Here is a 525,657-nt window from a genome sequence, read left to right as displayed (position 1 = left end):
TGTTCTTTCGCTGTAGTCGCTCATTTTGCAACATTCAAAACCAAAGTCCAAATCCTAAACATAGTGTAATTTGTAGGAAGAAATGACCACGATGCTGTTTTTAAATGATTGTATTAAAATGTCTTGGAAAATGTACAAAGTGCTGCTGGTTTGATTTATGGCAACAAAAAAACTCCCTATTCTCCTGAGCAAGATTACAAATGACACCTTTTGTCAGAATAATTATAATTTATAACACTTTTACAGCCATTCAAATATCTGAAGCCAAATCCTGGGTGTATAATGCCCTGTTCACACTGCAGGCCTATAACGCTCAAATCAGTTTTGGAATACTGACTGTCCAAATAGCAAGTTATAAGTGACCAAATAGGATTTATATGTGTTCAGACGGCAGTAATTTGCTGACATGACTATGCTAGTTCTCATAGTAAAGACAGGTGTGTCCACAGTGGTGTAGGCTGATTGGTGCACGTGCTTCCTATCACTCAGAAGTTATGTAGCAAGCTAAGGTGACACAATGCCTGCCATGGATGTTTCCCAGGTGCATTGAATGTTCAAAATCATAGTGTGAGAACACTTTTAAGGCCTCAAAAGGATAAGATGATACAACTTTCAAAATGAGTCCTTTTTGTCTAGCCACAGCAGTCAACTAGCTAGCAGTTTAGCTTTCTAGCACATTCACTAATTTGTTTGTAAACATTTAACAAGCTAGTTAGCTACCACATTTTCTTGTCAAACTGTCAACAGAGTAGCTAGCAAGCAACAAGATATGCCAATTAACAGTCTAAAAACCACTTGAGGGCAAATAAATCAGATTTGACCACCTACGAAGGTGGCTTGAAATGTGGCTTCAAATATCAGATTCCATGTGCATTTTAGATGTTCTGACTGCAGGGGAAAAAACTGATTCGAATCGGGTATGCAAAAAAATAGGATTTGAGTCACTTCAAACTGCCAATGAGAACAAGGCTTTTACAGTGCCTTCGGAAAATATTCAGACCCCTTGACCTTTTCCACATTTTGTTCGGTTAGACAGCCTTATTCCAAAATTGATGCAATTGTTTTTTCCCCATAATCAATCTACACACAATACCCCATAATGACAAAGCAAAAACAGGTTTAGAATTTTTGCTAATTTATAAAAAATAAAAAAACTGAAACATCACATAAGTATTCAAACACTTTACTCAGTACTTTGTTGAAGCACCTTTGGCAGCGATTACAGCCTCGAGTCTTCTTGGGTATGACGCTACAGGCTTGGCACACCTGTATTTGGGGAGTTTCTCCCATTCTTCTCTGCAGATCCTCTCAAGCTCTGTCAGGTTGGATGGGGAGCATTGCTGCACAGCTATTTTCAGATCTCTCCAGAGATGTTTGATCAGGTTCAAGTCCGGGCTCTCTGGCTGAGCCACTCAAGGACATTCAGAGACGTATCCCAAAGCCAGTCCTGCGTTGTCTTGGCTGTGTGCTTACGGTCGTCGTCGTCCTGTTGGAAGGTGAACCTTCACCCCAGTCTGAGGTCCTGAGCACTCTGGAGCAGGTTTTCATTAAGGATCTCTGTACTTTGCTCTGTTCATCTTTCCCTCGATCCTGACTAGTCTCCCAGTCCCTGCCACTGAAAAACATCCCCTCAGCGTGATGCTGCCACCATTATGCTTCACCATAGAGATGGTGCCAGGTTTCCACCAGACGTGACGCTTGGCATTCATGCCAAAGAGTTCAATCCTGGTTTCATCAGACCAGTGAATCGTGTTTCTCATGGTCTGAGAGTCTTTAGGTGCCTTTTGGCGAACTCCAAGTCAGCTGTTATGTACCTTTTACTGAGGAGTGGCTTCCGTCTGGCCGCTCTACCATAAAACACGAATAAATAGCAAAGGGTCTGAATACTTATGTAAATAAGGTATTTTAGATTTTTATGTTTTCTACATACGCAAACATTTCTAAAAACCCGTTTTCGCTTTGTCATTATTGGGGTACGCTGTGTAGATTGCTGAGGATTTTTTTTTGTATTTAATCCATTTTAGAATAAGGCTGTAACATAAGAAAATGTGGAAAAAGTCAAGGGGTCTGAATACTTTCCGAAGGCACTGTAAGTGTTTCCTACACAGACATATCAACAAACATTTATACCTCTGTAAATATTACATTTTTCAGTAGCTAAATAATTTACTTGAGTAAATACAAATAGTAAACAATAATGGAAACATTTCTCAAAATGGTGGTGAAGGAAGTGTCAGCAGACTAGGTCCATTGTGACATACATTTCACACATTCCTCCTCAGGAACAGGACATAATGTTGTTAGTGTTTTGTCTTCAAAGAAGACAGAGCCGTTTCCTTCTTGGGCTCTTTGAATGGGGCTGCTAAACTTAAGCCATTCATACCATGGACAACGCTAACAACGGATAGCACCATGTTGTTGCTCCAACTGATAAGCACTTCTGACGAGAGACAAAGTAAATCTTTGTTGCATCAGAATGATACAGAGGAGTATGTGCCACATGAAGACAGTTTCATTGTGTAACATTTATCTTAAGGTAAATGTACACTTTTCTATGTAGGGAGTACAGTATAGTACATTGTGCTTTTTCCAGCACTGAATAAAGACCTTTGGTTAACTCCTCTCCCTCTTCTGACCTTGTCCTGTTTCAGACAGGGAAGCAGGCTGTCAGAACTTAGGCATGTATTGGACATCTCCTAATGGGGATATGTTAGGAGGAGAGTTGCTGTTGTAAGCTTGAGCAGTTCAGTCATTTCAGCAACAGGTAAAAGAAAGTCATCAGTTTCTTTATTTTGGGGGGGGGGTCTTAGGCACCCAAACACACAAGAACCAATCAAATAAAGTTGAGGCAACTGTTCTCATACCAGGGGTTGGGCCTAAGGGCATTGAGCCAGGGGGGACCTCTTTTCGGGGTTCACAGAGTTCCTTTGCATGTTGGCACCCCCTGCTGCGGCGGTATCTCCTTCCAGCCCCAGCGAGCGCCGGTAGGTGGCGGACAGTCTGTAGAGCACGTCTGGCGAGGGGCGGGGCTGAGAGTCGCCTTTCTGGGTCAGGAGCATATTAAACAAAGTGTTGACCTCGGAGATCAACACCCCGCCCAGTGAGCCATCCTCCGGCTTCTTACCGAAGGTGGAGAAGGAGGCAGAGTCAAGGGTGTCTGGGGAGCAATGGGTTTCAGGGGATGGTGGCCCATTGGGAACAAAAACATTCTCGTGGTAGTCGGCAGTTAGGGGGAGGGAGAGGCGGGACAGCCACGCAGGGTCCTCTATGTCAGCAAAGACGTCATCTGATGAGAGATGAGAACATGTCAATAAAGTATGGAGTATTGGCAATAGCGTTTTTTTAACAACATAGGACAAAGCAACAACACTACAGTGATACAGTGCTGGATGTGACACAGGGAACATGTGGGTGTTCTTTGTTATAGTGTTTGTTGTTGGTCAGTATTGTTGTTTATCCCTGTGAAAATGAATTTCTTCAGGTGAAAAAGTTAAATGAAATCTGAAGCTGGGAGAATGATTATCTGGTATGTCGAAGACGACAAATAGAAACTAAGTTAATAAAAATAAGCTTATGGAGGTATAAGTCTAATCTTGCTTTTTCCTTCAATTTCCTTGAGAAAAACACTGTGGGACGAAAACAGGATAGAGGAAATCACAGGAGTATATTTATCTGGCTGTTGTGAACCGGCATTTCCTGTCATCTCCTGGCTGTATCCGGAGTTATAGTCAAGTAAAAGCTGATTTATGCTTGATCTGGGAATGCGGTGCAGAGGCGCAGTAAAGACGGTGTGACGCAAAAGGCCATAACAAGCTCCGTACCGCATGCACCTCCCCAATTTTTAACAATGCGGAGGGCTCTGTATAACTCCGCATTGACATGATTGGATGACGGTAGGTGGGGGCGGTACATCCTGTATGAACACAAATTCACTTCCTTGACAAGCGCAAGAAGTATCAATTCCCTTACTTATGCAGAGGCAGCATCGCAGTAAATGCTGTATGGCCAATGCAGATTGTGGAATGACCATACATCGGCATTAAAGTGGTCAAGTGGTTCTGCACACAAACCCTGTTAAGACAATCAAAAGACACATTGTGATCTGATCATCCTGCCCACTTCTGGTAGTCAGACACATATTGTGTCTTGATATCTTACAAGTGTAGACAGATATGGACAGAGAAAACATTTAAATCATTGGCAGGTGGCACCATTGACTGTTTATATCAATATGTGTCTTACAATAAATAAATATTATTTTTGAAAGAATATCTATGAAATGATTTGCATAAAGGGGCCAGGAAATCTGGTCACAATGCCACCACAGTGGACGGATAACAGACACATTTATATTCCATGTGTAGACATATTTCTGAAAATGTGGGCACCATCAGAATGTAGACAAGATCAGCACAAAGGACTCATGTTAGCACCAGGTATAAACGAGGCTAGAATGAGCACGTACACACTCAAAACAGGTGAAAAATCTATTTAAAGCCATTGTCTACAGTTAAGCATTACAGGCATACTTGTATAATTTTTTTGTATGGGGATGTGCAAACCTGATTATCATGACCAACATCATATTGCTTTTGTTTGTTTGTTTTGATAAAAATACAACTTTAGTTGTGGTTTAACTGTATGGCAGGGGTAGACAACTAGATTCAGCCGCGGGCCAATTTTTGTCGGAGTGGATGGACATGGGGCCGGAACATAATTATAATTATTTGTACAATGCAAATTGACCACAACTAAGCCCGAAAAGAGATTGTACTTGAAAATTACAATTTCATACCTTGATTACATTGCGGCACGATCACATCTCTTTTTGTATTCGTGGGAATACTTGGGAAGAGATTTCCTAAATTAAACACATTGTTTGCTGAATTCCTGGTGATTTTAGTATTTTTTAACCAACAAATGAAATTCACAAAAATTAAAAAACTTTGAGGGCGGTTTTGGCCCGGCAGTTTTGGCCGGCAGTTACATTTGTGACAATGAAATTTGGCTAAAAGAATAATGAAATGAATGACATGAAATTGTTTCAACTTATTCCTATCATAGGTAAATAATCCAAGCAATACATCTTACCATAATAGTGTAAAATGAAACATCTACTGTTGTCTTGCCACAGATTCCTCACATGAATACAATGCCAAAAAAGACAACACCGTTTCTGGGTGGTCATCACCAAAAGTACAATTTGAATCTGTTTTTTGTTTTTTTACTTCTTCATATACTGGTCGGCAGGATAATATTTATAAATATTTTTGAAAGTAACATACTTAATTTTGTTAATAAGTACGTATGTGTGTGGCAACATCCAAACTTCTTCCCCAACTACTGTATATTATCAATAAAACCATTCCATTAAGGAATGACATAAGGTATAGATACAGTGGGGAGAACAAGTATTTGATACACTGCCGATTTTGCAGGTTTTCCTACTTACAAAGCATGTTGAGGTCTGTCATTTTTATCATATGTACACTTCAACTGTGAGAGACGGAATCTAAAACAAAAATCCAGAAAATCACATTGTATGATTTATAAGTAATTCATTTGCATTTTATTGCATGACATAAGTATTTGATACATCAGAAAAGCAGAACTTAATATTTGGTACAGAAACCTTTGTTTGCAATTACAGAGATCATACGTTTCCTGTAGTTCTTGACCAGGTTTGCACACACTGCAGCAGGGATTTTGGCCCACTCCTCCATACAGACCTTCTCCAGATCCTTCAGGTTTCTGGGCTGTCACTGGGCAATACGGACTTTCAGCTCCCTCCAAAGATTTTCTATTGGATTCAGGTCTGGAGACTGGCTAGGCCACTCCAGGACCTTCAGATGCTTCTTACGGAGCCACTCCTTAGTTGCCCTGGCTGTGTGTTTCGGGTCGTTGTCATGCTGGAAGACCCATCTTCAATGCTCTTACTGAGGGAAGGAGGTTGTTGGCCAAGATCTCACGATACATGGCCCCATCCATCCTCCCCTCAATACGGTGCAGTCGTCCTGTCCCCTTTGCAGAAAAGCATCCCCAAAGAATGATGTTTCCACCTCCATGCTTCACGGTTGGGATGGTGTTCTTGGGGTTGTACTCATCCTTCTTCTTCCGCCAAACACGGCGTGTGGAGTTTAGACCAAAAAGCTCTATTTTTGTCTCAGCAGACCACATGACCTTCTCCCATTCCTCCTTTGGATCATCCAGATGGTCATTGGCAAACTTCAGATGGGCCTGGACATGCGCTGGCTTGAGCAGGGGGACCTTGCGTGTGCTGCAGGATTTGAATCCATGACGGCGTAGTGTGTTACTAGTGGTTTTCTTTGAGACTGTGGTCCCGGCTCTCTTCAGGTCATTGACCAGGTCCTGCCGTGTAGTTCTGGGCTGATCCCTCACCTTCCTCATGATCATTGATGCCCCACGAGGTGAGAACTTGCATGGAGCCCCAGACCGAGGGTGATTGACGTCATCTTGAACTTCTTCCATTTTCTAATAATTGCGCCAACAGTTGTTGCCTTCTCACCAAGCTGCTTGCCCATTGTCCTGTAGCCCATCCCAGCCTTGTGCAGGTCTACAATTTTATCCCTGATGTCCTTACACAGCTCTCTGGTCTTGGCCATTGTGGAGAGGTTGGAGTCTTTGATTGAGTGTGTGGACAGGTGTCTTTTATACAGGTAACGAGTTCAAACAGGTGCAGTTAATACAGGTAATGAGTGGAGAACAGGAGGGCTCCTAAAATAAAAACTAACTGGTCTGTGAGAGCCGGAATTCTTACTGGTTGGTAGGTGATCAAATACTTATGTCATGCAATAAAATGCAAAGTAATTACTTAAAAATCATACAATGTGATTTTCTGGGGGGTTTTTTTAGATTCCGTCTCTCACAGTTAAAGTGTACCTATGATAAAAATGACAGACCTCTACATGCTTTGTAAGTAGGAAAACCTGCAAAATCGGCAGTGTATCAAATACTTGTTCTCCCCACTGTATAACATTCTGTTGAAACAAGGTTCGTATAGCTTTAATGTTGTTGAATGGACCAAAAGAAAAACAAATCTTTCTTACTGATGAGTCAACAGGGTTAATCGTAGGTATGTTCTGAGGGTCAGGTCTTGACACGTTTCTGAATAATAAAGCAACACCTGAGGGAACGGCATCTAAAGCAATTTGCAAACTCTTTAGGTGTTACAGGGATCTTATGAAGTGATAAGAATTCCTTATAAATAAGGAAAAGTCCCTCTGCATTTACAAGTTGGCTGACCAATAGGATATTATTTCGGGAACCAATATTTTACAAACAAAAACACTGCATTCTGAAAATATTCAGATGTTAGATTTTTTCTAAAATTGATTAAATAAAAATCATCATCAATCTACTTGGATTGAGCTCAGGTGCATCCTGTTTCCATTGACCATCCTTGAGATGTTTCTACAACTTGGAGTCCACCTGTGGTAAATTCAATTGATTGGACATGATTTGGAAAGGCACACACCTGTCTATATATCATCCCACAGTTGACAGTGCATGTCAGAGCAAAAACTAAGCCAAGAGGTCGATGGAATTGTGCGTAGTTCTCCGAGACAGGATTGTGTCGAGGCACAGATATGGAGAAGGTTACCAAAACATTTCTGCAGCATTGAAGGTACTCAAGAATACAGTGGCCTCCATCATTCTTAAATGGAAGAAGTTTGGAACCACCAAGACTTCTCTTAGAGCTGGCCGCCCGGCCAAACTAAGCATTCGGGGGAGAAGGGCCTTGGTCAGAGAGGTGACCAAGAACCCGATTGTCACTCTGACAGAGCTCAGGACTGAGTGAAAGATGAACAGAGCAAAGTACAGAGAGAACCTTGATGAAAACCTGCTCCAGAGCGCTCAGGACCTCAGACTGAGGCGAATGTTCCCTTTCCAACAGGACAACGACCCTAAGCACACAGCCAAGACAATGCAGGAGTGGCTTCGGGACAAGTCTCTGAATGTCCTTGAGTGACCCAGCCAGAGCTAGGACTTGAACCTGATCGAACATCTATGGGGAGACCTGAAAATAGCTGTGCAGCGACGCTCCCCATCCAACCTGACAGAGCTTGAGAGGATCTGCAGAGAAGAATGGGAGTAACTCCCCAAATACAGGTGTGCCGAGCTTGTATTGTCATACCCAGGAAGACTTGAGGCTGTAATCGCTGCCAAAGGTACTTCAACAAAGTACTGAGTAAAGGGTCTGAATACTTATGTAAATGTAATATTTCAGTTTTTTATAAATTTGCCAAATTGTCTAAACCTGGTTTTGCTTTGTCATTATGGGGTATTGTGTGTAGATTGATGAGGGAAAAAAAACTATTTAATACATTTTAGAATAAGGCTGTAATGTAACAAAATGTACAAAAAGTCAAGGTTTCCGAATGCACTAAGTATTTTTTATACAATATGTCCCGACTATTCCATATATAATATCTGTATGGAGAACAATTATGGTTATAAATTAAGGACCATGACAATACATTTTTTTACTGGGACTTTGTCTATATTATAAATGCATACCAACATGAAAGTATGGCCACCAAAAGTAGAGAAGACATGAGTAATACAGTTCCACATAGAAGTGGGTCTTCTTAGGAATTGTTTTCTCAAATTGATCTTAAAACTATAAGGTAGTAAAGTCCAGAAAATTCAGCCCACGATACTCATAAGTGTTCATTACAACAGTTTCCCTAATGTAATGGGTACAGTTTCTCCACAGAAAGTTTAAAAGCATCTGGTCTCTCTCTTTGCTTATTTTACAGTCAAGATATAAAGATAGAGCAGCATATGTTAGTCTAGAGATACCTTCAGCCTTGGTTATTAGAACTCTTCCTTTGATAGAGAAGTCCCTCTGTAGCCATTGATTTAGCTTCTTCGGGGTTTTTTTAACAAGAGGGTTCAAATTTAGTAAGCCTCTAGACTGCTGATCCTTACTAATGGTTATGCCTAAAAATGTAAGTTCTTCTTTCACTGGAATACCATAATATGAAGGTGTCACACAATCTTTGACAGCCATGAGTGCACATTTATTAAATGTTAATATATAGACCAGATGCTTTGGAAAAGGATTATATCACATTGATCGATATGGGAATCTGACTAGTGTCTTTCAGAAAAAGTGGAGTATCGTCAGCCAGCTGGCTCATCATTTATTTACCAGCCATGGAAATGCCTTGTACAGGACTATTATTTAAAGACTTTGTAATAAGTTGGACGACTAATAATAACTGATACGGTGAGTTAGAGAGGATTTAGGCAAGGTTGTCCTAACTCAAATCTAGGTCAGGTGCCATGTTTCAGTTTGATAGAGCTGTTAACATTAGTATAGTGTCTTAATAGCCTCACAGAAAAAAATCCCTAAAGCCAAATTTCTCAAGAGAGTGGAAGAGGAACCGATCCTCTGCTGTGTCAAATGGTCCTCGGTCCTAAACCCTTAGCCCTTGAATGAAGTTTTACATCTTCACAGCCGAGAATACCTTAAATGTCCCTTGCCCAAGCGAGGGAGAGTGATCAGAGAGGCAACGTCGTCAATGGAAAAACAACCAACCTAAAGCTATTATATGTACCTAGTAAGCTAGCACTCCCGTCAGGTATCCCCCGCCTACGAACTTCAAAACACACTGTCTGCCCTTCAGACCAAGATAACTTTCCCTCTTGGTCTAAGACGTTGGTTGCTTCTATGGGAGACCCGGGTTCATATCCTGCGTGTTAAACTTGCCCTGTGGTCCTTTTCATCTAATCACAACCAGACCCGGGCACACACACACTAACACAGTGGTTCCCAACTAGGGGTACTGGGACCCCTGGGGGTACTTGGCCTATCCACAGGGGGTACTTCAAAAGACTAACGAGTCCATAGGATTACTGGTAAAATGCACGAGGGGATACTTTAGGGGTACTCCAGGCAAAGCGAAATTCAGTTGGGGGTATGGTAACCAAAAAAAAGTTGGGATCCACTGTTCTAACACAAACTTACAGAGCAGTCACTGAACAACCCCAGAACCTACCCCCACCACACACAAACCCTGATTCCCTCTCTCATGCACACACACTTATACTCCCCCCTCACCACACGCACTGCGTGACACTGACAGCCCTCAACTTAAATCTCAATCCATAAACCAAACAAGTCCTTATACTTCTGATTTCACACGACACATCAGTGAAAAGTAACCAACACAAATCCCACATGATGTTCAAATGCATCATGTTCCGCCCCAAGTCCTTCTAAGATAGTTATCCCCCGCTGTATTTGTTTGGAATGTTCAAAGGCTCTGCTGTAAGATATTTGTTTTTGAATGGAAGACTGAGCTCCATATATGTGGGGGTTTGAACTACACGCAAAGGTCATCAAATGAAGTTGCGCTGACTCAGTCGACCACCATCTTTCATGTCTGTCGTCTCCAGGAGACCTCAGAAGAGAGCGTTGCTAACAGGGCTAGCGTACATATAAAACACTGTCAGAAACTAATGGGGGCAGGCTGGCCCTTTTTTACAGTCTGTTGCGTCTGCTTGACTTTGACACGGAGGCTGGGGAGGCAGTGATCAATCTAACTCACAGCAAGCCACATCAGAGAGAGAGGTTAACTCACAAGCTAACTGCCTGGGTTCAATCACGTCAGGTTTTCTAAAATGCTGCTTCCTTTTCTGGCCCCTTTCTCTGCAATCGCCTCAGTCCCATCCCGTCCCCCCTTCTGCATCTCATTTTATAAAACGGGATGGAATCCTGTTGTTTGGATCCTGGAGGCTGATTGATAGCAGTGAGTTATAGCGCCACTATTCTGCATTCCATGTGTAATGCCTATTAACGGTTCCTTTAGATGTATCGATGCACATCCACTGTCCCACAGCCCAGCCAGTCAATTTATAATCTTAATCTCCCCTGGGAAAAAAAGCATCTTCAGAATATTTCCCCATGCTACTAGCCTAGCATTTGGTTTGGTACAGAGGGGATTAATATAAGCCTTGCTGTGTGTGCCTGTCCAACCTGTGCAACATTGACGTTTTTTTTTTTTTTCCGATCTCCATATTACGTGACGAGACTGACAGTTTATCTGATCCAGACAAATTAATTGATCAGGATCATTATAATGGATATAGAAACAAAGGTAAAACAAACAAAAATGCAGTTTGCTGTAATTTCAGCTGCTTGATGTGATTGTGTATTTGGCTAGCAAAGGAGAAGTAAACTTAGCCTAGCTATCCTCCCTAACTTTCTTATTGACTCGACCATTAGCTGGTCGTTGCCTGTTTATAAATGATTTATTACATTTAAATTCGCCTCTCTCTTGTAATAATTGAACCTCTGCTACCTAGCTAGCTACATGCCAATGATTTTTTTAGCATAGCAACGACTTGGTCAAAACATGAGAATATAATTAACAACCAGCCTGATGGTTACCAACGTCAGAACCGGCTTTTGCCCGGACTATATCGTCTGGTGGAAGGATGAAATAACTTTCACTTTACACCTCATCCCCATTTCTCTTCACCCCTCACTTTACACCTCATCCCCCTTTCTCTTCATCCCCCACTCTACACCTCATCCCCCTTATCTTCGTCCCCCTTTCTCTACACCTCATCCCCCTTTCTCTACACCCCCACTCTACACCACATCCCCATTTCACTTTACGCCTCATCCCCATCTCTTTTCCCCCCACTTTACACCTCATCCCCCTTTCCCTTCACCCCTCCACTCCACACTTCTTCCCCCTTACTCTACACCCCCCACTCTACACCTCATCCCCATTTCACTTTACAGCTCATCCCCATTTCTCTCCACCCCCACTTCACACCTCATCCCCCTTTCTCTTCATCCCCTACTCTACACCTCAACCCCCTTACTCCACACCCCCACTCTACATCACATCCCCATTTCTCTTCACCCCCACTTTACACCTCATCCCCCCTTTTCTTCGTCCCCCTTTCTCTACACCTCATCCCCCTCTCTCTTCATCCCCCACTCTACACCTCATCCCCCTCTCTTCATCCCCCACTCTACACCTCATCCCCCCTCTCTTCACCCCCCTTTCTCTACACCTCATCCCCCTTTCTCTTCATCCCCCTTTCTCTTCATCCCCCACTCTACACCTCATCCCCCTTTCTCTTCACCTCATCCCCCTTTCTCTTCACCCCCACTTTACCCCTCATCCCCCTTTCTCTACACCCCCCACTCTACACCTCATCCCAGTTTCTCTTCACCTCCACTTTACACCTCATCCCCTTTCTCTTCATCCCCTACTCTACACCTCATCCCCCTTACTCCACACCCCCACTCTACATCTCATCCCCATTTCACTTCACCCCCACTTTACTCCTCATCCCCTTTCTCTTCATCCCCCACTCTACACCTCATCCCCCTTCTCTTCGTCCCCCTTTCTCTACACCTCATCCCCCTTTCTCCTCATCCCCATTTTTCTTCACCTCATATCCCTTCTCTTCACCTCATCCCCCTTCTCTTCACCTCATCCCCCTTTCTCTACATCCCCCACTCTACACCTCATCCCAGTTTCTCTTCACCCCCACTTTACACCTCATCCCCCTTTCCCTTCACCCGTCACCCCCCACTCTACACCTCATCCCCCTTTCTCTTCACCTCATCCCCCTTTCTCTTCACCCCCACTCTACACCTCATCCCCTTTCTCTTCACCCCCCACTCTACACCTTATCCCAGTTTCTCTTCACCCCCACTTTACACCTCATCCCCCTTTCTCTTCGTCCCCCTTTCTCTACACCTCAACCCCCTTACTCCACACCCCCACTCTACATCACATCCCCATTTCTCTTCACCCCCACTTTACTCCTCATCCCCTTTCTCTTCATCCCCCACTCTACACCTCATCCCCCCTTTTCTTCGTCCCCCTTTATCTACACCTCATCCCCCTCTCTCTTCATCCCCCACTCTACACCTCATCCCCCCTCTTCATCCCCCACTCTACACCTCATCCCCCCTCTCTTCATCCCCCTTCTCTTCACCTCATATCCCTTCTCTTCACCTCATCCCCCTTCTCTTCACCTCATCCCCTTTCTCTACATCCCCCACTCTACACCTCATCCCAGTTTCTCTTAACCCCCACTTTACACCTCATCCCCCTTTCCCTTCACCCGTCACCCCCCACTCTACACCTCATCCCCCTTTCTCTTCACCCCCACTCTACACCTCATCCCCCTTTCTCTTCACCCCCTACTCTACACCTTATCCCAGTTTCTCTTCACCCCCACTTTACACCTCATCCCCCTTTCTCTTCATCCCCCTTTCTCTACACCTCATCCCCCTTTCTCCACCTCATATCCCTTCTCTTCACCTCATCCCCCTTTCTCTACATCCCCCACTCTACACCTCATCCCCCTTTCTCTTCACCCCCTACTCTACACCTTATCCCAGTTTCTCTTCACCCCCACTTTACACCTCATCCCCCTTTCCCTTCACCCCCACTCTACACCTCATCCCCCTTTCTCTTCACCTCATCCCCCTTTCTCTTCACCCCCACTCTACACCTCATCCCCCTTTCTCTTCACCCCCACTCTACACCTTATCCCAGTTTCTCTTCATCCCCACTTTACACCTCATCCCCCTTTCTCTTCACCTCATCCCCTTTCTCTTCACCCCCACTCTCCACCTCATCCCCATTTCTCTTCACCTCATCACCCTTTCTCTACATCTCATCCCAGTTTCTCTTCACCCCCACTTTACACCTCATCCCCCTTTCCCTTCACTCGTCACACCTCATCCCCCTTTCTCTTCACCTCATCCCCCTTTCTCTTCACCCCCACTCTACACCTTATCCCAGGTTCTCTTCACCCCCACTTTACACCTCATCCCCCTTTCTCTTCACCTCATCCCCCTTCTCTTCACCCCCCACTCTACACCTCATCCCCCTTTCTCTTCACCCCCACTTTACACCTCATCCCCCTTTCTCTTCACCTCATCCCCCTTCTCTTCACCTCATCCCCCTTCTCTTCACCTCATCCCCCTTCCCTTCACCTCATCCCCCTTTCTCTTCACCCCCACTCTACACCTCATCCCAGTTTCTCTTCACCCCCACTTTACACCTCATCCCAGTTTCTCTTCACCCCCACTCTACACCTCATCCCCCTTTCTCTTCACCTCATCCCCCTTTCTCTTCACCTCATCCCCCTTTCTCTTCACCTCATCCCCCTTTCTCTTCACCACATCCCCCACTCTACACCTTATCCCAGTTTCTCTTCACCCCCACTTTACACCTCATCCCCCTTTCTCTTCACCTCATCCCCCTTCTCTTCACCTCATCCCCCTTCTCTTCACCTCATCCCCTTCTCTACATCCCCCACTCTACACCTCATCCCAGTTTCTCTTCACCCCCACTTTACACCTCATCCCCCTTTCCCTTCACCCCCACTCTTCACCTCATCCCCTTTCTCTTCACCTCATCCCCCTTTCTCTTCACCTCATCCCCCTTTCTCTTCACCTCATCCCCCTTTCTCTTCACCTCATCCCCCACTCTACACCTCATCCCAGTTTCTCTTCACCCCCACTTTACACCTCATCCCCCTTTCCCTTCACCCCCACTCTACACCTCATCCCCCTTTCTCTTCACCTCATCCCCCTTTCTCTACATCCCCCACTCTACACCTCATCCCAGTTTCTCTTCACCCCCCACTCTACACCTCATCCCCCTTTCTCTTCACCTCATCCCCCTCTCTTCACCTCATCCCCCTTTCTCTTCACCTCATCCCCCTTTCCCTTCACCCCCCACTCTCTTCACCTCATCCCCCACTCTCTTCACCTCATCCCCCACTCTCTTCACCTCATCCCCCACTCTCTTCACCTCATCCCAGTTTCTCTTCAGCCCCGCTTTACACCTCATCCCCCTTTCTCTTCACCTCATCCCCCTTTCTCTACATCCCCCACTCTACACCTCATCCCAGTTTCTCTTCACCCCCACTTTACACCTCATCCCCCTTTCCCTTCACCCCCCACTCTTCACCTCATCCCCCTTTCTCTTCACCTCATCCCCCTTTCTCTTCACCTCATCCCCCTTTCTCTACACCTCATCCCAGTTTCACTTTACACCTCATCCCCCTTTCTCTTCACCTCATCCCCCTTTCTCTTCACCTCATCCCCCTTTCTCTTCACCTCATCCCCCTTTCTCTACATCCCCCACTCTACACCTCATCCCAGTTTCTCTTCACCCCCCCCTTTCTCTTCACCTCATCCCCCTTTCTCTTCACCTCATCCCCCTTTCTCTACATCCCCCACTCTACACCTTATCCCAGTTTCACTTTACACCTCATCCCAGTTTCTCTTCACCTCATCCCCCTTTCTCTACATCCCCCACTCTACACCTCATCCCAGTTTCCCTTCACCCCCACTCTACACCTCATCCCCCTTTCCCTTCACCTCCCACTCTTCACCTCATCCCCCTTTCTCTTCACCTCATCCCCCTTTCTCTACATCACATCCCAGTTTCTCTTCACCCCCACTTTACCCTTCATCCCCCTTTCTCTACACCCCCACTCTACACCCCCTTCACTTTATCTCTCGTGATCCATGGCTCCCCCCATTCCAAACTTAATTAGACTGGACCAACAAGCAGGGAAACCCTAAATCCTCAGAAAACAATTACCCTCTTACTGGAACCAAAAGAACCCCCTTAGACACACCACACACACACGTTTGATGTGAAGAACACCCCTGCTGTGGTTGATTGACTACAACCACAATAAAACACCCGAAGATATTGAAGCAGTTTAAAGCATACCGCCAAGTGTTAGATCCACAGACCTGACTAAAGTCAGAGCTCAACTTTGATAAGTCATAATGGCAAATATTGAAAAAATCAGTTGACTGAAAACTGACAATTCAATTGGTGATATGAGATTCATCTTCCATCAGCTCTAAGACTGATTTTCGAGTGAACTGTCCCTTTAATGGGTGATATGGCTACCAAACAAAGGAATGCAGACTCAAAAGAAAATAGCAGAGCTCAAGGAGAGATAGACTGAGGCCGCATTCTGAAGAAGGGGTACTGAAAACACACTGATCTACCCACACACACCTTTGCATTGTGTCGATCAGGACGAAAGACAGATGTGGAACATGATATCAGAGGTCAGATTCAAGGCTATCTGTTCAGATCTCGCTGAAACACTGCCTCAGGGCAGAGTGGGTGGTGGTGACTGTGTGTGTGGGTGTGTGTGTGTTGGGGTTGTTCTATGCAGCTGAAAAGATGGGGCTCTCCAGGTGAAAAGAAAAAATGTGTTGCCCAGGGAATCAGAAACACAGGCTGTTTGAATGTTAGAACAACGTCATAGATCCTCAAAGAGCATGAGCTTCTCACCGTTCGTAAGTCTCACAAATCTAGTGTGAGTTACAATGCTAATGGAGGACCCCTTTGGGCGTGGGTGACTCAAGCATGACACACAAACACACACGCAGGTCTTTGTAACACCCGTGTGAGATTACTGTACTGGCATATACTTTAAATGGCTCTAACTCAAGATCAACTGAAAGATAGAAATCCTCGTATTCAGCCTTGAAGTCTTGAGAGAGACTATGTGCCGTGTTTTAAAAAGAACAAAGACAGAACCGACGTGACGAGGACCTAAACAATTGGAAAGAACTCAATACGTATGTTTACTGTGTACATACACTGAGTATAGCAAACATTAGGAAGCCTTCCTAATATTGAGTTGCACCCCCTTTTGCCCTCAGAAAAGCCTCAATTTGTCGGGGCATGGACTCTGCAAGGTGTCGATATCATTCCACAGGGATGCTAACCCATGTTGACTCCAATGCTTCCCACAGTTTGCTGGATGTCCTTTGGGTGGTGGACCATTCTTGATACACACGGTAAACTGTTGAGTGTGAAAAACTCTGCAGGGTTGCAGTTTTTGACACACTCAAACCGGTGCGCCTGGCACCTACTAACATACACCGTTTAAAGGAACTTAAATATGATGTCTTGCCCATTCACTCAAGGCTGAAAAATCCTTCTTTAACTTGTCTCCTCCCCTTAATCGACACTGATTAAATTGGATTTATATCAATAAGGGATCATAGCTTTTACATGGATTCCCCTGGTCAGTCTCATGGAAAGAACAGGTGTTCCTAATGTTTCGTACATTCAATGAAGGTTGGACTATATAGAATTTGAACATATGTATTAGTCTGGTCAATCATACTAAGCGTCATACTAAGCGCTGCACTCATTGTTTCACATCAAACAATGTCACATACAGTACAGCAATATGTATCTTTACGGCTGAGTGAAAACAGCCACGCTCAGCTTATGATATTGTTAGTCACTTAAGTTTGCTATGAATTCTAAGAACATAATTAAGTGGTAGAAGCCCAACAGAGAGCTAAGAATTCAAATAAGTGCTTTTTCTTCGTTAATATTGACCATTAAAATGTTTTCCCTTCAAGCCATTGTTTGTTGACTATAAAATAGGATCATTTCTCTTGTCAAATCGGTCAACCTGGTTAAATAAAGTTTCAATTTGAAATAGTTCTTACCAGGGTTGTTGAGCAGGTTATTAAGCCCCTCCTCCAGTAGCGGGTCAACAGGGGAGTCTCGGCCCATGTCCCAGTCCACGTCTCCGGCCTCACTCTCACCATGACCGCTGTCCTTGGTGCTCTGCCAATCAGTGTCCTGAGCGTAAGACCTTGAGGGAAGCAAAGGAAACAGACAGGGGAGCGTCAGGGACAGTGAGAGAGTGCATTTTAGAACCGACGTTTAGGAGTAATATTATCGATAGTCAGCCATCTTGTGGAACCTTCACTATGACCGTCATGTCATATTCAATTGTTCCCAAGAATCAAGCTGTTCTGGAATGTGTTGACCTGAGCCCAGTTTAACACTTGAATAGCTTCCAACCCCGGCTCAATGCTGAGGTGCATTGAGCCAGACAAAGGGTGTGCTAAGTGGCATTTAACTGTGCTGAGATGCTCTAAGCCATGCTAAGAGGTCTTGTGCAACACTCATCTTTGCCTCCTACTTCATGTACTTATGGGGGTTTTAAAGTTTGGTGATAAAACACCAGAGACATGAGGTATAGACTGAAGACAGAACATGCTCCCTGTCAGAGACTATCAGAGCCAGTTAGAGACCAGACAGACCTGAGGCCTCTTTATCAAAAGGTGCGTATGCACAAAAAAAACTAAACCTTGCGTGCCCCAGTTTTCCCGCAAAGATTGGTATTTATCCATTTTGAACCCGACTGGAACGTGCATCTCCACGCACAGCTCAGACCATGCGTACACACAACTTCTAGTTGTTAAAGAATTGTATTGCAAGCATATTGTTCTTTTAAGGAAATCGAGGCGTTTGAAGGCACGGGAAATAATTCATAATAAATGGTGATAAAAACATGAAAACTTAATGATAAAACAGATGCATTTACCACTGGTAAGGAGATTGCATAACAGCATGTAAGTTAATATGTTTCTTTAATTATTATTATCTCCTTTTCTGACATGATTGGTTAGTTCCCGCTACTATACGATAAATATGACCATTCATCCATTCAAATGCCAAGAATGCTCTAAAGTAAACAGACCAGTAGCCTACTTAAAATATGACAGTAGGCCATGTGTAGGGTCAGATAATACACAGTATTTCTGTGCAAATAGGATCGCGACATTGTAGCCTATTTAATCTCAGCGCCTATACCAAGGCAGGTGATAGAAACACAATCATCTATTGATAAGCAAAATATTTAACAACCGTTCGTCTTTTGCATAGAAGTGTGGGCTCTAGCATCTAGTTTTAAATTGTTTGAGTAAACAATCAATCATCTGGCAGAATGCATTCAGTGTTTGGCACTCACTGTAGGTATCTAGCGCCGAGAAAACTAGAGGACGTAGTTCTTCCTGATGTCGTATTACCTCTCGCTATCAACACAGTCAGCCCAGCCAGTAATACACTCGTGTACCCCATGGACCGGATTTTGTATAAAACACTTTCAATTCAGGCTGCAACGTCATCAGTTTCCTCCTTTACTCGATTTAATGGCACGTCGATTGGGGGGGGGGGGGGGGGGCTTACTGTCTTAAAACAATTTTCCACCACCATACTAGGGTGGCTAATGTTACTTTTTGATGTTGCGGTGCGCATTCAGCCAGGGGTAAACAGACTCGCATGGTGTACAACATCCAGAAGTTGTCCGAAACTCTTAAAATGGTTGTGGAAAATTGTGTTTTATTAAGACAATATGCTTATTTCGCCCACCATATGCTTTAATGCTTATTTTTTCCACCAATGAGCCATTCATTCGAGTTAAGGAGGAAACTTTGTAGCCGGAATGGAGGATGTTTTATGTACAAGCCGTCCATGTGGGTCACCAGTGTATTGCCTGCTGAATACATTAAAGTAGGATGTAAGATGACAAACTATGTAAAAGGGATAATAGCGCTAACTTGCGGCCGGTTCGGCTATGTTTAGTTTGAAAAATTCAGTTCACAATGTTAAAACATTCTGCCCACACCTTTACAGAAATTTTATCAAATTTGCCATAGCTCTTTCATTTAGAAACGGTCATCATGTCCGAGTTCCAATATTTCCAAATCATACAGCAAATGAGGGAGTTTTTGTCAAAATAAAAGCTGAAAGGGGGCCGTTTTCCAGGTGGGATTTTAACGCTAGTTCTCGTGAACAGAATACAACGGGTGGGTCTAATCCTGGATGCTGATTGGTTAAAACTGCATTCCAGACAGTGTCTATTCCACAAATTACCACCGGCTAAAACTGTGAGGTTGAAATGCCTATTTACTCCATCTCACTGCGCAATCCACTGTCTCATCAGCCCAGCCAGGCAATTTATAAACTTGATCTCCACTGAGATGGAACAGAGTAAATAGGCATTTCAACATCATAGCTTGTGGTAATTTGTGGAATAGACACCAGCTGGAATGTGGTTTTAACCAATCAGCATCCTGGATTAGACCCACCCGTTGTATAATTGGGAGATTAACCAGGTTGGCCGACAACATCCCAGATAGTCGGCCATGACACAAAACATACACCCCACGTAGACAGATTCTTAATTATCCATGAAAGCGAAGAGGCTGAACCAGATATGAACCCCTCACATCATACTGTGTATAGAATATAACATTGTGATCAGTGGATGTGCTGGCTCCTGCCTTTGGGAATGAGTCAGGGCAGTGTGGTAGGCACTGAGTCCTGCTCTGACGTGCTCCCTGCCACAGTGACTGACTGGATGACTGGCAGAGCACTTATGGTATGAGACACTCTTCCTGTTATTGGGCAGACACATACCTGAGCAGCATTGTCTAGCTATATTACCACCCACTGTGCACAAACTGGTTGGATGTCCGGGGCTATCGTCGGATGGGGCCACGGTGTCTCCCGACCCCTCCTGTCTCAGCCTCCAGCCCTAGGACCATGCCTCAGGACTACCTGGCTTGATGACTCCTTGCTGTCCCCAGTCCACCTGGCCGTGCTGCTGCTCCAGTTTCACCTGTTCTGCCTGCGGCTATGGAACCCTGACCTGTTCACCGGACGTGTTACCTCTATTCCAGACCTGCTGTTTTCAACTCTCTAGAGACAGCAGGAGCAGTAGAGATACTCTGAATGCTCGGCTATGAAAAGCCGAACTGACATTTACTCCTGAGGTGCAGACCTGTTGCACCCTCGACAACTACTGTGATTATTATTTTACCCTGCTGGTCATCTATGAACATTTCAACATCGTGGCCATGTTCTGTTATAATCTCCACCCGGCACAGCCAGCAGAGGACTGGCCACCCTTCATAGCCTGGTTCAGCTCTAGGTTTCTTCCTCAGTTCCGGCCTTTCTAGGGAGCTTTTCCTAGCCACCTGCCTCTACACCTGCATTGCTTGCTGTTTGGGGTTTTAGGCTGGGTTTCTATACAGCACTTTGTGACATCAGCTGATGTAAGAAGGGCTCTATAAATACATTTGATTTGATTTGAATCAATGTTGTTTCCTCATAATTTCAACAAATTCGATGTTGAATCAACGTGGAAAACTGATTGGATTTTGTAAAAATCATCAACCTAAGGGAATTGTGTATTTTTTTCCACCCAAATTTTTACCAAAATCACTTATTTTATTCTTTTTTTTTTTCTCACATTGACCTTATGTTAGTTGACAACTCAACCAAATGTAAATCAAAACTAGATGTTGAACCGACGTCTGCCCCCAGTGGGTAGGACGATTTGAAACAATATTCATAGGGTGTTTCGGGCAGGTCTCCTTTGAAAAATTTATATAAAATCTCAGTGGGATCACTTGTACAAAAAAAGGATAAATAACAAAACATGTATGTAAATCTACATTTTTGACAAGTTCAATTTCATGAAAAGATAATAATGAAAGTCAGATTGTCATGTAGCCTGTTGAATCATAAGGCATCAATACAATCTAAAACTAATGATGCATGTAGTGGTCGTAGTGGTCAACAGCCAACTGGCTCTGAAACAAAGGAGGGATAATGATGCATGTAGTGGTCGTAGTGGTCAACAGCCAACTGGCTCTGAAACAAAGGAGGGATAATGTTGCATGTAGTGGTCAACAGCCAACTGGCTCTGAAACAAAGGAGGGATAATGATGCATGTAGTGGTCAACAGCCAACTGGCTCTGAAACAAAGGAGGGATAATGATGCATGTAGTGGTCAACAGCCAACTGGCTCTTAAACAAAGGAGGGATAATGAAAGGAAAAAGGGAAAAAAAGACAAGAAAGAGGAAATGTGCTCACCTGCCAGCCCGCTGGGAGAACTTGTTGCCTCGGAAGTTTGGTCTTGGCTGCAGCTGGCCCTGGTGGAGCAGGGAGAGGAGCTGAGAAACCTGCTGTAAGGAGGCAGGAGATGATGAAAGGGATAAGGAAACAGTGATATTATAACAAACTAGGGTTTTGAGAATGTGCTGTATTGAAGCTGTTGAGTGTATTGGGTGGAGGTGACAATCGTCAAATGAATAAATATTATTTGTTCTGTGAGACTCTATTCAACCCATCTCTCACTATGGAAACCCTAACATTGGGGAGTTCATTTTGAGCAGTTTGTGCTGATATCTTTCTTGTGGATGTGCTGCTAACTCTGGCCTCCACATTCAGAGAGGAAACAGCCTTTGTGAGGTGTAGAGAGGGTGGTTTGTGTGTGTGTGTAGGACTCAGAGGGTGGACAGGAAAGCGCTTTACGTAAAGGGCTATTATTCTCTGACCCGTTTCCTTCCAGGATGAACCTCTGAAATATGGTCGTGGGGGGGGGGTCTGAAAACCTCCAGCTGGGGCAAGCAGGCGAAGATGAAGGAGAGGTGGGTCAACACTCAGTCATCTTCCTGCGCTTATAATGGAATATACATGAGGCCTTAAAACTTTGCCAGACTCTTTGTTCTAAGACTATTGGGCGTTGGCATCGCCGTCTGCGTCTATTCCCCCTCAATGACGATGTGTCGTTTGACTAGCACAGCACTTCTTGAGTAGACATTTACAGATGCTGCTTTTCTTTGCTTAAAGTGAGATCAGCAATTTGGACCATTTGTCACCGACGACTCGCGGTGCTTAAATGTCAAAGCAGTATTCCCTTAATCTACAGATATATCAGAACTTACTTTGGCTGGGCTTCCCCCTTAGAGAGTGGTCTACTGATTCTTCCTGGCGTTTTTTCCTTCTCTATATGAGTGCGTTATGCGATATTGAGTAAAAGGATTGGTGCGATTGCTTGAGGGGCATGGGAGTAGACAGGATTACAGTGGCTGACACATGAGCACCTGAATAAACGCAATGCTTTGGCTCCAGCATCATCTGTTAGTTGTCCCCTCAGGCTTCCTATGTAAGCCATACACGAGGGGGGGGGGGGGATATCTGCTCTCAGGACCTTCAATTTAAATCCATCTCAATTCCTGTAGGTTACACTTAATTATTTAAGTTAGAGCATGTGAAAAAATTAAGGCTTATTTGTACAAAAGTCTGAGAAAAAAAAAGTTTTTCTTTCCGTTATTCGTTAAATGGATATAGGGTATCTAACATGAGAATGATTAAAACCAATGTAATGCATTGCATAAGATATACCAAATGTGCATTCAAGTTTGAAGTAATTTTAACTAAAAGGTTTATTACCTGCACTTCGGGAGAGGCAGCAGACAACTCAATGGAGTTCTCTCCGAAGGCAGCCATGGAGAGACGGACCAGGTTCCTTAGCATCCGTCTGTGGTTTTCAGCGTCAAGTCCACTTCTGGCATCTGTGTTCTTGTGCCTTCTAAGTGTTGCCACCTGGGACGATGTTTCTGGCTCTTCAACGTCAGGGCTATCCTGGATCTCAGAGTTCCCATGTCGCCTCAGGGTACTGGTCTGATACAGTGAGGAGGACGATGAAGGGTTTCTTGCCTTACGCAGGGTTCGGTAAGGAGTGGCCGGGGTTCGAGGAAGAGTGCCGTCCAGCTCGATGCTCCCAGGTTTCCTGAGTGTTCTGGAATGGGAGACTGGTAGCGTTGATCCCCCCTCTGGGTAGGCCTGGGAGTGGACTGTTGGGTTCATGGAGTTGGCAACGCTGTACTGCCTTTCGGTGTTTTGCTCTTCAACCACCAGGAGCATCGGGGAGAGGGGCTGGGCTTCGTCATCTTCTGGAGGTTCCTCCCTTCGTCCCCTCAGGACTGGCACCAGCTGGATGTCTGTCTTCCTGATGTTTTTCTGCGGGCGGCGAGGGTGGCTCGTGTAGGTGGACTCGGCCGTCCTGCAGTTGTAGGAATGGTTGTCTCGTTTCGTAGGGCGACAGAAGGTGGTCACCAAGGCAACAGCCAGGAGAAGCAGGATGCAACTGGCCCCAAGGCAGATGGCCACCATCATGGTGAAACTCAGCTGACCATGGTTACCAGGGGCTGAGTTCTTCAGATGGTCCCGCAAGTTGATGAAAGCCACCTCCAAGGTGGCCTTTGTCAATAGCCTTGGAGAACCCTTGTCCGATACAGCAATATCCACTTTGAAAGTTTTCCCAATGAGCTCTGTAGCATTGGTCGTGTTAACATACAGTTGTCCGGTGGTGTCATCGAGTCTGAATAGCCCTGTGGGGTTTCCATCTGTGATCATGTAGCTGAGTCTTCCATTCAGGCCAGAGTCTGGATCATTTGCCTTGATGGTAGTGGCCAGGAATCCCATAAATCCATTTTGGACAGAGCGACCAGTATGAGGATCGGTGAAGCATTCTTCAGCACCATCCCCTAATTCTGTCACTATCTCCCCCTTCTCTTCATTGACCGGGACACTCACAAAGGCTATGCCTTTCTTTGGCATCGGCTCCTTGATGACGGGGTAGTTGTCATTGACATCCTGGATCTCGATGAGTACGGTGGCGGTGCTGGTGAGGGGTGGATGCCCATGGTCTATGGCCTCCACAATAAAGGAGTATGTGGGCGACTCCTCATAGTCCAATGACTGCTGGGCGCTGACTACACCACTGGTGGAGTGGATGGCGAAAGACGCCGTGGGAGGTCCCAGTTCATTGGACTCTCGGATGGAGAAGGACACCCTGCCACTGAGCTCAATGTCCACATCATTGGCCTCTACCTTAAGGACCTGGAGCCCCACGGTATTGTTCTCCTTGAAGGAAGCCCTGTAGTGGGACTTGGAGAACACAGGGGCATTGTCATTCTCATCCAACACATGGACAACTAGGTGTCTAACACATGACAGTGGAGGGTCACCGTAATCCTGGGCAAGTAACGTGAGATTATACTCCATGACCTTTTCCCGATCCAGGGTGCCATTGGTTACGATCATGTAATTGTCGCCATGGATTTTCTTGAGGCGGAAGTGGCCCGATCCATGCTGGATGTGGGCGTGCACATTCCCGTTGTCCCCGGAGTCTGCATCAGAGACCATCACCAGTGCAAGGAACGTGTCCTCTGGTGCACCTTCTAAAACAGTTGCCACTGGGGAATCAGGGGGTGTCCAAGTGACGTGGATCCTTGGTGCATTATCATTGACATCCCTCAGCTTGACGTGTAGTTTACAATGAGAGGGGATGGCGTTGGGCCCAAGATCGCGAGCCTGGATGTCCACCTCATAAAAGTGTTTGGCTTCATAATCCAGTGGGCCTTTTAAAGTCACTGCCCCACTCTGGGGGTGGATACCAAAAAGCTTCTGCACCTCAGGTGGAGCATGCTTGCTTAGAGAGTACTCAACCTCCCCGTTGGCCCCTTGGTCAGGGTCCGTGGCCTTGAGGTTGATGACGATAGTCCCACGGGCTGTATCCTCGGCAAGTTCCACAGTGGGGGTGCTATCCTCAAACATGGGGCTGTTGTCGTTAGAGTCCAAGACGTTGACCCGGACCAGAGTACTGCCCGACCTGGGAGGATTCCCCTTGTCCCAGGCCACCAGAGTCAGCTCAAAGGAGGAATGCACTTCCCTGTCCAGCTCCTTGATCACCACCAGCTCTGCCTGCTTTGGCCCATCCGCAGCGCTCCTTACATCCAGGGCAAAATGCTGGTTGACGGACAGCGAGTAGGTCTGCAGACCATTGGGTCCGGCGTCCGGGTCCACCGCTCGGTCCAGGGGGATCCGCATCCTCAATGTGGCCATCTCAGAGATTTCAATCTCCTGCTGGCTGCTGGGGAAAGTTGGGCTGTGGTCATTCAGGTCCATCACCTCCACCCGCACCTTCAGGAAGTGGATAACACCACCTTTCCTGTAGAGTACACTGAAGGCCAACTCACACAGGTCCAAGCCTCGACACAGCTCCTCCCGGTCCAACTGGCCTAGGGTGGCGACAGTTCCATCTCTTACTCCAATGGAGAAAGGCAGGGCTTGACCATGCTCCACGACCTGGAAATCCTCCAGTACCCCGGTCTCGCCTCTCTGACGCAGGTCATCGACCAGACGGCCGACCCTGGTGCCCACAGGCTGCTCCTCCCAGACTTGGTACATGACAGTTAATGGGGCCGGGTCTGAAGACTGGGCCCCAGAACTAAGCCACAGAACCAGCAGTAGAGCCAGCAGCATGACTGTGTGAGATATTACTGTCCTGTCCAGCATTTAAAAGGGCATGGCTAAGACCCACAAAAAACTACTTATTTCCCCTTCTTCAATTTAAATAATGATGACTGATGAAAAACGAAACTATTGATAGAAAAGATATCCTTTTAAAATAGCCCGATACAGTAAAAAAGTCTAATATTTTTGTTATAAATCGAGAAAACATGTATCAATATAAGCCATGAATCAAACAGCTCATCTACCCATATTCTTGCACTTTTACCAAGCTCTGAGTATCAGCACAAAATATAGCAACAATTACAGCTAAATCAATGAAACAAACAATCTAATATTTTTCCTAACAAAACAGATTTGAATTAAAGACTAAATTAATGAAAGACAACCCTACATCCCTTTATAACAACAACCTTAGAACCCTTAAGTTTAGTCAGATAACTAAATTACAGAACCCTATAACTAGAGCCATTGCCTCCCTCTCTTACACATACACACGCTCACAGCTTACTGCATGAATCACTCACACAGCTGCTGGCTCCCAGCGTCCCGGTTCATCAGCCTGTAGCTACAAAGTAAAGCAAGGAGAGCACTGAGGAAGTTTGGATCTGTGATGATACATGCAGGATAGGACCCAACCAATCAGAACAGGGGGGTGGAGCATATGCAAATCTAAACTCCACACCCCAAAAGAGAAGTGGGCCCTCGGGAAATCAAGCAGGAGTTGAAACAACATTGGAGTGCTTTTAAAGAAATGTGATCCTCCCTCCGACTCTGCCCCCAGTCCTTCACTCCTTTTGCCTTGTTGCTTTTTTCCTGCAATCTTCAAAAAACCATCAGAAACTTGCATTGTGGATTTTTAACTCAGTAGAAATCAGAGTGGGCTTGAAGCGTGGCCCCTATGGGACTTTGAGCTGTAACCAGGCCTGCTCTCGACTCAGAGCTCCATGACGTAAGGTCTGGGCTCGCGACAGAAATCCTAAACGCTAGATAGCTCTTGCTGATAAATGTGTGGCAAACTTAAACTTGTCAGCCGTAAACGTCTTTTAGCAGGTTAAATGACCCTTTCTGGACTACTTTCCATTTTTTTATCTTTTGTTGTAATATACGGTTTTTGTTGGGTTTCTCAGCAGTAAGCTGCAAATGTTGTTTTCACACATAGCACAGTGAAGAAAAGAAAATTTGTGCTGCTGTAAAAAGTAGAATCTATCCATACTGAAGGGCTCACAACAATGACACAAAACTGCAGTTCCGGATAATATAAACAGGGCAAACAATCCTGATAAACAACATCAGACCATTATACACCTTGACAACTATATGTACAGGATCTCCACGATAGGAACATTTTTATAAAAAGAGTGCGAAATGGCATAATCTTAGCTCTGCATGTATAAATATAAAAGTTTAAATGTGTGACGGGAAATTATCCAATAGCCTGAGCCTAGAAAGACAAAGTTTGTTATACTCTGTACGGTTCAAACAACATACAAAACCGTACCAATCAACCTGATCAATCAATGTTTACATGTACATAATTCTTCTGTTTGCATTAATATAATTCTTATTTTTCATCTACTATTTGAGGACCTAAAATTAAGGAGCCGTAGGCCTATAAGCTACACCAGAAAGAATAGCACGCGAAGTTTCAAGCATATCACTTCCCCCTTCAGCTCGGACATCAACAAACCCATTACTGCACGGGCCAATAAAAGCTTTTCACAGAGTGCCAACAGCTGGGACTCTGGGAAAGATGATACTAAAGATATCAGTCCCCTTAGTCCACTGTAAGTTCTCAGAGACACAGTTAAGGGCTTCGGTCACCATACCTCGTAAAAAGCCAAAATGGGCGGCTGTCTCCCCATCTCTGTGTGGCCAGAGAGCGCAAAGGTTCGGCCAATACGATTAGGCTCTATCTCCTAAACAAACAGAGGATCCGTTTCACACATAAAGCTGCTCTCCGCCGACCAATTATCCCCATTTGGAGAGCTGGGGGGGGGGATTCCTTAACAGTTCTCTCTATCAGAGTATACACACACACACGCAACCACACCACCACTCCCCGTCTTAAATAACATAACACACACCTTCACAGATGTTAACTCCCAACCTTCACATCTGTGGGAGGGCGTGTGGTAATGATTAGCAAATCTTCAGTCCTATTTTTGTTTGTTGTTCTACAAAGCAAACAGTAAGAAACGGTCAAAACATAAAGACTTTAGAAGTTTTACAGGCTTCATGTGAAGTCAAGCAGTCAAGAGCACCTGGAAGTGAACTTCAAGCTGGACTCTTAGGAGCAATTGAGTATTCAGAGAGTGGAGAACATCAAGGAGAGAGAAAAGTAGCAAGGTAGTGGTGTGCGTGTGTGTGTGTCAACCCTACCTACTTAGTGTTTGTGTGCATTCCACTTGTCATCCTCATCACTGCAGTGGAACAGGAGAAGCAAAAGAAAGCCTCTTACACAAAGACACACAACCAAGAAGTGACCATCGATGACCATTTTGGAAACACTGCCATTAGGTTATGTAGTCTGATCCAAAGCTTTACTATGCATTACAAACACACATCACATTCCAGAGAAGCTACTGGTACATTTCTTTAGAATAACGCTCAATCGCCTTTTTGGCACTCCGACAATTCATCTGTCTCTAGTCCAGGGTTCTCGAACAGGTCGATCGCAAGCTAACCGGACCTCGCAGCAGCTCGCCAAACAATTCTGAAAGGGCATGTATTTTTCACGCGTTCCACCTCAAACAAATCGCAGAAGTATCAGACACCTACTATCCAATCGCATCCACATTGACATTATCACACCGGTTAGCCACAATTGGCTTAAAAAGCCAAATGTAACACAATATCTGCCAATTAATTTCCAGCAATATTGCCCCTGTACAGTATGTGTGGTGCATGCACTTTAAAAAAAAAAACTTTATTTAACTAGGCAAGTCAGTTAAGAACAAAATAAAATCTTATTTACAATGACGTCCTACCCCGGCCAGACCCGGACAATGCTGGGCCGATTGTGCGCCGCCCTATGGGACTCCCAATCACGGCCGGATGTGATTCAGCCTGGATGCAAACCAGGGACTGTAGCGACGCCTCTTGTACTGAGATGCAGTGCCTTAGACCGCTGCACCACTCGGGAGCCCGAGAACATGTCATCTCCCTGAGGAGGATGAGCTGGCCAATCAGCGGTCTAGTTGCATGAATTTTTTTTTATGACACGTCAACATCGTTCTGTGGTTGGAGTACGCCGGCACCATTCCATCACAGGTAAGCTGCTTTTTTTACTAAACTTAATTACAATTTTTGTGAAGAAAAACTTTCACTCATATTGTAAATAATTATAGGTCAAATTTAATAGAAATCTGGAAGCACTGGGCTGTTACTTTAAGCATTGACATGGACTCAGAACATCCAATTTCACTGTTTCTGTATGAATACTTATAATTTTATTATTAAAGACAGGATTAAGTTAGGGAAAAAATGAAAATGAATGGGATTCAGGAAAATACCAAGACAGTACCTATTTGAAAGCTAGGAACAAATTAAGGAGTAGCTCGTGACATGTTCCATAATATATAAAAGTAGCTCTCATGCAAGAAATGTCGGCGACTCCTGCGATAGTCACTACATACAAATACATAGGAGCTGAGGAAAAGAAAGAAAACATTTACAGACAGAAACACAGCCTCAGGGAGTGTAACATAGTAAGACCATAGGGAGATTTGGCTCTGGCTTTTGTTGTGCTCTCCTGTTCCACATAGCTGATAAGCAGAGCATGCAATAGAGACGACAGATCAGAGAGGATCTGATGGGCCATTGCTCACTTAAATCTCCCTGTCCTCCCCACTCCTTCCCCCCCTCCTTGCCCTCTTAAGTTGTTCTGTGTTTGTAGGCTGGCATCTGACAATACTTGTGGGGGAGACTTCCTTTGTGCTGGTAGTAGTCTGGTTGCCACATTTCTTGTGTGTGTGACTGTGGAGCATTTCTTCCACCCTTTCCTCACTCAAACATATACTTCCCTCTCTGTCCCCCACCTCTCACTTTGGAGACCCCCGACAGAGAACAACACACACAAACAGACACAGGTGCCGACCGGGGTTTAGGTATCTAAACATCCATGTGAAGCGAAAACAATAGGCGGTGATACTTGGAAAAACAGGAAAGTGAGTCGACGAAGCCGCAGAGAGACATTGTGGTTCCAGGGAGAAACCAGCTATTTGACTTGTTGTTGGAAGCTAGTAAACAAGAGAGCAAGGCCAAGTGCAATTTCACTGCCTCTGTCTAGTCTAGGAGCTGCTGGAGTCTATACCAGACCATAGTGATTACACACGCCCACACATGTGTGCACATGCATAGGGCGATTCCACGCCAGAAAAGCGAACGGTAAAGAGCTTCAAAAGATAGCAGATTGAAGGGAAATGAAAGCCAGCAAATTAGGTAAATTGGGATATCATATTTCCTGCAGCTGTGTGTGAACACACACCCACACTAACCCTGTTGATTGGGAGAACACTTGCCAGACCATGTGTTACGCCTCTCTGACCTCCAAAGGTGGAGTGGTTCCTGCCTTTCACTGGGTGCGTCACACAGGGTGACGACCGCGTACACACACACACACACAAACTGGACTGCAAACATACTGTACACGCACGTGCATACACTTGCATGCCAACATCCGGTCTTGAGAAAGACTAAGTTCACATTTCCAATTCAACACGTTTTGTACACAGACAACATTTACCACCAGTGTTATGGATTTGTAGATGAAGTCACAGTACCACTGAAAAATTAGAAGCTACTCTGATACAGCAATGAGGTCACAAAATCACCACATCCCACAGAAAGCTGGGGAACTAGTGGGTGGTCACGAGGGGTGTGAAAGTAGACAGAGCAGAATCTCTGGCTTCCAGTCATTGGTTGAATCTAGCCTGCATTCCAAACCAGCAGTGGTGTTCAGTAGGAACGAAGTGGGAGAAAACATTTTGATACACACACTATAAATAAAGAGAAATTCCTCTGGTTACTGCTTTGTCAATCATGTTGACATTATGTACAACATTGTTGGTTAAGGGCTTGTAAGTAAGCATTTCACTGTAAGGTCTACTGTTGTATTCGGCGCATGTGACAAATAAAATTGGATGACTATGTTGTATGAATTCACAAATAAAAAAAATGATCCCTCAAAAGTTTGTATTAACTGTCAAACAACTCCTCAATATATAAATGTGTTGTGTCCAGTTAAGGGGTCACCTCTGGACTACATTCAAGTGAATGAAGAAGTTAAAGTCTTGGTTAGAGAAGCACTTCATTTGACCCTCCACTTCCATTCAGAGTGCAGTCAGCAACCAAGCCTTTCCTACCGTCCTGTTGAGGCCCCGTGACGACAGGACCAGGACCTCTTCTAAACATCCATGTAGTTTAGTTATGCGCATGTGGAAAAAGATGCGCATGTGGTAAAGATCGTGCCACTCATTTGCTATTCAGTGCCATCAGAAAGTACTGACAACCTTCGCCTTTTTCCACATTGTGTTGAGTTACAGCCTGAATGGATTAAATAGAGATTTTTTTTTACTGGCCTACAAACAATACCCCATAATGTTAAAAAGAGATTTTTGGATGAATTAATCAAAAATGAAGCTGGAATGTCATGAGTCAATAAGTATTCAACCCCTTAGTTATGGCAAGCCTACATAAGTTCAGGAGTAAACATTTGCTTCACAAGTCACTCAATAAGTTGCATGGATTCACTGTGTGCAATAGTGTTTAACATGGTTTTTTGAATGACTACAGAACCTCATCTCTGTACCCCACACATAGAATTATCTGTAAGATCCTTCAAGCAGTGCATTTCAAACACAGACTCAACCACAAAGACCAGGGAGGTTTTCCAATGCCTCGCGAAGAAGATAACCTATTGGTTGATGGGTATAAAATAAAAAAATAAAACAACAACAAAAAACACTGAGTATCCCTTTGAGCATGGGGAAGTTATTAATTACACTTTGAAAGGTGTATCAATACAGGCACTAAAGACACGGGCGTCCTTCCGAACTCAGTTGCCGACGTGGAAGGAAAAAGCTCAGGGATTTCCCCATGCCAATGGTGACTTTAAAAAATGTACAGAGTTTAATAGCTGTGATAGGAGAAAACTGAGGATGGATCAACAACATTGTAGTTACTTCACAATACTAATCTAAATGACAGTGTGACAAAAAAGTAAGCCTGTACAGATTAAAACATGCATCCTGTTTGCAACAAGGCACTAAAGTAATAATACCAAAACTTTGCAAAGAAATTAACTTTGTGTCCTGAATACAAAGTGTTATGTTTGGGGCAAATACAATAAATTACTGAGAACCACTCTCTGTTATGGGTATGCTTGTAATTGTTAAGGACAAGGGAGTTTTTCAGGATAAAAAAATTAACTGAATGGAGCTAAGCACAGGCAAAATCCTAAAATAAAACCTGGTTCAATATGCTTTCCATCAAACACTGGGTGATGAATTCACCTTTCAGCAGAACAATAACCTAAAACAAGGCCAAATCTTACCAAGAACATAGTGCATATTTGAGTGGCCAAGTTTTCACATTTATGGCAAGACCTGAAAATGGTTGTCAAGCAATGATCAACAACCAATTTGACAGAGCTTGAAAAATGTAGAAAAGAATAATGGACATATGTTGCACAAACCAGGAGTGCAAAGCTCTTAGAGACATACCCAGAAAGACTCGTAGCTTTAATCGCTGTCAAAGGTGACTCTAACATGTATCGACTCAGGGGGTTGAATCCATATCTAAATGAGGATATTAGTATTTTTTGTCATTATTATTTTGAACAAATGTTGGAATTTTTCTTCCACTTTGACATTAGAGTATTTAGTGTAGATCGTTGACAAAACATTTATGATGGCTTATATCTGAGTCTGTACGTTTGCCAACAAATGCACACCACACTCAACGTGGCACACATTCAGCTTATCCTGCATTCATATAAGGTAGTGGCAGTAGACTTTTTCCACTTTACAATTGTTTTATTTAACCAGGCAAGTCAGTTAAGAATAGATTCTTATTTACAATGACAACCCACTGATCCATGGTAGGCTAAGTGCCTTGTTTAGGGGCAGAACGGCAGATTTTTACGTTGTCAGCTCAGGGATTCGATCCAGCAACCTTTCGGGTTTACTGGTCCAACGATCTAACCACTAGGATACCTGCTGCCCCCACATGACACAACAGCCTGTTTAACCACTATCCCTAAAACATCCAGCCTTGAAAAAAAAAAAACATCAATACCTCGCCCACTCCACCCTCGCTTGACCAATCCCCAAGCTCCGCTACCTAAACATCCTTCTTAGGGATTCTTCCACCCTGAGCTTTAAGTTATTGGAGTGCTAGCCTATACATAACAACAGGCGATGACACGGGCCCGTTTACACCCAAACACTCAGCGGTCTGAACCCACTAACCCGCTGACTATTGTCCCACTGACATTGTTAGAACTTGGCGCTGTTTGTTGACATAGCTCTACCCCCTTGAGCCCCACTCTACCCCTCCGTCCTCCCCCGTTCAACCCCCTCTCTCCTCCCTGCCTCCTAGCATACTTGAACCAGCTTCCTGCCAGAGGAAGCAGCTAAATCCCATCTGGTGGTCAGTGCCAGAAACATGACTTCCTGCAGCCAGGATGGTGGTGTTGGAACACCAATGTCAAGTGTAGATGGGGGGAGAGAGAGAAAGATGTGGTGAGGGGAGAGAATGTTGTGCCAGTGCACTAATAAGATGGCAGGGCCGTCCAAAGGTTTGCTGTAGATGGGCGACTAACCAGTCATTTTATACAACAAGAGTGAGTGTGTGGTTGTTCGTGCGTGCTGATCATTTGAAAATTAGATAAGAGTAGCTATTAGAAATAAAAATCAGACCATTACTAATGTTCTAGCTCGCTTTATTACTTAGGTAATGTTGAGTGTAGCACAGAGAATTTCCAATCTTATATTGACAAGATAGTCGAGTGACCACTAACAATGGAAATACATATCCTCAAAGATGGAAGGTAGGCGGGAGGAGGCGAGATCAGGTGGGAACATTCTAGTCAATGAGAGGGCAGATACGCGTGTGAATAACTGACAACTCCGATATAAAATAGTTTCTCAACATTGACGAAATTCTACGTGCGTCCACTTAGATCAGTACATTCGTAACAACCTAAACGTTTACAAAACTTCTATTCGATCAAATAAGCCTCACTTAGCAATCAAATGTTTTGTTGACCAAATCTGACACGCTCTCATAGACAGCCATAGAAAAACTCCCCACTTGGTCTGCTTATCGCTGTATTCTAGCATGAACAGATTGACAGGAGTGGACCCTCTTGCTTCGCCGTTTCCTCTCTGTCCAAACCCATGGGGTTCACGACACTACAGAACTTAGAGAATAAAGGCCACTCAATTTCTGTATGTACTGTATGTATCATGGTCACTCTTTGGAGCCAACACCAACTCTTGTCCATTAACCTGCCCTAGGCCCAGCATGCTAAATCCTAACAAAATGCTAAAAACTGACACAGCTGTTACCCCCTTAGCTTTTAGCACTAGTAACTGTACTACCCAGGCCTTCCAGCAGCATGAAACAGAGTGGTGACAACACACTGAACAAGGCTGTGCCAAACTAAACAGTTCCCCACACCGTCAGTGATATTGTAACACCAGCCTGAACAATCACCCATTGCAGCCCTTGGGAACATCAACAAAACCTGTGTAGCTTCATTCACCTTTGTAATGGTTTATTGTTTTCCTTGCTGACTGTGGCGTTTGACTTAAACGACAGTGTTCTTATTTATGTGGTGACAGAAGACGGAATCTGAAAACAGGACATGTCATAACACAACTGAAGGGGTTATAGGAAGAGGAAGGAAAAGGTTGTGCTTGACTTATCTTTTACCCTAGTTTCCCCTGGTAACTTGATTGTGAACACATTCCCACTCATAACGACATGAATCATCAAAAATCAGTGGAAAACCTTCACAATATGGTCTTGTCGGCCTAATCTAATAGAAGATATCAAAAAGTACAGAAACATAAGCTTATGATAAAGACTCATGCTAACAAGCAAAAGCTACACCACACACTGCCACATAAGGGTCCCATTGTTGTCTGCGTTCCTTTCTGATAATAAGGAGGAGCTGATTAGGATAGGATCTAAACATAGATTATCCCCCTCCATCGTCTGCTACTGTGGAACTCTGTCATAGGGCCTAACTCTATATGGAGACACGCAGGCTTAAGTGTGGTGAAAATCATGTCGGCCTATTGCTTTCAATGAGTCATACATTGATGTCAATGGGGGACTTGGGCGACAGTCAGTTGTGCACGCAAAGTCTCAATTTAAGACTTGGGCTATTGAGAGTAAACACTTTACCTACTGTCTTTTCACCTGGGGGGTCAACACTTCCCCTCTGGCTTCCAAGTGGTGATTTAGACAGCAACCAGGCCATAGAAACAGTTAACACTAGACTGATCCGGTTGGCTTCTAGCCCCGATGCAACGACAGGAAAGTTTACCCTTACAGAGAACGGCTGACTTCCCCTGAGCTGGATACACCATCCGCCTATCATGCAGTATGGAGATGGAGACTGAACAACCCAAACATAGACTAATTTTGGTCTGACTAACATACAAGTGAGAAAGTTCGGGAAACCTTCAGAATTTCTCTACCAATGTGTTTTGAAAAGGAAGCAATGAATCAAGGGAAGGGCGCGAGCACGGGAAGACAATTAGGAGCACGTCACACCTCTGTGTCCTAATGTATCTGTGCAGCACACAAGGTCATTTCTGCAAGAAGTATCGTTGTTGCAATTCGTTCATAGGATGTGACTGCATGTGTTGAGTGACAGGAGAGAAAGTTGTTATAGTGGTTTTACCTTGTTGGGAGTGTCTGGTGAGGGGAGATAAGGTCACTAGGCTACATGAGGATTCACAATGACAGGAAGCTACAATTATCCCCCCGATCACTGCTACTTCCACACACACACAAACGACAGACACACATAACCTAAACTTCCTTGCTTATCCAAGTTACAATCTGTTCAATTGAGCTGTTTCGCTCTTAATTTATGAAGCACTGACACTTCAGGAAAGCGCGTGGCACTGGCACATGGCATGTCCCATTATCTCAAAATGGCTTCCTCTCACATGTCCTCTCCCTTGGTCCCTCTTCCTTGTTGAAAGTGAATCCTTGATTTCAACTCAAGTTTGAGCATTCCACAGACATCCTATTTCTTTAGCATCGAGTTGATTCGATAATATTAGCTAAATATAAGACAGTTCAAACAGATGCATTCTTCACATGCCTGCAAATTCTCTCTCAATGGAGTACTTACATTCCACTTAGGATGAGAATGGGTTCTGTTATCTTCCAACTGAAAGCAAACATTTATAACTGACAAAATAAGCATGAAGCTGCAGTGTAAATGATGGTGTCAGTATTTAATGAAAAACTTATCATTAAAATATATACTGCTCAAAAAAATAAAGGGAACACTTAAACAACACAATGTAACTACAAGTCAATCACACTTCTATGAAATCAAACTGTCCACTTAGGAAGCAACACTGATTGACAATAAATTTCACATTGTGTTGTGCAAATGGAATAGACAACAGGTGGAAATTATAGGCAATAAGCAAGACACCCCCAATAAAGGAATGGTTCAGCAGGTGGGGACCACAGACCACTTCTCAGTTCCTATGCTTCCTGGCTGATGTTTTGGTCACTTTTGAATGCTGGCGGTGCTTTCACTCTAGTGGTAGCATGAGACGGAGTCTACAACCCACACAAGTGGCTCAGGTAGTGCAGCTCATCTAGGATGGCACATCAATGCGAGCTGTGGCAAGAAGGTTTGCTGTGTCTGTCAGCGTAGTGTCCAGAGCATGGAGGCGCTACCAGGAGACAGTCCAGTACATCAGGAGACGTGGAGGAGGCCGTAGGAGGGCAACAACCCAGCAGCAGGACCGCTACCTCCGCCTTTGTGCAAGGAGGAGCAGGAGGAGCACTGCCAGAGCCCTGCAAAATGACCTCCAGCAGACCACAAATGTGCATGTGTCTGCTCAAATGGTCAGAAACAGACTCCATGAGGGTGGTATGAGGGCCCGACGTCCACAGGTGGGGGTGTGCTTACAGCCCAACACCGTGCAGGACGTTTGGCATTTGCCAGAGAACACCAAGATTGGCAAATTCGCCACTGGCGCCTTGTGCTCTTGACAGATGAAAGCAGGTTCACACTGAGCACGTGACAGACGTGACAGAGTCTGGAGACGCCGTGGAGAATGTTCTGCTGCCTGCAACATCCTCCAGCATGACCGGTTTGGCGGTGGGTCAGTCATGGTGTGGGGTGGCATTTCTTTGGGGGGCCGCACAGCCCTCCATGTGCTCGCCAGAGGTAGCCTGACTGCCATTAGGTACCGAGATGAGATCCTCAGACCCCTTGTGAGACCATATGCTGGTGCGGTTGGCCCTGGGTTCCTCCTAATGCAAGACAATGCTAGACCTCATGTGGCTGGAGTGTGTCAGCAGTTCCTGCAAGAGGAAGGCATTGATGCTATGGACTGGCCCGCCCGTTCCCCAGACCTGAATCCAATTGAGCACATCTGGGACATCATGTCTCGCTCCATCCACCAACGCCACGTTGCACCACAGACTGTCCAGGAGTTGGCGGATGCTTTAGTCCAGGTCTGGGAGGAGATCCCTCAGGAGACCATCCGCCACCTCATCAGGAGCATGCCCAGGCGTTGTAGAGAGGTCATACAGGCACGTGGAGGCCACACACACACTACTGAGCCTCATTTTGACTTGTTTTAAGGACATTACATCAAACTTGGATCAGCCTGTAGTGTGGTTTTCCACTTTAATTTTGAGTATGACTCCAAATCCAGACCTCCATGGGTTGATAAATTGGATTTCCATTGACTATTTTTGTGTGATTTTGTTGTCAGCACATTCAACTATGAAAAGAAAAAAGTATTTAATAAGATTATTTCATTCATTCAGATCTAGGATGTGTTGTTTAAGCGTTCCCTTTATTTTTTTGAGCAGTGTATATATATAAAACAATGACTAAAGATAAATGTCCAAGTCTCTACCAGAACTGATTATTTCTTCGTCAGTCAACCTCGTGTTTTATCTGGATTTTATAAGCAATTCCTTCACTAAGAGCAGTTGAGGGAATATCAGGAACCAATAGCTCATCCACAGTTTACTGCGAACAGCTCACAGGACTTCAGAGGATCGTGCCACAGATTATCTCCATGCTGGCACAGGATACAAACGTTTCCTCTCTTTTTCTTCTCTCCGATTTAATATCTTTCTGCAGATGCATCCCAGTTGTTTGAGGGGGGGGGGGGATTACTGGTCTTTTGGGGATGCAATGTAGGTCTTCCCCCGGTCCAAGAATCTGGGCCCGGACACGAACGGACCTGATGACAATGAGTGCCGAAGCAGAATCTTTTTTTCTTTTTTTTCTTCAAGGGGGACACAGACGGACCCGAGTGACCAAAGACTGTTTGTCAGCGAAGTTGCTCTTCTGGTTAACTAATATGTCTTTATATGTTGGCTAGGCCTTCTACAATTCAATAAATTCACCTTATTAGTGTAAAGTAAATACGCTATAAGGCTATGCAGAGCCGTGGTCGGGTCCACCTGGGTCTATAAGCTGTAGTTACATAGACTCGATTGAACCTTGAAAGCTGCCCATTGGAATTTTGCAAAACTATCAACAGGGTATCAATAGGTTAAGTGTGATACACATACAGTATCAATGAGAAATTAATTCTGCTGCTTAACATCAATACAATACTTGTAAATTAGATCATGATGTTTAGAATGTGCGTGTGTGTCAGCTGTGGAACACTGTGTGGAAAAGCTTCATTTCAGACAGGAAGTTCATTGGCACAGACGTCTTTTTACCCACAGTTCTAAGGGAAAATAAGAGCTAATGTGACATCAGTTATGGTGTGTAACCACCACAGCATCTGTACACCATACTGTTCCTGGACAAACCAGTACACAACAAGACTAAAGGTGCTTCCAAACCGATCGAAATGACACATCCAAAACTCAGTCAAACCAATGGTGTTCAATGACAGCCATGCATTGGGGCAAATCAAAATGGAAAGATATGAGATGCACTACATTTTCGTTGCACCGTCCAACTAAAAAGTTAGCGGGATCTCAATTTTTTACATAGCACATCCTGGCTAAGGATCTGTGTCAGAAAACTGAAAGCGAAAAACATGGTGTCTCCAGCCTCATTTCCCATCACTCCACCACACACCCGAAAGCACTCAGCAGACAACTATGCATCAGCAGTGGTATAAAGCTGCCCTAACGCCAACACACTTGCTGTAGCACAGGCTAGAATAGCCAGTCAAATACTTATCATTCAAAAAAAAAACACCAAGACCAATGAAACAGATGACAGTCAACCTCCGTTTATTCGTCCAGCAGGAACCATTTCATCCACTTCACACAGTCCCACTGTTATCATGCCGTTTTAGGACTTTCTTTTAGTAGACCCAATCTGGAAGCTTGCCCTTTTCAACTGAGGTGTTTGTGGTACTGCTAGGCTGTCCTGGCTTCCCCCCTCCCCAGGATCAGAGCCCTGTAGCTGGGCTGTGGTCTCTGCCAGCATGTCCATCAGCAGTTCCACCCGGATCTTCAGGGCATTATTCTCCTCCTGTAACTCCCGGTTCTTATTCTTCAGGCGGTGGATGCGGGTTCGGTCCCCTGCCTTTGGACTCCGGCCCTTGGCCCCTTGGGGCCTCTGCTGCAACAGCCACTGGCCCTCCTGGAAGATGAGGCTGTGGCCCCCCAGGGTGAGGGCCAGGGGGGCGTAATCGGGCCCCAGCTCGGTTTCATGGGAGTTGAAGTCAAGGTAGTAAAGGGAAGAAAGGGAGGCGTCGAGCCTGGCGGGAGGGAGTTTGGGGTTCCAGTTGCCTGGGGAGAGGGCCGTCGACGGGGTCCCCAGTTTATCCCACATCTCTCTGAATATGGACATCTTGGGGCGGCGCTCTGGCTCACCTCGGGTTCCTGCGCCGGGTTTGCTCCTGCCCTGGTGAATCATTTAATACATTTTTCTGGGAATGTTTTACACTAATGCAGGCATGATGCATTGCACAACATTCATTTAGTGCAGAAGAGAACTGAAAACAGTGTTTCCATAGTCCCTAAACATCTAAGACAGGGATAGCCAACATTCCTTTCGAGGGTGTGCAGGCTTTTGTTTCAACCCTGCTTTAAAAACACCTGACCATACATTATGTACAGTATGTTGCATAAATTCACAAATTAAAAAAAAAAATCATTCCACCAAAAAGTTTGTATAAACAGTCAAACAACCCCTCAATATATAAACCTGTGGTGTCCAGTTAAGGGTTCCCCCTCTGGGATACATTCAACTGAATGTAGAAGCACCTCATTTGACCCTCCACTTCCATTCAGAGCACAATCAACAACCAAGCCTTTCCTACCGTCCTGTTAAGGCTCCATGATGACAGGACCAGGACCTCTTCTAAACATCCACATAGATTAGTTACATTTATTTGCAACAAAGAAAACCTGCACATATAGTATCTCTCGAAGAGAGTTGGTCAGCCCTGATCTGATTAATAGGTTTAAAACACCTCCAGAAGAATACGCTGCATCGCAGTGCTAGAGGCGTCACTACAGACCAGGGTTCGATCCCGGGCTGCATCACAACCGGCCCTGATCGGGAGTACCATAGGGGTGGTGCACAATTGGCCCAGCGTCGTCAGGGTTGGGGGATGCTTTGGCCGGGGGGGGGCTTCACTTGGCTCATGGCGCTCTAGCGACTCCTTGTGGCAAGCAGGGCGCCTGCAGGCTGACCTCGTTCGTCAGTTGAACAGTGTTTCCTCCGACACATCGGTGCGGCTGGCTTTCGGTTTAAGCGGGCGGGTGTTAAGAAGCGCGGTTTGGCGAGTCATAATTCGGAGGACGCTTGACTCGACCTTCGCCTCCCGAGCACGTTGGGGAGTTGCAGCAATGAGACAAGATCAAAATTGGGGAACAGAATTGTTTTTATTTTATAAAAAAATATATATATATTACAGATGGAGATGAAGACTTAATCATTAACTTACCCACTCCTCCTGCCACTCCTCTCTGATACTTTTCATGCTTCTCAAGGTGTGTAGCGCCTTGGGTTTGAGAAAATAACTTTATAAATATTACTCATTATTCTGTTATGGTATGGAATCTTTGCACATTACCATAGCAACAGCATGGAAATGTTGGAGGACAATGACATTTAGAATCATTCCAGTGTACAGTAAGACTCCGGGATAGTAATAATCATAAATTACATATGTATAATTATTTTCATAGCAATCTCAAAGCGCTTCAAAGGCAAAAAAAACAAGAAATACATCATGAGTAGCCTAGCTATAGTTAGGTCAACCAATAGAGGCCAAATCTTTGCGCTTGCATCTTCCAAAGATGGAGGGATAGTTCATGGCTTGATCAGAGGAAGGATGATGGTTCAGCTACTGGACTTCTTCTCCTTCACAATGTATGGCACCATACATCAGCTCTGTGCGCCTGAAAGCTCACCCACAGTTCAGAGTAGTAGCCAGCCGTCCTTACTACGAGCCCTCTGCCTCAGCACTGCATCTTCCAATCCTCTCAAGCTTCAGGGGACTCTTCAACTGATGTTTTCAAAAAGATCAGGAACCAGCAGACAGGTATAACAAAAAAGCTGGTCCAGTGTCGATGCATCATTTGAAAACCCAGAAACAATTAGCCAGCTTGCCAAACCAAAAACAGGTGACCTGCCAGTCCAACTGCAAATATGTGGGACAGAACCACCAGAAATAAGCAATATTTTTTTTTATCTTTAAAGCTACCATATGCTGTTCTCTCTGTGTATGTCTTTTCCTAAAATGATCAGATTTTCTCCAAACGACAAACTGGTAAAGCTGAAGGATTTGGGGAGCCCAAACAGTGTCCCCATATGTGCATAGGTCTCAAATTATTTCAAATTTCTACCGAACTTCAATACAAATAGAATAACTAATGTTTAACATTCACAAAGTTAGTTGCTTTACTTATGAAGATACAATTTCAGTACAAATGAACATTTCACCAAAGATTACATTCAAATAAAAATGTACAAATGAGCAGATATCAAATAACAGTAATCCAAATGTTTTTTATTTCTTGATGTTTAACACTAAGATCCAGCACAGATCACTGGGCCATACAACAGAAACTAAATCACCAATGGAAAACAGGGGATTCCAAAAACCATTTCACACAATATACTTGTGTTGACATTAGGCCCAGTGCAATGAAAAATCAGTTTTTCCCTGTGTTTTATATCATATTGTACAACAGCTGATTAAACTTGTGAAAAAATGAGTCAGTTATTTCCTGATATTTCCTGTATTTTCAACAAGCAACTATCCACACAGGACCTTCTAATCAGCATGTTTGAATGGGTTTTAGTTTGGGCTTGACATCACCAGGCTAATAGTTGGTTAACAGACCAATAACAGCGTTCCAAACCTCGCTGCTAATAACAGCTACTTTAAATTCTCCTCCCCACTAAGACCACTCCAAGTTAGACAGAGAAATAATTCTTGCTAGAAAAATTTTATTTTTGCTAAAAAGCTATTTTGGTCAATTTTAATGGAAAACTATTACTGTAAGGTTTAAATTGTTATGCAGATATTTTTGATATTGATATAAAAACAGCTACATTGGGCCTTTTGTCCATTGGCCAAAAAGAGGTCATGTTTTACTTACCCCAAATAAAATTGTCAGTTAACATGCACAAAATTTGGGCCATTTAATCATTAAAATGTAAAGTACCTTTCTTTAGGTGAGATGGCATTTTTGGTCCAGATAATGACATCAGAATCTGATTATTCTGACCAATCATTTTTTATTTGCATATGTATCCTCCTACTTTGAAGGGGTACACGGGGTAGGCTCTAGAGTCTAGACCAGGGATGGGCAACGTTGATGGGGGTGAGGGCCACAAAAAATCTGAACTCATCATGGGAGGCCGTATTGGCTCGTGGGTCTGCATACCCACACATGCAGTTAGAGCAGACCCTAGGCTTTTGGAGGCCCTAAGCAACATTTGCAGTTTTAAGGCAAGTTTGCTAAAAATCTACACATTTTGTAATGGAGCAGAGAGAAGATTTAGCAATTTTATAAATCATTTCATGCAATTCTACTCATTTTGCCATGGGGCAGAGAGAAAAATGTGCAGTTTTACAGCTAACTTACTGCAATGCTACACATTTTGCAATAGAGTGGAGAGAAATGTTTGGTAATTCGACCATGATTACTGCAAGTTTAGATCGCAACAATATTTTCTTTGGTCTTTGGAAATTGGTCCGCGGGCCTACAAAGGGAGGGCTGGGCCGCCAGTTGCCCATCCCTGGTCTAGACGATTCTATCCACCAATCAGGGCTGAATATGTAAATATATTTACATTTGTATCAACACACCCACAAGATCAGACTGAGCATTCCAATGGCAAAAGGACGCTCGGTGAAATAATATATTTTGAATTTGAGTTATTTTCAATAAACAAACAGATTTAGACATAAAATAATTTCTAAATAAAATAAACATGGGGCTTTAACATCGTTTGGATGCATCAGCACACTTATAACAGTCTAACCCCTTTTTTTCTCTCGGGTTTTACCAAATTGCTTGCTAATTTTGTAAGGAAGTTCCCTTGCTTGAACAGAGTTGGAATTCACAAATGTGGATTATTTATATACTTTTAACCTTCTACAGTAGCCGAATAGTAGACAAGTGAAGTAAGATAACATTTAATTTTTTGGCAATAATGATAGCAAGGGAGTTGCTTTTTCCACAAGCCTTTTTCTTATGGCAATTAATGACACTAAACACACAGGCTAGCTAGCACACTAGTCAGTCAGCACACTGGACAACTAAATAAAATGTTTAGGCCTATATTCTCTGTCTAAACTGAAAAACACTTAGGCCTACTGGAGTTGCAAGGTGATTTGCTAAATGAAGGACTGGGGGCAATTTGAGCTGCGACTCACGCTACCCAAACAGGTGCTTCTTTCTAATCAATATCACTGTTCGCTCCCGTTTTAATATGAGTTGAGACACACAGTTAACAGCATTAAAGCTTAAATGATTCCCTTCTTAACTATTAGGTACTCACATTTGGCAGGTGTTTCTTTTGGCTGTGTTTGATATGAGCTTACACTTGGTATGCAGGTTTTTGGAAAAGATTAAGCTAACTTTACTAATTAATGAATAGGCCTACCCTGTTTGCTTTCATCAAAACAATGTTTTTGTTCCATATTTCAGTCTGAAACATGCCTTGGTTTAAGGGGACTGTAACCTCAATCTAAATGGCACACAAGCAGTTCGTAAAATAGCCTACAATAGGCCTAGACCGGACATAACTATCATTTCAAAACTGCAGCTCAAGGTTGGAACACATCTTTCCCTACTTCAATCAACAATTCCATTTAGTAGTCTTGATTTGGCAATGAAGGTAGCTTGTCTGCAGTTGTTAGTGTATCCCATCATCTCTCCTTTAATCTCTTCTCCTCCTGCTCATCCCTTACAGTCCCCCCCCTCCTCCTCAATCAGGTCCAGGATAGAACTGGCGAGCTGCTTCAGGTCCAGATCCAGGTAGAACCGACACATAGAACCCAGAATCCCCAGGGCGGAAAACCCGATCAGAACCCACAGAACCTTGGCACAGAAATACAGAGGGGCTAGTCTGGGAAGGAGAGAAAGAGGGGTGAGAGCAAGAGAGAGAATTTAATTCTCAGCAATGCATTATTCAGAAACAATGACTTAATATTGTTGGTTTGGAGTACATTGACTTAACACGACAAAATTACATTTGGACAGAATATGAGATTCAACTTTTCTAAAAAAACTTCCTATGGGAAAGATACAGGGAAAGTGACAGTTGAGGAATTGTTCAAGCCTCCAGATAATAGAAAACAGACCACCCCATTTTGACAACTCTGCAAAAAGAAGGCTCTGGTATCCACATGTAGAAGGCACCTGCTGCTATTTATTACGAGGGAACACTGATTCTGATTCTATACTTCAAAATGAAATCACTCCTTACTCTCTTTCTTGAGAATCAATGATCTAATACGCCAGACATGTAATTCCAAGGAACAGAACGATGATCTGCAATGCCAAGGAATGCGGCATAATTATAGGAACAGGCCCCGAGGGACAGACCGATAGGTCATTACCGTCCGTGTGCCATTTTAGCATAGCCCCTGAAGTACTGGTAGCGCCCGTACAGGTATAGGAGTCCACATAGTGCTGACAGACCTAGGTGACGAAGAGAAAAATGTTGTCATAATTTAGCAGTTAAAAGGGAAATCTGGGATTTAAACAACAAAGCGGTCACTCCGCCACTTCTTTCAGTAAACAGCTGAGTGATGGGGCAGGAGAAACCACTCAAATTCATATATGGAGCTATTGATGCAAGGACTGACCAACCATGATATCAAAACAAAAGTTTTAATCATATTTTGAAGCTATACAGTGTTTGTTTACATACTTCAAACAATGGAGTAAAATAAGCTTATATTATTGGGTTGTGATGGAGTAAGACAGTTAAACTAAACTCATGAGACATTTATAAGTTATACTCTTCAAGAATCAATGGCTATAGATTGGTATCAGAAGTCTAATTGCACTATGGTGTGATAAGGGTGTCTGCTAAATGACAAATGTAAATGTTAAAATGAACACCTGCAAAGCATGTTTGGTATTATTCTCATGAGCTCCTCCCCCAAAACAAGGCCAATAATAATACCCAGTGTGCTTTGCAATTGTTCATTTTTACATTTACAGTTTGTTCATTTAGCAGACACTCTTATCCAGAGCGACTTAGTCAGTGCATTCAACTAAGGTAGATAAACAACCAAATATCACAGTGATAGCAAGTCAGTTTTTTCCCCCATTACTGAGAATGTTGTTGCAGTGAAGGCATGTTAGAAAATGTTAAAATATACAAAATACCTGTATTTTAATCTAGATCCAATACAAAATTATTTAGCTCTTTATTTTTGATACATTGGTATCATTAGAGTATCTTGGAAAAATATATATTTTGCCCATCTCTGCCTGTCATAAAACATAAAATCTTCTTTTCATTTCCTCAATGGGAGTCAATTTCACTCAAAGAGGAAGTCACAACACAAACATTCAGTGAAATTGTAAGAAAATGCATGGGGCTCTGTGGGTGCACTGAGGCAGCAGAGAATTTATTTTGGGTGCCTACCTTGGCTGAAGAAGAGTCCAGACACCCATAGGATGATGATGAAGATCGGGAAATATTCAGAGCAGTTGGCTCTAAAGAAACAAAACAAAAATCCATCCAAGAGCCAAGAATCATTGAAAAATACATAGCAAGCACATTTGGGCAATTCTACAAATGCGGTGGCTTTTAGGCAAAAATTAAATCCACTTTTCTTGACCTAGGGGCAATTCGGTGGCTTTTGGGCATGCCATTTCTGACTATAACATTTTTCTTGAGCAAATTATCTTGCAATGTATTTGGGTAAATATTCCAGGGTTCATACAGACCGTGGCAAGTCAAATTCAAGGCCGTTCAAGTACTAATATTTATTTTCAAGGACCATCAAGTTGTAATAGCTCCTCCCATGCAATAGTTTCTAGTCGCCACCAGATGGCATCATGGCCACAACCTCCTGATTTTTTATTTTTACTATTCATCACCACCTTACAAGTTCTACTCAACAATACGTGTTTCACTACATACATGATGGTAAGTCAGTACTGATGATGTTGACTGATTTCCTTATATGAACTGTAACTTAGTAAAATCTTTGAAATTGTTGCATGTTGCGATTATATTTTTTTCAGTGTACATATTAAATTGTCTTTATATTTCACTACATTTTAGGTCCCACAGGCTGTCCCAACACATGACATGGAAATGAATTCCGACAGCATAAAAGGCCCTTAATTGACTCTAAAATGATGTATTCTATACCCATTTGAAGAGAAACAAGTTCATGTGTTTGATAAGATCAAATATTCTCTCAGGGAATCATATTTAAATTTTAGAGGACCCCACATGGGACCCTTTCTGTTAAAGGTCCCCAAAGCACACACTTCCCTGTGTCGCTCGTCTTCAGCACGCTGCAGCTAGCGACTGGAACAAACACTCAATCTGGACAGTTTGATCTCAATCTCTTCATTCAGACTCAACCACGGGCACTGACAATTGTGGCAGCTTCGCGTTATGTATTTTCTCTACCTTCTTACCCTTTGCTGTTGTCTGTGCCAAATAATGTATCATGTTTTGCTGTTGCCATGCTGTGTTGTCTTAGGTCTCCATGTAGTGTTCTCTTTTCGTGATGTGTGTTTTGTCCTGTATTTTTAATCTTAGCCCCTGTCCCCACAGGAGGCTTTTTGCCTTTTGGTAGGCCGTCATTGTAAATAAAAATGTGTTAACTGACTTGCCAAATTAAATAAAACCACAGTACTACTAACCTCTCTCCCTGCTTGCTTCAATGCTTCCTATGTGCATCTCATTTGCCTCCATTGCCGCCTGACTCACCACTGTCTCACTACTCGCTATAAAGAATATGTATTTTGTTATGAGAATTTATAGCCCATCTTTTGATTATAGTTAGCTAGTTTAATTTCAGTCAACTGCTCCTGCTGTGGTCAGGCGGCGTTCAACGTTAGCTTCCAACCGCATCCTTCTAACTAACTAGTCATAGCTCGCTAGCTAACGTTACCTGGCTAACAGCCATAGTCCTTGAGCTACCTAACTAGCTAGACTGACTGAAATATCAGTGACTATTTACAAGTTGTACACTCATTTTCCGAGAGTCAGTTATTTTGTTTGGGGGGGGATGTATGTTGACACGCAAGAGTCGAGGGATGTTAAAAACATTCCCACTCTCAGCGGCGTCTCACTCCTACTTTCCCACACTGGTCTGGACTAAGGTAGTTATTTTTAACCTCGGTTTATATCGTGGCGAAGTTTCCCATTGGGCAGAGTAGTGAATGAATGCGACGCTATCAAGGCAAATCCGGGGGAGCAGGCTTACTTTTTTTAATTTAACCTTTATTTAGGCAAATCAGTCTTGCCGCACGGATCCCGTAACCGGGATCAACAGCGCCATATTCAAAACCAAATCTAATAATTTCTGTTTCTCAAACATAGGACTATTTTACACCATTTTGTAGATACACTTCTCCTGAATCGAACCACATTGTCCGATTTCAAAAAGGCTTTACAGCGAAAGCAAAACATTAGATTATGTTAGGAGAGTACATCGACACAAATAACCACACAGCCATTTTCCAAGCAACTAGCATGCATCACAAATACCCAAAACACAGCACTAACCTTTGACGATCTTCATCAGATGACACTCCTAGGACATCATGTTACACAATACATGCATGTTTTGTTCGACAAAGTTCATATTTATATATAAAAACAGCATTTTACATCAGCGCGTGACGTTCAGAAAATATTTCCCTCAAATACTGCCGGTGAATCAGCGCTACAATTTACAAAAATACTTGTCATAAACGTTGATAAAAAATTAAACTGTCATTCAAACAATTATAGATGAACATTGCCTTTATGCAAACGCTATGGAAGATTTTAAAAAAGCTTCACGAGGAAAGCACTCTTTGGAATAATCTGAGTACTGAGCTCAGAAAAATACACTAGGCTATACAGATAGCCGCCATCTTGGAGTCATCTAAAATCATACATTGCATTAGAAATATTCCCTTACCTTTGATGATCATCAGAAGGCACTTCCAGGAATCCCAGGTCCACAACAAATGTTGTTTTGTTCGATAAAGTCCATAATTTATGTCCAAATAACTCCTTGTTGTTCACGCGTTCAGTAAGCTACTCCAAGTGTAGAAAGCGCGCGGAAGATGTCGCGACGAAAAGTTTAAAAAAAGTTGTATTTACGTTCGTTCAAACGTCAAACGTTGTAAAACATTCAGCTTTAGGGCCTTCAGAAAGTGAAGATTCAATAATATTTCAACCGGACGGTTCCTGTGTCTTGAAAAAGGTTTTGGAACGGGAGGGATCCATCCTCATGAACGCGCTCCAAGAAGTGATGTCACCCCCTGCCTCAACAACTTCACCTCCTTGCCATTCGGGCTCTGTTCATCGTAGAAGCTTAAAACAACTTTGTAAAGACTGTCGACATCTAGTGGAAGCCGTAGGAAGTGCACAATTATTACTACGTCACTGTGTATTCAATAGGAAACGACTTGAAGAGAGCCCATGCATCCAGATTTCCACTTCCTGGTAGGATTTCTCTCAGGTTTTTGCTTGCCATATGAGTTCTGTTATACTCACAGACACCATTTAAACGGTTTTAGAAACTTCAGAGTGTTTTCTAACCAAATATGCATATCCTAGCTTCTGAGTTTGAATAGGAGGCAGTTTAATATGGGCACATTGTTTTTCCGAAATTGTCAATAATGCCCCCTATCCTTAAGGAGCTGTACTCGTATTAACAATGACGGCCTACATAACGAGCATACATGATTCCACTCGTTTGCAGAGCTAGCTATACAGTGTTTGTCAGATCAAGAAGGCTTCTGAGCGTTGATCAAAGCTGGGAACGCAATAAGTGGGTAAATGATCATTAACAAAATAAAAAAGGTGCGTAAACGACGTTTACCCTCTACTAGATCACTGGCTGAGTCTGGCAAAAACCATGGTCATTGGTGCGCCTCAGCCACGCTCAAGGTCCTAAACGATATAACCACCATCGATAAGAGACAATACTGTGCAGCTGTATTCATTGACCTGGCCAAGGCTTTCGACTGTCAATCACCACATTCTTATCGGCAAACTCAACAGCCTTGGTTTCTCAAATGACTGCCTCGCCTGGTTCACCAACTACTTCTCAGACAGAGTTCAGCGTGTCAAATCGGAGGGTCTGTTGTCTGGACCTCTGGCAGTCTATGGGGTGCCACAGGGTTCAATTCTCGGGCCGACTTTTCTCTGTATACATCAATGATGTTGCTCTTGCTGCTGGTGATTCTCTGATCCACCTCTATGCAGACGACAGCATTCTGTATACTTCTGGCCCCTCTTTGGACACTGTGTTAACAAACCTCCAGATGAGCTTCAATGCCATACAACTCTCCTTCCGTGGCCTCCAACTGCTTTTAAATGCAAGTAAAACTAAATGCATGCTTTTCAACCAATCGCTGCCCGCACCTGCCCGCCCGTCCAGCATCACTACTCTGAACGGTTCTGACTGAACACGTGGACAACTACAAATACCTAGGTGTCTGGCTAGACTGTAAACTCTCCTTCCAGACTCACATGAAGCATCTCCAATCCAAAATGAAATCTAGAATCAGCTTCCTATTTCGCAACAAAGCATCCTTCACTCATGCTGCCAAACACACCCTCGTAAAACTGACTATCCTGCCGATCCTTGACTTCGGCGATATCATTTACAAAATAGCCTCCAACACTCTACTCAGCAAATTGGATGCAGTCTATCACAGTGCCATCCGTTTTGTCACCAAAGCCCCATATACTACCCACCACTGCGACCTGTATGCTCTCATTGGCTGGCCCTCGCTACATATTCGTCGCCAAACCCACTGGCTCCAGGTCATCTAAGTCTTTGCTAGGTAAAGCCCCGCATTCTCAGCTCAGAGGTCACCATAGCAGCATCCACCTGTAGCACACGCTCCAGCAGGTATATTTCACTGGTCACCCCCAAAGCCAATTCCTCTTTGGCCACCTTTCCTTCCAGTTCTCTGCTGAACGAACTGCAAAAATCACTGAAGCTGGAGACTCGTATCTCCCTCACTAACTTTAAGCACCAGCTGTCAGAGCAGCTCACAGATCACTGCACCTGTACATTGCCCATCAGTAAATAGCCCATCCAACTACCTCATCCCCAAACATTTTTTTTTCTCCTTTGCATCCCAGAATCTCTACTTGCACATTCATCTTCTGCACATCTATCACTCCAGTGTTTAATTGCTAAATTGTAATTATTTCACCACTATGGCCTATTTATTGCCTTACCTCCCTCATCTTACCTAATTTGCCCACACTGTATATAGCCTTTTTTTCCTATTGCGTTATTGACTGTATGTTTGTTTATTCCATGTGTAACTCTGTTGTTGTTTGTGTTGCACTGCTTTGCTTTATCTTGGCCAGGTCGCAGTTGTAGATGAGAACTTGTTCTCAACTAGCCTACCTGGTTAAATAAAGGTGAAGTAAAATAAAATTTAAAATTAATAAAACATCAATATTCTGCCAGGCAGACTTAAATCTATATTTTACAAAAATATAAATGCAACATGGAACAATTAACGGTTTTACTGAGTTATGGTTCATAAGGAAATCAGTCAATTGAAATAAATGTTTTAGGCCCGAATCTATGGATTTCACATGACTTGGCAGTGGCGTAGCCATGGGTGGACCTGGGAGGGCATAGGCCCACCCATTTGGGAGCCCAGCCAATCAGAATTTGTTTTTCCCCACAAAATGGCTTTATTACAGGCAGAAATACTCCTGTTTCATCAGCTGTCTGGGTGGCTGCTCTTAGACGACCCCGCAGGTGAAGAAGCCGGATGTGGAGGTCGTGGGCTGGCGTGGTTACACGTGGTCTGCGGTTGTGATGCCGTTTGGATGTACTGCCAAATGTTCTAAAATGACGTTGGAGGCAGCTTATGGTAGAGAAATGATGATTAAATTCTCTGGCAACAGCTCTGGTGGACATTCCTGCAGTCAGCATGACAATTGCACACTCCCTCAAAACTTGAGATATCTGTGGCATTGTGTTGTGTGACAAAAAGCACATTTTAGAGTGGCCTTTTATTATCCCCAGCACGAGCTGCACCTGTGCAATGATCTTGCTGTTTAATCAGCATCTTGATATGCCACACCTATCAGGTAGATTGATTATCTATGCAAAGGAGAAATGCTCACTAACAGGGATGTAAAGAAATTTGTTCACAAAATTTGAAATAAGCTTTTTGTATGTATGGAACATTTCAGGGATCTTTTATTTCACCTCGTGAAACATGGGACCAACACGTTACCTGTTGCGTTTTGTTCAGTATACATTTGCCCGGCATTTTAGCTGTCGATGTGGTGTTTGGCGGTGCCTAAAATCAATCAGTTCTGATTAGGCGCTGGCTGAGTGGCAGTGTGATTGGAATGAGCGAGCTCTTCTGGCAACCAGACCGCAAAACACTTGAGGAAATAAAACTCTGTAGTCTGCCTGGAAACTCATTTGCAAGACAAATACGTTTCTAATATTTTTCATATTACCATATTTGATAATTTTGTCCTCTCATTTTCATTTAAGTACTTTTCATGTACCAACTTCATAAAAATGTCAGATTTAAGGTATTCCAGTACTTGAATTTCAGAGTGCCAAATTCAAGTACTTTAAGAACCTCAAACACCTTTGACAATAAACTAAATAGGCCTACACTCTACATCTATTGTCTGTGAAACAGAGTTGGTTGTTTCCACTTGTTTTTAATATTCAAGCACTCATATTCGTTGGTTCAATTCCAATGACAATAAGGGGCATTGTTATTGGCCCCGCTTGCAGACAGGGGGAAATCGCGAACGTCAGGTCTCACCAGTATGATAATGTAACAACTTAATACTAAAATTATATTTGGGTAAATTAAGTATAGAAATCAGTATTAATTGCTAATAGACATTTGTCATTTCAGATCTAGCAGACTTACTGAGCTCTGAAGACCCTCTCAAACTCTGGGGGTCCTGAGGTGCTGGGTGGGGAGACAGAGTACTTGCGTCTGGCGTATATCACCTGCAGAGAGAAGTAAGCTACAACAAAAACACACATCACAATAGCCACGCTATAAAAACCTGAAAAATAATTTCCCCACACACTTCTTGACAAGGAAATTGTACCAGCACTCAAAGAATCAGATATGATAAGATGTGCATTTTCTGCCACAGGTTAACATTTACAATGTTAAATTGAATATAAACAAGTTCACTTAATTACTTGTACTATGATAATGACCACAGGTTTATCATAAAAGCACTGCACTTTTTATAGAAAGAAAATATTATCAACTTACCTTGCTCTAACACACCCATCACCGTTACTCCTGCAATGAGCACTACCTGATCCAGCATATTTTAGAGCTAAAAGTGACTCTCCTTTCAACGTGGTGTTCAGATGCAAACTGTTTCTCTGACTGAGTAGAACAATAGGTGTCAACGCGGAGGAAGAGGCGGCAACTTCCTGATTTGATTAGCCTGTACATTAGGGTCATTTATTATCCATTTATGGCAATGGAATTTACAGTGGGGCAAAAAAGTATTTAGTCAGCTACCAATTGTGCAAGTTCTCCCACTTAAAAAGATGAGGCCTGTAATTTTCATCATAGCTACACTTCAACGATGACAGACAAAATGATAAGAAAAAAAATCTGGAAAATCACTACAATGTGATTATCTGGATTTTTTTTTTCTCATTTTGTCTGTCATAGTTGAAGTGTACCTATGATGAAAATTACAGGCCTCTCATCTTTTTAAAAGTGGGAGAACTTGCACAATTGGTGGCTGACTAAATACTTTTGCCCCACTGTATTTTTTTATCTTTCAAAACTTTTATTCTGGATCAGAATGATCTGGATTCTGTAATCCTCTTTTAAGCTTTCCAGGATCAGATCGATGTGGCTGTTAAGACTTTTTCAGAAGATAAAATCGTCTCATTCTGATCCAGATACCACAATATCAACATCACATAATACAGCTTTTCAGAGCTTTGAACAGGACTACACCTTGCCCTCGACCGGACAGGTTATGGTACGACTTCTACACTGTCATAGGGAAAGATAGAGTAAACTACATGAATAAAGGTAATTAGATTATTATTATTTTTTTTTAAGTGCCTGTTTATCACTTAAAAGTACACACATTTGAAACTTGTCAAATGTAGCCTAGCAACTGACCACATACTTCTACTGCGGTCAATTTAACATAATGAACATTTTGTTTCCAGATCTAAGAAAGTATTTATATTTTTAACTTCACTTTAGTTAGATATTTCTTGGTTGTAGTGCCTTTCACCTTTCTAAGTCCACCCTGAATCTACCCTTCAAGTGGGATCAAGATAATCCTGAATTTCAGCTTCAAAACCTATCCTAATCACTACCTTGAGTTTTGAAAAATGCAAAAACGTCCTTTAATCCTGATTGAAAGTTCAGATTAGACAACCAAATATGAATTCCTATCCAGAGGATCAGCATCTCATTTTTAAATTTTGAAAAACCCAATTAACAATTAATCCTAACCGATTGCCAAAATCCAAATCAGTTAACTTTTGAAAGATTGGACGCACATGGTAGCCATATATGATTGGATTGCATGTTGTGCAAGTGCAATGGTCCAGGAGCAGGCTGTTTCATGTGTCTACATACAGTGCATTCAGAAAGTATTCAGACCCTATGACTTGTTCCACTTTTTGTTACAGCCTTATTCTAAAATTGATAAAATAAAAATCCTCAATCTACACACACACACAATACCACATAATAAACAAAGCGAAAACAAGTTTTTGCAAATGTTTTAAAGTAAAAAAACAGAAATACCTTGTTTACATAAGTATTCAGACCCTTTGCTATGAGACTCGAAATTGAGCTCAGATGCATCCTGTTTACATTGATCATCCTTGATGTTTCTACAACTTCCACATGTCGTAAACTCAATTGATTGGACATGATTTGGAAAGGCACACACCTGTCCATATAAGGCCCCACAGGTGACAGTGCACGTCAGAGCAAAAACCAAGTCATGAGGTCAAAGGAATTGTCCGTAGAGCGCCGAGACAGGATTGTGTTGAGGCACATATCTGGGGAAGGATACCGAAAAAATGTCTGCAGCATTGAAGGTCCCCAAGATCACAGTGCCTTCCATCATTCTTAAATGGAAGAAGTGTGGAACCACCAAGACTCTTCCTAGAGCTGGCTGTCCGGCCAAACTGAGCAATCATAGGAGAAGGGCCTTGGTCAGGGAGGTGACCAAGAACCCTATGGTCACTTTGACAGAGCTCCAGAGATAGACTGTGGAGAACCTTCCAGAAGGACAACCATCTCTGCAGCACTCCACCAATCAGGCCTTTATGGTAGAGTGGCCAGACGGAAGCCACTCAGTAAAAAAAAAAAAAGGCACCTGACAGCCCACTTGGAGTTTGCCAAAAGGCACCTAAAAATTTAACTCTTTGGCCTGAATGCCAAGCATCACGTCAGGAGGAAACCTGACACCATCCCTACAGTGAAGCATGGTGGTGGCAGCATGCTGTGGGGATGTTTTTCATCTGCAGGGACTAGGAGACTAGTCAGGATCAAGGGAAAGGTGAACGGAGCAAAGTACAGAGAGATCCTTGATGAAAACCTGCTCTAGAGCTGATCTCAGACTGGGGTGAAGGTTCACCTTCCAACAGGACAACAACTAAGCACACAGCCAAGACAACGCAGGAGGGGCTTTGGGACAAATAGTTACGCAAATGTGATATCAGTTAATACATCCGCAAACATTTCAAAAACCTGTTTTTGCTTTGTCTTTATGGGGGTATTGAGAGTAGTTTGATGAGGGGGGGAAAAAACGATTTAATCAATTTTAGAATAAGGCTGCAACGTAGCAAAATGTGGAAAAAGTCAAGGGGTCCAAATACTTTCCAAATCCACTGCATGTCTAGCTATGATATCACCATAGATCCTATGCCATATCAGGGATGAGTAGCCCTCAGGGGCCTGATTAGTGTCAGTCACACGTTTGCCGAGCCCTAGCCATTACATCTGTTTAAATGTACTACTTTCTAAACTGGACACATTGATCTTTTGATATTTGGAATCAGGTGTGTCCCAACTTGGGCGGAAGTGCGTCGACTCGTCCGTCAAGCCCCCGAAGAGTGGAGCTCCCCTTTCCTGTGCTACTTGATGCAAAAATAATTACAAGGACAAGAAAACAGATGGAAGAAAGTAATCAACCATCATCATGATTAACTGTAATGTGATAACAATGTGAATCCAATGTTGGACAGGATTTTACTCACACCTTACGTTGGCACCTAATACTAACTGTACTGCTAGCTAGTTATAATTCACACACGCACAAAAATACAAAGACAAAACGCAGAGTACGTTTCTAAAGAACTATATTCACATAATACTCTTGTTTTACAGAGAACCATATTAAAAGTATAAAATACTTACAAAAATCAGCTGCAATATACATATAAAAATAAGCTATATCTTCGGCAAAAATAGGAAAATGCATACAAAAACAATATAGAAATTTACAAGTAGCCCCTGACACAAACGAGGATGATTTTTTGTTAATCAAATATCCCAACTCAAGAGACTGTATTGTCATTCAAGGGTATGGCAAAAATAATGGCTGCAATGTGTCTTAAGGCAATGATTTCCACCTATATAAAATAAAAGCTGCATGACCAAAGACAAATTCATACATTATCTTCTCTTTTAGCTTGGTTATTGAAATTACAGTGGACTGGATGTTTAATAAAGACAGTGATTTTAGTGTGTAACCTGGTCAAACATGGTAAGGAACCTAAAGGGAGACCATTTTAGAAACATGATACAAGAATCACTCAAAAGTGTATGTGAGAGATGTGGGGACTAGGTCCCCATTTGTCACTTTACCTTTGTAACCTACCTACATTGGGGGTAATTGCACAACTCTAAACAGAGAAACAGTCTCGTCTCCAAATCAAAGACTACAGACAGTTCAACATATGGGTCCCCACTTAGCAACAAACGGACACTGGCTAACCGAACGAATATGGCCACCACAGTTGAGTTTCTTTAGCTCACCTAGTCATTGGTTTGAGAGTAGAGGAGAAATGGCACAGGTCTGTTTATGAACAGACTGTGAACAAAAACTCTTGTGTATTACCACAACCCTTTTACATAGGGTGGAATGTATTACTAGGCCACCTCTGCTACACCGAGCATATATTTGCATTCAAGGCCGCAACTTCAAACAAAGCAGAAGAGGCTGTGTGTGTGTGTGTGTGTGTGGAGCGTCCGGTTCACCCTTGATTCAGTGGTTTAGTACTGAGCCACAGGTTCAGTAGTAGTAGAGTTCTCTATACGTCTTCGAGTCCTGGGGGGAAAAAAATATATACTCCAATAGAAATCATACAGGTTTTGGCCCTGCACACCATCATTACCATCCATTCATTCTCTTAACATTATATACGCCTCGGATATACACAGTACACACAATACTGAGAATTGCAGTGTCAGAACAGTAACAGAATTCCATTACTAACCCTCGCTGTTCCTGCATTTCATTGCACTTCATTGGCAATTGGCTTGGAACTAATACACCAACTTTCACCCTCTCAACTCGTCGTCTGAAGTCCCAATTGTCTGAAGTGGCTCTCTGTCCTCTCAGTCTTAATCTACTGACCGGAAAAGGTGAACGATCTCATCCAGATCGTCCATCCACTCCTGTGTGCTCTGTCCTTTCAGCAGAGAATCCACCAGGTCACCCTCCCCAGGGAAGCTGGGCAGACTGCTAGCCCCTGATCCAGTGTTGTAGCCAAATGGCAACTGCTGCTGCTGTTGGTTGGCCGTTCTGTTGATCTGGTAGCCCTGCTGGCTGCACTGGAGCCCCTGGCTGACCGAACGCCCCCCCTGCAGCTGACTGAAGGCCCCCAGGTCCGGTAACACCCCTTGGCCTTGGGAACCCTGCTGTTGCTGAGTCTGTTGCTGATTGGGTAAGACTTGCCCTAAGGGCTGCTCAAGGGAAACTTGGGGGTTGGCTGCAGTCCTTTGCTGGGCCTGCTGCATCATCTGTTGTTGGGCAGGGTTCATGGCGCCCATGGGCCTGCTGTTGGCATTGGCGCCGAAGGGGGTGTTGCCAACAGGCATCTTGTTGGGCATGCGGGTCTGCTGCTGCATGTGGAAGGCGTTGGAGTTGACAAAGGAATTGGGCGGCAGACCTCCATTGCTGGAAGGCGTTTGCTGGGCACCCATGGCTTGCTGCATGACCTGGTGCTGCTGCCAGGCTTGGCTCTGGGCACTCTGCATGGTGTTGGGCATAACATTGGGCATGTTGCCACTGGGCATGGAGCCAGGTAGTCTGGCTAACTGCTGCTGCTGTTTCAGCAGGGCGGCGTTGGGTTGGTTTTTGAGGTGCTGCTGCTGGGCTAGCATATTCTGTCTGTAGGGGGCGCCCATGTTGCCTACGGGCTGCCTCTGCATTGAACTTTGCTGGGAGGGGTGCATGTTCATGTTACTGTAGAGTACCTGCTGCTGTAAGGCAGAGTCCATAACGCCCCCGCAAGAGGAGAGGCTCATGTCGGCCTGGCTGGCAGCAGGGAGGGCGCCAGGTGTGGGGCCACCACCTCCCTGTTGGCCCATGGTCATGCCCATCATGGCTTGTTGCGTCTGGGGGAACATTCGCTGAGCTACGGGGGCAGGGCCCCCCAGCGAGCCAACGTTGACCATTGGCTGAGAAGAGCCTGCAGGGAGAAGCGAAAGTAGCTTTGAGTCACAATAAAACAAACAGAAAAATGTACCTTAGAATTATAAAAATGTGTAATCCTTATGGAATATGCAATCTTAATCAATATGCTCATTATAGAAGACCAAATCTGTCTCTCAATATTCTTAAATGGTTCCATGTCTGCGTCACCATTCTTTCATCAATGCAGATAGCAAATCGACAATGTCTACCACATTATTTTCATGCCATTATAGAATCAAAGGAGGCAAGGAAAACAACCATTGAGACAGAAGTTCTGTCAAAAGACACGGAACAAACGGGCAAATGTATTTAGAGACGAGCGAACACATTAGACCCTATTACTAATTTGCCATTCAAATGATTCACGGTAAGCAACATTTGCACTTGTGAGGTTTATTTGTTTACTGCCAAACAAAGTTGTTCTGTGTGAGTCACATCATTTGAGTAAACCTCCCACACGACCAAACATTTCCAAAGGGTTCCTATTCAATTGAAATGGAAGTGTAAGCACTGGTAGAGTTTGGCTGTGGCGTATACCTGTTCCAAAAATCACCCTCTTATCCCTAAACCAGCATTTCCCAAACTTGGTCTTCAAGACCCCAAGGGGTGCACATTTTGGTTTTTGCCCTAACACTACAAAGCTGATTCAAATCATTAAAGCTTGATGATTAGATTATTTGAATCAGCTGTGTAGTGTTAAGGCAAAAACCAAAATGTGTACCCCTTGCGGTCCCGGATCTTACATCGGTCATGGTCGATTTGTTTTGGGCTATGGCAAGTTACTGGGTTGTGCCCGTTTATTGTGCTGGGTCACAGGAACATTCCAAAACCTCAATGGTTTGAAAGCTATAAAGGGTAGGGAATGAGTTCACACTTCTGGCAGAATTTGGGTAGATGATTGGATCTGAACACTACATGCCATTTTCAGACTGTAGTGGAGTGTTTGGGGCAGGGCTCTCCAATCCTGTCCCTGGAGAGCTACAGTGCAGTAGGTTTTCACCTGACTGTAATAGGGCACCCGACTGTAATAATTAGCTGGTTGATTAACTGAATCAGGTTCGTTACAACTGGGGTTTGATTGAAAACCTACTGGAGGGTAGCTCTCCAGCAACAGAGTTGGAGTGCCCAGGTCTGATGGGGCTGGAGGGCCCAGGTCTGATGGGGCTGGAGGGCCCAGGTCTGATGGGGCTGGAGGGCCCATGCTACATTAGGGGTAACGGCTGGTGACGTGGGGTCTCATTTACCTGTAAACTGGGCGACCTGCTGCTGCTGGAAGGGGTTGTTCTGTGTTCCAGGTTGCTGGTTCTGTTGGTCCTGGTACTGGGGAGGGGGCCGGGTCAGGTGCCTCTGGAGCTGCTGCTCCTGCTGCAGACGCTGCTTCTCCTGAAACACAGAAACCATACATAGAGAATGCACATGTCATGCATGCATATACACATGACTGATATTCCTCCCCATACATTCTCTTTTAGACAAATCAGAGATAAAAGCACCTACCTCGAAACTGTCATAAGCCACTTCTACAAAACAAATCTTATTGGTCACATACACATTATTGCAGGTGTAGCAAAATGCTTGTGTTCCTAGCTCCAACAGTGCAGTTGTATCTAACAATTCATGCAGACAAATGGTTCCCCCTTGTGTTTATGTTAGAAATTGATACCATGTAGAATACTGCTTACTTGAGGCTATGCAGCACTAGCAAGTCCAGACAGGTAGAATAGACAGATCCTGTATTGACTCAGCATGCTGGTAGTCATAGGAAAAGTTGAAACCAGTTATGTGAATAAGCCACGAAGCCTGTGTTTTACATTTTATTTACCCAAATTATTCATACTAAGTACCCAAGAACCTGCAGTACATGACCCTTGACCCCAGGCATTTACCTGTTGGGCCATGATCTGCTGCTGCCTCTGGCCCAGTATGAACTGTTTCTGCTGCTCTATCAGCTGCTGCTGTTGCTGCTGCTTCAGCGCCGCCGCCACTGCTGCCTGCCCCGACAGGTAGGCAGCGTTGCCATGGTTACTTGCCATGCCATTGCCGGGCCCCCCCGGCTGGGGCGCCATGGCGTTGCCGGGTCCAGGGCCGTGCGTTGTGGTCGGGTATGTGTTCTGCTCCTGCTGAAGGAAAAATGGGGGAAATGTTGTGGTTATTCCCCTAATGTCCACCAGAAGGACAGGGAGTGATTGAGTTGAGTCTGAGGTTAGGCTTTGGGTAGAGTCAAACAAGTGGGGGGAATATGTTCAGAAATAACATGGGGAAAATTGGTCCTTTGCATTGGGGATAAACACAATTGGATGTAAAGCAGAGGAAAAAGCATTAAAACCAAAACTCAAGCTTTACCTAAAACACTTGCTAATCAAAATTGTTTTTGAAGAATGTGGTTGTGTAACTTCAGTTTGAAAATTCATGGCCTCAAATAAGTTTCACTTGACCAGCTGTTAGTACCACAATTCCATATTTTCAGTGGGTTGTTCCAACTCAAAAAGCACAAGAGGATTGACACCCACCGTCTGACTGTTCTGAAACAGTTTGTTAGAAACATAAGATTAGCATTCCTGAAACATTATTTTGTTGAGATATAATTTGATCTGAGAAATTAATCTAATTGATTGCATCCATATAGATGGGTTGGTTGTTTGGCAACCCTCTATGGCGCCTCAATCCATGGGAGTGATCCATATAGCTCACATAACCGTGGTTACATACGTAACCTTCCTTATATTTCACTATATTGGATCACTCCAACATATTGGTATACCCCTAACACATTTAGTTGGTGCTAGAGGGACCTGGCCAGCCAGCGGCAAAGTCCCAGCGCGGCACCGAGTCGCAGGGGCCGTCAATGTGGAAGGGGGGTCCTGGCACAGTCCCCAGAAGGGGAGGCAATGCCCAGGACCGCTGAACCAACAGCAGAGGGAGGTGGCACATTTAACTAGCAAAGGTGCAAGAGGAAGCCCAGCTGGCCGCAGCACAGATATCAGCGAGGGGCACTCCTCTCAGTAGAGCGCAGGACGCAGCCACACCTTGTGTTGAATGAGCCAGCACTGGCCTGCCAGCCAGCGGTATGCTATCGTAATCATGTCCACAATCCAGTGATAGAGCCTCGGCTTTGATAACCAAGCCCCCAGGACTCTCTCACCATAGCAGACACAGAGCTGGTCTGTTGTTCTCACTGACTGTGACCACTCCACATAGGCTGCTCTCTCTTATTCTCTCTCGCTCAGAGGACCTGAGCCCTAGGACCATGCCTCAGGACTACCTGGCTTGATGACTCCTTGCTGTCCCCAGTCCACCTGGCCGTGCTGCTGCTCCAGTTTCAACTGTTCTGCCTGCGGCTATGGAACCCTGACCTGTTCACCAGACGTGATACCTGTCCCAGACCTGCTGTTTTCAACTCTCTAGTGACAGCAGGAGCGGTAGAGATACTCTCAATGATCGGCTATGAAAAGCCAACTGACATTTACTCCTGAGGTGCTGAGTTGTTGCACCCTCGACAACTACTGTGACTATTATTATTTGACCATGCATGTCATTTGAACATCTTGGCCATGTTCTGTTATAATCTCCACCCGGCACAGCCAGAAGAGGCCACCCTTCATAGCCTGGTTCCTCTCTAGGTTTCTTCCTATGTTTTGGCCTTTCTAGGAAGTTTTTCCTAGCCACCGTGCTTCTACACCTGCATTGCTTGCTGTTTGGGGTTTTAGGCTGGGTTTCTGTACAGCACTTTGAGATATCAGCTGATGTAAGAAGGGCTATATAAATACATTTGATTTGAGAGGGAGAGGAACGCAGTCCCCTCTCGCGAGAGAGGAAAAAATACAAGTGGGTTAGCAGCAGCTATATTTAAATAGAGAGAGAGTACTGAGAGGAAGGTGGGGGCTGCTCCTAAAATACACTAGTGAGCACATGAGTGAGGAAGGAGGGAGGGATGTATGAAAGGCTGCTTTGTCATGGCTGTCCCCTCCCCGGTCCCCCCCACCACAACCCAAGCCCCCGTGGGAGCCTGCACGCCAGCGCCTTAGCAACCAGCTGCTTGACCCAGACACACACACAGTTCTTTCGAACCATGGGGCCCGTGCCAGACTTGTAAGAACAAAAACTAAGGACAGTGTGTGGAGTTGTGTTTGTTGACTAACATAAAAACCCTTCTAGGCCCTAGAATCACCATCAACTAGGCCTACATGCAGTACGCTTAATCCACGAGGTTGTCAAAAACAATTAGCCGAGGAGGCCTACAACTTCAGTAAGTCATTTAAAATGCAATGAATGCAAGAAATGTACAGTACAATCAGATTATGTGTATGTGTTGATCATAAGTTACCAAATGTAATGCTATCCATTGGTCTGCGGTTCTTTACGTAAGCGAAAACGTTGAAATCACGAGGTCTTTCTTTGGAGCCGTTCTTTTAAACTGTAAGGGCAAGCCAGACAACTCCATTGCTCATTTTTAACAAGCCCTTATTGTTTACCATTGTTTTGCTTCGACATGAGACTCCGTCATACACCAGCATTGCAGCACTGGGGGAGTGTGTGAACACAACACGGCCTTGGAAGGTTCTTTATGTCTCAGTTGTAATGCTATTTGCTGATGTCAGTATAAAACATGCGTTAAGCCTTTCCCTTGTTGGGAATGTGGATGGCTCCTACTCTCCCAGTCACACAGTGTGAAATTAATGTTAGGCTTGGGCGATGACCATAACCAAGTCAAGTAAGTCCAAGTCCTTCGTATACACTTGTTGACATCTAGCTTAACGGTTATTCAGAATGCCAATATAGCCTAACCCTCTACTGCACATCGTTGCCCTCAAGTAGAGTTGAATATTATCCCCCTGTTCCAACCAGAGAATAAATCACTTCTCCCGGGTAACCCGGTATTTCCAGCCAAATCCGGAAGTGTCATTCAAAAGAACATACATGTCTAGATTTGATTAGAGCTGTATACAAATTTAAATCTGATGCTACCGGAGCCTGATGAACCACATATTAAATATATTTGATGAGCCCTACATTAACGACATTTAATGAGCCCAAGCCCAAATGATTGTGCCATTATCCAATACATATGATATATGGTACTGCACATTACACACAACAGAAAAACATAAATAAATTGAACTAGCTCCAGTAGGCTAAATCTTTTTTTGTGTGAACTGTATTACTGTACTGTATTATACGGACTGGAATTATGCACATTGTTCAAACCATGATAAATCAGAAGAGGACATATGGTTCTGGTGAAGCACATGCAGCCTACAAAGTTACAAGTATAGGCTAGCAAATGTGATTTTAATTCTGAAAATGGGGCCTATTTGTATAATTAGTAGGCGGGCGCATATATACCTTTCATAATATTTTCCATTATTAGCTTATCTTGATCTCCCTCTGTTGTTCCATCCCTTCATCGCCTTCAATTAAATTAAGTTGTTGTCCTCATCATTCTAATGACAGTTGAATAATATAGGACTAGAATTAGACGCAGAAAGCTTTCACTTCTCTTCACTAAGATTGAATGGTTATTGGTCTGAATAAATAACTGCCTACCTCCATCATGCGTTCACTCTTCTTTCAAACTACCCGTGAGTTCTATTGGCTGCTATATTTACCATTCAGCAAAAAAGTCTATTGGTATAAGAAATGCAACAACAAAAAATGTCCAAAAAGCTCTTGAAATCTAGCTTTTCCTGCATGGGACTCCAAGCGTTGTGTCACACAACAACTCCACAGATGTCTCAAGTTGAGGGAGCGTGCAATTGGCATGCTCACTGCAAGAATGTCCACCAGAGCTGTTGCCAAAGACTTGAATGTTAATGTTTTATTTTCTACACATGACAATATGTGATGACATGTCTGTAAACAATCCAATGAGGTGCAGAAGTTATGATGTATCAATTGGGGAGTGACCTTCTTTAAGGAAGCAAAGCAATCTGAGGGCATGGTGTACAATACATTTAATTATTTTGCATGTTTAAATATTTTTAAAAAAAAATCAAGTTATCTGTACTTGTGTAGGAACCTCTAAAGAAGTATACTGATCCTTTTCAGGATAATATCATGCTCAATGAAAGATGTGCGGTAAAATAATGGCCTTTTTGTCAACATTTACAGGCAAAGGAGCCTAATCGAGCTGTTAGAATCATACCCTCTGATAAAGAAAATATTGGATTGGTATTTTTGTACCCCCATGGCAAAGCCTGAACATTATGAGAAAGCCTAAAACTTCCCAAAAATAGGATTGAAGATTCTTTTTTAATGAAAAACCATTATTTGGATCCTTGACTCTTATCACTAAGCTTTTGACTCTGCTATAGAAAACATTTTAAGCCAACACCATGGTATCAAAGCTAGTCAAACAGAAATGTTTAAAAAATGAGAACTCTTGTGATAATGGCCATGGTGCGTTGTAGAGGACGAGCTGCAGCCTTACCTGGCCGTGGGGTAGGTGTGGTCTGAAGGGCAGGCCTTGCTTCTGTTTCATCTGCTGCTGCTGCTGCCTGATAAGCGATAGCATCACCGCCTTGTTCTGGCCCTGGACCCTAGCCGGGCCCCGTGGTGGCCCCTGGGTCGCCACGTCATAGTGGGACAGGGGCATGGTGTTGCTGTAGTTGAGCATGGCAGAGCCCGGGCCCCCAGGGCCTGCTGCTGCAGGGTGGCTGAGCAGGGCCCCTGGTCCTGCGGCAGGGTGGCCCAGCATGTTGGGGTGGGGGCCCCCGGGCTGCAGGTACCCGCCGGCTGCAGCTTTGGGTGAGCCCTTGTTGGGCTGTACGGGTATCATCAGCTGGGGCTTGTTGGGGAAGTCCTGGGGGTACAGGGAGGGGCTAGTGGGCTTCTCCAGGCCGTAGGAGCCCCCTAGGGGGCTGTGAGACGGGGCCGACTTGGGGGGCCAAGAAGGAGGGTGGGATCCAGTTGGGTGGAATTTGGGTGCTTGCTGCGGTTGTTGCTGTTGTTTTTGGTTTTGCTGCGGTTTCTGAGCGTGTTGCTGCTGTTGAAGCTGGGATTGCATCTGCTGGGCTCTCTGTTGATGTGCGGCTAACTGTTGGAGCTGCTGGGCAGGGGACAGGTCTTTGGGGACGGGCCCCGGGGGGAGGTGGTGGTTCTGGGGAGGGAGTTGCCTGGATGGGGGAGGCTGCTGGCTGAGGGGTTGGGACAGGGCCGGGGAGGAGGCAGTGGTGGTAGCCGCTGCCGGTGAGCGCTGCATGGGTGGCCCCGATGACGTGGGCCTAACATGCGGCGAGCCGGTGCCAGAGTCTTGCTCGAAAGCAACGGAGGCCGGGGAGAACTCAGTCTTAATGATGGTCAGGTCTGGAGGCAGGAGGCCTCCCTGTGAGGTTCCCCCTCCCTGCGTTGCTCCCCCAGACTGTGCACCTGTCCCTGGGGTGGGTCCAGCCAGCTCAGGGGAGTCCTTGCGATCCTCGAAGCCATCGTTGAGGATGTCCTGGATGTCCTCATAGGCCACAGAGCGGTTGAGCTCCTCCATGAGCTCCATCCACTCCTGCTCGTTGAGGTTGAGGTCAGGGAAGAGGCTGTTGCTGGCTCCGCCACCTGACGGCAGCATGCAGGGCAAGATGTCATCCATGGGCTCCTGCTTCATCTCTTTGAGCAAGAACTCCTGCTCCCCTGCGGAGTCCCCACCGGGCTCACCACCAAGCCGGTGGATCCCGTTGGATATGAGAGAGTCAGCGCCGATGCCGTGCTTGGAGTCCAGAGGCGAGCTCGTGGGGATGCCGCCGTTGGATGGGTTATTGTCCAGGCAGGACTTCTTGGACGGGGGGTAGCCATCGCTGAAGCCGTTGACTTGAACAGGGGAGCTAGCGCTCTCCAGCTTCCTCTTCACCGACTCCTGCAACTAGAGCAAACAACGACAACATTAGTATCATACAATCAACATACATGCTGAATACTACCACACTGCTTGACTGAGATCGTCGCCAGAGGCCAAGTTTAATCAATAAAGTGGAGATAAAGCTAAGATATAAATACCTGGGTGAACACATGAAGATATGCTTAATGGTCCTGGAACATCACTAGTGTTGCACGGTATACCAAAACTACGGTACTTTTGATAGTGGAACACAAAAATCTAGAATTTTTTGGGTACTGTAAAGTGTGTGTCACGGGGCGGCAGGTAACCTAGTGGTTAGAGCGTTGGACTAGTAACCGAAAGGTTGCAAGATCGAATCCCCTAGCTGACAACGTAAAAATCTGTCGTTTTGCCCCTGAACAAGGCAGTTAACCTGTTGGGGCTAGGGGGCAGTGTTTGCACGGCCGGATAAAAAACATACCCGATTTAATCTGGTTACTACTCCTGCCCAGTAACTAGAAGATGCATATAATTGTTTGATTTGGATAGAAAACACCCTAAAGTTTCTAAAACTGTTTGAATGGTGTCTGAGTATAACAGAACTCATTTGGCAGGCCAAAACCTGAGAAGATTCCAAACAGGAAGCGCTCTCTCTGACCATTTCATGGCCTTCTTGATCATCTCTAACCAAAACAGGGGATCTCTGGCATGACGTGATATTTTCTAACGCTCCCATAGGCTCTCAGAAGGCGCCAGAAAGATGAATGGTGGCTTTGCAGGCCATGGCTGAAAAACATTAGCGCATTTTGTAAGTGGTCGATCTGAGAACAATGAGACTGGGGCGCGCGTGCCCGAGCTGACACCATGTTTACTTTCTCTCTCTTTGAACGAAAACCACCACTCCCGGTCGGAATATTATCGCTTTTTTTACGAGAAAAATGGCATAAAAATTTATTTTAAACAGCGGTTGACATGCTTCGAAGTACGGTAATGGAATATTTAGAATTTCTTTGTCACGAAACGCGTCGGGCGCGTCACCCTTATTTACCCTTCGGATAATGTCTTGAACGCACGAACAAAACGCCGCTATTTGGATATAACTATGGATTATTTGGGACCAAACCAACATTTGTTATTGAAGTAGAAGTCCTGGGAGTGCATTCTGACGAAGAACACCAAAGGTAATCAAACTTTTCTAATAGTAAATCGGAGTTTGGTGAGTGCCACACTTTGTGGGTGTCTAAATAGCTAGCCTGTGATGGCTGGGCTATCTACTCAGAATATTGCAAAATGTGCTTTCACCGAAAAGCTATTTTAAAAATCGGACATAGCGAGTGCATAAAGGAGTTCTGTATCTATAATTCTTAAAAGAATTGTTATGTTTTTTGTGAACGTTTATCGTGAGTAATTTAGTAAATTCACAGGAAGTGTTCGGTGGGAATGCTAGTCACATGCTAATGTAAAAAGCTGTTTTTTGATATATGAACTTGATTGAACAAAACATGCATGTATTGTAAAACATAATGTCCTAGGATTGTCATCTGATGAAGATCATCAAAGGTTAGTGCTGCATTTAGCTGTGGTTTGGGTTTATGTGACATTATATGCTAGCTTGAAAAATGTGTGTCTGATTATTTCTGGCTGGGTACTCTGCTGACATAATCTAATGTTTTGCTTTCGTTGTAAAGCCTTTTTGAAATCGGACAGTGTGGTTAGATTACCGAGAGTCTTGTCTTTAAAATGGTGTAAAATAGTCATATGTTTGAGAAATTGAAGTAATAGCATTTCTAAGGTATTTGAATATCGCGCCACGGGATTACACTGGCTGTTGAGTAGGTGGGACGCAAGCGTCCCACCTAGCCCATAGAGGTTAACCCACTGTTCCTAGGCCATCATTGAAAATAAGAATTTGTTAACTAACTTGCCTAGTTAAATAGAAGGTTAAAAAATATATATTAATAATAATCTACTGATCGAGAGGATCAAGTCCGTCAGCGCAGCCAATGTCCCCTTAGCTATAGCACACCGTGCCTGCTCCACTTACTCATTGGTAGCTCTAGCCTATCCCGAGGAACCACTGCACTCACTCGGAGTCTGGGCTGCGTCACCAATTATGCTGTACAGACGTTAACCCACTTGAATAATGCAACACAGCATAAATGTTGAAACTTAATTGTCGTTTGCAACACAGGCTAGAACACTTTACAATGCAGGGGAAAACAACAAGGTGAGAATTCCACTACACTCGCAATAACATCTGCTAAATATGTGCATGCGACCAATAAAATGTGATTTGATTTGAATGCAAGAAGATACCGGTAGCTTCCACCTCTGCAGGCTAACTTTCCTTGCTAGCTTACAGCTGAAGCTAACATCAATTCACTACTCTAGTACCTTGTTGGTGATAACGCAAACTATTTCTGATTTCAAAGCTGATTGAATGAATAAAGTTTTTGGTGACACCTAGTCGCCCCAACTTACATATCTCCCAGTTAAGATAATATTTGCTCAAGTCTCGAACTGACTATGTTAATGATAAAGGGTTTTCAAGAGACAGCAGTTTTATAAAAGAGACGTTAAGGTTCCTTCTTTGCAAATGTTGATCAGCAAAATAAAGTAAGTCATGAAGGGAAAGAGAGACCCCCTTAATCCAAACAGAGTTGCCCTGGAGCATAGATTGGGCTGCATCACAGCCTGGTACGGCAACACCACAAGGCGCTTCAGAGAGTGATATGTGCAGCTAATAGTTTGTTATTTAACCTTTATTTAACTAGGCAAGTCAGTTAAGAACAAATTCTTATTTCAAATGACGGCCAACTGGGAAAGTGGGTTAACTGCTTTGTTCAGGGGCAGAACGATAGATTTTTACCTTGTCAGCCCGGGGATTCGATCCAGCAACCTTTCGGTTACTGGCCCAATGCTCAAACTACTAGGCTACCTGCTGCCCCACATCAGTGTTGTAATGATTCTCTTATTTGGTTACATATGTTCCTACTGTCAATTCTGTCCAGTCATTCTTTATGTTGTTAACACTTTTAATAAAATGTATTTTCTGCACAAAAGTATTGTTTTTCTTACATTCAGATTCCAGGCAGAATTGTATTGTAAAGTTACAGCATCATCCTGGCACCAGAGTTGCCAGCTTAATACTTTAATTTTGCTTTACTGTACCATTTTCCTTACTGTAAAACATCACAGCATCCCTGTACATTTACAGCAAGGTGCTAATATGTCTTTACAGTAAGAAAATAGTACTGTAAAACATTACAGCATCTCTGCTGTAAAGCAAAATTACAGTATTAAGTTGGCGACTGTGGTTCCCCAGTATAATGCTGTAAATTTACAGGGAAAATGTAATGCATTTTTTTTGGGGGGGGGGAAACACAGTCGGTGTCTCAACTTAATGCTGAGAGTTGGAATACACAAGGAGCAATTTCAAAATCTGGTTGTGGATCAGTTTCTCTTGTCAGTCAAATCAGCCCATGGCAGCCAACATTTTTTAGATGACTAGACTAATTTGCCAATCTATCTAAACTTGTAGTAATCATGATCAAATTAACGACTGGGGAGATCCCAATGATTTCGCTCCATCCTATGGCAAATGAGTAGAATTGAAGGAAATTTGCCGTAAACCACAAATTTCTCTCTGCCCCATGGCTAAAGGTGTAGAACTGCAGCGCCGTTAAACAAAATTTCACTTAGGGCCGGCTCTGACTGCATGTGGTATACAGACACAAGCCACTGAGGCCCAACCCTATCAAAGTCACCCATCTCTTTTTTAGCGCAACACTGCCACTGAAATCATAGGCCACACGCTGATCTGGCATCGTCTAACACCCTCACACACCCGGAGGAGAGAAAGGGAGAGAGCAGCTAGTCTAGTGACTCATTCCAGTACTTTATGAACCTGAAAAACTGGTCCGTCTTCCCCCTGCTCCCCTCCGACCCCCCTCACCCCACCTTCTTCTGAGCAACCACCACCACCAACCTGAATCCACATGAAACTAATTAGCATGTGTATAGGCGGAGTAGGACATACAACAAAAGAGCTAGCGCCAGGGCCATGGAGGGGAGCATGCTGAATTACAAACACCGGGGCCAGCACTGACAGCATGCCCATTTTGCCTTTGAAGTCACCGGCATGGCCACAATGGGCCTCCCTGGATTGTGCAGGTGCGGAACAGAGCGGCGAGCCGGTCTAACTAAGGGCTGGGGGGGACATTTATAGTACAAGCGTTTAACCTCATACTGACTGGCCAGGCTGGAGCGGAGCCCTGTTAATAGGTTACTGACAGACTGATAGGCTAGTTGGCTTGCTAGCATCGTGCTACGAGCGGGCTAGTTAGCACTGGGAATTTAGACATGTTTTAGTAACTGACATGATGCCTAGGTTATGATGTGCATCAGCAAAAGAGTCAAGTTCTGCCCAGTGGCTTGATACACACCCCAGTGGAAGCGCTCAAATATGGCATTATGTGGCATCCGTAATGGGCACTGAGAGCAATGATGAGCCAGAGGCTCAGAGCAGTGGGCGGAGTTGGATTTAATACCCCCGAGTCATCATTCAGAGGCTTGTCATTGTCCTATTGCAGCTGTGGCCCAAATGGTGGGTAGCGGCCAATTCCTACTGGGCCGTGACTGAGGCCTGGGTTGTGGCTTAAAAACAGTACTTGTTTCTCAGAGACTGAAGAGGTCACAGAGGCAAAATGCTTTAGGTGGGGTCATTACACCCACTTACATGTACAGTGCTGTGAAAATATTTGGCTCCTACCTAATTCTCTACTTTTGCATATTGTTTTATACTGAATGTTATCAGATCTTAAACCAAAACCTAGTATTAGATAAAGGGAACCTGAGTGAACAATTAAATACTTTTCATTTTTTCATAAACAAATGTGTTGCAACACCCACTACCCCTGTGTGAAAAACAGTGGCACTTTAAGCTGCAATGACTCCAACCAAACGCTTCCTTTAGTTGTTGATCAGTCTCTTACATCGCTGTAGAGGAATTTTGGCCCACTATTCCATGCAGAACTACTAACTCAGCGACAATTTGTGGGTTTTCAAGCATGAACTGATCATTTCAAGTCCCGCCACAACATCTCAATTGAGATTAGGTCTGGACTTTGACTAGGCCTTTCAATACTTAATGTGTTGCTTTTTAGCCATTTTCATGTAGATTTGATTGTGTTTTGGATCACCGTCTCGCTGCATGACCCAGCGGCGCTTCAGCTGACAGACCAATGGCCTGACATTCTCCTGTAGAATTCTCTGATAATAGAAGGAACCATTAATTCTGCTCTTTAAGGCAAGTCGTCCAGGTACTGAGGCAGCAAAGCATCGCCAAAGCATCACACAACCACTACCATGCTTGACCGTTGGTACGAGCTTACTGTGGAATGTAGGGTTTGGTTTTCACCAGGCATAATGTAACCCATGTCATCCAAAAAGTTCCACTTTTTAATCATCTGTCCATAGGACATTCTTCCAAGAGTCTTGATCATCCAGGTGCTATTTTTGGTAAACTTTTTGGATGACATAGGTCCCATTATGTCAGGCAAAAGCCAAACACAAAATTCTCAATTTCCACAACACAAGGCTGGAAGTGAGTGGTAAATTAACAAAAAGGCAGCTGGTAAGATGCCTAATGTAATTCAAATTGTTAATTTTCACTTTTATCATTGGCTAGCGTTTCCCTCGAGTAAAACATATGCCAGTGATAATTCCAAAAGGGTCAATGGAGGCAACTTGAGCAAACAGATATTTACCCACAAAATCTGCATTGCAGAAAACTCAGAAGCAATCACGGAATTAAAGCGTAATTCAAGTATTTTTTTTTTTTTTAAGTATTGACATTAAGTAGGAAATCAATAAAATGTGTTGAACTTTAGAACATTTATTACATTTGCCCAAGTTAATCATAAAGACATGAACAAAATCCATCAGTACTTCGTAATTTCCAGCAACTTTCTGAAACGACACGGTCTGTGTATGTACAGTACCAGTCAAAAGTTTGGATACACCTACTCATTCAAGGGTTTTTCTTCATTTTCACTATTTTCTACATTGTAGGATAATAGTGAAGATATCAAAACTTAATAACACTTATGAAATCATGTGGTAACCGAAAGTGTTATTTTGATTTTTTTTTTTCTACTTCAGATTCTTCAAAGTAGCCACCCTTTGCTTTGATGACAGCTTTGCAACTGTCTTGGCATTCGCTCAACCAGCTTCACGAGGTAGTCACCTGGAATGCATTACAAGGTGTGCTTCGTTAAAAAGTTAACTTGTGGAATTTCTTTCCTTAAACACGTTTTTGGTTACTACATGATTCCATGTGTGTTATTTCATAGTTCATGTCTTCACTATAATTCTACAATGTAGAAAATATCAAAAATAAAAGGAAAACCCTGGAATGAGCAGGTGTATCCAAACTTGACTGGTACTATATATATATATATATATTTTTGTTAAATAAGACATTTGGAATTTGCGGGTAAAAATTAACTGATTTTAAAGGGCGTCAGCATGCTTCAGTTTGTCTGGCGCCAAGCCTAATGAGTGTGCTCCCTTAAAAGACCTTCGCTTGAAAAGCGTGAAAAATGAGGACATAGTACTGTTTGTCCATTTTGAGCCACTGTAGCCAGTATACACATCAAAATAGTCTGAATTAATCTAACTCAAGAAGGCTGTGATAAATGTATGTTTTTGCTGAGGAGATCTTAGTCGTGCAATTTCACATCAAACTAATATGTTTGGTGCCGTATTAGTCAATGAAAAAAGTAGTCTCGTTGAATCACAAAAAATGACTATTGAAGAATCTCTACTGTTGACCAATCACCAACGAAGGGGGGGCTAGACTTCGGCTTAGTGATGCACCGATATGACATTTTTGGCCGCTACCGATATCCGATATTTTCCTTGCCAATATTTAAATTTTTTGTGGCCTTTTCAGCATTCTAGTACAGTTAAATAGTTAACACACACACAGCAGCCTAAGGCACTGCATCTCAGTGCAAGAGGCATCACTACAGTCCCTTGTTCGAATCCAGGCTGTATCACATCTGGCCGTGATTGGGAGTCCCATAGGGCGGCGCACAATTGGCCCAGCGTCGTCCGGGTTTGGCCGGGGTAGGCAGTCACTGTAAATAAGAATTTGTTCTTAACTGACTTGCCTAGTTAAATAAAGGTTACACACACCACACTGACCAACAAGTTATTTTGTTGGCATTTACATATGTCCCCATTACCAGTAAATCATAATTAAAACCTATTTCTTTCACTTATTTGCTGTGTTGTTTCGTTGTTCATTTGTTCAGTCGTTTCATTTTCAACCAGGATTTCTACGGGACGCCGTTTGGGTCTTGGAGTGTCAAAACAAATAATAAAATAACACTATTTCAAGTGTCAAATAAGATTGTTGACCAATCAGGACCTGAATATGACTGCACGTCACATAATTTAACACGTTCATACATTTTTGTACATAGTTAATACACATCGATTACACTATCATTGGTATTTCATATGTCACGACGATTCATTGATACGTATGCTATGATGCTGGTAAAGTTGTCTCGCACACATACAGTGCTTGTCATGGATGTAAACAATGTTCTTCCCCAAAAACATAGCAAAACGACAATCTGTTTCAATAGCTATATATTGTTAGTAAGCTAACTATATAGCTAGGTGTCATCGTCTAAAATAACCCTAACTTATAAAATATTTCTTATTTGATTAATGGTCGGACCATCTATGTGAAGCTAGCCACAATAAGGATTAGCCACAAAAGTGGAATTTGCAGTTAGCCTTCAAAATAAAAGTATTGCATAATTCTACTATTTATATTCCTATGCATCACTGTCAATGATATACTTTTATTTTAAAGGCAAACCGCAAATTCCACTATTGTACCTAATCCTTATCGCGGCTAGCTTCACAACACATAACCCGGTGCGGTCGAGCCTCACTAGACAGATGAAGCTAGCAGGCTGCTTATAACATTAGCTTTGGGCAACAGGGTTAAGTAGCTGGCTAGCTATTTTTTTTCTTCAATAGGCTAACAACAAGTGGCAACCTAAGTAATACTTACAAGGATTCCTAAATCAATGACTGCAGTTTCTACTGGTCATCTTTTTCAGGATGGTTGTATTGGTGCTAGCTAGGTACCAAGCTAAAGCTAGCTAGCCCAGAAGTTGCGGTCGAACAAATTATGTTTTATTACCAACGCGGTATTGTAAACACATCGGTCATGACTGGTGTTTGCAGACTTTTTTTTTCAGCTTTGACAGTGCCACTGTATCTTTGACACGCAAAGACCCAAACGGCGTTCCATAGTATGTATGTCGTGAAGCTCACAGCAGTAGCGCTATTACTGTGTAACTCCGGTAGAGCTACATCTGAAAAACAGAACACTTGGTAGTGTGTACCGATGCTCGACCAGTCGGCGAAAGCCAACGTAACCCACGACAAACAACGGTTGATTGACAAGGAAGTCCATTATCTTGGATTTAATGGATTTCGCCTTTGAATTGTCTCGCTGAAATTGTGTTACTCTTTGAAATGACTGCTCGATCCACACAGCAAACATTGTGGGTTCTTTTAGGAATGCTGTGTTGCACGTTTCGTGCAAAATTCTACGTGACGTCATTACATCATATCGGTATGCACGTCAGCTTTGACATGGGTTTTTCACATCGCCGTTAAACTAGATGTCGGGCCGATACCGATGTTGACATTAGCTAATATCGGTCGATTCTGATATGTTTACCGATATATCGTGCATCCCTACTTCGGCTCGAACTTTTGCTTACCTCCAGTAAAAAATAAAAAAATTAAAAAAATAAAACCCCAACAGCTGAAAAAAACCTTGCCAAAGTAAAAAATGAACAAAAACGTCACAAAATCTTCTCATAATATATCCACAAACTCTTTAGAAATGTTTTGGCTGGGAAGCATGCCTGTTAGGGCTAGGGGGCAGTATTGACACGGCTGGATAAAAAATGTACCCGATTTAATCTGGTTACTACTCCTGCCCAGTAACTAGAATATGCATATAATTATTGGCTTTGGATAGAAAACACCCTAAAGTTTCTAAAACTGTTTGAATGGTGTCTGTGAGTATAACAGAACTCATATGGCAGGCAAAAACCTGAGAAGATTTCATGCAGGAAGTGGCCTGTCTGACAAGGTGTCGTTCTTCTTGTCTCTGTTTATTGAAGAGTGAGGATCTTAGCTGTCCCGTGACACTTCCTACGTCTGCCATAGGCTCTCAGAAGGCGGCAAAATGCTGAATCGTGGCTTTGCAAGCTCTGGCTGAAACAAAGTAGCGCATTTGGGTAGTGGCTGGTTACAGTACTGTGAGACTCAGGCTCGTGCCCGCGTCGACCGAAAGCTTTGTTTTCTTTCCTCTGTTTAGCTAAATGGACATTCCCGGTCGGAATATTATCGCTTTTTTTACGAGAAAAATGGCATAAAAATGGATTTTAAACAGCGGTTGACATGCTTCGAAGTACGGTAATGGAATATTTAGATTTTTTTTTGTCACGAATTGCGCCATGCGCACGACCCTGATTTACCATTTCGGATAGTTTCTGGAACGCACGAACAAAACGCCGCTATTCGGATATAACGATGGATTATTTTGGACCAAACCAACATTTGTTATTGAAGTAGCAGTCCTGGGAGTGCATTCTGACGAAGACAACAAAAGGTAATCAAACTTTTGTAATAGTAAATCTGATATTGGTGAGTGCTAAACTTGCCGGGTGTCTAAATAGCTAGCCCGTGATGGCTGGGCTATGTACTTAGAATATTGCAAAATGTGCTTCATCCGAAAAGCTATTTTAAAATCGGACATATCGAGTGCATAGAGGAGTTCTGTATCTATAATTCTTAAAATAATTGTTATGCTTTTCGTGAACGTTTATCGTGAGTAATTTAGTAAATTGTTAGTGAATTCGCCGGAAGTTTGCGGGGGGTATGCTAGTTCTGAACGTCACATGCTAATGTAAAAAGCTGGTTTTTGATATAAATATGAACTTGATTGAACAAAACATGCATGTATTGTATAACATAATGTCCTAGGGTTGTCATCTGATGAAGATCATCAAAGGTTAGTGCTGCATTTAGCTGTCTTCTGGGTTTTTGTGACATTATATGCTAGCTTAAAATGGGTGTCTGATTATTTCTGGCTTGGTACTCTGCTGACATAATCTAATGTTTTGCTTTCATTGTAAAGCCTTTTTGAAATCGGACAGTGTGGTTAGATTAACGAGAGTCTTGTCTTTAAATAGCTGTAAAATAGTCATATGTTTGAGAAATTGAAGTAACAGGATTTTTAAGGTATTTGAAAATCGCGCCACTGGATTAGACTGGCTGTTGCGTAGGTGGGACGAATTCGTCCCGCCTAGCCCAGAGAGGTTAATCAGCACTGAAAACAATGGAGCCCCCCCCCCCCCCACACAGTTGATTAGAAGTTAATTGAGCCACTCAAGTCATAGACTATTCTCTCTGCTACCGCATGGCAAGCGTTACCCAAGCTCCAAGTCTAGGTCCAAGAGGCTTCTAAACAAGCCATCAGACTCCTGAACATCTAATCAAATGTCTACCCCAGACTATTTGCATTGTCCCCCCACCCCTTTTACACTGCTGCTACTCTGTTTAGCATCTATATATAGTCACTTTAATTACTCTACCTACATGTACATATTACCTCGACCGCGCACATTGACTCTGTACCGGTACCCCCTGTATAGAGCCTCGCTATTGTTATTTTACTGCTGCTCTTTAATTATTTCTTACTTTTATTTCTTACCTTGTTTTGGTATTTTTTCTTAAAACTGCATTGTTGGTTAAGGTCTTGTAATAAGTATTTCACTGTAAGGTCTACACCTGTTCTTGTCGGTGCTTGGTTAGGAAAGAAACAGGCCTAGATACACTGCACAAAATAGCAATGTAAAACATGTAAAGTGTTGGTCCAATGTTTTTTGAGCTGAAATAAAAGATCCCAGAAATATTCCAGAACCACAAAAAGCTTATTTCTCTAAAATTTTGTGCACAAAATTGTTAGTGAGCATTTCTCCTTTGTCAAGATAGTCCATCCATCTGACAGGTGTGGCATATCAAGATGCTGATTAAACAGCAAGATCATTACACATGTGCACCTTGTGCTGTGGACATGAACGCCACTAAAATGTGCCGTTTCATAACAATGTCACAGATGTCTCAAGTGGGAGCGTGCAACTGGCATGGTGACTGCAGGAATGTCCACCAGAGCTGTTGCCAGAGAATTGAATCTTAATTTCTCTACCATAAGCCGCCTCCGTCGTTTTAGAGAATTTGGTAATGCGTCTAACCGGCATCACAACCGCAGACCACGTGTAACCTCGCACAGCCCAGGGCCTCCAACTCCACTGGCTTTTTCACCTGCGGGGTCGTCTGAGACCAGCCACCCAGATAGCTGATGAAACTGAGTTTGCACAACCGGTTTGCTGATGTCAACGTTGTGAACAGAATGCCCAATGGTGGCGGTAGTGTTATGGTATGGGCAGGTATAAGCTACGGACAACAAACACAATTGCATTTTATCGATGGCAAATTGAATACACAGAGATACCATGAGGAGATCCTGAGGCCCATTATCGTGCCAGTCATCCGCCGCCATCACCTCGTGTTTCAACATGATAATGTACGGCCCCATGACGCACGGATCTGTACACAATTTCTGGAAGCTGAAAATGTCCCAGTTCTTTCATGGCCTACATACTCAGATATGTCACCCATTTTCCCTGGATATGGCCTCACTATTGTTATTTTACTGATGCTATTTAATTATTGTAACTTTATTTTTAGGTATTTTTCTTAAAACTGCATTGTTGGTTAACTTTTTGGGACAGGGGGCGGTATTTTGACGTCCGGCTGAAAAGTGTACCCAAAGTAAACTGCCTGCTACTCAGGCCCAGAAGCAGGATATGCATATAATTGGTAGATTTGGATAGAAAACACTAAAGTTTCTAAAACTGTTAAAATAATGTCTGTGAGTATAACAGATCTGAAATGGCAGGCAAAACCCCAAGTACAAACCATCCCCAAAAACTTTTTTCATCCTACCACTGATTTCAATGGCTGGCACTTTTATAATAGGGCGAAATCATGCCCGATTGCAGTTCCTAAGGCTTCCACTAGATGTCAACAGACTTTAGAAAGAGCTTCAGGCTGGGTTTTGGAAAAATGAGCCAGAAATTGTAGTTTTTCTAGGTGGTTCCCATTTTGGCTGTAGTGTTTCCAAGCGCGTGGATGAGAGCTTGTTCTTTGGTATTTTTCTCCGGTAAAGACAATAATGATTCTCCATCTTAAATGTTGTTTATTTGCGTATTAGGGTACCTATTGTTTGATTATAAACGTTGATTGACTTGTTTGGATACGTTTATTGGTAACGTTCGGGATTAATTTTGTATGCATTTTGAAAGAGGGAAACCCGAGTGGATTACTGACTGAAGCGTGCCAGCTAAACTGAGTTTTTATGGATATAAAAAAGGCCTTTATTGAACAGAAGGACCATTTGTAATGTAACTGGGACCTTTTGGAGTGCCAACAGAAGAAGATCTTCGAAGGTAAGGCATATATTATATCGCCATTTCTGACTTTCGTGTCGCAACTCCCTGGTTGAAAATTATTTGTTATGCATGTGTGTGCTGGGCGCTGTCCTCAAATAATCGTATGGTTTGCTTTCACCGTAAAGCCTTTTTGAAATCTGACACGGCGGCTGGATTAACAACAAGTTAAGCTTTATTTTGATATAAAATCACAAGTGCAATATCAAACTTTAATATTTATAGTAATTTAATTTGAATTTGGCGCTCTGCAATTTCACCTGAAGTTTTTGAAGTGGTACGCTTGCGTCCCACGAATCCGCAAGAAGTTAACTGTAAGGTATAGGGGGCAGTGTTTTCATTTTTGGATGAAAAGCGTGCCCCGAGTAAACTGCCTAATACTCGGGCCCAGAGTCAAATATTTGCATACTATTAGTAGATTTGGATAGAAAACACTTAAGTTCCTAAAACTGTTTGAATGATGTCTGTGAGTATAACAGAACTCATATGGCAGGCAAAAACCTGAGAAAAATCCAACCAGGAAGTGTGGAAATCTGAGGTTTGTAGTCATTTCAAGTCATTGCCTATCTAACACAGTGACTTAGGGTTCATTTTGCACTTCCTAAGGCTTCCACTAGATGTCAACAGTCTTTAGAACCTTGTTTCAGGCTTTTGCAGTGAACAGAGAGTGAACAAGAAGGCCGGGAAGTTGGTGACTGAGAAAATGACATTCATTGGCGCGCTTTCACGTGATGAGGTAGCTGTGTTCCATAACGTTTTTCAATACATTGGAATCGTCCGGTTGGAATATTATTGAAGTTTTATGTTAACCTGTTATGGCTAGGGGGCAGTATTTTCACGTCTGGATAAAAAACGTACCCGATTTAATCTGATTATTACTCCTGCCCAGAAACTAAAATATGCATATAATTATTAGCTTTGGATAGAAAACACTCCAAAGTTTCTAAAACTGTTTGAATGGTGTCTGTGAGTATAACAGAACTCATTTGGCAGGCCAAAACCTGAGAAGATTCTGTACAGGAAGTACCCTGTCTGACCATTTCTTGGCCTTCTTTCCCATCTCTATCCATTACAAAGGATCTCTGCTCTTACGTGACACTTCCCACGGCTCCAATGGGCTCTCAGACCCCGGGAAAAAGCTGAATGACGTAATTCAAAGCCCTGGCTGAAACACATTAGCGCTTTTGTCAAGTGGCCGATCAGGGGACAGTGGGCTTAGGCGCGTGCACTGGCCGCCCCCGTCTTTCTGTTTTTTCCTCTGTTTACCGAAAAGGAGATTCCCGGTTGGAATATTATTGCTTTTTTACGAGAAAAATGGCATAAAAATTGATTTTAAACAGCGGTTGACATGCTTCGAAGTACGGTAATGAAATATTTAGAAATTTGTGTCACGAAATGCGCGTCACCCTTATTTACCATTCGGATAGTGTCTGGAACGCACGAACAAAACGCAGCTATTTGGATATAACGATGGATTATTTTGGACCAAACCAACATTTGTTATTGAAGTAGCAGTCCTGGGAGTGCATTCTGACGAAGAACAGGAAAGGTAATCAAACTTTTCTAATAGTAAATCTGATTTTGGTGAGTGCTAAACTTGGTCGGTGTCTAAATAGCTAGCCCTGTGATGCCGGGCTATCTACTGAGAATATTGTAAAATGTGCTTTCACCGAAAAGCTATTTTAAAATCAGACATATCGAGTGCATAGAGGAGTTCTGTATCTATAATTCTTAAAATAATTATGTTTTTTGTGAACGTTTATCGTGAGTAATTTAGTAAATTCACCGGAGGTTTGCGGGGGGTATGCTAGTTCTGAACGTCACATGCTAATGTAAAAAAGCTGGTTTTTGATATAAATATGAACTTGATTGAACAAAACATGCATGCATTGTATAACATAATGTCCTAGGGTTGTCATCTGATGAAGATCAAAGGTTAGTGCTGCATTTAGCTGTGGTTTTGTTTTTTGTGACATTATATGCTAGCTTGAAAAATGGGTAGTCTGATTATTTCTGGCTGGGTACTCTGCTGACATAATCTAATGTTTTGCTTCGTTGTAAAGCCTTTTTGAAATCCGACAGTGTGGTTAGATTAACGAGAGTCTTGTCTTTAAAATGCTGTAAAATAGTCATATGTTTGAAAAATGGAAGTTTGTGTATTTTTGAGGAATTTGTATTTCGCGCCACGCCCATCATTGGATATTGGCGCAGGTGTTCCGCTAGCGGAACGTCTAGATGTAAGAGGTTAAAAAGGCCCTAAAGATTGATGCTATACAACGTTTGACATGTTTCTACGAACGTAAATAAAACTTTTTTGGACTTTTCGGCGTGAAATTGTCGGCGCACTTCCTACATTTGGAGTAGCTCACTGAACGCGCAAACAACAAGGAGGTATTTGGACATAAATGATGGACTTTATCGAACAAAACAACATTTATTATGGACCTGGGATTGGACCTGGGAAGTGCCTTCTGATGAAGCTCAAAGGTAAGTGAATATTTATAATGCTATTTATGATTTTAGATGACTCCAAAATGGTGGGTATCTGAATTGCTGGTTTGGTTTTCTGAGCACTGTACTCAGATTATTGCAAAGTGTGCTTTCCCCGTAAAGCTTTTTTGAAATCTGTCACAGCGGTTGCATTAAAAAGATGTTTATCTATAATTCTTTGAATAACAGTTTAATATTTTATCAACGTTTATGATGAGTATTTTGTAAATTGTTGTGCTGATTCACCTGCAGTTTTGGAGGCAAAATATTTTCTGAACATTACGGGCCAACGTAAAAATGGGGTTTTTGGATATAAATATGAACTTTATCGAACAAAACATACATGTATTGTTTAACATTGAGTCCTAGGAGTGTCATCTGATGAAGATCGTCAAAGGTTAGTGAATATTTTTGCTGCATCTTTGGTTTTTGTGATACATGTCCTTGCTTGGAAAATGGCTGTGTGGTTTATCTTGTGAAGTTTATGTCCTAACATAATCTAATTTTATGCTTTCGCCGTAAAGCCTTTCTTATTTGAACTGTAACACAGTAAAATCTTTGACATTTGAGTTCATATTTTTGTTCATTGTGTAATAGAAAAAGACAAGAATGTTCTGGAAGTGTAAGAACTCATTGAATACTTGAGTGCTACTTTTGAGTCACAAGAAAAAGTTGCAGAATCTTTTAATATGTGACCGTCTCATGAGAAGTGTGTATCCCACTTTGGCTGTGCCATCAGCCTTCTGATCATTTAGAAATCCATGACGAGGGTCGTTATGACTGTATATACTGCCACACCACAGTCACGAATCATGACCGCAGTTAAATTCGATGTGACTCAACGGTTATGGCAACTTCTCAAAAAGTGCTCTCTGATAGTCATTAGTAGCCTACCAAACTTGCTAGAGGCCAGTCGCTAATGGTGGGTAACTCAGCACTCTGTCCCTCTAATCACTCTGATGTCAATGCAAAAGCAATTGAAAATCATATCAAACACTTAATGAGAGTCCTTACATTAAGACTTGGAGGAGAAAAGGATCACCTGTTGCGCAGAGAGAGAGCTCCTCATAGCTGGTTGATGCATGGAATGAAATAAGGGTTACTATGCACAACATTTCCAATCGCATATGCAATTGAATACGAAAACAGTTGATGGCCTTTATTGAAAAGAGGAGGATCCCGTCAGCTTTCTATAGGCTAGGCCTACTATATTTATTTCTAAACTTTCCTAATATTATAGCACATTGTTTTGCTTTACGACCAGAGTAGCCTACCTGGCTGGCATAAAAAAGAACCGTGGGAAAAGAGTCCACAATTCACTATGAGCCCAGACATTGCGCAATCGTGTGTGAAAACAGTTTGCCGCGTGCCATCGCTAATCCATATATTTATATGTACATATTCTATTCATCCCTTTACATTTGTGTGTATAAGGTAGTTGTTGTGAATTTGTTAGATTACTCGTTAGATATTACTGCTTAGTCGGAACTAGAAGCACAAGCATTCGCTACACTCGCATTAACATCTGCCTACCATGTGTATGTGACCAATAAAATTTGATTTGAAGTGTGTGCAGCCTACGCAAGAAACAGAGCAGAGCGATTGACTTTCACACAACTTTTTTCAAATCATCATTAGTCACATCTTGTAGCCTTAGACTGTATTTGGAATCAAAACAGAGTGTTACAGGCTGACTACACCGCTCAGTCGCGTGCATTGCAAAATAAATTTAGAAATCTATATTATTCAATTATTGCACCCACACTGCTTGCGTCCGCCAACGAGCGTCTGCGTTGCCAAGGGCTAAAATAAAAGTCAGTTCTATTTGTGACGCAGATCGCGCTGCAAGTCCTGCCTCTCCCATCTCCTCATTGGTTTATAGAAGCAGGTACCATCTCATTGGTTATACCCACGTGGGTATAACCAATGAGACGAACGAGGTCAGGTGACAGGTAAAGACGAACGAGGTCAGTGACAGGTAATGCACCTAATTTATGAAAGTTGCCAATCGCAATATAAAGTCAAGAGAAGAAAAAGCCTGGAAGGAGGAGAGATGACTAGAAACGATTCAGTTGACCGTTATGTTTGGATTAATTGGCGGAGTAGAGGACCTTGTGCATTTCAGGTAAAATAACAACTCACCGTTTATATCCCATGACAAATTAGCTAGCAACAGTAAGTTGGCTTAATAGGACAAATTAGCTAGCAAGTGCAAGCTAGCTAGCTAAATTGCCATAAATGTTTAATGCTTTTCGACCCGTCAACCAAATTAATGTAATTGGTTCAGAATTTGTTTTGATAATTTAACCTGCGTGTCGTGATTGCGTTTGGTGTGGGGGGACAAAATACATTTATGCACGAAGGCGCACACGCGCAGCCAGTTTGGGTTCCGTGTAACCTTTATATCACAACTACAGTTGCATAAACAACTCTAAATGACTGATATAGGAGGACCCATTTCTTTGTTAACTGCCCAACACAGAATAGCCACATGTGCGCACTGCCTCGGAAATCGTTTGGGAAAAATATACTTTCTATTTTACTCAGCTATGTTAAATTGTATTGTTCTTACTATAAAATATGAAATCATGTCACGTGAATAAGCAAATCTTGCCTGCTAAATGTTAATAAACTAGTGTAGACCACAGCCATATGGCATATCCAGTGAAGGGACTAACATAAGGGAAAGGGTGATACCTAGTCAGTTGTCCAACGAAATGTGTCTAACTACATTTTCTTCATTTTTTTTTTTACCTTTACTTAACTAGGCAAGTCAGTTAAGAACAAATTCTTATTTTCAATGACGGCCTATGAACCTTGTTCAGGGGGAGAACGACAGATTTATACCTTGTCAGCTCGGGGATTTGATATAGCAACCTTTCAGTTACAAGTCCAACGCTCTAACCACTAGGCTACCTGCCGCCCCAATTTCATAATGTTTCTTTAGATCTGCCTAAATGGATTTACTGTGATGGTGTAGGCTATATTAAATGGATTGAGACTTTAAATTGTAGATGTTCAAAAAAGGTCCACATCAGTGTCTTGTAGGCTATGCATGGAAGCCAGAGATGCTAAACATGTTAATTAAAAAGGTCAATTGCAGTGAGACCAGGCAGTTATTTGCATGACAATCACCGGCTGGCAATTTCATGACTGCCACATCACTATCCATGACAAAAATGGATGTGATTAAACATGAGTGCCAACAATACATGAACCACTTATACTAGCAGACACCTCACTGTGTGACACAGAACAACTTCACTGACAGAGCTTGCCTGGGGACTAGAGTGAATTTGAATTTCTAAATCTACATCTGGGATTTTCAGTGTTTAATTCTGGAAATTGTATTCTACAAGCCAGAATATTGAACAAAATTACATTTGAACTTACTCTACCAGTTGTCTGTGTGGTTGGTTATTTTGTGGGTAGGAATTTAAGACAATATATCCAGAGGAAAGTATAATTAAACCAACTTCCTCAAAACACTTGTAGCGCATTCGGATTTTTATCAACCGAATCATGCGCACAGGATGTACATGCAAGTAATGCATGCATACTTGACGAGCTCATGCACGTGTTTACATGGTCTTGCACATGCCTCAGGTGAGAGAAATCAGAACGCACTACCAGCGCTTTTGACGAAGTTGGTTTAATTATACTATCCTGTGGATATATTGTCTCAAATTCCTACTCACAAGAGGATCAACCACAGAGACAACATGTAGAGTACGTTCATATGTAATTTTATTCAACAGTCCAGCTTGTAGAGGACCTGAAAGCACCATTTCCAGAAACCAACACTGAAAAATCCTAGACTGTGTCTGATCCCCAAAGCAAACAGACAGTATATGCCTTGTTGTAAAACCTAAATTCTTTCCATATCCACTTGCATGACATGTATGTTTGGCCACAGAAAAACATTTGTGGAATTCGCTGAATGGATGGAGCAAGCCAAAGACCGCCTAGTAAACACAGCATGACAACATTGGTCGAGTTCAATCTGCATTGCCCGGTGCCCCTGCTGAGCGGAGCAAATACATTTTAGACCACTCCAATGGTCCTTAATATAAATATCCAGCCAACTGGGGCACCGGGCCATGCCAAACGAACTTGCCCACTGAGATCAGGTGACAGCAACCAGCCAGCACGCACGTTCCTGGCTACAACTCTTCCGTTCTAATCACAGCACACTGTGCAGAGCACAAAGCACATGATTGCAATGCGCTTTCCTTATAGACAAATTTACTTGGTATCACCACACACAACAAAAATACTGCAGGAATGCGATAATCCAATGACTGCCAATGAGCTGTTATCAGCGTTGTCGTGCATTTGCATCCACCCCCTGTATTACAGAAATAAGTCACTTACCGCAATCAAAGTGCTGTTTCTGCTCTGCTCTGGCGTTCCACTCTCCACTAGGTCTGCGTTGTTGCCCCCGGTCCCTGACCCTCTCTGCGCCGACTGGTCTGAGGTTGGTGGTGGCTGGCGGTGCTTACTCGACCGTTTGGCCTTGGTTTGCAGGCACCGTTGGTGCAATGCAAAGGTCTGCTGCCGTTCCATCTCCAGCCGCTCCATAGCTGTGTTGTCGTAGCGGTTCTCGCAGCTGGTGTGATGCCTCCTGAAGAGCTCGATTCGACGGCGAAGACGCTCCATCACCGCACTGTGTCGCGGCACTACAAAATCCGCCATCATCAATAAATAGTGTGTTTTTAAACTCTGGACTCGGGTTTCGACAGTCCGGATAAAATGCTTAGTGTTCCTTTTTAGTGTGGGCGTTTATACCCACTACCTTTGAGAATCAACTAACGTTAGTGCTTCCATAGAGTCTACCTTTGGCTTGCTAATGTTGGCATTTACTCTCACTAGCCAGAAGAAAACAGGCGTAAAATACGATTGAGATATAGTATTAAACTGCCTAGCTAACTAGCAAAGTATATAGTGCACCTTACGTCGCATCGTGAAAAAAAACTATCGCAATAACTGGCTAGCAAAAGGCCCCAGCATTGGCTAGCTAGACAAATTCGAAAAGAATTCATTCAAGCCTCTTCCTTCATGAAAGAAAGTTGAAACTACAAATAAAGTAATGTATATTAAATAGGCGAGCTCAATTAATTTGATGGAAAATACGCATTATGAGTTTGACGAATAACGTGCCTATTTAGATGTAGCTAACTAACGTTACAGTAGGTAGTTGCTTACTAAAATGCTATAGTATTCAATCAATGGGTCTCCATAACATTCCTCTGGTCAAACATATCCAAAGTTCGAGTAAGAAAAACCTTCAACTTGTACGTTAGCTTCTAACTAGCTAAACTGGACTGTATTAGTGAGAACAAACATAACATTGCACTAGTTTACATTAGTAAACTATAAATGTATTAAAACCTCGCTGACTAACGTTACTTACCCAACTTCACGGAGCTGGTTAGCTTGCTGGCTAAAGCTAACTCTGTCTACAACAAACACTCCTGTCTCATGGTGAAAGTTAGCTAACTTAGCTAAAGCAAGTGACGCTCAGTTCGTTTCTACTAAACTAGTCAGCTAAATTTATCTAGAATATAACTTCTGCTAACTAGGCAGGATAAAACGTCAAGTTACCGATTACCGTCAACATATAAAACACTAAGAACGTTAGCTCGCTAATAACAAAAGTAGTTACGTTGCAACTAGTTAGCTAAAGTAATGTTGCCTATGTTCTCCCTGGCTAACAGCTGATCCTCGGCGTAGATCGCAGTAATGTGACTTGATAGCTAGCAGACACCGCAACAAGATACGGATGTAGCTAGCTTGATAGCCTGCTAACTATAACAAAAGCATGATACCCAGACTACTTTCAAAAATAATTCTCACAAGTAGTCCATATAGAACACACACAACCCGTCTCCGAATCAGTTAGGTCGACTGCAAAACAAAAAAACTAATTGCGACAACAAACAATCAAACTGCCTCTCTTTGCTATTTCTATTGTTTTCCAATGGACAGACAGATCTTCGTCGCCATTTTGGAACAAGTTTTTTTTCTCTCCTTTTTTCCCTAACCTTTGCTTTGCTTCACCGACACCAAGAGGCGTCACCACCAGACAGCCGTGTCTCTTTCCCCACCATAGAAATAGAATGGTCCCCACCTCATTTTAATGATTGACAGTGAAAACAAGCAACAGAGAGACCATTTGCATGAATTTACAGTAACATTTGTAACATCGTGTGTCCTCTGACAAGTTATCAGAATTCAAGTAAGCTCAACTAATGATACACACTCCTTGTTGGAATAATGTGATGAGACAGATTAAAAAAAAAATTAATTAGGCAAGTCAGCTAAGAACTAAATCTTATTTACAGCCTACCTCAGTCAAATCTGTAAGATGCTGGGTAAATTGTGCACCACCCTATGGGACTCCCAATCACAGCCAGATGTGATATAGCTTGGATTTGAACCAGAGACTATAGTGACGCCTCTTGCACTGAGATGCAGTGCCTAAGACCCCTACGCCACTTGGGAGCCCTAGTTAGACTTATAAGTATCAACAACTTTCAATGAAATCCATTTTATAAAGCCATTTTTAGATCAGTAGTTGTCATAAAGTGCTATCTAGTTTCTAAAAGGTAACTAAAAGGTACTGTTACTAGTTTTGTCACTGCATAACTGTTTATGTTGTCCGGCAAGAAATGTTATCACATGATGCATATAGCTTCAAATCATCATGTCATTTCTTGAGCACTATAGTCGTTTCAGAGGTGATACATTGTTGATAGGCATTGACAAGAATGATTACCACTTCCCCAAGAGAGCAGGCTCTCTTGGAGCAGTGGTAACAGGTCTGCCTCCAGTCCTCAGGATGCAGTTTGTGGCTCACCTCAGAACCTCACACCTCTCCCCCCAAATCACTATATTGGTGTCAGAAGTTGGATGACACATGTGAGGCCATCGGAGAGGCATGTACATGTGAGGGACTGTGAGGAATTGTGTGAGGAATTTCATGTGAGAACCATGTGAGGAATTGTGAGGAACATGTGAGGAATTGCTCTCTGGAAAGGATTAAATAATGTAGCTAGTTGGGGTTAGCATGAAGTTTGCCTACGGACTTGGAGACCAGGGCTCAAAACCCCCAAGCGGTGTCACAGTTCGCTACATTGGGATGGAATGAGGACATTGGAAGCACGGGCGGTCGTGCCTGGACCCTGAAAGATGGTCACGGTACCTGTAGAGATGACCAGGGATGTTCTCTTGAGTGTGTAAATTGGACCATTTTCCTGTCCTGCTAAGCATTCAAAATGTAACAAGTACTTTTGAGTGTCAGGGAAAATGTATGGAGTAAAAAGTACATTATTTTCTTTGGAATGTAGTATAGTATAAATTGTATAAAATAGTAAAGTACAGATACAAAAAAAATGACTTAAGTAAAATACTTCAAAGTACTACTTTACACCACTGCTGATACCATCCTGCACTGAATGCATTATCAGTGTAGGAATTCCAATAAAGGTGTTACCCATGTTTCTACAACTTTCTATGAGCCACACACACACACACACACACACACACACACACACACGAGTAAGCTAGATACAGTGCACTCCGAAAGTATTCAGACCCATGGACTTTTTCCACATTTTGTTAGTTACAGCCTTATTCTAAAATGTATTTAATTACATTTTTTCCTCATCAATCTACACAAAATACCCAATAATGACAAAGTGAAAACAGGTTTTTAGAGATTGAGCTCAGGTGTATCCTGTTTCCATTGATCATCCTTGAGATGTTTCTACAACTTGATTGGAGTCCACCTGTGGTAAATACAATTGATTGGACATAATTTGGAAAGGCACACGCCTGTCTATATTAAGGTTCCACAGCTGACAGTTTATGGTCAGAGCAAAATCCAAGCCATGAGGTCGAAGGAATTGTCATTTCTGCAGCGTTGAAGGTCCCCAAGAACACAGTGGCCTCCATCATTCTTAAATGGAATAAGTTTAGAACCACCAAGAGTCTTGATAGAGCTGGCCCCCTGGCCAAACTGAGCAATCGGGGGAGAAGGGCCTTGGTCAGGGAGGTGACCAAGAACCCGATGGTCAATCTGACAGATCAACCTAGTGTCTCTGTGGAGATGGGAGAACCTTCCAGAAGGACAACCATGTCTGCAGCACTCCACCAATCAGGCCTTTATGGTAGAGTGGCCAGACGGAAGCCACTGCTCAGTAGAAGGCACAGGACAGCCCGCTTGGAGTTTGCCAAAAGGCACCTAAAGGACTCTGACCATGAGAAACAAGATTCTCTGGTCTGATGAAAACAAGATTCAATTCTCTGACCTGAATGCCAAGCGTGACATCTGGAGGAAACCTGGTACCATCCCTATGGTGGTGGCAGGATCATGCTGTGGGGATGGAATTCAGCGGCAGGGACTGGGAGACTAGTCAGGATCTAGGCAAAGATGAATGGAGCAAAGTACAGACAGATCCTTGATGAAAACCTGCTCCAGCGTGCTCAGGACCTCCGACTGGGGTGAAGGTTCACCTTCCAACAGGACGACAACCCTAAGCACACAGCCAAGACAATGCAGGACTGGCTTTGGGACAAGTCTCTGAATGTCCTTGAGTGGCTCAGCCAAAGGCTGGACTTGAAACCGCTCGACCATCTCTGGAGACCTGAATATAGCTGTGCAGCGACGCTCCCCATCTAACCTGACAGAGCTTGAGGATCTGCAGAGAAGAATGGCAGACACTCCCCAAATGCAGGTGTGCCAAGCTTGTAGCGTCATACCCATGAAGACGAGGCTGTAATCGCTGGCAAAGGTGCTTCAAAGCACCGAGTACTTTCGTAAATGTGATACATTTATTTTTTATAAATAAGCCAAAATATTCTAAAAACCTGTTTTTGCTTTGTCTTTACTGAGTATTGTGTGTGTAGCTGATACAGCCTTATTGTAAAATGTGGAAAAAGTGAAGGGGTCTGATTACGTTCCGAATGCACTGTACATACAGCCATTAGCGCCAACCAATGGTCTGTTATATATGCGCGCAGGCTAAATGGATCATGATGCAGGCAGCATAAAGAATTCTTTTTTTTTAGATTCAACCAATCACTGATAATTGATTGCATAGTGCACCGTGCAAGAATGAACAATTCTTTTTGTTGTAGTTTGTTTCTGAATTTGTCGCTTGTTCCCTCCATTCATTACATGAATCACACGCATGCAAATTTAAAATACACCAAATTGGAAATGTGGTGAGCCGTGAGCAAAAATATTCTTCTCAAATCAGCAGCAGACATTGATCTGCCCGGGCCTTGGGCATAATATCCGCTCTGTGGAACGTCAATTGATAGATACAAGCAGCAATGAGACTCGGGCCCCCAGTCAGTTTCTATTAGGCCTTTTTATTCATCAAAACAAATGGCATCCCTATTCATAGATGACTGCATTTACAATACACATAGGTCAAAGGAGCAGTCCCTATTCACACAATGGCTATTCGTGATCAGTATTTTTAAAAAGCCTCCACTAATCAACATTCATCATTACTCATGGGAGATTAAATCTGAACCAAAATGTATAGGTTCTTCCATCTCTAGTGTACAGGATTAAGTTAGGTTAAACCTTGTCGTTTCGGTGACCCATCAGACTGAGTTCACACACAGGAAAGCTGTCAGAGGTACGTAAGGTACACAGTACAGTGCACTTTTCGTCTAGGAGTCTTATCTAAGCAGAACCATAGGGGAAAAGCACAATTAAAACCTTGTTGACTAAAAATGTAATATTTTTTGAAGCCAGAAAGAGTGAAGGAGAAATGCATGTCCTTAACATTTTCAAAAGGATCATTTTCTTACCATTTAATTTTCTTCAAACAAAAGTACAAAATAAGAGAAAGAAATGGCTAGTTAGGTTACAGTGCAGTGGGAACTAACTACCTCACATACCCTATGACATAGGTCATCTTCCACAATAAGAAAAAAGAAAATGAGAAATTCTAGATTAAGACCTCCATTTCCTCTTGAGGCAGAAGCTGTACATGCCATCTCAATTTCAGGGGATGACAATCTCCCCCCCGCCACACAAAACCATGAGACCAATACAGGAAAAACATTGCCCAGCTCCAATCTCTTAGTCAAATATCTTTTTATTTCTGTTTTGTAATTAACATCATAGTTCTACATCTCCCCCCCCCCCCCATGTAGTAGATATAGATGAATCAACCTACTACACTCATCACCAAATCACACGCAGCTTGGTTTGTCGGGAGAACCAATCCCCATTCACCTTGGTCGCTCAAAGACACCATGGCACACAAAATAATTGTGGCATTCCAAACACGACTGAGTGACACCACCAAGGAATCAGAGCACAAAACTGTAAATGGGATCCATGCAAACAGACAGCAACAGCTAATTACCTGGTATGTGTGTGTCTGTTACCTTGAACAGTGACAACTATTTTTACATGGGGCAAACCTCTAATGGTTTTTGACTTTCACTGCATTTTAGGAAGTTCTAAAAACAGTGGGCAGGTTCAACAAAACGTAAGTAAAAAATAAGGAACTTAAAGACTGTAGTTCAGATAGGTACCGGCTAATGAGCAGTCTCAATGTTTTCTCCTTAGCGCCTTTTTCATGGGGTAAGTTTAAGATATCAATGAATCATGTAGTGAGGCCGGAAGCTTATTTGACACCCTGAGATTACTCTTAGCGACTCTTGTAAAAGAGTCAGACTGTCATGAGACACAAAAAAAGTAAAATTCTGAAAGATGTGTTAAATTCTGTTGCTGCTGCTTTTGACTCAGGAAATGCAGTCATAGGATGTGCTTATTCATCTACCAATAGCTAGGCGGGAGACTGATTCATCCCACCAATGAGGGAGGAGGCTGCACGAGCTGGCCACCAGTCTGACATCTCCCCTAGAAGCCTGCCGGCAACCAACCGTCATCTCTCCGAGTACCAGCTTTTCTTTTCTCCCGCACACGTTACTGTACATGTACAGTACATCCTTACATTATCTATCAAGACCAAAGAAAAAAAACTAAACCATTAATGAAATCAAAAATCAAATAAAAAGTCATGTACATAGTATTAAAAAAGGTCACAGTACATTCACAGAAAAAACTATTTCAGAAAAACTTGCTCTCTAGGACTGTCTAAGGCAGCGTATTCTAACCTACTGAAGCCCACTTACTAGGCTCTCTCCCTCCCTCTGCTTCGAACTTCGCCTGCCCCACAGTTCTGCGGGGAACTGAGCATGTGCAATGGATCCCCCCCACCACTCCCAGCTACATCGTAGTAAGAACAACTTGAGAGGGGTCTTCCTACAACCAAAACACCTTTAAAAAACATGGTGAAAGCCACATGGAATGAAACGTTGAGACCCGTGCACAATTGGAAAATGAGTCTCTTGAAACCCCCCAAAAACACAACTGCAGTGTTATAACCAGACAATAAGACATCCAAATGCCATGTTTTTTTTTCTGTCGAACCTCAACAGAAACGTTTATGCTACGTCCATCTACCCCTATGACACATACAAAACGCATGGGACTGTTAAACTGGACCAAGCAAGAAGACATCAAGAGGCAGAATGGCTAAAACCTACAAGCTGTAGTGTTGCCCAGAAAAGTCGGTTGATAAATACTGTCTAGATCTGCGGGATGGATGGATGGGGGTCTGACTAGCGGGAGCAAAGGGTGGTGGAGGTTTGAGTGAGAAGACAGAAGGGGTTCCTAGGTTAGTGTTACAGAATGGTATTGGAAAATAATTTTTTCATAATTTTTTTCTTCACTGTTAAATAAAAACCTTTTCTACACTAACAACGCATCAGTCTTCATCACCACCATAGAGGAATCATCGTAGTCCATATTGTGAGGCAGTCATGATTGTTTTCTGTTGATCCTGACAAGAGAGATGGTGGTCTAGTTGGGTTCGCTTCATCGCCCCGGGAGGGAGAGGAAAGGGAGGGCCCAGGGGAGAAAGATAGGGGCGACTGGAAGGGTGGGTGGGGTTAGGGAGTGACCCTGGGTCAGGGCTGTTGGTTTTAATCAGAGATCCAGGGTTGTGAAAGCCACATCAGTCCTTTCTCAATTTCCTGTTTCTGGGGGACCTTCTGAAGTCATCTTCTTGTTTCTGGAGAGAGCAGAAAGGAGAGGGGGCTTTGGGTTACACACAAGCCATAATTCTCTCTATTCTGAACAATAAAGTACATCATCAACACAGCCCCTTTTACATCAGCAGTTGTCAAAGTGCTGTTACAGTGCAAGCTTTGATTTCTAGTCACAACGATCCACATCATGCTCACCAAGTCATGCCTTACTGTTCCCGTACCTCTTCAGTGACCTCGTCTTCCTCCTCCTCCTCGTCCTCTTCCTCCTCATTTACTTCCTCTTTCTCTGCAGGACTGTCTTCTGCATCACTATTCTTCTCTGCTGCTGCTATGGAAACCAAAGTTAACATTTACTGAGACGGGCTAACTTGTTGCTCTTGCATTGAGTGATGCAAAACAGCACGCATTGTAAAATAAATGTCAATTACACACACTGTCAACAGATTTGTGATCCTACATCAGGAGAGGGGGGGGGGGGAGAAACGGTGACAGTTCTTACCTGGCTGGCTCTTCTCCTCCTTGACTTGGTCTGCCTCAGCCTTCTCCACCACTTCCTCCTCCTTCACGTCTGGCTGGGGCTCGTCTGTCTTCTTGTAGTCAGCTGCAGCAGTCTTCTGTTGGGACAGAGAAAAGATGCACATTAACACAGATCAAAACATTATCTATGATGACATCCATAGGCAAAAATGTGTGTGTGTGTGTGGGTGGGCACTGTTGAGATGCAACCTTTGATGGTCTGTGGTCACAGTGTGGTCACTGTGTGGTCCCTCACCTTTCCAGTGCAGCAGAAGACGATGATCAGGACGAGGGGCACGGCCACGGTCAGCACGTAGACCACCCACAACCAGGGACGCTCGTCTGCTGCAGTCATCATCTGGTTCACGAGACCGGGCTAGAGGAGAGAACACGGTCACGCAACTGTCAAGATCTGGGAACCATCGACCACAACCAACCACCATCAACTGCATCACAAAAGCAGGTTGCGGATTGCACTATTGGGTGCCGTTGAAAATCTTTACTTGTAACAAGTTTGTAAAAACATCGCTGGTCAGAACACATATGCCCAAAAAATAAAACATCACTCCTGTATCTTTCACATGGACTCCAAAAAGGTGTATTGTGTTATGAAAAACCAGTGCCTGAGGGTTTCTCCCCACATTTCTCTCACTTCCTGAAAGTCCTTATAAGGGCTGGGGGAATTCCTGTTTCACAGTGCATCTCCGGAAGTCCCCACAAACTACTCTGTACCAGTACCACAACACACTTGTGCACCAGCAAACCTTATTAAACAAAGAAACTAGCACAAAAGAACCCCCTTAGTTAAACCATTAAGTTAAATAGTTAAGTACTAACTAAAGTCTTGTCTACTCAGACTGTTTGTAGCAGTGACAATGCACAGGAGTTTGTGTCCCCCAATTCCATGCATACTGCAATGGCAGATCTGAGACAAGCATTTCCATATTAACAGTGGCAGCCAACTGCCCCGGCAGTGCTACCGGTGTAAAACCAAATTATCCGTAGAGCAAACAATGAGGCTGTGAAACCAGTGGAATTCTCAGCGAGCTCCGTGGTTCACTGAGTGGTATGTAGTGCCTTCAGAAAATATTCATACCCCTTAACTTACTTGACGTGTTACAGCCTGAATTCAACATGGATTCAATGTTGTTTTTTTTACCCATCTACACACAATGCCCCATAATGACAATGTGATTGATAATGAAATATCAAATTTACATAAGCAGTCACACCCCAAGTCAATACCTTGTAGAAGCAGCTTTGGCATCGATTACAGCTGTGAGTGCTTCTGGGTAAGTCTCTAAGAGCTTTCCACAACTGGATTGTGCAACGTTTGCCCATTACTATTTTCAAAATCCTTCAAGCTCTGTCAAATTGGATGTTGATCACTGCTAGACAACCATTTTCAGGTCTTGCCATAGATTTAAGTCAAAACTAACTCTGCCACTCAGGAACCTTCACTGTCTCCTTGGTAGGCAACTCCAGTGTAGATTTGGCCTTGTGTTTTAGGTAATTGTCCTGCTGAAAGGTGAATTAGTCTCCCAGTGTCTGGTGGAAAGCAGACAACCAGGTTTTCCACCAGGATTTTGCCTGTGCTTAGCTCCATTTTATTTATTTATTATCCTGGAAAAACTCCCCAATCATTAACTGTTACAAGCATATCCATAACATGATGGAGCCACCACTAGGCTCGAAAATATGGAGAGCGGTAGTCAGTAATGTATTTATTGGAGTTGCCCAAAACATAACACTTTGTATTCAGGACATAAAGTTAATTGCTTTGCCACATTGTTTGCAGTATTACTTTAGTGCCTTGTTCCAAACACGATGAATGTTTAAATATTTGTATTTTGTACAGGATTCCTTCTTGTCACTGTCAATTAGGTTAATATTAGGTTAGGTTAATATTGTGGGTTAATTAGGTTAATATTGTGGAGTAACTACAATTTTCTCCTATCACAACTATTAAACTATAACTGTTTTCAAGTCCCCATTGGGCTCATTGTGAAATCCCTGAGTGGTTTCCTTCCTCTCCGGCAACCGAGTGAGGAAGGAGGCCTGTATCTTTGTAGTGATTGGGTGTATTGATACACCATCCAAAGTGTAATTAATAACTACACCATGCTCAAAGGGATATTCAATGTCTGCATTCTTTTTTGTATTACCAATAGGTGCCCTTCTTTGTGAAGCATTGGAAAACATCCCTGGTCTTTGAGTTACAATCTGTTTGAAATTCACTGCTCAACTAAGGGACCTTACATATTTTATTTATTTATTCATTTAACTAGGCAAGTCAGTTAAGAACAAATTCTTATTTACAATGACGGCCTACACCGGGACGACGCTGGGCCAATTGTGCGCCGCCCTATGGGACTCCCAATCACAGCCGGTTGTGATACAGCCTGGATTCGAACCAGGGCGTCTGTAGTGACGCCTCTAGCACTGAGATTCATATAACTATGTGTGGGATACAGATATGAAGTAGTCATTCACAAAACATGTTAAAAACTATTATTGCACACAGAGTGAATCCATACAACTTATTATGTGTGTTAAGCATATTTTTACTCCTGAACTTATTTAGGCTTGCCATAAATGGGTTGAATACTTGACGCAAGACATTACAGCTTTTCATTTTTAATGAATTTGTCAACATTTTGAAAAACATATTTCCACTTTAAATTATGGGGTATTGTGTGTAGGCCAGTGGGGAAAAAAAGGCAATTTAAATCTATTTTAAATTCAGGCTTAAAAAGTCAAGGGGTTTGAATACTTTCTGCAGGCACTATAGCTAGTATGGCCGTGTGTGTGTGTGATGCTCTGATGGAGAGAATGTGTGTAAGAGAACAGCAAGAAAGAGAGAAAGAGGACGAGAAGAGAAAATGCAGTCAAGCGCGCGTAAGAGAACGTGTCCACCAGGAAGAGAGTGAGCGAGACAAAGAGAGCGAGAGAGGAAACTAGACAGCAACAGAGCAACAGCGAGAACAGACAATTGAGAGAACAAGGGAGAGAGGGGGGGAGCAGAAAATGAACAAGAGTGCTCAAAACTGAGAGAAAGCGAGAGTGAGCGGCCTAGCTGTGTAGAGAGAGAGGGCCATTAAGCCCAACATGCCAGGCATCCCAGGAATTCACCTTTAGGAAAAAAAGGCAGCATCGGTCCGGGGCTGAAGGAATTTTGATGAGGCGGCCAAACGAACGGCTAGTCCGTTAATCCCTGGGTACGAGCCACCATCATCCCCCTGGACTCACCACAACTCTACTGCTCCACACACACTTATGACAGCTCAAACAAATGAAACCACCACTTAGAGGGTGACCTCAGTAGAAGACGAATGTGTGCGTTTGTGTGTGAAGCAGGGCCACGGCTTCTCAATAGTGCCACAGTTTCAGCTGTAACTTCGGTTTTATGGAACAGTGTACTCTAGCGGTTTAAGTATGCGCCAACCACCAGCGAGTCATGCTGGACCAGCTCAAGAAGCTTTTCAACTAAAGCTAACTCATTATACAGAGGAGCAGCTGGAGCATGGTGACAATGACTGTTCCACTGTTACTGCTCAGCCGATCTCCCCCTTGGGTTCCACATGTTATGTCTGTTTCCACTTAGGGGCGGGGCAGGGAAGGGTTTTCCATATGTCACAGAGCCAGGCTTGCCAGCAGCATTCCTCTGAAGGGTGTGGGGAGTGTATCTGGTCTGGAGTCCCCATGAGAAGACACAGGCAGAGAAGTCACCACTAACACAGAGACATTTTCTCATCCCCTTCTAATTGTTACCTTCCTAATGGTTACAGTAAGGATTGGGGGTAGGCATTTTAGATTAAAATGAACAAGATTAAATGGAATGGAGAGATCAGCTGGGCATTTTGTAATTATTTTACTATTCAAATAATGACCTTTATTCCAATATCCTGATAGTTGAAAAACAATAAATATAAATTGCTCTTGACTCTCGACCAATCAGAATGACACAACCGCACAAACAGTGGACACACTGCTTTTCCCCGGTGGTTTGGCTAACAGTAACAGCAAAAGAGAAGTTCCAATTTTTACCATGACAGAACTGATCCCATTACAAAAAGTTTTTCTGTTGTGTGTTTCGCATTGATCTGTGTCAGGAGTTGTAATTGCTATTCAAAGTAGGGAAAATAGCATACCGATGTCAGGGTAGCCTAAAGGCTCCCGAGTGGCGCAGCGGTCTAAGGCACTACATTTCAGTGCAAGAAGTGTCACGATAGACCCTGGTTCGATCCTGGGCTGTATCACAACCGGCCATGATTGGGAGTTCCATAGTGCGGCGCACAATTGGCCCAGCGTCATCCGTGTTAAGGTTTGGCCTGTGGTAGGCCGCCACTGTAAATAAGAATTTCTTCTTAACTGACTTTTAGTTAAATAAAAGGTTCAATATTTTTTTGTTCTTTTTAAAGGACTAAATGCGCAGCAGTAGGCTAGCGCAGATGTAGTTCAACACACCGTTATAAAAGCTATATTCTAAAGATTGTTGTTTTATTGAATTTCAAATGTCATGTAGGGCCCTATAAAATATTTTTTGCCTGATTCCGTGTATATTTTCCTAAATTTGTTTTTCTCCGTTTTGCTTTTCCAAGTTTTCCCCTGCTTTTTCAGGTTTTCCCTTTACATTTTTTTTTTAAATAACGTTTTTTTCCCCCCCAAATAGAAAAACAACTCAAATGGATGTTCTAAGTCCACAACAATGCTTAAACCACATCAGGAGACCACTTCTGAGGTCTGGGGAAATGTCTTGAAATGTTGATACCCTTTAATGTGCACTTAGCAAGAGGCTTCTGTATAGCATTTTCTTTTATAATGCAGATGTGATGGTAGAGTTAACAACACCAATACCCACTGAATTGACGCAAATAATCATCATATCATTCTGTAAGGTAAGCATAGGCTACATTGTAGTTAACATTTAATTGAAAAGGTTGTGGGAAAGCCTTTCCATCTACCAGAATTTTTTTTCACTAGCATCATCGCTAACGGCTACACAAAGTCCCACAGCTTGGGGAAATTCTCATTGCCTCTTCAGAAAGTCACAGGAAATACGAATCACTGATGCCTTCGTTTCATGTCTTATGATCAACTTGGGCGAATTTATAAAATGTTCAATACATTTTTGAACATTGTTGAACTCGGTTTTAATGTCTGCATTCCGTTATTTCGTCCATGTTATAGGGCCCTAGTCATGGTACATCCTTGGAGGTAAAAATGTCACAAGGATAATTTACATTTGGACAACGCTTTTGCATTGTACAAATAGGCCCACAATTTTGTTTCTCCAAAAATGAACACTCACTCAAGTAATCGAATACTAACGTTCGTTCAGATATATTTAATTATCCGTGCCCATCCCTACTCTGAGAAACTTGATACATACGGCCCCTGATCCTAGGCATGTATATTGAACAAAAATATAAAACGCAACATGTAAAGTGTTGGTCCCATGTTTCATGAGCTGAAATAAATTATCCCATAAAAGCTTTTTGTGCGAATGGAAAAATTATCTAAATTTTTGGCCACAAATTTGTGTACATCCCTGTTAGTGAGCATTTCACATTTGACAAGATAATCTATCCACCTGAAAGGTGTGGCATATTAACCTGTTAGGGCTAGGGGGCAGTATTGACACGGCTGGATAAAAAAACATACCCGATTTAATCTGGTTACCACTCCTACCCAGTAACTAGAATATGCATATACTTATTACATATGGATAGAAAACACCCTAAATTTTCTAAAACTGTTTGAATGGTGTCTGTGAGTATAACAGAACTCATTTGGCAGGCAAAACCCTGAGACATTTTCTGACAGGAAGTGGATACCTGATGTGTTGTATTACCTTTAAACCTATCCCATTGAAAAACACAGGGGCTGAGGAATATTTTGGCACTTCCTATTGCTTCCACTAGATGTCACCAGCCTTTACAAAGTGTTTTGAGTCTTCTGGAGGGAGATCTGACCGAACAAGAGCCATGGAACGATGATGGCCCATTAGACACCTGGCGACGAGTTCATGTTGGGTACCCTCGTTCCAATACGTTATAAAAGAGTATGCATTCGTCCACCTTGAATATTATTCATGTTCTGGTTAAAAAAGGCCCTAATGATTTATGCTATACAACGTTTGACATGTTTGAACGAACGGAAATATATTTTTTCCCCTCGTTCATGACGAGAAGTCCGGCTGGCTTAGATCATGTGCTAACAAGACGGAGATTTTTGGACATAAATGATGAGCTTTTTTGAACAAAACTACATTCGTTATGGACCTGTGATACCTGGAAGTGACATCTGATGAAGAGAATCAAAGGTAATGGATTATTTACATAGTATTTTCGATTTTAGATCTCCCCAACATGACGTCTAGTCTGTATCGCAACGCGTATTTTTCTGGGCGCAGTGCTCAGATTATTGCAAAGTGTGATTTCCCAGTAAGGTTATTTTTAAATCTGGCAAGTTGATTGCGTTCAAGAGATGTAAATCTATAATTTTTAAATGACAATATAATATTTTACCAATGTTTTCTAATTTTAATTATTTAATTTGTGACGCTGACTTGACTGCCGGTTATTGGAGGGAAACGATTTCCTCAACATCAATGCCATAGTAAAACGCTGTTTTTGGATATAAATATGAACTTGATAGAACTAAAAATGCATGCATTGTCTAACATAATGTCCTAGGAGTGTCATCTGATGGAGATTGTAAAAGGTTAGTGCATCATTTTAGCTGGTTTTATGGTTTTGGTGACCCTGTCTTTGAATTGACAAAACATTACACACAACTCTTGTAAATGTACTGTCCTAACATACTCAAAATTTATGCTTTCGCCGTAAAACCTTTTTGAAATCGTAAAACGTGGTTAGATTAAGGAGATGTTTATCTTTCAAAGGGTGTAAAATAGTTGTATGTTTGAAAAATTTGAATTTTGACATTTATTTGCATTCAAATTTGCCGCTCTTGAAATGCACCTGCTGTTGATGGAGTGCACCACGGGTGGCACGCTAGCGTCCCACCTAGCCCATAGAGGTTAAGAAGCTGATTAAACAGCATGATTATTATACAGGTGCACCTTGTACTGGGGACAATAAAAGGCCAGTCTAAAATGTGCAGTTTTGGCACACAACACAATGCTACATATGTCTCAAGTTGAGGGAGCATGCATTTGGCATACTGACTGCAGGAATGTCCACCAGAGTTGTTGTTAGAGAATTGAATGTACATTTTTCTACCATAAGCCACCTCCAACGTCATTTTAGAGATTTGGCAGTACTTCCAACTGGCCTCACAACCGTTGACTCTGTGTAACCACGCCAGCCCAGGAACTCCACATCCAGCTTCTTTAATGGCGGAATTGTCTGAGACCAGCCACCGGGACAGCTGATGAAACTGAGGAGTATTTCTGTCTGTAATAAAGCCCTTTTGTGGGGAAAAACAAATTCTGATTGGCTGGGCCTGACTCCCCAGAGGGTGGGCCTATGCCCTCCGAGGCCCACCCATGGCTGCGCCCCTGTCCAGTCATGTGAAATCCATAGATAAGGGCCTAATGACTATTTTAATTGACTGATTTCCTTATATTAACTGTAACTCAGTGAAATTGTTGGATGTTGTGTTTATATTTTTGTCACCGCTAGTTAATCTGACTTGATTGCTTACCCCAGAGACTATAGGCTTGCATCATTTAAAAACAGCAATGCTACAAATATCCACATTGCTCCCTGAAGAGGTTTTGGAGAAGTCTCTGGATACAAGGATAGGTTCTAGGTGCTTCAAAACAAACTGTCCAATGGGAACATCTTAGACGCAAGAGGAATCCCATGCAAATAAGAAGCTGAACGTTCGTTCTATGGTTAGGATAGAAGTGTGATATGGAGCGAAGAGAGATCTTCTGGACCTGCTTGAAATGTCAGATGATTGCACTGCATATTCGTTCCTTATCAAATGTCTGTATATTTTATGTGAAAAATGTATGAGAAGTTTTATCAACTAGTCACAAGGAGTCTCTGTGTGCCCGTCCCTCTGTGTGCCCGTCCCTCTGTGTGCCCGTCCCTCTGTGTGCATGTGCGCTATTGCACCCACCTCAAGGGCTCCCTCAGCAGCTTTCTTCAGGCCCCAACCATCGTTGGCCCAGCGATCGGCCGTGTGCCTCTCGTTGGTGATGAAGAAGTTATCAAAGAAGATGTCGCTGGACATGGACCACAGCTCCAGGCCCACGGCATTGAAGGGGGTCATTCTGAAGGGATGGAGGTCCTCAAAGAAGGCTGGGTTGGCGATCTTCCTGGGCTTCCACACACCCTGGGAGGTACATTGAGGGTTGAGTGTACAGTACCGTGAGAGTTTCATTCATAAACTATTCTTTTGGGGAGCCATTTGTAAGTACATACATTTGGATTTCTCTGCAACGAGAGCTCAGTAGTAAAAAAAAAAGGTAGGACATTTTTTTTGGAAAGACAAGAACACAACGTCACCAATGCAAGATCAGAAAAAGCGCAAATATTAGGCTCTCATCAATACAAATACTGAATTGGAAAGAGCAAGTGCAACGATTGTGTGTATGTTATTTAGGCTTCACACTGCACTGGGGTAAAACATTTTCCTAAAGCGGCTGATGCTTGGTATATGGTACACGCTGGGAGGTGTGAAGGGTTACCTGGTAGTTGGGATTGTCGATCATGGGGGCCTTCCACTTGCCCTTGTAGCTGGGATTGTCAATCATGGGCCGTTGCCAGGCGCCACAGCCGGGGGCGGTTTCACAGAGGGCGTTAGGGACCTGAGGGGCCTCCCACTCACCATCCATATCCTCATCCCTGGAGAAAAACATCACAGATCACAATACAGACAAAGCCATAGTGTTCAACAAGATGATATATGGTTACAAGTTACTGTAAGTGTGAGAAAGCAAAAGACCAAAAAAAAAAAAAAAAAAGCTCCAATTGAGAGAACGTGAAGGCATAAGTGAAAAATAACAGCATCTCCTTTTCCTCCCTTTCTATAAATCCCCTTTATCCACTGTGCCCCGTTCCTCCTCTTCTCTGGGGGCTCTAATTTAATTTCCGCCACAGAAGTGAGACATCAAAGACAGTGAGAGCGGAGGGGGGGGCTCTACAGAGCCCGAAAACCAGGCCTGGCTGTCCTGAGGCAAAGCGCGCAGTGTGATATTAGCTACTCTCACCAGGAAGCCCGCTCTCTCCACAGAGAAGAGGAGGAGCTGCCGCAAACACTAGCAATTAGCTTCCAAGAAATGAGTGGGCTAAACCAGATGAGGGTACACCACGACGGGACAGAAAAGACAGAGGGGAGGTAGTAGAGTGGTAGATGAAGGGCAGAGAGAAGGGGAGAGATGAAAGGGAGGGGGCGAAGAAAAGAGTGGCAGACAAGGGTAGAGCGAGAGAAGAGATGGAGTACCATGGTGGACGGTATGTGGGGAAGGATGAGCGGAACGAGAGAGTAAAGGTATCGTAGTTACCAGTCCTCGGGCTTGACCGCGTCGGGGTCGCTGGTATACTCGGACTCATCATCCAGCCAGCCGTCTGGCTTCACTGCGTCCTCATCCGGGATCTGTTTCGGTGCATCCTCATCCCTATGGGACAGGGGAGAGTCAGAGGGTACACACACTAACACACATAAGCACACCTGGCATCTGAAAGAGAAAAAAAAGCAACAACTGTCGACAGCTGACACACACACACACTTTCCACAGCTACATTTGAAACGCACATGCTGTGTAACTTCAACATGTAAGAAACCCTGGCGAAATAGCCCATTTTTCACCTACACTTAAATATGCACACTTACCAGTCCTCGGGTTTGACTGCGTCAGGGTCCTGGATCTTGGGTCTCTCATCCCAGTCCTCTGGCTTGTGGTCATCGGGGTCCTCGATCTCGGCAGCCGGGTTGATGGGGGGGGTCATGTCTGTCAGCAGGTTACCACTGTTCACCACCGCCTGGTCCACCAGCACCTCAAAGCTGTTGTCTGGGTTCACCACTAGGAGGAAGGAGAGAGAGAAAGAGGAGAGAGGTAGGTAGAGATGTTTAGAGGAAAACAAGTGGAAATGTAATTCGCATACCTGATTCATAGAACATGTGAAAATGTCTTGTTCACCGTGTTGTCTCCCTAGGCGAGTCTTCTTGTCAGTGTAGACTATTGGACCATCAAAGAGTATATAGGCCTCGTGAGTAGAACATGTTGAAATGTCTTACCCAGCGTGTAAAGGTGGGTCTTCTTGTCGGTGTAGTAGGTGCGCAGGTCTGCGTCGGGCTTCTTGGCGTGCTTCTCCTCATACTCGCCAGTCTTGGGGTTCTTGTGGCGGAAGATGAAGTGCAGCTTGTAGTCCTCGCCGCACTTGTCTGGTCCGAACATGATGGTGTAGGGAGTCTTGTCAACAAACTCATCCTGAAGGGCAGAAGAACTACATTAACCTCAAGGAGGCAGTCTACATGCAGATGTATTGGGTAAAAAATATGTTTGTACTGATGAAGACACAGCTCGGGTCTAAACATGATCTATTAAAAACAAACACCTTTGGGAGCATGTACAAAGGAAGTCTGCAGTTGTACTTGATGTTTCCATCTTAAATACCACGGTGTGCATGTTCTTACCAGGTTAAGGTCGGGTGTCTGGGAGAGCAGTTTGACGTAGGCGCCGCCACAGTCGATCCCTTGCTGGAAGTTGACCTCATATTGGACGATGAGGGGCTTGGTGTCAAAGATGAAGGGCCTGAGGAGCTGGGCTGAGATGGCGTGATGTTTGGCACGGGACTTGAGGACCAGGCCCTTGTCGCCGGGCAGCTTGCCATCCTTCATGTCCTCCACCTCCCATTTACCTGCAAGACAGAGGTCGAACACGCAAGTAGAGTACTCACTTGATAAATGTCTGAATGGAACCTAACCTAGGGTCTTATTCATGAGGCACTAAACAGAAGAAAATTTACTGAAATGTAAGACTACCTCAACTTGTCCAAAATTCTAGTTGTAAAATGATTTGCTAAGTTGTGCCCTAATGAATACTACCCAGAAGAATGATTTATGTTCTAATGTGACAGAGAGGAATTGTCTTGGTGCCTACCGTCATACTTGGCAATATCCTCATCAATGTCCTCCTTCTTGGCCTTTGACAGGACCCAGCTGAAACAAACAGGATAAGCGAGATGACTTGAGAGTCAAGTAAACATGGTAGCACCTGGACACTATAGGGGAAGCTGCCGGGGGAATAGCCTAGGCGCTGGGTTCGTGTTTATCCTTACAAAAAGTCTAAATAGCAGCTGGTCCTATGGTGAGCACTTACCCAGCACATTGTGGCACATGAAAAGAAGACAAGACAGTTTATACCACCTAGGCTATTTAGTTTCAGGGCAGCATGTTTGAATATCGTATCTTCTCTGATATAGACTTCATGTGTATAATAAATTATATATATATATATTTATATATATATAAATAAAACGGTGCCTGCTTTAATTTCGAAAGTTGAATTAAAAAAAACTCTGGGGAAACCAGAGTGCTCACCTGTCAAGGGTCCCCATGTCAAAGGACTCGGCGAAGAAGTGTTCCCCCGTGGGCTCGGGCACTTTGTAGGTCACCTAGAGAGGAGCAGAGAGGGGTCAGTGGATCACTGGGTCAGCTCTTCCACTGCCTTGCTAATCAACGCATCACCTCTGTTTTTTCACTGATGTCAGGCTACTGAGCTATTCACCACTTGCCTAGCTACCCAGACTCCTTTCTCTGGCCAAACACTATGCTATGCCCACAGACGTTAGTTTCTTTTCCGCAGTGAGTCTGGATCGGAGTACCTCCCCGAACATTTACAGATGCGAACACATTCGGGGAGGTCTGACTGGTCTGGAAAACGATGGATTGGGCCAGAGCCAGAACACACGGGGGTAAAGCGGTGGTTTGAAAATTCCTCAAACCGTACAACACCCCCCATGCCCCTCGTCACCACAGACGACTTCAATGATGGCAGTCTCAGACGAAAGTATGTTGCGAACGACAGTGCATCGGAAGAATTTAGTGTGAGTCGTCAGGGCTAATTCACCAACTTCTCATCCCTTCTGAACTATAGGTCATATCTCTACATATCAGAGCTAGTGGAGAAAGGAAGGACACTAAGCAGTCCCAGCACAGGCTTAGCCTCTATCATTTGTGGTGTTGTGCGAATCACATTCATTCCTTGAAATGAGCTCAAACCTCCCACTCACTCTACAGCCCTTTCAAAACAGACATTTAACTACTGAATATGGCTTGAATCTGTGTATAACAGTGAGCAGCCACGTAAGCCTAACCTTTTCTCCTTGGCTGTCACAATCTGGGCATGCTAGAAGGGAAGAGAAGTGCCACGCTTTCTACCAAAACTGAGATTTCAACCACTGAAACTATAACCTTACACACACTGGTCTAGGATAGACTTACTTTAGGGACTGAAGGTGGTCCCGGGGGCATGTCGGCCTCCACCTCTCCGTCCAGAAGCTCCTCCCCATGGTCAAGCTCCTCCATGTCGTCTTCCACATCCATGTCGCCCCCCATCTCCACGATAGGCTCGTCCTCCTCATCCTGGTGGGCGGTCACCGTGGTCAGTAGCAGTGTTGACCACAGGCCCACGGCCAGCAGCAGAACATACCTCACCTTCAGCTCCATAGTCTAGGGGAGAGAAGAGAGAGCAATTAATACACTAGGCCAATTTCTTGAAGAAAATGTGTTCGCTCGTCAGCTGTTCAAAAGTGTTTTAATAAGAAGTATGGCGGATAACAGTAGTGGTCTCGCTGACGCAAGCACACTAATTACTTAATTACTGATTAACAAGTGGGAATCTGTTACGGTCTGCATCTACATTCATTTAGATTCCTATTGAATCCCCTCCTTATCCGTTTCAGTTGTTGCATATGGCATACAGATTCCTAGCCACCTTACCCAGAGGGCTAGGGAGGAGCAACGGAGCCACAGTATTATTACTTAGTTACACCCATCCATTCCTTTCAGATCAAAACGTCTAAGAGTAGAGGCTGATTTCAAACGGTGGTTAAGAGAAAGAAAAATAGAGGCTATGGGTAGGACATGAAAGGTGAAGAAAGGAATGTGATGGAGGAAGGAAAATGACAGCAGTGAGTAGAGAAGGTGGCCATATAATAAAGCGTAAACAAGGGGTTAAATGAGATGAGGGATACAGGAGAATAAGATATGAAAAAGAGAGAGGCTGCTTCTGGGGGGAGAGAGAGAGACACGGTCTAACAGAGACAAAAATATGGGGGCGATTGACAATGCAACCTAGCATATAATTTGAGCTGGAGAAAAGGGATAATTTCCGAGCAGGTGGCCATTACGTTAAATTACAGCTTCTTATCCTATTAGAACAAGCCTACTGGTAGAGGTGGTACATGCAGGAATCAAAACTACAAACCTGGTCTTATGAGAACAAGATTGACCATTAGTTCTACAACTGGGCTCCCTCCTAATTTTCAAAAACGTTTTATCCTTTTCATGCTTACAGAACGCACACTCCCTCCGACTGTTGCCAGGCATATGGTCGCCATGCCGTTACCCAGTGCCTCACTGGCACCTATTGCCATAGCGACGAGCCTGAGGCATATGCAGCCTCAGCCCCTTCCCCTAATGAGATTCGGTCCAATGAGATTACACTAGCACACCATGTAAGACACACACGGAGTTTACACACACACACACATATTTACCTTTCATATTATTCACAGGCAATTTACTCAACACCAGACAAACAATTTAGGACAGGCTGTGTGCACACAGACATTGGCTCCTCCAACACTATCCCAAATCTAATTGAGAAGACTGGGTAGGTGTTTAACCTCTCTGGGCTAGGCGGGACGAATTCGTCCCACCTACGTAACAGCCACTGGCAGCCTGTGGCGCGATTTTCAAAACCTAAACCCTAAACCACTCCTACTCAGTAACTAGAATATGCATATACTTATTACATATGGATAGAAAACACCCTAAATTTTCAAAAACTGTTTGAATGGTGTCTGTGAGTATAACAGAACTCAAATGGCAGGTCAAAACCTGAGAGATTCCTTTACAGGAAGTGGCCTGTCTGACCATTTGTTGAACTTGTTTTCCATCTCTATCATTTACTAAGGATCTCTGCTCTAACGTGACACTTCCCACGTCTTCCATAGGCTCTCAGAGCCCGGGAAAAAACAGAATGTCGTCATTCCAGCCCCAGGCTGAAACACATTATCGCCTTTCTCAAGTGGCCCATCAAGAGACACTAGCTTATGCGCGTGACCCCGACCGCCCCCGCCTTTGGGATTTTTTTCCTCTGTTTGCCGAAAAGGAGATTCCCTGTCGGAATATTATCGCTTTCTACGAGAAAAATGACGTAAAAATGGATTTTAAACAGCGGTTGACATGCTTCGAAGTACGGTAATGGAATACTTTGAATTTTATTGTCAGGAATTGCGCCAAGCGCGTGACACTTCTTTACTATTTCGGATAGTGTCTGGAACGCACGAACAAAACGCCGCTATTCGGATATAACGATGGATTATTTTGGACCAAACCAACATTTGTTATTGAAGTAGCTGTCCTGGGTGTGCATTCTGACGAAGACAACAAAAGGTAATGACATTTTTATAATAGTAAATATGATTATGGTGAGTGCTAAACTTGCCGGGTGTCTAAATAGCGAGCCCGTGATGCCTGGGCTATGTACTTAGAATATTGCAAAATGTGCTTTCACCAAAAAGCTATTTTAAAATCGGACATCGAGTGCATAGAGGAGGTCTGTATCTATAATTCTTAAAATAATTGTTATGCTTTTTGTGAACGTTTATCGTGAGTAATTTAGTAAAATGTTAGCGAATTCCCCGGAAGTTTGCGGGGGTATGCTAGTTCTGAACGTCACATGCTAATGTAAAAAGCTGGTTTTTGATATAAATATGAACTTGATTGAACAAAACATGCATGTATTGTATAACATAATGTCCTAGGGTTGTCATCTGATGAAGATCATCAAAGGTGAGTGCTGCATTTAGCTGTCTTCTGGGTTTTGGTGACATTATATGCTGGCTTGAAAAATGGGTGTCTGATTATTTCTGGCTTGGTACTCTGCTGACATAATCTAATGTTTTGCTTTCGTTGTAAAGCCTTTTTGAAATCGGACAGTGTGGTTAGATTAACGAGAGTCTTATCTTTAAATGGCTGTAAAATAGTCATATGTTTGAGAAATTGAAGTAATAGGATTTTTAAGGTTTTGAAAATCGCGCCACAGGCTGGCAGTGGCTGTTACGTAGGTGGGACGAATTCGTCCCGCCTAGCCTAGAGAGGTTAAAATCGGACATAGCGAGTGCATAGAGGAGTTCTGTATCTATAATTCTTAAAATAATTATGTTTTTTGTGAACGTTTATCGTGAGTAATTTAGTAAATTCACCGGAAGTTTGCGGGGGGTATGCTAGTTCTGAACGTCACATGCTAATGTAAAAAAGCTGGTTTTTTATATAAATATGAACTTGATTGAACAAAACATGCATGCATTGTATAACATAATGTCCTAGGGTTGTCATCTGATGAAGATCATCAAAGGTTAGTGCTGCATTTAGCTGTGGTTTTGTTTTTTGTGACATTATATGCTAGCTTGAAAAATGGGTAGTCTGATTATTTCTGGCTGGGTACTCTGCTGACATAATCTAATGTTTTGCTTTCGTTGTAAAGCCTTTTTGAAATCGGACAGTGTGGTTAGATTAACGAGAGTCTTATCTTTAAAATGGTGTAAAATAGTCATATGTTTGAGAAATTGAAGTAATAGCATTTCTAAGGTATTTGAATAACGCGCCACAGGATTCCACTGGCTGTTACGTAGGTGGGACGATTTCGTCCCATTGGCCCTAGAGAAGTTAAGCAATAAGGCAAATCTTCCGCCTATCTATCATTTTTTATTTAACTAGGCAAATCAGCTAAGAACAAATTCTTACTTGCAATGACGGCCTACTTGTAAACCCTCCCCTAATCAGAAGGCAAGGTGGAACAATTACAATGTTTCTTAAGCCTATAAAATCCACTTAGATATTCCGAAACACCTAGGGGGCAAGTATCAATTTGAGATTGTGTCCTTGTCTTCTCCAATCAGATAATGCCAATGAGATCGCAGTCTGTTATAATTCCATCCTATTCTCAACCCCTCGACATGTTCTGATACCATTAGCCAAATAAGTGGGTCTGGGTACGAAGTGAGGGGGGATGTGAGAGTACTATTAGGTCCACCTTACCATATGCAGACAACTGATATATAGGCCATATTTTATGACTATAATTAATTTTAAATCAATTCATAATTTAGAGGGCCTCAAAGTCTTAACAAACTAACCAAAGTTACCAACTGTCTTTTTGTCATGAGATTACCGGTGTCTACATGCTAGCATGCAGTTGCACACGTATTACTGTACATACCATGCACATCGCAGACTGTTCCATTAATGAGTTTAACCCCACGCGGGATTAACGTCCGTAGCCACACCGTCTAACGCTTTCCATAGCATAGCACAGTCATGCTAGTTTACCAGAGTGGCTATTATCAGGCCAAGATGACCATAATGCTCTACTTTCCACTTGGCATTTGGATTAACAATGTAGCATATCTATAGCAGGATTTCCATTCGCCAGCAATAGAAAGCTTTCAGAGTGCGACTGCCCCAGTCCTTTAAAAAATACCTTAACATTTTGTGGAACTGTGCATTTTCATTGGTCTGTGTGTCACACACGCATAGCATATTTGAGGGGAAATCGTTGAGACAGATGCTGCTACAGTTCTTCAAAAATCAAATTTGATGCCGCTGGAGTGAAACATAAGCCCCACCATTGCACAACAATTCTAAAACGCAATCGCATGTTAAAAACAGTTCTGATGGCCACTATTAAAAAGAGCAACTATATAACTATAGATAAATTGTAGCTTCCATCAATGTAATTATCTGCATCACTCCCCCCCCCCCCCCAATCTTTCTTTGCAAATAAATAAAATATACACACACAACTTACCCCTTATTACTTTCTAACCCTACCACCCTTCCCCTAACTGGAGTAAACTAGTGAACAACGCTTAGGCCTCTACTTCCAGCTTATACATACCATCTACATTTTATGGATACAGTCTATTATACAATATTTATATTTTGTCTATTTTTACTCCTGTCCTTCCTTTACCCTCAACCTCTCCCATCAATTTCTGATGTCCATCCAGTTTGATTTTTATTTGCCATATCTTTCAAAACTGTGCTCTTTCACACAAGTTCTTAACCTATATTAGGTTTTACGGACACAGTATGTTTTACATTAGTTATCTAGTCCCAACCTTCAGCTTCATTCAACCCCTCCCATCTATCTCTTAACACCATCCATTTTGGATTTCTATTTGCCATACATTTTTCAACTGTGCTGTGATGCTTCACAAAAGTACTGAACCTTTCTATTCTCATTGTTTCTACAGATTACTAAATTGAAAATATATTTTCAAAGTATTATACTATTGATCAGTTGACTATGACTTTTCAAATCACCCAGTAGTGCCATCTGCAGGGTTAGCTCCAGGTAAATATTACAATTCTTCAGCCATTCCTGGACCTGTGACCAAAAACAAGCTACATACGGAAAGTACCAAAACAACGGATCTAATGATTCCATCTCGTCGCAGCAAAATCTGCAGAGCTGGGAAGGTAGTATCCCCTATATTACGAACATTCTATTGGTTGCAAGAATTTTGGATGATATTTTTATTTTTAAATTTAAATTAAAAAAATGTTGAATCCGGCGTCTTTTTGCATATCAGTTCATAAACCATGTCCCATGGAATCAGCAGATCAAAAGTCTCTTCCCAACTATTTTGCAATCTATATGGCACGGCTGTGAATTTTTTGGGTCTTAAATGAAACTGGTATACTTTTGTATTAATCACAATTTTCTTTAACCAATTATGGTCTTTAATGCAGGGCCGACAGACAAGTTACTTACTTTTCCCCCTTCCACTTCCATTTTTGCAGTAATGCTACATGTGACATAACTCCACCAGTCCTATTTTGATATCACTTATGAAGATAATTTTTTAACAAACGTTTAACCTGTTAGGGCTAGGGGGCAGTATTGACACGGCCGGATAAAAAACGTACCCGATTTAATCTGGTTACTACTCCTGCCCAGTAACTAGAATATGCATATAATTATTGGCTTTGGATAGAAAACACCCTAAAGTTTCTAAAACTGTTTGAATGGTGTCTGTGAGTATAACAGAACTCATATGGCAGGCAAAAACCTGAGAAGATTCTGAACAGGAAGTGGCCTGTCTGACAAGTTGTTGTTCATCTTGGCTCTTTTTATTGAAGACTGAGGATCTTTGCTGTAACGTGACACTTCCTACGGCTCCCATAGGCTCTCAGAGCCCGGGAAAAAGCTGAATGATATCGAGGCAGCCCCAGGCTGAAACACATTATCGCGTTTGGATAGTGGCTGGTCAGAGTACTCTGAGACTCAGGCTCGTGCACGAGGGCACGAGATGTTTTTATTTTCTCTCTTTGTACGCATAGACGCTTCCCCGGTCGGAATATTATCGCTTTTTTACGAGAAAAATGGCATAAAAATTGATTTTAAACAGCGGTTGACATGCTTCGAAGTACGGTAATGGAATATTTAGAAATTTCTTGTCACGAAATGCGCCATGCTCGTCACCCTTATTTACCCTTTCGGATAGTGTCTTGAACGCACGAACAAAACGCCGCTATTTGGATATAACAATGGATTATTTGGGACCAAACCAACATTTGTTATTGAAGTAGAAGTCCTGGGAGTGCATTCTGACGAAGAACAGCAAAGGTAATAACATTTTTCTTATAGTAAATCTGACTTTGGTGAGTGCTAAACTTGCTGGGTGTCTAAATAGCTAGCCCTGTGATGCCGTGCCATCTACTTAGAATATTGCAAAATGTGCTTTCACCGAAAAGCTATTTTAAAATTGGACATATCGAGTGCATAGAGGAGTTCTGTATCTATAATTCTTAAAATAATTATTAATTTCTGCCCTCCGAATTCATTATATAAATAAGCCCTTTTAAATGTTGTCAGGCTTGCCGTTTCCAAATAAAATAAAATATATATAACCGTTCGCTAGGTGTAGGCAAGACCATAAGCAAATAGGTAAACTGGGATACGACTAAAGAGTTAATCAGGGGAATGTTTTTTATTTTGTTATCCCCCCCCGATATGTATAACAAGTATATCCACGTCAGACCATAATATAGGTAAACTACACAGTAATTCTAAAAGTAGCATTTTTTTGTGATCCAATACGTAATACAGTACACTTACCATTTGGTTTTAATCCAGAAAGGTTTGAAAAAGTATCTCGATCCTCTATGAGGCTGTGGAGGGATCCAAGTTGTGGATTTAAAAGAAAACAATCATCAGCGTACAATGACACCTTTGTTTTTAAGCCCTGGATTTCTAATCCCTTAATATTATTGTTGAATCTGATTTTAACAGCCAACATTTTGATGGGCATAGTAAATAGATATGCCGATAGTGGACAACCTTGATTTACTCCTATTGACAGTTTAAAACTTGAGAAGTAGCCATTGTTTACTATTTTACACCTAGGGTTACATGATTTTAACCCATTTGATAAGACATACTCCAAAATTGAAATGTTACAGGCATTTATATATAAACTCCAGTCGTACTTGATCAAAAGCTTTTTCAAAGTCAGCTATGAATAGCAGGCCTGGTTTCCCAGATTTACATTAGTGTTCTATTTTTTCCAGTACCTGCCTAATGTATCGACCACGTAAATTTTTTTTTTTTTTTTTTTTAAATAAATAAATATTATCACACATATAAATAAATAAAACAGCCTTCCCTGTGGCTCAGTTGGTAGAGCATGGTGTTTGCAACGCCAGGGTTGTGGGTTTGATTCCCACGGGGGGCCAGTACAAAAAATGCATGGTATGAAATGTATGCATTCACTACTGTAAGTCGCTCTGGATAAGAGCGTCTGCTAAATGACTAAAATGTAAAATGTCTGATTAGAATGAATAATGTCCGACAATACCTTTTAAAATTCTATGCACTATACATTTTGCATCACAACACTGAAGTGTAAGGGGCTACTATTTATATTTGTCAACTGGTAATTGAAGGATGCTTCCCATTCGCCAGTCAAGTGCAACGGTAGGCAGGCTTCAGCGTGTCACACACACCTTTGCAATGAGCTGGACTTGTTTGAAACCTGAACATTATACTTCATATTATAAGGTAGCAGGTAGCCTAGTGGTTAGAGCGTTGGACTAGTAACCGAAAGGTTGCAAGATCGAATCCCCGAGCTGACAAGGTAAAAATCTGTTGTTCTGCCCCTGAACAAGGCAGTTATAACCCACTGTTCCAAGGCCGTCATTGAAAATAAGAATTTGTTCTTAACTGACTTGCCTAGTTAAATAATGGTAAAATTTAAACAAATTCTAAATAAGGCACATCTTTCCTAGCTTCAAAGTAAAAGCCAACCATAGAAACGTGGAGGCAATTATTTTACAAAGACTTCCATATGCCATTGAAACCAGTAGTCTATTTGTGTCATGTTCTATTGGTTCTCAAATCAACTTTGTTTCATTGTCCAGTAGCCAAAAGCACAATCCTAGTCATATTAGCAACCCATGCTAGTTGCTGCATCTTTAGATAACCCCTCTCAAATATTTTAATCTCTGTGTGGTGCGCTTTGACAAGTGTTTTTCCCGCTAATTGCGTTATGAAACAAAAATTCACATAGCCTACTTCCTTGTGCGCATTGCTGTCCTTATGTGAAGAAATAGTTCACTAACTTCCTAAGCTAAATGTTCTGATCTGTTGCATCAACCTCATTGCTTTTTAAAGTGTATTTTTTATCTCCCACAACTGTTTGGAAAAGGTCATTTCTTTCTTGTGCAGAATGACAAGCTGACCAATAGAATAGGTAAACTTTTATGGGGGATATTAGTTTGACATAGGCTAGTGATTTTGCTATTTGTTACTCATCTTGTTGGCTGAGGAACAGTAAATGTGGCAGTTGTGAAATGGTAAAAGTTTGCATTGGAATTCAGTAAGGACACACACCGTTGCATCCTTGAGTTGCATGTTCTGTTAAGACATATCACATTTCGAATATGGTTTTCTGTCATTCTGTGAATTGTGGTGTACACCCTAATCAGGTTACGCAACCAATGCATATGGGTCCGGTACATTTCTCAAATGTCTCCAATTAAAATGCTGCCAGTCCAAGTGTCTGGCACCACATTTTCCTAACAGAAACCCTGATCTATAAGCCTACGTTGAGCTTGTTCTACAGATCACAGGGTCTTCCTAAGGGACTGTGGTCACTGGAGTAGCCTATAAGGTAAGGGTGGAGAATCCCCCCCCCCCCAACTCCTATCTTTCAGGAATGGTAACCAGGGCACTACCACCAAGGGATATGTCACCTCTAGAGCCAGGTCCCCTAGGGAGTGTCCTGAGGAGGAGCTGCAAACACAACGTGTGTGTGTGTGTGTGTACACAGCCTGATGCAGACTATCCTTTAGGAAAAGCCATCAGGGAATAAAGTAAAGTAGTAGCCCATTTCAGTGTCATATGAAGGCCTGAGTGTGTCATTGTCCATTGACAATTTCTTAGCCTGTTAGGGCTAGGGGGCAGTTTAATCAGGAGAGCTCTTAGCTGGCTAAATTCAGTCCACACACTGTCACAATTCTATTTCACTAGGCTAACACAGTTAAGGTTTTCCAACCTTCCCAAAAAGGCTATGCATTAATATATCTAGGTAGGTTATATGTAAGCTAATATATATTGAGCACATTGACAATACACATAAATGAGACAAACTTCACAGTGACCACATGGGTTTGTCATGCCAGTGTCGGAGGAGAAATTAACCTAAAACTTCACAACTTTTCATTGAACAGCTCCAAGCCCGGTGACAGTGCTGGTGTGTTCTTCAATAAAGGATTCTGCCATGTGTCTGTTTGTACACTGTGACTAGGGTGTTTCCCTGGAACAAGTCAGGCTGCCAACAAAGAGGGGATAACCAGAGGGGAGCTCACCACCAAAAAGCACCATGCATGTAACTTCACAATCAACTGACTGAGTGTGAGCGTGAGGGGTGAGATACAGGTGTTATTGGTGTGGGTAAGGCAAAGGAGTTGTTGTTGACTAGCTAGGCCCCAGATTCCTCTCTCTTTTGTGGGAGATAGGAGCTGGAAGGATGGCTGCCGTCCGGGGGGGCGAGGGAAAAGACGAGGTACCTTGTAGGCCAGGGGTGGTGGGGTGAGGGACGGATGGATAAACATGAGAGGAGTGGCAAATTTCACTTTCTCACCACAGGCTGAAGAAGTCATGGGGCTAAACAAAACAAACCACCACACTGGAGGTGAGACCTGGGAGGCCTTGTTATGCTGCCAAGTGGACACCATTCCCCCATTCACGTCATGCCTCAGTGGTCACATGCATTCAAGTGAGGGGCCAGAGGAGATACAAGGAGGGGGAGGGGACAGTATAATCAATCAGTGCTCAATCAACACACCAAAGACTATTATCAGCCAGCCAGTCTTCTGAATTCATTCCATTCAGTTCACTCTGTATTTGGGGAAAAACAGTGCCATCTACTACAGAAACAGACATCTTGCGCAAGACGTTGCACAGTGCTTTCTCAGTGTATCCCCTCATGGATAAGCAACATTCAGCCTCTGATAATGGATAGACTAATCTGTGCTATGAAGTCCAGTCTAGATCATACTGTAGGGATATAAGTGTGGGTGTGCGGTGGGTTTAAGCAGATAGGAAGGATAAGGACCCAATGACCCTCATGTGCCTTGACTGTCTCAAAGAGAGAATGGAAAAGACTTAAGACTAAATAAAAGCAAAAATATTTTAAAAACATGCAAGTCTATTGTACCATTCAACATTAGTTGCTAGATTAGGTCAACAAGAGCGTGGGGTAAAGGTGCAATCATCTTGTCAATGTACACAAAATGTAACAGCTTCTCCTGTGACCATAAATATTACCCACCAGAAATTAGAAGTTGTTATATAACCATGGGTAAACAATAAAACGTCCAACTTCCCATTCATATAAATAAATATTTTCCATTCAACTCTAGAAGGCCATTTCCATTTCTCAGATAGCTAAAGAATGTGTCAACCATTCAATAAGATAACACAGGCCAAGTCCTTTGTTCAGATGTGTTAACTCTTAAAGCTACATTTCCAAGAGGGTGTTGAATGCATCAGAGGAAGTGGGTTTGAAAAACTGGTCAGACTTCAACGCGTTTCATCCCTACCAGCAATACCCGTTTCCATGTGGCCATTCCTACAAGCAGGTTCATGTACGTCTTAAGGGAAATTATTTCAGATACAATAACTACCTGTAGCTAGCTCCTCACTTGATAACCCCCTATTTGAAGTGCGTAGGTCTTGTCACCCACTAATATCCAACACAGCCAAAGAGATAACAATGACCAAACTAAAAAGGACATACCGATAGGTAATTAACGTTAGGGCACAATGTCACATTAATCCATTCGTTAATTTCCTTGTGCTCGAGATTTAAATAGCCATGGCAAATTAATCACTATACCTTAGTTTCTCACCATGACACATCGACTACTCTTTCTGATAATATACCTACGTGATTTTTGTTACAAACGTTCAGACATGTGCACACCAAGGAAATACTTGTCAATTTCCTTACTTCAGCTTGAGGCGGGTTTTTATTTAACCACTTAATTGCTGACATTAGATGCATGCCACAATGTATCCTTGCCTACAGTAGCTAACGTTAGCTGACTAACACACTATCAAAATGTCTTGGCTAACTAACGTTGCACAATGAAAAAAGACGGCAAAAGGGACACACGAGCAACTGTGTGCTACTAACAGAACATTTCAACGTTCATTTGTTGGATAACAGTAGATATCTTTATTTTACTAACGTTAGCTAAATTAGCCTACTAAATAGCTGGCCTCTGTCAGCTACTAACGTTAGCCAGTCCAAGCTAAGACCACGCACCGTTTCTCGAGCTGATTCATTATGATAAATACAGTTAAAAGATTCTGGACAGCATCGTATGCAACTGAACAAGCTGGGTAAATGTAGACTGAAATAATAATTACGCGAAGTAGCTATATTTGAAAGAAGTGACATTTGTTCGTCATTACGTACCTCCTGCTTCGATGTGACACCTTGAACTACAGTAGGATCACGTGTGACTTTGGGGCATGCACTTTGGATTAGTAGCCACACCTTCTCCAATTGTTTATTGGTTGCTGAAGTGAAAACGTTGACGTTTTCCGGGAATTTTAAGAATTGGATTGCTTGTGCTACATGTCAATCATAGTAAATGGTCTCCGCCCCCAATCCGAACCCCGTGGACGGCGATGATTTGTCCAACTGTAAGAGGAAATGTATGCTGATTGGTTTTAGTACGACAGGGTTTACACTAGATAACACAGCCACAAAGTAAGATTCCATAGCCACAAAGTCTGAATTGGCAACAAGAAAATGTGAGGTTAGGGTTAGGAATAAGGTGAGCCATAATTATGATTTTGTGGCTGTGTTAACTAGTGTTAATAAGTGACGACCATAAAACAAGGAAAAACAAATTATAATGCAGCAGGGACAGCATTTACTGATGATTGATGACATTTTGTAATGTATCATCAATTAATAATGTATGCACTTTGTGAAGTTGGCTAGAGCTGAAGCAAAGAGAAAGAAGAGGTGTGAGTGAAACAGTAAAGTGTAAATAATTGATCAACTAAAGCACTGATTTGATGTTTCTGAATGTTAGGTCTATTGAATTAGATTTTTTTTAACCTTTATTTAAAAACAAATTCTTATTTTCAATGACAGCTTAGGAACAGTGCCTTGTTCAGGGGCAGAATGACAGATTTTTTACCTTGTCAGCTCAGGGATTTGATCTTGTAACCTTTCAGTTACTAGTCCAATGCTCTAACCACTAGGCTACCTGCCGCCCAGGTAGCCTAGTGGTTAGAATATGGTGGATACTTATTCAATAAGGTACAATTAATTAGAATACCGCTCTTTTTCCTCACCATGATTATCAAAAACCACAAAATTCATATTGCATGTCCCCATCCTGGCCAAATGTAGGTGTGTTCGAGCCCCATAGTAACGGACAGGATTTGTGTAGTGTTACATTATATTGTATGGAGTATAATGTTTAAAAATAAATGCTGTATTCTATACATTGTTATTCTGAAGTGCACTGTCTGTATGCAGCTAAATGAAAATATTAAATAGCCTACCCTACAAAACATCACAAAAGATTGTCACATAGTAATAACTACACATACTCTCTTGCATCCAACCTACTGCAATAAATGGGACATTGCAGTCACATGGTCCATTGATGACAGTATGCAAGGAATGTGACCCTTGCACATTCATAACAGCAAACTAATCCACATATAGGCGAGATTAGCATACTCAGATTTGCATTGAATTGACAAGAGATTAACTTTGAAAAAACAAAAACAAGTCAATTGAAATTCTGTCTTTATTACAATTCACAGATTGGATAGAAGATAACGTCATTAAATATATTTTATCTAAACGATACAAAATACAACGTATAATAGCAATGCATTCCAGTGGCTCTTACAAGAAAATAAAACAATTTCTCCTTCTTAGCACAGGGCCGGTCAGAGTCATTGGGTACAGTTCAGATTTTTCTGTCCATTGCCCTCCGTTGATTTAATGCAACCGTGCACCTGCTATTGTATAGCGGCCATACCAACAACATTGATGGGGCTGCTAAGACAAATCGTTTTGGCACAACCTCCAGTTTGCGCTGACTGACCCTGGAGTGCACACCTCAATGAACGGAAAACCAGTTTATTTCTGTCGTTGCTGAGAAACTGTGTTGATGTTGAACAGAATTAGCAACTGTTGCCTGTCGGTATTCGATAGGAAAGCGGCCTCGAAGCTGCTATAAGTTCCCAAGCGTATTATTTTTCAGTACACGCGTATTGGCTGAAATCCCATAATATTGTTCTTTGCCGACACAACTCTTTTAGATTTTCGATCAAGAGCTTTCAAGGGTTTTGTGGTAGGGCTCTGGGAAAAAAAATAGTATGTGGATCCAAGTATACAAAAGCAAATTAATGTGTCCCTTTACTGCTATTTACCCTTTGCATCGTAGTAATGCATAAAAGTTGAGTGTAGCCTGTGCATTTACAGAGCCTATTTGGAAGATGTACTGTATAAGTCTGGTGTCGGGACAATTACAGTCCTTGAATAAGTTTGACTTCCAACTCAATGTAATAGTAGTGCAGACTATGTGGAAAGAGAGGGGTTGTCATATTGGACAGTTTCTCTCTTTCAGACCTCACTTGAGTGGAACTTAAATCAGACAGAGGGGTCTTTCCTTGACTTCTTCATGGTCATTATGAGAAACAAAGATCCAATTGACAGTAAAGATGATTCTTCATGCATTGGTTAGAGCTACATATTTCTCTTACATCCGACCAGTCCAAACAATTACTCTGTAGCCACGTGCATCTCCAGTGGCCCCTTGGATACAACTAACAACATGTATCTGATATTTGGCAGACGGAGCAAATCCAACAGCGAAGCCAGATATACAGTATGTTTCCTGTATTATTGAGACAGCTGTCTTTTCTGGTTTCCTAGCTAATGCAATAGAGGAGCTCATGTCTGGCCATGGCTTACATTGATTTATCCCAACAACCGGGTTTACTCCATGTCACATTAAGGCAAATTGATAGGCGGAGGGGGGGTTATGTAAGCAATGATGGTCCATGAAATAAACAACAAACAGATGTTCGAACCATAATCATAGTGTTCCTACATTGACTTCTGGCTTTAGAATTGACCATATAAATACATTTTATTCAAACAGACAAGTATGTACTTTTTAGCTAAAGTTCAATTTCCTTCTACACTGTATAAGCCTAGGCTACTTTTCTGACGGACTTTTGTGGACATTCACTCACTGTATATACATATCAACACACATAACAGAGATCATTCATATGATTGTGTTACATAAATATGCATATTAGGCCAATATCCACATACATAGGTATTTTATGTATATATTTGGGTAAAACCAGGAACATTTGTCATACATGATTAAATGATATTGAAGTTGCACAATTTTGTCATATCTGGTTGACTGTGTTGCCAAGTCTTTGATTCTGAAGCAGCAATATTTTATTGTCATATTGTCATCAAAAGGGGAGAGGCAATCTCGCCAGCTATTTGACAATTACCAGTGTAATTACAGTTATTTAAAACATAAACCTTTATGTACACATAAATACAGTTTCCTAAATACAGCGTACTCTGTGTGTCGTCCACACGGAGCCGCACGTTCTCCAATTTCGCGTCTGGGCAGATCTTCCTATGAGGTCTGTCAACAGTGAATTGGGCTGACGGTCTCAGTAGTACCCTGCGATGGCAAGATCGCGTCAGAAGATGGCGCACTCTGATCGCACTCGAGAAACTCATTGCCAAAAGCCAAGGAATGAGTATGGCTTGTGAAGGCTATGTTCCTCTGCGGAACGGATAAACGGATGACTGAGGTATTGCTGCGGGGTGTTGAAGTTCACTCTGCTTTCTTGATGAATATCTGAAGTGCAACAGACATGGTATTTGAGACAAAATCCTAGGCATCTGTTTAAAAGATTTACCTCCACAAAGGATAGCTTTGAATGGATTAATGGATTAAACTTGACATTAGACCACTTTTGAGGCCTGAAAACATCTGACCAACTAAGAATTTTCAGTAAGCTATCACTTTAAATTAACTAAAATTCAAGCGGTTCTTTATGAGACAACGCTCCCAAGGCTCTGTGTTGAACGGGTGATGGCTGGGCCGGCTTACCTCACTCAGGATCACCCAGACGGGGCAGTCTGTGATCACAGAGAGACGAAGAGCCTCCAGTGGCCCGAACGTGGGGTCTACCTCCCCCTCGGCGATCCCATTATGAAACACTCCTAGAGGACAGAGAGAGAGGATCAATATATCAAACCAATATAACTAATGGACTGTGGCTGGAAATCTATTGACTTCCTCAATAAACACCATAGTCATGATGCAGCATTGTATTGCATTTGTACTTCAAGCTCTGAAATTATAACAGAGTCAAGATATGTTAGTCAAGATATGTTGTGTTGACATTTCAATTGGTTCAAGCCAAAGAGGTTGTATCAAATACGACCATAACATGCTTTGCTTCCATTTCTTTCTCGCTCAACCAGTGGCGACCCGTCATTCAGGGCACATTCAGCCCCACATTTCCTGTTTTGTATGTTATTTTGGCATTAATACCTGTCACATATATATCAGTTTGCAAACAATGTAAAAAAATAATCCAAAATATCATTGAGTTAATAAAGCCGCATACAAACATGGTCTCTTTTATGTTATGTTTTCTTCAGTAAGGCAGCTCCAAAATGCATGTGTTTCAGCCTAGCTCAGTACTTTTTTGTGATGGTGGGGCAAGCCGGGCAGAAAATATAGAGCGTTGCGTCGTGATTGGCTTAATGTTCTATCACTCATGGGGACACAACGTCACCGCCAATTCTAAGTGTAGAGCTAGAATATGCAAGTCTCTTGGGTGCTGCCATATTGTTATATTAGAAGTGCCCATCCATGAAGGCTCAAGGTCATTGGCCACAGATAAAGTCACATCAAATCACATTATAATCTACAGTAGCTTTGATTGGACTGTTCATGTCAACATCATACTTTCAAAATCTTAGCTAGCAGTCATCATCATGAATCAAGTCCACAGTCTACTGGCAAATCCTTTTTAATCCTTGTCATATGAAGAGAAATAATGAAGAGAAATGATAGATAAAACGTATTGATGCTCATCGGCCATTGCACATACAATACACAACAAGTTGGAAATCGCTAATTCAACAATGAGTGGTTTGGAAGGAATCAGTGGTTAACTGCAAGCATTGCAAAGCAATCATTAGCCTGCAATTCAGTGGAGTGGCTGTGTGGTCCCAAGTCTAAGATTAAGTGTCTCTTTTCCTAGTTTAAAATTATAAACATTCAACATTGACCATGCTGTCAAATGAAGCATGATTTGTGCCACGCTCTAAAACAACTGTTAACTCGGAATTGCAAAATCGGATTTTAGTGAGTTCAAGACAACTGGGAACTTGGGAAAAACTAGCTTCGGCTGGGAAAATAAGTTAACTTTCATCCAACTCGGGCCTCTTTCTAGAGCTATGACCTGAAGATCACTGATGTCATCATGATTCTACTTTTTTTCCCCCTTCTTCTCTCAAGTTCCCAGTTGTCTTGAAAGCACCATAAATCCAGAGAATGCCAGACTTTGATGATAAAATTTGCCCACAAAGGACCGTCGCGCCACCTTCCTGTTTGTCGTGACGTTGTATTAGTTAATGTGACGACTGTTGCTCATCGAATGATTAACGGTTTATAATTGCGTGATTAAATGAATTAAGCAATGAATCAAGCAATTATTAACTCATTAACCTGGGGCACCATGGGAACATTATTTTGATTGAGTTTCTATTTCCCAAATTAACTCAAAGGATATCAGAATATCGATTTTACAACAGTCGCTAAATTAATCAACCTCTTGTCTCATGTCTGAACGTCGCATAATCCGGGAATCTGCACGGACCCGGGTCCCACCAATGAGTTTACCACACCAATCTTAGTTGATTATTTATTTACTAGCAAGCTAAAATGATGATAAAAATACACATACACAAAACACAGTCCAGCTATTGATTAGGACTTAGTATAACGGGCCAACACACTATGGCACGTGTTACCCAAAATGGGGATTTAAAAGAGAGAGAAACCAAGAAAGTACATGAGAGAAATATACATTTGGTTCATTTGTCAGCCATGCTTATTTAAACCTAGCCTTGCCCCGAACTGCCGCTCTTATGGGTCAGAATATAATGATGTAATTACGTGTTGGAGGTCTCAGGTGGGAAGCTCCGCGTGTGTCGTTTAGGCTTCTCAATGACGCACTTCTCCGGCGCAACTCTCTGGTTGTCCTCACGATGTCAGTGTCCTTCTTGGCTTAGGGGTCTGATCCCTCGCCCTTGATCTGAAAGGGGTCTTCTGAGGACAGACAGCTCTGTAGCTCAGAGCTCACAGCTTCGGACTCGAACGGTGTAGATACCACGATTCAATGGAGAGTGGAGGCTGGGTGGTTCGGCTTGAATTCACCCGCTTAGACACAGCTACTCGTCCGTAGCTCGTGTAGAAAAAGATTTCTTTGTCTTCAACCTTGTGTTTCGTTTTGGGGTTCGTTGACTTTGACGCTGCAGCTTGGGGTCAATTAGTCTGATATGTTAATTCTTCACTCTCCTGTCTTATACCCTCGGGTCAGAAGTGGGCGTAACCGCCTTTAGGGCAATTCTCTGGGCGGACCAAGTTAAGGGGCAAGGCCTAGATTTGACTAAAATCCTATTTTAGACACTACCTTCACATCTCATCTTTACCAAAACATTCTCTTTGATTTGGATATTTTCCACACAACGTACAATGTACAAACATCAGGCATATACTGGGAAAACTCTTAAAGGTACAATGTTTTCATAATAACGTCATCTCTTAACCTTTAATAACAATACAAAAGTTACATACATTTTCATATTCCACCTCTCGTCATGACCACCATTGTGGCTGACGGAAACCATTGTTCCAAAGTCCCTTTATTGCATGTTTAATGTTCTGAGGCCAGTTCTCCATTGTGAGGACAAAGGAATTTCTCTGTGGCCTAAGGTTTATTATGGGCGTGAGGGGTCATAAAACCCCCACATCTTCAGACCCCTAGATCTCTCCTCCTCTGTTGGGGGTTTGGGAGATAATCTGTAGGGTGGTGGTCTCCTGTACCCTGACCTGATCAGGACAGTCATGACATGTTCAAGTGAACACAGCACAACAAGGTTCAAAAATGTTTTGTATGCTGCTGCATAAATTATGTAATATCCCAGGGAGATATGTATACTGTAGCTAAGAAAGGAATACTTACACAATATGTTGCCTCACCCTAATAATTTAGTCTATTTTCGCCTACTGTTCTGACTTGGTGGTGCACATGTAGATTATAACCTGTCTTTGAGAAATGTAATCATCGAATATTGTAAGAGCTTTCATTGTCTGCTTATATGCCCCCTTTATTTATCCTATGGTTCTGACAAGGTGACCAGGGAGAACTATAAGAATGGCCCATGTTCTGAATTCTGTTGCTGTACATTTCAAAAGTGCTGAACAAATAGTTATATTGACTACGTCCGTCCTAGCTCGCTCATTAATGTCTTAAGAGGCAATCCGTAATTTCAATTATCCACGTCGTCTCATTATGCCATAGTTTGTACATCTCAATTGTCAGTAGAAACCACATTTGTTTAAGCAAGTCAGCCATATCAGCTATGTTTTTTAAAAGGCAGTAAATCAGTCTGAATGAACTTTTTCGCTGACAGACAAGCTCCACTGATAGCCAGGTGTAGCAGTGGTAAGATTTTGGGACTGCTGTTGGGACAGCTTTATGTAGGCCCTAACAGTTCGTGGGCAACCGTTTGTCACCGTTATAGTGCAATTAATGTACTGTTTAGTGTTGTGTTGTGTAGTGTAGTGGGTTTGCTGGCATGCATCCTACATTTATTTATTTTTTCCCCACCAAGATTTACATGCTAAAATCGCCACTGCGCTCTACTACAGAAATGCTACCTATACAAAATAAATTCTCTCTCCTATAAATCTAGTTCCACAACGTAGAGTATCAAATCAAACATTGGGAGGATAGAGTGAGTTGTGTTTTAGGTTACACTACAGCTGAAAGCTAATATTCTACTGAGTGGAGCTGGAAGGAGAAATATAACCTGATGAACATTTGATAGCAATATCACACAATTCATTTATTTGGTCGAAACGTGAACTACTGTGCCAGATTGATATTCATTCCTGCATGAACTGATAATGAATGAGTGGGAGCGCTTGTAATAATTTAATTGATGTCATAAGGATGGGGGGAGGGGGAAATCGATACAGTTACATCTCCCAATATTATTTTGGACAATATTATACCAATACTAAGCATAGTTAGCTAGCGCTAGTAAGCTCTACCTGCAACAAACCTCTGGTATTTTTCATCCTATAGCTTGTTCTCCATCTTTTTTAATAGTGAGCGAAAATGTTTTCAGCACTTTATTCCACAAATGATCAAAAGGAATTTTCTCATGCTCTCATCTCTATGCAACAGACATTTAGTGAGCAATATGGTTAACATATCAACGTGCAATAAAAACACAGTATCGAATTGCAATACATAGAATCGCAATAACCACAATACATACCGTACCAGCACCTACAGTGTCTTCAGAAAGTATTCACATCCCTTGACCTTTTCCACATTTTGATGTGTTACTGCCAGAATTTAAAATGTATTAAATGTAGTTTTTGTTTCACTGATCTACACACAATACTCCATAATGTAAGAATTATGTTTTTTAGAAATGTTTACAAATTAATAAAAATGAAAAACTGTTTTGTCTTGAGTCAATAAGTATTCAAGACCTTTGTTATGGCAGGCCTAAATAACTTCAGCCGTAAAAATGTGCGGAACAAGTCACATAATACGTTGCATGGACTAACTCTGTGTGCAATAAAGGTGTTCAACCCACACATACAATTACCGTATCTGTAAGGTCCCTCAGTCGAGCAATACATTTTAAGCACAGATTCAACCACAAAGACCAGGGAGGTTTTCCAATGCCTCGCAAAAAAAAGGCACTGATTGGTACATGGGTAAAAAAAAAAAACAGACAGACATTGAATATTCCTTTGAGCATGGTGAAGTTATTAATTACACTTTGGATGGTGTATAAATACACCCACTCACAACAAAGATAAGGCGCCCTTTGTAACTCAGTTGACGGTGAGGAAGGAAAACACTCAGGAATTTCACCAATGGTGATTTTAAACCATTTAAAGAGTTAAATGGCTGTGATAGAATGGATCAACAACATTGTAGTTACTCCACAATACTAACCTAAATGACAAAGTGAAAAGAAGGACACCTGTACAGAATATAAATATTCCAAAACATGCATCCTGTTTGCAATAAGGCACTAAAGTAAAACAGCAAAAAATGTGTCCTAAATACAAAGCATTATGTTTGGGGCAAATCCAAAACAACATCACTGAGGAGCACTCTTCATATTTTCAAGCATGGTGGTGGCTGCATCATGTTATGGGTATGCTTGTCATTGGCAAGGACTAGGGAGTTTTTTTTGTTAATAAAAAGAAAAGGAATAGAGCTAAGCACAAGCAAAGTCCTAGAGGAAAACCTGGTTCAGTGTGCTCTCTAACAGACACTGGGAGACAAATCCACCTTTCAGCAGGACAATAACCTAAAACGCAAGGCGAAATATACACTGGAGTAGCTTACCAAGATGACTTTGAATGTTCCCGAGTGTCCTAGTTACAGTTTTGACTTAAATAAGCTTGAAAATCTATGACAAGACTTGAAAATGGCTGTCAAGCAACGATCAAAAAGTAACTTGACAGAGCTTGAAGAATTTCTAAAAGAATAAATGGGCAAATATTGTATAATCCAGGTTTGCAAAACTCTTAGAGATTTACCCAGAAAGACTCACAGCTGTAATCACTGCCAAAGTTGATTCTAACACGTATTGACTCAGGGGGTTAAATTCTTATCTAATCCAAATATTAGTTTTTATTTTCAATGAATAAAAACAATTATAATATTTTTTTTCTACTTTGACAGAGTATTTTTGTGTCGCTCGTTGAAAACCAAATTTAATCCCACTTTGTAACACAACAAAATGTGGAAAAAGTCAAGAGGTGTGAATATCTTCTGAAGGCGCTGTAAGTATTGTGATGATACTGTATCATGAGGTCCCTGGCAATTCCCAGCCCTAATGTCATAAGGAGTTCCATATTCAATGGGATAAAAGCTAGTGCGGAGAACAAGAGGTCATTGTGGCTGTGTTTCATAGACTTGAATGACAGGCACGGGGCCCTGCTTAAAAACTGAAAAAATACATCCTCACTTGCTTCCTCCTCCCTTACTTCCTTCCTTAATTGAATTAATCAATCATCTGTATGTCATTGGATAATACTGTAATGAAAGCAAGGTTTCTACCCTATTGCATTGACCAAATCCACCCCTCTCAGATCTGTAATTAAGGAAGGAACCATAAAGTATGTAACACTTGTTACTGCATCAGTTGTAACGGAATTCACCTCAAACCCTTTTTCCCACCACATTTTAACACAATTTTAACCTGTCTTCCTATTTCAACATGATATGAACATTGTAATGTAATTTCATCCGTTCTCTTCAATGAGCACAATGCTATCATTTTAAAGCACACCGGCGCAACACTTTCCTTGCACTTCATACAATTTCAGAAAGAGCTCCTAAGGTCTACTCAAACTGTGAAGTTAGCTCTTATCCACTCCTACCACTGACCCATCATCCTGTAAAAGTGCTAGATTGTGCAGCAACTAATCGGTACCGTTGGAGCCCTCGATAATTGGCGTTGGCTAATGGGGATCCTAATAAAATCAACAGTCAGAGGCCTGTGTGTGTTTTTTGTCAGGACCTGTCTCAGTCTGTGTGAACTGTCCCTGTTTGCTGGTGTATCTGCCACAAGGTTTTTGTTAGACGGAGGAGAGAATTGATGGATGGATAGATGAAAACAATAGGGAAAGACATTGAGGGATATTCTGGCAGGGAGAATAGTGTGGGCTTTGGGTGATCCTGTCTGCAGTACTAGTTCTTAACACCACTGGTAAATAAATACCCAGTACTAATTACCACCTATTGAAACATGTCCTCGGTAGCATGGTGCTAATTGAATTCTGGGACGTTTTCATTAGAACGTACTGTAACAAAGTGTTTTGCAACGGAAAACAAAAACATGTTTCTAATTGGACGAATCCATGTTTTCCTTCCTTGCGTACAAGACCCAGGCAAAGCCGTTTTTCATACCAATACTCACCTATTCTGATAAAGCCGTCCTCTGTTCTGTGGTATTTTGGTGTTTTCTCTCTCCCCTCTTTCAAGGCCTCTTTCTCAGACTGGATATTCTGTAGGAGAAGAGATAGGTGTGTGAGGAACACAATACAGGTACGCACAATACACCAAGATCGATGCAGGCAGCAACCCTGATCTGCACTCAGATCACAGCTTCAATCTATACATCATCAACCAATGCATTCAGAACAGCAAACTCTACTCTATTGTCCTCTTTTCACCTCACAGCACTAGCCATGAGCTCAGATCCAACCTAACTACGATCTCTCTGTTTCACAACATAATAAAAGAGTAGCGATATCAATGAGTCTTCATAGTAAAGGGAGCCGAAGGAAGCGGGACTCTAGTGTTGCTGCTGTGTCATATCCAATCTGACTGTTGGAGAAATACAGTATCGGTTTGACTTGTTTACCTAAAGCAATGAAGGAGAAAGGACGGGAGGACGGAAAGAGGAAAAATAAGCTGATCTTTTAAGAGGTTTTTCCTATTCTGTTGCTCTAAATAGAAATCAATGCGGGATGACCACACAAGTGATTATGGTAGTCAAAATATTACATTTCCCACCCAACGTTGAACTGCACCTGACAGCGAGGTTCTCTCTCTCTCAACTTGTCATGGGTCTAAAGACATGCAACACTTCCATTAGCACATAGTGACATTTTCCACATTTTGTTATGTTACAGCCTTTTTCTAAAATTGATTAAATAAGAAAAAAACCTCATTAATCTACACACAATACCCCATAACGAAAAAAGCAAAAACAGGTTTTTTACATTTTCATAAACAGGTTTTTATAAACGGAAATATCACATTTACATAAATACTCAGACCCTTAACTCAGTACTTTGCTGAAGCACTTTGACAGCGATTAAAACATAGAGTCTTCTTGGGTATGATTCTACAAGCTTGGCACACCTGTATTTGAGAAGTTTCTCCCATTCTTCTCAAGCTCTGTCAGGTTGGATGGGGAGCATCGCTGCACAGTTATTTTCAGGTCTCTCCAGAGATGTTCGATCGGGTTCAAGTCTGGGCTCTGGCTGGGCCACTTGAGGACATTCAAAGACGTGTCCCGAAGCCACTTCTGCGTTGTCTTGGCTGTGTGCTTAGGGTCGTTATCCTGTTGGAAGGTGAACTTTATCAGAGGTCCTGAGCGCTCTGGAGCAGGTTTTCATTAAGAATCTTTCTGTACTTTGCTCCATTCATAATTCCCTCGATCCTGACTAGTCTCCCAGTCCCTGCCAACGAAAAACATCCCCACAGCATGATGCTGCCACCAGCATGCTTCACTGTAGGGATGGTCTTTCTCATGGACTGAGAGTCCTTTAGGTGCATTTTGGCAAACTCCAAGCGGGCTGTCATGTGCCTTTTTCTGAAGAGTGGCTTCCATCTGGCCAATCTACAATAAATGCCTGATTGGTGGAGTGCTACAGAGGTGGTTGTCCTTCTGGAAGGTTCTCCCATCTCCACAGAATGACCATTGGATTCTTGGTCACCTCCCTGACAAAAGCCCTTCTCCCCTGATTACTCACTTCGGCCGGGCGGCCAGCTCTAGGAACAGTCTTGGTGGTTCCAAACTTCTTCCATTTAAGAATGATGGAGGCCACTGTGTTCTTGGGGACCTTCAATGCTGCAGAAATATTTTGGTACCCTTCCCCAGATCTGTGCCTCGACATAATCCTGTCTCGGTGACCTACGGACAATTCCTTCGACCTCAAGGCTTGGTTTTTGCTCTGACATGCACCGTCAACTGTGGGATCTTATATAAACAGGTGTGTGCCTTTCCAAATCATATCCAATCAATTTAATTTACCACAGGTGGACTCAAATCAATTTGCAGAAACATGTCAAGGATGATCAATGGAAACAGGATGCACCTGTGCTCAATTTCAAGTATCATGGCAAAGGGTCTGAATATTTACAGTATCAGTAACGTAACAAAATGTGGAAAAAGTCAAGGGTCTGAATACTTTCCGAATGCACTGTATTCTTCCCATACTGTAGGAGGAACAACAACAACAAAAACAGCAACACCTCCACCCTATTTGCTCTCTTCCCTCAATTCCCCTTTTCTCTAGCACCATTACAGGGTCTCAATGACAATCAGGTTGAAGTGTAGATCGAATGAGTGCAGGAGGGAGGAGAAGAAAGAATATAAGCGAGATAGAGACCGAGAGCGAGGGAGGAGAGACAGGAGGAGATTAATATCTTGCTCGAGCCTCTGCAAAATCCAGCTATTAATCTGTCGTGGAGAGCGGTGGTTTGCAGGGCATAATCTGAAATCCCCGCCTCGCCTAGCCCTCCTGCCGGATGAAATATCATTTTAAGGCAAAGGCTCTCGAACAGTAGCTGGCGGGAGACAGATCTGATTACCACCGCCCGGGAGTCCTCTATTTCTTTCTCCTCAACATTCTCGTTCTCGCTCTTTTTCTGAGAGAGAACCTTGCTCTGTCTTGAGTAATTTCTCATCTATTTTTCTTCGCCTCTCTCTCTCTCTGTAGCCTCTGGGGCTTAACACTGTGGGTGCTCGCCTTTCAACATGGCTTATGTGCTCCTATGTCAACAAGATGGAAGTTGACGTCATATGTCTTTCCACTTGAGAGAATTACAGTCCATAATTATTGGTACCCTTGATAAAGATGAGCAAAAAAGACTATCAAATAAATAATACAAATACTGAGCTACATTGCATGCTCCCCAAAAATATACTTATACCGCTCAGAGAATTTCTTTGGTTTAATAAGTAATATATATTACAAAAAAGATACAGGTCGAAATGATTGGCACCCCTGTTTTCAGCACTCTAGCACCCTCCCCTTAGTAGGTTAACGACCTGTTTTATGCGATTGGAGAACACGTTGGGAGGGATCTTAGGCAGGTTAGCGTTTCTCGTCATGAATCTTGTGGTCACATTGTGGTCACTAGCTGGCACAGCCACAAAGTCATAACATCTGATTTTAAACCTAACCCTAACGCCTAACTTTAAATTAAGACCAAAAAGCATACACTGATATATATATATATATATATATTCTAAATTTAAAGTTAGGCATTAGAATTAGCATTTATATATACTACAGTTGAAGTCGGAAGTATACATACACTTAGGTTGGAGTCATTAAAACTTGTTTTTCAACCACTCCACACATTTCTTGTTAACAAACTATAGATTCGGCAAGTCGGTTAGGACATCTACTTTGTGCATGACACAAGTCATTTTTCCAACAATTGTTTACAGACAGATTATTTCACTTATAATTCACTGTATCACAATTCCAGTGGGTCAGAAGTTTACATACACTAAGTTGACTGTGCCTTTCAAAAGCTTGAAAATTCCAGAAAATGATATCATGGCTTTAGAAGCTTCTGATAGGCTAATTGACATCATTTGAGTCAATTGGAGGTCTACCTGTGGATGTATATCAAGGCCTACCTTCAAACTCAGTGCCTCTGTGCTTGACATCATGGGAAAATCAAAAGAAATCAGCCAAGACCTCAGAAAAAGAATTGTAGACCTCCACAAGCCTGGTTCATCCTTGAGAGCAATTTCCAAATGCCTGAAGGTACCACGTATATCTGCACAAACAATAGAACGCAAGTATAAACACCATGGGACCATGCAGCCGTCATACTGCTCAGAAAGGAGACGTGTTCTGTCTCCTAGAGATGAACGTACTTTGGTGTGAAAAGTGCAAATCAATCCCAGAACAACAGCAAAGGACCTTGTAAAGATGCTGGAGGAAACAGGTACAAAAGTATCTATATCCACAGTAAAACTTGTCCTATATCGAAATAACCTGAAAGGCCACTAAGCAAGGAAGAAGCCACTGCTCCAAAACCGCCATAAAAAAGCCAGACTACTGTTTGCAACTGCACATGGGGACAAAGATCATACTTTTTAGAGAAATGTCCTCTGGTCTGATGAAACAAAAATAGAACCATAATCGTTATGTTTGGAAGAAAAAGGGGGAGGCTTGCAAGCCAAAAAACACCATCCCAACCGTGAAGCACGGGGGTGGCAGCATCATGTCGTGGGGGTGCATTGCTGCAGGATGGACTGGTGCACTTCACAAAATAGATGGCATCATGAGGGAGAAAAATGACAAGGATATATTGAAGCAACATCTCAAGACATCAGTCAGGAAGTTAAAGCTTGGTCGCAAATGGGTCTTCCAAATGGACAATGACCCCAAGCGTACTTCCAAAGTGGTGGAAAATGGCTGAAGGACAACAAAGTCAAGGTATTGGAGTGGCCAGCACAACGCCCTGACCTCAATCCTATAGAGCATTTGTGGGCAGAACTGAAAAAGCGGGTGCGAACAAGGAGGCCTACAAACCTGACTCTGTTACACCAGCTCTGTCAGGAGGAATGGGTCAGAATTCACCCAACTTATTGTGGGAAGCTTGTGGAAGGCTACCCGAAACGTTTGACCCAAGTTAAACAATTTAAAGGCAATGCTACCAAATACTAATTGAGTGTATGTAAACTTCTGACCCACTGGGAATGTGATACAAGAAATTAAAGCTGAAATAAATCATTCTCTCTACTATTATTCTGACATTTCACATTCTTAAAATAAAGTGGTGATCCTAACTGACCAAATACAGGGAATCTTTACGAGGATTAAATGTCAGGAATTGTGAAGAACTGAGTTTAAATGTATTTGGCTAAGGTGTATGTAAATGCCCGACTTCGACTGTGTGCGTATATATATATATATACATTTGTTTTTTTTATGTCATAATTTTTTTTACAATATAGCCAATTTTGACTGAGCAATTTCCCCTTAGATTGGCCATCTGCAAAGTTCTGCCTCCAGGATAAGACACATGACAATAAACGTCAACTTGCGGATCTTAGACCATTCCGCCATACAGAATCTTTTCAGATCCTTGATATTCTTTGTGTGCCCTTATGAACTGCCATCGTCAATTCAAACCGACATCATGAATTTTACCAAGTAACAGGATATTGTAGCCAAAAATTACACTTGGCCACAAGAGGATCTTCCAGCAAGACAATAACAGCAATCATACATCAAAATCCACAAAGAAATGGTTAATTGACCACAAAATCAAAATGTTGCAATGCTCATCTCAGTCTCCGGACTTGACCCCTTTGGAAACCTGTGGTTTGAATTGAAGAGGGCAGTCCATACCCGCAAACGAATGACATCAAGAATTTGGAAAGATTCTGTATGGAGGAATGGTCTAAGATCCCTCCAAATGTGTTCTTCGATCTCATAAAACATTTTAGAAAAAAACTCAGTGTTAATATCTTTGCAAGGATACTGTGCTGGAATAATAAAAACAGGGACGCCAATAATTTTGAATGCAAAAATGAGGTTAAGATGAATCCTAGAGTGTCAGCTAAAGACTTACAGAAATCTCTGGAACATGCTAACATCTGTTGACGAGTCTAAGATATGTAAAACACTTGGGAGGACACAACGGAAGAAGCCACTGCTGTCCAAAAAAAAACCCATTGCTGCACGTCTGAAGTTTCCAAAAGTGCACCTGGATGTTCCACAGCGCTACTGGCAAAATATTCTGTGGACAGATGAAACTACAGTTGAGTTGTTTGGAAAGAACACACAACACTATAGGTGGAGAAAAAAAGGCACAGCACACCAACATCAAAATCTCATCCCAACTGTAAACTATGGTGGAGGGAGCATCATGGTTTGGGGCTGCTTTGCTGCCTCAGGTCCTGGAAAGCTTGCTATCACCAACGGAAAAATTAATTTCCAAGTTTATCAAGACATTTTGCAGGAAAATATTAGGCTATCTGTCCGCCAACTGACGCACAACAGAAGTTGGGTGACGCAACAGGACAACGACCCAAAACACTGAAGTAAATCAAAAACAGAATGGCTTCAGCAGCAGAAAATATGGCGTCTGGAGCAGCCCAGTCAGAGTCCTGACCTCAACCCGATTTGAGATGCTGGGGCATGACCTCGAGAGCAGTTCACACCAGACAACCCAAGAATATTGCTGAACTAAAACAGTTTTGTGAAGAGGAATGGTCCAAAATGACAAATGTTTTTCCACCCTGCACTGTGAATGTTTACATGGTGTATTCAATAAAGACATGAAAATGTATAATTGTTTGTGTGTTAATAGTTTAAGCAGACTGTGTTTGTCTATTGTTATGAGCTAGATGAAGATGAGATAACATTTTATGGCCAATTTATGCAGAAATCCAGGTATTTCCAAAGGGTTCACATACTTTTTCTTGCCACTATATATATATATATATATATATATATATATATATATATATATTTTTTCATAATTTGTTGCATTACAACCTGTAATTTAAATTGATATTTATTTGGATTTCATGCAATGGAAATACACAAAATAATCCAAATTGGTGAAGTGAAATTCAAAAAATTACTTGTTTAAAAAAATTCTAAAAATATAAAAAAACGGAAAAGTGGTGTGCATATGTATTCACCCCCTTTGCTATGAAGCCCCTAAATAAGATCTGGTGCAACCAATTACCTTCAGAAGTCACATAATTAGTTAAATAAAGTACAACTGTGTGCAATCTAAGTGTCACATGATCTCAGTATATATACACCTGTTCTGAAAGACCCCAGAGTCTGCAACATCAGTAAGCAAGGGGCACCACCAAGCAAGCGGCACCATGAAGACCAAGGAGGTCTCCAAACAGGTCAAGGACAAACTTGTGGAGAAGTACAGATCAGGGTTGGGTTATAAAAAAATATCAGAAATTTGAATATCCCATGGAGCACCATTAAATCCATTATAAAGAAATGAAAGAATATGGCACCACAACAACTCACGGACCAGGCAAGGAGGGCATTAATCAGAGAGGCAACATAGAGACCAAAGATAACCCTGAAGGAGCTGCAAAGCTCCACCGCGGAGATTGGAGTATCTGTCCATAGGACCACTTTAAGCCGTACACTCCACAGAGCTGGGCTTTATGGAAGAGGGGCCAGAAAAAAAGCCACTGCTTAACCTGTTGGGTCTAGGGGGCAGCATTTGCACGTCTGGATAAAAAAAATGTACCCGATTTAATCTGGTTACTAATCCTACCCAGTAACTAGAATATGCATATACTTATTATATATGGATAGAAAACACTCTAAAGTTTCCAAAACTGTTTGAATGGTGTCTGTGAGTATAACAGAACTCATTTGGCAGGCAAAACCCTGAGACATTTTCTGACAGGAAGTGGATACCTGATGTGTTGTATTGACTTTAAACCTATCCCATTGAAAAACACAGGGGTTTAGGAATATTTTGGCACTTCCTATTGCTTCCACTAGATGTCACCAGCCTTTACAAAGTGTTTTGAGTCTTCTGGAGGGAGATCTGACCGAACAAGAGCCATGGAACGATAATGGCCCATTAGACACCTTGCGCGCGAGTTCATCTTGGGTACCCTCGTTCCAATACGTTATAAAAGAGTATGCATTCGTCCACCTTGAATATTATTCATGTTCTGGTTAAAAAGGCCCTAATGATTTATGCTATACAACGTTTGACATGTTTGAACGAACGGAAATATATTTTTTCCCCTCGTTCATGACGAGAAAGTCCGGCTGGCTTACATCATGTGCTAACGAGACGGAGATTTTTGGACATAAATGATGAGCTTTTTGAACAAAACTACATTCGTTATGGACCTGTGATACCTGGAAGTGACATCTGATGAAGAGAATCAAAGGTAATGGATTATTTACATAGTATTTTCGATTTTAGATCTCCCCAACATGACGTCTAGTCTGTATCGCAACGCGTATTTTTCTGGGCGCAGTGCTCAGATTATTGCAAAGTGTGATTTCCCAGTAAGGTTATTTTTAAATCTGGCAAGTTGATTGCGTTCAAGAGATGTAAATCTATAATTCTTTAAATGACAATATAATATTTTACCAATGTTTTCTAATTTTAATTATTTAATTTCTGACGCTGACTTGACTGCCGGTTATTGGAGGGAAACGATTTCCTCAACATCAATGCCATAGTAAAACGCTGTTTTTGGATATAAATATGAACTTGATAGAACTAAAAATGCATGCATTGTCTAACATAATGTCCTAGGAGTGTCATCTGATGGAGATTGTAAAAGGTTAGTGCATCATTTTAGCTGGTTTTATGGTTTTGGTGACCCTGTCTTTGACTTGACAAAACATTACACACAACTCTTGTAAATGTACTGTCCTAACATACTCTAAATTTATGCTTTCGCCGTAAAACCTTTTTGAAATCGTAAAACGTGGTTAGATTAAGGAGATGTTTATCTTTCAAATGGTGTAACATAGTTGTATTTTTGAAAAATTTGAATTTTGACATTTATTTGGATTCAAATTTGCCGCTCTTGAAATGCACCTGCTGTTGATGGAGTGCACCACGGGTGGCACGCTAGCGTCCCACCTAGCCCCAAGAGGTTAAAGCAAAAAATAAGCAAACATGTTTGGTGTTCGCCAAAAGACATGAGGGAGACTCCCCAAACATGTGGAGAAAGGTACTCTGGTCAGATGAGACTAAAATTGAGCTTTTTGGCCATCAAGGAAAACGCTATGTATGGCACAAACCCAACACCTCTCATCACCCCGAGAACACCATCCCTACAGTGAAGCATGGTGGTGGCAGCATCATGCTGTCGGGATGTTTTTCCATCGGCAGGGACTGGGAAACTGGTCGGAATTGAAGGAACGATGGATGGCGCTAAATACAGGAAAATCTTGAGGGAAACCTGTTTCAGTCTTCCAGAGATTTGAGACTGGGACAGAGGTTCACCTTCCAGCAGGACAATGACACTAAGCATACTGCTAAAGCAACACTTGAGTGGTTTAAGGGGAAACATTTAAATGTCTTGGAATGGCCTAGTGAAATCCCAGACCTCAATCCAATTGAGAATCTGTGATATGATTTAAAGATTGCTGTACACCAGCAGAACCCATCCAACTTGAAGGAGCTGGATCAGTTTTGCCTTGAAGAATGGGCAAAAATCCCAGTGGCTAGATGTGCCAAGCTTATAGAGACATACCACAAGAGACTTGCAGCTGTAATTGCTGCAAAAGGTGGCTCTACAAAGTATTGACTTTGGGGGGTGAATAATTATGCACGCTCAAGTTTCCTGTTTTTTTTGTGTTATTTCTTGTTTGTCTTCAAAGTGGTAGGCATGTTGTGTAAATCAAATGATACAAACCCCCCAAAAATAAATTTTAATTCCAGGTTGTAAGGCAACAAAAGAGGAAAAATGCCAAGGGGAGAGAATACCTTCGCAAGCCACTGTACATACACAAAAGTATGTGGACACCCCGTTAAATTAGTGGATTCGGCTATTTCAGCCACACCCGTTGCTGACAGGTGTATAAAATCGAGCACACAGCCATGCAATCTCCATAGAAAACATTGGCAGTAGAATGGCCTTAATGAAGAGCTCAGTGACTTTCAACAAGGCACTGTCTTAGGATGCCACCTTTCCAGCAAGTCAGTTCGTCAAATTCTGCCCTGCTAGACCTGCCCCGTTTAATTGTAAGTGCTGTTATTGTGAAGTGGAAAGGTCTAGTTGCAACAAAGGCTCAGTCGCGAAGTGGTAGGCAACACAAGCTCACAGAACGGGACCACTGAGTGCTGAAGCACGTAGAAATCGTTTGTCCTCGGTTGCAACACTCACTACAGAGTTCCAAACTGCCTCTGTAAGCAATGTCAGCACAAGCACTGTTCATCGGGAGCTTCATGAAATAGGTTCCATTGCCGAGCAGCCGCACACAAGCCTAAGATCACCATGTGCAATTCCAAGCGTTGGCTGGAGTGGTGTAAAGCTCGCCGCCATTGGACTCTGGAGCAGTAGAAACGCGTTCTCTGGAGTGATGAATCACGCTTCACGATCTGGCAATCTGATGGACGAATCTGGGTTTGGCGGATACCAGGAGAACGCTCCCTGCCCCAATGCATAGTGTCAACTGTAAAGTTTGGTGGAGGAGGAATAATGCTCTGGGGCTGTTTTTTGTGGTTCGGGCTAGGTCCCTTCATTCCAGTGTAGGGAAATCTTAACACTACAGCATACAATGACATTCTAAATCATGGGTGTCCAACTCTGGCCCGCGGGCCAAATTTGTAATTATATTTGGCCCGCGAGACAATACCAAATTACTACTAGAGCTGGCCCGCTGGTATTATACAGCGCATTCACCGCTAATACTACGAATCCCATAATGCTCTGCTGTTGTTTTCGCGCGCCAATCAGGACAGGACCCAGAAACGCCCTCTCCTCTGTGACAGTAGTCATAGCAACATAGACGCTGCAACTGTCAGCGCGCTATCCCTTCCCAAAAATGGTGAAAAGAAAGGCAGAAAACAGGAGCTTTCTGGACAAGTGGGAGGCAGAATATCTGTTTACATATGTAAAAGACAAACCTGTTTGTCTTGTTTGTGGAGTCAACGTGGCTGTAAGTAAGGAGTACAACATTATACGACACTATGAAACGAAACACCATGACAAATGCAAGGACCTGGACATGACTCAAAGGAGCCAGAAAGTAGAGGAGATGAAAAGAAGTTTGGTTTCACAACAGAATATGTTCAAAAAAGCCACATCACAAAGTGAGGCTGCTGTAAAGGCTAGTTATATAGTGGCAGCAGAGATCGCAAAATCAGCCCGGCCCTTTAATGAGGGAGAGTTCGTGAAAAAGTGCATGATGAAAGTTTGTGACCTCGTATGCCCAGAGAAAAAGCAAGCATTTTCAAACGTGAGCCTGAGCAGGAACACAGTAGCTGATTGCACATGTGATCTTGCCACCAATCTGTATGACCAGCTGATGGAAAAGGGAAAAGATTTCGTTGCGTTCTCCCTCGCTGTGGATGAGAGCTGCGACGCATCTGATACTGCTCAGCTGTCAGTCTTCATCCGTGGAGTGGACTCAAATCTGTGTGTTACGGAGGAGCTATTGGGATTCAAATCAATGCATGGCACAACCACAGGAAAGGAAATCTTTGAGGAGGTTTCCAAATGTGTAACTGAAATAAAACTCGTTGGATTAACGACAGATGGTGCGCCAGCGATGTGCGGTAAAAAGAGTGGACTGGTGGGCATGGTTCGGGAGAAGATGCGGGAAGAGAACTGTGCAGGTGAGCTAACTGTTTACCACTGCATCATACATCAGGAATCACTGTGTGCCAAAGCCCTAAAGATGGAACATGTTATGACCACAGTAACACAGGTAGTTAACTTTATAAGAGCCAAAGGTCTGAATCACCGGCAGTTTAAATTTTTTAGAGAGGAGTGTGGTTCGGAATACGCAGACATGCCGTATCACACAGAGGTGAGATGGCTAAGCAGAGGAAAAGTACTGAACAGATGTTTCGAGCTGCGTGAGGAAATATGTCAATTCCTGGAAACCAAAGGGAAGGATACAGCAGAGCTCCGGGAGCAAAAGTTTCTGTGTGAGCTGGCCTTTCTCTGTGACATCTCGAGCCATCTCGATGCGCTGAACCTGCAGCTTCAGGGGCGGGGGCGCATCATCACAGACATGTACGCTGCAGTGAGGGCCTTTAAAACTAAACTGTGCCTGTGGGAGAATCAGATGCTGCAAGGAAACCCTTGCCATTTTCCCTGCTGCCAAACCATAAAAGCGCAGATCTCTACCGCCGTGTTCCCATGCACACAGTTTGCTGAAAAACTCAGTGTTCTCGCCGCTGAGTTTAGCCGGCGATTTGCCGACTTCGATGTCCAGAAATGTAGGTTTGAACTGCTTACTAATCCCTTCGCAGTTGATGTGGAAAATGCACCAACCAACATCCAAATGGAGGTGATTGAACTCCAGTGCAACGACACGCTGAAGTCAAAGTATGATGCTGTGGGCGCCGCACAGTTTCCACGGTTCATCCCTGACACAATGCCTCAGCTCCGCACCCAAGCTGCTCAGATGCTCTCCATGTTCGGCAGCACTTATCTATGCGAGCAACTTTTCTCCTCGATGAAGATGACCAAAACAACTCACAGGAGACGTCTGACTGATGAACACCTTCGCTCGATACTGAGGATTTCTTCAGCTCAGAGCCTGAGCCCAGACATTGATGAACTAGTATCCAAGAAGAGATGCCAGGTATCTGGCTTGGGCACATCAGATTAGATCAGTGTGCAATAATTAACATTTTCTTTGTGCACTTTTTCTTGCTACAAGGCATGGGCTTGAATGGTTGATTGATTTATTATCATTTTATTTGTAAAATTATTAGCCAGTGGAAAAAGTTTATTTTGGTATTTAAATCAGAAGGCTGCAAATAGAAAAGGGGCATACGATTTTTATTTAAATTTTATTTATTTAATAAATGAATGCCATTGATGTGTTTTTTCATTTGAAATTCGATTTTGCATGTCTCCACTATTACATTATATATTGTATGGTAATAAGCAATGCTTGTTCCATATTCAATGTTAAAGCAAAACTTGTTTGGGTCCATATTAAAAGGTTAATTTGTTCAATGTTGGCCCGCGACTTTGTTCAGGTTTTACATTTTGGCCCACTGGGTATTTGAGTTTGACACCCCTGTTCTAAATGATTCTGTGCTTCCAATTTTGTGGCAAAAGTTTGGGGAAGGCCCTTTCCTGTTTCAGAATGACAATGCCCCGTGCACAAAGCGAGGTCCATACAGAAATGGTTTATCGAGATCGGTGTGGAAGAACTTGACTAGCCTGCACAGAGCCCTGACCTCAACCCCATTTAACACCTTTGGGATGAATTGGAACGGCGACTGCAAGCCAGGCCCAGTCGTCCAACATCAGTGCCCGACCTCACTAATGCTCGTGGCTGAACGGAAGCAAGTCCCCACGGCAATGTTCCAACATCTAGTGGAAAGCCTTCCCAGAAGAGTGGAGGCCGTTGTAGTAGCAAAGGGGGGACCAACTCCATATTAATGACCATGATTTTGGAATGAGATGTTCGACAAGCAGGTGTCCACATACTTTTGGTCATGTGGTGTGAACAAGATTATAAACGTGTAAAGCATGTAATGTTTTGGTCCCATTTGTCATGAGGTGAAATAAAAGATCCCAGAAACGTTCCATATGCACAAAAGGCTTGCACAAATCTCTTTACGTACCTGTTAGTTAACATTTCTCCTTTGCCAAGATAATCCATCCATCTAACAGGTGTGGCATATCAAGAAGCTGATCAAACAGCATGATCATTACACATGTGCACCTTGTGCTGGGGACAATAAAAGGCCACTCTAAAATGTGTAGTTTTGTCACACAACACAATGCCACAGACTTCTCAAGTTTTGAGGGAGCGTACAATTGGCATGCTGACTGCAGGAATGTCCACCAGAGCTGTTGCCAGAGAACTGAATGTTCATTTCACGATAAGCCTGAATGTTCATTTCACATAAGCCACCTCCAACAATAAGCCACCTCCACCTCCAGCAACCTTTCGGTTACTGGCCCAACGCTATAACCAATAGGCTACCAGCCGCCCCTCGAGGCAAGATGAATCAGGCTTATAGCGGCGAGCTTTGTATTAAAATAGAATATGTGGTATAAAAGGTTATGTACGTAATGTAAAATGAAACCGATAATAATGTGCTGGGAATGAATCGGGTGAATAGGGATGAGACTCACGTCAAAAGGCAGCACCTCCACAGAGGTGTTGAACAGCTTGTCCCCTGGGTGCTCAATGTTCCCGCTCCGGAAGAAATACCTAGAGAGAAAGAGAAAGATAAGAGAGGATAACAAATGGGGGGGATGTCAATTTGATATTCAACACAAATTGATCCACCATTATTATCATCATCATCAGTCAGCCAGCCAGGAAGTCACCAAGTTCAATCTCTATCTCCATTTGCTTTGTATAAATGCATGTGCCACCAAGTACCTAACAGCAGCCTGAACCGTCCGCTACCCCCAAAAGCGCCTCTGAGGTAACAGGGGTGACCAAAGAGCCACAGCATGGTCATTAGTCATTAACAGTTAGAGGGTCCAGAGTAGATAGACCATCTGCCCTGACAGTAATGGGAAGAAATATTATTCATATGGGCCTAGTGGAGAGAAAGAGAGAGAGAGAGAGTTTGGGACATGTGTAAAATGTGTGCATGTGCACAAAAATCTGTGTGTGTGTGTGTGCGCCCGCATGTGTGTAAGTGTTTATGTCCATGCATACACACGTGTGTGTGTGTGTGTCCATATATGTGTCTGTATTCAAGCATGCCATGTATGTGTGTATCCGAGCATGTGAGCGCACACACACACACCTTTCGATGCGGACAGGTGTGAAGAAACGGATGCGGATGAAGTCTCCAGCCACGGGTGTGAAAGCCCAGAAGAAGTCCTCTCCCAGGTAGGCCTTCTCCAGGGTGAAGTGCTGGTATGTCTTTAGGCTGGTGGTCACCTCTGCCAGCGGGTTGGCGTGGCCCTTGTGCAGAGTCTGCTTGCCAAAGTCCTTGTCCTGAAGCAAACCATTAGACCATAGGAGGGGGGACAGAGAGGGGAGAGATAGAATTGTTTCTATCACTAAGCTCTCATATTGACTTTGAGGGTGCAGTTAGCTAAAGACACAGGGATGAATTCTAACTTGATATTTGGGAGCGTGACAATTCTTGATTTTTCTTGATCCTTGATTTTGCTGCGGCAATTCTGACATTTTGCATGGCATTATGCAATGACCTGATCCAATTTGTCGTGACAATGCGCTGACCAGGGACAAAGTTTGTTGACGTATTGCTTGATATAACCATATTGTGCTTTAAATGTGTGTTTATTGGTTGAAAATGCGAGCCCTCTTCTTGTACTGCGGTGATGGGTCAGTTTTATGCGATAATATTGTGATGATTTGACTGTTTTACGCGGAAATAGTGCAGTGATGAGCCAAATTTGCCAAACTTCGCATAATATGCAGGGAATTGTTGATTTAGCAAAAATAATTATGTTGCAGAATCCTCGAGGAACTGAGTTATTCAGTTTACATGATTTACTTGAAAATGAACGCAAGTCATGCTCTCTTATTCTTGGCAAAAATGATGCAATCTCACATGGAGTTCATGCAACGTCATCACAACAGAGAATTGTATATTCCTAACACTGGATGTCACATCAAATCTCTGTGAGATGACTTATAACAATGTACATATTTTTAGCTTCCTTTTAGGCCTATGCAAATGTACTGTACTTCAAATTCCTACGATAATGATGATGGTGCATCAAATATATGCAAATCTTTATGAATTTGTCATAGGGATCCATACAATTAGAACTATTTAAATAAATTAGTGTTACTCTAAGATTATTTGTACATGACATTTAGAGTATGCTAACTGGGGGACATTGAATTAAATTTGTTTTTGGTTAGGAATATGATTGAATGAATTAATGAAAATAAATACACACACACACACACACACACACACACACACCCACACACACAACTATTCAAAAGTTTGGGGTCACTTAGAAATGTCCTTGTTTTTTAAAGAAAAGCACATTTTTTGTCCATTAAAATAACATCAAATTGATCAGAAATACAGTATAGACATTGTTAATGTTGTAAATGACTATTGTAGATGGAAACGGCAGATTTTTTATGGAATATCTACATAGGCCCATTATCAGCAACCATGACTCCTGTGTTCCAATGGCACGTTGTGTTAGCTAATCCAAGTTTATCATTTTAAAAGGCTAATTGATCATTAGAAAACCCTTCTGCAATTATGTTAGCACAGCTGAAAACTGTTGGTCTGATTAAAGATGCAATAAAACTGTCCTTCTTTAGACCAGTTGAGTATCTGGAGCATCAGCATTTGTGGGTTCGATTACAGGCTCAAAATGGCCAGAAACAAAGAACTTTCTTCTGAAACTCACCTGTCTATTCTTGTTCTGAGAAATGAAGTCTATTCCATGCGAGAAATTGCCAAGAAACTGAAGATCTGGTTCAACGCTGTGTACTACTCCCTTCACAGAACAGTGCAAACTGGCTCTAACCAGAATAGAAAGAGGAGTGGGAGGCCCCGGTGCACAACTGACCAAGAGGACAAGACATTAGTGTCTAGTTTGAGAAACAGATGCCTCACAAGTCCTCAACTGGCAGCTTCATTAAATAGTACCCGCAAAACACCAGTCTCAATGTTAACAGTGAAGAGGTGACTCTGGGATGCTGGCCTTCTAGGCAGAGTTGCAAAGAAAAAGCCATATCTCAGACTGGCCAATAAAAAGAAAAGATTAAGATGGGCAAAATAACACAGACACTGGACAGAGAAACTCTGCCTAGAAGGCCAGCATTCCAGAGTCGCCTCTTCATTGTTGACGTTGAGACTGGTGTTTTGCAGGTACTATTTAATGAAGCTCTTCACAGCACTTCACAGATCTTCATTGTAAAGGGTTTAAACACTGTTTCCCATGCTTGTTCAATGAACCATAAACAATTAATGAACATGCACCTGTGGAACGGTTGTTAAGACACTAACAGCTTAGAGACGGTAGGCAATTAAGGTCACAGTTATGAAAACTTAGGACACTAAAGAGGCCTTTCTACTGACTCTGAAAAACACCAAAATATGCCCAGGGTCCCTGCTCATCTACGTGAACGTGACTTAGGCAACCTGCAAGTAGGCATGAGGACTGCAGATGTGGCCAGGGCAATACATTGCAATGTCCGTACTTTGGTGCGAAAAGTACAACTCAATCCCAGAACAACAGCAAAGGACATTGTGAAGATGCTGGAGGAAACAGGTAAGAAAGTATTTATATCCACAGTAAAACGTGTCTTATACCGACATAACTTGAAATGCCGCTCAGCAAGGAAGAAGCCACTGCTCCAAAACCACCATAAAAAAGCCAGACTACTGTTTGCAACTGCACATGGGGACAAAGATCATACTTTTTGGAGAAATGTCTTCTGGTCTGATGAAACAAAAATAGAACTGTTTGACCATAATGACTATTGTTATGTTTGGAGGAAATAGGGGGATGCTTGTAAGCTGAAAAACACCATCCAAACCGTGAAGCACGGGGGTGGCATGTTGTGGGGGTGCTTTGCTGCAGGAGGGACTGGTGCACTTCACAAAATAGATGGCATCATGAGGGAGAAAATGTTGTGTATATATTGAAGCAACATCTCAAAACATCAGTCAGGAAGTTAAAGCTTGGTCGCAAATGGGTCTTCCAAATGGACAATGACCCCAAGCATACTTCCAAAGTTGTGGAAAATGGCTTAAGGACAACAAAGTCAAGGTATTGGAGTGGCCATCACAAAGACCACAAATCCTATAGAAAAGTTGTTGGCAGAACTGAAAAAGCGTGTGCGAGCAAGGAGGCCTACAAACCTGACTCAGTTACACCAGCTCTGTCAGAATGGGCCAGAATTCACCCAACTTATTGTGGGAAGCTTGTGAAAGGCTACCCGAAACGCTTGACCCAAGTTAAACAACTTAAGGGCAATGCTACCAAATATTAATTGAGTGTATGTAAACTTCTGACCCACTGGGAATGTGATGAAAGAAATAAAAGCTGAAATAAATTTGTTCTCTCTACTATTATTCTGACATTTCACATTCTTACAATAAAGTGGGGATCCTAACTGACCTAAAACAGGGAATTTTACTAGGATTAAATGTCAGGAATTGTGAAAAACTGAGTTTAAATGTATTTGGCTAAGGTGTGTGTAAACGTCCGACTTCAACTGTGCACACGCACACACACACACACACACACACACACACACACACACACACACACACACACACACACACACACACACACACACACACACAGTACCAGTCAAAAGTTTGGACACACCTACTCATTCAAGGGTTTTTCATTATTTTGACAATTTTCTACATTGTAGAATAATTGTGAAGATATCAAAACTATAAAATAACACATATGGAATCATGTAGTAAATTAAAAAAGTGTTAAACAAATCAAAATATATTTTAGATTTTAGATTCTTCAAAGTAGTCACCCTTTGCCTTGACAGCTTTGCACACACTTGGCATTCTCTCAACCAGCTTTATGAGGAATGCTTTTCCAACAGTCTTGAAGGAGTTCCCACATATGCTGAGCAATTGTTGGCTGCTTTTCCTTCACTCTGCGGTCCAATTCACCCCAAACCATCTCAATTGGGTTGCGGTCGGGTGATTGTGGAGGCCAGGTCATCTGATGCAGCACTCCCATTACTCTCCTTCTTGGTAAAATAGCCCTTACACAGCCTGGAGGTGTGTTGGGTCATTGTCCTGTTGAAAAACAAATTATAGTCCTACTAAGCGCAAACCAGATGGGATGGTGTATCACTGCAGAATGATGGAGGCCACTGTGTTCTTGGGGACCTTCAATGCTGCAGAAATATTTTGGTACCCTTTCCCAGATCTATGCTTCGACACAATCCTGTCTCGGAGCCCTATGGACAATTCCTTTGACCTCATGGCTTGGTTTTCATTCATTCAGACATGCACTGTCAACTGTGGGACCTTATATAAACAGGTGTGTGCCTATCCAAATCATGTCCAAATCAATTGAATTTGCCATAGGTAGACTCCAATCAAGTTGTAGAAACATCTCAAGGATGATCAATGGAAACAAGATGCACCTGAGCTCAATTTTGAGACTCATAGCAAAGGGTCTGAATACTTATGTAAATAAGATATTTCTGCTTGTTATTTTTAATACATTTGCAAAAATTTCTACAAACCTGTTTTTGTTTTGTCGTTATGGGGTATTGTGTGTAGATTGCTGAGGATATTATATTTTAGAATCCATATTAGAATAAGGCTGTAACGTAACAAAATGTGGGAAAAGTTCATAAACTTTGATCAGCACAAAGAACAAATCATGAGGGACATTTCTTTACAAACGCGCATCCAATCGCCTTGGTCCCTTACCCTTACTAAACCAATCACGCGCTTCAATCTGATGTGGTAGAAAAATGATGGATCTCCCTTGTGAAGCTGCCTCAGTTACAATGCTTGTGATGTAGATCTGCAGGCGCACATGCTCCCATTTCAAAACAATTTGGAGACAGTTAACCCACTGAATATACACTGGATTAATTCGAAAAATAAAAGTGTTACTTTTTTCAATGCGTGAGAAATGTGGAGAAACGTGTGGTGTGTGAAGAGGGTCAAATGCGTGTATCTCACGCTCATTGCGTGAGAGTTGTATAGCACTGATAAAATACTATTCATTTCAGTGGTGGAGGCCATGCCTGCTTGGTGGAGAATCTCTACTTTGAGAAAGTGCTGGGCGTATTGATAGTGAATTGATTGGGTTAGATTGCAGTAGCAGTCTTCAGGCTGATATCCACTGATCTTAACAATCGGAGACATTAAAACACAGTATTCTTTACTTTGTAGTAAAAAATCTGGAATTTGTGTGGTGACTTGAAATGTATATCAGTGCTGCAGTGCTCAGAGACATGAAAGCTAATATCATATTCAGATAAGATAAGCTGACATGCACAGTGAAAGGATGCTAGAGTATACAAAATGTATTGATTGGCTAGCGAGTCAGTGGGATACGGAAACACACAATGCTCACGACGTACATACCTTGAGTTTCTGGATCTTTCCGGCCAGGGAGGAGTGGGTGCCCACATGCTGGAAGAGTGAGGGTTTGAAGCGAATCCTCAGGTTGGCCTTCTGCCTGTCGCAGTGTTTCTGTGTGTGTGGCAGACGGGAGAGTTGAGAAAGAGAGAAAGAGAGAGGAGCAGAGAGAGAGAAAGAGAGTAGGAGTGTGTGGGAGTTCCACAATTTTCTGAGACTGAGACCATTTTGGCAAGTGCAATTGAAAGGCATAGTATTTATACACTACATGGCCAAAAGCATGTGGATACCCCTTCAAATTAGTGGATTCGGCTATTTCAGCCACACCCATTACTGACAGGTGTATAAAATCGAGCACACAGACATGCTATCTCCATAGACAAACGTTAGCAGTAGAATGGCCTTACCGAAGAGCTCTGTGTCTTTTAACGTGGCACCGTCATAGGATGTCACCTTTCCAACCAGTCAGTTCGTCAAACATCTGCCCTGCTAGAGCTTCCCCGGTCAACTGTAAGTACTGTTATTGTGGAAACGTCTAGGAGCAACAATGGCTCAGCCGTGAAGTGGTAAGCCACACAAGCTCACGTAACGAGACTGCCGAGTGCTGAAGCGCAAAAAAACTGTTTGTTCTCGGTTGCAACAAGTCACTACAGAGTTCCCAACTGCCTCTGGAAGCAACCTCTTGGCAGCAGCTAATGGGGATTAATAATAAATACAAATACGTCAGCACAATAACTTTGTCAGGAGCTTCAAGAAATGGGTTTCCATGGCCGCACAGCCGCACACAAGCCTAAGATCACCATGAGCAATGCCAAGCGTTGGCTGGAGTGGTGTTAAGGTTGCCGCCATTGGACTCTGGAGCAGTGGAAACGCATTCTCTGGAGTGATAAATCACGCTTCACCATCTGGCAGTCCTATGGACGAATCTGGATTTGGAGGATGCCAGGAGAACGCGACCTGCCCCAATGCATAGTGCCAACTGTAAAGTTTGTGGAAGAGGAATAATGGTCTGGGGCTGTTTTTAATGGTTCAGGCTCCTTAATTCCAGTGAAGGGAAATCTTAACGCTAAAGCATACAATGACATTCTTGACGATTCTGTGCTTCCAACTTTTTGCAACAGTTTGGGAAAGGCCCTTTCCTATTTCAACATTACATTGCCCCCGTGCACAAAGCGAGGTCCATACAGAAATGGACCGGTGTGGAAGAGCTTGACTGAACTTCACAGAGCCCTGACCTGAACTCCAGGCCTAATCGTCAACATCAGTGCCCGACCTCACTAATGCTCGTGGCTGAATGGAAGCAAGTCCCCGCAACAAGTTTCCAACATCTAGTGGAAAACCTTCCAAGAAGAGTGGAGGCTGTTATAGCAGCAGGAAGGACCAACTCCATATTAATGCCCATGATTTTGGAATGAGATGTTCAACGTCCACATACTTTGGGTCATGTAGTATATGTACAGGTAACTGCCAAAATAAAGGAAACCCCAACATCAGGTGTCTTAATAGGGTGATTGGCAACAACGTGCCACCAAAACAGCTTCAATGCACCTTGGCATAGATTCTAAAAGTGTCTGGGATGCAAACACCATTCTTCCATGAGAAATTCTATAATTTGGTGTTTTGTTGATGGTGGTGGAAAATGCCTTCTCAGGCGCCATTCCAGAATCCCCCATAAGTGTTCAATTGGGTTGAGATCTGGTGATACACACACACACAAACACATCCTTTAAATCACCTATGCTCCTTTGAGAACACTCTTTCAAATTCACTGAGATCTCTTCTTTTAGCCGTGGTAGCCAAAATATTGGTGAAATAATTGCTTAATTAACTCAGGAACCCCACCCGTTTGGAAGCACCTATTTTCAATATACTTTGGCTGCGTTTACACCGACAGACCAATTCTGATATTGTTTTCACTAATTGGTCTTTTGACCAATCAGATCAGCTTAGTGAAAAGAATATCAGAATTGGGTTGCCTGTGTCAACGCAGCCTTTGTATCCCTCATTGTTGTGTATTGATATTCTAGTTTTGTCCCTTTAGGGCAACTGTAACCCCCCCTTGCTTACCTACATTGAAATGCTTGGAATGTTCTTCCTGTGAAATGCATTAAACAACGCCCACGTTCATTTCTACTCACGTCTCATGTCCTGTCCTTATATTAGTTGTATAAGTAATACACACTCATTTACTAAAGCGTTCACTTTATTTTTGCAGTAACCTGTTGCTCCCTGCTTGGATAATCTGCAATACATCCTTCTTTCCTCCCTCCCTTGAAGTAATCACTGATTGAACATGACTGAGTCCAAAGAAAAACTTGTTTTAGGACAGTGGTTACCACACTTACCGCATCCTTCTCTGGGTTGCACACCTTGACCCACATGATGTGGTCCAGCAACCAGTCAATGGGCTTGTCCTTGTAGAACATTAGCATAAACTCCACAATCAGCGACAGGTCCAGGGACTTGAACATCTTACCTTAGGAGAGAGGATATACAACTCAATTACAATGCGTGACATCATCAAATATCGCCAAAGGTTGTTCAGGTAGTACCATGTCTGTTTCAAAATGTTTAATCATATCTTGAACCTATGGAACACTACTTGGGTTCCCAATTTCAAAATGGTCCTTAGCTATTATCCCCTGGCCCTTTGTGAAGATATGAAGGGATTGAACAGGTTTTAGAAATATGGTAGTAACTACCTTGACCTTTCAGATTTATTAGAAATGCTTAGGGGGTCGATTTGGAATTGGGTAAAAAGGAAGTATAAAGTAGAGTGTAGCAAGTTACAACGACCTAGAACGGAGGCTAAACTTAGCCAGTGTGCTCTGAAATTAAATCTGAATGACATATAAATTGCACACAGACCCTTGAGCGCTGAATTTAAATTTAACATAATTGTCAGATTAATACATTGGAGTCAATTTCACAAAGTCACCAAGTGGGTTACAAGAACAAATATTTTTTGGTCAAAACGAGGTCGCTTGCGGTCTAGAATGAGATTATTTTACAGGCGTTTAATTGTAATGCTTTGAAGCACTTCCCACCACAATGTTTTAACAGCTAGTCACCACAAAGACGGAAGATACCATTTAACCAATCACAAGATCAAAAATATCTTATTTTTCCTGGAGTATAAGAACATGATGTATGGTCTTGTTTTGTCCTCATACGAAACATAATCCAATAAAATACACACTCAGCCACCCATGCATGCACACACTGAAGTAAAAAAGTGTTCAGACTGAACACCGATCCCTCAACTCGAAGACACATCTCCTTCGTCTCTCTCTTCCTTGCCTATTACAACACAACAGAAGAGTACTCCCTCTCATCTCCCCCTCACTCTTCTTTATACCTTCTCACCTCTCTCCGTACATTAAAACACTTTTCTCTTCTCCCCCACCCTCTCGTTACACCATCTCTACTGAGATAAACACTCTTTCCTTGGCTGAGCTGTAGCATTCATCCTCCATCCTTCTCTTCCTCCCAACATGAAAAAGTATGAAAATGTATGCACTCACTACTTTAAGTCGCTCTGGATAAGAGCATCTGCTAAATTAAAACAATTCAATGGTTACGGTCTTCTCATGGTTACAGTCCTCTCTTTCTGGCCCCACACTCCAGGACCAGGGCCGTTGCCATTGTGAGGGTTACAATGCCACAGACTATGGGTTAATGAGAGAGAGGTCGAGGGGTAGAGCGTTCGAGTGAAGGAGGAGTTACAACTCATTAGAATCCCACCGAGAACGAGAGAGAGAAAGAGGTGTGGAAGGGAGGGAGGCAAGGCAGAAAGGGGAGGAGGGAGAGAGAGATGGGTAGAAACCAAAAGTGAGAAAGGGCAAGAGGGTGAGAGGTTGAGCACTCGCATAAGGGAAGGAGGTATGCAATAACTCATTTTAGACCTCACTGAAAGAGGGAGGGAAGGAAGGAGAGACAGGTGGGAGCGCGGATGGTTGGGGTAGAGAGTGAAAGTGTGAAATGTCAGGGCTCGAGTAAGGGAAGGATATATGCAATCTAACAACTCATTAGAAATCTTGCTGAGAAATGGAGGAAAGGATGGAGAGAGCGAGAGAGAGGAATAGAGAATGGGGATGAGTGGGAGGAGGGAGAGAGAGATGGGTAGAGACAGGGGGAAAGAGAGGGTGACCGGTCAGGTGGTCATGTGAGAGGAGTTAGGACCTGCTGGGGGGAGAGGGGGAGTGAGAGATAGAGTAAGATAGAGAAAGATAAGTAGAGAGCGAGAGCGAGAGAGCGAGAGAGAGGCAAAAATATATGGCTAACATTCATTACTGGCCTGATGAGGGGGGAGAGAAGGGAGGTGGGATGCTGTAAGAAAGGTGTATGCTTGTGTGGAAGGGGGTGAGGGGGGTGAGAGTGAATGAATGAGAAATAGAAGGACTAGAGAACAAAGTCAAATCAAATGTATTTGTCACATGCGCCGAATACAACAGACCTTACCGTGAAATGCTTACTTTAAAGCCCTTAACCAACAATGCTGTTTTAAGAGAATAGAGTTAAGAAAATATTTACTAAATAAGCTAAAGTAAAAAAAACAAATTAAAATAACAATACTGAGGCTATATACAGGGGGTACCTGTACCGAGTCAATGTGCGGGGGTACAGCTTAGCGAGTGGCAGCAGTGTAAAAAACTAAAGGGGGTGGGGTCAATGCAAATAATCCAGGTCGCCATTTGATTAATTGTTAAGCAATCTTACGGCTTGGGGGTAGAAGCTGTTAAGGAGCCTTTTGGACATAGACTTGGTGCTCCGGTAACGCTTCTCGTGTGGTAGGACTTGGGTGACACCGCCTAGTATATACAGTTGAAGTCGGAAGTTTACATACAGTGGGGGAAAAAAGTATTCGATCCCCTGCTGATTTTGTACGTTTGCCCACTGACGAAGAAAGGATCAGTCTATAATTTTAATGGTAGGTTTATTTGAACAGTGAGAGACAGAATAACAACAAAAATATCCAGAAAAACGCATGTCAGAAATGTTATAAATTGATTTGCATTTTAATGAGGGAAATAAGTATTTGACCCCCTCTCAATCAGAAAGATTTCTGGCTCCCAGGTGTCTTTTATACAGGTAATGAGCTGAGATTAGGAGAACACCCTTAAAGGGAGTGCGCCTAACTGCAGCTTGTTACCTGTAAAAAAAGACACCTGTCCACAGAAGCAAGCAATCAATCAATCAGATTCCAAAAGACCAAAGAGCGCTCCAAGGATGTCAGGGACAAGAATGTAGACCTACACAAGGCTGGAATGGGCTACAAGACCATCGCCAAGCAGCTTGGTGAGAAAGTGACAACATTTGTTGCGATTATTCGCAAATGGAAGAAACACAAAAGAACTGTCAATATCCCTCGGCCTGGGGCTCCATGCAATATCTCACCTCGTGGAGTTGCAATGATCATGAGAACGGTGAGGAATCAGCCCAGAACTACACGGGAGGATCTTGTCAATGATCTCAAGGCAGCTGGGACCATAGTCACCAAGAAAACAATTGGTAACACACTACGCCGTGAAGGACTGAAATCCTGCAGCGCCCGCAAGGTCCCCCTGTTCAAGAATACATATACAGGCCCGTCTGAAGTCTGGCAATGAACATCTGAATGACTCAGACGACAACTGGTGAAAGTGTTGTGGTCAGATGAGACCAAAATGGAGCTCTTTGACATAAACTCAACTCGCCGTGTTTGGAGGAGGAATGCTGCCTATGACCCCAAGAACACCATCTCCACCGTCAAACATGGAGGTGGAAAAGGGGACAGGACAACTTCACCGCATCAAAGGGACGATGGACGGGGCCATGTACCGTCAAATCTTGGGTGAGAACCTCCTTCCCTCAGCCAGGGCATTGAAAATGGGTCGTGGATGGGTATTCCAGCATGACAATGACCCAAAACACACGGCCAAGGCAACAAAGGAGTGGCTCAAGAAGAAGCACATTAAGGTCCTGGAGTGGCCTAGCCAGTCTCCAGACCTTAATCCCATAGAAAATCTGAGAAGGGAGCTGAAGGTTCGAGTTGCCAAATGTCAGCCTCGAAACCTTAATGACTTGGAGAAGATCTACAAAGAGGAGTGGGACAAAATCCCTCCTGAGATGTGTGCAAACCTGGTGGCCAACTACAAGAAACGTCTGACCTCTGTGATTGCCATCAAGGGTTTTGCCACCAAGTACTAAGTCATGTTTTGCAGAGGGGTCAAATACTTATTTCCCTCATTAAAATGCTAATCATTTTATAACATTTTTGACATGCATTTTTCTGGATTATTTTGTTATTCTGTCTCTCACTGTTCAAATAAACGTACTATTAAAAGTGGGCAAACGTACAAAATCAGCAGGGGATCAAATACTTTTTCCCCCCACTGTACACTTAGGTTGGAGTCATTAAAAATAGTTTTTCAACCACTCCACACATTTCTTGTTAACAAACGATAGATTTGGCAAGTCAGTTGTGTCATGAACAAAGTAGATGTCCTAAGTCATTTTTCCAACAATTGTTTACAGACGGATTATTTCACAATTCCAGTGGGTCAGAAGTTAATATACACTAAGTTGACTGTGCCTTTAAACGAGCGGAAATGGAGGAAAACTCGCCTCCCTGCGGACCTGGCATCCTTTCACTCACTCCTCTCTACATTCTCCTCTTCTGTCTCTGCTGCTAAAGCCACTTTCTACCACTCTAAATTCCAAGCATCTGCCTCTAACCCTAGGAAGCTCTTTGCTACCTTCTCCTCCCTCCTGAATCCTCCTTCCCCTCCCCCCCCCTCCTCCCTCTCTGCGGATGACTTCGTCAACCATTTTGAAAAGAAGGTTGACGATATCCGATCCTCGTTTGCTAAGTCAAACGACACCGCTGGTCCTGCTCACACTGCCCTACCCTGTGCTTTGACCTCTTTCTCCCCTCTCTCTCCAGATGAAATCTCGCGTCTTGTGACGGCCGGCCGCCCAACAACCTGCCCACTTGAACCTATCCCCTCCTCTCTTCTCCAGACCATTTCCGGAGACCTTCTCCCCTTCCTCACCTTGCTCATCAACTCATCCTTGACCGCTGGCTACGTCCCTTCCGTCTTCAAGAGAGCGAGAGTTGCACCCCTTCTGAAAAAAACCTACACTCGATCCCTCCGATGTCAACAACTACAGACCAGTATCCCTTCTTTCTTTTCTCTCCAAAACTCTTGAACGTGCCGTCCTTGGCCAGCTCTCCTGCTATCTCTCTCAGAATGACCTTCTTGATCCTAATCAGTCAGGTTTCAAGACTGGGCATTCAACTGAGACTGCTCTTCTCTGTGTCACGGAGGCTCTCCGCACTGCTAAAGCTAACTCTCTCTCCTCTGCTCTCATACTTCTAGACCTATCTGCTGCTTTTGATACTGTGAACCATCAGATCCTCCTCTCCACCCTCTCCGAGTTGGGCATCTCCGGCGCGGCCCACGCTTGGATTGCGTCCTACCTGACAGGTCGCTCCTACCAGGTGGCGTGGCGAGAATCTGTCTCCGCACCATGCGCTCTCACCACTGGTGTCCCCCAGGGCTCTGTTCTAGGCCCTCTCCTATTCTCGCTATACACCAAGTCACTTGGCTCTGTCATATCCTCACATGGTCTCTCCTATCATTGCTATGCAGACGACACACAATTAATCTTCTCCTTTCCCCCTTCTGATAACCAGGCGGCGAATCGCATCTCTGCATGTCTGTCAGACATATCAGTGTGGATGACGGATCACCAGCTCAAGCTGAACCTCGGCAAGACGGAGCTGCTCTTCCTCCCGGGGAAGGACTGCCCGTTCCATGATCTCGCCATCACGGTTGACAACTCCCTTGTGTCCTCCTCCCAGAGTGCTAAGAACCTTGGCGTGATCCTGGACAACACCCTGTCGTTCTCCACTAACATCAAGGCGGTGACACGATCCTGTAGGTTCATGCTCCACAACATTCGCAGAGTACGACCCTGCCTCACACAGGAAGCGGCGCAGGTCCTAATCCAGGCACTTGTCATCTCCCGTCTGGATTACTGCAACTCGCTGTTGGCTGGGCTCCCTGCCTGTGCCATTAAACCCCTACAACTCATGCAGAACGCCGCAGCCCGTCTGGTGTTCAACCTTCCCAAGTTCTCTCACGTCACCCCGCTCCTCCGCTCTCTCCACTGGCTTCCAGTTGAAGCTCGCATCCGCTACAAGACCATGGTGATTGCCTACGGAGCTGTGAAGGGAACGGCACCTCCATACCTTCAGGCTCTGATCAGGCCCTACACCCAAACAAGGGCACTGCGTTCATCCACCACTGGCCTGCTGGCCCCCCTACCTCTGAGGAAGCACAGTTCCCGCTCAGCTCAGTCAAAACTGAGCTCGCTGCTCTGGCACCCCAATGGTGGAACAAGCTCCCTCACGACGCCAGGACAGCGGAGTCAATCACCACCTTCCGGAGACACCTGAAACCCCACCTCTTTAAGGAATACCTAGGATAGGATAAAGTAATCCTTCTAACCCCCCCCCTTAAAAGTATTTAGATGCACTACTGTAAAGTGGTTGTTCCACTGGATATCATAAGGTGAATGCACCATTTTGTAAGTCGCTCTGGATAAGAGCGTCTGCTAAATGACTTAAATGTAAATGTAAACAGTTTGTAAAATTCCAGAAAATGATGTCATGACTTTAGAAGCTTCTGATATGCTAATTGACATCATTTGAGCAAATTGGAGGTGTACCTGTGGATGTATTTCAAGGCCTACCTTCAAACTCAATTCCTCTTTGCTTGACATCATGAGAAAATCTAAAGAAATCAGCCAAGACCTCAGAAAATAAATTGTAGACCTCCACAAGTCTGGTTCATCCTTGGGAGCAATTTACAAATGCCTGAACGTACCACGTTCATTTGTACAAACAGTAGTACTCAAGTATAAACACCATGGTACCACGCAGCCATCAAGCCAGCAGCATACCACCCTGCATCCCACTGCTGGCTTGCTTCTGAAGCTAAGCAGGGTTGGTCCTGGTCAGTCCCTGGATGGGAGAACCGATGCTGCTGGAAGTGGTGTTGGAGGGCCAGAAGGAGGCACTCTTTCCTCTGGTCTTAAAAATATCCCAATGCCCCAGGGCAGTGATTGGGGACACTGCCCTGTGTAGGGTGCTGTCTTACGGATGGGACATTAAACGGGTGTCCTGACTCTCTGAGGTCATTAAAGATCCCATTGCACTTATCGTAAGAGTAGGGTGTTAACCCTGGTGTCCTGGCTAAATTCCCAATCTGGCCCTCATACCATCACAGCTGTCTAATCATCCCCAGCTTACAATTGGCTCATCCATCCCCCTCCTCTCCCCTGAAACTATTCCCCAAGTCATTGCTGTAAATGAGAATGTGTTCTCAGTCAACATACCTGGTAAAATAACAGTAAAAGGAAGGAGAAGCATTCTGTCTCCTAGAGATGACTGTACTTTACTGCGAAAAGTGCACATCAATTCCAGAACAGCAAAAGACCTTGTGAAGATGCTGGAGGAAACAGGTACAAAAGAATCTATATCCACAGTAAAACTAGTCCTATATCAACCTAATCTGAAAGGCCGCTCAGCAAGGAAGAAGCCACTGCTCCAAAACTGCCATATAAAAGCCAGACTACGGTTTGCAACTGCACATGGGGACAAAGATTGTACATTTTGGAAAAATGTCCTCTGGTTTGATAAAAATAGAACTATTTGGCCATAATGACCATCGTTATGTTTGGAGGAAAAAGGGGGATGCTTGCAAGCCGAAGAACACCTTCCCAACCGTAAAGCATGGGGGTGGCAGCATCATGTTGTGGGGCTGCTTTGCTGCAGGAGGGACTGGTGCACTTCACAAAATAGATGGCATCATGAGGGAGGGAAATTATGTGGATATATTGAAGCAACATCTCAGGACATCAGTCAGGATGTTAAAGCTTGGTCGTAAATGGGTCTTCCAAATGGACAATGACCCCAAGCATACTTCCAAAGTTGTGGCAAAATGGCTTAAGGACAACAAAGTCAAGGTGGCCATCAAAAAGCCCTGACCTCAATCCTACAGAACATTGGTGGGCAGAACCGAAAAAGTGTGTGCGAGCAAGGAGGCCTACAAACCTGACTCAGTTACACCAGCTCTGTCTGGAGGAATGGGCCAAAATTCACCCAACTTATTGTGGAAGGCTACTCAAAACATTTGACCCAAGTTAAACAATGTAAAGGCAATGCTACCAAAAACTAAATGAGTACATGTAAACTTCTGACCCACCGGGAATGCAATGAAAGAAATAAAAGCTGAAATAAATCCTTCTCTCTGCTACTATTCTGACATTTCACATTCTTACAATAACGTGGTGATCCTAATTGACTTAAGACAGGGAATTTTTACTAGGATTAAATGTCAGTAATTGTGAAAAACTGAGTTTAAATGTATTTGGCTAAGGTGCATGTAAACTTCCGACTTCAACTGAAAGTACTGGAAACAATAGAACACTATGAAATATCGGGAAAACCAGGCCTGGTTTTCATAGCTGACTTTGAAAAGTATTTCGATAACTGGGAGTTTTTACTGGATTAAATGTCAGGAATTGTGAAAAACTGAGTTTAAATTTGGCTAAGGTGTACGTAAACTTCCGACTTCAACTGTAGGTCCTTGATGGCAGGAAGCTTGGTCCCAGTGATGTACTGGGCTGTACGCACTACCCTCTGTGGCGCCTTATGCTCGGATTCCGAACAGTTGCCATACACCTCTCAATGGTGTAGCTGTGGAATTTTTAGGATCTAGGGACCAATGCCAAAACTTTTCAGTCTCCTTAGGGGAAAAGGCGTTTCTTGGTGTTTTTGGACCATGATAGTTTGTTGGTGATGTGGACACAAAGGAACTTGAAACTGTCGACCCGCTCCACTACAGCCCCGTCAATGTGAATCGGGCATGTTCGGCCCTCCTTTTCCTTTGTCTTGCCCTTGTTGAGGTAGAGGTTGTTGTCCTGGCACCACAATGCCAGGTCTCTGACCTACTCCCTATAGGCTGTCTCATCGTTGTCGGTGGTCAGGCCTACCACAGTTGTGTCGTCAGAAAACTTAATGATGGTGTTGGACTCATGCTTGGCCACGCAGTCGTGGGTGAACAGGGAGTACAGGAGGGTACTAAGCATGCACCCCTGAGGGGCCCCAGTGTTGAGGATCAGCGTGGCAAATGTGTTGTTGCCTACCCTTACCACCTGGGGGCGGCCTGTCAGGTAGTCCAGGATCCAGTTGCAGATGGAGGTGTTTAGTCCCAGGGTCCTTAGCTTAGGGATGAACTTGGGTCTAGTGTTTCCGGGATGATGGTGTTGATGTGAGCCATGACCAGACTTTCAAAGCACTTAAACACAAAAGTGTGTGTTTAAGTGAGTGTGAGCTGTGTCTTTCATTCTCCCACTCCCCACTCTCTTTTCCTCTCACCCATCCACACCACACATGCAAATATTGCCATCAGGTGGTGGATAGACATTCTTCTGTGTGTGTGTGTGTGTGTGTGTGTGTGTGTGTGTGTGTGTGTGTGTGTGTGTGTATATGTGTGTTTAACATTTAACCTTGAGCATTGTCTTATAAGGTACACACCATAACTTCAATGCTGAGTGTACAAAATGGCCTGTGAATGCGGTCTTATAAGACAATGCATAAGGTTAAATGATAAAAGCATAACATTCAATTTCCATTTTATAGAGAGCCATTTAACAATCTGTCCTCTTGGGGATTTCCCGTAGCCACGAGGATAGTAATAAAAACCCACATGTACTCACGCACACACACCAGTCTCAACAGTGAAATGTCCAGCCCCAGTCAATGATACAGTTAAATTGAAGCCAATATTGTAGAAAATTGAAAAAGTCCCCACAAGAATAGTAAAACAGTGAAAGTTCTCTCTTGTGGGGACATTTCCCACATCCCCACTAGGACAAAGGCTATTTTAAGCTTAGTGGTTAAGTTTAGGAGTTACATGCTGACCACACCACTCGCATTGCGTGCGCAAGCGTTGCAAAGTGAATGTACACATACATGTTATTCAATCATTTCATCTAAACTCTCTACACTGCTCTCGCGCGTCTGCGTAGCCAGGCTCTAAAATACAACTTGGTTCTATTTTTGATGCTTGGCGCGCTGCAAGTTCCGCCTCTCCTATCTCCGCATTGGTTTTTCGGAGCATATAGCCACATGGGTGATTGAAGGATGAACTGAGGTCCACACTCCAGTCAAGTTGGTGGTGGTAATGCACCTTAAAGTTGGTTGCCAACCGAGATATAAAGTACACAGAAAAAGAAGAAGACTACTACTGAAGGAGGAGAAATAACTAGAACCAATTAGTTTCCCATATTATTTGTGGATGTCGGCGTAGAGAACACACAATTTTGTGTGACTCATATCGTGGACTTTTTTTTTGGAAGAAGCTAGCTAGCTAACGAAGAACAACAAAGAATATCTAGTTAACAGAAGAAAGAAAGAGAAAATCAGGACAGAAGAAAAAGGATATCAAAGTGAAACAGTTTTCTAAAGACACAAGAGACAATAATACAAGAAACAACACTTCTGTAGCTTGTCAACTATGTGTCTGTCTATCCCTGTTCTCTCCCCTCTGCACAGGCCATACAAACGCTTCACACCGCGTGGCCGCTGCCACTCTAACCTGGTGGTCCCAGCGCGCACGACCCACGTGGAGTTCCAGGTCTCCGGCAGCCTCTGGAACTGCCGGTCTGCAGCCAACAAGGCTGAGTTCATCTCAGCCTATGCTACCCTCCAGTCCCTAGACTTCCTGGCGCTGACGGAAACATGGATTACCACAGATAACACTGCTACTCCTACTGCTCTCTCTTCGTCTGCCCACGTGTTCTCGCATACCCCTAGAGCATCGAGCCAGCAGGGTGGTGGCACTGGAATCCTCATCTCTCCCAAGTGGACATTCTCTCTTTCTCCCCTGACCCATCTGTCTATCTCCTCATTTGAATTCCATGCTGTCACAGTTACCAGCCCTTTCAAGCTTAACATCCTTATCATTTATCGCCCTCCAGGTTCCCTTGGAGAGTTCATCAATGAGCTTGACGCCTTGATAAGTTCCTTTCCTGAGGATGGCTCACCTCTCACAGTTCTGGGTGACTTTAACCTCCCCACGTCTACCTTTGACTCATTCCTCTCTGCCTCCTTCTTTCCACTCCTCTCCTCTTTTGACCTCACCCTCTCACCTTCCCCCCCTACTCACAAGGCAGGCAATATGCTTGACCTCATCTTTACTAGATGCTGTTCTTCCACTAATCTTATTGCAACTCCCCTCCAAATCTCCGACCACTACCTTGTATCCTTTTCCCTCTTGCTCTCATCCAACACTTCTCACTCTGCCCCTACTCGGATGGTATTGCGCCGTCCCAACCTTCGCTCTCTCTCTCCCGCTACTCTCTCCTCTTCCATCCTATCATCTCTTCCCTCTGCTCAAACCTTCTCCAACCTATCTCCTGATTCTGCCTCCTCAACCCTCCTCTCCTCCCTTTCTGCATCCTTTGATTTTCTCTGTCCCCTATCCTCCAGGCCGGCTCGGTCCTACCCTCCTGCTCCGTGGCTCGACGACTCACTACGAGCTCACAGAACAGGGCTCCGGGCAGCCGAGCGGAAATGGAGGAAAACTCCGCCTCCCCTGCGGACCTGGCATCCTTTCACTCCCTCCTCTCTACATTCTCCTCTTCTGTCTCTGCTGCTAAAGCCACTTTCTACCACTCTAAATGCCAAGCATCTGCCTCTAACCCTAGGAAGCTCTTTGCTACCTTCTCCTCCCTCCTGAATCCTCCTCCCCCTCCCCCCCCCCTCCTCCCTCTCTGCGGATGACTTCGTCAACCATTTTGAAAAGAAGGTTGACGATATCCGATCCTCGTTTGCTAAGTCAAACGACACCGCTGGTCCTGCTCACACTGCCCTACCCTGTGCTTTGACCTCTTTCTCCCCTCTCTCTCCAGATGAAATCTCGCGTCTTGTGACGGCCGGCCGCCCAACAACCTGCCCACTTGACCCTATCCCCTCCTCTCTTCTCCAGACCATTTCCGGAGACCTTCTCCCCTTCCTCACCTCGCTCATCAACTCATCCTTGACCGCTGGCTACGTCCCTTCCGTCTTCAAGAGAGCGAGAGTTGCACCCCTTCTGAAAAAAACCTACACTCGATCCCTCCGATGTCAACAACTACAGACCAGTATCCCTTCTTTCTTTTCTCTCCAAAACTCTTGAACGTGCCGTCCTTGGCCAGCTCTCCTGCTATCTCTCTCAGAATGACCTTCTTGATCCTAATCAGTCAGGTTTCAAGACTGGGCATTCAACTGAGACTGCTCTTCTCTGTGTCACGGAGGCTCTCCGCACTGCTAAAGCTAACTCTCTCTCCTCTGCTCTCATCCTTCTAGACCTATCTGCTGCCTTTGATACTGTGAACCATCAGATCCTCCTCTCCACCCTCTCCGAGTTGGGCATCTCCGGCGCGGCCCACGCTTGGATTGCGTCCTACCTGACAGGTCGCTCCTACCAGGTGGCGTGGCGAGAATCTGTCTCCGCACCATGCGCTCTCACCACTGGTGTCCCCCAGGGCTCTGTTCTAGGCCCTCTCCTATTCTCGCTATACACCAAGTCACTTGGCACTGTCATATCCTCACATGGTCTCTCCTATCATTGCTATGCAGACGACACACAATTAATCTTCTCCTTTCCCCCTTCTGATAACCAGGCGGCGAATCGCATCTCTGCATGTCTGTCAGACATATCAGTGTGGATGACGGATCACCACCTCAAGCTGAACCTCGGCAAGACGGAGCTGCTCTTCCTCCCGGGGAAGGACTGCCCGTTCCATGATCTCGCCATCACGGTTGACAACTCCCTTGTGTCCTCCTCCCAGAGTGCTAAGAACCTTGGCGTGATCCTGGACAACACCCTGTCGTTCTCCACTAACATCAAGGCGGTGACCCGATCCTGTAGGTTCATGCTCTACAACATTCGCAGAGTACGACCCTGCCTCACACAGGAAGCGGCGCAGGCCATAATCCAGGCACTTGTCATCTCCCGTCTGGATTACTGCAACTCGCTGTTGGCTGGGCTCCCTGCCTGTGCCATTAAACCCCTACAACTCATCCAGAACGCCGCAGCCCGTCTGGTGTTCATCCTTCCCAAGTTCTCTCACGTCACCCCGCTCCTCCGCTCTCTCCACTGGCTTCCAGTTGAAGCTCGCATCCGCTACAAGACCATGGTGATTGCCTACGGAGCTGTGAAGGGAACGGCACCTCCATACCTTCAGGCTCTGATCAGGCCCTACACCCAAACAAGGGCACTGCGTTCATCCACCTCTGGCCTGCTGGTCCCCCTACCTCTGAGGAAGCACAGTTCCCGCTCAGCCCAGTCAAAACTGTTCTCTGCTCTGGCACCCCAATGGTGGAACAAGCTCCCTCACAACGCCAGGACAGCGGAGTCAATCACCACCTTCCGGAGACACCTGAAACCCCACCTCTTTAAGGAATACCTAGGATAGGATAAAGTAATCCTTCTAACCCCCCCCCTTAAAAGATTTAGATGCACTATTGTAAAGTGGTTGTTCCACTGGATATCATAAGGTGAATGCACCAATTTGTAAGTCGCTCTGGATAAGAGCGTCTGCTAAATGACTTAAATGTAAATGTAATGTAAATGTGGAAATTACCACGAGAGACACCTGACGTCAATATTAAATTGAATCATTCTTTATTATCAGCAAGCTGGAGAGCTTCCAGTCAAACTTAGATGCATAAAGTACCGGTCTGAAGTGGGACTGTTGGGGATGTCCCATTAGTACTCTCATATACTGCTTATACAGACAAGTTATATTTGCATGATTTACATGATTAATTATTCATAATTAATAAATCATTCACTTTTGGTTCATGCATGTGACCGACCAATACCTCACGTGGCCTCTTCTCACCAAGCTGAGACCTTGAAACTGAGACACCCCTTTCGGTTCTCAAAACAATGTTCTGGGTCTACTGCCAAATTACAGATACTAATAGTGGGGATTCCTCCCAGGCACGATCAATCAGTGACATGCATGAACCCAGTCGAATGGGTTATTAGAAAAGCACCAACATAAAATTTTCCTTCACCCTCAAAATGGGTCAGAATTCTACAAAAGGACCTTGTGTATTTCAGGTAAAATAACAACCCAATGTTTATATCCCAGGACAATTACCTAGCAACAGCAAGCTAGCTAGCTAAATGTCCATGAATGTTTATTGAGTTCCAACCTGTCCCCAAATTAATATAGTTGGTTCAGAGTTTTGATATTTCAACCTGCGTGTCTGGATCGTGTCTGTTGTAGATGAACAAATCAACATTTGCGAGATGGCGCAAGCGAGTGCCCGGGCTAGACAGTATGTTAGGGTAAGGAAAAATTTGATTTTTAATACAAAATAGACTTTAGGTCCTCAGGAGGATAGCAAAACATATAGTGTGTGGGCTTGGATTACTGTGTGTGTGTGTGTGTGTGTGTGTGTGTGTGTGTGTGTGTGGGGTCTGTAGAAAGAGCACCAGTGCCATATAAACACTTTTTTATTTATTTCAATGTTTTTATGAATATCTCTTGTAACAACAGAGTAAACCAATTTGTAATACCTACCTACAGTATAAAAAAATAGGGCAATATCCTCTTTCTAATGATATAAACTTTATTTCTCAACTCCTAATATTGAGCAAATCACACTTGCACCTTCGGAAAGTATTCAAACCCCTTAACTTTTTGCACATTGTTACGTTACAGCCTTATTTTAAAATGGATTAAATAAAACATTTTCCTCATCAATCTACACACAAAACATTTTTTTTAGCAAATGTATAAAAAAAATAAAATGGAATATCACATCTACAAAAATATTCAGAACCTTTACTCAGTACTTTGTTGAAGCACCTTTGGCAGCGATTACAGCCTCGAGTCTTCTTGGGTATAATGCTACAAGCATGAAACACCTGTATGTGGGGAGTTTCACCCATTATTCTCTGCAGATCCTCTCAAGCTCTGTCAGGTTGGATGGGGAGCGTCGCTGCACAGCTGTTTTCAGGTCTCACCAGAGGTGATCGATCGGGTTCAAGTTCGGGCTCTGGCTGGGCCACTCAAGGACATTCACTTCTGTGGTGTCTTGGCTGTGTGCTTAGGGTCTCTCTGTACTTTGCTCCGTTCATATTTCCCTCAATCCTGACTAATCTCCCAGACTATGCCGCTGAAAAACATCCCCACAACATGATGCTGCCACCACCATGCTTCACCGTAGGGATGTGGTGCCAGCTTTTGTTCTGACGTGACGCTTGGCATTCAGGCCATAGAGTTCAATCTTGGTTTCATCAGACTCCTGTTTCTCATGATCTGAGAGTCCTTTAGGTGTCTTTTGTCAAACTCCAAGCGAGCTGTCATGTGCCTTTTAACTGAAGAGTGGCTTCCGTCTGGGCACTCTACCATAAAGGCCTGATTGGTGGAGTTCTGCAGAGATGGTTGTCCTTCTGAAAGGTTTTCCTATCCACAGAGGAACTCTGGAGCTCTGTCTGAGTAACCATTTGTTTCTTGGTCACCTCCCTGACCAAGGACCTTCTCCCCCGTTTGCTCAGTTTGGCCGGGCGGCCAGCTCTAAGAAGAGTCTTGGTGGTATGTACCCTTCGCCAGATCTGTGCCTCGACACAGTCCTGTCTCGGAGCTATACGTACAATTCCTTCAAATTCATGGCTTGGTTTTTACTCTGACATGCAGTGTCAAATGTGGGACCTTATATAGAGAGGTGTGTGCCTTTTCAAATCAATACCAATCAATTGAATTTACCACAGGTGAACTACAACCAAGTTGTAGAAAGATTTCAAGGATGATCAATGGAAACAGGATGCACCTGAGCTCAATTTTGAGTCTCATAGCAAAGGGTCTGAATACTTACAGTTGAAGCCAGAAGTTTACATACACTTAGGTTGGAGTCATTAAAACTCGTTTTTCAACCACTCCACAAATTTCTTGTTAACAAACTATAGTTTTGGCAAGTCGGTTAGGACATCTACTTTGCGCATGACACAAGTCATTTTTCCAACAATTGTTTACAGATTATTTCACTTATAATTCACTATATCACAATTCCAGCGGGTCAGAAGTTTACATACACTAAGTTGACTGTGCCTTTAAACAGCTTGGGAAATTCCAGAAAATTATGTCATGGCTTTAGAAGCTTCTGAAAACTTATTCTGGGAAACTTGTGGAAGGCCACCCGAAACGTTTGACCCAAGTTAAACAATTTAAAGGCAATGCTACCAAATACTAATTGAGTGTATGTAAACTTCTGACCCACTGGGAATGCGATGAAAGAAATAAAAGCTGAAATAAATAATTCTCTCTGCTACTATTCTGACATTTCACATTCCTAAAATAAAGTGGGGATCCTAACTGACCTAAGACAGGGAATTTTTACTGGGATTAAATGTCAGGAATTGTGAAAAACTGAGTTTAAATGTATTTGGCTAAGGTGTATGTAAACCTCTGACTTCAACTGTATGTAAATAAGGTATCTGTTTTAAATGTTTAATAAATGTGCAAAGAATTCTAAAAACCTGTTTTTGCGTTGTCATTATGGGGTAATCAGCTAAAGAGCTGCTATTAGCGACCATGTGTTTGGAGTAGGGCTGGCAGAATTATCATGTAATATTCGTCATAATACATTCATTTTAGGAGTTTACCCAATAAATATAGTTTACCAAACAGCAGTTTTCTATTTTTATATGAAGTGGGTAAAGATAGTAATCATTTTACAAGCAGAATGGCACGGTTGGGGGGAGAAGCTTCATTTCCGAGAGTTCGAAGCGGTAAAAAAACGTTTGTTTTTGAGACGGGGGTTTCACCAAAGCTGTGTTGTATTCATTAAGCATGCCGTAGATCATTCTCAGAGATGCTTTGTGATGCATCACAAGCTCAACAAAAAAAATTCTACAAAAATGTCCCTTGGCAAGAAAAGGTTGAAGACCACTGGCATAAAACAACCATTCCATTTCTAGGAAGTTTTAGGGCTGTTATCTCATATTTAGTAGATATACGTACCAGATGTATCTGTTAGTTACACAGCTACTGAGAGAGAAATACAGAGGAAAGGGATATAGAGAAGGAGAGAGATGGGTGGGAGAGGGAAATGGAGAGAGAGAGAGAGACAGACGGCGAGATAGTCCACAGGGTGCACTGGTAAGATATGCACCCAGGTGCATCTTGGGTAAAGAGTGAGTGGCCACTAGATGAGTTTATCATCAGTATTCACCTATCTGCCTATTCACCCTCCACTGCCTCCAAATGACTCCCTCACTACCTCGTTTCCCCTCATCTCGCACCTCTCTTTCTCTCCCTCCAACCATCTATTGCATGCATACGCACACACAGACACGCACTCTTGCACTTTCAGACAGGGGAACACACACTTAAAAAAGACACAAGGACACTTATGTGTGTGCACATACTCGCACCCAGAAGCAGGAAAGCAGACAGGCACACATGCACACATATTCAGACCCCTTTGATTTTTTCACATTTTATTGTGTTACAAAGGGGGATTCAAATTGATTTAATAGTATATTTTGGGGTCAAAAATCTACACAAAATACTCCAATGTCAAAGAGTCCTAAAAATGAAATACCTCAAATACAGTCATTGCATAAGTATTCATCTCAAATCAAATCATATTTTATTGGTCGCATACACATATTTAGCAGATATTATTGCGGGTATAGCGAAATGCTTGTGCAGTAATATCTACTGTAACAATTCACAACAATACACACAAATATAAAAGTACAAAAATCGTATTAAGAAATATATCATATTTGGACGAGGAAATGTCGGAGTCTGGAGTATAAATACAGTATATATTTATAGATATATATACACTCACACACTGTAGTTGGTGTTGATTTTAGTTTACCTAAATTTCAGAGAAATCTGAGTTTTCTACGGCGCTACAGCAGACGGAAAAAACTATCGGACCTCCTTGACATGGCGTTATTCCTTCTTGGTCAACTGTGCCGATATGGGAAGCTTCATGAATACAAACTAATGCATCCAATCTGGATATGTGGTGACCCAAAACACAGGGAACGTTCTCTGGGGTGCCTTTGTGTAGTTTCCTGTAAGTTACCAGGACGTCACTGAGGACCGTGTCAAGACTGTTTTAAGGGTTTCGTCAGGACCTTCATTTTACTAGTCATTAGGAAGTTGAGTGATTGGAACATTCTATCGGGGAACTTTGTCTAGTTCCCTGTAAGTTACCAGGACGTCGTTGATGACCATGTGAGGACATCTTCAAGACATTCTTGGGACAGTCGTTAGGACATCGCATGATGGTCCCAGGTGTCCCAAACTATTAGAAGTATAGTAATGACATTTTATGCGGGGGTTTTAACGTAAGTGAACTGCAAAAATCTCTTAGTACTTACTTTTCGGGGTGGCAGGTAGCCTAGTGGTTAGAGCTTTGGACTAGTAACCAAAAGGTTGCAAGATCGAATCCCCGAGCTGACAAGGTAAAAATCTGTCGTTCTGCCCGTCATTGAAAATAAGAATTTGTTCTTAACTGACTTGCCTAGTTAAATAAAGGTAAAATAAAAGGGATTTGAACTCACAACCTCTGGATTTGGAGTGTGTGGATCTTTCTGTTGCGCCACAAAGTCTGTAGCATTCTCATAGGTCCCCTACACATTCAATATCTATAATACATCTCTGCACGTGCCATCTGCACTGCTATTCTAGTTATCAGTTTATCTAACTTGACTTATTTCAGCAATTTTAAGGTTTTCTGTACAGTTGTCTAATGTAGGTGGGGATTATTATTCTGTTTTAATGTTCCTCATGAATCACTATGATAAATAAAAACGTTTTTCTTGAGTGTATTTTTAACTGAGCCGAAATTCACTTTGATGTGCAAAGTGTAGAACAAGTTTCCATCCAATTGGCGACAGATTTTCATGCAAATATCCTACAATCTGCATAAAAACAACATCCACATTTTCCCACCATAGGGGTGTTTCCATCAAAATGACTTGTTGTGGATAAAAAGCTGTATGTGATGACATAGCGCAAATACAAATTACTTTTGTGGTTCAATTCAAATGTATCAAATATATAATTTTTTAAAAGTTAAATGGGTTTCCATCACATTTTCAACTCTACCGATGGCTTTCTGTTGCGATAATATAGCAAAATTGCTGATGATGTATGGATAACAGACAGATCATTTATATTTGATCATTGTCAGCCAAGCACCGATCATCATGTCACCAGCATTATTAAAATAATAGCCTACCCTTGATATTTAGTGGAAATTTGCATGAAGCTCATCGCCGTGCACTTAACCGCCATCAATTATTTAGTTATGAAATAAGTTACAAAGCTCATCAAAACATATTTCATGTGCCTATAAACTCTGCATGCTTTTCCACATCGTGGTGATAAAACAAAATACAAAATTGGGTGACTCCAAGTTTCCAGCAATAGGATGGGTTTTATATCAATATTTGTGTATAAAAGCATTTCCACTGCAATTGGCCCCCAAAAATTATCCCACCTCGTCTTGCCTATTTTGTTTTGTCGGCATTGGGATGTTTTAGACAAATTTGTAAGCTCAAATCCCAGGACATGTTCAATAATAATTACTGTGTAAATAAGCACACACAAAGCAATCATGTACGTCAAATATGTAAGTTGAAAACGCCATGTTAAAAGTACTGTTTGTGTGTTTGCGTCCCTAACATTGCCAACAGACAAAGAGCTGGAAATGGATCAGTGATTCACCAATCATGGCCTTGATGGGCTTGTCAACAGTAACAAGGGACGATGTGTAATTAGATGAGGGTGCCCTGTGTAGTAGGCTTTCTTTTGGTGTGTGTGTGTGTGTATGTTGTCGTGGCTTGTCTTTAACATTAATCTGAAGACTGTCTAATTAACTATGTTTAATTGTTACCCAATTAAATTAATAATGTAACAATTAACTCATTAGGATCTGGGGCACCACGAGAGCAATTCTTTAAATTAAACTCTAAAAGGTCTTTACCTATCACGTCTATAAACAGTCAACTTATTAATCATTAACTCGTATCATATCACCATTGTGAACAGTCGTAACCTCTTTGCATCTACAAAAACCTGAGCCTTATTTATGATTCAGTACTACACAAATGTGTTTATTTATTTACTAGCTAATTAAATGGGAACACAGGATAAACACACACTCTGGACCAGTTATTGACTGGAGACTTAATACGCTGAGAACAGGTCCCAGGCGGAATGACAACAACATGGATGCTTGTTAAAGAAGAGATGGCGAGGGAGAGAGAGGGACAGAGACACATAAAATTGCCACATTCAGAAACTACTCTCACCTACAATAACCATATATTTCGCACACAAACCACAGCCCACTTTGAGCAAGAAATCATGAATGAATGTATTTACATATGCCTGGGATCTCTCGGTGAACGGGGCAGCCTTGGAAAGGGGTTGGGCCCTTTCGTGGCACAATTGTAAGGCTCTGATTGTCCAAAATGTTTCCAACAACTCTTCTCCTGTTGTCCTTCTTTGTAGTTGTCCGGTATCCGGTGCATTGTCGTGTAGTCCTGAACAGAACTACAGACTTTATTTTCCTTCCATTCGCTCTTGAAGATGCTTCTTTGAAGATAGGCTAGGCAGCCGTATCAATGGTTCCCCAGTGGGGTGGTGAGAGTAGCGTAATACAATGGTTTGAGCAGAGTAACAGGATGGTCCTACTTAATTCGCTTTCGAAGATACTTTACTTAGCACAGCTAATCAGCCGTACCAGTGATTGTCCGGGAGGTGAGTTTATCGTCTCCACCTCGTGTTGAGATACAAAGTTCAGACCATTTTAAACACGCGCATATGCAGCTTCACACTTTCCTGGTATAATGTGTTCATTTATTAACCCATCATTCATACCTTTTGCTTGAAAGGGGTGGTTCCGGCAGGCTGGCACGCTCCCTGACTTCACTTCGGGGCGGTGATTACTCACTATGCAAAGTTATGCAAAACAAGTATAACTTCTCAAATCACATCCCTCTCTTAACAAAAACACTTCAATAACTGTTCATATTACATGAACAACCCATAGTATGGAAACTTCATCTACAGTACCAGTCAAAAGTTTGGACACACCTACTCATTTAAGGGTTTTTCTTTATTTTTTACTATTTTCTACATTGTAGAATAATAGTGAAGACATGAAAGCTATGAAAAAACACATGGAATCATGTAGTAACCAAAAAAGTGTTAAACAAATCAAAATATGTCAGACTAGGGGGTTTGGTCAAGACATTTACACAGATCAGACACGGACAGAATTGTATTAGCTCGGTTTCAAGGGTGTTTATTAAATAACAAACAAAAAGAAAAGAATAGGTCTCCTCCGGGATACCATCTTCTGGGCTCCGGAGTCTTGCTGTATCCTGTGGGGAACAAAACCAAGTTCCCTCCGTTATCTCTGGTCCTGAGCACGACTATACGGGAGTAACCTCTCTTCCCCCAGTCCCCACCCCCGTGTGCTGCCCTTCTGGCAGATATATGGGACTCGTCCAGCTGGTGAGCAATCAGCCCCTTGATTACTCACAAACCACAATCAGCCCCAATTAGTCCTGGCCGGAGAGCCAGTCGAGACCTGGCACGTCCAGCAGAGGGAGCCATCGCAGCATGATGTAGACTCCGTCTGTCACCAGGCCTCGACGAGTCTCTCCCTGGTGGCTAACCTGCTGTATGCCACAATTTATTTTTGATTTTAGATTCTTCAAAGTAGCCTTGATGACAGATTTGTACACGCTTGGCATTCTCTCAATCAGCTTCACCTGGAATGCTTTTCCAACAGTCTTGAAGGAGTTCCCACATACGCTGAGCACTTGTTGGCTGCTTTTCTTTCACTCTGCGGTCCAACTCATCCCAAACCATCTCAATTGGGTTGAGGTCGGGTGATTGTGAAGGCCAGGTCATCTGATGCAGCACGCCATCACTCTCCTTCTTGGTCAAATGGAGTTGTGTTGGGTCATTGTCCTGTGGAAAAACAAGTGATAGTCCCACTAAGCGCAAACCAGATGGGATGGCGTATCACTGCAGAATGCTGTGGTAGCCATGCTGGTTAAGTGTGCCTTGAAATCTAAATAAATCACTGACAGTGTCACCAGCAAAGCACCCCCACACCATCACACCTCCTCCTCCATGCTTCACGGTGGGAACCACACATGCAGAGATCATCCGTTCACCTACTCTGCGTCTCACAAAGACATGGAGGTTGGAACCAAACATTTCAAATTTGGACTCATCAGACAAAAGGACATAGTTCCACCGGTCTAATGTCCATTTCTCGTGTTTCTTGGCCCAAGCAAGTCTCTTCTTCTTATTGATGTCCTTTAGTGGTGGTTTCTTTGTAGCAATTCGACCATGAAGGCCTGATTCATGCAGTCTCCTCTGAACAGTTGATGTTGAGATGTGTCTGTTACTTGAACTCTGTGAAGCATTTACTTGGGCTGCAAATAAATGCTTTGTTAAACACTAACACTTTTTGGGTTACTACATGTTTCCATATGTTATTTCATAGTTTTCATGTCTTCACTATTATTCTACAATGTAGAAACTAGTAAAAATAAAGAAAAACCTTTGAATGAGTAGGTGTATCCAAACTTTTGACTGGTACTGTTTGTAGTGGGTATACTTTCCAAGTTACAGTATTTCCTTGAAACATCACAAAATAATCACAATTATATTAGTGTTCTATAGATCGCCTCTGACCATTCCCCACGTTCTAAGTTCGAAATATTGTTCCAGTATTCGCTTTTGAATGTGTTAGAGTTTCAGCGGGAAAAGGTCTGTTGAGACAAAGCACATTCATTTGGTGAATTTGGAGAGCACAGACCTGATCATCTCCCTTGATTTACTACAGTAGATTTACTACTAGTTCTTTCCTCCCCCTTCTACGGGTGAAAGGGGGTATGATTGAAGTTATTCATTGCAAACCTGATCTGACATATATGGATTCTCGTGGTCAGTCAAGACAATGTACAATGCATTCGGAAAGTATTGAGACCCCTTTACTTTTTACACATTTTGTTATGTTACAGCATTATTCTAAAATTGACTAAATCGTTTTTTCCCCTCATCAATCTACACACACTAACCCATAATGACAAAGAAAAACAGGTTTTTAGAATATTTTGCAAATATATAAAAAATAAAATTACTTTATTTACAGTATTCAGACCCTTTGCTATGAGATTCGAAATTGAGCTCATCCTTGAGATGTTTCTACAACTTAATTGGAGTCCACCTGTGGTAAATTCAAGTGATTGAACATGATTTGGAAAGGCACACACCTGTCTATATAAGATCCCACAGTTGTCAGTGCATGTCAGAGCAAAAACCAAGTCATGAGGTTGAAGGAATTGTCCGTAAAGCTCAGAGACAGGATTGTGCCAAGGCATACATCTAGGGAATGGTACCAAAAAATGTCTGCAGCATTGACGATGCCCAAGAACACAGTGGCCTCTATCATTCTTAAATGGAAGAAGTTTGGGACCACCAAGACTCTTCCTAGAGCTGGCTGCCCGGCCAAACTGAGCAATCGGGGGAGAATGTCTTTGGTCAGGGAGGTTGATGGTCACTCTGACAGCGCTCCAGAGTTCCTCTGTAGAGTTGGAAGAACCTTTCAGAAGGACAATCATCTCTGCAGCACTCCACCAATCAGGCCTTTATGGTAGATTGGCCAGACTGAAGCCACTCCTCAATAAAAGGCACATGAGTTTGCCAAAAGGCACCTAAAGGACTCTCAGACCATGATAAACAAGATTCTCCGGTCTGATGAAACCAAGATTGAACTCTTTGGCCTGAATGCCCAGCATCACATCTGGAGGAAACCAGGCAGAGCTCATCACCTGGCCAATACCATCCCTACGGTGAAGCATGGTGGTGGCAGCATCATGCTGTGGGGATGTTTTTCAGTGGCAGGGACTGGGAGACTTGTCAGGACTGAGGGAAAGATGAACAGAGCAAAGTAGAAGAGTTCCTTGATGAAAACCTTCTTCAGAGAGCTCAGGACCTCAGAGTGGGGTGAAGGTTCACCTTCCAACAGGACAACAACCCTAAGCACACAGCCAAGACTACGCAGGAGTGGCTTCGGAACAATTATCTGAATGACCTTGAGTGGCCTAGCCAGAGCCCAGACTTGAACGCAATCAAACATGTCTGGAGAGACCTGAAAATAGCTGTGCAGTGACACTCCCCATCAAACCTGACAGAGCTTGAGAGGATCTGCAGAGAAGAACGGGAGAAACTCCTCAAATACAGGTGTGCCAAGCTTGTAGTGTCATACCCAAGAAGAGTCTGTATTCACTGCCAAAGGTGCTTCAACAAAGTACTGAGTAAATGGTCTGAATACTTATGTAAATTTGATATTTCAGCAAAAAATGGCTTTGTTATGATGAGGGAAAAAAAACAATTTAACCAATTTCAGAATAAGGCTATAAAATAAAGAAATAACGAAAAAGTCAAGGGTCTGAATACTTTCCGAATGCACTGTGTATATATATGTGTGTGTGTGTGTGTGTGTGTGTGTGTCTGTGTATATAACAACCGTATTGCATTAGTTGTCATGCATCTAAATTACATGAACTCATGGGAGAAGGTGAAGGCTGTAATGCTAGTGAATGCTGACTCAGGAGAATGCTTGCGTGAAGGGATACAGAGGTGGAATTTACTTCTGGGCTGAAAACGCAGCATTATATTAGGATTGTGACTTAGGAGAGATGCTTTTCTCTGGCCTTGTCACCAACAAGCTGCTATGAATAAAGTGTAAGAACAATGTGGTGCTTACATATGCTATGAATCGTTGACTGCTGAATAATGAATAAGTACCGAATGCAGGACTTGGGGTGCATCGCAATACTCTTAAGTGACCTACTTTTCTCTTCATTCTGCACTAATTTGAAAGCAATATGGTGACTGGCATCCAGATCTTTACTTTCAACAGTCCAGTTTTTCAAATGAGTGCAGATGAAGGCGAGGAAATGAGGAGAGGAAGCCACTCTAGAGTATTGAGATGCACCCCTGGACTGCCAAACCCACTGTTGAGCACTGCAGTCTAAATTAAACTGACAAATCCCATTTCTCTCCATCCCTACATGATCCCTTGGGCGCTAATAATAATTTGTGCACGTGGCGGCGAGAGGTGCTGCAAAATGATAGCATAATTGATTGTTTGCCATGAAGCGCGTTCAAGATGATAGATGATTTTTAATAAAATGTGTAATTTGTTATAACATAAGTAATATTTCAGCAGATAAGGCTTGAAGTAAATTACAATTTTAAGTCTTCTGTTTTATTTTAATTGAATCAGGTTCTAGTTTCTTGGAGTATGCATATCTTTATTTATCTTTGTAGGCTATTGAGAGCTATCTGTTTCATTGATGTAGGATACTCCGTACTGTGTTTTCCCCTTCTTTTCTATCAGTTGATAGTCTTTTTTCCCCCTCACTCATTCAAACGAGATCTACCCCCCACCTTTGCCTCACTAATCTTCATGAATCAACACTCTGAGTGAGACAAACTGTCCTGTCCGTCTCAGCAGTCGTGATCCACTTCTAGTCCTGTTCACTGCTCAGTCATCCGGAAGACATGACCTCTCTCTACCCCCTATTTCCTTGCACTCATATGCATATCCACACATTCAGATGGCTGTTTCCTGATTGTCCCTGATTGTGCTCGTTGCTAGCCCTGTCGGGCCGGTTAGCCTCAGAATCCTAATGAGAGCGGAAGGGAGAGAGTCACTAACAGTCGCTAACCACTAGCTAGGGCTCTTTAAAAACACCTGAGAGAGCCAAGTCAGAGCACAGCCCATCGGATTACTGCTCACAAAGCCTCCCCACTGCTTCGTGGGAATTATGTATTTAGCGCCGCATGGCTTATCCTATGAGGGGAATATTGTTATGGTTTGTCTCGGATCATTATCGTCACGACGATGACTAATTATGTTATGTAATTGTGTTTTAAAGCCCATTGACAACAAACGCTGACTGGACTAAGCCTAATACAGAGGCTGTGCAGCTCTCTGACTGCGTAATAGCGCATGATGAGAATGGGAGTTGATTTTTGGTAAATCTTGTTGTCTAGGCTACTTTCTTCATCTTTAGGGAAAAGGAAGAAGCAAAAATGTGAGAGTATCATTACTCAACCGTATAGCTATTCCTCCTTTTAACTACTGTACCTCGTCCGTTTAAAATCTCTAAAAAGGTGACAACTTTGAACAAGTTCAAACGCTCAGTGATTCTAAATCTAGATCTCATTCTCTTCCCCGCTCCCTCTCTCCTAGTCCTCAGACTGAAAACAAGCAATGCAGAATCGAGGTCGGTGTCTTTTCTGTGACCAATGCTGTTGACCGCTCGGTGGCGGTGATTCGGCGAAGTGCTCGTTGTGACAGGCAGGAGATGCGAGCCGGTCGGCTTATCAGAACTCCGGGCCAGTTGGCCCGGAGCAGCGTTAAGTCACGGTTGTCGGACCGGGCTACACGCGAGGACCATGCGCTCAACTTGAATGTGTACGGAGAGGGGGAAGGAGAAAGAGAGGAGAGAGAGAAAGATGAGAGAGATATAGGGGTAATACAGAGCGAGAGAGAGAGAGAGAGAGAGAGAGAAACAGGGAGAAAGAGAAAGAGACGCCTCAACCCCATCTCCTTCACGGGAAGCCTGGAATCGGATCCACACACTAAACTGACAGGCACTCAATATGCTTAGATAAGCACAGCGAGTGACAGCAGCAGCTACGTTATCCGTCAGAAGCTTTAACTTTATATGTTTGATAAGTGGAATAGGAGAAGGCCCACGTCAAGCAATCTCAGGCTAAGATTTCTACTCAATTGAAAGTGAATAGTAATCTCAGCATTGTTTACCCCCCATGGGAGATAGTCCTTGGAGACAACTTTTGTTCTACCAGCAGCAACATATTGCACCTAAATGTATTGTTTTATTAGTCAATGGGCTCCCAATAGACTATTCCCCAATAGGTAGAAGTTGCCAGATCTCAGATCAGCTTGCCCTCACCCAATCCCATGCTTACCCTTAAGCGCAAAACTGACCTTAGATCAGTATCACTCCTTAGTCCCTATACATCCTACTGGTCCTATAGCTAGAGGGAGAATACAACACATGTTGTTTGACAGCCTCTGTAGACAGGGCCCAGTAATGAGGGAGGTCTTGCTGGGGGAGATGGGGCTGGAGAGATGGAGTGGAAGGAGAGGAGAGTGGGCATCAATCACTGGTTAAGTTGGGCCCCGAACAGCGCTCAGGGACCTATTAGAGTAAAGTGCAGCAGCAGAAGCTCATGAGAAAGAGCATGCTGCATGCAGTGTAATTGTGTCTAAATGAGGGGGATTCTGTATATATATATGTGTGTGTGTGTGTGTGTGTGTGTGTGTGTGTGTGTGTGTGTGTGTGTGTGTGTGTGTGTGTGTGTGTGTGTGTGTGTGTCAGAGAGAGAAAGGAAGAGAAGAAAGTGTTTTGGTCAAATGTCACCCTTGTAAATGGTTGGATGACACTCAGCTAATTAGTGTAGTGTCTTCATAATGCTTGGTCCATGGCAATCACTTCACTGACGCTTCTTCCAATACTTTTCTTTTCCATTTCTCAGAGAGAAAAAAAATGCTCTCAGTTGTCACTTGTGTGAACACACACACGACACAGAGGCACACAATGGCTTGGGTATATGGGTGACAGCTGTGGCCGCTTGGTGGCCTTTAAGTGGCTGCTGTCATTTGTTCTTTACTGATCAGCAGAGAGTCACAAGACACCAGACCCCCTCTTAGATGTCTGAATGGAAAAGTTAGAAATGTCAAAAGGCCACAATCATAAGAAAGTGGAATTCAGCTTCAGCCAGACTATTATGAGTCCCATGACAAAAACACACCATCAGAGAAGGGTTCATTTGGGTATTTTCCGCTCATAATTTCAAATCAATCGGTGCCATATTTTTGGTTCAGTCATAGATGAGTGCTGAGTGGTAAGGATGATGTATATCACTATTCATTTTCATAAAAAAAATAAAAAAACGATTGACTCTGACAGTGAGTCTGTGTGTGTCGTTAGAATGCTTGACTTCAATGGGGTCTGTCTGTGTCTAGCACGTGTCAAACCCTGCAGAAACAACAACTAGGGGATTCTTTGGTTCAGTTTACCTTGGGACCAGGCCCTGCGCTGGCTGTCAAAACCCCTTTACTTTGGGTCAAAATCAACTAGCTCCCTACGAGCCCTGAAAACACACCACGTGTTCCCCGTTTTCTCCCTGAATATAAATCAAATCAAATTTATTTATATAGCCCTACGTACATCAGCTGATATCTCAAAGTGCTGTACAGAAACCCAGCCTAAAACCCCAAACAGCAAGCAATGCATGTGAAAGAAGCACTGTGGCTAGGAAAAACTCCCTAGGAAAAACTCCCTAGAAAGGCCAAAAACCTAGGAAGAAACCTAGAGAGGAACCAGGCTATGAGGGGTGGCCAGTCATCTTCTGGCTGTGCAGGGTGGATATTATAACAGAACATGGTCAAGATGTTAAAATGTTCATAAATGACCAGCATGGTCAAATAATAATAATCATAGTAGTTGTCGAGGGTGCAACAAGCACGTCCGGTGAAACAGGACGTCCGGTGAAATATAACGCGACAACTGAAAAGCTTTGGCCGCATTTTGTCCCCTCCAGCTCACTTTACTTGAAAGTTGGAACTGCTCTCACAAACCGAGACTGTGGCCTTGACTCTAAAATGTACTTCAGCCCCATTCAAGTGCTGTATTTTCACATGCCAGCTACCCAACACTGATAGATTCGGGAAGATATAAGTAATTGATTACTCTCGACAGTATAATTACAGAAGAGATCAAATGGAGGTTGACGCTTCAATTAATTTTGGCGGCTTTAATTCAAAGTGGGTACTTTTAAATTGAGTTCTGACGAGTTGGAGGGAGCTTAGGAACAACTTTCCTGCCAAGCTGTAGATTTGATCATAACCTTCTGACTAAAATAGCTTACCTTTGCCATTACTCAGGATTATGCCTTTGAATAGCCGAGCGGCTTTGAAGTTTGTGTCTTGCCCTATGTTCAAATATCAGTGTCCTAATTAGGGGTTAATTGTTAGTCCCTATTTCGGGGCTGCCTTGGTAAAAATCTTAAGTCGTAAATCTTTAACTCACACATTCAGTATTAGAGCACTATAGGCTAGTTCTTCTGGCTGTAGAACGTTAGTGACATGGCTCTTTACCACACATAGGCACTCAACAGCAGCGCACTAGTAGGGCTAGCTCTTCTGGCTGTTGCCTTGGTGACACACTGAGTCATCACTCGTTAACTCACACACTCAACAGTAGCGCTATGCTAGCTATTTTGGCATGGGCTGATGCTTACCGATGAAGCCCAGCTGGGAGAACTCCAAGATCATCCACTCCTCAGAAGGCTGCTGCAGGGCAAAGTTCTTCATCGTGGTGAAGTAATTCGGACGGGCCACAATGTCATCCTCCAACTAAGAGAAAGTGAGATTAGAAAAACGGGAAATAAAGACAAACATTCTGTTCTGTGCTTATTTCTCTCATTAACGTGACAATTCCCAGTCATTACGTTTAATTAAATACTAATTGGTGTAATTTGTAGCAATGGGGTTTTGTGATTGCAGCCATATGGCCATGACTATTCAATAATTGAAAACTCTGGAAGGGGTTGAAAACATTACACATCATGAATGACAATGTGAAATTAAGCTGTATTACACATTTGTATGACTCAACATATTGTCTAGTACAGTGGTTCCCAAACTTTATATAGTCCCATACCCCTTCAAACGTTCAACTTCCAGCTGTGTACCCCCTCTAGCACCAGGGTCAGCGCACTCTCAAATGTTGTTTTTTACCATCATTGTAAGCCTGCCCCACACACACACTATACGATACATTTATTAAACAAAATTATGAGTTTTTATCACAACCCGGCTTGTGGGACGTGACAAAGAGCTCTCATAGGACCAGGGCTGTCACGGGCTGGCTCGGAAAAACAGGAGAGGTAGAGTCAGGCGCAGGAGACAGAGAGTTCTTGACCACACTTCTTTATTCAAGAAAAACTGGAGGTGGTCGCCAAAAAATATATAGGGACGCATCCCTTAAATTATTCTGCGGTGGTGTACACAATGAAATCAACCACAGGCAGAGGAAAACCAACATACGTTCCTACAGCACATGAACCGGACAGGAAACACAATCACGCACAAACACAGACAATCTACGCTAAACTAAATAACCCCCCCCTACTAATGACTAACCCAAAACAGGTGCGTGCCTACCTAGACCTAACCAACAGAAAGTGAAACAAAAAGGGATCGATGGTAGCTAGTAGGCCGGCGACGACGACCGCCGAGCTCCGCCCGGCCGAGGAGGGGCGCCACCATCCGTCGGTGTCGTGACAAGGGCACAAATAATAATATAATAATAATCCATAATTTTGCTCTTTATTTAACCATCTTACATATAAAATCTTATTTGTTCATCAAAAATTATGAATAACTCACCACAGGTTAATGAGAAGGATGTGCTTGAAAGGATGCCCGTAACTCTGCAATGTTGGGTTGTATTGGAGAGAGTCTTAAATCATTTTCCACACAGTCTGTGCCTGTATTTAGTTTTCATGTTAGTGAGTGCCAAGAATTCACACTAACATAGGTACGTGGTTGCAAAGGGCATCACAGTCTCAACAGCGCGATTTGCCAAGGCAGGATACTCTGAGCGCAGCCGAATCCAGAAATCTGGCAGTGGCTTCTGATTAAATTTAATTTTCACAGAACTGCTTGTTGCATTTTTGATGAGGCTCTCTTGTTCAGATATCGGTAAGTGGACTAGAGGCAGGGCATGAAAGGGATAACGAATCCAGTTGTTTGTGTTATTCGTTTCGAGGAAAGTACCTGCGTAACTGCAAACCTAACTCACTCAGGTGCTTTGCTATATCACATTTGACATTGTCCGTAGGCTTGAGTTCATTTGCATACAAAATCATACAATGATGGAAAGACCTGTGTGTTGTCCTTGTTAATGCAGACAGAGAAGAGCTCCAACTTCTTAGTCATAGCTTCAATTTTGTCCCGCACATTGAATATAGTTGCAGAGAGTCCCTTGTAATCCTAGATTCAGATCATTCAGGTGAGAAAAAACATCACCCAGATAGGCCAGTTTTGTGATAAACTCGTCATCATGCAAGCGGTCAGACAAGTGAAAATTATGGTCAGTAAAGACAAACGTGTCAATACTTTGCCCCTTGATAACCAGCGCACTTCTGTATGTTGTAAAAGCGTTGCCCATTTCATTGCATAGTGCAGAAAATATGAGAGTTCAGGGGCCTTGCTTTAACAAAGTTAACCATTTACACTGTAGTTTTTCAAGCTGTCAGGCATTCCCTTGGCAGTAAGAGCGCCTCGATGGATGCTGCAGTGTACCCAAGTGGCGTCGGGAGCAACTGCTTGCACATGCGTTACCACTCCACTATGTCTCCCTGTCATGGCGTTCGCGCCATCAGTACAGATACCAACATGAGCAGCAGCTACGTTTGTCTACATACGGACCATTAGTGGAATTCCCGTAAGAGAGTAACAGTTGATGTGATTGGATGTTCATTATTTGACTAGGCTACCTGTATTTGACATTGTGTTGTTATTTCGCAGAACACTAGAAGGTTTAATTTTATTTTTGGCAATGAAACGAGGCTACTCAGGCAAGAAAGAAAACTTACCCAAATGTGTAGCCCCGTTACAAAATATAAATGGACTGTTTGGAAATGTAAAGAAAAAAAAAAGAAAATGTGTTCTTAAAATAAATAAAATAAAAAATGTATTTGGCGTACCCCCGACAGCATTGCCCCCAGTTTGGGAATACCTGGTCTAGTACAATTACGTCATCACTTTGTCTGTACACTCTGTCCTTTATCCTCTTACAATTTTGTTTTTAAGCATCACATTTTTAAAGCTTCAATAGACTAGAACAGGAGATGACACACGACCGCAAAATCAATCAAATAAAAGTTATTTGTCACATGCTTTGTAAACAACAGGTGTAGACTCCGACTCTAAACTACAACTAATTAACGCAAAAACAAAAAGAGAAAACAAAAAGAAAAAAAGACAGCTCAACAGTCATGTTGAGAGAAGTGACGGCTGCTCTGCGTGTGTCACTAAACAGATGAGGTGATTAGGAAGGAATAAACTGTGGCATAATGCTCTCCTCTCCTATCTGAGGCAAGGCTCCAGCACTGGGCCCACGCAACCCCTGTCACTTCCCATCTCACGCGCTTCCCTCTCACCCCCTGTTCTCCTGCTGCATGTGGGGACCGAGGTGGAGACAGCCTGGATACATGTTTTGCGAGTTGGACGCAGAGCGAGGGTGATACTGTACATTGGGCTGCAACAGATGGCCGTTATCCTATTCCCAGGCGGTGGCGGAATAAACATGCCTGTTTCCATCGGTTTCCATTTTCCATTGACATTTTAGTCATTTAGCAGAAGCTCTTATCCAGAGCGACTGACAGTTAGTGCATTCATCTTTAGATAGCTTGGGAGACAATCACATATCTCAGTCATAGTAAGAACATTTTTCCGCAATAAAGCTGTGGGAATAATCAAGATAATCTGTGAGGAGGTAGGGTTTCAGGCATTTTTGGAAGATGGGCAGGGACTCTGCTGTCCTAACGTCAGAGGTAAGCTCATTCCACCAATAGGGTGCCAGGACAGAGAAGAGCTTTGACTGGGCTGAGCGGAAGTTGACCCCCGTAAGGGTGGGAGGGCCAAGAGAGCAGAGGTGGCAGAATGGAGTGCTCGGGTTGGGGTGTAGGGTTTGAGTATAGCCTGAAAGTACATGTTTCCATCTGAGTGGCTAAAGTCTGCCTGGTAACGAGGAGCGCGTGTGTGTTTAAGCATATACAACTGTTTTGTTTGTTTGTCTGTTTGCTTGTTTAACCTGTCTGTGTTTTAGTGTCAAGTAGCGGGCACCCTTTTGAAGTTGCAGATACAGGTAACTGATTCTACAAGTGTCTGGAACTTAATTGGAGGGATGCAACACTATTCTTCCATGAGAAATTCCATAATTTGGTGTTTTGTTGATGGTGGTGGTGGAAAGTGTTGGGTTGAGATCAGACAGACTGAGACGGCCATGGCATATGGTTTACATCGTTTTCATTCTCATCAAACCATTCAGTGACCACTCGTGTCCTGTGGATGGGGGCATTGCCATCCTATGGGGGCATGGGCAAAATAATGGCCTGACCAGCATTTTTATACATGACCCTAAGCATGATGGGATGTTAACAGCTTAATTAACTCAGGAACCACAATTGTGTGGAAGCACCTGCTTTAAATATACTTTGTATCCCTCATTTACTCAAGTGTTTCCATTATTTTGTCAGTTACCTGCATGTTGGTTTGCGATATCAGCTGATGTACGAAGGGCTATATAAATACATTTGATTTGATTTGATTTGTTGCAGGTGTGGATTTGAACCTGTTTGTTTTAATGTTTCCTTACACAGTTACTATCATCCGAGGCGGAGGCCCTACGCTGCATGAAGATGGACAGAGTTTAACCCTTTGGTCCTCCGTCTGCTCTCCCACAATCAATTGTGTCAGCAGCCTTCCTTGGTGATGAGGAGAACATATCACCTAAACGGAACATCCTGAGGTACACTCTTTCAAGCCCCTCGCCTCCAGAGGTTTTGCACTGTTTATATCTTAATGTACATAGTCTACTGCCAAAAATAGAGATTTGCCTGCCAAAAAGAGTAATGCAGGGGTTTTATGTTTCACAGAGACTTGGCTAGATCCTTCCGTCAAAGACTCAGAAATAGAAAACTTCCTAATTACCCGAAAGGAAAGAAATCGGAGAGGAGGGGGTATGTACATTAATGTCAGAGCAGACATTGGTTTTAATATGAGAACAGATTTAAATCATGATTGCATGGAAGAAGTTTGGCTGGATATATTATTACCTAAAAGCAAACCAATCTTTACAGGGGCATTGTATAGACCTCCAGACCGGAGTTACTTTTATGAGATCCTTGAAAATGTGTGTACTGCCCACTGTGACTTTCTAAACTCGGAAGTGATTCTACTGAGTGATGTAAATGCTGATGTACTGAACATGAGCTGCCCCCTGTATAAGGCCTTGTCTAACTTCTGCAAAACGTTCTGTTTGACTCGGTTGATAAATGAGCCTACAAGAATCTATGACACCAGTCAGACTGACATTGATCTCATTATTCTATAACACAAGATATCCAAAAGTGGTATAATTGCAAATAGAATTAGTGACCATTTCTTAATACACCGTACTAGGAAAGTGAAGGGGGGGGGGGGGGAAATTGCCACAATACCATCAGGACAAGATCCCTCAAAAACTATGACAAAAAAATTATTTAATGAACTGCTAGGACAGTCTGACAGGTCTGATGTTATGGAAAGTGAGGATGTGGATAGAGCATGGGAAGGTACATTTGTCAGTACTGTGGACAAGCTGGCACCCCTAAAAGTGATGAGGATCAAACAAAGGCCAAAATCCTGGATCAGTAGGGAAATCCTTCCTTCCATCAACTTGAGGAACAATGCTCGAAAAGACTGACGTCAAAATTGCCAGATTCCTTCACTCAATACAAACACCTAAAGAATACAGTTCAAAGGCTGGTTGACGAAGCAAAACTGTCCTTCTACAAGAACAAGATCCAGGACAATATAAACGATCCCAGGGGACTTTGGAAGACTCAAGGACCTAGGCACTAGCAACAAGCAAAAAACAAAGTCAAACAGCATTGGACTGAACATCAATGGTAATGTTACCTTTTACAGAGCACAGGTGGCTGATAAATGAGTTAAATTGGTTTTTCAACACCATTGCCAGCAACCTTGTTGATCAACACCCAGAATACTCTGGCACCTTTGGAAACCATCATATTCAAATCTATTAGTCAGTTAAGGGCGTCTCCGAAGGACAGTTAGCATTTCCCCAGGTTTCAACTTTCAGATGTTACAAATATGCTTAAAGATCTTGACAAACAGATAGCCACAGCACTGGATAACATCCCAGCTAGATTCCTGAGTGATGCTGCTGATCGTATTGGATTTTATGTAACACACATCATCAACCTTTCCAATCAACATGGTAAGGTACCACAAGAGTTGAAACATGCAAGAGAAAGGAAGCTAAGTTGAACAAGGGAACTACAGAACAGTGTCAATCTTGTGTGATGTCATTTTATATAACCTTCGGTCCGGTTTTAGACATTCCTATTCTACCGACACTTGTTTACTATACTTGAGAGATTTTAGCTAGCAAGAAATTGACAAGGGAAACTTCTGTAGTATGGTGATGCTTGACCTACAAAGATTTGGCACCAACTCCTTATTATGTGAAAAGTCATACCTAACTAACAGGGTCCAAAGGGTGGATGTGGGTGTGACACTGTCCGATACTAAGGAGATAAACTGTGGTGCCTCCCGCATGGGAGCATTTTGGGGCCATTGCTTTTTTTGCTCTACATAAAAGACATGGACTCTGCCTCTTCATGCGCTCTGTTCCTATATGCGGATGATTCTGCCCTCTTGGTTTCACATAAGAATAAGGAGACTGTTGAAAAGACCCTAAGCAGCGAACTGACTAAGTGGTTATCCGACAACAAACTGTCTCTGCATTTAGGCAAGACAGAATGTACCCTGTTTGGTTCTAAACACAAAGTGAGATACTCTTCCAACTTCTCGGTGAAATGTAATGGTGTAGTGGTGAAGGAGAAATGCTTTGTTACATGCTTGGGATGTGAACTGAGCCAACACATGACAGGTGAACTCATGGCTCTGAAGGACATTGGGAAGGTTCACTCCAGGACAAAGTTCCTGTGGTAGCCAAGTTCCTGGATACAGAGACTATGAGGACCCTGGCATCTCTGATACAGTGCCACTATGACAATGCTTGTATCTCATGGTTCAGTGGCATACAATCTGAAGGACAAACTTTAAACAGCCCAAAACAAACTAATGAGAATTATACTCAAGCTCAGCCCTAATAATTTCAGGTGAATTGAACTGGCTTCCAGTTGATGTCCGGGTGGTGCAGATCAAACGGTTGATGGTTTTTAATGCTATAAATGACCTTGCCCTCAGTCATCTGTCTGGTTATTTTAATTTCATTAGAGACACTCACAGCCATCACACCAGATCCAGTGTTGCCAATATCAGACCGCTGCGCTATAGGAGCATGGCTGGAAAAGCTATTTCCTTAACACAGCTATAGAATAATTGAATGGGGTACCAAACCATATGAAATCCATCCCTACGCTAGCGAGTTTTAAGATAAACCTTAAGAAATGGATGATGGGCAAAATGCTTTAAAACTGCAGAGGCTTAACCTGTTGGGGCTAGGGGGCAGTATTTGCACGGCCGGATAAAAAAACGTACCCGATTTAAACTGGTTACTACTCTTGCCCAGAAACGATAATATGCATATAATTAGTAGATTTGGATAGAAAACACTCTAATGTTTCTAAAACTGTTTGAATGGTGTCTGTGAGTATAACAGAACTCATATTGCAGGCCAAAACCTGAGAAGATTCCATACAGGAAGTGCCCTGTCTGACAATTTATTGTCCTTCTGTAGCCTCTCTATCGAAAATACAGCATGTGTGCTGTAACGTGACATTTTCTAAGGCTTCTATTGGCTCTCAGAAGGCGCCAGAAAGTGTAATGAGATGTCTGCAGTCTCTGGACTAAGTACAGCAGCTCTGTTTGTTACTGGCCTGCCTGGGGACAGTGACACTGGAGATGCGCGTTCATGTGAATTCTCCATTTTGTTCTTTCAGTCTTTGAATGAATACAACGTCGCCCGGTTGGAATATTATCGCTATTTTACGAGAAAAATCGCATAAAAATTGATTTTAAACAGCGTTTGACATGCTTCGAAGTACGGTAATGGAATATTTGGACATTTTTTGTCACGAAATGCGCTCGCGCGTCATCCTTCGGATTGTGACCTGAACGCATGAACAAAACGGAGCTATTTCAATATAACTATGGATTATTTCGAACCAAAACAACATTTGTTGTTGAAGTAGAAGTCCTGGGAGTGCATTCTGATGAAGAACAGCAAAGGTAATCCAATTTTTCTTATAGTAAATCTGAGTTTGGTGAGGGCCAAACTTGGTGGGTGTCAAATTAGCTAGCCGTGATATCTACTCAGAATATTGCAAAATGTGCTTTCACCGAAAAGCTATTTTAAAATCTGACACCGCGATTGCATAAAGGAGTTCTGTATTTATAATTCTTAAAATAATTGTTATGTATTTTGTGAACGTTTTATGCTGAGTAATTAAGTAAATTCACCGGAAGTTTGCGGTGTGTATGCTAGTTGTGAACATCACATGCTAATGTAAAAAGCAGTTTTTTGATATAAATATGAACTTGATTGAACAAAACATGCATGTATTGTATAACATAATGTCCTAGGAGTGTCATCTGATGAAGATCATCAAAGGTTAGTGCTGCATTTAGCTGTGTTTTTGGTTTTTGTGACATATATGCTTGCTTGAAAAATGGCTGTGTGGTTATTTCTGGCTATGTACTCTCCTAACATAATCTAATGTTTTGCTTTCGCTGTAAAGCCTTTTTGAAATCGGACAGTGTGGTTAGATTAACGAGAGTCTTTCAAATGGTGTAAAATAGTCCTATGTTTGAGAACTTTGAATTATGACATTTTGTGGTTTTAAATTTGGCGCTCTGATGTGTCACTGGCTGTTGAATAGTGCGGGACGATTTCGTCCCATCTACCCATTAAAGAAAGTATAATGGTTTCAATGAACGTTACTTGGTCATCTATTTTATTCCTTTTACGGTTTCCTCCTTATTGATGAGATGTATTTTGTTTTCATGTTATAATCTTGTGTATATTTTGCTTATGTATTTTCATGAGGATCACAATGGAAATACGTTTCACTTTTTTGTGTCATCCTCAGTGATTTTAATGGCATTCTACTATATCCACATGCGTGGCTGTATTTTGTAAATACATTTTTTTTTTAAAACAATGTGAACCTGATTTTACAGCCATATTAACATGTTCTCCTGATTCCTCTAATGAGTACAATGGCACATTATGAACAAGTCTGAAGGATCTCTCCAGGGGACGGGAATTATTTAGACAGTATGTCTGACGAACAAAGGACCGAATGTTTCTGTACTCTCATCAAAGTACAAAATGTCACATGGAACAAGCGTTGGCGTCTGAACCATATGCTACACATGCGTTGGATTTCCTCAGTCTCATCTTCAATGGAAACAGATCATCTTCTTGTTCCAAAAACACTGACGGAGCAGGCCTAGTGGTGTGACAACATATCCTCATACAGTTGAGGTAGGGAAGGGGGATGACTGATGTATTAAAGTCCCCGGCCACTAGGAGCGCCGCTTCTGGATGAGCATTTTCTTGTTTGCTTATGGCCTTATACAGCTTGTTGAGTGCTGTCTTAGTGCCAGCAACGGTTTGTGATGGTAAATAAACAGCTTTGAAAAATATAGATGAAATCTCTCTTGGAAACAGTGTGGTCTACAGCTTATAATGAGATAATCTACCTCAGGCGAGCAAAACCTTGAGACTTCCTTAGTATTAGATTTCGTGCACCAGCTGTTATTGACAAATAGACAAAGACCGCCACCCCTTGTCTTACCGGAGGCAGCTGTTCTATCTTGCCGATGCATGGAAAACCCAGAAAGCTGTATGTTATCCATGTCGTCGTTCAGCCACGAGTCTTTGAAACATAAGATATTACAGTTTTTAATGTCCCGTTGGTAGGATAGTCTTGATCGGAGCTCATCCAGTTTATTATCCAATGATTGCACGTTGGCTAATAGGACGGATGGTAGAGGCGGATTACCCACTCGCCGTCGGATCCTTTACAAGGCACCCAGACCTACGTCCCCTATATCTCCGTCTCTTCTTCATGCGAATGACAGGATTTGGGACTTGTCCGGAGTCTGAAGTAAATCCTTCGCGTCTGACTCGTTATAGAAAAAAAATCTCTGTGAGTAAAGGTGAGTAAACGCAGTTCAGATAACCAGAAGCTCTTTTCGGTCAAAAGAGACGGCGGCAGAAACAATATGTACAAAATAAGTTACAAATAACGTGAAAAAACAAACACAATTACATAATTGGTTAGGAGCCCGTAAAACAGCATCCATCTCCTCCGGCGCCATTCTATTTCTCTGTAAACAAATTAACAACATACTTTCAGCGTGCTTATAGAGAAGGGCACTCAACACGTACTGCACAGACACAAATGACTGATGATTGGTTGAAAGAAATTGATAAGATTGTAGGAGCTGTACTGTCCGATTTCAGTGCAGCCTTTGAAACCATATTACTGACCATAAACTGTGGTTGAAAAAATGTATGTGTTATGGCTTTTCAACCTCTGCCATATCGTGGATTCAGAGCTATCTATCTAATAAAACTCAAAGGGTTTTCTGTAACGGAAGCTTCTCTAATGTCAAACATGTAAAGTGTGGTGTACCAAAGGGCAGCTCTCTACTCTTTTCTATTTTTACCAATGACCTGCCACATGCAACAAACAAAGCATGTGTGTCTATGTATGATGATGCAACCATATACAGTGCATTCGGAAAGTATTCAGGCCCCTTGACTTTTTCCACATCTTGTTACGTTACAGCCATACTCTAAAACAGATTAAATAGTTTATTTCCCCCCTCATCAATCTACACACAATACCCTATAATGACAAAGCAAAAAGGTTTGTATAATTTGTTTTGCAAATGTATTAAAAATACAAAACGGAAATATCACATTTACATAAGTATTCAGATCCTTTACTTTGTTGAAACACCTTTTGCAGCGATTACAGCTTCGAGATTTCTTGGGTATGACGCTACAAGCTTGGCAAACCTGTTTTACATTTTTTATTTAACCTTTATTTAACCAGGAAAAGCCCATTGAGACAGAGTCTCTTTTTCAAGGGAGACCTGGCCAAGAAGGCAGCAACAATCAATACATTACATAATTAAAACATACTACAATACAACATGATCCAGCCTAAAAAAAGCATTTACACTCCTCCGTAACAGTCTCCCATCAATATTTTCAATTAATTCAGTGGCACTAACATATCTAGATGAAGCATGGATTGTAGACTATTCCATGCGTCTGGTGCACAAGAAGAGAAGGCAGTCTTGCCTAATACTGTGAATGTCCTTTAAGTAGCAACCACCTAGCAGACCGGGCATGGTAACTGCTGGTGAAGGAGACCAGACTACAGAGGTAAAGAGGGAGTTTACCCAAAAGGACTTTGTAGATGAACACATACAAATGTATCTTTCTGTGCATATAAAGTGAGGTCCAATCTATCATTTGGTACAAGGTGCAATGGTGGGTGAGTGACTTGGCATTTGTAATAAAGCGCAAGGATGCATGATAAACAGAGTCCAGTCTCTGTAAGACAAACGAGGCTGCATGCATATACAACAAGTCACCATAATCAATTACAGAGAGAAAAGTTGCCTGACAAGCTTATTTCTAGCCAACTCTCTGAGTTGGGCATCTCCGGCGCAGCTCACTCTTGGATTGCGTCCTACCTGACATGTCACTCCTACCAGGTGGCATGGCGAGAATCCGTCTCCGCACCACGTGCTCTCACCACTGGTGTCCCCCAGGGCTCAGTTCTAGGCCCTCTCCTATTCTCGCTATACACCAAGTCACTTGGCTCTGTCATATCCTCACATGGTCTCTCCTATCATTGCTACGCAGACGACACACAATTAATCTTCTCCTTTCCCCCTTCTGATAACCAGGTGGCGAATCGCATCTCTGCATGTCTGGCAGACATATCACCACCTCAAGCTGAACCTCGGCAAGACGGAGCTGCTCTTCCTTCCGGGGAAGGACTGCCCGTTCCATGATCTCGTCATCACGGTTGACAACTCCATTGTGTCCTCCTCCCAGAGTGCTAAGAGCCTTGGAGTGACCCTGGACAACACCCTGTCGTTCTCTGCTAACATCAAGGCGGTGACCCGATCCTGTAGGTTCACACTCTACAACATTCGCAGAGTACGACCCTGCCTCACACAGGAAGCGGCGCAGGTCCTAATCCAGGCACTTGTCATCTCCCTTCTGGATTACTGCAACTCGCTGTTGGCGGGGCTCCCTGCCTGTGCCATTAAACCCCTACAACTCATCCAGAACGCCGCAGCCCGTCTGGTGTTCAACCTTCCCAAGTTGTCTCACGTCACCCCGCTCCTCCGCACACTCCACTGGCTTCCAGTTGAAGCTCGCATCTGCTACAAGACCATGGTGCTTGCCTACGGAGCTGTGAGGGGAACGGCACCTCCGTACCTTCAGGCTCTGATCAGTCCCTACACCCAAAGAAGGGCACTGCGTTCATCCACCTCTGGCCTGCTCGCCTCCCTACCTCTGCGGAAGCACAGTTCCCGCTCAGCCCAGTCAAAACTGTTCGCTGCTCTGGCACCCCAATGGTGGAACAAGCTCCCTCACGACGCCAGGACAGCGGAGTCAATCACCACCTTCCGGAGACACCTGAAACCCCACCTCTTCAAGGAATACCTGGGATAGGATTAAGTAATCCTTCTAACCCCCCCCCCCCCTCCAAAAAATATATAGATGTACTATTGTAAAGTGGTTGTTCCACTGGATATCATAAGGTGAATGCACCAATTTGTAAGTCGCTCTGGATAAGAGCGTCTGCTAAATGACGTAAATGTAAATGTAAATAAGCGGGAAGCAAACCATATTATGAAAATAAAAACCCAATTTCAACTTAAGCTTTGTCACAAGATTATCCACAAGAACTTTAAAGGACAACTTGTCATCCAACCAAATACCTGTATTTGGGGAGTTTCTCCCATTCTTCACTGCAGATCCTCTCAAGCTCTGACAGGTTGGATGGAAAGTTTTGCTGCACAGCTATTTTCAGGTCTCTCCAGAGATGTTTGATCGGGTTCAAGTCTGCGTTCTGGCTGGGCCACTCAAGGACATTCAGAGACTTGCCCCAAAGCCACTCCTGCATTGTCTTGGCTGTGTGCTTAGGGTCATTGTCCTGTTGGAAGGTGAACCTTCACCCCAGTCTGAGGTCCTGAGCGCTCTGGAGCAGGTTTTCATAAAGGACATCTCTGTACTTTGCGTCGTTCATCTTTCCCTCAATCCTGACTAGTCTCCCAGTCCCTGCCGCTGAAAAACATCTGCACAGCATGATGCTGCCACCACCATGCTTCACTGTAGGGATGGTGCCAGGTTTCCTCCAGACGTGACATTTGGCATTCAGGCCAAAGAGTTCAATCTTGGTTTCATCAGACAAGAGAATCATGTTTCTCATGGTCTGAGAGTCTTTAGATGCTTTTTGGCAAACTCAAAGCGGGCTTTCATGTGCTTTAACTGAGGAGTGGCTTCCGTCTGGCCACTCTACCGTAAAGACCTGATTGGTGGAGTGCTGCAGAGATTATTGTCCTTCTAGAAGGTTCTCTCAACTCCACAGAGGAACTATAGAGCTCTGTCAGAATTACCATCGGGTTCTTGGTCACCTCGCTGACCAAAGCCCTTCTCCCCCGATTGCTCAGTTTGGCCGGGCAGTCAGCTCTAGGAAGAGTCTTGGTGGTTACAAACTTCTTCCATTTAAGGATGGAGGCCACTGTGTTCTTGGGGACCTTCAATGCTGAATAATTGTTTTGGTACCCTTCCCCAGATCTGTGCCTCAACACTAATCCTGTCTTGGAGCTCAACAGACAATTCCTATGACCTCATGGCTTGGTACTTGCTCTGACATGCACTGTCAACTTATATTGACAGGTGTGTGCCTTTCCAAATCATGTCCAATCAATTGAATATACCACAGGTGGACTCCAATTATGTTGTTGAAACATCTCAAGGATGATCAATGGAAACAGGATGCATCTGAGCTCAATTTCAATTCTCATAGCAAAGGGTCTGAATACTTACGTAAATTAGCTATTTCTGTATTTATTTGAAAACATAAAAAAAGTGTTTTTGGTTTGTCATTATGTGGTATTGTGTGTAGATTGATGAGGTATTTATTTCATTAATCAATGTTACGTTACGGCCTTATCATAACAAAATGTGGAAAAATAGTGTGCATATTTTCCGAAAGCACAGTACGTGTCAGTGACTGTAAAACCCTTAACAAAGAGTTGCAGTCAGTTTTAGAATGGGTTGCCAGTAATAAACTGGTACTCAACATCTCGATGTCACTGCTGTCGAAAGGAGCCGACCAAAGTACAGCGTGGTTGTAGTTCCACATTTTATTAAATCCGTGAAACTTTGCAAAACATAAATAACTGACTTGACAAAAACAACAAACCGTGACGCAGAGAGAAACAAACACTACTCAAAATATAATAACCCACAAAAACCCAGGAAGAAAACCCCTACTTAAATATAATCTATATATATATATATATATAAATATGATCTCCAATCAGAGGTAACGAGGACCAGCTGCCTCCAATTGGAGATCAACCCTAACAACCCCAACATAGAAATAGAAAAACTAGAACTAAAACATAGAAATAGAAGAAGAAAAAAAAACTGTCACGCCCTGACCTACGCTACTATAGAAAATGACATCTTACTAGGGTCAGGACGTGACACTTAAACTACAGTGAGGGGAAAAAAGTATTTGATCTCCTGCTGATTTTGTATGTTTGCCCACTGACAAAGAAATGATCAGTCTATAATTTTAATGGCAGGTTTATTTGAACAGTGAAAGACAGAATAACAACAAAAAAATCCAGAAAAACGCATGTCAAAAATGTTATAAAATGATTTGCATTTTAATGAGGGAAATAAGTATTTGACCCCCTCTCAATCAGAAAGATTTCTGGCTCCCAGGTGTCTTTTATACAGGTAATGAGCTGAGATTAGGAGCACACTCTTAAAGGGAGTGCTCCTAACCGCAGCTTGCTACCTGTAAAAAAGACACATGTCCACAGAAGCAATCAATCAATCAGATTCCAAACTCTCCACCATGGCCAAGACCAAAGAGCTATCCAAGGATGTCAGGGACAAGATTGTAGACCTACACAAGGCTGGAATGGGCTACAAGACCATCGCCAAGCAGCTTGGTGAGAAGGTGACAACAGTTGGTGCGATTATTCGCAAATGGAAGAAACACAAAAGAACTGTCAATCTCCCTCGGCCTGGGGCTCCATGCAAGATCTCAACTCGTGGTTGCAATGATCATGAGAATGGCGAGGAATCAGCCCAGAACTACACAGGAGGATCTTGTCAATGATCTCAAGGCAGCTGGGACCATAGTCACCAAGAAACCAACACACTACGCCGTGAAGGACTGAAATCCTGCAGCGCCCGCAAGGTCCCCCTGCTCAAGAAAGCCCATATACATGCTCGTCTGAAGTTTGCCAATGAACATCTGAATGATTCAGAGGACAACTGGGTGAAAGTGTTGTGGTCAGATGAGACCAAAATGGAGCTCTTTGACATCAACTCAACTCACCGTGTTTGGAGGAGGAGGAGGAATGCTGCCTATGACCCCAAGAACACCATCCCCACCGTCAAACATGGAGGTGGAAACATTATGCTTTTGGGGTGTTTTTCTGCTAAGGGGACAGGACAACTTCACCGCATCAAAGGGAGGATGGACGGGGCCATGTACTGTCAAATCTTGGGTGAGAACCTCCTTCCCTCAGCCAGGGCATTGAAAATGGGTCGTGGATGGGTATTCCAGCATGATAATGACCCAAAACACACGGCCAAGGCAACAAAGGAGTGGCTCAAGAAGAAGCACATTAAGGTCCTGGACTGGCCTAGCCAGTCTCCAGACCTTAATCCCATAGAAAATCTGTGGAGGGAGCTGAAGGTTCGAGTTGTCAAACATCAGCCTCGAAACCTTAGGGTAGAAAAAGAGGAGTGGGACAAAATCCCTCCTGAGATGTGTGCAAACCTGGTGGCCAACCACAAGAAACGTCTAACCTCTGTGATTGCTAACAAGGGTTTTGCCACCAAGTACTAAGTCATGTTTTGCAGAGGGGTAAAATACTTATTTCCCTCATTAAAATGCTAATCAATTTATATAAGTTTTGACATGCGTTCTTCTGGATTTTTTTGTTGTTATTCTGTCTCTCACTGTTCAAATAAACCTACCATTAAAATTATAGACTGATAATTTCTTTGTCAGTGGGCAAACGTACAAAATCAGCAGGGGATCAAATACTTTTTTCCCCCTCACTGTAAGAGCATTGTATTTGGTACAAATCATTCCTTAAATTCTAGACCTCCGCTGAATCTGGTAATAAAGGGTGTGGCTGTGGAACAAGTTGAGACTAAATGTGACCGACCACCTGGATTCGGTCCTATGTAGCAACATTTGAAATGCTGTTTATTTTACAAAGGATAAAAGTAGAGACTCAGAGCTAGAAATGTGTATATCATACACTGCAGTTAAGGAAAAATGGGAAAGAAATTCTGCCTTGAAAGTTGATAAACATGTCACCCCACTTTTGAGAAATGGCCCTTGAATGTTTTGGTCACCTACTGCAGAGCTCTTCTTTGTCAGCATCATGTGAGGCCATGTGCTAAACAGAGTGTATAGTAAACAACCAAATATTTCAAGACTAAAAGTGGTAAAAGTAGTAGTAGCCTACAATAAAGAAAAACTTCATCTAAAAATACATTATCTAGTCATTGACCTATATCCTAATCTGACTCTGGTGCAGGTCCTGTTGTTCTTCACATTACCATCTCTGGTAAACACACACTATATCAAATAAAATATATGTCTATTTGTCACATGCATAGAATACAAAAGGTGTAGTACAGTAATATGTTTACTTGCATATTTGCATAAAAATTGCCAAAGTTATCCCCTTCTATCAATCTGGGGATCCAATATACAGTATTTTACAAATTATCACCCAATAACTATACTAGCATGTTTTTCTAAAATCCTAGAAAAAAATGGTATATAAGAGAATATTGAAACATTTAAATCAACACCGATATGGTTTTCGCAAAAAGTACTCCAGATATGTCTCTTTTGCAACTTATGGATAAAATCTCTACAGCCCTGAACAACAATGAACACGCACCTGGCATCTTTTTAGATTTATACAAAGTGTTTGACATAGTTTGATCATAAAATATTACTTTCTAAATTGCATTTTTACGGTTTTCATGATTATACACAATTGTCTATATAGTTATTTTCATGATAGAGTACGATTTGTTTATGCAAATGGCTGTGCCTCTATCAGGGCCAAGATATCCTGTGGTGTGCCACAGGGTTGGATAATTGGACCTTTGTTTTTCGTAATCTATATCAATGACCTTGCTGCTGTGTCTTCTACCGTACTTCCCATTCTCTTTGGCGATGACACCAATTTGATTTTATCACACAAGAATTTTGATTCACTAATTAATGAAGCCAACTCAGGCATGGCCACATTTTCTGTACGGTTCCAGATAAACACATTATCTTTCAATGTTAAAAAAATCCAACTTTATTGTATTCACTAGTAAGAATAAGGAATATGGTTTTAAAAGACGAGCCAGAGTCTCACTTGGTGGGAATGAAATGGAACAAGTCACATCCACTAGAGTTTTAATTTATGAAAAGTTATCCTGGAAAGACATTCAATTTGTCTGCAGTAAAGTGATGAAATCTATTAGTATCATCACAAAGACTAGTGGTTTGGTTCATGAGGCTTACTTCCTAACTCTATACTATAGATTCATTCACCCATATCTAATTTACTGTAATATTGTCTACACAAATTACTCATCATACAAAATACACTTGGAAGACTAGCCACCTATTCTAATTACCTGGCTCCATCTGCATCTTCGTTTAAGAAACTGAACATCTTGTCTATTTACAATATTAATGTATGGCAATTATGCACTTTCCTCTACAACATCATCATACCACCCAGACAGCTTACCTAAACCCTACTATGGATTTTTCCAGGTAAATTCTGAAATACATCTATAAAACACAAGACACTGAGTTAACCTTCACCATCCCTACTGCCATACATCACATAGGCAATTCTCAATCAGATACATAGGTACCATACTTTGGAATTCTTATCTTCACATTGCCAAAACCTCATCATCCCTCAATAACTTTAAGCGAAGACTGGGGGTCAGCCTGATGAACCAAACTACTCAGTAATCTCCTCCATATACCCAAACGCTCATGCACACTTAAACAAAGTATTGTTCTTTTTTTTCTCCGTGATTACTGATCAAATCATTTATAATGAGTTGATTTTGTTATCTGTTTTAACAACCCTTTTTTTATTTTTGTACTTATGTAATGCATATTGTTTTTTTTGTGGTGTCGTCTTCATATTAGCCCTTTGGCTTCCAACCACACCTGCACAATGTTTTTTAGAGCCCGTCTTGGTCTTCATTGTAATCAGAGGGCTAACATTAATACTATGCATTCCAGTCTCTCTCGGCTAAGAGTTGAGGAACGACTGACTGCATCACTTCTTGTTTTTATAACAAACATTAGTGTTGGAAATTCCAAATTGTTTGCATAGTCAACTTACACACACACTTATGCCACTAGACATGCCACCAGGGGTCTTTTCAGTCCCCAGGTCCAGAACAAATTCAAGGAAATGTACAGTATTATACAGAGCCATGAGTGCATGGAACTCCCTTCCATCTCATATAGTGCAAGTGAACAGCAAACCTGGTTTCAAAAAACAAATAAAGCAACACCTCACGCAACAACGCCTCTACCCTATGTGACCTACTTGTTGTGTGTATGTGTAACTGATGGATGCGCGCGCACACACACACACACACACACACCTACATGTTCATGTTTTTAAATGTATTTAGTCTGTAATGAATTTTTTACTATGTTTCGGACCCCAGTAAGAGTAGCTGTCGCCATTGGCGTTGGCTAACGGGGATCCTAATAAATCAAAAATCGAAATTGCAGCCGCTCCTCGGCTCTCATGAATGCAGCCTCAGCAGCGGGAAACGACTGGGGCAAACATTATTGCTGTGTCACCCTCACGATAGCTTTCTAGATTGCTTCTGTAGGACTATAGCTGTTGTTGAGTGCCACCTGTCCAAAGGTTATGTGAAATGGCTGCCTAGTGAGCAATGTAGTTCCAAGCACAGACATGTCAGAACAATTTTTCCCAGAACAAACAGTTCAAAGTGTTTACACACTTCTAAGATTCTCATTTCACAATGCAGAATATACACATTTCTTCAGTTTTTACAGAAAACACTGTAAACAGATGCATGCTGCAAGAGGCTTGAGGTTTCGTACCTGCACATAGTAGGTCCCTTTGGACTGGGCGTACATCATGAGGAAGCAGTAATCCAAATTCTGTTTTGTCCGCCATCTGGGGAGAAAGAGGAGTATGACAGAGGATGCGATTAGATTCACAAACCCAAACACACCCACACACCCACACACCCACACACACACACACGATCCACATCCAAACCTGTCATCCGACATACTACTATTTCATTGACATTCGGGCCTGGGTACACGAGCCAGTGTCTCACTTTGGCATAACTCACTTTGTTATAACTCAGACACATAATGTAGGAACTGTATGTCGTAAGAGTCAATAAATGGAAACAATAAGCTTCTTGTCTAAGCGGGGCAGTGCTCCTGGTCCTCTATCTTCCTGTGTAAGAGGAGAGCGAGGAGAAGCTGGAGGTGGATTAGTGGCTCCTGCTTCCGATGAGGAGCAGAACATGTGGTTGCCTTTGTCACCGGATATCAATGAGATGTTGAAAACGGAGAGGAGGAAAAACAACTCTTTGCCAAGTTACTGTCTCACAAACGTACTCACGCACGATTCGATTAGCTATGCCTGTGGGAACCAAATAAAAGAACCTCTAACACACACACGCACACACACTTTTCGGACAAGACACAGAGTAGCTTGTATAAACACACTGTGATGAAAATAGGCATCGATAACATGAGAAGGGAAAAATAACAACACCGATTAGAGCAGCCATACAGCAACTACTACACCAGGAGAAGAATGCCCCTCAATGCAACGTCTCATAGTTTCATCCAATAAAAGACGGCCCTCTGGCAGCGCCATTCCTATGATCTGTTTGCCAGTTCAAATCTTACTTCACAATAACACGTGCAACGGATTGAGACATACGTAATCCTTTGCTAGACGGAAATAGTAGCCTAAATCATGTATATTGTGGCTATATAAAGATAAAGCAATTGTTTGAGGCAAACAAGGAGCAAATCGTATCCGTGTAGCCTAGGCCTACATCAAAGCTTGTACGCAGAGTACACACTGAAATGTGTACCTATAACAGAAAACAACACAATTATGCTTGATTAGAGATCAATTCTGACAAATTACGATATGCAAACAGTAATTTCCTGAGGAACGCCGTGTAAACATTTAAATCAAAATATTTACTCTCTTTCTAACTGCTTGATAAGCTTCATGAATCTCAGCTGTGCCGGGAGATAGGCTTGGTGACGAACCACATCACATGCACAATAAAGATTATGAGGTTCTCTCCCCTAAAGCCTGTATTCACATCTGGTAAATAGATGATACATTCACCATGAGGAGGCACATGATAGGACACAAGGAAGCCCATTTCTACCCTACCACCCCTAAGCTATCGGTACCGCTGTGTTTTAACAAATCGTCAGTGTTGTCCCCTAACGTGCCATTAGGATGTGAAAGGTCAAATGAGTGATGTTCATGATAGTGATATAAAAGCACTTTAACTCCATCTCAAATTGAATAGGATTATCTGGGGGAGTTACTTCCTCGTTCCATGTTTTATTAAAGGGACATTACACTCATAAACGAAAATGTGTAAGATGACGTTTTTTCAGACATCAAAAGTAGACTAATGCCAAGATGAAACCACGTCACATGAAATTGGGTGTATAAATCCAGCTATATGCCTCCAACCCAAAATTACTTTCTGGTTTTCCTGCTTTGATTTTGTGTTAATCTTTATATACATTTGCGGTGGAGGCATATAGATGGATTTAGACAACAAATGTCTTGATATTAAGCTACTTTAGAGGTTTGAAAACTCCTAACAAACTTTTATTGAATGTGTAATGCCCCTGCACCATCGAGAGCATCCTGACCGGTTGCATCACAGCCTGGTATGGCAACTGCTCGGCATCTGACCATATGGCGCTACAGAGGGTAGTGCGAACAGCCCAGTACATCACTGGTCCAAGCTTCCTGCCATCCAGGACCTATATAATAGGCGATGTTAGAGGAAAGCCCATAAAATTGTCAGAGACTCCAGTCACCCAAGTCATAGACCGTTTTCTCTGCTACCGCACGGTAAGCAGTACCGGAGCGCCAAGTCTAGGACCAAAAGGCTCCTCAAAAGCTTCTACCCGCAAGCAATAAGACTGCTGAACAATTAATAAAATCGGCGCCGGACAATTTACATTAACCCTCACCCCTCCCTTTTGTACACTTGCTGCTACTCACTGTTTATTATCTATGCATAGTCACTTCACCCCTACCTACATGTACAAATTACCTAACCTGTACCCCCGCACACTGACTCGGTAGCGGTGCCCCCTGTATATAGCCTCGTTATTGTTATTGTGTTACTTTTTATTATACATTTTTACTTGGTAAATATTTTCTTTGCTCTTCTTGAACGGCACTGTTGGTTAAGTGCTTGTTATTAAGCATTTCACGGTAAGGTCTACACTTGTTGTATTCGGCGCATGTGACAAAGTGTGATTTGATTTGTTTGATTTAAGTCAATGTGGATAAGGCACACAAGTACACTATATGATCAAAGTATGTTAACACCTGCTCGTCGAATATCTCATTCCAAAATCATGCACATTAATATGGAGTTGGTCCCCCCTTGGCTGCCGTAACAGCCTCCACTCTTCTGGGAAGGCATTCCACTAGATGTTGGAACATTGCTGCGGGGACTTGTTTCCATTCAGCCACAACATCATGAGTGAGGTCGGGCACTGATGTTGGGCGATTAGGCCTGGCTCGCAGTCGGCCTTCCAATTCATCCCAAAGGTGTTCAATGGGGTTGAGGTCAGGGCTCTGTGCAGGCCAGCCAACTTCTTCCACACCGATCTCAGCAAACCATTTCTGTATGGACCTCGCTTTGTGCATGAGGGCATTGTCATGCTGAAATAGGAAAGGGCCTTCCCCAAACTGTTGCCACAAAGCTGGAAGCACAGAAGCGTCTAGAATGTCATTGAATGCTGTAGCATTAAGGTTTCCATTCACTGGAATAAGGGGCCTAGCCTGAACCATGAAAAAGCCCCAGCCGATTATTCCTCCTCCACCAAACTTTACAGTTGGCATTATGCATTGGGGCAGGTAGTTTCTCCTGGCATCCACCAAACCCTGATGCACCCATCGGACTGCCAGATGGTGAGGTGTGATTCATCATGCCAGAGAACGCATTTTGACTGCTCCAGAGCTTTACACCCCTCCAGCCAACGCTTGGCATTGCGCATGGTGATCTTAAGCCTGTGTTCAGCTGCTCGGTTATTGAAACCCATTTCATGAAGCTCCAGAAGAACAGTTCTTGTGCTGACGTTGCTTCCAGAGGCAGTTTGGAACTCTGTATTGAGTGTTGCAACCGAAGACAGACAATTTTTACACGTTACGCGCTTCAGCACTCGGCGCTCCCGTTCTGTGAGCTTGTGTGGCCTGCCAATTTGCAGCTGAGCCGTTATTGCTCGTAGAGGTTTCCACTTCACAATAATGAACATACAGCTGACCGTGGCAGCTCTAGCAGGGCAGAAATTTGACCAACTGACTTATTGGAAAGGTGACATCCTATGCCGGTGCCACATTGAAAGTCACATAGCTCTTCAGTAAGGCCATTCTACTGCCAATGTTTGTCTACGGAGATTGCATGGTTGTGTGCTCAATTTTATACACCTGCAGCAACGGGTATGGGTGAAATACCTGAATCCATTAATTTGAAGGGGTTTCCACATGCTTTTGTATATATAGTGTATTATAATATGGGCTTATTTTCAGCCCTTTCCTGGGATAGCATGGTTGTGTGCTCTATTTTATACACTTGTCAGCAAATAGCTGAATCCACAAATTTGAAGGGGTGTCAACATACACTCTATATACACGCACATGGGGTCTGAAAGTATTCAGACCCCTTCACTTTTTCCACATTTTGTTACATTACAGCCTTATTCTAAAATTAATTAAATAGTTTTTTTGCCTCATCAATCTACACACAATGACAAAGCAAACACTTTTTTAAAGAAATAATTGCAAATGCATGAAAAAATACCATGGAAATATCACATTTAACAAGTATTCAGACCCTTTACTCAGTACTTTTTTGAGCACCTTGGCAGCGATTACAGCTTCGAGTCTTTTTCTTGGGAAGGATGCTACAAGCTTGGCACACCTGTATTTGGGGAGTTTCTCCCATTCTTCTCTGCAGATCCTCTCAAGCTCTGTCAGGTTGGATGGGGAGCGTTGCTGCACAGCTATTTTCAGGTCTCTCCAGAGATGTTCAAGTCCGGGCTCTGGCTCGGCCACTCAAGGACATTCAGAGACTTGTCCTGAAGCCACTCCTGCATTGTCTTGGCTGTGTGCTTAGGGTCGTTGTCCTGTTAGAAGGTGAACCTTCACCCCACGCAAGTTTTCGTCAAGGATCTCTCTGTACTTTGCTCCGTTCCTCTTTCCCTCAATCCTGACTCGTCTCCTAGTCCCTGCCTCTGAAAAACATCTCCACAGCATGATGCTGCCACCACCATGCTTCACCGTAGGGTTTGCCAGGTTTCCTCCAGATGTGACGGTTGGCATTCAGGCCAAAGAGTTCAATCTTGGTTTCATCAGACAAGAGAATCTTGTTTCTCATGGTCTGAGAGTCCTTTAGGTGCCTTTTGGCAAACTCCAAGCGGGCAGTCATGTGCCTTTTACTGAGGAGTGTCTTCCGTCTGGCCACTCTACCATGAAGCCCTGATTGGTGGAGTGCTGCAGAGCTGGTTGTCCTTCTGGAAAGTTCTCCCATCTCCACATAGAAACTCTGGAGCTCTGTCAGAGTGACCATCAGGTTCTTGGTCACCTCGCTGACCAAGGCCATTTTCCCCCGATTGCTCAGTTTGGACAGGCGGCCAGCTCTAGCAAGAGTCTTGGTGGCTCCATACTTCTTCTATTTAAGGATGATGGAGGCCACTGTGTTCTTGGGGACTTTCAATGCTGCAGAAATATTTTGGTACTCTTCCATCTGATCTGTGCCTAAACACAATCCTGTCTCGGATCTCTACGGACAATTCCTTCAACCCCATGGCTTGGTTATTGCTCTGACATGCACTGTCAACTGTGGGACCTTTTATAGACAGGTGTGTGCCTTTCCAAATCATGTCCAATCAATTGAATTTACCACAGTTGGACACCAATCAAGTTCGAGAAACATCTCAAGGATGATCAGTTGGTAGAGCATGGTGTTTGCAACGCCAGGGTTGTGGGTTCGATTCCCACGGGGGACCAGTACGGAGAAAAAATGTATGAAATGTATGCATTCACTACTGTAAGTCACTCTGGATAAGAGCGTCTGCTAAATGACTAAAATGTAAATGATCAATGAAAACAGGATGCACCTGAACTCAATTTCAAGTCTCGTAGCAAAAGGTCTGAAAAAAATATATATACACACATGCATACATATGGAAACATTTGTAAAAACATGTTTTTGCATTGTCAATATGAGGTTTTGTGTGTAGATTGATGAGGATTTTCTTATTGAATCATTTTTAGAATAAGGCTATAATGTAACAAAATGTGGAAAAAGGGAAGGGGTCTGAATACTTTCCGAGTGCTCTGTGTGTACCTTTCTGTGCCTCTGTAGCCCCGATTAGGATAACTCAGCACTTTGCGATGGCAGACTACCTTCTACACACTAAACTGCATCAGACCAGACAGGCAGCAGCCACAATATTCTTTACAGCATAAACACAGCATATTGACAAACTGTCTGAGATGTAACACCCAGAAAAACAAAGACTCAAATGTTACTAAAGAAATGTAAAACTTTCTCAGATCTCAGCTGTGTGTTCCTAGCTGTGTGGGTTAACAGGGAAGCCTGCACACACACGAAAACTCAAGCACGCAACATGACCATACACTGATAAACATACACATATGCAGCTGTATGTGATAAATGGGGGAGCATACCTAGAAACACAAAACATATAGCACATACATAAACACACAGACGGAAAGCGCACACACACGCACGCACACCAGGGTTGAGAGAATGCCAAGAGTGTCCAAAGCTGTCAAGGAAAAGGGTGGCTACTTTGAAGAATATAAAATCAAAAATATATGTCTGTTACTTGAACTCTGTGAAGCATTTATTTGGGCTGCAAATAAATGCTTTGTTTAACACTAACACTGTTATTTCATAGTTTTCATGTCTTCACTATTATTCTACAATGTAGAAAATAGTAAAAATAATGAAAAACCCTTGAATGAGTAGGTGTGTAAACTTTTGACAGGTGCTATATATATATTTTACTGTGTTTAAGTATTACATCTAATTCTATACACTGAATACTTATCTACTTTATGTCTCTGTTATATTCAGATTTTTGCATGTTTTTCCTATAGCTTTACTGTAAGCATTCATTTGTAGCCTATGTATAGACCACAAGCATTCATTCTAAGCCACAAAAATATTATTATCCAAGTGCTTCCTAAATACAATCCTTTTTCAACCTAGCCCCGGGCATTCTAGGTATAAGGTAAGGAAAGAGTCGGCATCCTGTCTCCTCCTCTCTCCATCTTTCCTCACTCTTTCTTCCTTTCTCCCCTCTTATCTTTTCTCACTCCATTTGATGTGAGGGATGTTTACCTGCTCAGCCCGGTCCTCTCCTCCTCATGCATTATGAAACAAGTCTCACCACAGAGACCTAGTTTCCCCTGCCTCTCTCAAAATACAGGCCAAGGAGCAAGATTTTAAATGCAGTCTGTTTTGTACTGTATTTGAGCTGACACATAGACAATTACACACATTTGCACTTAGTGATGAAATATTGCAGTACAGAATGTCCACCCCATGCACGCATGTAAGCACAAACTTGTGCGTGCACACACACAAACACACCACCCTATAGGCAGCCTATCCATCCTGCAGTCCCCCCAGGGTACAAGGCCGCTTGGTTAATCGATAGGGAACATTGTCTCATTCTCCTTGGCCAAGCCTGGGACTCTCAAACGATAGATGATAGAGGGAGGAGAGAGAAGAGAGAAAGAGAGTAGAACGCTACAGGGAGGAGAGCGAGAAAGAGATAGTGAGAGAGGAGAAAGGGGGGAGGGAGAGAGAGGATGAGAGGTGAGTAAGTCATGGCTCCTGGCGCGAATCGATCGAGGGGGCTTTGATTAAGCGGGCCGGGCAGCCTGCCTTTAATCTCAATAGACTGGTTGTGTCATCAAATCACTTCTTCTATTGTGCGGCTCCCACGCAACCGTCCCGGATACGCTACCAGCCCAGTGATAGATTGCTTCCGGAATGGCAGCCTATTCCCTATTTGGTGCACTACTTTGAAGCACGGCTCTGGTCAAAAGTAGTGCACCATGTAGGGAATAGAGTGCCATTTGGACCGCAGTGGTGCAGTGATAAATCAGGCTACTCCAGGAGATTCTCTAGGTAAGTACAGCCCAACACTAACAATGTCTTCCGTTTGCGGAGTCAGCTTCAGCGTGATACTGCAAAAGACTACGGAAGACGATGGAGCGCTAACATTATAAATGCTACTTGCAGTGTACAGCTAAGGCATGACGTTGATTAGAACTTAATCAGTCCAACTGAAAATGAATTGCGTCGCATCAATGCGTCACACCCTGACCATAGAGAGCCCTTGGTTCTCTATGGTGTAGTAGGTCAGGGCGTGACTAGGGGGTGTTCTAGTTCAAAATGTATATATTGGTGTTTTGTATGGTTCCCAATTAGAGGCAGCTGGTAATCGTTGCCTCTAATTGGAGATCATATTTAGGTAGCCATTTTTCCCACCTGTGTTTGTGGGATATTGTTTGTGTTGGGGCTTGTTTATTGTTTTGGTTAAGGAAGTTTCACTTTAAATAAATATGTGGAACTCAACAAACGCTGTGCCTTGGTCTGTCTCTTACAACAACCGTGACACAATGTCTCCCTCAGAACTTAACAACCAATCAAAGCACGGACCTCCACATAAGACACATGATCCTATCCAAATCATCAAATTAAACGTTTACCCTATGCAAACTAATAACTATACAACATAATGAAATTAAATAGGCCTACAGTCTCGTCTTACAGACAGATTGGGTATGTGACAATAATAGATTAGACTGTCTGGGCTGATTTGATATCGATTCGTCTGTCCGTCTGTCTGGTAGATGTGGGATTGATTCGTCCGCCTGGTTGATCTGACATTGATTTACTCAGTCTGGATTACCTGGGAACGATTTAGTCCATCAGCCTGCTCACCCATGAGTTTCTTTAGGGGGAAATCTGCACTCTCTGCTATAAAATACTAAACTTCAAGCTTTATAATATTGATTTAAGATGTAAAGAGAATAAATAAGTTATCTGTCAAGTTGCATTCTAATGAACTGGAGAGCTGGTGAGTGTGTGTGTGTGTGTGTGTGTGTGTGTGTGTGTGTGTGTGTGTGGGGGGGGTTGGCTCTTCATCTATCTGCATCCATCCATCCACCCACCCAATAAAGAGATGCACTGATTTTTTGACAACACACTGCAGACTCCAGTTTTGTCTTACTGTATCTTGATTATTGTCCAGTCATGTGGTCAAGTGCGGCAAGGAAAGACCTAGTTAAGCTGCAGCTGGCCCAGAACAGAGTGGCACGTCTTGCTCTTCATTGTAATCAGCGGGCTAATATTAATACTATGCTTGCCAGTCTCTCTAGGCTAAGAGTTGAAGAGAGACTGACTGCATCCCTTGTTTTTATAAGAAACATTAATGTGTTGAAAATTCAAAACTGTTGCATAGTCAACTTACACACAGCTCTGACACACACTTACCCCACCAGACATGCCACCAGGGGTCTTTTGACAGTCCCCAAATCCAGAACAAACTCAAGAAAACATACAGTATTATTTAGAGCCATTATTGCATGGAACTCCCTTCCATCTCACAATGCTCAAATGAACAGCAAACCTGGTTTCTAAAAACAGATGAAGCAACACCTCATGGCACAACTCCTCTCCCCTATTTGACCTAGATGTTGTGTGTATGTATTAATATGTAGGCTGTGTTGCTGTTTTTAAATGCATGTAGTTCTGTCCTTGAGCTTTTCTTGTTTAATAATGTTCTGTATTATGTTATGTTTCATGCTTTGTGTGGACCCCAGGAAGAGTAGCTGCTGCTTTCGCAACAGCTAATGGGGATCCTAATAAATATTTTAAAAACCCACCCATTCATCTCACCCTCCTCCACTCCCTGCAGAGCACCACAGGCTGACTGTTTGCAAGGCGGTCCCCAATGAGAGTGTATGCGGTTGATATTTAATCAGTCACAGTTCATCTCCCAGGGTCTCATGATGGGCTGACTCCCCCAAAGAAAAGGGGATAGAGGGCGGGAGAGGAAGGAGGTGAGGCAAGGGGGGCCTCTAGGGCCCCATCAGCTTTGACAGAAACTGAGCTTGGTACTGTCCTCATGGACCCAAGAGAAGAAGGAGAGGAGGAGAGGATGATGGATTATATGAAGAAGGAGAGAAGTAGACTGGCCAATGAATGAATTAACACACCAATTATCTCTCGCTGCCTCTCCCTATGCTACTTTCTCCCTCCCTCTCTAACTCCCTCGCGGTCCCACACACACAGAGAGCAGAACACATGCCAACGCGCACACACACTCCATTCCTCCTTAAATGTCTTTAACTCTGCATTACTTCTTCCCTTCCTCCCCCCTCCCTCCTTTCTCTTTCAAGATGAAGTTAATTTACTTTGAATTCAATATATCCTGGCAGCAGCCTTAAAACATCCACTGCACTTACATTTTACTCTTGGGATTTAGCTTACCACTGCATTTTTACTTTACAAGCTAAAATATAATCAATAATATAACTGTATATTACAGTATATCACTGGTGAAAATAATGACATTTAAACTAAACACTGCAATAGGCTATAGAGGACAGCGAGTCGAATACGTTTCTTCATTCTAAATGGTATGCTAGCGTGACAGATTAATTCCACCCCAACCTGGTCGCAAACTCAAAGAATCTCTGCATCGTAACACAGCGTACTCAATAAGCAACAGGACAATACTACCTAGGTCTTAGGAGAACAGATGCATTGCACTTAGGCTTAGCCATCAACAACACTAGTGTGGATATTGGACCAGAGCCAGATTGCATGACCAAAGAGAACTACCACTAAGACAACACAACACGAGAGGCAGACAGACCGGGGCAGTTGATGAACCATGTGTGTGACATTGCCCTAGTCGCCGTGGTGACCTGAGAGTGACACCTTGTCCTGTCTGTCTCATTGGCCGTGATCCACTTCTAGTCCTGTTAACAACTCAGTCATCTGGAAGTGTCTCTCTCTAACACATAGACACACACATTCCATCTCCCTCACTTTATCATCAATCTTAGCCACTCCTTTTCTCTGACATCTTCCCTTTCCTTTATCCATTTCATCTTATTGTGATTCGATCACACATCTTAACTGTCTCTCTCGCTCTAGCTCTGGCTACCTCCCATTGTCTTTGGTTCAGTCTCTCGCTTCTTCTCACTTTACCTCTCCCTCCCTCCCTCTCTGTCTGTCCTGCTCATTCCCTCTCCCTTCCTCTCTGTCCTGCTCATTCCCTCTCCCTCATTCTCTCTTGCTTTTTTCATGTCTATATGTTTACATTGCCAAAGCAAGTCAAATAGATATAACAAAAGTTAAATGAACAATAAAAAAAATGTAATAACAGTAAACATTACACTAACAAAAGCTCCAAAAGAATAAAGACATTTCAAATGTCATATTTTCTTCTGGCAACAGATTACAGAAATCTTGCTGCTGTGATGGCCTGTTGTCTCTTGAGAGCCAGGTCTGCCTACGGCGGCCTTTCTCAATAGCAATGGTATGCTCACCGAGTCTGTAAATAGTCAAAGGTTTCCTTAAGTTTGGGTCAGTCACAGCGGTCAGGTATTCTGCTACTGTGTACTCTCTGTTCAGGACCATGCATTATTTTGTGTTTTATATTGTACACAGGATATTTTTGAAGAATTCTGCATGCAGCTTCAATTTGGTGTTGGTCCCATTTTGTGAATAATTTGTTGGTGTGCGGACCCCAGACCTCACAACCATAAAGGGCAATGGGTTCTATAGCTGATTCAAGTATTTTTATGTTGATTTGGTAGGTCGAATTTTCTTTTTCTTTTGATGGCATAGAAGTCCCTTCATGCCTCTTGGATCGTTCACAGCTTTGTTGAAGTTACCTGTGGCGCTGATGTTTATGCCGAGGTATGTATAGTTTTTTGTGTGCTCTAGGGCAGCGTTTCTTAAAGTATGGATCGCGACCCAAACCTGTTAATGGTGGGTCGTAAATTAATAATTATTTCATTAATTACAGGAATTGATTTGGCCAAGTGTAACTGCGCTCTCGGTTCAGTGCGCTCTCTGCTTATCAGCGGTCTCTGCTCAGTTTGGCAGCTGCGCGAGTGGGAAAGGTGGAGGGAGATGCCCGTGTGCTTCGCTGTTTACCTGATCTTTTTTCTGCAGCGCTGTCGTTCAAGCCACCACTCACCGCTGTCATGAAATGGACTCATGCTAGCCACATGTTCTGACTGAGCTCAATTGTCATGAAACGCAAATACAGTGATGACATTTAGTCTCTTTCATACAAACTTTGAGAAATAACGAGGAGCACCCACAATGCGTTTTGTGTGGGGAAGTGCTTAGTAATGAGTCTCTCAAAACAAACAAATGAATAAAACGACACGTCCTGACCAAACATCCAGGCAGAACATGACGGTAAACCCAGGGAGTTCTTTAAGAACAGGGGCAGAATGCTTCAGGAAACAGTGCTTTGAAAGTGGAAAAGTAAGTCTACTAGCAAGGCATTGTTGTCATTTTATAACAGGTGATGATATGCAGAAATAAGGAAGTACTATCTCTCATAGTAGTAGATGCGAGTTTCTCTTTCAAACAATCCCCTGGCCTTGTAACGTTACACAGCTAATAGCTAACATTAGCCAAAGCAAGCTAACTAGTGCAACCCCAAGAAACAGTACAGATGAAGATTAAAAATTAGCAGGCCTACTGTACATTTTACTGTAGAAATTATTGTTGATAACAAGTCAAGGTTGGAACTGTTGCTGTTACAAGTAATACTTTTTAGTCTGAACTGGAATAAACTGATTGAAGCAAGTTGCTTTTTGAGACACACACACACACACACAGTTCTGGGTTGCTCATCTGCAGCAGGAAGCGGTCTCCTGCCTGACTGAGAAAGCAGTAGATGTTCTGATCCAGCTTGGCACCACATACCTATGCAGGTCAGGGTTCTCAAGCACAGAAACAGTGTCAATGTTGAGCATCACCTCAGTGTTGTACTGGCAAAATCTAAACCCAGAATTGACATGCTTGTTGAAAACTTCGAATAATTTTTTATCTGTACTGTTACTTAGGGTTGCACGACCAAAAAGCCTGTGTGTGTGTGTGTTCTGTTATACATCTGTGTGATGTGATCAATCCGTTCATTCCAGTTCAGAATTAAATTATTTATTGTATTTAACAGCAACAGTTCCAACCTAGATCGATATGTAACAATGTTTTTAATGGGGAAAAATAAACATGAAAATATATTTATGGGTATTTCATTGTTATTTGTTTTTGTCTATATTGCAGTTTTGTTTAGGCATAAGGGCAATGACATGTACTGATATTTACATATAGTTGCATATTTTCCTAAGCTTGGGTCCCAGGAAAAGACAGAATTTCGCATTTGGGTCCCAGGCTGAAAAAATGTAAGAACCCCTGGTCTAGGGCAACGGTGTCTAGATGGAATTTGTATTTGTGGTCCTGGCAACTGGACCTTTTTTGGAACACCATTATTTTTGTCTTACTGAGATTTACTGTCAGGGCCACGGTCTGACAGAATCTGTGCAGAATATCTAGGTGCTGCTGTAGGCCCGCCTTGGTTGGGGACAGAAGAACAAGATCATCAGCAAACAGTAGACATTTGACAACAGATTCTATTAGGGTGAGGCCGGATGCTGCGGACTGTTCTAGTGCCCTCACCAATTCATTGATATACAGTGCCTTCGGAAAGTTTTCAGACCCCTTCACTTTTTCCACATTTTGTTACGTTACGGCCTTATTTTAAAATTGATTTATAAAAAATGTCACTCATTAATCTGCACACAATACCCAATAATGACAAAGCGAAAACAGATTTAGACATTTTTTCAAATGTATTAAAAATAAAAACAGAAATACATTATTTACATAAGTATTCAGACTCTTTGCTATGAGACTCGAAATTGAGCTCAGGACTAACTAGGCAAGTCAGTTAAGAACGAATTATTATTTACAATGACGGCCTACACCGGCCAAACGCGGACGACACTGGGCCAATTGTGCGCCGCCCTATGGGACTCCCAATCACGGCCGGTTGCGATACAGCCTGGATTCGAACCAGGGTGTCTGTAGTGGGGCCTCAAGCACTGAGATGCAGTGCCTTAGACCGCTGCGCCACTCGGGAGATTATCCTTGAGATGTTACTACAACTTGATTGGAGTCCACCTGTAGTAAATTCAATTGATTGGACATGATTTGGAAAGGCACACACCTGTCTATATAAGGTCCCACAGTTGACAGTGCATGTCAGAGCAAAAACCAAGCCATGGGGTTAAAGGAATTGTCCGTAGAGATCCGAGACAGGATTGTGTCAAGGCACAGATCTGGGGAAGGGTACCAAAACATTTCTGCAGCATTGAAGGTCCCCAAGAACACAGTGGCCTCCATCATTCTTGAATGGAAGACATTTGGAACCACCAAGACTCTTGCTAGAGCTGGCTGCCTGGCCAAATTGAGCAATCGGGGGAGAAGGGCCTTGCTCAGGGAGGTCACCAAGAACCCTATGGTCACTATGACAGAGATCCAGAGTTCCTCTGTGGAGATGGGATAACCTTCCAGAAGGACAACCATCTCTGCAGCACTCCACTAATCAGGTAAAAGGCACATGACAGCCCACTTAGAGTTTGCCAAAAGGCACCTAAAGGACTCTCAGACCATGAGAAACAAGATTCTCTGGTCTGATGAAACCAAGATTGAACTCTTTGGCCTGAATAGCCAAGCGTGACGTCTGGAAGAAACCTGGCACCATCTCTACGGTGAAGCATGTTGGTGGCAGCATCATGCTGTGGGGATGTTTTTCAGTGGCAGGGACTGGGAGACTAGTCAGGATCGAGGGAAAGATGAATGGAGCAAAGTACAGAGAGATCCTTGATGAAAACCTGCTCCAGAGTGCTCAGGACCTCAGACTGGGGCGAAGGTTCACCTTCCAACAGGACAACGACCCTAAGCACACAGCCAAGACAATGCAGGAGTGGCTTCGGGACAAGTCTCTGAATGTCACCCCACGGCCTTGTGGAAAGAAATGTGTGTTTTTTGCCAATTTTAACCACACACCCTGACACAGTTCCAATAGCTCGAGGCATCAGAAATGATGTGTATGGAACAGTGGTGTGTGTTCTCTTAGAGAGAGGTCTGTCCTGTTAGAAGATGCTCTCACCCAGAACTTGTGACAACCACAGTTATTACTGGCCCTGGCCTGCCAATCTAAACAGAGTGGAAGTTTGACGATGTGTGTGTACGAGTTTGACGGTATGTGTGTGTAGTTGTGTTTTTGAGTAGGTGCATTTGTAAAAGTATGCAGGTGTTTTGCATGAGTGTGCAGGTGTTTTGCATGAGTGTGCAGGTGTTTTGCATGCGTGTGCGTTTGCGTGTGTGGTTGGTTATGTGTGTGTGACTAGTTACATACTTCAGCGAGACATGGGCCCCTGTCTTAAGTGCTCCTCATGAATAAACAATGGCAGTGGCCTGTAGCAGCCCAGGGAGCCATTCTCCCTGCTCACACTCATTACTGCAGCACATAAATCACCACACATGCATGTGCACAGACGCACGCACGCGTGTTAAACTAAGCATGCGTGCAGAGAGACACATACTGAACTAAACACACACAGAAACACATGCACACTAAAATTACTACACATACAGTACACACACACACAGTCACGACTGCACAGACACACACCCAGACATGCAAGCAAATGAAAAGACACAAAGGATAAACATCCGACACACACCCACTGTGGATGTGGTGGTACGGGCAGTGCACCTGCTAACACTCACACGATACACCTGGCTAATGTAGCGGTAATAATCACAAAGAGCTGGGGCAGAATGTCTGTGTTCAATACCATAGCGCAACACCACACTCAACACCTGGACAGGCAGGGACTAATTCTCCCTCTCTCTTTTTCTCTCACCCATCCACACACACACACACACACACACACACACACACACACACACACACACACACACACACACACACACACACACACACACACACACACACACACACACACACACACACACACCTGAGCATGTGGGCACAAGTTATGTGCAGGTGTGTGTGAGTGTGGGGATGAATGTTTGTACCTGGCAGGATTGTGATTGAGGAGAGTTGTGCCCTCCCTTTCCCAGATGAGTAATCATATCAGAGTGAGCCCGTCCTAAACCGCTAATCTGAACAAATCTCCCCGGATTACACACACAGGTGAAAGAGAGAGCCTGGCACGCCCACGGAGGAGAGGAGAGACAGCAGGAGGGAAACTTCACTTGTACTACACCTTTCAACAACTTGATTTGATCCTTTCTGTATTTCTATCATAAAGCATATATTAAGCAGGCTACGTAAACGAGCTACAAAGTAGCCAAAGCAGTTATAAGTAAACTCAGCAGGAGTTTATTAAAACTGTGACTATGCTATGAGTTTTTTTAAGGGTTGTGGGGCGAGAGGTAAATTGAGTCTATGGATTACTTTGCCTTGGTAATTCGATAACCATGGCTGAGTTAGGAATAGAAGAGCTATGAACAGCAGCACAGACACACGTGGCTGACTTGACTTCGCAAAGCCAGCCGCCTACAGCAAGTCTCATCTTCAAAAAAAACATGCAGCCAAGCGCTAAATAAAACAAAGAGCAGACTGACTGCTCGCAGGAAGGATCACCACACACAACCCCACACTCAGAGACGTACAGCCAGACTAACGCACAAATAAACAAAGAAAGGCAAACATACTTAGGCACATCCAGTCAGGTCCAAGTTTCAGGCTCCTGGAAGAGGCAACCAGGTCTTTAGTGAAAATGCCCTTGAGGTGGCTAAAGTTAATGATGCCGTTGACCTTAGCACAGGCCTCAGGACCAGTGAAAGCAAAATAGCTCCATAACATCAAAGATCCACCACCATATTTTACAGCAGGTATTTTCTGCTTATGTATCCTTATTTTGACACCAAACCCACCAATGTTGTTCGTGGCCACAGAGCTATATTTTCATGTTATCTGACCATAGCACCGGTTCCAATCGAAGTGTCAATGCCGTTTAATAAACTCCAGGGGCTTACATTTGAAAAATAAATAAAATGGTGTTGGATCATTAATGTTATGTGGCTATTTTGCTTCCAATAGTCCTCGACCCTTGTTAAGGTCATCAGCATCATGAACTTTACCCAGTACCAGGACATTTTAGCCCAAAACCTGGTTGCCTCTGCCAGGAGGCTGAAACTTGGCCGGAAGTGAATCTCCCCGCAAGATAATAGCCCCAAGCACACACAAAAATCCACAAATTATTACATCACCACAAAATGAACATTCAACAATACTCAGTCTATGGACTTGAACACCATTGAAAACCTGTAGTTTGAATTAAAGAGGGCAGTCCATAAGCAAAGATGAAGGATATCAAGGATCTGGAAAGATTCTGTATGGGCTGACGGTGAAGTAGACATACTTGGTATTCATATCACAAAATATATAAATGAGCTTTCCACAATGAATTTCCATAGAAAACTAGTCAAAATAGACAAGATCCTGCAACCATGGAGTGGTAAATACTTGTCTATTTGTGGAAAAATTACACTGATTAACTCCTAGGTCATATTTCAGTTAAGTCATTTACTTATGGCGCTGCCTACTCCTGATGATTTGTTTTTCAAATCATATGAGCACTTTTTTTTCCCGGCTTCATCTGGGATGCTAAACCAGACAAGGTAAAACATCCCTATCTGTATAACAAATATGAACTGGGTGGACTGAGATGATTAAATATAAAAGCACTAAACCTCTCTCTCTAAAATCGTCACATACAAAATCATAAAATCGTTTAAAAATGTATTGTTTGCCTTTGTGCAGACTGCCATGCCTCATTTTTCGATTAATTGTTCAAAGTATCTCTCTTTTTCAAACAAGCATTGCAGAGCTGGTTACAATTTCAATTTCATCGCACAGAAAATATAGAACAAATATTACAAGAAATATTATGCTTGAATTTAAATGTGCTGTTTGATAAAAGACCTGCATTTATGGAAAAGATGTTTGAAAAGGGTATTTTGTTTTTTAATTATATTGTAAATTAGAATTGTAGAGTTGTCTCTCATGGAGTTATCCGAATTGTATGGGAAGGTCTGCTCAATCCAATATTACAACCAATTGATTACAGCATTACCCCAAAAATGGAGCAGACAGGTGGCAGCGGCAGGAGGTAGGGAACTGGTCTGCCCAATATAAAGGATCAAAACTGGCAGAGGAACAAAAATAGCATAGGAAAGTATACCAGTTTTATTTGAGGACCAGGATGTTGACAGCAGTGCCATACAGATTGCAAAATAGATGGGAAGAGATTTTTTATGCACCGATTCCATGGCACAGGGTGTATGGATTGATTCAAGACTTCGTGCTTTTCAGCTAAACGTATTGTACCGAATTCTTGCCACCAACAAAATGTTGAATATTTGGGGCATACAATCATCCCACCTCTGCAGATTTTGTTGTAAGGATACAGAATCAATAGACCATTTGTTCTGGTATTGCCCTCAGGTAGCCTGTTTCTGGTCTCAGGTTTGGGACTGGCGGGAGAGGTTTGTGGGGGTCACGGATGGTTGAGGGGCAGCTGTCTTTTTCACAAGTACCAACACACGGGTGTGATCATTCTACAGTGGTCCCGGTGTGATTAGAACGCTGATTTAGTACAGCCAGTTTCGAATGACGCAACAATCAGCATTTTAAACAGTTTGCACAAACACAGTCTTTACAACATTATGTCCAGAATGTGAGCAGTTTATTTTTGGATGCAATGTTCAGACATTCACAGAAGTATCTACAGCATAACAGAATCATCCAAACCGGAAAAATGCTGGCTACATTTGTCCTAGCGCTAACTGAGGAAAGTCTGAGTTGAGGACACTCTCCTCTCGCTGACAAACTACAATATGAATTAGCTAATATAAATTACTATTTATAATTAATCACATCACGGGTGAGCTCACCATTGATCGAAATAATTGAGTAAACCACTCTATAAAATCGAAAGTAATCCGACGATAGGTAGATTCTGCGTTCAAGGAGGGGGGGGGGGTGTCGTCCACCATCGTTCACATCCCACCATTCATTTCCGGAAGTCCTCAAAAAATGAGTGAACCCTTAATCACCTCATTTTGTTATAACATCTGTGATCCAACAGACGATTACGTGAAACCCAGAATGCATTGTGTGTCAACAAACATGGCTACACACAGCTGGAATTAGCTTAGCTCATCATAATCTGTAATTTGTAAGTCGCTCTGGATAAGAGCGTCTGCTAAATGACTTAAATGTAAATGTAAAATAATCAGTACAACCTTCAAAAAATTATTTTACACACATAATATATGCCCATTACAAATCTATGCCTTACCTCATTTGCACACACTGTATATTGAATTTTTCTCTATTGTATTATTGACTATGTTTGTTTATTCCATGTGTAACTCTGTGTTGTTGTTTGTGTCGCACTGCTTTGCTTTATCTTGGCCAGGTCGCAGTTGTAAATGAGAACTTGTTCTGAACTAGCCTACCTGGTTAAATAAAGGTGAAATAAAAAAGGTATATGCAAGAATCGGAATGCATGAAAACAATTGGGAAGTGCTTGGGGAATTTTGTCCGGGTCAGAAATGTCCCAAAAATGAATTGTCCGCAAAAGTAAAAATGACTATTTTTTATATGAATGAATGAGGAGGTGGAACACACCTCAATTCAAACTGTTCTTAGAAAATAACAACTTGTTAATTATTTGTTATTTTGAAATTGAAGTAGCCTATAAATAAAAACAGGCTAAATGCCTTGGTTTGAGGGCAGCGCGGATTAAATGTACTGTTGCATAACAATCACAAACTGTGGAACGGAGAGAACGTTATAACATCACGTGCATAAATAAAACTCACGCTGGGGCGACCGTTAGATATTTGGAACTCGCGCATGAAAGGGTTTTATGATAAAAAAATATAACTTGTTAAACAAAATCTCTTTCTCTGAGCAATTGTATTAGTATAAAATAAATCAATAAATTCAGTATAAAATATAGCTTAGTATTTGTATTATTTCTTTTATACAGTCTTTTTTGCTCGTCTTTATCAAGGATGGCAATTTTTTTTGACCTGACTGTAAATACTCACACACACCAACACATACACAGACAGGCACTTAGGTAGACAAGTAGCGAGTTAGACACAGAGCTAGATAGCTAATCAAACAGACAGACAGACAGACTCTCTCATACACACATTTATGCACGCATAGTCATGACCATTACATATTCACACATGCAGAAGAGTGCTAAATAAAAGAAGACAACAGTCTCGACGTTGGAATGTCACACACGCACATTCATTGACACACAGCGGGGTACTAAATAAGTGACGAGAGAAGGGCCGACACTGAGGTGATGTCATCAAGTCACACAAGAACAGAGCAGTGGAGAGTGTCCTCAACTCAGACTCAACCTGATGGTATTCCACACACACGCACGCGGGCGCACACAACAACGAATCGTCACAGCATCCTCATATGAAACAACGGGCCACGGTTCAAGACAAGACTTGAATTTAAACTCGTCTCCTGTACTGAACTGCAGTGGGTTGCTCAGACAGTTGTGAAAGCTGCCGCAATCTGCTGGGAAGGCTGCCGTCTTACCTGACCCTCTCCTTGGGGTCTCCGAAGGACTCTTTGAGACGGGAGAAATCGGGGTAGAAGTGGACTGATGGAGAGATGATCTCTAGAAGACCTGACTGGATCTCAACTGGAAATCTGAAAGAGAGAGAAAGAGGAGTGTAAAGAGAGAGGAGGAGGAGGGTAAAGAGAGAGAGAGAGGAGAGAGATATCAACTATACATTTCATTTTCTACAATTATCATACAGACACAGCCCTGTTAGGATAGACAGAGAGACAAACGGACAGACAGACGGACAGACAGACACGACAGCATGTTGGTCCCTCCCACCCTGTGCATTATCACTTCCTCTCTTGTCAGGTTATTCAAATGCCTGACAGGATTGCACGCACACACACAAACACACAGCAAAAAATACACTGAAATGCATTTGTATTAGTCAGCTGTTTCTTCACCCGCAATTGCTAACAACCCATTTACAACCGCCTGACTACATATGATAATATATCGAAATGATATAGAAAATGCGCTATTGGCATAACAGTTCCTTTTTTTCATTGAACATTTACTTAACAATTCAGTTTTTCTTCAAAGTTTCTTCATTTACTTATTGAATATTTAGGCCTACTCAACAGTAGCCACATTTTTTGCTTAAACATAACATTTCAAACAGCCTAAATTGACACATTGCGCATGCTTTTGTGAAAAAAAGTCAAACAATAAAACACATGTTGAGCAGGCTTACGCACTAATGCCAGATAAAAAGAATGAAAGAAAAACCTCAATGTAGCCTATAGATATGAATTGCATAATATTTAAACATTTATGGATTTTATTTTGCATTGTTTTCTCTTTATTCAACACGCCCGCCACCCACCCTTCATCCACACAATATTTCATGACCCTAATCCCGCCCGACCCTTGGATATTACCGCAGGGCCTACAGGTTATGAGTCAACCCGCGCATCACTAGTTTGTCTCCACATGCATGTATTAGAACATTGTATTATTGAAACCGATTACTCCATTACGTAACCAACACATGCAACTGGATGCTGAACATTTTATTTGTGTATAGAACACTGGGGTTGGGGTCAATTCCAAACTGAGTTGTGAATTGCTTGAGTTGTGAATGCTTGAATTTTAATTGGTCACACCCAACAGGAAGCAGAATTTTAATTAAAGGAAGTAGAATTTAATTCAATACAATTCAAATGGCTTATTTAACACCATAGTAATGTTTATTTTGACATAATGTATGGTTATCAATACCATGTAGCATAAGCTTGAAACATTTCATTTTTCAAACTCGTTCTCCTATAACAATTTGGAATAATTACAGTGGTCTAGAAATATTTTAAGATCATGTTGTGGGTTGTACATTTAATAATTCCCTTAATGTTTTTAAATATTAGAAAAATTACATTTCCCAGAATGCATTAGATCAAACACTGCAGTATGGAAGGGAACAATGTAACATCTCATGACAAAGAAAAATACAAAAATATCTTTGAGTTATAATCAAACTAATGAAATGGTATGTGTAATATTTGCATCAATAAGTGGCATATTCTCTTGATAAAAGATTTGACAAACGAATTAGACTTTCATGTTTCACATCTCAGTTGAATTGGTTTCAATTACATTTTACTTCCTTCCAATTCTGCTTCATGTGGGGTGTGGCCAATTCAAATTCAATGTTTGAATTTAATTAAATTCAGATAAGGACGTACTAAGAGAGAGAGGATCCAATCACGAGAGAGACAGGGGTCAAGTGTGTATCACTAACCCTGCCAATCACACAGGACAGGAAAAGCTGCCCCTTAGGAACTCACACGGACATACACTAACTCTAACTAACTGACCACTCTCTCTCTCCTGTGTTTCCAATCTCACTGAGAGAACGACAAGGTGACAGGGGCACATTCAACCTCCCTTCTCCCCTCTTCTCTTCCCTCCATACCTCTCCACTCCCACCTTCCTTCCGTCCTTCCGTCCATCCCCATAGCCATCTCCAACCATGTCTGTGTCCCAAATGACACCCTATTCCTTATGTAGTACACTACTTTTCCCCAGGGCCCATCAGGCTCTGGTCAAAAGCAGTGTACTTTAGGGAATATGCTGCCATTTGAGACGCAGCCCATTTCCCCTGAGGTGACACTGCTGGGGGACTTAGGGGAGTGACAGTGACGGAGAGACCACTGGTATTATCGTGGGTCAAAATGGCCACCTCGACAGGAAAAAGCTCTGGCTCAATCTCCCACTGACAAACATGACAGTCTAAAATAGCAGGTTCTTAAACCTGCACAGTGGGCATTTTGTGAGGGGGACACTGTCGATCTAGGGAAGTGGCTAGGAGGATGGGTTAGGTCTTGGGGTTAATGCTAGGGAATATAGGATTTTGAATGGCACTGAATTGTGTGTCCCCACAAGGTAAGTTATACAAGACTTTGTGTGTGTGTATGTGTGCGCATGATGGAAGGTAAACAGGATACAGTGAAATGCACACAACACACATAAACAAACATGCATTCAAATAGAAATACACTATGCACACACACGTCAAAGAAGAGATGTGCACACGTGTGGAATAGATCCAAGACTTAAACAGACAAGCAGAGACCAAACGTGACATATAGGTACAAGTAGAGTGAATACATCACGCACACACAAAGCACATGAACATGCAAACATCAAACACAGGTAGCAAACACACGCAATAACGAAATAATTTAAAAATACCACACACACAAACACCTTATTCCACAGGTCCACCCAACACACACTGAGCCCGAATAGAAAGTGACAAAAGTCCTCTCCATGGAGAGGCAGGTCTCCATGGAAACAGCATACCGCGGTACTTACAGGCGCTTGAGGTTGTCAGCCACGCTGTTGGCATATTGTTGGTCCGTCTGCAAAACGAGAAACTTATTAATAAAAAAATACAAATAAAATCCAATGTCAATGCAGTTTTCTGTTCCATTAAGAGATGGTATGGCTGCAGAAAGAAAACCTGTACATGAAATAGACACTGTTCCCATGTGCACTGCACTACTGTACACAAAGAACGATTTGTCTACAAGACTTTTGCCTTTGTCAGTTACAATCTGCCCTAGTTACAATATAAAATAAAAAGCACAAATAAATTGGTTTTCTATCACAACGTCACAGTAATTGTGCAATGCATCAATAGCGTTCCAAGATAGCCACAGTGGAGATTGCGGGCTGTTCCAGTTTCGTCCCAAGTGATAGCACCAGCTTGATGGTGTAATTATCTGGCTTTGTATAAATCCGGCATCCAGTACTGTGATGAGGTCAAGGAGAGGATAACATGTACACACGTATTCATCCACTGGCCAAGTTTTCTTCACGACTTCCATATAAACCCACAGTCAAAACCAAAATCATGCTTGTTCAAGGGGGTTTGCCTCAAAAAAGTAATGCACAGTAACATTATGCAATACTAATTATTAATTGTATAACTAACAGCTGACGCCATCTTTTTTTGCTTGTTGTTCAGACTAGCCATGCCCTTCTGGAGGGCTAACTCCAAAACATTCCTCAGAAATTTCTTGGCCATTAAACAACAAATTATTCCAAATTCCCTGACTATGTATCTCCATCCCAAAAGGCTGACAGATGGAGAGAAAGATGGAGGAGCATTGTAGGTGGAGAGAGAGAAGCAAGGGATCAGACGTCTAACAGGAAACACCTGGGATCACTGATCGCATCCTTCGCTCCTCAAAGTAACCGGATGAGAGAGGAATAGAGGGAGGGAGGAAGGGAGGGGATGGAGACTATCACAAGGGAAATACAAAATATCCTGTCAAATTTCCACCCTCAGTGCCAGCTATGAAAAACATTATCTTGTAAACAGGCGAACCCAGTAATTATTGACACCCTTAATAAAGATGAGCAAAAATGACTGTATAAAATAAATAATACAAATACTGAGATAAATTGTATGCTAAAATAATTGGGAAATTATATTATTTTATAGTAATACAATTGCTCAGGGAAAGAGATTTCACTTAACAAGTAATACTTTTTTTTGCAAAAAGATAAGGGTCCCAATTATTGACACTTTTGTTTTCAATACCTTTCAATACCTCACCTTGCAAAGATAACGGCAACGAGCCTTTTCCTAAAATGTTATATGAGTTGGAGAACACATTGGGAAGGATCTTAGACCATTCCTCCATGAAAATAGAACTCTTTGGCCATGAACACCAGGGGTGGGTTTGTCGTCGAAATGAGAATGCATAAGCAGAAAAGAACCCCATACCGACTGTGAAATATGGTGGTGAATCGATATTATGGGGCTATTTTACTTCCAATGGTCCTCGACCCTTGTTAAGGTCAACAGAATCATGAACTTCACCCAGTACCAGGACATTTTAGCCCAAAATCATTTTAGCCCCCCCCCCTACCCCCCCGATGAGCTAGTGGAGTGGTGCCCTCAGCTCTGAGTCTGGTGGAATGTACCTTGACCCCAGAGGTGAGAAACAGGATCTCAGAGGTGACAATGTCTGCTGCAGAGTCCATTAAGAGGCTTGCGACTTCAATTGACAGGACTGTCAAGGAACAAGCTTAAAAAGAATGACAGTCAGAAAACGATCAATTTGCAACAGTCAAGTAAAATCCGATGCAGTACAGCAAGGTTACTACTATCTAACCAGGGGACCAAGGCCATGGACAATACTATCCCAACTAATCCATTAACCTACTGTTCTAGTCCTGTTCCAACATGTAGTTACCTAGACAACGGAACCAAATAGTTTGCATCGTATTTGTTTAGTTCTGTGTTTTATTTGCTTATGGTCACACACACTGACAGATGGAGACGTGAGGGAAAGAGAGGGATGGAGAGAGAGGGACAGACCGATGGATAGTTGAAGAGAGAAAGGGGGTGTGACACATGTTTGGGAGGGAAAGAGAGAGGGATGGAAAGAGAGAAAGAGAGACTGCTACTTCCGTGCTCTTCAGATGCCCCTATATAGGCTTGGTTAATACAAATGAGAGATGGCATAACCTAAGACACATTCAGGAGAAGGAGAGGGATGGAAACACAAGGGGGGGGGGTGAGCGAGCGAGCGAGAGAGTAATAAATAAAAAGAAAAGAGAACTACACAAAGAGAAACAAGGTGGAGAAAGAGAGGGGAAGATAGAGAAAGAAAGAGTGAGAAAGGGAAAAAGAGAGAGCGGGAGAGGGAGAGGCCTGCCAGCCATCGGAAAGTGTTAACTAATGCAATGTCATTCACTGCCTTTTAACTATAGCCACTCTGGGGACTGTAACACAGACAGACTGGGACTCAACACCACACACACACACACACACACACACACACACACACACACACACACACACACACACACACACACACACACACACACACACACACACACACACACACACACACACACACCGCAGCAAGACATATACAGACACATGCAGAGACGCACATGGACGCACACACACATACCACAAGGCACTACGAGACACACACACACGCGTACACACAGGAACGCACAGGCACGCACTAACACACACCCACGCAAAATCCGTGTGTGGTGGGTGCGCGTCTGTGTGTGTGATTGACTAATGCTGGTGATAGTAACTTGACGCATGGTGCATGGCTTAATCACACAGTTCTATATGTATCTCGCTTCCTCGTGACCTTTCCGGCTGGCCAGTCAGCTACACCATTAGTCAGTCTGCCCTTACATTATGCTATTACAGCAGGGGAAAGCAATACACTGGGAGGGGCACAGGCGCGCACACACACACACACACACACACAGAAATAAACACATTTTGGTTACACATGAACTATTCATGCTGTTGCACGCCTTACATTCACATGCACGCCCACACACATAATCATCCATCACCACAGGGTCCTTTGGACTTAAACAACCCTTTTACATGATTAGGGTTTCTTCACAATCGATTCCAGTGAACAAACACAGGCCTATCAGCGCGGCTAGCCTGTTCGCCACTGCAACACTAAGCAGGGGAGAGGAGAAAGGGGGATACCTAGTCAGTTGTACAACTGAATGCGTTCAACTTAAATGTGTCTTCCGCATTTAACCCAACCCCTCTGAATTAGAGAGGTGTGGGGCGCTGCCTTAATCAACATCAGTGCCCGGGGAACAGTGAGTTAACTGCCTTACTCAGGGGCAGAATTACAGATTTTTACCTTGTCAGCTCAGGGATTCGATCCAGTAACCTTTCGGTTAGTGGCCCAATGCTCTAATAACTAGGCTTACCTGCCGCCCCACTGGTGTACTGGACACCCCACACAACCCCAATAAGGCGGTGGGGCCCACAAGCTCTGTTGGCCCATGCGCCTGTAATCGATATATACTGCATATAAACATGCATATATATAGTGCATTCACAAAGTATTCCAACCCCATCCCTTTTTCCCAATTTACCAATTACAGACTTATTCTAAAATGGAATATAAAAAAATCTACACACAATACCCCATAATAAAGTGAAAACAGGTTTAGATTTCTTTTACAAATGTATTAAATATAAAAAACATACCTTATTTACCTAAGTATTCAGACCCTCAAAATTTAGCTCGGGTGCATCCTGTTTCCATTGATCATCCTTGACACACTATAACTTGTCCACCGGTGGTAAATAAAATATATTGGACATGATTTGGAAAGGCACACCTGTCTAGATAAGGTCCCACAGTTGACAGTGCATGTCAGAGCAAAAACCAAGCCATGAGGTCGAAGGAATTGTCCGTATAGCTACGAGACAGGATTGTGTCAAGAGCACTAAAACGTTTCTGCAGCATTGAAGGTCCCCAAGAACACAGTGTCCTCCATCATTCTTAAATGGAATAAGTTTGGAACCACAATGACTCGTCCTAGAGCTGGCCGCCAGGAAAAACTGAGCAATCCGGGGAGAAGGACCTTGATCAAGAACCTGATTTTTGTATTTTATTTAAAACATTTTATTTAACCTTTATGTAACTATGAAAGTCAGTTAAGAACATATTTTTATTTCCAATCACAGCCTACCCCGGCCAAACCTGGGCCAATTGTGCGCCGCCCTATTGGAACTCCCAATCACGGCCGGTTGTGATACAGCCTGGAATCGAACCAGGGTCTGTAATGACTCCTCTAGCACTGAGATGCAGTGTCTTAGACCGCTGTACCACTCGGGAGCCCCATCTGGGCACTCTACCATAAAGACCTGATTGGTGGAGTGCTGCAGAGATAGTTGTCGAATCAGGCCTTTATGGTAGAGTGGCCAGATGGAAGCCACACCTCAGTTAAAGCACATAAAAGCCTGCTTAGGGTTTGCCAAAGGGCACCTATAAAGGACTCTCAGACCATGAGAAACAAGATTCTCTGGTCTGATGAAACCAATATTGAACTCTTTGGACTGATTGCCATGCATCATGTCTGGAGGAAACCTGGCACCATCCCTACGGAGAAGCATGGTGGTGGCAGCATCATGCTGTTGGGATGTTTTCAGCAGCAGGGATTGTGAGACTAGTCAGGATCGTGGGAACGATGAACAGAGCAAAGTACAGAGAGATCCTTGATTAAAACCTGCTCCAGAGCGCTCAGAACATTAGACTGGTGTGAAGGTTCACGTTCCAACAGGACAACGACCCTAAGCACACAGCCAAGACAATGCAGGAGTGGCTTCGGAACAATTATCTGAATGACCTTGAGTGGCCAGGCCAGAGCCCGGACTTGAACCTGATCGAACATCTCTGGAGAGAACAGTAAAAAGCTGTGCAGCGACGTTCCACATTCAACCTGACAGAGCTTGAGAGGATCTGCATATTAGAATGGGAGAAACTCCCAAATACAGGTGTGCCAAGCTTGTAACGTCATACCCAAGAAGACACGAAGCTGTAACGGGTGGTATACAGAAGAGAGCCCTATTTGGAAAAAGACCAAGTCCATATTATGGCAAGAACAGCTCAAATAAGCAAAGAGAAATTACAGTTCGCAAAAACCAAGCGCTATGATGAAACTGGCTCTCATGAGGACCACCACAGAAAAGAAAGACTCAGAGTTACTTCTGCTGCAGAGGATAAGTTCATTAGAGTTAACAGCCTCAGAAATTGCAGCCCAAATTAATGCTTCACAGAGTTCAAGTAACAGACACATCTCAACATCAACTGTTCAGAGGAGACTGCGTGAATCAGGCCTTCATGGTCGAATTGCTACAAAGAAACCACTACTAAAGGATACCAATAATAAGAAGAGACTTGCTTGGGCCAAGAAACACGAGCAATGGACACTAGAACGGTGGAAATCTGTCCTTTGGTCTGATGAGCCCAATTTGACAGTCCTAGGACATCATGTTACACAATACATGCATTCTTTTGTTCGATAAAGTTCATATTTATATATAAAAACAGCATTTTACATCGACGCGTGACGTTGACTAACTATTTTCCCTCAAATGCATCCGGTGAAACAGCGCTACAATTTACTAAATTACTATTCGAAAACATTTTAAAAATGTAATATTGTCATTCTAAGAATTATAGATTAACATCTCGTGAAAGCACCCGCAATGCCAGATTTAAAAATAACTTTACTGGGTAATCACACTTTGCGATAAAAGGGGATGCGATACTCAGAAAAATAGGCTACCGTTACAGGTCAGCGCCATCTTGGAACAATCGCATATCAAATCTACTCTTGTATACTATTGTCAATAATCCCTTACCTTTGATTATCTTCATCAGAAGGCACTTCCAGGAATCCCAGGTCCACAACAAATGTATTTTCGTTCGAAAAAGTTAATCCTTTACGTCCCAATAGCTTGTTCTTGTTAGCGCGTTCTGAAGGCTGCTCCAAATGTACCGTCGTCCGCGGGACTTCTCTCTTACCAAAATGCAAAAAAAATATATTTAAGTTCGTTCAAACATGTCAAACGTTGTGTAACATAAATCTTTAGGGCCTTTTTCAACCAGAGCTCCAATAATATTCAAGGGGGACGGTTGCATTGTCTTTCAAAACGTTTCGAAAGGGGAGGGTAGCCAGGGGCGCCGGCATCATAATGGTGATGGCCCCCCCATGTGACCAAGATCAACAGCCTCTCATTCTGTCAGTTTTCACAGTAGAAGACTCAAACCACTTTGTAAAGACTGGGGACATCTAGTGGAAGCAATAGGAAGTGCTCAATGAACCATAGCTCACGGTGTGATTTATAGGCAAAGTGATGAAGTTGAGTCCGCAATTCAGAATTCCACATCCTGTTACGATCTGTCTCGGGGTTTTGACTGCCATATGAGTTCTGTTATACTCAGACACCATTCAAACAGTTTTAGACACTTTAGGGTGTTTTCTATCCACAACTATTAATTATATGCATATCCTAGCTTCTGAGTTTGAGTAGGAGGCCGTTTAAAATGGGCACATATTTTTTTCAGAAATCGCTGTAGCGCCCCCTATCCTAGGCGACCGTCAAAAACCAGCATGGCTACCACAGCATTCCACACCGATACACCATCGCATCTGGTTTGCGCTTAGTGGGACTATCATTTGTTTTTCAACAGGACAATGACCCAATACACCTCCAGGCTGTGTAAGGGCTATTTGACCAAGAAGGAGAGTGATGGAGTGCTGCATCAGATGACCTGGCCTCCACAATCACCCGACCTCAACCCAATTGAGATGGTTTGGGATAAGTTGGACAGCAGAGTGATGGAAAAGCAGCCAACAAGTCTTCAGCATATGTGGGAACTTCTTCAAGACTGTTGGAAAAGCATTCCAGGTGAAGCTGGTTGAGAAAATGCCAAGCATGTGCAAAGCTGTCATCAAGACAAAGGGTGGAGACTGAAGAATCTCAAATATAAAATATATTTTGATTGGTTTAACACTTTTTTGGTTACTACATGATTCCATGTGTTGTTTCATATTTTTCTTGTCTGTAGAAAAAAGTATATATATATTATATATTTTTTTTAATGATTTTTACAGTATGTATGTATGTATGTTTGTATGTTTATGTAAATGACTTTTGCAGCTTTTGCAGCTTTTTTTTATGGAATATCAATAAAAAGCAATAAAACTGGACTTCTTTAACTAGTTGAGTATCTGGAGCATCAGCATTTGTGGGTTCGATTACAGGCTCAAAATGGCCAGAAACAAAGAACTTTCTTCTGAAGCTTTCATTGGCAATTTCTCACATGGAATTGCCTCCATTTCTCAGAACAAGAATAGACGGACGAGTTTCAGAAGAAAGTCTTTGTTTCAGGCTTTTTTGAGCCTGTAATCGAACCCACAAATGTGGATGGTCCAGATACTAAACTAGTCTAAAGAAGGACAGTTTTATTGCTTCTTTAAATGAGCACAACAGGTTTCAGCTGTGCTAACATAATTGCAAAAGGGGTTTCTAATGACCAATTAGCCTTTTAAAATGATAAACTTGGATTAGCTAACGACGTGCCATTGGAACACAGGAGTGATGGTTGCTGATAATGGGCCTCTGAACACCTATGTAGATATTCCATTAATGGGCCTCTGTACGCCTATGTAGATATGACTATTGTAGCAGGAAACGGAATAACCAACATTAACAATGTCTACACTGTATTTATGATCAATTTGATGTTATTTCAACAGACAAAAAATGTGCTTTTCTTTAAAAAATAAGGACATTTCTAAGTGACCCCAAACTTGTAGTCGAAAGTTTACATACACTTCGTTTGGAGTCATTAAAACTCGTTTTTCAACCACTCCACAAATTTCTTGTTAACAAACTATAGTTTTGGCAAGTCGTGACACAAGTAATTTTTCCAACAATTGTTTACAGACAGATTATTTCACTTATAATTCACTGTATCACAATTCCAGTGGGTCAGAAGTTTACATACACTAAGTTGACTGTGCCTTTAAACAGCTTGGAAAATTCCAGAAAAGTATGTCATGGCTTTAGAAGCTTCTGATAGGCTCATTAACATCATTTGAGTCAATTGGAGGTGTTCCTGTGGATGTATTTCAAGGCCTACCTTCAAACTCAGTGCCTCTTTGCTTGACATCATGGGAAAATCAAAAGAAATCAGCCAAGACCTCAGAAAAGTCCGGTTCATCCTTGGGAGCAATTTCCATAATGCCTGAAGGTACCGCGTTCATCTGTACAAACAATAGTACACAAGTATAAACACCATGGGACCATGCAGCCGTCATACCGCTCAGGAAGGAGACGCATACTGTCTCCTAGAGATGAACGTACTTTGGTGCGAAAAGTGCAAATCAATCCCAGAACAACAGCAAATGACCTTGTGAAGATGCTGGAGATAACAGGTACAAAAATATCTATATCCACCGTAGAAGAAGCCAAAACCAGCATAAAAAAGCTAGACTACGGTTTGCAACTGCACATGGGGACAAAGATCTCAATTTTTTGAGAAATGGTTTGATGAAACAAAAATATAACTGTTTGGCCATAATGACCATCATTATGTTTGGAGGAAAAAGGGGGAGGCTTTCAAGCCAAAGAACACCATCCCAACCGTGAAGCACGGGGTGGCAGCATCATGTTGTGGGGGTGCTTTGCTGCAGGAGGGACTGGTGCATGTCACAAAATAGATGGCATCATGAGGTAGGAAAATTATGTGGATATATTGAAGCAACATCTCAAGACATCAGTCAGGAAGTTAAAGCTTGGTCGCAAATGGGTATTCCAAATGAGCAATGACCCAAAGTTGTGGCAAAATTGCTTAAGGACAACAAAGTCAAGGTATTGGAGTGGCCATCACAAAGCCCTGACCTCAGTCCCATAGAAAACGTGTGGGCAGAACTGAAAAGCGTGTGCGAGCAAGGAGGCCTCCACACCTGACTCAGTTATACCAGCTGTCTGGAGGAATGGGCCAAAATTCACCCAACTTATTGCGGGAAGCTTGTGGAAGGTTACCCGAAACATTTGACACAAGTTAAACAATTAATTTAAAATCGGTAACAATTAAACATATTTAGCTTGATTAGATAAATAACAGTCCAGATTAAGTAAATTAAATGCACAACAACTTCAAATCGCATACCGCCCCAACAGATCCACAGATGACGCAATCTCAATCGCACTCCACCCTGCCCTTTCCCACCTGGACAAAAGGAACACCTATGTGAGAATTCTGTTCATTGACTACAGCTCAGCGTTTGACACCATAGTGCCCACAAAGCTCATCACTAAGCTAAGGACCCTGGGACTAAACACCTCCCTCTGCAACTGGGTCCTGGACTTCCTGACAGGCCTCCCCCAGGTGGTAAGGGTAGGTAACAACACATCTGCCACGCTGATCCTCAACACAGGGGCCCCTCAGGAGTGCGTTCTTAGTCCCCTCCTGTGCTCCCTGTTCACCCACAACTACTTGGCCAAGCACGACTCGAAGACCATCATCAAGTTTGCTGATGACACAACAGTGGTAGGCCTGATCACCGTCAACGATGAGACAGCCTATAGGGAGGATATCAGAGACCTGGCATTGTGGTGCCAGGACAACAATCTCTACCTCAACAAGAGCAATACAAAGGAAAAGGGGGCCGAACTTGCCACCATTCACATCGACAGGGCTGTAGTGGAGCGGGTCGACAGTTTGAAGTTCCTTCGTGTCCACATCACCAACAAACTGTCATGGTCCAAAAACACCAAGAAAGTAATGAAGAGGGCACGACAACACATTTCCCCCCTCAGGAGACTGAGAAGATTTGGCATGGGTCACCAGATCCTCAAAAAGTTGTACAAGATTATTTGCATTGACCTCCCCCCTTTGCTTTTACACTGCTGCTACTCACTATTTATTATCTATGCATAGTCACTATACCCCTACCTACATGTACAAATTACCTCGACTAATCTGTACCCCCGCACCGGTACCCCCCTGTATATAGCCTCATTATTCAGCAAACATTTTCTTAACTCTATTTTCTTCAAACTGCATTGCTGGTTAAAGGGCTTGTTAAATAAGGCTGTAAAGAATTTCACGGTTGACAAATAACAATTTATTTTATTTGATACAGTACTTCAATAAATTGTTTCAACTGGGACCCGGGGGACCTTCAGATGAGTGTTTTGAGGCCTGTGGGAGTCCTATTACACCTTTACACAGAAAGGTCATAGTGTGTAACGCAAACTGCTCGGACTCTACAGACAGAAGTTGTATCGACTTTAGACGAGTCCCAAGATGCTTGTGGGGTAGTAGAGCAAAACGGAGAGTCTCCTCTTTCGATAGAGGGGTCATAATAGGCCAAACCATTCGGACACTACAGATGATTTTGTGAGAAGACCGATTTTCAGGATGTCTCATGGTCTGACAAAAAACGCTCTAGCGCTCACCTTTCACTGCAGATGCGGAAATGTTACATAGGCGGACATTGACCTTAGGGAGTTAATATGGGTCAGACAAGTTAGCGATGGATAGCGTCTAGGCTATTAGCGGAGCAGTAGGGGATGTGTGTGCTAGTGGCAGTAGCCTGGGGTAGCATCACTCATTAGCTCTTCAGATCACTGACCTTTTATAGACACAGTACATATACACTCACAAGCGGACCCATACACACACTCACGCGCATTCACGCATAAAGAGTTCACGGACTCACTTCAAAAGCCATGATCAGAGAGGTTCGGGACACACAGCAGACCACACACACACACACACACACACACACACACACACACACACACACACACACACACACACACACTCTCATTCTATAGTATCTCACCTCAGCGATGAATACCACGATGACGCAGTCCTCCTTCTCTGCGGCACTGAGCTCTGTCATCAGAGAACTGAGGGTGTCCGTCAGGTAGGAGTGGACCTCCCTCTTCACACTGGGCACGCCCATCACGATCGACACTGACGGACACACACACAGACCAATCACAGTCAGTACAGGGAGAGAAAGAACCAACGACATGCTAGATTGTGTGGAATGAGCCAGTCAATAGAACTTATTACGGAGTGACATTTCACTGCGGACACGTGGGTACGGATGAGAAAAATCCCTCAAATTCCACCATTGGCGTGCATTCAAATTAGCCCCAAGGTTGCCTTGCTAGGTCTTGTTCATTCTCTTAAATTAAATACCATGACTGTTTTCTCATTAGCTGGGAATGTTGTTGAAATGTCCGATAAAACATACATTGGTGACATTGTCAATAACCTAACTGCAAGATGGTTTAGATAGAGATGGCAGCTTCACTTCTAGTCCTTAGGAAACTGTGCAGTACTTTGTTTTTTTATGTATTATTTCTTACATTGTTAGCCCAGAAACCCTTAAGTGTTATTACATATTGCAGGGAAGAACTATTGGATATCATAGAGACGTCAACTTACCAGCACTACGGCCAGGAACACCACTTTCCCAAAGCAGATCGTTTGTCTGCACCTCCCAGGACATTTGAACTAATTCCAGAGGCCGACACAAAACAACGCCGCCGGAGGAGAGGGTGCCGGAGCGGTTTTCTAGTGAGGCTTCGGATGCGCGTACACCACCCACCGCCTTCGAGTATATTACTCGCTAATGTCCAGTCCCTAGTTAACAAAGTCGCCGAAATCAGGGCAGGAGTTGCTTACCAAAGAGATATCCGGGATTGCAACATACTCTGTTTCACGGAAACATGGCTAGCTGGTGACATGCTGTCGGAGTCAGTACAGCCAATGGGACTTTCAGTGCATCGCGCCGACAGGAATAAACATCTCTCCGGTAAGAAGAGGGGGGAGGGGGATGTTTCATGACTAACAACTTATGGTGTAATTGTAACAACATACAAGAACTCAGGTCCTTTTGTTCACCTGACCTAGAATTACTCACAATCAAATGCCGACCGTATTATCTCCCAATAAAACTCTCCTCCGTTATTGTCACAGCCATGTATATGCCCCCGCAAGCGATACCAAGACGGCCATCAAGGAACTTCAGTGGACTTTATGCAAACTGGAAACCATATATCCTGAGGCTAAATTTATTGTATCTGGGGATTTTAACAAAGCGAATTTGAGGACAAGGCTACCTAAAATCTATCAGCATATCGATTGCAGTACATGAGCGAGTAACACGCACGACCATTGCTACTCTAACTTCCGCGATGCATACAAAGCGCTCCCCCGCCCTCCTTTTGGCAAATCCGACCATGACTCCATCTTGTTGCTCCCCTCCTATAGGCAGAAACTAAAACCGGTGTCAGTAAAACGTCATGGTCAAACATTTAAACGTGTGAAACCTCGCAAGGCTGCCGTCCCAGACGGCATCCCTAGCCGCATCCTCAGAGCTTGGGCAGACCAGCTGGCTGGTGTGTTTACGGACATATTCAATCAATCCCTATCCCAGTCTGCTGTCCCCACATTCTTCAAAATGACCACCATTGTTCCTGTTCCCAAGAAAGCTAAGGTAACTGAACTAAATGACTATCACCCCGTAGCACTCACTTCTGTCATCATGAAGTGCTATGACAGACTAGTCAAGGATCATATCAACACCACCCTACCTGCCACACTAGACTCACTCCAATTTTCTTACCGCCCCAATAGGTCAACAGACGATGCAATCGCCATCACACTGCACACTTCCCTATCTCATCTGGACAAGAGGAACACCTATGTAAGAATGCTGTGCATTGACTACAGCTCAGCATTCAACATCCTAGTACCGTCCAAACTCATCATTAAGCTTGAGACCCTGGGTCTCGACCCCGCCCTGTGCAACTGGGTCCTGGACTTCCTGACGGGCCGCCCCCAGGTGGTAAGGGTAGGCAACAACACATCTGCCACGCTGATCCTCAACACAGGGGCCCCTCAGGAGTGCATTCTCAGTCCCCTCCTGTACTCCCTGTTCAACCACGACCCCTTGCCCATGCACGTCAATCATCAAGTTTGCAGACGACACTACAGTGGTAGGCTTGATTACCAACACCGACGAGACAGCCTACAGGGAGGAGCTGAGGGCCCTTGGAGTGTGGTGTCAGGAAAATAACCTCTCACTAAATGTCAGCAAAACAAAAGAGATGATCGTGGACTTCAGGAAACAGCAAAGGGAGCACCACCCTCACATCCACATCAACAGGACAGCAGTGGAGAAAGTGGAAAGTTTTAAGTTCCTCAGTGTACATATCACCGACAAACTGAAATGGTCCACGCACACAGACAGTGTGGTGAAGAAGGCGCTGTTCAGGAGGCTAAGAAAATGTGGCTTGTCACCGAAAACACTCACTAACTTTTACAGGTGCACAATTGAGAGCATACTGTCGGGCTGTATCACCGCCTGGTACGACAACTGCACTGCCCACAACCACAGGGCTCTCCAGAGGGTGGTGCGGTCTGCACAATGCATCACCGGGGGCAAACTACCTGCCCTCCAGGACACCTACAACATCCGATGTCACAGGAAGGCAAAAAAGATAATCACGGACAATAACCACTTGAGCCACTGCCAGTTCACCCTGCTTCCATCCAGAAGGCGAGGTCAGTACAGGTGCATCAAAGCTGGGACAGAGAGATTGAAAAACAGCTTCTATCTCAAGGCCATCAGATTGTTAAACAGCCACCACTAGCACAGAGAGGCGGCTCCATACCTAAGGACTTGATGTCATTGGCCACTTTAATAAATGGAACACTAGTCACTTTAATAATGCCACTTTAAGAATGTTTACATATCTCGCATTACTCATATCCTTCACTATCTATTCTTTACTATCTATTGCATCTTAGCTGCTCTGTCATTGCTCATCCATATATTTTATATTTATATATTCTTATCCCATTCCTTTACTAGATTGTATGTATTAGCTTTTGTTGTGGAATTGTTAGATATTACCTGTTAGATACTGTTGGATCTAGAAGCATAAGCATTTCGCTACACTCGCAATAACATCTGCTAACCATGTGTATGTGACCAATAAAAATTTGATTTCATTTTTTATTTGATTTGCCTATCCCTTAAAAATATACATTTTCATGTGCAGGGTGTGCTATTAGCATGATAACACTCATTAAGACAGATTGGTAGAATAGCTAACACAGCTAGCCATCGCTAGCATTCACTGGTTGAAGATGAAGTAACTTTTGAGTTGGAGATGACTGGTGACTATTATATGAATATATATAATTTACAACATTTGGACGGGAGCTATAATCCAGTTATAATACTTTTTTTTTTCAACATGTGCAGAGTGTGTGTCGGTATTGCTTGAATTCAGGCCTGGCTGAACTTTTTCAATAGGGAAAGATTGCTTCCGTACCCCACTTCCGTTGAAAATGTAACTTTCCTGTGTGGCCTTATTGTTCACGACAGAGACAGAATAACTTGTTTTCTGAAGATCGAGTAGAAGAGATGGTAAGATTAAATAGATGAGGAGAGAGAAAAGTACAGAGAGAAAGGCTGTGGAGTGTATATATGGCAGGGGTGGATAGTGGAATGACTTACAAGGACAATCTTGTCAACACAATAAAAATACAATGCCCTGTAAATGAATGATGGTGGTGAGTGATGGAAAGAAAGAGAAGAATACATTGTCAAGGCTGAATTACAATTCAGGTATTTTTTTTTACCAACTTCCCATTCCCATAGGGAGGAAGTCCACATCAATAGCAGTGTTTCTGCAGCAACAGTTGATTATAGTACCCTGTACTCGTCCTCACCATTCCTTCCTCTCCCATTGTCAGCTAACATTAGCAGACCTTAGCGGCTATCTTCTCCATTTAATACGCCCATAAAACATACTCTGATTACTAGAGGGGAGCTAGGGGTAGCGTCCTGGCTAGTGCTCTATGAGGTACCCACATGGACGTGGTCCGAGGAATTGATTTAGAAGGGTTTCAGTGGCCTGAACATAAATCTCTCACACACACACAAGTGCCAGCACACGCACGCACACACACTCACCCACACACTGGCTAATAGCTCCTCTGAGAGTCTAGCTGGCTGTCTGGAGAGTCTGGATGTCCTCTCCAGGGGGGTGGAGGTTTAGGGGGGGGCTAGCTCCCGACAGAGGGTGAAGTCTAAATGGGCTACTGGCACAGCCACAGTGGGGCAGAGAGCCAGAGGGGAGGTTGAGGATGAAAAAAATGGTCTGGACAGTAGACACTATTACTGTTCTGAGGGGAGGGAAGAGGTGGAAGTAAGAAAGGATGGAGATAAAAGAGAGAAAGAGAGAGAGAGAGAATGTGTGCGTGTGTCTGCGTCCATGCGTGGCTGTGCTTGTCTGTGTGTGTAGTATGCTCCTAAGTGTGTGTGTGTGTGTGTGTGTGTGTGTGTGTGCGTGCTGACCCCCGGTGCGTCCCTGGCCCACGTGCACAGCGGGCTGCAGGCTGCTCTCCTTGGCCAGGAGATGGGGCAGGTGGTGGAAGATACTGGGCAGCTGGAGCACATTCTTATTGGTCGTCACATTCCACAGCTTCAGCTTGGTCTCGTCTGTCACACACACACACACACACACACGGAAGAATGCATGCACACAGACACAGAGCACACACACACACAGGGGTCAGAAGGAGATTAAAATGTTTTATCAGAAGTCACACATTATTATTATTGTGGTTAAAAAATAGAATGGATGCTACTAAAGGGGTCATTCATGTACAGTATATTTGAGTAGCAATCTGTTCATACTGACTGGATATACCATTCATATATAATTCAACCTAATCCTTACTGAAATTTCAGAATAATAGTAGAGAGAATGATTTATTTCAGCTTTTATTTCTTTCATCACATTCCCAGTGGGTCAGAAGTTTGCATAAACTCAATTAGTAATTGGTAGCATTGCCTTTAAATTGTTTAACTTGGGTCAAACGTTTCAGTTAGCCTTCCACAAGCTTCCCACAATAAGTTGGGTGAATTTTGGCCCATTCCTCCTGACAGAGCCGGTGTAACTGAGTCAGGTTTGTAGGCCTCCTTCCTTGCACACGCTTTTTCAGTTCTGCCCACAAATTTTCTATAGGATTGAGGTCAGGGCTTTGTGCTGGCCACTCCAATACCTTGACTTTGATGTCCTTAAGCCATTTTGCCACAACTTTGGAAGTATGCTTGGGGTCACTGTGCATTTGGAAGACCCACTTGTGACCAAGCTTTAACTTCCTGACTGATGTCTTGAGATGCTGCTTCAATATATCCACATACTTTCCTCCCTCATGATTTTTTATTTTATTTATTTTATTTCCCCTTTATTTAACCAGGTAGGCTGGTTGAGAACAAGTTCTCATTTGCAACTGCGACCTGGCCAAGATAAAGCGTAGCAATTCGACACATACAACAACACAGAGTTCCATATGGAATAAACAAAACATACAGTCAATAATACAGTAATACATGATGCCATCTATTTTGTGAAGTGCACCAGTCCCTCCTGCAGCAAAGCACCCCCACAACATGATGCTGCCACCCCCGTGCTTCACGGTTGGGATGGTGTTCTCCGGCTTGCAAGCATCCCATTTTTTTCTCCAAACATAACGATGGTCATTATGGCCAAACAGTACTATTTTTGTTTCATCAGACCAGAGGACATTTCTCCAAAAATTACAATCTTTGTCCCCATGTGCAGTTGCAAACAGTAGTCTGGCTTTTTTATGTTGGTTTTGGAGCAGTGGCTTCTTCCTTGCGGAGCGGCCTTTCAAGTTATGTCGATATACGACTCGTTTTACAGTGGATAAAGATACTTTTGTACCCGTTTTCTCCAGCATCTTCACAAAGTCCTTTGCTGTTGTTCTGGGATTGATTTGCACTTTTCGCACCAAAGTACGTTCATCTCTAGGAGACAGAACGCGTCTCCTTCCTAAGCGGTATGAAAGCTGCGTGGTCCCATGGTGTTTATACTTGCGTACTATTGTTTGTACAGATGAACGTGGTACCTTCAGGCGTTTGGAAATTGCTCCCAAGGATGAACCAGACTTGTGGAGGTCCACAATTTTTGGCTGATTTCTTTTGATTTTCCCATGATGTCAAGCAAAGAGGCACTGAGTTTGAAGGTAGGCCTTGAAATACATCCACAGGTACACCTCCAATTGACTCAAATGATGTCAATTAGACTATCAGAAACTTCTAAAGCCATGACATCATTTTCTGGAATTTTCCAAGCTGTTTAACCTGTTATGGATAGGGGGCAGTATTTTCACGGCCAGATAAAAAATGTACCCGATTTAATCTGTTTATTACTCCTGCCCAGAAACTAGAATATGCATATAATTGTTTGATTTGGATAGAAAACACCCTAAAGTTTCTAAAACTGTTTGAATGGTGTCTGTGAGTATAACAGAACTCATATGGCAGGCCAAAACCTGAGAAGATTCCAAACAGGAAGTGCCCTCTCTGACCATTTCTTGGCCTTCTTTAGCCTCTTTATTGAAAACAGAGGATCTCTGCTGTAACGTGACACTTTCTAAGGCTCCCATAGGCTCCCAGAAGGCGCCAGAACGTTGAATGATGACTTTGCAGTCCATGGCTGAAAAACAGTAGCGCATTTGGATAGTGGTCGATCTGAGAACAATGAGATGGGTGCGCGCGTGCACATGAAGAGTCCATTTTACATTTTCAGTCTTTGAACGAAAACAACGACTCCCGGTCGGAATATTATCGCTATTTTACGAGAAAAATCGCATAAAAATTGATTTTAAACAGCGTTTGACATGCTTCGAAGTACGGTAATGGAATATTTTTTTATTTTTTGTCACGATACGCGCTGGCGCGTTACCCTTCGGATAGTGTCTTGAACGCACGAACAAAACGCCGCTATTTGGATATAACTATGGATTATTTGGAACCAAACCAACATTTGTTGTTGAAGTAGAAGTCCTGGGAGTGCATTCTGACGAAGAACAGCAAAGGTAATCCAATTTTTCTTATAGTAAATCTGAGTTTGGTGAGTACCAAACTTGGTGGGTGTCAAAATAGCTAGCCTGTGATGGCCGGGCTATCTACTCAGAATATTGCAAAATGTGCTTTCACCGAAAAGCTATTTTAAAATCGGACACCGCGATTGCATAAAGGAGTTCTGTATCTATAATTCTTTAAATAATTGTTATGTTTTTTGTGAACGTTTATCATGAGTAATTTAGTAAATTCACCGGAAGTGTTCGGTGGGAATGCTAGTTCTGAACGTCACATGCTAATGTTAAAAGCTGGTTTTTGATATAAATATGAACTTGATTGAACAAAACATGCATGTATTGTATAACATAATGTCCTAGGAGTGTCATCTGATGAAGATCATCAAAGGTTAGTGCTGCATTTAGCTGTGGTTTTGGTTTTTGTGACATTATATGCTAGCTTGAAAAATGGGTGTCTGATTATTTCTGGCTGGGTACTCTCCTGACAATCTAATGTTTTTCTTTTGTTGTAAAGCCTTTTTGAAATCGGACAGTGTGGTTAGATAAAGGAGAGTCTTGTCTTTAAAATGGTGTATAATAGTCATATGTTTGAAAAATTGAAGTTTTCGGATTTTCGAGGAGTTTGTATTTCGCGCCACGCCCTATCATTGGATATTGGAGCGGTGTTCCGCTAGCGGAACGTCTAGATGTAAGAAGTTAAAGGCACAGTCAACTTAGTGAATGTAAACTTCTGACCCACTGGAATTGTGATACATTGAATTACAAGTGAATTAATCTGTCTGTAAATAATTGGAAAAAAGTAGTCCTAACCGACTTGCCAAAACTATAGTTTGTTAAGAAGAAATTTGTGGAATGATTGAAAAAATAGTTTTAATGACTCCAACCTAAGTATGTAAAGTTCTGCCTTCAACTGTATATATATAGCCAATTTGCCCTCCATTCTCATGTATTAGTTATATCATTACTACCCACAGTACATTGCTTAATGATTACAGAGAGGTTCATTTAGAGTGCAACCCATCTTTCTGAATGGTTAGATACTCTTGTGAGGTTCACCCAAATAGTGGCGCCCACATATTCTGGACCATCCACCCTTACAGAGAGTTGTAAAATTATGCAATAGTTTAAAAACAGTGTATGGTGTTTTTATACAGTGCCTTCAGAAAGTATTTATACCCCTTGACACATTTTGTTGTGTTACAGCCTGAATTCAAAATGGATTAAATATATTTTTTCCCCAGCCATCTACACACACACACACCATAAAGACAAAGTGAAAACATGTTTTAACATTTATTGAAAATGAAATACAGAAATCTCATCTACATAAGTATTCACACCCCTTTGCTACGACACTCCAAATTGTGCTCTGGTGCATACAATTTCCTTTGATCATCATTAAGATGTCAATACAACTTTTGGAGTCCACCTGTGGCCAATTCAATTGTTTGGATATGATTTAGAAAGAAACACACCTGTCTATACAAGGTCCCACCGTTGACAGTGCATGAGCAAGAACTATACCATGTCCAACAAACTGTCCTTAGATCTCCGAGATAGAATTGTGATGAGGCATATAGAGCTGGGGAAGGGTATAAAACTATTTCTAGAGTGTTGAAAGTTTCCAAGAGTACAGTGGTCTCCATCAATGATACACAGAAAAAATATGTTATTACCCAGACTCTGCTTTGAGCTGGCTGTTCGATCAAACTGAGCAACCGGGCAAGAAGGACCTTGGTCATGGAGGTGATCAAGAACCCAATAACCACTGACAGAACTACAGATTTCCTTGGCTGAGACGGGAAGGATAACAGTTTCTACAGCACTTCACCAATCTGGCCAGACGGAAGCCACTCCTGAGAAAAAGGCACACGATAGTATGCCTGGAGTTTGCAAAAAGGCATGTGAAAGACTAAGATAATAAGGCTAAATATTCTGTGGTCTGATGAGACAAACATTTTACTCTTTGGCCTGAATGCAAAGCGCCATGACACACACAGCTCATCACCCATCACCATGGTGGTGGCGGATTCATGCTATGAGGATGCATTTCAGCGGCAGGGACTGGGAGACTGGTAAGGATAGAGCAAACAATGAATGGAGGCAAATACATGCAAATTCTTGATGAGAAGCTGCTTCAGAATACAAACAACAGTCTGGCGCAAAGATTTACATTCCAACAGGACACTGACTCCAAGCATACAGCCAAAGCTATTCTAGAATGGCTTCAGAACAAGAATGTGAAAGTCCTTGTGTGGCCCAGCCAAAGCCCAGACTTGAATCCCATTGAAAATCGGTTGAAAGACTTGAAGATTGTTGCTCACCACCACTCCTCATCTAACCTAACAAAGCTTGAGAAAATCTGCAAAGAATGGGAGAAGATCCCCAAAGCTGATACAGACATGCCAAAAAGACTCACCGCTGTAATCACCACCAAAGCTGATTCTACAAAGTATTGACTCAAGGATGTAAATACTTATGTAAATGGTATATTTCTGTATTTCATTTTCAATACATTAGCAGAAATTTCTGAAAACATGTTTTTACTTTGTCATTATGGGGTATTGTGTGTAGATGGCTGAGAAAAAAAACAAATGAATCCATTTTGAATTCAGGCTGTAACACAACAAAATGTGAAATAAGTCAAGGGATATGAATACTTTCTGAAGGCACTGTAGACGTGGCTTTACAGTTACTTAAATCGTAACTGATTGTTGTAAAATCTAGCAACCTTATTGACTGATTCATTCTGACTGGTTGTAATTGGTTCTGACTAGTTCAGACTGGTTCTAACTAGTTTTTCCTCCCTCCAGTCTGTTGGTCTAACCGGAGAGGCTGGCCCAGGTGCGGTTGATGTCCCTGAGGGCCTGCTTCTCGGCGATGGCCCTCTTGATCTCGTCCAGCACCAGGTTGAGCTCCTTGGAGCGCTTCAGGTTTTCCTGCTCGGCAGAGTGCAGACGCTCCCTCAGGCCCAGAAACTCCCGCTGGTAAATGTCCACCACATCACCTACAGAGAGGAGAGAGGTTTGTGAAAGTCTTAACAGTTATCTTGAGTCTTAATAACTTTCTTCTGTGATTTGCTATTTTGCATAGTATTGCATGGTTTCAACTGCTTGAAGGGCAATACATTCATTGCTCGTTTCATGCCAATAAGGTATGTTCAAATTTTAATTTGAGAGGGGGAGAGGGAATGATGGCGAGAGGGAGAGAGAGAGAATAAGAAGAGAGAGAGGAAGACATGAGAGCAAGAGGGAAGAAAGAGCGGACCGTTACAGAGGGACACAGGATGACAAAGTAATTTAACACAAACACATCAACTACACACCATAAACATAAATGTCACTCTACAGCATCTTAACATGGTCTTTATGAGGTACACAGACAGAACAGATACAGCACATAGGTAGTCCGTCCTTGGTGACTTTATGCAGCATTTAAAAGGAGTGATTTACCGTGGTCTGCGTGGAGCACTTTTCAAGTCATTACCCCTCTTAACAGCTTGATCAATAGGCACTATGCTGTGGACTGATATGCATCGACCCTAGTGGACGAATCACCCCACTTAACCCATAGATTGTTGGACGAAATCGACAGTAGCCTGGTCCCAGATCTGTTTGTGCCGTTTTGCCAACTACTATGGACGTACATGTATGTCGTAGGGATAGTCTGGGAACAACAGAGTCATTTCTCTGCGTGTTATAAATCTGCAAGGGACGGGCCAGAGCTGAATCCCAAATAGCCCCCTGTTCCCTACATAGTGCACTATATTTGACCAGTGCCTTGCTCAAGGGAACATGTACAGATTTTCCCCCCTATTTGGCTCAGGGATTCAAACCAGCAACCTTTCAGTCACTGGCCCAACAATCTAACCGCTAGGCTATCTGCCGCCCATTTGGGACAGAGTGCAGGTATTTCCAGGTCACTGACCCCTCTCTAAGATGCTCTGACTGATATTCCTCCCCACCTCCATTCCTCCTTTCTTTCTTTTCCTTCTTCCTCTTCCCACTGCTCTCCAGTAAAAGAGAAAAAAAAACACTGTCCCTGGATTTCACACACATTGTAGGCTATGCACATGCCAACGCATGGATACACAGTGCGGAACATAAAAATACATTTTATTTGTACAGCGCTTTTTATTACAGAGTTCTCTAAGCTCTACAGAGGGGAAAAAAATACATGCACATACACACCTTGGAATGGACACACACACACACACACACACACACACACACACACTTGCATAAGGGCGCACACACACAGTTCTGGACATCGCGTCACATCGAAGCAGGTGGGAGCGAGTTCGGAAAAAAGCTAAATCCCAGGAAACAACATGGGACTCCTGTTTCACTAATGCTATCTGAACCCAAATCCCGGTGTAATCCCTGATAGCACCTAGCCCTGATACACAAAACATTAGCCTTAAAGCAACCCAGGACAGAGACGGATACATCTGACAGCAGGCACTTTTAATATTGCATAACTGGAAAGGTAGAAAGGTGAAAAGGCACAAGGACAATGCAATATCTACTGACAGCATCTGGAATAAAGCTTAACAGAAACCCAACAAGGGAAGCACTTTATAATAACACCTAGTAATACAACATTTACAATGGATTAGTATAGTGGTTTCCAACCTTTTTCGCTTACTGTAGCACCAGTTGAGTTTTGCTCTGCCCGGAATACCCCTGAAGTACCCCCTCATGTGCATTTTACCAGTAGGCCTTTGGCCACATGACTTCCCCCAAGAACCCCCAGGGGTCCTAGGGAACCACTGGATTAGTAAATAGTTTATTAATAATTTATAAATCATTACTCCCAAATTTGTAAATGTTAGTAAGCTAGTTTCGCACACATTTATAAACAACTTTTAAAGTATGTAATAATGACTCATAAGATTGTAGATATTCCAGCAGTACCCAATGTTCCTTAAGGTCTCAAAATGGTCGAGAACATATCAATGGTTAAACAATAAGCACATAATACAGAGTATTTTTAAGGAAATATATTGAACATGTTAATCCAAAACAGTCACACTGTTGTATTAGTGTGATGTGTAACTTCAGACACTGTATGCTGAGTAAAGTTATGTTTTTGGTTGGAAAAAGGCTAACGTTAGCGTTTGTTTCGCAGTGGCTTTTCTACCAAAACCAAAGTGTGGATTGCAGTGATCCGTTACAGCAGTCCATAGACTGCTTAAGAGGAAAGGAAACAAATATCTGAATTCATAATTCCGCTGAACTATCCCATCATGTTTTAAGGATTACTACCCTTAAAGGCCCAGTAAAAGTGGCGACAAACAAAGCAAAGTGTGAAAATAGTCTGCGGTTGAAAGACTGAAGCACTGGAGACTTTTAAAGGTGTAATAGTTTTTACCTCAATCACATATCAGTAGTCATGAAGGAATAGAAATACACTAGAGAAAAACTGTCTGGTCTGGCCAGTGTGGGTGCCACAGTGTCAGATGGGGCCACTGTGTCTTCTGATCCCTCCTGTCTCAGCCTCCAGTATTTATGCTTCAGTAGTTTATGTGTCGGGGGGCTAGGGTCAGTCTGTTACATCTGGAGTATTTCTCTTGTCTTATCCGGTGTCCTGTGTGAATTTAAATATGCTCCCTCTAATTCTCTCTTTCTGTCTTTCTCTCGGAGGACCTGAGCCCTTGGACCATGCCTCAGGACTACCTGGCATGATGACTCCTTGCTGTCCCCAGTCCACCTGGCCGTGCTGCTGCTCCAGTTTCAACTGTTCTGCCTGCGGCTATGGAACCCTGACCTGTTCACCGGACGTGCTTGTTGCACCCTCGACAACTATTATGATTATTATTATTTGACCATGCTGGTCATTTATGAACATTTTAACATCTTGACCATGTTCTGTTATAATATCCACCCTGCACAGCCAGAAGAGGACTGGCCACCCCTCATAGCCTGGTTCCTCTCTTGGTTTCTTCCTAAGTTTTTGGCCTTTCTAAGGAGTTTTTCCTAGGGAGTTTTTCCTAGCCACTGTGCTTCTTTCACATGCATTGCTTGCTGTTTGGGGTTTTAGGCTGGGTTTCTGTACAGCACTTTGAGATATCAGCTGATGTACGAAGGGCTATATAAATAAATTTGATTTGATTTGTCCGCTACATCTCCCCGTTTTATGATAAGTTCAAGTTTGCGAGGTTAACAACATTAGCAAAACATTTGTATTAAAACTGTTTCTCACATTCTTGCAACAGCTGTTTTACAACAGTTTGTTAATAAAACAGTCAAATACATTTCCTTAAACATCCTGTGTTGTGTGCTTATTCATTTACCAATGATACAGTATGTTCTAGGACAGGGGTATTCAACTGTTACGAGGTTCAGAGCCTGCTGTTTTTTTGTTGTTCTACCTGATAATTCATTGCACACACCTGGTGTCCCAGGTCTAAATCAGACCCAGAACCAGGAAAAAAAGCAGTGGAACTGGCTTCAAAGTCTAGAGTTGAATTTGAGGGTTCTAGGCTATTTTGAGACCTTAAAAAGGAAAATTCCACTCAAAAACTATCCTTTGACATTTGTTTCATTAGTCCACTGTTGATACAGTCCCAAACTGCATGTGCTTTGATTGAAACAAAACACAGGTGTGCTATAGTTTGTTAACACCATCTGCTCTAAAAATCGTTCAAATTAATTCAAAACACTTTAGGCTATATAACTCAATAAGTTCTTGCATACTCCCCTGAAACTGATTGAGATCAAATGGTTGGCATGCAGATGCTGCATGGACGTTTCACGGTAAAACTTCCCGACTGATAGTGAGCGATGTGACGGGAGGACTGCAAAAAGGCGTGCGTAAAGTAGAGGTAGAGAAACGCATGCGCCGAACGTGATTCGGATCTTCAGCTCTGGCGAAAAAGGAACCGGGGGGTGGGGGCCTTCATCTGACACTGCCTGGTATAGAGGTCCTGGATGGCAGGAAGCTTGGCCCCAGTGATGTACTGGGCCATTCGCACTACACTCTGTAGTGCCTTGCGGTTGGAGGCCGAGCAGTTGCCATACCAGGCAGTGATGCAACCAGTTAGGATGCTCTCGATGGTGCAGCTATAGAACCTTCTGAGGATCTGAGGACCCATGCCAAATCTTTTCAGTCTCCTGAGGGGGAATAGGTTTCCTTTTCCCCTCTCCATCGGTGGTCTCCTTTTCCCCTCTCCATCGGAGGTCTCCTTTTCCCCTCTCCATCGGTGGTTTCCTTTTCCCCTCTCCATCGGAGGTCTCCTTTTCCCCTCTCCATCGGAGGTCTCCTTTTCCCCTCTCCATCGGAGGTCTCCTTTTCCCCTCTCCATCGGAGGTCTCCTTTTCCCCTCTCCATCGGAGGTCTCCTTTTCCCCTCTCTATCGGTGGTCTCCTTTTCCCCTCTCCATCGGAGGTCTCCTTTTCCCCTCTCTATCGGTGGTCTCCTTTTCCCCTCTCTATCGGTGGTCTTCTTTTCCCCTCTCTATCGGTGGTCTCCTTTTCCCCTCTCTATCGGTGGTCTCCTTTTCCCCTCTCTATCGGTGGTCTCCTTTTCCCCTCTCTATCGGTGGTCTCCTTTTCCCCCTCTTCTCAAGTGTGGCACACCACCAAAGAAACAGCATGCGTGGTCACTCAAAGAAGAAGGTCTTGCCCAAATTTGGTATGGTGAAGAAGAGTGAGTACTTGTGTGTGTCAGCCAGACCCACACCCTGGACCCGTGATACCTGGCAGGGAATCATACTCAACTATGAGGGATCCTAAAGGAAGGTGTGTGTGTGTGTGTGTGTGTGTGTGTGTGTGTGTGTGTGTGTGTGTGTGTGTGTGTGTGTGTCTGAGACAGAGTAAGTTTTCATTTATTGTCCTAATTCTTACCGATTTTGGGTTGTGTGTCTTGTGTAGATGCAGATACAGACAGATGGAAAGACAGAGGAAGCAAACACACACACTTGTGCCTGGGTCTATGGCATGTTTATTTTTACGACACTCATTAGCGAGACACAATAGTTCCCCGGTCACGTCTGCTTGGCTGATCAAAAATGCAACAGCACTTCCCAGTCTAAACACACACACAATCTTCCCCCCCACCGACACACAAACACACACTTTCCCCTTCCTAATGTGGAGTTTTAATTATCATTCTGCAGAATAGCTTATCTCCGTTAGCTTAATTATCTAAATCACTGGACGGTTGTGTATTAACTGATTACAGAGCCCATCTAGATGGGAGGCTGCATGCTGCATTGCTGCAAAACAAAACAAAATCGCATAATGCATAATACATGGCTATGGAATATTGCATTATGAAAAGGGCCAACCTCATCAAGACCTGTTTTGTTTGCTTGTGTGTGTGTGAGGGAGAGCGAAAGAGCGAGAATGTGTGTAAATGCACTATGCGTGTTATTTTGTAGGTGTGTGTATGCATTATGTTACACATATTATGTGATTGTGTATGTGTGTGCATGCATGTGTCTATGCATATATAAGCTTGTGATTGTGCGTCATTCAAGCAGAGATGATTACTTTCCCATATCTGATGGTTTTCAGGTCTGGCGCCTTAAAAGCAGTGGTTCCCAAACTGTGGGGCGTGAGGGGTCAGAGCATATATACAGTGCATTCGGGAAGTATTAACACCCCTGGACTTTTGACATTTTGTTACGTTACAGCCTTATTCTAAAATGTATTAAATGTTTTTTCCTCATCAATCTACACACAATACCCCATAATGACAAAGCAAAAACAGGTTTTTAGGATTTTTGCTAATTTATGAAAAATGAAATACAGAAATACCCTTTTTACATAAGTATTCAGACCCTTTGCTACGAGACTTGAAATTGAGCTCAGGTGCATCCTGTTTCCATTGATCATCCTTGAGATGTTTCTAGAACTTGATTGGAGTCCACCTGTGGTAACTTGAAATGATTGGACGTGATTTGGAAAGGCACACACCTGTCTATATCAGGTCCCACAGTTGAAAGTACATGTCAGAGCAAAAACCAAGCCATGAGGTCGAAGGAATTGTCCGTGGAGCTCCGAGACAGGATTGTGTCGAGGCAATGATCTGGGGAAGGGTACCAAAAATGTCTGCATCATTGAAGGTCCCCAAGAACACAGTGGCCTCCATCATTCATCAAATAGCTGTGAAGCGGCACTCCCCATCCAATCTGACAGAGCTTGAGAGGATCTGCAGAGAAGAAGGGGAGAAACTCCCTAAATATAGGTGTGCCGAGCTTGTAGTGTCATACCCAAGAAGTCTCGAGGCTGTAAACGCTGCCAAAGGTGCATCGGCAAAGTACTGAATAAAGGGTCTGAGTACTTATGTAAATGTGATATTTCAGTTGAGAACAGTTTGAACTATAGCTGTGTATGTGTGTGTGTGTGTGTGTGTGTGTGTGTGTGTGTGTGTGTGTGTGTGCACGCCTGTGCATGCATTGACTAGAATTTAAAGACCTCGCCAAAAGCCGTCCAGAATAGGACCCTATCAGCTAATATGCATACTTTCTTCACCATAGACAATCAATCATCCAAATTATATAATCACTAAGCAACTGATGTCAGCATCCACATCAGGTCAAATGTGTACATACAATCTACAGCATAGTGCATACACACCACTACATTGGGGAGTGTCAAGCTTTGGGCATGTTTTCTCTCTATATTCAACAGATCAGGTCGATATATGCAATATTCACTGAATACCAAAAGAGATTTATGAAGACTTGAGACATTTGTCCCGCCTCTTTTCCCATTGGATCCGAGCAGTAAAATCCTCTGAATTCGTATGAGGATTGTCCATCAAAACCCAGTAGTTTGCTAAAATAAAAAAAATAAAAAATGAAAACCAAACCAACCATAAACTACTTGAAACTAGGAGTACCAGAGGCCACACGTATCGACGTTAGGACTGACACATCATGCCAAGGTAGTAAGAGAGAGTCAAATTTCAGGACATGGAATGTGTATGTCGAACAGTAACATGAGCCTGGTAGCGATGATGTGCGGTGAGATCGGCGTAGTGCTCTAAAACCCGTCTCTCCTGTTCATGTTGTTCACATTTTAAAAGGAAAGACAACAGTTGCTATTACACACAGACCTATAACTGATGATTTCAAAAAGACATGGACGAATAGTCATAGCATGGTTGAAAGACCTTAATCATCTGAAAGCTTTGCTATTGAAACACTTAAAGCGACAAACTAAGTCACTATGTACTCACCCTGATACTCTAATTACACACTAATCCTAGATTAGTGGTCCATAAAACACACATATCAACAAAGACTGATGTCATATAACCCACTCGGCAAAGGCATAGACCTACCCCAACATGTTCAACTCAGAATAACACTTAACCGAACCCACAGAATACAAAAGCACCCAAACCCACTCAACTTTGCACTTTCACTCACAAGCACACACACACACACACACACACACTCACAAGCGCGCACACACACACACTTTGTTCTTTTTTCATCATGGGGAACTAACATTGATTTCCATAAAAAATTATATTTTCCCTAAACCATTACCATAATTCTAACCCTAAACCTAACCCCTAAATGTAATGGGTGAGTGGGAAATGTCCCCACCAAGGAGAATTTTCCTTGTCTAACTATCCTTGTGGGGACTTGAGATTTTCGGTCCCCACAAGGATAGAAGAACCAACCAACCCCCCCCTCGGGGTTCTGAGCCAAGTAACACAGCCATACCTAATCCTGGCTCAGTCACTGACTAAAAGAACAGCCATCTAACACACACACACACACACACACACACACACATACACACCAAAATCTGCTGCCTGAATACTGCACCCCACGTCACACACTGTCACAGTAATCCTTTGTCCCCTGGAACATTCTTCCCATAAGGAAGCGGATTGGAAATGCCTGTGAATGTGCCTGGGTGTGAATGTGTGTGACTGCAGTCCATCTCCCCGCCACTTGTGGGAGAGCGAATATGAATAAAGGGAGTGTCGGAGCATGGCCCACCAAGCTACTCTGATCAAAGCCTTCCTCATCCTCTTCCTCACTTGAGAGGAAGAGTCTTGTGAAGTCTACCCCTCTGAGCTTCGAGGATGTGTGTGTGTGTGTAAGAGAGAGAGAGAGAGAGAGAGAGAGAGAGAGAGAGAGAGAGAGAGAGAGAGAGAGAGAGAGAGAGAGAGAGAGAGACCATTTGGAGTAGGGAGAGAGTGTGTGTGTGTGTGTGTGTGTGTGTGTGTGTGTGTGTGTGTGTGTGTGTGTGTGTGTGTATGACTTTTCACCCTCGTGAAAGTCAGGGTATAAATGTATAGTGCAAAGAGGGGGCTTGGACTATGAAAGAGTCTTGTCAAGGCCAATGATAAGGCAAGGGTGGGAGGAAGGGTAAGTGTTTGGTTGCCATTGGAATCTGGTGTCCTGTTGCATATTCCTCAAGTTTCCACATGACATGGTTAAGATCCATCCGAAAAGAGAATTGTGTGTGTCCCCCATCCATTTAGACATAGAGAATAGAGCACCAAGTGGCACACACAAACACACACATGGACTGATGCAAGCACACGCACAAACACACCTAAACTCTCTCCCCCTACTCCAAATGGACTTTGTGATTGCACTGCAGACGCCTGCGGTGTGGTTTTACTTCCAGGCGTAAGAGAATACTGTGTGTGTGTGTGTGTGTGTGTGTGTGTGTGTGTGTGTGTGTGTGTGTGTGTGTGTGTGTGTGTGTGTGTTTGAGGGAGAGAGAGAGAGAGAACATGATACAGCACACATTCAGAACAGACTAGAACTGTAATGGGACACTAATGCTATTATACACCACTCTTACAGAGTCTGCAGCCTGTCCAGCTAAATTGTCCGCACCTGCACTCTCTCTCACTCACTCACATGGACACAAGCACACATCTGTCAAAAACATACAAACAAGTAAACAAAGACCTCCTAAAAAAACACACTGTGACCGTACAGCCAAATGCTTATTGACACCCTGAAGTTACATTCACTTTGACAAAGCCAACACAGAGCCTACGAGTCTCAGTGGTGTGTGTGTGTGTGTGTGTGTGTGTGTGTGTGTGTACGTGTGCACACATGCGATTTGAGGACCTCTCCATCTCGTGCGTGTGTGTTTGTGGTGAGAAAAAGGGGCCATGGTGGCTCCTGAATAATGCCATTAGGCCTGTTATCCTTGCATCACATTTCTGCACAGGCATCCTGGATGGAGGGATCAATACCTTTCCCTGGAGGGAGATAGAGGTATAGAGGGGAGGGGGGACGGTGCATAGGGGTGGAGTCAAGGAAGGTAGGAAGTGGGGAATCAAATTATCCTAGGGCAGACTGATAGAGCACACTGATAAGAGAAGGAAAGAGCACCCCCTCCCCCAACAAACACGCCCACCATGTCCACATTTCCATCCCCATGGCTTTGCTTCCTCACACGGTCACAGATTGACCTGGCTAACTGGCTGTCCCTAACGAGTGTCCACAACGAGTGTCCCCTATCAAGTATCCCTTAACGAGGCCTACAGCATATGGTGCTCACTCAGTCTCAGTCCCTCTGCCTCTCTCCATTTGTTCAGCTGCTAGGGGGTCTCCTTGAATACAGGGTCAGGGGCGATGTGAGAGTTTGTGTGAGAAACAGAGAGAGAGAGAGAGAGCAAAACGCGAGAGAGATGGGACAGAGGGGGGGAGAGTGTGTGTGTGTGTGTGTGTGTGTGTGTGTGTGTGTGTGTGTGTGTGTGTGTGTGTGTGTGTGTGTGTGTGTGAGTGAGTGTGAATGAGAGTGGGAGAGAAAAAGAGAGCGCGAGAGAAATAGAGTGAAGGTAACAGGAAAGAAAAAATAAATAAAGTTACATAGATCTGCGGTAACAGAGGCCGACCAAGACCAGAATAGATAACCATCCACCACCACTACCACTTTACGGTGAAAAATGAATTTGTTTGGAGCAAAAGTGCAATTTGCAATAAACGAGAGGAGATGAGAGGATAGGAAATGGAGTTATCAGAGTCAACAGGCCATGCCTGGGAGACAGAGAGCAGGAGGGGTTACTACAGGGCAGGCGGGATGTAAAAAACACCAGGGGAGAATGACTGCCCCCTCTCTTTGAAGCCACGGTTGTTTAAGGTTGAACGTGGTAAAGCAGGCATTGTAAGCAGAAAACAGGGTCCACCATTATAGTGAATGGAAAAATGACGCTCTTCATGGTCAATCGTCGACTAAATAAAATACATTTTGGAAGACAATCATGATACCAATAATTGCTTCTAATATACTCACTTATTTTAAAATGGCAGCCTGCAGTACCCCGGTTGGTCGTCAACTTGAGTTGGTCAATGAGAGGGGGCAGCGCTAAGCTAGCCTGCAACGTCACTTCCTGGTGTAGCTCAAACTGCGCATGCTAAGTCTTGACAGACTATGTCTTAACATTTACCATCTTAAACAGACTTCATTTGGCTTCAATGTGCTTTTTGACTTCACATAGGAATGTTGTCACGTGATCAATGGCTTTGACCATTAACATATACAGTCATTGACCCACACGAGAGATAAGCCAACGGTAAGGGCTTTCCAGTAAACAGGATTCAGCACAATTGAGGTGCATTGTCAAATAACATGTTGGTTTGTGGAAATGTGTTTGTACTGACTAATAGTTTTGTTTTGCATAACAGGGAAGTTGAAGCTGAAAAGTGAATGTTCAATTTGAGGAGGTGAGTGTATGAGTAATGTAATGAGTGTTGCATGTTTGTGTATATGAGTGCCTATGTGGGTGCGGTGCATATGCAAGAGTATGTTTATGTTTGCGAGAGATAAAGTGTCTGAGTGTGTCTGTGTATGCGCGCGCCCCATCCCACCACACACACAAACACACTCCACAAGAGAGCAGTAATTATCCAGATCCTAGTCTCCGAGTGTGTCTGGGTAGACTGGTGCCAGCTGTGCCTTCGGTGCCAGACCAGTGGTGCCAGTTGGGTGCCATCCCATTACTGCAGCCACAGCCTAATCTCCGCATTTATCAGAAATCACATCCTTATAAACCAGAACTCATTTCCTGCAACAACCACAGTTAACATCATCATACATAAGACTATTGGGTTGGTGTGGTTTACGTTTAGTCAATCATGAGTTTTCCTAGTCCTAGAAGTTGGTCATGCACTTAAGGTAAGTGTGGCCAAGTGTAGACGTTATTAGCTAAAAACGAATTAATGGAAATTCTTGAAGTCTGTACACTATCATTGCTCAAGAAGGACTGAAGACAAGGAGAGGAAGCCACTTTAGACTATTCAGATGTTGCCCAAGACTTTCAAAGAAGTTGGGCTCACATGCTGGCCACACCGCTCACATTGCATGCGCGAGCGTTGCAAAATAAATGTGCACATACATACATACATACATACATACATACATACATACATGTTATTCGATAATTTCATCTAAACCGCTAGCGTGTCAACAAGCGTATGCGTAGCCAGGCACTAAAATCGAACTTGGTTCTATTTTTGATGCTTGACACGCTGCAAGTCTCGCCTCTCCCATCTCCTCATTGGTTTATAGGAGCACATACCCTCGTCAGTGATTGAAAGATGAACTGAGGTCCACACTTCAGTCCAGTTGGTGGTGGTAATGCACCTTAAAGTTGGTTGCCAACCGCCATATAAAGTCCACAAAAGAAGAACAAAAAGAGGACTACTACTGAAGGAGGAGCGGTTACTTGAAACTAATTAAATTTACATTTTTTTTACATTTACGTCATTTAGCAGACGCTCTTATCCAGATTATCCTTATCCTTATAATGTCCCCTTTAATCGGTGGATTATTTGTCGGTGTAGAGAACACACATTGTTTTCTGACTCAAAATTGTTCAAAAATATATAAAGATCCAGAAAAAAAAGGACGTTGTACATTTCAGGTAAAATAACAACCCAATGTTTATATCCCAGGACAAATTAGCTAGCAACAGCAAGCTAGCTAGCTAAATGTCCATGAATGTTTCATGAGTTTTGACCTGTTCCCCAAATGAATATATACTGCTCAAAAAAATAAAGGGAACACTAAAATAACACATCCTAGATCTGAATGAATGAAATAATCTTATTAAATACTTTTTTCTTCACATAGTTGAATGTGCTGACAACAAAATCACACAAAAATAATCAATGGAAATCCAATTTATCAACCCATGGAGGTCTGGATTTGGAGTCACACTCAAAATTAAAGTGGAAAACCACACTACAGGCTGATCCAACTTTGATGTAATGTCCTTAAAACAAGTCAAAATGAGGCTTAGTAGTGTGTGTGGCCTCCACGTGCCTGTATGACCTCCCTACAACGCCTGGGCATGCTCCTGATGAGGTGGCGGATGGTCTCCTGAGTGATCTCCTCCCAGGCCTGGACTAAAGCATCCGCCAACTCCTGGACAGTCTGTGGTGCAACGTGGCGTTGGTGGATGGAGCGAGACATGATGTCCCAGATGTGCTCAATTGGGTTCAGGTCTGGGGAACGGGCGGGCCAGTCCATAGCATCAATGCCTTCCTCTTGCAGGAACTGCTGACACACTCCAGCCACATGAGGTCTAGCATTGTCTTGCATTAGGAGGAACCCAGGGCCAACCACACCAGCATATGGTCTCACAAGGGGTCTGAGGATCTCATCTCGGTACCTAATGGCAGTCAGGCTACCTCTGGCGAGCACATGGAGGGCTGTGCGGCCCCCCAAAGAAATGCCACCCCACACCATGACTGACCCACCGCCAAACCGGTCATACTGGAGGATGTTGCAGGCAGCAGAACGTTCTCCACGGCGTCTCCAGACTCTGTCACGTCTGTCACATGTGCTCAGTGTGAACCTGCTTCATCTGTGAAGAGCACAGGGCGCCAGTGGCGAATTTGCCAATCTTGGTGTTCTCTGGCAAATGCCAAACGTCCTGCACGGTGTTGGGCTGTAAGCACAACCCCCACCTGTGGACGTCGGGCCCTCATACCACCCTCATGGAGTCTGTTTCTGACCGTTTGAGCAGACACATGCACATTTGTGGCCTGCTGGAGGTCATTTTGCAGGGCTCTGGCAGTGCTCCTCCTTGCACAAAGGCGGAGGTAGCGGTCCTGCTGCTGGGTTGTTGCCCTCATACGGCCTCCTCCACGTCTCCTGGTAGCGCCTCCATGCTCTGGACACTACGCTGACAGACACAGCAAACCTTCTTGCCACAGCTCGCATTGATGTGCCATCCTGGATGAGCTGCACTACCTGAGCCACTTGTGTGGGTTGTAGACTCCGTCTCATGCTACCACTAGAGTGAAAGCACCGCCAGCATTCAAAAGTGACCAAAACATCAGCCAGGAAGCATAAGAACTGAGAAGTGGTCTGTGGTCACCACCTGCCGAACCACTCCTTTATTGGGGGTGTCTTGCTAATTGCCTATAATTTCCACCTGTTGTCTATTCCATTTGCACAACAGCATGTGAAATGTATTGTCAATCAGTGTTGCTTCCTAAGTGGACCTTTTGATTTCACAGAAGTCTGATTGACTTGGAGTTACATTGTGTTTTTTAAGTGTTCCCTTTATTTTTTTGAGCAGTGTAGTTGGTTCAGAGTTAGTTTTGATATTTCAACCTGCGTGTCCTGATCGCGTCTGGTGTGGACGGACAAAAATCAACATGTGCGTGCCCGGTGTAGTTAGCATGGACTGCAAAATGTATATCCTGACCTATCGTCCAACGTGTCTTCTAACTGCTGACATTATACCCTGATGAAGACAGCTTGGCTGTTGAAACGTTGGTTATAAAATGATTGCATCTGAGCTCCTAAAGTAGCTCTCCTTTTCTTTTTTGTGTGTTCTACTCCACTAGCCAGCACCTCACCAAAACAGGTGTGTTTCTTTTGCCTCCAGCCATTAAAATCCATCCAAGAAGCTACAGTAGTGTTAGGTTTCCCCTAGATAGGAAAAAGTCTCTAATGGCAGAATTACCTGGGAAGCCTCAGGTCCCCAGTGTTAAATTAAACCTGACTGTAATCTGGAGAGGAAGAGCAGACTGGCCGGTATTATCCCTAGGGCCCGCGGTGCCCTCTCATCTCATCCTTTCATTTTCTCTCTCGCTCTTTCCTCTTCCTTTCATCTCCTACTCCTGGACAAATACTAACAGTCTGTGGTTCCCAGGCACAAAGATGCTTCTGGGAAATAACTGAACAGGACCTAGTCTATATTGGTGTTTGTGTGTGTGTGAGTGAACCATAGAGATATACAGGTAACTTCCAAAATAAAAGAAACACCATCATAAAGTGTCAGTGTTGGGCCACCATGAGCCAAAACAGCTTCAATGCGCCTTGGTATAGATCCTACACGTGTCTGCAGCTATTAGAGGGACGCAACGCCACTCTTTCTTGAAAAATTCCAACAATTGGTGTTTTGTTGACTGTGGTGTCTAATGCTCAGGCGCCGCTCCAGAATCTCCCATAAGCGTTCATTTGGGTTGAGGTATGTGAATGAGACGGCCATGGCATATGGTTTACATCATCGTCATGCTCATCAAACCATTCAGTAACCACTCGTGCTCTGTGGATGGGGGCATAGTCATGGTAAACAAAATGATGGCCTGCCCAGCATTTTTATACATGACCCTAAGCATGATGGGATGTTAATTGCTTAATTAACTCAGGAACCACACCTGCATGGAAGCACCTGCTTTCAATATACTTTGTATCCTTCCTTCACGCAAGTGTTTCCTGTATTTTGGCAGTTACCTGTATACTGAGTATACAAACATTAGGAACACCTTTAAAAATTATTTTTTACCCTGTCTCCTCCCCTTCATCTACACTAATTGAAGTGGATTTAACAAGTGATATCAATAAGGGATCATAGCTTTAACCTGGTCAATCTATGTAATGGAAAGAGCAGGTGTTCTTAATTGCATTTTATTTAACCTTAATTTAATGCTTTGTACACTCAGTGTACATGGCCCTAGGCTAGCCTCTTCTCCACGTTGGTCTATGAGAATCACCACTCCTAGATCAGTCTTCTAAGTTAAGCCTTTCTGAAGGTCCATTAGAACACATTATGCACATTTAGTTTGATGCAAGAGCTACAAGAAGCACTAAGAAGCTAACAGAAGCTGTGTGGCTAGCAGCTGGGTTGTTCAATTTGATTTTATTCACTTTGAAATTATATTAAACTCAACCGTTTATTTTCTATAGATGAACACATGTATATCTCATGGTTGGTCAACTTTGGGCACCTCGATCTCCTGAATGTTATGGCATTCAGGTCCAAAAAGCCACTTTCTGACCACTTCTACCATGGGCAAAAATGTAAGGAAGGTTTTATTCAATTCAAAAGGGCTTCTTGTAGCTCTTGCTTCAAACTAAATGTGCATAATGTGTTCTAATGGACCTTCAGAAAGGCTTAACTTAGAAGACTGATCTAGGAGTGGTGATTCTCATAGAACAACGTGGAGAAGAGGCTAGCCTAGGGCCATGTACACTGAGTGTACAAAGCATTAAATTAAAAAAGTGATTGAAATCTAATGGAACAACCTGGCTACTAGTGAAAATAAAAAACACTAAGCTATGGAAGCCCCAAATAATGGAAAGTATGGCTTAGATCTGGATAGCAGAGTACTCAAGGATCCCCATTACAGGTGTAGGATCTTCATTTGATCACCCTGTTGCAGGATAACTCCTGCAATGCAGGACATTTTAAACGTAGTGCATTTCAGGTTAAAAAAAGCTTCACATTTCCTGTTGCTGCAGAGATTATTTTCCTGCTGTAGCAAACTGTCTCAAATTAAGATCCTACATCTGTATGGCTTTAGTAGTAAAGTAAGGGTGTGTGTGTGTGTGTGTAAATGAGGCATGTCTACTAAGTAAGAATGAGAGAGAATGAGCATATTAGAGACACATATTTCCCTCAGATTACACAGACCCATAAAGAATTGGAAAACAAATCCAATTTTGATAAACTCCCATATCTATTGGGTGAAATACCAGCGTGCCATCACAGCAGCAAGACTTGTGAACCTGTTGCCACAAGAAAAGGGCAACCAGTAAAGAACAAACACCATTGTAAATACCACCTATATTTATTTTCCCTTTTTGCACATCACAACACTGTAGACAGACATGACATTTGAAACGTCTATTATTTTGGAACTTTTGTGAGCGTAATGTTTACTGTTCATTTTTTTATTGTTTATTATCTATTTCACTTGCCTTGGCAATGTCAACATATGTTTCCCATGCCAATAAAGCCCTTAAATTGAGAGAGAGAGATGCTAAGTTAGTGCGCTGGGAATTTCACACCCCATCTGTGCAAATGAGAAAAAGAGGAGGAGTTGGAAGTCGAGAATACTAACTAGCAAGAGAGATGTAAAGGCTGCACGGACAATACAGGAAGGGAGTTGATGGGGAAAATGAGGGAAATTGATTGATAGACGATGGAGAGAGTGAGGTGTGAATAAAGTGTGTTGGCACGTACTGAAGAGGAGCCAGTTAACAAAAACGTCACTTTTTGGGTAAATAAATCCCAATAGTTGAATTCTGTTGTATTTAACTGGACAGTCTTTGGAAAATAAGCTTGACATCAAGTCATGCAAGTCAACAGAAATGCACTCGTCATTCATGTGTTACTGCATCTATAACGTGGACTATCCAAATAAAGTGTATTTGTTTTAACTCATGCAGCACCTGAGAATTAGACCAAAGGTTTTTTGCATCACAGCACGGCGTGACTTTGATACAAACACACTCATCAACCGCTCCCCTCTTCCTCCTCCCCTTTCCTCATCCTCTTTCACCTCTCTCTCGCTCTCTGTAGCTTCAGGCCCATTCCACAGCTTTAATTAATAGCATATCGCTAACAAGGCGTAGGAGCTCCAGTGGCTGCTGCAGGTCCACCTAAACTGAATGTCTGCAGATGGCTGAGAAGTCCGTATCTCTTGTGCAAATACATAGACATACAGACAGACACACAGGCAGATAGAAAAACACACACAGACACACGAAATGGGATGACAACGCGAGATGGCACACAACACTATTCATAGTATTGTGACAAAACGTGCAACCTGTTTTGAACAATAATTTTAGGACTGACGCCCGACTGAGCATTCTACTCGGTGCGTTGTCAATGGGCGCTGATGAAGATTTCATTAAAAGTGCATTACAGTGGCTTGGAAATACAATTACATTTCTAAAGGAGGAAAATAATTAGTAGGAAAAACTTTTGTCATCATTGTGATGTCACCAGATTGACTTTAGATGCAGTATAATGCTAGCTAGCCAAGATTGAGGGGAGACCATCAGATTTTTAGCATTGCTTGATATTTTTGACAAACTAATGAAAACATTGCCATCTGTCTAAAGTAAATTTGATGACATGATAATGCTGGCAAAGTTGATTCCTACTAAATATTTGCCTATGTCATCGTATTTCCAAGCGACTATAGTGTAATATTTGACGAAACGGTCATTAGCCCCCCGTTCAGAATGACTGAGCGTCACTGGACTTTTGGGCACCAATATGGCTGTGGCATCTGTAGAACGGAGGTGCAACCCATGAACATAGTCAGACAAGCAGGTGATGACCACCCTGTGCCCTAACTTTTAACGAGACTAGTGAGAGCCTGGAGTATGATCCACTGCAATGGCACAGATCTAAGATCAGCTAAATGGCAGACAGAGGGACTTCAGAGCCCCTAAACCCCTAAAATAACAACTGTTGCATTCAGCAATGTGGAACTCTGAGGTCAATGCTCTGGTTGCCACCAGAAAAAGGGGTCTCAGTGTGTGTGTGTGTGCACCCGTGTGTGTATGTGTAAATGAGAGACACACACCAGACTCGGAAACTTCTGGATCACTCCTCAATCTTGCTAACAGGCCTTAATCTCCACAACACATGGCCCTAGTGTGGAGAAGACAACAGGCCAGACAGAGAGACGGAGTGAAAGACGGAGAGAAAGGAAGAAGATGGAACGAAGAAAGAGAAGGAAATAAAAGAAAGAACTAAACGTTGTGAGAACGAAAGTTAACATTTCTCCTGTTCTGGGAACAAAGTTCGGAGAACGTTTTACTATGGTTCCCAGAAAGTTTTCCTGGGAGGTTTAATTAACGCTCCGAGAAAGGAAATTATTAGGTTATTTGGAGGTTTTAGAATTTTTCAATAATATTACAAAAAAAAAATTGGGGGGGTTAACTTTTTTGAACTACAAGCACAGATAGGACACATGTAAATGTAATTCCTTAGGCATTAATCATATATTTTTTTATTGTGACACAGCATCAGTGCGATTCAAACCTATAATATTTTGTTCTCTATCCATGGAACTAGTCCACTGTTAGCGTGCCATGTTTTTTTTAATGCAGACACAGTTATAAATGTTTGTCTATTCAAACAGACCCCATTTCAAATGAAACAAGCACTCATTAAGATCAGGTGCACTCTAAAAAGAAAAAGTTCCTGGAGTATCCTGTAGGGGTTCTTCAAACTGAAACTGTAGAGGAACCCCTAAAAGTTCTTCACAGAACCCATTTTAATGGATCCTCAAAGAACCTTTTGAAGAACCTTATGGGGTAAATGTGTTAACTACCCCCCCCCCTTTATTCTTATTAATAATACTATTAATATGCATAACAATAAGTCACTATTTTTGTTCTCAGTGGTTATTATGCTTTTAGTGGCAAAAACAGAAGAAATAAAATCTAAATGAGGTTAACTCCCAGCAGAGCCCCAAGTCCAATGGTTATATCCTCTGGCGTGTTGATGTTAATGTGTTGATGTTCTCCATATCCATAGCCATTTTGCAGTGGTGTAGGGAGGGTGAATTCTGTGAATCCCAAAAATAGTAATTATACAGATGATTAACAAAACATGCACACGCAGAATTCATACCTTGGTTTTTGTGGAGAATGTGAATGGAAAAAAAAGTATTGATAATGGTGTTCATTCACATTCCTTGTGATCTGTGACCTGCATACCATACCAATACCAAATGACATACCTTTGTGTGCCTCCCCGTCTGTAGACCTACAGACAAAAAAGTGAGCAGTTCAGTCATCTGCACACAATAGAGCTTGCCTTCAACATATTCTTATAGCCTACATATTCTTACCTTGTTGTTGATTGATATCCATTGAATTGCACCATTTTCTGTTTTAGAAAGATTGTCACAAATATGAAAATATAGATGGTATCATCATACAACAATATGAATGTAGATCATACAAGGGACAAACCTTACCTCAAATTGAGGAGAACTTTACATTTTTCTGTTAAGTGCCTGCACCTGATGTCCTTTCAAATTGAAATGTTCCAGTTGGGCAGTTAAGTTCCTGCAAGAACCCCCACCAACCAAGGAGGTTCCTCGATGAACTCCACCTTCTATGGGGTTCTTGGAAGAACCTTTTGGGGGCCATTTTCAGTGCCAAGAACCCTGTTCTTTGAAGAAATTTGAGGTACTTGGAAGATCTCTTGTTGAAACCGCTAATTGTTTCAGTGTGTGGCCATTTAGTGGGCGCAGCCAACACCTGAACGCGCAACAAAATAGAGGATAGAGAGTTTTGTTGATGCTGGGAATGGAATGTATGTTTTTAAATAACATTCTTAGAACATTCTCTGAATGTTACTTAAGATTTCGTGTGGCTTTTATGTAAAGTTTTCTTAACATTCTTGGAATAATTTAATAACATGACTAAATAGAAACAAGAGGAAACGTTTCACTGAAGTACTGAAATTCCCAAAGAATAACTTTTTTTTTTTAAATGTTCTCCGGACTTTTTGAGAACATTCCCGACGTCAAACCAGTAGGAAAACATTCCTAGAATTAAATGTAACCATGTTTGAACTTTTAGGAAACCTTCTGTTAAAGTAATGAAATACCAATAAATAAAAAATATTCTTAAAATGTGCTGCGAATTTTCCAAAGCCAAGCAAGTATTGTGCACCATTTTCCCAGATAATTGTGGGAAGGTTGAATGCAAAATAACCATAGGAAAACTACGCTCTCGTCAAGCTCGAAAAAACATATGGTTCTCAGAACGTTATGTGCTAGCTGCGGAAGAAAGCCTCCCTTATCTTCCCTGGAGTTGGAGTGAAGCACTGTGAGTGGTTGATTCTAAGGAGAGTGATGTGATTATTGAAGCTGAAGGCATCAGGGGGTTGTGGTATCTAGCGATCGCAAGTTGGGGATGACGTCAGCAGAGCTGCCTTGGTGAGCTCATCCCTTTACAAGGTCAATGAGAGGAGAGAGAGAGAGGAGGGAGAAGGACGAAAGGTGAGGGAAAGAGGTGAAAATGAGAAAGGTGTCCATCCTCCATCAAGCTGTCATCAAGCTCAAATGAGGTGGTAAGCACATCAGAGAATAGAAAAATAGCAGACACGCATACACACATTAACACTCTACTCTCTCTCTTTCCCTCTTTCCCCTTCTCTCTCTATTTATCTCTACCTCCCTCTCCACCCCCCCTTTTTTCCCTCCCTTCCCCCTCCATCTCTATCCCCATCTCTGTCATAGTACCAGGGCAGATATTCTGTAGTGTGGATTGAAGCAGCAGCGCTACTGTAATTACACATCTGGGCTCCATCTCTTCCCGCGGCAGTAAAGCCTGAACTAGAGTGAACCGTTGCTCGCTGGCATTCACGCTTCCAGCTAGCGCTGCTAAACTAGTGCGGGCCATAGGCTCCCCACTGTTTTCAGGCAAAAACCACCTTAGAAGCCTTAGCTCAACCACACATCTTAAAAAGCCCTTTATTGTTAACACCTAATTGAAGGAGTACCCAGAAATCACAGACACTACAGAAGCACCGCTAGCCACTAGAATGAAACCAGATGGAGGGGATAACATTCAGCCAAATGGCTGAACAAATGATGAACAAAATATTTAAAATGACTACAGAACTGAATGAGAATAACACAAAGGGCCATTCTTCATTCGCTCGAAGTCTGTGAGATCACATACCTAGAGGCTGTTATGGACATTAACAGATTGCTTTCCAGATAGACAGACAGAAAGACCGACAATAACAAAAGTGTGTTGAGAATAGCACTTGGGGATGGGAGTTGTGCAGAGTCCATTAGGAAATTGTAAGGGGAAAAGCAATGGTAGATTTTTCCAACCTCTAACAAAGGTTTGGGGCCCTCCATTTATCAGTGTCTGTGAGTGTCCATTCTATCTGAAATGTAACTCAAATGGGCTCAGAAACGCCAATGAAGTATCCTATAGTAGAGAATCTAGTAACTATAGTGATACTAGAATTGAAAGTGGCGGCTTAAATCAATTGCTGGGACAGGTTTCAGTTAAAGTGCCACTACCTCTTGAATGAGGTCTGTATACTTTACTGAGAGCTGCCATGGGCATCTAAGGGGATGGCGTAATACAAAGCTCGTCTCCTGAGACAGAGAGAAAGTAAAAATCATTCAGTAGAACGTAGCAATCTGTTTTTATTGTAAACTTGACCTTTGCAAATGAAAGGGAGGAGCTGATCTCTGACCTAACATGTCACAAACTGTAACAAATGTTGCGGTGCAACCAAAAGATGTGGAAGCTGCATTTAAACGACAAATCAAAACAAAAATCACCTGGGCCAGACAACATTAGTGATTGTCAATTAAAGGTTTGATAACCAGCTATGAAGTGTTTTCTGTGAGATTTTTTAAACGTTCTGGCAAAACACCATATGCCCAATACCTAAAAGGAGCAACCCATCCTGATACATTGACTACCACCGCCCTGTAGCTTTAGCATTTAGTGATGAAGAGTTTTGAAAGACTGATTGTCCCCCAGCTACATAAGCTGGTATGCTCTTATACAGACCCACTCCAGTTTACCTAAAGCAGGACAGGGGTGTTGATTATGCGGTTCTGTCTCTACTGCACTCTGCCAACACCCACCTGGAGAAGCCAAAGACATACAGTACCAGTCAAAAGTTAGGACACACCTACTAATTCCAGGGTTTTCCTTTATTTTACTATTTTCTACATTGTACAATAATATTGAAGACATCAAAACTATGAACTAACACATATGGAATTATGTAGTAACCAAAAAAAAAGTGTTAAACAAATCTAAATATATGTAATACTTGAGATTTGTCAAAGTAGCCACCCTTTGCCTTGATGACAGCTTTTCACACTGTTGGCATTCTCTCAACCAGCTTCATGAGGTAGTGACCTGGAATGCATTTGTTTGTGAGACGCAGAGTAGGTGAATGGATGATCTCTGCATGTGTGGTTTCCACCGTGAAGCATGGAGGAGATGGTGTGGGGGTGCTTTGCTGATGACACTCAACGATTTTATTTAGAATTCAAGGTATACTTAACCAGCATGGCTACCACAGCATTCTGCAAATATAAAATACACTGCTCAAAAAAATAAAGGGAACACTTAAACAACACAATGTAACTCCAAGTCAATCACACTTCTGTGAAATCAAGCTGTCCACTTAGGAAGCAACACTGATTGACAATAAATTTCACATGCTGTTGTGCAAATGGAATAGACAACAGGTGGAAATTATAGGCAATTAGCAAGACACCCCCAATAAAGGAGTGGTTCTGCAGGTGGTGACCACAGACTACTTCTCAGTTCCTATGCTTCCTGGCTGATGTTTTGGTCACGTTTGAATGCTGGCGGTGCTTCCATCTAGTGGTAGCATGAGACGGAGTCTACAACCCACACAAGTGGCTCGGGTAGTGCAGCTCATCCAGGATGGCACATCAATGCGAGCTGTGGCAAGAAGGTTTGCTGTGTGTCAGCGTAGTGTCCAGAGCATGGAGGCGCTACCAGGAGACAGGCCAGTACATCAGGAGACGTGGAGGAGGCCGTAGGAGGGCAACAACCCAGCAGCAGGACCGCTACCGCCTTTGTGCAAGGAGAAGCAGGAGGAGCACTGCCAGAGCCCTGCAAAATGACCTCCAGCAGGCCACAAATGTGCATGTGTCTGCTCAAACGGTCAGAAAAAGACTCCATGAGGGTGGTATGAGGGACCGACGTCCACAGGTGGGGGTTGTGCTTACAGCCCAACACCGTGCAGGACATTTGGCATTTGCCAGAGAACACCAAGATTGGCAAATTGGACACTGGCGCCCTATGCTCTTCACAGATGAAAGCGGGTTCACACTGAGTACATGTGACAGACGTGACAGAGTCTGGAGACGCCGTGGAGAACGTTCTGCTGCCTGCAACATCCTCCAGCATGACCGGTTTGGCGGTGGGTCAGTCATGGTGTGGGGTGGCATTTCTTTGGGGGGCCGCACAGCCCTCCATGTGCTCGCCAGAGGTAGCCTGACTGCCATTAGGTACCGAGATGAGATCCTCAGACCCCTTGTGAGACCATATGCTGGTGCGGTTGGCCCTGGGTTCCTCCTAATGCAAGACAATGTGTGTGTGTGTCAGCAGTTCCTGCAAGAGGAAGGCATTGATGCCATGGACTGGCCCGCCCGTTCCCCAGACCTGAATCCAATTGAGCACATCTGGGACATCATGTCTCGCTCCATCCACCAACGCCACGTTGCACCACAGACTGTCCAGGAGTTGGCGGATGCTTTAGTCCAGGTCTGGGAGGAGATCCCTCAGGAGACCATCCGCCACCTCATCAGGAGCATGCCCAGGCGTTGTAGGGAGGTCATACAGGCACGTGGAGGCCACACACACTACTGAGCCTCATTTTGACTTGTTTTAAGGATATTACATCAAAGTTGGATCAGCCTGTAGTGTGGTTTTCCACTTTAATTTTGAGTGTGACTCCAAATCCAGACCTCCATGGGTTGATAAATTGGATTTCCATTGATTATGTTTGTGTGAGTTTGTTGTCAGCACATTTAACTATGTAAAGAAAAAAGTATTTAATAAGATTATTTCATTCATTCAGATCTAGGATGTGTTATTTTAGTGTTCCCTTTATTTTTTTGAGCAGTGTATATTTTGATATGTTTAACACTTCTTTTGTTACTACATGATTCCATGTGTTATTTCATAGTTTTGATGTCTTCACTATTATTTTACAATGTAGATAGTAAAAAATAATGAAAAACCCTGGAATGAGTAAGTGTGTCCAAACTTTTGACTGGTACTGTACTTCACAATGGTATGTATGGATTTCTCTACAGTCCAGACTCAATGGGTCAAAAGCGGCAGAACATGAATGTCAAGCCACATCTGATTCTCTGGGTTCTCTCCTTCTTGATAAATAGACTCCTGCTGGTCAGATTCAATGGTCACTGCAGCTCATCTCTGCAGGATCACCACATGGCTCTGCCATCTCGCGTGTGTTATTCACCCTGAACACTGTCGACTGTAGGAGCTCAGACCCAGAGATGATGTTCATTAAGCACTAGGATGATACTGTAATTTTGGAAACAGCAGGCAACTCAGATGTTTTCACTATGGTCAAAACTACCTGGACCTCAATGCAACCAAAACCAAAGACCTGGTCATTGACTTCAGAAGAGACCAACCTACCATCCCAGATTTAGAGATCAACGGACAGATCATTGAGCGAATACCATAGGAACCATCATCGACAACAAGCTCTCCTTCAAAAGAAACACTGATCACATTCGCTCAAAATGTCAACAACGCCTGTTCTTTCTACGGAAATTGAGGAAGTTTAATGTACACCAATCAACCCTTAAAGCATTTTATAAATGCTTCATAAAATCCATCCTAGCCTTTAATATTGTTGGGTGGTTTGATGCTCCAGGGAACACAAGTCAGAACCCATTGAACAGGGTAATAAGAATCAGTGGGAAGGTCATCGGAGCAGGCCAGAAACCCCTCAGTGACATTTTCAGAAAACGAGTGAGGAAGAAGCAGGAACAAATAGGCTGACAACACACACACACTAAATGGCCAGTATTAGCCCCCTACCTTATAGGTGCAGATATAGAGCCCTCCCATACAAATCTAACAGCAGCTTCTAGTTGTGCCATCATCCAAACTCCTCAACTCCTAAAGTTTTATATGTATTGGTATATATGATTGCATAGAATGCTCAAGAAATTAAGAGAGTGAGAGAGATAGGCGGACAAAGCAGTGAGAGACAGACGAAGACGAGAGAAAGCAAGATGGAGACAGACAGAGCTAAGAGACTGACGGAAAGCTGAGAAAATGGAAAAAAGGAGAGAAAAAAGAAAAAGGTTATGGACTAAATTGCAATATCCCAACTAACCCCATTCACATCAGAACAGTGTAGAGGACAAAATAATGGAAGGAGTTATCTGCTTCCAATTTAATAAAACCTAATGGGATAGCCGGGGGGCGGGGGGGGGGAAACTAACTCCCGGCTGCTTTAACAATCTGAGAGTTTCGGTCTGTTCTCTCTAATGACCAACGCTGGGGGAAAGCTTAGCAGCACTCAAATTCTCCCTCAGCCCCTTAGACTGTGTCAAACCGAAGGAGGGAGAGAGAAACAATGCATGTGTAAAACTGCATTGCCAATATTTACAACATTTGTTTTAATAAAGCTCATTGAACAGAGAGCGAGAGAAGAGTTTGAGAGCGTACCCATGAAAGACTTTTAGAAAGGCCAAAACGCTCATAAAACCAAGGGAAAACTACTGTAACACAGATGTCAAATGTAGGCCTGGGCATTTTAATAAAATGGGCTGCGTATTGTTCTTCCCACATTTACAAGGTTGGGAATAAGGCAAGAGTGTGAAAACTGGCACAAAATCAAGTCTTATTTGAGATCCTAAATGGATTTGTTTTGGCCAGTCGTCAGGTGGATTTAGGACAAGACTAGCCTCTTTGAGCTTGTCAATGAACTATTTTTTCGCCCACCTGTGTTTTTTTTTTTTACACTCCCTTTGCTTTTACTCTCTTTTCTTATCATTGTGACAAGGTCATATTGAGTTAGAGAGATGTGAAAATGTCTACTCTGGGCCAAATTGATTCCCAGACTGGTAGTGTGTGTGTGGACATGTTTAACCAGAAGTCCCCACAAGAATAGTAAACAAAAATGTGACCAACTGGGGACATTTTGTTAATCCCCATGAGGTCAAATGGTATTTCTAAGGGGTTTAGGGTTAAGGTTAGAATTAGTGTTAGAATTACATTAACGGTCAGGGTTAGGCGCTAGGGTTAGGTTTAGGTTAGGTTTTGGGTTAAGGTTAGGGTCAGGTTAACGGTAAGAGTACGGGTTAGGGTTAGGGAAAATAGGATTTTGAATGGGACTGAATTGTGACCCCCCACAAGGTTAGCTGTACAAGACTGTGCGTGTGTGGGTCTGTCTGGCCGAGCATCTTTATCAGTCCGGTTTCCATGGAGACAAGACCTGGGTCAAACGTTCATTGAATATACTTTCAAATGCTGTCATCTTCAAAACTAACACTTGGTGAAACACATACAAAACTCAACTCAGTCAAATAGGAAAATGAGTCTAGTTGCTAAAAAGATCAATAGGATATTGCAGAATCTAGGACTGCTCGATGTATGGCGTGACATCCACAAGACAGATAAGGAATATACTTTTTACTCAGCCCGCCACACTGAATACTCCAGGTTAGACTACTTTTTCATGTACAATGCAGATAGACACAGGCTTACGGATTGTAGGATCGAGCAGAGCGACTTATCAGATCATAATGGAGTTTACCTTACTCTAAACCTTAATAGCAAACCAAGAAATACTCTATGGAGACTTAATAGAAGCATGCTGAATGATCCAGCATTCAAGGAATCAATAAAGACAGAATTGAACATCTATCTGGAGAAGAACGATAACGGGGAAGTATCCCCTGCTACATTGTGGGATGCAGCTAAGGCGGTTATTAGAGGAAAGATCATAGCCACATCATCTCTCAAGAAAAAGATTAAAGCACAGAAACTGCTGAAATGACAGGAAACATTAAGAAACTTAGAACGATCTCATAGTCATTACAAAGATCCTCTTCTATTACGAGAGAATCAAAAAGGTAAAACAGGAAATTGACCAGATTTATAGAGAAGTAGAGAAAATGCTCAGGTTCCTGAAACAACGATATTATGAAGCAGGCTCAAAGGCAACCAAATTACTAGCATGGAGACTCAGGAAACAACAAGCACAGAATACCATTTTCAAAATAAAAGACCCCAAAACAAAGAAGATCACATACAAATGAGATGAAATACAGAATGCATTTGAATCATATTACACAAATATGTAGAAGCAACCAGAGAAGGCAGATGCACAGACAATAGAGCATTTTTTGAACTCACTTGATCTCCCCTCAATTGGGACAGAGCAAAATGATAGACTTACTTCAGAAATAACTACTGAAGAAATGAATAAAGGAATATCTCAACTAAAAGTAAACAAGTCTACAGGCACTGATGGGTTCCCTTCAGAATTGTTCAAGACCTTCAGAGAACAACTAATATCTCTACTTAAGGCCTGTTTTAACTGGACTCTGCGGGAGGGGGGTCTCGCACCATCATGGAGGGAGGCCATCATATCTATAATCCCAAAAGAGGGTAAAGATAAGAAGGAATGCAGTTCATATAGACCTATCGCAATTCTTAACACGGATTATAAACTATATGCATCAATAATAGCCAAAAGAATGGAGAACATAATCCCAGAATTGACTGACGGAGATCAAACTAGTTTCATAAAAAATAGGCGACACAGGACAACATAAGGAGAACACTACATGTCATGAACCACATTACTCAGAATAAGACAAGTGCAATATGAATCAGTCTAGATGCAGAAAAATAATTTGATTCAGTGGAATGGGTTTACCTATTCCAAGTTATGGAAAGATTTGGTTTCAATAAAGAAGTGCTTCTACACCTGCATTACTTGCTGTTTGGGGTTTTAGGCTGGGTTTCTGTACAGCACTTTGAGATGTCAGCTGATGTAAGAAGGGCTATATAAATAAATTGTATTTGATACAGTGCATCAAAACACTGCATTCATGTCCGACCGCTAGAATAAAGATAAATGGACATTTGTCACGAACGCTGAAATTAGAGCGAGGGGCAAGACAAGGCTGTAATCTTTCACCCACGCTCTTCTCCTTGTACCTCGAACCATTAGCGCAGGCAATAAGACAGGACCCAACCTTAGAGGGAATAACAATAAGAGGCTGTGAACATAAGATATGCATGTATGCTGATGACATTCTGTAATTCCTTAAAGACCCAGGCTCAAGTGGACCTAGATTGATGGATGTTTTACATACATTTGGAACATATTCAGGGTATGTGCTTAACGTATACAAGACCCAAGCCCTAGTATATAATTATACCCCACAGGAAGAGCTGAAGAGTAGGTATAACTTCCACTGGACCTCTTCATCCATTAAATATCTTGGAGTATATCTACCAAAAGATACACCCACACTTTATTGCATGAATTACGATAAAATCAACTAGAAAATATATGGTGACCTAGACAGGTGGAATTCACTTCCCTTAGATCTCAGTAGTAGAATTGAAACAATCAAAATGAACATCCTGCCGAGGTTACTGTATTTGTTTCAATCACTGCCCATAGAAATCCCGCCTAAACAGTTTAGGGATGAACGGATATCAAGGTTTATCTGGAACAGTAAGAGACCAATAACGAGATATACAACATTACAATTACCAAAAGACTGTGGGGGTGTGGCCTTACCAAACCTAAAAGATTATTTTGTGTCAGCCCAATTGAGACCTCTGGTGTGTTGGTGCAATTCAGAATACGAATCCAAATGGAAAGATATGGAGACCACTTTGACAGAGACACCCATACAGTCAGTTTTGGGAAATAAGGACATGGTAATATAAATATACAGTAGACAAAATCAGTGGATTAATTTCTCTCTGAAGACATGGTTTTAGGGTAGTTAAGCAAAATCATTTAGACAGAGAGATCAAACTGCTGAGTTGGCCCACATACGATCACAGCTTCATCCCTGCAACTCAGGACAGCAGATTTAAACAATGGACACAGAAAGGCATCATATCATTCAGTACAATTATAAGGAATGGGGACCTAGATAACTTCCAGGACCTAAGTAAAAAACATGCCTTGGATAAACACGATTTTTACAGATACCTACAAGTTCGACACTATTTCTTAAGGGAGATAAAAGTGATTGACCCTCGAGCACCTCAAAAATGTATCAAAGTATTCACTAACGCATACAACTTGGGGAGTAACAAAAAACTATTTCAAATCTCTACTTGGGTATTCAATCCTCAAAGAAACATTCTACAAACTATATTAAAAAGAAATGGGAGGAGGAACTTAACATTGAAATAACTGATGAAACATGGTTGAACATATTAGAGACTCAACAAAGCTCCACCAACTCAAGGTCATGGAGAGAATTATTTTGGAAGAATGTTGTACGTTTCTTCATAACACCTAAACTGAAATCAAAACAGACTGGCTGTCTGGATCACTCTCATGGGTGGATCACTCTCATATCTTTTGGACATGCCCCGCAATCGAAACATACTGGGGAGAAATAAGATCTAACATTGTAAAAATAATGGGATTTGACATAGAACAAACACTCATTTCTTTGCACTTGGGTGAAATACCTGACAACTTACACAATAGAGAAAAGTACCTCTTGAAGGTCCTACTGGCAGCCAGTAAAAAGGCTATCACTAGGAAATGGCTACAAAAAGACCCTCCCACAGTGACACAATGGATAGACATCGTAAAAGAAATACACCACATGGAGCGTATGACCTTTGCTTTAAGAACACAAGAGGAGAGAGGTCAGGAACACTGGGAAAAATGGGTTTCGTACTTGGAAAAGGTATAATTCAAAGATGTCAATGTAACTAATATGATGAAGGTATGACGTGCACTATAACTACCAGATCTTTTTTGTTGTTCTTTTACTTTACTTGTCCTTTCTTTCTGTTCCTCAGTAAAAACAAAGTATATATATTTAAAAAAAACTAAGCTCAGTCCAAATAACTAAAGAAATATACACTAAGTGCACAAAAAATTAGGAACACCTGCTCTTTCCATGGCATAGACTGACCAGGTGAATCCAGGTGAAAGCTATAATCCCTTATTGATGTCACTTGTTAAATCCACTTGAAATCAGTGTCGATGAAGTGGAGGAGACAGGTTAAAGAAGGATTTTTAAGCCTTGAGACAATTGAGACATGGATTGTGTGTGTGTGCCATTCAGAGAGTGAACGGTCAAGACAAAATATATAAGTACCTTTGAACGGGGTATGGTAGTAGGTGCCTGGCGCACCGGTTTGAGTGTGTCGAACTGCAACGCTGCTGGGTTTTCAAGCTCAACAGTTTCCCGTGTGTATCAAGAATGGTCCACCACCCAAAGGACATCCAGACAACTTGACACAACTGTGGGATGCATTGGAGTCAACATGGCCCAGCATCCCTGTGGAACTGCTCCATGCACGACGAATTAAGGCTGTTTTGAGGGCAAAAGAGGTTGCAACTGAATATTAGGAAGGTGTTCCTTACGTTTTGTACACTCAGCGTATATGTATCCGTTGATGGACCTTGTTGGGTGGTATTTATGGGTAAAAGTATGAATTACGTCCATACGCTGGACATTGGGCGACATTTTCGTGGTGCAAACATTCATACGGAATCACGCTGCCAGATTATGAGGTTTACAATATTGTTTGGCACAAATCGGTGTTCTTTTGCACTTTGAACATGTCACCCACAATATGAAAATAATTCCCTAACATTAAGGTAATTTAATTCAAAAGACATTCATCACAAGTGCTGTAGCCTAAGAAATAATTTCAGTCAAGTCCAGAACATTCCACCAACTAGTACAGACAGTCCCTTTCTGTTTTCCTACAGTCTGGTTCTGGGGCCTACAGTACGGTTCCTCTAGTCTGTGTCCAGGAAAGTTCAACACACTGGAGATGCTATTCCTCAGAGACCACAAAACCCCGCCCCAGTCTGCCAGCCAGGCGTACTCACCTCACACACAAAAAAGGACGTAAACACACACACAGAACACTGCCTCAACTAAACAGAGAAAAATGGATAGAAGGGGAAAAGAGGGCAACCAGAGAGAGAGAGAGAGAGAGAGAGAGAGAGAGAGAGAGAGAGAGAGAGAGAGAGAGAGAGAGAGAGAGAGAGTTCTTTCCCTCTTCCTTCATTTCAGAGAGATGACAGAGGCAGTTAACTATGAGAGGAAGGAATTCTGATGAAGAGTAGACACTAACTGGACACTACAAAGAGAGAGACAGACAGAGAGAGAGAGACAGAGACAGAGAGAGAGAGGCACTTGTGAGAAGCTCAGAAGAACGAGTTTGTAAAAAGCCGTCCATTCTTGTGTAGGCTCAGCCCCAAATTGTGCTCTCTGTCACCACCGTCTGCATAGCAAATGGCTCAAGACAATGCCCAGGGACCACTCAGCCCCAAAATGTACACTATATATACAAAAGTATGTGGACACTAATTCAAATTAGTGGATTCGGCTATTTCAGCTACACCCGTTACTGACAGGTGTAGAAAATCAAGCACACCACCATGCAATCTCCATAGACAAACATTAGCAGTAGAATGGCCTTAATGAAGAGATCAGTGACTTTTAACGTGGCACCGTCATAGGATACCGCCTTTCCAACAAGTCAGTTTGTCAAATTTCTGCCCTGCTAGAGCTGCCCGTCAACTGTAAGTATTGTTATTGGAAGTGGAAACGTCTATGAGCAACAATGGCTCAGCCGCAAAGTGGTAGGCCACACAAGCTCAAAGAACAGGACCACCGAGTGCTGAAGCGTGTAGAAATCGACTGTCCTCGGTTGCAACACTCACTAACGAGTTCCAAACTGCCTCTGAAAGCAATGTTAGCACAGTAAATGTTCGTCGGGGGCTTCATGAAATGGGTTTCCATGGCTGAGCAGCTGCACACAAGCCTAAAATCACCATGCGCAATGCCAAGCGTCCGCTGGAGTGGTGTAAAGCTCGCCGCCAGTGGAAATGGGCTCTCTGGAGTGATGAATCACGCGTCACCATCTGGCAGTCCGACAGGCAAATCTGGGGTTTGGCAGATAAGCTACCTGCCCCAATGCATAGTGCGTACTGTAAAGTTTGGTGGATAATAATGGTCTGGGGCTGTTTTTCATGGTTCAGGCTAGGCCCCAGAATAGTGAAGGCTGTTATAGCAGCAAAGGAGGGACCAACTCCATATTAAGATGAGATGTTTGATGAGCAGGTGTCCACATACACTACATGATATCTCTGTTACAGTATCCAGAGGACTGACTATTGAATGGGTGATAGAATTATTATATAGTTCCCACGTATGGTATCTAAAACTTGTCCTCTGGAGGAGAACGTTTATGCCATCTACACTGAACAAAAATATAAAACGCGAAACATGCAACAATTTCAAAGAGTTCACTGAGTTACAGTTCATAAGGAAATCAGTCAATTTAAATAAATGAATTAGGCCCTAATCTATGGATTTCACACGACTGGGAATACAGTTATGCATCTGTTGGTCACAGATCACTTTTTTTAAAGTAGGGGTGTGGATAAAAGAACCAGTCAGTATCTGGTGTGACCACCATTTGTCTCATCCAAATGATGCGGTGGGGTGGCAGGTAGCCTAGTGGTTAGAGCGTTGGGCCAGTAAATGAAAGGTTGCTAGATCGAATCCCCGAGCTGACAAGGTAAAACTCTGTCGCTCTGCCCCTGAACAAGGCAGTTAACCCACTCTTCCTAGGCCGTATTTGTAAACAAGAGTTTGTTCTTAACTGACTTGCCTATTTAAATTCAGTCATGCTCATCTCCTTTGCACTGAGTTGATCAGGCTATTGACTGTGGCCTGTGGAACGTTGTCTCATCCCACCTCAATGGCTGTGCGAAGTTGCTGGATATTGGCGGGAACAGGAACACGGTGTCATACGTCGTTCCAGAACATTCCAAACATGCTCAATAGGTGACATGTCTGGTGAGTATGCAGGTCAGGGAAGAATTGGGACATTTTCAGCTTCAAGGAATTGTTTACAAATCCGTGGGACATGTGGGCGTGCATTTTCATGCTGAAACGTGAGGTGATGGCGGCAGATGAATGGGCCTAAGGATCTCGTCAATGTATCTCTGTGCATTAAAATTGCCATTGATAAAATGCAATTGTATTCGTTGTCTGTTGCTCATTCTTGCCCAAACCATAACCCCACCGCCACCATGGGGCACTCTGTTCACAATGTTGACATCAGCAAACCGCGTTGCCCACACGTCTGCCATCTGCCCGGTACAGTTGAAACCGGGATCCAGTCGTGAAGACCACACTTCTCCAGCGTGCCAGTGGCCATCGATGGTGAGCATTTGCCCATTGAAGTCGTTTGCAACACCAAACTGCAGTCAGGTCAAGACCCTGGTGAGGATGACGAGCACACAGATGAGTTTCACTGAGACGGTTTCTGACAGTTTGTGCAGAAAATGTTCAGTTGGTCAATCCCACAGTTTCATCAGCTAACCGGGTGGCTGGTCTCAGACAATCCTGCAGGTGAAGAAGCCGGATGTGAAGGTCCTGGGTTGGCGTGGTTAGACGTGGTCTGTGGTTGTGAGGCCGGTTGGACGTACTGCCAAATTCTCTAAAACAATGTTAGAGGTGGCATATGGTAGAGAAATTAACATTCAAGTCTCTGGCAACAGCTCTGGTCGACATTCCTAAAGTCAGCATGCTAATTGCACACTCCCTTAAAACGTGAGACATCTGTGGCATTGTGTTGTGTGAAAAAACTGCACATTTTAGTGGCCTTTAATTGTCCCCAGCACAAGGTGCACCTGTGTAATGATCATGCTGTTTAATCAGCTTCTTAAAATGGATTATCTTGAACATTTTATTGGTCGCAGGAACATATTTAGCAGCTGTTATTGCGGGTGTAGAAATGCTCACGAACAGGGATGTAAACAAATTAGTGCACAACATTTTAGAGAAATAAGCTTTTTGTACATATGGAACATTTCTGGGATCTTTTATTTCAGCTCATGAAACATGGGACCAACACTATACGTGTTTATATTTTTGTTCAGTATATATGGATGGATGATCTCTGTGGTTACTTGTAGTTGTTCAGAGTGAACTTTGACAACATTGTATGCAATTGTCCTCTAAGGAATGTGGTATTATCTCCATTGTACCCAGCCCACCCCACATAGATGTGACGCCCTTCCCAGAGGATGTTGGCTGGTTTGATTGGATATCTTAGTTTTACTACCTTTGGTTTGGTCTATGGATTGGTCAACAATTGATTTTGGATACAAACAATTCAGATCTGGTAGAAATGGAATGAAGGCCTGTTATTCTCTCTCTTATCGTGTCTATTGGATTAAGGTTGTATGATATTTTCTAATTACCTAGGCTTCCAGGCTTCTGGCCTAGTAGGCATCTCTTCATGCTTTGTCCGGTAAGTTAACCTTAGGATCAATATGCCTAGAACTATGCTTTGTTCATTTCAGTATTGTGTTATAACATAAGCTTGATGTCATGTATGTGAATCCATACATTTTACAATGTTATTCAAAATCACAGGTCGAATGTGAGGTACAAACGATCCTCGTTTGCTAAGTCAAACGACACCGCTGGTCCTGCTCACACTGCCCTACCCTGTGCTTTGACCTCTTTCTCCCCTCTCTCTCCAGATGAAATCTCGCGTCTTGTGACGGCCGGCCGCCCAACAACCTGCCCGCTTGACCCTATCCCCTCCTCTCTTCTCCAGACCATTTCCGGAGACCTTCTCCCTTACCTCACCTCACTCATCAACTCATCCTTGACCGCTGGCTACGTCCCTTCTGTCTTCAAGAGAGCGAGAGTTGCACCCCTTCTGAAAAAAACCTACACTCGATCCCTCCGATGTCAACAACTACAGACCAGTATCCCTTCTTTCTTTTCTCTCCAAAACTCTTGAACGTGCCGTCCTTGGCCAGCTCTCCTGTTATCTCTCTCAGAATGACCTTCTTGATCCAAATCAGTCAGGTTTCAAGACTGGTCATTCAACTGAGACTGCTCTTCTCTGTGTCACGGAGGCTCTCCGCACTGCTAAAGCTAACTCTCTCTCCTCTGCTCTCATCCTTCTAGACATATCGGCTGCCTTTGATACTGTGAACCATCAGATCTCCTCTCCACCCTCTCCGAGTTGGGCATCTCCGGCGCGGCCCACGCTTGGATTGCGTCCTACCTGACAGGTCGCTCCTACCAGGTGGCGTGGCGAGAATCTGTCTCCGCACCACGTGCTCTCACCACTGGCGTCCCCCAGGGCTCTGTTCTAGGCCTCTCCTATTCTCGCTATACACCAAGTCACTTGGCTCTGTCATATCCTCACATGGTCTCTCCTATCATTGCTATGCAGACGACACACAATTAATCTTCTCCTTTCCCCCTTCTGATAACCAGGTGGCGAATCGCATCTCTGCATGTCTGGCAGACATATCACCACCTCAAGCTGAACCTCGGCAAGACGGAGCTGCTCTTCCTCCCGGGGAAGGACTGCCCGTTCCATGATCTCGCCATCACGGTTGACAACTCCATTGTGTCCTCCTCCCAGAGTGCTAAGAACTTTGGCGTGACCCTGGACAACACCCTGTCGTTCTCCACTAACATTAAGGCGGTGACCCGATCCTGTAGGTTCATGCTCTACAACATTCGCAGAGTACGACCCTGCCTCACACAGGAAGCGGCGCAGGTCCTAATCCAGGCACTTGTCATCTCCCGTCTGGATTACTGCAACTCGCTGTTGGCTGGGCTCCCTGCCTGTGCCATTAAACCCCTACAACTCATCCAGAACGCCGCAGCCCGTCTGGTGTTCAACCTTCCCAAGTTCTCTCACGTCACCCCGCTCCTCTGCTCTCTCCACTGGCTTCCAGTTGAAGCTCGCATCTGCTACAAGACCATGGTGCTTGCCTACGGAGCTGTGAGGGGAACGGCACCTCCGTACCTTCAGGCTCTGATCAGGCCCTACACCCAAACAAGGGCACTGCGTTCATCCACCTCTGGCCTGCTCGCCTCCCTACCTCTGAGGAAGCACAGTTCCCGCTCAGCCCAGTCAAAACTGTTCGCTGCTCTGGCACCCCAATGGTGGAACAAGCTCCCTCACGACGCCAGGACAGCGGAGTCAATCACCACCTTCCGGAGACACCTGAAACCCCACCTCTTTAAGGAATACCTAGGATAGGATAAAGTAATCCTTCTAACCCCCCCCTTAAAAGATTTAGATGCACTACTGTAAAGTGGTTGTTCCACTGGATATCATAAGGTGAATGCACCAATTTGTAAGTCGCTCTGGATAAGAGCGTCTGCTAAATGACTTAAATGTAAATATGCTTATATGATAAATATTACCACACTACACTTGTATATGGACCACCAGTCACAAAGGCCCATTTTCAATCCCTTGTGGTTGCAGCTAGCAAATGGAGAGAGTAATCTGATCCGAGATCTGTGCCTAAGGACAACTTATACCCGGAGCCCCATGGTGTGGAGGAAAACCACAGCTTTTCGCCAGGATGACAGAGATGAAGGAAATGGGGGGTTCTGATTGGTTTGGAGAGATCCAGCTGGATCAACACACCACAGTCACAGTCCATGTGGGCAATGCTTTCCTTTTCCCTTTCTTCTCTTGAACATTCCCTCTTCCCAAATACACTTAGCAACTAAATCCCCACTCTCTTTTTGAAACTGTTTCTCTCTGACAGTCTCTCTTGGTCTATCCTCTTGAATCTTGTCTCTCTCCCTCACCATCTCTCCCCATGAACCAGCACCATATCTCCTTTTGAACCCTCACTCCATTTTTTTCCCTAGTCTCCATCCCTCTCTTTCAACACTCTTTTGTAGTTCCCTTGCCGCAGGGGGATTTCCCCTTCCTTATAGAGCAGTGAGGTGCCACCACACACCTCACTGAACACTGGGACCGTTATCATCAGTCAGAACAGAGGACAACTCTAGTCCTAGTTCTACTAAACCACACAGTCACACACCGTGTGTAGATCGGATTCTACTGTGACACACTGAACAGTTCACATCCCTAGCTTGACAGGGTAAAAAAACTGCACTCTGACTGAAGTGTTTATGTTTCACAGTTTTCACAGCGTCAATGTCGGGGAGAGGACTACTAAGAGCAGTTTAATAGGCTCAAGACACACAAACACACACAGATGCAGGAAGACACACACACACACAAACTATTAAGATAACAAGCAAATTCATTATTTTCTGTCACCTCATCTTCCTTTGTTTCTGGGTATAAGCGAGACTATTCTCAATTTGTACTACCAATTTATACTGACCATAACATTTAACAGGATTTCACTGCAGCTCACTTGGCTGTAATGTGTGTATTAGTGGCTATGGATGCACATGCTCTTGTTCTAAATGATAGCACTTTCATTAGCAAGTCCAACACACTATGGCAAGATGCGATATGTCGGGCCACATTTTTTCCAAGCCCACAAATGACTTGAATTGTATTTTAAAAAGAGGCTACGTGGTGTACTGAGAACGATGTTATCATGTCATTGACAGTAAGCTCTGAAAAAAGATTTCAATTAGCCTGTATCCTCTAGACTCCAACGCATGTCCTTATTCCCCCCCCTGGTCCCCGCCACACTCCCAGATTAAAAACACTGTATCACTACGCTCCGATAACTCACAACCTGAGATGAACACAACCATTCATCTACAGCCCTTACCACAACCTAGCTCTGTTATTTCCACAGTAGGACAGAAATACATTAAGTTTCCCCCTAGACTCTGATCCAAAACCCGTTTTCTGTTTTGCCTACTGGTTAAGGTTAGGATTGGGGGATTTCAATAAGAAACGGTTATAGGTTCAGAGTTGAGAGGATATGGGATCCTAGATTTCTAGTTCTGAAAGTATTCAATGAAAATTGATGTAACGTACAGTACCAGTCAAAAGTTTGGACACATTCCTTCACCTACATTTTTTTCTTTATTTTTACTATGAAATATCACATATGGAATCATGTAGTAACCAATAAAAGTGTTATACAAAACAAAATATATTTTATATTTGTAGCCACCCTTTGCCTTGATGACAGCTTTGCACACTCTTGGCATTCCATCAACCAGCTTCATGAGGAATGCTTTCCCAACAGTCTTGAAGAAGTTCCCACATATGCTGAGCACTTGTTGGCTGCTTTTCCTTCACTCTGCGGTCCAACTCATCCCAAACCATCTCAATTGCTTTGAGGTCAGGTGATTGTGGAGGCAGGGCCATCTGATGCAGCACTCCATCACTCTCCTTCTTGGTCAAATAGCCCTTACACAGCCTGGAGGTGAGTTTTGGGCCATTGTCCTGTTGAAAAACAAATGATAATCCCACTAAACGCAAACCAGATGGGATGGTGTATCGCTGCAGAATGCTGTGGTAGCCATGCTGGTTAAGTGTGCCTTGAATTCTAAATAAATCACAGACAGTGTCACCCGCAAAGCACCCCCACACCGTCACACCTCCTCCTCCTCCATGCTTCACAGTGGGAACCACACGTGGAGATCATCCGTTCACCTACTCTGCGTCTCATGAAGACACAGCGGTTCGAACTAAAAATCAACAATTTGGACTCAGACCAAAAGGGACAGATTTCCACCGGTCTAATGTCCATTGCTCGTGTTTCTTGGCCCAACCAAGTCTCTTCTTCTTATTGGTGGTCTTTAGTAGTGGTTCCTTTGCAGCAATTCGACCTTGAAGGCCTGTTTCACATAGTCTCCTCTGAACAGTTGATGTTGAGATGTGTCTGTTACTTGAATTCTATGGAGCATTTATTTGGGCTGCAATCAGGTGCAGTTAACTCTAATGAACGTATCCTCTGCAGTAGAGGTAACTCTGGGTCTTCCTTTCCTGTGGCGGTCCTCATGAGAGCCAGTTTCATCATAGCGCTTGATGGTTTTTGCAACTGCACTAGAAGAAACTTTCAAAGTTCTTGAAATGTTCGATATTGACTGACCTTCATGTCTTAAACTAGTGATCGACTGTCATTTCTTTTTGCTTATTTGAGCTGTTCTTGCCATAATATGGACTGGTCTTTTACCAAATAGGGCCATCTTCTGTATACCAACCCTACCTTGTCACAACAGAACTGATTGGCTCAAACGCATTAAGGAAAGAAATGAACTTTTAACAAGGCACACCTGTTAATTGTTATCCATTCCAGGTAACTACCTCATGAAGCTGGCTGAGAGAAGGCCAAGAGTGTGCAAAGCTGTCATCAAGGAAAAGGGTGGCTACTATGAAGGATCTAAAATATATTTTGATTTGTTTAACAATTTTTTGGTTACTACATGATTCCATATGTGTTATTTCATAGTTTTGATGTCTTCACTATTATTCTACAATGTAGAAAATAGTAGAAATAAAGAAAAACCCTGGAATGCGTAGGTGTGTCCAAACTTTTGACTGGTACTGTATGCTTAAGGTTCAAAGGTTAACCGTATTAATAGCAATAACTTCATAACCAGCAGTGAAGTGCTGTGTGGTCATGAATAATGAAAAGGATAACAAGGCCTCTGAATCTAACTAATAGTACATGTAGACAGGCCTATATAGGATTTCTATGAGCTGTCAATCAAATGGATATGGGCCAATGGAAACTTCTAATAGCTAACAAATCAAATGTATTTATATAGCCCTTCTTACATCAGCTGATATCTCAAAGTGCTGTACAGAAACCCAGCCTAAAACCCCAAACAGCAAGCAATGCAGGTGTAGAAGCACGGTGGCTAGGAAAAACTCCCTAGGAAGAAACCTAGAGAGGAACCAGGCTATGAGGGGTGGCCAGTCCTCTTCTGGCTGTGCCAGGTGGAGATTATAACAGCACATGGCCTAGATGTTCAAATGTTCATAAATGACCAGCATGGTCAAATAATAATAATCATAGTTGTTGTTGAGGGTGCAACAAGTCAGTAACACAAGAGTGTCAGTTGGCTTTTTCATAGCCGATCTTTGAGAGTATCTCTACCGCTCTCATTGGGTCACTGAGTTAGTTCATGGGTCACTGATTGGCAGTTCATGATATGCCAGCCAATCACGGGGTTCAAAAGTGTAATTTCCTCCATCAGTACTTATGAGTAAAGAAGGATATAATTTGCATTGCTAATAGTTAAGTGGTCGATAAGTGTCAATCAGAGTCAAATATGTCTGAGTGCTCTGTATTTCATTGTCCCTTGTTTTCCACATTAGACCAATACTCTGAGGGGCTTGAGATGACACAGACCATCACTGGGAATGCTGCCAAATGAAGACATGGGAACAGTGTGTGGTGCAGGCAGGTATGTGCACAGGCACACCCTTACGTGCACGACCACAAGCAGAAATCTGCACATGCACACGATTGCATGCACAGGTTTGCTTGTGAATACACACACACACACACACACACACACACACACACACACACACACACACACACACACACACACACACACACACACACACACACACACACACACACACACACACTTCTGAGAAACTACTGCTAGGTCCAATACATCATAACCAGGAAGAGAGAGAGACAGGAAGCAATGGAGTGAGACACATTTGAGGGGCTGTGGAGAAATAGTGTGAAAGAGCAAGCGTAGCTTATGTGTCACTATCTGAGACTCCAGGTAAGTTATGTCTCTCGTTTTAATTAAAATACTTTTTTGGGCTTCTGTTAATGGAGTTCATTAATTATACTCTCGTTCGGGTGACTGTCTGAGCCTTATGACTGCGTTCGTTAACTCTCCTTCGTGAACCTCGGTCCCATTTAGAATGACCTGGCCTCACATCTTGTTCTTGTTAGACAATGTCATTCCTTTAGAAGTCTGGGACATGAAAGGGCTTGGACGGAATCTACTTAACCCTTGCTCCTCCATAAGGCTGAGTGATGCATCGTGGGAAGTGGAGTTTTGGAAAACTGTATAACTAAACGGTTTTTTGTTTTCCTACAAATTATCTATAGGTGTTCAACTAACTGAACACATGATTTCAGTTTGATGGTCAACTGCAACTACTACATTTGTAGTTTTGTAGCTAAAGATGCTTAGCTATAACATGTACCATGATACATGGTTAGTAAGCATGTTACTCCATGTCAACAGAGTGCCAGTTAACCATTAACAAATCATATGGGCAGTCTGTATTAGTCTGGGCATGTGTGTAACATCCGTAGAGGACAACCCGGAAACAGTAAGAACTCGTTATTTAACTCAAACCGGGTTCATACGGGACAAATACTGTAGGCCTACTGCCGTTGTGTCCTTGAGTGGGAGGCTGTACGGCTCTGTTCAAACTGACCTTAATCTAATCACTTCAAGTTAATAACGACTTGTGTAGTATAATGCAAATAAACCAAGCCATCACAGATACGCCTGTATCTTAGGCAAATTAACAACACCAAAAATGTTGTACTCCTTTCTCAGAAAACGAATAACATGAATGTGGACACACTACAGGAAATGTAAACATGATCTAAAACAGTGCAAACATCGAGACACGCAACTGTGGTTTATGAAAAAAGGGGATAGTGGGTATAAGGAAAGGAAGAGAGGCTGAAGAGGGGCATTCATCTGGCTGGGTGCAGTATAATGACTTGCGGTTCATCTTTCAAATCATCGGTGTCCTTCCTTGTTGTCGCTTCCCTGAACCGAATGAATGAGAAATGAAAGGATATAAATTGATTATTAGAGTCCCTTTACAAGGCATTCAACTATGAGGCAGTCAAGGAAGAATGTATGTTGACATTGCTGGCTAAATAAATCCTATTCTAAAGACAAAGGTCATGAAGAAAAACCAATTGCCTAACGCAAAGGGTGTCTTACTGGTTAGGTAAAGTTTGACTATGCAGCTTTTTAAGGATAACTTCAGGGAAAAATAAGAATATAGCTTAAACAACTTGGAATAAAGTAAGCAAACATTACATTTTTCCCCTCAATGAATTTTATTCCTTGTTGACTACAGAAATGCAGGTAGAAAAGGTCCACAGTGCACCTTTAATGTCAAACAGATTGAGCTCAGTAGAATACAAACCACAGTCACAGAGGGACTATACAGCTGCCAAGATAGGAGATTAGTTGATAGAAAGGTAGACTAGAGTCTCTGTTCTCTCCTCTCCTGTCCACGGTACAGTTGGTCTGTATACAAACTCCTTCCCGTTCCATACAGGCCCCGAGAGAGATAATGAAAAACAATGCTGACATTCTTCTGCCCTAGTTCTGTTCCGCATTGGGGAATAATCAATAGGATTTTTTCTCTCAACTCCCCTCAAAACCTATTGGTGGGTTCTTAAGGTTAAGAGGTCAATGACAGGTCATGGCTGTTCAGGGTCAAAATAATACTCTATGCACACTGTATATTGACAAACATATTGTTATTACACAAGGATTTGTAAGTAAGCATTTCCCTTATTGATGTCATTTGTTAAATCCACTTCAAAATCAGTGTAGATGAAGGGGAGGAGACAGGTTAAAGAAGGATTTTCTAAGCCTTGAGACTTGGATTGTGTATGTGTGCCATTCAGATGATGAATGGGCAAGACAAAAGTTAAGTGCCTTTGAACAGGGTATAGTAGTAGGTGCCAGGCACACCAGCTTGCGTCAAGAACTGCAATGCTGCTGGGTTTTTCACGCTCATCAGTTTCATGTGTGTATCAACAATGGTCCACCAGCCAAAGGACATCCAGCCAACTTAACACAACATGGGCCAGCATCCCTGTGGAACGCTTTCGACACCTTGTTGAGTCCATGCCCCGACGAACTTAGGCTGTTCTGAGGGCAAAAGAGGCTGGTGCAACTTAACATTAGGAAGGTGTTATTAATGTTTTATACACACAGTGAGTCAGTGAGTGTGTGTGTGTGTGTGTTGGAATCACAGGTGGCCGGTGGCAAGGCAACGCTGCGGTTCCCTGTACACGGCAGTAGGCAGGTAGCAAAGGCACAGTTTCCCCCCAGTGCCTCATGGGACTTCAGTCCTGTGCCGTGTGGCCTGGGTGAAGTGTAGCATAACTGCGGTGAAACGCCATTTCAATACCACACCGTAATTACAACACCCCCTTAGTGCTCCCCTCCCGTCCTTCACTATTTTGTCAAACATTTTAATTTCCTTTCTTTTTTTTACCTACTTCGGCTTAGAGCCGATGTTTCATCGTTTTCAAGTATTTCTGCTTGACATTGGGTAAAGAATGGGCGACAGACAGACAGAAAAAAGAGGAATAGAGAACTGCAGGCTATTTTTCCAGCTCACTAGCTAGGTTTACATTCAATTGGCGACAGATTTTCACATGAATATTCAAAACTCTGCATAAAATCATTATGCTAATTTTCCCACCAGAGAAGGTTTTCCACCAAATGGACTTGTTGCGGATAAAAGGCTGTGCGTAATGACATGGAGCACATAAAAATAACTATGGGTAGAACAATATTTAGGGATTGCGGTCTGATTTCTGTCTCATACGACGAAGCCTTCCTCTGCTACTACTGATTTAAGGTGTGTTTTGTTACCAGGTTAAGGTATGGATTTTGGGAGGGTACACTGATCCTATATAGATCTGTGTGTATGAGTAATGACTGACTAGAGTGGGAGGGGGCGAGAAGGGTTTTGGGGGTCCACAATCCTCCACTCCATCCCTCCACCCCTCCGTCCTCCAGACAGACCATGAAAAACCCATTTAGAAACCAGATCTCCCATCACAATCACTCTTTCCCTCTCTCCGTCACTCTCCCCTTTCTCCTCTCCCCCACTTTTCACTCCCTCATCACAACATACCCTCTCTAATCCCCTTCTCTTCTCTCAAATCGCTTCTACTCTTCCTCCCAAAATGTGTTCCCTCCCTCAGTTAAAAGAGATTACATTTAATTTTCTTTATGAGCCGGGGCTAATACGTCCTTACGGGAGCGACCCATCGGCACAGATGAGAGAAGACAGAGGCAGGCCAGACTCAATAAAAAGCAGACAGTTAATGTTATTGGAGCAGCAATTAGAGCTTCAGGAGGCAGAAGGGCTTTGACAATGGCCTGTCTCTTCCGCTGTGGAAGTGGCTGCTCGTGGTCTTGTGGTTGGACAAAGTGAGGAGAAGCCGGGGGTTAGCGCTAACTCGTCCCTCCCTCGCTTTCTTTCCCTCTCCCTCATTTCAGAGAGATGACAGAGGCAGTTAACTATGAGAGGAAGGAATTCTGATGAAGAGTAGACACTAGAGAGAGAGAGAGAGAGAGAGAGAGGATACGAGATGGAATAGTATTACAGAAGAGGAAGAATGGATGGGTGATTGATGAAAAAGGAAGTCAAAGGAGAATAAAGGACAGTATGTATTAAGCCATCACAAAGCCTCCAACAAACAAGCTACTATAAAGAGAAGCCTCATTCCCAATTTTGTGTGTGTGTGTGTCTTAGAGCTTATAAAAGATTGGTGGAGACTGACAAGATTATCACACTAAAGCTGTGGCGATAAGATTAGGGTAAAGTACAGTTCACACTTTAAAAGGTCTCACTTCAATACACCTGGACCTACAGTACATAAACGCTACATAATCCTACATAAACCCTATGTAACCTGTATTTGCCTGTTCCCCCAACCCAAAATCTGACCCAAAGCTATGAAACCTTCCAATCCTGATCGCCAAGGTCTGCAGTGTGTGCAGGCTTTAGTGCCAGCCCAGCACAAACACACCTGATTCAGTTAATCATCAAGATATTTTGAAACAACGTTGGAAACCACAGATACACGATTTTGGAAGTTACAACTAAGTGCACACTGCACCAAAAATAACTGGACACAGCTTTAGTTTGCACTTCAGTGGACACAAAAATGTCAAGGGTAATTGTCTGCCTATTTTCAGCAAGGTGAAACCAAACTGCATGTTTGTATTTTGTGGCGATTATACATTTAAAGACTTTTTGCTGGCTCTGTATACTCCCCCTCTGTAATAAAATTAACAACCTTATGCCGTCATCTTTTATAGCCCGTTTAAGTGCTCAGTGGTTGGCTACCTTTCTCTTTTCCCTATAACCCCCTGTAAGTGTAGTATTACATCCAAACTTAAGTCTAAAATTGGCAATACATAACCAAGTACAAAACTCTATCACTGTCTTTGTCATCACCCCCACAGAGCGGCTTTGTGGTAAGACCCTAATGCCCAATCCTAGACGTTTGAAAAGTACCGATCCATCCCACATTAGTGCTGAGCGATTTGTGCTTTTTGAGGTCGGTACAGTTTCAGTTCAATTATTAAAGTTTACGTTTTTCGATTTTGATAATTTTACACCTTACATGCACTATGCATTAGGTGGGTGGAATGCTGTAACACAGAATAAAACAATGAATAAAAGTCCCATGATGGTAGTGACCCATTACTGGTCATCACTTACTAACCACCATTTATTCACATTTGTTGTGAATATTACATTTGTTTTATTTCATTACTTTATTCTAAGTCATCATCTCATCTCTATAGAGTTGCTGCCTAAAGTATCCACCTGTATTATGTAGCCATACCAAAAGCAACATATCATACTGATTTGAGTGTTCTGGATTTACTTTTACTATGTTACGTCAAGTCTATGAGACCAGACTGAACCTAATGTAGCAGGTATAAAATAAACACACAGACCAGACAAGTAGGTGCACAATGGATTATGGTCATTGTAGTTAATTACCACGTTTTTTCTGTGCTAAACTATGAAGAATATTGGCCTGTGGAAAACTTCACCTACACCGCACTGTTCGGTTTGATCCGATTCATCTCTAGAGAAATGGCGCAATGTGTGAATTTAGATCACTGATAAAACAGAACAAAATGTAATTTAAATAATTGAACGGAACTGTCAGTTGTTAAAAAATGAAAATATAACCGACATTTCAGTGAATTGCTCAGCACTATTCCACATTCAGTGCATTCGGAAAGTATTCAGACCCCTTGACTTTTTCACCTTTTGCTAAGTAACAGAATTATTCGAAAATGGATGAAATAGTTTTTTCCCCCCCTCATCAATCTACACACAATACCCCATAATGACAAAACAAAAACAGGTTTTTAGAAATGTTAACTAGTTTATACATTTATTTTTTAACATTATTAGTCAGACCCTTCACTCAGTACTTTGATGAAGCACCTTTGGCAGTGATTACAGCCTTGAGTTTTTTTGGGTATGACACTACAAGCTTGGCACACCTGTATTTGGGGAGTTTCGCCCATTCTTCTCTACAGATCCTCTACAGCTCTGTCAGTTTGAATGGGGAGCATCGCTGCACAGCTATTTTCAGGTCTCTCCAGAGACGTTCGATCGGGTTCAAGTCTGGGCTCTGGCTGGGCCACTCGAGGACATTCAGAGACTTGTCCCGAAGCCACTCCTGCATTGTCTTGGCTATGTGCTTAGGGTCGTTGTCCTGTTGGAAGGTGAACCGTCGCCCCAGTCTGAGGTCCAGAGTGCTCTGGAGAAGGTTTTCATCTTTCCCTCGATCCTGACTAGTTTCCCAGTCCCTGCCGCTGAAAAACATCTCCACAGCATCATGCTGGCACCACCTTGCTTCACCGTAGGGATGGTGCCAGGTTTCCTCCAGATGTGACACTTGGCATTCTGGCCAAAGAATTTTCAATCTTGGTGTCATCAGACCAGAGAATCTTGTTTCTCATGGTCAGAGTCCTTTAGGTGCCTTTTGGCTAACTCCATGTGGGCTGTAATGTGCCTTTTACTGAGGAGTGGCTTCCGTCTGGCCACTCAATCATAAAGGCCTAATTGGTGGAGTGCTGCAGAGATGGTTGTCCTATTGGAAGGTTCTTATTCCATCTCCAAAGAGGAACTTCCATCTCCAAAGAGGAACTCTGGACCATCACCCCCCTGACCAAGGCCCTTCTCCCCGGATTGCCCAGTTTGGCAGGGGCGACCAGCTCTAGGAAGAGTCTTGGTGGTTCTAATCTTCTTCCATTCAGAATGCTGGAGGCCACTGTGTTCTTGAGGACCTTCAATGCTGCAGAAATGTTTTGGTACCCTTCCCCAGATCTGTGCCACAACAAAATCCTGTCTCAAATCAAATCGTTATTGGTCACATACACATGGTTAGCAGATGTTAATGCAAGTGTAGTGAAATGCTTATGCTTCTAGATCCAACAGCGCAGCAGTATCTAACAGGTAATATCTAACAATTCCACAACAAAACCTAATACACACAATCTAGTAAAATAAATGGGATAAGAATATATGGATGAGCAGTGAGAGCGGCTAAGATGCAATAGATAGTATACAGTATATACATTTGAGATAAGTAAATGTGAGATATGTAAAAAAAAATCTTAAAGTGGCATTATTAGTGACTAGTGTTCAATTTTTAAAGTGGTGGCTGTTTAACAATCTGATGGCCTTGCGATAGAAGCTGTTTTTCCAATCTCTCTGTCCCAGCTTTGTTGCATCTCTACTGACCTCGCATTCTGGATGGAAGCGGGGTGAACAGGCAGTGGCTCAAGTGGTTATTACCCTTGATGATCATTATGCCTTCCTGTGACATCGGGTGGTGTAGGAGTCTTGGAGGGCAGGTAGTTTGCCCTCGGTGATGAGTTGTGCAGACTGCACCACCCTCTGGAGAGCCCTGCGGTTGTGGGCAGTGCAGTTGCCATACCAGGCGGTGATACAGCCCAACAGGATGCTCTCAATTGTTCACCTGTAAAAGTTAGTGAGGGTTTTTGGTGACAAGCCACATTTTTTCAGCCTCCTGAGTTTGAAGAGGCACTGATATGTAAACTTCCCACCTTCTCCACTGCTGTCCCATCGATGTGGATAGGGGGGTGCTCCCTTTGCTGTTTCCTGATGTCCACGATCATCTCTTTTGTTTTGCTGACATTGAGTGAGAGGTTATTTTCCTGACACCACACTCCAAGGGCCCTCACCTCCCTGAAGGCTGTCTCGTCGTTACTGGTAATCAAGCCAAACTATGTTGTTTCATCTGCAAACTTGATGATTGAGTAGGAAGCATGCATGGCCACGCAGTCGTGGGTGAACAGGGAGTACAGGAGGGGGCTGAGAACGCACCCTTGTGGGGCCCCAGTGTTGATGGTCAATGGAGTGGAGATGTTTCCTATCTTCACCACCTGGGGACGGCCCGTCAGGAAGTCCAGGACCCAGTTGCACAAGGCGAGGGTCGAGACCCAGGGTCTCAAGCTTAATGATGAGTTTGGAGGGTACTATGGTGTTGAATGCTGAGCTGTAGTCAATGAACACCATTCTTACATAGGTATTCCTCTTGTCCAGATGGGATAGGGCAGTGTGCAGCGTGATGGCGATTGCATCGTCTGTGGACCTATTGGGGCGGTAAGCAAATTGAAGTGGGTCTAGGGTGACAGGTAAGCTGGAGGTGATATGATCCTTGACTAGTCTCTCAAAGCACTTTCTGATGACAAAAGTGAGTGCTACGTGGCGATAGTCATTAAGTTCAGTTACCTTGGCTTTCTTGGGAACAGGAACAATGGTGGCCATCTTGAAGCATGTGGGGACAGCAGACTGGGATAGGGATGAATTGAATATGTCCGTAAACACACCAGCCAGCTGGTCTGCGCATGCTCTGAGAACATGGCTGCCATCTGGGCCGGCAGCCTTGCGAGGGTTAACACGTTTAAATCTTTTACTGACTTCGGCCACGGAGGAGGAGAGCCCACAGTCTTTGCTAGCGATTCGCATCGGTGGCACAAAGAAGTTGTTTAATTTTTCTGGAAGCAAGATGTCGATGTCCACGATGTGGCTGGTTTTCTTTTTGTAATCTGTGATTGTCTGTAGAACCGGCCACATACGTCTCGTGTTTGAGACGTTGAATTGGGACTCCACTTTGTCTCTATACTGACGCTTTGCTTGTTTGATTGCCATACGGAGGGAATAACTACAGTGTTTGTATTTGGCCATATTCCGAGTTGCCTTGCCATGATTAAATGCAACTAGCTTTCAGTTTTGCGCGAACGCTGCAATCAATCCACAATTTCTGGTTAGGGAAGGTTTTAATAGTCAGTGGGTAAAACATCTCCTATACACTTCCTTATAAACTCGTACACAGAGTCCGCGCATAGGTCATTGTTATTGTCTACGGTCGGCATTTGATTGTGAGTAATTCTAGGTCAGGTGAACAAAAGGACATGAGTTCCTGTATGTTGTTACAATTACACCATGAGTCATGAATCATGAAACATACATCCCCGCCCTTCTTCTTACCGGAGAGATGTTTATTCCTGCACTGAAAACCCCATTGGCTGTACTGACTCCGACAGCATGTCACCAGCTAGCCATGTTTCTGTGAAATGTATGCATGTAATAACACTTAAGGTTTTCTGGGCTAACAATGTGAAAAATAATACATAACAAATGAAATACTGCACAGTTTCCTAAGGACTAGAAGCAAAAGCTGCCATTTCCATCGACGCCATCTTGATGTGATATCAGCGCTAATCTTGGAGCTCTACAGACAATTCCTTCCACCTCATGGCTTGGTTTTTGCTCTGACATGCACTGTCAACTCCGGGACATTATATAGACAGGTGTGTGCCTTTCCAAATTATGTCATATCAATTGAATATACCACAGGTGGACTCCAATCAAGTTGTAGAAACATCTCAAGGATGCTCAATGGAAACAGGATGCACCTGAGCTCCATTTCAAGTCTTATACCAAAAGGTCTGAATACTTATGAAAATAAGATTTGTTTTAAAAAAAATTATACATTTGCCAACATTTAGAAAAACCTGTTTTCACTTGTCATTATGTGGTATTGTGTGTAGATTGATGAGAATAATTAGGATTTTTAATTGATTTTAGAATATGGCTGTAACGTAACATAATGTGGAAAAAGTCAAGGGGTCTGAATACTTTCCGAATGCACTGTATTTCACGGGGGACGGGGGGGGACGGGGGGGGTCAATCAAGCATGAAAGATACACATTTGAATGGGAGCAGGCCAGTTTAGCATGCTGGTTGCAGGTGGCATTGGCTTGGCTGGCACTGAAGCCCTCTGGCAACCCACCTGCTCCTCTGGCAAACAACAGCTCGACTCTACGAAACGGAGAGAGCGGGCGTGCCTCCAAAATGGAAATGCCTGGAACCTGATCTAATGGTGATGGCGCATCGCTTAACAGTTCTATGGCGGCCATAGCAGCTCCAATGAGACATGTTTAAATGCACTCAATTACAGTTGTTGATAGAGCAATAGGGCTGGAATTAGGGTTCAGTGCCCCATAATGGGCCTGGTTATCATGTCAATCATAGCCCTGACTATTTTACCCCAATAAAAGGCCTTTGAGGTAAAGGTTGAAAAGAGCTGCATTGGGTAGCATGGGGTAACATGAGGAAATGGCTGGAAGGGACTGGCGGTCCCACCCAATGAGAGGTCATCAAACCCTGTTTTCCCCATCATATCACCCCATGTGAAAACAGTTTATAACCGTATTACAAAAGGGACTGGCAGTATCAAAGGACAACTTGTGCACAGGATTAGCCTTTATTTAATCTTATACAGCCTTTATTTTGATAGTCCACTTTAAATACACAATAAAAACAACCACAAATCTCACAGATGCATAATAATCGTCCCAATCTGAGTCAATGTAAATCCACTCTAAGTGACTGATTGACTAGCAGCGACTGCCTGACCGCTCTAGACAGACTCCATCTTCCTCCAATGAGCACCGCCTTCTGGTTTCCCAAAGTGGCGGCTGTCAGTCACTCAAACTGTCAGAGCTCCCTAGGCTCGGCTTCAACCAAAAATAATGAATGGGAGAAAATGTCCTCCTTGTAGATATAATATGCAACTGAACATAAAGCAAATCTCTTTTCCCAAATTCAACAACTGTACCTTACCTGACGTTAATGTACAAACTGAGCTAGAATAACTGACTTCTCCTGAAGTTACAGACTACAGTGCCTTGCGAAAGTATTCGGCCCCTTTGACCCTTTGCCACATTTCAGGCTTCAAACATAAAGATATAAAACTGTAATTTTTTGTGAAGAATCAACAACAAGTAGGACACAATTATGAAGTGGAACGAAATTTATTGGATATTTCAAACTTTTTTAACAAATAAAAAATTGGCCGTGCAAAATTATTCAGCCCCTTTACTTTCAGTGCAGCAAACTCTCTCCAGAAGTTCAGTGAGGATCTCTGAATGATCCAATGTTGACCTAAATGACTAATGATGATAAATAGAATCCACCTGTGTGTAATCAAGTCTCCGTATAAATGCACCTGCTCTGCGATAGTCTCAGAGGTCCGTTTAAAGCGCAGAGAGCATCATGAAGAACAAGGAACACACCAGGCAGGTCCGAGATACTGTTGTGGAGAAGTTTAAAGCCGGATTTGGATACAAAAAGATTTCCCAAGCTTTAAACATCCCAAGGAGCACTGTGCAAGCGATAATATTGAAATGGAAGGAGTATCAGACCACTGCAAATCTCACGAAGACCCGGCCGTCCCTCTAAACTTTCAGCTCATACAAGGAGAAGACTGATCAGAGATGCAGCCAAGAGGCCCATGATCACTCTGGATGAACTGCAGAGATCTACAGCTGAGGTGGGAGACTCTGTCCATAGGACAACAATCAGTCGTATACTGCACAAATCTGGCCTTTATGGAAGAGTGGCATGAAGAAAGCCATTTCTTAAAGATATCCATAAAAAGTGTCGTTTAAAGTTTGCCACTAGCCACCTGGGAGACACACCAAACATGTGGAAGAAGGTGCTCTGGTCAGATGAAACCAAAATCGAACTTTTTGGCAACAATGCAAAACGTTATGTTTGGCGTAAAAGCAACACAGCTCATCACCCTGAACACACCACCCCCACTGTCAAACATGGTGGTGGCAGCATCATGGTTTGGGCCTGCGTTTTCTTCAGCAGGGGCAGGGAAGATGGTTAAAATTGATGGGAAGATGGATGGAGCCAAATACAGGACCATTCTGGAAGAAAACCTGATGGAGTCTGCAAAAGACCTGAGACTGGGACGGAGATTTGTCTTCCAACAAGACAATGATCCAAAACATAAAGCAAAATCTACAATGGAATGGTTCACAAATAAACATATCCAGGTGTTAGAATGGCCAAGTCAAAGTCCAGACCTGAATCCAATCAAGAATCTGTGGAAAGAACTGAAAACTGCTGTTCACAAACGCTCTCCATCCAACCTCACTGAGCTCGAGCTGTTTTGCAAGGAGGAATGGGCAAAAATGTCAGTCTCTCGATGTGCAAACTGATAGAGACATACCCCAAGCGACTTACAGCTGTAATCGCAGCAAAAGGTGGCGCTACAAAGTATTAACTTAAGGGGGCTGAATAATTTTGCACGCCCAATTTTTCAGTTTTTTATTTGTTAAAAATGTTTGAAATATCCAATAAATTTCGTTCCACTTCATGATTGTGTCCCACTTGTTGTTGATTCTTCACAAAAAAATTACAGTTTTATATCTTTATGTTTGAAGCCTGAAATGTGGCAAAAGGTCGAAAAGTTCAAGGGGGCCGAATACTTTCGCAAGGCACTGTATCTATCTAAAAGGTCTTTGCAAAAGACATTTAGCTTCAGGCTTCCTCCACCCAAAATACTCCCATGATAGCGTAAGTGTATCATGTGCCCTTTTAAAAACAATTGTGTTTATGGATACCTCCCATTCATTAGCTCATATTTGACCCCTCATGTTTGTGATTATTAACCTCTTTCCACTGCTTTTCCCTAAGTAGTAAACAATTGCTTATGCGTTACACCTTTTCCATTCCATAATTAGTCCGCCATTTAGAATTTAACATACAGCGAGCGGTAACGTAAACATACCAAGTTTATAATTGGTGCTAATTGAACATAAAGGACGAGAAAGTGGGAGGGAAAAACATTGGGGGGGGGTCAAACTCAGTTTCCTAGAATTCCCACAGGAAGCAAAGGTGGCAGATGATTGGGCCTGGGCTTATAGGCCTACTTCCTGTTTACGGTGTTGTTGTTTGTACTCTCCTCAGAGACAGACTACACAAACCATGAAGATAAGAAGAATGCAAGCTCAGACAAATGCTAAAAGGAAAATAGAGCCACAGTTTCCTTTCAAAGGGGCGAGTTAGTTAGACTTGCTTGTTGTGGTCACTTATCTGTGGAGAAATCCATTGCTCTATAGTATCAAGGGGGTTTGCTGTTCTTAATTATGACTTGTCGGTGTTTTCCTCTAAGACCCTTTCTGATAAATGGAGTGTAAAAAATGCTCGACCAGGCAGTTTTATCCATTCTTTTTCACTTCCTCAGGTCACAGAGTTTGTTGGGCATACCCTGGGACAGTACATTTAGATGGGTTGCTGTGCCTCGGAGGAGGTAACTAGGCTTCCTTTTCGACAGGATGTCGTTGTCATAAGCCCTCACCGCAGGGACTGAGGGACTGAGACAGACAGGGGTGATGTTTCCACCGACTCTGTGGGCTGACCATGCATGAAGAGCGAATATGCTTCACATGCGAGTGTGTGTGCTTGTGTGCGTGCAGGATTCTATGCTGCCGTTTCATTTATACAACCTTGACAGACATGAAGGATCAGGGATGCATGGAATTGATGTTGATGCAGGGAACCCTTATTCTTTATAGTGTGATGATTCTGTCTGGAACGGATGACGTGAGCTCTCGCCCTCTCTCATTCTCAAGACAGTGCACGGACACAGATTCACTGTTACGTAATAGTACGAGGCACAGCAAACAGACAATGCTGCCAAAGTAGAGGCATAAAAAACATGTTTTGTATCTAGTATTCAGTCAGTCAACACCGGGGGGGCAGAGTCAGAGTCAAACAAACACAGTCCAACCCGTATTCTTTGCGTGACTGGATGGTGTAACACAGCTGACTGTTCTGCTTACCAAGGAACCACGCATTCGCTGGGGCAACATTATAGGCCGATCCCAACCGTCCCCTAAACCCTGTTTATGGCCCACAAACTCAGTAGGGAAAAACATAATGTTATAAACAACTGGGACAAATCCCATCACCAGTATCATATCAAGTACATCAATCGCCAGACCTCTAATGGTCATTTACATCCCAGGAACTGGGCCATTAGGCCACAAGACTTGGTGTTGTCCAATATCAGGCACCCCTGACCAAGCTGATGACTGATATGGATGCCATGCAAGGCAACAACCGTCATAGTTAAGATGTAAAAACAGAACAAAACTATTTGGACATATTGGCATTTGCCTCGCTACTCTGAATCCATATTGATTGTGACACCATAGGTCAGAACTGTTGTCTCTCAATATGGGCTGTGTCTTTATGTCTAAATCCCCTGCATGTCTAAATTGGTCCGGGTATGGGGATCCACAGCCAACTGAGACACAGATTCCCAGCAACCACCACAATTGAGGTCAACGACAGGTCAAACTATAGAGTGGAACGATAGTAGTAAGTCAATGGTGAGACTGTTACATTGTCCATGTTATTCTGTTATGATGAAGTCTGTTTGTGTGGTGTTCTTATAAACTGTGTGTTAAGTGTTTTCTGAAGAGTCTGAGTTTTGTCTTGTTTCTGATAGCTATAGACAGATGATAAATCAGACAAGTTATCTACCAGTCTGTTGTTGAGTCACTGTTGATACAATCCCTATATGGCAATACCAAAACAGACTTGCATCAAGGCTGTCTATCCAACCTTGGAGTTACTCAGTATTTACACAATGAGAGAATTATTTCATACAACACTTCAAACTGCTCACAAAGGAGCTTTTGCAGTGCTTTTATGAGTCCAAAACCATCTGTCTAGAGCATTAATCTTGTTTGGCTCAGGTGTGAAAGTGAACTCTCCAGAACGTTTGAACAGAGTTTGAACAGAGTTGGCCATGTGTGCTCAGGGAGGCCTATGAAGTCAGCCTCTCCAAACAGGATTTTTCAGCAGACCTGCGAGTCCTCATTACCAAATATGCACAAATTACGCAACGTAAACGAGGGCCAAGCTACACAGGCATGGCAGTTCCCGCAAGCTAATATCTGGAGCCGTGTTTTCTACTTGGCTGTTATAAAAATAAAAATAACTCCAACTGACATTTCCTGTCAGAACAAATGGACAGGAGCCCTGTAGTCAGAGGTGAAAAGCACACAGGATGTTGAAAAGAGCACTGGCGTACAACTATCGCCGACAGCTTGCTGTTGACCTGTGGGTCATTCCTTCTTGTTTGCCACACAGCTTCTTCCAAAACCGCCTCCTGAGTGTCCACATGGTATAGCCCGTCATTGTCGTTGCCATGCCTGTGTCTGTCTGGCCTTATCATTGAATGACACCTAGCTTTCCACTAATCCCACCTCTGACACCAGTGCGCATGGCAGACATCTCCAGTCTGGAAGCTGAGGGCGCTGAAAGGGAACCATACTGCTAGGCTTCTTCGTCAAGGCAGATGCAACAGATGAAAGGCGCCAATGAAAGTGATTGACAGATGCAGTAGATTCACCAGAAGCATAGCCTTCCCTTTAGACATCATCTGATACCAGGGAAGACCAGACAACTACAGTAGTAGAACAAGTACCTCCCCAAGCTTCGTATTGCATTATTTGCCGATGCTGCTAGACAACTGCTAGACAGCAATGGCTTGTGTAAAGGTTTGTTGTGTTAGTTTGTGTGTGTGAAATGCTTGAGAGCCCTAAAGGCCCTAAAACACGCAGGACGAATGTTATGTGGAAAAGCATGTATGTACTTTACGACCAGCACAGTGGTCTCAGACAGACTCATCCATAACTTACAACCCATGGCAACACACAGCCATTACGGACACCCAATGGAACCAATCAGAGCCTTAGCCAGGGGGCGATGGGACCAATAAGAGTGCATATGGACACTACAGATGATCTGGCAACATGCCATCAGAGCAACAGTAAATGATGGATGGAGGAATAGAGGAGAAAGAGGGACAGACAAATACCCCAGGTGAGGTAGGAGACAATATAAGGGTAAACTTTGGAAGTTCAGGGTCCCAATGTGAGTCATGTAATGCCTGCAGAGCAACGTATAGTTATTTTCTACCAGGATAGAGAGATATCATTAACTTTTAGAGAGTAGATGTCATCTAAAACAAAACTGATTCGACAGTACCTAAACAACGATGGGTTGACGCCTCCACACACAAACAACATCTTCATGCCATTCATGACCAGTAAAGTGTGAACCATTAAGCCTTTAGTTTAACCGTTAAAGTGGAACTGACAGCATTTTAACTACTTTGCAGATATATAACAAACAGACAATCATAATATCAGTAAAAATATCAAATTCCTAGTTTATGCAACAAAACAGTTTTAAATGTTTTTAAAAATAGGTTCTATTTGACTCAAAATTCCATGATGCACAGTAAGGCATTGTTGGCAGAATAGATGGATGCAGTTCAATGCATGATTAATATGCTACACGGCCAAAAGTATGTGGTCACCCCTTCAAATTAGTAGATTTGGCTATTTCAGCCACACCCGTTGCTGACTGGTGTATAGAATCGAGCACACCGCCATGCAATCTCCATAGACAAACGTACTGAAGAGCTCACTGACTTTCAACGTGGCACCGTCATAGGATGCCATCTTTCCAACAAGTCAGTTCATCAAATTGCTGCTAGAGCTGCCCCGGTCAACTGTAAGAGCTGTTATTGTGAAGTGGAAATGTCTAGGAGCAACAACAGCTCAGCCGGAAAGTGGTAGGCCAAACAAGCTCTCTGTCCTCAGTTGCAACACTTACTACCGAGTTCCAAACTGTCGCTGGAAGCAAGACAAGAACTCTTCATGGGGAGCTTCATGAAATGGGTTTCCAATGCCAAGCAGCTGCACACGAGCCTAAGATCACCATGCACAATGCCAAGCGTCGGCTGGAGTGTTATAAAGCTTGCCGCCATTGGACTCTGGAGCAGTGGAAACGCGTTCTCTGGAGTGACGAATCATGCTTCACCATCTGGCAGTCCGACGGATGAATCTGGGTTTGGCAGATGCCAGGAGAAAGCTACCTGCCCGAATGCACAGTGCCAACTGTAAAGTTTGGTGGAGGAGGAATAATGGTCTGGGGCTGTTTTTAATGGTTCGGGCTAGGCCGCTTATTCCAGTGAAGGGAAACCTTAATGCTACAGCATACAATGACATTCTAGATGATTCTGTGCTTCCAACTTTGGGCAACAGTTTGGGGAAGGCCCTTTCCTATTTCAGCATGACAATGCCTCCGTGAGCAAAGCGAGGTCCATAAAGAAATGGTTTCCCTCACTAATGCTCTTGAAGCTGAATGGAAGCAAGTCCCCGCAGCAATGTTCCAACATCTAGTGGAAAGCCTTCCCAGAAGAGTGGAGGCTGTTAATACGGGTGGCAGGTAGCCTAATGGTTAGAGCGTTGGGCCAGTAACCGAAAGGTTGCTAGATCGATTCCCCGAGCTGAGAAGGTAAAAATCTATCGTTCTGTCCATGAACAAGGCAGTCATTGTAAATAAGAATTTGTTCTTAACTGACTTGCCTAGTTAAAATAAAGGTTGCATTTTAAAAAATAGCAGCAAAGGGGGGACCAACTCCATATTAATGCCCATGATTTTGGAATGAGACGATCAATGAGCAGGTGTCCACATACCTTTGGCCATGTAGTGTAATTCACCAATACATTTCTTGGTAGTCCAAAAGATATTGCCATCAGGTTGTAAATCACAGCTGGCCTGGTACATTGTTTGCTGCCTCCAACCTTTCGGGATGCACTGTTTCAGTTTCAATGGCTCAATATTTTCAACAAAAACGGACGACTAACTAATGCTGGGAATGTCAATACAATCAAACTAGCATGGGCAATGATCACAGGTCAGTCAAAACGTGGCTAATAGACATGTGCCAAACAAGGCCATGATTTGGGTTGTCAAATCATTTTGTCCCGCAACCATACCACCTGCGATGCGCTGCACTACAAATCACAGCAAGCACTGCCAATGTGCTGCACGCCCAAACGGCAGTGCATTGACACATACACACCACTCCTCCCAGACCCACACACGAGCCAGCGAATGCGCTGTATCGTATCATCACTAATGGCACTGACTCAATCTTCTACAGGACCGAAAGTTTAAACCCGTTTTAGGCAAAATCTCAATGCCAAGTTTCGATCCCAGTGGGTCATTGCTGAGGCCTACAGAACATGTAATCTTGGTTGTCAAAAAGTTATAAGTTAAAGGATTTACACGCGGGTATAAATTACTAAAAGACAACAGGACACACAAGCGAGTATAAATGAGTCAACAGTTGAGTCATCTGCTTTGCGAAATTACAGCCTGATGCGCTGGCATCAGTGAATTCAACTGCAAGTGAAACTGACAGTGTTTTAACTACTTTTCTGATAAAACAGACAATCATAATATCAGTCAAAAATATTAAATTCCCAGTTTCTGCTTCAAAACCAAGTTTATAAGAGGTTTTAAAATTAGGTTCTATCTGACTGTAAATTCCATTACGTACAGTAATGCCTTGTTAGCAGACTAGATGGATGCAGTACAATGCATGACTAATATAATTCACCAAGATGTTTCGTGGTAGTCCAAAAGATATTGCCACCAGGTTGTAAATCACAGCTGGCCTGGTACATTGTTTGCTGCATCCACCCATTCGGGATGCACTGTTTCAGTTTCAATGACTCAATGTTTTGAATAAAAACAGACAGCTGTACCTAAGGTTGGGGATGTCAATACAATCAAACTAGCATGGACAATGATCACAAGTCAGTCATAACGTGGCTAATAGACATGTGCCAAACAAGGCCCACGGGCCGAATAGGACACACAAGCAAGTATAAATGAGTCAACAATTGAGTAATCTACTTTATGAAATTACAGCTTGATGCGCTCGCATAGGTCAATTCAACTTCTATTGTGCTGCTTTCGTGTGACAGTACAGTATACAGCACGCAGCCGAGGTAAAGTGTACAGACACGTGTCACATTCCTAGCTAGGCTACTAAAATGTTGCAGTCTGGCATTGTTTTTTAAAGCTTGTCAATGAATAACCAAAAAACTAAACCTGCAACAAAACACCATGCAAAGGAGAAACATGTCGGCCTATTGCAGCAACATTTGAGCAGTAGCCTAGGCTGGCTAATTCACTATAATACATTTTGAGTGCACCATACAGCAATGCTGCATTCAACTGCACCAGTGATCCATGCAGTGATTTAAAAAAAAAAAACATGTTAAGTTTAAATGTTACAACAAACCTATAGCTACATTTGTTATTTGGAGTAATTAAATACTTTTTGATTAGGATCGCAGCATATTATGCACATCTGCAAGCATAGCAGCAAAGGCTGGTATAATATTATGTATATCTTCTTTAGTTTTAATATGTTAAAATGCTACAGCATCTTATGTACAGAAGTGGACATTATAAAAGACCATATTTTTTTCTAATAAAACAATGGCCAGTTTGGGTCACAGTTGCAATTATTTTTGTCTGGCCCACAAACGTGTTGTGTTTTTTCAATATGGCCCATGCGCTGATTGAGTTTGACACCCCATGGGCTAGCATATCTATTTATGTAGCTAGCTATTTACTTAGCCAACTAGCTAGGAGGATGTCATGTCATTGGAGGAGTGGGTGAGTGAGTGACCAATTTTTTCCCCTCATTGTTTTTTTGGTGGCTACAACTAGAGATGCATGTGTCATTTTGTTAGCTAGCAAGAAATGTGAATTGCTTTGCAAGCTAGCTAACTGCTTTGGCAGGCAAGCTGCAGAAGGACGAGCAGGCTACTATTCCCCATCGTTTCAATGCAATTTTAACAGCCAACTAGCTTTAAAAAGTTTGAGAGGATTTATCCAATGTTCCCTTGTTAGATTTTGTCTCATCTCGCTCTGGCTAGCATTAGTTGTTAAGCTTGTTATTGCTAATGTGCATAGGCAACTGAGGGAGAGAGAGAGAGCCTTTTTCATGGTTGTTTGATCAATAGGACTGTGAAGTTCCCAAATATAAGAGGACTCCTGTGGTATTTAGATATTTGCAGAGTCCACTCAGGTGGATTTTGGCGAATGCATTCTAATGATCTAAAGTCGCGCTACTGCCTGTAAACACAATCCAGTTCAAAGTGAAATGGCAAATGGCTTGTTTGCATATAGGTCTACTTAAGCACCGATTGGCCATGGCGCACAGGTATGCGTAGACTCCGGTCCTGGTCCAGACAGATGTTTTTATTAGGTTTTTATTTACTGCGGTGTCTATTAGTTGTCCAAACACACGGCCGCTTTCCCACTCTATATTGCTAAAAACAAAAATCACAAATGCCGTACTATACGTCGTTCCCAAACATTCTATGAATTTATGAACACTTGAAAATGACCATATCTAAGTGCTCGCTTGTCAGAAACTGTAAAACAAAAACATCTGATTTAATGTTGCTAAACCGCTGTCAGTTCCACATCAACCTCTCCACTAAAGGAACATTACGTGCTGTCAGCTACTGCACAATGTGGAGAACAGGACAAGGTTTGTTTTTTTGCATTGTTTGTAACTTATTTTTGTACTTATTTTGTGCATAATGTTCCTACTACCATCTCTTATGACCGAAAATAACTTCTGGACATCAGAACTGGGATAACTTACCACGAACTGGAAGAAGCTTTTTCCTTTAACGAGTCCGACGAGAACGATATACTGCTCTCCCGGGAACAGGCCTAGATCCCAGTCATTTGCGTGAAGAAAAGACGGAGGAAAAGAGGACACAGATCAGGCTGCCTTCTGAGAATCCGTAGGCGAGCAAGTAAACTCCCACTACCATCAATTCTACTTGCTAACATGCAATCATTGGAAAATAAAATGTATGACCTACGATTATCCTACCGACAGGACATTAAGAACTGTAATATCTTATGTTGTTTCACCGAGTCGTGGCTGAATGACGACACGGATAATATAGAGCTGGAGGGATATTCAATGCACCGGCAGAAAGTAAGACGAGCGGTAGGGTTGTTTGTCTTTTTGTCAATAACAGCTGGTGAGCGATGTCTAATATTAACCTGTTGGGGGTAGGGGGCAGTATTGACACGGCCGGATAAAAAAAACGTACCCGATTTAATCTGGTTACTACTCCTGCCCAGTAACTAGAATATGCATATAATTATTGGCTTTGGATAGGAAACACCCTAAAGTTTCTAAAACTGTTTGAATGGCGTCTGTGAGTATAACAGAACTCATATGGCAGGCAAAAACCTGAGAAGATTCCTTACAGGAAGTGCCCTCTCTGACAAGATCTTGTTCTTCTTGTCTCTGTTTATTGAAGACTGAGGATCTTTGCTGTAACGTGACACTTCCTACGGCTCCCATAGGCTCTCAGAGCCCGGGAAAAAGCTGAATGATATCGAGGCAGCCCCAGGCTGAAACACATTTACGCTTTTGGCAAGTGGCCGATCAGAGGACAATGGGCTTAGGCGCGTGCACGAGTCGACCCTGTGCTTTATTTTCTTTCCTCTTTTTACCTAAACGCAGATTCCCGGTCGGAATATTATCGCTTTTTTATGAGAAAAATGGCATAAAAATTGGTTTTAAACAGCGGTTGACATGCTTCGAAGTACGGTAATGGAATATTTAGACATTTTTTGTCACGCCATGCGCACGACCGTTATTTACCATTCGTATAGTGTCTAGAACGCACGAACAAAACAGAGGATATTTGGATATAACGATGGATTATTTGGGACCAAACCTACATTTGTTATTGAAGTAGAAGTCCTGGGAGTGCATTCTGACGAAGAACAGGAAAGGTAAGAACATTTTTCTTATAGGAAATAGGATTTTGGTGAAGGCTAATCTTGCCGGGTGTCTAAATAGCTAGCCGTGATGGCTGGGCTATGTACTTAGAATATTGCAAAATGTGCTTCATCCGAAAAGCTATTTTAAAATCGGACATATCGAGTGCATAGAGGAGTAATGTATCTATAATTCTTAAAATAATTGTTATGCTTTTTGTGAACGTTTATCGTGAGTAATTTAGCAAACTGTTAGTAAATTCCCCGGAAGTATGCTTTTTCTGAACGTCACATGCTGATGTAAAAAGCTGTTTTTTGATATAAATATGAACTTGATTGAACAGACATGCATGTATTGTATAACATAATGTCCTAGGTGTGTCATCTGATGAAGATCATAAAAGGTTAGTGCTGCATTTAGCTGTGGTTTGGGTTTTTGTGACATTATATGCTAGCTTGAAAAATGGGTGTCTGATTATTTCTGGCTGGGCACTCTCCTGACATAATCTAATGTTTTGCGTTCGTTGTAAAGCCTTTTTGAAATCGGACAGTGTGGTTAGATTAAGGAGAGTCTTGTCTTTAAATAGCTGTAAAATAGTCATATGTTTGAGAAATTGAAGTAATAGTATTTCAAACGATTCAAAAATCGCGCCGCTGAATTCAGGTGGCTGTTACGTAGGTGGGACGAATTCGTCCCGCCTTGCCCATAGAGGTTAACGAGAGTCTTATCTTCAAAATGCTGTAAAATAGTCATATGTTTGAGAAATTGAAGTAATAGCATTTCTAAGGTATTTGAATAACGCGCCACAGGATTCCACTGGCTGTTACGTAGGTGGGACGATTTCGTCCCGCCGGCCCTAGAGAGTTTAAAGAAGTCTCAAGGTATTGCTCACCTGAGGTAGAGTCCCTTACGATAAGCTGTAGACCACACCATCTACCAAGACAGTTCTCATCTATATTATTCGTAGCCATCTATTTACCACCACAGACCGATGCTGGCACTAAGACCTCACTCAACCAACTCAGTAAGGCCATAAGCAAACAAGAAAATGCTCACTCAGAAGCGGCGCTCCTAGTGGCCGGGGACTTTAATACAGGCAAACTTAAATCACATGGGCACCCATAGAAAAAAAAAATACTCTAGACCACCTTTACTCCACACAGAGACGCATACAAAGCTCTCCCTCGCCCTTCATTTGGCAAATCTGACCATAATTCTATCCTCCTGATTCCTGCTTACAAGCAAAAACTATTGGCAGATGACACGGATGCTGCGCTACAGGACTGTTTTGCTAACACAGACTGGAATATTTTCCGGGTTCATCCAATGGCATTGAGGAGTATACCACCTCAGTCACCGGCTTCATCAATAAGTGCATCCACGACGTAGTCCCCACAGTGACCGTACGTACATATCCCAACCAGAACCCATGAATTACAGGCAACATCCGCATCGAGCTAAAGGCTAGAGGTGCCGCTTTCAAGGAGCGGGACACTAATCCGGACACCATAAAAAAATCCCGCTATGCCCTCAGATGAACCATCAAACAAGCAAAGCGTCAATACAGGATTAAAATTGAATCCTATAACACCGTGCTCTGATGCTCGTCAGATGTGACAGGGCTTGAAAACTATTACGGACAACAAAGGGAAACTCAGACGCGAGCTGACCAGTGATGTGAGCCTACCAGACGAGCTAAATGCCTTTTATACTCACTTTGAGGCAAGCAACACTGAAGCATGCACGAGAGCACCAGCTGTTCTGGATGACTGTGTGATAATGCTCTCGGTAAACAATGTGAGCAAGACCGTTAAACAGGTCAACATTCACAAAGCCACAGGGCCAGATGGATTACCAAGATATGTACTCAAGGCATGCGCAGGCCAACTGGTAAGTGTCTTCACTGACATTTTCAACCTCTCCCTGACCGAGTCTGTAATACCTACATGTTTTAAGCAGACCACCATAGTCCCTGTGCCCAGGGAAGCGAAGGTAACCTGCTTAAATGATTGCCGCCTTGTAACACTCACGTCGGTAGCCATGAAGTGTTTTGAAAGACTGGTCATGGCTCACAACAGCATCCTGCCGGATACCCTAGACCCACTCCAATTCACAAGCCCACTCACCAATCGCACTCCACACTGCCCTTTCCCACCTGGACAAAAGGAACACCTATGTGAGAATTCTGTTCATTGACTACAGCTCAGCGTTCAACACCATAGTGCCCACGAAGCTCATCAATAAGCTAAGGACCCTGGGATTAAACACCTCCCCCTGCAACTGGAACCTGGACTTCCTGACAGGGCGCCCCCAGGTGGTAAGTGTAGGCAACAACACATTTGCCATGCTGATCCTCAACACTGGGGCCCCTCAGGGGTGTGTACTTAGTCCCCTCCTGTACTCCCTATTCACCCACGACTGCATGGCCAAACACGACTCCAACACCATCATTTAGTTTGCTGACGATACAACAGTGATAGGCTTGAACACCAACAACGAGGAGACAGCCTACAGGGAGGAAGTCAGAACTGCAAGTGTGGTGCCAGGACAACAACCTCTCCTTCAATATGAGTAAGAAAAAGGAGCTGATCATGGACTACAGTAAAAGGCAGGCCGAACAGGCCCCCATTAACATCAATGGGGCTGTAGTGGAGAGGGTCGAGAGTTTCAAGTTCCTTGGTGTCCACATCACCATCGATCTATCATGGTCCAAACACACCAAGTCAGTCGTGAAGATGGCATGACAAAACCTTTTCCCCCTCAGGAGACTGAAAAGATTTGGCATGGGTCCCCAGATCCTCAAAAAGGTCTACAGCTGCACCATCGAGAGCATCCTGACCGGTTGCATCACCGCCTGGTATGGCAACTGTAAGGCATCTGACCGTAAGGCGCTACAGAGGGTAGTGCGTACGGCCCAGTACATCACTGGGGCCAAGCTTCCTGCAATCCAGGATCTATATAATAGGCGGTGTCAGAGGAAACCCATAAAATTGTCAGACTCCAGTCACCCAAATCATAGACTGTTTTCTCTGCTACCACATATCCACAGATTTGGATAGAAAACACTCTAAAGTTTCTAAAAACGGTTAAAATAATGTCCGTGAGTATAACAGAACTGATATGGCAGGCGAAACCCCGAGGACAAACCATCCAGGGAATTTTTATTTTTAGGTCATAGGATATTCCATTTGTTTTCTATGGGATACCCTTATTATTAGAAACCTGGTTGCAGTTCCTATGGCTTCCACTAAATGGCAACAGTCTTTAGAAATTGTTAGATTTTTTTCTTTTGAGAAATGAAGTAGTGTTATTCTTTGTAAGTGTCACTCCAGGTGGACTCTACTGTTGTGATGCGCGTGAACTGGAGCGCGTGAACACGTTGTTTTTATCCGGTATTGGAAACAATTCATTACGTCTTAAATTTTATCGATTATTTACGTTTTAGGGTACCTGAGGTTGGATTCGGAACTTTGTTTGAAATGTTTGGACCAAGTTTACAGGTAACTTATTAGATACTTTGTAGGCATGTTGGGCGAGTTGACACCGGTGTATTTCTGACATTTTTGAACAAAAGGAACATTTGTGATGTTTCTGGGACATTTTGGAGTGCCAACAGAAGAAGATCTTCAAAGGTAAGGCATGAATTATATCGCTATTTCTGACTTTTGCGGCGCACCTGCCTGGTTGAAATATGATTTTCATGTGTTTGTATGCGGGGCGCTGTCCTCAGATAATCGCATGGTTTGCTTTCACCGTAAAGCCTTTTTGAAATCTGACACCGCGGCTGGATTAACAAGAAGTTAAGCTTTAATTTGATGTATAACACATATATTTTCAAGAATGTTAAATATTTGAATTTGGTATTTTTGAATTTCGCGCTCTGCAATTTCACCGGATGTTGGCCAGGTGGGATGCCACCATCCCACCTGCCCATAAGACGTTAACAGCTTCTACCCCCAAGCCATAAGACTGCTGAACAATTAATCAAATGGCCACCGGACTATTACATTCCGCCCCCCAATTTGTTTTGTACACTGCTGCTACTCGCTGTTTATTATCTATGCAGTTTCACTTCACCCCTACCTACATGTACAAATTACCTCTAACCTGTACCCCCGCACACTGACTTGGTACCGGTACCCCCTGTATATAGCCTTGTTATTGTTATGTTATTGTGTTACTTTAGTTTATTTGGTAAATATTTTCTTAACTCTTCTTGAACTGCACTGTTGGTTAAGGGCTTGTAAGTAAGCATTTCACGGTATGGTCTACACTTGTTGTATTCGGCGCATGTGGCAAATAAAGTTTGATTTGATTTGAAAATGAGTGAGTGAGAAACAGCAATTGATTGATCGAGAGAGAAAAGAAGCAAGTGAGAGACAGATACAGAAAAACAATGTATGACAAAGAGCAAGAGAAAAAAGAAAAGTGCTGACAGACAGCAGCGGCCATGGCAGTCTGGGAGGGAGGCTGATCCCGGATGATGGGGTCAGGGTTCACATCTTGTGGTTTTGTCAGAGCTCAGAACCACTTGACCCTGCCGGGGACCGCGGATGACCACAGACGCTAGACGGTCGATGCAGATTGAACCCAGAGTGCTGCGGTGACCAGAGTGGACATTTCACCCCCTCCCCATCCCCCCCTCTACTCAAAGCCTGTGAGAGCAAATTTCCATAAAGATATAACTACTGCAGAGGACCTGAGGGGCTGTTCACACACATATATCATGCTGCTGACACAGGACAGTGTGAGAGAGGCAGGTGTCGATAGGACACCATTAATCATGACGAGGGTTTGAAAGAATTATTTTGTGATGCTACTGTATGTACTGTAAAGGGGAAGGAGGGACATGCATACTTTTATAATGACAGTTACAGTGTTCTTTTAAAGCTCTCTCCGTTACATTTCTGCTCAACCTAATCAAATAATGAATTGATTTTGGCAATGTCAATGAGGAAAATAACATATCGAATTGAAAGAAATAGAACTGAACAAGAGGGACCAAGACAGTAATGTAACTGACAGTATTTTACTCATTACACACAGCAGGACATTCTGAGCAAGGCTCTTTCTAATTCTGAGAACATTTAGGCCCCTGAAAATTATTTAAAAAAATTATGAATGGCAATTTGCTTCACTCGCTCCTCTGTACTCTGCTGTTCAAGATTTTTGCTGATACGGGGACTCTTTTCTCCTTACTTAGTACGCAGATACGCAACAGAAGCCTAGTCTTGGTTATAGAGCAAAGGCAATCAGATCTGCCAGTCATTGTTTTCATCTGATTGCCAAATATTCACTTCTAAAAAGCACTCCTGTAAGCTGCCCGTGCACATTAATCCACTCACACAATAAGTCCAGCATCCAAACAGTGTGTTGTTTGATGAATGGAAAGAGACATCTGTTAAAAACAACTAAACGTGTACTGTAAATGACATTCTGAGATTGTCATTAGGCCTACACTTATAGTCTGAATTGTGGTAATGTTAAATAAGTGTAATAGTCTATAGTTTTCTTGACAGAGAGAGAGAGAGAGAGAGAGAGAGAGAGAGAGAGAGAGAGAGAGAGAGAGAGAGAGAGAGAGAGAGACAGAGAGCATGGGCTCCTGAGTTCTCCTGAAAAAATATAGAATTAGAGTTGGACTTATAAAGGATACTAACCTCAACATCAAAACCTTCAATCCAAATCACAATTCCATACCTAAAACCTTGATTTCAGACAAAATTACCTGAATGGACTATTACAACCAAAGACTATCAAGGAAAAAAACTTCAAACGAACCAAAACCTGCAGAAGAAACACAGCGAAACCTGGAAATACCATCCGCAACAACACTGAGTGAGTAAAGTTCAGTCTGAACCTATTTCCGAAGGCTAAAAGTAAAAGAAAATCTCTAGGGAATTTTGTTATTTAAAGCTTAATAATTAAGGCTACAAAGCACCAAGCTGCTAGGAAAGAAACTGACCTGATCAATAAGCACTTAAGTGAGAGGTATGAAAACTCTTGAGCCTAACAATGGCAAGAGAGTTCTACAACCCCCCCCCCCCCAAACCAAATGTAGAGGTTAGTAGAATACAGTACTCCATAGATATTAAAAATAACACCGCAAGGAATAACTACAAAAAAAAGCACAATCCAGAGACACTGTTTGCAGACTGCTACAAATAGGGGAATGTAAGCAACTTAATTTTCCACACAGACCATCCCCTGGCATGGCACAGTGCTATAAGAACACACTACCCCCATGTCAAGAGAGAGGGTATTGGCCCAGGGTGGAAACTTAGAATACTAGACGTTGAGGAAATTAAACAACCTCTGTCAACCGCCACAAATCTGGTACAGTAATGGTGCAGGACATCCTCATGCAGTTCCAGCAGGACTTTTATGGGATCAAAGAGAGAGCACAGCAGGAAAAGTTCTCGGTGAACCTCTTCTAACTGTCCTGCAGACGAGGATAGTCACTCCCCACCACTGAACACACCAAGGTACCACGACTGCACATTTGGCAGGAGGTTAGGAAGTGCAGCTCAGTTTCCACCTCATGTTTTGGGCAGTGTGCACATAGCCTGTCTTTTCTTGGGAGCCAGGTCTACCTTCGACAGCCTTTCTCAATGGCAAGGCTATGCTCGCTGAGTCTGTACATAGTCAAAGATTTCCTTAATTTTGGGTCAGTCACAGTGGTCAGGTATTCTGCCACTGTGTACTCTCTGTTTTGGGTCAAATAGCATTCTAGTTTGCTCTGGCAGAATACCTAAAAGTAAGTCTTCTGTTGAGAGCCAGGTCTTCGTATGTGCACAATGCCCACAAAATGAGGTGGAAACTGAGCTGCACTTCCAAACCTCCTGCCAAATGTATGACACATATTTCCCTCAGATTACACAGACCCACAAAGAACTCTAAAAAAAACTAATCAAATTTTGATAACTGCTATATCTATTGGGTGAAATACCACAGCGTGCAATCACAGTAGCAAGATTCGTGACCTGTTGCCACAAGAAAAGGACAACCAGTGAAAAACAAAGACCATTGTAAATACAATCTATATTTATGTTTATTTATTTTCCCTTTTTGCACATCATTACAACAGTATATATATACACACACACATAATGACATTTGAATTGTCTTTATTCTTTTGGAAGTGTAATGTTTACTGTCATTTTTTGCTGTTGTTTATTATCTATTTCACTTGCTTTGGCAATGTAAACATACGTTTCCCATGCCAATAAAGCCCTTAAATTGAATTGAGAGAGACAGAAGAGAAGAGTGAGTGTATGAACTTCAGCAGCCCCCCCCAGATAGAACGCATGAGGGAGTATGATTATGTATTCACAGTATGAGTGTATATTTACAATGGTGTACTATATGTGTGTGTGAGCTCGTGCGGCAATGTCAACATAGATAATTGTGTGTGTGTTTTCTCTCTGTAGGTGGGCTTGCATCTGCCCACTACAGAGGGCCTCCTTTCTCTCTCCATCTGTCCTCCCTGCACTTATTAATCTCACTAACGACTTGCTTAATTCAAACAATTTAACAATTTCAAAAGATCCAGATGTTCTACTGTCAATGGCCCATTGGGGCACCGGAACACACACACGGAAATGATGGCCTTACTGAAGAGCTCCGTGACTTTGAATGTGGCACCGTCATAAAATACCACCTTTCCAACAAGTCAGTTCATCAAATGTCTGCCCTGCTAGAGCTGCCCCGCTAGAGCTGCCCCAGTCAACTGTAAGTGCTGTCATTGTGAAGTGGAAACGTCTAGGAGCAACAATGTCTCAGTCGCGAAGTGGTAGGCCACACAAGCTTACAGAAAGAGGCCGGCGAGTGCTGAAGCGCGTAGTGGGTAAAAATTGTCTGTCCTCGGTTGAAACACTCACTACTGAGTTTTAAACTACCTCTAGAAGCAACGTCAGCACAAGAACTGTTCGTCTGGAGCTTTTCATGAAATGGCTTTTCATGAAACGGCTGGAGTGTTGTAAAGCTCGCCCCCATTGGAGCAGTGGAAACGCTTTCTCTGGAGTGATGAATCATGCTTCACCATCTTGCAGTCCGACGGATGAATCTGGGTTTGGCAGATTCCAGGAGAATGCTACCTGCCCGAATACACACTGCCAACTGTAAAGTTTGGTGGAGGAGGAATAATGGTCTGGGGCTGTTGTTCATGGTTCAGGCTAGGCCCCTTAGTTCCAGTGAAGGGAAATCTTAATGCTACAGCATGCAATGACATTCTAGACGATTCTGTGCTTCCAACTTTATTGCAAGTCTGGGGAAGGCCCTTTTCTGTTTCAGCATTACAATGCACAAAGCGAGGTCCATACAGAAATGGTTTGTCGAGATCGGTGTGGAAGAACATGACTGGCCTGACCGAACACCTTTGGGATGAATTGGAAGGCCGACTGCGAGCCAGGGCTAATCGCCCAACATCAGTGCCCGACCTCACTCATGTTCGTGGCTGAATGGAATCAAGTCCCAGCAGGAATGTTCCAACATCTTCTGGAAAACCTTCCTAGAAGAGTGGAGGCTATTATAGCAGCAAAGGGGGGGGACCAACTCCATATTAATACCCATGATTTTGGAATGAGATGTTCAATGTGCAGGTGTCCACATACTCTTGGTCATGTAATGTATGTACCTATGGGGGTAAGGTAAAGGCGTCCGCATGCTTCCCAGCCGAAACAGGTCAGTAGAGTTTGTGCATATATTATGACGACATTTGGTGACGTTTTTGTTCATTTTGGACTTAGGCTAGGGTTTCTTTGGCTGTTTGGGCCCACCAATTTTTTTATGGTCTACGCTCCTTCGGCGGTGATTGGTCAACAGTAGGGATTCTTCAATAAAGTCTTTGATGTCAGTCAATGAGAGACGACTTGTTTTCATGCACATTTATTTATTGAAAAATAGTGGCAAAAACGTCAATTTATGACAGACTTCTTGAGTCATCTTAGATTAATTTTGACTATTTTGAGAAAGTGTATACTGAATATGGCGACTCAAAATGCACAAACAGAACCTTTTGAATCTAGAGCCTGGTCTGCAAAAGGGGTTAATAATCTAGGGCATATATTCAACTCAACTGTTAGTTTTCAGGTACTTCGTCTTCGTTTTGATTTGCCAGGGTCGTCATTCTTTCTATATCTTAGACTACGGTCAGCGCCTCGTACCTATTGGGTCCCATGGGGTACAAGTTTGGAAAGGCACCCGGTGATCGGGAAGGCACCCGGAGACCAGAGGTTTTGTGTCTGCTATTTATTCTCATCTTCAACGATTAAAGCAAAAAGATCTTTCAATGGTTAAAGCATGGGTAAATGATTTGGCTGTCGATGATGAGGCTATTGATTGGGAGAATACATTTCACTCATCAAAGAACCCAAACCATCAATTAATTCATTTGAAACTTTGTCATAGATCGTATTGGACACCACTTGTAAGATTTCATGCAAAACAAGGCTCAAAGCCCATACTGTGACCTATGTAACCGCAATACACTTAGCACATACAAACATATGATATGGGATTGTCCTGAGGTTTATCAGTTTTGATGAAAAGTGTCGTATATTCTCTCTGACATGATTGATTTAACTGTACCCCTTGAACCAATTACGCTGTTGCTTAACAATGATACAGGTATGCAGCTGAATGAGAAACAGCTAAAAAAGTTTGGCTGGCTGGGTTGACTGGTACCATGCAAACATGCACACAAACACACAGATACACACCCTGGAGCCACGAGAATAGCTTGAACTTATCAGACAAACTTTGAAGCTCTTTCAAGGGCGAGGCTGGGAACAGGGGAGTCATTGTTTCCGTGGGAACCCACATTTGACGGACAGGATGCTCAATTGTCGAGACGGCAAACCGATCTCAGAGCGTTTTAAAAGAGGTCTTTGCAGACTGACACTTTGGTGTTCCCTCCTTTTCCCTCCCTCTCTCCCCCCTCTCTCTTTCCTCCCTCAGGATAGAAGTTTCCCCATTGACAAATATTAACCATTAGGAAAACCGCAACGCTTGTCCTGATATCAATGTCAAGCGGAAACCTCACCCCTCGTTCTCTCTATCCCTCCCCCATCTGAGACCAAGTTGAGGGGTAACAATTCAGGTAACAGTTACCTTTGGTGAATGGCTGGAATTGTGTAATACAGGGAGCTGCCTCCCCCTTCCTTCCCTCCCTTAGCCAAGCCCCTGTCCAGGACGCTTCTGGTATTGACATGACACAAAGCAGCCATTTAAGACGGAGGTCAGGTCTGGAGGGCCACTTAAATACCAACCTATTTAACCAGCACCGCCTTGGACAAGTAGAGGGGGCGGGAGAACGGACTGTACACAATGGTGACATTCTGACTAGGACCAGGGAGGTATTCATTAGGTACTGAAACAGGGAGGGACTACCTGAACTTGTCCAATAACAACCCAGGGAAGAAAGTGGATTGAGTGAGAGTTTGGTAACACTTCATGTGAAGCCTCTTCACATTAGGATTCAAGACAGAACAAGTGTGTGATGGTGGTTGAGGGAGAAAGGGAGGGGGAGAGAGGAGTGGCAGTCACATAGCTGGAATTAATAGCACTGGATCCAGAAAATCATGCCCGGGCTGAAGCCAGTCTAAATTATGTGCCCACATTCCTCTGAGCCTGATTTGGCTCCTATACATATTCACAGTAGAGAGGAGACTGCACACAGGAATTTCAACACTGGCAAAAAGGAGAGACATTCTGTTTGAACTTCAAAGCCTCCGTTGTTTGAGGACAGAAAATGAACGGGGTCATCATTGGGTCTATTGACAAGACAGAAGTACATTGAAACTCTGCTAAATATATCTGTCAATATTCAGACCCCAAATCATAATACTTCGCAGGTTCAGGAAAGGGGCTGTTCACTGGATGTCCTTGACTTAGTCCACATTTTGTTGTGGCTAATGTGTGCTATTTCAGTTAGAGACAGTCCAGACTACTCAAACCCGCTTTGAGAATGTCTTGTTGCTATGGTGAGATCAATAAAAAAAACAACAACATTAAGCTATTGTCTGACTCCCTCAAAAATAGACAGATGTATCACATGTACACAGACGCACACAGACACACACACAGACAATAACACAGTCATACCCATAACCATTAGGTTTACTATAAAAACAATGTTTTGTTGCTTTGTTAGAGAAACAAACAAGAAGCGAGCGAGAGATTGAGAAGTGTGTGTGATGGTATGGCCAGCAGTGATCCAGAGCCAATAGTGGAGGTAGAGTTGTATGGAGGTTAGTTGGGGTGTGTTTCTACATATAGAGTGTGTGTCTGAGGGTCCCGGCCTGTCTCACACACACACGTCTCCTTCTCCCTAATGTGTTGCAGTGGAGCTGCGCACACACACGGAATATTAAAAATTCCAAGATGTGGTCAGGACCCGCCACAAATATATAGGGCACACACAAATCAACAACTCACACGCAAACATGCCGCGCATGCAAAGACGCACGCATGCAAACACGGACACTTCAAAACTAGTACACAAAAGGCACGTTCACACAGCTCCTCAAACTAAATCTAACCTGACACTGGCCGTCTAAAAACAGCTATTTATAGTAGCCAATAGGGTTGGCCGATGTCTGGATTGACACATCGTCCTGTCCAAACATCATTGATATACGATTGTAGTCTATTTTCTTCTTCGGGAGGGGGAAGTTACGCATGGAGGGGTCAATTGGCGGGAAGAGCGCAATATAAAAAGGACACATTGGTTATACCAGAAGTATGATTTGGTGCATAATGTCACTCTTCTTATTATGCTGAAAAAGCTACAAAATCATTGTTGAAAACAAAACATTGTTAGGCCTAGTTATTTTGTATCTAGTCCCGGCTGCAGAAGGATTTTCAAATTGGTAGGGCTGTTTCCCTTGTCCATAAAAATTCGGATATATTAGTCTACCTTTTAAAAACAAATATTATTGCTGTATCTAGTGTAGTCTATTGTTATTCTATCTTGATAATCTGGGTTAGCACATTTGCAACATTCGTTCTTCCTTTAGGCTACTTTCTGACAGTTTCAGACAGAAAAAAAAGAGGAATTAACAGGATTTCACTTAGTAATTATAGTATAGCCAGCTTATCTAAATCAGAAATTGATGGGAAAGAAGAGCACTTCTTCGCCTGTGGCAGTTCTTCGGTTTCAGGCCGAATGATAAATGTGAGCCAGCAGTCACTTGCAGAATACGCAAAAAGATTATCAGGGCAAAGGATGGACATACTGCAAACCTCCGTCATCCTGCTGAGTTCAATACTCTGGGGGTGAACATGGTGGTGTTCCTTGTTATAAAGAATGTTAGAAATAATCATTTGGTTTCATCTGATTGTATATTTAGGATTGGCAAAAGGCATAGCCTAAGGATAATCGGCCTGTTTGATTTTAGGCTAAAGCGATGTTCATTCAAGTGTTATAAAGAATGTTATAGGCTAACTAATCATTTGTTTTATCGGATTGTTGTTGACTTTTATATAAATGCACAATTTGTAAGCTATTCAAAATAACGTTTTTGTGAGACAACTCCGACACCGACTCGTTCATTTATTTTTGGTTCCCAGTTATTGAAAGTGCTTCTGCTAGAGCTTTTGCCCGTTGCGCAATTCAAGGTCATTAATAAACACTTTGACTTGACAATATAAATATTAGCTTATAAGTATAACTTGTCAAAGTAACGTTTACTGCACCTTTTATTGACAGTAGCCTATGTGTAGGCCTATATTATTGGCTGTTTGGTTTGCAAGGAGGGATTTTCGGGCGGCACAATTTATTTTGCCTACACTTTGGTCAAGTAAAGCAGAAACGTATCAGGTTTGTTTAAGCTTCCTACTCAACTATTTACTCTTGAAATTGTTTGTTTTCTCTCATTATTACTATACTAAGTTTTTATTTAGACTATTCACAAACGACTTTCTGAGATGGAACTCCATTAGGCCTAGAGAGTCATTCAATGGTTGATCATGAACGATTCAAATAGAACGGGGATTAAAGAAAGAAAAGGTCAATTAAGACTTAAAACAAACCAGCCAATGAAGAGTCCGCTGCAAAAGGCCTATGATCACGTTAGGCCACATCTGACATTTTGCGCTGCTTTGATGCTCTCCGACCTTTCTACAATCTACTTTGTTCTCTTGCATTATGTTAATAGTCCAACTACCACATATGTATTGACAATTTCCACTATGGCAATAAGGGAATAGGCCTTTTGGCATGTCGCCCTGCTGTGTGCTCACTGTGCTGCCCTGCTGTGCGCTGCCAGACTTCGGCGGTGCAGTCATGTCCATATGCTAAACCATCGTTTGGCTGTTAAACATCGTCGATAGACGATGCAGTCATAAAACCACCATTAAAACTGTCGCAACCGCAGTTAATGCAGCGCCAAATGAGACGGGATATTTAGAAAACATGGATGGGTCACAAACGGTGTACAGTGTCCACTGTTGTCCTCTGTTCATGACATGAGAAAACACTGTTCTATGGCTCAAACATGTACAATACCATACATATTTGTGTATGCTATGGGTATCACAATAATTATCTCATCTGATACAGGCACGTTCAATAACATTCCATACAGTAGGCTCCTCCACTTCATCCAATTCCATTTTATCCCACTCCATTCGACAAGTGCAGTGTTTTTTCAGAGCACATACTGTTAGAAAGCCTCTTAGTATATTGCAGGGTCAAGGGTCAGGTTTGTGGCGATGAGACCAGCAGCCTACAAAGACAGCGGCTGACTACTTCCTCAATCCCACAGTGCATTGCTGCCTTAGGGCGAGAGCTCCCATGAGTGGTTCTAAACAGGATGGTGCTCTCCTTTTGTAGCAGCTCAGTGTGATTAGCAGGAGTAGGTAAGAATGAATGTCAGCCTCTCTCTCGCTCTCTCTCCCCCTCTCTCTATCATTATCGGTCTGCCTCTGCCTGTCTCTTTCTGTCACTCTTTTAAACCTCTCCCCCTTCTCATTCTTACAGATTCCCCTTTCTGCCTCACTCCCATTCCTCCTTCCCTCAGGTTTACTATCCTTAGCCTCCCTCCCTCTTTCTTTCTCCACCTCCCTACTGCTCTCTTTACCCCTCTCTCCCAATTTCTCTCTCCCTCCCCACCCTAATTTCGCATAGTTCCACTTTCCCCTCCTCTCTCCCTCCCCTCCCTCTTTTTCCCCATTTAGAGAGTGTGGGATGAGCGGTCAGTGACTCAGACCTTATTATCGGTGCTCGTGAGTGCCCGAGGTTACATTAACGTACCTGTCGTCTCGCGGCGGCTAAAGAGAAGAGCGCTTTCTCGCTCTCCCTCTCTCACACCTCGAACACAGAGCAATCCAACCATGCTCCTTTTAGAGCCTACATTAGCCCACTGACGGCTTGAAGGATGATAGATTGCGTCGGCGAGCCCAGAATATGATGAAAAGAAACTAAGGGAGTCATAGGAGTAGCAGTGGACTTTGAATTCGGCCACTTCGGGTTGAGGTAGCTCTTACACGTGTAAGCAGAGGAATTCATTGGAGTAGTCCACGTTGAAAACACAATACTGGCTAAGGGAGACGATGATGTGAAATGACTGGGGTTTCATGTGTTTCTGTAAGTTAGAGTAACATCTATTTGTGATTGAGACAGACTGCTCATTCACATGCATTGGGGGAGTGGGCTAGCTAGCTAGCGTGCTGGAGATCTACATATCACCACACTATAAATCGTCTTAAATGTTTAACAGTTTTCCCCCTTGATAGATGAATCACTCTTGTAGAGAATGGTGGGTCTATGCTGCGCCTGCTCTCAGCTGATGCCCAGAAAAAATATCTTACAATTGCTGTTGCAATCAGCAAGTTGATACAAAGCCACTGGAGGTGTCAATGGAGAAGCCATTTTTGGCTCAGCATGTCACTACATAGAGTACTTGTCAAGATTGGGGCTTAAAGTTTAGCCGTGTTGCTTTAGGTCAGTCGTGATTGTCCTGAAAGTCTCTCGTGGTGTCCATTTGCAGGTTATCTTGGCCTTGAGTTAATGAGGTTTTAGGTGGATGAGGATGACAATGTCTGCCTTGCACTGGGTCTAGCAGGGCTCCGAGTCAATGGGTATGGCATCCATTTAGGCTCTGTTGCTCTAGTCTTCAGCCTATCTATGTTGGCTTTGAGACAATGTAGCAAGCAAGATGATACAATGGAATCTATTTTGGCTCAGTTGCACTGTTTTTAAGCTGGCGCAGAGTCAACTAGGTGTTATGAGCATGGGGATGACAATGGCTGAGTGCGCCCACAACAGGTGATTACACACAGGAGACAGGGTGATATAAATACCTCTGGCAAAAGCATGTCTAGACTCGTCTAAGATGTCACTGTCCCTCCCAGGACTCGCGAACCAATGCACAGGATAACCAGTACCTGTGTCTTCGTGGTTGGAGTAGAGTGTGTGTGTGTGTTATGGTGTTGTGAGGAAAAACCTGAGAAATTACCAACTGGTCAATTTTTATACTGAGAGGGTGTGTGTATTTACATGTGCCAACCAAACCATAGTGTGTGAGTGTGTGAGACAGTGGATCACAAATGCCATACAGTGCATAAGTAGGCGTCTAGCCCAAAATGCATTTAACCTCTATGGGCTAGGTGGGACGCTTGCAGCCAGTGGAATCCTGTGGCGCGTTATTCAAATACCTTAGAAATGCTATTACTTCAATTTCTCAAACATATGACTATTTTACACCATTTTAAAGACAAGACTCTATAATCTAACCACACTGTCCGATTTCAAAAAGGCTTTACAACGAAAGCAAAACATTAGATTATGTCAGCAGAGTACCCAGCCAGAAATAATCAGACGCCCATTTTTCAAGCTAGCATATAATGTCACATAAACCCAAACCACAGCTAAATGCAGCACTAACCTTTGATGATCTTCATCAGATGACAACCCTAGGACATTATGTTATACAATACATGCATGTTTTGTTCAATCAAGTTCGTATTTATTTCAAAAACCAGCTTTTCACATTAGCATGTGACTAGCATTCCCACCGAACACTGCCGGTGAATTTACTAAATTACTCACGATAAACGTTCACAAAAAGCATAACAATTATTTTAAGAATTATAGATACAGAACTCCTCTATGCACTCGATATGTCCGATTTTAAAATAGATTTTCGGTGAAAGCACATTTTGCAATATTCTCAGTAGATAGCCCGGCATCACAGGGCTAGCTATTTAGACACCCAGCAAGTTTAGCACTCATCAAAGTCAGATTTACTATAAGAAAAATGTTATTACCTTTGCTGTCTTCATCAGAATGCACTCCCAGGACTTCTACTTCAATAACAAATGTTGGTTTGGTTCAAAATAATCCATAGTTATATTCAAACAGCGGCGTTTTGTTCGTGCGTTCAAGACACTATCCGAAAGGGTAAATAAGGGTGACGAGCATGGCGCAATTCGTGACAAAAAAAATCGAAATATTCCATTACCGTACTTCGAAGCATGTCAACCGCTGTTTAAAATCAATTTTTATGCAATTTTTCTCATAAAAAAGCGATAATATTCCGACCGGGAATCTGCGTTTAGGTAAACAGACGAAAGAAAATAAAGCATTCGGTCGACTCGGGCACGCGCCTAAGCCCAGAGTACTCTGATCGGCCACTTGCCAAAAGCGATAATGTGTTTCAGCCAGAGCCTGCCTCGATATCGTTCAGCTTTTTCCCGGGCTCTGAGAGCCTATGGGAGCCGTAGGAAGTGTCACGTTATTGCAAAGATCCTCAGTCTTCAATAAAAAGAGCCAAGATGAAACACAATGTCAGACAGGCCACTTCCTGCATGGAATCTCTCAGGTTTTTGCCTGCCATATGAGTTCTGTTATACTCACAGACACCATTCAAACAGTTTTAGAAACTTTAGGGTGTTTTCTATCCAAAGCCAATAATTATATGCATATTCTAGTTACTGGGCAGGAGTAGTAACCAGATTAAATCGGGTACGTTTTTTATCCGGCTGTGTCAATACTGCCCCCTAGCCCTAACAGGTTAATATAAAGGAATTTGAAAATATTTATACTTTTACATTTAATACTTAAAATATATTTGAGCAATTCCATTTACTTTTAATACTTAACCTCTCTGGGCTAGGCGGGACGAATCCGTCCCACCTACGTAACAGCCACTTGCAGCCTGTGGCGCGATTTTCAAAACCTTAAAAATCCTATTACTTCAATTTCTCAAACATATGACTATTTTACAGCTATTTAAAGACAAGACTCTCGTTAATCTAACCACACTGTCCGATTTCAAAAAGTTTTCCCATGAAAGCAAAACATTAGATTATGTCAGCAGAGTACCAAGCCAGAAATAATCAGACACCCATTTTTCAAGCCAGCATATAATGTCACCAAAACCCAGAAGACAGCTAAATGCAGCACTCACCTTTGATGATCTTCATCAGATGACAACCCTAGGACATTATGTTATACAATACATGCACGTTTTGTTCAATCAAGTTCATATTTATATCAAAAACCAGCTTTTTACATTAGCATGTGACGTTCAGAACTAGCATACCCCCGCAAAACTTCCGGGGAATTCGCTAACATTTTACTAAATTACTCACGATAAACGTTCACAAAAAGCATAACAATTATTTTAAGAATTATAGATACAGACCTCCTCTATGCACTCGATATGTCCGATTTTAAAATAGCTTTTCGGTGAAAGCACATTTTGCAATATTCTCAGTACATAGCCCAGGCATCACGGGCTCGCTATTTAGACACCCGGCAAGTTTAGCACTCACCATAATCATATTTACTATTATAAAAGTTTGATTACCTTTTGCTGTCTTCATCAGAATGCACACCCAGGACTGCTACTTCAATAACAAATGTTGGTTTGGTCCAAAATAATCCATCGTTATATCCGAATAGCGGCGTTTTGTTCGATGCGTTCCAGACACTATCCGAAATGGTAAAGAAGTGTCGCGCGCATGGCGCAATTCGTGACAATAAAATTCTAAATATTCCATTACCGTACTTCGAAGCATGTCAACCGCTGTTTAAAATCAATTTTTACGCCATTTTTCTCGTAGAAAAGCGATAATATTCCGACAGGGAATCTCCTTTTCGGCAAACAGAGGAAAAAAATCACAAAGGCGGGGCGGTCGGGTCACGCGCATAAGCCCAGAGTCCCTTGATCGGCCACTTGCGAAAGGCGATAATGTGTTTCAGCCTGGGGCTGCCGAATGACGACATTCTGTTTTTTCCCGGGCTCTGAGAGCCTATGGAAGACGTGGGAAGTGTCACGTTAGAGCAGAGATCCTTAGTAAAAGATAGAGATGGAAAAGAAGTTCAAGAATGGTCAGACAGGCCACTTCCTGTAAAGGAATCTCTCAGGTTTTGACCTGCCATTTGAGTTCTGTTATACTCACAGACACCATTCAAACAGTTTTAGAAACTTTAGGGTATTTTCTATCCATATGTAATAAGTATATGCATATTCTAGTTACTGGGTAGGAGTGGTAACCAGATTAAATCGGGTATGTTTTTTATCCAGCCGTGTCAATACTGCCCCCTAGCCCTAACAGGTTAAGTATTTTTAAAAACCAAACACTGACTTTTACTAAGTAGTATTTTACATGGTGACTTACACTTTTACTTGAGTCATTTTCTACCAAGTATGACAATTGAGTACTTTTTGCACCACTGATGATCTGTGTAGTAATATTATTGGAATCAGAAATCCATTTTCATAGCTAGCTAACATTAGGCTATAACTAGCAAACATTGAACCTAGTTGGTTAGCTCTTTAGCTACCTACCTACAGGTTCATATTGCAGCTATGAAAATGTTTGTATTGGTAGTGGTATGAGTTGGGAATATGCCGTTTCATTGTTTAGCTAGCTACATGTCTAAACAAAAGACTCCACTACACCAGATGACAACATGTCCCATCAAGTTAGCCAGGTGTGTCTGGGGGTGATTACAGCCATCTATTGTATTTCATGAATATGTGCAGACAATAGTGACCCATCCACTTAGCTATATGTGGCTGGGGGGGTTATAGCATTTCCTTCACATGACCCATCAATTTTGACAAGTGTGCCTGGTAAGCATCATCTAATAATTATTAAATATTTTTTTATCATCTGGACACGTCATTTTGATATTGCTACTATGCAAGTAACCATTTCACTCTACTGTTTACATCTTCTGTATCCTGTGCATGTGACACAAACTTAGACTTTATTTTATATAGTGTGTGTTTACCAGAGACGGTAATGTGAAGAACAACATGATCTGCACCAAAGTCAGATTAGGATATAGGCCAAGGATAAAGTGCATTTTTACCTGGAGGTTTTCCTTATTGTAGGCTACTAATTTTACCCACTTTTGTCTTGAAATCTTTGGTTGTTTACTAAACTACTCACTGTGTGTAGCACATGACCTCACATTTGAATCCTTAAAGACATGGGTTGGGCTAAGTCTTAAGAGGGTGTGAACGACGCTGAATGGATGTAGACAAAGAAGAGCTCTCCAGTAGGTGTACCAAAACATTCAAGGGCCATTTTCTCAAAAGTGGGGTTACAAGTTGATCAACTTTCAAAGCAGAATTACTTTCCCTTTGTTCCACAACTGCAGCGTATGATATACCATTTTCTAGCTCTGAGTCTCTACTTTTATTCAATCTCAAAACAGCATCGCCCTTTCGGATAGATTATATATATATATATATATATATATATATTTTTATTATTTTTATTTTTTTAACGAAGATCCGTTACAACTGGACCCGAGGACAATCAGACCCCTTCTGAAAAGGACTGTGGAAAACAGACCCAAACAGACCCGTGCTGGTTCAGATCCGAAAGACCTGTTCAGATCCGAGAGTAGAAAAAAAGCCTCCAACTGGGCGCTGCAATATTGTCCAAATGATCCACAGTTGTGTCCGTAAACTGACAATAACAAATCACAAAAAAAACTATGCGTTGTGTTATGATGTGTAGCATATTAACTTTACAGTCTCTTGTTTTAGTGGTTTTTACTTTCCTAAAACAATAATTGTCTACCTCACGGTTTTAATCTGTTGGAGATTTAAGCACTAAATGCATCAGAGAATTGCATGCATATAGGCATAGGTGTCCACTGCATGACATTCATATTTAAAATATATATATTAAGGGCGAGAAGCTTAGGCCTATCCCTAGAGAAAGATAGAGATATACCGGGGCCATGTTCCCGACATTGACATGGATTTCTTTATTCTCGTCAGATAGCAGTAGTAGTCTATACAGATAGCTGCGTACAGGAGGTTAATTAGTTCATCTTCGATCAGAATACTTGTAATAAAGACACACATTATATTGATAGATTAAAGCAGTAACTCTGGTATGCCTAAAACATTATTCCTCACCTCAAGTTCAACTGCTGGAGTAACTTGGAGTGCCGGTGTGCACTGCCTTCATAGCCCTGCAGTGGCTAAGCCTAATAATAGCAATACTATACCAAACCTTTACAAATATTTGCTTACCTTTATTAAGGTAATATCAAAAGTATGTCAAGTCATTGTTTATAGGGAAAATAAAACCGGTTATATTTTTCAGCATTAAATAAAGTTTTGCATCTTGCTCTCTTTGGTTTTTTCTTTTCATGGTTTGAGTGTGAGTAGCATAGTAGGCCTACCGGTAATTCTATTATATTGCGGCATACACAACATTACAGCTGGAAACTAAGTTGACCAACGAAAATGGCTCAACAGAATGAAATGTTCAAAAAAGTTTTAAAATCAGGTTTCCACTGAGTGTACAAACATTAGGAACTCGTGCTCTTAGCAAGGCCGTTAACCCACTGTTCCCCGGCGCCGAAGACGTGGATGTCGATTATGGCAGACCCCCCGCACGTCTCTGAATCAGATGGGTTGGGTTAAATGTGGAAGACACATTTCAGTTGTACAACTGACTAGGTATCCCCCTTTCCTTTCCTTTCCATGACAGACTGACCAGGTGAAAGGTATGATCCTTTATTGATGTCACTCTTCTTTGGGATCGGTGTCCCTTCCACAGGACGGTTGAGCTAATGTAGGCTAATGCGATTAGCATGAGGTTGTAAGTAACAAGAAATGAACAGGTGAAAGGTATGATCCCATATTGATGTCACTTGTTAAATTCACTTCAAATCAGTGTAGATGAAGTGGAGGAGACAGGTTAAAAAATGATTTTTAAGCCTTGAGACATGTATTGTATATGTGCCATTCAGAGGGTGAATGGGCAAGACAAAAGATAAGTGCCTTTGAACGGGGTATGGTAGTAGGTGCCAGGCGCAACGGTTGGTGTCAAGAACTACAACGCTGCTGGGTTTTTCACGCGCAACAGTTTCCCGTGTGTACCAAGAATCGTCCACCACCCAAAGGACATCCAGCCAACTTGACACAACAGTGGGAAGCATTTGAGTCAACATATGCCAGCATTCCTGTGGAACACTTTCGACACCTTGTAGAATCCTCGAGGACATTCCCCTTGTCAGCTTATTTTCACTATACTCCTCTAACTTTCATTTAACTTAAATGAAAAATAACTCCATCTTCGTAATCAACAGTAGCCGAGGACAAGGCTCCTTTTACTCCTTCTCCCTCCCCCCAGCAGCAGGCACACATGAGGTGAGCAGCTGGAACCAGTTTCAGCTGGACATTAGCTATACATTTCATTGAGTTGCAATTGGCTGACGCAGATGGACAAGCTTGCGCAGTTCTCGTCACACAAACAGTAAATTAACAGAAGACTGGTCCAATCGGGTCCAGTCGGTAAATACTTGTTAATTGCACATACCCAAGACACGTGGCAATTATATCAGACCTGACCCAGGTCCAAGACAAAAGTCAGAATTTAGGACCCGTACCCTTTAGGTCCCGTGTTGGATCATGGAATTTCAGGTCTGTTGGACCTGTGAAGACAGCTACGGTGAAGGAGGTGGAGAGGAAAACTGGGAAGTATTGGAAAGAATATACAGTTATGTGCTTTTAGGGAAAAGAGACATAGTAATGAAGTAGGCCTTGGCAGTATCCAGATTGTCATACCTTCATACCGACCTTGTGCCATACCGGGATATCCGGTAATACCGGCACTGAGCACAAGGGGTGCTATTGTAATCCGAAGGATAGCAATGCTAACAAGTACATGTAAAATCCCATAGAGAATGTTAACTAAATGCTAAGGAGTGCATTTCCAACATCTTATACAGTGTCTGAAGTATTTGCAGGACAGACATCCCAGCTCATAATATAAAAATGCTAACCACAGTTTGCTGCACACACAAAACAAAATGTTAGACAACAAGGCTCTTGATCCAGGAGGGGATTCTCTGCTGTTACCAAGCAAAACTTGATTTTGGAAGAAGCTATACCACCCAAGCCTACAAGGAAGACAAAATAAGTAATGTGCACATTTACACGTGCACACACAGTCAAACTATCCCAAACTCTCAAAGTGCCATAAAAAAGCCCAGCATAGACAAGCTGAGCCAACATATCCCAACCTCTCTGAGCGTCATAAGCAATTACACACCCATCACCTCTTCAATCAGTCACTCCCTCAGACACTCATCCTTGACTCTCCGCAAACTGTCAGAGTGGAACAACAGTTTTCCAGCAGCAGATGGCTAGCACACTGAGGAGAACCAGGAATAATTGCATCTCTGCACCACTGGTCTGATCCAGCCCCACTCTCTACCCTCTGACAATCACTCATTTCTGTCACCGCTGTCAAGATAACCCACAATCAACAGATGACAAGACCAAACTTTACACTGACGTGAATGAAGCCTGTGCGCTCTCCGTTAACTGTGGCCAATCCATGATTGTTATAGGAATCAACTTCCACGTGCATTGCAGTGAAATCGTTGCTGCACGATTCCATTAATGTACATGTGCTAGGCTTGATTGGATTTAACCAATACAGGTGATGTTAAGATCTGTGTAATCTCTCGTGGACAGATGCACGTAACATAACTGGTATCGCAGCATCTGTCAACAGACAGATGTGACAGCTAACAAGGAATTTTGTTTGGGTGCGCAGATTTCTCACTGGTTATTTTGACAAATCATTATTTTGCAGGTGTCAGCATTTTGTGAATTTCGGAAGGGGAGGGGACTTTTGGCCCATAGCCGGGTTGGCTGACAACATCATGAAAATGATGAGCGTGCATCGATGTGGCCAGAAGATGTGTGTTGTTATGATTCTGAACAATCAAATAGCAAGCAACAATGACAAGATGCTGGCATGTGGGGAATCGTAGGTGGCTCGTTTCAGCTCGTTATATCTTGTTATTGATACCATGTCTTGTTTTGAGGTATTTTGACTGATGTCATGTCTATTATAATATGGCTAACATTCGCTAGCTATCTGTAACGATGTATGATACAACAATAGCTCATTGTGTAAATATCTTTATGTTTTCAATAAACATTTGGAGACAAAATACAGTTTACATTTTGTCAACAGTCTAAGCCAACCCCATCTGTTTTGGCCCTTAGCTGCGCACCCGTCCGTTTTGTTGCTAAACACCCAACCCTTGCAAAGAGAGGGGGTGGAGCTCCTCGTTCCGTTTCCGCTCCTCGTTCTACTCTTTTTTAACACGTCTGTCCCAAGAACCGAATCGAGCATCTGAAGAAATTACACGTTTTTAGTTCTGCGTGTCTGAGATTAGGATCGGTGAAACGTGTAAATAGAGGGTCATCAACAGTACATGCAATGGGCTCTTGTGTAGCGTGACAGTGGGAGGAGTCAATCTGATCATATTGATTAGGGGTCAGCGAGCTAATGCCAGGCTGAATAAGATCGATGTGAGAGAGAGAGAGGACATTTTGTTACGTTACAGACTTATTCTAAAATGGATTAAATAAAAACAACTCATCAATCTACACACAATACCCCATAATGACTAAGCGAAAACAGGATTTGATTTTTTTGGGTGAAAATGTACAAATAAAAACACAGAAATACCTTATTTATATAAGTATTCAGATCCTTGGAAAGGCTCACACCTGTCTACATAAGGTCCCACAGTTGACAGTGCATGTCAGAGCAAAAACCCAGCCTTGAGGTCGAAGGAATTGTTCGTAGAGATCCGAGACAAGATAGTGTCGAGGCACAGATCTGGGGAAGGGTACCATAACATTTATGCAGCATTGAAGGTTCCCAAGAACACAGTGGCCTCCATCATTCTTAAATGGAAGAAGTTTGGAACCACCAAGACTCTTCCTAGAGCTGGCCGACCAAACCTTGGTCAGGGAGGTGACCAAGAATTCGATGGTCACTCTGACAGAGCTCCAGATCTCACCTAATGTACACAGAATACCCCATAATGGCAAAGTGAAAACATGTTTAGAAAGGTTTGCAAATGTATTGAAAATTAAATACAGAAATATCCAATTTACTTAAGTATTCACATCCCTTTGCTATGATACTCCAAATTGAGCTCAGGTGTATCACATGTCCTTTGATCATCCTTGAGATGTCACTATAACTTGATAGGACTCCACCTGTGGCCAATTCAATTGTTTGGACATGAGTCAGAAAGAAACAACTTTCTATATAAAGGTCCCACAGTTGACAATGCATGTCAGAGCAGAAATGAAACCATGTAGGCCAAGGAACTGTCTGGAGATCTCTGAGATAGAATTGTGATGAAACATATCTGGGGAAGGGTATGAAACAACTTCTAGAATTATGAAAGTTTCCAAGAGCACAGTGCTCTCCATCATTGGGAAATTTAAAAAAAATAGGGAATTACCCAGACTCTGCCTTGAACTGTCCATCCAAACTGAGAAACCGGCAAGGAGGACCTCGGTCAGGGAGGTGACCAAGAACCCAATGACCACTGACAAAACTAGAGTTCAATTGCTGAGATGGGAGAAGCTGCCAGAAGGACAACAGTCTCTACAGCACTTCACCAATCTGGGCTTATCGGGAGAGTGGCCAAGTGGAAGCCACTTCTGAGAAAAAAGCACATGACTGGAATTTGCAAAAATGGTATGTGGATGACAGAGCATAAAGCAAAAGATTCTGTGGTCTGAATGAAAAACCCTATGTCTGGAGAAAACCAGGCGCAGCTCATCACCCGTCTAACACCATCCCTACCATGAAGCATAGTGCTGGCAGCATCATGTTATCGGGATGCTTTTCAGTGGCAGGGACTGGGAGACTGGATATGGTAGAGGGAACAATGAATGGTGCCAAATACAGGCAAATTCTTGATGAGAACCTGCTTCATAGTGCAAACAACAGACTGGGACAAAGATTTACGTTCCAACAAGACAATGACCCCAAGCATACAGCCAAAGCAATGCTGGAATGGCTTCATAACAAGAATGTGAAAGTCCTTGAGTGGCCCAGCCAAAACCCAGACTTGAATCCCATTGAAAATCTGTGGAAAGACTTGAAGATTGCAGTCCCCAATCTAATTTAAGAGCTTGAGAAAATCCACAAGGAAGAATGAGGGAAAGTTTTTCATTTTCAATCAATTTTGCTAAAATTTCTAAAAACCTATTTCCACTGTCATTATGGGGTAAATCCATTTAAGCAAATTTTGAATTCAGGCTGTAACAAAAAAAACGTGGAATAAGCCAAGGGGTATGAATACTTTCTGAATTTTCTTCTGTATTTGTTCTGTCATTTTAATTATCCTTCATTAATGCCAACAGTGCTGTAGTTGGTGCTTGGAGATGAGGGAGGGGATGCCATTGCGTGTCAGTGACAGGAAGGAACACACATTTTTCAGAAAGACACCCAGGAGACAGGCTACTGTGTCCTACACAGGACTGTTTATATTTGTATTTATTAAGGATCCCCATTAGCTGCTGCTCTTCCTGGGGTTCAGCAACAAGCTATCCACCTACTAGACCTTTAGGTCTGAAGAAGAGTGATAGAGAGCGAGAGAGAGTGAGGAGACAGAATCATCACATGCTATCCCATGCAGTCACATGCTTTCCTCCTGACATCTCTGGCAGCAAGCTGTAGTGTGACACACACACACACACACACACACACACACACACACACACACACACACACACACACACACACACACACACACACACACACACACACACACACACACACACACACACACACACACACACACACACCTGGCACTGGCAGTGTTATGGACCACACACTGAACACCTCGTGCGTCGATGAGAAACCTGCACTTACAGGACTATGACGCAATGACCCACACAAACAGTCACACTATCATAACCCAATATAGTAGAGAGAGATTCTCTCACACAACCACACACAGAAATAGGCTCACTTCATCAATACGCATTGCAAATTAGCATACTGCTTCACAGACACGAAAGTTCCTGATCACAAGTTTTGCAGACAAACGCATGTCCTGAAATTGTTCACACAGAGTTTGTCCTTCCGTGTGCTTTTTATGTGTGTGGTGGAGTGCACGCACACGCATAGATGTTTTTATTCATATGGATATCAAGCGTGCGTTGGTTGCATAATATGGCCTTTGGCCACGTTCCAGCTCGCATAATGAGAGACAAACACAGCAGACCAGATGATGTGCGACATTGTGGCTAAATTAGGAGGGACAAGTAGGTTTCTGCCTTGGGAGCCAGGCCCCCCTACCCACTTATGACGATAAAGAAACAATTTTAAACCATGTTCCAATGTCGTCTGGGAAACCCTGACGAAAATGTTATATCAACGTTGCAGCAATTATCAAATCATTAACGCTATGGGGCAAGAGAGCGTGACTCGATTCTTTACTCCTTTAGCTAGATCTCGCACCACCAAATTACCTCATGACACCCTTCAAGGAAGTCATATGTCTCCCAAGCACCGGATGTGTCATCCGAGTGAGTCGGATGTTCCCAGACTCAAGATATTACACTTCACTGCGAATGTGGTACAGATGCTGCAAGTGTTGCTCATCAAAGACTGGCTGGTGTAAAAGGCAGCTAGGAGATAGACAACACACACCATCAATCAGTTTGCAGCAGTCATTTCTCACCTTGTTGCTTTTTCTATCAGCAAAACATACCCATCTGCTGCAGTCAACCTTGCATCAACTGCCATCTTTTTCCTGCTTATAAATTGCAGCTCTGGGGTGAAGTTAGGATCTGCTTCCTAACTGAATCCTAACCTTAACCATTACAGGGGGAAATGCAATATTGACCCAAGGCCTACTCTAGCTTGATCCACTATCCTGACCACTACACTGACTTCGTTTCACTTCACCTCATTGTGAATCCATGTAGCGAAACACAATGTTAGCTCACAAGAGCATGACAGTCAGACAAGGCTTACTCTGCACAGTGCGAGTTTAAAGAGGAAGCCATGAAATTTGTCATTGACGTAAGGTCACATGGTAATCTATTCCAGCTGCCCACAGGCACAAAATCCCATAACACCGCTTAGTCCATGATGGTGGAAGTTCCATGGTAACTTGCGTGCCCTTGCAAGAGGTGATACGGTCTGCAAGGTGTCGACAAAACATCTTTCTGTTTTGCCATGGTTGCTATGGTTTTTCTTAAAAGGGCCCCACCAGAGGGCAGGCCCCTATATCAACATAATTCCAGTCATATAGCAGACATTCTCATTTAGGTTCCACCTCCGAAGAATGACGCAGGCTGCTAATACATATTCACAATTTGGGGGTGGAAACATTGTGGTGATTTCCACGTAGAGTGGAGAAATAACAACAGTTATTGACAGCTGTGAGTGTAGCTAGCTAGCATCCTAACCTTATCTAGCTTGATAATGTTATCTGTTGTAGCTAAAAACGTATTCAAAAGATTAGCCAGCTGGGTATGTCTGGTTCTGGAGCTGGATTTCTCATAAGTTAGGGAAAACAAGTCGGCATATCTTTGACTTTGCCACCTATTGTTACCTCCAAAGTTTTGGCATTTTGCATAAATTGCGGAATCTGCCATAGAAATAGAAAGAATAAGATGAAGCTCCGGTAATATGGATAGCCGAACTATTGAACGGTTTGGACTAGAGACGTGTTTTTCTACAGTGTAATGGACATGATGCAACGTTTGGTAGGCTGCTGGCTGACTATTCGGCTGCACTACAGCAACGCCAAGTCAGCCCGTGCTCATGCTATGGTTCTCACAGCTAGGGGAAGTGAAATGGTTACGATGACCTTGTTCATGATAAATGGCGCAAATGATATATAAACACCCCGAGCGCATCGGACACTAAACGAAACACCAACACAAATGTAACAGCACAAAATATACTGCTCAAAAAAATAAAGGGAACACTTAAACAACACAATGTAACTCCAAGTCAATCACACTTCTGTGAAATCAAACTGTCCACTTAGGAAGCAACACTGATTGACAATAAATGTCACATGCTGTTGTGCAAATGGAATAGACAACAGGTGGACATTATAGGCAATTAGCAAGACACCCCCAATAAAGGAGTGGTTCTGCAGGTGGGACCACAGACCACTTCTCAGTTCCAATGCTTCCTGGCTGATGTTTTGGTCACTTTTGAATGCTGGCGGTGCTTTCACTCTAGTGGTAGCATGAGACGGAGTCTACAACCCACCCAAGTGGCTCAGGTAGTGCAGCTCATCCAGGATGGCACATCAATGCGAGCTGTGGCAAGAAGGTTTGCTGTGTCTGTCAGTGTAGTGTCCAGAGCATGGAGGCGCTACCAGGAGACAGGCCAGTACATCAGGAGACGTGGAGGAGGCCGTAGGAGGGCAACAACCCAGCAGCAGGACCGCTACCTCTACCTTTGTGCAAGGAGGAGCAGGAGGAGCACTGCCAGAGCCCTGCAAAATGACCTCCAGCAGGCCACAAATGTGCATGTGTCTGCTCAAACGGTCAGAAACAGACTCCATGAGGGTGGTATGAGGGCCCGACGTCCACAGGTGGGGGTTGGGCTTACAGCCCAACACCGTGCAGGACGTTTGGCATTTGCCAGAGAACACCAAGATTGGCAAATTCGCCACTGGCGCCCTGTGCTCTTCACAGATGAAAGCAGGTTCACACTGAGCACGTGACAGACATGACAGAGTCTGGCGACGCCGTGGAGAACGTTCTGCTGCCTGCAACATCCTCCAGCATGACCGGTTTGGCGGTGGGTCAGTCATGGTGTGGGGTGGCATTTCTTTGGGGGGCCGCACAGCCCTCCATGTGCTCGCCAGAGGTAGCCTGACTGCCATTAGGTACCGAGATGAGATCCTCAGACCCCTTGTGAGACCATATGCTTGTGCGGTTGGCCCTGGGTTCCTCCTAATGCAAGACAATGCTAGACCTCATGTGGCTGGAGTGTGTCAGCAGTTCCTGCAAGAGGAAGGCATTGATGCTATGGACTGGCCCGCCCGTTCCCCAGACCTGAATCCAATTGAGCACATCTGGGACATCATGTCTCGCTCCATCCACCAACGCCACGTTGCACCACAGACTGTCCAGGAGTTGGCGGATGCTTTAGTCCAGGTCTGGGAGGAGATGCCTCAGGAGACCATCCGCCACCTCATCAGGAGCATGCCCAGGCGTTGTAGGGAGGTCATACAGGCACGTGGAGGCCACACACACTACTGAGCCTCATTTTGACTTGTTTTAAGGACATTACATAAAAGTTGGATCAGCCTGTAGTGTGGTTATCCACTTTAATTTTGAGTGTGACTCCAAATCCAGACCTCCATGGGTTGATAAATTGGATTTCCATTGATTATTTTTGTGTGATTTTGTTGTCAGCACATTCAACTATGTAAAGAAAAAAGTATTTACTAAGATTATTTCTTTCATTCAGATCTAGGATGTGTTGTTTAAGTGTTCCCTTTATTTTTTTGAGCAGTGTAGATAAACAAGACCTGTGATTTCTAGCTGCACCAATCAAAGAAGTGGAGCGTGGTCAAAAACATTCATCTTAGGGCGACGAAGGGTTCGGGGTTCCAAAGGATTTGGATAATTTTCTGGTAAAAAAAGTGGAGGTGCAAAAACACAAGTTTACAACCACAATTTGAATTTGCTCCATGGCTCAGACGGCCAAGCGTAGGCGATCGCTCAGTTCAGTCGCGACTCCTGAAGAGGAAGAACGGCAGATGTTTCTGATTAATAAACAATGCCATGCTGGTAGGTGTTAACATTCAAATAAAACCCAGTCCTGAAAAGAGACCGAAAACTATTAGCACATCATAGCATAGGGGAAACACACAGCACTGGCACAGAAAATATCAGAAGTTACCATTTTGGATTTCCCACTTCAACCCTAAAAATATATCCTACTTTGACTAAAACGAATACTTGACTTAAAATCGCTGTGCGACATCATAGGTATGCCATGAGCATCGTTTTTCTGGTGAAAAAAAATTGAATTTCCGTTTGTGGGCAATTAACTTCTGTATGCATTGAGTGGTTTATTGTTTCCTTGGTATGGTCTTCTGTATGAGTCATTGTTCTACCATTGTGTCCCTGTTGAAAAAAGGATATTTTACCTCAAGGGTTTTTTATCCCATACAAAATCTTTTTATGAAATATTTAAATAAAATGCTTTATTTATTGGCGCCCCGGGGAGCAGCCGATAGGGGTTTGGGGTAGGTTAGGAGGCTCACGTTAATAAAACATCCGCTTCCCAATCTTCTATTGTCGTACTAACGTTCCTCAATTGTTGTGAAACGGGCGACACAGGCCACTTCACTGATGAATAAGTAACCACGTCTTTTAACACGTCTGAAGTTTTGGTTCGGCATGAAGGCTCAGCATTTTTCAGGGGAAAAAAAACACACCAAGAGTGTATGAGCCTGGGGGACAGAGGGGAAATGTCCCCCCAATGTTAGAAGTAGGTAAAATGGTCCCCCCCAAAAAATAAAAATCTGCAAGACTTATTTTGAAAAACAAGTCACCAGATTCGTTGAGGGACTTTTGTTTTGAAAAGTGCTCCATCACGTCCCCCGCCCACATGACTGCATTGTTCTCACTCTGTTGTTACAAGCAGTGTGTGATTGTGAGAAAAAGCACTGTGCATCACCACACCAGGTAAAATAATTGTTGTTGGCAATAGAGGTTGAAAAGGGAGTGAAAATTCATTCCTGTCCCGTCTTGTGCAGTCATTTTTTCCCCCTGTACTGTCCTGATCCCGCAATAGTTCTAGATCCCTAGAACTTTCCTGTCCCGTGCTCATTTTTGTGGTCAGAAATATGTAGGCTAATGTGTTTGTATTGAAAATCATTTCAGTAATGCGTCTGTGATATGTGGTTGTCTTAAATATTTTAGTTAAAAAGGCACTGACCGTAGTCCTAAATTGCTCTGGATAAAAGCGTATTATAAATTAGTTAAATGTAGATCGATTAAGGCTGGAGGATGAGGACAGAGACCCCAGCAGAATGGTCTGCTCAGCACAGCACCAGCATAAAACTACCCTACTGCTGAGCACTGCGCACATACAATTTACAACATGAACATAAAAAATAAATACTTGAGCAGCAGTACTGCAGAGGTCAATCTATTTTTATTTCACTCTTCACCTCAGATGGCACCGGTTTAGTTAAATACACTAACAATTGGGCTTAATGGTAAAGTTGTTGGGAGTAGAGCAGCTATGCTGCAACAGGGTCGTTGCAATTCCTTTATTGAAGGCTTCATCAGTTAGCCTACCGACGTAGGTTGGCAACCCGAGGAAGCCAAGTAACTGGCTACAACTGGAGTGAGGTGCAAGATTGAGGAGATGGAAGGCGGGGAAAAAATGACTTTTTTACAGCTTTTTATAGCTTTTTATTAAGTAAACTACATTAGGCCTAGCTTACACAGTCATTTTTATTAAATGCTCCACAACATATTTCCATCCCAAAAACTCAGTTTTACTAATCCTATACTGCCTGTTCCTATGGACTGTTGATCCTGTCCCGAACTTGATTCTAGAACTTCCCTCCCATTCCTGACAGAATCCCGCAGGAGTCCTGTTCCCCTGTCAACAACAAAGTAATTTTAAGTAGTAAGTATGAATGTATACTTACAATGAATGTGAGCAACTATAAGCTTTCTCCTGGCTAGAAGCTAGTTAGCTTTACAGTAGTCATTTTTAGCAGTGTCAGCTTTATCGAACTAGCTGGCTGTGTGAAAAACTGATAGTCAATGTTTTGAAGCCAAGCATACTTGCTAGCTACAGAATGACTTGCACAATCACTGTCTTAGTCTTCATCATAGGGTAGGCAAGTTAGCAATGGATGTGCCACTAGTAAAAAAAATATACAAAAATTAAGAGTACATTTTTTTCAAATGAGTGCAAGTAAGGCTTTTAGCATCTGCCCGCAATGCCACCCTTTTGCCCCCAGAACAGCCTCAATTCGTAGGGGCATGGACTCTACAAGGTGTCAAAAGCATTCCACAGCTATGCTGGCCAATGTTGACTCGAATGCTTCCCACAGTTGTGTCAAGTTGGCTGGATGTCCTTTGGGTGGTGGACCATTCTTGATACACACGGGAAACTGTTGAGCGTGAAAAACCCAGCAACGTTGTAGTTCTTGACACCAACCGTTGCGCCTGGCACCTACTGCCATACCCCGTTCAAAGGTACTTAAATCTTTTGTCTTGCCCATTCACTCTCTGAATGGCACACATACAATGCATGTCTCAATTGTCTGAAGGCTTAAAAATCCTCCTCCACTTCATCTACACTGATTGAAGTGAATTTAACAAGAGACATCAATATGGGATCATACCTTTCACCTGGGTTCACCTGTTCATTCTATGTTATGGAAAGAGCAGGTTTTCTTATACTCATACTTTTTGTATACTCTGTGCATATTTAAGTTATACTGCCCTGGAAGCTGGTGTTGAGGATATAATGGCATGGGTGTTGTTCGTCGAGGGCTGGCAAACCGTGCCAATATATCCTCAATCAACACACTATACCCCATAATGACAAAAGAAACAGTTTTTTTGAAATTTTTGCAAATGTATTAAAAATACAAAACAGATACCTTATTTACATAAGCATTCAGACCCGTCACGATGAGACTCAAAATTGAGTTCAGGTGCATCTTGTTTCCATTGATCATCCTTGATATTTCTACAACTTGATTGGAGTCCACCTGTGGTAAATTTAATTGATTGGACATGATTTGGAAAGGCACACACCTGTCTATAAAAAGGTCCCACAGTTGACAGTGCATGTCAAAGCAAAAACCAGGCCAGGAGGTCGAAGGAATTGTCTGTATAGCTCGGAGACAGGAATGTGTTGGCACAGATCTGGTGAAGGGTACCAAAAAATGTCTGCAGCATTTAAAGTTCCCAAGAACACAGTGGCCTCCATCATTCTTAAATGGAAGAAGTTTGGAACCACCAATACTCTTCCTAGGCCCGGCCAAACTGAGCAATCATAGGAGAAGGGCCTTGGTCAGGGAGGTGACCAAGAATCCAATGGTCACTCTGACAGAGCTCCAGAGTTACTCTGTGGTAATGGGAGAACCTTCCAGAAGGACAACCATCTCTGCAGCTCTCCACCAAATCAGGCCATTATGGTAGAGTGGCCATTACGGAAGCCACTCCTCAGTAAAAGGCACATGACAGCCCACTTGGAGTTTGCCAAAAAGCACCTAAAGGATTCTCAGACCATGATACATAAGATTCTCTGGTCTGATGAAACCAAGATTGAACTCTTCGGCCTGAATGCCAAGCGTCACGTCTGGAGGAAACCTGGCACCGCTCATCACCTAGCCAATACCATCCTTTCGGTGAAGCATGGTGGTAGCAGCACCATGCCGTGGGGATGTTTATCAGTGGCAGGGACTGGGAGACTAGTCAGGATTGAGGGAAAGATGAACGGAGCAAAGTACAGAGAGAGATCCTTGATGAAAAACCTGCTCCAGAGCGCTCAGGACATCAGACTGGGGCGAAGGTTCACCTTCCAACAGGACATCGACCCTAAGCAAACAGCCAAGACAACGCAGGAGTGGCTTCGGGACAAGTCTCTGAATGTCCTTGATTTGCCTAGCCAGAGCCCAGACTTGAACCCGATTGAACATCTCTGGAAAATAGATGTGCAGCAACGCTCAACATCCAACCTGGCAGAGCTTGAGAGGATCTGCAGAGAAGAATGAGAGAAACTCCCCAAATGCAGGTGTGCCAAGCTTGTAGCATCATACCCAATAAGTCTCAAGGCTGTAATATCTCTGCCAAAAGGTGCTTCAACAAAGTACTGAGTAAAGGGTCTGAATACTTATGTAAAATTGATAGTTATTTCTCTTTTTTTTTGCTAAAAAATCTAAACCCGTTTTTGCTTTGTCGTTATGGGGTATTGTGTGTAGATTGATGAATGAGGGGGGGAAAACAATTGAATCCATTTTAGAATAAGGCTGTAACGTCACAAAAAGTGGAAAAGTTGAAGAGGTCCTGAATACTGAACAAACAAACGCAAGATGTAAAGTTTGAGTCCGATGTTTCATAAGCTGAAATAAAGTTTTCCATATACACAAAAAACGTATTTACATCCCTGTTAGTGTGCATTTTTCCTTTGCCAAGATAATCCATCCACCTGACAAGTGTGGCATATCAAGAAGCTGATTAAACAGCATGATCATTACACAGGTGCACATTGTACTGGGGACAACAAAAGGCCACTCTAAAATGTGCAGTTTTGTCCCACAACAATGCCACAAATGTCTCAAGTTTTGACAGAGTGTGCGATTAGCATGCTCACTGCAGGAATGTCCATGTGTGTTCCATGTATAAAGACTTTGTTTGGTGCTATCGTGATCATGGTAGGAGAGTGACAGCCATGAACAGAGACAGGCAGAGAGAGAGAGAGAGCGGCCACAAACCAACAGGTAAGATAGTGAGAAGTGCCTAGAACTTCATGCAGGAGAGAAGCAGCTATGATTATATTTTGTTTTTGATAGTTGTGTAGTGGAGATAAAACTGAAATTAATCTAACTACTTTTTTAAAAATGTATTATTAAAACAGTTCAACTGTGTATGTTGCTGGTTATTACAGTATAATAACTGTACGTTAAGTTTCAAACCATAGAGTATGTAGAGCAGCAGTAGTAACAACCTGAAAGAGAAGTGAGAAACACTATGAAATTAAATCATACAATAGCTGAGAGTACAAAATGCTTGTTAATTGAATTTATCCACTTTAACAGTCACACTGGTATTCAGTACAGTATGAATGGCAAGGGCCTTAAGACTGATTGGACAGTACTAGATTAATGCCCCTCTACAAGGTCCCCCTAAACATTGTAAATTAGCCAATTTGGAAATTAAGATTTGTATGCATCCTTTTCTTAGAAGTCACCAGAAATGACCATATAAAACCTGTTTTTCAACAACAAAAATCCAGAGGCATACTCCCGGTCCCCCGTAGGCAAAATGTGTCGACCCCAATGTCAGTCGCTCCTACGCCCCTGGCACGTGCACACACACACACACACAGTCAGAGACTCTTGCACACACAATCTAGACGGCTAGTCAGTTTGAAGGCTGTCCGGAGAGACAGGTTGACAAGTCCAGTATCAATGATTAAACTGTTCCCTAATCAAGTCCTGAATATCTTGGCGGTATTATGTCAATGTTTAACAACAATCTGATCAAGTCATTAAATGGGGAGAATCGTCTTAGCCGGCAACATATTCCAGTGGCTGTATCATGCATTACTCATTATTTATAATGATTTAATTCACTGGAGTCACCATTGTACATTAAAAAAAAACATGACAGGGAAAACTATGTCCAGCTTAGCTTACATTATCCTCAGGTACTTCAGCTGAACAATTATTTTTCAAACTGAAGAGCTTATTATGATAATCTTTTCTCTCAAAAGGCTAAATCGAGTATACTAAATTTTAAGGTTAATTTATGAATACATTTTCTCAAGCTTAAGTTGTTGAGAGTAGAGAATGAACTGACCCAAGTTATAGACCAGCGTTTCCCAAACTCTGTCTTCGGGACCCCAAGGGGTCAACATTTTTGTTTTTTGCCCCAACACTACACAGCGGATAAAAATGATCAAAGCTTGATGATTAGTTGATTATTTCAGTTTGAGAAATCCTGGTCTAGTTAGTAACACTTTAAAGTTATTTAATAGTGATCCTTTGTGTTAATCTGTGCACCATTAAGCACAATAGTAGAGCCTTAGGTAACGCAACAATTGACGCTATGTGAGAAGTCTTAAAAAAAAAAAAAAAAACTTTAGTAAACAAATCAGTTCTCACTAAATGTCAAAATACATAAATCATTTGAAAACAATGTGGCAGTTGCAAAATTGCAATACTGTACATTATATTTACGCGATATGAGCCCAAATTTAAAGCAAGTGCCGTACTAAGAATGTTAAATTCTTTTAGTGAAACCCGCAAAAATCGGTGTGCTCAAATTTCCTCTTAGCGGAAGGTATTCCTCTATCTACCAGAGTATGATCGATGTAACATTGTATTACCATGAAGTATGGGAAAGTCCTGAGTGTGTTTTACGGTCATCAGACATCCTTGGACTGAAATATCAGGCAAAACATTTTTCGGCTCTGTCATTAAAATGTTTGAGACACACACAAATAAAACCTAGCAGGTTACAAAGTAGAGCTTCGTAGCTAAGTTTTGATGTATGGACATTCTCTCTTTCTCCCCTGACCCATCTGTCTATCTCCTCATTTGAATTCCATGCTGTCACAGTTACCAGCCCTTTCAAGCTTAACATCCTTATCATTTATCGCCCTCCAGGTTCCCTTGGAGAGTTCATCAATGAGCTTGACTCCTTGATAAGTTCCTTTCCTGAGGATGGCTCACCTCTCACAGTTCTGGGTGACTTTAACCTCCCCACGTCTACCTTTGACTCATTCCTCTCTGCCTCCTTCTTTCCACTCCTCTCCTCTTTTGACCTCACCCTCTCACCTTCCCCCCCTACTCACAAGGCAGGCAATACGCTTGACCTCATCTTTACTAGATGCTGTTCTTCCACTAATCTCATTGCAACTCCCCTCCAAATCTCCGACCACTACCTTGTATCCTTTTCCCTCTTGCTCTCATCCAACACTTCTCACTCTGCCCCTACTCGGATGGTATTGCGCCGTCCCAACCTTCGCTCTCTCTCTCCCGCTACTCTCTCCTCTTCCATCCTATCATCTCTTCCCTCTGCTCAAACCTTCTCCAACCTATCTCCTGATTCTGCCTCCTCAACCCTCCTCTCCTCCCTTTCTGCATCCTTTGATTTTCTCTGTCCCCTATCCTCCAGGCCGGCTCGGTCCTCCCCTCCTGCTCCGTGGCTCGACGACTCACTACGAGCTCACAGAACAGGGCTCCCGGGCAGCCGAGCGGAAATGGAGGAAAACTCGCCTCCCCTGCGGACCTGGCATCCTTTCACTCCCTCCTCTCTACATTCTCCTCTTCTGTCTCTGCTGCTAAAGCCACTTTCTACCACTCTAAATGCCAAGCATCTGCCTCTAACCCTAGGAAGCTCTTTGCTACCTTCTCCTCCCTCCTGAATCCTCCTCCCCCTCCCCCCCTCCTCCCTCTCTGCGGATGACTTCGTCAACCATTTTGAAAAGAAGGTTGACGATATCCGATCCTCGTTTGCTAAGTCAAACGACACCGCTGGTCCTGCTCACACTGCCCTACCCTGTGCTTTGACCTCTTTCTCCCCTCTCTCTCCAGATGAAATCTCGCGTCTTGTGACGGCCGGCCGCCCAACAACCTGCCCACTTGACCCTATCCCCTCCTCTCTTCTCCAGACCATTTCCGGAGACCTTCTCCCCTTCCTCACCTCGCTCATCAACTCATCCTTGACCGCTGGCTACGTCCCTTCTGTCTTCAAGAGAGCGAGAGTTGCACCCCTTCTGAAAAAACCTACACTCGATCCCTCCGATATCAACAACTACAGACCAGTATCCCTTCTTTCTTTTCTCTCCAAAACTCTTGAACGTGCCGTCCTTGGCCAGCTCTCCTGCTATCTCTCTCAGAATGACCTTCTTGATCCTAATCAGTCAGGTTTCAAGACTGGGCATTCAACTGAGACTGCTCTTCTCTGTGTCACGGAGGCTCTCTGCACTGCTAAAGCTAACTCTCTCTCCTCTGCTCTCATACTTCTAGACCTATCTGCTGCCTTTGATACTGTGAACCATCAGATCCTCCTCTCCACCCTCTCCGAGTTGGGCATCTCCGGCGCGGCCCACGCTTGGATTGCGTCCTACCTGACAGGTCGCTCCTACCAGGTGGCGTGGCGAGAATCTGTCTCCGCACCATGCGCTCTCACCACTGGTGTCCCCCAGGGCTCTGTTCTAGGCCCTCTCCTATTCTCGCTATACACCAAGTCACTTGGCTCTGTCATATCCTCACATGGTCTCTCCTATCATTGCTATGCAGACGACACACAATTAATCTTCTCCTTTCCCCCTTCTGATAACCAGGCGGCGAATCGCATCTCTGCATGTCTGTCAGACATATCAGTGTGGATGACGGATCACCAGCTCAAGCTGAACCTCGGCAAGACGGAGCTGCTCTTCCTCCCGGGGAAGGACTGCCCGTTCCATGATCTCGCCATCACGGTTGACAACTCCCTTGTGTCCTCCTCCCAGAGTGCTAAGAACCTTGGCGTGATCCTGGACAACACCCTGTCGTTCTCCACTAACATCAAGGCGGTGACCCGATCCTGTAGGTTCATGCTCTACAACATTCGCAGAGTACGACCCTGCCTCACACAGGAAGCGGCGCAGGTCCTAATCCAGGCACTTGTCATCTCCCGTCTGGATTACTGCAACTCGCTGTTGGCTAGGCTCCCTGCCTGTGCCATTAAACCCCTACAACTCATCCAGAACGCCGCAGCCCGTCTGGTGTTCAACCTTCCCAAGTTCTCTCCACGTCACCCCGCTCCTCCGCTCTCTCCACTGGCTTCCAGTTGAAGCTCGCATCCGCTACAAGACCATGGTGATTGCCTACGGAGCTGTGAAGGGAACGGCACCTCCATACCTTCAGGCTCTGATCAGGCCCTACACCCAAACAAGGGCACTGCGTTCATCCACCACTGGCCTGCTGGCCCCCCTACCTCTGAGGAAGCACAGTTCCCGCTCAGCCCAGTCAAAACTGTTCGCTGCTCTGGCACCCCAATGGTGGAACAAGCTCCCTCACGACACCAGGACAGCGGAGTCAATCACCACCTTCCGGAGACACCTGAAACCCCACCTCTTTAAGGAATACCTAGGATAGGATAAAGTAATCCTTCTAACCCCCCCCTTAAAATATTTAGATGCACTATTGTAAAGTGGTTGTTCCACTGGATATCATAAGGTGAATGCACCATTTTGTAAGTCGCTCTGGATAAGAGCGTCTGCTAAATGACTTAAATGTAAATGTAAATGTATGGGTTGTCAGGGATTGGTCTAATTCACATTCTGACACCCCCATTTCCATGACGAGTGCTAGCTTGCTAGCTGTGTGGGAGTGCTTGACGCTGATCGCTGAGGCAAAGAGCCGAGCGAGAGGCACCGCTGTGTGTCATTGGCTGTATTGTGCCAATGGTGATTTTTTGTGATTGATTTTATTCTTTCAAGTAAAAACGACAATTCAGTTGCTACAACCATATAAATTGATTAAAAACGTAGCTAACTTCCAGTGAATTGAAAATGTGTCCCATTTCTGTGCAGCTAGCTAGCAGGCAGCAACCCCACACATGAATGGTCTCAGGATGCTTTACTGTTGGCATGACACAGGACTGATGGTAGCGCTCACCTTGTCTTCTCCGGACAAGCTTTTTTCCGGATGCCCCAAACAATCGTTAAGGTGATTCATCAGAGAAAATGACTTTACCCCAGTCCTCAGCAGTCCAATCCCTGTACCTTTTGCAGAATATCAGTCTGTCCCTGATGTTTTTCCTGGAGAGAAGTGGCTTCTTTGCTGCCCTTCTTGACACCAGGCCATCCTCAAAGTCTTCGCCTCACTGTGCGTGCAGATGCACTCACACCTGCCTGCTGCCATTCCTGAGCAAGCTCTGTACTGGTGGTGCCCCAATCCCTTAGCTGAATCCACTTTAGGAGACAGTCCTGGCGCTTGCTGGACTTTTTTGGTGCCCTGAAGCCTTCTTCACAACAATTGAACCGCTCTCTTTGAAGTTCTTGATGATCCGATAAATGGTTGATTCAGGTACAATCTAACTGGCAGCAATATCCTTGCCCGTGAAGCCATTTTTGTGCAAAGCAATGATGATGGCACGTGTTTCCTTGCAGGTAACCATGGTTGACAGAGTAAGAACAATGATTCCAAGCACCACCCTCCTTTTGAAGCTTCCAGTCTGTAATTCGAACTCAATCAGCATGACCGAGTGATCTCCAGCCTTGTCCTCGTCAACACTCACACCTGTGTTAACGAGAGAATCACTGACATGATGTCAGCTGGTCCTTTTGTGGTAGGGCTGCAGTGGACATGTTTTTTGGGGATTCAGTTCATTTGCATTGCAAAGAGGGACTTTGCAATTAATCACAATTCATCTGATCACTCTTCATAACATTCTGGAGTATATGCAAATTGCCATCATACAAACAGCAGACATTGTGAAAATGTATATTTGTTTTATTCAAAACTTTTGGGCACAACTGTTCACTACCGTTCAAAAGTTAGGGGTCACTTAGAAATGTCCTTGTTTTTGAAAGAAAAGCTAATTTTTTGTCCATTAAAATAACATCAAATTGATCAGAAATACAGTGTAGACATTGTTAATGTTGTAAATGACTATTGTAGCTGGAAACGGCAGATTTATGGAATATCTACATAGGCGTACAGAGGGCCATTATCAGCAACCATCACTCCTGTGTTCCAATGGCACATTGTGTTAGCTAATCCAAGTTTATCATTTTAAAAGGCTAATTGATCATTAGAAAACATCAACAGTGAAGAGGCGACTCCGGGATGCCAGGGCTTCTCGGCAGAGTTCCACTGTCCAATGTCTGTGTTCTTTTTCCCCCATCTTAATCTTTTTATTAGCCAGACTGAGATATGGCTTTTTCTTTGCAACTCCGCCTAGAAGGCCAGCATCCCGGAGTCGCCTCTTCACTGTTGACATTGAGACTTGTGTTTTGCGGGTAGTATTTGGCTTTTCTATGATAGGGGGCAGCATTCGGAATTTTGGATGAAAAGCGTGCCCAAAGTAAACTGCCTGCTACTCAGGCCCAGAAGCTTGGATTTGCATATAATTGGTAGATTTGGATAGAAAACACTCTAAAAAGTTTCTAAAACTGTTAAAATTATGTCTGAGTATAACAGAACTTATTTGGCAGGCAAAACCCCGAGGACAAACCATCCAGGATTTTTTTGTTTGTTGAGGTGACAGTGTTTAATGGGATTTCTATGTAGATCTAGATTTCTAAGGCACTTGCTTGCAGTTCCTATCGTTTCCACTAGATGTCAACAGTCTTTAGAAATTGGCTGATGTTTTTCCTTTTGAGTAATGAAGAAGTATGGCTGTTCAGAACGAGGGTCGAGTCTAGTGTACTGTTGTGGTTGGGGCGCGCGATCTGAAAGCTCGCTCCACTTTGTTTTTTTCGTCCGGTATTTAACACAGTTTATCCCGTCTTAAAATTGTATCAATTATTTACGTTAAAAAAATACATGAAGTTGTATTAGGAAAGTTGTTTGAAATGTCTGGATCAAGATTACAGGTAACTTATTATATATTTTGTAGTCATGTTGCGCGAGTTGGAACCAGTGTTTTTCTGAATCAAACGCGTCAAATAAATGGACATAATAATAAATAAACGGAATTTATCGAACAAAACGACCATTTATGATTATTTGACATATTGGAGTGCCAACAGAAGAAGATCTTCAAAGGTAAGGCATGAATTATATCATTATTTCTGAGTTTGGTGTCACGCTTGGCGGGTTGAATTATGATTGTCATGTGTTTTTGATGGGGTGCTGTCCTCAGATAATAGCATGGTTTGCTTTCGCCGTAAAGCCTATTTGAAATCTGACACGGTGGCCAGATTAACTAGAAGTTAAGCTTTAATTTGGTGTATTGCACTTGTGAATGTATGAAAGTTAAATATTTCTAATAATGTTTTGGAAATTTCGTGCTCTGCCATTTCATCGGATGTTGTCGAAACGTTCCGCTAGCGGAACCCCTAGCCATAAAAGGTTAATGAAGCTGCCAGTTGAGGACTTGAGGCATCCTTTTCTCAAACTAGACACTAATGTACTTGTCCTCTTGCTCAGTTGTGCACCGGGGCCTCCCACTCTTTATATTCTGGTTAGAGCTAGTTTGCACTGTTCTGTGAAGCGAGTAGTACACAGCATTGTACGGGATCTTCAGTTCCTTGGCAATTTCTCACATTGAAGTTTCAGACTAAGTTTCTGGCGAGTTTCAGAAGAAAGTTTTTTGTTTCTGGCCATTTTGAGCCTGTAATCGAAACTACAAATGCTGATGCTCCAGATACTCAACTAGTCTAAAGAAGGTCGATTTTATTGCTTTTTTTAATCAGAACAATAATTTCAGCTGTGCTAACATAATTGCAAAGGGTTTTCTAATGATCAATCAGCCTTTTGAAATTATAAACTTGGATTAGCTAACACAACGTGTCATTGGAACACAGGAGTGATGGTTGCTGATAATGGGCCTCTGTATGCCTATGTAGATATTCCATTAAAAGCAGCCATTTCCAGCTACAATAGTCATTTACAACATTAACACTGTATTTCTGATCAATTTGGTATTATTGTAATGGACCAAAAAAAAGGTGCTTTTCTTTCAAAAACAAGGACATTTCTAGGTGACCCCAAACTTTTGAACGGTAGTATAGTTGTTGAGCGGCTTCTCTGCAAGTGTATTGTATGTTTGAAACATTCAATACAGCAGTTATACACATTTTTTTTTATAATAATAAAAAATATGACCACCTTACCTTAAACTAATGGGCTTAACATGCTGTATTTTTTGGTTCGTACAGACAAATTAGCATATTAACTATCTAATTTGCATTCAGTATAAAAAATGGTATTCTAATTTCATAGAGCATGAAGATTTGTTAATGACCACACTACTTTAAATTATTGATCTTAAATTACTGTAATTGTATACCGTACTGCCAATTTGCATATTAAGTGCCCAATTTGCATAATATAGAATTGTCATTCCATAAATACAATTATATTTGAATCATCTCGGTGTTCTACATCAACCCTGAGAATTTCATAACAATATGACTACCCCATCTTCAGTTATTGGACAAAAAGTATTGAATTTAAGAATAAAGACAGGTGATTTGGTGCCTTATGGACAAGGGATTAACATTGAAAAAGGTCAAAAAAATTTGCGGACAGGTCAATCCCTTGAAAATAAGATCTAAGCAATAGTAAGTCCCATCCTCATGAAATAGAGTTTTTGGTTTTCCTGAGAAGCCTCTCTATAACATGGAATACAAAGTATAACACCAAAACCACAGTTTCATTTTGTCCCCGAACAATAGGGAATCCATTTCAGATGACAGCTTTCTAATTAATAAATTACCTTGATGCATTGCCACAAATTACATACCGTTTAGTGCACAAAAGCTCAGTAAATATAATCTGTTAAATCCACAGAGGAAACAACCCCTTTCCTCTTACCTGATCCCCCCCCCCCCTTACTGCACTACATGCCGTAAACCCACCCATGGGGCATGCTTTTATGACTAGTGCCATGACAATGGCCAACAGCGTCAGACTTTGTGCATGTGTATGTAGAGGGCCACCCACCCCCCAAGGCCAGAGTAATTGTCAAGGTTACCACTGCAGTTTGCACGCAAGCAAGGGGTTGGGGACATGGAGGGCTGACACACACAGGCCTGTGTGTGAGTGTGGCAGAGGAGATGGTGGCACCTAAAAACAGCACTTCCTGTCTCAGTCTTTCACATCAACTATGACCAGGGGGGGAAAGAACTAAGAACATAGGCAAAAATCAGACCAACTCCACCACAAAATTACACCAAGAGCCCAAAACACAACATAATTCAGACTCGAACCTTCTTCCAAGTCAAGACAGTAGAATCTACAACTCATGGGACATCAATATTCACAGTCAAACTTGCTCAAAACAATACATTGAAAGCCAAAGCCCAAAGACTTTGAGAGGTGCTCTGATAAAAACTACTAAGTGTGCATTTTAGCACGCTCACTTAAGGAATTCAATGATGTATGGACTGACATGAGAATGATACTACCCAGCCATTATGCACACATTTTGAAAACATTTCCCTTCCCCTCCCCTTGTCTGGTTCTCTGATGTGGGCAGGCTGTGAGTTAGGGGCAGGGCTTGGCAAGGGTATGCAGGTTGTCCAAATCCTGCCAATTAGATCCTTGCCAGCTTTGTTAGTAAACAATGCCACTTATGCAGTGTGTGTGGCAAGCCAAAAGACAGACTCACCAACTGCTGTGTGATATCAACCCCTGACCATCCTGACACCCAGCTTGGTGTGTTTGTGTGAATGACAGACAATTACAGGCAGTTATGAAGGTCATGCAAAGACGTTCATTTACAGACCATACGATTCTAGGTCTAAATAAAGCCATAACAACACACAAGACTAACCTTCATGTCACTGACCAAACAGTCACCCATATTCCCTAGACTGTGTATAGAGAAAACAGTGGGAACACAAAAGCCTACTTGTCCTGTGTTCAGTCTTTTTTGGAGACTCAGGTTTCCTAATAGTGATGGAACTTCGGTTTGCATGTGGTTTTAACGATGAATCTTTCCTACAACCCGCCGAAGATGTAACACGCGTTTCCCAAAACACCACGCAGAGAAAAAACAGTCGCTAAGTGCGTCGTTGGGAGTACGTGTCGATACTGATAGGATCGAAAGAAAGGCATCGCTGCTCTCGGATCAGCTTTCTCAATTCACATCTCACCTTAGAACATTAGAATTACTTCACAATACTGATGATGGATCAGTTCCTAGAGCAATATTATCAACTACGGCTGCAAATATTGAGGCGGCTTATTCTAATACTTACCCAATAAAAATGTACTAAATCACTGATTTTGCACGTTAGGCTGCACATCATGAAATGCACTTAGTGTAAAAAACACATTAGGAACAGCTGCTCTTTCCATGACAGACGGACCAGGTGAAAGCTATTATTTCTTATTGAAGTCACTTGTTAAATCCACTTCAATCAGTGTAGATGAAGGAGAGGAGACAGATTAAAGAAGGATTTTTAAGCCTTGAGACAATTGAGAAGTGGATTGTGTACCATTCAGAGGGTGAATGGGCAAGACAAAAGATTTAAGTGCCTTTGAACACGGTATGGTAGTAGGTGCCAGGCGCACCGGTTTGTGTCAAAAACTGCAATGCTGCTGGTTTTTCACGCTCAACAGTTTCCCGTGTGTATCAAGAATGGTCCACCACCCAAAGGACATCCAGCCAACTTCACACAACTGTAGGATGCATTGGATTCAACATGGGCCAGCATCCCTGTGGAAAGCTTGACACCTTGTAGAATCCATGCACTGACAAATTCAGGCTGTTCTGAGGGCAAAAGGGGGTGAAACTCAATATTAGGAAGGTGTTCCTTATGTTTTGTACACTGTGTATATTGAGACAAAATTAGACAGTAGCCTATAAGTAGCAAAATATAATTTCTTAATCATGAAATGCAGGTCAATATGATTGAAATAGGCCTATAGCCTACTGTTTATATTTTAATGCAGTCATCTCAGTTTTCATTTGTATCAATTGCAAAGACATTAGCAACTTTATTTGTAGTAAATGTTGTTATGAAGTTAATCGGCTGTCACAGCGAGACAGAAACCATGTTTAGCATAGACCTTCTGTGTATAAATTGACGTGGGAGGGCAAAAATAAGCATCAAACGACACACCTCGCTGTTCTACGAGTAGTCTGAGGCAGTCTGTGAATAACAAGCGTTTTAAGTGCAACGTTAACAACGACAGTTTTGGGAAACAGCTCAAACGATGCTCCTACGAAGGTTCTAAAGATTAACTTGGCCTTAAGATGCTTTTGGGAAACCGGGCCCAGAGTGTTTGAGACCAGCTGGGAAAAGAACTTACCTGGTCACTAGCCTTAACATCCCACACTAAAGAACAACGCCTCGTCCTCCTCCAAAACAGGTGTTTAAGTTCCTCCCTTTTCATTCCATCATTCTTTTTCTCCAAAGGACTTCAAGCACATGAAACCATGGTGAATACTTGAAACCAGGTAGATATTTTTGTATCAAAGGCAGGTAAATGTGTTAATGATACAACATTAGGACACTTCCAAAAGCGACAACCACTAAGGCTCTTACTGTTGTCGTCTGTTCCCCACCCCCCCCCCCCATTTAAGGCTTCTTCATTTGGAAGCTTGCTTACACACACCCACAGAGAGAGAAATTGCAATTTTTCTATCTGTTTTCCCAATATTGATGAAACTGACAGACATGGGAAACTGGTTACCCAGTTTCCCAAAAGAAAACCCCCATCTCTCCCTGCAGGCGGTGTCTGTGTGCGCGCGTGCACACACACACACACACACACACACACGCGTTTGTGTCCCCCCCTCTTATCTAGGCATGGACTCTGTGTGGGACCTCTAAAGGCAGTGGGGGACTATAAGTGTCTCCTCAGATGTACAGAGCAACGTGATATATGACCTTCAGCATCCCACTGGAACGAGAGAGAGAAAGAGGAGAGACAATGATTTCCATCGCTCTCGGAATCACCCCTCATCTGTGTGTGCACTTAAGAGTGGACAAAGGCAAGTGTACACTTGATAGCGGTGTGGATGACACAGAGCACACATTATGCGTGCACTACAGCTTGGAAAACGACGCTAACCTTTATAAGACCAGTCACTGTTTTCTAAAACACTCAATTTGGAGACCAAATTAGATTAGGCTATACAAAACCACAACAAAAGTAAAACAGAGCACGGGACTGCGAGGAAGTCTAACAGGCAGCGAACAGTTCGTGTGTGTGTGTGTGTGTGTGTGTGTGTGTGTGTTGAGGACATGACTGGGCATGTGAGCCTGAGCCCCAGTAGTCTGAGTGTGTGTGTGTGTGTGTGTGTGCGCTGGACATGAGTCACCAAGAAACTACTGTATGAGCAGTATGCCCGCTGTGATTTTGTGCGCATGTGTGTGACCATGTGTGTATCTTTTGTGTGTGTGTGTGTGTGTGGTAGCCCAGCAGTGACAAACCAACTTTCACATCTCCCAAGAGTCACCGTGCTCCAGGGAATTCCGTGAGCCAAGTCGCATCAGACAGAAAGCCACTGAGGAACTAAACAGGGAATTGGTGTTTGAAAAAGAAAACGAAAGATTCTCCAGAATTTTCTGGGGAAAGATGTCTGTTCATAAGAATAAATTCAGATCTACCTAACTAGCTTTATAAGGAGAGAAGCCCTTGACTTCATCTTGAGTCATTCGACCACTTTCCCATTACCTAATGTGTTCATACACGCTCTCCTGTGAGATCGATCTACCAACTGATTCATGCATTTGTTTATCAATAATAATTTCTTATTCAATCCCTTCATTGCTGGGGAACATTGACCTAACACTGTTGATATTAAATTGGCATCTGCTGAGTGGCAAGGTGCAGTGTTATTCGGCCATCTCAGATAGATTGAAACAGCCCTCAGCCCCCATTGGAATAAATGTATCAAACAAGCTTCTGCAATCACGTTTAGCTGTTTGCTTGACTGAATTAATTTGCTAGAGTGCTGGCTGGCTCAGAGGGGCACGTCAAGGAATACTGACACACACACACACACACTCTCTCCCCGTTTCGCTCCTGAGGTAATTGCCATCAGTCTGGGAGTCAATATCGAAGACACACACACTCCAGTCAACCGCACATGACAGTAGACAGGATGCACAAGCCAGAAACAAGGCCTTCAAGAGGAAACTGGTAATAATAATGATGATGATGATGACACTGAGGAGAGAATGAGGATGATGTCTTGGCAGGAAATAGCAGGGGGGGGGATTACAGAGAGGAGCCGCAGTTATTCAACAATTAAGTCAGAATAGGAGGCATGTTCTCAGTCTTAATAACACCCCCTCCCCCCCTCCCCTGGTAATCATAGAGTTGTTGGGGAATACATGTAAATATTGTGATATGATGCAGTGAATGTGTTGGAGTTGATTGATTTCAGAATACAGAATACAGCTTTCTTCACATTAGTCTATGCTTTAGTCTCTGAACCTAATGTATCCTCTCTGTAGCACAACCTAAACATAGCCATCTGGAAAGTGTAAAGACCCCAGGATAAATTGCCAAACTGTGATATTTGGACTGCTATTATTAGATAATCTTTTAGGGGTGGATCAGCTTCAACATTGCAAATAGATTGCGGCTTCTATCAAATTTGGACACATCTCATTCAAGGGTTTTTATTTTTACTATATTGTAGAATAATAGTGAAGACATCAAAACTATTAAATAAAACATATGGAATCACGTAGTAACCAAAAAAATTGTTAAACAAAGTAGCCACCCTTTGCCTTGTATTGTATTGTGTCCAAACTTTTGACTGGGGCGAAGGTTCACCTTCCAACAGAACAACGACCAAGACAACGCGACAGTGGCTTCGGGACAAGTCTCTGAATGCCCTTGAGTGGCCCAGCCAGAGCCCGGACTTGAACCCGATCTAACATCTCTGGGGAGACCAGAAAATAGCTGTGCAGCTTAAGGTGCTTCAACAAAGTACTGAGTAAAGGGTCTGAATACTTATGTAAATGTAATATTTAAATTTCCAAAAATGTCCAGAAACCAGTTTTTGCGGTGTCATTATGAGGTATTGTGTGTTGATTGATGGGGGAAAAAAACGATTTAATCAATGTTAGAATAAGGCTGTAACGTAACAAAATGTTGAAAAAGTGAAGGGGTCTGAATACTTTCCAAATGCACTGTAACTCACCACACTTTTCCAATCACAAAAACACACACCCCATCTTCCATCACAACCACACTCCCCCACATATACACCCACACACTGTGCCTTCAATGTCCTCTGTTTCTCTACTATGTTGATTCCTACCTAATTTCGAGCTTTTGAGTACTTTTGTGTTCCAGTTACTTATATTTGAAGATGTATTATTTCAATTTCTTCTACTGCTATAAATAGAAAGTCCAATACAAATTATTTTACAACATTCCCTATCTTGAATGGTATAGTGTATTTACAGTTGTATTTGATCGTTTTCCCTTTTTTTATTACAATCCCCACCATGGATAGTATTGGGTGTTCCATTATTCGACTCCTCTATGGGAACTTTTTAATATTTAGAATAGTCATGGAGTAGTCTCGGTGTCTCAGAACAGTCGGTTATCAATGTACAGTTGATCTACTATGAGAGCTACACGTTTCCCTTTTAATCTATTCACTTTGAAGAGTGGGTTCAGAACTTTGCGCCATTCTGCAATTTCCTTCGGGAACTGATAACTATTTTCGTGCCAGCAAGTCTTTTGCCCAGGCTTTTAACCATTATTTTATCCTTAAAATAATGCAAATTTGGCACTCGTATCGCTGTCCGAAACGATGTACACTTTCGAGTTTGATTTTGGTCGACAGTGTCGCCTGGGATCTGTAGCGCTTTAACCAGGAAATCTTTCACCACACTCTGAATCTTGACCCTCATTATCTTTAATACCGGTAAAAAGTACCAGATTTTCTCGCAGAAATCTAGTCTGTATTTCAAGTAAGGCTTCTCTCAGAAACATGTCATCTTTTTTAAGTTCTTTAACATCTGTTTCAATAGTATTGACTACCTTTTAGCTTGTTTCTTTCTTTCTCCATTGACGCGGCTTTTTCGTCACTCATCTCGAGGCTTGCCTTCAACTCCTTTATATCTTTACTGACTAGTTCAAGTATGCCCAATTTACCATTTATCTTCTTTAGTAAGTGGGTTTCTACACTTACCATTCCAGGTGGTGAAAAGCATAAATCATCTGTGTCAGACGAGGAGTCTCGTTTTCTTTTGGGGAATTGGTTCTCCATGCTGTTTTGGTGTTGGTCGATAAATTTCTCTAGCCTTATAATTAGTTTTGTGTTGTTATCCAGAATTAAGCATATTGCCCACGAGTATACGAAGTGCTAATATTTAGTCAGATTTACAGTTATTTAATATTAGGTTTTTAATCTTGAAGCATTCTGCTCTGCTGTCTTCAGTCCGCCATTGATCCTCCTAACTGTGGTATTTGTTAAGGTAAATGTGCAGTGTGTCCAAAAACATTTTCCAAGGCATGTGTTTGATAGGCAAACATTAAAGCTACAATATGCAACTTTTTGGGAGACCCAACCAAATTCACATAGAAAGGTGAGTTATAGATCTTTCATTCTCGCTGAAAGAAAGTCTAAGGAGTAGATCTGTTCTATGTGTGCCATTTCTATGATTCCCGTTCTGAAGTTTAGTTTTTTCATATTTTACTTTTGAACACCAGCTTCAAATAGATGAATATACAATATGTTTGGTTTTGGAATATATATTTCACTAGAGGTTTAGATGGTACAATGACTCTCTACACAATGACTGCTTGTTTGTCACAAACTGAAATGAGGCAAACTATTAGAATATCAGCAACCAGGAAATGGCAGAGCGATTTCTGCATATTGCATCTTTAATCTTCATGTGCAGGGTCCTAGCAGAATGAAAAAATGAAGACGCATCCAAAGGGGAGGCAGGTAGCCTAGTGGTTAGAGCGTTGGACGAGTAACCGAAAGGTTGCAAGATTGAATCCCCGAGCTGACAAGGTAAAAATCTGTCATTCTGCCCCTGAACAAGGCAGTTAACCCATTGTTCCTAGGCCGTCATTGAAAATAAGAATTTGTTCTTAACTGACTTGCCTAGTTAAATAAAGGTTAAAAAAAAAGCTCAGGGGCACACTGCACACACCCATCACAGTGAAGGTGCACTTCCATTGTGGTGCTAATCGTTTGTATTGGCTCCTGAGAAGAAGGGTCTGCAGGTTTTCTAAAGGGTCTATACGATCTGTGTGAAACCAACTAGAAATAGGCATGAGTCATGACCCTATCAAGTTTCTCCGAAATTTGGCACCAATGTCCAGGGAATTTGGCAGCTGCATCATAATAAGGACAACCGACTGAATTCCAGATCTACTGTAGTAATCGATTAGGAATTTTTCCTCACAACTTTTTTTTTTTTTTTTAAGACATTTGCATGATTTGTTTAAATCATTAATCATGCATTGGAGTTCCCAACAACATTGTGAGAGGCAGTGGCTTGAAAAGTCCCTCTTTATATGTATAGAGACTTAATCAAGTGTCTTCTGTGCAGAATTGGGTGACTAATTACCACTAAAAAGGAATATATTAATAGTTTGATTTTATTTGTGATATCCTCCCGTTGTTTATGCAACACTTGGCATGGACCAAAGGGGAGTGCAAGGCTCCCAACACTATTGGGGCTTGATGAAAGACCTGTGTGTGAACTGTCAATACATACTGTATACCAGACAGCACTTTGAGGGATTCTGGCTGCATTTACACAGGCAGCCCAATTCTGATCTTTTGCCCAATTATTGGCAAAAGATAAGATCGGCCAAAAGACCGCTTAGTGGCAAAAGATCAGAATTGGGCTGCCCTGTCAGCTGGGATGCCTGTGTAAACAGCAGCCTATCCGCCTAGGAACGGGCACGTCTGCTTGCCCAGCAACTTCAAAACATACAAAGCACCATACGTTCAAACCAAGGGGAAAAGATTCATCCTTAGCCTACATGCACTGGCACTTGAAGTTACATTTTTGCAAGTTCCTCACAAACATTGTATCAGCAATCATAATCTACAGCTACTTTGTTTCAATATTGTTGCTAGAGATGCGCACTTTGAGCAATCATCTGATTCATAATGTCAACATTATGTTCATACAGAGGAAAATATACCAAAATTACCCTGTCCATGCAGGCTGAGGAATATAAAGACGCATGTCTTGGGGGCCTTTAAAATGTATTTATCAACAATCTGTTCAATGTAGGCAAATGTTGCAAAATAAACGCATGACAAAAGGTAGAGGGGTCTGACTGGTGCCACCCGGTGAAAACAGACTTTTCCTCATGGTCGATGGATAACAGGAAATTGAAATGTCAAACACCAACACCAGAATCTTATTTCCAAACACAGCTACACGAGATCAGACCGATGTTTTGTGTAGTTCGTCTCCAACATCAGACGAAATCTACCAAATCGCCTCAACACTCCCCCGCCTCGTGGTGTGATATAGCAGCTACTTTACCTTTGGAGTTGCTGAATGCAGTGTACCAGGAGAGCGAAATGAGTCCGCATAAACCGAACAATACGACCGTTAGGAAGGTGCCATTTCGGAGCCTCATCTCCGGATCCCCGGGCTCATGTCCGAACTTGAGTGCGGGGGTATCTGGGCTCTCTCAGCTCGTTTGCTGCACTTCCAGTATAGAAATGCCTCTTCACGCCTGGCAGTCAGAGCGGAGGCTGAGTTTGTTATTGCGCGGCGCTCTGCTCTCGGGTTGACTACTCATTTGCACAAGCAGGGAGTGCTTGGGGAGGAGTTGCCAGAAAAGAGGAGGAGGAGGGGGGTGTTTTCTCTCTCTCTGATCCTTCTCGAGTCAGTGCGGACGGAGTGGTTAAGAGGCATGCCATGTAGTGTTGCGACTCTGCTAGTGGGCGTTGAAACGTGTGATGCAGCAGTTCCAGGTTTACCTTCATATCCGTTCATTAATTTTCAGATTTCGCTCATGGATTGAATGGCATATGTGCCGAGGTAGCCTACAACTGCTTCTCCATATTCGGATCCTGACGGGGTGCACAGTGCATCTTTACATTTCATTTGACTTCTGCTATAACATGGAAAGCAAACCATATTCCCAAATCCATAGAGTTATTTAACCTACATAGAACATTTGTCCAAAAGAAAAGATAAACTTAAATCAACGGTTTTTCGTAGGCCCATAATAACAATCAAATCAGTTAAATGGGATTCTGACTACCACTTCCATTTTAGGGCCAGCAGGAGCAGTGCATCTCTCTCCACACCTGACTGGAACACACCTGTTTTATAGGCTACACAAATTAGCAGTAGGGGCTGTAACACTGAGGTGGCAGCATCATGTTGTGGGGGTGCTTTGCTGCAGGAGGGACTGGTGTACTTCACAAAATAGATGGCATCATGAGGTAGGAAAATTATGTGGATATATTGGGTCTTTCAAATGGGTCTTCCAAATGGACAATGACCCCAAGCATACTTCCAAAGTTGTGGCAAAATGGCTTAAGGACAACCAAGTCAAGGTATTGGAGGGGCCATCACAAATTCCTGACCTCAATCCTATAGAACATTTGTGGGCAGAACTGAAAAAGCGTGTGCGAGCAAGGAGGCTTACAAACCTGACTCAGTTACACCAGCTCTGTCAGGAGGAATGGGCCAACATTCACCAAACTCATTGTGGGAAGCTTGTGGAAGGATACCTGAAACGTTTGACCCAAGTTAAACAATTTAAAGGCAATGCTACCAAATACTAATTGAGTGTATGTAAACTGCTAACCCAATGGGAATGTGATGAAAGAAAGAAATACTGAAATAAATCATTCTCTCTACTATTATTCTGACATTTCACATTCTTAAAATAAAGTGGTGATCCCAACTGACCTAAAACAGGGAATTTTTACTCAGATTAAATGTCAGGAATTGTGAAAAACAGAGTTTTTAAATGTACTTGGCTAAGGTGTATGTAAACTTCTGACTTCAACTGTACATCCAGCTGAGCTGAGTAACATCCAGCTCAGAGTTACATCCAGCATCTGGCTCTGAGTTACATCCAGCTGGATGTATCTCTGAGCTGGATGAAACACTTCAAAATAAGAGTCCCTCGATTTATCATTCCAATATAAAAATCCAGCGAGTTCCAATTTCAAAATAAAAGTCCCTCGATTTGTCATGTATGTATTTTTATGCATATTTTATTTCAGTTCAATAAAAATATAAAAACCCAGGGGGGAATGTCATAAAATTAATCAGTCAACTTAAACTCTGGACAATTTTAGTCTAGTTTTAGTCACAACCATTTGTCACATAATAGTTTTTCTATTAAATAATGAATATTTAGGTTACCTCAAACTTCCATCATGTGTACACTCAGATAGCTTTATCCAACTAGGTCTACTATCCTCTCATATACCTTAGTTGGCAACATTGATATTGTGACATATTGTTACCAATGCCAGCCATAATTAACCATATGGCTACAGCTTAAACAATTTACAGATCTGATTTTCTCCCCATCATAATCATCAAGGGGGGTAAATGGTTTCTTGAACAGGGGAGAATTTTCACTTTCCCTAAATGCCAGACGTATTACTGTATTCCTAAAAATCAACAAATAGTTTTTCCCATAGGAAAAAGCAACCGCAACTCGCATTTGTGGACCGCGGTGCAAGAGCTGCCTCACAGATGAATGAGCACATAGGAAAATAGAGCTTCTGATGTGATCAAATCGAAAATAGCCTACATGAAAGTAAGAGTGCGAGTAAACATTGTTTCTAGTTGAGGTTAGGTACAAGTCAAGTGTCCTGGGACTTGGGTTCGCACCAGTAAAAAAGATATAGTGACTGAAGTGACCGACTAGGGGCTGTCTTGGAGAGCCGGGCAGATCAGCTTAATCAAACGGTGTCATTTATTGTTGATGAAATTAATACTGTTTGTCTGAAACAAATTCCAGAAAGCTATTCCCAATCTCAGCCTCTTCCCTGGGTGAAACAGTGTGAGATCACACCAGATCTAAGAACCTGTATCGTACTGTATTACTAGGCAGAGCTCCCCATGCTCTAACTATCTCAGTCCATTAAACCTGGGGTGAGATAGTTCATCAACACACTTATCCTTCTACAGCTGTACATACATACATGCATCATACATACATACATACATACATACATACATACATACATACATACAGTACCAGTCAAAAGTTTGGACACACCTACTCATTCAAGCATTTTTCTTTATTTTTACTATTTTCTACATTATAGAATAATAGTGAAAACATCAAAACTATGAAATAACACATATGGAATCATGTAGTACCCTAATGTTTTATATTTTAGATTCTTCAAAGTAGCCACCCTTTGTCTTGATGACAGCTTTGCACACGCTTGGCATTCTCTCAACCAGCTTCATGAGGAAGGCTTTTCCAACAGTCTTGAAGGAGTTCCCGCATATGCTGAGCACTTGTTGGCTGCTTTTCCTTCACTCTACGATCCAACTCATCCCATACCATCTCAATTGGGCTGATGTCGGGTGATTGTAGAGGCCAGGTCATCTGATGCAGCACTCCATCACTCTCCTTCTTGGTAAAATACCCTTTACACAGCCTGGAGGTGTGTTGTGTCATTGTCCTGTTGAAAAACAAATGATAGTCCCACTAAGCGCAAACCAGATTGGATGGCGTATTGCTGCAGAATGGTAGCCATGGTAGCCATGCTGGTTAAGTTTGCCTTGAATTCTAAATAAATCACAGACAGTGTCACCAGCAAAGCACCCCCACACCATCACACCTCCATGCTTCATGGTGGGAACCACACATGCGAAGATCATCTGTTCACCTACTCTGCATCTCACAAAGACACGGCGTTTGGAACCAAAAATCTCAAATTTGGACTCATCAGATCAAAGGACAGATTTCCACCGGTCTAATGTCCATTGCTACGGTTTCTTGGCCCAAGCAAGTCTCTTATTATTATTGGTGTCCTTTAGTAGAGGTTTCTTTGCAGCAATTCGACCATGAAGGTCTGATTCACACAGTCTCCTCTGAACAGTTGTCGTTGAGATGTGTCTATTACTTGAACTCTGTGAAGCATTTATTTGGGCTACAATCTGAAGTGAAGTGCAGTTAACTCAAACAAACTTATCCTCTTCAGCAGAGGGAACTCTGGGTCTTCCTTTCCTGTGGCAGTCCTCATGAGAGCCAGTTTCATCATAGCGCTTGATGGTTTTTGCGACTGCACTTGGTGAAACTTTCAAAGTTCTTGAAATTTCCCGAATTGACTGACCTTTATGTCTTAAATTAATGATGGACTGTCGTTTCTCTTTGCTTATTTGAGCTGTTCTTTTCATAATATGAACTTTTACCAAATAGGGCTATCTTCTGTATACCTTGTCACAACACAATTGATTGGCTCAAACACATTAAGAAGGAAAGAAATTCCACAACTGTACTTTTAACAAGGCACACCTGTTAATTGAAATGCATTCCAGGTGACGACCTCATGAAGCTGGTTGAGAGAATGCCAAGAGTGTGCAAAACTGTCATCAAGGCAAAAGGTGGCTACTTTGAAAAATCCAAAATCTAAAATATATTTTGATTTAACACTTTTCTTTTGGTTTCTACATGATTCCATAAGTGTTCTTTCATAGTGTTGATGTTTTCACTGTCTACAACGTAGAAAATAGTAAAAATAAAGAAAAGGTGTGTCCACACTTTTGACTGGTACTGATATATATGCATGTAAACTTCCGACTTCAACTGTGTACATACATACATACATACATACATACATACATACATACATACATACATACATACATACATACATACATACATACATACATACATACATACATACATACAGTTGAAGTCGGAAGTTTACATACACTTAGGTTGGAGTCACTAAAACTCATTTTTCAACCACTCCACAAATTTCTTGTTAACAAACTATAGTTTTGGCAAGTCGGTTAGGACATCTACTTTGTCCATGACACAAGTCATTTTTCCAACAATTGTTTACAGACAGATTATTTCACTTATAATTCACTGTATCACAATTCCAGTGGATCAGAAGTTTACATACACTAACTTGACTGTGCCTTTAAAAAGCTTGGAAAATTCCTGAAAATGATGTCATGGTTTTAAAAGCTACTGATAGGCTAATTGACATCATTTGAGTCAATTGGAGGTGTACTGCTGGATGTATTTCAAGGCCTACATTCAAACTCAGTGCCTCTTTGCTTGACATCATGGGAAAATCAAAAGAAATCAGCCCCCCCCCCCCAAAAACAAAGTCTGTTTCATCCTTGGGAGCAATTTCCCAACGCCTGAAGGAACCACGTTCATCTGTACAAACAATAGTATGCAAGTATAAACACCATGGGACCACACAGCCGTCATACCGCTCAGGAAGGAAGAGTGAAGAGGCGACTTCGGGATGCTGGCCTTCTAGGCAGAGTTGCAAAGAAAAAGCCATATCTCAGACTGGCCAATAAAAATAAAAGATTAAGATGGGCCACAGACACTGGACAGTGGAACTCTGCCTGGAAGGCCATCATCCTGGAGTCACCTCTTCACTGTTGACGTTGAGACTGCTGTTTTGTGGGTACTATTTAATGGAGCTGCCAGTTGAGAACTTGTGAGGCGTCTGTTTCTCAAACTAGACACTCTAATGTACTTGTCCTCTTGCTCAGTTGTGCACCGGGGCCTTCTATTCTGGTTAGAGCCAGTTTGCACTGTTCTGTGAAGGGAGTAGTACACAGCGTTGAACCAGATCTTCAGTTTCTTGGCAATTTCTCGCATGGAATAGACTTAATTTCTCAGAACAAGAATAGACTGGCGAGTTTCAGAAGAAAGTTCTTTGTTTCTGGCCATTTTGAGCCTGTAATCGAACCCACAAATGCTGATGCTCCAGATACTCAACTAAGACTAGAAGAAGGCCAGTTTTATTGCTTCTTTAATCAGAACAACAGTTTTCAGCTGTGTTAACATAATTGCAGAAGGGTTTTCTAATGAACAATTTGCCTTTTAAAATGATAAACTTGGATTAGTTAACACAATGTGCCATTGGAACACAGGAGTGATGGTTGCTGATAATGGGCCTCTGTTCGCCTATGTAGATATTCCATTAAAAATCAGCCGTTTCCAGCTACAATAGTCATTTACAACATTAACGCTGTATTTCTGATCAATTTGATGTTATTTTAATGGACAAAAAGTGTTATTTTCTTTCAAAAACAAGGACATTTCTAAGTGACACCAAACTTTTGAACGATAGTGTATATAGTGCATTTGTAAAGTATTCAGACCCTTCCCATTTTCCACATTTTGTTACAGCCTTATTCTAAAATTGATGAAATATATTTTTTCTTCATCAATCTACACACAATGCCCATAACGATAAAGCAAAAAACAGGTTTTAGTAAAAAACAGAATTACCTTATTTACATAAGTATTCAGACCCTTCTCTATGAGACTCGAAATTGAGCTCATGTGCATCCTGTTTCCATTTATTATCCTTGAGATGTTTCTACAACTTGATTGGAGTCCACCTGTGGTAAATTCAATTGATTGGACATTATTTAGAAAGGAACACACCTGTCTATATAATGTCCGAGAGTTGACAGTGCATCTCAGAGCAAAAACCAAGCCATGAGGTTGACAGGATTGCGTTGAGGCACAGATCTGGGGAAGGGTACCAAAACTGTATTAGCAGACCAATATAGTGATATTTTTAGCGCAGGCAATTATTATTATTTTACTTTCTTCGTATCGACTAAGCCTGCAATTCATACCTCTTGTGTAGGTGGTGATAGTACTACTGTCAACTATTTAATGTTGAATTTTCAAAATGAGAATTGTGCAATAACAGGCAACTATCAAACAGTACACGTTGTCTATCCGCAACGTTGGCTAGGCCTAAATATTTTCGTTTTGATAAATGCGCCATTATAAAAATCGTGAATAATGTCTGCAAAGCAAATGTGGTTATTCCAATGAGAAAGAATAAACATCAATCATTTTGCACATTTGCCACAAATTGCCAGGGATAGGCTAAATGTACAAATGAAACATCTTTGTGAGGGAACTTCTAACAATTCTCAGCAATATCCTGCAATTACAACAGGTCCCTGGCATTCAATAATATTATATGCGTGCCATGTGGCAGGCCTTAGGTTCGTGGAGAAATGCTATCATCTAGCGGTGAAAGTAGAACTTTACGCATGCCACATAGTAGGCCTGTCGTGCGTGCGATCATCCCACCATTTACGACCAGAGACAATTACTCCCCAGAGTCCTAAAATAACCATAACAATGGATATAACATCATGATCATCATCTAGTTCAATCATAGAAATTTGCAACATTTCAATATATTCACATTCATAGGCTATTCTTAAAGTTATGGGCGTTTTCATTTGAGCATAATGGTAATAATGATTGATTCATTGGACACATTGAGTGACAATGAATAAGACTTAATCCAGATATTTAATGGTAGAGGTCCACGAATTATTATACAACATCGTCATCGGCCCATAAACAGATCTGATCTAGTGTCTATATCTGTTTCTAGAAGCATCCTGCGCTTTCTACGGATCACCAAACGCGCGGAAAAAATCCCTAGTTTAATTAATAAAGCGGTCATGGGACATGAGAATCAGGTGACGGAGCATCACCAAAAGGCAGGAAGTAAGGGTGAGACGAAAAGTATCGCTCTTTCACGGTTGTCACGAGTTACCACAGCCACAAAGTTAAAACCGGAAAGGCTATATTGTCAAAATTCATGAAAACACAAATGTGCCGTTTGGTCTTAATTTAAGGTTGGGCATAAGATTAGGTTTAGAATTAAATGGTAAGAAGATCCATTTTATAAATGGGCGTGGTTTAGCCATAATTACAACTTTGTGGCTGTGGTAACCAGTAACGACCATATTTTTATTAAGGCTAAACACCGTCTATTTCTAAAATTGATCTTCTTAAAATATGATTTTAAACCTTAACCACACTGCTAACCTTATGCCTACCCCTCACCTTAAATTAGGACCAAAAAGCACATTTTTGTTTTTATGAATTTCAACAATATAGGCAATTTGACTTTGTGGCTGGGATAATTAGTGACAACCCTCTGACCAGTAGGCAAGTCGTGCGTGCGTACACCCCACAATAAAGTTATGAGCATGGTCATTTGAGCATAATGGTAATAATTATAGATTCATTGGACAAATTGAGTGACAATGAACAAGACTTGTCAAAGCACAACACAATAGTCATACCACAACTAATGTAAACGAATAGTCTTGATGTCAGTAATCCAGATATTTAATGGTTAAGATCCATGAATTATGACAACATAGACATCGGCCCATAAACAGACTTGATCTAGTATCTATATCTGTTTCTAGAAGCATCCTGCGCTTTCTACGGATTACCAAACGCGCGAAAAAAAATCCCCAGTTTGATAATGCGGTCATGGGACATGAGAATCAGATGACGGAGCACCACCAAAAGGCAGAAAGTAAGGGTGAGACGAAATGTGTCGTTCTTTCACGGTTGTCACTAGTTATCACAGCCACAGAGTTGAAACTGTAGGCTATATTGTAAAAATTCATGAAAACAGACATGTGATGTTTGGTCTTAATTTAACGGTTAGGCATATGATTTGGTTTAAAATTAGATTTTAAGAAGATACATTTTATAAATGGGCGTGATTTAGCCATAATTACAACTTTGTGGCTGTGGTAACTAGTAACGACCATGAATTATGACAACATAGTCATTGGGCCATAAACAGATCTGATCTAGTGTCTATATCTGTTTCTAGAAGCATCCTGCGCTTTCTACGGATGACCAAATGAACATTTTTTTAAATTAATTTCTATAATATAGCCAATTTGGATATTGTGGGTGTGGTAATTCATGATTTTTTTGTTGTTGATTTTTTAAACATTTTATTTCACCTTTATTTAACCAGGTAGGCAAGTTGAGAACAAGTTCTCATTTACAATTCCGACCTGGCCAAGATAAAGCAAAGCAGTTCGACAACATACAAAACACAGAGTTACACATGGAGTAAAACAACATACAATCAATGATACAGTAGAAAAATAAGAATATATACAATGTGAGCAAATGATGTGAGATAAGGGAGGTAAAGGCAAAAAAAGGCCATGGTGGCAGAGTAAATACAGTATAGCAAGTAAAACACTGGAATGGTAGATTTGTTATTTGAAGAAAGTTCAAAGTTAAAATATAAATAATATGGTGCAAAGGAGAAAAATAAATAAAATAAATAAATACAGTAGGGGAAGAGGTAGTAGTTTGGGCTAAATTATAGATGGGCTATGTACAGGTGCAGTGATCTGTGAGCTGCTCTGACAGCTGGTGCTTAAAGCTAGTGAGGGAGATAAGTGTTTCCAGTTTCAGAGATTTTTGTAGTTCGTTCCACGCATTGGCAGCAGAGAACTGGAAGGAGAGACGACCAAAGGAGGAGTTGGCTTTAGGGGTGACCAGAGAGATATACCTGCTGGAGTGCGTGCTACAGGTGGGTGCTGCTATGGTGACCAGTGAGCGGAGATAAGGGGGGACTTTACCTAGCAGGGTCTTGTAGATGACCTGGAGCCAATGTGTTTGGCGACGATTATGAAGCGAAGGCCAGCCAACGAGAGCGTACAGGTCGCAGTGGTGGGTAGTATATGGGGCTTTGGTGACAAAACGGATGGTAACTCTCTTTCACCCAGATCACCAGACACACCACTTTGGTTGAATATGTTCTGAGCAATAAAGTGCATTGAACCATTGCCTGACACAACATATCACCTTGAAGGTGTAATAATCACAGGCCTATATTTGATCATTTTCCTATTGGCTGGGCTAGGTTGCCTAATGGGCAGATAGCCTAGTGCTTGGGCCAGTAACCGAAAGGTTGCCACATCAAATCCCCCAGCTGACAGGAATCTGTTGATCTGCCCCTGAACAAGACAGTTAATTTGTTCTTACCTGACTTGCCTAGTTAAATAAATAAAATACTGCACAATGATGAATAGGCCTCTTTAAACTAATATAATTTTTTATTGAACTAGGCAAATCAGTTAAGAACAAATTCCTATTTACAATGATGGCCTAGGAGCAGTGAGTTACCTGCCAGAATGACAGATTTTTACCTTGTCAGCTCGGGGATTCGATCTAGCAACCTTTCAGTTACTGACCCAATGCTCTAACCACTAGGCTACCTGCCTAATTGTGTCTAGCCTAGATGCTTTTAGTAGATGTATTGAAAATAATAGTGACATATTATCCTATTAAAACGTACATTAGCTCATGTCTTGGTTTAATAATGCTGTTTGTCAAAGTAGGCCAAATCAACTAACTTATTCTACACACAACACAAGTATAGGGCACATAGCTTTATAAGTTGGGCACATCTCCTTATAGCCTAGGTCTTTTAGGGCACTAGAACAAAGTGCATGGTCATGGTCTTTTTATTAGCCCACCTGCATACGAATTTACAATGTGGATACCTGCCTACAGTAGTCTAGCTCTCTGACTTAAGCCAAATATATTCCTCACAATTTTATATGACTAAATAGCAATAATAGAGTTGGTTCAGGCTATGTGAATCCAGTGTGGACTATTTTGACAGACTATAAATATCCGCAAACCCCCTCTTCAAATATCAAGTAGTAAACGAGGTCTTAATGTTTAAAGTCAAGTCTACAAGTCTAGAGCTCAGTCCAGTTAAATTATGGTCCAATGACGCTGATCTCACTCTACAACATGGTCTCAGAGCATTTCGTATTATTCTATATATAAATCCGAGGCATGTATGGGATGTATTAATTTGTGGATGTCTATCATCCATTTCGTATGATATGTTAGGAATTACAATTGGTACAATATGTTACGAATTTACAAAACATATGACATGTTAGAAATTCCAATTTGTTGTCGCTAACTTTAGGTAGGTGACTAACTCTAGCTAGCACTAGGGTTTAGGGGTTAAGGTTATGAGTTAGGTTAAAGGGTTAAGTTTAGGGGAATGGTTAGCTAACATGCTAAGTAGTAAGTAGGTGCTAAAATGCTAAAGTTGTCCGTGATGGGATTTGAACACACAACCTTTGGGTTGCTAGATGTTCCCGTTATTACAACCAACCACCCACCCTATCTTCTGTAACCATATCAAATGTAACATATAGTAATTAGAGTATTCCAGATTGACATTTATTATGTTACGTCTAGTCTATGAGACAAGTCTGCACGCGGGGAATTCCCGTATGGAAAGTGCCTTGTCATTCCTCGGCCTTCCATTTTACCCTTTGGCGTCGCGTCCCACCCATTTGTTTACATTACCTTGCCTTTTGCGCACAATAACAGAAGGCGAATAGAGCTTTGTCATTTTGGACCGTGGACTTCCCCCCCCGATGCCGCACGAAACCCTCGTGATTGGCTAGACCGACGTATAAATATTACACCAGCCGTCGTATTAAGGTTCATACGCGGAACTGTACCCAGAACAGCGAGACGCACTGACAGCGAGCTTACAGTGGAGCCGGCCTTTAACATTTTAACTGCGCAACAAATATTTTACAGCGAAAAATTGGGCTGAAAGTAAGTCGTGAGAAGACTCGACTATGTCTATGACCGTGAAAGCCTATCTCCTTGGGAAGGAACACATACCGAAAGAAATTCGTCGCTTTGCTGTCGACCAAGATGTTTCAACGAGTTTTGAGTATTTGAATCGAAAGGTTGTTGATGTTTTCTCAACACTGCGAAATGTCCCCTACCAAATGTTTTACAAAGGTAAGCCTATACTGTCAAGTGTTTCATTACAGGCCTATGGTACAGTGTTTTCGATCGTGTTATTGTCATCAATATTTCTGGCGGTAATTTTGTTGTAATATTCCATAACATCGCGCCCGACAAAGTAATTGCTAACTTAATTAGTAATTGCTAACTAAAGTTATTGCTAACTTTACTACCTAGTTTACTTGAGTAGGCCTATCAATTGATTAATGTCGTGTCATAGGCCTAGACCAAAGTGCGTCAATAAATTAAGTGAAATAATCTGCTGATTGAAAGTTTCAATAACAGGAGTGAGCTTGACGAATAACAGTATAGATCTCAAGATGACAATTTGTCTTTATGCACCAGAAAAAAATCTGGTAGAACTGGTACACAGAACATTATTGAAGTCTACATTTGACATTGCATTTCATAGTGAATGTCAGATCGAGAGTGAGCAGCAAATAGGCTGTTACATGTATGTCATATATGCAATGATGTATACCTGTTCTACTACATTTCTCTGAGATCGCTCTACTTGTAGGCCTACCATCAGTTCATAGTGGAATAACTTAGCAACAGATGGCATTAACACCCCCCCCTCCCAAAAAAAGATCAAATCCTGTAAGAGCTCTCCTCCCAAAAAGGGAATCAAAGTTGACCAATTACATACAGTAGTATTATTGACTAGTACCACATCACAAAATTGATGTTTTCCATATTGGGCATCAGGGTTGGGGTCAATTCCATTACAACTCAGTCAAACCAGGAAATTAATTGTTTTTCAATACATGACTTGAAATGAATGTATTGAAAACATTTGGGAATTTTCAATAACTGAACTGGAAATTGACATAGGTGTTGGTCTGAGCACAACACCTTTGTAACAACAGTATTCCCTTAACCTCTGTTTCAAATAAAATAAGCCAGTGAGGATAAGCTGTGGACAGATTTCCTTACTAGTGAACTCCTACTGCTATTATCTAATCATCTGGCCTAGATAAGGAGCTGACAGCAAACAATGGCTTGTGAAACACGTGAGGAGATCAGTGTGTGACAATGCATCGTCTTTTTTTGTTTACCTTGTACCCAGACGAGGACGGTGACATGATCGCCTTCTCCACCGACGATGAGCTCATCATGGGCCTCACCTGCATCAAGGACGACACCTTCCGCCTCTTCATCAAGGGTGAGTCTTTTGTGATCAAAGATGGTGCATTTTCAAATATAATATATAAAGATGAATCTGTCTGGTATTAAGTTTTTATTACCACTTATGACATAGCATTCTCATTGTTACTGAAACATTGTAGTTATTAATACCTACCCGCATATCCTTTTTTTCCCTTACAGAGAAGAAGGAGCACAGGCGTGAGTTCCCTGCTTTTGCCTTCCCGGGCGGTGTCCCTCCTTTCACCTTTCCCCCTCACCCTGGAGCACCCCATATGGGACCCCATGGCCCACCACCTCATGGTCATGGCCCTCACGCACCCCCCATGGTGCACCCCAACGTGACCTGTGATGAATGCGAGGGCCCGGTGGCGGGGACCCGTTTCAAGTGCACTGTGTGCTCAAACTACGACCTTTGCTCCTCGTGCCAGGCCAAGGGGCTCCACAAGGAGCACGTCCTCCTACCCATCTGGCACCCCTTCAACAACACATTCGAGGTGAGACACGTATGTTTATTGCTTATGTTTTAAAGTGAATATACTTGCAGATACACATCTGAGCAATTTAAAACTCCATTGGAACTGTTTTTTGGTCCAAAAACCTGAAGGGACATATCTATGTGTGGTTAGGGAGAGAAAAATGGCCTCTGTAGTTTTAATCTTGTTCTTCTACACAGTGGTTCCCTCGTGGGAAGTGGATGCGGAAGATGAGACACTGCATGTGGGCTCAGGCCCAAAGCCAAGCCCAGCCTGGTCCCTCTGGGTCCCAGCCTGGTTGTTCCCAGCCAGGCCAGGCGGCCCCCGAGGACAGTCAGCCATCCTCTGATGCCTCATCTGCTTCCTCCCAGCAGTCCCAGGCCAATATGGATTACCTGAAGAACATTGGAGAAGGGGTGGCAGCCATGCTTAGCCCACTGGGTAAGACCAAGTGAAAAGTGCCATATAATTTTTTTTAATCATTTATCAATCCATTATTAGAAATCTACTGACTACTCTAAATTTTAATGTACTGAAATTGCTTACTTACCTCCATGTTGCCTGCAGGTATCGATGTGGATATTGACGTGGAGCACGAGGGGAAGAGGACCAAGGTGACGACCCCACCTGGGTCAGGAGGCCACCCCGGTGCTCGGAGTGACAACGGGACAGGGAGGTCTGAGGGAGCAGGGGCGAACGAGGGAGACATGGAGGTGGACGAGCTGAGCAGCCTGGGGAGCGCCAGTGGTTTGGCTAAGGTATGACACACTGCTTTACAGCTTAATTACTTAATAATCAAAGTTAAAAAATCTGTTTCATTTTAATGAATGATACTTAATCACAGTTAATGGTGAAGAATAAAATTGCCTGTCAGAGGTGGTATGTGTTGTTAAATATTGTATCTCTATGTGCAGGGTGGTAAAGACGCCGGGGGCAGTGGTGACGAGGAATGGACTCACGTGACCTCCAAGGAGGTGGACCCCTCTACAGGAGAGCTCCAGTCTCTCAGGGTGGGTGAGGAGGGCTCACTGGAAGCCCTAGGGTCCCTCACCCCTTCCCAGGGTCCCTCACAGGAACCTCTGAAGTCCCTCACTCTCGCTGAGGCCGCAGCCTACCCCCACTTGCCTCAAGGTACGATAGTTTTAGAATTCTCATATCCTCCATCCCAAGTATTAATTATAGTGATTCCTTATCTTCCTTGCTAGTAGTAACCACTTCAGTCAGTGGTAGTTATATCCTGAGTTGTGGCTTCAGTTAGGAATGTGTCAGTTGTGACTTTAGCTCATGGTTCTTATATCCCTGGTACAGTAGTATTGACTAGTAGAAGTTACTTACATCAGATTGACCCTCCACTGTGTCCAGATGCAGACCCACGCCTGGTGGAGTCGCTGTCCCAGATGCTATCCATGGGCTTCACAGATGAGGGTGGCTGGCTCACCCGTCTTCTCCACACCAAGGACTGCGACGTCGGGGCCGCCCTGGACACCATCCACTACTCCAAACCCCCCCAGAAGTAAAGGGGCCTAAACAAATAACCCTGAGGCACACCACTCCTCCATCCCCCTATCATAGCCATTTCACCAATACTGCCTTCTCTTTCTGTCCCTCTAATCTAATTCACATCTCTCTGGCAATTAGTACCTCAAGCAATAATTGTCTATTAGATCTGAATATGTAATGGTAAATCTCTTGCTATTTTAAGATATCTATTGTACTGACACTTAAGTATAAAGGATTTACTAATCCGGTATTTATCTTAATGATAATTATGACTTTCTATAACCGTTTAACTCAGCGTTAACATATACATGTGTTCATTTTTAAATTGGATTGAAAGGAGTAAAATGTTCACCAACATATAGAATATTAACTCAAGAGCAAGTACCATGCAAGTTGTCGATTAATCAAGTTACGGTTCTTACACTTATTATTGCCAGACGTATAGTCTGTCGTGTCTATTATCGGTGTCATCAGATTCAAGTGAAGGGTGTGAATCATGACTGTCTAACTGAAAACATTTCTCCTCCTGTCAAGACCAAATAAAATACTTCTGCAAAGAAACTGTATTGTCATTGGATTTTCATACTGTCTCATTAAATGCATAGTTTAATAATTTATTGCAACCATGAACTATTAGACAAAATCCAGAGATTAATGGGTTAAACGTTAATTACAAAACATTCAGACTTGTTTACAGCGTAGACTACTAGGCCACTTCGTATATAGATGCACAAAAAAAGAGCAACCATTACATGGCTTTTAAAAAGTGTCATCAAAGTCATCATCTGTGTAGAACAGGGTCCCCAGAGAGAGGGTGGGGCATGGGTGCTTGGTGGGCGGGGTCTGATAACAGACTGGTGCTTCGCTCTCAGGTAAAGTCATATGGGCAGGACCTCCTTTGCTATAGGCTGCCTGCCCAAATCCACAATGGGGGATAGTTGACTTCAGCCTATCAAATGTCTTCCTGGTGCTCTTCCCCAGAAAACCACTACCCCCACCTAGCCCAGCCAATTTGGAAATGCCACTACAGGCCGGTTGTCCAAAAGGGGCTTTTATATAGTTCTGGTGTTTGAGCACCACATTAGGAACATTTGAGAACATTGAACCAGGGGTTTGAAACTCATCCATATGCATTGTACTACCACTCCAGTTGGTCTCATCTTCCTCAGGAGAGGCAGTTAGGAACTGAGCCCATTTGGAGGTCTGTGACACTGCAGTACCCGAGGATCCAGAAGGTTGCGAGGTCATCGCTGTATTTGCTCTGTAGGGGAGTGAGGTTGAAGAGAGTTTGCTGCTGGTAGTTGAGGGTGGTTCAATTACAGTAGGGGGTTTGCTGTAAGCTGGGACTGGTGGTCTGTAGGGAGCTGACTGTTTGGCCCCTGTACAGTGGTCTCCCAATGAGCTGGGGGGTCTGTTGTGTTGTGGCAGCTGTGGTAAAAAGCATATTAGTTAGTACAGACTGCTTGGACATGTGCTAGTATGAATTAGCTTTAGCTGCTTACATTAGCCGACTTCCCTTTCATCCTCCAGCCTTGTGTAGGAGGCATGGTGTCCTCTTCTCCACTGTGATATCCTCTACCTCTCTTCCTTTTTCTGTTGGGCCACATTAATAATCCATGCTGTCACAAATACCTATGCTCAATCTAAACACAGATTCTGTCATAGAGAAGGGTTAGAATTTATTTTAATGAAAATAAACAATCACATTAAAGAGGACTGAATAGTCAACTTTGACAATGATGAGTGGTGCTGTTGGATCAGTGTTTTAGAATGGTGGCCAATTGATCCTCAGATGACCCTGTCAAATGACACTGGCGTTATTGAGAATCAGGAGGGTGTAGACAACAGTGGGGATGACATGTAGGCCACTGTTTAGGCACAAACTTGTACAGGCATAACAAAAATAATTAGCCTGACATGAGTCATGGGCATACCTGACATTTATGTTGCCTTGGAGATGGTTTCTGTCCATGTAAACATTCTCCTCTTCCTCAGCCTCTTCTTGACCCGCACCTTCATCGCTCGTCTGCAGGTATTTACTCCAGCGACTCCCATTAGCCTCTTCTGCCTACAGGAATACAATTATTCATTTACCGGTCTTTTGAATGATAAACAATGTTTTCTTATGATACTCAATGGACAACATGGATTATTGGTTAGGGCTGCTGCCCTAAAACTGCATGTTCAGTTTGTGCCCAACTGCCTATGCCTACATTCAATTGACTGTGTCAAATACATTTGTTTGTGTCCCAAAAAAGTGATGAGCAATAACAATGGTGGGAACTCACATTCTGGTCACAACACTCCTGAGCTTTTTCTACAACCTCTTCTTCAGCCATATCATCCACCTCCTCCCTATCACAAATAATAAAGAAAGAGACATAGCATGATATAGTTCATTTAAGCACACATTTTGCACCTCACCTGGAAGTTAAGCTAGCGGGAAATGACATACAGGGGATACCTGGATCCTAGTCTTCTCACACCACACAACACCCAAACAGGGGTGGCAGTGCATACAGATAAATACATTCCACAGTAATAATCTTTTGACTTCCATTTCTGCCTAGGCCTATTTAAATTCAGTAATGCAAATCATAGGGCTGAAATGGGATGCTCTGTACACTGCTTGCTTCCCGTCAGGGTGTAGACAGTGGTGAGAGTGATGCTATTTTTTCCTCCAACATTTCAATATCAGAAGAGTTACCATCGTGACCAGGCTTTCTGGTCCTGCTCTTCAAGTAGCTCTCCACGCCTGGCATTGACCTTCTGAACATGACGTCTGCAATCCACTCCAGAGCCACGCCCAAACTCCTGGAAATGTTACATGACAGACACTTTGGCCTTGTTCGAGTACATCAAAACCGTGATTTATCATAGTTAAGTTGTGACTGACTTACAAATAATGAGTCATTATTTATGAGTCACTCACCGGCTGCAATGTCGAACAAGCCCATTATATATAAAGTATTTGTAAAATATATTTTACAAATACTTTACTTGTGGTTCGAACAAATCATTAGCTGGCTTACCTTAATGACCGACTGCTTTTCCCCACACAGCTTGCAGTTCCATTTTTTGCTCTTTTTAACCTGCAATTAAGCGCGCAAATATGTTTACACATGCAACGCAAGTTTGAAGATAGCTAGCTAACAGGTTAGCAACATTGCTAACTAGAAACTCCTACAACTAGCAAACTTAAGTTACCTGTTGCACTTGGTAGGTTTGGCAAGAACAACATCTTAGGACATGAAATTCCTGAACCATGTTCCTTGTTTTAGTTGTAGCAGCTAGCTAAAAACGACTAGTTTGAGATTTTGCCGGGAATGTTTTGAAAAACTGTCGAATGAGGAAACAGGAAACGTGACGTCATACGTCAAGTACCACAGAAAATCTAATTGTATTGGTCACGTACACGTCTTTAGCAGATGTTATTGCTGGTGTAGCGAAATGTTTTAATTCCTAGTTCCAACCGTGCAGTAGTACATAGGAGCTAGAAGCAGAACTACCATATGTCGGCGCCATCTTATTGAAGCAGAACACAATCAAATATATTGAGCGCCCTCTGGCATTGGCTAAGTGCAGAGTTATTAAATGGACGCAAGCATGAAGATATAGTACTATGTTGTTCAATTAAGCAGTAAGGCCCTTAGCCATGGTATATTTGCCATATGCCACAAACCCCCGAGTAGCCTTATTGCTATTATAAACTGGTTACCAACGTAATTAGAGCAGTAAAAATATGTTTTGTCATATACATTGTATAATGTACAATAATTGGATTAAGAGTGGTCAATCTTCTGTCTGCAGAGCTAAAAACACTATTAATATACCCAAAGGGTGTAAGCCTGTTCAATTAAATAAAACCAAGTTATTTCATTCAGTATTTTAATTTATTACACAATATAGTACAGTACTGATCAAATACAATTTAAAATGCAATGCAAGTTTGTGAATAAACATCTGTTACATGGATACAGTAATGACATTATAGCTATAGGTGGATAAACAGACTTAACAGCCACATAGGCTATCCCAGAACCCAAAAAGTTTTAAAACTGCTTCCTCATTCTTTGTTTTCACATTTAGCAAGTAGTCTGCAAGGTAAACAAGTAAAATTAGTCATTTTCGTTAGATATAAGAAACTTATGCAGATGAAAAGCAAAGAATATACAAAGAGAGAGACAGGTTGTGTGTGCCAACATTACATAATCTACATACAATTTTATTAACTGGGAATTTGCGCAAATAACACTGATAAATTTAACTTGGGGTATAAAACTATCTTACAAAGTGCCAATAAACTTGGTATTTAATGCTGCAAAAAAATTCCTTGGGCAATGCTGGACTGTTGTTTGGTTTTGCACAAAGGGCCAGCCAGACAACCTTTTAAGTCTAGTTTTAGTGTCATAGAAGAACAGTTTGGAGACCAGTATTGAGCAGCGCCAGCACATTTCTCCGTGGATCTCAGACCTGTCTGGATATCCACAATGGAAACTAAAACTGAGGAGCCTATAGCCTTGTACAACAATCCCTAACTCCTACTTCTCTAGTATTTTTCAATCTGAAGTTCTGAAGGAACTAGACAGGCGTGAGCAATATGACCGATAATCTCCAAACCTCATCGGAACTGGAGCTACCATATTGCTTACATCTGTCCGGTTTCTTCCGAAGTCGGGGGGGTTGAATGGTTTAAAGACAACGGATACTTAAAAATATACTTTTTCTGGCCAAACATAAAAAATTGCTGTTGACAAAAGTAGACATAAAGAATGCAAAATATCTATGTTTGTGACCAATGTGGGTGTATAGTCAAAGTACTGTGTATGAAGCTTCTCTGTTAAAACAAGGTTATGAATATTCAGGAGGAGAGTAACACTTTTCTCAATTCCTTCATAACATGAGACCAATTTGAAGCTATATTTTTTATCAAGAAACATCTAACACATTTAAAAGCATTGAACGATAGAAGGTAATACGAAAATGATATGCAGTAATTTACAGCTTGGGACTCATATTGGCGTGAAGGAAAAGCGTTACATGGAGTTTTAGCAAGTGTTTCAAGATGGAAATTTAATGGGAATCTGTTAAAATAGTATTTGCTTGCAGGAAATGTTTCCTTACTGCTATTCTGAAATGACAGAAGCAGTGCAATTTCAGGGGTAACCATTTACCACTTACAGGTGGTCAATTTAACTCTGGGCCGAATACAAAGATACAACTGACTCACAGCTCGCCCTAGTAACTGTAATGGAAAAACTATTGTATTTCTTTGGGTAAAACAATATTTGAGGTAATTTGATGAATGACACATAGCACCATAGTCTGCTTTGAACTAGGAGGAAGAGATACTGCCTTGTTTGATATGCAGGTCAAATTCAAGAAGGGCATTCAATGAAAACAATGCTGTTTGTTGTGATGCTCCAACTCTGCAGATTATAGCCTCACAGAGGTCCCTCCCCAAAATGCCAACACTACAGTATCCCTGTGTATATGCCCAACCTACCATTACAAAAACAGCCCAATCAGGTCCTGGCAGGCAAGTCACCAAATGAGCGAAGCTCCATGTATATCTGAAGACTGCAGATTAATTGTTAGTTAGTGGCGGAGGGAGGACTCTCCCAAACCACACCAATGTGTTACCATGATGAGTTGTACTATAAGACTACACACCCAAAGGTAGTTTAAATAACCGACTGCTGAAATGGGACTAATGAAGCAAGTACTGGCCAGAGAACAGAGTGGTAACGCAGACATTCTCCCAACGGTTTCTCTAAGAAAAACCTACACAAAACAAAAACAAGCTGTTTCTAAAATCTAACATCTAGTTCAGTCTTTTTTTTAAGGCTTTCTTTCTTTAGTTTGAGATGGCTGTGGATTTCACAGACACAAACATATATATGTCTCATAGGTCTTATACATGTCTCATATAGGTCTTCCAGTTGAAGGCTTTTGTCCACAGCTTAGATTGTGGTCCGCAGTGTGCTAGGAGAAGCAACAGAAATACAGTTGAGTACTAACACGTATAACTCTGATATCCTGCACCGATGTTCCTCTGCACAACATCCCATCCTTGGATTAGCCACTACACTTCAAGGGCAAGTTTCCCAGACAAATATTAAGCTTAGTCCTGGACTAGAAAGCATGTGAAATGGAGAACCTCTACTGAAAGTGACTTTTAGTCTAGGAACAGGCTTAGGTTGAATCTGGTTCTGAATGTGGTAGGGTTGATGTAATAGGTTGTAAATGTTTAGGGTTATGTGGCTTTTATCCAAGGTAAGAACCGTTGGGCAGACTCAATGCTTACAGACTGAATACTGTTTCAATAGATATATTTCCTATATATACACACACACATCTGAAATGTAAAAGGATGACAATAACAACAGAGATACAGGTCTAGAGCTCCCTGTGAAATGGGAGTGAGGCAAGGCCGGACGGTAACTCGAGTTGGACAGTGATCGGTTTCCCCTACGGGTAAGAAATGACAGTGAGTGTTGAGTTCTGGATGGGTCCACTCAGGTCGAGAGCTGGGCCAACTCGTGGTCGCTTGACGAGCTCACCTGCCTCTCCACCACCCTTTGCATCTTACAGGTTGCCATCCTTGCCTGAATGTCTCCCTTCTTCTCAAAGTAGTCCACCAGGGGCGGCTCAGTGAGCATCGATGCCAGCACCTGCTCGAAGGTGATGGACCAATCGCCGTCCAGCGTGCTGCCTCGCCGTTGCTGGTCACCGGCGCAGCCAATTAGGACTGTGTCATCGGCGATGTCCTCGCACTGCAGCGAACCCGTGCTCACCATGGAGTAGGACGAGACCGACGTGTCATCCTTCACTTCTTCGTCCGACGTCTGCTGGGGCGGCGTTTCCAGCTGGGCCTCCGCCAAGGCCTTGCAGACCAGGGACTGTCCTGAGCTGCTTTCCCCATTCGACTCTTCTTTTTCGGGCTGGGGCAGTTCAGCGGCAAGGGTGGGAGCCTGGGTGTAGGTGGGGTCGGTTGGTTTCTTAGCGCCGTTGTTGGTGAACTTCTTGCCCACCTCTCCGATGCGCAGCAGCAGGCTGGCCACAGTGGCTATGGCGTGGTAGAGCTCCTGCTCCAATGGGTCCTCGCTGAACATGTTGTACAGGGTTTTACACAGCTCTATGAACTGCTCCTGTAGGGGACACACAGGGGATCAGTCACAGAAATGGCTTCTCCAAGTGTGCATGAGTGGTCAAGTTATGGTCATCTCTGAGTAATGTGTACCTGGTTCATCCTGGGAAGGTCTTTAATGGTCTCAATCTTGGGCTCCTTCTCCTTGGCCCACATCCTCAGGTAATACTTATAGTCCTTCACCTCTGAAACCGACATCACAATATTACACTGGATACGTATAGCAATACCGCTTGAATCCTGCAAAGGAAGAATATCAATACTGCAGAAAGGTAATTAACATAGGCGGAGTGAGGCTCACCTTTCTTCTCCTCTGCATCTCCGCTTCCCGATGCTTCCCCAGCCTCTTTCATCTCCTCTCCTGCAGATGAAGACAAACACCATCATCATGTCCACAAAGCCACTACTCAGACCATCCACACCAGTGTACACACTACACAGTGACAGGGGGTAAAGTGGGTTATTTAGACAAAGGTTGGAAGGTGTGTGGGGGAGGGGTTTGATGTTTGTATTAGTTTGTGAGACATTCACTTCACGGAAGATGAGGTGAGTCAACTAGCCCACAGATACTAGGAGGGTAACAGGCAGGGATGGAAAGTCCACGCTCTGAGATGCAGATACCACAGGAGGTCAGATAAGGGGAAAGACGTGATGTTTATCACACCAAAACATTCCAAAGAAAGCCCCGAGTGGACTGTACCAAGTGGACAGGAAGAGGAAATGAGGGGGGGCCCACTCTGTATAAAGTTGTGTAATCTGCTGGTATGCTCTATCACATGGCGAGGTTATTAACAGGTTAGAGAGTGTCCTCTATGAACTAAAACTAATAATTGTTTCACAAATTTGTAGATTGGAATATTAGATTGACTATTCTGCCTGAAGACACCGTGCCCAACATTTTGTTCATCAAATGTGTCTTTGTGACACAGAGTCACAGAGAGACAAACCTGAGGTCACTTCCTGCACCAGGAAGTCCAGATCAGACAGGAAGGGACATTCTGGAGCGTTGAGAAGAAAAAACGAAATGGAGAGAGCAAGAAATTACAGAAATGAGAGAAATAAAGAGCAACATAGAGAAAGAGATTAAGACAGAACGCAAGTGAGGGAGGAAACAGATCCAACAATACCATGAGGATGATGATAACACACATTGTCAGTTAAATCAAGTAGTAGAAATCCGTTTTCCATGCACACACACACACATGCAACGGAGCAGGACTGTAGGAACCACTCATTGCCTCAAGTAGAAAATCTAAAATGTCAAATTTACATTGTGAGCAAACTACAGTATGAGAGAAGGTTACCAAGTGTGTATATTCCCCTGTAGAAGTATAAGAGTGTATGCTCTACGCATATGTCAACAGCAATGTGTGTGTACCCTGTGGACTGTCATCGTCAGTGAAGAACTGCGCAGCCTCTAGTGCCGACTCAGCCTCCTCTGGACACAATGCTGTAAAAGAAACAAGAAGCATGTTAGCACTAGCATGCATTTGTCATGACTGTCCATGTGAGGATCCATATAGGTCAGATCAGCTTGGCAATAAATAACTTCAGCCTGAAGGGGGGGGGGGGCTGATGTGGGTGTTGACAGTTCACACCCTGTTGTAAATCAAGGATTAGAACTTTAGGCCATCTCCCTCTCCAAATTCACCCAGGAATGTGCCTTTGTTTCACAGACGTTTTCCCAGCTGAAACTAACACGTTCTAAAGTGAATACTGGAACAATATTTCTAACATAGAACGTGGGGAATGGTCAGATGTGATCAAAAGAATAATAATAATAATGTCATTTTGGTTGTCATTTTGTGATGTCATTAAAAATGTTAAAGTAAATACTGTAACTTGAAAAGTATATACACTACATGTACGAAGTCGCCATCCTCTATGTTGTGTATGAAATATGTTGAGTGATTTTGTTAAGAGAGGGATGTGATGTTAGAAACTATAAGATGAAATTGTTTATATAAAACTGCACAGCAAGTAGTCACCACCCCTTGAGTTAGGTCAGAGAGCGTGTCAGCCTCACGAACCACCCCTTTTGAATGAACTGTATAAAACGGTCGGTTAAGAATTAACATATCAGGCCAGAGAGGCATGTAGCTGCAGCTCACTTCTAAAGTGGTTCAAACTCTGAAATCTCAACATGAGGTAGAGGCGAGAAGCTCACCTCCCAGACAATCACTGGAAGAACCAAGACATCTACACGTAAATACATTCATGATTTCTTACTCCAAACGGTGACAGTTCGTGTGCAAAGTATATGGTTACTGTGAGAGTAGTTTCTAAAATGTACCAAAGTAGTCTGTCTCTCTCAACCTCTCTCTTTTGTAACAAGCCGGCATATTGTGTTAGTCCGCAAGGGACCTGTTTCGTTAGCTAGTAAATAAATAAACCAATTTGTGTAGTACTGAATCATAAGAAAGGCTGGGCTTTTTGCAGATGCAGGAGGCTACGACTGTTCAGAATGATGATATGATACGAGGTTATGATTAATAAGTTGACTGTTTATGGATGTAATATGGATGTTCATGGATGTAACCTTTAGAATTTAATTCGGGAGATGGTAAAAGAACCGCTCTCGTGGTGCCCCAAATTCCTATTGAGTTACATGATTCATTTAAATTGGGTAACAAAACATAATTATTTGATTAGATAAATAACAGTCATCAGATTAATGAAAGTAAAGTCACAACATATTATAATACATACACATTGTCACTCATTCCCACAAGCACACACATTTTCTCCAACTGCTCAATTGTTTTTAACTCTTTTCTTAAAACTGCATTGTTGGCTAAAGGCTTGTAAGTAAGCATTTCACGGTCAAGTCTACACCTGTTGTAATTAGCGCATGTGAAAAATGTAATTTGATTTGAGAGACAATTCTTCTCTCATGTGCATACTGTCCCTTTAAAAACACACCACCCAAAGCACAGGGTCACAAGAGTGTGTGCTGGCTGGCTGCAGCCTCACATCCTCTGCATTTATTGATTCACTAGAACTCTTGTTTCTGAGTGAAAAGTCTGAAGCCAAATAGTGAGAAGTCAGAATGGGAGTGTCAATATCCTGCAGTATGTCTGCAATACATTTATCATAGGTAGGTTAGACTGTTATTGAACCTGAAGAGTTGTGTTTTTCCCTGCTTACCTGGCGGCAGGTGAAGTTTGTACAGTAACTTCAGTTTCTCTGTCATGTCTCCATGGTACATCCCACCTGATGGGAGACATATGGTTGGTCAGTTACCCAATTGATGGCAGAGGTGGGATCCATGCTAACTACAATCTTATAATCAACCAATCAAATTAGGCACTGGGACTTATCCTTCTACAAACTAGCACATAATTGTTCTCAAAACCACAGCCAAAAACGTCAATGTTGTAATGCACGTCAGTTAAGTTGCAGAAAGTCGCGATTCCTTAATTCAAATCTCCAAACTCACTCAGGCCCGTGACAAACTCTTTGAAGTTGATGAGGCCGTCCTTGTTGCTGTCCAACAAGCGGAAGTGACGAGCGGCCAGCGTGACGGTGTGAGTGCCACACAGCCAGGTGCCCAGGGCCCCGAACAGCTGGCAGAACTGTTCCAGGTCGATGCGGTACTGCTCCAGGTAGGGCAGGCTGGGATCGTGGCGCTCCGCCGCCGTGCAGCTGGCCCCCCAGTAGCAGCTCATAATGTGCTTGGCCTGCCATGGGGAAGGGGAGTGGGATGCAGGTCAGAAGTGGTATTAGCTGATTGAAACATTGAATGGATTGTCCAATGATGCTTGACAGTTGAGGGACTTGAGCTAACAGCTTGATAGTGATGGCTTTTGTTGAAGGCTTTCAGATTTACACTTGTTTGGAGCATGAGCCACAACTTGTTTTGTTCTCAGTCTATTGATAATGGCTCACTTGGTTGCATAACACCTAACATGTGACAGCTGTGACATGTTATCATCACCACAACCATGACTAACATGGCAAAACAAGCAACTATTATTTACCACCCACCACACTAAGTGTTTAGAACATTGCTAACAGAGAACTTACTGAATAAAATATTGAAGACCAGTGTTAGGTAATGGTGTAAAAAGCCACAGGGGCGGTAATAATTATGCCAATTTCTCACCTTGAAGAGAACATAGAGTTCTTCTAGCTCCTCGATGCTAAAGGCTGAGTCGGTCATGATGGCCCTTACCTGTGGACAGACACACAGCTTTACAACAGACAGAGAAACATCTCTGGCTATAGCACATTGGACCAAGTAAGAACAGTAAGACAACAGATCATTATTAAGTGAAGGTTGGAATGGAGTCTAATGTAGACTAATCTCAATGCTATGAAATTCAGTTGTCAACGTCAAACTACAACCGTCAACGCAATGAGATCAAGAAACCAACGTCACTAAGCGCTTAAATCACAGTCACTTCTTTGACATATGAACTCACCACACTCCTCTTGGCAGTGTCCTCCAGCGATTGGATAACCTTTAACCTCTGCTTGAACCTCATCTGCTCGATGACATCAGCACGCAGACTTCCAAACTTCTGCTCAGGGACACAGAGAAACAGAGGGAAAAGGCAGGTGTTAGAGAATTGTAGTATAATAGAATTGAAGTAGCTTTCAATAGAGTCGGTTACAAATGTATCCCGAAGTCACTGATTTGTAGAATCTACATCAATCTCCCCTTGTTCTATGCGATTGAGTAAACAAGCGAGTTGTGTTCAAGAACTAAGAATGGAATTTTCAGTGAAAAAGTCATTTGGCTCTACTAGTCATGCTGGGAGCACTTGTCTTACGTCATAGGATGACTTGATGAGCTGGAACACGTCAATCTCAGGTGGTGGTTCATCACCACTGGTCAACAGGGCATGGAGGTGGGGAATGGGAGGAGACACAGTCTGCTTGTTGACAACATTGTCCAGGTACCTGAGAGAGAGTGAGAGAACAACCACTAATTCTCAGTCCAGCGCAATATGGCTATAGCTCCATCAGTCCAGAATGGTAATGTCACCATTCATAAATAAAAATGTAAAAAAATTAAGGCTTCTGTATAGTTACACTATAGTTACCCTTCCAATGAAACATTTTGGCTACATAATGTGTGGTGTCAATTCCAAGAAACACCGGAAATCCCTCACTCACTGTCCCAGTATGGTCATGGCCTCTCCCTCATCAGTGCAGACTAGCAGATGGTCTCACCCACCCACCACTCACCGTCCCAGTATGGTCATGGCCTCTCCCTCGTCAGTGCAGACTAGCAGATGGTCTCACCCACCCACCACTCACCGTCCCAGTATGGTCATGGCCTCTCCCTCGTCGGTGCAGCCCAGCAGCGTGTCCATGTTGGCATGCAGCACGGCCAGCGCCACCTGGAAGATGACCTTGATTCCTTCGTAGAAGAAGCAGTCGACCAGGAGCACGGCGCTGTCGAAGGGCATGACGCTGAGGAACAGTGTGAGGAACCAGGAGAGGGAGATGGTGGAGATGACGCCCAGCTCCTGCATGTGCTCGTAGAGGAGGGGGAGGCACTCACGAGTCAGCTCCTCAAACACGCCTTGGTCAACGAGAGCACCTGGGGGAGAGGGAGAATTAAAAAAGACATCCATACACATCAAGGTTGGGTTCAATTCATTTTAGGAAGAGAAGTAAAATTGAATTCATGCAATGAAAAGTCCTTATAGAAAATTGGAAAACTGAATCGACCCCAGCCCACACCAACTACTGAGTTCTTATCACACTTAGAACCTTCAGCAATTGTTCTATTTCTATGGTAATTAGTGGCTCTGTATTTCTATTGCCAGTCTTAGCTGTCACTCACCCACAACCCTGGTGTTGTAGTAGTCAGGCAGCATCCTCTCACACAGAGCCACCAACAGCCAGAAGGCCTCCTCCTCTGTACAGTACAGCAGCAGCACCGACGTCACGATGTTCATCGCCTGGAGAGGACAGGCATCGATCATTGTGTACTCTTCTGCTTGTGCAGCATCACAAACGTAATTTCCTGTCTTAGTGAATTTCTAGTTCCAAGTTATTAGTTGTATGTACAGGATACGCATGATATACATCTTCCAATGAAATGCGTACTTGCAGGTTCTCGCTCGACAATAAGAAATAATACAAACTAAGTAAATGTCAGTAGAATAGAAAACATTTTAGCATAAGAATAATACAGGAAGGCACAATTTATAGTACAAAATTGACATGTGTATTGGGGAAGGGGGGATAAGTGTATACATTGAGCAGTATAACAAGAGTCTGGTAGCAGCAGTTGTGATGTGTGTGTGTGTAGCATGAATGTATATGTGTGTGTGTGTCTGTGTGGTTGTGTGCTAAGGTGCGGAGAATCAGAGCAGGTGGTCAGTCCATTTCGTGTTCAGGCAGTCTGATTGCTTGTAGATAGAAGCTGTCGCTAAGTCTGTTCGCATCAGACTTCATGCACCAAACCTGTCTGCCCGACGGTATGGACCATTGAGTGAGACGGGGGACACACTTAAGAATTAACAACAAGAAGACAAACTGAAGAGAAGAAAGAATCAGAGACAAAAACAGGCAGACATAATAGCCTTACAGTAAAGAACAGACCACCGGTAGTTTCTTCGCAAGGTTTCCGTTAGCCGGTAATAAAATCGGCTTTTGGCCGATAAAAAGAAACAGACAAATAAAATTGTCCTTTTTCACCTATTCATGAAACACCAGTTGATGTAAATACATTTGACTGGTCATGCTTATCAGTCTATAGTTACATTTGCATAATTTTGTGGAATTAAATTGGCACCTGTACAGTATATTCGTTATGCATCTTATTTATCAAACATGTACAGCATACAAATACAAAGCCTTTGAGCGGAAAATCTGGCAGAGCGCGAGAGCTGCTGCTACAACATCTCAAACAACAAATGCATAGGCAGGCTTCATCAGCGCGTCACACACCACTTTGCAATGAGCTGGAGGCAGTATGCTTTTTGAAAACACATACTTAAATTGTTTGGAACCTGAACGTTTTAATACATATTCGGCATTACCTTGCTTAAAAGTAGCCTAGCCAAAATCTGACCATATCAGTGGAGGCAATTATTTTATATTAACTTTCTTTCATTGTCCTGAAGCCAAAGGCACAATCCTAGTCATACATTTCTAACGGATATTTTCATCTCTGTCACTTGAAACCATTAGCATGTGCGGTGCCTTTTTGACAACGTTTTCCCCCCGCCAATAGCATTATGGAAGAAACATTTGCACGTAGCCTACTGCCTTGTGCGCATTGATGCGAATATAATGTGAAGTAATCGTTTATCAACATTTTAAGCTAAACGTTCTGATCTGTTAAGTCAGAGTCATTGCTTTAAAAAAAATTCTAATAATAATAATAATAATATTAAAATGTAGCCTAGGCCTACAGGTTGTATGAATTTAGGATCTATCGTCCAAAGTCTGTTTGGAATAGGCTATTTCTTTCCCGACAAGCTGACCAATAAATTAGGTAAACCTTTGTGGGATATTAAATTGACATTAGCTAGTGATTTTGCTATTCGTTACTCGTCTTTTTGGCTGAGGAAAAGTAAACGTGGACAGTTATTCAAACATCTTCAAAGTTCACATCCGAATTCGGTAACAACCGCACGTCGTTGCATCCTCGTCTTGCACGTTCTGTTAATATGAATTACCATCATCTAAATGTGATTTCTGTCATTCTGAGCACCATGGGTGGATGCCTTAATCAGGTTACTCACCCAACGCATATGGGTCCGGCAAATTTCTGAAATGTCCTGTAAATAAATACATAAATGTCCGGTGCCACATTTTTTTTATGGAAAGCCTGTTTCCCTGTTCCATATATTTCAAGCACTATTTCCAGGGAATGCTTAGGACGCTAGGCCTTCGTTCCAATCACATTATCAGCTTGAGGCTTTTCATGTTTGAGTCAACTCAAACACTCAGTCTGTTTCAGATGGCATTTTCAAGGAATTTAATTCCGCTATAGCATTACATTGAACTTACATTGAGTTCTTTCAACTACTTCAAAGCATCCAACTCAATTGCCCACTCTCTGGAACCAAATTCTACATTCCAGAGAAGTTTCTAAATATAACAGATTGGTCTAAGTAACAAACTAAAACAAAGTGTAAGAAATCTCATAACATCTCACAGCCAGTGACCATGTTAATTGTTTTTTAACAACATAAAGGAACCTAACAAGTTTCCAACATCACCAGGCAAGCTCCACCCTGGAACCCACAAGGAAAATGGAAGAGAGGGCACCCAAGAAACACCTGGCAGCGGGAGCTTGAAGCAGACACCAAAAGATCTGGCATAAGATGGAACAAGACTGAGTGTGATGGAGAGTCGTTGATGGCCTATGATACTCCCTGGAGAGCGACGAGCCTAAGTAAAGTAAAAAAAAAAAACAATGGTCATACCTGGCAATATCCTATGCCAGGGTTGCGGCAGGCGTAGGCAGTGAGGACCCTGCGGAGGGCAGCGATGCCCATCTCATTCTGGAAGGCGTGGTGCTCAGGCATGGAGCGGTGCAGGTCCCTCTCGATCTCCTCCGTGGCCAGTGTACAGCGGCCCATGGCCTGCTCCACCAGCTCAGCATAGTAGCCAGGGTGGGTGGCCATCTCATTCTGAGCTCCTGGAGAGGAGATGGATGGTAGTAAAAGGGTTAATTCAATGGATTATGAGGCAGATTAAGTCCATATGGATTTGTCAGTCGGCAAATGATCTAATGTTTAGATCCTTTTGATTCTATCCGTTGTATGACTGGTAGTTTGTTTGTCGTAGCAACAAAAACATGGGCTAACTATTTGCTAGAAAACACAAAGTCGACAGATTCCTGAAAACAGACTAGTCATTGACTCTCATCCCAGATATCATTGCAGGACACAATCCTGGTCATTGAGTGCTATCATTTTACATAGAGGAAACAGCCAAAGTACGAAAACACATCCACATAGCAACACAATCCAGGGGTTCAGTTTCTAGGTTCTCTCATTATTATTGCGTAACCCTTGCTTAGCTAGGCCGCATGACTCAGGAATCCAGTTGGTCAGCTGATACCAGATGAGTCAGAAAGGAATGACGGAGGGGAGGGTTCAGCTTGGTGACGTTGCAATAACAACACTTCCCTAGTCAATATGGCAACAGAGACAATGAAACACACTACCTTCAAGTCACAAGGTAGGAGTGAGTGCTTTCCTTGAAACCAACAGATTGCTGATGTGGATGTACACTATATACACACACTCTAAAGCATGTGGACACCCATTCAAATTAGTGGATCTGGCTATTTCAGCCACACCCGTTGCTGACAGGTGTGTAAAATCGAGCACACAGCCATGTGATCTCCATAGACAAACATTGGCAGTAAAATGGCCTTACTGAGGAGCTCAGTGAGTCAACGTGGCACCGTCACAGGATGCCACCTTTCCAACAAGTCAGTTGGTCAAATTTCTGCCCTGCTAGAGGTGCCCCGGTCAACTGCCCTGCTAGAGCCCGTGTGGCTCAGTTGGTAGAGCATGGTGTTTGCAACGCCAGGGTTTTGGGTTCGATTCCCACGGGGGGGCCAGTACGAAGAATTTTTTTTTTTAATGAAATGTATGCATTCACTACTGTAAGTCGCTCTGGATAAGAGCGTCTGCTAAATGACTAAAATGTAAATGTAACTAAGTGCTGCTATTGTGAAGTGAAAACATCTATGAGCAACAATGGTTCAGCCATGAAGTGGTAGGCCACACAAGCTCAAAGAACGGGACCGCAGAGTCCGGAAGCTAGTAGCATGTAAAAATTGCAACATTCACTACCAAGTTCCAAACTGACTCTGAAAGCAAAGTCAGCACAAGAACTGTTTCTTTGGAGCTTCATTAAATGGGTTTCCATGGCCGAGCAGCCGCACACAAGCCTAAGATCACCATGTACAATGTCAAGTGTCGGCTGGAGTGGTGTAAAGTAGGGTAGGGCGATATTACGATATAAATCGGAAATCAATTATGTTTAAAAGACATCGATGGAAACAACATTGTGATGTGACAATAGTTTATATTACACACACAAGCTATTTGACCAAGAAGGAGAGTAATGGGAGTGCTGCATCAGATGGCCTGGCCTCCACAATCACCCAACCTCAACCCAATGGAGATGGTTTGGGATGAGTTGAACCGCAGAGAAAAGCAGCCAACAAATGCTCAGCAGCCTTCAACTGTTAGAGAAGCATTCCAGGTGAAGCTGGTTGAGATAATGCAAAGTGTGTGCAAAGCTGTCAAGGCAAAGGGTAGTTACCTCGAAGAAACTCAAATATAAAATCTTTTTTGATTTGTTTAACTTCTTACGACACGGGATTGATTTTGACAATAGCCAGTGAAAAATCAGAGGGCCAAATTCAAAACCACAAATCTAATAATTTCAATTTCTCAAACATATGACTATTTTACACCATTTTAAGGATACACTTCTCCTGAATCCAACCACGTTGTCCGATTTAAAAAAGGCTTTACAGCGAAAGCAAAACATTAGATTATGTTAGGACAGTACATATACAAAAATAACCACAGCTATTTTCCAAGCAAGGAGATGTGTCACAAAAAACAGAAAACCAGCTAAAATTATGCACTAACCTTTCACGATCTGCATCAGATGGCACTCCTAGGACATCATGTTACACAATACATGCATTTTGTGTTCGATCAAGTGGATATTTATATCCAAAAATCAGCATTTTACATTGGCGCGTGATGTTCAGAAAATATTTTGCCTCCAATACTGCCGGTGAATCAGCACAACAATTTAAAAAAATACTCATAAACGTTGATAAAATATTAAACGGTTATTCAAAGAATTATAGATGAACATCTCCTTTATGCAACCGCTGTGACAGATTTCAAAAAAGCTTCACGGGGAAAGCACACTTTGCAATAATCTGAGTACAGCGCTCAGAAAAATACACCAGATACCCACCATTTTGGAGTCATCTAAAATCATAAATAGCATTAGAAATATTCACTTACCTTTGATGGTCTTCATCAGAAGGCACTTCCAGGAATCCCAGGTCCACAAAAAATGTTTGTTTTGTTCGATAAATACCTCCTTGTTGTTTGCGCGTTCAGTAAGCTACTCCAAATGTAGGTAGCGCGCGGAAAATTTCACGACGAAAAGTCAAAAAAAGTTCTATTTACGTTCGTTGAAACATGTCAAACGTTGTAAAGTATCAATCTTTAGGGCCTTTTTAACGTAAAACTTCAATAATACTTCAACCGTACTATTCCAATGTCTTGAAAAACGTTATGGAACACAGCTACCTCCTCATGTGAACGCGCGCCAATGAACTCATGTCATTTTCTGGGTCACCAACTTCCCCACCTTCTTGTTCGCTCTCTGTTCACTGCAAAAGCCTGAAACAAGGTTCTAAAGACTGTTGACATCTAGTGGAAGCCTCGGAAGTGCAAAATGAAACCTAAGTCACTGTGTGTTAGATAGGCAATGACTTGGAAAGATTCCAAGCATCAGATTTCCACTTCCTGGTTGGATTTTCTCTCAGGCTTTTGCCTGCCATATGAGCTCTGTTATACTCACAGACATCATTCAAACAGTTTTAGAAACTTCAGAGTGTTTTCTATCCAAATCTACTAATATGCATATCCTAGCTTCTGAGTTTGAGTAGGAGGCAGTTTAATATTGGCACGTATTTCATCCGAAAGTAAAAATACTGCCCCCTACACGTAAGAACACTTTTTTGGTTACTACATGATTCCATGTGTTATTTCATAGTTTTGATGTCTTCACTATTATTCTACATTATAGAAAATAGTAAACATAAAGAAAAACCCTGGAATGAGTAGGTGTGTCCAAACTTGACTGGTACTGTAAAAAATATTTTAAAAAATGCACAGATGATAGTTTAACCTATTTGAACATGACTGGTACCGCTGGAGTCGGGCAGCACACAACAATGCAGCTCACAGCTGAGCGGCACGCCAAATGACCTACCTATTCCTATTTGCCATAGCCTTTTCATAAATATGTAGGCAGACTTAGCCTACTATTAACATAATGCAAGAGTTGGTTATGGTTCTCCTGGCATCTGCCAAACCCAGATTCGTCTGCCGAACTGCCAGATGGTGAAGCCTGATTCAGCACTCCACAGAACACGATTCCACTGCTCCAGATTCCAATGGGCGGCGAGCTTTACACCACTACAGCCAACGCTTGTCATTGCGCATGGTGATCATAGGCTTGTGTGCAGCTGCTCGGCCATGGAACCCCATTTCATGAAGCTCCCGAAAAACAGTTATTGTGCTGACATTGCTTGTTGCAATCAAAGACGGGATTTTTACGCGCTATGAACTGACTCGTTCGAAAGGTGGCATCCTATGATGGTGCCACATTGAATGTCACTGAGTTCTTCAGTAAGGCCATTCTACTGCCAATGTTTGTCTATGGAGATTGCATGGCAGTGTGCTTTATTTTATACACCTGTCAGCAACGGGTGTGGCTGAAATAGCCGAATCCACTCATTTGAAGGGGTAGCCACATGCTTTTGTGTATATATAGTCTATATTCAACCTTCAAACTCTGCCATTCAAATTCACCATGTTTGAAGAAACCGTATAGGCTATTATTGAATGCATTTGTTTATTTGGTAAATGATCTACCTCACCTTTACAATCTACAATTCTGTTGAATTCATTGTACAGGCCTATTGGCTTTCTGCTAGCTCCACCTAAACCAAACTTTAACCCTCAAAGCTAGCCTGTAGGTGATTAGTGGCGTCTTTGAGAACTGGTACAAGAACAGAAACCATACGGAGGGAGAGTTCCTCTGCAATGACACCTACTTGAGGTTGGTGGTTTGAAACCCCACAGAGGTGCTGCCAAAAACAGCACGAAGACATAATGCATCTGTGCTAGAGTAGGAGTGGCCTAGTGGTTGGAGCCATCGGCCACAGACTACACAGCCAAAGCAGAAGTTTAGAAATGTAGCCTGACTTCCATCAGAAAAACTGAGTGCAATGACTGCATATTGGGATGCTCCAGTTAAGACATTTGGTGAATGAAGCACGGTATCTATGTGGGCTAACCCAAACTCTGCCATGAAAGGCATATGCTCTTTAGGGACACATAGGCTAAGAAAATTCTAGAAATTGAATTGTAGAAAACAAAATGTCAACCTGAGAAGAGCAGCCACAGCTCCCCTCGGAGGCTCTCAGGGATACCGTTGAGCACCAGCTCTCTGGTCTTGGAGGTACGGTACATACACACCCCCCTGCCAAACTCAAAGAAGTGGATGTTCCACGACTCCTCTTTCATTTTCTCCTTGGTCTGAGGAGGAGAAAGAGAGAGGGGGGGGGGTCAGTATATCAGTATGACCTAAAAAAAAGACACCAAGCTAAAGGTATGTTATAACAATATAATGACATTGGTGATCCAATGACTAGAATGCTGTAAGACCATGGTGTTTATGCTCCTTTGGCACCATGAGCAAAGCAAACAACGTCAAAGAGCTAAGACAATGAATGGCGAAGCGAGCACTGTTTCCAAATGAGCCAGGCCTGACTTGCAATCCTTGAGTTTGGGAACCTAAAGCAGAGCTAGATAGATAGATGAACAGATGGTGGCCTTCAAGTGTCAAATGTCAAGCTTGCCTATGCACACACTTGGTTAAGATAGTATTTCCTCTCGTGTAATGTTTACCATGATAGGAACAGAACCATAGACACGGCATACATTAAACTACATTCTAAAGCATCAAACTCGGTCTACATCTCTAGGTAGGGACAATAAAAGACTGTTCAGACAGGATCACTTCAGCTTAAAAAACAGAGAGAGCACACAGAAGTAATAAAAACCTATACAAAAAAAAAGAATGGGTAGGATATTCTAAGAGCATAAGACAGTCTAAGCCATTGACGTGGGTCTGTGTGGGGTTGGACTCACAGCTTTGGGCCCGTGGTCCTCTGGGTCGTCCTTCTGGTAGATGTGGAGTAGGCCCTGTGTGGCTGTTGGCAGGCTGGGGCTGTAGTGGCGCCCCTGAGACGGTTCCCCTCCTGTGCCCGTGGGTGTGGGGAGGCTGGAGGAGAGTGGGGTAGTACTGGGGCTGGGAGAAACCTGGGAGGAAGGAGGAGATAGTGGCTTTAAAAGGGGCGTTATCAGCTAAAACATACCAGCTGGATATCCTGTCATGCTAAAAAGAAGTAAGGAGAGAGAGAAAATACAAAGACATTTTGATATACAGTATGTAATAAACGAATGCATTCAAAAGAAGTCATTCTAGAAAAGCATGACTGTGAATGAGTGGTCATATCATATTAATGTGATCTAGAACGTAGCAGAAAACGTCAAAAAGCCATATTATGGATCACAATCTCATAGGGTTGCAAAATTACAGTAACCTTCCCCAAATTCCCAGTTGGAATATTCACAGAATCAGGAGTGAATAAGCAGGAAATCTGGAATCCCCGCTACCAGGACTTCTTGAAAATCTGGGAATTTTGCAACCCTACTCTTTCACGACAGAGTGTTACCGACAGATCAAAGGGCCCACCCAAACAACACACATCCCCTCTGACTCACTGAATAGCCACTGAGGGCCAGCGGGTGGCCGTCGCTCCACAGCTTGTCAGGTGTGCGCTGCAGGAAGTCGGAGATGCGCTGGACCAGGAAGTCACGGTCTTTGAGGTTGGCGAAGAGGAAGGTCATCTTGTTCTTGGTGCTGATGGACACGGGGCAGGGCAAGACGCTGCTGCTGTCTGCCTTCTCCACAATGGACACCTAGAGAGAGGGAGTGAGGAGAAAGAGGGGAAGAGAAAGAAACGGGAGGTGAGAGAGAGAGGGGGGAGAGTGCTTTGTTTATTTACTCTAAATGTACAACTGTACGAACATTAGGCACATCATGTCACCCATGAAAAAAGATGCACAGAGTGAGAAAGTGAGAGTGAAAAATTGCCAGAGAGAGAAAGGAAAATGAGAGAAAGATGGAGGCAGGACATAGGGAAAGAGAGAGAGAGGCAAGATGCCGAAAACGAAAGAAAGGGGCGTGCTTGCGTTGTGTGTGTAGGTACCTCTCTGAGGGGGATGATGAGCTGACAGAGGTCCTCCTCACGGCTGCAGAAGCAGATGTAGTTGTTGGAGACAAACAGCTGGCCCACAATGTGCATCTTGGCGAAGGGCGTCCACAGCGTGCAATCTGTGTGTCCGTCCAGGCGCTCGTCCGGGGTCAGGCGGAACAGCGCCCGGTAGCGTTCGTTCTTGGCCCGTGCGTCCAGGTCCCTGAAGTTAACATCCAATAGTGAGAGGAGGAAATTAGCAAAGGTAGATAGATACAGTAAATATATACACATGAAAAACAATGGTGATTTATCGGTGAGATGCAGAAAATTGAGGACGGTCATTAACAAAATCTGGTGTGTTAGGAGGAACAATGGACACCGTGCTGCCTTTCAGGACCTGAAATGCCTACCCCTGTTCTCCGGAGGTTGAACAAGCAAGTTCTTGGAAGAAGCCTCCATTTCATTGAAAACAGGTGTTTGGGAAAATGTTGGTCAGAAAAAGAAGGAAATTCCCAACTCATCTCTCTTGAACCTTGAAACCTCGTACCTCTTGAGTGCCGAGACGTTCTTGAGCGTCTTGCATGCCTTGGGCAGCGTGCGGTCAGCGGCGAAGCCCTCGTTGTCCAGCAGTTGGCGCATGGCGATGGTGGCCAGCTGCTCCATGAGCTTGAAGGTGTCGTTTATGTTGAGGAACATGGAGAAGTAGTGTTCCGTGTGCCGTGTGCTCACCCGCACACTCTCCGGAAACACCAGCGTGGCGTTCTTCTCAAGACGTGTCACCTCCGTCCACTGCACCACCAGGGTCACTATAAAGGGAGACGGGAGGAGAGAGACAGAAAGGGATAAGAAGAAGAGAGAGAGCAAAGGAAGGGGGCAGCGAGCAGGCAGAGATAGGTGTGCAGTAGAGAGGAAAAAACAGCAGAAAGGGAAGGAAGAAAGGTAGACTTCATAGAATTCCATTTGTCGGGGGTTACTTACCTCTACACCCGCACAAACTCAATACTCTATGTCCTTTCACACACTCTCTCTTAGGTTATAGAAGAAGATAATGGGGCTATCTCATAAGATCCCTGCCCATTTTATTCATTCTTAGACACACATGCATGCTCACACACATCCTATGCAAGCATGCGAGCACACACACTCACCTTCTTTCCCCAGGAGGAAGGAGTAGAAGCAGAGGTGGTTGACACTGAGGTAAACCCAGCCCTGACGGGGCACACGGCCCTTCCAGTAGCTACAGGAGTAGTAGTTGACCAGCTTCTCCTCGCCGGGCATGCCAAACAGCTTCCTCATCTTCTGCTCGGCCTCGCGGAACTTGCCAGAGTCCTCGTCCTCCTGGGCCGCTTTGCTCTTGTTCTCCTCGGCGATGATGCCCTAGATAGAGTGGAGGAAGAGGGAGTTCAGATTCTGTGCCGACGTGCATGAACACACGCATGCCACTTAGAATGGGCATGAATGGCATTTTCCAGATTACGTGGATTTCGGTCAACATGACAATGACGCATAGATCTGCTCTTAATAGAGGAACTGAGTCAGTAGCTTACATAACACGGGAGAAACAACTAAGACATAGGCTAACCCAAGGTTTGACCATAGAATTTGAATGTGTTCTAATTGTAGGAGGTTGAACTATGCTTTGTGGCCAGTGCCTACCGAGACCTTCCCCTTGACGAAGGTGGTGATGTCTTCGTCGTTGTCGAAGATGGAGAGCGTCTGGAGCAGGTTGGTCTCCAGCCACTCCCAATGCCCTGTGATCTCCTTCCGGGAGGAGCCTGGGAAAACACAGTATTTCAGCACAACAAGGAAAGGTCTCTTTAGACCTGATGATAATGGATAGCATTTATATAGTCCTGATGCTTTTATACAGTTGTATTTAAATAAGCTAGCTTCAAAACAGTTTGGCTATACCAGAATATTCAGAGGTGTCATGGCATGGTTTTGCACCCACCACAAGCGATGCTCCAGAAGATCTGGGAGTCCCCTGTCTGGTGCAGGATCCTATAAGGAGCCACTCTGGCACTGGAGTCCAGGACCACATCCATGGTGCCCACCAACAATCCTGAAGAAAAACAGCACAACATTTTAGGCATGAATCCCAATAGGGGACTACAGGTCAACCATGCAAAATATGAAATAGCTAGCTGGAGGAGTCCTAACTTTGCATGTGTGACTTTTAACCTACTTTCTGGGTAAACAAATGTTATTTGGTTAAGATCTGGATTGACATCTATTTTTTAGCGGGCGTGTGGAAGTCCAACACCTGTTGAGGCCCAATGTCTGATAATACAGACATGCATTGAAACTCACGTGTGCACGTACGTACACATACCTCAATCATTTCTACATGCTGTACTATTTCATAGCCTACATGTTACTGTCGTATGTGACGGGTTAATGTGTAATGTAGGCTAGTCTTAGACCTGGCGTATGTTCCTAGAACTCGTCAGCAACACAGCTGCAGTGGTGCTGTTGCTTTTAGACAAGGACTTGGGGGAGAGATATCTAAATCAAAGGGAAACATCATAAACCCTTGTGAATGAAAGGCCACTTGTGTTGAGTCACCTAAAATGAGACTTGATCTAATTCAGTACAAATCTAACCAAATTATGAGTGTTGGACTAGATAGCTTCCTAGCCTAAAAAGAGTTATTTAAAAAATAAAAAAATTCTTCATTACATGCCATTGAAATTCTCTTTATTACTAGAATTACAGGAGATAGCTAAAGTTACCTATATCTGGTGTTTTATGGTAGCATCCAAATTCGAAGTGGGAGGCTAATCCAACTTCAATATTTTGGTCATATGGCAGGGCTAGCTAGCACAGTCTCGGGTTGACTAAACTAGTATATGGTCCTTTGAAGACAACTGGGAACTCGGAAAAAACGAGGTCGAATCATGACGTCAGTGATCTTCAGTTCGGAGTCAGTGAACTCCAGGTCGGAAAATCGAAACTCGAGAAAGAGGCCCGAGTTCCCGACTTGGAATTCCCGAGTTGGATGACCTTTCAAAACTACCAGTTGTCTACTAGCTGTGTAACGTTATTGTTTAGTGATGCATTTGAGAAAATGTACATAATTCAATAACGCATTCAAAACAACTAGGAACTTCGAAAACCTCAAAATAAACACTTCAGTGCGTTACAGACAACTGGGAACTAGGGCAAAAACGAGTTCCGACTGGGAAAAAAATATTTTGAACGGTCTTTCACCTCGGAAACTCGGGCATCTTTTTAGAAATCCGAACTGAAGATCACTGACGTCATGATTTGACCTCATTTTTCCCAGTTCCCAGGTGTCTTGAAAGCATCATTCTAGCAAGCGTTATAGCTAGTAGTAGCAAAGAGCGAGCATGGTAGGTGAAGAAAAACAACGCTAACGTTAATTAGCTAACAGTAGTTAGCGCCACTCTTCCCCACGCCAACACTACAGTTAGCCTGTGTGCTAGCTATCTTGCTAACACCCAAGCCTGCTAACTAAAGCCCTCGTTACTAATGCAAGACATTAGCCAACACAAATTATATTTTTCAGAAAGCAGTTATACCAAATAATTGAATTTCATAGTTACCAGTGATGCCTCCTCCTTTACCATGGCCCTTTCTCCGTTGGAGAATGAAAAAGGGGTTCGCCCTTTCGCTCACCCACAGAGCGTTGGCCAGCAACACCTCCTCCGGAGTTATCCACATTTTGAATGACCTTTTTCCAAATGACGCACTTATACTTGGATATTATGCTGCACCGTGTACGTTAAGAGACTTTACACAGGCCTGTTTTGCAGACGTGTTGCCTGCTGTTTTGAGTTCATGCCTTCGGGCAGTCCGTCTGTGCAGCTGTCTGCTCTGTTGTGTTGTGTTTCTGAAACTGGTCGCCTTCTGCTTGCACGAAACACGCCCACTGTACGCTGCGTCGCTGCTTGACGTGGTCACTGTCACTGCAATTTTTTTAAATCAAAATGCACATACCGGTAGGCCTACATAGATGCCGCATTCAAAACCACTGGGAAGTTAGTGATCTTCAGGTCAGAAAGTCGGATCTCTAGAAACAGGCCGGAGTTCCCTAGTTGGAATTCTAGGTTAGATGACCATTCAAATCGATTTTTCCCAGTCGCAGGTCGTTATTTTCCGAGTTCCCAGTTGATCTGAACGCTTGGAAGTTGGATATTTCCGAGTTCTCAGTTCCCAGTTGTTCTGAATGCGGCAAGAGTACAATAGTATGAATAAAACCTAGCGGTCAAACAGGGAATTGGTTCCAATCGTTTTTCCACTTTTCATTTTTCCCAAAGGGGATTTCAGAAACACTTCAAATAAGGGCTGTGATTTGTAGGCATACCCTGGAGTGACATTTGATAACTGTAAATCGCTGTAGGACAAGGTTACATTTATCAATATATTCGCTTGTAGTTACCCCCCAAAATGAAACGCTAATTAGCTGATAATGTGGCTATCATAAAGAACTACAAATGCCATGATGAACTGGACAAGACTGCCAAATTGAGTCAAAGGTAGGATTTTCTGGATGAACAATCTAATGTTAGCTAAATGTAGTAATGAACAAATTGGCTACATTTGTTTAAATGGACAATTCTGTGATCTGTCTTGTGCAAGTTTTAAATTCACACAATACCCGTTAGCGAAGGTGTCAGCTAGAAGATAACTTGCCGGAGCTTGCTGGAATTTGCAGTTTGTAACAGTTTTGCTTCCGTCCCTCTCCTCGCCCCTACCTGGGCTCAAACCAGGGACCCTCTGCACACATCGACAAACCCACAACCCACATCGAATCAAACCCACAACCCTGGTGTTGCAAACACCATGCTCTACCAACTGAGCCACAGGGAAGATGGGAGTTCCATGCACTCATGGCTCTGTATAATACTGTACGTTTCCTTGAATTTATTCTGGACCTGGGGACTGTGAAAATACCCCTGGTAGCATGTCTGGTGGGGTAAGTGTGCGTGTCAGCGCTGTGTGTAAATTGACTATGTAAACAACTCTTTGTTAAGGGTTTCAGTGTCATCCTTAGCTGTAGTTGCTGATGCGTAAATGGTTGAATCATCAGCATACATGGACAAACATGCTTTATTTAATGCCAGTGGCAGGTCATTGGTAAAAATAAGAGTAGAGGGCTTACAGAGCTGCCCTGCGGTACACCACACTTTACATGTTTGACATTACAGGAAAGAAATTCCATAAATGGACATTTAACAAGGCACACCTGTTAATTGACCTGCATTCCAGGTGACTACCTCATGAAGCTGGTTGAGAGAATGCCAAGCGTGTGTAAAGCTGTCATCAAGGCAAAGGGTGGCTACTTTGAAGAATCTCAAATATAAAATATATTTTGATTTGTTTAACACTTTTTTGGTTACTACATGATTCCATATGTGTTATTTCATAGTTTTGATGTCTTCACTATTATTCTACAATGTAGAAAATAGTAAAAACAAAGAAAAACCCTTAAATGAGTAGGTTTGTCCAAACATTTGACTGGTATTGTACATTTTCTCAACAACAGGTTGTGGCCAATAATATCAAAGGATGCACTGAAATCTAACAGTACATCTCCCACAATCTTCTTATCAATTTATTTAAACCAATCATTAGACATTTGTGTCTGTGCAGTACATGCTGTGTGGCCTTCTCTATAAGCATTCTGAAAGTCTGTTGTTAATTTGAGAAATAATATTGTATTTGGTCAAACACCATTTTTCCAACAGTTTGCTAAGAGCTAGCAGCAAGCTGATAGGTCTGCTGTTAGAACCAGTAAAGGCCGCTTTACCACTCTTGGGTAGCGGAATGACTTTGGCTTCCCTCCAGGCCTGAGGGCAAAGACTTTCCTCAAGGTTCAGATTAAAGATATGACAGATGGTAGCTGACCCAAGTCACTCCTATCCTCAGTAGCTTTCCATCTAAGTTGTCAATGCCAGGAGGTTTGTCATTATTGATCGATACATTTTTCCACCTCTCCCAGACAAACTTTACAAAATTCTAACTTGCAATGCTTTCCTTTCATTATTTGTTTTTTTTATGCATGAGTACAATGAGTTAGTCTCATTGTTGTGGAAATTCTTTTACACAGGGACACTCAATCTTAAATTGATCATTGTTCATTGTCAGCGCGCTGGAGAGGTTCCAACAAACTTAATGCACCCTAGTGAACGTCTGTCAGAAGCTCTATTGGGGAAGTCCCATTAGTTCCCTTATATACTGCAGACAAGTAATATTTGCATGATTTGCTTATTCATCATTCATAATGAATTAACATTTGGTTCATTCATGTGACCGACCAATACCTCACAAGTTTTCATCTCTCTAAGCTGAGACCTTGAAACTGAGATATATTTTGTTCTCAAAACAAGGTCTAGACGTAATTACACGCAATTAATCTTCTCCTTTCCCCCTTCTGATAACCAGGCGGCGAATCGCATCTCTGCATGTCTGTCAGACATATCAGTGTGGATGACGGATCACCACCTCAAGCTGAACCTCGGCAAGACGGAGCTGCTCTTCCTCTCGGGGAAGGACTGCCCGTTCCATGATCTCGCCATCACGGTTGACAACTCCCTTGTGTCCTCCTCCCAGAGTGCTAAGAACCTTGGCGTGATCCTGGACAACACCCTGTCGTTCTCCACTAACATCAAGGTGGTGACCCGATCCTGTAGGTTCATGCTCTACAACATTCGCAGAGTATGACCCTGCCTCACACAGGAAGCGGTGCAGGTCCTAATCCAGGCACTTGTCATCTCCCGTCTGGATTACTGCAACTCGCTGTTGGCTGGGCTCCCTGCCTGTGCCATTAAACCCCTACAACTCATCCAGAATGCCGCAGCCCGTCTGGTGTTCAACCTTCCCAAGTTCTCTCACGTCACCCCGCTCCTCCGCTCTCTCCACTGGCTTCCAGTTGAAGCTCGCATCCGCTACAAGACCATGGTGATTGCCTACGGAGCTGCGAAGGGAACGGCACCTCCATACCTTCAGGCTCTGATCAGGCCCTACACCCAAACAAGGGCACTGCGTTCATCCACCTCTGGCCTGCTGGCCCCCCTACCTCTGAGGAAGCACAGTTCCCGCTCAGCCCAGTCAAAACTGTTCGCTGCTCTGGCACCCCAATGGTGGAACAAGCTCCCTCACGACGCCAGGACAGCGGAGTCAATCACCACCTTCCGGAGACACCTGAAACCCCACCTCTTTAAGGAATACCTAGGATAGGATAAAGTAATCCTTCTAACCCCCCCCCTTAAAATATTTAGATGCACTATTGTAAAGTGGTTGTTCCACTGGATATCATAAGGTGAATGCACCAATTTGTAAGTCGCTCTGGATAAGAGCGTCTGCTAAATGACTTAAATGTAAATGTAATGTAAATGTAATGCCAAATTGCAGATACTGATAAGTGAACGAATCCTCAATCAGTCACTTGCATGAAGACAGAAATTGGTTATTAGAACAGCACATGAATAGAACACAGAAATTAGTTATTAGAAAAGCACAAGCATTACATTTCCATCACATCATAATTTCTCAATTTGCAGTAAGTCAGCCAGTCAGATGTGCAGCCAGACTTATTTGCCACTAATTTTGTCCCATCTCTTTCAATCATACAGTTTTTCAATTCTTCATCAATTAATGGAGCCTTACCAGTTCTAACAGTCAGTTTCTTAACAGTTGCATATTTATCAATGATTGATTAATTTATTAAATTGCTTCTTCCAATCACATCAGACCAACAAATACGTTTAACATCATCCACATAAGAGTCACAGCAAAATATTTTGTATGATCTCTTATACACCATTTTAGGCCCATCTTTTGGAACTTTGGTTTTCCTGGATATAGCCACTACATTTTATCACTACATCCAATGGCTACAGATACAGCTTTAGAACAAAGTTCTACAGTATTAGTAAAAATGATCAAGGCATGTGGATGATCTTGTTCCTGTTGTGTTTTTTTGTTGGGGGGGGGGGTAGATCAGCTTTAATATTGCTGATTGTAGCTTCCATCTATGTAATTGTCTGCATCACTTCCAATCCCAAATATAAATATATATACTGCTCAAAAAAATAAAGGGAACACTTAAACAACACAATGTAACTCCAAGTCAATCACACTTCTGTGAAATCAAACTGTCCACTTAGGAAGCAACACTGATTGACAATACATTTCACATGCTGTTGTGCAAATGGAATAGACAACAGGTGGAAATTATAGGCAATTAGCAAGACACCCCCAATAAAGGAGTGGTTCTGCAGGTGGGGACCACAGACCACTTCTCAGTTCCTATGCTACCTGGCTGATGTTTTGGTCACTTTTGAATGCTGGCGGTGCTTTCACTCTAGTGGTAGCATGAGACGGAGTCTACAACCCACACAAGTGGCTCAGGTAGTGCAGCTCATCCACGTTGGCACATCAATGCGAGCTGTGGCAAGAAGGTTTGCTGTGTCTGTCAGCGTAGTGTCCAGAGCATGGAGGCGCTACCAGGAGACAGGCCAGTACATCAGGAGACGTGGAGGAGGCCGTAGGAGGGCAACAACCCAGCAGCAGGACCGCTACCTCCGCCTTTGTGCAAGGAGGAGTAGGAGGAGCACTGCCAGAGCCCTGCAAAATGACCTCCAGCAGGCCACAAATGTGCATGTGTCTGCTCAAACGGTCAGAAACAGACTCTATGAGGGTGGTATGAGGGCCCAATGTCCACAGGTGGGGGTTGTGCTTACAGCCCAACACCGTGCAGGACGTTTGGCATTTGCCAGAGAACACCAAGATTGGCAAATTCGCCACTGGCGCCCTGTGCTCTTCACAGATGAAAGCAGGTTCACACTGAGCACATGTGACAGACGTGACAGTCTGGAGATGCCGTGGAGAACGTTCTGCTGCCTGCAACATCCTCCAGCATGACCGGTTTGGCAGTGGGTCAGTCATGGTGTGGGGTGGCATTTCTTTGGGGGGCCGCACAGCCTTCCATGTGCTCGCCAGAGGTAGCCTGACTGCCATTAGGTACCGAGATGAGATCCTCAGACCCCTTGTGAGACCATATGCTGATGCGGTTGGCCCTGGGTTCCTCCTAATGCAAGACAATGCTAGACCTCATGTGGCTGGAGTGTGTCAGCAGTTCCTGCAAGAGGAAGGCATTGATGCTATGGACTGGTCCGCCCGTTCCCCAGACCTGAATCCAATTGAGCACATCTGGGACATCATGTCTCGCTCCATCCACCAACGCCACGTTGCACCACAGACTGTCCAGGAGTTGGCGGATGCTTTAGTCCAGGTCTGGGAGGTGATCCCTCAGGAGACCATCCGCCACCTCATCAGGAGCATGCCCAGGCGTTGTAGGGAGGTCATACAGGCCACACACACTACTGAGCCTCATTTTGACTTATTTTAAGGACATTACATCAAAGTTGGATCAGCCTGTAGTGTGGTTTTCCACTTTAATTTTGAGTGTGACTCCAAATCCAGACCTCCATGGGTTGATAAATTGGATTTCCATTGATTATTTTTGTGTGATTTTGTTGTCAGCACATTCAACTATGTAAAGAAAAAAGTATTTAATAAGATTATTTCATTCATTCAGATCTAGGATGTGTTATTTTAGTGTTCCGTTTATTTTCTTTAGCAGTATATATATATATATATATATATATATATACATACAGTGAGGGAAAAATGTATTTGATCCCGTGCTGATTTTGTACGTTTGCCCACTTACAAAGAAATGATCAGTCTATAATTTTAATTGTAGGTTTATTTGAACAGTGAGAGACAGAATAACAACAAAAAAATCCAGAAAAACTCATGTCAAAAATGGTATAAAAGGATTTGCATTTTAATGAGCATATCTGACTGCTTTTCTCTACCACATCTCCGGATTCCTACCGCAAGCTCTGAACCTTTAATCCGGATCACCACAGCTAGCTAGCTGCTATCCGAGGGGCTCCTTCTTTGTCCCAGAGCAATCAGCAGTTAGCCTGGAGCTAGCCTTGAACTAGGCCCATCTCCTGGCTAGCCGAAGAGATTCCATCAAGCAATCCCTGGGCTTCAATTACCTCTTTTGCCAATTAGCCTGGACCCTTTGCTGCCGACACGGAGCCTCGCCGATCCATCACGACTGGTCTACCGACGTAACCGTCCGAGGGGGTTTCTGTCCCGAAGCAAGCACCAGTTAGCCTGGAGCTAGCCTCGGGCTAGGCTCTTCTCCCAGCTAGCCGAAGAATTCCATCAGATAATTCCTGGGCTTCAATACCTCTTCTGCCAATTGGCCTGGACCCTTTGCTGCCGACACGGAGCCCCGCCGATCCATCACGACTGGTCTGCTGACGTAACTGTCCGAGGGGGTTTCAACAGACTCTCCCGTTGCGACGTTCCCGAGGCTCATCTGCTATCCCCGGCCTGCTAGTTGTCTGAATCGCCGTGCCTCCAGCTCGCCTAGCTACTCACTGGACCCTATGATCACTCGGCTACACATGCCTCTCCCTAATGTCAATATGCCTGTTTTGGTTAGTCATTTTTGTTTTATTTCACTGTAGAGCCTCCAGCCCTGCTCAATATGCTTTAGCTAACCCTTATGTTCCACCCCCCCCCCCCACACACGTGTTGACCGCAACTGGCTTAAATGGTGTCTCTAGAGACACAACCTCTCTCATCGTTACTCAATACCTAGGCTTACCTCCACTGTATTCACATCCTACCATACCTTTGTCTGTACATTATGCCTTGAATCTATTCTTCCGCGCCCAGAAACCTGCTACTTTTACTCTCTGTTCCGAACACACTAGACAACCAGTTCTTTTTTCCTTTAGCCATACTCTTATCCTACCCCTCCTTTGTTCCTCTGGTGATGTAGATGTTAACCCAGGCCCTGCAACCCCCAGCATCACTCCCATTCCCCAGGCACTCTCATTTGTTGACTTCTGTAACCGTAAAAGCATTGGTTTTATGCATGTTAACATTAGAAGCCTCCTCCCTAAGTTTGTTATATTTACTGCTTTAGCACACTCCGCCAACACGGATGTCCTAGCCGTGTCTGATTCCTGGCTTAGGAAGGCCACCAAAAATCCTGACATTTCCATCCCTAACTATAACATTTTCCGACAAGCTAGAACTGCCAAAGGGGGCGGAGTTGCAATCGACTGCAGAGATAGCCTGCAGAGTTCAGGTCTGTGCCCAAACAATTCGAGCTTCTACTTTTAAAAATCCATCTTTACAGAAACAAGTTTCTCACCGTTGCCGCTTGTTATAGACCCCCTTCTGTGAATTGATCGCCCCCCCCCATCTATCTTCAGAGTTCGTACTCTTAGGTGACCTCTTAGGTGACACCTCGGCCGTCCTACAATCTAAGCTAGATGCCCTCAATCTCACACAAATCATCAAGGAACCAGGTACAACCCTAAATCTGTATCCATGGGCACCCTCTTAGATATCATCCTGACCAACCTGCCCTCTAAATACACCTCTGCTGTCTTCAACCAGGATCTCAGTGATCACTGCCTCATTGCCTGCATTCTCAGTCAGTTAGGAAAGCTAAGGCTAGCTTTTTCAAACAGAAGTTTGCTTCCTGTAGCACTAATTCCAAAAAGTTTTGGGACACTGTAAAGTCCATGGAGAATAAGAGCACCTCCTCCCAGCTGCTCACTGCACTGAGGATAGGAAACTCTGTCACCACCGATAAACCTTCGATAATCCATAACTTCAATAAGCATTTTTCCACAGCGGGCCATGCTTTCCACCTGGCTACCCATACCCTGGCCAACATCTCAGCACCCCCTGCAGCAACTTGCCCAACCCCCCCCCGCTTCTCCTTCACCCAAATCCAGACAGCTGATGTTCTGAAAGAACTGCAAAGTCTGGATCCCTACAAATCAGCTGGGCTAGACAATCTGGACCCTCTCTTTCTAAAATTATCAGCCGAAATTGTCGCCACCCCTATTACTAGCCTATTTCATATCGTCTGAGATCCCCAAAGATTCAAAAGCTGCCGCGGTCATCCCCCTCTTCAAAGGGGGAGACACTCTAGACCCAAACTGTTATAGACCTATGTCCATCTTGCCCTGCCTTTCTAAAATCTTCGAAAGCCAAATTAACAAACAGATCACCGACCATTTCGAATCCCACCGTACCTTCTCCACTATGCAATCTGGTTTCCGAGCTGGTCATGGGTGCAACTCAGCCACGCTCAAGGTCCTAAATTATATTGTAACCGCCATCGATAAAAGACAGTGCTGTGCAGCCGTCTTCATCGACCTGGCCAAGGCTTTCGACTCTGTCAATCACCGCATTCTTATCGGCAGACTCAATAGCCTTGGCTGGCCCTCACTACATATCCGTCGCCAAACCCACTGGCTCCAGGTCATCTATAAGTCTTTGCTAGGTAAAGCCCCACCTTATCTCAGCTCACTGGTCACCATAACAACACCCACCCGTAGCACGCGCTCCAGCAGGTATATTGCACTGGTCATCCCCAAAGCCAACACTTCCTTTGGCCGCCTTTCCTTCCAGTTCTCTGCTGCCAATGACTGGAACGAATTGCAAAAATCTCTGAAGCTGGAGTCTTATATCTCCCTCTAACTTTAAGCATCAGCTGTCTGAGCAGCTTATCGATCACTGTACCTGTACACAGCCAATCTGTAACTAATACACCCGACTACCTCATCCCCATATTATTACTCACCCTCTTGCTCTTTTGCACCCCAGTATGTCTACTTGCACATCATCATCCACATCTATCACTCCAGTATTAATGCTAAATTGTAATTATTTTCACCTCTAGGGCCTATTTATTGCCTACCTCCCTATTCTTCTACATTTGCACACACTGTACATAGATTTTTCTATTTTTCTTTTCTTTTGTGTTATTGACTGTACGTTTGTTTATGTGTAACTCTGTGTTGTTGTTTTTGTCACACTGTTTTGCTTTATCTTGTCCAGGTCGCAGTTGTAAATGAGAACTTGTTCTCAACTGGCCTACCTGGTTAAATAAAGGTGAATAAAAAAAATAAAAAAATAACATCATTTAAACATTCACAGCGTAGATTGGAAAAAGTATGTGAACCCCTAGGCTAATGACTGGAGTCAGGATTCAGCTAACCTGGAGTCCAATCAATGAGACAAGATTGGAGATGTTGGTTAGAGCTGCCTTGCCCTATAAAAAACACTCACAAAATTTGAGTTTGCAATTCACAAGAAGCATTGCCTGATGTGAACCATGTCTTGAACAAAAAATATCTCAGAAGACCTAAGATTAAGAATTGCTGAATTGCATAAAGCTGGAAAGGGTTATAAACGTATCTCTGAAAGCCTTGATGTTCATCAGTCCACAGAAAGACAAATTGTCTATAAATGGAGAAAGTTCAGCACTGTTGCTACTCTCCCTAGGAGTGGCCGTCCTGCAAAGATGACTGCAAGAGCACAGTGCAGAATGCTCAACGAGGTTAAGAAGAATCCTAGAGCGGCAGCTAAAGACTTACAGAAATCTCTGGAACATGCTAACATCTCTGTTGACAAGTCTACGATACGTAAAACACTAAACAAGAGTGGTGCTATTGGGAGGACACCACGGAAGAAGCCACTGCTGTCCAAAAAAAACATTGCTGCACGTCTGAAGTTCGCAAAAGAGCACCTGGATGTTCCACAGCGCTTCTGGAAAAATATTCTGTGGACAGATGAAACTAAAGTTGAGTTGTTTGGAAGGAAGGAACACACAACACTATGTGTGGAGAAACAAAAGCACAGCACACCAACATCAAAACTTATCCCAAATGTAAAGTATGGTGGAGGGAGCATCATGGTTTGGGGCTGATTTGCTGCCTCAGGGCCTGGACAGCTTGCTATCATCGATGGAAAAATTAATTCCCAAGTTTATCAAGACATTTTGCAGGAGAATGTAAGGCTATCTGTCCACCAATTGAAGTTCAACAGAAGTTGAATGATGCAACAGGACAACAACTCAAAACACAAAAGTAAATCAACAACAGAATGGCTTCAACAGAAGAAAATACGCCTTCTGCAGTGGCCCAGTCAGAGTCTCGACCTCAACCTGATTTGAGATGCTGTGGCATTGCTGTGGCATGACCTCAAGAGAGCAGTTCACACCAGACATCCCAAGAATATTGCTGAACTGAAACAGTTTTGGAAAGACAAATAGTCCAAAATTCCTCCTGACCATTGTGCAGGTCTGATTCGCAACTACAGAAGACGTTTGGTTGAGGTTGTTGCTGCCAAAGGAGGGTCAACCACTTATTAAATCCAAGGGTTCACATACTTTTTCTCCCTTGCACTGTGAATATTTACACGGTGTGTTTAATAAAGACATGAAAATGTATCATTGTTTGTGTGTTATTAGTTTAAGCAGACTGTGTTTGTCTATTGTTGTGACCTGGATGAAGATCAGATAAAATTTTATGACCAAATTATGCAGAAATCCAGGTATTTCCAAAGGGTTCACATACTTTTTCTTGCCACTGTATATACATATTTTTTTTGTTTTGTTTTGCATTAATACGTGTCACATATCAGTTTGCAGACAACGTAAAACATTTTTTTTTTTAATCATTGAGTTAAAGCTGCATACAAACTTGGAGCGTAGGGGTTGGTAATATTCTCTAGTTACATTCTGTCACTCATGGGGACACTACGTCACCACAAAATCTACGTGTTGGGCTCAAACATTCAAGCCCCTTGGGTGCTGCCAGAGTTACATTGGAAGTGCCCATCCAAGAAGGCTCAAGGTCATTGGCCACAGATAGAATGATGTCAAATCACGTTATATCTACAGTAGCTTTGATTGGACTGAAAACTTAGCTAGCAATCATCTTCATGAATTAAGTTGACAATCTACTGACAAATCCTTTTCAATCTTTCTCATATGAAGAGAAATAATGAGAAATTATATATAAAACGTATCGGTGCTCATCGGCCATAAACATTACATAACAAGTTGGAAATCGCAAATTCAACAATGAGTGGTTTGGAAGGAATGAATCAGTGGCTAACTGCAAGCATTGCGAAGCCATCACTAGCCTGATATTCAGTGGAGTGGGTGTGTAGTCCAAGTCTGGGTTTAAGAGTCTCTTTTCCAAGCTTAAAATGATAGAACAGGGCTCCGGGCAGCCGAGCGGAAATGGAGGAAAACTCGCCTCCCTGCGGACCTGGCATCCTTTCACTCCCTCCTCTCTACATTTTCCTCTTCTGTCTCTGCTGCTAAAGCCACTTTCTACCACTCTAAATTCCAAGCATCTGCCTCTAACCCTAGGAAGCTCTTTGCCACCTTCTCCTCCCTCCTGAATCCTCCTCCCCCTCCCCCCTCCTCCCTCTCTGCGGATGACTTCGTCAACCATTTTGAAAAGAAGGTCGACGACATCCGATCCTCGTTTGCTAAGTCAAACGACACCGCTGGTCCTGCTCACACTGCCCTACCCTGTGCTTTGACCTCTTTCTCCCCTCTCTCTCCAGATGAAATCTCGCGTCTTGTGACGGCCGGCCGCCCAACAACCTGCCCGCTTGACCCTATCCCCTCCTCTCTTCTCCAGACCATTTCCGGAGACCTTCTCCCTTACCTCACCTCGCTCATCAACTCATCCTTGACCGCTGGCTACGTCCCTTCCGTCTTCAAGAGAGCGAGAGTTGCACCCCTTCTGAAAAAACCTACACTCGATCCCTCCGATGTCAACAACTACAGACCATTATCCCTTCTTTCTTTTCTCTCCAAAACTCTTGAACGTGCCGTCATTGGCCAGCTCTCCTGCTATCTCTCTCAGAATGACCTTCTTGATCCAAATCAGTCAGGTTTCAAGACTGGTCATTCAACTGAGACTGCTCTTCTCTGTGTCACGGAGGCTCTCCGCACTGCTAAAGCTAACTCTCTCTCCTCTGCTCTCATCCTTCTAGACCTATCGGCTGCCTTTGATACTGTGAACCATCAGATCCTCCTCTCCACCCACTCCGAGTTGGGCATCTCCGGCGCGGCCCACGCTTGGATTGCGTCCTACCTGACAAGTCGCTCCTACCAGGTGGCGTGGCGAGAATCTGTCTCCGCACCACTTGCTCTCACCACTGGTGTCCCCCAGGGCTCTGTTCTAGGCCCTCTCCTATTCTCGCTATACACCAAGTCCCTTGGCTCTGTCATATCCTCACATGGTCTCTCCTATCATTGCTATGCAGACGACACACAATTAATCTTCTCCTTTCACCCTTCTGATAACCAGGTGGCGAATCGCATCTCTGCATGTCTGGCAGACATATCACCACCTCAAGCTGAACCTCGGCAAGACGGAGCTGCTCTTCCTCCCGGGGAAGGACTGCCCGTTCCATGATCTCGCCATCACGGTTGACAACTCCATTGTGTCCTCCTCCCAGAGTGCTAAGAACCTTGGCGTGACCCTGGACAACACCCTGTCGTTCTCCACTAACATTAAGGCGGTGACCCGATCCTGTAGGTTCATGCTCTACAACATTCGCAGAGTATGACCCTGCCTCACACAGGAAGCGGCGCAGGTCCTAATCCAGGCACTTGTCATCTCCCGTCTGGATTACTGCAACTCGCTGTTGGCTGGGCTCCCTGCCTGTGCCATTAAACCCCTACAACTCATCCAGAACGCCGCAGCCCGTCTGGTGTTCAACCTTCCCAAGTTCTCTCACGTCACCCCGCTCCTCCACTCTCTCCACTGGCTTCCAGTTGAAGCTCGCATCCGCTACAAGACCATGGTGCTTGCCTACAGAGCTGTGAGGGGAACGGCACCTCCGTACCTTCAGGCTCTGATCAGGCCCTACACCCAAACAAGGGCACTGCGTTCATCCACCTCTGGCCTGCTCGCCTCCCTACCTCTGAGGAAGCACAGTTCCCGCTCAGCCCAGTCAAAACTGTTCGCTGCTCTGGCACCCCAATGGTGGAACAAGCTCCCTCGCGACGCCAGGACAGCGGAGTCAATCACCACCTTCCGGAGACACCTGAAACCCAACCTCTTTAAGGAATACCTAGGATAGGATAAAGTAATCCTTCTAACCCCCCCCCTTAAATTTTTTAGATGCACTATTGTAAAGTGGTTGTTCCACTGGATATCATAAGGTGAATGCACCAATTTGTAAGTCGCTCTGGATAAGAGCGTCTGCTAAATGACTTAAATGTAAATGTAATAAACATTCAACATTGGCCATGCTGTCAATCCAGCATGACTGCGTTCTGAGACTGAGTTCAAGACAACTGGAAACTCAGAAGAAAATTAGTTCCGACTGGGAAAATACGTTTTGAATGTTCATCCAACTCAGAATTGCAAGTCGGGAACTCGGGCCTCTTTCTAGAGCTCCGACCTGAAGATCACTGACGTCATCATGATTCAACCTTGTTTTTTCTTGAGTTCCCAGTTGTCATGAAAGCACCATAAATCCAGTGAATGCCAGACTTTGATGACAAAATTTGCCCACGAAGGACTGCCGGGCGACCTTCCGGTTCAAGTGAGCACAGCAGCATATAATGTATTGTATGCTGCTGCATAAATTATGTAATATGCTAGGGAGATATATATATATATACACACTGTAGCTAAGAAAGTAAACCTAAGTTTGTTGTGTAGTAAGCTGTTAGTAGCCCATGTGCCTCACCAAAATAAATTGGTCTCTTTTACACTGTTCTGACCTGATGGTGCACATGTAGCCTATAGCCTGTTTTAGAGAAATGTAATCACTGAATATTCTAAGAGCTTTCATTTTCTGCTTATATACCCCCCTTTATTTATCCTAAGGTTCTGACTTGGTGTACAGGGAGTATACTGTAAGAACGACCATGTTCTGAATTATGTAGCTGTAGATTTCAAAAGTGCTGAACAAATAGTCATATTGACTACGTCCATCCAAGCTCGCTCATTGTCTTAATCCTAATTATGGATTGCCTCTTATCCGCTCCGTCCCTTTATGCCATAGTTTGTACATCTCAATTGTCAGTAGACACCACATTTGTTTAAGCAATGTGAGCTGTTTTTTTTAAAGGCAGTAAATTAGTCTGAATGAACTGTTTCGCTGCCAGACAAGGCTCTGCTGATAGCCAGGTATAGCAGTGGTAAAGTGTTGGGACTCTGCTGTTGGGACAGCTTTATGTAGGCCCTAACAGTTTGTGGGCACCGTTTGTCACCGTTATAGTGAAATTAATGTATTGTTTAGTGCTGTGTTGTGTGTGTAGTTAAGACGCATGCTCGCAAAGCCTCATTTTTTTGGTTGGTATGCCCTACTGAGATTTACGTGCTAAAATCGCCACTGGCTAGAAAGATAACAGTTTTTGTCAATTTTTTTTTACATCAATCGCATTTTAGCTAACTCTAACCCTTTTTCCTAACCTTATTAACCTAATTATCCTAACTTGGACCTGGTTTCCCAAAAGCATATTAAGACATTCATTTTAGAACCATAGGATCGGGTAGACTAGTCTACATATTGAGATTATTATGGATAAGAGCAAGAATAGGCTACTTGTATTTGTCAAACGGCAGTCAAGCATCGATCATCACGTTACCAGAATCAGACCCTCGATATTTATTGGAAAGGAGCGTCAAGATCACGTGCAATTGACCTCCCTGTGACGTTCATAAGTTATTTCATCTGTAGCCAAATAAACTGCATTTTTTTCCCGAGTCGTAGAGGGAGGATCACACACACCATATCAGCGCGACTCCAAGTTTACTTCGATATGATGGTTATTATATCAACATTTGCGCATAAAGGCTTTGGCAGTGCAATTTCTTGCCTAATACATTTTACACACACAATGTTCCCACCTTGTCGAATGAACAAATTACTTGTCAGCATTTATAAAATGGTACTTTTTTTTTTTATACAGTAATGTTACGACTTTACTCGCCTAGAAACTGTGGATAGAAACTTGGTTAGAGTCCTATAAGACACAATACAGGTGCACAGTTTTGACAAGAACGTTTTGCATTAGGCTATTTAGTGAATGATGAGTTTCATCGTACAAACAGTGTAATAATTAATGTTATTGCACAGTGGCATTAGGGGTCTTTGTTTCAAGCTGAGCGATGGCCTCTGAGTTATAAGAAGATGTATTGCTGGACTGGAATAAAATCCTGCACAGCCTGTAGATCCCCAGGCCCAAGTTAAAGAGCCAAGTTCCTCTTCAAAATGGGTAACTTTTAACCAACAGCCCTTTAACCAGCAAGCCCCCCCCACCCCCAAACTCCAGCTGAAAGGTTAATGATATTTGGCTGCGTTTCAGTTAGAAGCACACATATTGGACCGGGGGGACAGAACGGGGCAACACAATCAACAGGTCGGAGGCAATAATGACACTTTTAATGGTGAGGCAGTACTGTATGTAACACAGTGACCCGAAACTGACACACTCCCCTCCCCGCGTCACATCAATCATCATCCCAAATATCAGATGCAAAGACTAGAACACAAAGGGACAACAAGAACAGAGGACAAAGCCTTCCACCCAAGCATTTACAAGATTGAGAAAGGAAAACAAACTGCTTTATAGGCCACTTTAGAGATATAGATTGTGTGTGTGTGTATATATATATATATACACACACATACACACTAGGTCCCCCTCACTGGGGGGCTGATTAGTACACGCTGTGGGTATTTCATCGTTTTTTTTTTTAAATACACGTTAAAGTGTCATTATTATAATTTTTTTTATACAGAGACACATTGGTTTCGCTACAGAGAAGAAACACTGCCTGTCACAGAGTTTAGAAATTCACATAGCTGCATGTCCATTGTTCCACTGGTCTTATTCTTGCACCAGTCACTGGCCATATAGAGGAAGAGACAGGGTATGTCTGGACATAGCCCACAAGTCAGAATGTACTCTCCACTGTCCTTTAGGCAGCATAGTAAATACAACAGAGCCAACTGGTCCGCCAGGGAAGAAACAGTATGCTTTTCTATTGTTGCTTTTCTATTGTTGCCTTCACGAATAAAGATCCAAAGAAAGCGAAATAAAATGGTTTGCTAATCATATATAGCTTACAGATGTATTGTAGGATGCTGACAGTAGGCTACACTGAAACCCGTTGTTCATTTTTTTCTAGCTCGTTTCAAATGGACGATACAGAGAGATACTGCAAAGTAAGACTAGAAAGGGTTAATTCCCCATTACTAATCTAGAAACAGATTTCAAAGAGTCTCTCTGGAGAATTTTTTTTTCCTAAATGAAAGTGTAAAAGAAAGGAGAGGATGACTATTTCCCCTCTATAATAATAGTACATTCTGCATTGGAAAAAGGTCTTTGATGTTATGTCATTGTCGATGTTCCACAAGTTAGTCAAGGTTGTCGTCTAAGTTGTTGAGCTGCCCGTCACCCTCCCGTCACCCCTCCCACACAAAGGCTGCCGGTGTGCAGGAAGGTACAAGGCCATCCGTCCCTTAGACAGTGGGTCGAAACCACGGCGACGACCCTCACGACTTGTTGTCATCGTAGAGGTCGAGCGATGCCTGGATGTCGGGAAGCTCCATCTCACAGACCACACTGCGCGGGGACAGGGAGTTCCGGTTGAAGAAGTGGCCACCTGCAAAGGAACATGGGAAAATGTCAATGTCAGTGACACCAAGAAATATTACAGATCTCCCAGTAAGATACTTACACTACATGGCCAAAAGTACTTGGACACCTCTTCAAATTAGTGGATTTGGCTACTTCAGCCACACCCATTGCTGACAGGTGTTTACAATCGAGCACACATTCATTCAATCTCCATAGACAAACATTGGCAGTAGAATTTCCTATACTGAAGAGCTGAATGACTTTCAACATGGCACCGTCATAAGATGCCACCCTTTCCAGCAAGTCAGTTCGTCAAATCTCTGCCCTGCTGGAGCTGCCCTGGTCAAATGCAAGTGCTGTTATTGTGAAGTGGAAACGTCTAGGAGCAACAATGGCTCAGCCGCGAAGTGGACCTCTGAAGAGCGTAGCATTCAAAAATTGTCTGTCCTCGGTTGCAACACTCACTACGGAGTTCCAAACTGCCCCTGGAAGCAATGACAGCACAATAACTATTAGTCGGGAGCTTCATGAAATGGGTTTCCATGACTGAGCAGCTGCACACAAGCCTAAGATCACCATGTGCAATGCCAAGCGTTAGCTGGAGTGGTGTAAAGCTCACCGGCATTGGACTCTAGAGCAGTGGAAACGCGTTCTCTGGCTTTGGCAGATGCCAGGAGAACGCTACCTGCCCGGATGCATAATGCCAACTGTAAAGTTTGGTGGAGGAGGAATAATGATCTGCGGATGTTTTTTATGGTTCTGGCTAGGCACCATAGTTCCAGTGAAGGGAAATCTTAATGCTATAGCATACATTGTAGACTAATATGTGCTTCCAACTTTGTGGCAACCGTTTGGAGAAGGCCCTTTCCTGTTTCAGCATGACAATTCCCCCGTGCACAAAGAGGTCGTTACAGAAATGGTTTGTCGAGATCGGTGTGGAAGAACTTGACTGGCCTGCTTAGAGCCCTTACCTCAAACCCGGCAAACACCTTTGGGATGAATTGGAACGCAGACTGCGAGCCTGGCCTAATCACCCAACATCAATACCCGACCTCACTAATGCTCTTGTGGCTGAATGGAAGCAAGTCCCCTCAGCAATGGTCCAACATCTCGTGGAAAGCCTTCCCAGAAGGGTGGAGGCTGTTATAGCAGCAAAAGGTGGGACCAACTCCATATTAATGCCCATGATTTTGCAATGAGATATTTGATGAGCAGGTGTTCATATACTTTTGACATAGTAGTGTATCTAGAAAAGCTGATGCCTGGCACCATCAACAAACAACAAAGAAAAATGTATTGTTATTCATACTTTAGTCTTAGCATCTGTAAATAAACCTCATTACAAGAGTCACTGGGATTGGACACCATCATGGACATTTGCAGTTGAGTAAAAGTGTGAGTGTGAGACATGGTGAGGTCAAACCGTGACATTGTGAATCCTCAATGATCCTCAAACTGCTATACAACCTCAAGCCAAAATAGTTATACATGGAAGATCACACGGACCATCTTTTGAATCATAGTAATCATCAAAATCATTGATACCTCAATAAGATCTAAGCAGTGTTAGGTAAAGGTTTGTGGCCTGACGATTCTGATGTGTGAGGTTAGACATGTAATGTAATATCTAAGAAATAGTGCCATCTACTGGGGATAGTATTGCATTACTGCCAAATATACAATAAGTGGACAAAACATTAGGAGCACCTGCTCTTTCTGTGACACAGACTGACCAGGTGAAAGCCATGATCCCTTATTGATATCATGTGTTCAATCCACTTCAACCAGTGTATATAAAGGGGAGGAGACAGGTTATAGAATGATTTTCAAGCCTTGAGACAATTGAGACATTGATTGTGTATGTGTGCCATTCAAAGGGTGAGAATGGGCAAGACAAAATATTTAAGTGTCTTTGAACGGGGGTATGGTAGTAGGTGCCAGGCACACCGGTATGAGTGTGTCAAACTGTAACACTGCTGGGTTTTTCACACTCAACAGTTTCCTATGAGTATCAAGAATGGTCCACCACCCAAAGGACAATCAGCCAATTTGTCACAACTGTGGGAAGCATTGGAGTCAACATGGCCAGCATCCCTGTGGAATACTTTCGACACCTTGTAGAGTCCATGCCCTGAGGAATTGAGAATGTTCTGAGGGTAAAAGGGGGTGCAACTTAATATTAAGTTGTTCATGATGTTTTGTCACGGATGAGCACAGAAGAACATTCAACTTACTGTAGGGAGGTGTGTGTGTGTGTGTGTGTGTGTGTTGTGTGTCATTCAATAAATATAGTAACATATGCACACACACAACTTAGTTTTTGTGAAATTTCCGGACTTTTTGGAGTAAAAATGTTTGACCATTAAAAATCCTATTTTCCCTAACCCTTCAGCTTAATAGCATTGTAACAAATTCAAGACCTGAAAAATGTCAGGACATTCGGGTGAAATGTTAGGAAATTGTGGTCCTGATAATGTATGAAAACAAATACAACACTTACATTCACATAACAAGTCAAAAGGAGGGATCCACAGTGGTTTAATGTCTCAAAGCGCTTTGCCCTATTACAACAACAAAATTACTAACAATACAGAAAAGTACAGTAGTACAAGCTTACAAATACAATACAGAAATATATGGCACAAGAAGGCAACATTGCAACGAGGCTCCGGCAGAGAAAGGGTCTAAGAGGGGCAACCACGTGATCGTCTTTACTCCTCCCACTCCAGGCTGGAAGAGAAGGAAGAGGAAATGAATGACATTTAGAAAATAAGGTTGCAGAAGAAAGAAACAGCATGCAAGCAGGATCAGAGAAGGGAATTGTAATTGATCTGAACATAAAAAATACTTTTCTCTTGCGTAAGGCACTTAGCTCTAACACTTTAGATTTTTTTGGAGTAGAGGGGATGGATGGAGGCTGTGGCTTCCGTAAATGGTTGTTCTGATCTAGTGCTACTTTATTGGGCAATATAATGAAACACTACTCACACTGTCTCCGTTAATTGATGTGCAAACATGCACAATCCAATATTATCTTACTTTTTTTTACTCCATCCGCAAATGTATCAGATACATGCCAGTACCCATGTCAACTGTACTTGACTTCAGTACAAATATACACTATGCTACAATTGTGCTGTTATAGTATTTCGATTTATGTTAGCTGCGATCAAAAGTTTAGTAAATTAATGGGACGCTACCACATTTGCCACATCTGAATAATAGTCTCAGATTGTTTTGCATCTGTCTGGACTGTATTCAAACTCCATTGTCTTGGCAATGGTTCAAAGTAGTCAGAGTTGAGCCAATTTCAGATATCCACAAATCCAGGAGGATAGGCCTGGATTCTGGCTTAGTTAACAGGAAATTAAATAGACAACAATATTTTGTGACAAAACCATCAGGACTATATGAAACCAAATCTTGAATGAAAGTACAATTGAATCCAGTAGTAGAAAGATTTAACTATGGAAGTGGATGGTGGTACTCACTCAGGGCTGGAGAAGCTGGCAGTGGCCTTGATGATCATATAGAACAATGTGAGAGCGCTGAGAAGGCCGAAGCTGGCGATTATAAACCACTCCTCTGTCAATAAAAGGAAAGGAGGGGGGGTTGTCACTGCAGCCCACCATGCAATGGGTTAAAAACCGACGAGTCCCCACAGGAAAACACAAAAGATCTTTCCTCTCTTTGAAAACCAATGTGAAGTGGAAAAGTCAGGAGGATGAAGAGACGAGAAGATGAAGAAAGATGGGGCGTGTCCTTAAGATCCAGAGGAGAGCGACAGAGGAGAGAGGCAGGATGAGCTCGAAGACAGGAGATAAAGACCTGGAAGCACGGGCATAGTTTAAAGACAGAGTGTTATGCACACACAGGCAAATGTGCACATACACAGACAGACACATACGCATGACCTCCAACGCACCCACACACACACACAAAAGCAAAAATTGCACGCACACATGCACCCACACGGCACACAGCAACTGCGACAGAAAGAGAAACAGAGGTGTATGTAGGCCTACAGTACATGTATCTATACAATGCATATACACAGAGTATACCAAACATTAGGAACACCTTCCTAATATTGAGCTGCACCCCCCCTTTTGCCCTCAGAACAGCCTCAATTTGTCAGGGCATGGACTCTACAAGGTGTCGAAAGCGTTCCACAGGGATGCTGGCCCATGTTTACTCCAAAATTTCCCACAGTTGTGTCAAGTTGGCTGGATGTCCTTTGGGTTGTGGACCATTCTTGATACACACGGGAAACTGTTGAGCGTGAAAAACCCAGCAGCGTTGCAGTTCTTGACACAAACCAATGCACCTGGCACCTACTACCATAACCCCCCCCCAAAAGGCACTTAAATATTTTGTCTTTCCCAATCACCCTCTGAATGGCACACATACACAGTCTCAATTGTATCAAGGCTTAAAAATCATTCTTTAACCTGTCATCCTACTCATCTACACTGATTGAAGTGGATGTAGCTAGTGAAATCAATAAGGGATCACAATGTTTCGTATACTCAGTGTACAGTACTAATGTAAAGGCAGTGGAACTGTACACGTTGAAAGAAGGAAATTGAGTTACATTATCAAACAGCATAAATTGGGTGGATTTAGGAAATAATGACTGATTCATTTATGGAAGTAGGCCTATCTTGAAACAGGTTTATGTACTAAGAGTTATATAAGAACTCACCCACTCTATTACTCAGATTTTGAACTATTCACACTGATTAGCTGTGTTGTATGCATTACTGAATTACAATTACTAGCTTTAAGTGAAAGGAGAGTATACAAGTAGTTGACGTAATAACTGCAGTGAATGTTCTTATTTTTTTGCGGCAGTGCTGTGAAAATAAATTTTTCCACTTCATAAATAGTTATGCACAGTAAAACAGAGTGGAGTGTAACATTTGTTTTGGTAGGGGATTGGTACATTACAGAATGGCTTTTTGCCAGTTGTGCTTTTAGCCTTCTCGTGGTTGGGGTTAGGATCAGGGTGGGATAGGGATTATGGATTATACAGACAGTGGCAACGGGATTCAGGGGGGGTGTGTGACCTACAAGAGACAAGTCTCTGGGGCTGTGTGTGTGTGTGTGTGTGGTGTGTGTGTGTGTGTGTGTCAAAAGAGGGGATGAAGAGTGGTACGGAGAGGGCAGGGAGGGATTTAGGATATATATTGTGTGTGTGTGTGTGTGTGTCAAGTCAATTTACCAAAGGTTTGCAGCTCCAGTAAATATTTTGCTACTCTAGTTATTCAGTTTAAAAAGTCTGTTTTGCCTTCACTAATTATTTAAATGGCATAACCGGAGACATTTTATTTAGTCAAGGTTAATTCCTTCACTTAGTGTTTGAACTGAAAAGACGGAGCTTGCATTCTGATATGCCAGGATAAAATAAAATTGTGAGACACTTTTAGACACTTTTGTTGGGTGCGTGGGTCACAGAGTGTGCCTGAACTCGAAAGGTTGAGAAGGAGAGAGAATTAAACAAAAAAGAGAGAATTTCTGTTCTATTGTGTTCCAATTTTATAACACTGAATGTAACCTTTCATATCAATAAAGTCACTTGAAATAAAATTCAAATCTAAGTTTAAGACAAGAAACTGTGTGTCTGAGGCGTAAGCTGCTTACTGGTGACGGCGATGTTGATCTCTCCGGTGCGGGGGGTGAGTTCTCCGCTCTCGGATTGGATCTGGGGTCCGGTACCGAGGGGGCCTCGTTGCAGAGGCTCCAGGCTGATGGATGTCTCACTGGACAGGTCTACCAAGGCCGTCCGCTGGCTGGCCATCGTCTGGCTGCGCCCTATCCTGTGGTCCATGTCAAAACCAGCGTTGTCCACGCACGGCAGGTTGGGCTAAAGGGGGAGAAGTAGTAAAAACACAGGGGTTAGGGGAATGTTATGGCTAGTGGTTGAAGTCCAATTTGTGTCATATTAACTCTTGCCAATGTTAGCTCACGCTAGAAAGAATAGAGGCATGACACGTTTTTGTAACACAACTCGATATTTTGATTACTGACCCCGATTTTGACTCTGACCTTAACCATAACTTCTGAGCAAGTATCTCTTGTAGCAGCTCATCAGATCTAATGATACCACTTTAGTCTGTTCTGGTATGACTCTAATTTCTGGTGTCCGAGTGATAGTTCCATAACCTGCCAGCAGGGGGCATACTAGGGCTATCTATACATGAGGTCATACACAGCTGGCATAAACCGAGGGTTACGCAATCGCCTGGATAAACATCTGTCACAATGACCGGGAGCAGTATGTGAAGGGCAATCTGGGGCAATCACATCTTAATCTACAAAACAACACATGCAGTTTAATAGACTGTGAAAGAGTTTGTTGTATTCTACAGTTAATCAACATAAACATGTGAAATTGAGACATGTTTACAGAATATCTTCTAAGGCCATCTTTTTCCTCTCATTATTTGGGTCAAGAGTAGCGTGTGATCAGGCCAGAAAAAAAAGGGCTGAGGACAAACCGGTACTGGCATACTAACTTTAACACATTTCCACTGATAAGGCATTAAGACATTGACTAGACTAATACTCACCATGATACCCAGAGCTTTGAGGATGTTCAGCTTACACATGGGGCAGGTACAGTGCTCGTTCAGCCAGGGGTCCACACACAGCTTATGGAAGACATGTCTGTGCAGAGAGCGAGACAGAAACAAAGAACACGGTTGAAGAGCAAGAGGGCCACCTCCACAAACAAGCCCCCAAATGGCCGACACGGGGCTCTTCAAAATCCGCTTCGGTCCTCTTTTCCCCCCTTTACATCCTGCGACCGGACAATGACTGCTCTGTTTGAGCCGGCTAGGAGGGCCTGTTGTGTCTTTAACGGCAGCAGAAAGTTTGTGGAAAAAGGAAACGAGTCACGCTTTATAGACACAGTGGTCATTGTGGGGCAACTTAGACACAAAATAGACATTGTGTGTCTTATGACACAAGGCGGCCATTGTGGATATAAGAGAAACATCCTTTTTTTAAACTAATGGTCTGTTCCCTATTATGAAATAAAGGTGGACGGCCAGTTTCACTGCACTTCAAAAGGACCATTACGACCACATTCACGGTAGCTTCTCCTGTCTACCTGAACTCCTTAATGCCTTTATTAAAAGGCATGGTACTCAAACCATTTCAACGTTAAATGTCCTTATGTTGAGCATCCATAAAACAATACAAGGCCCCATTATTGCTAAAGAACAATTCCTTAAGTGCGAGTAAAAACAACGCATAATAGAAAATACTCCTAAGGACAAACATAAAAGTGCAACGGTTGATTCTGCTAAGTGCCTGTCTAACATAGCCTGGCATTTCCTGGGCATGGAGTGTAAAGTGCTGTTCCTTATCAAAGCCTCTTACAGTGGGGGCACCCGGCCTCTAGCACTGCTTTATTGGCTTTCAAGGCAGGCACAGAAAACAAGGGCTTTATACATTAATGAGGAGTCTGTTTACCATACAATGGCTTGGGGAGAAAGTCGTGTGCAGTCTGAAGCAGAGCTGCAAGAGAGGGACTTCTGGATAAGCCATGAGTGTAGTCAGACTCGGATAAGAGCTTGTGTTTCAGCTTGTTTGTTTCACAGTTTAAATGTGTGTGCCACAGGAGGTTGGTGGCAGCTTCATTGGGGAGGACGGACTCGTGGTAATGGCTGGAGCAGAATGAGTGGAACGGTATCAAATACACCAAACACATGGTTTCCATGTGTTTGATGCCATTCCATTTAGTTGGTTCCAGCCATTATTGTGAGGCGTCCTCCCCTCAGCAGTCTGTGTGCGTGACTGTAACGAGTGTTGGTATCGGTCTGTGTATGCTATATGTGAGAAACTACAGTCAGGGTAGGGAGAGATTGCGCTCAGAGTATTTGCCAGTATCCCAAATGGCACCCTATTCCCTATGTAGTGCACTAAATAAAGAAAAAGTAGTGCACTACATAGGGAGTAGGGTGCCATTTGGGATGCACACTTTCTTGGAGCAGAGAAAAAATTTACCGGTCAGACAGACGGGTTATTAGATACCATACCAGATGGCATCACGATAAAAAAATGCAACTTACCAACCAGAATAAATTATGTTTGTTTTTCCTGTCTTGGTTGGTATGTTTGGTTTATCCGAATGGCATCTGTTATGACATCTAATATGTTTGCCTGCCTGCCTGCCTGTATATCTGTCTACCTTTCTGTCTGTCTGCCTGCCTGCATATCTGTATACCTTTCTGTCTGTCTGTCTGTCTGCCTGCCTGCCTGTATATCTGTCTACCTTTCTGTCTGACTGCCTGCATGTAAAGTTGAAGTTGGAAGTTTACATACACTAAGTTGACTGTGCCTTTAAAAAGCTTGGAAAAATCCAGAAAATGATGTCATGGCTTTAGAAGCTTCTGATAGGCTAATTGACATCATTTGAGTCAATTGGAGGTATACCTGTGGTCGCATTTCAAGGCCTACCTTCAAACTCAGTGCCTCTTTGCTTGACATCATAGGAAAATAAAAATAAATCAGCCAAGACCTCAGAAAAACTATTGTAGACCTCCACAAGTCTGGTTCATTCTTGGGAGCAATTTCCATAACGCCTGAAGGTACCACGTTCATCTGTACAAACAATAGTATGCAAGTATAAACACCATGGGACCACGCAACCGTCATACCTCTCAGGAAGGAGACGCGTTCTGTCTCCTAGAGATGAACGTACTTTGGTGCGAAAAGTGCAAATCAATCCCAGAACAACAGCAAAGGACCTTGTGAAGATGCTGGAGTAAACAGCTACAAAAGTATCTATATCCACAGTAAAACGAGTCCTATGTCGACATAACCTGAAAGGCCGCTCAGCAAGGAAGAAGCCACTGCTCCAAAACCGCCATAAAAAAGCCAGACTACGGTTTGCAACTGCACATTGGGCCAAAGATCATACTTTCTGGAGAAATGCCCTCTGGTCTGATGAAACAAAAATAGAACTGTTTGGCCATAATGACCATGGTTATGTTTGGAGGAAAAAGGGGGAGGCTTGCAAGCCGAAGAACACTCATGTAAACCAAAGTTTCCATAAGAACACCATCCCAACCGTGAAGCACGGGGGTGGCAGCATTATGTTGTGGGGGGTGCTTTGCTCCAGGAGGGACTGGTGCATTTCACAAAATAGATGGCATCATGAGGTAGGAAAATTATGTGGATATATTGAAGCAACATCTCAAGACATCAGTCAGGAAGTTAAAGCTTCATGGCAAATGGGTCTTCCAAATGGACAATGACCCCAAGCATACTTCCAAAGTTGTGGCAAAATGGCTTAAGGTCAACAAAGTCAAGGTATTGCAGTGGCCATCACAAAGCCCTGTCCTCAATACTATAGAAAACTTGTGGGCAGAACTGAAAAAGTGTGTGCAAGCAAGGAGGCCTACAAACCTGACTCAGTTACAGCAGCTCTGTCAGGAGGAATGGGCTAAAATTCACCCAACTTATTGTGGAAAGCTTGTGGAAGGCTACCCAAAACGTTTGTCCCAAATTAAACAATTTAATGGAAATGCTACCAAATACTAATTGAGTGTATGTAAACTTCTGACTCACTGGGAATGTGATGAAAGAAATAAAAGCTGAAATAAATCATTCTCTCTTATTATTCTGACATTTCACATTCTTAAAATAAAGTGGTGATCCTAACTGACCTAAAGCAGGGAATTTTCACTAGGATTAAATGTCAGGAATTGTGAAAAACTGAGTTTAAATGTATTTGGCTTAGGTATGTAAACTTCCGACTTCAACTGTATATCTGTCTCCCTTTCTGCCTGTCTGCCGACCTGTCCTTAAAAATCCCCATTAGTTCCTGCCAAGGCAGCAGCTACTCTTCCTGGGGATTATTAGGGATTATGTTGGTGCTATGGTTTGAGAACTGAAATACTGGTGGTTGTTGTTACTGCATATCCTTGGATATCCTGCAATAATTGGCTGTTGAGACTGTTCTGTATCTGTCTACCAGCCTGCCTGTCAGTCCATCTAAATATGACCAGAAAAACTTCCCTCCATTGACAACACACTGTCCTATAGACTGATATTAAATGTACAGAGACACAAATTGAGTGGCCGTCAAGTATACTCCCATTACTTCAATGCATTTAGTTATTGATTGGGGATAGCAGTGTGTACTTAAGGGAGGCCCCAATGGGGTTGGTGTTCAGAGATACTGAATGCTGACAGAGAAGGACGCAAAATGCACACACATGACAAGGACTGATAACTCAATTCTACATAAACAGCCCGATTGTCGCCACTCCTTCTCTCGCTCCCTCGCCCTTGTTCACTCATTTGTCCTCATTTCATCCCTCTCCCTCCCTCTCTGTTCTCTCTCCTCCAAGTCCGTGTGAATAAACCATGTGTTTGCCATCGGATCAAGTCTTAGTTTATGGCTCCTCTACTAAACTACAAGTACTGAGGTTACCCAGAAAAACTACTAGCGCATTCTTGGTATCATTGCAGTGTGACACACACACAGGTAGCGATGAAGGGCAGAAACCAAGGGTACATTTACCTTTGAACCACTAACATGACCAGTCAATCGCACACGTTACTCTAAATCTGTAATTAGCCTACCCATGGATTGTGGACAAAAATGAGCTCTTTAGTTAGCCTACCTCTGTGTCTATTACCTAAATAAACGATAGCAGGTTTTGAGGCCAGATAATTCTAACTTTTCAATTTCCTTTAAACGCTAGCTAGCGATTTTGAAACTTCTGTGAGGACATACGTGAAGAAGACTCGCCCCTTTCAGCCTCATAAGAAGGACCTGTGTCCTTCACTTCCCCTTCTCACAGCAATCTGAGTGCTCCTCTTTGACAGAGACTGGATAAGCAGGATGGATGGAGAGCATTAATGGCGATTGGCCAGTTCGGTCCTGGACTGTGTTTACATTTCTGATATCTGATCTGTACTGAGCTGGTCTGTTCTGGACTGAAGAAGGGGGTATGTCGTCCTTGCGTCAGTTGGGCCAAATGAAACACAGCCCCAATGCAATTATGCAGAGATTGGCCGGACGATTCTGCTGCTACTCAAGACCAAGGGTGCATCTCCAAAGTCTAGGAGAACTTTGGAGATGCATCTGCAGAGACAGGATAGGTGAAAGCAATGTGGTCGGATGCCTACTGGGAATCGTCTTTCACCTGTCCGGTTCTTTCACATCAGTGCAGATGAAAGAGAGGAGGCAAGTAGAGGAACACTCTCTGGATGTGCCATGTTCTGACCGAATGATTGATATGTCTTGACATGTCTTCAGAAGGACACCTTGGGACCAGCAGTGTCAAATCCCTTAGTCCAGTTTCTTAGTTCTCTCCGCAAGGGCCAGAGAGGACACGGCAGATGGCGCAGGGAGGAGTGTGTGTATACGAGACAGAGAAAGGCAGTGCCCGCGCCTGCGTGATTATGAGCCTAAGTGTGTGTGTGCACGTAGCAGAGTGTGTGTGTGCGTCGGAGGAGGACGTTTAAGTACGTGTGTGTTAGTGCGGGGGGGGGGTTGATGATGGTGCTGGATGCGCCTGGAGGTCATTTGGCAGCGCTGGGTCTAAATATAGCCGGAGAGAGCTTGCAGGGGTTACGACTCACAGCGAGACCCGACGGCCTTGATAGCAGAGCGTCTGCATTTCCAAAACAGACCAGACTCCATTTAGCCAGAGCTCCTCCCGCTTGCCCTCCCTCCCCCTCCTTTTTCCTGGCAAGAGCTTAAATGTCAACTCTGACAGACATTACATTTTCCACTTCCTTTGTAAACCTTAGTGATCCACTAAACCAACACATGCTCTATGTGTCCTACAACTGATCCTAAATCAGATCCAAATCGTCAAACCAGAGGTGATTGACAGGTAGTAAAAATTGGATTTTATGGATTATACATTTTTCACCTGACCTGCACACATACAGTATTTAATTTTCGCTCGTCCTGTTTTCATATTCCTGTGGCGTTATGTATAAATATATGTGCAAATGACCTACGGCTAAATTGTGGTGGGGCGTGTCTCTGGTCTAGCCTGATGTGCGTCAGTACATTCGTCCCACTGAGCAGAGCTGCAGGAAAGGTGTGTGACGGATGAGTGTGGTGATTACCTCAGACAGGAGGAGAGATGTCAGGGACGGGTAGAAACGCACGTCACAGGAGGGAGGGAGGGAGGGAAGGAGAGGAGGAGGAAAGTAGAGGAGGGGGGAGGGGATGTAAGTGGATGGTGTGACATTGAGAACGAGTGGATGGCGGACATGTTGCATTCCAAATCCGAGTGAGTGTCTGTTGCGTGTAAGAGGGGCAAGGACTGTGTCAGGCTGTCAGCTAAAACTCCTGGCTTAGGATGTATATACTGTAGGTACTAGGACAGACACACACAGTCTTGTACAACTAACCTTGTGGGGAAACAAAATTCAGTCTCATTAAAGATCCTATTTTCCTTAACCCCTAACCACAAAACCCCTAGAAATAGCATTCAACAAAATGTTGCCAAAAATGTTTGCTATTCTGGTGGGGACTCCTCCTCCTCCCCCCCACCCAACAATCCCCACATGCACTCACTTGCAGGGCAGGATGCGGACCACGTCGTTGAGCTGGTAACCCTCGATGCACACAGCGCAGTGGTTGAAGTCTGGGTCTGTCTCCTGCAGCACAGGAGACAAACAGTACAGTCAGTGTTAGATAGCCACAATTAACAGGAAGTCATCAACTACAGAGGGAGTGAATGAACAGTGACAATGAAACAAATACTTCACTTTTGACCATTCATATTCAATATCAACCTGGTTATAAATAGCTGTTTTGTGCAACAGGCCGAGGTGGAAACGGTGCCAAACATGGTCAGTGTCTGACGTGTCTGTGACTAACTGCCCTGGCATGCCCATCAGTCAGGGTAATGCTTAAGCATGACATGGGAGGAAAAGAGGGAGAGAGAGAGGGGAGGAGTGGCTGGTAAGTGAGAGAGAAGAAGAAGAGAGAAAGAGGTGTGAAAGGGGTGGAGAGGTAGAGAGAGATCGCGTGAAAGACAGTGACAGACAGGGGGATGACACTAAAAACATGACAAGAGAGGTATAGAGAGCCAAGGAAGAGAGGGAGGATGGTGTGATTGCTGCCATCGTTCTTTGAATCTAAGAGAGTCTGACAGGGAGGGCATGGAGAAAGCGAGAGAGAGCGAGGTGGGCGAAGCGAGAGAAAAAAAGTGTGATAAAGAAAGAGAGAAAAATAGAAACAGTGTGATATAGTGTGATGAAAGAGAGAGAGAGAGAGCACGTGATAGATGGAGGGAGAGAGTGTGAGGGAGGGGGGAGAGAGAGAACAGAGTGTGATAGAGAATGAGAGAAAGAGAGAATCAATGCCATATTATTTATGGAGTGTGGCTATCTGTCTCTACTGACAGAGGAGAAGCCGCCACAGAGGCACAAGGACATACCAGCGCCCAGCCCAGCCTGGTCGGGGACTGAATTATCCCGAGCAAGCAGGGAGGGGCTGATCGATATGACAGGAGCAGGGCTCTGAGAGAACACAGACCCCGCTGTCTGCTATCTCTCCAGTCATACCTGGGAACACTAGCCTAGTCCGACATGCATGTGCTTTAGATAGCTCCACTGACTGTGTACAATGGTGGCCCCATACGACCATACAATTGCATGGCAATAATAGTCAGAGGAGTTGGCTTAAGCCCATATAGATGTGGGACCAGGCAATGTAAAATACTGATAATAATAACAATAATGTATGTGTTTAGCTGAGATTTTTATCCAAAGTGACTTATAGTTATCGAGTATGTAAGGCCCCTGCAGAAATCAAATTGCCAACTTAACTTTGTTCCAACAAACCAAGCCATCAGAACTGGCCATGCTGTTGGCAAAATTGGATGCGCAGTACTTCTGAGTATTCGAGTATTGATAAAGTCTGATAGCTTGTGTAGAACAGAAAATGATCTGTACCAGGTTGCCATGCAGAGATCAATATAGAGAACAAAACAGAGTTGTGAGGCCCATCTGACCTAGTGGGGCTGGCTGCTGTAAATGGCCGCCTGATTAAATATGAATGCTGTCGTCTACAGCGACTGCTGGCACAGAATGAGGCCAAGGCACACAGCACAGACCAGGGCATATAACCGTTGAGTAAATGTCACACTAAATATCTGGGTGCGCCATTTCTAAAAAGAGAGAGATTTTTTTTTTTTTACTTTCCGCATGCTATACATGCGCATGTTTCCCGTTATAAATCATAACTTCGTAAACTGTGCATATTGTGAACGAGCATTATAATTCCACCTGGAAAACGCCCATCAATTACCTTTTATGGTGAAAATAACGCCTTTATTTGCGGTTTGATTTGGAACTTTTGGATTTAGGCCACAGCAGTTTCTAAAAGAAAGAGCCATGACAAATTAGATCAGATATTCTTGGAAGTGGTGCCAGAATGTTTTGCAGTGACTCAGACTTTCACTGTAGTATTCAGCAAAGGACAGTGACTATTTCTGAAATAAATAAACTATGAAAAATTGTTGTGGAGTTTGCAGAACATTTTATTTAACAATGTTTTGCATCAACTTTTACCCCCAACCTAAATATGCTCGCTGCCCGCAAATTCTGAAACGTTGTCTTGGTCTACTTGAGACATTTGAAATTACAAGGTGAACTGTCTGTTCTACCGTTATCTTAATGTAGCCAACATTATAACCGCAATCCGGATTATAATGAGCGAAACAGGCCTACTTGAAATAAGTTATCTATTTAGTACTGTGAAGTAGGCCTAATTAAATGACACATCTGACATTTGTTTAGGCTACTTTGGGAGTGTGAAACCATCACAGTCGGAAAACGTGAGGAACTTATTTTGCAATGAGTATGCAAATAAAATAAATCAGGAAATAGAGTCCTAACGGCATATTATTGTAGTTTGTTGTTATATTTTTAACTTTTTTATGAAAAGGCATGTAATCTTATCTCCCATTTGCACAAAATACCACTTGCCTGCTTGCAATGCAATACTTCAACCACCATAAATTGTGCACACGCATGGTCTAAAGTTTGCTCGAAGTTACGTGCACTCTCTCTTAAAGTAACATTTTTTTATAAATGTCAACTTCTGTGTGAAAAGTGGTTCAGGAACGTTTTGGGGTATATTCTGTACATATGCAGAGTTTAAAAATGAGGCCCCAGTCCCTGTGTGAAATCGGCCTCTGCTAAAATAAAGCAGATCTGTGTCACTAACGGCAGATTTTCAAGATGTCAGAATCTGAGACTTCTAGGGCCCAGGGATGACAGGGGTTGTAGAAGAGCAGAGATCATAGAGTTACTCACCACAAGTCGATTTGCACTATGAGACACAACGGATGTTTTATCTTTCGGTTACGGATGTGATGGAATAGCCCCTGATGTGGCCTGAACGTGTCCTATGTGGACTGTGATTAATGGCTTACGGAGCTGACCAGTGCACTATTGAACGTGACCAGCGTCGGCATTGACGGAGTTGACACGGGCCTGTCCCAGTGCCTGGCAAAATAGGTGACGGCACTGACCTTTTAATGTTGGCACTGGTCTTTTAAATCAATTGATCAATAGCTTGGCCCTTTTGAGTTGGACAGTGATGTTGTTGTTCCTGAACAGATAGCGGACGACAGGTCCATGAAGGAAATGTCCCTCTGGCTGTGCAGTAATGTTTAATTAAACTAATGACCTTCATAGCTGTAACAACAGACCTCCATAGCAGCCGCAATATAGCAGTGAGTGCTGCTACATGCAGGTCTGATACACAGTAGAAGTTATGTCTCAATTGGTTGGGGTATGTTGCTCGTAACTCCAAAGTTACTGCTTTGATTCCCGCATGGGTCCACAAACAGTGAACTTATGTGTTTGCTGTAATGACCGTATAAAGGTTGTGTCAATAAGGAAAGGGCAGCTAGGCTAGAATGCCTCGTATTGTGTCTGGACAGTATCACGTATAATCTCCTTATCTCTCGACTGCAGATCTCGCAAGCAGTCCTCGCAAATGGCCAGGCAAGATCTCTCCATTACGTGCTCTTACGTCCAAACCATGCCCGTGCTTGATGGCTTAACATAACCCCTTGTCCAGAGAGACGTCGTGGCCTGATAAACTGGCAGGTTATTTGTGACCGGTGACACTGTAGCCCGTTTTCATCTCCGTCATCACCGTAACAGGCTGTATTTTCTACCAAGGGCCTTGGCCCCTTAGTGCCTGCCGGTAATCTCCAACTCCTAGTCGTCCCCCCCCCCCCCCTTCTCTTCCTCCTTCCCTTCCTCAATATCCAGCCTTGACATCCGGCTCAGTGCGGTCAATCACTCCCGGCAGACTTCCTCCTGATGGAAGGTTTCAATTTCTGCAGCGCACTCCAAGGCCCATGGTTAATTCATGGCCAGAGACCTGTCTCACCCTTGACGAGGGCTCAGAGGTGAGAAGGGAAGAGGCTGGACGGAGGGGACCAACACTCTCCCACAACGCCCAACATTCTCCTCCATGCCCCGTCAGCCCTGACGCTTGTCTTCACTTGAGACATTCTAAGGATCTCCGTTACACATCAATAGCATTATACATTTTCAGTCAGATTCAGTTCCTGCATGTGTCAATGTGAGAAATACATCTGGTGTGCTCATAGGAGGATTTAGAAAGGATTTTAACCTTGGGTCTTTGTTTAGTTGTTCTGGTTACTCATGCTGACTACCAACCACATATTCTGGAATATTTTAATAATAAACACAAGCAGGTTTTGTATTGAACATTCACAAGAGCGGAAGATCCCTCAATCAATAAATCAATCCTCTCCCTTGACACGCATGGCTTTAGCCATTCTCTGCTTGTATTTTATAACCTACCCACCCCCACAACCCACGTCGGTGCTAAACGACATCCTTTAAGCTGATCCTTCAGCAGCCTGCCATCCTGCCCTATCATCCGTCCATACACTCATCAGTCACCTTTGATGACCTCATCCAGAGCTGTAAACCCTATGTGAGAGGCATAAATAAAGAAGAAAGCCTAATCCAATGATAAACGTCCCGGTGTCAGATGCTTCAGGGCCACAGACCCTGGAAGGACTTGATTAGTGAGAGAAACATGGCGGATGCCATATCACCAATGGCAAACCTGACACCAATCATTGGTTATGAAGGGAAGAAGACCCAAGAAAGGAAAGTATGGACGGGTATTGAGAGGAACATCTTAATCTGGACTAGCTACTGCATTCATCACCTCTTCCTAACATCAATTAGACAATGCTTGACCAAGGTCAGCTAAACTGGATCTTCTCCAGATCCGGAATGGAGCATGGTTCCCGCTGTGGACTATGTTGTTCTGTAGATCAGTTCTACTGTATTCGTATGGACAGGGGGTGACATTGACAAGCTCGTAACTAAGCTTAGGACCCTGGGACTGAACACCTCCCTCTGCAACTGGATCCTGGACTTCCTGGATGGACCAACCCATAGGTGGTGAGGGGAGGAAACATCACCAAGATGAACCTTAACACGGGGGCCCCCACAAGGTGTGTGCTTAGTCCCCTCCCATGACTGCGTGGTCACGCACGACTCCAACACCATCATCAAGTTTGCTGACGACACAACAGTTTTAGGCCTAATCACCGGCGACAATGAGACTAACAGGGAAGAGGTCAGTGACCTGGCAGTGTGGTGCCAGGATAACAACCTCTCCCTCGATGTCAGTAAAACCAAGGAGATGATTGTGGACTACAGGAAACCCGGGGGGTGAGCACGCCCCCCATCCACATCGACAGGGCTGCAGTGGAGTGGGTCGCAAGCTTCAAGTTCCTCGGTGTTCAAATCACTAACGACTTAAAATGGTCCACTCACGCGCACAGTCGTGAAGAAGGCGTGACAACACCTCGTCTCCCTCAGGAAGTTGAAAAGGTTTGGCAAGGACCCTCAAATCCTCAAAAAGTTATACGGCTACACCACTGAGAGCATCTTGACTCACAGCATCATTGCTTGGTATGGTAACAGCACCACCCTCGATCGCATGGCGCTACAGAGGGTGGTACGGACAGCCCAGTACATCACTGGAGCTGAGCTCCCTGCCATCCAGGACCTCTATATCAGGTGGTGTGAAAGGAAGGCCCAGAAAATCATTAGACTCCAGCCACCCAAGCCATAGACTGTTCTCCATGCTTCCGCATGGCAATTGGTACTGGTGCATCAAGTCTGACATCAACTGGCTCCGAAACAGCTTTCATCCCCATGTTCTCCATAGCTAACAGAATGGTTACATGGACTATCTGAGTTTACCCTTGTATTTTATTTCTCTATGCACACTAACAGGACTCTACACACTCACACTGTCATTCCAGCACACACACAACACGCACACAAATGTATACTGACTCTACACACATGCACATACAATCATCATACACGCTGCTGCTACTCTGTTTATCATATATCCTGATGCCTAGTCACCTTACCCCTATACATATCTGCCTCTATCACTCCGAATTCCCTGCATGCATATTGTAAATATGGTATTGAAGCTGACCCTGTATATAGCCTCTTACTTTCTCATGTTCTTCTTATTTCTTATTTGTTTTTCTCGTGTGTTTTTGTTCTACCTTATGTTATTTTTAGTGCTACATTGATATTCATGACTCCATTGTTGGGTTTGGAGCGTGGAAGAAAGGCATTTTACTGTATTTGTGCACGTGACATAAAAAAAAGTGAAACTTGAAACAAGAAAGCAGTGCTGGCAGGTGTACCTTGTCCCCTTTCTTCACCGTCCTGGTTGTCAGCTTCCCGATGGCTTTCTTAGCTGCATCTCCAAGTCGACGCTGACAGAGAAAGAGAGGGAGAAAGAGAAGTGGAGAGAGAGGAGGGAGAATATAAAGGTGAATATGGAGAGAAAATGTAGCCTGAAGGTTGAATTAACAAGAACAATTAAATATACCTTATTCAGCACAAATGACTCTTCTCAAACTAATTTCCCAAAACTCCATAGTGTAGCATTAGAGATAGCTAATTGAAGGACATAAATGACATTCACACTCATTTCAATGGTTGGGAACCTTTTTGCTTTAAACATTTTTGAACCATTGGAACAAAAATAGTGCAGTACATTGAGCTCTAGCCCAGTCAACCGAAGACATGGCAAGTTTTACTGTAAAAATAGTGTTAATAATTGATCTTTGGACTTTTCAACCGAGGGCAGAATAAGGTGCCAATGAGTGAGGTTCAGTACATTGGGACAATGTTAAAAGACCCAGAGCCAGAATCATAAGCATTTTGCAGTATTATACCCTGGAGAAGAAGAACAAGAAAATGTTAATTGTGAGGTCACAGTGTACAAAGAAACAGAACACTGTCTCATCTTTAAGGCATGGTTCTTCACGTTTCTAGAACCCTTTGAGAAAATAAGTAGCGCAATCCTTGCACAGATGCCGAAGCTTAGAAGTCAGGGTCTAATTTTAGCTATGCATTCACAGTGTGGAGAGAGACAGACATTTGTAAAGCACATATGCTGCAGAAGGGAAAGACCTTGTTCAGTTTCTTTCCACTGATTAAACAGGCTGCTGATTTAGCACCAGTACTGTAGACACAGTGACATTGATTGAGAGTGAGAGAGACAGTGTGTGCATGTGTGTGTGAGGGTGAGTGACACTCCCCCTGTGCCAAATGATCAGCAGGAGTAATAGGTCTGGTCCCTCCCATTAACTACTACTATGGCTCAGTGTGAGTGTAGTGGACTTATCTCACTGACCTAAGTGGATCTTCACTCATTAACACAGCCCCCACTGATTAATACTGCACTCTAGTGTGAAAGAATACACTGCGGTGTGTGTGTGTGTGTGTGTGTGTGTGTGTGTGTGTGTGTGTGTGCATGTGCGTGCGTGTGTGCATGTGCGTGCGTGCGTGTGTGTGAGAAAGAGAGAACATGTGAGCTTTGCAAACATACAGAAGCAGTTGACCAGGCAGTTTAATTAGTTTGTGGGGTTAAACTAAAACAAACAAAAGTTAGTGACCTCTTGCCGCCTCAGAGAGGAGAGACAGTGAGTGATAGTCTTTAAACTCCCAGTAATTAGTATTTAGTGACCCACAGTATTTAGTGACCCACAGTATTTAGTGACCCACAGCATTTAGTGGCCCACAGTATTTAGTGACCACACATAAACACAGATGGTGAGGGGTTGTTTCTGATAGATAGATAGCTAGCTAGTGAGGAGTCTCGCCCTGTCAGACGCTACATAGATCAGCTTGTAAACAGTCTTAAATGGCTCCTTGTTTTGTCTCCTTTTCCACAGTTGTGAAACGACATTGAAGGTTTATACCACAGAGGGAAGGACAAAAGGAAATTAGGCTATTTAAAATAATTGGGACAAGACCCACTAACCTCTACTGTCCTCCACTATCCTGGCTTAAATTTCGGGCACAATTAAGGTACTAAAGGTAGTATCTTAGACCAGACCAACTGAAAAAGGGTGTGTGTGTGTATTTTTAAAGATGCCAGACGCTAAGGAAGCAGAGTTTTACAACAACGACCCTCCATTAAGGATTCATGAACGATTTAACACATAAACATTTCATGGCTGCTTCCTCTCACAGAGAGAGAGCGAGAGAAGGGGGGAGACAGAAAGAGAGAGAGAGAAAGAGAGGGTACAGAGCAAGCGTGCGAGCGAGAGAGAGAGAGCAGAGGAAGGTCAACCGAGCCAGACATACAGTCAACAACTGGAGGTCATGAAGGTGACTGGCGCTTCACCTGCTATCCACTTCCTTTACCTGATATGAGTCCTCACAGACAGTCGACTGAATACTAGTATGTCAAAGTGACATTGAGGGCATATGCCTCAACAACATTTGTCACCACTATCTAAAGATGTTTGCACTCAATTGTTAACTTCCATTTTTTAAAAGCAGCTGGATTTTTTGTAGCCCTGGGTATTAATACCGAGACGTCTGCCTCCATTCTTAAGAAAAATATAATGGGAGAACTAATACCATTAGTACCTGACTGCAATAAAACCATTCAAGTGTGGTAACTATGAGCTAGATGTGTGGATCTCAAATTAGGATTGGACGCTAAGAAAAGATGTGCTGTTTTTCTGTTACATATATTTGAAATACGTAATTCAAATACTTTTGAGTATTTTGTAACTTGTATTTCAAATGGCCTGAACTACAATCCAATGTATTTTGTAACAAGATACTTTTGAGACCTGTACAATTGTATTTGTCTGTACAATTTTTTATAGTGGTTCATAATTTGGTGGCCCCCTTTCACCCTGCATTGGTATCAGAAGTCTGATGGCACTATGGTGCGATAATAGTGTCTGCTAAATGACCAAAATGTAAATGAAAAAATTATTGCTTGCAAAGCATGCTGGGTATTATTATAATGAGCTCCGCCCCCGAAAGAAGGCCAATAATAATAATACCTGTTGTGCTTTGCAATTGTTCATTTTTTCATGTACATTTTGGTCATTTAGCAGACACTTTTATCCAGAGTTTTATCCAGAGTGACTTACATTCTGTTAACCGGCCTGCTAGCTACCTAGAGCTACTTGGAACCCTAACTACTAATCCACGACTGGTCTATCGACGTCACCGCATGAAGAGACAAAAACAGACTTACCCCCATCGTGACGTCCCCCAAAGGCTAACTTGCTAGCCCCGGTCTGCTAACTGCTAGCTTGCCTGCCCCAGTCTGCTAACTGCTAGCCCCGGTCTGCCAACAGTGCTGTGCCTAGCTCCACTCCCACTCCCCAGGTGCTCTCATTTGTTGACTTCTGTAACCATAAAAGCCTTGGTTTCATGCATGTTAACATTAGAAGCCTACTCCCTAAATTTGTTTTACTCACTGCTTTAGCACACTCTGCCAACCCGGATGTCTTAGCCGTGTCTGAATCCTGGCTTAGGAAAACCACCAAAAACCCTGAAATCTCCATCGCTAACTATAACATTTTCCGCCAAGATAGAACTGCCATAGGGGAGCTGTGTTGCAATCTACTGCAAAGATAGCCTGCAGAGTTCTGTATTACTATCCAAGTCTGTACCCAAACAACTCGAGCTTCTACTTCTAAAAATGCACCTTTCCAGAAACAAGTCTCTCACTGTTGCCGCTTGCTATAGACCTCCCTCTGCCCCCAGCTGTGCCCTCGATACCATATGTGAATTGATTGCCCCCCATCTATCTTCTGAGCTCGTGCTACTAGGTGACCTAAACTGGGACATGCTTAACAACCTGGCCATCCTACAATCTAAGCTTGATGCCCTCAATCTCACACAAATGATCAATGAACCTACCAGGTACAACCCCAAATCCGTAAACAAGGCACCCTCATCGATGTCATCCTAACTAACTCACCCTCCAAATACAACTCTGCTGTTTTCAATCAAGATCTCAGTGATCACTGCCTCATTGCCTGCATCCGTAATGGGTCTGCGACCAAACGACCACCCCTCATCACTGTCAAACGCTCCCTAAAACACTTCTGCGAGCAGGCCTTTCTAATCGACCTGGCCGGGGTATCCTGGAATGAAATTGACCTCATCCCATCAGTAGATGACGCCTGGCTATTCTTTAAAAGTGCCTTCCTCACCATCTTAACCTGTTTGGGCTAGGGGGCAGTATTGAGAATTTTGGAAAAAATATGTGCCCATTTTTAACTGCCTCCTACACCAACTCAGAAGCTAGAATATGCATATTATTGCTCAGGTTTGGATAGAAAACACCCTAAAGTTTCTAAAACTGTTTGAATGGTGTCTGTGAGTATAACAGAACTCCTATGGCAGGCAAAAACCTGACAAGGTTTCATGCAGGAAGTGGCCTGTCTGACAAGGAGTCGTGTGTCTTGCATCTGTTTATTGAAGAGTAAGGATCTTAGCTGTAACGTGACAATTCCCAGGGCTCCAATAGGCTCTCAGAACCTGGGAAAAACCTGAACGATGACGAGGCAGCCTCTGGCTGAAACAGATTATCGCCTTATCCAAGTGGCCGATCAGAGGACCATTGAATGAGGCGCGTGCACGATTCGCCCCCGTGGAGAAATTTCATTCGGCTGTTTAGCTTATTGCAGATTCCCGGTCGGAATATTATCGCTTTTCTACGAGATAAATGGCATAAAAATTGGTTTTAAACAGCGGTTGACATGCTTCGAAGTACGGTAATGGAATATTTAGACATTTTTTGTCACGCCATGCGCCATGTGCGCGACCGTTATTTACCATTCGTATAGTGTCTAGAACGCACGAACAAAACAGAGGATATTTGGATATAACGATGGATTATTTGGGACCAAACCTACATTTGTTATTGAAGTAGAAGTCCTGGGAGTGCATTCTGACGAAGAACAGGAAAGGTAAGAGCATTTTTCTTATAGGAAATAGGATTTTGGTGAAGGCTAATCTTGCCGGGTGTCTAAATAGCTAGCCGTGATGGCTGGGCTATGTACTTAGAATATTGCAAAATGTGCTTCATCCGAAAAGCTATTTCAAAATCGGACATATCGAGTGCATAGAGGAGTAATGTATCTATAATTCTTAAAATAATTGTTATGCTTTTTGTGAACGTTTATCGTGAGTAATTTAGCAAACTGTTAGTAAATTCCCCGGAAGTATGCTTTTTCTGAACGTCACATGCTAATGTAAAAAGCTGTTTTTTGATATAAATATGAACTTGATTGAACAGACATGCATGTATTGTATAACATAATGTCCTAGGTGTGTCATCTGATGAAGATCATAAAAGGTTAGTGCTGCATTTAGCTGTGGTTTGGGTTTTTGTGACATTATATGCTAGCTTGAAAAATGGGTGTCTGATTATTTCTGGCTGGGCACCCTCCTGACATAATCTAATGTTTTGCTTTCGTTGTAAAGCCTTTTTGAAATCGGACAGTGTGGTTAGATTAAGGAGAGTCTTGTCTTTAAATAGCTGTAAAATAGTCATATGTTTGAGAAATTGAAGTAATAGTATTTCAAAGGATTCAAAAATCGTGCCACTGAATTCAGGTGGCTGTTACGTAGGTGGGACGAATTCGTCCCGCCTTGCCCATAGAGGTTAAATAAGCATGCCCGAATCAAAAAAACTAGAACTAGGAATAGATATAGTCCTTGGTTCACTCCAGACCTGTCTGCCCTTGACCAGCACAAAAACATCCTGTGGCGTTCTGCATTAGCATCGAATAGCCCCAGTGATATGCAACTTTTCAGGGAAGTTAGGAACAAATATATACAGGCAGTTAGAAAAGCTAAGGCTAGCTTTTTCTAACAGAAATGTGCATCCTGTAGTACTAACTCAAAAAAGTTCTGGGACACTGTAAAGTCCATGGAGAATAAGAGCACCTCCTCCCAGCTGCCCACTGCTCTGAGGCTAGTAAACACTGTTACCACCGATAAATCCACTATAATTAAGAATTTCAAGAAGCATTTCTCTACGGCTGGCCATGCTTTCCACCTGGCTACCCCTACCCCGGTCAACTACCCGGCACCCTCCACAGCAACCCACCAAAACCCCCACCATTTCTCCTTCACCCAAATCCAGATAGCTGATGTTCTGAAAGAGCTGCAAAATCTGGACCCATACAAATCACCCGGGCTAGACAATCTGGACCCTCTCTTTCTAAAATGATCTGCAGAAATTGTTGCAACCCCTATTACTAGCCTGTTCAACCTCTCTTTCATATCGCCTGAGATTCCCAAAGATTGGAAAGCTGCCGCGGTCATCCCCCTCTTCAAAGGGGGTGACACTCTAGACCCAAACTGCTACAGACCTATATCTATCCTACCCTGTCTTTCTAAGGTCTTCGAAGGCCAAGTTAACAAACAGATTACCGACCATTTCGAATCCCACCGTATCTTCTCCGCTATGCAATCTGGTTTCAGAGCTGGTCATGGGTGCACCTCAGCCACGCTCAAGGTCCTAAACGACATCATAACCGCCATCGATAAGAGACATTACTGTGCAGCCGTATTCATCGACCTGGTCAAGGCTTTCGACTCTGTCAATCACCACATTCTTATTGGCAGACTCGACCGCCTTGGTTTCTCAAATGATTGCCTCTCCTGGTTTACCAACTACTTCTCTGATAGAGTTCAGTGTGTGAAATCGGAGGGCCTGTTGTCCGGACCTCTGGCAGTCTCTATGGGTGTGCCACAGGGTTCAATTCTCAGGCCGACTCTCTTCTCTGTATACATCAATGATGTTGCTCTTGCTGCTGGTGATTCTCTGATCCACCTCTATGCAGACAACACCATTCTGTATACTTCTGGCCCATCTTTGGACACTGTGTTAACTAACTTCCAGACGAGCTTCAATGCCATACAACTCTCATTCCGTGGCCTCCAACTGCTCTTAAACGCAGGTAAAACTAAATGCATGCTATTCAATCGATCACTGCCCGCACCTGCTCGCCCGTCCAGCATTACTACTCTGGACGGCTCTGACTTAGAATACGTGGACAACTACAAATACCTAGGTGTCTGGTTAGACTGTAAACTCTCCTTCCAGACTCACATTAAGCATCTCCAATCCAAAATTAAATCTAGAATCGGCTTCCTATATCGCAACAAAGCATCCTTCACTCATGCTGCCAAACACACCCTCGTAAAACTGACCATCCTACCAATCCTCGACTTCGGTGATGTCATCTATAAAATAGCCTCCAACACTGTACTCAACAAACTGGATGCAGTCTATCACAGTGCCATCCATTTAGTCACCAAAGCCCCATACACTACCCACAATTGTGACCTGTCCGCTCTCGTTGGTTGGCCCTCGCTTCATACTCGTCGCCAAACCCACTGGCTACAGGTTATCTACAAGTCTCTGCTAGATAAAGCCCCGCCTTATCTCAGCTCACTGGTCACCATAGCAGCACCCACTCGTAGCATGCGCTCCAGCAGGTATATCTCACTGGTCACCCCCAAAGCTAATTCCTCCTTTGGCCGCCTTTCCTTCCAGTTCTCTGCTGCCAATGACTGGTACGAACTGCAAAAATCTCTGAAGCTGGAGACTCATATCTCCCTCATTAGCATTAAGCACCAGCTGTCAGAGCAGCTCACAGATCACTGCACCTGTACATAGCCCATCTGTAAACAGCCCATTTATCTACCTACCTCATCCCCATACTGTATTTATTTATTTATCTTGCTCCTTTGCACCCCAGTATCTCTGCTTGCACATTCATCTTCTGCACATCTGCCATTCCAGTGTTTAATTGCTATATTGTAATTACTTCGCCACCATGGCCTATTTATTGCCTTAACTTACCTCATTTGCACTCACTGTTTATAGACTTTTTGTTTTCTTTTGTTCTACTGTATTATTGACTGTATGTTTTGTTTATTCCATGTGTAACTCTGTGTTGTTGTATGTGTCGAATTGCTACGCTTTATCTTGGCCAGGTCGCAGTTGCAAATGAGAACTTGTTCTCAACTAGCCTACCTGGTTAAATAAAGGTTAAATATATTTTTTAAAATAAAACAGGCAGTGCATTCAACTAATGTAGATAAACAACCACATATCACAGTCATAGCAAGTCATGTGTTTATTTGTTACCGTTACTGAGAATGTTGTTGTAGTGAAGGCGTGTACTGGGAAATGTATTTTGAAATGACAAAATACCTGTAGGTATTTGTATTTTATCAAAATACAACTCTATAAAAGTACATTGATAAATTGGTATTTTTGTAACAAGATACATTTTGATGCATCTTTTGCCCATCTTTGACCCTAAGTACATAAAAAACAAATAAATACCATATTGTAAAAAAAGTGTAACCATTAGCAAACATACTCTATGTCCTACCTGGCTGCGGTCACGTGCGTTCGTAAAGCGTATCTTCTGGATGAAGTAGAAGATGAGCCAGGCAGAGGAGATGATCATGAGTACGATGAAGGAGATGGAGACGAAGACCAGGGAGCCGCGGTTGATATTCTTGGCCTGGCCACGCTGGCCCACCACCACACTCACCAGCACCGTCAGGTTCCTCTCCAGCAGACCCAGGATCTCCTTGCCGTACGACTCAGTGATCATCACCGCCACAGTGTCACCCGTACCTGATGAACACAGTAGAGGGGAGTTAATAGCATAGTGGCTAGGTTTTTGTGGTAATCCAATCAGAGCTTTTGCATGTTTTCTTGTGACACGTCAAGTCAACGAAAGCAATGACCAGTTAGTCCCGATCCATGATTTTGGAGGCAGTCAGTTAGCATACACTTATTCACAGTTTGCACATTTTCGCTCCACTATATTCAATCTGCTAGCTTTTAAATGTCAGATCCATAACACAATACTACTATTGGATAGGCAATTTCGCGTCAACCATATTGACAGGATCCACAGAGCAAAGTCAATAACAGAGCGCCTTCCCATCCTAAATCAGTAGATTAGAGGGTTTCCAACCAATTTCTCTTTAGCCACTATGAAAAGACCCATAGAGCCAGTCACCAGTCAACACATTCTCATTCCTCTACATGGGCAGATTAAGGATCATTAAATCAGTTCCCTGTGTTAGCATTTCAAGGCGTTAAAGTCCTGGAGCTGGGTTTTAATAGGGTGTCGTAGAGAGAGTCTGCCATCCATCTGCATGGCATCACCAGCCAGTCCCAATAGACAGTGTCAGCAGATCAGATCTACTCTCCCTAGCGCAACCCATTCCTCATTTATTAAGACAGGGTTCTGAACACCTGCACAGCCAACATAGCTGTGTAGTGACGGATTGAATATCCCATGGCCTGAGGGAATACATGTGGAGACAAGGGAAACGTGTAAGAGAACATATAATATATCCATTATGTGAATAGGGGCTCCTGAAATGTTGTATACCCTATGTGAAGAAATGTGAAATATTATGCCAACAAAGGTGATGTGGTATAATGGAATTCATTCATGGACAATGACCGCAATGCATTGCAGGGCATTAGCCAGTGGAAAATAATCACTGTTTATTTTAAACTATATAAGCAGTGGTAGCCATCTGTGATCATCATAATCATCTCCATTTTAAGTTGGTGGTAGTAAGAGGGTCCAGACAGCTGACTGCTACAGGCCAGGGGGAGTCATGTTACTGCTGGAGACGACTCCTCTCTGTCCCTCTGGGCTCTTTACCACAGCTTGCCTTACCACTAATAGCAGCTGAAAGTGCACTGTGTGTGTCTGTGTGTGCTCGTGTGTGTAAGGGTGTCTACTGTACATCAGTGTGTGTGTGTGTGTACGGGAATCTGTCTAAATCTACGTGCCTGTTTACTACACATCTGTGTGTGTGTGTGTGTGTGTGTGTGTGTGTGTGTGTGTGTGTGTGTGTGTGTGTGTGTGTGTGTGTGTGTGTGTGTGCGCAGTTTACCTTGCCTCAGTGTTGACCAATGGCACACTGGTCACACACACACCAAGGCCATGAGATTAACACAACCCACCACCACGACTGTTCTGTGCTACCTTATAGCCTAGCACAGTATACAGTAGACTCCATCGTGGTGGCATCCATTGCCATTTCGGTAAGCAAGCCTAAGCATGCAAACTCGCCAAGTATATTGACATACCAACTGAAAATAAAGGCAAACATTCAGAGAGACACACACACACACACACACACACACACACACACACACACACACACACACACACACACACACACACACACACACACCTGGGATGAATTAGTTTCATGAGGGCTTGGTCTTGGGCAGGAAACATCCACTTTGAGTGGAGAAAACATCAGGCATCTACCTTTCTCCTGTAGAACACATTCTCAATTTTCTAGAGACGGTGACTATCTGCATTCTCACTGTGACATAAACCTCTCTTTCTTTTTCTTCAGACATCCCTCCTTTTGAACTTGTATTTTTTTAAATTTTTCTTACAGACATCCCCCATTCCTCAAAGATGTCAAAACGACAAACAAGCCAGTGCCCAAACTGCTTCATCCTCTTTCCCTCGTCAGATATTTTGTTTGTTTGTTGCACTTCCAGAATTAAACCAACATTGTGACAAAAGAAGCATGAAGACTATCCTTCACAGATCATTTGGCTCCTAAAGTCCTTGAAAGTTTGACTTTGAATTATCAATAATGTTACCAGATGGTAATTCCTCCAGAATTGGCCTAAAAATATATGTTTTCTTAAGAGAAAGAGAGAGATCAAAAGAAAAAGGGAGAGACAGAAAGAGAGAGAAAAGGGCTGTAATTCAGAGGGCTGGGTATAATGACTCCCTGTCGTGCAGGCTGAATGACAACAGTTAAGTCATTACACTATTCGCCTCTCTACCTCGCTCTCTCTCTCTCCATCTCTATCTCTCCCTCCTTCTCTTTGTACCTATCCTTCCCTCCCTCCCTCCCTCTCCCTCAGTGGAAGCCCTCTCTTAAAGGTGCCCTTTAGCCAAACGCCACCGGGCTACTGACTCAGCGTGTTTGGGGAGCACGGGTGCCACGGGATATGGGGTCATTGAGAGCACCCTTGCACTGAGCTACCTGACAAACAGCGAGAGGATGGAGGGAGGAAGGGATTTCTTCACTTCAAACTCATGTGTCAACAGACCACAACTTAATTCAACCGCACCAAAACACTACTCTAATAGACGGGTTGGTTGTTTAGCAACAAAATCGAGGCATGCGCAACGATGGGGCAAAACCGACGGGGTTGGCTTAGATTGTTGAAAACGTAAATACATTTGCACAATGAGCACTTGTCTCTCAAATACATCACTACAGTTGTTGGTTAGCTAGTTAGCATATTTTAGTCATATTAGCATTAACATGAAATCAGTAAAAACACCTCAAACCAAGAAATGGAATCAATGAAACGAGCTGAAGTGAGCCACTTACAATTCCCCACATGGCAGTGTCATTCTTGCTAGCAATCTGGCCATCCAGAATCACAACAGGCTGACTTCTGCCCCATGGAAGTGCACACATCGTTTTTGTGACATTGTCAGCTAATCCATCTATGGTCCCAAATTGAAGGGCGTCCACAGAACAACCACATTGTGGTTGGCATGTGGTCAACCGCTGAAAAACAAGGTTCAAATTAACAGTAAGTTGTTAAACCACTGACCGACAACCTAGTTGGTCTACTGCTGACTATTGCAGTTGAGCTATGTCTACTCAAACACACAAATACGCACGCACTTACGCATGACACGCACGCACACATGCACAGAAAGACCCAAACACAACCTACTATAGATAGGAATTGCACCCCATTTCAATAGAAATTGGCCCTCACTTCACTATCTAATGGCCATAAAGCAAGCAGGACAAACAACAAACAACAAAGAGAAAGAAACCTTGACCTGAGACACGCCCCCTTGCCCCCGGTCCTAATACTGTACATACACACACACCAGCTCCGCTTATCACGAAAGAAGTGCAGCTGGCTTTACAATATGCTCTATTGCCCAGGGTTGATGGGAAATCACGGCCAGTCAAAACTATGGCGCTGCACAACGGGCCGCTCCCATTAATCATTGGTTTTATGGGGCTAGGCTATGCTAGTTCACCATAGACCAAGCACTGAACACACATGTAGGGACCTGGCCGGGCTAGACTAGGCTAGGGTACCATAGACCCAGCACAGTTCACGTGTTGTACCAAAGCCCAGGGGGGAAAATCAGCCATGACTCACATTGACTTATTAACTCCAGTGCCTCATGCCAAAGGTGTGGGATGTGAGTGTGGGAGATGGATAGCAAGAAAGCAGATACGAATGTGTGCGTTTCTGAAAATCTGTAGTTATGCCTTTGGAAAACATAACCCATTTTTTATTTATTTAAGATGAACTAGTCCACTTCCCCCCTCTGTAATGCTGAAAACATAATAACAAGCTGACACAGAAAAAGGGAGCGATACCTCGGGTTGACCTTGGACTTTCAAACTTCACTTAATTTGGATTAAACACATATCGACTTCTGGACACGTGATGTCTTCTGATGGAACTCTACACCAGTTACTCATAAAACAGAACACGGCTAAAGTAGTTTCCTTTTATTACAATTCAATCATTGTTTGTTCTCTACAGCTACTGACGATAGCTAAGTAATTCGATTTTAGTTGCCAAATGTCGTCCTACAGTAAATACATGATGGCATAAGGGCAACGTAATGTCAAGTGGAAGGTAGCCTAGCGGTTAAGAGCATTGGACTAGTAACCGCTAGGTATCTGGTTCGAATCCCTGAGATAACTAGGTGAAAAATCTGTTGTGCAATTTTTTTGTGTAAATACCTCTGGATTAGAGTGTCTGCTAAATGACTAAAATGTAAATAATGTTGCTAAGTGTCAATGACTTTGTGCAGAGGGGAATGATATATGTGACCGACCACCTCGATTCGGTCTTATGTAGCAAAATCTGAAAGTGTTTTTTTATATTGGATAAAAATAGAGACTCAGAGCTACTAAATGGTATATCATACGCTGCAGTTAAGGAAGAATGGGAAAGCAATTCTGCTTTGAAAGTTGATGCACTTGTAACCCCACTTTTCAGAAAATGGCCTCGAATGTTTGGTACACCTACTGGAGAGCTCTTCTTTGTCTACAACAATTCAGCCTCTTTCACATCCTCTTAAGCCTTAGCCCCACCCATTTCTTTAAGGATTCACATGTGAGGCCATGTGCTAAAAAAGGGGGAAAAATATGAAATGCTTATGCACTGAGTGACAGTAAATTGCCCGCTGCAAATTGAGGACACACACACACACACACACACCCACCCCTCCACACGCTGCTTCTAATCTGCAGCTTTTTTTGCAGTGAGAGGGAGGTATCTATTTAGACATATTAAAACACTACCATTTTTTCCCCGATCACGAGTATCATCCGATCCAACTAACAATTGTTTATTTACAGACACGATTACGAGTATGGCCATGTCGGCACACCCCTACCAGACACGCTTGTCTAAATTGATGGGTAATGTGAAAGAAATGCTATAACCACCCAGCCACATCTAGCTAAGTGGATGGGTCACTATTGTCTAGACATGTACACAGTGGTGTAAAGTACTTAAGTCGTACAGTAGTTTACTATTTATATTTTTTGATTATTTTTACTTCACTACATTTCTAAAGAAATGAATGTACTTTTTACTCCATACATTTTCTCAGACATCCAATTAATTTGTTCTTAACTGACTTGCCTAGTTAAATAAAAGGTACAAATAAAATAATAATACAAAAATAAATAAAAAATCTATCAAAAAGTACTCGTTACATTTCGAATGCTTAGCAGAACAGGAAAATGGTCCAATTCACCCACTTATCAAGAGAACATTCCTGGTCATCCCTACTGCCTCTTACCTGGCGGACTTACTAAAACACACATGCTTCATTTGTAAATTATTTCTGTTGGAGAGTGCCCCTGGCTATCCGTAAATGAAAAAAAAACTAACATTTCAAATGATTTATACTTTTACTTTTGATACTTAAGTATATTTTAGCAATTACATTTACTTTTGATAGTTAAGTACAGTGCATTCGGAAAGTATTCAGACACCTTCCCTTTTTTCCCATTTTGTTCAGTTACAGCCTTATTCTAAAATTGATTAAATCATTTTTTCCATCGCAAAGATTCAACCAAGACTTCAAACTAAACTTGCTGAATACCTGGTCTGCATACCCATTGTTTGCAAACCCATTGCTGTTTGAATGAATCTTGATAACAAAAAAAGAAAGAACGCACTGCAAGGGTCGCAAATGCAAGTGTTTTGGTCGCAGTTTTGAGCCCTGCACACACTCAGCCTACAGGTTTTGGGCTGATAACAACCCAAAACACAGTAAGACGCTGAACTAGAATGAGACTGCAGGGACCACAAGAGCAGGCATAAACAAGTTGAGCTCTCTCTCGCTCTCTCTCTCAGCAGTTATATGTAAATCTCCAAAGCTAAGTCAAGTCTCCAGACAGGCATTCACCACAGAGGAAATCAGACAGAGCCAGGCAGGCACGTGCCCAGGCATGTTTACATGCCTCACTCTTTGGCTTTGTTTTATGGGTGGTGTCTAATGGCTGAACCTAGACCTGTCGTGATGGCTTGCTTCCAGATACTGATCCAAGGTCTGGTTCAGTTTTTCCCCCTTATGGTCAAGGGTAGGATTGACAAAAGCTCAGCGTTTCCTAGATCTGTGACTATGAGGAAATTCTATTCAGAGATTGTGTGACTAAATTACATCTTTTGCACCCCATTACAATACAAGCACTTCACAGCAAAAGCACCAAAGCAAGGCCTTTTCTCATTTTCGTCCTCTCTTTGTCTCACCACCATCCCCATACACAACAGAGATCAGAGGCATGTTTATGAACATTAACACGCACACATAAATCCTCGTCAGCACAGTCAAACTTGCTGTTGTCAGTGTTATCTCTGCCCCATATCTCCACACAACATCTCTGGTACAGTGCCTTCAGAAAATACTCATACCCCTTCATTTATTCCACATTTTGTTGTGTTACAGCCTGAATTCAAAATAGATTAAATAAAACATTTGCTCACCCATCCCAACACAATACCCCATAATGACAAAGTGAAAACATGTTTAGACATTTTTTCAAAAATCTTGAAAATGAAATACAGAAATATCTCATTTAAATATGTTTTTTACATTCCCACCCCTGAGTCAATACATGTTAGAATCACCTTTTGCAGTGATTACAGCAGTGAGTCTTTCTGGGTAAGTCTCTAAGAGCTTTGCACACCTGGATTCTGCAATATTTGCACATTATTCTTTTTAAAATTCTTCAATCTCTGTCAAGTTCAAATTTCAAAATCAAATCAAATGTATTTTTATATAGCCCTTCGTACATCAGCTGATATCTCAAAGTGCTGTACAGAAACCCAGCCTAAAACCCCAAACAGCAAGCAAAGCATGTGAAAGAAGCACGGTGGCTAGGAAAAACTCCCTAGGAAAAAGTTGGTTGTTGATCATTGCTAGACAGCCATTTTCAAGTCTTGCCATAGATTTTCAAGCCTTGCCATAGATTTTCAATCTTATTTAAGTCAAAACTGTAACTAGGCCACTCATGGACATTCAGTGTCGTCTTAGTATGAAACTCCAGTGTATATTTGGCCTTGTGTTTAGGTTATTGTCCTCCTGAAAGGTGAATGTCACCCAGTTTGTGTTGGAACCAAGTCTTCCACTAGGATTTTGCCTGTGTTTAGTTCTATTCCTTTTCTTTTTATCCCCCCCAAAAACTTTAGCCCTTGCCGATGACAAGAATACCCATAACATGATGCAGCCACCACCATGCTTGAAAATACTAAGAGTGGTACTCAGTGATGTGTTGTGTTGGATTTGCCTCAAACATAACGCTTTATATGCGCTGACCAACTCGCACAATGTAGGTCGTTGGATTGCACAAGCAATATATAAGATGCCGGAGCTGTGTCTATTTCGGCCAGTTCCGAGATAAAGAAAAACACCTGAATTTCCAATGTAGTAATTGCCGAAGGCTATAGAGAAGAAGTTGCTACTTTGAGTAAACAAATTGCTAATTTGTACCAGCTATTGGGGAAGCCACATCCTCCTACCTTCTCGTTCTCCACTCCATTGGCAGCAAACACCACCAAGCTGAGGGGAGTCTCACAATCGGGAAGACTATTGTCGTTGGATTGGCCATTGCCGCGGGGGATGCTGGTTCTTCTCCAGAGGCTGCAGCTAGCGACTCCTTTGTGGATCAAGATATCCAACCATGGAGACACATCGCGGTACGGTGTGGGACTCAATGCCAGCGAGGACCTCTATCTCGACCCTCTACAGCGACGGAAGCAATGAGTGTTCTCCAGATGTCAAACAGCTTTGCTGCTTTAGATCCTGAGCTCTGATCCCCGTGATCTGTGGTGGCCGAGTTGGAGTTGGAAAAACCAAGAATAAAAATGGAGCTGTGCAAAAGGCTTCGGAATAAAACAATAATGGTAAACGGCTAGCTACCATTTTAAATCGGGAGCTCAATGGTAAAGCAAGTGTCAATCCAAGATACATGCACACTTTGTTTTCCAGGTGCTAAAGTCACCGAATACATTTTAATTTTACCAGTAGTCAAAAAGCAGATTCCTGACCTGACAACAGTTGTGTTGCACGCTGGTTCAAATTACATTATGGGAGTGAAGTCTGAGGGACTCAGAAACAACTTATTGTTGCTCTTGGAAACAGCTCGAAGCCTTGAGGGAAGAATCGTTATCTCAGGAGCCATCCAATCTCATCGCCATTGTGGGACAGAGTTTTATTCATATGTGGTCTTTTCATCTATGGCTAACGCGTCTTTCTAAAGACATGGACACGTCATTTGTTGACAATTTTGAATGCTTTTTCCAAAAACAGAGGAACTTCGTCAATAATGGAATTCATCTGGGTGAAAATGGCATCTGCCTCCTATCGTCCAACATGGAAAAGGTACTTAAACAATAAAAAACGATATAGGGTTAGTCCCAGTATTGCTATAGCAAGTATTGTATCAGACTACCATTTAACCACGTTTTCATAAACGTAGGGGTAATGTACTTAGTAATCTTGTCCCCATTCACATTGTTCACACTGGCGATTATACTTTCGCAAACACCTCAAGTACCCCGGTTGATATCAACAATCCACGTTTTTAAAAACTGTAAGGGACTTGGGTTTTTACATTTGAATATACGTAGTATATTGTCAAATGTTGATTTTATTAAGATTTTAGTTTCTCAGGCTAGTCCTGATTTCGTTGTTTTATCTGAAACTTGGTTATCAAGGAGTTCTAATGATGCAGATATTGCACTGGATGGGTACAATGTTTTTAGAGTTGACAGGGTGAGTGGTGCGGGAGGAGTTGCTATCTATGCTAAAAATGACCTCTCCACTGCACTAATTAAATCTGTCTCCATTCCAAATCAAGTTGGAGTGTTGGCTCTGTCTTACATTAGGTAACAACTGTAAAGTTACAATTGTTGGAGTATATCGCCCACGTTCTGCTAGTAAGAATATGCTTAGCCATTTAACAGAATTATTAGCCACTTTTATATCAACTGAAGTCATTTTCCTACGAGATTTTAACTTTGATTGGAAAACACAGGACTCAGACAGTTTTAAAGACTTTTGTACTGAGGTAAATCTCACACAATTAATCACTGAGCCAACAAGGCCAAATCTTAAGGTGCCTACAAAGTCCTCGTTGCTTGATTAAATACTAACAAACGCACCTGAGAAATATAGAGCTAGGGGAGTATTTCCATTAGGTGTCAGTGATCACTGCCCCATTACATGTGTTAGAGATGTCAGAATTCATAGGGCCAAACCTTGTATTATCACGAAATGAAATGACAGAAACTTGAGTGAACAAGCTTTCTTACAGGATCTTTCCCATAGTAACCTTGAATCTATTTGTAATATACATGGAACCAAGTTGACGTTAGAAAAGTGTACTAGTGTTTTTATTTCTATTGCAATAAACATGCTCCATACACTAAGGTTAGAGAAAAACATTTCTGATGCTATTCGTAAAAAATATGTAGAATGGGCTAAGGCTAGAGAAACGTATTCTTGTTCTGACTTGCTGACTTTTAGGCAGCTGAGAAACCTGTGCATCAGACTTGTTAGAAGAACAAAATCGGATTACTATGTGACTAGTTTAAATGACTGATGGGAATCCAGCAAAATTCTGGAAAGTAGTTAAACATTAAAGAGCAATATGCACTCCACACTCCCAAATCAGATAGGGTTGGATACTGGACTCATTACTGATAAGAACACCATTGCTAATGCCTTCAACAATCACTTCATCGCAGCAGGCAATCTTTCTGAGAAAATGTCGACCACAAATGACGGAAGAAAAGATGCATATGAAGGGATTATGCACGAGTATGCTGATGGTCAGGGTTTCTCACTAAGCCTCTTCACAGAGAAGAAAGTTATTGATGCCTTGCTAGCCATAGACACTAAGAAAGCAACAGGGGCTGACAAACTTGACCCAGGGTTGCTGGCTAGAGCTGCACCACTTATCTATGGTGCTCTTACTCATATTCTTAACCTCACGTTGACCTCTGGGGTCAAACCCAAACCTTGATAATTATTGACCAATCTCTAAGCTGTCTTGTCTTGCAAAAATGTTAGTCATTGGTAAATGTACAGCTGCACTCTTTCTTGTCTGACAGCTGCATACTGAACAAATTAGCAGTCCGGTTTTAGACCAGGGCACAGTACTATCACAGCCACCACACTGGTTGTAAATGATATTGTAAGAGCCTTGGATAAGAAGTTGAACTGTGTTGCTTTGTTTCTTGACCTGTCGAAGGCTTTTGATACAGTTGATCATTCTCTTCTGCTGAAGAGACTGACCTCATTGGGGTCGGCCTCAGATACATGTTTGTGGTTTCAGAATGATCTCAGTGATAGATCTCAGGCTATTATTTCAGATTGGGTAAAATCAGATTTTGTCACTGTTCACAAAGGAGTCCCACAAGGTTTTATTTTAGGTCCTTTGTTATTCACTATATACATAAATGATATCTGCAACATTCATATCTATGCTGATGACACAGTACTATATGCCACAGCCCCATCACTCGCTCAAGCATTTACATTCCTGCAATCTGACTTTCAATTGATTCAAGATGCACTTGAAAATTTTAGGCTTGTGCTTAATTCAAGTAAAACTAAGTATACGGTATTTTCACAATCCAAAAGTATACAATTGGAAAATCTGAACATTGCTACCCATGATGGCTCTCCTTTGGAACATGTTCCCACCTATAAATACCTTGGAATTTGGTTAGATGATAATATCTCTTTTAAAACTCATGTAACTGAGCTGGTAAAGAAGCTGAAATTGAGAATTAGATTTTTTTAATAGAAATACATCTTGTCTGTCATCACAGAAAGGAAATTGTACAGGCCACTTTTATGTCAGTGCTTGATTATGGTGATGTTTTATATATGCATGGATCAGCATCAGTACTGAATAAATTGGATGCAGCATATGATGCAGCGTTGCGCTTTGTTACTGGTGCAAACTTTTGCACACATCATTGATTTTTGTACACTTCGGTTGGCTGGGACTCCCTGACATTTAGAAGGGCCAAACACTGGTTGATATTGGTTTATAAAGCTGTCTTACAGAAACTTCCTAATTATCTTAACTCAAAAACCCAGTGGTCAAACAGTATTTATCAGACTCGGTCACGGGATATGCTAGTGCTAGAGATACCCCAGATTCACTCTGAGTTAGGCAAAACGGCATTTAAATATCATGCTCCACACTCATGGAATGAATTGCAGAGAGAACTCCAGATAGATGTTTTGGTGCCTGTAAGACAGTTTAAATGCACATTACATTAACTTTTTATTATAAATTGTGATTGCTTTTTGTAATGTGTGTTTTGCTTATAGATGTTTATTTATTTTAATATTTTTAATCGCCATCTTGTACTTTTATATGTTTTAAATTTGTTTAGTTTTAAATTCTTATTCATTGCTTTGTTGTTTTTATTGTTGTATCACAGGGCACAACTGTAAAAGAGGCTGTCTCAGCTTAATTCCCATGTTTAAATAAAAGTTAAGTGTATTTCTTTGCTACATTTTCTGCAGTTTTACTTTAGTGCCTTATTGTAAAAAGGAATATTTTATTCTGTACAGGCTTCCTTCTTTTCACTCCATCATTTAGGTTAGTATTGTGGAGTAAATACAATGTTGTTGATCCATTCTCAGTTCTCCTATCACGGCCATTAAACTGTTTTAAAGTCACCATTGGCCTCATGGTGAAATCTTTGAGCGGTTTCCCTCCTCTCCAGCAACTGATTTAGGAAGGACACCTGTATCTTTGTAGTGACTGGGTGTATTGATACACCATCCAAAGTGTAATTCAATACATGCTTTTAATTTTATTTTTACCCATCTACCAATATGTGCCCTTCTTTTCAGACGGATTACCAGGACGTGTACTCCAAGCATGTGCTAACCAACTGGCAAGTGTCTTTACTGACATTTTCAACCTCTCCCTGTCTGAGTCTGTAATACCAACATGTTTCAAGCAGACCACCATAGTCCCTGTGCCCAAGAACACTAAGGTAACCTGCCTAAATGACTACCGACCTGTAGCACTCACATCTGTAGCCATGAAGTGCTTTGAAATGCTGGTCATGGCTCACATCAACACCATTATCCCAGAAACCCTAGACTCACTCCAAATTACATACCGCCCCAACAGATGATGCAATCTCTATTGCACTCCACACTTCCCTTTCACAACTGGACAAAAGGAACACCTATGTGAGAATGCTATTCATTGACTACAGCTCAGCATTCAACACCATAGTGCCCTCAAAGCTCATCACTAAGCTAAGGACCCTGGGACTAAACACCTCCCTCTGCAACTGGATCCTGGACTTCCTGACGGGCCGCCCCCAGGTGGTAAGGGTAGGTAACAACACATCCGCCACTCTGATCCTCAACACGGGGGCACCTCAGGGGTGGCACAACACCATCATTCAGTTTGCCGATGACACTGGTCAGGCCTGATCACCGACAACAACGAGACAGCCTATAGGGAGGAGGTCAGAGACCTGGCCGTGTGGTGCCAGGACAACAACCTCTCCCTCAACGTGATCAAGACAAAGGAGATGATTGTGGACTACAGGAAAAGGAGGAGCGAGCACGCCCCCATTCTCATAGATGGGGCTGTATTGGAGCAGGTTGAGAGCTTCAAGTTCCTTGGTGTCCACATCACCAACAAACTAACATGGTCCAAGCACACCAAGACAGTCCTGAAGAGGGCACGACAAAACCTCTTCCCCCTCAGGAGACTGAAAAGATTTGGCATGGGTCCTCAGATCCTCAAAATGTTCTACAGTTGCACCATCGAGAGCATCCTGATGGGTTGCATCACTGCCTGGTATGGCACCTGCTTGGCCTCCGACCGCAAGGCACTTCAGAGGGTAGTGCGTACGGCCCAGTACATCACTGGGGCCAAGCTTCCTGCCATCCAGGACCTCTATACCAGGCGGTGTCAGGAAGGCTCTAAAACAATGTCAAAGACTCCACCCACCCTAGTCATAGACTGCACGGCAAGCGGCACCGAAGCGGCAAGTCTTGGTCCAAGAGGCTTTTAAACCGCTTCTACCCCCAAGCCATAAGACTCCTGAACATCTAATCAAATGGCTACCCAGACTATTTGCATTGCCCCCATCTTTTACGCTGCTGCTACTCTCTGTTATAATCTATGCAGTCACTTTATTAACTCTACCTACATGTGCATATTACCTCGACTAACCGGTGCCCCCAAACACTGACTCTGTACCGGTACCCCCTGTATATAGCCTCGCTATTGTTATTTTACTGCTGCTCTTTAATTATTTGCTACTTTTATTAATTTTTGTAGGTATTTTTCTTAAAACTGCATTGTTGGATAAAGGCTTGTAAGTAAAAATTTCACTGTAACACCTGTTCTATTCGGTGCATGTGACAAATACAATTTGATTTCCTTTGTCGAGGCATTGGAAAACCTACCGGGTTTTTGTGATTTAATCTGTGTTTTAAATTCACTGCTCAAGGACCTTACAGATAATTGTATGTGTGAGGTACAGAGATGTCATTCAAAAATCATGTTAAACACAATTATTGCACACATAGTGAGTCCATGCAACTTATGTTACTTGTTAATAAATGGTCTACTACTGAACTTATTTAAGCTTACAATAACAAAGGGTTTGAATACTTATCGACTAAAGACATTTCAGATTTTCATTTTTAATTAATTTGAAAAAAACATTATGGGGTATTGTGTGTAGACCAGTGACACAAAATCTCAATGTAATCAATTTAAAATACCGTATCTACGGTATACCGAGATATTTAGTAATAGCTACCAGATGGTTTTTCAAGGTATTTGGAAATAGCCACCGGATTTTTAAAGATTTGAATAATTGTAGATACTTAAGTAAATACCTGCAGTCAACTTGTGCAGTACGTTAGGAGAAAAAGCAGATTGCGTTCTTCATTTCACCTGCTCATTTATTTTTCATTATGAAGTTTGCCGGTAGTCCCCAGTCACATGTTGTTTGTTTACAAGCACTTAACAACGAGAGACCGGAGTCTTGTGAGTCACTCACTGTTGTGCAGCACGTGCCAGGTGATTTAGTTACTGTATCTAATTCACAACTAAATGTTTGCCAGCTAGATATCTTATAACAATTAAGTTAACTGTCTAAAATGTGCAAAATGCTCTGCATTTGTGCATTTGGTTTGCTACCATAGTAGCTAGGTAGCTATCTAGTTAAGTAGTTAGCTTCTTCCAAAATCAACCTTCGCTTGGTAACAGCAGAGAATCCCGAGAGCCTTGCTGTCTAATATTTTGTGTGTGTGCAGCCAACTGTGAGTAGCATTTTTAAAATAATTTTAGAACTTTATGAACTGGGATGTCTGTCCTGCAAATCGTTTACAGTGCCTTCAGAAAGTATTCACACCCCTTGACTTTTTCCACATTTTGTTGTGTTACAGCTTGAATATAAAATGGATAAAATTAAGATTATTTTTGTCACTGACCTACACAAATGAATTACAAATGAAAAGCTGAAATGTCGAGTGAATAAGTATTCAACCACTTTGTTATGGCAAGCCTAAAGTTCAGGAGTAGAAATGTGCTAATATGATTGTGTGTGCAATAATACTGTTCAACAGGATTTTTGAATGACTACCTCATTTCTGTACCTCCACACATACAATTATCTGCAAGGTCCCTCAGTCGAGCAGTGAATTTCAAACACAGATTCAACCACAAAGACCAGGGAGGTTTTACAATGCATTGCAAAGGGCACCTATTGGTAGATGGGTAAAAAACAAAAAAAACAACATACATTGAATATCCCTTTGAGCATGGTGGTTATTAGTTACATTTTGGATGGTGTATCAATACACCCAGTCACTACAAAGATACTGTATAGGTGTCCTACCTAACGCTGTTGCCGTAGATCAAGGAAACTGCTCAGGGATTTCCCCATGAGGCCAATGGTGACTTGAAAACAGTTAAGTTTAATGGCTGTGATATGAGAAAATGATCTTAATTGACATAGTGAAAAGGAAGCCTGTAGAGAAGAAAAAATATTCCAAAACATGCATCCTATTTGCAACAAGGCACTAAAGTAATACTGCAAAAAATGTGGCAATGCAATTATCTTTTTGTCCTGAATACAAAGTGTTGTGTTTGGGACAATTCCAATACATTACTGAGTATCACTCTCCATATTTTCAAGTATAGTGGTGGTTGTATCATGTTCTGAGTATGCTTGTAATCGTTAAGGACTGGGGAGTTTTTCAGGATAAAAAAGAAACGGAATGGAGCTAAGCAGACACCACCCAAGCTTGGGATACCACCCAAGCCTAGCATGTGTACACACACACACACACACACACACACACACACACACACACACACACACACACACACACACACACACACACACACACACACACACACACACTTCTTCCCTCAAAGTCAAATGCATACATCTCCCATATCCCCGTGATATTGACAAAAAACTCCCATCCATGATAAATGATGTGCTTTTCAAGCAAACAATGATCAATACTTAAAGGTTTGCGCTCGGGGAAACTATCAGAATTCCACCATTCGTTCATGATAGAAAATGACCTTATAAATTAGTCATGGCCCCCCTTCTATATTTATAAAAGCCCATCGATCCCACCCAGACAGTGCTATCACACCTTCTGACTCATTCTCCCTCTCCCTACCCCTACCTCTTCCTCCCTCCCTTTCCCATGTTGCTCCTCTCCTCCCCGCCTACCGTTACTAGACTCAAGCAACCACTGTTTTCCCAGCCAGCTCTGTCACTTTGTTTCATTTTTACACTCCCTCTCTCCCTTTTTTCCTTTCCTCTAACCACCACTGCCTGCCTGTCTGCCTTCCCAGCTATTGGCTCCTCAGCGCTATAGGGATGCTACACCAGCACCCGCCCTCTATTTCTCTCCCTCTCTCTCATTCTCTCTTCACCTGCTCACTAGACTGTCTCATTCATGCAGGCTTTTCAACGCTACCTTGAATTAGCTCAGGGCATCCCCTGGGGTGGGGGGATGCTAAGGTGTTGTACAAAATGTCTCTAGGCTAGCCGTCAGCTACTTTCACTCACTCACTCATACAGTAGACTCATTCATGAAGTGTCCGATTATGTTTTAACGGATGTTGTTTTCTTAGAGATGCTTCATGTAAAAGTTGTGATCCAAAGATCAGAAGTTCTGAATGTACTCATACGAATTCACATTGTGGCTTAAATAAGCTGAGACTGAGACAATGATGCTATCAATGACAGAGGGTGAGTAGGAAGAAATGCATGTGAAGCAAAGGAGAGGCGGAGGGAAGGATAGAGAGAGGTGACAATGCTGTAAATATGTTTGTGTGCCCGAACATTCTTCTGTGTGTGTGTGTGTGTGTGCACATGTTGCAGTGTAACAGAACACCGGCCATGCCCAAGCCCGCTGGCTGTGTTGGTGTTTAGCTGTGGTGGTGGCTGAGGTCCAGCATGCAGGAGTCAGTCTCCATGTCCTTCAGTCCAGTCAGGACAGCCACACTGTCTGTGCCCTGTACTGTCCTCTGCAGCCACATCACAAACGACAAACTGCCAGAAAACAAAACTGCACTACGACTGCTACACATACACACACTGTCAATAACCCTTGGCAGACGGTATAATTGTCATACACCCACAACCACAGCAGGCTAGCTAGCTATAAGCACCATATAACAAAAGCTAAATGCTAACTTCACCACCATCACAGGCTAAGACACACCGAGCAGCAGATTCTCTCAATTCTATATGTCAGGGGTAGTACTCAAATACTATTTGAGAAGGTCCAGTCACACACATTTCCAAGGTGACAAAGGTCTGGATGGATAATGTCATTTATCTGCGTAGTAACAAACCTCCACCTCGCAACCCCAAAAACTGTTCACATACTCCTCTTGTTGGCAAAGAGAAAATGTTGCAGTTTTAAAGCTAATTCCCCACAATTCGACACATTTTACATGGGGACATTTTTGTTGTTGTTGCAGTTTTAAAGCGAATTTCCTGCAATTCTATGCATTTTTCCATATCTTATATGTGTTCATATGACACCAGGGGTCAAAGCCCGACCTGCGATCCATATTGACCCTGTTCTGGGTCCGGATCCGGTCTGCGGACCACCAGTTGAGTATGGAGGCTATATGTATTGCGATTCGATACTGTGATTTTATTGTCAATGTTTCACACATATCGCTCACCATATGTCTGCTGCAGAGGGACAAGAGAGAGCCATGAGAAAACAAGTTTTGATCTGTCAGGGAAATAAAAATGCGGAAAACAAATTGGCTCCGTATTTAAAAAGAAGATGGATATTTTGAGATGTTGTCAAAACGATATCGTCAAAATTGATTTCCCGATTTGTAACTGTATAAATCTTTGCCCCCATCACTACATAGAAGCCACATACATACATACATACATACATACATACATACATACATACATACATACATACATACATACATACATACAGCCATAGAAATAAACCATTTGCATAGGCCATTTGCACAAGCCATATACTGTCAACAAGCCATAATAGGATGTATAAACAATGAACAAACCATATAAATAGGCCAAGCCATATGTACCCATAAGAATGATTCCATATTGTGTAACCTTTATTTAACTAGGCAAGACAGTTAAGAACAAATTATTATTTACAATGACGGCCTACCGGGGAACACTGCCTTGTTCAGGGGCAGAACGACAGATATTTACCTTGTCAGCTCAGGGATTCGATCCAGCAATCTTTCGGTTACTGACCCAACGCTCTAACCACTAGCCTACCTGCCGACCCATATTACCCTGGTCATATATACGAGCCACATAGAGTGCATAAGCCATATGAATAACCCATATGAATATCAATATGCCCCCATATGACCCAGATCTTCACTCCTCACCTTCATGGCCCATCTTGACGGTGTCCTCATTGGAGTTGTTGTTGTAGATGAGTACGGCGGAGGCGTTGAAAGCGGAGGCCTTGAGGATCTTCTCTTTGAAGGTGCAGTTGCCGCGCTGCAGCAGGGCCACCCAGTGCCCTGTCCGGGGGGGCACCACGAAGCGAGTGTGGGGGTCGCAGCCCTGGCGGTCCACCACTGGACAGAGGGAAGGAGAGAGGTGGAGTGTTAGGAACCTTAGCAGGCTGTATAAAAAGGTGAATGGTGTCAGTGTTTATTTTATTTCACCTTTATTTAACCAGGTAGGCCAGTTGAGAACAAGTTCTCATTTACAACTGCGACCTGGCCAAGATAAAGCAAGTGTATTTGAAGGTCTGCTGATAAACTACTTAACTCATTAATATGTCATTTAGTAATCAAATAAAGTCATTGTAAATCAAGAGTTATAGCATGGAACGAGTGTGGGGGTCCACCCCTGCACTGACACAGCATAGATAACAGATAACAAAGAAATCAATTTTAAAAGAAAACATATGAATAAAAAAAATGTAAGAAAACTGTTGCAGATTCTTACATTTGGACGGGTTAGAATCCACATACACATGTACAACCACAAGGACACACACAGCTCAGTCTCTGTGAGCTGCTTAACCTTTACCAGTGTATAAAGCAGTTTAAACTGTACACAGCTGCCTATGGATAGCAGCCAATGGCTCATATCTCTGGCTAACTATGTAACCCAGTTTAATGCCCTTTTAACAAATCCACAACCAGGAAATCCAGTGGCATATAATGGACCACTAAAGCAAACAAATCGCAACATTGAAGCTAAGTCACAGATAGAGCAATGACCCAGATGTTTCACCGCATGTATACACCTGAGCATCCGGTTGGCATTTCCAATCACCACCAAATATGGTGATGAAAGGAAGCTATGTGGCTGGCAGTGGGAGAAGATCTCAATACAGTTCCCAAAACTGGAATCTGTTACGAACAGAGTCGACTAAGTTTGTAGACTTTACCCTTTGCAAAAGTAAAAAAAGAAAGAATAATTCTTGTTTAGAAGGAGTGCAAGGGCAAATTTAGTTATTGCACATGCACACTTCACAGAGCGGGCTCTCCCTAACGGAAATATGCAAATACATGCTAGAACGCACCTATAGGATCTCACAAGCTTGTGCCCACCTCCTTGCTTGTTCTGCCCACTATGCTTCATTTGTTCCCATTGGAAACGATAGGCCGTGGTCTATCTTGGGTTAGTTATAAAAATCTTTGGCTAAGAACTGTATGGAGTGACTACTGAGAAGACACAAAATAAAAAGGGTTACACTGCATTAAGAAGAGATCTGGTTACAAAATGGGCAGTTTTTCCGTATCTGTCAATCAGGCTTATGTTGTGTACTAGCCATGCCCTGCTAACCAGTGGATGGCAAAGCTCTTCATTTCAGCAGGAAACCCATGACAAAACATGCTAAGTGCATCTGAAATGGCACCCTATTCCTTATATAGTGTACTTCTTTTGACATATAGTGCAATACTTTGTGTCAAAAATTGCACCCTATATAGTGCACATTTTTGGAGTTAAAAAAAATTGTATGATACTTTTGACAAGGGCCCGCATAGGGCTCTGGTCAAAGGTAGTGCACTATAATATGGGGAATAGGGTGCCAATTTGGGTAAATAATGTGTAACACGGATGAGTCCCTGTGCATAAGGTCAATCGACCAAATAAACAGGCCAGTCCAAATGTCAGGCTGGTTTAAAGTAGAACTGACAGCGTTTTAACTACTTTGCAGATATGAAACAGACAATCACAATATCATTCAAAAATATACAATTCCCAGTTTTTGCATCAAAACCAACTTTATAAGAGGTTTTAAAAATAGGTTCTATCTGACTGTAAATTCCATGATGTACAGTAAGGTATTGTTGGCAGAATAGATGGGTGCAGTTCAATGTATGATTAATATAATTCACCAATTAATGTCTTGGTAGTCCAAAAGATATTGTCATCAGGTTGTAAATCACAGCTGGCCTGGTACATTGTTTGCAACCTCCACCCTTTAGGGATGCACTGTTTCAGTTTCAATGACTCAATATTTTTAAGAAAAACAGACGACTCTACCTGAGGTTGGGGATGTCAATACAATCAAACTAACATGGGCAATGATCACAAGTCAGTCATAACGTGACTAACAGGCTAGCGCACATATGTCAAACACAAGGCCTGGGGGCCGAATAGGACACAGAAGCAAGTATAAATGTGTCAACAGTTGAATCATCTACTTTATGAAATTACAGCCTGATAGGGAGAGGGGGATACCTAGTCAGTTGTCCAACTGAATGTATTTAACTGAAATGTGTCTTCCGCATTTAACCCAACCCCTCTGAATCAGATGCGCTCACGTCTGTAAATCAAACTTCAATTGGGCTGCTTTGGTGTGTGCCGTTTACAGCTCGCAGCCGAGGGAAAGTGTGATAGAAAAATTACATATTTACCTGATTTGTTTGATATTAATAGTTAACGATTATATACTTAACTAATAGTAAGACATGTATGTTCTATTAAATGTCTGTGTGAACTGAGAGGAGCCTAAAAACCTAAAGCTGGTATTCCATAGATAAGATGTGGTGGGTGTAACCCGAGATAGGGAGCCTGGGGGAGTAGAACCTAATCCTTATTGTGTCTAATCCTTCTTGCATCTGGGAAACAACACCAGAGGCAGATGACCAAAGGATAAACCCAAAGTGACTTATGGTGCCCCCCAATCTGCATGGGAGGGGTGGAACCAGCCATGACTAAGCATCTTTAAAAACTCTGCATTGTCTGTAAAGGTTAAGCTACTCGTGACTGGTCTCATTATTGCAATAATTAATTGATATTAAATAAAGATGATTGTTTGAAGAAACGACAGTCTCTCTCAGTACGAATTTCCACGACAAAAGTGTACAGACACATGCCACAGTCCTAGCTACGCTACTAAAATATAGCAGTCTGGCTTCGGTTTTTAAAGCTTGACAATGAATAACCAAAAAACACCATGCAAAGGAGAAACATGTAGGCCTATTACAGCAAAATTTGAGCATTAGCCTAGCCTGGCTACTCAACTACAATACATTTTGAGTGCACCATACAGCAATGCTGCATTCAGTGCAATTTAAAAAAAAGATGTTAAGTTTAAATGTTACAACAAACCTATAACTACATTTGTTATTTGGATTTATTAAATACTTTTTGATTCGGGTAGCAGCATATTATGCACATCTGCAAGCATAGCAGCAAAGGCTGATATAATAGTATGTATCTATTCTTTAGTTTTAATATGTTAAAATGCTACATACAGCATCCTATGTACAAAAGTGGACAATATAAAAGGACCATATTTTTTCTAATAAAACAATGGCCAGTTTGGGTCGCAGTTGCATGTTTTTTTTTTTTTGTAAAAACAAATAGGCCATGTCTGGCCCACATATTTGTTGTGTATTTTTAATATGGCTCGTGCACTGATTGAGTTGGACACCCCTGGGCTAGCATATCTGTTTACGTAGCTAGCTATTTATTTAGCAAGCTAAAAACAAGGAGCCTAACCAAAGATACTTATAACTAACCCCTTCTGTCTGTGGCCTAACATTAGCTAGCTAGCTGCTGAGAGGATGTCATGTCATTGGAGGAGTGGGTGAGTGACCGACTTTTCCCCCTCATATTGTTTTCCGGTGGTACAGTTAGAGATGCAGCTGTCATTTCCTTCACTAGCAAGAAATGTGAATCGCTTTGCCTAGCTAAATATGCTGAACTTGAACGACTGTTATCCACAGTTAGCATCTCTCTTAGCATATCTCAAATGTATTTGGCATCGATCAAAATGGGCAGGTAGGCAGGCAAGGTTGGGACAAGCATGCATTGGCAAGCAAGCTGCAGAAGTACGAGAAGGCAACTATTCTCAATTGTTTCAGTGCAATTTTGACAGCCAACTAGCTTAAAAAGTTTGAGAGGGTTTATCCAATGTTCCCTCGTTAGAGTTTAGCTTATCTTGCTATGACCAGCATTGTTGATCTTGTTTTTAACTACTGCAGTGTTTATTAATTGTCCAAACGCACGACCACTTTCCCAATATAGAATTTTCACAAATGCCTTACTGTATGTCATTCCCAAACATTCTATGAATTTTCACAAATGTGCTTGCTTGTCAGAAAATGTAAAAAAAAACAGTGTCATATTCTTCCTGGGGTGTATATGAACAGATTGTAATAAGATTGAATGTTGTTTAAACGTTGTCAGTTCCTCTTTAATAGCAGAGCTGGCGCTTAGCTAGTCAGGAGACCTATCACACAGAGGTCTGATAGAGGCTGGGCTGATACAATACAAGGTCATAGGCATTGATTTTGTTTCAGAAAAGCAGGGAGGGAGTAGGACAGGAGTGTGTTTCAGCGCCCTTTCTTGTTCCCGTAAACACTCAAATCAGCTCTGATGGATCCATGCATTCAAATAGTGTAATGCGAGCTTGTGGGAGCGTCTCTACAAGGGGGTAGTGATTGATAGTGTGTCCTGTGAGTGAGGGTGTGTCTGTGCAAGTGTCAGTGGTCTATTATGAATGTGTGTGTAGAAGTGTTGTCACGATACCAGTATTGCGATGTGGGTCTCCCCTCTGCATTCAAGCAACCCTTCGCAGCTGATTCTGACCAGGCCAAAGAAATTACAAGAGTGATAGGCATGTTTATAGCCGCGGATATGAACCCATTCTCGGTGGTTAAGAAGAATAGGGAGTTTCAGCATCTCATGAAGGTGCTCGACCCACATTACGAACTTCGCAGTCTCACACCCATCTCAGCAAACAGGTAGTACCCGCTCTACAGTGCATTCGGAAAGTATTCAGACCCCTTGACCTTTTCCAGATTTTGATACGTTACAGCCTTATTCTAAAATGGATTAAATTGTTTTTCCCCCCCTCATCAATCTAATCACAATATCCCATAATGACAAAGCAAAAAAATATATATATATTTTTAATTTTAGCAAATTTAGTCAACATAAAAAAAATGGAAATATCACATTTACATACTGTACCAGTCAAACGTTTGGACACACCTACTCATTCAAGGGGTTTTCTTTCTTTTTGTTTTACTTTCCAACAGTCATGAAGGAGTTCCCACATATGTTGAGCACTTGTTGGCTGCTTTTCCTTCACTCTGCGGTCCAACTCATCCCAAACCATCTCAATTGGGTTGATGTCGGGTGATTGTTGAGGCCAGGTCATCTGATGCAGCACTCCATCACTCTCCTTCTTGGCCAAATGTTCCTTACACAGCCTGGAGGTGTGCTGGGTTATTGTCCTGTTAAAAAACAAATGATAGTCCCACTAAGCGCAAACTAGATGGGATGGCATATGGCTGCAGAATGCTGTGGTAGCCATGCTGATTAAGTTTGCCTTGAATTCTAAATATATCACAGTGTCACAAGCAAAGCACCCCCGTACCATCACACCTCCTCCTCCATGCTTCACCGTGGGAACCACACATGCGGAGATCATCTGTTCACCTACTCCGCGTCTCACAAAGACACGACGGATGGAACCAAAAATCTCAAATTTGGACTCATCAGACCAACAGACCAAAAGGACAGATATCCACCAGTCTAATGTCCATTGATCGTGTTTCTTGTCGCAAGCAAGTCTCTTCTTATTGGTGTCCTTTAGTAGTGGTTTCTTTGCAGCAATTCGATCATGAAGGTCTGATTCACACAGTGTCTGAACAGTTGATGTTGAGATGTGTCTGCTACTTGAACTCTGTGAAGCATTTATTTGGGCTACAATCTGAGGTGCAGTTATCTCTAATGAACATATCCTCTGCGGCAGAGGGTCTTCCATTCCTGTGGCGGTCCTCATGAGAGCCAGTTTCATCATAGCGCCTGATGGTTTTTGCGACTGCACTTGAAGAAACTTTCAACATTTTAGACATTTTCTGGATTGACTGACCTTCTCGTGTTAAAGTAATGATGGACTGTTGTTTCTCTTTGCTTTTTTGAGCTGTTCTTGCCATAATATGGACTTGGTCTTTTACCAAATTGGGCCATCTTCTGTATACCACCCCTACCTTGTAAAAACACTATTCCCTTTTAACAAGGCACACCTGTTAATTGAAATGCATTCCAGGTGACTACCTAATGACTCTGGTTGAGAGAATGGCAAGAGTGTGCAAAGCTGTCATCAAGGCAAAGGGTGGGTACTTTGAAGAATCTCAAATATAAAATATGTTTTGATTTCTTTAACAATGTTTTGGTTACCACATGACTCCATGTGTGCTATTTCATAGTTGTGATGTCTTCACTATTATTATACAATGTAGAAAATAGTTAAGAAAAGACAAACCCTTGAATGAGTAGGTGTGTCCAAACTTTGACTGGTACTGTAAGTATTCAGACCCTTTACTCAGTACTTTGTTGAAGCACCTTTGCCAGCAATTACAGCCTCGAGTCTTCTTGCGTATGACGCTACTAGCTTGGCACACCTGTATTTGGGGAGTTTCTCCCATTCTTCTCTGCAGATCCTCTCAAGCTCTGTCAGGTTTGATGGGGTGCGTCACTGCACAGCTATTGTCAGGTCTCTCCAGAGATGTTTGATTGGGTTCAAGTCCGAGCTCTTGCTGGGCAACTCAAGCACATTCAGAGACTTGTCCCAAAGCCACTCCTGCGTTGTCTTGGCTGTGTGCTAGGGTCATTGTCCTGTTGGAAGGTGAACCTTCGCCCCAGTCTGAGGTCTTGAGCACTCTGGAGCAGGTTTTCATCAAGGATGTCTCTGTACTTTGCTCTGTTCATCTTTCTCTCGATCCTGACTAGTCTCTCAGTCCCTGCCGCTGAAAAACATCCCCACAGAATGATGCCGCCGCCACCACCATGCTTCACTGTAGGGATGGTGCCAGGTTTCCTCCAGACGTGACTCTTAACATTCAGGCCAAAGAGTTCAATCTTGGTTTCATCAGACCAGAGAATCTTGTTTCACAATGTATGAGAGTCTTTAGGTGCCTTTTGGCAAACTCCATGCGGGCTGTCACATGCCTTTTACTGAGGAGTGGCTTCCGTCTGGCCCCTCTGCCATAAAGGCCTGATTGGTGGAGTGCTGCAGAGATGGTTGTCCTTCTTGAAGATTCTCCCATCTCCACAGAGGAACTCTGGAGCTCTGTCAAAATGACCATCGGGGTCTTGGTCACCTCCCTGACCAAGGCCCATCTCCCACGATTGCTCAGTTTGGCTGGCCGGCCAGCTCTAGGAAGAGTCTTGGTGGTTCTAAACTTCTCCCATTGAAGAATGATGGAGGCCACTGTGTTCTTGGGGACCTTCAATGCTGTGTCTCGACACAATCCTGTCTCTGAGCTCTACAGACATTTCCTTCAAACTCATGGCTTGGTTTTTGCTTTGACATGCACTGTCAACTGTGGGACCTTATATTGACAGGTGTGTGCCTTTCCAAATCCTGTCCAATCAATTGAATTTACCATAGGTGGACTCCAAGTTGTAGAAACATCAAGGATGATCAATGGAAACAGGATGCACCGAGCTCAATTTCGAGTCTCAAAGCAAAGGGTCTGAATACTTATGTAAAAATTAGCTAAAATTTCTAAAACCTGTTTTCGCTTTGTCATTATGGGGTATTGTGTGTAGATTGATGAAAAAAATATTTTATTTAATACATTTTAGAACTTAAAATGTGGATAAAGTCGAAGGGTCTGAATACTTTCCGAATGCACTGTTTATAAGCAAGCTAAAGCCAAAGTTGTCAATTAAATGGCCAATGCACCCTGTTTTGCCCTTACTACAGATGAATGGACCTACAGGGCTACAGAAAGCTACGTAACATTGACAGACCATCACATTACCCCCCGAGTGGGAAATGAGAAGTGCCGTACTACAGACATGCCCCCTTTAAGAGAGTCACACAAGTGAGCATATTTTTCTCTTTGTAAGAAAGCATTATAGTATAGGTCTATAAAATGTCTGAGCCATGTTTACATATTAATTTCACACATATATTGCACTTTCTTTTAGTATACTTTATTTGTTTTATTTTGTTGATGAGTAATATTGTGTTTTCATTTAAGAAAATATGAAGTGTTGGTATTTGACTGTGCTCTCATCAGGCATTATATGACTCATGATCATATACTGTGCCTTCAGAAAGCATTCATACTGTACCCCTTGATTTACTCCACATTTTGTTGTGTTAATGCCTGAATTCAAAATGGATTCAAGATTATTTTTTCGCATCCCATCTACACACAATACTCCACAATGACAAAGTGAAAACATGTTTTTAGAAATGTACATAAGTATTCACATCCGAGGCAATACTTTGTAAAAGCAGCTGTGAGTGCTTCTGGGTATGTCTGTAAGTCTCCACACCTGGATTATGCAACATTTGCCCATTCTTTTCAAAATTCTTCAATCTCTGTCAGATTGGTTGTTGATCATTGCTAGTCAACCATTTCTAGGTCTTGTCATAGATTTTCAAGTAGATTTAATTAAGTCAAAACTGTAACTCGGCCACTCAGGAACATTCACTGTCTTCTTGGTAAGCAACTTCAGTATAGATTTGGCCTTGTGTTTTAAATTATTGTCCTGCTGAAAGGTGAATTCATCTCCCAGTGTCTGGTGGAAAGCAGACTGAACCAGGCTTTCATCTTGGATTTTGCGTGTGTAGCTCCATTCCTTTTTTTTAATCTTGAAAAACTATCCAGTTCTGAATGATTACAAGCATACCCATAACATGATGCAGCCACAACTATGCTTTAAAATATGGAGAGTGGTACTCACTATTGTGTTGTATTGGATTTGGCCGAAACATAACACTTTGTATTCAGGACAAAAAGTTAATTGCTTTGCCACATTTTTTGCAGCATTACTTTAGTGCCTTGAGTTAGGAAGGACGCCTGTGTCTTTGTAGTGACTGGGTGTATTGATACACCAGCCAAAGTGTAATTAATAACTACACCATGCTCAAAGGGATATTCAATGTCTGCTTTTTTTCCCTTCTTCATCTACCAATAGGTGCCCTTCTTTGCGAGGCATTGGAAAACCTCCCTGATCTATGTGGTTAAATCTGTGTTTGAAATTCACTGCTTGACTGAGGGATCTTACAGATAATTGTAATGTATGTGTGGGGAACAGAGATGAGGTAGTCATTCAAAAATCACACTATTATTGCACAAGAGTGAGTGCATGCAACTTATTATGTGACTTGTTAAGCGCATTTTTACTTTTGAATTTATTTAGGCTTGCCATAACAAAGGGTTTGAATACTTACTGACCTAAGACATTTCAGCTTTTGTTTTGAATTAATTGTAATAATTTCTAAAAGCATAATTCCACTTTGGCATTATGGGTATTGTATGTAGGCCAGTGACCAAAAAATATCTACATTTTATACATTTTATATTCAGGCTGTAAGACAACAAAATGTGGAAAAAGTCAAGCGACTGTATGGATTCAGGAACACTTTGGCATTTCATTTTCCCACTGTACCCCAAAACCGCTGTACGTACCGAACCATGGGATTGGTGAACCGTTACATCCTTAGTGGACACACAAAAAACTGAGGGAGATTTTACCAAAATTCTGTTACCAAAATTTGCATCTGCACACTTCTTAACAGTTTTTGTAAAATGTTCAAGGTAAATTGTTAAAAGTAGTCGTTGTGCATAGAGTTGTATGGTTTGTTAAACTTTGAAATCAATGGTTTTTGTTTGGCATATATTTTAAGTGAAAAATCTGAGTCTCAGTGCAATTCTGTTAATGCGGAATTCCCTAAAACGAATAACCCAGTTGTGGTGCAATGGCCCCAAACCAAACCAGCTCATACCTCATTCACATGAGCAGCAGGTCAATAGATCTTAGGGGACACATGTGCAGTACAGTAGTTGACTGTTCACTGTGAAAAGCTGCAGTCAGGATGACTTCCTTTCACTTCACTGAATACCACGGGAGCCATGCACTTTAGCCTAATGAACATTCACTCAAGCAGGAAGGACGATTTAAGCGTGCGTGCATGTGAGCAGGCGAGCACATATGTGTGTTGGGTGGGTAGAGAGATTATGTGAACATGTATAAAGTATGAGCATGACAGAACTTCGAGTTTGTCTTTTCTAGAAGGATCGGACACTTTTTTCCAATATTCGCCTAAAATGACATACCCAAATCTAACTGCCTGTAGCTCAGGACCTGAAGGAAGGATATGCATATTTTTGATACCATTTGAAAGGAAACACTTTGACGTTTGTGGAAATGTGAAATTAATGTAGGAGAATATAACACATTAGATCTGGTAAAAGATACAAACAAGAAAACTATTTTTTCCCCCATCAGCTTTGAAATGCAAGAGAAAGGTCAAAATGTACTATTCCAGGTTAGGCGCAATTTCGATGTTGTCCACTAGACGGCAGCAGTGTATGTGCAAAGTTTTAGACTGATTCAATGAACCATTGCATTTCTGTTCAAAATGTTGTATCTAGACTGCCCAAATGTGCCTAATTGGTTTATTAATACATTCTCAAGTTCACAACTGTGCACTCTCCTCAAACAATAGCATGGTATTCTTTCACTGTGATAGCTACTGTAAATTGGACAGTGCAGTTATATTAACTAGAATTTAAGCTTTCTCCATATCAGAAATGTCTATGTTCTGGGAAATTTTCTTGTTACTTACAACCTCATGCTAATCACATTAGCCTATGTTAGCTCAAGCGTCCTGTGGGGAGGACACCGATCCCGTAGAGGTTAAGAATAGGTTGATGATGAAGTGAACATGAACTTCCTCATGCAAGATCAATATGTGAAATCGAAATCAACTCAAATCATGATTGATTATATAATATGATACAAACTCATTGAGATATTGTAAAGGACGACAATATGGTTTATTATATTGACATCATCAAGGTTGTATGAAGAATGACATTGATAAAAAGGGAAAATGCTGCATAGTATTTTCCATTGACTGTGCGTCTTATATGGATTACGTCACTAATCCACTTAGGGTGGTTTTGGTGATTTGACTTCTGTTGTCCGGCCAGTGCCCTTGACCTACCTTGAGGGCTTACACCCTGTAGTGTCATCTAACCTCCCTCTTTCTTATCTGCCTTAATACTTCAAAGGCAGATGAACACCCAAAAGCTCTTTCCTGGAATTTGGCCCAGATAAAACTCAACATCATTTGTATTCTTAATTTTTTTCAAGGAAGGGGAGTGCCAAAAAAAAAGCTAAGAGTCATCGTTTAAAAAAGAGACAATGCAATTTGCCGCAAATGTCCCCCCCCTTCATTGCTCAATGGTCTAATTCGAATTGCCTGCTTCTGACCCTGTCTGGGAAAGTGTGGGAGGAAATGCACACAAATGAGAACGCAATCTTAATAAGCTGCCTTCCAGGTGAATTTCGGCAGATTAATTTCAGCCACTATCGTTGAGGTGTCAGCACTATCCCGTTCCTGAACATTTATGAGAGTAGCAGTAGCAACCATTCAAGGGAAAATGACTTCTCATAGTGCTCCAATCATTTGCACATATTGATTGAGCCCGGTTTTAGCTACATTTGATGGTTTTGGCGCCTAGTAGTGACAGTTCAGGTCTGCCTTAGATGCATTGGAATTGGTAGTTGGGGCATGCTCATGCACATACCCACCCACAAACAATGGTCCATACTGTATCTATTTCAGGGCTGACATTGGATGGCTAAGCCACCCTGACTCTGAAAATGATGAAGTGGGCCTACTGTTGGGAGAGATACAGGAAGCACAGTATTCCATCTCATATGAGGCGATGAGGTCAAATCAAAAGGCTTGCAATATGACTCAGAAGAGTTGTAAGTAAAGCGCTATGCGCACACACACAAATGTTGGGCAATACTGGCCTGAAAACATAAACCTCCTACGCATTGCACGCAGTACGACAAAAATCCCAGAAGCTTTTTTGCCATCAATACTCATTAGATTCCTAGACAGTAATTAAGGGTCACTGACAGTTTGTTTTAATCGTCATCGGCATTCTAAATTTGGGCTATAGTCGAAAGATGTGAATTAAACACTCACACCACATGATAAGCAGAGTATTTGTGACCCGCTTCAGGAAGCTAGGTGTATGTTGACTTCACAGGAGAGGCATTTGAATATAATTTATTTTAAATCAAAATGCATTATTTTTGGGCAGAAATGCCTTCTGGAACATGTGAACTTTCATGTACCTTAATAACAAACTTGTATGCCATCTGTAAATACATATACTGTACACATTTTCAATTACAAGCTTATTTGGTTTAGCCATGGAAAAAGGCAGGAACCTTCCCGCTAGCCATGACTGGCTGAGATAATGGATTGGCTGAACATGCTGAGAGATGAGTTCGGATTGGTCTGCCATGTAGCATGCTTCTGTCTATAACGTGAGCTGCTCAGTATGCATAGACAATCCCTGCTACCACAGCATTTTTTAAAGATATAACGTTAGCCATGGAGAACTGCAAAAGTGTTGCTGCCCAGAATTTAGCAGGCACTATCGACAAAGATCAGTGGGAAAAAGTTGTTGGACTACTTTCTGCACACGGTCAGTGTGAACTGGAGTGACTTGAAACAACGTGGGCCAAACAAACTGTACAAACAAAAAAGAGTTAAAGCAAGTGGTTCCAGTCTGCCATGAAGTGTTAATCCATGTATACGGGTAAGAGTCTAGCTACATTTCAAATTTTGTCAGAAAGTCATTTTCATTGCAGGCTTGCTGGCTCGCTAGCTAACTTTACGTGTATGATCTGTGTAGCAATATTATTTGTATCTCAGAAAGCGATTTGCATTGCTAGATATAGCCTAGTGTTAGCTCGCTTGTCAGAAAATGTAAAAAAACACTTTACGTGTATGATCTGTGTAGTAATATTATCTGTATCTCAGAAAGCGATTTGCTTTGTTAGATATAGCCTAGCTAGCTAACATTGAACATAGATGCTTAGCTTTAGCTACCTCCAGATTCATACTACAGCATCTCATGCATGGTGGCTAGCTATGACAATCAGTTTGTGTTGCTAGTAGTATGGGTTGGGGTTATGGCTCAATGTTAACTACCTACATATCTAAACAAAATACTCCACTTTGTCAGATGATTACATGACCCATCACGTTAGCCAGGTGTGTCTGGGTGTGATTATGGCCATCTATTGTATTTCATGAATATGTCTAGACGATAATGACCTATCCACTTAGCTAGATGTGGCTGAGGGGTGGTTATGGCATTTCTTTCACATGACCCATCAATTAGACAAGTGTGTCTGATAGGGGTGTGCCGACATGGCCATACTCGTAATTGTATCCGTCCATTCACAGTTGATAGTTGGATCGGGAAAAAAACGATAGTGTTTGAATATGCCTAAATAGATGTTGGCAAAATATCTACCTGCACATTCTCAATGCAAAAAAGCTGAGGATCAGTAGCAGCGTGCGGAAGGGTGGGTGTGTCTGTGTGTCTCCAGAATTTGCAGAGGGCAGCCAAGTTTGCTGTCACTCAGTCAAAATGGGCATTAATATGGGCATTTCATATTTTTTCCCTACCCTTGCCCAACTTGTTAGATATTATGCACATAAATAGCAAACGTCCTCGTCAAGTGATGTATCATAGTCGCAGGCAGCAGCAATCTAAACGATCAGACCGAAAACATGCAAGGATCTGGAGAAATTATGAAGTGAGTGGACGGAGAAATACAGCTTCACTCTCAGCAGTATCAACGCAAGGCCCAACCTTCTCTTTACAGACAGGCAAACTAGCCAGTTTAGTTATTTAGACCACACACACACACACACACACACACACACACACACACACACACACACACACACACACACACACACACACACACACGACTGACTCAAAGACGGTACAGTATGGTTTAGAAATTGTGACTGAAACATGAGAAACATGCTTGCCGGAACAATATTTTTTTATCTGGACACTTTCTATTTTTGATATTGCTACTATGCAAATATGCAAGTAACCATTTCACTGTGCCGTTTACACCTCCCATATCCTGTGCATATGACAAACACACTTTTAATTGATATAGTGTGTGTTTACCAGAGATGGTAATGTGAAGAACAACATGATCTGCACCAAAGTCAGACTAAGATATAGGCGAAGGACTTGATAAAGTGTATTTTACCTGGAAATGTTCCTTATTGTAGGCTACTACTTTACCACTTTTAGTCTTGAAATCTTTGGTTGTTTGACACGACTCACTCTGTTTAGCACATGGCCTCACATGTAAATCCTTAAAAAGATGGGTGGGGCTAATGGTTAAAGGAAAGGTTCACCCATCTTGAATGTTATATTGTTTTTGTGCATCTCTGTGTGATGTTCTATTGATTTCCTGGGTCATTTCATGTGTATCTGAGTTATTGGTGTTCAAGCAGGCAGAAATCCGGCCGGTATAACGTAGCACTGTGATAAAATTGCTCTCACTACACACTGGAAGTTAATAGGAATATGACATTTAGATTGCGAAACTGTCTATCATACATGTCAGATTTCATTTCTGGCCGATGTCATAACTAGGTAGGATATCTTCTCTCGAATGAGCCATTGATCAAATGTTTTCAATATTCCTACCTCGAGAAATGTGTAATTTAACGGAGGGGCTAGCACATTATTCAAAATTTGTCTGCCAGTTCAGTCCAGGGTGCATTGCATGGTTCCGTTGCCAGAAATATTATCGAAAGGAGATATGAATCATGTAAACGCCCCGTCCATGCTACATCACGCTGTTGCTAAGCTAATCGCCACGCAATCCCTTCTCAAGTCAGTGTATGTCGAGAAACAGGCCCATTTTCCTCGGTTAAACGATATTCCAAAGCAATACGATATTACAGATAGCAAGTTAATTATCTCACATCTCAGAAAATATTTGTAATGTTGTAGTTTTTGTTGTCGAAATTCCTGCTAATGTCGTTTTTTGGAGCTAGCGCCTAATAGACTCCCATTCACTCCTTGAAAGAGAGCGCTCCTTGTCCCAGAATCGCCCAGAATGCACAATGTGGCCAATTGACGTAGCATGGGCAACGTTACCCATCTCCTCAAAAGTATATCTGCCGTTGCGAATGTCAGACACGACTCTGTGGCACATTGATCTGCAAGTTGAACATGGTAATGCAGTTAGTTTTTTTAGGAGATTTTACAGCTAACTAGCTACTTTACATGCTGATATTGTCTTTGGTATTATTTTGTGTAGCTACCAACCTTATTATAATGGCAAAATGAAACATTTGTTCACAAAAAATAGTTTTCTCACATATTAGTATTATTTAACACTGTAAATGAAAGGAATGAGTGGTTTTGAGTGGTTGTTTCCTTTAAGTGGGTGTGAACGATGCTGAATAGGTGTTGACAAATAAGAGCACTCCAGTAGCTGTACCAAAAACATTCAAGTGCCATTTTCTCAAAAGTGGAGTTACAAGTTAATCAGCTTTCAAAGCAGAATTACTTTCCCATTGTTCCCCAACTGCAGTGTATGATATACCATTTTGTAGCACTGAGTCTCTACCGTTATCCAATAATTAAAAAATAAATAATTGGTAACATTTCCGCTTTAAATAATGAAGTAACTTTTATTCTTTTCACCTGAGGTAAGTTTATATAAAATAAGTTGACTGACATCTGAACTGATAAGCCAATTGACAAATAGAAATTCAAACAATGGAGGCATGGCCTAGTTCTCAGGCTTAAAAACCCTACATGTATGCATGGTAATGTATCACTGGAACCGTCAGAGCATTTGCAGTAGCTCTTATAGCAAAGGCCCTTAAACAAATTAGGCTGTGACTTTTTCCACATTTTGTTGTGTTGTGTTAAATTGAGATTTTGTGTCAATGGCCAACACAGGATACGCCATAATGTCAAAGTGGAATTATGTTTATTTTTTCGACTAATTAAAACATCTAAAGCTGGAATATCTTGAGTCAACCCCTTTGTTATGGCAAATTTGCTTAACAAGTCACATAATAAGTTGCATGGACTCAGTGTCCAATAAGTGTTTAATAGTGTTTAACAACAAAGCGTTATGTTTGGGCCAAATCCAACACATCACTGAGTACCACGCTTCATATTATCAATGGTGATGGCTGCATCATGTTATGGTATGCTAGACTAGGGAGTTTAAACAACAACAAAAAAATTATGGAATAGGGCTAAGAACACGCAAAATCCTAGAGGAAAATATGGTTCAGTCTGCTTTCCAACAGACACTGGGAGACATTCACCTTTCAGCAGAACAATAACCTAAAACACAAGGCCAAATATACACTGGAATAGCTTACCAAGACGACATTGAATGTTCCTGAGTGGCCAAGTTACAGTTGTCTCAAAAATGGTCTGGAAATCTATGGCAAGACTTGAAAATGGCTGTCTAGAAATGATCAACAACCAACTTGACAGAGCTTGAAGAATTTTGTGCACAAAGAAGCAAATATTGTACAAGAAAGGTGTGCAAAGCTCTTAGAGACTTACCCAGAAAGACTCAGCTGGAATCGCTGTCAAAGGTGATTCTAACGTATATTGATTCAGGGAGTGAATACTTATGTAAATTAGATTTCTGTATTTAATTTGCAATAAATGTGCAAACATTTCTAAAAACATTTTCACTTCGTCATTATGGGCTATTGTGTGTAGATGGGTGAGAAAACATATTAAACATTTGTTAATTCAGGCTGTAACACAACTAAATGTGGAATAAGTCAAATACTTTCTGAAGGCACATGTCACTACAAAGACGATGCTGAAGTTCGCAACAGGATCATTTTCACTCCTACTAATATCTGAGAGTTACGGTGCAATTCAGAACTATGTTTTTTTTTGCCCCCAAGGACAGCACTTGTCATCCACAGGCCTTGTTCAGAAAATAAATAAATGCACTTCAATTTGACACTGCCCATATGTATTTCTGCAGAGCCTTCTTGGGTGATATATTTCATTGGAAGAAGACCGATGCAATGCTTTGGTGTTAAGCTGAGTTACTTGCTAGCCACTGATAGTGTCTTAATAATAGATTGCGTGGGGTGACTCAGAGCAATGTTGCACTATGCAGCGAGAGAACAAGAACAGAAAGTGTGAATCTGCGACAAGACCCACAAGACAGTAAACCACCTTCTGGTATTGTGGTGAGAATAGACAACGCTTTGCACACTGATCTTGTGTATCTCCTGTTGCACAAGGCTTTACATGGCCTTGGCACAAATGTGGGATGTTGTGAAACGCATTGGTATTAAACTGAGACATACAGTACTTTTGCAAAATACCAGACTTGTTCAACATTTTCTGGGTGACCTAAATATTTATGTTTTCTGGGTGACCTAAATATTGACTGGCTTTCATCAAGCTGCCCACTCAAGAAAAAGCTTAAAATTGTAACCAGTGCCTGCAGCCTGGTTCAGGTTATCAGTCAACCTACCAGGTTATTAGCAAACTTAGACATGACATGCCAACAACAAATTCTGAACATACACATCCATGCATAACTGACCAAATTAAGAAAGACAAGATTTGTAATGTTGAATTCTGTAAAGTGAGTGTGGAAAAGGTGAAACAATTATTTTTGTCTATCAACTATGGCAAGCCACCTTGGTCTGACAACTTGGATGGAAAATTACTGAGGATGATAGTGGACGATATTGCCTAGAGGGAAACAAAAGTCATTCCGCTACCAAAGAACTCTTTACTGGCTCAAACAGCCGACCAATCAGCCTGTTACCAACCATTTGTAAACTTTTGAAAAAACTTGTGTTTGACCAGGTACAATGCTATTTCACAGTAAACAAATTAAGCACACTTATAGGGAAGGGCATTCAGCATGTATGGCACTACACAAATGACTGATGATTGGCTGAAATAAATTAATAATAAAAAGATTGTTGGGAACTGTTTTGTTAGACTTCTGAGGGCACCCAATGTGTGGTGAAATGTATTGTGAAATGTATTTTAATGTATTTAAAACTGTACAACTGGCTTAATTATACTGGAACCCAGGAAGAGTAGCTGCTACTGCTAATAATAAATACAAATACAAAATCAGGCTTCAGAAAGTATTCACACTCCTAAACTTTTTCCACATTTTGTTGTGTTACATCTTGAATTTAAAAATAATTAAATTGAGATGTGTCACCGGCCTACACACAATACCCCATAATGTCAAAGTGGAATTATTTTTTTAGAAATTAAAATTAAAAGTTGAAATGTCTTGAGCCAATAAGTATTCAACCCCTTTGTTATGGCAAGCCTAAATAGGTTTAGGAGTAAACATGTGCTTAACAGGTCACATAATAAGTTGCATGGACTCAATCCATGTGCAATATTTAACATGATTTTTGAATGACTACCTCATATCTGTCCCCACACATACAGATAATTGTAAGGTCCCTCAGTCGAGCAGTGAATTTGAAACACAAATTCAACCACAAAGACCAGGGAAGTTTTCCGATGCCTCACAAAGAAGGACACGTATTGGTAGATGGGAAAACATTTCAAAAGCAGGCATTGAATATCCCTTTGAGCATTGTGAAGTTATTTATTACAATTTGGATGGTGTATCAATGCACCCAGTCACTACAAAATGCAGGTGACCTTCCTAACTCAGTTTCCGAAGAGGAAGGAACCTGCTTAGGGATTTTACCATGAACCCAAAGGTGACTTTAAAACAGTTACAGAGTTTATTGGCTGTGATAGGAGAAAACGGAGGAACGATGTGTTTACTCCACAATAATAACCTAAATGACAGAGTGAAAATTAGGAAGGTTGTACAGAATGCAAATATTCCAAAACACGCATCCTGTTTGCAATAAGGCAACAAAAAAAATGACAAATATATAGATTATTTTTAACAATGTTAGAATTTTTCTTCCACTTTGACATTACATTATTTTGTGTAGATGACAAATCCATTTTTATCCCACTTTGTATCAACAAAATGTGGAAAAAGTCAAGGGGTGTGAATACTTTCTGAAGGCACTGTATCTTTACCAGATTAGTTTTCAACCAAGAAAGCTCTAAAAACATGGCTAGTGCTATTTATTAAAGCTACAGTTTTAACTTCATAGTTCCAGTAAATCACTGTCTGTGGGATTCCTCCAGTTGCTCACTCCCCGCGGACTGCTCTCCCTCGAAGCTCAGACTTCTGTTTAATGAATGAGTTAGCGTAATGCTGGTGGGGAGTAGGATAACGTATGTATTACATAACCTCGTCTGACTCACTCGGCTTAGTGGGCTCGGCTCACACAAAGAGCCAGCAGGACCACTGTGAGGTAACAGGAACACCAACGTCTCAGCTGAACCCTCTTAAGGATAAGGGTCAAGGTAAAGTTATTATAACCTACATATTCCCGCTAATAATCTAATATTCAGAATAACTGATAAAAATAAAATTCTGGCGATATTCACACGTCTACTTTATAAAAGTGTGTGAGTGAGGAGGAAAACTCATCCAATTTTGCCATGAATGTCAATCCCTTGGGCATCATACTGTATAAGTAACAACACACTGTACAAGTAAAGTCATGATCAAATAACAAAGGCAAACTAAATCTGAGTGGCATCTTCCCCAAACCTGCTCTGTTTCCTTCCAGAGGCAACCAATTGGGGTATATTCTATATCCCAACATGGCCAATGTACAGTAAAACTCCAGAGAGATGATGACAGACAGAGTGTAGGCTGCTGTCCTTTGTTCTAACATTCATCTCTTGTCTGTGGTTAGGCTGGTGCGTCCAAGGCCATTTAACGGCACATTTTCTCCTTAATGTTGCGGATGGAGCGCTCTGTTCGACCCACCAACCTCCAACCAATCAGAACGGCTCATCCGTCATCATCACTGAAGGCTTAGGAGACTGCTCTCTGTCTGCTTCAGAGCTGCCCCCCCCCCCCCCACCCCCCACATTCACAGAGCCACAGCTAGCAGCCCGCAGACACTGTAGCAGCACACAATGGAAATAATACACTGCAGTCTAATAGCGGAACACCGGATGGAACTCCACTACCAAGGCTTTCATTAGTCACCACTGACTAAGGGTGTTTTCACACATAGTTCTGAGCTATAGTTTGAAACAGTGTTTGATTTCTTGTTACATTTCATTTTTTTCTAATTTGGTCCGGTTGGTTTCACATTGCCAAATGTCAAACAAACTAAAATGCCTAAACAATACCACGCGTTCATTTGTTTATTGGAGAAAAATGCTCACATTAAATCCATCTATGATTAGCAAGAAGCATAACTTGTGTCCCAAACTTCATATTACTTTCGCTTTGGTCTTCAAAAAACATGCGGGAGGAATAGCTGATCTAACTGTGACGTGAATAGTCTATATTCAGTAGCCTATATCCCCGGTATAGCCCTCGTGTCCCCTAATCTTACTACTGCTCTTCCCTGCAGTCCCTAGGAGGGGTGTGTCAATTGAGTGAGTTGAGTCACAGACATGATCTTCCAGTTCGGTTTGCGCCCCCGTTCGGTGGAGGAGATCTTCATGGGCTATACTCAGCCTTGTCTCAGGGTAGTAAGTTGGTGGTCTGTTGATATCCCTTTAGTGGTGTGGGGGCTGTGCTTTGGCAAAATGGGTGTGGTTATATCCTGCCTGGTTGGCCATGTTCGGGAGTATCGTCGGACGGGGCCACAGTGTCCCCGACCCACCCGTCTCAGTCTCCAGTATCTATGCTGCAATAGTCTTTGTGCCGGGGGGCTAGGGTCAGTCTGTTATATCTGGTGTAATTCTCCTGTCTTATCTGGTGTCCTGTGTGAATTTAAGTATGCTCCCTCTAATTCTCTCTATCCCTCCCAGAAGACCCGAGCCGTTGGATCATGCCTCAGGACTACCTGGCCTGATGACTCCTGGCTGTCTCCAGTCTGCCTGGTCGTGCTGCTGCTCCAGTTTCAACTGTTCTGCCTGCGGCTAGGGAACCGGACCTGCTGTTTTCATCTCTCTACCTCTGAATGCTCGGCTATGAAAAGCCAACTGACCTGAGGTACTGACCTGTTGCACCCTCTACAACCACTGTGATTATTATTTGACCCTGCTGGTCATCTATGGAAGTTTGTTCTTCAAGATGTTCAATCTGGCCTTAAATGGCCATGTACTCTTATAATCTTCACTTGACCCAACCAGAAGAGGACTGGCCACCCCTCAGAGCCTGGTTCCTCTCTAGGTTTCTTCCTAGGTTCCTGCCTTTCTAGGGAGTTTTTCCTAGCCACCGTGCTTCTACATCTGCATTGCTTGCTGTTTGTGGTTTTAGGCTGGGTTTCTGTATAGCACTTTGTGACAACTGCTGATGTAAAAAGGGCTTTTTAAATACATTTGATTGATTCATTCATCTGATGAGGTTATAAAAGCACTGCTACTCACAGAATGTTTCAGAGATATCAAGCCATCGTACTGCATGCATTTTATCAAATGCTGCATGGCTCTGGTTCTTTTCCGGTGTTTGGTTTGGACTGCCTTCTCACCTGGAGTGAACCAGATCATGGTACTAATAGAATCGGACCGAAACCACCCTTTTTTGAGCAAACCACAGTGCGTTGTTTAGTGCACTCCCTAGTGCGGATAGAGTGTTTCACACCAGTCCAAACGAACCGAACTAAGGAGGAACACGTGCCAGAGTTAGGAAAAAACGATCCAAACCAATTTGGTGTGAAATTAAATCCTCTGTTTTTCCTATTTTTCCTGCATACATTTCCTACCCTGAGTGTGTGTTATTACTATGTTACAGCCCACATAATAGTTTTGTGTTAATTGTGCGATACAGTAGATATAGGAGATACTGAGCAGGTTCACAAGGCATACAGTATTAAGGCATCCCCCCAGAGTGACAAGTTACAACAAGTTTCATATTTTGCTCATATTCTCCTCAGATTGTCCAAGAAACCTCCACGGTAACTAGCTAGCTAGCTTGTAATCCTAGAAGTGTAGCCACCCCTATTAATAGATGTATGTAACAATTGTTAGCAAAGTAACATAGCAAAGTAACAGTAACTTTACGCTAGTTAGATCATTTTTGGGGTTAATATAGAATTGGCTGGTGATGTCATTGAGATCAAGAAATACAATTAAACTGTCCTCGATATTCAGATGAGTTTCAAAGGAAGATAACAATATAATTAAAATGTTCTACCTCTGCCACCGCTGCTGAAAATAAAAATCATAGGGGAAAAAAAAACTCTACATTTGATATAGCCACAGGAAGTAGTTTGGGGTTAAGGGTGCTGCAATTTTGGTGGATGCAACAAAAGAAAAAAAATTGCCCTCGCTGAAGACGTCTATCAGTCCACTAATACTGGACAAGTAAAGGTCCAGTACACTACTTTTGTAATTTTTTAAAACTGTATTGGATTGTTTACCAGCATTTGTAGCTTGAGTCTGATAATTATCTGTAAAAAAACAGTTAACCTGTTTTGTGAAATATAAAAATACTTGCGTGATATTTATTCCAGTTTCCTGAAATACTTTGCAAATGCAACTTATTTCTATGTGAATAATGAATCGACAATTTCAGTTATTTTCCATTTTAGTAGACACTCTTACCCAGAGCAACTTACATTAGTGAGTGCATACATTTTCATACTTTTTGTACTGGTCCCTCGTGGGAATCGAACCCACACCCTAACATTGCAAGTGCCATGCTCTACCAACTGAGCCACATCATCACATCATCGAACCACTTGATGTCTCAACGTACTCAATTACTGTATTATGCATTGTTTCTCTTCATGGTGATGGAAAGTCTACAGGTATAAACCTAGATGACCAGCCTATGTACAATACTGTAATGTACATTAAGTGTTTTGTAAGGGATGGTAAATTAATACTTCACAAAAAGTGGTTGTTTTCCATGTTATTTGATCAATATGTGGATGTTTTGTGTCTCTGCCCAGAACTTTTTGATGTAAATGTTTGTGGACATGGTTTTGTTCTTTTTGGATTCCATTAGAAGGACAATCGCAGAGAAAGGGACAGGGCAAAAACTCTTACAATTCCAACTATTAAATCCTGCAAGATACTGTTCTTAATTATACAACTACCTTTTTGCCAAAGCGGAGATGCTTAAAAAATGCCTGTGCTACAGACGTCTATAGCGGCCCGCTAATACTCGTAAAGACCCAGTGCACTACTTTTGTGAGAATTTATTATACATTTTTTATTAAAATACATTTTTTATTCAGATTTCTCAGGGGTTACAGCAGCACCCTCAGTATCCCTACTTCCCGTGGCTATGCAAGACGATATTTCTTCCCAGTAGCGAGGGAGTGTTGGTCATCCATGGCCTGGGGTGAGGCTAATAAGCCTACATCCCCACCGAGCCACGCCATGCCAGGGTCATTTATCGCCATGTGGGCTCACTCGAGCTTCCCAAATCAGCAGGCTCGGCAACTACGCAACGGCACAACAGGGTTTCCATTGACATACGGTCTTACTGGCCAAGTACTCTATACGGACAGGCTTCCATCCATCTGACAAGGCTGGTTACTCTGGCTGCTCTGGGTCTGACTTCTGATTGGGTGGTACTGTCTTGATAGCTTGTCTTGGGTTTGGAATGTTTTCTCATTCCAAAACTATGATTTCTAGGTCTAAGGTGCTGGCACTGGCTGGTGAGGAGAGACTGGGCAAAGTGAATGGAGCGGAGGCGAGGGGGGAAAGAAGAACATTAATCCGAGCGACTGCTCTTCGTTATGGCTCTAGCGAAGGTAGAGCAGCTTGGGCTTCGATCGTTTGATCTCGCCACCATATGTCCTATGCCCTTGGAGACCGCCTCAGTCCTACGGTTGGGCAGCCAGAGACGCAGAGAGATAGAGACGGAAAGGCAGAATGGCCTGAGGAGGAAATTCTAATGCTACACAACTCAAAACAGGAAGCGATAAATCAACAGGTTTATGTTCCTAGAGATCTGGAGGCTGTGGACTGTGTTTAGAGTGGCTTTCAGAAATGTAAACTTCTCTCCTGAAGTACCACCAGTACTCACACTCTGTATAACAAATCATATTTAATTCAGGGGCTATTGAAGAGGTTATGTGAGGATGATACAAGATATCAAACTTTCCTTTAACATAAAAGAGAACTGAATTAAACGGATACGATCAGTTTGACACCTCACCTATCAGACCACAGACAGAGTTCAAAATCAGCAGAGCGAAGTAGTTTGAATGAAATGCCCTAGGCACAACTAAGGGTCAATGTTCAAAGGGTACAGACAAAGAATAGGTCAAGGCGCTCTGCGAAGAGAGTAGTTGTACTTTATAGGTGCTCTGATACCTTCTATATCTCTGCCAAGACTCCAGTCAACCAGTTTGATGAAGCCAAGATTTTGTTTCTGTTTCTATTCATGGCCTCCATAGAAGTGACAGCTGGCAGCCACCGCAGCAATATAGTTGCCATTTTATTGAAGTCCTTACAATATTTGGTCCTCGTGGAGAACGTGTTAGCTTTGTAATAATAGCAGTCACCAAATTTAGAACACAGTACTTTAACGGGCTCCCGAGTGGCACAGCAGTTTAAGGCACTGCATCTCAGTGCTAGAGTCATCACTACAGACCCTGGTTCGATCCCGGGCTGTATCATATCCAGCTGTGATCGGGAGTCCCATTGGGTGGCGCACAATTGGCCCAGCGTTGTCCGGGTTAGGGGAGGGTTTGGCCGGGGTAGGCCGTCCTTGTTAAATAAGAATTTGTTCTTAACTGACTTGCCTAATTAAATATAGTGTGTGATTGCGGCCTGCAATTCAAGGCGTTCCTGCATGTGGGCATTCCTAGGGCTGATCTCTGACCTGCCACACATACCTAGCTCCAGTGACTCTGCAAAATCAGGTGGATGAATTGTTGGATTGATAAGAGACAGTGGACAAAGAGGATTGTGCCTGCTTATAACCTGACTACACCGCGTGAGCGTAGCAAAATACATTTAGAAATCTATGTTATTCAATTATTGCACCCACACTGCTCGCGCGTGTCAACAAGTGTCTGCGTTGCCAAGGGCTAAACTAGAAGTCCTTTCTATTTCTGACGCAGATCGCGCTGCAAGTCCTGCCTCTCCCATCTCCTCATTGGTTTATAGAAGCAGGTACCCACGTGTCATCTCCTCATTGCTTTTACCCACGTGGGTGATTGAAAGAAGAACTGTGTTTCCGGTTGTCGTGGTAATACTATGAAAGTTTAGATGCCAATCACCATATAAGTTCAACGATGAAAAGGCCTGGAAGGAGGAGAGATGACTAGAAACAATTCAGTTGACCGTTTTTGTGTGTGGATTAATTGTCAGAGTAGAGGACCTTGTGCATTGCAGGTAAAATAACAACCTAATATTTATATCCCAATGCCAAATTAACTAGCAACAGCAAGCTAGCTAAATATGGCAAATTAGCTAGCAAGTGCAAACTACCTAGCTAAATTGCCATAAATGTTTATTGCTTTTCAACCTGTCCCCAAATTAATGTCATTGGTTCAGAGTTTGTTTTGATATTTTAACCTGCGCATCGTGATCGCGTTTGGCGTAGGGGGACAAAATACATTTATACACGATGGCGCACGTGCGCAGCCGGTTTGGTTTCCGTGTTAGTCTCATACCTACACCTCTGAGGAAAAGGCTGTATTGAAATCAAATGTCTCTCATTCCCTCAGTTATACGAACACAAAAGTGTCAAGTGGAATGCAGGTAACTGCCAAAGCCAAAGCATTCAAAAGGCATGTGATGTCCTTGAAATCAAGTGCTGGTGATAATTCCATTGTGTCAGGTTCATGTGTGGTGCTATGAGATTGATTTCTGTCAAACCTATTGAACTGAAGAAAGACCAGCACAGGGAAGTGTTCCTGCTCACCAATGTACAGACGCGATGGCCTTGACTGACCTTCAGCAGAGTAATGGAATCCTGTACGGCACCCGCAGAGTGTAGGCAGTGGGAAAACCAGTTCTATCCCAGTTAAGTAACCTCTTCAACAGAAGAACCTTACCATGACAGTAATAGCAATTCCCGTTGAGTACGGTAAATGGACATTAGTGTTGATGTGATACCAGACAACAGAGATCTCCTAAGTAACTATGACCCAAGACATACAAACTAGAGGTCGACCGATTAATCGGAATGGCAGATTAATTAGGGCCGATTTCAAGTTTTCATAACAATCAGACATCGGTATTTTTTAACAATGATTTGGCCGATTACTATTTAAAAAAATTTACACCTTTATTTAAACATCAATGCCTTTCTTAAAATCAATACACAAGTATATATTTTTAAACCTGCATATTTAGTTAATATTGCCTGCTAACATGAATTTCTTAGAACTAGGAAAATTGTGTCACTTCTCTTGCAACAGAGTCAGGGTATATGCAGCAGTTTGGGCCGCCTGGCTCGTTGCGAACTGTGTGAAGACTATTTCTTCCTAACAAAGACAGCCAACTTCGCCAAACGGGGGATGATTTAACAAAAGCTCATTTGCGAAAAAAGCACAGTCGTTGCACGACTGTACCTAACCATAAATATCAATGCCTTTCTTAAAATCAATACACAGAAATATATATTTTTAAACCTGCATATTTAGCTAAAAGAAATCCAGGTTAGCAGGCAATATTAACCAGGTGAAATTGTGTCACTTCTCTTGCGTTCATTGCACGCAGAGTCAGGGTATATGCAACAGTTTGGGCCGCCTGGCTCGTTGCGGACTAATTTGCCAGAATTTTACGTAATTATGACATAGCATTGAAGGTTGTGCAATGTAACAGGAATATTTAGACTTATGGATGCCACCCGTTAGATAAAATAGGGAACGGTTCCGTATTTCACTGAAAGAATAAACGTTTTATTTTCAAGATGATAGTTTCCGGATTATACCATATTAATGGCCTAAGGCTCGTATTTCTGTGTGTTATTATGTTATAATTAAGTCTATGATTTGATAGAGCAGTCTGACTGAGCAATGGTTGGCACCAGCAGGCTCGTAAGCATTCATTCAAACAGCACTTTGGTGCGTTTTGCCAGCAGCTCTTCGCAATGCTTCAAGCATTGCGCTGTTTATGACTTCAAGCCTATCAACTCCCGAGATTAGGCTGGTGTAACCGATGTGAAATGGCTAGCTAGTTAGCGGGGTGCGCGCTAATAGCGTTTCAAACGTCACTCGCTCTGAGACTTGGAATAGTTGTTCCCCTTGCTCTGCATGGGTAACGCTGCTTCGAGGGTGGCTGTTGTCGATGTGTTCCTGGTTCGAGCCCAGGTAGGAGTGAGAAGAGGGATGGAAGCTATACTGTTACACTGGCAATACTAAAGTGCCTATAAAAACATCCAATAGTCAAAGGTATATGAAATACAAATCGTATAGAGAGAAATAGTCCTATAATAACTACAACCTAAAACTTCTTACCTGGGAATATTGAAGACTCATGTTAAAAGGAACCACCAGCTTTCATATGTTCTCATGTTCTGCGCAAGGAACTTAAACGTTAGCTTTCTTACATGGCACATATTGCACTTTTACTTTCTTCTCCAACACTTTATTTTTGCATTATTTAAACCAAATTGAACATGTTTCATTATTTATTTGAAGCTAAATTGATTTTATTTACGTATTATATTAAGTTAAAATAAGTGTTCATTCAGTATTGTTGTAATTGTCATTATTACAAAGGAAAAAAATATACACTGCTCAAAAAAATAAAGGAAACACTTAAACAACACAATGTAACTCCAAGTCAATCACACTTCTGTGAAATCAAACTGTCCACTTAGGAAGCAACACTGATTGACAATAGATTTCACATGCTGTTGTGCAAATGGAATAGACAACAGGTGGAAATTATAGGCAATTAGCAAGACACCCCCAATAAAGGAGTGGTTCTGCAGGTGGGAACAACAGACCACTTCTCAGTTCCTATGCTTCCTGGCTGATGTTTTGGTCACTTTTGAATGCTGGCGGTGCTTTCACTCTAGTGGTAGCATGAGACGGAGTCTACAACCCACACAGGTGGCTCAGGTAGTGCAGCTCATCCAGGATGGCACATCAATGCGAGCTGTGGCAAGAAGGTTTGCTGTGTCTGTCAAAGTAGTGTCCAGAGCATGGAGGCGCTACCAGGAGACAGGCCAGTACATCAGGAGACGTGGAGGAGGCCGTAGGAGGGCAACAACCCAGCAGCAGGACCGCTACCTCCGCCTTTGTGCAAGGAGGAGCAGGAGGAGCACTGCCAGAGCCCTGCAAAATGACCTCCAGCAGGCCACAAATGTGCATGTGTCTGCTCAAACGGTCAGAAACAGACTCCATGAGGGTGGTATGAGGGCCTGACGTCCACAGGTGGGGGTTGTGCTTACAGCCCAACACCGTGCAGGATGTTTGGCATTTGCCAGAGAACACCAAGATTGGCAAATTCGCCACTGGTGCCCTGTGCTCTTCACAGCTGAAAGCTGGTTCACACTGAGCATCGACAGACGTGACAGAGTCTGGAGACGCCGTGGAGAACGTTCTGCTGCCTGCAACATCCTCCAGCATGACCGGTTTGGCGGTGGTTCTGTCATGGTGTGGGGTGGTATTTCTTTGGGGAGCCGCACAGCCCTCCATGTGCTCGCCAGAGGTAGCCTGACTGCCATTAGGTACCGAGATGAGATCCTCAGACCCCTTGTGAGACCATATGCTGGTGCGGTTGGCCCTGGGTTCCTCCTAATGCAAGACAATGCTAGACCTCATGTGGCTGGAGTGTGTCAGCAGTTCCTGCAAGAGGAAGGCATTGATGCTATGACTGGCCCGCCCGTTCCCCAGACCTGAATCCAATTGAGCACATCTGGGACATCATGTCTCGCTCCATCCACCAACACCACGTTGCACCACAGACTGTCCAGGAGTTGGCGGATGCTTTAGTCCAGGTCTGGGAGGAGATCCCTCAGGAGACCATCCGCCACCTCATCAGGAGCATGCCCAGGCGTTGTAGGGAGGTCATACAGGCACGTGGAGGCCACACACACTACTGAGCCTCATTTTGACTTGTTTTAAGGACATTACATCAAAGTTGTATCACCCTGTAGTGTGGTTTTCCACTTTAATTTTGAATGTGACTCCAAATCCAGACCTCCATGGGTTGATAAATTGGATTTCCATTGATTATTTTTGTGTGATTTTGTTGTCAGCACATTCAACTATGTAAAGAAAAAAGTATTTAATAAGATTATTTCATTCATTCAGATCTAGGATGTGTTATTTTAGTGTTCCCTTTATTTTTTTGAGCAGTATATATATATATATAAATATAAAAAAATAAAGTCTATAAAAAAATTAAATAAATGACAAAAAGGTATTAAAAATCGGTATCGGCTTTTTTTGGTCCTCCAATAATCGGTATCGGCGTTGAAAAAATCCTAATCGGTCGACCTCTAACACAAACTTGTCCTTGTCCTACTTTGTTGAACATTATCCCAAGTATATTGTTTCACCCTTCCCTTGGTCATATGCCTACTAACATGCTGTTGACGTTCCACTTTGCCTGACCCGAGTTTGGGGTTGGTGGTTTGCTGGAAGGGTTGTGGCACAGGTCACGCCACCCCACCAAGGCCGAACTGCCACCACGGTGCCAGCAGCAGATGATGGAAACTAGGTCATTGGCAGTCAACCTGGGTGACACCAAAAACAAGTCCTAGTCTAGGACACAAGGCTAACCTACAGTGCCTTCAGAAAGTATTCATACACCTTGACTTATTCCACATTTTGTTGTGTTACAGCCTGAATTCTAAATTTATTAAATATGTTTGTTTTTTTAACCACCCATCTACACACAATAACCCGTAATATAAAAGTGAAAACATGTTTTTAGATTTTTCTGAAAATGTATTGAATGTTAAATACAGAAATATCAAATGTACATAAATATTCACACCCCTGAGTCAATATATGTTACAATCACATTTGGCAGTGATTATAGCTGTGAGTCTTTCTAGGTAAGTCTAAGAGCTTTGCACACCTGGATTGTACAATATTTGCACATTATTATTTTTAAATTATTCAAGATCTGTCAATTTGGTTGTTGGTCATTGCTAGACAGCCATTTTACAGTCTTGTCATAGATGTTCAAGTTAAGTCAAAATTGTAACTAGGCCACTCTGGAACATTCAATGTCTTCTTGGTAAGCAACTCCAGTGTATATTTGGCCTTGTGTTTCAGGTTATTGTCCAGCTGAAAGGTGAATTTGTATCCCAGTGTCTTTCTGAGAGAATTTTGCCTGTGCTTAGCGCTATTCCATTTATTTGTATCCGGAAGAAAAACTCCCCAGGCCCTGCCGATGACAAGCATACCCATAATATGATGCAGCCACCACCATGCTTAACAATATGAAAAGTGGTACTCAGTGATTTGTTGTGTTGGATTTGCCCCAAGCATAACACTTTGTATTCAGAACATAAAGCTTTTTGCAGTTTTACTTTAGTACCTTATTGCAAACAAGATGCATGTTTTGGAATTTTTCTATTCTGTACAGGCTTTCTTCTTTTCACTCTGCAATTTAGGTTAGTATTGTGGAGTAACTACAATGTTGTTGATCCATCCTCAGTTCTCATATCACAGCAATTAATCTCTGTAACTGTTTCAAAGTCACCATTGGCCTCATGGTGAAATCTCTGAGCGGTTTCCTTCCTCTTTGACAACTGATGTAGGAAGGATGCCTGTATCTTTGTAGTATTGGAAAACCTCCCTGGTCTTCATGGTTGGATCTGTGTTTGAAATTCACTGCTCGACTGAGGGACCATACAGATAATTGTATGTGTTGGGTACAGAGATGAGGAAGTATTCAAAAGTCAATGTTAAACATGATTATTGCACACAGAGTGAGTCCATGCAACTTATTACGTGACTTGTTAAGGAAACTTTAACTCCTAAACTTATTTAGGCTTGCCATAACAAAGGGGTTGAATACTTATTGACTTAAGATATCTCAGCTTTTCATTTTTAATAATTTGTAAAAAAATCTAAAAACAACATTATGGGGTATTGTGTGTAGGCCAATTACACAACAAAATGTGGAAAAAGTCAAGGGGTGTGAATACTTTCTGAAGGCACTGTACATCAAATCAGATTTCAACCAATGAAGTTCTCTATTACACTTTTGGACACAACAAGAACAGGGGGTTTGTAACTATTTTAGGCTGCCCATACTGAAGTTTGATTATACACTTAGACGATTCAAAAGGCACCTTCTGCCCACAACAGAAATGGAAACAGCGGTATTACTTTTCTGGACATTTCAGTTTCCATAGCAACTGTACACCGATCATGTTCTACATCAAGTAAAAACTTTACAAAAAGGGTATCATTTTGTTCTTTGTGAACAGGGAAGACAAAGAACTGTTCAGAACAAAGAATACTAATGCCAAGAACAAAGAAAGGTAGGAAAATTGAAACTGACTGTTTACTTGTATCCTCGCTCTTCCTTTGACAGAAGTACAGGATATGCAGTCCCTCCATGATTTTGCAGGATTTAAAAAAATATATATTTGCGGGCAAAAATGCCAGAATCTGCTGTGGCAATTCTGACATTTTGCATGGCAATATGCAATGATTTAGTCCAAATTTGTTTAAAAAATGCAGTGATGAGGGAAAAAGTTTGGATGTTTGGCTTGATTGAACCACATTATGTGGTAAATGTGTGATTGGTTGAAATTGCGAGCCCTCTTTTTGTACTGCAGTGATTGCAATATTATAGCATAAAACTGACCAATGATTTCACAGCTAATAGTGAGGTGAATGTTGAAATTTGCAAGCCCTTGCATAATATGTGGGGCATTGTTGATTTTGCCAAAATAATTGCCATCGCAGAATCCTGGAGGGACTGGCTAAGTGAAGATGTTTGACCTCATTTTCACTTTCTCTCAATTTCATGCTCTTTTTTGTGCATCCTGTATCCTGAACAAAGCTAGCGACCAGAGCAGAGAGACGAGGGTTCATGCCTCCAATGCCGGGAAGATGATATGGCCTCATCACCATTGGCCTATTATTGCAATACACATGCAACACATCTCAGGGCCAGAATGATTCAGCCGAAACGTGTTTAAGTGATCCATTATGTAATATTCTACTACAGAAGCTTAGAGACCGGGTTAATGGTTTTTTAAATGTTTGTTGGAGTAGGGAAAAAGTGGACCAAAAGAGTGTACAAGCACAATGTTCATAGCTAAAGGATGAAATTATGCTCAGTAATACAGTCACACACAAAATCATGGACACATTCAACACACACAACACACAGCTTGTGGTGAATGCACAGTGCACACCAGATGTATGTAACGGGTGGGTGGAACATGATGTTGTGGTTGTAAATAACAAGCATGCGAAATGGCCCTCAACCCCCCTTCTGAGTGTTCTTCAGATTCCCCATCAAGCCAAGCCCTCACAAGTCAGTTAGGGCCTCCTCAGAACGATTACATAAACCCTGGGGAAGGGTGTTTTGGGGACGCTGCTGTTAACTGATCATCGAAAGCTGAGGGGAGAGATACAGGACAGCAACAGTTGCATACTCTATTCAGCCCATCCAGTCTGTTTACCACAGCCAGATTAGCCCGAAGGCACTCAAAACAAGGGGCTTAGGGAAATGGGGTAAATATGAGTTTACACAGCAAGGAGTTCCCGAAGTCCAATGAAAAATGGTTAGGGCCTCCCAAATGGCGCAGTATCGCAGTGCTAGAGGCGTCACTACAGACCTGGGTTCGATCCCAGTCTATATCACAACTGGCTGTGATCGGGAGTCCCATAGGGCAGTGCACAATTGGCCCAGCATCGTCCGGGTTAGGGGAGGGTTTGGCCGGGGGGTCTTTACTAGGCTCATTGCGCTCTAGCGGCTCCTTGTGGTGGGCCGGGCGCCTGCAGGCTGACCACGTTGTCAGTTGAACAGTGTTTCCTCCGACACATTAGTGCGACTGGCTTCCGGGTTAAGCGGGCGGGCGTTAAGAAACGCTGTTTGGCGGGTCATGTTTCGGAGGATTCGTGACTCGACTTTTGCCTCCTGAGCCCATTGGGGAATTGAAGCGATGAGACAAAATCGAAATTGGGGAGAAAAAGGGGGGGAAAATACAGAAAATCTATAATAACAAACGGGTAGAATTAGAAGAGCATCCTTTTTTCATTATTTGAAAAGTCACCACTGTTTGCAAATCCTGAAAAGGAAGTACATTTTACATTTTAGTCATTTAGCAGACGCTCTTATCCAGAGCGACTTACAGTAGTGAGTGCATACATTTTCATACATTTTTTTTCTTCCATACTGGTCCCCCGTAGTGCTCGATTTTGAACAAAAGAGCATGTGAATGACAATGTCCAGAAAGTATGTCAGAGATTTTCTTTGATATTTTGAGAAGTGACCATAAATTAGCTTAGCTTTGCAGAAACATGAGCTATTTCCAATATGTGGCCCCATAACAGATAAAGACAAGGGCCGAAAGGGAAATGCGACTACTGAAGAAAGAGACAGGGACAATATAGCATCTTGGAATAACAGGAAAATATTGCCTAAACAATTGTGTATTTATTAATACAGCAGCAGTTTGGTAGAAGGCACTTCAAACAGGATCACAAATATCCCAGTAGTTTGTTACTGTGTGTCATTTGGAGAGACACTGCATTTGTCTTGTTACTGTGTGCGGTGTGTGTCACCAGCAGAGCCTGGCAAATAGTTCAGATGTTTTTTATAGATACAATTGCTTGAAGAAAACATACACTGACCCCTATTATTTCTGACAAGTGTTATCTTAGATGTTATGATAGGCATATAGAAAATACAACGCAAGAGCCCTTTGCGTGCAATGATCTCAAATACATACACCGACACATTTCTCAAGATTATTAATTATTTTAGGTGATTAGTGATTAAAGGTCAACCCTGTTACGTGAGCTGTACTGTTTTTTGGGGGGACCAAGGGTCATAGTGTTGATGAAGAAAGAACCTTGGGTTTGGGATTTTGGCAACTTTGTCTACTTCCCCCAAGAGTCAGGTGAACTCCTGGATGCCATTTTTATGTACCCTCACCCACACACACACACACACACACACACACCCACACACACACACACACACACACACACACACACACACACACACACACACACACACACACACACACACACACACACACAGTATGTGCCCCTCTTGATGATTACACAGAAGCAATGTCTGGAACTAGAAAATATTATGGGAACATCTTTCACTTGCCATTTAGAAGCAAAGTTTGCATGTCAGTAGTAGAATTATTGACATCTTAAGTAGCCTACAAAGCAATTCCTCAATATCATTCAAACAATTGCATTAATGGGGTAAGCTACTTAAATATCATGCATGCATTAACACCATGTATTTACCCTGAATGCAACTATACATCACTGCTGATAAATTATATATAACCTACCTCCATGATTCGGTGCAGGTCCAATCACGATTCCTTTCGCGTCCACTTTCGGTGAATTCTGGCCGTACGTGCCATCGTCCTTGGTTAGAATTTGCTTTGGATTGCCTTTGGAGTCAAGCACGGTGGCATTGACCGTAGCGGTAACATGGTCTTCCTTGCTGATGGTTTTGTCGGCACGGATCGACAGTATACACCTGGGCAGAACTAGCACCAACAAGACGACAGGGAGATAGCTGCATGGCGTTGCTGCGGTCCACCTCTTGGGCATCTTTGGAATGTCTTAATGTAATGTCCCCTTTACATCCAAGCTGTTACTCAGGGAATTGAACCACTCCAACGATTTTCCCCCAAATAAACTGACGGGGGCTCGGCGTCTTCCCTGTGGCGTCCCGTCATAAAAACATGCTCTGCTCTTCACATCGTTTTCTTATTCCAATACATGTTGCCTACGCTGCCTTTGGAACGAACAAAAACCCGCACATTAGAACTGTAGAATGAAAAGCTGAAATAATAATTGAATCAAATCAAATGGCTTTAGAGAGCTGTAGGATATATACTTATGATGTTAAGGGTTGCCTATTTGCTGTAAATGGCTTAATCTTACAACACAAGCCGTGTAACCTTGTATCGCATGATAGCCTAAGGAGAGCCCATTATTTGAAAATAATACGCTCTATATTAATGTCAACTATAATGCGCATTTATATCGTTCGATTATTTAGTAGGCTATCCCAAATATATCCCAAATACAAAGCCTAGACATTACAATTAGATACACTTCTTAATTTATGAATAGCCTTATTTTCAATAGCGGCAATGTCTTTCTAAAGACAATTATTTGTTTTTACAGATGTGCATTATTGCCACAAGTGAACAGCTGTCATTGCTGCTTTGTGTTCACAATAGCGTGCCAATGATAGCGAGCTACCCTTGATCGGAGCCATTAATGTACACGTTTCGCATGAATTCGCACCTCTGAAAGCCATGATGCGCAACCTACCTTCTTCATTTCGTCGAACCGAAACGATATTGATACAAAACCTCTTGCCTTGCTTTATTAAATCGAATGCACTCTCTCGTCTTTTTTCTTCTGGCTCTTCTTGTTACACAGCGCAAGCGCGACGTGAGCATACACAAAGCTCGCGCACATAGAAGGGGGCGAGTGCGGCGGGTGTAGTATCACGACAGTATACAACCGTTCCTTATCTAAAGGGTCGCCCACCTGTAACCTTAAATCAGCCGTGCATCACCTGTCGACATTAATGAATAAATTACAGTGGCTAGGCCTACTGATATATCGTTTTGGTTCCACAGTGTCCCTCATATCCAATTGTAAGAACATATACACTCGTAGAAAAAAAGGGTTCCAGAAAGGGCCCATAGGGGCACGTGCCCCCTCATATTTATCCTGTTTATATTTTTGAGTTGACTGGACCAGGCACAGAACTTTGATCAAGCTATAGGCTATTGAGTCCTTCTTGATTAATAAATACAACGATTTTTCGGGAGTCGTTTCTCTGTGGTACTAGCCACTCACCTTCCTTTCAATCTTTTTACCCAGATTTTAGCAGAGATGAAACTAATAATATTTTGTTTCGTTAGAGTAAGTAGAGTAAGTTCAAATATAATTTTATTCTACATTGGTGACAGACAAGGGACGTTTAGGTTTTCGTTTATGTAAAAATGCGTGGCCCTGCTGTCCAGGGATTGGGTAGCATGGTCAGGTCTGAACTAGTACAAGGTAGAATCGTTTTGGGTTCCACGTAGAACCCTCTGTAAAAAGGGTTCTACCTGAAACCAAAAAGGGATATTGTATGGGGACAGCCAAAGAACCCTTTTAGTTTTTTTCTTACTTACAATGACTGCATACCCTGGACGATGTTGGGCCAATTGTGCGCTGCCCTATGGAACGCCCAATCACAGCCAGATGTGGATTCAGCCTGGATTGGAACCAGGGACTGTAGAGTCACCTCTTGCACTGAGATACAGTGCCTTAGACATCTGCACCACTCGACAGCCCCTAGAGAGCTGTGGTGTGAAGTACTTAAGTAAAAATACTTTAAAGTAATAGTCAAGTATTCTTTTTTTTGTATCTGTACTGTACTGTACTTTACTTTACTATACATTTTTTGACAACTCCCAAAATGCTTAGCAGGACAGGAAAAGGCTCCAATTCATGCACTTATCAAGAGAACATCCCTGGTCATCCCTACTGCCTCTGATCTGGCGGATCACTAAACACAAATTCTTTGTTTGTAAATTATGTCTGAGTGTTGGAGTGTACCCCTGGCTATCTGGAAATAAAAAAAAACAAGCAAATCGTGCCATTTGGTTTGCTTATTATAAAGAATGTGAAATGATTTATACTTTTACTTTTAATACTTAAAACTTCTATGGGCTACGTGGGACGCTAGCCTGCGGGACACAGCCAGTGAAATATCAGGGCGGCATAATTCAAATTTCTCAAACATACAACTATTTTACACCATTTTAAAGATACACTTGTCCTTAATCCAACCACATTGTCCGATTTCAAAAAGGCTTTACGGCGAAAGCATAAAGTTAGATTATGTTAGGACAGTGCCAACACAAGAAAAACCACACAGCCATTTTCCAAGCAGGAGAGGGGTCACAAAAACCATAAATACAGCTAAAATTAAGCACTAACCTTTGACGATCTTCATCAGATGACACTCCTAGGACTCAATGTTACACAATACATGTATGTTTTGTTCAATAAAGTTCATATTTATATCCAAAAACCACATTTTACATTGGCCCGTAATGTTCAGAAAATATTTTGCCTCCAAAACTGCCAGTCAATGAGCACAACAATTTACAAAAATACTCATCATAAACGTTGATAAAATATTAAACTGTTATTCAAAGAATTATAGATAAACATATTTTTAATGCAACCGCTGTGAAAGATTTCAAAAAAGCTTCACGGGAAAGCACACTTTGCAATAATCTGGGTACGGCGCTCAGAAAAATACATCAGGCAATACAGATACCCGCCATTTTGGAGTCATCTAAAATCATAAATAGCATTATAAATATTAACTTACCTTTGATGATCTTCATCAGAAAATCACTTCCAGGAATCCCAGGTCCACAATAAATGTTGTTTTGTTGGATAAAGTCCATCATTTATGTCCAAATACCTCCTTGTTGTTTGCGCGTTCAGTAAGCTACTCCAAATGTAGGTAGCACGCCGAAAATTTCTCGACGAAAAGTCAAAAAACGTTCTATTGACGTTCGTAGAAACATGTCAAACATTGTATAGCATCAATCTTTAGGGCCTTTTTAACATAAAACTTCAATAATATTCCAACCGGACGATTCCAATGTCTTGAAAAATGTTATGGAACACAGCTACCAACTTTCCGGCCTTCTTGTTCGCTCTCTGTTCACTGCAAAAGCCTGAAACAAGGTTCTAAAGACTGTTGACATCTAGTGGAAGCCTTAGGAAGTGCAAAATGAACCCTAAGTCACTGTGTGTTAGATAGGCAATGACTTGAAAAGACTACAAGCATCAGATTTCCCACTTCCTGGTTGGATTTTTCTCAGGTTTGTGCCTGCCATATGAGTTCTGTTATACTCACAGACATCATTCAAACAGTTTTAGAAACTTCAGAGTGTTTTCTATCCAAATCTACTAATAGTATGCAAATATCTGACTCTGGGCCCGAGTATTAGGCAGTTTACTCTGGGCACGCTTTTCATCCAAAATCGAAAATACTGCCCCCTATACCTTAAAATGTTTTAAGCATATTTGAGCAATTACTTGAGTCATTTTCTATTAAGATATCTTTAATCACTTATGACAATTGGGTACTTTTTCCACCACTGCTAGATAGCACCTTTTCTAGGCAGCTAATTAGGAAAAAAATGTGTAAGCTGGACCCATGTTCTATACTGGTAGCCTATAGTCTGTTATTGATAAGGGCAAGCAATATGTCACTATCCTGCAGTGACAGGTACAGTATCTGCTATAAAAATCAAACTAAGCTATATAAAGATCTAATGTTGCTTGTGAATTTGGGGATTTTATGATAGTGTTTTCACAAAGGGACATTTCGGGGGGAAATGGGAAAATTAGGCTTCACACACATCCAGACAACAAGCACCTGCACAAAGCTTAAAGATGTGCTTATGTCCTTCCCCTTCTTACACAGTGTGTGTGTAACACTCTTTCAACCTTCAACCTGAACACATAAAAATGGCTTCCCCTGATGTTCCACATCTTTGTCCATTTGTAACTATAGCGTCTAGACCCCCTCTGTCCATTGTTGACAGATTCTTGTATTTTCCCATCTTTGCTGTGCTCTGCACAAAAGCCAGTTGATTTTACACTAACAGCCAACAGTAGCCATAAGAAGATGCTGGGGAGTTTGAGATGAGTCTCCAGTGCATGGCCAGTGTACAGACTTTTAGCCATTATTAAAAACATGGATGACTAGGAGGAAGGCCATGGGAGGATGAGGGAGAGAGGGAATGTGGTGAAGGAGAGGAGAGAGGGATTCTGGCAGAGGAAGATAGGAGTGGGGGAATGATGGCGAGGAGGATAGGGAGAGTGTTGTGAAGGAGGACAGGGGAGTGTGGTGGAGGAAGAGACGACGGGGGAGTCTGGCTGAGGAGGAGATGAGGAAAGGAGAGAGTGCAGTGGAGGAGGAGAGGAGACAGCAAATTGGCTCCCCTAAGACCAGGCAGGCCGCTACATTGAGGGATCAGCTTACAATTAATTCTCAATGGAGCCTAGCAGTAAAGATCAGAGAGGCAGAACTTGGGTGACATATACAGTGCATTCAGAAAGTATTCAGATCCCTTGACTTTTTCCACATTTTGTTAAGTTACATGAAATTGACACAAAATACCCCATAATTACAAAGCAAAAACAGTTTTTTACAAATGTATTCAAAAGAAAAACAGAAATACCTTATTCAGACCCTTTGCTATTAGACTCGAAATGGAGCCCAGGTGCATCCTGTTTCCATTGATCATCCTTGAGATGTTTCTACAACTTGACTGGAGTCCCCCTGTGGTAAATTCAATTGATTGGACATGATTTGGAAAGGTACACATGTCTATGTAATATCCCACAGTTGACAGTGCATGTCAGAGCAAAAACCAAGTCATGATGTTGAAGGAATTGTCCGTAGCAAAGATCTGGGGAAGGGTACCAAAACATTTCTGCAGCATTGAAGGTTCCCAAGAACACAGTGGCCTCCATCATTTTTAAATGGAAGAAGTTTGGAACCACCAAGACTCTTCCTAGAGCTGGCCACCCGGCCAAACTGAACAATCGGGGGAGAAGGGCCTTGGTCAGGGAGGTGACCAAGAACCCGATGGTCACTCTGACAGAGCTCCAGAGTTCCTCTGTGGAGATGGGAGAACCGTCCAGAAGGACAAACATTTCTGCAGCACTTCACCAATCAGGCCTTTATGGTAGAGTGGCCAGACGGAATCCACTCCTCAGTAAAAGGCACATGACAGCCCGCTTTGAGTTTTCCAAAAGGCACCTAAAGGACTCTCAGACCATGAGAAACAAGATTCTCTGGTCTGATGAAACCAAGATTGAACACTTTTGCCTGAATGCCAAGCGTGACATCTGGAAGAAACCTGGCACCATCCCTACTGTGAAGCATGGTGGTGGCAGCATCATGCTGGGGGAATATTTTTCAGCGGCAGGGACTGGAAGACTAGTCAGGATCGAGGCAAAGATGAACGGAGCAAAGTAGAGAGAGATCCTTGATGAAAACCTGCTCCAGAGTGCTCAGGACATCAGACTGGGGCGAAGGTTCACCTTCCAACAGGACAACGACTCCAAGCACACAGCCAAGGCAATGCAGGGGTGGCTTCAGCACAAGTCTCTGATTGTCCTTGAGTGGCCCAGCCAGAGCCCAGACCTGAACCCGATTGATCATCTCTGAAGAGACATGAAAATAGCTGTGCAGCGACAATCCCCATCCAACCTCACAGGGTTTGACAGTCACTGCAGAGAAGAATGGAAGAAACTTTCCAAATACAGGTGTGCTAAACTTGGAGAGTCATACCTAAGAACACTCAAGGCTGTAATATGGGGTATTGTGTGTAGATTGATGAGGGGAAAAAAACAATTTAATCAATTTTAGAATAAGGCTGTAACGTAACAAAATGTGGAAAAAGTCAAGAGGTTTGAATAGTTTCAGAATGCACTGTAGGACAATAAAGACGGTAGAGAGATTGCTGAGTTGTTGTTATAATACAATAAACATGTATGTGTACGTGACCTTGCACTAAATCACAGAGGCTTTCGTGGGCGGTTGAAATTACAGTAAATTACGAAAGATGGGCCGTGTAACCACAGGATCTCTGAGGAGTCCCTCCTGATATGACAGATGAACTAAGGGGGGCAACATAATGTTTGCTTTTATAAAAGTAAACACATGTGTCAGTGCTGTCTCTGTGATATGAAAGATACATGTTGGCCTTAGAATCCTTGACAGTGCCTGTCATTTGTTTTTATGAGGGGGCTCTTTTGCTTCTTCTGCTCTCTCTCATCAGTAGTGCAGTTAGGCTTGAGATGGCCAATATTCATACATACCACTGTTGCTGTGTTGCTGATGTTCTGATAAATCAGAGACTGAGTACAGGCAACAGAGCATTTTCCAAATTCCACCCACATATTTCCTCAGTGAAGAACAGGTTTAGCTTTTTACGTTTGTTTGTCAAGACTGACCTCTGGTGGTTGAAGTAGGTAACAGTGAACAGTCGAAAAAGCACAGCACATTTTGTGTCTTGTAATTTCCTGTTTCATTTTACACTGAACAAAAATATAAACACAACATGCAACAATTTCAAATATTTTACTGAGTACAATTCATATAAGGACATCAGACAATTGAAATAAATTAATTAGGCCCTAGTCTATGGATTTCACATGACTTGGAATACAGATATACATCTGTTGGTCACAGATACCTTAAAAAAAGGTAGAGGTGTGGATCAGACATTTGGATGTACTGCCAAATACTCTAAAACGATGTTGGAAGCAGCTTATGGAAGAAAAATGAAAATGAAATTCTCTGGCAACAGCTCTGGTGGACATTCCTGTAGTCAGCATGCCAATTGCACACTCCCTCAACATTTGAGACATCTGTGGCATTGTGTTGTGTGACAAAACTGCACATTGTAGAGTAGACTTTTATTGTCCCCAGCACAAGGTGCACCTGTTTTAATGATCATGCTGTGTAATCAGCTTCTTGATATGTCACACCTGTCAAGTGAAATGGATTATCTTGGTAAAGGAGAAATGCTCACTAGTGGGGATGTAAACAAATGTGTGAACAACATTGGAGAGAAATAAGCTTTTAGTGCATATGGAACATTTCTGCAATCTTTTATTTCAGTTCATGAAACATGGGACCAACATTTTACATGTTGTGTTTACATTGTTGTTCATTGTCATTAAATACAGACCAACTCTACTGCATTAGGCAAAAGTGGCTTTGTGAGAAAAATATCAAAATCTACATCCATTCTTGTAATCGGGCCTGGGTGTAGCTGGTGTAGAGAGTCAGGCGCAGGACAGCAGATATGAGTAATCAACGTATTTACTCAAGTATTCACAAATACAACACAATATTCCGAGCCCACAATAACGGACCGTATACAAGACAAACAAACAATCACTCACAAACAACCATGGGGGAACAGAGGGTTAAATAATGAACAAGTAATTTGGGGGATTGAAACCAGGTGTGTAAAACAAAGACAAAACAAATGGAAAATGAAAAGTGGATCGGCGATGGCTAGAAAGCCGGTGACGTCGACCACCGAACGCCGCCCGAACAAGGAGAGGGACCGACCTCGGCGGAAGTTGTGACAATTCTTCTCTGCATTAAAACAATGAACTAGGTCAAAGGAAAATTACACTGTAGTTCTGCCTAGCTTGCATGTGGGCATTTGCATGTAAAAAGTCCCATGAGCACTAACGTGTAGTTCATAGGAACAGATAAAATATGTGTCAAATGAAAGCTAAGAGACACCATTATTTTTTTTCTTTACCTAGAGTCGATTTCTGCTGCCCCGCGGAATTAGCATAATAAAAAAAATCCCCAGCAAATTTCATCAGTTTAAACTAATCCGCCGATATCACCCTTCCGCATCTGCGTTGAAAGGTGGCAGAGCTAGAGCGGTGTTTGTCAGACCATGAGACATCCCAAAAATGTGTCTTCTCACTAAATCTTCTGTAGCGTCTAAATTTATGACCCCTCTATGGAAAGTTGAGGGTCTCAAGAACAGGATGGTGTTCTCCGTTTTGCTCTACGTCCCCCACAAGCGTCTTGGGACTCATCTGATGTCGATACAGCCGATCTGCCAACTTCTGTCTGTAGCGTCCGAACAGTTTGGGCTATGCCCTAATATGACCCCTCTTTGGAAAGGTGAAACTCTCACGACCAAGTCCATGTCGGTTTTGCTCTTGGACGCCCACAAGCCACACAAGACTCATCTGAAGGGCCCCAGTACCAGTTAAAAAACATATGGAAGTACAGTATATACAGTATGGAAATAGTTTAGTGCAAAAAATAAGGGACTAAATGCATATAAAACATATGTATATATATTTACAGTACTAGTCAAAAGTTGGGACACACCAACTCATTCAAGGGTTTATCTTTATTTTTACTATTTTCAACGTTGTTGAATAATAGTGAAGACATCAAAACTATGAAATAACACCTATGGAATCATGTAGTAACCAAAAACATGATAAACAAACTAAATATATTTTTATATTTGAGATTCTTCAAATAGCCACCCTTTGCCTTGATGACAGCTTTGCACACAATTGTAGGCCTACCAGAGTCGCTTACCATCAAAAACAATTGAGAAAAACGCATCCCATAACATTTTAACATGGAAATAGCTGCCTACAATAGCAGCCGGTGTGTGGGGTTCAAACAGGCCTTTAACAGGTTTATCCACATTAACAGGTTTATCCACATTAACAGGTTTAACAGGTTTATCCACTTGTCCTTCAGACAAGGTGGTGACTGAACATGTTGTGTTTGACGCAAGAAACCTCTTTACAAAATAAAATTAATTATTATTCTCATACCATTAGTACAGAGAATCCGACAAATGATGCTTGTCACGCCCTGGTCATAGAGAGGGTTTTGTTCTCTATTTTGGTTAGGCCAGGGTGTGACTAGGGTGGGTGTTCTATGTTCCTTTTTCTATGTTTTTGTATTTCTTTGTTTTGGGCCGAGTATGGTTCCTAATCAGAGGCAGCTGTCTATCGTTGTCTCTGATTAGGAATCATACTTAAGCAGCCTTTTCCCACCTGTGCTTTGTGGGATCTTGTGTTTGTGTAGCTGCCTGTGAGCAGCCCAGAACGTCACGCGTCGTTTTCGTCTGTATTGTTTTGGTGAGTTTCATAATTATTAAACATGTGGAACTCTAAGTACGCTGCGCCTTGGTCTACTCCTTTAGACAATCGTGACAGAAGATCCCACCAAAGAAGGACCAAGCAGCATGCCCAGGAGGAGCAAGGATCCTGGGCCAGGGAGGAAATCATGGATGGGGCAGGACCGTGGACAAGGCCGGGAGGATACCGCCGCCCGCCGGAGATAGAGGCAGAACGGCGTTTCTGGGAGGATCGGCTGGCACGGGAAGAGGAGGCTGAGAGGCAGCTCCCTAATTTTTTTTGGGGGGGGGCACACGGGTAGATTGGCGGAGTCAGGCGATAGACCTGAGCCAACTCCCCGTGCTTACCGGAAGCAGCGTGGTACTGGTCGGGCACCGTGTTATGCTGTGAAGCGCACGGTGTCTCCGGTGCGCGCTCATAGCCCGGTGCGCTATAGGCCGGCCCCCCGCAAGTGCCATGCTGGAGTGGGCATCGAGCCAGGACGGGTTGTGCAGGCCATGCGCTCCAGACCTCCAGTGCGTCTCCAGGACCCGGTCTATCCTGTGCCTGCGCCCAGAGCCAGGCCTCCTGCATGTCTCCCCAGCCTGGTGCGTCCTGTGCCTGCTCCCAGAGCCAGGCGGCCCGCCTGTCCTCCGGCGCAGCCAGAGTCGCCCGCCTGTCCTCCGGCGCAGCCAGGAAGGCCCGCCCGGACCCTCGCCTTTAGAGTCAGGTTTTGCGGAGTCCGCACCTTTGGGGGGGGGGGTACTGTCACGCCATGGCCATAGAGGGTTTTGTTCTCTATTTTGGTTTGGCCAGGGTGACTAGGGTGGGCGTTCTATTTCTTTGTTTTGGGCCGAGTATGGTTCCTAATCAGAGGCAGCTGTCTATCGTTGTCTCTGATTAGGAATCATACTTAGGCAGCCTTTTCCCACCTGTGCTTTGTGGGATCTTGTTTGTGTAGCTGCCTGTGAGCAGCCCAGAATGTCACGCTTCGTTTTCGTCTATTGTTTTGGTGAGTTTCATATTTATTAAACATGTGAACTCTAAGTACGCTGCGCCTTGGTCTACTCCTTTAGACGATCGTGACAATGCTACACTCTGCCTATTGGCTACTTAGTTTTTCAAGACCGTCTCCAAATACAACACTTCACCTTTAAGGCATAAAAAAAGCTTTTTACCTGACTCGCTTTTCAAAGATGGCTAGAAATGCACATTTTTTTGCTCTTGTTGAAAGCAACCACTCCCCCATTGTAGACTAGAAATTAGTTATAACTGGGCTAATAACTCACTACTAGCAAAGAATATGCACACATTGCTACATGCAGGTCTCACTTTGATCTCAAAACAAGAGTAACACATACTGCAGCCTAAACACAGTCCAGTGCAAAGTGAATGGCACAGATCCAAATATGTCAAATGCAGAAAGGCTTACTGCAGCTCCGATTAGTTATGGCACACAGGTATGTGTAGAATACAGCGTGAGTAAGGCCTGTCAATGCAAAATAATCCTACTCCTATGCGCTCTGCCTTCAGGAAAATCTCTTGCATAGTTAGTTTTGCATATTAAATCTTGCAATAATTGCTCTATATAATATTGTACGCGTTCTTGAATTTGTTCTGGATTTGGGGGTTGTGAAAGACCCCTGTTGGCATGTCTGGTGGGGTAAGTGTGTGTGTCAGAGCTGTGTGTAAGTTAATTATGCAAACAATTTGGGATTTGCAACACATTTCTTATAAAGAGAAGAAGTGATGCAGTCAATTTCTCATCAACTCTTAGCCAAGAGAGACTGGCATGCATAGTATTTATATCAGCCCTCTGCTTACAATTAAGAGCAAGACGTGTCACTCTGTTCTGGCCCAGCTGCATCTTAACTAGATTTTTCCTTGCAGCACTCAACCACACGACTGGACAATAATCAAGATAAGACAAAAGGACTTGCTTCTCTTTATTAGAATCTCTTTATTATGGACAGACCTCTTCAAATCTTTACAACCATTGAATCTACACTACCGGTTAAAGGTAGTGTAGATTCAATGGAATCACATATGGAATCATGTAATAACCAAAAAAGTTAAATAAATAAAAGAATATTTAATATTTGAGATTCTTCAAATAGCCACCCTCTGCCTTGATGACAGCTTTGCACACTCTTGGCATTCTCTATACCAGCTTCACCTGGAATGCTTTTCCAACAGTCTTGAAGGAGTTCCCACATATTCTGAGCACTTGTTGGCTGCTTTTCCTTCACTCTGCGGTCCTACTCATCCCAAACCATCTCAATTTGGTTGAGGTCGGAGAATTGTGGAGGCCAGGTCATCTGATGCAGCCCTCCATCGCTCTCCTTACACAGCCTGGAGTTGTGTTGGGTCATTGTCCTGTTGAAAAACAAATGATAGTCCCACTAAGCCCAAACCAGATGGGATGGCATATCGTTGCAGAATGCTGTGGTAGCCATGATGGTTACGTGTGTCTTGAATTCTAAATAAAACACAGACCGTGTCACCAGCAAAGCACCTCCACACCATAACACCTTCTCCTCCATGCTTTACGGTGGGAAATACACATAATCTGTTCACCCACACCGCATCTCACAAAGACACGGCGGTTGGAATACAAATCTCCAATTTAGAGTCCAGACCAAAGGACACATTTCCACCAGTCTAATGTCCATTGTTCGTGTTTCTTGGCCCAAGCAAGTCTCTTCTTATTATTGGTGTCCTTTAGTAGTGGTTTCTTTGCAGCAATCCGACCATGAAGGCCTCATTCACTTAGTCTCCTCTGAACAGTTGATGTTGACATGTGTTGTTACTTGAACCCTGTGAAGCATTTATTTGGGCTGCAATCCTCTCCTGCAGGGGTAACTCTGGGTATTCCATTCCTGAGGCGGTCCTCATGAGAGCCAGTTTCATCATAGCACTTGATGGTTTTTGCAACTGCACTAGAAGAAACTTTCAAAGCTCTTGAAATGCTCCGTATTCACTGACCTTCATGTCTTAACGTTATGATGGACTGTTGTTTCTCTTTGCTTATTTGAGCTGTTCTTGCCATAATATGGATTTGGTCTTTTACCAAATAGGGCTATCTTCTGTATACCCCCCTACCCTGTCACAACACAACTGATTGTGTTATGCATTAAGAAGGAAAGACATTCCACAAATTAACTTTTAACAAGGTACACCTGTTAATTGAAATACATTCCAGGTGACTACCTCATGAATCTGGTTGAGAGAATGCCAAGAGTGTGCAAAGCTTACATCTAGAGTGGCTATTTGAATTGATTTGATTTGTTTTAACACTTTTTTGGTTACTACATGATTCCATAGGTGTCATTTCATGGTTTTGATGTCTTCACTATTATTCTACAATGTGGAAAAGAGTAACAAATTAAGAAAAACCCTTGAATGAGTAGGTGTTCTTAAACTTTTGACTGGTAGTGTACATGTTTTACCCATGACAGTTTACAATCTAAGGTAACACCAAGTAATTTAGTCTCCTCAGCTTGTCCAACAGCCACACCATTCATTACCAGATTCAGCTGAGGTCTTGAACTTTTGTAGCAAATACAATGCTCTTAGTTTTTGAGATGTTCAGGACCAATTTATTACTGGCCACCCATTCCAAAACAGACAGCAACTCGTCGTTAAGGGTTTCAGTGACATCATTTGCTGTGGTTGTGGATGTGTATATGGTTAAATCATCAGCATACATGGACACACATACCGTGTTGAATGCCAGTGGCAGGTCATTGGTAAAAATATAAGACTAGAGGGCCTAGAGAGCTGCCCTGAGGTACACCACACTTTTCATGTTTGACATTAGATAAGCTTCTATTAAAGAAAATCCTTTGAGTTCTATTAGATAGATAGCTCTGAATCCAAAATATGGCAGAGGTTGAAAAGCCATAACACATGTTTTTTAAACAACAGGCTATGGTCAATAATATCAAAGGCTGCACTGAAATCTAACAGTACAGCTCCCACAATCTTCTTTTTATCAATTTCTTTCAACCAATCATCAGTCATTTCTGGCAGTGCAGTACATGTTGAGTGCCCTTCTCTATAAGCATGCTGAAAGTATGTTGTTAATTTGTTTAAAGAGAAATAGCAATATATTTGGTCAAACACATTTTTGGGGGTTTGCTAAGAGCTGGCAACAAGCTGATGGGTCTGCTGTAAGAACCAGTAAAGGTCGCTTTGCCACTTTTGGGTAGCAGCTTTGGCTTCCCTCCAGGCCTGAGGACAAAGACTTTCCTCTAGTCTCAGATTAAAGTTATGACAGATAGGAGTGGCTATAGAGTCACTTCAAGCTATTTTCTTGTTGTTGTAACAACTACTTGTAGAACTATTTTTGTTCATTTGAAAGACCCTTCACCTGTGATAGAGAGACACCACTGTCCTCAACGGTACTCCCGCCGGCTTTGGTCTTTGTCATGGTAGCTAGCAATATAGGTTACGCTGTTACTCCTCGCAGTTCCAGACAGGACAGGTCACAGGGAAGATTGAAAACAACAACAAACAGCAGGGATCTAGACAGCCACAAACCCGGGACAATCCGCGGTCCCAGCCTCAATGGCTAACCGGGTCGCGGAATACGTTCAAGCCCTCAAGAAAACCCCGCTAGCTTGATAGGCAGCTAGCTAACAGCTAGGCTAGCTGCTACGCAAAATAGCTCCTCAGACTTGGCCTTGGTCGGCAGGATATCTGGACAGAGAGTAGCAGTCCCAGCAACTGATGCCAACTGCGTTGCGGGATCCACACTAAAAAGTTAGCTAGCTACTAAGAAACTTTTCAATACACTTTCAAAACAACAAACATTCCAAAACAACAAACCGATCTCTCCCTCGTTCCACATTCAACAGGTGGCCAACCTTGCTCCACTCCCTGATCTACTGGGTGAACAGACTTCTATTACAGCCCAGCAATAATACACATTATTATCAAATCATTGGGTTTGATAAGTTAAATCAGGTGTGTTAGTGCTGGGCTGGAACAGAAGCCTGCACACCCAGCACATCTCCAGGAGGAGGATTGGCCTGTTACAGTTGTAATACGTTTGTAGCCTACATTGTGTGTGACTTTAAACTGTATTGTTGTATACAACATTTGCTAACATAAGTACACATACAACCCGTGGAATACAAGGATGTGTTAGCAGTCTTTTGGGACATTCACTTGGACCTCTTCATTGGCAGACAATTTTCCGCAGCTCTCCATATCTGAGGACAGATATCACAAAGAAACAGGCTTCATTTTATTACATTTAGACAGCCCTGACTATTATATATCGAACTGTCTTCTTAGTTTTCCTCTCTAGGGAATAAAACTGGAGAATATTTTCATAACGTCATCATACAACCTGTCCTATCTAACTAGTAGTACACTTACTCAATTTCTGACAGCTAGAGCAGAAAGTAATTTCACCCTCTCCATTGCTGTTATCTACAAATGCGTTTGGAGCATGCATTTTTTATTTACAATGACAAATAGGCCTACATCAAGATAACAAGCTAATATGAAGTTAACTAGCTGATGATATTTCTCTTAGCTATAGTATGTACAGTTGGTTAGCTAGTAACTAACAAGCAGTTGATTAGCTTACACACAGTGGCCTGCTGTAGCTAGCTAATAATATATATATTTTGTTTACATTTTCAAAATGTATTTACTTACTTACTTGAATAGGTTCAGCCCACACCCACTAAGCGGCCAATCTTTTGGAGTGAAGAGTTGTCAAGCGGCAGCCCACTTCTGATCGAAATGTACAGTTAGTGGTAACTCCTATTAAATCCCATTGAGAGCATACATCAATGACAGAAAAACTTGAATTATTGCATCTCATTGTGTTGTTGTCCTCCGGTGGCTAGCTAGCTAGCTAAAATTGGCCCTTTCCAAAATTAGCCATGGATGGAGATAGGGATTTGGACTTGTGGTTTTACTTAATTCTCCGTACTGGTCAATGATTACAATGGCGATTCTGATCCAACCATTAATTCATACATTGTTGTACCCCTGGGCTGAGAAGATGGAAGTTTAATATCTAGCCAGATGTAGAAGGCTAATGTTACGTAACTAACGTTTTCCATGAATGGAAGTTAGGCTAGTGAACAAGAATTTTAGCCAGATACCCTATGACAACAAAAAATGAAAGTGTGTACTGTATGATAGAGTGATAGACCGTTTTGTCAAAATGAAAGAGAGGAAGATGGCATTGGCTTTTCTCTACAAGTAGGGTGAGTCAACATGTTTTTCTTCTTACACACACACACACACACACACACACACACACACACACACACACACACACACACACACACACACACACACACACACAGGCACGCAGACACGCACACACACAGAAATCAGAACCATTGACAGCAACAAAATATTTAGCTGACGTTGATTGGACTAAATTGTTTTTGGTATCTTTTAGTTGACACTGTATTAGACTAAGCAGAGGTGATTTGATGTTGTTGGTGAAATGGTGCTGGAATGGTGGAGGCAGCGCCTGTTTTCTTTGCGACTTGCGGTAACTCTCTGTGGCTCTTTAGTGGTCCGAAAATGTCGGAAACAACTTGCTTGTCAATGCTTTAGGTCATGTAACTGTCTGTTACATGCATATGCATTGTGTACTTCACCGGACAGAGGTTGCTATCCGGTTTTGTGATAAAACAAATGTGTGTTTGAATTTATTCTGCCACTGTCTTCTTATTGTCTCTGCATTGATGTCTATATATAATGTTGCAGGGCACATTAATGAACAGGTTATAGAGCAAACAACGCAGGGGGGAATAAATGAGTGGCACCCTTGACCAGTCGAAGTCATAAGTTGGGTGGGTCTAAACCAGAATAATAACCTCAGTCTTCATTACAATTCACTTGACTAGGTATGTTGTTTTTGTTCATGTCCTTTTTGTTTAATTTGATTAATAACCAAGCATAGCTTCCCCTCCTCTCAATGAAGCTTTATTTAAAAGTTTGTCAGCAGCAAAACAGTGAGTGGACATCCCCTTTTTATCTACGTAGGCTATTACATTATTTTATCCAGTTCCTGTTATTATTTTGGATGTACATAAAAAAGACCTCTATGTAGGCTATATGCTCATCATGGCAGGAGAGATGAGATAATCTGGTGACACTCCTATTTTGAAACATTTAAGTTATTTTCCTCTAGCAATTTCTTGTTTTCTTTTTTGATTAATTAAAAAACCCTTACCCTACTATGACAAAAGCTGGTTCCACAGTAATGCGTCTGGTGTCTTTTTTATCCTGGCCATGCATAAGTAGCCTATCCATAAAAGGTTTCTAAATTGTGAGGCTTTTGCATTATTCACAATTCACATGGGCCTCCCTGCATTTCTCCATTCGGCTTACATCCATCCCCATTTCCAAAGAGCGCCTATTGTCTGATACAATTATATTTGAGTCATTTAGCAGACACTTATCCAGGAGCAATTAGGGTTAAGTGCCTTGCTCAAGGGCACACCTACAGATTTTTCACTTAGTCGGCTCAGGGATTCAAACCAGCAACCTTTCGGGTTAATGGACCAATGCTCTTAACTACTAGGCTACCTGCCAAAGATACACTGCTCCAAACATAGGCTATTCAAAATGTTCTGTCCTATAAGCCATATCAACAGTAGGATTATTGAGAACGTGACTCACTCATAAAATACAATTTACGGGAGCCTAGTATTTTATATTGAGGAGAAGTGTGATGTGTAAAGGCCTATACTCATTGAAGCCAATTACAACAATCTTGACCGTCAACACTCCAAACATATTAAGCCTATGCTATTCAACAAATTTTAGGATCAATTCACAACAGACTAGGATGTTCCGTGCCCCCAGCCCTAGCCAAATTGGATTTGATGACCAAGCAAAGACTGTCAATAACCTACAGAACTTGAGAAAAACGCATGCAGTATCAAGCCATGGTATGCCTTGATTGGCCAGTGAGTGGCCACACCTACAAAATTGTTTATTCATCAAACCCCAGCTTTTTCGTGACACCGCCAGCTATTGGGCTCATAATAATGGCTTTGAAAATAGCACAAATATTCCCCTGGACGTTTCGCTCTACCGCCAGTGCTAGATTTACTATTGCATTAGGTTTGTTAAAATAGATCCCACAGACATCTGTGATTGGTTCAGATTTGGTCTGAACCAAAAATCAACTGAAGTTGAAATCAAGGCCATACAGCCTGGACCAAAAAAAGACACCTTTTGCAGGAAACTGCATTGAAAGTATAGGAAGCTTTGCTTTTTTCAGCACAACTGGTGTTCAGAGTTTACCCACCTATTGTTTTTACCACTACATCACTGGTTATGACCTGCTTTTTGTGGGTCTTAAAACTTCCCATTAGAAATGCATGAAATTGTAACTTTTGTGCTTTTTAAGGACAAACTTAAATTATTGCCACCCCTCCCATATCAGTGCAAACGAGCTGAGGTTAGAACAGGTAAATTGCCGATTCTGGCATTAGGGCTGGAAAATGCCAATACGGCACTTTTTACATGACAAAATTTCAAAGTAATATGCGTTTGACACTTGCGCCTCCTTAGCGCCAGCCGAAAATATTTATTTAATATTTATTTATTAAGTGATTAAAACGCTTCATTCTGTTACCAAATCGGTAACAATATGACCAAAAAATCTGTAGCAGAATGACTGCAACTGAATTGGCGACAATGAGAATTCATAGTAGTCACAAACCACAGTTCGGTCACGTGCTACTGTCCTCCCTTCCACTGGCATACTGTTTTGTTCAGCTTGTAACTTTTTTCTTTCTCTTTCTGTTACATGGTAGTCAAAGCAAGAGTGTGAAAACAGTCTGGACAACCCCTCCTTCTCGCTCACTTCTCTTCTTTCTCTCTTCAGTTAATGTCACCTCTCCCGGTTCTTATGGATACCCATCCATAAGTGGTAGGTAACTAGCAGTTAGCGCTTTGGGCCAGTAACTGAAAGGTTGCTAGTTCAGATCAAATAAAATCAAAATCAAATCAAATTGTACTAGTCACATGTGCCGAATACAACAGGTGTAGATAGTGAAATGCTTACTTACGAGCCCCTAACCATTAGTGCAGTTACCAAAAAAATATGGATAAGAATAAGAGATAAAGGTAACAAGTAATTAAAGAGCAGCAGTAAAAAATAACAATATATACAGGGGGGTGCTGGCACAGAGTCAATGTGCGGGGGCACCGGCTAGTTGAGGTAGTATGTACATGTAGGTAGAGTTATTAAAGTGACTATGCATAGATAGTGGCAGTGGTGTGGAGAGGGGAGGGGAGGGGGGGGGGGGGGCAATGCAAATAGTCTGGGTAGCCATTTGACTAGATGTTCAGGAGTCTTATTGCTTGGGGATAGAAGCTGTTTAGAAGCCTCTTGGATACTCTTGGATACTTGGCACTCCGGTACCGCTTGCCATGCGGTAGTAGAGAGAACAGTCTATGACTGGGGTGGCTGGAGTCTTTGACAATTTTTGACACTGCCTGGTATAGAGGTCTTGGATGGCAGGAAGCTTGGCCCCAGTACTGGGCTGTTCGCACTACCCTCTGTAGTGCCTTGCGGTTGGAGCTTGAGCAATTGCCATACCAGGCAGTGATGCAACCAGTCAGGATGCTCTCGATGGTGCAGCTGTAGAACCTTTTGAGGATCTGAGGACCCATGCCAAATTTTTTCAATCCCAGAGTTAATAATGTGAAAAATCTGTACATGAGCATGGCATTTAACCCTTACTCCTCCAGGGTCGCTGTCAATAATGGCAGACCCCACTTACCATGACCCCACTCTCAGGGAGAGTTGGCATATGCAGGAAAGCACATTTGAAATTCACACATGTATTAATACACACATCTACATGTGTGAAATAGGACCAATATAAGCACCCACCAAATTATTATTTTATTATGAGCCCCCTCATACCCACTGAGCACCAACCAACACCAGACGTCGGACATTGAAAAGTAGTTACAATTTTCTTAGAATTTGTAACTATTAGAATCATAGTCAGTGTGTAGAATAATACCCAGACATGCAAAGGGAGATATTCCATGTTTTACCTTTGTGTACCTATTCAGGATACATCACCGTGAAGAGAATGACATGAATAATTATGCATTTCTGTATAGTACAGATCAGGGACCCATGATGTCATTCTTTTACCATAATTATGTTATGGGTGTTAATCCACTTCACTTACTGTAGTTTAATAACCAATAATGTTTTCAAACTCAAGGTGTTATATTATAGCTAACACCCCATTGTTTCTGCAGACATCTTTGAATCTTAATTGGAGTTTTTTGAAAATGTGGTCACATAAAAAAGAGATTTCACCGTAATTTTGCAAAGTTCTTTGAGTAAATGTGTTTGGTAACACTTTGCCAGATGCAATAAGAAAATTACAGAAACACATTATCAGTAATAGCCTGTTGAGTCTGAATATATAAACACCAGGGTGGCACGCACAGACACACTTCCCCTACATCCGTGATCCCTCTTTTCCGTCAGCTAAGATCCTATCGTTTCCTGTGAGATGTCAGCAATTCACATGAAAACACATCAGCATAACATTAGCTAAGCACTGTGGACACAGAAGTTGAAGTCCTTCTCAATCCACTTGCCCTGCTAGAAGATACAAGGACTGTAATGCTGATGTGTTGCAGACCCTATTTGACTTTGCTATTAGTCCTTTCAAGGCCATTGCCTTGATATGCCCCTGTTCTTCTGTGACGAAAGTGTCTGCTCCTCATGCAGGCCTCTACCTCTCTCCTCACAGTCACCATACTGGGGACATAGGTCATGTGCTTATCCAGTTTGACAGACTGTGTGTTTGTAATGTTTATTTGTGTGTGTCTGAGTAGGGTTGCTTGGTATATGTGTGCGGAAGGACAGACTGCCAAGACAGGAGGAACAAATAAACCAAGCTACGTGAAAAATAGAGGTCTCATATAAAAGGAATGGTTGGATATTTATACAACTTGAGAGTATTTGGGTGGAAAGCACAGCCTCTCTGCCCAGTGGAGGATTATTGACGCTTATTTGACAATGGCTTGTCCTCCTAAGAACGGCAGGAATGTATTCCCTCTGGCGTCAAGACCTGAAGCTTTTTGTGAGTTGTGTTTTAAATGGCATCTGAGGATGCACGATTGAGTCCAGTATGCAGAACAAAGATTGCTGCAAGGGAGAGGAGGATTGGGAACATACAGGTGTTGTTTAGGACAGGATATTTTCAATGAATGTCAGAACATGGAACTCTTCAGCATAATGACACTTACTTATGAAGTGTGTGTATGTGGTTGTATGTGTGTGTTTGTGTGTGTATGCTCTTACGAGAAAGGGTCATTGGGTGTGAGTGGATGTCTGTCTGGAATAATGCATGCCTTACTATGGCCCCTGAGGTCAAATTACCATATTTCCTGTTCCTCAAAGCGTGGGGCAGATCAACTCACCGCTCTCCTCATATGAATCACAGCATGAGAAGAACAATGTCATGCCCCCACCACCAAACATGCACCTCCCCCAGAGGCAGAACTAGACACACAGCTGGACTATATTAGAATAGAGCATAGGAGTACAGTGTAGAAGAGACCGGTGTAGTCTGTTGAAGTCAAGCTGCTGAACTCATCTGAGACACAGCGAAGACTCTTGACAAACTTTGGCAGGAATACAGTGATTTGAAGGGTGATATTGTGGTAAAGGAGATAACAATTTCAGACTTCACTGCGGGGGCTGCGTTACACGGAGCAGATAAAGGAAGGGAGGGAAAAGGAAGGGAGAGGCAGCTCTCTCTGCTTGTGGAAGTAGCTCCAAACCATAAATTATAGCTTTCGCTGTGAGAGAGTACGGATCCTCTGCAGCACCATGAGTCTCTTTGCTCCAGCCGGGACTCTGCTATTGCTGCTCTCTCTCTCTGCTATCCTCCATGGCTGTTCCTCCTCTCCCACCACAGAAGAGTGCACTGGCATGGGCGTCCGTAAGTTGGTGCATCTTTTTTTTCTTCTTTTGATCCAAACTCCTTCAGGTCACTTTTATTAAGCAAACCTCAAACGAAGGGTTTGTCGTTAAAAACTCTGAATGTGTGTGTTTGCGTGTGAATTATTTTTATTTTGGTAGGTGTTCATGTAGCTTGGATGTGGTCATTTCAGTTGAGGAAGCTTATCTTTCCTGTGATTTTGAAGATATACCGGCATGCAAGCTAATCTACTGCCTCTTATTTACTGAGTAGGAATGTGTTCTCTATAGGGTAGTTTATGTACATTATTGCCATATACTGGCCAGCTATTTCCTGTAAATTAAATCATTAGCTGAAATGAGCCTGAGCTCTCTGGGAACTGTCACTATAGCCTGCCACTTAACTGTAATGGCCAAAACAACATCAGGCTTAACTGGAATGTGAATTTCATTGGTGATTGAAAAATATGAGTGTTCACAACGCTGAGCCACTACACGCACAGGCAAGGTACTGAACAAGAGAGGTAACCCTCTTAGAAAAAAGGTGCTATCTAGAACCAACAAGGGTTCTTTGGCTGTCCCCATAGAAGAACCCTGGGATTTCTAGTTCCAGATAGAACTCTTTTGGGTTCCATGTAGAACCCTCTGTGTAAAGGGTTCTACCTTGAACCCAAAAGGGTTCTCTACCTGGAACCCAAAACATTTATACTATGAGGACAGCCGAAGAACCCTTGTGAACCCTTTTTTGTAAGTGTGTAGGAGCTAAACGAGCTTCAGTATATCTGCATTTCAAATGTGATAAATATACTGAACAAAAATTTAAAGGCAACATATAAAGTGTTTCATGAGCTGAAATAAAAGATCCCAGACATTTTCCATAAAAGCTCATGCACAAATTTCTTTACATCCCTGTTAGTGAGAATTTCTCCTTTGCCAAGATAATCTATCTACCTGACAGGTGTAACATATCAAGAAGCTGATTAAACAGCATGATCATTACACAGGTGCGTCTTGTGCTGGGGACAATAAAAGGACACTCTAAAATGTGCAGTTTTGTCACACAACACAGTGTCACAGATGTCTCAGGTTTTGAGGGAGCATGGAATAGGCATGCTGACTGCAGGAATGTCCTCCAGGGCTGTTGCCAGGGACCAGCCACCCAGACAGCTGATGAAACTGTGGGTTTACACTACCGAAGAACAACTGCACAAACTGTCAGAAACCGTCTCAGGGAAGCTGATCTGCGTGTTCGTCATCCTCACCAGGGTCTTGACCTGACTGCAGTTCGGCGTCATATCCGGCTTCAGTAGGAAAATGCTCACCTTCGATGGCCACGGGCACACTGGAGAAGTGTGCTCTTCACAGATTAATCCTGATTTCAACTGTTCCGGGACAGATGGCAGACAATGCCGCAATGATCTGTACACAATTCCTGGAAACTGAAAATGCCCTAGTTCTTCAATGGCCTGCTTACTCACTAGACATTTCATCCATTGACATGTCATCCATGTTTGGGATACTCTGGATTGACATGTACGACAGCGTGTTCTAGTTCCCGCCAATATCCAGAAACTTCGCACACCTTCGGACATACAGTACCACAGACCACTTTAATGGTCTCGCCAGACCCCTCCCATGACCATAGGTTATTTTCAAGCTGATGAGATCACTTTGTTCTTAATGATCTGAATCCTAGCTTGAGATCCACTCGTGTAACTCAAGTTTTCACCCAAAATGTCCTTTCGACTACGGATGTGAAAGTCCTGCAAGCTTTTCGCAGTGGGCTGAAACCTAACTTGAGAAATGCAGGCATATCTCCATCCTTTGTGTATATCACACATTGATGCTATTAGAAGTTTGTGTCACCTACACATTTCAAGTTAGGGGTATGCCTTATCTGAATGCTTAACTAGGAACACAGCTTTTGCTAGGTAAAATATCAGTATATGAATGCATTTATACTGAAAATAATTTCATGCAGAACCTCTAACGAATCATCAAATCTCTTCTGTTTCTACCTCGACAGGGCTGCGCTCCTTCAAGCTGGTGTCCAACTGCAACTTCACCACCCTGAAAGACAAACAGATCCAGGAGGTGCAGGCTCCCACCACCGTGCTCTACGTGCCCATGCTCTACCTGGTAGCCTTCACTGTGGGCCTCCCGGCTAACCTCCTGGCCCTGTGGGTCCTTCTGTTCCGTACCAAGAAGATGCCATCCACCATCCTCCTTATCAACCTCACCACCACCGACCTCATGATACTGATGGTGCTCCCCTTCCGCATAGTCTATCACTTCCAGGGCAATGACTGGGTCTTCGGCGAGCCCTTCTGCCGCGTGGTCACGGCGCTCTTCTACGGCAACATGTACGGCTCGGTGCTGTGCCTGGCGTTCATCGCCGTTGACCGCTACGTGGCATTGGTGCACCCATTCGGTGCCAAAACCCTCCGCAGCCGCCGCACCTCCCTTTACATGAGCCTGGGCGTGTGGGTGGTGGTGCTGGCCGCCATGTTGCCTCTCCTCGTCTCCCGCCAGTCCTACAAGCTGGACGAGCCGAGCATAACCACATGCCACGACGCGTTGCCTGAGGAGGAGCATGAGAACTACTTCCTGCCCTACTTTCTCACACTCTTCTTTCTCTGCTTCCTGCTCCCCCTGCTGGTCGTCCTCTACTGCTACGGCTCCGTGATACGCACCCTAGTGGCGGGAGGCCAGCGCTACGCCCACGCTGTGCGTGTCACTGTGCTAGTGCTGGTAGTGTTTGTTGGCTGCCTGCTACCCAGCAACGTCCTCCTTCTCCTGCACTACTCCGACTCCTACCTGGTGGATGACGGGGAGGACCTGTACGTGCCCTACATGGTTAGCCTAGCTGTTAGCACGTTGAACAGCTGCATCGACCCCTTCATCTTCTACTACGTCTCTGACGACTTCAGGGAAAAGGTCAGGACGGTGCTGTGTTGCCGCGGCGACAATGGGAGAGACTCGACCACAGGGAACCAGGTGTCCTATTCGTCCACCTCAAAGGGGACGCAAAGGTCAAAAGTGACACTGCTGTCCAAGTCTAGTCGGAGCCCGGTGACGTCAGAGGGGGAGGTAGCATGCAGATAGGTATTAGAGAACTAGACGTGTAGGCACTAGGATCAGACAAAGACTCAATCTTGTGTTGTGCCACACAATGTTTTCTCTGGTTTGCATGAGACTCATCTCATTTATACAGCCAATTACTTTTATCGTATATTGTGAATAATAAAACATTTATGGCATTTCTGTGCAATTTCCATAAACATGCAATCAATGGAGGGAGGTGTTTAGGAATCATCATCATACAGGGATACATTAGTCTCTTTAGACATCCACTTTTCCTCACACAATTTTCAAATGCTCTTCACTGTTGCCTATGGTCTGGTTTTCGAGATGAGGGTTTGTATCATTAGAGTTCTACAGTATTACACAGTCACTCTATATTAATGGACAAAATGGGAAAAACACAGTTGCAGGGTGCGTTGTCCCTATTCTTCGGTCTAGGTCAGTGGTTCCCAAACTTTTTATAGTCCCATGCCCCTTCAATCATTCAACCTCCAGCTGCATACCCCCTCTAGCACCAGGGTCAGCGCACTCTCAAATGTTGTTTTTTGCCATCATTGTAAGCCTGCCACACACACTATACGATTAATTTATTAAACATAAGAATGAGTGTGAGTTTTTGTCACAGCCCGGCTTGTGGGAACTGACAAAGAGCTCTTAAAGGACCAGGGGTCAAATAATAATATAATAATATTCAATCATTTTGCTCTTTATTTAACCATCTTACATATAAAATCTTATTTATTCATCGAAAATTGTGAATAACTCACCACAGGTTAATGAGAAGGGTGTGTTTGAAAGCATGCACATAACTCTGCAATGTTGGGTTGTATTGGAGAGAGTATTAACTAATTTCCCACACACAGTCTGTGCCTGTATTTAGTTTTCATGCTAATGAGGGCCGAGAATCCACTCTCAAATAGGTACATGGTTGCAAAGGGCATCAGTGTCTTAACAGCACGATTTGCCAAGGCAGAATACTCTGAGCGCATCCCAATCTAGACATCTGGCAGTGGCTTCTGATTAAATTCAATTTTCACAGAACCGCTTGTTGCAATTTCAATGAGGCTCTCTTGTTCAGATATCGGTAAGTGGACTGAAGGTAGGGCATGAAAGGGATAACGAATCCAGTTGTTTGTTTCATCCGTTTCGGGAAGGTAACTATGTAATTGCGCACCCAGCTCACTCAGGTGCTTTGCTATATCACATTTTAAGTTAATTTGCACACAAAAAATCATACAATGATGGAAAGACCTGTGTGTTGTCCTTGTTAATGCAGAAAGAGAAGAGCTCCAACTTCTTAGTCATAGCCTCAATTTTGTCCCGCACATTGAATATAGTTGCAGAGAGTCCCTGTAATCCTAGATTCAAATCATTCAGGCGAGAAAAAACATCATCCAGATAGGCCAGTCGTGTGAGAAATTATGGTCAGTAAAGAAAACCTTAAGCTCGTCTCTCAATTAAAAAAAATGTGTCAATACTTTGCCCCTTGATAACCAGCGCACTTCTGTATGTTGTAAAAGCGTTACATGGTCGCTGCCCATATCATTGCATAGTGCAGAAAATATACGAGAGTTCAGGGGCATTGCTTTAACTATTTTCACTGCAGTGTCCAAAACGTCTTTCAAGCTGTCAGGCATTCCCTTGGCAGCAAGAGCCTCTCGGTGGATGCTGCAGTGTACCCAAGTGGCGTCGGGAGCAACTGCTTGCGCACGCATTACCACTCTACTATGTCTCCCTGTCATGGCTTTTGTGCCATCAGTACAGATACCAACACATCTTGACCACCAAAGTCCATTTGATGTCACAAAGCTGCCCAGTACTTTAACAATATCCTCTCCTGTTGTCCTGGTTTCCAATGGTTTGTAGAAGAGGATGTCTTCCTTAACTGACACCCCATAAACGTAATGGACATATACCAGGAGCTGTGCCAGGCCCGCCACGTCTGTTGACTCATCCAGCTGTTATGCATATAATTCACTGGCTTGTATGCGAATCCGTAATTGTTTCAAAACATCTCCTGCCATGTCACTGATGCGTGGTGAAACAGTGTTGTTTGATGAAGCCATTGTCTGTATAGTTTTTTTGGCCTTTTCCCCTAGCATTGTCCCAGCCATATCCGCGGCAGCAGGAAGAATTAAGTCCTCCACAATAGTTTGGGGCTTGCCTGTCCTAGCCACTCGGTAGCTCACTATATAAGACGCCTCTAGCCCCTTCTTATTAATGGTATCTGTTGCTTTTATACATGTCTTACTACTCGAAATTCATCTTAGTTCTCGCTCTAGAAAGAGGAGTGGGAGGCCCCGGTGCACAACTGAGCATGAGTACAAGTACATTAGTGTCTAGTTTGAGAAACAGATGCCTCACAAGTACTCAACTGGCAGCAAATGCTAATCCTCTTGCTCAGTTGTGCTCCGGGGCCTCCCACTCCTCTTTCTGTTCTGGTTAGGGACAGTTTGCACTGTTCTGTGAAGGGAGTAGTTCACAGCTTTGTACGGGATATTCAGTTTCTTGGCAATTTCTCGCATGGAATAGCCTTCATTTCTCAGAACAAAAATAGACTGACGAGTTTCAGAAGAAAGTTATTTGTTTCTGGCCATTTTGAGCCTGTAATCGAACCCACAAATACTGATGCTCCAGATACTCAACTAGTCTAAAGAAGGTCAGTTTTATTACTTTTTTAATCAGAACAATAGTTTCAGCTGTGCTAACATAATTACAAAAGGGTTTTCTAATGATCAATAAGCCTTTTAAAATGATAAACTTGGATTAGCTAACACAAAGTGCCATTGGAACACAGGAGTGATGGTTGCTGATAATGGGCCTCTGTACGCCTACGTAGATATTCCATTAAAAATCAGCCATTTCCAGCTACAATAGTGATTAACAACATTAAATATATACACTGTATGTCTGATCAATTTGATGTTATTTTAATGGCCAAAAATGTGCTTTTCTTTCAAAAACAAGGACATTTCTAAGTGACCCCAAACTTTTGAACGGTAGTGTATATATATTTACGGCATTGTGTGTACCCCCAGTTTGAGGATACCTGGTCTAGGTGAAATGCCTAAATAGAGTGGGTATAACCCTTTCATTATCTACATGTACAGTACTGATACAAATATCTAATAGTATGGAATCAGCATTACTACACAGTATTACACATTTGTTTTCATTGTATTATCTCAACAATCCAGGGGTACATTCCTATAGGTAGGGTGACCTATCCATAGCTTACAGCTCTGTGGTAAATGTTTCAATTGTCTGTGGAATAGCTGAACAGTTTGTACCTAGAGGTCAACAACAGCATATCACATTAAGCCGTTCTAAGTGATGCCATCATTTTTTTCCATTTAGACGTGTTGGCCAAATATAGGCATGTCCATGTGAAAATGGGTACGCGTCTGGAATGGATTCTGTTCATACCATGCTGTGACTGCTTGTCTGGAACACATTCAAGTTCTGGATATTTCCCTCACAAATTATACATCATGGAGTGTTTTTAAGGTAAAGGATAGAGTCAGCAAAACATCCTAATGTGGCTTTGTCAGAATTATATACCCTTAATTTAGCCATTAATAATGGTTTTGATGTACATTAGGCTGGTTTATACTTGAATACTTGAACTGGTGGCCTGGTATTTTATAATATTGTTTCCACTGGTATTTATTCATCTGGCATTTACTAAGAAAGTATGTTGTATTATTATTGTACTTACTTATATTCACCGGTTTAAAGAAATCACTAAAATAAAGTGCAACATTTTTTGGTGGAGGAATGGGAGTTATATCCTATAATATGCTGAAGCACACATATATCACCCCAAATGTGTTTTTTCACACTCTCTCAAACTTCCCTGACATCACTTGAGTGGAAACCAAATGTGTTCTTTGCTTATCTACTGACAATGGTTTTTGTCCTAAATAAAACACAGAAGGAAGTTTCCTCGTCAATTCTGGAGCCAAAACATACACAGTGCACTTGCCTTCACTGTGGAACATTCCACAGTGGCAGTAAATCAATACTAGCTCCCACTATCAACATGTAAATGGTTGTTTATCAGGGCTCTCAAAACACATTGAAATACCAAACCACTATCAAGAACTATTCATCTTTCAACAACAATACCAACATATATACATGCACATTTATTTAAACAAAGGGATTAATATCAATGTAACACCAAGTAGACAAAGCCTATGAGTGTGTAATCAAGTGCCAGCAAGCAGTGGATCCAACGCCTTGTTTTGGCCAATTGTGTGGAGTGATAAGGGGTATCATGGCATAGCAGTCTTGGGGGATGGGGGGAAGGGGGGAATAAGTGAGTGACACCCATGACCAGTCGAAGCGTCTGTTGGGTGGGTCTAAACCAGAATAATAACCTTTGTCTTCATTGGGATTCCAATACATTTGACTAGGTATGTTGTTTTTTGTTCATAAACTTTCAAAATACCGATATTGATAAGAATATCTGCATGTGTCTAATGGAATATTTGAATTTACGACGTAGTCTGACATACAAAGAAAACCATTTGATAAAAATAAACTTTTGCACATATACAAAGGCTTTGGCATCTGAAATAGTGTAAGTGCACGTTTGAAAATAGGTTGGTTAGACATCTGTCACTTTTGCAACATACCAAGTTCTCCTTTTCCTGTATTTGGCTAATTCAATTGAGATTAAAGTTTAACTGAATGAACAACAGAGACAAAATGCAAGTGTAAACACTTCTTAAAATAGTTTGGGGAATGGCCTCGTCTCTGAGGGATGATCCTCAGAGCCTGATCCTTTGATGGCAGGTAGCCCTATGCGGGGCAGCTGGCAGTGAAATCTCCCCCTCAGGGATTAAGAGGTTCCAATGACAGGTCTTAGCTGGTGATGGTGGAGAGGTGGAGGGTTGTCGGTAACTTTCGCTGTGACACAGCAAGTACGAGAACATGGGTAAGTTTGACATACAAACACATCCCAAGATGTATGCCCATTGGTTGAGAGAGAGGAATGTGATAAGACTGTGCCCATAGGTTAAACAGCAAGCGTAAGGAATTTGCATTATTCTGCTCATAGGCTATGAGGCAAATAGGTGAATGACATTCTGTACGTTGATAATGGAAAACAGGAGGAGAGACATGATGCTATGCTGATGATGTTAATATTTTTAAACACTAACACACATTCCCATTATGCACATAGAAGAGGAAGTAATGTGAATTGTATTATGCTTACTGAAAGAAGTAAAGCGAGCTATCCATTCAGACCAGCCATACCGATTGAACCTATGAGATGAACTACATTAGATTAGAAACTTCTCTTCTGCATGTCATTATTTCCTCTCCAATTGCTGAGCATCAAATCACATCTAATCACATTTTATTAGTCACATGCACCGAATACAACAGTGAAATGCTTACTAACAAGCCCTCAACCAACAATGCAGTTAAAAAAAATATGAATAAGAATAAGAAATAAAAGGAACAAGTAATTAAAGAGCTGCAGTAAAATAACAATAGCGAGACTATATACAGGGGGTACCGGTACAGAGTCAATGTGCGGGGGCACCGGTTAGTCGAGGTAATTGAGGTAATATGTACATGTAGATAGAGTTATTAAAGTGACTATGCATAGATAATAACAGAGAGTAGCAGCAGCGTAAAAGGGGGGGGGGCAATGCAAATAGTCTGGGTTGCCATTTGATTAGATGTTCAGGTGTCTTATGGCTTGGGGGTAGAAGCTGTTTAGAAGCCTCTTGGACCTAGACTTGGTACTCCGATACTGCTTGCCGTGCGGTACCAGAGAGAACAGTGTATGACTAGGTTGGCTGGAATCTTTGACAATTGCTCGGGCCTTTTTCTGACACTGCCTGGTATAGAGGTCCTGGATGGCAGGAAGCTTGGCCCCAGTGATGTACTGAGCCGTACGCACTACCCTCTGTAGTGCCTTGCGGTCTGAGGCCGAGCAGTTGCCATACCAGGCAGTGATGCAACCAGTCAGGATGCTCTCGATGGTGCAGCTCTCTAGAACCTTTTGAGGATCTGAGGACTCATGCCAAATCTTTTCAGTCTCCTGAAGCTGGATGGAAGATGAGAAGGGTAGCTATAGATGTGAAACAATGCAAATCTGCAAATCTATAAAAGTAATGGACCATTTGGGCTTCCCAAAATAGTTAAGTTTGGTTAAAATGCCAAATAATTATTTATTGTACTCAGTAACTAAATGAAGGAGGGAGAAAGAGTATGAATGTTAGTGTCTTTACACACTTGTATGGGCACTTTCTATACAGTATGTTTCGGACAAAGAAACACACATTCATACCTCTATGTTTGTGAGTGTACCGCTATGTTTGTGCGTATGCATGCTGTGTGTACGTGTGTGTGTGCATGCGTATTAGAGCAAGTAGGATGCACACACTTAACTACTAGACCAATCAATGGACTTTCTCCATGTCAACAGGGTTAGCTTTGGCAAACCCATAGCAGACACTACCAGCCTCATAGTGGGCTGACAAAATGGAGGCTAAATGACCTCTGAGGCTAATGGTTTCTTCCTCTAATGGTCTGGAAAGCCTTAGCATGGCCATTAAAACACAGACAATTAGGTTTAGCAATTCACAGCATCCCCAGAGTAACTCCCCCACGTCATTTCTATTGATTCTCCAAAGAGGCTCTGAAAGGTAATTTATTTTCTCATGAAGATTATTGGAAAAATAGGATTGTGATAATCAAATCAAATCAAATTTATTTTTATATATTCCTTCGTACATCAGCTGATATTCTCAAAGTGCTGTACAGAAACCCAGCCTAAAACCCCAAACAGCAAGCAAAGCATGTGAAAGAAGCACGGTGGCTAGGAAAAACTCCCTAGGAAAAACTCCCTAGAAAGGCCAAAAAGCTAGGAAGAAACCTAGAGAGGAACCAGGCTATGAGGGGTGGCCAGTCCTCTTCTGGCTGTGCAGGGTGGATATTATAACAGAACATGGTCAAAATGTTAAAATGTTAAAATGTTCATAAATGACCAGCATGGTCAAATAATAATAATCATAGTAGTTGTCGAGGGTGCAACAAGCACGTCCGGTGAACAGGTCAGGGTTCCATAGCCGCAGGCAGAACAGTTGAAACTGGAGCAGCAGGTGGACTGGGGACAGCAAGGAGTCATCATACCAGGTAGTCCTGAGGCATGGTCCTAGGGCTCAGGTCCTCCGAGAGAAAGACAGAAAGAGAGAAAGAGAGAATTAGAGAGAGCATATTTAAATACACACAGGACACCGGATAAGACAAGAGAAATACTCCAGATGTAACAGACTGACCCTAGCCCCCCGACACATAAACTACTGCAGCATAAATACTGGAGGCTGAGACAGGAGGGATCAGAAGACACTGTGGCCCCATCCGATGATACCCCCGGACAGGGCCAAACAGGCAGGATATAACCCCACCCACTTTGCCAAAGCACAGCCCCCACACCACTAGAGGGATGTCTCCAACCACCAACTTACCGTCCTAAGACAAGGCCGAGTATAGCCCACAACGATCTCCGCCATGGCACAACCCAAGGGGGGGGGGCGCCAACCCAGACAGGAAGACCACGTCAGTGACTCAACCCACTCAAGTGACGCACCCCTCCCATGGACGGCATGGAAGAACACCAGTAGGCCAGTGACTCAGCCCCTGTAAAAGGGTTAGAGGCAGAGAATCCCAGTGGAAAGAGGGGAACCGGCAAGGCAGAGACAGCAAGGGCGGTTCGTTGCTCCAGCCTTTCCGTTCACCTTCACACTCCTGGGCCAGACTATACTTAATCATAGGACCTACTGAAGAGATAAGTCTTCAGTAAAGACTTAAAGGTTGAGACTGAGTCTGCGTCTCTCACATTGGTAGGCAGACCATTCCATAAAAATGGAGCTCTATAGGAGAAAGCCCTACCTCCAGCCATTTGCTTAGAAATTCTAGGGACAATTAGGAGGCCTGCGTCTTGTGACCGTAGCGTACGTGTAGGTATGTACGGCAGGACCAAATCGGAAAGATAGGTAGGAGCAAGCCCATGTAATGCTTTGTAGGTTAGCAGTAAAACCTTCAAATCAGCCCTTGCCTTAACAGGAAGCCAGTGTAGGGAGGCTAGTACTGGAGTAATATGATCAAATTTTTTGGTTCTAGTCAGGATTCTAGCAGCCGTATTTAGCACTAACTGAAGTTTATTTAGTGCTTTATCCGGGTAGCCGGAAAGTAGAGCATTGCAGTAGTCCAGCCTAGAAGTAACAAAAGCATGGATTAATTTTTCTGCGTCATTTTTGGACAGAAAATTTCGGATTTTTGCAATGTTACGTAGATGGAAAAAAGCTGTCCTTGAAACAGTCTTGATATGTTCTTCAAAAGAGAGATCAGGGTCCAG

The 525,657-nt window shown here is 42.7% G+C and overlaps 12 protein-coding genes and 1 non-coding gene across 26 annotated transcripts in view; 3 read left to right on the top strand and 10 right to left on the bottom strand.

The window, feature by feature from the left end:
* Positions 1 to 2,794: 2,794 nt before the first annotated feature.
* Positions 2,795 to 27,462, bottom strand: pcdh12 (protocadherin 12). Of its 2 annotated transcripts, none has more exons than XM_014211987.2 (4): positions 23,104 to 27,462; positions 21,742 to 21,800; positions 17,516 to 17,664; positions 2,795 to 3,286 (listed from the first exon to the last, which is right to left on the bottom strand). In XM_014211987.2, exons 1-4 carry the CDS (start codon positions 26,011 to 26,013, stop codon positions 2,877 to 2,879), a joined length of 3,528 nt encoding a protein of 1,175 aa, XP_014067462.1. In that variant the 5' UTR covers positions 26,014 to 27,462; the 3' UTR covers positions 2,795 to 2,876. The 2 variants fall into 2 exon arrangements, with proteins under 2 accessions (XP_014067462.1, XP_014067461.1); XM_014211986.2 differs by having other exon boundaries at positions 21,742 to 21,833; positions 23,104 to 27,453.
* An 11,994-nt stretch (positions 27,463 to 39,456) lies between these two features.
* Positions 39,457 to 41,883, bottom strand: LOC106611604 (protein chibby homolog 1). The gene is made up of 2 exons (XM_014211992.2): positions 41,121 to 41,883; positions 39,457 to 40,072 (listed from the first exon to the last, which is right to left on the bottom strand). Exons 1-2 carry the CDS (start codon positions 41,154 to 41,156, stop codon positions 39,515 to 39,517), a joined length of 594 nt encoding a protein of 197 aa, XP_014067467.1. The 5' UTR covers positions 41,157 to 41,883; the 3' UTR covers positions 39,457 to 39,514.
* A 279-nt stretch (positions 41,884 to 42,162) lies between these two features.
* Positions 42,163 to 53,324, bottom strand: ltc4s (leukotriene C4 synthase). The gene is made up of 5 exons (XM_014211985.2): positions 53,128 to 53,324; positions 52,768 to 52,867; positions 46,295 to 46,365; positions 45,255 to 45,336; positions 42,163 to 44,761 (listed from the first exon to the last, which is right to left on the bottom strand). Exons 1-5 carry the CDS (start codon positions 53,183 to 53,185, stop codon positions 44,593 to 44,595), a joined length of 480 nt encoding a protein of 159 aa, XP_014067460.2. The 5' UTR covers positions 53,186 to 53,324; the 3' UTR covers positions 42,163 to 44,592.
* A 2,869-nt stretch (positions 53,325 to 56,193) lies between these two features.
* On the bottom strand, positions 56,194 to 87,539 carry maml1 (mastermind-like transcriptional coactivator 1). Of its 4 annotated transcripts, XR_001330131.2 has the most exons (6): positions 85,835 to 87,537; positions 64,980 to 66,398; positions 60,439 to 60,672; positions 59,797 to 59,935; positions 57,351 to 58,547; positions 56,194 to 57,181 (listed from the first exon to the last, which is right to left on the bottom strand). XR_001330131.2 is itself a non-coding variant. In XM_014211983.2 (5 exons), exons 1-5 carry the CDS (start codon positions 86,156 to 86,158, stop codon positions 57,478 to 57,480), a joined length of 3,183 nt encoding a protein of 1,060 aa, XP_014067458.2. In that variant the 5' UTR covers positions 86,159 to 87,539; the 3' UTR covers positions 56,194 to 57,477. The 4 variants fall into 4 exon arrangements, 3 of the variants coding, with proteins under 3 accessions (XP_014067458.2, XP_014067459.2, XP_014067457.2); XM_014211983.2 differs by having other exon boundaries at positions 56,194 to 58,547; positions 60,439 to 60,669; positions 85,835 to 87,539; XM_014211984.2 differs by having other exon boundaries at positions 56,194 to 58,547; positions 64,980 to 66,392; positions 85,835 to 87,538.
* A 3,279-nt stretch (positions 87,540 to 90,818) lies between these two features.
* On the bottom strand, positions 90,819 to 118,350 carry canx (calnexin). Of its 4 annotated transcripts, none has more exons than XM_014211981.2 (14): positions 118,261 to 118,350; positions 106,484 to 106,711; positions 105,581 to 105,654; positions 105,141 to 105,199; positions 104,675 to 104,898; positions 104,276 to 104,468; positions 103,871 to 104,060; positions 103,542 to 103,655; positions 102,726 to 102,882; positions 102,155 to 102,370; positions 94,317 to 94,436; positions 94,044 to 94,158; positions 93,740 to 93,869; positions 90,819 to 93,567 (listed from the first exon to the last, which is right to left on the bottom strand). In XM_014211981.2, the coding sequence occupies exons 2-13, from the start codon at positions 106,706 to 106,708 to the stop codon at positions 93,751 to 93,753; spliced, it is 1,806 nt and encodes a 601-aa protein (XP_014067456.1). In that variant the 5' UTR covers positions 106,709 to 106,711; positions 118,261 to 118,350; the 3' UTR covers positions 90,819 to 93,567; positions 93,740 to 93,750. The 4 variants fall into 4 exon arrangements, with proteins under 4 accessions (XP_014067456.1, XP_014067454.1, XP_014067455.1 ...); XM_014211979.2 differs by having other exon boundaries at positions 93,766 to 93,869; XM_014211980.2 differs by having other exon boundaries at positions 93,740 to 93,872; positions 118,261 to 118,349.
* A 1,249-nt stretch (positions 118,351 to 119,599) lies between these two features.
* Positions 119,600 to 357,018, bottom strand: mgat4b (alpha-1,3-mannosyl-glycoprotein 4-beta-N-acetylglucosaminyltransferase B). The gene is made up of 15 exons (XM_045723878.1): positions 356,505 to 357,018; positions 242,623 to 242,802; positions 237,241 to 237,384; positions 232,699 to 232,832; positions 221,848 to 221,894; positions 219,006 to 219,119; positions 199,053 to 199,128; positions 180,108 to 180,222; positions 151,004 to 151,134; positions 148,665 to 148,772; positions 143,382 to 143,575; positions 142,753 to 142,831; positions 129,118 to 129,205; positions 121,970 to 122,082; positions 119,600 to 121,714 (listed from the first exon to the last, which is right to left on the bottom strand). Exons 1-15 carry the CDS (start codon positions 356,599 to 356,601, stop codon positions 121,691 to 121,693), a joined length of 1,644 nt encoding a protein of 547 aa, XP_045579834.1. The 5' UTR covers positions 356,602 to 357,018; the 3' UTR covers positions 119,600 to 121,690.
* Positions 258,817 to 262,573, bottom strand: LOC100286558 (alpha-1,3-mannosyl-glycoprotein 4-beta-N-acetylglucosaminyltransferase B). Its single transcript, XR_006771039.1, has 3 exons — positions 261,847 to 262,573; positions 261,736 to 261,761; positions 258,817 to 261,561 (listed from the first exon to the last, which is right to left on the bottom strand). It is a non-coding gene; the product is annotated as an alpha-1,3-mannosyl-glycoprotein 4-beta-N-acetylglucosaminyltransferase B (transcript).
* A 10,496-nt stretch (positions 357,019 to 367,514) lies between the features above and the next one.
* sqstm1 (sequestosome 1) lies at positions 367,515 to 371,488 on the top strand. Its single transcript, NM_001139753.1, has 3 exons — positions 367,515 to 367,803; positions 368,879 to 368,900; positions 370,874 to 371,488. Exons 1-3 carry the CDS (start codon positions 367,635 to 367,637, stop codon positions 370,956 to 370,958), a joined length of 276 nt encoding a protein of 91 aa, NP_001133225.1. The 5' UTR covers positions 367,515 to 367,634; the 3' UTR covers positions 370,959 to 371,488.
* Positions 371,489 to 371,531: 43 nt separating this feature from the next.
* mrnip (MRN complex interacting protein) lies at positions 371,532 to 374,457 on the bottom strand. Of its 2 annotated transcripts, none has more exons than XM_014211975.2 (7): positions 374,139 to 374,457; positions 373,964 to 374,023; positions 373,639 to 373,745; positions 373,220 to 373,286; positions 372,866 to 372,999; positions 372,434 to 372,524; positions 371,532 to 372,359 (listed from the first exon to the last, which is right to left on the bottom strand). In XM_014211975.2, exons 1-7 carry the CDS (start codon positions 374,196 to 374,198, stop codon positions 371,691 to 371,693), a joined length of 1,188 nt encoding a protein of 395 aa, XP_014067450.1. In that variant the 5' UTR covers positions 374,199 to 374,457; the 3' UTR covers positions 371,532 to 371,690. The 2 variants fall into 2 exon arrangements, with proteins under 2 accessions (XP_014067450.1, XP_045579833.1); XM_045723877.1 differs by having other exon boundaries at positions 371,532 to 372,192; positions 374,139 to 374,456.
* A 348-nt stretch (positions 374,458 to 374,805) lies between these two features.
* LOC106611593 (TBC1 domain family member 9B) lies at positions 374,806 to 397,036 on the bottom strand. Of its 2 annotated transcripts, XM_014211973.2 has the most exons (22): positions 396,664 to 397,036; positions 395,049 to 395,159; positions 394,754 to 394,872; positions 394,246 to 394,474; positions 393,645 to 393,903; positions 393,110 to 393,317; positions 392,622 to 392,819; positions 391,986 to 392,156; positions 391,220 to 391,370; positions 386,478 to 386,692; positions 383,879 to 383,996; positions 383,347 to 383,632; positions 382,857 to 382,986; positions 382,506 to 382,604; positions 382,187 to 382,255; positions 381,521 to 381,761; positions 381,229 to 381,294; positions 379,460 to 379,531; positions 379,029 to 379,079; positions 378,383 to 378,442; positions 378,175 to 378,266; positions 374,806 to 378,082 (listed from the first exon to the last, which is right to left on the bottom strand). In XM_014211973.2, exons 1-22 carry the CDS (start codon positions 396,779 to 396,781, stop codon positions 377,450 to 377,452), a joined length of 3,696 nt encoding a protein of 1,231 aa, XP_014067448.2. In that variant the 5' UTR covers positions 396,782 to 397,036; the 3' UTR covers positions 374,806 to 377,449. The 2 variants fall into 2 exon arrangements, with proteins under 2 accessions (XP_014067448.2, XP_014067449.2); XM_014211974.2 differs by lacking the exon at positions 379,029 to 379,079 and having other exon boundaries at positions 396,664 to 397,034.
* Positions 397,037 to 412,359: 15,323 nt separating this feature from the next.
* Positions 412,360 to 494,050, bottom strand: LOC106611591 (E3 ubiquitin-protein ligase RNF130). 5 transcript variants are annotated; one of them, XR_006771037.1, is made up of 11 exons: positions 493,850 to 494,050; positions 492,850 to 493,304; positions 458,466 to 458,660; positions 440,336 to 440,598; positions 432,308 to 432,379; positions 426,139 to 426,221; positions 420,155 to 420,251; positions 419,226 to 419,448; positions 417,074 to 417,167; positions 416,083 to 416,312; positions 412,360 to 413,607 (listed from the first exon to the last, which is right to left on the bottom strand). XR_006771037.1 is itself a non-coding variant. In XM_014211969.2 (9 exons), the coding sequence occupies exons 2-9, from the start codon at positions 493,115 to 493,117 to the stop codon at positions 413,498 to 413,500; spliced, it is 1,311 nt and encodes a 436-aa protein (XP_014067444.1). In that variant the 5' UTR covers positions 493,118 to 493,304; positions 493,850 to 494,050; the 3' UTR covers positions 412,360 to 413,497. The 5 variants fall into 5 exon arrangements, 3 of the variants coding, with proteins under 3 accessions (XP_014067444.1, XP_014067446.1, XP_014067447.1); XR_006771038.1 differs by having other exon boundaries at positions 440,348 to 440,598; XM_014211969.2 differs by lacking the exons at positions 416,083 to 416,312; positions 417,074 to 417,167.
* Positions 494,051 to 513,500: 19,450 nt separating this feature from the next.
* On the top strand, positions 513,501 to 517,453 carry LOC106611590 (proteinase-activated receptor 4). The gene is made up of 2 exons (XM_014211967.2): positions 513,501 to 514,215; positions 516,220 to 517,453. The coding sequence occupies exons 1-2, from the start codon at positions 514,104 to 514,106 to the stop codon at positions 517,296 to 517,298; spliced, it is 1,191 nt and encodes a 396-aa protein (XP_014067442.1). The 5' UTR covers positions 513,501 to 514,103; the 3' UTR covers positions 517,299 to 517,453.
* Positions 517,454 to 521,601: 4,148 nt separating this feature from the next.
* The window catches only part of LOC106611589 (leukocyte cell-derived chemotaxin-2), a 21,971-nt gene continuing 17,915 nt past the window's right edge, over positions 521,602 to 525,657 (top strand). Inside the window, exon 1 of the mRNA XM_014211964.2 lies at positions 521,602 to 521,695. The gene's annotated coding sequence lies outside the window, so the exon portion shown is untranslated. The remainder of the gene's footprint in view (positions 521,696 to 525,657) is intronic.

The sequence above is a fragment of the Salmo salar genome, chromosome ssa09 (genome assembly GCF_905237065.1).
Source record: "Salmo salar chromosome ssa09, Ssal_v3.1, whole genome shotgun sequence".
NCBI lineage: Eukaryota > Metazoa > Chordata > Actinopteri > Salmoniformes > Salmonidae > Salmo > Salmo salar.
The sequence above is the reverse complement of the archived record's forward strand: the minus strand, read 5'-3'. Positions and strand labels throughout refer to the sequence as shown.

What these genes read in the sequence shown, in the direction of transcription:
- pcdh12 (XM_014211986.2), bottom strand. Translation starts at nt 26,013, where the DNA reads ATGCTGGACAGGACAGTAATATCTCACACAGTCATGCTGCTGGCTCTA. An exon ending in CTGCCTCTCCCGAAGTGCAG is followed by an intron (nt 21,834 to 23,103) that starts GTAATAAACCTT and finishes GCCTCCTTACAG; the next exon opens with CAGGTTTCTCAGCTCCTCTC. An exon ending in TAACCTGCTCAACAACCCTG is followed by an intron (nt 3,287 to 17,515) that starts GTAAGAACTATT and finishes ATCTCTCATCAG; the next exon opens with ATGACGTCTTTGCTGACATA.
- LOC106611604 (XM_014211992.2), bottom strand. Translation starts at nt 41,156, where the DNA reads ATGAAAAGTATCAGAGAGGAGTGGCAGGAGGAGTGG. An exon ending in AGGAGTGGCAGGAGGAGTGG is followed by an intron (nt 40,073 to 41,120) that starts GTAAGTTAATGA and finishes ATGATTCACCAG; the next exon opens with GGCAGGAGCAAACCCGGCGC.
- ltc4s (XM_014211985.2), bottom strand. Translation starts at nt 53,185, where the DNA reads ATGCTGGATCAGGTAGTGCTCATTGCAGGAGTAACGGTGATGGGTGTG. An exon ending in TGGACTCTTCTTCAGCCAAG is followed by an intron (nt 45,337 to 46,294) that starts GTAGGCACCCAA and finishes TTCGTCACCTAG; the next exon opens with GTCTGTCAGCACTATGTGGA. An exon ending in GCTAAAATGGCACACGGACG is followed by an intron (nt 44,762 to 45,254) that starts GTAATGACCTAT and finishes TCTCCTTCCCAG; the next exon opens with ACTAGCCCCTCTGTATTTCT.
- maml1 (XM_014211982.2), bottom strand. Translation starts at nt 86,158, where the DNA reads ATGATGGCGGATTTTGTAGTGCCGCGACACAGTGCGGTGATGGAGCGT. An exon ending in AGCAGATCATGGCCCAACAG is followed by an intron (nt 59,936 to 60,438) that starts GTAAATGCCTGG and finishes TCTGTGTTTCAG; the next exon opens with GAGAAGCAGCGTCTGCAGCA. An exon ending in GCAGGTCGCCCAGTTTACAG is followed by an intron (nt 58,548 to 59,796) that starts GTAAATGAGACC and finishes TTCTCCCTGCAG; the next exon opens with GCTCTTCTCAGCCAATGGTC.
- canx (XM_014211978.2), bottom strand. Translation starts at nt 106,708, where the DNA reads ATGGAGCTGAAGGTGAGGTATGTTCTGCTGCTGGCCGTGGGCCTGTGG. An exon ending in GACATGGGGACCCTTGACAG is followed by an intron (nt 105,200 to 105,580) that starts GTGAGCACTCTG and finishes TGTTTGTTTCAG; the next exon opens with CTGGGTCCTGTCAAAGGCCA. An exon ending in AAGACGAGGTCACTGAAGAG is followed by an intron (nt 93,568 to 93,765) that starts GTACGGGAACAG and finishes TGCTCTCTCCAG; the next exon opens with AAACAAGAAGATGACTTCAG.
- mgat4b (XM_045723878.1), bottom strand. Translation starts at nt 356,601, where the DNA reads ATGAGGCTCCGAAATGGCACCTTCCTAACGGTCGTATTGTTCGGTTTA. An exon ending in AAGGGACCTACTATGTGCAG is followed by an intron (nt 180,223 to 199,052) that starts GTACGAAACCTC and finishes ACTTTCTCTTAG; the next exon opens with TTGGAGGATGACATTGTGGC. An exon ending in ACACCTGTCCGCATCGAAAG is followed by an intron (nt 142,832 to 143,381) that starts GTGTGTGTGTGT and finishes CTTTCTCTCTAG; the next exon opens with GTATTTCTTCCGGAGCGGGA.
- sqstm1 (NM_001139753.1), top strand. Translation starts at nt 367,635, where the DNA reads ATGTCTATGACCGTGAAAGCCTATCTCCTTGGGAAGGAACACATACCG. An exon ending in CTACCAAATGTTTTACAAAG is followed by an intron (nt 367,804 to 368,878) that starts GTAAGCCTATAC and finishes CCTTGTACCCAG; the next exon opens with ACGAGGACGGTGACATGATC. An exon ending in GAGGACGGTGACATGATCGC is followed by an intron (nt 368,901 to 370,873) that starts CTTCTCCACCGA and finishes TGGCTCACCCGT; the next exon opens with CTTCTCCACACCAAGGACTG.
- mrnip (XM_014211975.2), bottom strand. Translation starts at nt 374,198, where the DNA reads ATGGTTCAGGAATTTCATGTCCTAAGATGTTGTTCTTGCCAAACCTAC. An exon ending in AAACCTACCAAGTGCAACAG is followed by an intron (nt 374,024 to 374,138) that starts GTAACTTAAGTT and finishes GCTTAATTGCAG; the next exon opens with GTTAAAAAGAGCAAAAAATG. An exon ending in AGGAGTGTTGTGACCAGAAT is followed by an intron (nt 373,000 to 373,219) that starts GTGAGTTCCCAC and finishes GTATTCCTGTAG; the next exon opens with GCAGAAGAGGCTAATGGGAG.
- LOC106611593 (XM_014211973.2), bottom strand. Translation starts at nt 396,781, where the DNA reads ATGTGGATAACTCCGGAGGAGGTGTTGCTGGCCAACGCTCTGTGGGTG. An exon ending in TCGTCAAGGGGAAGGTCTCG is followed by an intron (nt 394,475 to 394,753) that starts GTAGGCACTGGC and finishes CACTCTATCTAG; the next exon opens with GGCATCATCGCCGAGGAGAA. An exon ending in TCATCAAGTCATCCTATGAC is followed by an intron (nt 382,605 to 382,856) that starts GTAAGACAAGTG and finishes GTCCCTGAGCAG; the next exon opens with AAGTTTGGAAGTCTGCGTGC.
- LOC106611591 (XM_014211969.2), bottom strand. Translation starts at nt 493,117, where the DNA reads ATGCCCAAGAGGTGGACCGCAGCAACGCCATGCAGCTATCTCCCTGTC. An exon ending in ACCTGCACCGAATCATGGAG is followed by an intron (nt 458,661 to 492,849) that starts GTAGGTTATATA and finishes CCCTCTGTCCAG; the next exon opens with TGGTGGACCGCCAGGGCTGC. An exon ending in TCAAAGCTCTGGGTATCATG is followed by an intron (nt 419,449 to 420,154) that starts GTGAGTATTAGT and finishes CTCCCCCTTTAG; the next exon opens with CCCAACCTGCCGTGCGTGGA.
- LOC106611590 (XM_014211967.2), top strand. Translation starts at nt 514,104, where the DNA reads ATGAGTCTCTTTGCTCCAGCCGGGACTCTGCTATTGCTGCTCTCTCTC. An exon ending in GTGCACTGGCATGGGCGTCC is followed by an intron (nt 514,216 to 516,219) that starts GTAAGTTGGTGC and finishes CTACCTCGACAG; the next exon opens with GGCTGCGCTCCTTCAAGCTG.